Source organism: Thermobia domestica, chromosome 2 (genome assembly GCF_964235325.1).
Source record: "Thermobia domestica chromosome 2, izTheDome1.hap1.1, whole genome shotgun sequence".
NCBI classification, from domain to species: Eukaryota; Metazoa; Arthropoda; class Insecta; order Zygentoma; family Lepismatidae; genus Thermobia; species Thermobia domestica.
The window spans coordinates 375,667,414-376,244,129 of record NC_137455.1 but is presented as its reverse complement, the minus strand read 5'-3'; the positions used below and the strand labels follow the sequence as shown (position 1 = coordinate 376,244,129).

Sequence of the window (576,716 nt, the reverse complement as noted above, 5' to 3'; positions counted from 1 at the left end):
AGGAACTCGATAGTGGACTAAAATGTTGCATTTATTGGTTAAAACCTAGTGTGTAGATTGCCTGCCAAATATAAATTAGCTTCTGCAACTAAGATGTCGTACGAAAATATAGAATTAAACAGAAAAACTCTTATCTTAAGGTTCGAAGCGATACGCACCATGGTTATGAAGATTATTTCTTTAAAAAAAAAGAGCCAACACAACGTAGCCTCCGTGGTTAGGTGGATAGAGTGGCGGAGTCGTAGTTATTTTATTATTTTGACACCACATCGAATCCCATCCCATCCTTTTTTTTTTTTTTTTTTTTACAAAACATTATAGGAAGTGTATAATTTTGATGTTAATAAGAACCGAAACAATATAATAAGGAAATAATTTATTGGTAGTATCCTTTATTCGACGTATTTATGCAGTATTAGAATACGTGTACTATTGGAAGCAGTTATTGTTTTCAGTTTATAGTCTTGTATGTTACTTCCCGTTCTTGAACAGCAGACAACTCACTTCGGGTTTGTGTGTCAGGAAGAACATACGCGACCTTGAAAATCTGTGCAGTCTTACCCCTTGTTACATCGACCTGATGTTAAATGGTCGTTTATGTGTGTGTGTGCTTGTTTTTTCCTTTTTAGAGTATTGACTTTCTCTCTCTTTTTTTTCATATCCACAAGTGCAAGAATGCTTTCGTTGAACGTAACTAAATTATACAGATCTATGTATATGGAACACGAATATTTCCAAATATAGAATGAATATGAACGATAATCATACCATATTTCTACATTATATAGTAGCGTGAAAAACTGATATTAAAATGATATAACAAACAGGCATAAGCTTTTTTTCTAGCATGGCAACACATTAAACGTAACTCATTAAATTTTGGGAATTACAAATTATCACCTTACGTGTCGTTGTATTCCTATTCTTTTTCACGTTCAAGCGACCAAAGAAGAAATTGTAGTAATAGTGATAAAAATTGAATTCGAGATTTCAATGAATTCAAGTTTCACGCCCCCACATATCGAAAAAGTGATTTTGATGTCTGTCTATCTGTTCGTTTGTTGGTTCGTCACGCTTTTACATGCATTCAAATAGAGGCCATACTGTTCGACGTATCTGGACCTAAGTCTAGACATGAAGTTTTTATAACACTTTATCGTTTTGAATTCTATATTCTCCGACACCTAAAAATAAGGGCAGTTTACTGAAGGATGAAAATTTAAAATAATTAAATTGTTTCAAAAATAGCTGTAAAGATTTTGCTTATTTTTTTTTTACAAATACAGTTTGAATCATTGCTCTGAAAAAAATACACAAGGTGTAATTTACTGTATGGGATGCGTTTTTTCGAGCACTTTTCTCAATCACATTTCGTATCATTAATAACCTAACAATATGACACAACTCGTTCGTCCTGTAAACATTCAGAAGAGGTAGTTTACTCTTCTCCGACGATTTTCCCGTTAACGCCTGACGCAATTTTGTTCATATTTCATAAATGAATGTCACATAAATAACCTAACGATATGGTATAATTCCATTATCCTAAAAAGCTAGAAGTGGTATATTACTTTTCGGGGCAATTTTTACCCTACGATTTTGTGGAGAATGACTCTGGCAATTTTGTTCGTATTTCATAAATAGCCTAACTCGTTTGTCCTGAAAAGATACACAAGGGATATTTTATTCTTGGGAATGACTTTTTTGACGATTTCTCAGAAAGTACTCAGACGCTTTTGCTCATAGTTCACATACAATTATTTCCTTAATAATTCTAATATATGGCATAAGTTATTTCTAACAGAAATATGACCAATGGGTACTTTACTTTTGGACATAAGTTGCTTCGAACAAAGTTTTCCAAAAACACATTATTTTATTCGCATTTCCCAAATAAATGTTTCAGTAATAGCTGCAGCCTAACACGAGTCAGTTTAAGAAATTCGAGCGAGAAAATTCAGTGCGTTTCATCCGTACCCACTCTTAAATATATTTTTAAATGTTACACCTAATCACAATTTTCCTAACAAAATCGAAACATCTATTTAAATGTGCCTTGTTGTTGCCAAATGGTTCAAGTCCATTGGTTCTGGATTTGATTCCCGGTGAGAGCTAGTGTATTTTTATCCAACGTTAAGGTATAGGTAATAAGTAGGTGCAAAGAGAAAAGTGTTGAAACAAGCCTAACCAACCTAATAAATAATACAAAGAAATAATACAATATTACGAAATTATAGAAGAAACGTTATTAATATTAGATATTTGCGTGTGAGATTGTCCAACCGATGACTGTCAACTCCAAAGGTAAGAAAGTGAAACATCCAATACCAGGTTAATCAGTGGTCTCTAGGTAAAGCTATCCTACTAGGAAGTGATTGAGTACCAAAAAATGTTGTAATCGCTGGGAGACATGTTAGGAGAATACATTGGGTGAGAGACTTTAATTCATGAATAGTCTGCACCTTCGTTAATGTATTGAAGTGCGTAGGTGGTGTGTGTTTAGCACATCGGGTTCCTTTGTTGTTAGTCCCAGCTTTCTAGTTATTTCCGGTAGAAAATACAATATATTTCTATTACTATTAAAGTAAATAATTACACTCATTCCCTCAATGTGATACTTGTTTGTTTAATTGTATACAGAGAGCTGATGCGTGGAAGAATCGTTCATAATAATAAATAAAATAAACTCGACAAATATTCTTGTAAATAATAGGTAAAAGTTTGCGTAACACTCTTCATTTTGCTGGGCACGCCAGTGTGCCACGTTATCCGGTTGTGGCACACTGGAATATAGGGTATGGCTTTCTAATTTTTCCCAACTATTTTAACTGCTTGAATTGAAATGAATTTATAATAATAAGAGAGCGAATTAGTCTTCTTACCCTTCGATTTAGAAATAAGGTCCGCTAGAATTGTATATATAAAAAATGATAATACTCAAAATTTTATAGAATAGTTTGTTTTATTCGAAATGACATACTTCCTGCAACTGTTTCGGTTGGAATTATTTGAAATCAAATCTTTAAGTTTTACGACCCACGGTTATACCGGCTAGGCTAAAGGACACGGTGATGATGAGAAATGAATGCAATGGTGGAATGAAAAAGTAGGAGAAAACGGGAGAACCCCGAGAAAACCCATGCACATGGTGTTTCTCCACCACAAAATTCACTTGGTGCGAGCTGGAGTCGAACCAAGGATCCCATGCACCAAAGGTGAACGCTTTATCACTGAGCCACCGCGGCCCCTCTGAAATTATTAATAGGAGAGAGTGACTACTTTTATGAAAACTTGATATCGAACACATTTGTTTAAAAATACAAGCTTTTTGTGAAATATTGCTTAATATTCAGGAAAACCTAAGTCAATAATAAAATAATAATAATAATAATAATAATAATAATAATAATAATAATAATAATAATAATAATAATAATAATAATAATAATTATTATTATTATTATTATTATTATTATTATTATTATTATTATTATTATTATTATTATTATTATTATTATTATTATTATCTTAAATTAAAAACTCTCTGAACCTAGTAGCACAATTCCACGAATTAAAAAGAATGGGTTTACTTATCATATAAGTGTAGAAGGACTTAATCCCTGTTGCTTTCAATATAAAAAGAAAGTGTCCAACTGTCAAATGATATGCTACATAAAATGCTCTATGCAACATAATGTAGTATAGAGTCATCATTCCAGGTTGTCTAAAGAACACTTTCGTTTTAGCAAGAAAGGAAGAAAATAGAAAATACTGAGTTTTAACCTAGTAGAAAGTTTGCAGATTTAAGGGAAAATGCACAGAGTTGTTGGATATAAAATGTAGTTCGGATTAATGGAGTAAGACACCGTAAATATTTTATTGTTTGAAATATACTGGGAGTGACCAAGCCATTACATATGGAAATATCGAAAAAGAGATACGTTAATGGTGTTATTTGCAAACTTTTTTAGAAATGAAAAAAAAAAAAGGAAATCTCTAAAACTCTGATATCACAGATCCAAATTGACTGACTGTTAAGTAAAACTGCTAAATCTGAGTAAAGCAAAAAAAAAAAAAAAAAAAGTATTAATGACCTGTGTTAGTTTCAGACATATTCTCATATCAAAACTACGATAGAAGTAAATTATGAATAAAGGTGAATTCACAGTTCTGGAAAATGAAATGAAATCTTTGAGTTTTACGTCCCACGGTTATGCCGGTTAGGCTAAAGGAGACGGTGAGTATGAGAGATGAGTGAAATGGTGGAATGAAGAAAGTGGGAGGAAACGGGAGAACCCCGAGAAAACCCATTACAGCAAAATATCAGTAAGTTGTCCTTATTATATTGCTTCGGTTCTTATTAACATGAATATTATAATGTTTTATAAAAAAAAAGGGATGGCATGGGATGGGATGGGATGGGATGGGATTCGATGTGGTGTTAAAATAATAAAATAACTACGACTCCGCCACTCTATCCACCTAACCACGGAGGCTACGTTGTGTTGGCTCTTTTTTTTAAAGAAATAATCTTCGTAACGATGGTGCGTATCGCTTCGAACCTTAAGATAAGAGATTGTCTGTTTAATTCTATATTTTCGTACAACATCTTAGTTACAGAAGCTAATTTATATTTGGCAGGCAATCTACACACTAGGTTTTAACCAATAAATGCAACATTTTAGTCCACTATTGAGTTCCTTGATCCAATTCCTCGATTCCCCTACTGAATTCCCTCCGCAATTGTGATCTGCTACTGAAAAAATCCCTAGAAATCATCGTTGCCAGTATACACAAAACCGAGCATAATTTTGTTTTTTGCTTATATTTTTATTATTTTATTATATTTTTTGGAAATATCTCCTTAGATGGATTGCTTTCTATTATCTCCACATACTAATAACTGAATTTTACCCATAAACGTAAGGAAAATGGAATAAATGCGAAAAATCTTGAGTTACAGTATACGCGCAATTTTTTTTTTTTTTTTTTGCGCATGGGAGTACCTTATGTACCTCAAGAACCTCAAAATAATACACCTTGCAGTTGTCAAATGTACCCCTGTATATCGTAAACCCTTAAATGAGCAGTACCGTCGGTGAAATTGATAATCTTGAGCATGGGTGGCGATTAGGGGGGGCAAAGGGGGGCAGTTGCCCCCCACTATTCTGAAATGACCTATTAATGTATATAGTTTCAACCAGGGAAATTTGTATATTAACATTGATATACAAATATTCAGATCATGTCTTGCCCCCCACTTTTAACGTCCAATCGCCGCCACTGATCTTGAGTATGCTCTTATTCTTTATCCCTAACATACGTAAATAATTAACTGATGACATATATATGAAAGATTCATATTAATTTTTATTCATCAGTTAGCCTCTAAATTCATCTCCCAAATTTGATTCATTTCTTGCTTCTTTTTTCTAAGCGATTATGCACTAGAAGCAACAAATGCATCAAATTTGGGAGATTAATTTTGAGACTAACTGAAGAATAAAAATTAATATGAATCTTTCATATATGTGTCATCAGTTAATTATTTACGTATGTTAGGGATAAAGAATAAGAGCATACTCAAGATTATCAATTTCACCAACGGTACTGCTTATGTAAGGGAAGGGTGTTTGAGATGGGTGTTGAAATTGCGTAACTTAGTGCAAGAGCAATTTAAGTTGACACTGCAGAACAGAAAAACAACGGCGCAAAATCCATTCACACTGTCTTCAACGGCCCCAAATAAAATTTCGCCTTCGCATCTCATCAACAAATTATACTACCTAACAATATTTAAAAAATAAATAGAGCAGTTAACATACCGTATACGTTCATAACTACTGCATTCAGGAAGTGGAGCAGAAAGTGCGAGAAACCGTTGCAAGTTACTGCGCATGAGCAAATGCAAATAGCTGTCATTCGTGCGTCTCTGCAGATATCAATTATGTGTCATAAGTATTTGAAAAAGTATGCACCTAAAGGACATACCTAGAACATGAAAGATAGGTCTGTATGTCCAAGTGACGACATAAGAAACAAATAACTGTCACAGTCAGGTATATAAATGCTACATTTGTGGTACATGATAGTGCATATCAATTAGGTGTAACAAGTATCTAAAACTCTAGGTAGCTGAAGTACGTGCCTAGCACATGCATACCGTATGTGCCAAGTGTCGGGTACCTAAAAAGTGGCTGGGACATCTAAATGGCACATGCCCAGCACATCTTGTGCTGTTAGAGTAGTCCTATTGTTCGAGCTTGAAATTCGTCAACAATAAGGGAGTAGAAAGGGACAATATCGTCTTATGTTGAAAGATTGTTTATGTACACAATACGACTACAAATCAATTTTCCAGTACTACGAAAAAATTATTCGATTAACGTGCAATGTATCACGTCCACTCTCACGTTTCTTCTGTAGTTGCGATTTCATCAGCATTCTATTTGATGTATGCATTTGCTCCGAACTCTACTCCTAAGAAGAGTCGAAGAAATATCGCCCTTGAAGCTGAGTTGGGAAACTTTAAGGTAAATTCTCTGGGTCCAGCCTTCCAAAAGCGCACATCTTTCGTATTCATCATTCTCTCTACCATTTCATGACGTCTTCCATGGTCTCATATCTTCTGATAACGCGTAACAGCTTAAGTGGGGGTTAGGCAGCTCTGGTGAGTACACATCTTCTGCTTCTTTCTGCACTCAGTGGTTTCCTTGTCGGAATCCTCTTATCACCGGTTTTTGGGGCTCATCAATCGCATTTAATCAAAATGGGAAAGGTAGTGTCAATTATAAACTTAAGTGACCAAGCCTCGTATATGAAGGAAAATTCTCGAAGCATCTCTTTCACAAGTTTGGTATGTCTGCTTATGTGTTTGTGCGCTTAGCTCTACTCCTAAGACCATATATGGTTGAAAAACAGGGCGGCTTCTCACTTGACGTCTACATTCTTTGTGACAGTCTCTTAGATTTGGGCCTTTCGGGACTTCTTCCTTCCGCCCACGCCTTGCTGTTTGTGGAAGCTAGTTGGACGAACGAAATTATTCGCGCGTCACAAGTAGTAGCCGGGCCTTTGTGTTCGTACTGGTCTAAGTTGTTTTACATTTTTGTGTGAAGTGAACTCCCCTACTTGGATTGAGTATTTTAAGCTTAAATACTTATTTAAAACTAAACTACATATATAATCGAGCATCGAAGTGGGCTTTTCGAATCAATTTTTGACGATCTAGTTTATTAAATGTTGTACGCAGTGGTAGCTACAGTAGTTTCATAAATCCCGATGCTCGTGTGAGCCTCTGAGTGCTGAATAATTTAGCGTTGCCTGAAGCATCTAGAAGTGGAAATCCGATGGACAAATTAGGATCATCATCTGTGAAGCTTATTGTGGAATTCTCGAAATCAGTTGGGACTCGGCACCAGGATCACGACAACCTTTGAACAGTTTGACCGGTAGAAGATCATGGTGAGTATGACCCACAGTTTAAATAATTAATCATGCCACCAAGTTACCAAAAATTAGAATCGTGAACTGCCGTAAATTTCAAAAAATAGAAATTTGTTTGCCTGTGAGTTTAACGTTGTTTGAGTGTATTATAATTCGTATTGAATGTCATTACATATGTTATGCATTGCAAACCGAATTTTTCTTCATTTTTTGTAATATTAATTTTTTTAGCTTGTTGTTCACGTTCGCTCAAGGTACACACATATATATTCATATATCCATTCATTTATATTTTTACGGTACTTATATTTTTATCCGCCGCTTCCCAGCTCCGGTTGTGATAGAATATATGTATGTATTCATATGTGTGATTGGATGAACCAAGTTTCGTCGTGGCACGGCTGGGAAATCGAGGGAGAAAAAGAAAGACGACAAGAAAAATGAGTAATGCATTTATGTTTGCAGGAAATTCTAACCACAACGAAAATCTCGATAACACTCTTTCTGAGTTGCAGCATGATTCTTATGTTTTAACACTTGGTCCTGAAAAGGGCCACACTCTTGTTGTTAGCACTTAGTGAGAACACTGCACCTTATTGGAATTTTTGGTCCTGAAAAAGGTCACCCTGTTTCTGTTTGGTCACTTACACTACTACATTATATGAGGGAATTGTGGTCCTTAAAAGGGAATCACTGTCTCTAAATTGAAGTGTCTCTTGCAGCTCTAATGCTATCCCGAAGAGATAGTATTGCGTTCCCGTCAGCTGACTGTCGACAAAGGCTGTACATCCTATTTGACCAGAACGAATCTTGGTTCACAAATAGGAGGTCCTGTCGACGGAAAACAATGCCTATTTCCACAGGAAGCGGTGTGTGTTTAGTGTGTTATATATGTTGAAGCATTTATTTCACACCACAAGGTTTACCAGTGTGTCACGGCGTCTTCTCTTCTATCGACGTTATAACTTCATTCTCTCTGCAGCTAATATCTTATCTACCGCCAATTAGTTCCAAATAGATAGACCACCACTCGACGTGGTCTTTTATAGCCGAATTTGGAGGCGGAGTCTGTGGAGGAGTTGTATGGGGTCTCTTCGTCTATCTCCGTGTGCTCATCGTACTTCTTCGGAAACGTCATACGTCGGTTGCTTGATGATCCTCGTGGAGAAGCACTTAGTGTTGAAGCCTGCTTTTATTTTCCTTAACAATAACCTGCAACCAGAAGCAAAATTAATAGCGCAAAATGCTTTTTCAACATTGCAGACTGAGAACTGCTCACTTCTGTTTAACTGGAAACCAGGCCCATATCCAGGGGGTCTAGGAGGGGCCGGCCCCCGCTAAATTTTTACTGCTTCCCTCTAAAATTTTCACAATAGGCTTGCAAATGAACTATAATATGGTGATGAACTATAATATTTTTGATCACCCCCCTAATTTTCACCGGCCCTCCCTACATTTTCTGGCTAGCCTGCTCGAAACCTAATTAAAAGTAGAACTTCGAGAGAAGAAATCTACAAAAATTAACGTTAAGAATATTGTAATTTTCCCTGATTTTGTGATTTTTCATTATCCGTCATTTTAGGCGAAATGAGTATTAGGCAAATTTCGACTAAAGATGGTGGATACACAAATCTTATCATTTTTCTGTCATAACTACTTATACTCGTATGATGTAATTGGTTAGTCAAAACGAGGATTAGACCCAATGATGCAAATGAGGTCGTGTTGAGTAACAACTGTATAACTTAAGGGTGATTATTCAGAATCTAAAGTCAGTTTTTTCGGTAACTATGATTTGCAAGAAATAATTCGAGGTTCAGCCAAATGACGACATCGTGAAATAACTTACAAGTCAAAACATTGAAAGCGTATGTAGTGCAGATTGAGAATTTGAAGAATGTTTTTCGATAGCTCATTTCAGTCTCGCGTAACACAGACCTACGCAATGTGAGTCACACGAATCAAATGAGAAAAAAAGAACCCCTTGCTGCACCGGTTCTGGGTTCGATTCCTGGTGGGATCTTGAAATTCGAACGTGTTACGGTGGCTCGGGTTCCGTTTTAAACTTTAGATCCCCGTCTCGTTGTTGAAAATTGAAGCTCAACTACAATTAATAAACAAACAAATGTAAACCTCCGTCAAGTTTGCCCCCATAGAAGCACTAATGATCTTTTCTAGTGTAATCGTTAGTGCTTCTTAGAGCACCAACTCCCAACATTAGTGCTTCATGAGGATATTTTTCATTGGGTCAAGTTCCCGCGAAATTTAAGAGTAATAAAGACCACTTATAGTGTAATTGTTAATGGTTCGTTAGTGTTTCTTGGTGCACCAACTACCAACATTAGTGTTTTCTAGAAACACTAACGATGCATTTTCGATAACACTAGATTTCATCGTTAGTGCTTTTTGGGAGGCTAACTTGAAGTTGGAGCCCAAGGTTTTTGCTTCTAGCGTCCAAACTATTGAACCACTAATGCTCGAGTTAGTGACAAAGAAGTACTAAAGAAACACTAACAATTACACTATACGTAAGTGGTCATTATTACTTTTGAATTTAATGGAAATTTGACCCAATGAAAAAATTCCCATGAAGCACTAATGTTGGAAGTTGGTGCTCTAAGAAGCATTAACAAAACACAATGACAGCACTAGAAGAGATCATTAGTGCTTTTCAATTTGGCGGGAATTTGACCCAAGGAAAAATCCCCATGTATTTTTATGGGAATTTCATTACGTATAATTGGCCATATCTACATTAATAACGAAGCACTAACGAAACTATTAGTGTTTTCTAGAAGCACTAACGATGCACTATTGATTGCACTAGATTTCATCGTTAGTGCTTTCTGGGGTTGCTAACATGAAGTTAGCTCCTCAAACTTTTTTGCTTCTAGCGTCCAAATTGTTGAAGCACTAATGTTGATAGTTGGTGAAGCACTAATGTTGATAGTTGGTGAAGCACTAACGATTGCACTAGAAGAGATCATTAATGGTCCTATGGGTGGGACAACTTCACGAAGGTCGAACGTAAAAGAGATTCCTCTCCTAAGAATTCGATTCAAAGAAATAACGTTTCCTCACTAGTGATGTGAAATTTGTAGAACAGATGTCAGTTTCAAATTGAATCAAAAGATTTTTTTTCAAATATTTAGAATCAATATTAAGCATGTTTCTTCAAAGGGAAAGATTTGATAATAGTAGGTTACTTCATCTTTACTACAACTTGATATTAAGTGAAAGCTTTTACCTACAATTTTGAAAATAACTAGTAATTCTACAGATAGTTATTAAATCCATTTAAATAACTTTCACGCTGTATCCAAACATACAAAACATTAAGTTAATTTACTGGTCTAAGTGTGGTTCTATTAGCACAAATAACTTTCATTACGGACAATACAAAATATTGAATCTTTTGTAGTGAAAATATGCTAGGGCTGCAATGCCAACACCTGGGGAAAACCTCATGTTCCAGGATTTTTCGACAATGATTTCTCGAAATGGGATAAAGAGAATTTTCGTAAAAATTGGCAGGATTTATGGGATTTTTTTATACATCTTTCTATTGACGTCAACAAAATTGTCTATGACGTAAACGTAGACAAATGAGCCTTCAATAAACTTGAGATTAAGGTTAATTATCAAGTTTTATTACAATAAAATTCATTTTGGTGTTAAACTGATTGATGCATTGATTTGTGAATCTCAAACAAGTGCTAATGAAAGTTAATTGTACTCTGGTATTAAAAAAAAAAAGAAAAGAAGAGAAATGAAAGAAAGAACAGAATTAACGAAGAAAATAAAACGAGAAATGTCCAACTTCCAAATCGTTCCATACGAAATGACTCAAGAATGAAGTTTATCTAGTTTTCTTACGATCAGTAGGAGGAGATTATGACACAAAAGTGTGATTGAAATAATAAACTCAAAACAAAATGCACTTCGTTCATAAGCATTTTCAATTCTCTCTTTCAACTAAGGAAAAATACTTCTTTATAAACTGTTTGATAAACCTAGATGATCGAATTTTTGAACAATCCTCTCATATATTGAAAAAAAAAAAAAAAAAGACTGATATACACTAATTTTCCTCTTCATGTTTTATAAGTTTAGAAAAATTCGTTATTGGTATAGCGTGGGAAATTCAAGAGCAAACTGGGAATTCCTACCTCTCGAGATGGGATTTTATAACTTTAGGTTGGCATCACTGGGCTAGATTTAGATGGAAAGAAAAGCTATTTATTATCTTTGCATTTGTGAAATGACTCGAAATTTGAGTCACAAAATTAAAAAAAAAAAGGTTATTTCCCACACCATTTAACTGTATAGGTCCTGGATATTAACAAACACATACAGATAATTGGGAGTTCGCTGTACAACTCAAATACGTTCAAACTTATATTTGCAAAGGTGCTTTTGTCAGCAATTTACAAATTTCAACTCCAATTAATAACTTGGTTTCTCTGGAATTTCAGTTCAGTTTTTAACATTAGAATAATGAAACTTATAGAAGCCCTATATGAGTTTCCATCGGGAATTGAACTCGTGTCTATCTTACCAAAGGTGATGATGACGAAAGCAATAAATTACGAGTATTATACGAATCAAGATATTTCAATCAAGAATTTATGTTTCATGCAAAATGCAGACCTAAAACTTGACTTGAGAATCGAAATGAATCTGCTACAATAGAAATCATTATTTACTATTACCTGACCAGCGAACGGGTGCGGGCGGCCGGTTTTGGAACTAAAATGCAAGTAGCAGTGTTTGTAACCGGATTACTTGTAATCAATCCATCACAGTTCTTTTTGTCCTGTTCGTAATAAACCACTTCACGCATATGCTCAAGTCAGGGGCGGATCCAATGAGGCGGAGCGATCGGGGTAATTGCCCCCCCCACGAAAATAGTTTTTTTTTTATTTTAATAATAGAACCTAAGAATTTTGACCTTTGTATTATAAATGTAAAATAAAACCTAAAATAGGTAGGCCTTACTTTTTTGTGTTTTACGTTGCAGAAGTCAAATAAAGCAAAAAAATGCAAGAAATTACTTACATTGGCGTTCTTGCTCAAAAAAATGTCCACCTTCGAAATCATAGGTGGCCATTTCTGTTTTAGAAATTGCAGACAATAGCCACTCCTCCTTTTTTAAAGTTGTTTTCTTTTTCTTTCCTTTTTTTGCAATACACTCTTACCTTGATTTGACTTCGAACAACCGCCCCCCAAACATTGAGCCTGAATCCGCCCCTGGCTCAAGTTAAGACAAACCGTTTCAAAAGTTATTGAAGTTATTTACAGAACATCTTAAGTAACAAGCGAAAAACATCAACAAAAATACACCCTCCATATTAACTTGCGAACAAACAAGCGAGCAGCGTCTGCTCCTGTTTTATAATGACACCGAATAAAACGTAATCAATTTTTATACAATCTGCTTAATACACGGTAGAAGCTCACTGAATTTTCAACTGTGCTATGTTGTTCTTAAATTGGTAATTTCCATTCATATATCACTATTTACAATATATCTGCATTAATGTAGGAATGGTTCACTACAACCACATAACTTACGGCGTTTTTTATTAAGCGGAAAGAGATTAGGCTATGCATAACATCCAAACTGCAACTTTTAAAAACCGTTGGATACACTGCAGAGTGAAACTCTCCGCTCCCCTGTTCCGCCGCGCTAGCCAAGAAACTGATGTAAACACAACAGCAGCGCCATCCTCCCAAAACCGCACTGCTATCCTGGTCAGGTAATAACACGGGAGCTATAGTAATTTGGGGCAATATGCGAACGCTAAGTAATTAATTGTCATAGCTACAACACGAGAAGAGTAATCTGCATGAAAATTGGTCGTATTAAACTTTGGTCCTTCCTTCGTCATAATTTATACATAGTTCCAAAGTACCTGTCATACAGGGTCTTCCAAAAGTCCTGCAAAAAAGTAAAAAGCTGTAACTTTGTAACCATTTATTGTATTTGTACAAAACTTTTAGTGGACTTGTAAGAAAGTCTGAAATTTTATTTACAAGTATTTATTCAACGCCAAACCTCCAACTGAGCACCATTTACGTTCAAACATTGCTGAAGTCTTTTCGGGAATCCAAGAATGGCATTTCGACGTGCTTCATCCGTAATACTCCCAATCACATCACGTATCTTCTTCCGGAGGTCCTGAACATCTTTCGGTTTTTGCTTGTAAACTTCTGTCTTCACATGTCCCCAAATCCACCAAAATACTATTCTTCTCACCAAAACACTAGATTTTAACTCACAGAACCACGCCACACACTGCGCTTTCTCTTGAGTAGAAACCATCTTTGTCACGTGATTTGCGGTTATGACGTCAACGTTTACATCCGGTCATTGTTGCCAACAAAAATTTTAACATTTCCACTAAACATTACAAACAAAATACAAAATTGTAAGTAGTATTTTCAAAGTGACAGCTGTTTACTTTTTTGCAGGACATGTGGAAGAGTATAGGGTACTTCCTTGGATCTCCTTTTCTTGGATTTCTTTAGATATCTCTATAGCTTTGGTTGTTCGGCATACTTCCTCGTTCCTCATTTATCATTTCCATAATGTTCCTTGTTTATCATTTCCATAATGTTCCATCTTTTTTCATTTGCTTCGTTTATTGGCCCTGTCTCAGATCCGTAACTTATTGCGGTAACTCTGTAACGACTGCTTTGTAAATCATCCATTTTTTCTTTACCCTGATTCTGCGGTCCAGGGGCGGATCCAGGACCGACTTCTGGGGGGGGGCGGTGGGTTGTCATACTGCTACTTTTAAGGACTCCAAACTTAGGGATGAATTTTATTTATATATATAAAATAAGAAAGTTTCCTCTTCTGGGGGGGGCGATCGCCCCGATCGCCCCCCCCCCTGGATCCGCCCCTACTGCGGTCAAATAGTACGTCACATACTTTAGTCCATTTTCGCCATCCTCCACGTCCAAATCATTAATCTTGGAAATATATAGGTGACAGTAAGTAACTAAGGGGAAAACGGAGCTTGTATCCCGGGCGCCGGATTGGGCGGGGGTGCAAAACTGGGCAAATATTTATTTTCACTATAAGGCAAAGAAATGAGTTTTTGCAAACTGAAAACCATAAAAAATTACCTTAGAAAATTAACAGGACAACAACTACTCACCAGCCTTAGGTTCATATCTATAGAACATAAGCTAGATTCAAAGTTACCTTTGACAAACACCGTGTGCGTGGGTTTTCTCGGGGTTCTCCCGTTTCCTCCCACTTTCTTCATTCCACCATTTCATTCATTATTCATCATCACCGTCTCCTTTCGCCTAACCGGCATAACCGTGGGACGTAAAATTTAAAGATTTCATTTCATTTTCAAAGTTACCTTTTGAGGACATTGTAAACATCTTTGCACCCAAAAGAGCCCGCAAAGTTAAATTTTAGTTCCAGCTTTTTGTGTTTTCGTTTAACTTACATCGATTTAAGAGATTTGCAAAATATCCGAGTATATAACAGCTTGACTTTTGTCGTAATTAAATATTCTGTTTTAAAACAACAGACTATTGATTCTTTCTACACATATGCACATCCCGATATAATTCGAAAAACATTGTGATTTGCAGTTATTATATGTCGTTGGACGTTTGTAAACGATTTATTAAGACTCTGGTATGGAGCGTGGCGCTTTACGGATCAGAGACGTGGACATTGAGAAAAGCTGAAATATCCAGACTGGAAGCATTTGAAACGTGGTGTGTGTTGGCGCAGAATGCTGCGCATATCATGGACAGAAAGGAAAAGGAATGAAGATGTACTAAAGGAAGCTAATGAAGAACGACAGATCATAAAAAATAATAGGAAAAAGAAGAAACAGCATGCTTGGCCATCTTATTCGGGACTCTGATAGGATCAGCGTGTTGATAGAGGGAAAGGCAGAAGGAAAACCAGAAAAAGGAAGACCATGGATAGAATATCTAGATGCAGTTGCGAAGAAGAGACCTTATCAAAGGAAAGCAATTGAATTGCGCACATTATAGATCCCGAATTGCGCACAAATCTATGTTGGCCTTTCTGAACACATATTTTTGTCCAACGTTGGCACAATGGTAGATTTAAAACCTGTGTGCAAACAAGGTTTTCCTTCTGAGTAGGATATAAACAGAAATTAGAAATAAAATTCATATTATATTGAGGATTAACTAAATATAGTTTGATCAGTAGATACAAGATGTCATGATACCTCCAAATTTACAATCCAAATGTTAACATTTGCATGTCTTATACTCTGAACATGTATCACCTTGAACCCTTTGGAGTTCTAGTACCTATTTTTAGGTATTAAAGTATTTTTAGGTATTAAAAAAGAACGAATAAACCTGTTTACTTCGCTTTTTCTTGTTGTTTTTAACCCTAGACATTGTAGAACACGTTACGTATGGTTTCACGCCTTTCTGCCTCGAGACATACTAGGTGATGACGGCATAACTTTAAAAAAAATATATTTTTTGTTAGGCCTATTTTCATTATTTTTTGGCGGGCTAACTTTTGCACCTAGAAGATTGAAATTTTGCACAAACATTCAGTTCACCGAGTAGTATTTTTTTTTCACATCTCTGCGTTAGCACAAGGGGGATCCAGAGGGGCAAACAAGTTTAAAAAAAAAATGATTTTTACAAAAAAAAATTTTTTTCTCGATTTTCCCGCCTCAGATACATGATAGATACATGTGAATGGTACCGTTTGAAAGGCAGGTCTATTCTGAAGATAATGATGCGCGAACTATGATCCTAGGATACATAGGGATGTCTCAGGAAATTTTCTACCTGAGATTAGGGTCTTTTATGGTATTGTGGGGATTATTGATTTTTTTTCCTGACCCTACAATATTTAGCATAATTTGAATGCAATTTGTTTAAAATCCTCATATATGCATTCTTTATCTGAATGGGGTCCCCCCCAAATTTACAGAGTAATCGGCGCCCTTGCATAGCCCCCGAAATAAAGTCGTAAATACGCCACACTATAGACAGAGAGATCGATTTGGAATATAAACCTACAACCACATTTAAGGCAAAATACTTTTCACCTGAGATTTTTATTTAATAAGAAAGAAAAAAAATTGAGAATCTTGCAAATTTTGTTGAATAGAGGACTGTCACAAATTACTTTAAAAATTTTAAAACTTTCGTATTTACTAGTACCATTAAACACTTTTTTTCAAATCTGATATGTAACTATTAGTTTTGTAATTTTCATTTTTATTTGACATAAATAAAAAAGGAAGATTTAATCGTATTATTTTGAAGTTACAAAAGGATTTCGCAGATACTGTATATAAATAAAACTATATATATCTACAAATAACGTTCACTACTGTACATAATCTAGTTATTAGAAATTGTTTCAAGGTTAAAAATATTTTGTCGATAAAATAAAGATGTACGGCTTTACTTTACAAAAGCATTGAACGATAGCAAGATATATTCCTTTGTAATATTTGTCCTGGGATTAAAATAATCTAAAAAAAAAAAATCTAAGTAGTAATTAAAAGACTAGTTTCAAACATACTAACACTTACATAAACTATTTATTACACTATTGCTGAATGATATGCGTTTAGAAGTAAATAAATGCAGAGAAAACAAAATACATGGGAGTCAATCGTGACGGCTATATTACAAATTATGGATACGTTAATTGACAAAGTGGATACTTTCAAATATGTAGTATCAACATTAACAGACTAGAACCATATCCACAAAGAAATTAAGTGTTCATCGAAAACGGGGAATTCGTGTTGTTATTCAGTTCAAAGTGTTTTTGCTTTTGCGAATTCTGTCGAGAATTTTAAAGCTTAAAATATATAAAATGATAATAACGCTTTGTTGTACTGTATGGTTGCGAAACATGGCCGCTTACTCTGAGAGAAGAACGTAGACTGAAAGTACTTGAAAAGCGTAAACGGCACGTTTTTAGCATTTGTGGTTTTCGAGATCTCATTATCGAAAGGGTTGGAGACAAACATATAAATCTAGCATTTTAATATATAGATAATGCAAAAATGGGTAACTAGATATTTAGTTAACTGAAGTTTAATTAGCTTGAAGAGCTGATTTCATTAAAAAAAAAAAAAACTTCAAGTGCCAATAGGCACAGAACAACGATGAAATAACAAAAGTCGGGAGATCAGGATTCGAATCTTTTCTAGTTCAGCTTCCAAGATTTTTTTCTGTTACTCATTGGAATCCTGGGGCGAATATTCGGACCCAAGAGGAACAGAAATTGGGAAACTATAAGGAGGAACTGTATAATTTATACCGTATAGCAAACATTGTTGGAGTCATCAAGTCTAGGAGGCTCAGATGGTCAGATCGTATAGCCAGAGTGAAAGAAAGTAGGAACACTTTTACAGTTTTATTGAGCTGAGCGAAGCGAAGCTCTTATACTCGGGTTAGCCGTTTGGTTGTCCGCGAACTCCTCCTAGACCGTTTGGCCGATCTCAACCAAACTTAGCACGCTGATAGAGTATGTCGTGCTGAGTGACAACATAGGTCGAAATCAAAAATCCGATGTACCATCGAGGAATAATCACCGAAAAACGCTTCCTCCTAGACCGTTTGGCCGATCTCAACCAAACTTAGCACGCTGATAGAGTATGTCGTGCTGAGTGACAACATAGGTCGAAATCAAAAATCCGATGTACCATCGAGGAATAATGACCGAAAAACGCTTCCTCCTAGACCGTTTGGCCGATCTCAACCAAACTTAGCACGCTGATAGAGTATGTCGAGCTGAGTGACAACACATGTCGAAATCAAAAATCCGATGTACCATCGAGGAATAATCACCGAAAAACGCTTCCTCCTAGACCGTTTGGCCGATCTCAACCAAACTTAGCACGCTGATAGAGTATGTCGTGCTGAGTGACAACATAGGTCGAAATCAAAAATCCGATGTACCATCGAGGAATAATCACCGAAAAACGCTTCCTCCTAGACCGTTTGGCCGATCTCAACCAAACTTAGCACGCTGATAGAGTATGTCGTGCTGAGTGACAACATAGGTCGAAATCAAAAATCCGATGTACCATCGAGGAATAATGACCAAAAAACGCTTCCTCCTAGACCGTTTGGCCGATCTCAACCAAACTTAGCACGCTGATAGAGTATGTTGTGCTGAGTGACAACACAGGTCGAAATCAAAAATCCGATGTACCATCGAGGAATAATCACCGAAAAACGCTTCCTCCTAGACCGTTTGGCCGATCTCAACCAAACTTAGCACGCTGATAGAGTATGTCGTGCTGAGTGACAACATAGGTCGAAATCAAAAATCCGATGTACCATCGAGGAATAATCACCGAAAAACGCTTCCTCCTAGACCGTTTGGCCGATCTCAACCAAACTTAGCACGCTGATAGAGTATGTCGTGCTGAGTGACAACATAGGTCGAAATCAAAAATCCGATGTACCATCGAGGAATAATGACCGAAAAACGCTTCCTCCTAGACCGTTTGGCCGAACTCAACCAAACTTAGCACGCTGATAGAGTATGTCGTGCTGAGTGACAACACAGGTCGAAATAAAAAATCTGATGTACCATCGAGGAATAATGACCGAAAAACGCTTCCTCCTAGACCGTTTGGCCGATCTCAACCAAACTTAGCACGCTGATAGAGTATGTCGTGCTGAGTGACAACATAGGTCGAAATCAAAAATCCGATGTACCATCGAGGAATAATGACCGAAAAACGCTTCCTCCTAGACCGTTTGGCCGATCTCAACCAAACTTAGCACGCTGATAGAGTATGTCGTGCTGAGTGACAACATAGGTCGAAATAAAAAATCCGATGTACCATCGAGGAATAATGACCGAAAAACGCTTCCTCCTAGACCGTTTGGCCGATCTCAACCAAACTTAGCACGCTGATAGAGTATGTCGTGCTGAGTGAAAACATAGGTCGAAATCAAAAATCCAATGTACCATCGAGGAATAATCACCGAAAAACGCTTCCTCCTAGACCGTTTGGCCAATCTCAACCAAACCTAGCACGCTGATAGAGTATGTCGTGCTGAGTGACAACATAGGTCGAAATCAAAAATCCGATGTACCATCGAGGAATAATCACCGAAAAACGCTTGCATAGACTTAACATGGGGAAAAAGTTTTCACGCGATTTTTTTGTCAACAATTAAAAATGACATTTATTATTGCATAATGGCCAGGAATGATTACGTAGTTTAAGCTCGCTCAGCTCATTTCATTGCAATCGGGTACATCCATTGCATTCCTAGTATTAAACTTGCACCAATTACCCGCTTCGTTGGGTTAAATTAAGAAAAAATAGTAATATGTTTCGTTAGTCAATCATTTTTACTATTACTAAAGCGTTCCTTGATATTGGTCATTTTCGATGATTTTTATATCCCCTCTCCTCCACATGTTGCGGACCACGGCATCAGAAGTGTCACTATTCATCTCAGCGATCTAAAAAAACTATAGATTCGACACTAATATCGGTCATTTTCGATCATTTGTAAATGTATTTCCCCTCCTTTAAGTTACATCGTCAAAGTGATATGACAAAAATCATCTGATGTTCGAACTTAATCTAGGTTGAAAATTTGATCGAGATCGGTCCGGTGGTTCAAGAGTTATTAAGTTTTATTATATATATATATATATATATATATATATATATATATATATATATATATATATATATATATATATATATATATATATATATATATACAGTGAAACCTCCCTTAACGGACACCTCTCAATAACGGACACCTCTAAAATACGGACAGATATTTTTGCCCCGGCAAAAATATATGTTCTCTTACGGAACAAAACCCTCCCTTTTACGGACACTCTCAGATACGGACGCGGACAGTCCTTTTTCCACCCAAAACGTTTCAATAACCTGTTCATAACGGACAGAAATTATTCTCGGTTTTGCGATATATTACAGTAGACAGAAAAGTCTTTTTCCCACAAGTGTATCTATCATGATGAGTCTAGACCTGGTGAACCATCAAACAGAACAGCTTCAAGCTGAACTTGAAATTATTCTTTTTTTTCTGCCCGTAATGAACTCTTTTTGGTGTAAATCCTAGAAAACCTTCAACAAGCAATAACACTGATACAGGGTCAGTCGTAAGGCCAAGAATTCTATGCGAAAGATTTTCCCTTCTTTAACAAATTTAATCCTTTTTCCTCTGGACCTTGCATCTTTTCCGACAATTTTATAGATAACAGGTAAATTAATGGATTTTTTACAGGGTGATGACATGTACTTAAGAAAATTACCATACACGCATTATCTTTTGCAGTAGACGAATATATTAACACAACTCCAGCAATAATATTATTTAACAGAAATGAATTTCTCCTTCATCCCTCTGAGTAATTCAAATACGTACTAAATAAAGTATTTTCATATTGAATTTTACGTATTTTTTCTCATACATAATGTATTTACTGTTTACTACAGCACGCAATTACCGTTGTGAGAAATTAAATTTCCGTAACCTCTCTGTAACGGACACCTCTCAGTAACGGACAAAAATTCATGTCCCAGTGGTGTCCGTTATTCAGAAGTTTCACACACACACACACACACACACACACACATATATATATATATATATATATATATATATATATATATATATATATATATATATATATATATATATATCCCGTTCTATCGTCAAAGTGAATAGATAAATGCCATCCCAGGCCCGAAACTCATCTATGTTGATAATTTGATCGAGATCGGTCCGGTGGTTCAAGAGTTATTAAGTTTTATTTATTTTTATATATTTGTCCCCCTCCCCTCCCCTCCCCTAAGGACTACCGTCAAAGTGATATGATAAAAACCACCCCAGGTCCGAACTTCATCCATATTGAAAATTTGATTAAGATCGGTCCTGTGGTTAAGGCGTGATGAAGTCACAAAGAAGGTCACTTTTATTTTTATTCTTTTTACATATACCTCCCTCCCCCCTCCCCTAGGTTCCACCGTAAAAGTGAAATGAAGAAAACATCCCAGGCCCGAACTTTATCTATGTTGAAAGTTTGATCTAGGTCGGTCGGGTGGTTCAAGAATTTTTGTTTTACTGATTTTCATATATTTACCCTCCTCCTCCCCTCCTCCCTTAAAATCTACTGTCAAAATGAAATGACAAAAAGCTTCCCAGGTTTGAAGTTCATATATGTTGAAAATTTGATTGAGATTGATCGGGTGGTTCAAAAGTAATTAATTCACGAACTTAATCACTTTTATTTTGACATTTATTAATTTTTGTATATCTCCCCCTCCATCCCCTTCCCTACGTTACTCCGTCAAAGTGAAATTATAAAAATCATCCTAGTCCCGAATCTCATCTACATTGAAAATTTGATCAGGATCGGTCGGTGGTTTAAGAATTATTAAGTTTTATTTATTTTTCTATGTTCCCCTCTACCCCCTCCTCTAAGTTGTACCGTCAAAGTAAATAGCTAAATACACTCTCAGGTCAGAACCGCATCTACGTTGAAAATTTGATCGAGATCGATCGGGCGGTTCCAGATATTAAGAGTCACAAACATAATCACTTTCAATTTTATAATATAAATTATATAAAACCTAATCGGAAAAGACTATTTGGAAGAAATAAATACAGATGGGAGGACAATATTAAGAATTATCTACCAGAAATGGGAACACAAGGTAGAAACTAGATCCAGTTGGCTAAGGACAGAAGCAGTGTTGAATTCAGACTTTTGTACAAGGGGGGCAATAAAAATTTAAGGGGCTCTGTTGCAGATTGTAATAGAACAGTAGGAATCGGTCGCAACAAACCTCGCAGCTTAATATTGTCTGGTCGGTTGCAATTACCAACATATTGCCATTTTACACTAACTAACGTTGTAAAGCGTTTGTGTGCGTCTGTATCTAATTTCCAAACTTTTATTTAACTCAGGGACGAATCCAGGGGGAGGAGCGATCGCCCCCCCCTTAGAAGAGGACACTTTCTTATTTTATATATAAATAAAACCCATGCCAGAGTTTGGAGCTCTTAAAAGTAGGTCTAAGTAGCAGTATTAAAACCCACCTCGCCCCTCCCAGAAGTCCGTCCTGGATCCGCCCCTGATTTAACTTCGATTTTATGCGAGAACGCGATTTGTTACTTTGAACAATTAGGTTGTGGAAAAGAAGGAACTAATTTTCTTTAACAAACAAAAAAATCTTTGGTTTTAATTCTCTTTTATTTCCGAAAAAATTAAACAGAAAAAAAGCTAATATTTTAATGTATGTGTATAGATATTCTAGAGGAGGCGCATATATATATTCTAGGGGGACTCATCCCCCCCTTGAACATGCCTGAATTCAACACTGGACAGAAGCCACTGGAGAACTTTTGTGAATGCGATATTGAACTTCCGGATTCCATAAACCATAGAGTAGTTAGTGATTGCTGAATGTTTGAATCAGAACTACAATTTATTGCTTATGGTAAGCGTTTAGTTTGTAATGCACGCCTACAGTGTAAAATGAAACACAAAACGGATATTTCGTATACGAATACTCGGAATATGCCAGAGGCGAATACAGGGTTGGGCTATCGGGGCCATTGCCGCCCTCCTGAAGAGAAAACTTTCTTATTTTACATATAAATAAAACCCACCCCAGAGTTTGGAGCTCTTCAAAGCAGGTCTAAGTAGCAGTATTACAACCCACCTCCCCCTCCCCAGAAGTCCGTCCTGGATCCGCTCCTGGAATATGCTTTACACACGGAAACGAAAGTATTTGACAGTTAACAAATTATTTTTTGTCAATAACTCGGGAACAGATGAATTAATTTGTATCTTTTTATTCTTACATTAGTTATAACTTAGCAACTTGCCAAAGTCGGTACTCTAAGAGGTTAATTTATTGTTGAGTTATTAGGAAAAGAAAGTTTGTCAACTGAAAAATAATTTCTTTCGTGACTGTACAAAGCCACGTTGATGGATGTGTTAATGGGCCAAGCGTGGAATTTGGAGGTACGGAATTCAATTAGGAACAACAAGGAGAAAAATGAACATATTTGCAAAACATTCAAGCTTTGTTCTCACCATTCCATTTTGATTGCCAAGTAAGTAGGCCTATATGGTAGACATCGTGTTCGTGGGTTTTGTTGATACTCCCGTTCCTTCCCACATTCTAATTCCACCATTTATTATTGGTTCATCATTCATTTGCCTCAACTATCCATGTCCCTTAGACCAGGTCCGTATCCAGGGGGGACCTAGGGGCCCGCTAATTTTTCCTGGCCCCGGTAAAATTTTCACGGTAGGCTTGCAAATGAACTATAATATGGTGATGAACTGTAATATGGTTGTATTGCGCCCCCCTAACTTCAGCCGCCCCCCCCCTATATTTTTGGGCTGGCTACGGGCCTGCCTTAGACTGAAAGACGTAAGAGGAACATTGGAGAGCAAAGGTCTTAGAATTAATAGAACTAAGACAGAATATTTACATTAGCCTTTCAGGAAAAATGTAATCGAGAAGCAAGAATATGACTGGACGAACAAGAGATGATAATGACGAAGAAATTCAAGTACTTTTTAATCAATTCTGCAGAAAAATGCAGGAATAGAAGAAGAGGTAATAAAGAGAATTAGCAGCGGCACGACGAAACGGAGAGAAGCTGCAGAAGTTTTGGCTGACCAAGGCCCGTAGCCGGTCCAAAAATTTAGGGGGGGCCCTTTCGAAGTTTGGGGGGGCCCGCACATTATAATTCATCACCATATTATAGTTTACTTGTAAGCCTACCGTGAAAATTTTAGTAGGGGCCAGTATAAATTTAGTCCCCCTAGACCCCCCCTGGATATGGGCCTGGTGTGACTGTAGGGTACCAATATGACTTAGAGGAACATTTTACGAAACAGTAGTGAGCAATGGCGGCAGAACTAGGCTATCAAAGTAATATTATGAGATTACTACAAATTTTCAAGATATATAAATAATACCTTAAATTATTTTTGCCACTCAAAAAAACTGGGGATTCTAGGCTCTCCAGGTCCCGAGCTATATCCGCTATTGCTAGTGAGACCTGCCTTATTATACAGAGCGGAATGTTGGACGACGACGAAGATAGAGGAAAAAAAGTTACATGTTGCGGAGACGAAAATGCTGCGGTGGATGTGTGGAGTGACGAGAAAGGACAAAATTAAAAACTGAAGTGCTTTAAGGAACAGTAAAGATGAGGCCAGTAGTAGAAAATCTACAAGAAAGCAGACTGAGATGGTTTGAACATGTAAGAAGACGGATGACCTTTGAAATACCTAGTTCATAGTGTAGATGCTATAGAACTGAATGAGGAAAAAAGCCCGATTCCGGCCAAAGAAAAAGTAAGGAGATTGTATTAAGAATGATGTGGTGCAATATGGTGTCACAGTGGATGTGACTCAAGATAGAAACAGGTGGAGGAAAGTGATCCGAAAACCCGACCCCAGAATAACTGGGTGAAAGGCTTAGAAGAAGAAGAAGAAGAAGAATAGAAAAAGAAGAAGCACAATGACATAAAGTCAACCATTAAATTTCATCAGATAAGATAGGAAATTTAAGGACTAGCTCAGAAGAGTAATGCTCTCGGAAGTAGGACCGGAAAACACAGTTCTGATTGGTTGGCGTTATCCATTTCTTGCCACGTTGCATTCAAATAGCAGAAATCAAACATTTGCTGTTGTCGGTCTTCGTGGCCGAGTGGCCAGATTACTGACGACAATCGATGTGATATCTGTGGAAAAGTGGATACGTTGGAACATCGTTTCACGCTTTGCAACAGATCAACACCAGTTTGGAAAATCTATTGTGAAATGATTCAATACCTGTGTAAAATCAGCTGCGACTGTGTTACTGTCCAAATGCTCCTGTTTCCTGATTTCAAGTATTTTCCAAAACAGAAACATCATTCTGTCATTTGGCTGAGTGCGAACACAATTGAATTTATTCTGTCTCCTTGTTCTCCTGAAGCACGTCACACGTACAAGAACTTCCTGTGTTTACGATATGGTAAATTCCCTCCGCCAAGAAAGAAAATATTATTTGCTAATTATCTGAATTATCTCTTCTATGGTCAATCTTTATAATTTTTATATTACACATTCTGTACTGACAATGTAATTATAACTGTCAATTATGTAACTTTATTATTGTAATTCGACAATAATGTAAATAATAAGTGAATAATAAAAAAAAGTGGGGAGAGTGAAAAAAAGTGGGATAGTACTATATGTTAGTACAAAAAATCCATTTTGGCGTGAGTTCAAACCCGGCCCGAGGAAAGTTTTTTTTACATTTTTTGTAACATTTTCATAACACTTTTTAAATTAAAATAATATGAAAATAGTACTCAAAAAAGTGATTTACTTACTTTTGTGCAGATAAGTAGTAGTAGTAGTAGGAACGGGTTAGAAGCCCTGCAGGGCTCGTTTTGTTTTTCTTGTACTCCATGATATAGGGTTCGTTTTGTTCGTCTTGTACTCCATGGCATAAATTTTGTGACCAGCTTAAAACAACTGGCTAGGATAGCGCGTAAAACAGCTGGCTAGAGTAGCGCGCGAAAAAACGTACTTCCGGGAGCATTTTTCTCCCGAGCGGGTCGTGTAATTTAACATGGTACCTCACAAAATGTCATATTGAAGGACATTTTAGACTTTACAAATTGCTCACTAGATGACGCTAAACCTTTATCTATATGCCTTGCTGAAAATATTATGCTTCTTCCTCTCACTTTCTTACTATCTCGTTGAATCTGAAATAATAAAATTCACTAATGAAAATTGCATTAAATTGGGATGTAGAAAGCTACACTTTGTTTGCAATGTAACAGTACACTTGCAGTAAGTCCCATCTATAACACATTTAACACGTTTTATATTTTGAGTGGTTCTTGTATTTATGCTTCACTTTCGATCAATTCACGCCAGCTTCACCATAGCAATTTGATCGCTATCACAGCTCGTTATATCATTCTTCATATTATGGGCATTCTCTGACTTATCAAGGGTTGCGAGTGTCAGACTGACCAAGCCAACGACTTAAGTAGAGTGAACTTTCTTAACTAGGCCACTATCCGAATGGGTTGTCTTAACTAATAAACCTCATTCATCATCATCATCACTGTCCCCATTGTATCGTAATTTGTTTCTGACCTGAGACTCTGTCCCCCATGTTAGGGTCTCAGTATGTCCACCGAACAGCATACGGGATTGCCATCTATTGTACCTGGACCCGTACAAACAGACAAGCACCTCAGTCCTAGACGAACGTCTATTGGGTCTACTTAATCTAATGGATAACGTCACCACCCAAATCTCCAGTGAGGTGAACGAGGATTTTCCAACCTTAACACAATCAATGAAACCAAAGAAACATCAATTTTTACTTACTAACTACGACTCCAAATACGAGAATCCAAAATTGCTGCTTCGCCAAATTACAAAATATTCGCCAAGGTCTACTATAACTCAGTCAAGACTCAGGGTGGCATTATTGTTCGTCATACAGACATGCGTGCCGACTACGTGGGTTTCGGAGCTCTAGCACCCACAAGATTTTTAGTTTGATAGAAACGAAATAAATGTCTCTTACTTGTCATTAATAAACAATTAAAACATTGAGATGGAAGTTAAAATTTCTAACCTCTAAAACATAATTGTTTGTTTCAAATGTGTTTGTGCAAAGGCAACCAAGCAACACAAGCGAAAAATGGGAATAATATAACGATCATACCACAGCAGCATGTAAGAAAGAACCCAAGTTTGGGTACTGCTCACAGTTGCATGCTACCCACTCGTATCCGAATCTTTAAGCTCCACCAGTTTGTACTACATGCCAAGAGAATTATACTACATATAGTTACAAATGCAAATCACGGCCAGAATCAGAACAAGCAAAACTAGAATTTGGAGTCCCAATCCGCCCTCATGAACTTCAACAAATACAACTCACTGCTCCTTCAATGACAAATGCAGTTACAATTTCTCAGTTGCGTTCTTTCCTCGCCCTATGTCTGCAAAATATACATCCGTTCCTTAGTCCTCACATATTACAATAAGTTAAGTACGCTGCGCGCAATATTTTCCAGTTAAATTTCACATCTACATATGATGGCCCGACCGTACTTTCATGTTACACCTGTCACAGTCCCTGCCTAACTTTTCTCTATATATGATAGCTCCCACATTAATTTTTTAAATATCTGCTCATTACTTCAGCATAAATTAATTTCTTTTTGAACAACTTCTATTTGAAGTGAAAGTCAGCGCGTTTTTTATTAATGAGACTTTTCTCACACATTAAGCATACTTGCAAATTTCAGAACTACGTATCAACTCATACAGGCTGACAACACAAAACCAGTTCAACAAGCAAACAGTGGCGTAGCCATCGGAGACCGTTATGGCATTACAATTCGTCAACACCAGAGTGGTAATCTTTCCTACCTGAAAACCTAATCATTATTACGTATTTTGTCAACTTTATGTTGCACTTGCGACCATTTACATGCGACCAGGCCATTCCATTTCATTACATTCAATTAATTTCTGATAACTTTCAAAACAAAGTTATCATGGCAGGTATAAACTTTCATAGCCATTCACAACACGAGAAACAAAACTTTCAGGATTTTATTCCCCATAATACCTCTGGCATCAGTGTATAATTGCGTGTGCTTACTCGACACGTTTCTAATACAACGTAGAAATATTTAGTATGTTCCACTACCATACACAAATAATGCAAGGTAGCAGTTTCAGATGATCTCGGTAGTGATCCATCAAACTAACTATTAGCTCTCACAATCATTCTGTGTTTCCAAATAATGTACAGACTCGTTGTATAGCACATTTTGACAAAGCAAACTGGAATGCTTATTGTCAAGATCTTACTACGGTCTTAGTCAATGTGTCGCCTCCTGAGTCTGAAGTAGACCTATACAATACGTTGGACACTTTAATTATACTTATAATCAACAACATACCACTCCATACCGATAAGAACAATGCAGATGCTTTTGCCTCATACCTACAAGAAGTCTTTAGCCTACTCAACCTCCTTCTGCTCCACGCTCACATCCAATAGATAAAATTAATTTCGAATCCTGTCATCTCCAACCAAATAAACACCATACTATGCCCCTGTGGCAGAACTTACCAAACCCATTGCCGTTACAAGTATCGCTCAAACAGTCCATCTCAAAAGAAATACCACACCTGGGTTTCATCAAATCAGTCCTCCCCTTAATCAAGCTTCTCCTTCATACTGGGTACATAGTACTTGACTGGAAACTTCAAAAACTTTTTGTTTCCTAAACCGCACAAATCAGCACATGCAATAACTTCACATAGACCAATCTAGCCTACTCCAGTTTTCAGTAAGATACTAGAGTGCATCCTGGTTCGTCGCTTACACTCTTACTTGTCAAACCGGAATTTCATTTTGTCTGGAGTACCTCAGGGTTCTGTACTTTCGCCATTACTAAATCTTCTTTATGTAGTCGATACGTCACCTTTACCGAAGAGTATTCGTTTGTCCTAATATGCAGATCATACGGCACTTCTCGCGCTGGGAAAAACAATCCAAACAAACATGACTTCGTGCATTGCAGTGAATTCGTTTTTAAATTGGTGCAAAATGTGGCGTTCCAACATTAATACCACGAAAACTCAGGCAGCGGTGTTCTTGCCTTCTAAACGACGATCGAGCATTCAACGCAATCAAAACAGTCTAGACGTCAAAGTTTCAATCCGCAAAAGGAGCTTACTTGGGCTTGGTATTCGATCGCAATCTTACTTGGTGTCCGCACCTCCAGAGAATCAAGCGGCAAGCCACCACTAGCCTTAATCTGTTGAAACAGCTTACAGGTACAACCTGGGGACTACGGCCAGACATTATTCTCATCACTTACAAAGTTTTCCTGAGATCTGTTCTGGCCTACGCTCGTATCGCATGGGTGGCACCTCAACAATTCTATTATGAAAAGCTAAAATTCCTGGACGACATGTGTTTCGCATAACGTACAGAATTCAGTTGCCTAATCCTACCCGGGAATTTTTCGAACGTGTCAGTTTTCCAAACATCCTGTATTAGTATTTAGAGACTCTTCGAACGATATATATATATATATATATATATATATATATATATATATATATATATATATATATATATATATATATATATATATATATATATGACCAACAAATTTGACTCCATTATGTTTGAGGTAATGAAATCAGATGTACCGTACAATCTGGCAAACCCGCATTTGGATACTCCGCTCTCCTTACTATTTGCCTATTATATAGTTTTTGCCTAGGCAGCTCCTCATCCTTCCCCTTACGTTGCACTAGCATTACATGCACAATAATCCTTAATGTGTTAACAGGGCTCCTCCTTGTCTCCATCATGTCCGGAGTAGTACCTGGACAGAAGATAACGTATTCGTTTTGCTAACAACTTCCTAGTGTTGTCTTGTGTCTTTGTACTTCATGTTCATTATCATGTCATAACTAAATTAATTCTTGACTGTTTTCATTCTTTTGTTTCGCCAAATGCAACAAAACTCGCATAGTCTAACGAACATCATCAGTTCCCACCACAGGGCGTAACCCTCTATTGGGTGCTAGCTTGCGCATGAAATGAAATGAAATTTTCTTGCTTTGTATTGATGTTATATAAAGTTATACTGGCAGTAACAGTGTATTGATGTTATTTAAAGTTATATTGGCAGTAACAGTGTATTGATGTTATTTAAAGTTATATTGGCAGTAAAAGTGTATTGATGTTATTTAAAGTTATATTGACAGTAACAGTGTATTGTTGTTATTTAAAGTTATATTGGCAGTAACAGTGTATTGATGTTATCATAAGTTATATTGACAATGACAGTGCTTTGGTATGATACACTGTAACCTCCCCCTCTCTTCCCCTCTCTGTTACCTTGTTAACCACCAATAGATTTCCCGATAAAAACCACTGGAGGCAAACTTCATCCGAAGATTTTTTTACCGTGTTACTTGCTCGCACAAGGAAACTAATTGGGGTAAAGAGAGAGAGGTAAAGTTTGGGAGAAAAGACGTAGAAGGCGAGTGTAATACTGATAATTAGTTCTTTAGTCATTCAACCTTAAATTATATACGTACATATATATCTGGAACACAATACTTGCGATATCTCTAACATTTATGCACCTACGTCTCTCAGAATATAACTGACGATTAGTCACTAAAGAGTAACATATTATTATTATTATTTTTCTAAAAGAATACGAAAACTAATATTATTAATGAAGTTACTATTTACATTTACGCAAGATAACTAAGAAAATTAACGAATAGAATGAAATAAAGAAATAGCACAAACTTACTATATATATATATATAGATATATTTCAATAAAATGAATATTCTGCAACGTTTACAAATGCGGCAGATGTCTGCACATAGAAACCTTTAAAATACTTCTCAAATTTTATGTACTGTCTCAGGTTATTTAGTTAAAAAAAGTTTTCTATTTTTTTTACGAAGATCCGTAGAAACGATGACTTTAGCACAATGGATCTTTTTTACTCTAATCGCTTTTAGAATGTCTCACTCGTTTTGATGATGCACTGTTTATAAATGTAGTCATATCATCACACAAATGGTGGACGTATCTGATAAGTTTTGAAAAATATGCAGTTACACATTCCGGTATTTCACACTATTTATAACGTCTGTAGTTTACTTTTAGAAAATACTCAATTTCATACGAGTTACAAAGTGCTATTTACTTAATTACTGTGTATGTATCAGACGTAGTTTTATATTAAACCTGACATTCAAATTCACAATCAATAATACAACAAAATACTAAGAATAACTATAAAGGATAATATCTAATAAAAGAGCTACTCAACTCCACTGTAATACGATATAATAACTACGATGGATTCCAAAGAAAAATCTTTTATCTAAGAAATACTTCAGTTACTGAGATTAACATATAATTAATACTAATTGAAACTATTAACAACTTAATTCGCACTATAACTGTGGAAGGAGTATCATACGGTTATCAAAATTGTTATCAAGGATAATTGTCCGGTCAAACCTTTAAACTTCTTAATACTTCCTAATCTGTGTGTCTGTACTAGCGTCTGCCGTCTTCGGAACTATACTCAATACCATCCTACATGTCAATAATTTCATGAACATATCACCACCTTTTACCGCTACTTGAATATGATTTTTTTTTCAAGTTGGAAATAACTCACAAGTAAAGGCTACTGATTTTTTTTAGTTAATTTAATTTTTTTGTACTGTTGCCAACGATAATAATAATCATAAATTTTCCGCTTCCAATATCAGTAGTAAGCAATATGTAGCATTTCACTGGTCGTTCAGATCTCCTACGTAATATTAAGTGCAGTTATCGTATTTGTATTCCTTTTTTTCTCAAACAATACAGACTACAGAAGAAAAATGCAATAAGAAATTCTTTCAACTAAGCATGACGAAAATATTACTTCAACACTAGCAGCAAATTAAACAGAATACATATACACACACATAAATATTCGTATAGGCCCTTCTCACTATATGCATGTATGCGTCATATTTCAACGATCTATATATATGCATATCATTATCGTTACTATTTGTTTTAAGCACTATATCATGATAAGGTCGGAGCTTTAGGAACCCCTAAGATTAAGTATTATCTAACGCATATACTTCAGATAGAAACAAAGCAAAATAAACGCATTGAAATTTCTTTTATGCCACAAGAAGTAATAGGATTTTCGAGAGCATTAGTAGCATGAGATTGTCGGACAGACGAGAGAGCAGAGTATACACAACGAGAGCTACATTAGGTGGACGAATTTAGTTGGATCTTAGCAAAATACGGTTTGCCCGGTTAACGGGGCGAGCTTAGGTAGTTTTGCATTACATGGTTAGTGGGTTGGCTTTAAAGCTTACTCGTAATTCATTGTTACGGATGTATTGCCCAACAAAACAAAGATATCTACATTAGCCATCTTTATACCGGAATAAACACACAACAACAATTCTTCAGAATAATTACGCTCTTTGTGAAGCTTATTACACCTATGAAATATCAGGTAATATTTCTCAAAATTCGTATTAAAATAAATTATTCATTAACACAAGCCAATTTATCACATGCTTGCACGTCCAAAGTTTACCAAGCTGAGCCACAATATACGGTGACAAACTTCAATCATAGAAATATAGCAACTTCTCTCTTTAGTTCGATGGCCTGCATAGAATTTTCAAAATAAATCACTTACTCTTCTTGAAGATTTATATAAATACGTATATTTCTATTGTAAGATATCTTATTTTTATAAAAACAATCCAAAACTTGTTTGAATCACTACTTCTTTCACGCCACTACACCTTGCGCCAAAACATAAAATGCTTCTGCACATTTTCCTTTTCTTCTTCTACTACTCTGCAAAATCGTCTCTCGTTCTGTCCTGCACCCTTCAATGCACACTTAGCTTACGATTTAGATTCTTATATCGTTAGTACGCCTAAAACAATGCTTTATAGTTTAGCATTATGCAAAATAGCTTACTAAAAATGTAAATTATATCTAAATTGTTAAATTACTGATTCTTTAAATAATTTGTGGCCAGCAAAGTAGCTTTAATATCAGAGATTCGCAAAATTATACGCAAAGAGTGTTATGGGGGCCACACAAATCTACATATGTGACATGTACGTTACATACTCCCGCCTCTCCATTAAAAATTTAATGGTAATTAAATTTTTCTTAGTCCAAGCTTAAAATTTGTTTATATACTATAATAAAACTTACTTAACATAATATTTACTCTACGGTTCTCTCTTTAATGTTTAGGGTAATCTTTTAACAAATCCTTCCGTTTGTCCTCCGTACAATCGAAGATTTTAAATTTCGAAAGTTTTCAGTACCAAGAATTTCACCTTCTAATGTGTGTAATAGTGCTCGATTCCTCAATACCTTTACTACTAGATACGGACCTGAATACACATTCATCCATTTAGCAGATTCTTTCTTTAAGATAGAAGACAAGTTGTGAGTGCGAAGCATGACTAGTTGTCCTTCCCTAAGTTCGACCTGTTGTCTATTACTATTTGCAGCACTTTTATCCTTGCCGGAAACAATTATATACGGAGTTTTATCTTCCCCATGTTCTACGTTCTTGGGCCATGGAAAAGCTTTCCTAAAACTGTCAACACTGGAATAATTCAAAAATGATTCAGCAGGTACTCCATTTATACTAGTGCAATATGAGTGGTTCAAAAGACGTTGGATTTCCACTAAATACCGGTTCCATTTCGTCTGATCCTGTCTACTATATAGGCGAATCAAACTATTCAACTCCTTATGGCTTCTCTCAGTTACACCATTCGAAGTGGGAGAGTAACTCGAGATGAGGATATGCCGAATTCCATATTTCTTACAGAAATCCTTCCACATGTTAGAAGTAAACTGTGAACCACGATGATATGATTTCTTCTGGACATGGTAATAAATGGAAATATTTCTTCTCGAGGCTCGTGATGATTTCCTTGGTATGAGCAGTTCGCAAAGGGAGAAACGTCACAAAACGTGAGTGTATATCAATTATAGACAGGATATAATGATATCCTTCACTAGGAGGTAACCTCCCTACATTATCTATGCCTAGTTTCACGTGCGGCGCATCCGACTCAATATGGCATTCTTGTCTAGTGATTGCTCGAGTAGAAAACTGTCTGTGCATATTCTACACAGCTGTTAATATATCGTTTAAATGTATATCTCTGCTTCCTCCAATAGAAGAACGACTTACAGAACTTCAGACATTTACGTACTCCAAAATGCCCCATTGAATGTATGGTATTTACTATCTCTTCTACACAGCTTTCCGGTATTACCAGGAGCCATCGAGAGCTTTTCGGCGGTCGTAAATATAAGAGCTCATTATATAGCGTTAACTTATCGTTCGAACTTGTATTTCCCAGCTGTTGTTTCAACTTTAAGCACATGTCATCCTTTTCTTTTTCTCGTTTTATCTTCTCGTAATCAATCTCAGAAAATTGTGACCTCGACAGAAAATTAATTTAATGCACTTCTGGTTCAGCTTCAACACTAGGAGGACTACGACTCAAAGTATCCGCAACGGTGTTCTCCTTTCCAGGGCAATGCTCGAACTTCAAATCAAATTTTTGCAATTTTAACAGAATCCTCGTTGTCCTTGGATCAAGACCTCTTTGAGTGAATGCATTAGTAGCGGCTGCATTGTCCGTGTGGACATAGGTCTTTCGTCCTATGATATATTGTTGGAAGTGCTCGCACAAAAATGGTATAGCCAATAACTCAAGCTGTGAGATAGAGAGAGACAACTCATGCGGCTTCACTCGACGGCTTGCATAACCGATGACTCGCTGTTCCTTTTGATCTATGTCCTCTTCACCTGTCGGGTATTGTGCTAAATATCCAGCTAGGTTTTCCATACATGCATCACTATATATATGGAAAGGAAGGGAGAAATCTGGTTGGTTAAGTGCCGGCGGATTACTCATAATTACTCTAAGCTTATAAAACGAATCAAGTGCTTCCTGATCGATTACAAATTTTCGATCCTTTTTTAATAAATCATAGAGTTTTGTCGTAAGCTCTGCATATTTAGGCATAAATCGATTTCTCCAGTTAACTAATCCCAAAAATCGTCTAAGCTGTTTTCTAGTTTTAGGTATCGGGAAGCATCTTATAGGTTCATTTAACCTAAGGTCTACCTTTATCTCTGTTCCACTCACTATGTGACCCAAAAATTTTGTCAGTTTTGAAAAATTCACACTTCTTAAAATTTAAAGAAAAGTTAGCCCTTTCAAAAATGTCAAATACTTGTCGCAGATGTTCTAGATGATCAGTCTGTGTAACACTTTTCACAAGTACATCGTCTAAATAGAGAACTACGAAGTCACGAGTTGACTCATCAAAAAATTGCGTCATCACATGTTGAAATATGGCTGGAGAACTTTTAAGACCTTGCGGGAGCACTGTTAAGACGTATTGAGAACCCTTATAAATGAAGCTAGTACAATCGTACGAAGCTGGATGAATACTTATTCCATAGTATGCGATGGATGCGTCGTAAGTTGAGAACCAGTAAGCCTTCGCCACACGATGAAGCAGATCATTAATCTGCTCTACCTGCACTTGGGGAGCAATAATTTTTTCATTAATAGCCCTCAGGTTCAGTACAGGACGAACTCCTCCAGATGACTTCCTAACTACATGAACTGGATTTTTATACGATGATAACTTTTTCTTGGCAATACCTAACTTCAACCATTTTTCAAGCTCCGCTTCAAATTCCGCTTGCATTGTTTGTGGCACAGGATAGATAGGTTTAACGACTGGCAAATTATCTTTTAATTGTATTCGATATGGAGGCGCTTTAACTCTGCGAGGGTATTCCGAGAACAAACCCCGATATCGCATCAGTATTTTATGGAGTTCTTCTCTAATTTCATCTGGTATATCATTTCGTGAATTTATATACTCATTAATATCTTCCTCGTTTACATTACAATCAGAATTTAGGGACGATTCGGTGGTAGTCATTCTTTCTGGCTTTTCTTCAGATGACATATCTGGCGATATAGCTTGGCAGAGTACAATTGGGTCACACATAAAATTCCTTTTTCCCGTTTTTTCTAAATTAACAATCTCCAAATCCTCATACGGCACCTTCACTAACATCACACTAGGCTGGTCGGTAGAAACTGTCACAATATTACCATTACTATCTCTCATTGTAATCTTCTTTTCACCTCTATCCAAAATTACTTTAAACTGGTCCAAAAATGGGCATCCAAGTAGTATATCGACGCGCAAATACTGAATAACAAACATCGTCACTTCGAAAATATGGTCCTGAATACTTAAATTAAACGTCTGTACACCCTTAACTAAAAATGTTTCCTTTCCAGCAAACGCTCCCAACTTTAGGTTAGAATATGGTCTCAGCTTCGCTGATGGGAATCGCTTCTTTAGTTTACACCAAACTTCCCAATCCATAAGAGACAGTTCAGATCCGGAATCAATAATACAGGTTAATTGCAGTCCCCCTATATTTCCCTTCACTGTAGGGGAATTTGAGAAATACCTGACCTGGTTTTCCTTCTCAGATTCTTCTTCCTCCACCACAAAATTCACATCAAATTGTACGAATGAACTTGGATTAGACATATCACCTAAAGAATTTTCTTCTAAGTTAAACCTTGGAATATTTATTGGGCCACGAATTTCGTTTACAATGGGGTGTTCAGATTTTCCGCAGTTATCCTCCCTCACTAAACAAGATAACTGCGGGGCTAGTTTGTTGACTTAGGGATTGTTTCGTCTTCATCACTATGTCTAGGATTTCTAGAATGGTCCCTACTCTGATCGTTCTCCGAACTACCTTGGTTATTGTCATTGTTGTTCCTTTCAGAGTTATGATTTACATTTCGATTATTAAAGTTATATCCGTAACTATATCCTCTTCCTCGTCCACGACCATTTCTCCTATTATATGAACCGTTACGTCTGTTGTACGAACCAAATGTTCCATTATTACCTGACTGTGATCTTTGATTATTCCTATCCCAGTAAGGCTGATAATCTCGATTACTTCGATTGCCACTAAAATTCTGATATCCATTATTGTCACTATTACTATTTTGAGAATTTGGTGGTGATCTATTGTTAGTTTGTGTGTAAGTCAAAAATTCTGTCTGGCTACCGGTTTCAACTTGCGTTTGAGGCATCTTATGGGTTTTAGTTTGCCGCACAAAAAACCGTTTAGGCGGAGGGCGAGAATCAATAGAATTCGTTTGTCCTGCTAACGCAGCTATTTTTGCCGTTAACTCTTTAACATTTTTGCATAAATGAGAAGCTATAGTCCGGGACTCTTCTGGTGGCAAGCTTTTTACTACTAAGTCCACAATTTCAGCTTCATCCGGATTATTAACAATTTGGAAATAATCATCTATCAATCGCCAGGTAAACTCTATCAACGACGAATCCCTCACTTTGTCATATCGGCGAGATTGTAACTCCCACTTTTGCGCCCGTTCGAGTTGATCATTACAGTACATCTCCCGAAATAACCGTTCAAAATCCGCATAAGACTTAACACATTGAACGCCATGCGCGTGCATAGCACGCGCACGGTATTTTGGCCAAACTGGCCATGCACGTGCTATGGACGTGCAAGCAAATGTTATTATATAGTATTTTTTATTGCATGCATTTACATACTATTAGACTACAATATAAACAAAGTTGGTGTGGACAAAAGTGATCAATTAGTGGCGTATTACCCCTTCAGTCGGAAGCAACTGAAGTGGTGGAAGAAACTATTCTTCCATTTGTTCAATATGTCAGGAGCAAATGCATGGATACTATACAAGAAAACTAGAAGTAGACAAGAGAAGAACAATGCATTTAGCAGACTTTGTGCAGAAAGTGGGGAAAGCTTTGAGCGGAAAAGCATGTCGAAGCTCAACAAGTTCCTCAAACCTCAACTGGAACCAACAGATTGACCGGGAGACATTTTGCAAAGAAGGTTCCCGCTGCGCAAAAAAAAAATCCTACTAGATATTATAAGGTCTGTTCTGATGTAGGAAAGGTATATGATGGCAAACGGAAGCGAAACAACACAACGTGGATGTGTCCTGATTGTGATGTGGGTCTCTGCATGCCAGAATCTTTCCGTGTTTATCATACCAAGGCTAGGTACACTTAAGAACTCAAAGTACGGACTTTTTTCCTATATCGAAATTCATATCCAAGATAAACCATTATAGCTCGCGTTATGACGCATGTATGCTTGTAATGTTTGTTTGTGAATGTAGAGGAAGCACTGACCTTTCATGTGGTGTAATAAACACACATATTAACCTGTAGAATATTTTTTAATTCTTTATTGAAAAACACCAAAAATGGCTGGTTTTCTGAGTATTTTTTAAAACAAACACGCCGGCTTTCAAAGTGTTAATACTATGTTTGACACTTTTGTACCACGCTCGGGCATAAGATGTTAATTGCTCTTTTGCGATTTCTAAGCATTCCTCATCAGTTAGTGACGGGTAGTTCGATAAACATCTTTGGAGTTTTTCCAAGAACTCACGAGGTTTTCCTTTTGTAGTATTTCCATCGTATGTAGGGAAATAGCTACGGTCACTAAGTTTAGGTTTCTTTATTGATACTAACTTGGAGTCAGGTACAGTCTCTCTGCGATTCTCATGCGAAATAGAATTAGAAGTAAGATAGTTGCACGTTACCGTTTGAGTATTACTATTGGGAGGCGGTTTAACATAATGGCTATTATCGTATACTCCGGGAGTAAATACTCCACATCTTAGGCCTGATTCCGTCGTCTGTACATTTCCAACTCGCGGATAAAAATTAGGGCTTGGTTGAGAGATGCAAACTCCGCTGTTCATACCTCCAAACAGGTAAGGTGCTGACCAGGTGGTATTTACGCCTCCAGTTGTAATAATACTAGTAGTTACACAAGTAGTAGCTGCCTTTGTGGAATTGATGACGGTTGTTGGTTCCGCACTCACGGTCTTGAAGGTCGTTACATTTATAATCGATTTATCATGGTTTATTCCTTCATACCTTCTCTTCCGAGAAATTCCTAACTCGCCAGTATCAAGAAGTGTTGGCTTTAACTCAATAGCTATTAGTCAGTTATTAATTACACTAATATCCTCTGCAGTTCTTCTCTGTATATCATTTAACTTCTGTTGCATTCCCCGCATAGTGGCATCAATAATTGTAAATCCATTTCTACCTTCTCAGATTGTTTACGCAACTTGCTGACATCCCCTGTGTAAGAAACCATGTTCGATTCGTAAAGTTCAAGCCGAGAAGAAATGCCCTGAACGGTGGTATTTACGTCCCTCAACCCTTCTTGGGTTTGCATGGTCTGCTCCCGTACAGCAGAAACTTTAGCGTCAACTTCATTAACCTGAGTTTCAAAATTTTTAACTTGTTCGTTTACTGCTCCTATTCTTTTCTCTATCGCGCCATTCACGCGCTCGTCTACTTCCTTAATCTGAATCTTGAGATCATCTACTGATGTCGCTAGAGATATAATCTCAGAATTAGCTCTACCTAGACCGTCATTTAAATCCTGCTGTACTATGTCAATTTTCTTATCGATAGCATTAGTGATACTTCCTACTCTACGACTCATATTGTCGAATCTCACAGACATGTTCTCAAACCTATCCTTACAATCGTCCTGTAACCTTTTAAACTGGTTTTCATTGTTTAATTGAACACCTTGAATCTGACTTTCTAAATTCTCTATCTTACGATCTACATGAGCAGTTACTCCACTTATCGTGGCGTTTATTCTAGTAACCATAGATTCCATTTGATTGTTTAAGTTAGTCAACCGAGTATCCATAGTTTGATTATTTTGCTGCATCATTACTAGTTGTGTCATTAAATCTGACAATGTTATCTCCGTAGTTTTCTCTTCCAAGCGGTTGTCTTTATTGGGTTCGCTTCTCTCCATTGCATGCTCTAAAGTATTCCCATTAGCCGTACTACTTATGTCACTTGTTTCATTTCCCTGATTGGAAATTTCCTTTCTTATCGGTGTCGACTGAGGTTTAAGACCAACACCAATAAAACCATTCCTAATACTCGTATTTCCATTCATCGTACCATTACCAACGGTAACTGATATTGGCGGTTCCTTCCGACAGTACAAACATCGCCACCCCTGATCATTTTGTAATGCTACATTTTGTTCATCTGTCTCGGGTAAACCCAAGCAATTGAAATGATACCATTCATTACACTGCGTACACTGTACCCAGTACGTATATAAGTCATGTTCAGTACGGTCACATATGTGACACGGTTTATTTTCAGAGTTATTACTCCCTTTAAAAGTATTAGTCGTATTCGTTGAATCCATCGTTTACAAGTTTTACTCACACAGTTCAAACAATATAAATGTATCTGTTTGCTTCTTTTCATATAATAGCCTCACCACTAACCATGCAAGCTAACTTCCTAATATTCATTTTGCTCTCTCTATTTACTATCGTCTGCTCTCTCACTCTCTTAGTTTTTTCTCTTCGAAGACTTCAAAATCTTAGTGATTTCCCTTCGAAGACAAGGACATCACGCGTCCTGTCACGGTCGCCATTTTGTAACCTCCCCCTCTCTACCCCTCTCTGTTACCTTGTTAACCACCAGTAGATTTCCCGATGAAAACCACTGGAGGCAAACTTCATCCGAAGATTTTTTTTACCGTGTTACTTGCTCGCACAAGGAAACTAATTGGGGTAAAGAGAGAGAGAGGTAAAGTTTGGGAGAAAAGACGTAGAAGGCGAGTGTAATACTGATAATTAGTTCTTTAGTCTTTCAACCTTAAATTATATACGTACATATATATCTGGAACACAATACTTGCGATATCTCTAACATTTACGCACCTACGTCTCTCAGAATATAACTGACGATTAGTCACTAAAGAGTAACATTATTATTATTATTATTTTTCTAAAAGAATACGAAAACTAATATTATTAATGAAGTTACTATTTACATTTACGCAAGATAACTAAGAAAATTAACGAATAGAATGAAATAAAGAAATAGCACAAACTTACCATATATATATAGATATATTTCAATAAAATGAATATTCTGCAACGTTTACAAATGCGGCAGATGTCTGCACATAGAAACCTTTAAAATACTTCTCAAATTTTATGTACTGTCTCAGGTTATTTAGTTAAAAAAAGTTTTCTGTTTTTTTACGAAGATCCGTAGAAACGATGACTTTAGCACAATGGATTTTTTTTACTTTAATCGCCTTTAGAATGTCTCATTCGTTTTGATGATGCACTGTTTATAAATGTAGTCATATCATCACACAAATGGTGAACGTATCTGATAAGTTTTAAAAAATATGCAGTTACACATTCCGGTATTTCACACTATTTATAACGTCTGTAGTTTACTTTTAGAAAATACTCAATTTCATACGAGTTACAACGTGCTATTCACTTAATTACTGTGTATGTATCACACGTAGTTTTATATTAAACCTGACATTCAAATTCACAATCAATAATACAACAAAATACTAAGAATAAATATAAAGGATAATATCTAATAAAAGAGCTACTCAACTCCACTGTAATACGATATAATAACTACGATGGATTCCAAAGAAAAATCTTTTATCTAAGAAATACTTCAGTTACTGAGATTAACATATAATTAATACTAATTGAAACTATTAACAACTTAATTCGCACTATAACTGTGGAAGGAGTATCATACGGTTATCAAAATTGTTATCAAGGATAATTGTCCGGTCAAACCTTTAAACTTCTTAATACTTCCTAATCTGTGTGTCTGTACTAGCGTCTGCCGTCTTCGGAACTATACTCAATACCATCCTACATGTCAATAATTTCATGAACATATCACCACCTTTTACCGCTACTTGAATATGATTTTTTTTTCAAGTTGGAAATAACTCACAAGTAAAGGCTACTGATTTTTTTTAGTTAATTTAATTTTTTGTACTGTTGCCAACGATAATAATAATGATAAATTTTCCGCTTCCAATATCAGTAGTAAGCAATATGTAGCATTTCACTGGTCGTTCAGATCTCCTACGTAATATTAAGTGCAGTTATCGTATTTGTATTCCTTTTTTTCTCAAACAATACAGACTACAGAAGAAAAATGCAATAAGAAATTCTTTCAACTAAGCATGACGAAAATATTACTTCAACACTAGCAGCAAATTAAACAGAATACATATACACACACATAAATATTCGTATAGGCCCTTCTCACTATATGCATGTATGCGTCATATTTCAACGATCTATATATATGCATATCATTATCGTTACTATTTGTTTTAAGCACTATATCATGATAAGGTCGGAGCTTTAGGAACCCCTAAGATTAAGTATTATCTAACGCATATACTTCAGATAGAAACAAAGCAAAATAAACGCATTGAAATTTCTTTTATGCCACAAGAAGTAATAGGATTTTCGAGAGCATTAGTAGCATGAGATTGTCGGACAGACGAGAGAGCAGAGTATACACAACGAGAGCTACATTAGGTGGACGAATTTAGTTGGATCTTAGCAAAATACGGTTTGCCCGGTTAACGGGGCGAGCTTAGGTAGTTTTGCATTACATGGTTAGTGGGTTGGCTTTAGAGCTTACTCGTAATTCATTGTTACGGATGTATTGCCTACAAAACAAAGATATCTACATTAGCCATCTTTATACCGGAATAAACACACAACAACAATTCTTCAGAATAATTACGCTCTTTGTGAAGCTTATTACACCTATGAAATATCAGGTAATATTTCTCAAAATTCGTATTAAAATGAATTATTCATTAACACAAGCCAATTTATCACATGCTTGCACGTCCAAAGTTTACCAAGCTGAGCCACAATATACGGTGACAAACTTCAATCATAGAAATATAGCAACTTCTCTCGTTAGTTCGATGGCCTGCATAGAATTTTCAAAATAAGTCACTTACTCTTCTTGAAGATTTATATAAATACGTATATTTCTATTGTAAGATATCTTATTTTTATAAAAACAATCCAAAACTTGTTTGAATCACTACTTCTTTCATGCCACTACACCTTGCGCCAAAACATAAAATGCTTCTGCACATTTTCCTTTTCTTCTTCTTCTTCTTCTACTACTCTGCAAAATCGTCTCTCGTTCTGTCCTCCACCCTTCAATGCACACTTAGCTTAGGATTTTAGATTCTTATATCGTTAGTACGCCTAAAACAATGCTTTATAGTTTAGCATTATGCAAAATAGCTTACTAAAGATGTAAATTATTTCTAAATTGTTAAATTACTGATTCTTTAAATAATTTGTGGCCAGCAAAGTAGCTTTAATATCAGAGATTCACAAAATTATACGCAAAGAGTGTTATGGGGGCCACACAAATCTACATATGTGACATATACGTTACAACACTTTAAAGTGCTAAAAGGCATATAATTATTTAAATAAATAGTGCAACTATCTTGGTATTTTTATCTAATTTAAGAAAAATTCATGACAAATCTTTTAATTATTGCCAAATTTTATCATAGATCACGTAACTTAATATTTTCTAATTACAGAATTAAAAAAATATGCAAGCAGCATTTGTAAATTTATTGAAAGGTTACAATTCTTTATTGTATATATTTGTGACATCTGTTTATCAAACTTTGCACGATGGATAGAGAGTAGGTCCAGATGTTTGAAAAAAAGCGTGTATAATTTTCAAGAAAGAAATGATGAATTGATTATTATTATTATTATTATTATTATTATTATTATTATTATTATTATTATTATTATTATTATTATTATATATTTTGTGTGAAATTCGTGCAAGCTAAACACGTTTAATGTGTTATTTTGACACGTTAAAAGCTATGTCTCTTCGTACTATTTTAAGTGGAGGCATGCTGTGGTCAAACATTAGGGCAGACAGAGCCCCTAAATTTCCGTTAGCCTCCAGACCAGAGTGCATCATTATGCGCTATAGAAATAAACAATTTACATACTTGTAAAAGACATATTTGTAGAAGACAAATGTACTAATACACAACCTTTTCAGCATAGTTTTATACAAATGTCTTGATAATTCCTTAATGACATGTAAAAAAATATAATAAGTGAAATAACAATAATTGTATTAAGTGGAATGGCACGAAAGACATATGGAGTTAGAAAAAACAAAAGCCGAAAAGGATACCAAACAAGTATCAAATTCTGTGGACTCTGACTCAAGTTAGAGGGGTTGTTTGCCTGTCCGAAGGGACATCTAAGCGCAAGCATGAGCGAATGAAATTGAAAACAATGAGAAGCAACAGGAAAGATATTTAAAAAAAAAAAAAAAAAAACATCATTCGTGTTCTTTTTTTAATTGTTAGAGGATAGGAAAATGGGTATAATTAAGTTTCCAGGTAAATCAATGCTACTCTCTTAAATGAGCCCCAAATTTTGCAAATAATTTCGATTAGGTCGTCCAAAACTGTGCTCCCCTACAACCGGTTTCGGTTTTCTTCAAAATTGTTATAAACACATAAAACTATTTCTGTGAAAACGGATTCGGTTTCCGGAGAACAACGAAACACTATTCAGGTCAGAAATAGAACAAATTAAAAAAAACGGAACCGGTTTTAAAGAAAACCGAAACCGGATCCGGTGAAAAACCAAACCGGCTTTGGAGAAAATCGAAACCGGTTCGGTGAAAACCGTAAACCGAAAAACCAGTTTTTGTGCCCACCACTAATATATATAGGAGAGGGATATATATATATATAGTTAATTTCAATGCAGTTTCCACATTACCCTTTTTACTAGGTGACAGAATAGCAGTCTCAACAAAGCTCCGAGATAGTTGAGTGGGAAGAGAGGAAGCCTAGAGTTCCGAGTAAACTAAGGCTTTGGGTTAGGTATCTCGTTGAGCTCCGAGCAAGCTGAGTGAGAAGAGAGAAAGCCTAGATTTCCGAGTAAACTAAGGCTTTGGGTTAGGTATCTCGTTGAGATCCGAGCAAGCTGAGTAGGAAGACAGAAAGCTCAGAGATCCGTGTAAACTTAGGCTTTGGGTTATGCATCTCCTAGAGGTCCGAAGCAAGCTGAGTGGGAAGAAAGGAACCCTTGATTTCCGAGTAAACTAAGCCTTTGGGTTAGGTATCTGCTAAAGCTCCGAAGCAAGCTGAGTGGGAAGAGAGGAAGCCTAGAGTTCCGAGTAAACTATGGCTCTGGGTTAGGTATCACCTATAGCTCCGAAGCAAGCTGAGTTTGAAGAGAGAAAGCCTAAAGTTCCGAGTAAACTTAGGCTTTGGGTTATACATCTCCTTGAGCTCCGAGCAAGCTGAGTGGGAAGAGAAGAAGCCTAGAGTTCCGAGTGAACTAAGGCTTTGGATTATGCATCTCCTTGAGCTCCGAAGGAAGATGAGTGGGAAGAGAGAAAGCCTAGAGTTCCGAGTAAACTATGGCTCTGGGTTAGGTATCACCTATAGCTCTGAAGCAAGCTGAGTGGGAAGAGAGGAAGCCTAGAGTTCCGAGTAAACTATGGCTCTGGGTTAGGTATCACCTATAGCTCTGAAGCAAGCTGAGTTTGAAGAGAGAAAGCCTAAAGTTCAGAGTAAACTTAGACTTTGGGTTATACATCTCCTTGAGCTCCGAGCAAGCTGAGTGGGAAGAGAAGAAGCCTAGAGTTCCGAGTGAACTAAGGCTTTGGATTATGCATCTCCTTGAGCTCCGAAGGAAGATGAGTGAGAAGTGAGAAAGCCTAGAGTTCGGAGTAAACTAAGGCTTTGGGTTAAATATCTCCTTGAGCTCTGAGAAAGCTGAATGGAAAGAGAGGAAGCCTAGAGTTTCGAGTAATCTAAGCCTTTGGGTTAGGTATCTCCTAGAGCTCGGAAGCAAGCTGAGTGGGAAGAGAGGAAGCCTAGAGTTCCGAGTAAACTACGACTCTAGGTTAGTTATCACCTAGAGCTCCGAAGCAAGCTGAGTGGGAAAAGAGAAAGCCTAGAGTTCCGAGTAAACTAAGGCTTTGAGTTAGGTATCTCGTTGATCTCCGAACAAGCTGAGTGGGAAGAGAGGAATCCTAGAGTTTCGAGTAAACTAAGTCTTTGTGATAGGTATCTCCTTGAGCTCCGAGCAAACTGAGTAAGAAGAGAGAAAGCCTAGAGTTCCGAGTAAACTAGAAGGTTTGGGTTAGGTATCTAAAAAAAGAAGAACAACCGGCTCAGGTAATTTTGTTCATATTTTATATACAAACATTTCATTAACATACAATCAGCATAACAGATTTCTTTCTTTCTTTTTTTTTAAAAAAAAATCTTTATTTTACGCCTGGGTGTTAACAACAATGTAACGTGACGTAAGCCGTTTCATCTGAACAGGTGAAAGGGGTGTTTAATTTTGTGATGTTTTTTTTTTTTTTTTTTTTTTTTTTACAAGTGATTTTCTCAAAAACTGATCAGCCGATTTTTCTTCATATTTGAGAAAGATAAATTAACAACCCTATGATATTTTAAGGAAGCTATTTCTTACGGAAAAACAAGAAATTGTGTATTCATGGAATAAGCTTTATCAGACGATTTTATCGAAACCTACTCAAGCCATTTTGTTCAAATTTCATTAAATATTTCACTGGAAACGCTATAATGTGGCGTAAGCAGTTTCCACAGAAGATGTCCACAACGGATAGTTTGTTCTTGAAGGTAAATCTTGTCACATTTTGCTCTCGCCGAAGATTGAAACAGAGTCTCCGTAGGCACCGTTGGCGTGGGATACCTGAGTTGGATTGTCGGCGTGATCTCATGTGTATGGAATGCTTTATTAAAATGTAGTTCCACGCAGGCCCGTATCCACGGGGGTCTAGGGGGACCGGGCCCTCCTAAAGTTTTGCTGGCCCCCTAAATTTTCACGGTAGCCTTGGAAATGAACTATAATATGGTGATTAACTATTATATGATTGGTTTCGCCCCTCTAACTTCTACCGGACCCCTCCTACATTTTTGGGCTGGCTACCGGCCTGGTTCACGTCTCATATAGCCTCACTGCTGAAAGTGACGCTAAACTCAAAAATCTAAATCTTAATCTTGTTTTCGGACGGTTTTCTTTTAAAAGTCCTTAGTCGATTTTGTTCAGATTTCATAAACGACAATATAATGTGAGGTGAGTCGTTTCTTCTGAAAATATTCACAAGGAATAGTTTAATCTTGGAGGAATGTTTTCTTCGAAGTTATCTGAAAAACCTCTTTTATAATTTTGTTAATACTTAATAAATAAATAAATAAATAAATAACTGCAACAAAACTTGATTTAATTTAGTAAAACGAAAAGAAGGAAGTTTAGTATGGTGTTCTATATCTTTTTTTCATTTCTTTTTAAATATATATTTTCAATAGATTTCTCGGATATTATTAATTAAATAGTTTTAAGTAGTAACGAATATTATCTTAATAAGCTACTCTAATCTATCTTCATTTTACAACCACTAAATTAGTAAGAGTATGACAGTATTAATTGCCCCTTACAATCACATTGACCACGTTAGGGTTAAGCAGTTTATTTGATGTTTGTGGTAAAGGCACTCTAGTAAATAATAAAATAATAATAATTTAAAGGTTGATAAAGAAAATTAATAGTTCCATTACGCTGGCAAAACCCTGAATTAGTTACAACGTACTTCAATAAATAGAATTTCATTATAGAAAGTTTAACTGGAATGTTAGTTTCTGTGTGGGTTATTAAACAGTTTTGAAATATCGATATTATTATAATTACTATTATAGTAAGTAAATTAATTAAAATTATGGTTACCACACCTACAAAATCTCGGTAGTAACTGATGTAGAGCAGTTTAAAATTTTTTAGTAACTTCTGCATCCCAAACATATTTATGGCCTCCCGAAACTTCTATTACTGGCTACGGGACTGAATTAGGGTGTAACGAGATAATTAATTCTCCGTATTGAAAGATGGCAGTTCCACGTAACGGATGTGATAATTCGATTATCAGTTTTATTATAACGTATGTTGTTGAGGAACAGGAATTACTATGCTTTGTAGAGAGGCATCGATTATTGAAATTGAGCAGAAGGTGTGGTAAATGTAAGAATGCCTTAGAAATAAACAAATGACGAAACAGTTACCTATTTAAAAGTGATTATCGTAATGATTATGTGAATGTATTATGTAACCACAAGTAACCAAACCTAATCTAACCTACTGTTTTAGCGATATATTTTCGTTTACGCCTGTGCTCACGCCTGTACGCTTACGCGACTGCTCCCTATAGATGAACCCTAAGCTACCACGCGGGTCCGCTAGCGTTGTTCGCCCTGTGCTGACTCGATGAGATGTCATTCGTGCTTTTTATTGCCCTCCTAGCACAGGTTGATTTACATCTTTTACACTGTAGTTTTTATGGCATATTTCTGGACGCAGTGTTTATTTCCAAAACGATAAAGCTGTACTAAAATGGATCTCCACCGTAAAATTCAACTACTTTCCTGAGAAACACATTCTAAGATAATGAGAATGAAGTTTCCTGATAAATGACTGAATTTTGTTTTAAAGCTTGAATATGTTGGACTTACTCTGTCTCACAAAAGCCAAATACACTTATATTTTAATTGTGTTGCACACGAGACGAAATGGGACGCGAAATATTATCTAATCATATATTCTCATCTCGTCTCGATTCTCGAAAAAGTTTACTCGTCATCACGTTTCGATTTTCGGAGAAATTTTTCTCATCATCTTGTCTCGATTCTCGGAGAAACTTTTCTCATCTCTTCTCGATTCTCGGAGAAACTTTTCTCGTCATCTTGTTTCGATTCTCGGAGAAACTTTTCTCGTCATCTTGTTTCGATTCTCGGATAAACTTTTCTCGTCATCTTGTATCGATTGTCGGAGAAACTTTTCTCGTCATCACGTTTCGATTCTCGGAAAAGATTTCTCGCCTCGTCACGTTTTGGAAATGTATGTAAAAAAATGTATGCCATGACTTTCTTCTTAATTTCTTCTACAAGTTATCAGATCCTTTCGCGTCATCGATACACCCACGAAGGGTTAGATATAACAACATTTAAACCATATTTATTATTGGAATTTCTATTTCTAATGATTTCAGTACCTTCGATTGCTGAAAATTGCTTTGTATAATGCTCGCACCATCACTTTATTAATTTACAGTTTTTATACAATCAATCGTGTAACATTTAAACAGTATTTGAGAACTAAGACTTGGGTGAACTAGTGTTGCCTACAAGGCTCGTGAAATTTTTCGTTTTATCTCTAATTTCACACTACACTCCTAGTCTCCATTCTCATCTGGTTCTCGAGACAAGACGAGAAATGAGATTAATAAATTTCTCGTGTCTTGGGCCAAAAAAACATGATAGGACCACGTGAGTCATACCGTCTGAAAGGCCGTTCCATTCTGAAGAGAACGACGGTCGAATTATTATTCTAGGGTAATTAGGGCCGTCTCAGTGAATTTTTATCCAAATATACTTCTGTATAGGGTAAAAGTGGGGCATGGTAGGGAAATTTTTTCTGGTGGGCCTATTTTTTCACGTAGAAGATTGAAATTTTGTACAAGCATTCAGTCCACCGAGTAGTATTTACCAGAAGTTTTTTTCCGATTTCTGCATAAAAACAGGGGGGGTCCAGAGTGGCAAAAGTTGAAAAAAGGGAAATTTTGCCCCCAAAAATCCCTTTTTTCAGGAATTTCCCGCCTTAGATACATGATGGAGACATATGAATGGTACAGCCTGAAAGATAGTTCTATTCTGAAGAGAATGATTGGCGAATTATAGTCCTAGGGTAATTAGGGATGTCTCAGGAATTTTTTCCCTGAGATCATAGTGTTTTATGGTACTTTGGGGCATTGTGGGAATTTTTGATAAAATTCTCCCGCCCTTACTATTCAAGATAGAAACTTGAAATTTAGCACACACAGTCAGTATGCCAAGTACTATTTCTCAGATTTTTTTAGATCGCTACGATCACACAGGGGGGGTCCTGGGGGGGCCAAAGTTCGAGGAAAAAATTTTCCCTTTGAAATTTTCACTTTGACATTTTTTTCGCGCTTGTGGTATATGGTATGAGCATGGAAGTGGTACCATTTGAAAGCCAGCTCTATTCTGAAGAGAATGAGGTATCAACCATGATCCTAGGATAAATAGTGACGATACAGTACCTGCTTGACTGAAAGTTTAAAAAATAGCTCAAAATGCCAGGATCCTTTAAGGGTTAAAGATCCCTCACAAGCTTATTACAAACAAAATATAATAGGGGATAGCTGGCAAAAGGGTGTGACAAAATACGGTCGTGATAGCACTTAGGTTGAGAACCACTAGTCTAGAGTTAAGGGACATTTACCATCTATGAAATATTGTGCTTGAAAATAGATTTCGTAAATAAATAATAAGACAACGAAACATTAAGATTTTCATGAAGTGCTAGTGTTTTCTTTCAAGATTTAATAAGTGCTGGTGATTAGAGTTGAAATTGGTTAAGAGTACGGTGATACAAATGTCAAAAACAAAGTTTCTCTCGCTTCTACAATGCAGATTAGATTATCTCCAGTTTAAATAATGAAATTTTAAAGTTTGAGAGAACCAGCACCATCTACTACTTAATCTTTTAGCGATTTCAACCACAAACAATTGGGATGATCAGAATCCCATAAGGGAAATATACACTATCTTTTGTCAAAATTAACTAAATTTTTTGCATAGGTTATGGTGATGATTAGTGTGTATGCATATGCAGCGGCGCTAATCTGTCTTCAACATTGAGGGGGGGGGTAAGATCGTTCCCATATTCTTTATTTATTTTCCGATGTCCAAAATATTTGTGAACTTGAAAAACAATGCTGTGTAGGATCAGAGTAGCAGAGTTGTCTTAAACGTTGGGAGGCGGGCAGATTTGAGGCTTATTCTGGGGAACATCAATTTCTAGAGGAGCAAGGGCTCGGAAAAACACCGGCTTTTTTTGGAAAAAACTCGGTTTTTTCTGCTTCGCTTTTTTGCTTGGGAAATGTTGGGCTTTTTTGGAAATTCTGCTTTAAATTGATAAACCAGATTTTGTTTCGCTTCTCTACAACACAAAAAGTCATTTAATTAGTGGTTGATGTCGAAAATAATATAAAACCTCGAAAATAAACCATGAATTTCGAAAAGATATTTCACACAGTTTTACTTCTCAACATATTTACGTTATGAATTCCAAAGGATTAACCAATGTATATAATAAGATTTTTTTAACCTCTTACATACAAAAGTAAGCAGGGTTGGCAAGAACCATGGTTGTTTTTGAAAATGCCAAAAACCCGTTTTTTTTTGAGGGGGGAGTTTAAACTAGGCTTTTTTGGTTTAAACCAGGTTTTTTGGGTTTAGATATTTTGCTTTATGTATTTATATTACATATTGACAGAAACAAGTTTGTTTCGCCTTGGTGTTACTACGCAACAACGGGGTTATACTGGAAGAGGTCACATAAGCTTAAAGAAGTCCGGTCAGTAAATTTCTTAAATTGAGAAACTCCCGCCATCGGGAAAATCCCGTCATTACTCTAAATGTAAAACAATAACGGAAAAAATCCTGTTATTGCTTTGCATGTAAAATTTAAAGGTCAACGTATCATAATCAGTACGCTAAAACTGAGGTATTAAATTACAAATTTAGTGCGTACATATCATTGAAAGTACAAACCAAGCTAATGTTGGAAGCTACGTAGGCAATCGATAAATTTTGTCAATTTATATCAGTATATTTAAGCAACCTTTTCTTCTTTATAAAACAACAGGCATTCAGGCATGCAGAAATATACAATTTAGTTTCGTTTCGTATGTTCAGGCTTAACATCCTTACGTAATACCGAGGTTATCAAGGAGAAGACTTTCGCTTAAAGTGATATCCGAACCGCTACTTTGTTTACGCATGAAAGAAGGGTTGTGGTTCGACCGAGAATCGAACATGGGACACCTTGATTAAAAGGTGAAAAGGAAATAAAACTAATGCAGATGGTTTGATGTATGGAAACGTCACCATGAAGATCACACAATTCGCATTTTTCGTACCTTTTATTTTTTTTTCGGTTTAAACCAGTTTATTAAAAAAAAAAAGAAGAAGAAAAACAGCTGGTGTAAACCAGCCAACCCTAAAAGCAAATACTTCTTTTAAAAAAATACTCAAATAAGTAGCAAAATTCTATGTAGTATTTTTACTTCAAAATATTTCATACCCTCTTTTTGGAACAAAATAAAATTAAAATAAAAGATAAGAAAAATATTTAGATTTATATGATACACTTAAAGGCTGCACACCTAGAGCTTTTGGTTTTGTATATTCTTGAAATTCTACAGTTTTATATAAGCACCATCACGGTTTATTGTCCTCAAGTTTTCTGTATTTTCAGCAAGAGGGATTGAACATGAAGGGTGTGAGATAAGAACATGGTAACCCATAATTTTACTATTTGAAGAAATTAGAAATTTTCTGCTGCACAATCCATTTTGAAAGTCGGAAAGCTGATTTTTCACATAAGTCTATACATGAGGGATTAAACGAAGCGGTATGCGTTGCTGCCTATCTGATGCTGCGTAACTCAGCAATTGAAAATTTGTTAGTTACCATGTTCTTGGCTCACACCCTTCATATCATTATGGAACTCTCCCCACCCCACCAACACACACACACACACAAAAAGGACTACGGAATATATTTAAGTTAAGATAAATACAACTGCACAACAAACATGATTGACTGGAGCTTTTGCGCTTCTATCGAGAAGTCCGGAATTCAACTCAGCATTCGACCATTCTGACAAAACTTTTCTTCACTCCATCTATGAAGTAGAAATAGTGCGTGTACTGTGAGTTGGCTGACTTCATTTCTTATTGTTTTTAAATCGTTATTATTACTAATTACCAGCAGTGACGGTTTTGCGAGGGTTAGGGGGGGCGGTCTTTCGGACTGAAGCCTGTTCCCCAAAATTACGGAATGTCTAAAACAAACGAAATATCTATTGGTTATGCCTTTACTCATAAACTTTAAGTTGCCGTCAAATAAAAATTACGAATGTTTAGAAAAACTAAACATTAGTAAGAAAATCCCCTCCCAAAATACTCTTCCAAATCCGCCACTGATTCTCAGTATAAAATGATCTTCAAGGTTGTATCCGGAAGATTATCGCTAAATATATAAACGAAACGAAATACAGTATTAGTTATGCCTGTACCCATAAACTTCAAGCTCCTCCCAAATAAAATTAGGAGATTTTAGAAAATGAAACAATCAGAGAAACCCGTCCCAAAGTACGTTTCTAAACCCGCTACTGATTATTTGTATAAATTAGTATTCAAGGTTGTATCCGGAAAATTATTGCTAAATCGTTGCACAGCTACAGTATAACAGAAATGTGGAAGTACGGTTAGACGGATATATTGAAAAACGTACGCTTTGACGGATATATAGAAAAACGTAAGTTTAACTTCTGCGTTAGAAGCTAGAGTACTAAGCTCTTAGAAATGAAACAGACGACAAACTGAAATGATATCGAGAAGAAAAAATATCGATAACTCAAAAGTTAAAATAAAGTTAAATAGCCTCTAAAATTGCCCTCAAATACTACATTCTTCATGTTAGCTTTAATTCGTAAAACATGTGCTCCATCCATCTTGATGGTGAATTTTAGAGCGAAATATGGCATTTAGGTCATGGAATTCTTATCTAAGTATAGAATATACTATAAGAAAGCTATTTAGATAGAAAAATCATGAAAATGAAAAAAGCCAAAATTTCCAAAATTCTCGTTTTTTTCCCAAAAAAGCCGGCTTTTTATGTGAAAAAAACCATCGATTCAAAAAAGCCGGCTTTTTTGCATCTCTATCAATTTCATCTCACGTTCCTTTTGTGGCAATCGGACAAAAATCATCAAATTTCTCCCCAAAAACACATTTCAAATCGGATTATTGGAGGGGGACAGTCCCCCTCAGTTCCAAGATTGAAGGGGACATGGCCCCCTCATCGCCCACCCGGGATTTGTGCCAGTGTGCATATGTACAAGTTGGAAACGGGAGATGGATTTTTACCTACTTTTACTCTCTGACTCCTGATAGCTTGCAACCTTAAACAATAGAACTATTTTTGAATGTTGAAGGATAGCACATGCTAAGTTTTATTTTGTGAGAATTATCCTGGAACAGACGAACAGACAAACGCCAATTTGTAGTGATCACACGGAGTCGTAAAGCTTTAACTAGATCTACCATTTCACCACCCAATAGAACACGATGGTGTCCCAGTCATATGCCAGTGTCGTCTAGCCGTATACCGTTGTCGTGGTATACGGAGAACTTCTCTTGAGGGCACAGTGTTGTCGGATTGCCGCTAAGTTTCGTTTTGTTGTTATTTTATATATTTTGCTATTATTATTATTGTTACTCTTCAATTCAAATAATACCGGACCTTAAAGGCAGAGGGGAGTAAGTCATTTATTTTCTGAAAATGAGTTATTGCCAGATTTGAAACGCGTGTTCTGGTATCTCTTATTTTTAGAAAGCTTGTAGTTGTATTATGAATACTTTATCAAATAGCAACAATAAAATTGGATATAAGTTCGAAGGCTCTTAAAGGCAAAAAGAAGTAAGTCACTGTTTCCTGTCTCTCCTGAAAATTTAATAAAAATGACTTACTCCCCTCTGCCTTTAAGGCCCGGAATTGTACGTGTTTCTGTTATAGTTTCTTTTTCTTTTTTTCCTTTCTTTCTTTTTTTCTTCTTCTTTTCTTCTTTTTTTTGTCGTTCGTTCACCATATCTTCTTCTAAATTTGGCAACACTGCTAGTGCAATTCTGCTGGTTTACGTTTTCTCAGTGTGCGTTCGTTAGGCAGCTCCACGAATCGCACCGAATTTTTGCGATGCATCACTCGTGACGTAAAGCAGTTCTATGAGTGATGTGGAGTCCATGCTTCACGAGTCCTCAGTATAGTTGGATTGTAAAAACTTCGCTACGCTCCACAGTGGGGCGAAAACGCAAAAAGCTGGCCAAAATATGATAACTATATTCAGATTGAATGAAATTTAGTATTAAGGGGTTATTGAGGTTGCTGATTACGATTCTGCAACTAACGATGAAAAAACAAAATGGCGGATCCAAAATGGCGGAATAAAATCTGCAAACGTCGAAAAAGTCGTAGAAATATTCTCAAAAGTGGCGATAAAGGGGTTCTTGAGGTTGCTGATTACGATTCTGCAACTAAAGTTGAAAAAAACAAAATAGCGGATCCAAAATGCCGGAATAACAAGAATTTCAACATACTTCGTAATTTTCACAATGTATCTTTAACAACATTCACTTTTTTCACATATTTTGATGAACAATTACTTGTTACTTACGTTTTTATTTATTAGAAATGTATTATTACTTAAATGACACAAATTACACTGTTCTACAAATTTTAACTTTTTTTTTCTTTCCAAAACGAAAGTAGGTGTTCTTTATGGTTTCTGACCTGCTGATCACGAATCTGAAGTCAGATATGCTGTATCAGGTCTACCTTTTGAGAAATGTTTAAATGAAAGTTAGAATCAAACTCTATATTTGGTGAATTTATGCATTTTAATAATATTATTACTTTTATGTACAATAGAAACCATTTTTTAAAAAAAATGTAAGCATGGCATATCTGGATATCACAAAGATAAAAGAATGCTTATACATTAGTATTTCATGGAGTTTTTCATTAACAATAAACTAAAATAAAGTTTAAAAAACACTAAAATTCCACATTTGGATTTGAAATGCCTTTATACATTGCCACCCAAACAAAAGTCATCTTTTGATTAAAACGTAGAGATAGATTGAGACATCGTAAGAAACGAAATACCTACGAAGATTTCCTCTTGTGTGATGTGGGGACAGTATCACGGGCCAATGTCCAGCAGTAGTCTGCGAGCATTGAAACACCAGATTTCCCTTTGTATCGCTGCTCCAGGATCTGAATTGATTGATGAAACCTCTCACCATGCTCATCAGACACATCTCCTAGGTTTTCGGGAAAGAAAGACAGGTGACTATGTAGAAAATGCACTTTCAGCGACATATTGCACCCCATAGTGTGTAAGTTTGACAACAACTCCTCAACTAGTTGCGCATAGTTCGCACTTTTGTTGTTTCCTAAAAAGTTTTCTGAAACACTCTTAAGAGAATTCCAGGTTTTCCTCTCCACTTCAGTTAGTTTTCCATCGAATACGTCATCTTTCATCAATTGGCGTATCTGGGGACCAATGAACACACCTTCTTTTAGTTTAGCATCTGAGATGTTTGGGAACTTTGTCTGAATATACTTAAATCCTTGTCCTTCCTTTTCCAACCCTTTAACAAATACCTTCATAAGCCCTAATTTAATGTGGAGGGGAGGCAAAAAAATCTTCTTGGGGTCTACAAGAGGTTTCTCTTTCACATTCTTAACTCCAGGAGTGAGGGATGCACGGGTAGGCCATTCTCGTTGTATGTAGTGCATTTCCCTGGCTCTACTGTCCCACTCACAAAGAAAACAGCAGTACTTTGTGTAGCCTAACTGTAACCCTAACACCAAACCAATCACCTTCAGGTCCCCACATATGTTCCACTTATGCTCATCATACCTCACTTTTTGCAAAAGGAGTTTCAAATTTTGGTAAGTTTCCTTCAGGTTTACGGAATATCCAATTGGAATCGAAGGGTAAGTATTACCGTTGTGGAGGAGAACACACTTCATGCTTGCTTTCGACGAGTCCAAGAATAACCGCCACTCATCAATTTTATACGGTATTTGTAATGCCTGCATCAGTCCTACAACGTCAGTACAATATATGCAGTCATCACTACTGCTGTAAAATTTAAGAAAGTCATGTTGTCTTTCACGGTAGAATGTAACTTTGGTTCCTTTTTGAAGAAGGTTCCAACCTTGCAGTCTTGAAGCTAGAAGCTCAGCTTTTTGTTTGGGTAAGTTCAAGTCTCTAACAAGGTCGTTCAGTTCCTCTTGAGTTATCAAATGTGGTTCTGTGACACGTTCACTGTATGTAGGATCTTCATTCTCACTACTCACACAACATTCATTCTCATCATCACTACTGTCTACTGTCCATACTGCTGGCGGCACAGGCACAGGAAAACCTTCGCCATGTGGGATGGGTCTTCTAGCTGATTGTAGATTTGGGTATTGAACCGACTTTTTACCTTTGGACGTTATTCCCTTTACATTTGAAAGACAAAAGTAACAGTCATGTAAGTGATCATGTGATTCAAACCATAACATTGGTGTAGCAAATGGCATACACTTATGAGAACCACGTAACCACCCCCTTAGATTCACAGCACAGGATTTACAACAAAATTTCGGTGCCCAGGGCTTCCCTACGTCGACCTTTGATGAGAAATACAGTTCGTATGCTTTCTTAACAATAGGCGTTATCTTGGTGAGTTTCTGTTTTGGAGTTATTCGCCCACACACATAACAGAAATTGTCACGATGATTCTTACATTTCCTAGGCATTTTCAAAATTGTAACACTTAATTTCACAATACCAAACGTTTCCAAATGTTAACTACTTTACAATGAAACATCTACCCGTTACGGGTCACAAAAACACACCTTTCAATGTTCTTTGTCTGCTATAGCATTCAAGAGGAAATAAAGCTCACCACACCAACAAGCAAAAAGTAAATATTGATAGTCAGTTGTTTCACCGTCATCCGGTGTTGCCAGGTCTATGTGGGGAAATTTCTTTCCGACGTCCAATTTTCCACTTTTTCCGCCAAATTTCTTTACCTTTTGTGTGTGAGAAGGGGTAGTCATGCGTTTTATATTAATAAAGGCTTGCATTTTATACATCAAGATGTATGAATAATGTATAGTGTCTGAAATATATACATATAAAACATTATTATAATAAAGTTTTTAAAATATATATTTCCCCGAAATAGTTCCACAAAATAGAAAATTTTAACTACATTTCCCCATTTTTCCAGTAACTGAGACCTGATACGCAAAAATGGATATTATTTTCAGATTCAGCAGAAAAAAATCTTTAAGAATCACCTATTAGTTTACAGGAAAGAAATTCAGTGTTGAACAGTGTTATTGGTATTTGATTCGGTTATGATAACTGCAACGGCTTGTCACTATAACATTAATGAGCAATAATTAACATCAACACGTTTCGTAATTGGCACCTTTTGGCAGCTACGTTTTCGTCGACAGCATTAATGAATATTCAGACTGTCATTCTACAAAATATGAACGTGGTGCACGAGGGTGCACATAATGTTTGTCAACGCTTTAAGTTAATAAAATATATAAACAATGTGAAAATTTTGCCTGACTTGCGATTCAAATTATAAATTATTACATCATTATTATTAATTTTTCACTTCATACATTTATTCTACTTACCAGTACGATATAGGAAAACTTTACAGATTTAAAAACTATGAACGCGTTCGAAAGTTACAACCGTTTAAACGGACGCGTCACAATTCTTCTATTGTTCTCTACGCTTTTGATCTGCTGAAGGGTCTACTTAAGAGTGGCTCAGGTAGTCGGAATAAAGTAAAAACCCTGTTCTATTTATGGATTTGGGCCCCTCTAACATCACTCTAGCCAACTACATAAAAAAATTCCTATATTACTAACTTTCGTTTTTTTACTTTTGGCCAGCTTTTTGCGTTTTCGCCCCAATGTGCGCTCGCTTCGGTAATAGTGAGCATTTAGCAATACTAAAAGTAATATCTCTTGCTTCTTGCTTCCGCAACCATGCTAAGAGGGTGAAGAAAGCCTCTTTCAACGCTCTGTGTGTAAAGGTAGCTTTCTAAGTATTAGTCTCATAGTGTCAAGAAATATGATACAGTAGTGTACAGAAGGTATATGGTACAGAAGGAATATGGTACATAAGAAATATGGTACACGACTGTTGTTGTTGTTGCTGATTTTAGTTTAGCGTCCCTTTCAGCAGCGAGGCTATATGAGACGTGGACCTACTGATTAACGTGGAATCCGAACCACATGAGCTCCCGCCGGGAATCGAACCCGGGTCTCCCACTCCAAAGGCGCGTACGCTAACCGCTTAGCCACGGAGGAGCTCTCCAAGGTACACGACTGTGCAGAAGGTATATGGTACAGAAGGAATATGGTACATAAGAAATATGGTACACGACTGTGCAGAAGGAATGTGGTACAGGAGTACAGAAGGAATGTAGTGCAGAAGGAGTGTACACAAGGAATATGGTACAGAAGGAGTGTACACAAGGAATGTGGTACAGAAGAAGTATAAACAAGGAATATGGTACAAAAGGAGTGTACAAAAGGAGTATATATAGTACAGAAGGAGTGTACACAAGGAATATGTACAGAAGGAATAGGGTCTATAGAACAGGAGTGTACACAAGGAGTATGATACAGAAAGAGTGTACAGAAGGAATATAGTACAGAAGGAATGTGCACAAGGAATATGGTACAGAAGGACTATGGTACAGAAGGACTATGATACAGAAGGAGTGTACACAAGGAATATGGTACAGAAGAAGTATAAACAAGGAATATGGTACAGAAGGAGTATAGTACAGAAGGAGTGTACACAAGGAATATTGTACAGAAGGAATAGGGTCTATAGTAAAGGAGTGTACAGAAGAAATATAGTACAGAAGGAGTGTACACAAGGACTATGGTACAGAAGGAGTGTACACAAGGAATATGGTACAGAAGAAGTATTAACATGGAATGTGATACAGAAGCAGTGTACAGAAAGAGTATAGTACAGAAGGAGTGTACACAAGGAATATGGTACAGAAGGAATAGGAAATGAAATGAAATCTTTAAGTTTTACGTCCCACGGTTATGCCGGTTAGGCTAAAGGAGACGGTGATGATTAGAGATGAGTGAAATGGTGGAATGAAGAAAGTGGGAGGAAACGGGAGAACCCCGAGAAAACCCACGAGCACGGTGTTTGTCCACCACAAAGTTCACTTGGCGGAGGCTGGGATCGAACCCGGGACCCCAAGCGCCAGAGAGAAGTAATAGGGTCTATAGTACAGGAGTGTACAGAAGGAGTATGATACAGAGGAGTGTACAGAAGGAATATAGTATAGAAGGAGTGTACACAAGGAATATAGTACAGAAGGACTATGGTACAGAAGGAGTGTACACAAGGAATATGGTACAGAAGGAGCGCACAAAAGGAATATGGTACAGGAGTACAGTCCACACAATTCATAAGGTACGTTGAAATAACAGGTTGAATGTTGAGCCCTGATCATCGTGATGTAACAATAGTGAAAAAAAAAAAAATCCCACGTCCCTTGAAATAAATTAAATGTAAATTGGAGCGTGACTTCGAATGGAACTTGAAACTTGAGGCACTATTATTTTTGAGTTAGTGCCCACCATAGCATAAAACACTAACTATAACTCTTTTTTTCTTCAGTTTACGAACTAGGTCTAAATGAAATTTTTTTTTTAAATTGAGTGTTAAACTAAATGAGGTCATGATCCCTTGAACTGTCTAATTCATTCTACGTGTTGTAATAACTTGTAATTTCTTATAAGATAGCATGCACATATGTAGATCATCAATTAAAATAAAATACATGTTATTAGAGCTTTCACAGAAATAAAATTTCCCCAAATCACCATTCGCATTGTGCGTGTCTGACTACAACAGGAAGATTGCGTGCACATGTTATGCATATGACATCACGCCAAATTCGAGAGAAGAAAAATATATTTGTAGGTATATTGATTTTACGGTATAAGAATCGTACTAACACAAACTGTAAAACGATATTCACACAAAGTACAATGTATTGAATTAAACGAAATCAAATCTCTGCCTTTAAAGGGATATGGCCTACAAGTTGTCTTTTACTTGGGTAATATATTATTGGATCCCATCGGTGTTAATTCAGGCACTAAAGATCGGAGTTCAGAATATTTTACCAACTTCTTAATTGTCTCACGGGACATACTGGTTCAAGATAGAAAATTATATTCTACCACCATTGCACGAGAGACCCGGGTTCGGTTTCCAGGTGGGAGCTCAAATCGTTCGGACTGTACGTTAAGCAGTAGGTCAACGTCTCATATAGTCTCCCTGCTGCACGGGATGTTAAATCCCAAATCAACCTGTATTTTTTGCTTGGTTGTTACATGTGAAATAACTGAGATAATTTGAAGTACCATGACATATATTCAGAGAGTCTGATAAGATTGCTGTATGTTTATTTTCTTCTTGTTACGTTAGCCACTTACATCAGCTGTCATAATCATAGTCTTTATAAATACAGCTGTAATGCCTACACCAAAGTGCTCATTCAACTGATTCATTATGATGATTCAACAAATTATCATAATATTTATTGTGACAATTACGCTCACACACTCAATTAATTGTTCTTATATTCAAATTAAAACATATTTATATGTAAATTCAATTTATTTTAAAAGTCAAGGAAAATTTTATTTTGTTTCATTTAGCAGCCAAGCAACCTCTTTCATTTGTCCCAGGTAAAGAAGTTTCTCTGCTTTTCAGAAAGAAAAGACCACCCATTTTTCTACCTCGCCAGTAAACGGTAATGGAATTTGCTATTGTTACTCCAGCCATACTGTCGCACTACCTAAGTACCTCCATATCGCAAATATCACGTCACAGACACACAGGGACCAAAATTTTTTTATCTACAATCTTCGCAAGTGCTTATGAAACTCTTTAACATCATGTACTAGCCCAAAAGAGACGCTAGGAACCAAAGCCAAGCCATCAACCGATTTTTTGGGGAAATGGTGTCACGAACTTTAAGCGGCGAATCAGAATCCGAAATTCAAAATTTACAAAGAGAAGAATGAAGCGTCTATTAAAAAAAAGAAAGAAAGAAAGCTGGGAGAACGCCTACACGGAAGAGAGGTTACTCTAAATCGACTCTTCATCGTAAAAACATCACCAATACGCGACTCATAAGGATACGTCAACTTATATATATATATATACTTAAGTGATTAATTTAATAAGAATGGCTAGCTAAAGACCCCTTAGCAGCCAGCTACTCAAACCACGCGTTATCCACAGCAACATAGTCATTACAAAATTACTTATGTAAATATTTAAAACATTAGCCATAGATATTATTTTTATCATCTTACGGTGACGCTACGTAATTTGTGATTTTGAACTGAGTCTGTGATTGATCTATATACGTGGACTTCCTGTATTCAGAGAGGAAAAGTAGTGCGATGGATGGCGGATATATAAACTGTGCGAGTGAAATTTAAGTGCAGATGGATTTGATAAGTGACGCATCGTTGCATTTCAACAACATGGAGATGAAGGACGGAGACACGGGTTCGATCCCCGATACTCGAGACAGATGCCTTGCCACAGGAAGACCCAGACGCTTCAGACAAACGAGGACCTCTTCTCCGGGAGTTGAATCCAGAGGACAGCGGGGTCTGAGAAGGGACATTAGGAAGCATTGTGACGGTCAGTTAAGTACAGTGCAGTTTTCTTCTGAAGTGTGGAAATATAAGCGGAAGGAATTATTAAGGTAGGACAAAGTATTCTGTTATTTTCGTTATTGAAGAAGGACTATGGCCAATATTTCCGTGATTCGTGATCTCCATACTCACCTTTTCCTAGAAACTTCGGGACATTGTTTATTCATACGGAACTGTCCGTAAACATTTAGAGCATTTTTTTCTTTCTTTTTAAAAGAAGTAAACAAATAGCCTAATGCCTTGGTTGCATTTCCAAAATTAGTTCACGGATATAGGAACTATAAATTTCATTTTTGAATAAGTACCATAAAATTTTTGATTATTATACTAGTGAAATTTGTATACATTGATTTTATCTTCAATCATGCATTTATTTGTAATCGTCATGTGTCAATATTTAGATCCTTGAAGCCGTCATTATAATCATTTATATGCAATCCAATATTTATTTATATCAAGTATGGATTATTTCTCTTTTAAACATAAATCGCGTTTAAGATGTGTGAATGTAATGTAATTTCTGTTTTGAGTAAACCATGATTTAGCGTCAAAGTCTAGTTGTTCAAATTTTAACATTTGTATAAGTTGTGTTAGGGAAATATGTGTCAGAACGGTAAACAGTCTTAATACCATTTTATTGTAATTTGTCAATTTTTATTATAATCATTCTTAAAAGAAACAATCAATATAAAGCTTCCAAAGATGTGCTATGTTGAGTAAGTTTTTAGACAAATAAGTGTAAACATTCTTATCCCGTAATATCGTTAGTCTCTCATAAATAAGGTAAACAAACTTAAGATACTCGAGTAAATCCCTTCGGAGGTACCTATCTGAGCAACGAACGCAGATAGGGTCCATAGCTATGGAGAAACGTGTATTCGCAAAATAAGGAATCAGTGAGAAAATCAAAAAGTGTCGACAATATAATTATTTTGATCAATTGGCCAAACTATAATAATAGTAGTACTATATATATATTTCTGTTTAGTGTATTTGAATATGAAATATTTGTGTAGTTAGTGTTGTGTAACGATTTTTTATTTTGAATTGTGTTATTTCCCAACTGATATAGTATGTGTACAAAGTTATATCTTGTTTATGCAAATCTTTTAATATTGAAAATTCGCTAGAGTTCATTAGAAATGGTGCACTAAATTTTCTCAAAAGCATACTATCGCTTCTAAACTATTTCTCCAGTAAGTCTTGCAAGCAACCTAAACCATTAATTCTTTCATTCCGCAATCCGATTATTAAACTTATTTCCATTTCTTTTATTAATAAAAAGAGGTAGTAACTGTGGGCAAATTACTTAATAGTCGTTTATGTCTAGGAGGAAAACAATAAATCATTTTGTTAATTAATATTCAGTTTAATAGAAATTTTTGTTTGTATAACTACGTCATAGTAATTATAAAGAATCGAATATTGTCAGTTTAGTTGAGTAGAAATAGATTGTTGCTAAATTTTACAGTCAAGATTAAATAATTTGAATATTACGTTGTACAGTGAAGAATGTGTTAAGAGAAATCATATTATTTGGTCAAAAACAGTTAAAAGTCTGATTCATTTTCAGTAAAGTCAATTAATTCATTTTTTTTGTAAATCCATATTAACTTGTTTGATTTTTGTAGATATAACCTTATTTCTCGTTAAATTTATTAAAAGTCTATTTGACGTTAGAACCAAAGCATTTATGTGGTTATCATTTCAAAAATATGCCTATTTCCTTAACTGATATTAGCATACCTAGAAGTTATTTCAAATTAACCTGAACAGAAAAAGTTGAAGCACGGTTACATTGACCATCAGAAATCTTTATCTAATTTAACTCATTTTTTTTTTAAACTTTAAATTAAACTTTTCTTGTTTGTTGCTTTTGAACTATTTTTGCTATCTCCACACACTTCGGTGACAAGGTGATAGCCAGTGTAGCCAACTGAACAAGCCATTAGCGAAAAATCTTTCTTTCAGCTTTGCAGCTTGTGAGATTTTTGCTCCGCATATTTAAATCAGTTCACTATTAACTACGCATCTGTTTTCCTAGCGCCTTGGAGACACCGTTGTGGGGAAAACAGGATCGATTAGACTTAGGTCATCTTTCGTTGTACGTATCAATTTCTTTTTTAAAATTCAAAACCATCTTAGCAAAACGGTATTTTTACCTTGGAGAACTGAAGTTCGAGCCCCGTGGAGTCAACTTGAATTCTCCAAACTCTCATTCATTTTTTTTCATTTGTGTAATAGGCAGATGAGTTGTCGCTCATCAGTACCATTCACTTTTCAAGTACAAGGTCAGGTATTCATTTTTCTGATGCATATTAGGCTCATCCGTGAGTGCCTTAATTATTCATTCTAGTGCAGATTAAATATGCAAATTAGAGATAAGGAATCGAATTCCGAAAACAACACGTTTCATATTCTTCGTCGCCCAAATACGTAAGATCTGCTTATTCGTAATATCACGTAGTAATTCTATTTGGCAGCCCGAGCAGAAACTTTCCTTTCATTGCTAGTAATTTTCAATCGTTACAAAACTTGGCTTCCAATACAGGAACCCCAGTGTTACAAGAAATGGCTTCCCGAACAGGGACCCGAATGCGTAGTTAATCTTATTTGAAGGACCAACATGCGTAGTTAATTTTATTTCAGGACCGAAAAGCATAGTAAGCGTTAAAAAAAAAGAAGTAGGAAATCTAGTTTGGAGAAGCATACATAGTAAATTTCGAACAGCGAACGAAAACAGTAATCAAGTCTATTACACAATACTAAACTTAAGAATGGGAAGCGTGATATGAAATTAGGTAACTTTGTATTCAAAGAATCATTATTTCGAGATTACCCGTAGGGAACGATTAAGCGTTCTACTCCCCCTCGCAACCAATTTTATTTCATTTCAGCATATGCGTAAAAAAAAAATAATAATAATAATAGTTGTTTTACCTCATGTTTGTTTGTTGGTTTGTGTGATTGGAAGAGAAAAGAGAAAAGAGATACACCATTTTGTTTGTTAAAAAAAGAGAAGAAAAGAAGGAAAGAAGAAAACGAAAAGGTAATGCACCAGGTAAGCGACTAATATAAGTGAACATGCAAATTCTTGGCATATTGATGCATAAATTTAGCTAAGTGTGTTTCTAGTGAATAATATTAGTATTAATATAATTATATAGTCATATATAGATATATGTTTAGAATAGGTTAGATTTAATACTTTTATTTACACATGCATTTTATTACTTACATATTATTGTGTTTTAGACATGTTATCTGTTAATTAATACACTATTTGTACATACACATAAATATACACGTGAATATATTTAAAAAAAAAAAAGAATGAACTAAGTTGTTGTGGAAAACGTGTGGTGCTAAAGTAGCTTGGCATGCTACATTGATGAAATAGTAATATTTTTGCGTATTAAGGTGAACTTAGAGTACGAAATTTAGAGTGATTGACAGCATAGGTCAGATAATTAGAATTAATTTTAGACAAATTTTAATAAGAATCATTCTGACAATCCAGTTATTTAAGTCTACTTGCAGATGCCACAGTTAAGGCCATCTAACTTGAGGCAACGACCAAGAAACAGGATGTCTGCAATGGAAGAAGCACAACGTTGTCGCACGTGTGGACGTGATCTATGGGAACAGGATTTGGATCCCACGGATGAGGCTCGAAATTGTCCCGAATGTGGTGACCAGAGGAATGCAAGTCCAGTTACGGAAAATGTCACTCAAGGAAGTAGAGACAACATTCAACAGCATCACAGGCCGAACAGCACTAATGGCGATTTTCAGGAATCTCTTCTAGCAACGTTACAACGACTGGATGAGTTCATGAAACAACAAAAAGAAGAAAACAAGAAAAACGAAGAATTTAGAGAAGAACAAGATAGAAAACTTGACAAGCTCATGGAAAAACAAGACCATTTGGCACAAGACCGAGAAGAACAAGAGAGAAAACTTGACAAGCTCATGGAAAAACAAGACCATTTGGCAGAAGACCTCTCGAGGAAACTACAGGAGCAAGCCAGGAGGCTGGACGAACACGAGAAGTCAAACACGGAAGCGCTGGAGGACTTCAAGCGCACCATCTCTCAAAGTCTGGAGGAACAGAGAGAGCGGCAGCACACGCAGTTGCAGGAGGCAGAAGAACGTCTCACGGCACAAGCTTGCCAAATGGAAGAGAGGATGGTCAGGCAAATGGAGGAAAGGCAGGGACAGGTTCTAGAAGATATGCAGCGCATGCGGATGGACTTGGAGACGCAGACCCAAGCACAGAGGATAGAGCTGCAGACAAGGATGGAGAATATTGAACATTCTATGACTGTACGACGAGAGGAGCTAATAGAGAGCCTGACTAATCAGAGCACCAGGATTGAGGAACTCCGGCAAATCCAAGATGCCGAACGGGAGAAAGCAGGAGCTATTCAGCAGACGGTGGACCAACTGACAGCATCCCTAACGGAGAAGATGTCCGAGTTGGTAGAAAGGAGAGTTGGGGAAGCAGTAAGAAACATACCTCAACCCGCTTTCTCAGGAATTGAACCACCTCGAAGGACTCCGACGCCTCCGGTTTCAAATCCAATTTTAGAAGACCTCAGTCAAGGGAATCAGGAGAGTGGAAGATCTGTGGACTCTCACGCTAGCTGCAGAAGTTTTCTTCGGGCTCCTAAAATAGATGAATTGCCATCGTTTGACCCGGATACGGATGTGGGACTGCCATCAACCTTCCTTGAGCGGTTGTTGGATGACTGCAGGCTATACGGAATAGTGCAGGAAGAACTTCTCCACATAATTCCACGTATCCTACGTGGAGCAGCAAAGATGTGGATAGACAATCACATCCAACAATTCAGAACTTTTGAAGACTTCCGTCGTGCTTTTCTGAGGAATTTCCAAAGCGAAGCCATTATTCAGCGAAAGCTCACTCGCCTCAGAAACACACGCTATAGGGCTGATTCACGTAAGTCTCTGCGTGAATTCTTTTGGGAGCAAGTCAAGGCGTTCCGAGAACTAAGTCCTTCTATGTCGGAAGCAGAAGTTCTCTCAAACGTGAAGAACATGCTACCGTTACGTATCCAAAGGCAGCTCATCGGAGTTCAGCTGGAAGACACGGAGCAACTGTCAATGATCCTCTGGGACACCGAGGAGCTGGACAGGATAGAGAGTTTCCAGAGAGACCGAAATGCCCAAAGGAATAACAGGGGTACGACAGGGCAACGGAGAGTACAGCATGTGCGTAGGCAGTCAACGGAGGAAACCGTATATAGGGACTCCGGAAATAGAAGACAACGGAACCATCCTTATCGAAGAGAGGACAATCGATTGCGCAATACTCACCAGCCATCACAGCGGACTGATGAAGACAGTTCCGGCAGCGAGAGAAATACAGGAGCACCGACAAGAGGTCACGCGCAGCGCCGTTTCCGCCGCAATCAAAGAAACAGAGGAGACAGGCCAAGAACTGAAGAGAGACATGTCCGACAAGTGACCACGCATCGAGGGAACAGCTCGGAGCGAAGAGGTCACACCAGAGGAAACAATCGTGGGTCACGAGGGAGAGGTAGCAGTACACCAGACAGCATCAATGCTACCAATCCACTGGTCCTGCAGGCAGAGCAGCAGCAGTAAAACTGAACTTGACCGCCAACGGTCCGGGGTTCGGGTTGACGGTCAGTCTCAGTCTGCTAGAAAGGAACCCAATAAAGTAGTTGACATCGATGTGGAAGGAAATGAAACAGCAGTGAAGATAAGAATTAATGCAGAAGGCAGATGTTGCACAGAGACTAATCAAAGAAACGTTGTAGAGCAAACACAAAAGAATACTGAGTCTCAGAAGATGAATGTGCATGTCTCTGCCACTTGGCTTACCTCTGATGATAATGAGAATGAACAAGAGGAAGATGAGACACAACGATATCAAACACCCAGGATAGAAGTCGTTATAAACCAACATACCTTCGAGGCAATTTTGGATACGGGCAGTGAAGCTACGTTGATTACGGAGTCCACTTGGAAAAAGATATCGGCAGATTATCGGCAGATGTTCGCAACCCGACATTGCGACAAGCACAGGAGATCAGGTTAGTGGATTTCACGGGGAGGTGTCAATCCAGAGCAATCGGTTGTGCAGTTATACCGATTGAGCTCTCGGAGATGGAGATTGCGTTGGAAGTATTGGTAGTTAAACGACTCAACGCACCCATTCTCCTGGGCGTGGACTTTCTGTACCGTGTACGCGCCGAGCTAGATTTCAATCGCTGTGAGCTGCGAGCGGATGCAGAACCCGCCAACATAATCCGCAAATTCCTACCTATGTCAAGAATGGAAGAGGAACTTTGCGTCGAGAAAGATCTTCAAATTTCAAATGTAACCAAAGACGAATTAATGCAAGAGATTGAAGAAAAAGAGCGTGCAGCCAATCTACCCTCGCACATTGAGGCACAACAACTTCAAGATATCCTTCGTAATCACTGCTCAGTATTTTCTGATCGTCCAGGACGCTGTAGGGTGTATCAACATGATATTGTTGTTAAAACAGAGGAGGCCATAGTTTCCAAGATATATCCGGTTGCATTAGCACACAGAGATGAAGTGCGTAAGCAACTTAAGCAAATGCTTGACGAATGGGACATTATTAGGCCTTCAAAATCCTGTCATTTGAATCCACTGCTGGTTGTACGTAAAAGTGATAAAACTCTACGTCTATGTGTTGATTTTACATCCCTAAATAGGCATACTAAGGTGTTACAGACAAGACCTCTGGAAATTCAGGAGATACTGCAGAGATTCCACGGTGTGAAGCATTTTGCAAGAATAGATATGAACTGTTCTTTCTGGCAGCTAGAACTGACGGAACGCTCGAAACCCTATACCGCCTTCCCATTTGAAAACAAATTGTATGAATTTCAAGTCATGCCATTTGGACTTTGCAATGGGACTCAATCTTTTACGAATGCGATGAATTTGGTATTAGGGGATGAGGTTCAGGACTTCACCATTTGTTATGTGGATGACCTCCTAATCTTTTCTAGGTCGATGGAGGAACACCTGCAGCACATCGACACCTTTTTGGCACTTATCAGCAAAGCAGGAATGACGGTGAAATTGAAGAAATCAGAGTTCGGGTTACAAAAAGTTCAATTTTTTGGGACACGTGATTTCACCAACTGGTATTGTAAAAGATAAATCGAAAGTAGAAGTCATACTGAACCTGGAGCCGCCTCGCACAATAAAACAAGTGAGAAGATTTCTTGGCATCTTAGGATATCACCGCTCATACATACCAAACTTCTCGCAAGTGGCGCAACCTCTCTTTGAGTTGCTGCAGAAGAGCCGAAGATGGAAGTGGACTCAAGCACACCAGAAAAGTTTCGAAGACTTAAAGAGGGCTATCGCGGAGGATGTGATGCTGTACCATCCCAACTTCCAGGAACCCTTTTACGTGCAGTGTGATGCATGTTTGTCAGGCCTGGGAGGCTGTTTGTGCCAGAAACAAGGAGATGAAAGGCGAGTGATCCAATACGCCAGCCGAAGTTTAAGAGGAGCAGAGAAGAATTACGCCATCAATGAGCTGGAATGTCTTGCCATCCTTTGGTGCATACAGAAATTTCGCATCTACCTCCTTGGTCGGCGCTTCACTGTGATCACTGATCACACAAACCTGCAATGGCTGCACCGCAGCAAGAACTGGAACAGTAGGTTGACTCGCTGGAGTGTACAGCTGCAGGATTACGCTTTTGATGTAGAGTACTGCAAAGGCAAGGATAACACAGTTGCAGACTCCTTGTCACGCTATTACGAGGAAGGGCCTGCAAACACTTTCAGCGTGAATAGTGTGAAGCAGCAGACCTTGGTACTTGCAGTCACCAAAGAAGAGCTTGCGAGACACCAGAGAGAGGATCCTCAGTGGAAGGATATAATTGACTTCCTAATAAAAGGCGATATTACGGATGGGAGCACCAGCAATCGGAATTGGAGTCAAAGCTATCGCTTAGCTGACCAAGTTCTATGCCTCAAGAACTTCCATGCTCCAGAGATGCTGACAATCTGTCTTCCGAAGACACTTCAAGACAAGGCACTCCAAGACATCCATGACAACGGCGGACACTTTGGCTTTTACAAGTCGTGGAAGGCCCTGAGACAATCATACTTCTGGAAGGGAATGAGGCGAGACTTGAAGAAATGGATAGCCGATTGTGAAGTGTGTGCTCGATCCAAAGTGGACAGACATCCCCCTCAGCGAACAGTAACCTCTTACCACGCAGAGCGACCCAGAGATATTTACTATGTCGATCTTGTAGGACCAATGACACGAACACCCACTTGAGAAAAGTATATCCTCACCGTGATGGACGGATGAACAAGGTATCTCGTAGCCATTCCCTTGAGGAACAGTTCGGCTAACCTAGTCCTCAAGTATCTCAGCCGTTACTTTCTACCCATCATTGGGGTACCAAATGCCATATTGAGTGACCAAGGACCACAATTTACCTGTTCAAGATGGAAGGAAGAAATGGAGAGACACAACATCAAGGTCTTGTACGCACCTCCATACCATCCGAAGTCAAACCTGGTGGAGAGAACACACACTGAACTTCACCGACTATTCAGAGTATTCTGTGCCAAAAATCACACTTCTTGGGCAGAACATCTACCAAGCATTGTCATCCTCGTGAATCATGCGGTGACAGAATCCTTCTCTTATACTCCAGCGGAATTATTTCTAGGAGCAGTGCGAAGAAATCCCATCTTAGAGCATTTTGGTATTCCGAGAGAAGAACGAGAAACCTGGGAGGACAAGCTGTTCTATGCATCCCGTAGGAACATCACCTTGAAAAGGCGAAGAAATGAAAAACTCACCACTAAAGGTCCAGTGGTAACACCTGGGGACTTAGTGTTCCTGAAAGCGCACAGGTTAAGTGCTGCTGCAGAGCAGAAAGTGCGGAAGTTTTTCGATCTTTACCAGGGTCCGTACTATGTGAAGAAGAAGGTTGGAGCTAATACCTTCGCCATTATTGACTGTAGTACAGGAAAAGAATTGGTCCCACAACATCTGGAGAATCTCAAGAGGTGGAAATGCTCAGAAGAGAGAAAATAAGAATGGATCCAACGCATGAATGAGCGACTCTCACCCGGAGCATCCAGTAGCCAGAAGTAATCTTCAAACGTGAGATTGAGACTATCTCTCTCTCAGCTTGCACGAAATTTTACCATTAGGGTTCGGATTTTTGGTGAATTTATAAATTGTCTTCCTCAACATAGATTAGGGTTAGTATTTTCATGTACTTGTACTTTTTGTCAGAATTTGAACTTTTATATTTATCAAATGTTACTTCTCCTTAGATGCAGCCGTGCTTCACTCCGTTGCAGCACTTGCTACATCTTGGGAGGGGGTATTGTGACAATTACGCTCACACACTCAATTAATTGTTCTTATATTCAAATTAAAACATATTTATATGTAAATTCAATTTATTTTAAAAGTCAAGGAAAATTTTATTTTGTTTCATTTAGCAGCCAAGCAACCTCTTTCATTTGTCCCAGGTAAAGAAGTTTCTCTGCTTTTCAGAAAGAAAAGACCACCCATTTTTCTACCTCGCCAGTAAACGGTAATGGAATTTGCTATTGTTACTCCAGCCATACTGTCGCACTACCTAAGTACCTCCATATCGCAAATATCACGTCACAGACACACAGGGACCAAAATTTTTTTTATCTACAATCTTCGCAAGTGCTTATGAAACTCTTTAACATCATGTACTAGCCCAAAAGAGACGCTAGGAACCAAAGCCAAGCCATCAACCGATTTTTTGGGGAAATGGTGTCACGAACTTTAAGCGGCGAATCAGAATCCGAAATTCAAAATTTACAAAGAGAAGAATGAAGCGTCTATTAAAAAAAAGAAAGAAAGAAAGCTGGGAGAACGCCTACACGGAAGAGAGGTTACTCTAAATCGACTCTTCATCGTAAAAACATCACCAATACGCGACTCATAAGGATACGTCAACTTATATATATATATATATACTTAAGTGATTAATTTAATAAGAATGGCTAGCTAAAGACCCCTTAGCAGCCAGCTACTCAAACCACGCGTTATCCACAGCAACATAGTCATTACAAAATTACTTATGTAAATATTTAAAACATTAGCCATAGATATTATTTTTATCATCTTACGGTGACGCTACGTAATTTGTGATTTTGAACTGAGTCTGTGATTGATCTATATACGTGGACTTCCTGTATTCAGAGAGGAAAAGTAGTGCGATGGATGGCGGATATATAAACTGTGCGAGTGAAATTTAAGTGCAGATGGATTTGATAAGTGACGCATCGTTGCATTTCAACAACATGGAGATGAAGAACGGAGACACGGGTTCGATCCCCGATACTCGAGACAGATGCTTTGCCACAGGAAGACCCAGACGCTTCAGACAAACGAGGACCTCTTCTCCGGGAGTTGAATCCAGAGGACAGCGGGGTCTGAGAAGGGACATTAGGAAGCATTGTGACGGTCAGTTAAGTACAGTGCAGTTTTCTTCTGAAGTGTGGAAATATAAGCGGAAGGAATTATTAAGGTAGGACAAAGTATTCTGTTATTTTCGTTATTGAAGAAGGACTATGGCCAATATTTCCGTGATTCGTGATCTCCATACTCACCTTTTCCTAGAAACTTCGGGACATTGTTTATTCATACGGAACTGTCCGTAAACATTTAGAGCATTTTTTTCTTTCTTTTTAAAAGAAGTAAACAAATAGCCTAATGCCTTGGTTGCATTTCCAAAATTAGTTCACGGATATAGGAACTATTAAGTTCATTTTTGAATAAGTGCCATAAAATTTTTGATTATTATACTAGTGAAATTTGTATACATTGATTTTATCTTCAATCATGCATTTATTTGTAATCGTCATGTGTCAATATTTAGATCCTTGAAGCCGTCATTATAATCATTTATATGCAATCCAATATTTATTTATATCAAGTATGGATTATTTCTCTTTTAAACATAAATCGCGTTTAAGATGTGTGAATGTAATGTAATTTCTGTTTTGAGTAAACCATGATTTAGCGTCAAAGTCTAGTTGTTCAAATTTTAACATTTGTATAAGTTGTGTTAGGGAAATATGTGTCAGAACGGTAAACAGTCTTAATACCATTTTATTGTAATTTGTCAATTTTTATTATAATCATTCTTAAAGGAAACAATCAATATAAAGCTTCCAAAGACGTGCTATGTTGAGTAAGTTTTTAGACAAATAAGTGTAAACATTCTTATCCCGTAATATCGTTAGTCTCTCATAAATAAGGTAAACAAACTTAAGATACTCGAGTAAATCCCTTCGGAGGTACCTATCTGAGCAACGAACGCAGATAGGGTCCATAGCTATGGAGAAACGTGTATTCGCAAAATAAGGAATCAGTGAGAAAATCAAAAAGTGTCGACAATATAATTATTTTGATCAATTGGCCAAACTATAATAATAGTAGTACTATATATATATTTCTGTGTAGTGTATTTGAATATGAAATATTTGTGTAGTTAGTGTTGTGTAACGATTTTTTATTTTGAATTGTGTTATTTTCCAACTGATATAGTATGTGTACAAAGTTATGCCTTGTTTATGCAAATCTTTTAATATTGAAAATTCGCTAGAGTTCATTAGAAATGGTGCACTAAATTTTCTCAAAAGCATACTATCGCTTCTAAACTATTTCTCCAGTAAGTCTTGCAAGCAACCTAAACCATTAATTCTTTCATTCCGCAATCCGATTATTAAAATTATTTCCATTTCTTTTATTAATAAAAAGAGGTAGTAACTGTGGGCAAATTACTTAATAGTCGTTTATGTCTAGGAGGAAAACAATAAATCATTTTGTTAATTAATATTCAGTTTAATAGAAATTTTTGTTTGTATAACTACGTCATAGTAATTATAAAGAATCGAATATTGTCAGTTTAGTTGAGTAGAAATAGATTGTTGCTAAATTTTACAGTCAAGATTAAATAATTTGAATATTACGTTGTACAGTGAAGAATGTGTTAAGAGAAATCATATTATTTGGTCAAAAACAGTTAAAAGTCTGATTCATTTTCAGTAAAGTCAATTAATTCATTTTTATGTAAGTCCAAATTAACTTTCTTGTTGATTTTTGTAAATATAACCTTCTTTCTCGTTAAACTTATTAAAAGTCTATTTGACGTTAGAACCAAAGCATTTATGTGGTTATCATTTCAAAGATATGCCTATTTCTTTAACTGATATTAGCATACCTAGAAGTTATTTCAAATTAACCTGAACAGAAAAAGTTGAAGCACGGTTACATTGACCATCAGAAATTTTTATCTAAATTAACTCATTTTTTTTAAACTTTGAATTAAACTTTTCTTGTTTGTTGCTTTTGAACTATTTTTGCTATCTCCACACACTTCGGTGACAAGGTGATAGTCAGTGTAGCCAACTGAACAAGCCATTAGCGAAAAATCTTTCTTTCAGCTTTGCAACTTGTGAGATTTTTGCTCCGCATATTTAAATCAGTTCACTATTAACTACGCATCTGTTTTCCTAGCGCCTTGGAGACACCGTTGTGGGGAAAACAGGATCGATTAGACTTAGGTCATCTTTCGTTGTACATATCAATTTCTTTTTTAAAATTCAAAACCATCTTAGCAAAACGGTATTTTTACCTTGGAGAACTGAAGTTCGAGCCCCGTGGAGTCAACTTGAATTCTCCAAACTCTCATTCATTTTTTTTCATTTGTGTAATAGGCAGATGAGTTGTCGCTCATCAGTACCATTCACTTTTCAAGTACAAGGTCAGGTATTCATTTTTCTGATGCATATTAGGCTCATCCGTGAGTGCCTTAATTATTCATTCTAGTGCAGATTAAATATGCATATTAGAGATAAGGAATCGAATTCCGAAAACAACACGTTTCATATTCTTAGTCGCCCAAATACGTAAGATCTGCTTATTCGTAATATCACGTAGTAATTCTATTTGGCAGCCCGAGCAGAAACTTTCCTTTCATTGTTAGTAATTTTCAATCATTACAAAACTTGGCTTCCAATACAGGAACCCCAGCGTTACATTATTATCTCAGAACTGAAAAGACAGTGTAACGGGCCCGTAACCACGGGGGGCTAGGGTGGGTCGGGCCCCCCTAAATTTTCACGGCAGGCTTGCAAATGAACTATAATAAGGTTGGGTCGGGCCATCCCTAACTTCTACGCTTCCCCCCTACATTTTTGGTCTGGCTACGGGCTTGCAGCGTAACCCTAAGTAGTTTTTACAACTAAGAGAACATTTACTACAATTCAGATACAGAGCAACCCGTAATTGGTGGAACATATTTCTTTCTTTACTTTCTTGGAAAATAAAGAATAATAACATTATTTTACTTGCTTTCGTTTCGTGAAGTGTATTGTAAATTATAAATGTCTTCTTGAATCTTTTCAATGCATTGTTGAGATGTGCACTCCGACTCAAATTGCGTCCGTTGTGGAAGTGTTTTTCACTAGTAGAAGTTCAATTATGGCTGCGTAAAAGAAGTTTCGTCAATATTTCCAAAATCATGAGTCTCTATGAGGAAAGGTAACCCTATGTGCTCTCAACAATTTCCGTGGGACAGGTAAATTTTCTCTAAGACTGGCCAACTATGCAGTTAGATGATTGTGTAACGTTAATTTATCTTCGTTACGTTACATTCCCTGATTCCAAATGTATATATTGAATATTTATAACGTACACGAGACTATAATGAATCACACAACTCAGTTGTGCACTTTTGAATATATATATTTACTTTAAACATATATCGTGTTTGTCACATTAAAATATTATACATTCAGTCTTCACAAGATGATTCTTTGTTCTATCTATCTTTCTTAGTTACCGTAACAACGACATCAATCAGATAAACAAGTTGTCATAGAAACGAAATTAAGAAATATCTCAAAATAATACAAAATTAAATATTAAATTAAATTAAATTAAATTAAATATAATACAAAAATAAAACAAAATTAAACAAAATAATACAAAATTATTTCTTTATATTCTTCTTCTTCTTCTTCTTAATTGCTTGTGCCTTTAAATTAGCACTTTTGCCCGTAAATGTTTACAATACTTAAAAAGAACATACGAAATATACATTATCGTTGTGTATATGGCTCCCGAACTATGGGACTTCTTTAAATTGATCACAATTAAAGAAAGAATCATCCTGGACCGTTAGACATTTCATATACATAGTTACCTTACTTTCTGAATAGCCTTCATATATATAAAATTTACAATTCATAAAATATTATTTTCATTTTATCTCAACATAATTCTTATATTTATTCAATAATCAATTTTATTTTAATTCTATAAAATTATCTATGAGAAAGGCATATTCAAAATGTGGTAAGTTTCTTGGTTATTTTTAGGTACTAAATAGATTCTTTATTTCAATGCCATTTATACTAGTTAAGAATAAAGGTGTGAGTTAAAGTACAACGTAACATGTTTCATTCATTCTGGCATATTTAACACAAATTTGATAGACAATATTTGTATTGATGCATAGATGTAATAGCATACCGTAGATTATGAACGACGTAAAAATTATGATGAAATCATAACAATATTCAAAGTGAAACAAAACAAAAACCAATTGAATATGTTTTGACGGACGCCATAATTTTACATTATCAAAAGATTCGATTCGGTTGCATTGAATGGCACAATATCGAGTACGGTCCTGTATGTTATTTACTTCACTCGTTCTTTGGCTTCTATTTTGAAAATTTCTTCCATCTATGTAATTACTATGAAATCTGGGAGTTCATGAGAAATTAGCTCGATTATTTACATTATTCCTAAAAGCTGTATGATTATTATTTCTGCTTCTTCTGAAATTAGGTTTGGTCGTATTGCCATTACGAGAAAATCTAACATTACCTCTCGTATTATGATTACAATCTTCTCTAACGTTGATATTTCGAACATGGATATAATTAGCTTGATTTCTGTTATTATTACCTTGCAATCTAGTCTGATTCTTATAATTTTGAACTATCATTATTAAGTGATTAAAATTAATACATTGCGAAGAGATCAGTACTTGCTGTAACCTAAACGTTAATAATATTCTTATTGATGCAATAATACGTGATTAATGCTGATAAGGATTGATCTGTTTCAAGTCATTATACACTGAGATTACAAAATCTATAAGGATTTTGTCCACTTTAGGATCAAAACTTCGATTTCTAATTTAGGCATCCCGGTCTGCTTACATAAAGTTGTTCTCGAAATTTGATAACAGTGCATTTTTAAAATATGAATAATTACGCAGACTACATCTGATTGCTTTGTACCATACCGAACAAGGTGGTAACGAGATATGCGGTAAGATTTTTAGGAAATTAGCCTTATTTAATCAAATTAGTTCACACTCTTCCTCAAATTTCTCTAAAAAGGTACTCGCTGGAATGTCCTCAGATCTACCGATGAATTTACTTAATTATCTAATTTCACTGAATTTCACGTGACTATTATTAGTACTAAAATACCTTAGATGTTGAGGTTTTACACGTGTATGGTTCCTACGACGTGGTCTTCTTTCTTCGTCCTCAATACTAGAGATGCTGTCCTCCCTTTCAGAATAGACTTCTGATGAGTTGTTGTCTTCTTCACAGGGTCTTGACTCAGGTCTCCTATGTTCTTCATACACAACATTGAGGGCAGGATCAGGATTACACTTGGTCATAATGATTTTCTCTTTGATGGTATCAATCTCTTCTTGTAGTCTTTGAACTTGGTTTGTATTTTCATTGACTTGGGTTTCTACTACATCAACAGTACTTCTCATCACTGCAAACTTATGAATAATTTGCCCCATCCTATTGTCGGTTATTTCCAATTTGGCATTTATCTACTGCGTTACTTGTTCCAATCTGGAATCCATCTGCCGTTCTATTTGTTGTGCCATTTGTTCCAATCTGGTATCCAATTTGGAATCCATCTGTTGTGACATGTCTGCTGTCCTAGTTGTCGTAAAAGATTAATCACACCCGTCGAAGTCTCAATTGCAGGAATATCCACATCTTCAACTTCTGTATTGGTATTCATTTTAGATCTTCGGTATATTTTTCTTTTATTTCGTAGTAAAAGATAATCTGTGATGCTGAGTGAGATAGTTTACTAATACTTCTGACCAGGGTCGTGCTGGGATACTAATGAGGGCGGTGGACAAGTCTACTAAAAGGGCGCCCATACAAACGGGAATATATATATATATATCAAGAAAGTATGGATGCCTTTCTATATCAAAATCACCACCAAATTTGTTTTAGTATTAACGTAAATAGCTAATTTGTGGAAACCTTGAATCGAAATTCTCTTTACTAGAGAAAAATTTTTTTAGTTCCTCTAATAACACTTCTGTCAAATAAAAAGGGCTTATGGACACAGGAGGTTCAGTGCCGCGTTTACAAAAGCTCTCCATTGATTTCTGTCCTTAACATACTGGACCCAGTTTCTACTTTATATTTTAATCTCTGCGAGAACCATTTTAATATTGTCCTCCTATCTGCACCTCGGTCTTCCTAATTTCCGTTTTCCTATTTGGATTTCCAGTTCGAACTTTGAAAGCGTTTCTAATTTCTTCCATTCTGGCTACATAACCTGTCTATTTTAGCCTCCTAGACTTGATGATGACAATGTTTTTGTAAAGGTATAAAATTATGCAGTTCCTCGTTATGAAATTTCCGCGATTCCCCATTCCCGTTCCTCTTGGAGTTCGATATTAGTTTAATAATCATGTTTTCAAATACTTTCAGTCTGCGATTTTCCCTCAGAGTCAGTGACCATGTTTCGCAACTATACAGCACAACAGGCATGATTATCGTTTTATATTTTAAGCTACAAATTCCTCAACAGAATTCGTGACAACAAAAGATTTTTAACTGAATAAAAACACGAAATCCCTGCTTTCAGTTGATATCAATTTTTTAGTGATTTTGGTTTGGTCTGTTAATAATGATTCTAGATATTTGAAAGTATCCACTTTGTCGAAAGAAAATATTATTTGCTATTTTAACGCATCCATAAAATGCAGTATTACAATCCCGACAAACTTCAATTTATTTAGTTTTCTCTGCATTTACTTTTAAGCCCATATCTCTGCAAGCGTTAAGTAAGATTTCTGAATTCCTTTCTATTGTTCTATCATCCCTATTAAATTTACATCATAAGCATACGCCATAACCTAGGACCTGATTCCTGTCTGATTTTCCTTATAGTGTTCTCCAGAGCAAAGTTAAATAATAATGGCGACAACGCATCTCCTTCTTTCAGGCCATTCTCAACGTGAAAGCTCGTGAACAAGAATTTCTCTACTCAAACCTTACTTTGGGATTCATTTAAACATATCTTAATTAATCTACTGTTGCATTCTAAAAAATACGTATTTAAATTATTTAGTACCTTTATTATTCAGCTGAACCCAACTACAACACAATTACTTAATTTCCAGGTATTCAACAAATACAGAATTGTACATCATAATCCGTCGAATCTTGTAGTCCCATATTCTATCTATATTTGCACAGGTTAATGCTATTTTTCAATGTTCATAATAGTATGTGTTCAATTCGAAAGCACTTTGTGCCAACTTCGTGCCACTGCCAACATCTACCTTTTTCGGTATTGCAAATTCTGTAAGCATGTTGTACAATGTTTCCCTCCTGCCCTAGTCTAAAGTCAATAACATGTGCTGGAATATTGTATTCCCATTTCGTTTTCAAGTATTAGTTGAATAGTAAATATCTGGTCGATAGTTGATTGATTTTACCTAAATCCGCTCTGATAATCTCCAATAATTTCATCTGCGTATGGAGTCAATCTTGCTAATAGAATATTTAAGAGAATTTATTGGATCTAGACAGAAGAGAAATGCCTCAATAACTATTAAATCTGTTTTGTTGCTTTTCTTCTGAACTGGAACAATGATTAATTCTTTTCTCTCTTGTGGTAATTCCTCCTTGTTCCAGATAAGGAGAATGAGTTTGTGTATCTTGCTCTACAATTTTTCCCCTCCAGCTAAAATTAAGTCAACCAGAATTTCGTCTACACCCGGAGATGTGTGTTTCTTTAATTTTTTAATAGCGATTTCTATTTTTGTCTGGTTAGGTTCTGGAATATACGATTATGCTGTATGCATTTCACTTTTTCCACGCACATTAGTTTTTGGCTATGTGTTAAGCAAACCGTCAAAGAAATCTTTCCATCTATTTAAGATGCTATCCTGATCATGTTCCTTTAGCTTTATTTAATATATTAGCACGAAATGGATAGCCTTTCTTAAGTCCATTAATGCATATATACATGTCCCGAATTTTTTAATTTTTACTATTAATTAATTTTAACTTTCAAAAATTGCGTTTCTTTGTTCTAAAAGTTTTGGAAGTTTTCCGCCAGATGACAGTGAAATTTTATGTAGTTATTTCGTTCGGATTTTGCATCCAACGCTGTTTCTTCTGTTTTCTCTTCTCTGCTACTTTAGTGCATTACTGGTTGAACCATGCTTTCTTCCTATATATTTCTGCGTGTCCCAATATTTCTTTTGCTGAAATCTTAATGTTATCTCTAATTTCAACCAAGTATCTGAATATAGTGCACTTCGAACCTTCTAAAATGGAGAATCTATTCGATACTTCAATCTGGCTCCCCTCTCATCTGACTCTCCTCTAATTTCTTTAAATTAAACCGCTCCGTTTTCAGATGTTGAATATTTCCTTTATTCAACGATAGTCTCTCTCTTATTATCATAATCAACTCCTCTGAACGACCGAACATCAGTTGTGCTAGACTGTTTTCTTCTATCTATTAAAACGTGATCGATTTGATTATGTGTTTCTCCGTCTAGTGAGGTCCAAGTATATTTATGAACGTCGCGTTGTGAGAATTTTGTAATCATCACGATAAGATTTCTGGATTTGCAAAGTTCACGAGTGTAACTCCGTTGTCACAACCTTCCTTATGCAGACATTTATTCCCTAAGATCGCTTTGAAAATACCCTATCGTCCTACCTTCGCATTGAAACCGCCTAACAGAATTTTCATATGGTATTGCAGGAGATGATCAAATACCTGTTCTATTCTTTCGTAAAAACTTTTTTTTATTGTCATCCTTATTTTCTGTTGGGGCATGTTCATTTAAAAAATAATATTACACTACCGACTCTTAAGAGAAGTAAAAGAAAATGTATCATTAACAAATTCAACTTATGTAATTGGTGATATTACGTATTCGTTTGTGAACGAAAAGCCCTGATTCTAGTTCGTAATTTTTAATTCGTTCCCCGTGAAAGAACGTAAAATTTCCCGACTTGACTCCTCCATTTCCTTCTCATCTAACTTCCTGATATCCTACTAGGTCTATCTTCTATTTCTAAACTCATCGTTACACATTTCAACGCGCCTGCCCTATAGAGACTTCCATGTTCCTATTCTCATGTCGATTTTACTTTGCTGAGTTCGTACCAAGTTATAAGTTCTGATCCGAGGATTCTGCGAATATATCTGAACAAGCCTTTTTTTACAGGATGAGTTGTTAGCCCCACACCAAGCTGGAGGATCACCCCTTGTCTGTCTGCGACTGCCTATTCAGTATATTCGCAGCTAACCTGTATATTCCAGAGGTCTTCTCCTCGATCTACAACCTGAGGACGCGCCGTGCCGTGGTGACAGGAAAACCACCACAGTTTACGGAAATTAATATAACTATATTTTAGAATTACAATAATTACTGACTATCCGAACACTGCCTTATAACACACAGGAACAATCAATATGCTCAGATATATGGATGCATATTAAGACTGTGAAAGCTTCGATGCCGTAAAAATCGTAAATTAGAGACTAGTATCACTGTAGTATTTCATGAATGCATCGTACGTTTGACTATCCGAACTATTTTTGATGTATTACATTGTTTCGTTCTATAGCTACATAACTTTATAATATTTTTGTAAGTGATTATACTCTTTACCTGTCCTGCCAATGGCAACTGTATGAATTTATAATACAAAACTGAAATACAGAAGAATAATTTTTTTAATGATATTTCGCAGGACATCTCATGTAAAGGGAGACTTGCACTTTGTATTCTTCACAGCTTCTTTATTAACAATCACTATTCGAATGTATTATACAAAGCTACCACACAGGATAACTAAAACCACTTATCTATAATGTAAAGTTTCGTAGGGCGCCTTATGTAGAAGGCGCACTGTATCTTTCACGGGTTCTTTACCAATAAAACTGTAAGAATTTATTACTAAATCTTGTACCTTTATTTATACTGTGATGTTTCGGAGGGCGCACCGGGACACGTCCCGGTGTCCCGGTGGGCCAGCACGGGCCTGCTTCTGACTAATCTCAAAGTTCCACGGTTTCGGCACCATATAAATATGTAACGTTAATTTATCTTCGTTACGTTACATTCCCTGATTCAAAATGTATATATTGAATATTTATAACGTACACGAGACTACAATGAATCACATAGCTCAGTTATGCACTTTTGAATACACATATTCACTTTAAACATATATCGTGTTTGTCACATTAAAATAGTATACATTCAGTCTTCACAAGACGGTTCTTCGTTCCATCTATCTTTCTTAGATACTGCAACAACGACATCAATCAGATAAACAAGTTGTCATAGAAACAAAATTAAAAAATATCTCAATATCTATATTATAAAAGAGAACGTACAAAACCTTTGTTCCCTCATCACGCTAATACGGCTGAACCAATTTCTTTTATTTTTGGGGGGTTATTAGGATTTAGACCCTAGATGGTTTTTATCATATCACTTTAATTTTTAATTACCAGTGTCTTGAGATAATTGACCATTCAAGTGTCCATACGTACAAATCCTTTGTTATTAGTTCATCATAGGTAAAAATAAACGTATTTATATGCAACCCGTATGACCGTGTCACTCGGCGGGTTAACATAAATGACAGGCGCTATAATGTTAACATTTACTGCAATTTGAAAGCGAAAAAGTAAAAATTATCTAAGTAACAAAGTTTATTGCGTTCCGGGGTGACCGCAGCGAAGCGGGGTGAACGCTGCTAGTAGACTAATACAATATATTTAAATTATTTTTTATATTCTTCTTCTTCTTCTTCTTAATTGTTTGTGCCTTTAAAATAGCACTTTTGCCCGTAAATGTTTACAATTCTTAAAAAGCACATACGAAATATACATTATCGTTGTAGTTGGCGTAAAGTGACAGGGGAGTTATATGTTACTTATAGCCTTTCGAGAACTTTAAAGCTTGGAGATCTGCCCTCCAAAGGTCTAGATTGTCTCACTTGCTTCCTCATCATGTCAATGCACGGCCACAAACAGTACCTAAAAGTTCGGAGTTTTTATAGGAAAGTGGTGTCAGTATTCTACCGCATTCAGCTTATTCTTCAAATTTAGCTCCGTGTGACCATCTTCTTTTTAAAACTCAAGAAAAAACTTCCAGGACTCCGCTTTCAAATAATGTAGATACTGTCACATCCTATAATAGTGCAATTTCTGATATTTAAAAATATATATATTAAAAATATTTGACTTGTGGTTTTTAAGAATGCAAACGCACTTAATGCTTTTGGGAACTATTTTGAGAAATTATAAAAGCTTTTATGTAAATAAATTGAGTTTTCAAAGAATATCTAAAAACTTTCAGGATGCCCCTCGTATTATGATTTTATTATGCCCAATAAATTGATTTAGAGCCTTGATTGTTCATCACTTAAAAATCAAAAGCCTGTACAATATAATATTTAACACGCTTTTATAGCAGGTCAAGGCCTATAGGCCTATTCATGCCAACTTTAACCGGATGACTGATATTCTAATATATGACATTATCCTTTCGAAAATGACTCAAAATTTTATAACCTATAATTCGGGAACGAAAAACCTGTGCGACATGATATTTCACACTTTTATATTGCATGTCAAGATCTACCACTATGCTAAGTAAGATCTTGATGGAATGAGTTCTCTTGAACTCATATGAGACAGTGTACTTGATTTTTTTTTTTTTCAGGGAAGAATCAACTTTAGATTTACGAGATTTGAAAGCCGAAACATGAACAGGAATGTGATATCCTGAATTGGATCTTTACTTATTGCACTTAAATACATGGTAAAGGACAAACCATGTATCTTAATTCTGGTCTTGGATTAAGGGTCTCAACAATACATCTCATCACCATCTTTAACTAACTCTCTACTAAAACCGGAAGTGATAAAAATCCACTACAACTTCCGGTTTCAATATTGGTCTACATATTGCAGAAACGGTACGAAATACGGAGAAGCGGTTTCTTGGAATTGACTTACTGTAGCTAAGAATAGGTACCATCTTTTCTCTTAACTCTCTATTCAAACCGGAAGTGGCAGAAATCAACCACTTCCGGTGTTTTCATTGATCTCTACAGAGTAACAATGGTAATCTATAGCGAAAGAGGTTTTCTGGAATCAATTAAGCACCCCAAGAATATGTGCTATCTTCAATAAAACTACTACTAAAAACGGAAGTGGTAGTAGATTTTTACCGCTCCCGGCTCCAAGATTAATTAATAAAATATCACGCCATAAAACCAAATTCCTTTACAAGGTGTACACATGACACTTTACCTTGTTAGCTATACTCAGTGGCGTATTAGGGGGCTTCGGGCTCAAGCCCCCAACCGCCACCTAAAATAATAATCCTTCTTGTCATTATTAAGAATTTCATTGACTTTCCATTTTCTTATGCTCTTTGTTCAGAAATAATACTGTATTTGTTAAATTTTATTCCATATATGAGCAGCGTTCTTTTTTTCTTTCTTTTGTCCATTCTACTCTTGTTTCTTTTTCTTAGTTATTACTTTCTTTCTCTTCTCCTATCACTTTCGACCGTTGTTAGTTGTGATTCAAGTCGGCCGTCGCCAGTGACACCAAAGCTAAGAGGAGCTGATAAGCGAAACTGGTGTTCCACAACAACTTGCACGAATGACCAACATAACGGGACTTTAGTTATTATAGCAAAAAAAAAAAAAAAAAAAAAATCGTTTAATTATAAAGAAAGGTAATGTTTGAGGTAGGTAGGCCAAGAGGTAATGTTTAAGGAAATTAGGTAGGCCAAGACGATGCTTCGTTTGCCTTCTATGAATAGTACAAAAGATAAGATTCACTGCTTAATTTTTGTATATCATATCACATAAGATTCACCAGTCTGCAATTCTTGCCATTAAAACTTGTATTTATGCATAAATTAAAATATATTTAATTCTCAAACTCAGGTAGGCAATTGCCTACTGCCTACTTCCTCATGTTGTGCATAGCCCCCTGAAACAAAATCCTAAATACGCCACTAGCTAAACCTATAATAGCCTAGCATTTTATTTGAGTTTCGTTCATATGGTATGTTCGAATGGGTGTATGAGAGACATTGAAAGCACGATGGCTCAGTACGTAAAGCGTTCTCTTCCGATGCGAGAGATAACTGGTTCGATCCAAGGGCATGTCAGTTTGTGACGAACAACATACTGTCCGTGGGCTTTCTCGTATCTCTTCTGTTTCCTCGACGCTTCGGTCTATCCTAGGAGTTGGGCGATTGGAACGAAACCTACAGGATTCATAGTTCTTCGGCCTACAATTAAAACGCAAAACTAGTAACATCTTCTATTAGCAAATACAAGGATGAACTGGGGAAACCCCTTAAAAATTATCCCAACGGGATAAAACTTGCAAAATTTAATCTCCCTAAGCTCTAACGTCCTGAGATCGAATATTTTTACATTTTTCTATCCCAGTTTGACGGGTGCAAAGAGGGAATATTTCCCCATAAAATCCTCCTATGATTCCGCTCTTGGATCTAGTCTAGAAGGAGTTGAGCAATTGGATCCAAACTTACAGGTTTTCATAGCTCTTCGGCTTACAATTAAAATGCGAATATATATATATATATATATATATATATATATATATATATATATATATATATATATATATATATATATATATATATATATATATATATATATATATATACTAACACACAAGGGGGACGGGGGAAAACCTCTTAAAAATTGTGGAAACAGGAAAAAATTTGCAAAATTGCCTGTTTCCTTTAGCCTACAGTACCTAACGGTGGGATGTTAAAAATTCATTTTATTTCATTTGAGAGGTTATGCGTTAGTATTTAACAGTAAAATGTGGAGTGTACTTAAATTTACATCGAAGTTGCATCATCCGGTCGTGACGTAATGTGACATGGTAATTAGTCCACTCTGCACACACAACTTTATTGATTTAAAAAAAAAAAGTGATTTATGTACGTTTGGAAACATAGCTGAGAGAGCGTTAGCGAGCGAAGGGTTCGTTTTGTTCCATCTTTGCCCAAGATAATACCATGAGACATTACGTCACGCTCGGACAATACAACTTCGATGTAAATCTAACCTCGTCTCTAAATGTGAAGCAAGTACAACTTATTTAACGATAGATGCTACAACTTACATTTTATTCAGCAACTTATTCACCAAATATAGAACGAGCTAAACTTAACTCATTTGACATTAAACATATATTAGAAAAGAAGTGCGTTTACACTAATGAACTGAAATAGTTTGTAAATGTTTAAAAATCCATTAGAGATTGTATTAAAAAGTTAACATTTTCCAGGCATTTCATAGCAAAATAAGATAGTAAAAGGCTAAGAACATCATTGGTATGAAATAAATATATAACATCGCTTCCTATAAGTGTGTCCAGTAAGAGAACGTCTCTGACAGCTCGCAGTGACATTGCCACTATTCGCGTGTCAAGTTTTTTTTTCGGTGCAACTGTAGTGGCAATTTAATTAATGGTATAAGACAGAGTGATCGTGGTTGGTAACACTGGTATCAAAGTAGGGGCTGCAATGTCCCACCGCATGTGGTAAGAAACGTCAGAGACCACCTCTTGTTGGCCGTGGTATAATATTAGTACAGTAGTGTGAAGTGTTTTCTAGACAATAACAAATGCAGTCAGATTGCCTGGACATGTAATCGTAATACCTCATAATGGAGTATTTAAGGACGGGGGGGGGGGCTATCGGGCTCAAACCAACCCCCGAAATAAATTTTGTTAGTTTCTCGCATTCCGAGTACAAGAATAATCCTTCTTACCATTTGTAAGAATTTCATTGACTAATACTATATTTGTCAATTTCATTCCATGTAAGAACTGCGTTCTTTTTTTTATGTCTTTCGTCCTTCTACTCTTCTGCTTCTTTTTCTTAGTTATTACTTTCTTTCGTTTCTCCTATCATTCTTTCGACCGTTGTTAGTTGTGATTCAAGTCGGATATCAACTTGACGGACATCAACTTGCACGGATATCAACATAATGGGACTTTAGTTATTATAGCAAAGGAATATTTACATCTTTAGTTATAAAGAAAGGTAAATGTTTGAATTAAAGAAAATTAAGAGGGGTGCTAAGTAGCCTTGGAAATTAGATAGGCCAAGAGGATGCTTCCTGTTTCTTCTATGAATAGAATAAAAGGTTAGTTTCACTGCTAAATTTTTGTGTGTATCATATCACAAAAGTTTTCACCAGTCTGCAATTCTTGTCATTAAAACTTCAATTTATGCATAATTTTAAATGTATTTAATTCTAAAACTCAGGTGGGCAATTACCCCCTACTTCCCCGTGTTGTACATAGCCCTCCGAAACAAAATCCTAAACGCACCACTGATACTGATATTCACAAAATCCTGAAGACATTTATTCCTAAACAGCCCCGTAACTAGCAAGTTTTTTTTTTTTTTTTTTATGGGGCAAGCATTAATATTTGAGCCCCCGTACAAAAATATGAAATTGAGCCTCTTAGAAAAATTTACTCCCCAGTTGGCATTTTACTAAAATAGAACCCAGGGCCTCATTCCCATAACAGTCTTCGCAAAATTAGCGCACCCCAAAGCCATAAGTAGTTATAACTGCATTGCTGACTATGGCGAACTACAATGCAAAGTTTGCATTGTGTTAATGCAAACTGTTACGCAATGAGATCTTAGATTACGTTTATTGATTTTGAATGACAGCAGAATCAAAATCCGAGAGATAGGTGAGACTATGGATATTTCCTATGAGCGAGCACAAAACATTATCGTACACGAATTAGGGTTTTCTAAGATGTCCGCAAAATGGGAACCCAAGTTGCTTTCAGTTGAACACAAACGGAATCGACTCACCTTTCGTGTGATTGTTGAAACTGTTTGAAAATGATCCGGAGGAGTTTATGGGCAAATTTGTGACTATGAGCGAGACATGGATACGTCATACACAGGAATCAAAACAACAATCGAAGCAATGGAAGCGACCTGGATTTCCTGTCACAAAGAAAGCCAAACGAGTTTTGTCGGCAAACAAGGTTATGAAATCAATTTTTGGGGATGCTAGGGGCATTATCCTGATTGATGTTTAGGAAAAGGGAAAAACTACTACTTCTAAATACTACTGCACACTTTTGCGACGTTTGCGTGAGAAAATCAGCCTTTAAAGGCCGGGAATGCTGCGAAGAAATGCATTGTTTCACCAAGACAATGAGCACATTCACACGTCCCTTGCATCCAGGCAGAAATTCATTTCTATGGGTTCAAAGTGTTGCGGCACCCGCCATATTTTCCTGATGTGACCCCATCGAACTTTCACTTCTTCAGAATCCTGAAAAAAAATTTTGGGGGGGGGTCAGCGATTTTCCTCAGATACAGAGATGAAAAGTGCTGTACTAAGATATTTTGCATTACTCAAGGAATTATGTTTTAAAACTGGTATAGAAGCATTACTGGAGAGGTGGCGTAAAATGTATTTCGGTTGAGGGGGATTATGTGGAAAAACTTTATTGAAATGAGCCCGGGCTCCTAAAACAAGTTATCGAAACAGATGTCTTCTATAACGAAATCGCACAGTACAATAGTCTTCATACTGCAAGGGGCTTAATACATATTTGCGAGGGTCTTACGACTATGCACTTGAAAAACAAAACTCTTAATCAGTTCCTATTATACCCGGTGAAATAAGACAACAGTAGTTCGAAATAAAAAGAACGAAAACTCAGGTTATAAATTCTAACCTATGGAAACATCAAGAGAGCCTTTCTCGTGTTATAATTACCTATATTTCTAACTCACTTACAGAATTTTCCTCTTACACCTGAATACAGCCCGATGCTTTAGATACCGAAAATACTTGTGCTTCTAAAAGCCAAATAAGAACCAGCCAGAACATCAGCCATATCTTCGAATTCAGTTATTATGTACAACAACCTACAATAATTACAGTACGCCGTTGTCACACTCACTCCACTCTTCTCACACTCTGTTGTTTACTCATCTGCTCTCACATTACAACAAACAGGGTTTCGCCCTCAATATCGTCTTCTAGATCATTTCTTATATCTAAATACGTTAATAGACAATCAAGTCAATAAAACATCTCCATTCTGTTTTCTACTGTTCGACCTAGACTAAGCATTCGATAGCATATGGCATAATGAGTTAATATATGAAGTTAACCTTTTTCTAATGAACGGTAGCCTATATTCATCTGATGACAGAACCTGGACATATACAGTGACTTTCCATTAATGACAGACTATCGTGCCGGATATTTTAACTCCAAGGAGTACCACAAAGTTAGGCTTCGTCTCCTTCATAGCATCTTATAAATGTTGGTAACCTGCCATCTATCCTTACCTACTTCGGATGATAATAGGATTCTCTTAAAGAAATAGGCTTATTGTTTACCTGATCCAGTCGCTGGAAGCTTAAAATCAGTAGCAATAAAAAAGGCATTACTAATTCAACTACTAAAGGCATTACTACTTAACATTAAAGTCAATAGAATTCAAGTATTGCCTGTCAAATAAGTTTATGCATGTTTTCCGCGGAATAGTATCTTGCCCCTTGTTGCTTTGAAAATAAAATACTACACATTACCCCATATCATTTCGCCAGCAGCTTCCTATTTGCTTATCAGTTAAAACAGTATTCCGGGAATCGTGGCGAAAAATGTATTTGCTTTTTCGTGCATTGTACGAAAAGCACAAAGAGTGAACGCTATAAAAACGAAACAAGGAAAAAAATACAATGCGATGTAAAAGTACTTGGACTCCTTCGATAAATCACTCAATGTAGCTCTTTGCGTGCAAGCACGTCTTGATGGTGTAATCGGTGCGCTCATATTCACGGGGTCCTCAGATCGATTCCCCATGAAGACATACTTTTATTTTTACAACAATAGAAGTTTTTTTAAAAAAAATATCCAGTCATCCGAGAAAAGGAAATTGTGTAGAAACACATTTCAATTTTGTATTCACATTATCGCGAAGAAATATGATCATTTCTTGCAGTTCAAACCGTAGACAATAAGTTAGTAAATAATGTTTTTGGTCTTTTTATAAACAATGTCCAGTATGTTGTCGTCGGCAAGTTTCTGAGCAAAAGTGTCCACTCATTATTATTATTATTATTATTATTATTATTATTATTATTATTAGTAGTAGTAGTAGTAGTAGTAGTAGTAGTAGTAGTAGTAGTAGTAGTAGTAGTACCAGAAAGACAAAAGAAGGAAAGAAAAATATACATCGAAGCTATTGATAGGAACAGAAGAGATATACTTTATGTCAGATTCTTTTTAGGTTTACACATGAACGTAATAATATTATTACATTTATGGATTGACAGATAGAATTATTTTTTTAAGAGAACAATAAATGGAGTATAAATATTTCTTAGCTGGTAGCAGTATTGAATTTTGTTTCGCCCTTGTTTTAGATAGGTTGAGTTGATTTTGAGTTTAACGTCCCTTTCAGCAGCAAGGCTATATGAGACGAGACCTACTGATTAATGTGGAATCCGAACCACATAATCTTCTGCCGGGAATCGAATCCGGGTCCCTTTCTAGATAGGAAAGTGAGGTGACACTTTGAATAGACTCGTTCTTGTGACTTGAGCTGTAAGTTCTATCACTATTTGTAATTTGTGTTATTCCTTTAAAGCTTTATCAACGTTGCATGTAGCGTTAAAGCTAATAATAACTTGTTGGTGAAATCAATGTAAAAATTTGAAGACCGAGTTAGTTGTGTAAATTCGCACACAGATCGAGGTAACGAAGCCAGAGTAATGTGCATATGTCTCTTGAACAAAGAAATCAGTTTCTCTGCTCTGGCCATCCTCCCTCGTAGAGTATTCGATGGCAAGGTAGTCTGAAGATCTTGTAGTCCATGGATTGATTCCCGCGCACGCAGAACCATTCTTATTTCTTGAGCACAAGTAGAAAAGGCAAAAAAAAAAAAAATACCGAATCGAGACGCATGAAGTTTAGAGTTAACTAGTAAGACCGAACCAAAGGAATGTTCATTACGTGATTTGTTCAAAGAAACGATCTAATAAATCAGACGTTTTTTTCTGTGTCTAGGAATGGATATAAATAAAAGGAGAAACTACACTTCTGTCTAGAATTTCTGTCGCATGTCTCAAAATTACATAAATAGAAATAACTCTTTCTTATGATAGAAAATGTTAAATGTCTTCTTAGAAATATGAAGAAAAAGGAAACCACATATTTCCAAAAAATATTTCTGTGAAAAATTAAGAAATAAAGAAATTATAATTAATAAATGAAACCTCCGAAACTCATCGCCAAATTCTAAGTTCTGTTTTCGTAAGCGTGGCAAACGCGCGGCGAAATTTACAGAGAGAGAGAGGGAATTTTATGCTTTATTAGAAATACAACGTAAATCCTTCATAATGTTAGTTAGTATACATATTACATAGCTCTAATAGCAATAGATATTAAACATTTTATACGTAAAAAAACAAATAAAAGGAAATAATCCACAAAATATGCGAAGCGATCAGGCAGCTTGCAGCAGTGATTTGCTAATATGCGTTTATTAAGAGAATGAACCTTATTATACCTTCGTAGAGTAGACGGTTAGCACAGGCTTTCCAAGTATTTTTTTTATCCACGATCATCAATTCGAATCCCATACCCCACGCTGTGTGGTTTTTTTTTTTTTGAGAACTTGATTCTAACAATTTCTTAAATAGCAATGTTTTGTTCTAATAATGTTGCTTAGTATTATCGTCTTCATTCTAGGGTCTTATGAATAAAGTGGAGCAAGGTGAGCATGCTCCAATATTTGTGGAGTTTACTCCTTTTGGTATGAATAAAGAGGAGCAAAGAGAGCATGCTCAGGGAGAGGTTACTCAGTGCTGGAGCATGGTCTGAAAACTATCGAGCATGCTCACATTTCATATGAATAAAAAACGAGTTCGTGCTCGCACTTCGGAGTACTGTCTCCAAAAATCTGGAGTCACCTCATTAGCTGACTCAAGCCGTGCAGTGAAGGTGTGTTGTGAAAATGGCTGAATTCATGAATTTACAACGACGTAAAATATACAAGGAGCGCAGAAACACGTGGGAAGTGGACTATAAAACTCTGTATCGCTTTGATCAAGAAAACGTGAAGCGGTTTCCCTAGATGCAACAAATGAAACTAGAGGCGGGGCACTTACTAACGAACAGAGAATGCGAATTTTTTTGAGATATTTGAGTGATTTAGGGTTTCAAAGTGGGAAGGGGAGGATATAGGTGTGGATCAGAGTACGGTGTCCGTGGCATTTGCAAATGTTCTAGACAAAATAATCGAAAGGGCTCCCCTGTGGATAAAGTTCCCAACAACTGTTGCTGAACAGCAGGCAGAAATGAATAAGTGGCGCCAAAAATACAATTTTCCCTTTGCCATCGGGGTCATCGATTGCACACATGTGGAAATTAAACGACCTCATGTACACGCGGAGGAGTACATAAATCGTAAAGGACGTTTCACCTTGAATGTTCAAGCCACTTGTAATTGTAAAGAGGAATTCACGAGCGTTGATGCTTCCTGGCTATGTTCGGTGCACGACTCCCGAATATGGATGAATTCAGCTGTTCGTGTGGTCATGACAGAAAACAGGTCAGGAGCCTTGCTTCTGGGCGATTCTGGATACGCCATTGCTCCTTGGCTTATGACTCCTTTCCAAAATCCAGCTACAGAAGGAGAAAGAGAATTCAACAACTGCTTCAAAGGAGAACGAGTTATAATAGAAAGATGCTTCGTCAAGTCAAGCAGCGATTCCCTATACTGGAAAATAAAATACGATTGGCGACCAACAAAAGTCCCTTCGGTGATTCTAGCCTGTTTTGTTCTTCATAATGTGGCTAAATATCTAAAAGACGGTGAGTTTTACATTGTTGAGAGAGCGTTTGAAGACTATGACGATATGGAAGAGGATAACGAGGGCATCCCGCGCGTGAGACAACGGGGGCAACAAAGGAGAAATGAAATTGCCAGGATGATAGTTGGTCCTTAAAATGTAAGAACTTTCATGAAAAGTACAGTTTATTTACAGTAGTAGTTTGTCAAATACTTGATATAAAATATTCATGTTATACTACAGACCTAGTAATCCTTATAAATCTTATAGCATCTATGAGGTTTTATAGAAAAGTTCAACACAAATTTCTTGAAATAAATGTCTCTCTCTCTCTTTTTTTTTTTTTTTTTTTTTTTGTTTCATTTCTGTCTGTTGACACTTCTTAAAATAAATGACAATACATGCTATTCTTTTAAAAGTAATATAGCAGAAAAAAAGTGCAGTTGCAGACTGCTTGCTTCGTCGTCCCAGCGCGGAGTGGAGCAACCTCTATGAGCATGCTCGGCTTCTGCAAGAGTAAGCTCTCAAAACTATTGATAGTTTTTATTCATAAGAAATTTTTAGAGTTTGCTCACGAATAGAGCATGCTCACCTCAAGTGAGCAGAGTCTAGGCTCCATTTTATTCATACCACCCTCTGTATCGCTTTGATCAAGAAAACGTGAAGTGGTTTTCCTAGGTGCAACAAATGAAACTAGCGGCGAGGTACTTACTAACGAACAGAGAATGCTATTTTTTTTTTTTAAATATTTGAGTGATCCAGGGTTTCAAAGTGGGTTAGGGGAGAATATAGGTGTGGATCAGAGTACGGTGTCCGTGACATTTGCAAATGTTCTAGACAAAATAATCGAAAAGGCTCCCTTGTGGACAGGGGTACCCAGAAGGGGGGGCTATGACGCAAACTGCGTCATTGAAATATTTGGGGGGGGGGTTAAAAATCTATATAAATATGTTTGATGGGGGGGTAAAATTAATCGAAAAGAAGATTTTTTTCATGGAAGAACACCTACGGATAGACAATTCGGGGGGGTGCGTCATGGACATAAGGAGGGGTGGGCACCACTGCCTGTGGATAAAGTTCCCAACAACTGTTGCTGAAGTGCAGGCAGAAATGAATAAGTGGCGCCAAAAATACAATTTTCCCTTTGCCATCGGGGTCATCGATTGCACACATGTGGAAATTAAACGACCTCATGTACACGCGGAGGAGTACATAAATCGTAAAGGACGTTCCACCTTGAATGTTCAAGCCACTTGTAATTGTAAAGAGGAATTCACGAGCGTTGATGCTTCCTGGCTATGTTCGGTGCACGACTCCCAAGTATGGATGAATTCAGCTGTTCGTGTGGTCATGACAGAAAACAGGTCAGGAGCCTTGCTTCTAGGCGATTCTGGATACGCCATTGCTCCTTGGCTTATGACTCCTTTCCAAAATCCAGCTACAGAAGGAGAAAGAGAATTCAACAACTGCTTCAAAGGAGAGCGAGTTATAATAGAAAGATGCTTCGTCAAGTCAAGCAGCGATTCCCTATACTGGAAAATAAAATACGATTAGCGACCAACAAAAGTGCTTTCGGTGATTCTAGCCTGTTTTGTTCTTCATAATGTGGCTAAATATCTAAAAGACGGTGAGTTTTACATTGTTGAGAGAGCGTTTGAAGACTATGACGACATGGAAGAGGATAACGAGGGCATCCCGCGCGTGAGACAACGGGGGCAACAAAGGAGAAATGAAATTGCCAGGATGATAGTTCGTCATTATAATGTAAGAACTTTCATGAAAAGTACAGTTTATTTACAGTAGTAGTTTGTCAAATACTTGATATAAAATATTCATGTTATACTACAGACCTAGTAATCCTTATAAATCTTATAGCATCTAAGAGGTTTTATAGAAAAGTCCAACACAAATTTCTTGAAATAAATGTCTCTCTCTCTCTTTTTTTTTTTGGTTTCATTTCTGTCTGTTGACACTTCTTAAAATAAATGACAATACATGCCATTCTTTTAAAAGTAATATAGCAGAAATAAGTGCAGTTGCAGACTGCTTGCTTCGTCGTCCCAGCGCGGAGTGGAGCAACCTCTATGAGCATGCTCGGCTTCTGCAAGAGTAAGCTCTCAAAACTATTGATAGTTTTTATTCATAAGAAATTTTTAGAGTTTGCTCACGAATAGAGCATGCTCACCTCAAGTGAGCAGAGTCTAGGCTCCATTTTATTCATACCACCCTCTGTATCGCTTTGATCAAGAAAACGTGAAGTGGTTTTCCTAGGTGCAACAAATGAAACTAGCGGCGAGGTACTTACTAACGAACAGAGAATGCTATTTTTTTTTTTTTTTTAAATATTTGAGTGATCCAGGGTTTCAAAGTGGGTTAGGGGAGAATATAGGTGTGGATCAGAGTACGGTGTCCGTGACATTTGCAAATGTTCTAGACAAAATAATCGAAAAGGCTCCCTTGTGGACAGGGGTACCCAGAAGGGGGGGCTATGACGCAAACTGCGTCATTGAAATATTTGGGGGGGGGTTAAAAATCTATATAAATATGTTTGATGGGGGGGTAAAATTAATCGAAAAGAAGATTTTTTTCATGGAAGAACACCTACGGATAGACAAGAGGTTTTATAGAAAAGTCCAACACAAATTTCTTGAAATAAATGTCTCTCTCTCTCTCTTTTTTTTTTTTTTTTTTTGGTTTCATTTCTGTCTGTTGACACTTCTTAAAATAAATGACAATACATGCTATTCTTTTAAAAGTAATATAGCAGAAATAAGTGCAGTTGCAGACTGCTTGCTTCGTCGTCCCAGCGCGGAGTGGAGCAACCTCTATGAGCATGCTCGGCTTCTGCAAGAGTAAGCTCTCAAAACTATTGATAGTTTTTATTCATACGAAATTTTTAGAGTTTGCTCACGAATAGAGCATGCTCACCTCAAGTGAGCAGAGTCTAGGCTCCATTTTATTCATACCACCCCTAGTCTATTTACGTATTTCCATATAATCCAGAATTACGTCCTTTAAATAAAGTATTACAATTATCAAATATTTTATATAAAAAAGGAAATTTCATTTCTAATCATTATCCTGAGCAGAGGGGGAAACTTATAAATACTTGAAATGGTAATTAACACATGACTAAACTTCAATGAAACATTACTAAAATGGAACATTTACTCCGAATAGTCTCTAGCAAGTAATTTGTAGAAAATGGACAGAAATAATGAACATAAACTATTGGTTGTCAATTAAATGTGTAGTAGCGATAGTTCTAAACCCAAGTAGAATATTCACTCTTTGCTTCATGAAAATAATAAACACTTTACAAAAATAATTATCTTTTGGCTGTATCGTAAATATTTTAGTAAATAAATAAATGAAATACCGTGAATCGATATCAGATTGCGAGGGTGAAGATAATGAATATTACTACAAACTGTTACAAAGCTAGGGGCGCAGTGGCCCAATGGAAGCCGGTGGGTGTAGTTTAGCAGCCTGAGGTGTTAGACGATCATGAGGTTTTTAAAACTCTCTGCAAGGGACTAATTTCAACTGTCCTCGACGTTTCTGAGCTCATGTCCCCGTCGATTCTAGTAGTCCTGAAATGTGATTAAAATAGAGAAAAAGTCAGGATGTTAAAAAAAATGGTAGAATGTTCAACTCTGGTGTATGGGGTCCCTGGTTCGGTCCCAGCTAGCACCAAGTGAGCTTTGTGTTGGACACAGTGTGTCTGGTGGGTTTCCTAGGGTTTCTTCTGTTTCTTCCCACTTTCTTTATTCCACCATTTCATTCATTTCTCATAACCACCGCCTCCTTTACCCTAATCGGCATAACTATGGGACGTAAAGCTTAGATTGCTTTTTCTTTTTTGTTAGAGGTAAATGACTGTAAGTAATTGTGGATAGAATTTTGTACCCTCAGACAAAATATTAGTTCTCAACCCTTCCCGCTGGTCTTGTGAGTTGCACGTGCGCCTTTGGTGTATGCGGTTCCGGGTTCTATTCCCGTTAGAACACAAAAAATAATTACCTTTTCATTTACTCTTATTAATTGTCTATCATTTTTAACCTGAAGAGCAAAAACGTGAAACATTAAACTAAATAATTCCGTTTCAATAATATCCAGTGATTTCATTGTCTCAATCATCAATTTTTGCGATCGTGCTATATACTACCATATGTATACAATTGGCTTGTAGCAGCTGATCCCTATTTGAATGTGGTCGTTTTGTGGTTGTTCAAAGATTCAATGCCTGCTTGTGTTAATTCTTCGGCTATCACTATTGCTGTGGTAAGCTGTCTTTCCTTTAGGCAGTTACCTGCGTGACACCATCTAACCACTAGCTTGTAGTTCGTGCCTACGTGTTCTGTGTTGTGCTTAGCACAGTAGTATTAATACGAATACAGCAATCTTTTCCTTTCTACATGAAGTCTATCACACAAATCAAATACGGTACAGGGAAATGTATTTAGAAACGACAAAGATTTCACACGTCATTCACTACAAGCGAACTTTCATTTATCTAGTTTTGATTGCTGGCAGAAGCTAGTGTTTTAAACTGAAAATTGGCATTCGATGCACAAAGGAATCAGGTTTGCTTTCGGTACGAGACTTCCAAACTGTTCTATGCATAAGTATCTAAAGACTTATGGAACAGCTTTGTCCATATCAGCGGAAAAACGGTAAAAGATAAAAAGATAACGGATCTTGCAATCGATTCCCCATCCCAAGGATAGGTTTCATCTCCACTGTTTACTATCTGTTCAAATCGGAAGTTGTTCAAGTTAATCTTTCTTGAACTCAGGCTCAGCGGTAGAGCGTTTACCTCCGGTGCTTGGGGTCCCTGGTTCGATTCCGGCTGTCGCCGTGTAGACATTGTGGTGGACAAACACCATGGTCGTGGGTTTTCTCGGGGTTCTCCCGTTTTCTCCCACTTTCTTCATTGCACTATTTCATTCATTTCTCATCATCACCGTCTCCTTTAGCCTAACGGGCATAACCGTGGGACGTAAAACTTAAATTTTCAATTTCAACGGCGTTTGCGCTTCATACACTCAATGGTCTTTTGCACTTGCAAACGGCTCAAACTAAGTCTAACTATTTTCACTGGTCTTACTTCATTTGTTAGTAATTGATAATCTTATTGGTGTTTGCGCTCGCTCTAACGCTCACTAATAGATAGTTTTTCGAGCCTGTATATTTCTGCTTCATAACAAACTAACCAATAATACAAGTCTCTATTCTAGTCTATATTTTGTAGCCTAGTAAGTTAACCAATGAAAGAAATCCCCATTCTTGCCTAATTCGTCTCCTAGTAAATTAACCAATAAGAGAAGCCTCAATTCTAACATAATTCGTCGTCTAGTAAGTTCACCAATAAGAGAAGTCCAAATTCTCACCTATCATCTCCTAGTAAATTAAGCAATGAGACAAGTCTCCATTCGAGCGAAATTCGTCACCTAGGAAGTTAACTTATAAAAGAAGTCCACATTCTTGCCTAATTCGTCTCTTAATAAGTTAACCAATAACAGAAGTCCCCATTCTTACCTATCGTCTATTAGTAAAAATTAACCAATGAGACAAGTCTCCACTCTAGCATAATTCGTCGCCTAGGAAGTTAACCAATAAAAGAAGTCCCTATTCTTGCCTAATTCGTCTCCTACTAAATTAACCAATAAGAGAAGTCTCCATTTTTTCCTAATGTGTGGCCTAAGTCTGTGAAGTTATATATGATTTGAGGAAGCAGACTTCAAGAATGGGAATATATTGGCAATTAAAACTATTCCACTAAATAGCTACTTTCTACTAGGTACTGAATAACACACGATGAAATTATTATTATTATTTTGACTTTAGAAATATTTTGAGACATGTGAAAGAAGTGAAGCCATGATTGATGCTTAATCACAATGTTATTTTTCTTATTCCACTGTCAATCCGCAGCTCTTAATTAAAAAAAAAAAATAAAACTTTCATAGGAGACAGCCTTTATACAAAACAAAACACATCACAAAACGGAAGCATCAATCAGTCTAAGCTCCCACCCCTGCATCAACAAGAAACAGTCCAGGCCAAATGCGCCCATCAGGGGGGGAAGGTGGGGCTCTTGCCTCCCTAAGAGGAAATTGTACTTGGGAATATCGAAAACCCAATAGAATTTTTACATCACTTACAGCAAAATTTGGAACTATATTTGAAACGTCACATATACTTGCTCCCTCCCCCTTGGAAACTATAACATGGGCCACAACTTGTGGCCAGATTATTAATTGTCTTTTTTTAATACGTTTCAGTGACACTTGTCTAAATTAATTGCCTTCAGTTACACGTAAAATGGCTAATTTATGCGTACAATTAGTCAATGAGCTACAGAGTCACATTACCTCCTGATTATATCGACACAATTCCAAATTAATTAGGTAACAAACTTAAAAGAGTTCTACTGTACATAAAACAGAGCAACTTACAAAGTTGATCAACTTTAGAGGTGCTATTACAAAATGTAACTTTTTAAAGATTCGGATAGTTGCTTCTATAGCAGTATAAACAGCTTACTTAGCTCGTTCATTAATGGCTGCCACGTTTACATAATCTAATGTACTTCATGTATTTTCTATTTTTATTTTCCAAATATCACTATATTGCAGTATAAAAATTCCAATTGGGCCACCGTTGGTTCTAGGATAAAATGATAAAACTTATATACCTTACACTGAGATCAGTTTACAGTCTGAGCAGTATGGCGGTTTCCCATGTATAGTTTGCACACGAATAAAACCAACTTTTTGTCTTGAAAATAACGACTTATGATTGATATTATTGATTTTACTGTGCTCCCTGGTGACAATGACAATTGACCAATCCTTTGTAAGCATGGCAATACCTGACTCTTTCACAGTCGCATCTGGCCCTTCCGACAGTTTTGTTACTGATAAAGAAAGTACGTTTAGTTTTTAATTGTACTTTACTTGATATAGACTACATTGATATCTGCGTTTACAAGTATTACTATGTTTCATTATTATTATTTTCATTTGGGGGTAAAAATGAAAAAATTATACAATTTTCTCACATTTCTGGCCAAAATGACAGCTTCAATGTACTTTATTTATGTTATATATATATATAACATAAATATACTTGCTGTTAGTAGGATTTTAGTAAACCGCACTAAGACGACTATCGCTGATAGGGACACTCAGTCGAAAATATGTAACGGCTTTTTCAGGGTAGCCCTCCATAGTGCGGTTTTTCCTGGGTTTTTATCACTCACACTAGATAAATGCCGGAATGGTACCTAATATATAGATCTAAGGCCACTTCCTTCCTTCCCTATTCCCTTCTTTCCTTTCCCAGATAGCGTGGTCACTGAGGGTCGTCATCCCTCCTCTATGAGGGGTTTAAGGATAGAGATATTGGCACTGCCAGATATATATATATATATATATATATATATATATATATATATATATATATATATATAAATGACTAACGTTGTTTCTACAGCACAATGAGGTGCATCTGAATGGTCAACTTAAATGGCTTACACACATGACTAACTTACATTTCAGCCACTTTAACACTTTCTAATATATTATTATTGTCTTTTACAACTATTACAATATTGCAGTAATAGCAGTACTGCCCATCGTTTGTACGATACTAAGTGATCAACTTATACAACTAACACAGATGGCCAACCTACAATCCGACCAACTTGACAGTTTCAAATGTATTTGATTTAAGGTTGAAATAAGGTTTTACAAATATTTTTATATGATGGTGTAACTATTCTAAGTTGACCACTGTTAATTCTATAGCAAAGTGATCAACTTATACAACTAATACAGATGGCCAACCTAAAGTTCAACCTACTTCAGTTTCCAAAGAATTTGATTTACGTTGAAATCAGATTTTACATATATTTCCATCTCATAGTGTAACCATTCTAAGATGATCATCTTTGATTGTACAGCAAAGTAATTAAATTATTCAAATTAGACAAGTGGTTGATTTAGTCTGACCAACTTGACAATTTCCTATGTATATCGCATACATGCTTTTCAGCTTTTACAAATATTATTACAAGTGTAACCGTTCTGAAATAGCCATCTTTGATACTACAGAAAAGCAAGGATCTTACTCAACTATACAGATGATCAGCTTGTACTATGGCCAACTTGACAATTGCCAATGTACTTCATGCTTGCTTATCTTTGTCATTTTAATATTACTACGATACAAGTGTAATCACTCTAATTCAGCCATCGCTGTTTCTATAGCAACTTGATCAACTACACAACTTGTTTCTATAGCAAGGTAAACAGTTATACAAGTTATGTAAGTGTCCAACTTACAGTATGACCAACCATACAACTTGTTTATATAACAAATTGATCAATTATAGAAAATACAACTTCTTTCCATAGCATGATAAACAATCATACAAGTTATGCAGGTATTCAACCTACAATCTGACGAACTATACAACTTGTTTATATAGCAAATTGATCACTTATACAACTTCTTTCCATACCAAGATAAACAATTATACTAGTTATGTGGGTGTCCAACTTACAATCTGATCGACTATACAACTTGTTTATATAGCAAATTGATCACTTATACAGCTTTTTTCCATACCAAGATAAACAATTATACAAGTTATGTGGGTGTCCAACTTGCAATCTGATCGACTATACAACTTGTTTATATAGCAAATTGATCACTTATACAAATTATTTCTATAACAAGGTAAACAGTTATACAGGTTATGCGGGTGTCCAACTTACAGTATGATTAACCATATAAATTATACAATATAGCAAATTGATCAATTATACAACTTTCTTTCATAGCAAGCTAAACAACTGAATCGTTTATTTCAGAAACCAGCTAAGTCAACTGTTTGAAACTTTAGGGAAAACGAAAAAAAAAGTTCTATCTCTGATAAGAACAAATTTGAGGGTTCCACAAAATATGGAGTATTAGTTAATTTGCTCGCGAATTGGATGTTTCCTGTAACTTGATTATAATAGTTATTCTGTAATTAATAAAAATTTATACAAAAATCGCAGTTAACGGGTTTCTGCAATAAAACTAGTTGTGTCGAAAGAAAACGTAAAGTTTGTAAGTGAAATAACAACATTTGCTGTTGTATTTTGTTTTAAAAAGAAAAACATAAAGTTATTAATTATACCTACATATTTGAGTATCAAATGAAAAGGCGGAACATGATTAGAATAGGAATGTACCAATAGTAACAACCGTAATCACGTTATCAGTGTCCTACAAAAGTCAACAGAATTCCCTTCTGAACTACTATGTATGTCTGTCTATCTTGAACTACCGTACTCATCTTCATCTTCATAGCTTAATCAGGCCGTCATTTTTTTTGGAGGGGGGGCCGAGGTATTGACAGATACCTATTCAGAAGGATAAGCTTCGAGAAACTCTTTGGATATGTCGAAACGCATTTTTGTAAACTGGAATAAGAACTCCGTGGATTCTTATCTTGTGCTTAAAAGTTTTAAATGAGCGTGACGATTCATTGGCTCTAGCATTGTAACGTATATTGGAACTACCATTTAAAAAGTAATGATTATTTTATATTATACATATATTTTACGTTACATTCCAGCCCACAGTCCGTGTAATTCTTAAAATATATAAAAACGATTAAATCACATTAAATCAGGCACGACAACTTATAACACTATTACCTTTATTCTCCAAAACTCCATTAATTATACTTTTCTTTTTCGGTTATCATAGCAACGTTTTAAACAAGTAACTATCTGCTGTTAAGGTAACTAAATGTAACGATTATACACATAAAATCAATATATATCTTCAGCTACGAAGATTAAATCTTATTTCTTTCTATTTAGGATCAACATATTCTTTTCTTCTTCTTCTTCTTCTTCTTCTTCTTCTTCTTCTTCTTCTTCTTCTACACGACAGATTGTGTATTTTTATGCACCGTTGCCCAAAACCAAGATATAAAAATAGAAGAAATTACAAAATAGATATACAACATCGTTGAAGCATCACCTTTATTTTGTTTTCACGCTACGTTTTACTTCTTTTGCTGTTTGCAAATATGTATCTTTCATGTTCCTTGTATCTAATCCATAGAAATCATTCCAAATCTTGTTTTGTTTCATCATCAATGGATAAACTGCATTTGCCTGGACAATGGCACAAAATTTCATCTGAAATAGATCTCCTTGGCACCATATTACCTTTTTAGTTTTTGTATTCTTCCCCCTTGACTCTTGCTTTTCGTATAACATTTCGTTGGTGTTTGTCTTCATTGGTGACACCACGTTTTCTTTTTGCTGGAGGTTCATCGTCAGAACTATAACTAGACATTGCAACCAAAGAACGGGAAGAAACCTGTGCAATCTATTATAACAGCACTACTCTAACCAATACACAACACTCCTCAATGATTATGGGCGCCCGAAGGGAAGGGCCCTGGCTCACGAAAATGTATACATAATATAGCAATCCACGTATATTAAATACCGGAAATACCAAACGTGATATAGCAACCATGGAGATGGGCCCCTCCCTTGAAAATTTTCTTCGGGCTCCCCTGTCAAATGACTATTGAAAATGTCAACAAAGGAAGTGCATTGAAACAAAAACGCAACGAATGTTGTTAGCAGTGCAGTGTTGCCAAGAGAGGTAAACATTAGATTTACTGCAGAAACACGTTATGTGATATTACTTGACGGGTTTCTGCACTAAACGCCATGTTCGCTTTTATTAATATTTTATTTGACGCCATAGCAGGTGACTGATTTCTGCACTAAATTGTGTGTTTAGAGTATGAGTAACTTATTCCGTACAAAAGTCATTTTGTGAAAAAATGTCGGTTAACGGGTTTCTGAAATAAACGATTCAATTATACAAGTTGTGCAGGTGTCTAACCTACAGTTTGATCAACTTGATACTTTCCAATGACTTCATCAACATATATATTCCCCTTCTTTTTAGAATGTCTTATCTCTACTGTGATATTACAGGCAACTAAAATTGGTACTCCTCCGATGACTAAATCCAGGCTTTGACCACAAATTGAGTTCAACCATACTAGATTTTGGAGACGATGCATGGAGGCTCCAGCGAGGTTGGGGTCTTCCATCCGTAAGATACCTGTAGAGACGAGCTTCTGACATAGAAAGTTTCTACAAAAGCCCGGATCTACAGGGTAGATTACGAATGTGCCTAACACAAAGAAAAGAGAGGAAATCTTCAGAAACGTTTGATGACCATGATATGAACAGTGGTATACTAGGTTCAACCATAACGACAACTCTTCTTGCTTGTCTACTGGAGATTTTGCTTCTAAACTTCTTATGTTCCGCTTAATGTTTTCAATAATCTTTACTGAAGGTTTCATATCTACCGACCATGCCATCAATACCAATGCATCTCCATCCATGATTTGTCTCCTGTAAAGAAATTATTATTATTACAGTAGTAGTAGTAGTAGTAATATGTATGACCTTTATGTGCATGTGGTGTTCCCTGACATGTTTAAGGAGTCTCTAGGACACTAAATTCATGTTGAAAAGCCATTCCTCACTACATATTACCGTGTTTTCTTAATGAAGATCAGTGTCGAAACCGGAAATATTAAATTTCTGTTTCTTCTGATTTGAATAGAGGGATAGAGTTGCCATAGGGGTCTGATAGGGGTAGTGCTACGAACAGTGGTGTGAGGAAATCTAGATTTTTTTAACTTTTCTGCAAAAGCTGGAGCACTGTACAAGGTAGTATATTGACTCTCGGGGGAAGAGAAGAAGAAGTAAAACTTCACCAATCCACGTGCACTCCTTCTGGGTTGGGCTACGAATTTTTCAGCAGTTCCTAGTCAATATGGTAGACGTCACGTCAGTACTTTGAAACAAAATAAGTAAAGGAGGACTAGTATAAACCAATTACTAACTAAAGATCAGCACTCTGACAATACATTTTATTGGGAATCAATTTCATTCCATAATTTTATTATCATCATTTGCAGGAAGGGAAAACACAACTCTTTTTATCTCCTTCAAAAAATTAAGCCCTGGTAGTTGCAAACTAAGCTGTTATAAGCACATCCTCTGAATATTGGAAGCCGAGAATAATGTTTCAGAAAAAAGAAGTTTTAAATAAAACAAAATATGAAACTGAAAACTTCAAACCTGGACAAATACAAACAAGTTACGTAACTGGTTTTACCTTTCTTTTGTTTCCAATCGAAGTTGATCCAATGAGAAGAAAACAAGTCGACCAAATCTATTATTGTCCGCTAGGCACAATTATTAAAAATCATAAGAAAGAAGTATAACTAAAATTTACCTCAAAAGGGGCTAAATTAGAAAACAGAAATATGCGTGCATACCCAGACGCTCAAAGAAGAAAGCTTGAGGATTAATCTGCTACATAGTAAATTCATGGAAAGTAGACTACAATTTGTCAATGAGATTGGTTATGATACTGATATAAAATACTACATGAAGAATGTTTAAAGATTGTACGAGTCTGGGGGGGGGCAGTCTAGGTGGCAGTCAGGGGGGCAGAAGTAGCTACTAGGGGGGCGCTCGCCCCCCTTGCCCCCCTCTGGCGTCATCACTGTATATGTTTACTTTTTGAACTTAAGCACTTTCTGTACTTTTTGGTGGCATCTTTTACTTTCCCTTTCTGTATATATGTACCTGTAAGGCGCACACAAATGATAGAAAAAATTTATTCGAGCAAAGCACATCTCTTTACAATGAATTAAGTAGAAAGTTTATTAAATATGAGAGAAACTAGTTGCAAAAAATATCAATAAATAGATCAAGATATTTAGAATATTTAATGTATAATAAATATACATTATACACGATTAATGTAAAATAATCATTGAAATTAACAATAAAGAATAATTTAAAAAAGCATAATTAAACAAGAAATAAAGCATAATGTGGGTTGCTCTAGCAATTAAGTTGTATGAAGACGAGAAGAAAACGAAAGCTGATTCCTTAACGAATTTCGTTGATCTTCTTTGTCTACAAAAACGCATTCCTAGAAACCTACAAGTTAGGTATCATCTCTGTGATTATATCATTTTCTAGTGCTACATGTGAAAGGTCATTCTCTTCTTTGAAAAGATTAAAGACTTGTATACGCAATTCAATGACTCATGATAGGTTGAAAAACTTAGTGTTACTTTATATTGAGAAGAAAATTGCTAAATCGTTAGATCTTTAACAAGTTGTGGATATGTTTGCTGCTGCCCACACGAATAGAAAGATCCTCTTCAAGTAGAGGCATGAACCTATAAGTTATTTTCTTTACCTGTAAAAGTATATTTGCTTCCACTTAAGTCAACCAGCTACACATATTTTAAACGCCATGATTAAATAACTATTTACTTATATTAGAAATCAATTGCATTAATGAATCGTAGTTGTTTGAGGTACTAAATTCTTAAATTTTCACTGTTTTCCAGAGTAAAATCATGAACAATAAAGATGGAAACATTCACCTTGAACACACACACACACACATATATATATATATTGGAGATGTCCCCCTCAAAATCCTCTTGGGCCCCTCATTGGCCCCCCCTGAAAAAACTCTAGCTACGCTACTGGACACCATGCACCAGAGATGAATTCTCTACCACTGAGCCACCGCGGCTTTGCTTGGGCTTGGTCGTCCATATCCAATATCTCTTTTGGCGTTGCTTAAACAACTTCTAGTCTTGTTCTAAATCCAGACTCCATATTGGCGTAGATATTAATATTACAGTCGATTGGTAAAATCAATCTTCCACATTTAAAAATTAAAGTACACACAAGTAGAAAAATAAGCATTTATCATAAAAACACTAGCTGCAAGTGTTCAAAATAGATTTATGGTTTCTATAAAATCAATGGAAAATTGCTATTTTTAATTAGGCAGCTAGTGAAAAACAGCAGCTTTCGACTCCAGCCGAGTTTAAACTCAACCTAAACTCGGTTGACCAAAGTGAACTGACCCGACTGAACCGACCCGACAACCCGACCCGAGCTGACCCGATTGACCCGACCCGACAACCCGACCCGAGCTGACCCGACTGGCCCGACCCGACAACCCGACCCGAGTAGCCTGACCCGATAACCCGACCCGAGCTGACCCGACTGACCCGACCCGATAACCCGACCCGTTACCCGACCCGTTTGAGAGCACTACATAGAAGGAAGTGGTCATAGTCAACTTTTAAATTACTGCATATTGTTTAGCCACGTTCATTGCACTTAAGTTTTGTGAGGATTACAGACAGATTTCCGTAACTTTCTTTTAGAAACACAGAGTGAGCAACTGGAACTGTGGCGTATCTACTGCCATTATGTAGCAACATCGCTTTAATGTTTCTTTTCGAGGAGTCTATGAACAGTCTCCAGTCCTTAACCTATAAGAAATTTTCCATTAATACAGCGACATTGTAAAAATATATTAGGATTTCTTCTTCACAAAAGTAAGGAATGAAATATCTTTTTCTAAACCAAGGAAAAGGAATAGCTTGCGCCAAAATATTTTCCTTCAGTCGAGAATCCAGTAGCTCTGCGCATTCCTTTGTAAGACCCAGCCACGAACTAAGTTATGCCTGCGAAAATATCTCAGGTTCATTGTTTCCTGCAATAGCTTCAAATTCGTCTGCAATCTGATCATCTTCCTCAAAACATGAGTTTGTATCCTCTAATGTTTCTGGACGGGTTGGAACAGGTATTTCTGAGCAATCGAAAGCAGGGTGTCTTGCTAGAAGTAAATTTGGTTGAACAATGTGCTATTTTTTTTCGTTTACCTCTTGTATGTTGCACGAACAAAAATATCAATCATCAGTATGATTTCGAGGTTCTCTTCAGATCATAGGCACACCAAAACGAAAAAGAATGTTTTGTGCCCTTCCACTTCTACATATGGATAACGCACTTTGTGAGGAGCCCAGGCTTTATCTTGTTCGCCTAGTTTTACACCAAAATGAGCGAAATACCTTTTTTTTTAAAAAAAACAAAGTTTGTTATGTTCTGCTGGTACTTCTTCACTAAATGAGCGAAATACACTTTTTCGACAAATTTTTTTATGTTCTGGTGGTATATCTTCTCTATATATTCTCCACAAATGTTTCAAAACGAATCTGATGAATTCCGACAATCCCTTGGAGCTATTTAGACCACTTCACAAACACTATAGAGAGAGTTTATAGCGCACACCAACAGGTTTTACATTCAAAGCTAAGTCAATTCATCCATATCACAGGTATACTTATCAACAAACTAACTGACAATCCTATAATAAGAAATGGCGTTATTTGCTATTAATAGAATTTCACTGATTTTAATTTAACAAAGAGGGGTGCCTAAATTTTGCTTAACAAAAGTAAATTTAATTAGTAGGAAATATATTATATTCGTTTCCTATACTTTTACCTTGTAAATCTGAAACTATATTATCAGTAGTCTTCCTGCCATTTACCGAGAACGCATTTAATGTACTCTCTACATAGCGTTCAGAGAAAGAGCCAAAGCGTATAACAAGATGTGGGTTTGTGGTGAAAAAAAAACTTACGTAATAGAGCTTTTCCGATTATTCCGTTGAAATCAGCATACCGAAATGTATAAGAATCGCCTACTAGTTTCTAAACACATTTTACATCGCAGGCTAGTGTAATTGTATTGAAATAGCCTATTTTATATTTTTAGGTAAGTCCAGTGGCGTATCTAGCTTGAGACCGGGGAAACCTAGTGCCAAAATAATTTAAATAATGTTTTAAACCATTATTTATATATGTTTTAAAAATTTATAGTAAACTCACGATATAGGCCTACCTATATAGTCTTGGTTCTGGTTGTCCTTCCCCGCCCATTTTTTACCTTCTAGATTTGTCTCTGGGTATGCCAATAGAAAATGTTAAAAAGTTTCACACAAATGGCTACTTTACGCACTAACTTAACACATAATTTTACTTGTAACGTCATTTGAAGTTTTGCCTGCGTGTGAGGCAAAATTCCTCCCGACTTTTTATCACACTTCGCTCAATCATAAAAATAAAAGCTTATAATAAAAAATATAGCTTACAATAAAAAAAACTAAAGAATCTAAAAGAATGATGCCTCAAGATGGCACTCTTTCAATATATACGTACTTTAGCCATGAAGTCAAATATTGTTTGGTTAAATTCGAGTGTAGTGTGTCCTTTTCGGTACTAAGGCTTCATGAGATGTGGACTTCAGTTTAATGTGGGATCAGAACCACATGAGCATCCACCAAGAATCGAAACCGGATTTCCCGCGCGAAAGACACAAACGCTGTGTAATAACTACGAAGGAGCTCGTAACTTCGACAGTTATGAGTCACATTCGACGTACTGAATCGGCGAACTTAACCTCAGTTGTGTCAGCTAGATAGGACCAAGTGTTGCAATGCGTATTGGTGAGCTAAAGCATGCATACAGCACTTAGATGGTTTCACTTTCGAAGAGCGGACTTGTTGTTTGAACCTCATTATCATATTTTTTTCATTCATTTTCATTTTCTTTTGGGCTTCGGCCCAAGGCTACTTCATAGTGATGGCGGACTCTGGCAATGCTAACGGACAATCGGTTCTCGGTCGACATACAGGACTACCAGTTTCTCTTCCGACAAATATAGGCACTTCGCGTGCCCAAGCTGCACTCACTGGGACTACCAGTCGCATTCGATACTTTTCATGCGGTAGTCAATCAGTGGCGATGCATCTAAAGAAAGACATCCATCCACTGACTCAACCCAATCTGCAAAGAGATTTCGCGCTGGATCTCAATCCTCTAACGTCCAACCAATTGGCATTGGATCGCCACATTCAGAATCATCATCTGAAACTCTCAGCATAACTCCAGATCCTATTTACAATTTTCTCCTCACCGATTTTGACATGAAATACACTCATCCAAAGATAATATTTCTCCAGATCATTAAATACGTTTCACGCGCTAATATTAAACATATAGTCCAGACTAGAAACGCATACATTATAAAATCAAAAGATCCTAATTTCGGAACCTATTCACTTAATAAAGCATCTTACGAAATCTTTGGAAAAAACGCAAAACTAACAACAAAAACTGATTCTAGGCCGAAACAACCACCTCCTAAGAAATCGTCAATGTTATCTGTCATTATTCGTGGTGTTCTCCAAGAGTTCACAGACGACGAAATGCGCGAGGAGCTTATTGAAGAGGGCATCAACATTGAAAAATGCTTACACATAAAAAAACAATAACACCAACATATATAGTTTGGGTCTTATCGCAAAACCAACAGGCTATTGATTACCTTCTGGCGCATGGTGCCCCTATTTATAAGAAAATCCATAGAGTCGAGCCTTCTAAAACTCCTGGGCCAGTACCTCTTAGGTACGAGAGATGTCAATCCTACAACTCTCATTTCACTAACAACTGTCCTAATCACCCGCGATGCGGATATTGTGGCAACAAACATGAAACTAGGTTGTGTCAAAATGAACAACAACCTCCAAAGTGTTCCATTTGCGGAGAGGCGCACCCCACGTACAGCTACCGTTGCAAGGCTAAGCCCCATGAAGAACCTACTGGCCGGAGTTTACTGCACCTATTCGAAGTAGCGATAAAACTACACCTCCAGCCCAATCTATCCTACATCCGCTCAGTATCGAAGTTTTTCTTCGCTACCTTACCATAGTGCTCCAGAACGTGATGCCATTTCAACGCAATCATATACTTCGCACCATTACTGCCACTGCAAAATCGTTCTTTAACATCAATATGTATGGTACATATTCAAGACAATATGCTCATCTTCAAATCGCGCGCCCTCGAAACTATTGTTTAAATCTATGTCGTCATTGGTTGCAATCATGAATTTCTTATTTATTGATATATGATCTTTCCAGCAACACAAACTTCTCTTAGAGCATCTTTAACTCTAGGAACAAATTGATATTTTTGCTCTCAATGAAACTTCACTCAAACCTAATATCACACCACGCATAACAGGTTATCTCCTTCACCGATATGACTATAGAGGACCTGCCGCCAGAGCTCAAGGCGTAGTTGCAATAGGTTTTTCACCAAAATTACCATTAAGACAATATCAGGCTTGTGTCAATCATCCAGAACATCTTGTCTTCTCCGTTTTGTTTCCCTCCATTGTCATAAACGTTGCTACAATTTATATTCGGCCGAAACATCCAATTCCATTCTACTTTATTTAAATTATATTGCCCAACACTTTCGAAATGTCATCATTATGGCTGATATCAATATCCATAGTCGAAGAGACCGGGAAAAACAACATTTTTTGAACTACGTGACTCAACATTTGCATATCCATAACTTGACTTACCTAGTCATACCCGACCAAGTAGTCAAACAACACTAGATGTTGCAATTACATCACTTAATCTGGTCGGTGACTAAAATACAGGTTCTTGACACAATCGGTAGCGATCACTGCCCAGTAAAACTAACTCTCAACAAGGGACATATTTGCCACACTACTCTAGTGTTTCGTACTGTTAAACATTATGATAAAGCTGATTGGAATACTTATAAAACAACCATTGAAAGAGACATTAGACATCTCACAGCACCAACTACCGAGCCTGAATTGTATTACACTATTTCCCAGCTTACAGATACCTTAACTACAAATGATCAAACATCCATTCCTGAGGACAAAATCTGCCCACACAGACCAAAGTTACCGCCTCAATATCTGGCCATTGTAAAACGTGCACGGCAGCACATTCGAGAGTATCATCGTACTGGGAACGAGGCACATCTTCATTGTCACATACAATGGCAACGGGCAGTTAAAAATACCTCATTGTATATAAACGGAGGCACTGGATTAGTGTTTGCAATAAGCTGAGAGACGAAGCACATCCTACCCGCTACTTGAAGAAATTCCATCCATTAACGGGAAAAAAACATTGTTACAAGATATCCAATCCATATCAATAATGTTACACTTCTTTCAGACGCAGATAAAGTGAATGCTTTCGCATACCAACTACAAACGATATTCACTCCAACTGAGTCTCCATGCCAGAGCAAACGCATTGATATTTCCAGAAAACATTCTTTACAACCTTCTACATCACATCAAATTGACATCAAACATCTTCTTATCAGACCAATCGCTGCTCCCGAATTACATTCCGCTCTTCGACGGAAACGTAACACAGCACCAGGAATGGATAGTATTTCGTATAGAATGCTGAAAGAATCTCCACCTCTATTTATTTCTTTGCTAGTATCTATTTATAATTTCCTTACTCAACACTGGTTATTATCCGCAACATTGGAAAGTCTCAAAGGTGTGCATGTTTCATAAACCAAGCAAGCCTGTTCATGACGTTACTTCCTACAGGCCCATTCAGTTAACTTCTTTCTTCAGTAAGCTATTTGAAAAGATTCTTGTCAACAGACTACATGTTTATCTTAACGACCACGATCTGTTACAAACACATCAAGCAGATTTCAGGCCAAACTTTTCTATCAGCGACCAACTGCTACGCCTAACCACGGTTCTCACCAATCAATACAATAAAGCTCTTCAATCATGTCTAGTCCTTATGGATTTAGAAAAAGCTTTTGATAAGGTATGGCACTATGGCTTGCTGCGCAAACTACAGTCACTCCAACTACCCACTTGTTACACCCGTCTCATTTACTCTTTTTTAAGTAATCGAATAGCGTATGTTTCAATAGGAAGAGTCCTCTCTAGACCTGTTTTTCCTCATACAGGCGTACCTCAGGGCTCCACACTTAGTCTATTATTATATATCTTATATGTCTCAGATATACCTAGTCCACCGTCAAATGTCTATATAATCTATTCTTGAGATACTGAAAACATATTTAAGAGAAAAAATTGCTTCTCCCGATTCATAACTGTTTTTTTTTCACTATAGGGATCAGTACTGAAACCGGAAAACGTATATTGTTACCACTTCCGGATTAAATAGAGGGACAATGAGCAAGATCAAACTTGTTCTTGGGATGCTGAAGTTTTTCAAGTTCTTTTATCGTTCTCGTTCTATGGAGATCCATATTGAAGCCGGAAGTGTTAATGGATTTCTACCATTATGGTTTAAATAGAATACTAGGGGTTAGGATGAAATTATTGTAATACCCCTTCATATTCATAAGCACCACGTGCTTCTGCACGAGGATCACCAAGCAGCCGACAAATGACGTCTCCGAAGAAATACGAGGAGGACACGAAGAGTCACGAAGAGGACCCGTACAACCCCTCCACGGGCTCCGACTCCAAAACTGGCTATAAAAGGGAATGTAAAGAGGTAGAAGACATCAATTTCCAGCTGATCACATCCTACTTTTCTCTCCAAGCTGCTGTCGGTGGAAGAGACCCCCTAACCTTAGTTTTTCGCTGCTACGGGGAAGATATTCCTTACCAATCTTCGCGGTGGACTGGGTAGGAGATATTAACCCAAGTCTGCACTGCTCTTGGCAGGAAGCCCAACTTACAGAGAAAGGATTATTAGAGAGATTACATATTCGTAACTCAGTATACAAAAGTAGAATTTTTTATAATAAAAATGTGAGGGTAAAAAACTCTTGTACCGCTTCTGTAACATACATTACATTATTCTTAGGGGCACTGAACCCTTACCGGCATAAGAAAAAAATATTATTTGCTATCGCTATTGTTTTTGTTCTATTGTAATCAACGTTGAAACTGGAAATAGTTTATTTCTACTACTTTCGATTTAAATAGTACGTGAAGGAAGGACTCGGAGATGGAACCTATTCTTCGGACGCTGAGTCCATATCAGAAAGCCGTTCTACGCTGTTCCTTTATAATTTTTCCTCTCGTACCTGTAGACAGACACAGCAACGGATGGACATAGCCGTTCTATAAGATTTTTTTTTTCATTCTTATTTATAGTAGAGTTTGGAAGTCTTTTTAAAAAGTACGACAAGATGAAATGATGTTGGCATGGATTCAGAGTGATAAGACTAGATCTATAACGCTAGGTGATAAGATAGATTAGGTCATCTTTCTTATCCCTTTATTGAAATTGGAATTCGTAGAATTATTAAATTTGGTTTCAATATTGGAACTCTGTACTTTATAATTATAATGTTCTTCTTCACTGGTAAAGGGATCTTTTTAAGGTTCTGGAGTTTAGGTAGTGAGGAAAATCGAACGGGTTAACTGCTGTATTGCCGGAGCAATTTTAGAAAGTGTACCAGATGAATTGGAGAATTTATTTTGGTTTGTGAGGAAGAGCAAGTGAAAATCCGGTGAGAGGAATAGTTGAAGTTAAGAAAATAGTTGTTGGTTGTTTTTGATGTTGTAAGCGGCACTATATAGGGAGGCGGAAAGGACTATTTGGCGGAGAGGTTATGATTTGTGGGAAATGCAATGTGGAAATGGTGCGTAAATCACAAGATTGTCACATTTCGTGTTTGAGTTTCATCGAGTTATACAAAAATAAGGAGTGTCAGCTGTTCAAAATTGTATGAAAGGCATGGTCTACTAAACAAGCAACAGTTTATTCAAAGTGTGGGAACGAATTGAAACTACAGAAAAAAGAGGAATATCTAACCAAAGTTAATCGAATCTAACCTAATTTAGTTCATTTAGGTACTTTTTGGATAGCATTTAGTATCTCCTCCAAAGCTGTGCAACATGTAAGCGATGCACTTTAGGACATATAGACTTGAAGTGTTTTTCCACTATCCTGGTCTATGCGTATACCTACCGCCGCTGGCGCGCCTGCTCCCTTTGGACCCCACCCCTCGCTACCACTCGTGTCCCCCTGCTGCTCTGCCGATTTGACTCAGTTAGCTTTTAGTGACAACCTGACACAAGTTTGTTCGTGTTTAGCCAGTAGTTTTTATCTCATACGTCTATACTGTATTTGAAACCAGGGAAGTTCAACTTCGCGAGGGTGGTCCTCTCAAGGGCATCCTCACCCTCAAATTCCCCTGCCCACAATGACGTGAGGGCGAAGGTACGCGAGGGCGAGGAGAAATTCTAAACACGAGGACGAGGGCGAGCGAGGGCGATTTACAACTCCCTTCGCAAGGGCGAGGGTCAACTGTCACCGCGATGGCGAGGGTGCACGAGGGCGAGGACAAGTTTCGACAACGATGGCGAGGGTGCACGAGGGCGAGAACAAGATTCTACAGCGATGGCGAGGGTGCGTGAGGACGAGAAGAAATTTCCAACACGATGGCGAGGGCTGGCGAGAGCGATGTACAACTCCCTTCGCGAGGGCGAGGGTGAACGAGGGTGAGGAAAGTCTTCAGCACGAGGGTGAACGAGGGCGATGGACAACTCCCTTTGCGAGGGCGAGGACCAAAAATTGAAATGAAATCTTTAAGTTTAGCGTCCCACGGTTATGCCGGTTAGGCTAAAGGAGACGGTGATAATGAGAAATGACTGAAATGGTTTAATGAAGAAAGTGGGGGAAACGGGACAACTCCTAGAAAACCCACGGGCACGGTGTTTGTCAGGGCGAAGAACAATTTCCTTCGGGAGAACGAGGGCACGTGAGAGAGAAAAACAAGCTTCTTTAACAACAACTATTTGGAATTTGCTGTTGTCCATTTTTTGGAGGATTATAATGTTTAATATAGCATTTGTCACGTCCCCTAGATGAAAAGTGATGTCATAGGAAGATTATAGATTGGTCATATTCTTCCTTTCATTTAATTGCAGTAGACAATTTATCTTGTGTACTTCCACATAATTATTTATAATATGAATAATAATATTTGCATGAATATAATATTTGCATGTTTCTCATGAAAATTTCCGGATAGAAATAGCGTTACGTTTAGAAGCGAGTGTACCTCGTTTTTGCCTTGCCTGTGCTGGACTTTTTAGATAACAAGTGTCTACACTGTCGTGTTTAAAGAGACAGGTAGACAGACAGTCACTTACACCATTCAGCAGTAAATGACATAATCTTAAGAGCGCTGATACTTGAGCAAACACAATCAGAGAGAACCAATAGAATGCAGTAGATCAGATGGAAAAAGACATGATGAAATAACTTTTGTTAATAGATGGCCATTTTGCACTGGGCTCGCGCTCACTTCTCTCAACTGGGCTCGCGCTTAATTATTAAATGAAGAGTTTGTATTAAGTTTTTGGAAACAAGCAATATGTTCTGAAGTTTATTGAGTACTAGTTTACAAGGGTGCCCATCAGGGGGGCAAGGTGGTGCGCTTGCGCCCCCCCCCCCCAGAGTAAATTGCACTTGGGAATATTGAAAACCCAATAGAATTTTTACATCAGTTACAGCAAAATTTGAAACATTATTTGAAACGTCGCTTATACTTGCCCCTTCTTGGAAACCAGAGCATGGGCGCCCTTGCTAGTTTATTTCTTTACGTTTACAACTTCTGTTATAAAAATAGATATTAAGTGATATGATACGTCCATGAACACCTGGATAGTATAGCCTCAGTGTGATTTTTTTGTTTTTTCTCTGCTCCCACCCAAAACCAAGTTTCATATCCTCAAATACACACACACACACACACACACACACATATATATATATATATATATATATATATATATATATATATATATATATATATATATATGCGTGTTTGTGTTGGGGCAATTTAATATGTGCAATAGGGTCTAGACCTATATAGCAAGTACCTGGTTATGCAAGTTATGCAGTTAGTTATGCAAGTTAGTTGGGAACCTGGGATCCCTCAATAGTGTTCCCAACGATTGTGACAATTACGCTCACACACTCAATTAATTGTTCATATATTCAAATAAAAAAACATATTTATATAGAAATTCAACTTATTTTAAAAGTCAAGGAAAATTTTATTTTTTTTCATTTAGCAGCCAAGCAACCTCTTTCATTTGTCCCAGGTAAAGAAGTTTCTCTGCTTTTCAGAAAGAAAAAAAAACATAAGACGGTAACCGCACTAATAGACCACCCAGTTTTCTACCTCGCCAGTAAACGGTAATGGAATTTGCTATTGTTACTCCAGCCATACTGTCGCACTACCTAAGTACCTCCATATCGCAAATATCACATCACAGACACACAGGAACCAAAATTTTTTATCTACAATCTTCGCAAGTGCTTATGAAACTCTTTAACATCACGTACTAGCCCAAAAGAGACGCTAGGAACCAAAGCCAAGCCATCAACCGATTTTTGGGGAAATGGTGTCACGAACTTCAAGCGGCGAATCAGAATCCGAAATTCAAAATTTACAAAGAGAAGAATGAAGCGTCTATTTAAAAAAAAAGAAAGAAAGCTGGGAGAACGCCTACACGGAAGAGAGGTTACTCTAAATCGATCTTCATCGTAAAAACATCACCAATACGCGACTCATAAGGATACGTCAACTTATATATATATATATACTTAAGTGATTAATTTAATAAGAATGGCTAGCTAAAGACCCCTTAGCAGCCAGCTACTCAAACCACGCGTTATCCACAGCAACATAGTCATTACAAAATTACTTATGTAAATATTTAAAACATTAGCCATAGATATTATTTTTATCATCTTACGGTGACGCTACGTAATTTGTGATTTTGAACTGAGTCTGTGATTGATCTATATACGTGGACTTCCTGTATTCAGAGAGGAAAAGTAGTGCGATGGATGGCGGATATATAAACTGTGCGAGTGAAATTTAAGTGCAGATGGATTTGATAAGTGACGCATCGTTGCATTTCAACAACATGGAGATGAAGGACGGAGACACGGGTTCGATCCCCGATACTCGAGACAGATGCCTTGCCACAGGAAGACCCAGACGCTTCAGACAAATGAGGACCTCTTCTCCGGGAGTTGAATCCAGAGGACAGCGGGGTCTGAGAAGGACATTAGGAAGCATTGTGACGGTCAGTTAAGTACAGTGCAGTTTTCTTCTGAAGTGTGGAAATATAAGCGGAAAGACTTATTAAGGTAGGACAAAGTATTCTGTTATTTTCTTTCTTGAAGAAGGACTATGGCCAATATTTCCGTGATTCGTGATCTCCATACTCACCTTTTCCTAGAAACTTCGGGACATTGTTTATTCATACGGAACTGTCCGTAAACATTTAGAGCATTTTTTTCTTTTTAAAAGAAGTAAACAAATAGCCTAATGCCTTGGTTGCATTTCCAAAATTAATTCACGGATATAGGAACTATTAATTTCATTCTTGAATAAGTACCATAAAGTTTTGATTATTATACTAGTGAAATTTGTATAAATTGATTTTATCTTCAATCATGCATTTATTTATAATCGTCATGTGTCAATATTTAGATCCTTGAAGCCGCCATTATAATCATTTATATGCAATCCAATATTTATTTATATTAAGTATGGATTATTTCTCTTTTAAACATAAATCGCGTTTAAGATGTGTGAATGCAATGTCATTTCTGTTTTGAGTAAGCTATGATTTAGCGTCAAAGTCTAGTTTTTCAAATTTTAACAATTGTATAGGTTGTTAGGGAAACATGTGCCAGAACGGTAAACAGTCTTAATACCATTTTATTGTAATTTGTCAATTTTTATTATAATCATTCTTAAAAGAAACAATCAATATAAAGCTTCCAAAGACGTGCTATGTTGAGTAAGTTTTTAGACAAATAAGTGTAAACATTCTTATCCCGTAATATCGTTAGTCTCTCATAAATAAGGTAAACAAACTTAAGATACTCGAGTAAATCCCTTCGGAGGTACCTATCTGAGCAACGAACGCAGATAGGGTCCATAGCTATGGAGAAACGTTTATTCGCAAAAGAAGGAATCAGTGAGAAAATCAAAAAGTGTCGACAATATAATTATTTTGATCAATTGGCCAAACTATAATAATAGTAGTACTATATATATATTTCTGTGTAGTGTATTTGAATATGAAATATTTGTGTAGTTAGTGTTGTGTAACGATTTTTATTTTGAATTGTGTTATTTTCCAACTGATATAGTATGTGTACAAAGTTATGTCTTGTTTATGCAAATCTTTTAAAATTGAAAATTCACTAGTTCATTAGAAACAGTGCACTAAATTTTTTTCAAAAAGCATACTATCGCTTCTAAACTATTTCTCCAGTAAGTCTTGCAAGCAACCTAAACCATTAATTCTTTCATTCCGCAATCCGATTCTTAAACTTATTTCCATTTCTTTTATTAATAAAAAGAGGTAGTAACTGTGGGCGAATTACTTAATAGTCGGTTATGTCTAGGAGGAAAACAATAAATCATTTTGTTAATTAATATTCAGTTTAATAGAAATTTTTGTTTGTATAACTACGTCATGGTAATTATAAAGAATCGAATATCGTCAGTTTAGTTGAGTAGAAATAGATTGTTGCTAAATCTTACAGTCAAGATTAAATAACTTGAATATTACGTTGTACAGTGAAGAATGTGTTAAGAGAAATCATATTATTTGGTCAAAACAGTCAAAAGTCTGATTCATTTTCAGTAAAGTCAATTAATTCATTTTTTTGTAAATCCAAATTAACTTTCTTGTTGATTTTTGTAGATATCACCTTATTTCTCGTTAAATTTATTAAAAGTCTATTTGACGTTAGAACCAAAGCATTTATGTGGTTATCATTTCAAAGATATGCCTATTTCTTTAACTGATATTAGCATACCTAGAAGTTATTTCAAATTACCCTGAACAGAAAAGGTTGAAGCACGGTTACATTGACCATCAGAAATTTTTCATCTAAATTAACTCATTTTTTTTAAACTTTAAATTAAACTTTCCTTATTTGTTGCTTTTAAACTATTTTTGCTATCTCCACACCCTTCGGTGACAAGGTGATAGTCAGTGTAGCCAACTGAACAAGCCATTAGCGAAAAATCTTTCTTTCAGCTTTGCAGCTTGTGAGATTTTTGCTCCGCATGTTTACATCACTTAATTATTAACTACGCACCTGTTTTCCTAGCGCCTTGGAGACACCGTTATGGGGAAAACAGGATCGATTAGACATTAGGTCATCTTTCGTTATATATATATATATATATCAATCTTTTTAATTCCAAGCCATCTTAGCAAAACTGTATTTTTTACCTTGGAGAACTGAAGTTCGAGCCCCGTGGAGTCAACTTCAATTCTCCAAACCCTCATTCATTTTTTTAAATGTTATTTGTGTAATAGGCAGATGAATTGTCGCTCATCAGTACCATTCACTTTTCAAGTACAAGGTCAGGTATTCATTTTTCTGATGCATATTAGGCTCATCCGTGAGGGCCTTAATTATTCATTCTAGTGCAGATTAAATATGCAAATTAGAGATAAGGAATCGAATTCCGAAAACAATGCGGTTCATATTCTTCGTCGCCCAAATACGTAAGATCTGCTTATTCGTAATGTCACGTAGTAGTTCTATTTGGCAGCCCGAGCAGAAATTTTCCTTTAATTATTAGTAATTTTCTATCGTTGCAAAACTTAGCGCCCGAGACAATAACATTATCATTACAAAACTTGGCTTCCAATACAGGAACCCCAGCGTTACAAGAAATGGCGCCCGAACAGGGACCCGAATGCGTAGTTAACCTTATTTGAAGGACCAACGTGCGTAGTTAATTTTATTTCAGGACCGAAAAGCGTAGTAAGCGTTAAAAAAAGGAAATCTAGTTTGGAGAAGCATACATAGTAAATTTCGAACAGCGAACGAAAACAGTAATCAAGTCTATTCCACAATACTAAACTTAAGAATGGGAAGAGTGATATGAAATTAGGTAACTTTGTATTCAAAGAATCATTATTTTGAGATTACCCGTAGGGAACGATTAAGCGTTCTACTCCAACTCGCAACCAATTTTATTTCATTTCAGCACATGCGTAAAAAAAATCAATAATAATAATAATAATAATTGTTCTTACCTCATGTTTGTTTGTTGGTTTATGTGATTGGAAGAGAAAAGATACACCTTTTTGTTTGTTAAAAAAAGAGAGAAGAAAAGAAGGAAAGAAGAAAACAAAAAGGTAATGCACCAGGTAAGCGACTAATATAAGTGAACATGCAAATTCTTGGCATATTGATGCATAAATTTAGCTAAGTTTGTTTCTAATGAATGACATTAATATTAATACAGTATAACTATATATTCATATATAGATATATGTTTAGAATAAGTCAGATTTAATACTTTTATTTACACATGCATTTTATTACTTACATATTATTGTGTTTTAGATATTTTATCTGTTAATTAATACACTATTTGTATATACACATAAATATACATGTGAATATATTTAAAAAAATTTAAAAAAATAGAATGAACTAAGTTGTTGTGGAAAACGTGTGGTGCTAAAGTAGCTTGGCATGCTACATTGATGAAATAGTAATATTTTTGCGTATTAAGGTGAACTTAGAGTACGAAATTTAGAGTGATTGACAGCATAGGTCAGATAATTAGAATTAATTTTAGACAAATTTTAATAAGAATCATTCTGACAATCCAGTTATTTAAGTCTACTTGCAGATGCCACAGTTGAGGCCATCTACCTTAAGGCAACGACCAAGAAACAGGATGTCTGCAATGGAAGAAGCACAACGTTGTCGCACGTGTGGACGTGACCTATGGGAACAGGATTTGGATCCTACGGGTGAGGCTCGAAATTGTCCTGAATGTGGTGACCAGAGGGATACAAGTCCAGTTATGGAAAATGATGTCACTCAAGGAAGTAGAGACAACATTCAACAGCATCACGGGCCGAACAGCACTAATGGCGATTTTCAGGAATCTCTTCTAGCAGCGTTACAACGACTGGATGAGTTCATCAAACAACAAAAAGAAGAACAAGATAGAAAGCTTGACAAGCTCATGGAAAAACAAGACCATTTGGCAGAAGACCTCTCGAGGAAACTACAGGAGCAAGCTAGGAGGCTGGACGAACACGAGAAGTCAAACAAGGAAGCGCTGGAGGACTTCAAGCGCACCATCTCCCAAAGTCTGGAGGAACAGAGAGAGCGGCAGCACAGGCAGTTGCAGGAGACAGAAGAACGTCTCACGGCACAAGCTGGCCAAATGGAAGAGAGGATGGTCAGGCAAATGGAGGAAAGGCAGGGACAGGTCCTAGAAGATATGCAGCGCATGCGGATGGACTTGGAGACGCAGACCCAAGCACAGAGGATAGAGCTGCAGACAAGGATGGAGAATATTGAACATTCTATGACTGTACGACAAGAGGAGCTAATAGAGAGCCTGAATAATCAAAGCACCAGGATTGAGGAACTCCGGCAAATCCAAGGTGCCGAACGGGAGAAAGCAGGAGCTATTCAGCAGACGGTGGACCAACTGACAGCATCCCTAACGGAGAAGATGTCCGAGTTGGTAGGAAGGAGAGTTGGGAAGCAGTAAGAAACATACCTCAACCCGCTTTCTCAAGAATTGAACCACCTCGAAGGACTCCGACGCCTCCGGTTTCAAATCCAATTTTAGAAGACCTCAGTCAAGGGAATCAGGAGAGTGGAAGATCTGTGGACTCTCACGCTAGCTGCAGAAGTTTTCTTCGGCTCCTAAAATAGATGAATTGCCATCGTTTGACCCGGATACGGATGTGGGACTGCCATCAACCTTCCTTGAGCGGTTGTTGGATGATTGCAGGCTATACGGAATAGCGCAGGAAGAACTTCTCCACATAATTCCACGTATCCTACGTGGAGCAGCAAAGATGTGGATAGACAATCACATCCAACAGTTCAGAACTTTTGAAGACTTCCGTCGTGCTTTTCTGAGGAATTTCCAAAGCGAAGCCATTATTCAGCGAAAGCTCACTCGCCTCAGAAACACACGCTATAGGGCTGATTCACGTAAGTCCCTGCGTGAATTCTTTTGGGAGCAAGTCAAGGCGTTCCGAGAACTAAGTCCTTCTATGTCGGAAGCAGAAGTTCTCTCAAAAGTGAAGAACATGCTACCGTTACGTATCCAAAGGCAGCTAATCGGAGTTCAGCTGGAGGATACGGAGCAACTGTCAATGATCCTCTGGGACAGCGAGGAGCTGGACAGGATAGAGAGTTTCCAGAGAGACCGAAATGCCCAAAGGAATAACAGGGGTACGACAGGCCAACGGAGAGTACAGCATGTGCGTAGGCAGTCAACGGAGGAAACCGTATATAGGGACTCCGGAAATAGAAGACAACGGAACCATCCTTATCGAAGAGAGGACAATCGATTGCGCAACACTCACTAGCCATCACAGCGAACTGATGAAGACATTTCCGGCAGCGAGAGAAGTACAGGAGCACCGACAAGAGGTCACGCGCAGCGCCGTTTCCGCCGCAATCAAAGAAACAGAGGAGACAGGCCAAGAACTGAAGAGAGACATGTCCGACAAGTGACCACGCATCGAGGGAACAGCTCGGAGCGAAGAGGTCACACCAGAGGAAACAATCGTGGGTCACGAGTGAGAGGTAGCAGTACACCAGACAGCATCAATGCTACCAACCCACTGGTCCTGCAGGCAGAGCAGCAGCAGGAAAACTAGAACTTGACCGCCAACGGTCCAGGGTTCGGGTTGACGGTCAGTCTCAGTCTGCTAGAAAGGAACCCAATAAAGTAGTTGACACCGATGTGGAAGGAAATGAAACAGCAGCGAAGATAAGAATTAATGCAGAAGGCAGATGTTGCACAGAGACTAATCAAAGAAACGTTGTAGAGCAAACACAAAAGAATACTGAGCCTCAGAAGATGAATGTGCATGTCTCTGCCACTTGGCTTACCTCTGATGATAATGAGAATGAACAAGAGGAAGATGAGACACAACGATATCAAACACCCAGGATAGAAGTCGTTATAAACCAACATACCTTCGAGGCAATTTTGGATACGGGCAGTGAAGCTACGTTGATTACGGAGTCTACTTGGAAAAAGATATCGGCAGATGTTCGCAACCCGACATTGCGACAAGCACAGGAGATCAGATTAGTGGATTTCACGGGGAGGTGTCAATCCAGAGCAATCGGTCGTGCAGTTATACCGATTGAGCTCTCGGAGATGGAGATTGCGTTGGAAGTGTTGGTAGTTAAACGACTCAACGCACCCATTCTCCTGGGCGTGGACTTTCTGTACCGTGTACGCGCCGAGCTAGATTTCAATCGCTGTGAGCTGCGAGCGGATGCAGAACCCGCCAACATAATCCGCAAATTCCTACCTATGTCAAGAATGTAAGAGGAACTTTGCGTCGAGAAAGATCTTCAAATTTCAAATGTAACCAAAGACGAATTAATGCAAGAGATTGAAGAAAAAGTGCGTGCAGCCAATCTACCCTCGCACATTGAGGCAAAACTTCAAGATATCCTTCGTAATCACTGCTCAGTATTTTCTGATCGTCCAGGATGCTGTAGGGTGTATCAACATGATATTGTTGTTGAAACAGAGGAGGCCATAGTTTCCAAGATATATCCGGTTGCATTAGCACACAGAGATGAAGTGCGTACGCAACTTAAGCAAATGCTTGAATGGGACATTATTAGGCCTTCAAAATCCTGTCATTTGAATCCACTGCTGGTTGTACCTAAACGTGATAAAACTCTACGTCTATGTGTTGACTTTAGTTCCCTAAATAGGCATACCAAGGTGTTACAGACACGACCTCTGGAAATTCAGGAGATACTGCAGAGATTCCACGGTGTGAAGCATTTTGCAAGAATAGATATGAACTGTTCTTTCTGGCAGCTAGAACTGACTGAACGCTCGAAACCCTATACCGCCTTCCCATTTGAAAACAAATTGTATGAATTTCAAGTCATGCCATTTGGACTTTGCAATGGGACTCAATCTTTTACGAATGCGATGAATTTGGTATTAGGGGATGAGGTTCAGGACTTCACCATTTGTTATGTTAATGACCTCCTAATCTTTTCTAGGTCGATGGAGGAACACCTGCAGCACATCGACACCGTTTTGGCACTTATCAGCAAAGCAGGAATGACGGTGAAATTGAAGAAATCAGAGTTCGGGTTACAAAAAGTTCAATTTTTGGGACACGTGATTTCACCAACTGGTATTGTAAAAGATAAATCGAAAGTAGAAGTCATACTGAACCTGGAGCCGCCTCGCACAATAAAACAAGTGAGAAGACTTCTTGGCATCTTAGGATATCACCGCTCATACATACCAAACTTCTCGCAAGTGGCGCAACCTCTCTTTGAGTTGCTGCAGAAGAGCCGAAGATGGAAGTGGACTCAAGCACACCAGAAAAGCTTCGAAGACTTAAAGAGGGCTATCGCGGAGGATGTGATACTGTACCATCCCAACTTCCAGGAACCATTTTACGTGCAGTGTGATGCATGTTTGTCAGGCCTGGGAGGCTGTTTGTACCAGAAACAAGGAGATGAAAGGCGAGTGATCCAATACGCCAGCCGAAGTTTAAGAGGAGCAGAGAAGAATTACGCCATCAATGAGCTGGAATGTCTTGCAATTCTTTGGTGCATACAGAAATTTCGCATCTACCTCCTTGGTCGGCGCTTCACTGTGATCACTGATCACAAAAACCTGCAATGGCTGCACCGCAGCAAGAACTGGAACAGTAGGTTGACTCGCTGGAGTATACAGCTGCAGGATTACGCTTTTGATGTAGAGTACTGCAAAGGCAAGGATAACACAGTTGCAGACTCCTTATCACGCTATTACGAGGAAGGCCCTGCAAACACTTTCAGCGTGAATACTGTGAAGCAGCAGACCTTGGTACTTGCAGTCACCAAAGAAGAGCTTGCGAGACAGCAGAGAGAGGATCCTCAGTGGAAGGATATAATTGACTTCCTAATAAAAGGCGATATTACGGATGGGAGCACCAGGAATCGGAATTGGAGTCAAAGCTATCGCTTAGCTGACCAAGTTCTATGCCTCAAGAACTTCCATGCTCCAGAGATGCTGACAATCTGTCTTCCGAAGACACTTCAAGACAAGGCACTCCAAGACATCCATGACAACGGCGGACACTTTGGCTTTTACAAGTCGTGGAAGGCCCTGAGCCAATCTTACTTCTGGAAGGGAATGAGGCGAGACTTGAAGAAATGGATAGCCGATTGTGAAGTGTGTGCTCGATCCAAAGTGGACAGACATCCCCCTCAGCGAACAGTAACCTCTTACCACGCAGAGCGACCCAGAGATATTTACTATGTCGATCTTGTAGGACCAATGACACGAACACCCACGGGAGAAAAGTATATCCTCACCGTGATGGACGGATGCACGAGGTATCTCGTAGCCATTCCCTTGAGGAACAGTTCGGCTAACCTAGTCCTCAAGTATCTCAGCCGTTACGTTCTACCCATCATTGGGGTACCAAATACCATATTGAGTGACCAAGGACCACAATTTACCTGTTCAAGATGGAAGGAAGAAATGGAGAGACACAACATCAAGGTCTTATACGCACCTCCATACCATCCGAAGTCAAAAATGGTGGAGAGAACACACGCTGAACTTCACCGACTGTTCAGAGTATTCTGTGCCAAAAATCACACTTCTTGGGCAGAACATCTACCAAGCATTGTCATCCTAGTGAATCATGCGGTGACAGAATCCCTCTCTTATACTCCAGCGGAATTATTTCTAGGAGCAGTGCGAAGAAACCCCATCTTGGAGCATTTTGGTATTCCGAGGGAAGAACGAGAGACCTGGGAGGACAAGCTGTTCTATGCATCCCGTAGGAATATCACCTTGAAAAGGCGGAGAAATGAAAAACTCACCACTAAAGGTCCGGTGATAACACCTGGGGACTTAGTGTTCCTGAAAGCGCACAGGTTAAGTGCTGCTGCAGACCAGACCTTGCGGAAGTTTTTCGATCTTTACCAGGGTCCGTACTATGTGAAGAAGAAGGTTGGAACTAATACCTTCGCCATTATTGACTGTAGTACAGGAAAAGAATTGGTCCCACAACATCTGGAGAATCTCAAGACGTGGAAATGCTCAGAAGAGAGAAAGGAAGAATGGATCCAACGCATGAATGAGAGACTCTCACCCGGAGCATCCAGTAGCCAGAAGTAATCTTCAAACATGACATTGAGACTATCTCTCTCAGCTTGCACGAAATTTTACCATTAGGGTTCGGATTTTTGGTGAATTTATAAATTGTCTTCTTCAACATAGATTAGGGTTAGGGTTTTCATGTACTTGTACTTTTTGTCAGAATTTGAACTTTTATATTTATCAAATGTTACTTCTTCTTAGATGCAGCCGTGCTTCACTCTCTTGCAGCACTTGCTACATCTTGGGAGGGGGGTATTGTGACAATTACGCTCACACACTCAATTAATTGTTCATATATTCAAATAAAAAAACATATTTATATAGAAATTCAACTTATTTTAAAAGTCAAGGAAAATTTTATTTTGTTTCATTTAGCAGCCAAGCAACCTCTTTCATTTGTCCCAGGTAAAGAAGTTTCTCTGCTTTTCAGAAAGAAAGAAAAACATAAGACGGTAACCGCACTAATAGACCACCCAGTTTTCTACCTTGCCAGTAAACGGTAATGGAATTTGCTATTGTTACTCCAGCCATACTGTCGCACTACCTAAGTACCTCCATATCGCAAATATCACATCACAGACACACAGGAACCAAAATTTTTTATCTACAATCTTCGCAAGTGCTTATGAAACTCTTTAACATCACGTACTAGCCCAAAAGAGACGCTAGGAACCAAAGCCAAGCCATCAACCGATTTTTGGGGAAATGGTGTCACGAACTTCAAGCGGCGAATCAGAATCCGAAATTCAAAATTTACAAAGAGAAGAATGAAGCGTCTATTTAAAAAAAAAAGAAAGAAAGCTGGGAGAACGGCTACACGGAAGAGAGGTTACTCTAAATCGACTCTTCATCGTAAAAACATCACCAATACGCGACTCATAAGGATACGTCAACTTATATATATATATATATATATATATATATATACTTAAGTGATTAATTTAATAAGAATGGCTAGCTAAAGACCCCTTAGCAGCCAGCTACTCAAACCACGCGTTATCCACAGCAACATAGTCATTACAAAATTACTTATGTAAATATTTAAAACATTAGCCATAGATATTATTTTTATCATCTTACGGTGACGCTACGTAATTTGTGATTTTGAACTGAGTCTGTGATTGATCTATATACGTGGACTTCCTGTATTCAGAGAGGAAAAGTAGTGCGATGGATGGCGGATATATAAACTGTGCGAGTGAAATTTAAGTGCAGATGGATTTGATAAGTGACGCATCGTTGCATTTCAACAACATGGAGATGAAGGACGGAGACACGGGTTCGATCCCCGATACTCGAGACAGATGCCTTGCCACAGGAAGACCCAGACGCTTCAGACAAATGAGGACCTCTTCTCCGGGAGTTGAATCCAGAGGACAGCGGGGTCTGAGAAGGACATTAGGAAGCATTGTGACGGTCAGTTAAGTACAGTGCAGTTTTCTTCTGAAGCGTGGAAATATAAGCGGAAAGACTTATTAAGGTAGGACAAAGTATTCTGTTATTTTCTTTCTTGAAGAAGGACTATGGCCAATATTTCCGTGATTCGTGATCTCCATACTCACCTTTTCCTAGAAACTTCGGGACATTGTTTATTCATACGGAACTGTCCGTAAACATTTAGAGCATTTTTTTCTTTTTAAAAGAAGTAAACAAATAGCCTAATGCCTTGGTTGCATTTCCAAAATTAATTCACGGATATAGGAACTATTAATTTCATTCTTGAATAAGTACCATAAAGTTTTGATTATTATACTAGTGAAATTTGTATAAATTGATTTTATCTTCAATCATGCATTTATTTGTAATCGTCATGTGTCAATATTTAGATCCTTGAAGCCGCCATTATAATCATTTATATGCAATCCAATATTTATTTATATCAAGTATGGATTATTTCTCTTTTAAACATAAATCGCGTTTAAGATGTGTGAATGCAATGTCATTTCTGTTTTGAGTAAGCTATGATTTAGCGTCAAAGTCTAGTTTTTCAAATTTTAACAATTGTATAGGTTGTTAGGGAAACATGTGCCAGAACGGTAAACAGTCTTAATACCATTTTATTGTAATTTGTCAATTTTTATTATAACCATTCTTAAAAGAAACAATCAATATAAAGCTTCCAAAGACGTGCTATGTTGAGTAAGTTTTTAGACAAATAAGTGTAAACATTCTTATCCCGTAATATCGTTAGTCTCTCATAAATAAGGTAAACAAACTTAAGATACTCGAGTAAATCCCTTCGGAGGTACCTATCTGAGCAACGAACGCAGATAGGGTCCATAGCTATGGAGAAACGTTTATTCGCAAAAGAAGGAATCAGTGAGAAAATCAAAAAGTGTCGACAATATAATTATTTTGATCAATTGGCCAAACTATAACAATAGTAGTACTATATATATATATTTCTGTGTAGTGTATTTGAATATGAAATATTTGTGTAGTTAGTGTTGTGTAACGATTTTTATTTTGAATTGTGTTATTTTCCAACTGATATAGTATGTGTACAAAGTTATGTCTTGTTTATGCAAATCTTTTAAAATTGAAAATTCACTAGTTCATTAGAAACAGTGCACTAAATTTTTTTCAAAAAGCATACTATCGCTTCTAAACTATTTCTCCAGTAAGTCTTGCAAGCAACCTAAACCATTAATTCTTTCATTCCGCAATCCGATTCTTAAACTTATTTCCATTTCTTTTATTAATAAAAAGAGGTAGTAACTGTGGGCGAATTACTTAATAGTCGGTTATGTCTAGGAGGAAAACAATAAATCATTTTGTTAATTAATATTCAGTTTAATAGAAATTTTTGTTTGTATAACTACGTCATGGTAATTATAAAGAATCGAATATCGTCAGTTTAGTTGAGTAGAAATAGATTGTTGCTAAATCTTACAGTCAAGATTAAATAACTTGAATATTACGTTGTACAGTGAAGAATGTGTTAAGAGAAATCATATTATTTGGTCAAAACAGTCAAAAGTCTGATTCATTTTCAGTAAAGTCAATTAATTCATTTTTTTGTAAATCCAAATTAACTTTCTTGTTGATTTTTGTAGATATCACCTTATTTCTCGTTAAATTTATTAAAAGTCTATTTGACGTTAGAACCAAAGCATTTATGTGGTTATCATTTCAAAGATATGCCTATTTCTTTAACTGATATTAGCATACCTAGAAGTTATTTCAAATTACCCTGAACAGAAAAGGTTGAAGCACGGTTACATTGACCATCAGAAATTTTTTATCTAAATTAACTCATTTTTTTTAAACTTTAAATTAAACTTTCCTTATTTGTTGCTTTTAAACTATTTTTGCTATCTCCACACCCTTCGGTGACAAGGTGATAGTCAGTGTAGCCAACTGAACAAGCCATTAGCGAAAAATCTTTCTTTCAGCTTTGCAGCTTGTGAGATTTTTGCTCCGCATGTTTACATCACTTAATTATTAACTACGCACTTATTTTCCTAGCGCCTTGGAGACACCGTTATGGGGAAAACAGGATCGATTAGACATTAGGTCATCTTTCGTTATATATATATATATCAATCTTTTTAATTCCAAGCCATCTTAGCAAAACTGTATTTTTTACCTTGGAGAACTGAAGTTCGAGCCCCGTGGAGTCAACTTCAATTCTCCAAACCCTCATTCATTTTTTTTAAATGTTATTTGTGTAATAGGCAGATGAGTTGTCGCTCATCAGTACCATTCACTTTTCAAGTACAAGGTCAGGTATTCATTTTTCTGATGCATATTAGGCTCATCCGTGAGTGCCTTAATTATTCATTCTAGTGCAGATTAAATATGCAAATTAGAGATAAGGAATCGAATTCCGAAAACAATGCGGTTCATATTCTTCGTCGCCCAAATACGTAAGATCTGCTTATTCGTAATATCACGTAGTAATTCTATTTGGCAGCCCGAGCAGAAATTTTCCTTTAATTATTAGTAATTTTCTATCGTTGCAAAACTTAGCGCCCGAGACAATAACATTATCATTACAAAACTTGGCTTCCAATACAGGAACCCCAGCGTTACACGATCCCTGCATCTTCTAAGTCCATTAGATTAGTTTGAAGCAAGAAAGCTTAAAATTTTTTGCTATATGACTTCCCTTAGGAGCAGCCTCTACTTTTAGTTATGTGTTTGGAGACATATTGTTCTGCTAAAAATACATTAAATATGATAATTTCTTAATTAGTTCTTGTGCAGTAGTAATAAAGTTCAGTCGGACACGTTATCTTTTTATTATTATTAGACAATACACAATATTACCTACTCACCAACCAATACACATTTCTTCGAAAAGTCGTCAGAACGAACCTTCAGTTTACAATACCCGAAGAAATTTTTCTATCTGCAGCAATAACGCCTATAGGTAATCTAGGACTAGAATCCAGGGCTGGATTCACGATGGGCTCCTGGGAGGGAAAGGGCAGTGAAAGGTTTCTCCAATGATCTGAAGGTGCCGGAATATGGTTTTGCTAGGGGGAGGGGCAAACGACACTTCCTCCTGTGCTGACGCAGAGATTTCTTTGAATTTAGTAGTGGTGTGTTCCTCGTCACCTTAGTAAAAATAGAAACTAACTTCTGCACATAATTGTAACGATAAAAAATGAAATCTTTGAATTTTACGTCCCGTGGTTATGCCGGTTAGGCTAAAGGAGACGGTGATTATGAGAAATGAATGAAATGGTGGAATGAAGTAAGTGGGAGGAAACGGAAGAACCTCGAGAAAACCTACGAGTACGGTGTTTGTCCACCACAAAGTCCACACGACACGAGCTGGGATCGAATCAGTGACCCCAAGCACCGGAGATGAACGCTCTACCACTAAGCCACCGCGCCCCCTACGTAAGAAATATATCTATTATATAAAAGAGAACGCACAAATCCTTTGTTAGCTCATCACGCTAATACGGCTGAACCAATTTCTTTCATTTTTGGGGGGTTATTAGGATTTGGACCCTAGATGGTTTTTATCATATCACTTTAATTTTTAATTACCAGTGTCTTGAGATAATTGACCATTCAAGTGTCCATAACGTACAAATCCTTTCTTAGTTCATCATAGGTATAAAAATAAACGTATTTATATGCAACCCGCATGACCGTGTCACTCGGCGGGTTAACATAAATGACAGGCGCTATAATGTTAACATTTACTGCAATTTGAAAGCGAAAAAGTAAAAATTATCTAAGTAACAAAGTTTATTGCGTTCCGGGGTGACCGCAGCGAAGCGGGGCGGGTTAACATAAATGACAGGCGATATAATGTTAACATTTACTGCAATCTTCTATGGTTTTTATCATATCACTTGAAAGCGAAAAAGTAAAAATTATCTAAGTAACAAAGTTTATTGCGTTCCGGGGTGACCCCAGCGAAGCGGGGTGAACGCTGCTAGTACCACATAATACAAAGGGTGTTATTGCTGGAATTGTATAAGAAATTCACCAAACTAATTTCGTGCAAATAACTAGCTCAATCTTTTCCTTAAATCTTATACAGTATATCTCCTTATATGTTAATAATTATAAGAAACAATATATTGAAAAGAACACTTTTTTTAAACATCATCACTCTTATCACTCTTATAATTTGCACTACGAGACAAGACGAGAATTTTTTCGAGGATCGTGGGCAACACCAGTTCATCCAAGTCCTATGTCTCAAACACTACTTTAGTGATAAATGATCCGTACGTAAAATCTATAAATTGATAAAAGTAATTGTACGATCAAAATGAAGAGCATTTATGAGCCTTTAAAGAAACTCAAATCACAATACATTCCAATAATATATATGGTTTAAATGTTATTAGATACACCCATCTTACAACTCTCGCGACGCAGAAAGATTCTGAGGACTTCTAGATAAAGGAATACATTTTGTACGTAAATTTACGAGAAGTGAGTCGTCGAGAATCGAGACAATAAAGAAGTTTCCCAGAATTGAGACGAGGCGATAGTTCTATAAAATTTACGAGACGAGATGATAAACCTTATTTCTGGTCTCGTCCCGTCTCAATAGCAACACTAGTTTACACCGAAAGATGTAAAGGAAAGTCTATTCAAATTTTGTCTGAACATATTCATGGTAATATTGAGCGTGGAGTAGTCAATGATTTGTTCCAATTTAGGTAATCCGGAGTAAGTTATACGATGGTATGTTTAGTTTTCTTTGTTTAGGATTATGTTAAGGAAATAATTCAGCAAATAGCCTGGAAAATTGATAATCTGAAACTCGCGAGGGCCTCCTCACCCTCAAATAATCTCCCCTTAATGATATGAGGGAGATTGCGAGCGAGGGCAATGGACAACTCCCTTCGCGAGGACGAGGAGAAGTTTCCAATACGAGAGCGAGGGCGTGCGAGGGCGATGGTCAACCATCCTCGCGAGGCGAGGGTGAACGAGAGCGTGGGCCAACTTTCATTGCGATGGCGAGAGTGCGCTAGGGTGATGAACAACTACTTTCGCGAAGGCGAGGAAAAGTTTCCAGCACGAGGGCAAGGGTGCGCGACGGCGGTGGACAACTCCCATCGCGAGGGCGAGGGTGAATGGGGCGAGAGACAACTTTCACTGCGAGGACGAGGGCTAAATGGCACTGCGAGGGCAAGGGTGAGTGAGGTCGGTGTAAAATGAACATCTATGTTTCAAACAATCATCACGACCAAGTGAGCCAGGGTCACAACCTAGTAGACTATTTGGGGGGAAAACAAAATAATATGCCTTTTTTTTCACTTTCGTGTGGTCCGGCGATACAATAGTAATGTCAATCAAACAGAACAGGTAACAGATTTGTTATAGGCTACTAAGGAATTAAATATAAGCTTACTCATACCTTGGAAAACTGTTATCTGTACCTCTTAATATTTTTTAAATCTCGTAACTTTTCGTAACTTCAACAGATGACAGTAGCAAGCAACCACATCGTAAACTAGTTAGGTGCAAACTCCAAAACTCCTGAAAAATAAGAAAAATATGTATTATTAAAAATTTACTATCTCCTAGTGTAAATTTTCAACTCTTAGTGCAAATTTATTCTTTTCAAATAATTTACATATAAATAAAAGCAAGGATTGATAATTAACTTTCACAAGTAGAATCAGGCAACTAACCGCTTATAAAGATATTCAACTTGGATTAGTGGATTAACACAAATTACACTCGGAATATATAGACAAATATAACTAAGATAATTTTGTTTTTGCCGTGTGTGTGTCAAAGGATTGCATTGAAAGATAACTACAAGATCTGTGTCAGAGTACAAATCACGAAAAAATCATAGAAGAGAAAAGTTATGTCAAAAATTAATAGATCGCAACTATCGTGTAGAATATGAGATACCGCTGATCCTAAGCAGTGTCTTGTTGAATCTTTTTTGTATAGTCTGTGATAAGCCACTGTATATCGCACCGGGAGTCTAAAAACACAAATATTCGATCTCAACTAGTGCATACCATTACAAAATTCTACAGAAATGCTGTAGAGCTGATATGTCAGCTGCTTCCGAGTCATTCGGCCTGTCTGGATCATCGAGTTTCTCCGAATTATCGAGTCTAATAAGCGAGATCTATACAAGGAGAGCCAGACAAGTTGCGGCCCAAACGAACTGTGCCAGTACTGCAAGAATAGAATGAGTTCAGGTTGTGATTTCTTTTCCCAATTATTTTTGCCTTTACTCCAAATTGAATACAAAACTCCCAAATACTACCCAAAATATAGTAAAGTACGAAGTAATAATAACACTGTAACAAAAAATTTGCCAAGTGAACTGTGAAACTGTCTGCGAGAAACAATAAAGTGACTTTCGTTTGATATTCTAAACTAGGGTAGAACTGAGGACCTGATTTGAGGAACATTCCAAGTCCGCATTTTTCCTGTTTTCAGTTTGCTTTTCTTATTATTTTCTTTAAAAAAAAAGAAAAATCCTCTCTTCGCGAAGACCGATTGATATAGTTATGTGAATGAGTTCCCATTTAGGTTAAATTTTCACAATTATTATTATTATTATTATTATTATTATTATTATTATTATTATTATTATTATTATTATTATTATTATTATTACGAAAGCTAATTTCAGTTTCTTACCAACTTGTTGAGAATTCTGAAGAAAGAAAAAAAAAGATGAATATTAGTTCATAGATCTATTAGGCTGAACAAAATTATATTGTGAATTTAAAACAACATTCGTGGTTTTCAACAAGACCAAGCCTTTTTTTTTTTTTTTTTTTTTTTTTAGAGCTAGAAAGTATGTGACTTTTTGAATCGAAGTCAAATTGAAATCCTCAACTCATTGGAACAGATTGTTAGTTTATTTTATGCTGAACTTAAAAAAAAAAAAAACTATAGTAGATAGTAGATTGTACTAGGGCTGATCAGGAAGTGACACAATTTAATATGAGAAAGTGTAGATAACACATGAAGAACATGGTTCTACTAACACCTGGATTAATACAGTAAATCCCCGCTTCCTGTGAGTTTAGTGCATCTGTATCAAGCAGCAGAAAAAAAAACCCTAGGAATGAAAAATGTATAGAAAATAAATGTTTTAACAATCTACACTGAGAAAAAAAATTGTAGGTGGCGTACTTAAAAAGATAGGTTACATGCGTAATTCCTGTAGTTTCTGGACTTAACGTACAAACGCATGTTTTATAATACTTTCTGTATAAGTATTCCATCTATACGTACTTTCCGTATGAAACAATATAGACGGTCAGGATCTCACATACAAATGGACGCATATAACATATAGCTGACGAAGGTAACATAAGTATATGCATGTGATATACGGAAAACTGTTAGATGCCAGACGTCCTGCAACGGCATGATGTAACATCTAAGGGAAGTGCCTATGTAGCATACGGATAACGTATGCTCCGTACTGATTTCTATAGTAAGCAAGAGGATACTGTATATTTGTACAATATACCGATGTCCGGAGAATGGATTTTTCTCTGTGTACTTTAAGATTGTCCTGCTCAAGCCTAGAATTGAAACTGTTACAGCTACTTTTCAACATAGCCGCCGAATTTAATACAAACAAATTCTCCCATCGTGGCACAAGTTTAAAACATCCTTCTGTTTATGTCTTTTGAGAATAAACATAAACAATTCGACTTCGACATTTTAATAGAAATGTAACTCGTCAAAAATATTATAGTCTGAAAGTGAAAGATCAGAATTGTATGGCACATGTTCGTGTGCTTCTCAAGTATCTCAAGTTTCTCATGAACAGAAGCAGCGACATGGTGGCGTGCACTATCATGCAGAAGTCAGACATTTCCAGGTTTAATGTTAAGACGTTTGTCACGAAGCGGATGGTGCAACTTCACCAATGTTGCTTCACGTGACCCTGTGTTAGAAAATCCACCAATAGAGCCCCTTGTATATTCCAGAATTCAGTCACTAGCGCTTATTTATTTATTTATTATTTTTTAGCAGATTGAGTTACCACGAATTTCGTCTTTAGAGAAAAAACAGGTATGTTTCCATTCCATAAACATCCGTTTTGTTTAACCCATGTAGTGATACGGCCAGGACTCATCATCTACAGCGATAACTTCTACAAGATCATTACCTTCTTCAGTGTACTGTGTTAGATAGTATAAGGATTCAGATTGACATGGATCCCATCAGATACTGTACCGTACGAAATGTTAAACATGTTCGACAATGTTCGAAGGTGGATTCGCCGTTCATTACGAATAGACTCTTCAATGACTGTGATATTGTTTTCGCTTGATGCTATTACTGCAGGCACGACATCTGGCAAATCCCGAAGGTTCTCACAGTTCTCTTCAAAGAGTTTATACCATCTGGAGATGTTGCTATGGTTCATATAGTCATCTCCATATGCACAAACCATTTTGCTATGAATTTCGCTAGTGTTTTGTTCTTTTTTCAAAATGAAAACTCACTTATATCTCTGCTCTTCATAAGCAGACGAACGCGCCATTTTTGCCAATTAGTTCACGCTTCTGTCATTAGAGGCACACCTGATCGAACAATTGCCGACTATAGTGCGAATTTCAAAGTATACTTCTTTTTCAATTTTTATGTCCCAGATCTGTATGATATCGCGTTAAAAAATGTTGCATTACTTATTGATACGCCCTCGTACTTATTGCCGTTTGCCTTTTCTGAATAGTGACACACATACTTCTAACATACACGAACATTCTCCTAGCAGTGTTGAACACGTTCCTTGTAAATTTACAAATTGAAAATAAATAATAAGTCAATTAATTGATTGAAAATAAATAATAGGTGAATTAATTGATTGAAAATAAATAATAGGTAAATTAATTGATTGAAAATAAATAATAGGTGAATTAATTGATTGAAAATAAATTACCTGATTTTTTTATTATGAGTTACAAGGTGAGTCCTCATAAGATGTCGATGTAAACATGGAGTATATATCATTGTTCTCCGTTTTATGGGTACCTTCCCCGTATCAACAGAACTGTAAAGGAATTTATAATTATAGTTATGAGAGAGATATACGTAAACTTGAAATCACAAATAAATACACAAACACATCGTATACTAGGGTACCACAAACATTAACCCCATCGAGAATCAAACCGGAATCTCCGCACCAAAGGCCGTAATGCTTATCATTTACCCAGAGATTACCCCAGAAATCTTACAAAACATATTAATGGTAACTTGTGTTACAGATTCCCTAATTTATCATTGTCTTTATCAAACATACAGGAAAATACAGTTTTAAATCTTCAGTAATGAAAGAGTAGTAGTATTCGAGTCAGCCTGGGTGAAATCACCTCGACCAACACCAAATTTGGCATTTCTTGGAAACTGATCAATCTCCTCTGAGAAAAAAAAAAAAAAAAAAAGGTTGGTTCAGAGGTACATGTTTGTATCTCTCCTTTTGGCTCATGGGCACTTGTATTGTACTCTGCTGGCCTCACTCCCATTAGAGATACAATGGAGGTATATACTGTATACTCTAGGGCCAAAACATACATCCTGAGCCAGATCGAGGACTACGTGTCCCTTGGTTAAGGACTACATCTAGATGGGGCTAAAAACTGCACTGACAATGATCTTACTGGTAAAGTCAGACTATTTTTCCGCTAAAATTCATTTTCATTTGAATGCACTTTAAGTTTATTGTTCCTTTCAGCAGCGAGGCTATATGAGACGCGGTCTTACAGTTTATCGTAGGATCCGAGCAACATGAGCTCCCGCCGGGAATCAAACCTGGATCTCCCATTCTAGAGGTGTGTACGCTAACCGCTCCTCCACAAGGAATTTCTCCCGCTAAAATTGAGTGGCGCAGAAACTAATACGAAGTATGATGGATAATTTCTTTGACAGTTCCACTAAGTCATTTCGAAACATATCTTATCAAATTGATATGCCAAAGAGAAGCATCCACCGCATCAACTTAACCATGGCATTAATAGAAATTTCAACTCCATCAACGCGTATGTGAAGGTGATCTATATAGGAGATCGCAGTTCTGTCAATAGGTAGAACAGTGCATGAAAAATTAGACATTTCTATCTAAAATTCTATTCTCAGATGAAACGAACTTTTACAATTCTGGGAAAGTTTACAGGCATAATGCTCGACAGGCCCGTATCCACGGGGGGGGCGAGTGCCCCCTAAATTCTTACTGCCCCCCCCTAAAATTTTCACGGTAGACTTGCAAATGAACTTTTTTTTTTTTTTTTTTTTTTTTGCAAATGAACTATAATATGGTGATGAACTATACTATGGTTGGGTCGGGCCCCCCTAACTTCTACCCCCCTACATTTTTGGGCTGGCTACGGGCCTGACGCCCGATACTAGTCTCCAGCAATTACTGATTGGTTCATGCATTTCAGTAGCCAAGGAAGCCACCGCGTCATGATTTGGTGCGGAATATGAAGGACAGACTTTTCTTTTTTGTATTTTTAACAGAGGGTAGATGGGGATGCTCCACGGGATTTTTACCTATGGGGCAGACTGAAAGCCATAGAATATGAAGTAAATATTCTAAACGTTCCTCACTTTAAAGGAGAAGGGCGCGGTGGCTCAGTGGTAGAGCGTTCACCTCCGGTGCTTGGGGTCCCTGGTTCGATCCCAGCTCGCGCAGTGTGGACTTTGTGGTGGACAACCACCATGCTCGTGTGTTTTCTCGGGGTTCTCCCGTTTCCTCCCACTTTCTTCATTTCACCATTTCACGCATTTCTTATAATCATCGTCTCCTTTAGCCTAACCGGCATTACTGTGGGACGTAAAACTCAAAGATTTCATTTCTCTTTAAACGATGCATCATGTACGTGTAAGGAAATTTTTGCGTCTCTGATTGGTCAAGTGTTACAAAACTAGTGTTTTCATTTCAACTGTTGTCCAATGAAATCTTTCAGTTTAACGTTCAACGATTACGCGCTTTAGACTAAGGGAGATGAATGATTAAATTATGTGAATGATAATAAAAGAATTGGTGGAATGAAAATGTGGGAGAAGACGGTAGTACGCCAAGAAAACCCACGGACAGGTTGTTGTTCAGCACAAACTTACTTGGCCGGGATCGAACCAAGCACCCCACACACCAGAGGTTAATGCTCTACCACTGAGCCATCATTCCTCTGTCTAACACAGAGGTGAGCTCTTGGAACACATTTTACAATTTTGTTATGTTTTCTTCCTATGAGTCCTGACTTATGTGACACCCTACACATTTAGTGATAAATAGAGGTTCGACCTCAACTTCACTCACCCTCATTGATAGAAATTGTAATAAGCTTAAATTGTAGAAGTTACCGGTATATTAGGTTTAGGAATCATGATAGTGGCGTACACAGAATTCTTTTAAAGAGGGTTCAAGGATCGAAGCTCATATAGTTTCACAATTCGCATGATTTTTAGTACATATTTTATTACTGTAAATGTTTTTCTGTTAAGAGGTGGTTAGTACTTGAAAATCCATCTCCTCTTTTGGGTACGCAGGTCGTTGAACTATAATATAGCGCAGGCGCGCACCCAGAAAGTTTATTTACGAGGGATACAAGCTGTTGGGGTGTAGAGTTCAATACTACAAACCACTACGTCTTTGTAGTATTGAATGGGTATTATTCTCCACCCGTAAAGACGATAAATAGTTTTAAAATATTTCCACCTATATTTTCAGAAAAAAATGATAGAATTAGATTGTTTTTATACGGGAAAGAGAACAAATGAAGTGTAAGATCAAATTTTTATTGTACATCAATCATTTCGCTATTAAACAAAGTTTTATTAAGAAAGAATACAATTGTATGTTGAGTTAGGAAATTTCTGGGGGGTGTCCGGACCCGCTGGACACCCCGTGGATACGTCTCTGAGATGGTGGGATAAAATGGAAGTTGAAAGACTAGAAAAGCAGTAAGCTTAATAGTCCAACAGATGGCGGAGTAAGGCTCGGAGATAGCAATTTTAGCTTCAGTTCATTACAGCTCTAAAATTTATGCTTATCACCATGAAAACCTGCTATTCCTTTGGGACAATGGACCCACATTTCCACCACTGCTTCTAATTAAACCAAATCAAAGGTGGCCAACAAAACGGTGCGCGGACACTTAACAGGCGACACATGTGAAAGAGTCATTTAATTTTTGTAGGGGGCGCGGTGGCTCAGTGGTAGAGCGTTCACCTCCGGCGCTTGGGGTCCCTGGCTCGATCCCAGCTCGTGCCGTATGGACTTTGTGGTTGACAAACACTGTGCTCGTGGGTTTTCTCAGATTCTCCCGTTTCCTCCCACTTTATTCATTCAACCATATCATTCATTTCTTATCATCACCGTCTCCTTTAGCCTAACCGGCATAATCGTGGGACTTAAAGATTTCATTTTTTTCTTTTTCATTTCTACCTTGATAAAAATAAAAGACTATACATTTTTTTTAAGTATATTGTAATTAGATTAAATGAATCATAGATACATGAAGGACAACTTACCTTTTTGTAACTGGTCATTTCCTCAATTACCCTTCTAGGTGAAGTTCAGTTTAAATTTCGTTAAATCATTTCCTAATTGATTTGACAAGCTGCAAAAGAGAAAAGAATAAAATTAATATATTTATGGAGAAAAGATCTACAATTGAATTGAATGTTGAACTCATTTCTGAGGAGACAACAGAGGGAGAAAAACAAGAATTTTCAAATGGAAAATCATTATGATAAGTTGGGTTTCCCACGAGACGAGACTCAGCTTTTCCAACAGAAACAAATATTCCTTCCAAGACGAGATAGATAGCACTTTCAACGACCCATTTCGAAGGAGAAACAGGCCCAAATCGTGTCTTGTAGTGAACATTAATCAAGAGATCTACCATCAAGGGTAGATCTGTTCCACCAATTAATAAGTTTCCAGGCATTACGCTACTATTTTTGTTTTAACATAAGATTGCCCTTTCTTACACTTCCAAACTAGTGGTGGGCACAAAAATCGGTTTTTCGGTTTTTAGGAAAACCGAAACCGAGTTTTGAAAATTAAAAAAAACGGTTTTCACCGAACCGTTAGCGATAGAGCGACGCGGCCCGTTGACCACGTGCTTGTCGCTAGGTTGGACGTAGTTCTACCAATCGCTAACAGATGGCGTGGAGCGGCTCAGGCCGTTACGCCAAGTGATTTTGGTTTTTACTATCATAATGAATCATGTAACACTAAAACACTGTTTGAGATCTAAAACTTGAATGAACTAGTGTTGACAACGAGACTCGTGAAATTAATCGTCTCATCTGGAAAACGATGTATTGCTTCTAGGGATGGTCACAAAGTTCCGGTTCCGGCGGAACCGGTTCCGTGAAAAACCGGTTCTCGGATATCCGATTTTCAGAACCGGTTCTGGAACCGGTTCCGGGCCTGAATCCGAAAACCTAGTTCCAGAACCGGATCTTAGGAACCGGTTCCAGAACTGGATCCGAAAACCGGGTTCCAGAACCGATATTAAGAACCGGTTCCAAATCTGGATCTGAAAACCCGGTTTCAGAACCGGATCTTAGGAAACGGTTCCAGACCCGCATCCGAAAGCTCCCAAAGACCCGTAAAGGAGGCACAAAGTTCACCTTCAAAAAGAAAAAAAAATGCAAAGAGGACCATGCGCTTGTGCCTTCCCCGCCCAGACCCGCAGAAAAAATTTTGGTCCACTAGTGGATGTTTAGACAAATGAGTAGGCCAGTTTGCCTGTTTAGCCAATGAGTTTGCCAGTTACCCAGTTTATTTAGCCAAATGAAACAAGCTGCAGCCGCCTGGGCGCCTGCCTGTCGCTTCCGCCATTTCATCTAGCATACTGTTCACAGCCTACCAGCAGCTCGGGTTTAGCGTAGGGATGGTCACAAAGTTTCGGTTCCAGCGGAACCGGTTCCGTGAAAAACCGATTCTCGGAGATCCGATTTTCAGAACCGGTTCCGGACCTGAATCCGAAAACCTAGTTCCAGAACCGGATCTTAGGAACCGGTTCCAGAACTGGATCCGAAAACCCGGTTCCAGAACCGATATTAAGAACCGGTTCCAAATCTGGATCTGAAAACCCGGTTTCAGAACCGGATCTTAGGAACCGGTTCCAGACCCGGATCCGAAAGCTCCCAAAGACCCGTAAAGGAGGCACAAAGTTCACCTTCAAAAAAAAAAAAAATGCAAAGAGGACCATGCGCTTGTGCCTTCCCCGCCCAGACCCGCTTGTGCACCCAGAAAAAATTTTGGTCCACCAGTGGGTGTTTAGCCAAATGAGTTGGCCAGTTTGCCTGTTTAGCCAATGAGTTTGCCAGTTACCCAGTTTATTTAGCCAAATGAAACAAGCTGCAGCCGCCTGGGCGCCTGCCTGTCGCTTCCGCCATTTCATCTAGCATACTGTTCACAGCCTACCAGCAGCTCGAGTTTAGCGTAGGGATGGTCACAAAGTTTCGGTTCCAGCGGAACCGGTTCTTGAAGATCCGGTTTTCAGAACCGTTTCCGAATCCGGTTCCAGACCTGTATCCGAAGAACTGGTTCCAGGCTTGGATTCGAAGAACAGGTTCTAGACCTGGATCCGAAGAACCGGTTCCATACCTGGACCCGAAAAACCGGTTTCGAAACCGGATCCGTTCAGATCGGAAAACCGGTTCCACCAGGAACCGGTTCTGGCCATTCCTAATTGCTTCTCGTCTCGTCTCGATTTAAAAACACGCTGAAACGAGACGAGAAATTTCTGATCTCGTCAGCAGCATTAGGTAGTGATTGTATTCCTAATCTTGAGTCTCAACCTATTCCGTCATTCCAGACCTTAATTTCCAACTTTCCATAACCTCTAGATTTACAAGACAAAGGAATTGTGCGTTCTACCCTCTCTAAAGACTTGAGCCCCCCCCCCCCCCTACATAGCTGCGTTAGAATACATGGACTAGAACCTGCCCCTGGGCAGAATACTCAAATACAGTCGTTCTTTCAGAAAAAAGTGTTCCGGGGGGCACTGCTGGTACTGTTTTATTTATTATTATATTATAGGCCTATTATTTTGGTCTCCTCCGGGGGCACTCTCAGTATTCTGGGGGGCAGTGCCCTCCAAAAAAACATGTCTGGAAGAAACACTGCTCAGATATTATCCTTAAGAAGTTTTAAAAATTATCGAAATTTGTTTTTCAAGCAGTGGCGTCATATGGAGAGGGAAAAGGGGGCAACAGGCTCTCTGAGTTTCAGAAACACGTGCTTTTTTTAAAAAATAAATCGTATACTAAGATACTTATAAAAATCGGGAAACTCTTATGGCAGTGGACAAATTTTCCCCTTCCCCCTGCCAAAATCTGAAATGACCCTATTATTTTCAAGATTCAAGTTTTAATGAGAACATTTTACAAAAAGCTAATCACAGATGGCGATCTTTCATCTTGGCATAAATTCTACATATAAAAAATACTATTACCCATTACCATTTAAATATACATTTTTTAAAAAACAAATTAAACAACGAGACGAAGAGCTATAACTGGAAGATTGGAAAACATTAATGATAGTTCGAAGAACTATATTAAAACTTTAATTCATGTGTAATTCCATTTTCCAAACGTATTAGTATAATTTAAATTTCTAAATTTATTTATTTTTTTCCCCTGTCTTTCATTCCCATCATGAGATGGGCGGGCCGCAGAAGGTTATGCCTTTAAAAATGATTTATTTTAAGAAGAAAACATAAGCCTTCTCTGTGGTGCCATCGCTTACAAATCAGAATTTCATGATTCCTACATAAGAAAAGAATAACGTGTTCAGAACAAAAAAATGACACTTTTTAAAAAAAATTAAAATAATGATGTAAAAGATCGTGTGAATTCATGTTATCTTTTGGTGTTAGCATCATAATATTAGCATACGCATGTTTCGCCATCTAACCAAGTGGATTCAGTTCTCTAGACAAGATGCATCAAGTTCAAAAATTCAACACTAGATGATGCTGGCGTCTGCATCTTGCAACATCCAAAGATGAAAGATGTTCATGGTAATGAAATATTGGCTGGACCTAACGGAATTAAACTACGCACGGAAAAAAAAAAGAAAGAAAAAAAAGAAACAGGAATACGAATAATATAGGAATTTATATTTTATACAGTGTTAATTAGTGCTAAGTAAAGAGGAATTGGCCAAAGGATCTTAGGAAATACAATAACATTCAATTTTTGTTCTTCATCTGTTTTATTTATCACAGCAATCTCACAAGGGCTGACCAGTGTTACCAGATTGGGCTACAAGTAGCGGATTCAGTGATTTTTTTAATTGCTGTCGCTACCAAAATTTCAAATTAGGCGGCAGGTTACTTTTTCCGCTACTTTTAATTATATTCTCTGCAGACTATAACTCTTAAAACTATGCTACTATTTTAGATCAAAAGATCCAATATATTTCAGGCAAAAATTGTCTTGTACGCCAAGGTGACCAGAATTTTTACTTGCAAAAACGGGACACATACGAATCGGCGACGCGGTGGGGAAGGTAAATATGTGACTTCCAGATTGTATTTTGGGACTCAACAGTGTTTTCAATTTACAAAACACACAAGTAAGAATGATAACACAGCGTTTCTAACTTAAGTACTATCTAACAATACTTATAACTACCTGAACACTCAGAAATCGAACTCATGAACCACAGAACACTCAATTCTCATTTCAACATTCAGAAGTTCCAGACACGGCTGAACCTTCCCAATGAGTGTTGATACGGAAGAGTGTAGAATTTGCATTGACCATTTATATTTTGAATAATAAATACGGGACACCTGGGTCATTTAGGCGTCCCGTTTGAGAATCAGAGAAAAACTGGGCAACGGTTGAAAAAAGGTACTGTCCCGGCTAAAACGGGGCATCTGGTCACCTTGTTTTACGCCTTATATCCGGAGAACTACATACAGTGTAGCCAAACCCAAACTATTACTTAACTCAGTGTGATATGCTTATTCCGTACAAAAAAAAAAAAAAAAAAAAAACGAAACTCGGTGTAGGGGCCGTTCAAAAATTTTGTGGCCCCTGATCCAAAAACTAATTATGGGGCAAGATCGCAATCTTTTGATCCATTTTTTTTTTGATAATTCCTATAATTCTTAGCGAAGATCGCAATCTTTTCATTTTTTTTTTCTTTTTGTCATTCCTAAAATTCTTCTTGTTTTTGTATACGAAATCACGAATTATTACTTTTATGTAATACGATAAAAGTTTTGTTTGTTGAGTCATCTATTCACAATGAACAACAGTTTTACTAAAACTAACATGTTTGATACTTATTCAGTTATACTTATTGTTTTAGTAGTTTTTAATCTCCAGATCTGACAGCACTAGAACTTTTGTTAATTTTGTGCTGTTGAAGTATCACCAGGCCGGTAGCCATTCCAAAAATGTAGGAGGGGTGGGGGCGGCTGAAGTTAGGAGGGCCCGATCCAACCAGTTCATCTGCAAGCCTACCGTGAAAATTTTAGGGGGCAGCGAAAATTTAGGGGGGCTCGACCCCCTAGACTCCCCTGAATACGGGCCTGAGCATCACTAACAGTGTTGCTCTCGCAGTTAATATGCTAAGAGTTATGCGAAGCTGTGTAAACGTGGACATCGCAAAGGGTATAGCCCGATAAAGGGGTGAAAAGTATCCTTGCAGCAGGGACAGTTGTGATGCTTACACCAAAGGTACCTCGTATCGAAAGTCAATTTTGACCAGAAAATCAACTTGAAATTCCTTCGAATTGCGAACTTATTGTTAAAAATTCGAAAAACCAAAAATTGTTCATATCTCGGAAGCAACTTGAGCTACGAGTGTAAAACAAAATAAGAGTAGATATACTTTGCTCGAAGGGCCTTCTAGAAAACAGGAAACAATGTATTTCGATTTCATCCTTCAAATTTCTAGCGAAAACGCGTCGAAAATATTCAAATTCAAATCTTTTTGTTTTATGTTTGAGTGACCACCTTCTATTCTCCACCAAGTGGTAGAGCGTTCACCTCTGGTGCATGGGGTCCTGGGTTCAAACTCTGCTCCCGCCAAGTGACCTTTGTGGTGGACAAACACCGTGTGCGTGGGTTTTCTCGGAGTTCTTCCGTTTCCTCCCACTTTCTTCATTCCACTATGTCATTCATTTCTCATAATCACCGTCTCCTTTAGCCTAACCGGCATAACCGTGTGACGTAAAACTCAAAGATTTCATTTTATTTTTTATATTATCCACCATAGAAGCAGCACCAACTCACATATGATATACTGTACTTAGACCATGGTTTGATACTTTAGCTGCAACTTGGTGTAAAATGAGGAAAACCATAGTCAGGATGCTGTATTCTGCCTGCACGATAGGCAACACACAACACGCCATAAACGTTTTGGCCGGCACGAATACTGTCAGAAGTCAAAGATGATCGAGTTTGAATTTCTGACTCGTTATGAATGGCTCGACATGGCAATATAATTCTCATAATCGTATCTATTTCAGAAACAGCGTGAGAGTGCTAGTGCCACCGATTTTCTGTCTGCCTAAGTAGGATACCAATATTTTAAATCGTGATTTACAGAAAACAACTTTCTGGAAGAAATGAACGAAATGCTACACGAGGTATGTACTTATAATAAAGACTTGTCAAAGACATGACGGATGATTTTCTCCCGATACCAGGATACTTGTTAATGGTGTATACTGTTTTCTTTTTCTTTCTGTCTGTCTTTTTAAAGCAAACTTTCCTATTATCACACATATACATGCTATAAAGCCTTCCTATCTTTGGCCCAGTGGATTAAAAGTCTTCATCCCTGCGAAATTAAAATACAGCTAATTTTACAGTAATTATATGATTTCTTCAAATAGATAAAAGATAATTGAAATATGGAACAAGAGCGCCCTAAACAATATTATTTTGCGTGAGGTACCGTTATCACAAGTCACCTAGCGGCTTTCCGTTTTCAGCTGTTTAGAAACGCGAAAATAAATGCCGACTTTCAAAACGGCTCGAAATCGAAAGCAGACAAGTGAGTCGTGATAACGGTTTCTCATGTAAAATAATATTGTCTAGGGCGCTCGTGTTCCACGTTTCGATTATCTATTTGAAGATATCACATAATTACTGTATAATTAGCGGTATTTTAATTTCGCCGGGATGAAGACTCTTAAGCGCGAGCCTTCTGTTGCACGTGGTCTCAGATCAAGGGCACCGATTTCTCTGTAAATTTGGGGGGGGGGGGCATTCAGATGCAGAAGGTATATATATGTATGAGGATTTTAAGACAAGTTGCATTCAAATTATGCAAAATATTGTATATTCATAAATTCAACAGGGGCCTACATGAGCTTTGGGGAGGCCGCCCCCCAGGATCGGCGCCCCTGTCCCAGATTCAACTTCCACTGGGATACCATTGAACATACTACGGTAGCTCAGATTCCTCCTTAAACTCTAGATCCCACATAAATTAGTTCTATTTTAACTATATGGTTAATGTTCGGACCTTTAGTATGGGAGACCCGGGTAGGATTCTCGAAGTAAAAGCCATTATGTTGTATTCAAGCGTTCTGAGGGGCCGCGGTGGCTCAGTGGTAGATCATTCACATCTGGTGCATGGAGTGCTTGTTTTTTTTTTCAGTTCCCGCCAAGTGAACTTTGTGGTGAACAAACACCGTGTGTGTGGTTTCTTCAGGGTTCCCCCACTTTCTTCATGTCTCATCATCACGGTCTCCTTTAGCTTAGCCGGCATAACCGTGGGACGTAAAATTAAAAGAGTTCATTTCATTTTCATTCTGAGGCTGTCGGCTAAGGATCGTGAGTTGAACCCTATCGGGGGTTCAATCTTACTGAAAAATATGAACGTCTTTAACTGTTCTCAATATTTCGTCTTCGTGTCTCAGTTTAAATATGTTTGGGCAGAAACATAAGGTAACCATGTAAGCACCCACTTCAATAACCAAACCAAGTAAACCCATGTGAGCAACCAAGTAAAAATATAAGATAACAAAGCAAGCCCAAGTAAAAATCTAAGATAACCAAGCGAACCTACGTAAACAATCAAGTAAACATCTAAGACAATCAAGCAAACTTAACAAAAAATAACCAAGAAAGAACCTAAGATAACCAAGAAAACCCACGTAAACAACGAAGTCAAAACATAAAATATCCCAGAAAACCACGCAAAACAACTAAGAATCTTAGGTAACGAAACAAACTCAAGTAAAAATCTAAGATAACCAAATAAAACCCATATAAAGAACCAAATAAAAACCTAATATAACCAAGGAAATCCACGTAGACAACTAAGTAAAAATCTGAGATAACCAAACAAACCTATGTAATCAACCAAGTCAAAATCTAAGATAACAAAATAAAACCCATATAAAGAACGAAGTAAAAATCTAAGATAACCCAGGAAACCCACGAAAACAACCGAGTAAAAATCTATCAATTGTAGTCCCCTACCCTCTTTTTCCTGCCACCATACCCTCTAGCACGCCCCTCAGTGACGAAAAGGGACACCAAATTTCTATCAAGCAACCAACCAACCCTTTACATTCGCTGAAAAAGTAGGAAATTTTATTTTTTAAAAAAATTTAGTTTCAAAGAGTCTGAACCAAAAATAATACAAAATTTACCATTTTTTCTTTTGCTTGTTTTTCATAAGTGAAAGAAGAAAATAAAATGCAACATACCACAATCATAGATAATGTTATTCTACAACAGAAAATACGAACCTGAAGAATTTTCAGTGTTCTCATCCATAGAAATTACAGTGTTGCTAGAATAACATTTCCCCCAAAATCTAAGTTAAGACAGTGACTAGAGGAACGAACTCAACTGCATTTGATTGTGTATCATGTTGTTTTGGTATCCTGTGAACTACTTTTTAAATAGCATTATTATTTAATTTTAATAACTATTTTGTTTATTGACTAACTAATTAACTATTGATTAACTTATTTTAATATACTGTGTAACAGTAGTTCACAGGATATCAAAACAACATGATACGTAATGAAATGCAGTTGAGTTTGCTCCTCTAGTCGTTGCCTTACGTTAGATTTTGGGAGATAGGCCCTATGTCATTCTAGCAACATTGTAATTCCTATGTATAAAAACACTGAAAATTTTTCAGGTTCATATTTTCTGTTGTAGAATAACACTATCTATGATTGTGGTAAGTGGCATTTCATTATCTCCTTTCACTTATGAAAAACAAGCAAAAGAAAAATGGTAAATTTTGTATTATTTTTTAGTAAGTCAGGTTCTTAAAGATTAGCGTCCCCTTTCATTGCCAAAGCTATTACCTCTCAATGGAAGTCGAACCCGAGACCCCGCACACAGAAGACGCGTCAACTGATCAGTACGTCAGCTGGGGAGGGCTAAGTAAATTCTAATTCAAGTAAAAAAAATATACTCAAACGGAGATAACAAAACTAGCCGGAGAATAATTGTCTCAGAGATATTTGGAAATTAAATGAAAATTAAATGAAATCTGTCAGTTTTACGTCCCACAGTTATGCCGGTTAGGCTAAAGGAGACGCTGATTGTGAAAAATGAATGAAATGGTGGAATGAAGTAAGTGGGAGGAAACGGAAGAACTCCGAGAAAACCCACGAGCACGGTGTTTGTCCACCACAAAGCCTACACGACGCGAGCTGGGATCGAACCAGGGACCCCAAGCACCGAAGGTGAACGCTCTACAACTGAGCCACCGCGCCCCCTTCAGAGATATTTAGAAATTTAAGCGCATACTACAGAGATATATTTAAAAGTCATGCATTGATTTTACAGACTCTACAGTAAAATTCATATTCTTTATTTCTCTGTTTTTATTCTGTGAAATTTCAACCTACTGAGAAAGTTCGAGGAGGCCGGCGGGAAGAAGTGAGACGGAGCTTAAAAAAAAAAAAATTTCAGCTGCGATAAAAAGCTGTATAGATGGCTGTGACGTCATAACTGACGGAAGTGCGTGACTGGTGCAAGTCATATCGGCTTTGTACAGTACGTACCAGACCACCGTCAGAAACGTCACGTGATATTCAAATGCGTAGCGTGACCTCTGTGGGAGAGATGTTTTTTAAAGATCAGGTACCAAATGAAAAAAAAAGCAAGAACAGACGAAACGTGCAGTTTTATCGCAAGATCTTTTTTTTTTTTTTTTTTTTGTATTTTTTAACCTCCTTTAACTTCTGTTGGCTTTCCTTCCCTCTTCCATTTACGCACTCCGCTTCTAATAACCGAATACATTTTCTCTACCTGCCATTCCGCTTATCTTTCCTTCCACAGGTATCGATCCACGAGTTGCTGCAAAAAAGGGTACCTTTGATCAATATTTCTGGTTTTACATATACTAGCAACTGCCATCGGGTTTTTACAACAAAACTCATTGGCTCTGTGAACCAACACTATTGTAGGATTCTGCTTCAATTCCAAATGAATTATATCTTATTGATAGCGGTAGGACACTCGAATGTGTCTCTAGTTTGATTCTGGATCAGTGGTTCTCTAAGTGGAGTCCACGCACCCAACTCAGTTAGTCCGCAATACAAGTGTTGATATAATATCAAAATGAAATGAAATCGTTCAGCTTAAGGTCCCACGATTTGGGTTAAGGCAGACGGATGATTAAACAAGTGAATGATAATGGAAAAGTCGGTGGAATGAGGATGTGAGAGGAAAGTGAGTGTCCCGAGAAAGTCCACGGGATCGAACCAGGGAACCCACGCACCAGAGTTAAGCGCTTTACCACTGAGTTCCCTTTAATAGCGTATGTATTGTAAAATAAACTCGTGGTTGTAGTCAGAGTTACTAATTCAGCCCAAAGTTTAAATGTTCCTGAAATTTGCCTCACGTACCTTATGGTGGAGTCATTTCAAGTTTCTGTTGGAAGAAGGATACAAAATAAATAAATAAATAAATAGTAAGGTATCATTTAAGAGATCATTGTAAAACAAACAATTTTTGAAGGAAAAATTTTCGTAGGAATGCCATTAACGTAATAACCACCATCTAATTGTCTGTACAATCAAATAGGCCACGTCCAATGGTTATAAACCATGAACGGCTGGAGATAAAAGGACGAACCTTTCAGCATCGAGGCTATATGAGACATGGACCTACAGCTTAACGTGGAATCCGAACCCACATGAGCTTCCGCCGGCAATCGAACCCGAGTCTCCCACGCCAAAGGCCCATACGCTAACCGCTTAGCCACGAGGGAGCTAACAACGAGATAGAAAAAAAAAGGTCAGAAGGCGTGTCGAATTGAGTACTCTGCTTGTCCCACAGCACCTCTTATCACAGCCTCGTGCTAATCGAAACTTTTAAATTGTAAGATATGGAAGGATCGTGGTATAACTAACGACGTCTACAGAAAGAAGCTTTTTGTTTAGGGTACCATATACGAAATGGCCACCAGGGACGTACGCAGGGGGTGGGTCCTGGGGGTCCCGACCCCCCCCCCGAAATCCCGACTTTTTTTGTAAATGTAGTCTACTTTTAGGGGCAATTTTAGAAATTTTCATAAAATTTAGCCTCAAAATGTATCTGAGCCCCTCCCCCCAAAACGCTTTAGACCCCTCCCGAAATAAATTCCTGCGTACGTCCCTGATGGCCACCATTTAACTGTGAGTTTTATCTGACTATGAAAAATTAAGAACGGTGCCATACACACGACAGACTAATTCCCTACAAAAGTTGTTTTAATTTTCCATGACCTTTTCCATATAAAATTAGTGATATAATTCCTACATCAAGATAAAACTCCCTAAGGATCATAGTATACGGAATCTTTTAAATATATAGAATGTGACCTACCGGTACCAGTGATGGAACAATACTATGGTTAATTGTTCTGTAAAGATAGAAACCAGATCCCGCGATAGCACTTAGTTTAAGTAGCTTCTTATTTATACCTCACGACTTTTATCTAGGCTCTAAATTTAGTTGAGTTTAGAAGCATTCTTTCATTTTTACATGCTAGAGACGGCCATGCCTAGCTGCACGAGTCTTAAAGTGCACAACTTCTTTAATATATATTTGACACCAAGATAACATAAAAAATGTACACCAACCTGAGTGCATAAATGCTTCCTTTGGAGTTATAGGTTACCGAAAACATAAAAAAAAAAAAAAAAAATAACTTTCAAAGTCTGTAGCTTCAAAACTACGGGACCTAGACCTACTGTAGTCAGGTCAGGATTTCCCTTAGGAACTAATAGGTGCGCTATCCAAAAATACATGTTTCAGAAATCTAATGTACTTACGCAACAATTTTGGATATAGCACGTACTAGTTCCAAGTGAAGTCTTGATCCGACTACGCTAGTTTTGGAGCTAAGGACCTTTAAAGTTCTTTTTTTAATGTTTTCGGCAACCTATTACTCCGAAAGGAACCATTTGTGCACCCAGGTTGGTCTATACTTTTTGTCTTTATCTTGGTGACAGGAATCACCTCCTAAACTTTGTCGATGTTGTTTTGAAACACCCTGTATATATATATGTCTGCAGCACAAGTCTTGAAGTACAAAAGTCTTATAAACGATCGACGATCAGAAGTCCTATAAACAATTTAGCTGCAAATTCTAAAATTCTGAAGTGCACAAGATCTTAGATATCATCTAGTTGCAGAAGTTCCTCAAATTATCTTCTTAAGAGTCTTCATCCCGGCGAAATTAAAATAGCGCTAATTTTACATTAATTATGTGATATCTTCAAATAGATAACAGATAATCGAAATGTGGAACAATAGCGCCCTAGACAATATTATTTTACATGAGAAACCGTTATCACGACTCACTTATCTGCTTTCGATTTCGAGCCATTTTGAAAATCGGCATTTATTTTCGCGTTTCTAAACAGCTGAAAACATAAAGCCACTAGGTGACTTGTGATAACGGTACCTCATGCAAAATAATATTGTCTAGGGCGCTCTTGTTCCATATTTCAATTATCCTTTATCTATTTGAAGATATCACGTAATTACTGTAAAATTAGCGGTATTTTAATTTCGCCGGGATGAAGTCCTGAACTGCACAAGATCTACAATTTGGGACTTACGCTCAAATTATTACGACCTAAAAATGTCACCCGATTGCACAACTCAAGTTGGACGAGAAAGATTAAGGTTGGTGTAAAGGTGTTCAAATGGCTTGATTGTTGAAATCGATATCCATACCTTTAACAATAAAATCTATTTCAACAATGAAGAAAATTCTAAATAAAAAAAATCGGCACGGATTGTTCCCTTTAATAGGTTATGAAGTTCCTTCTCCAAAAATTTGAGCGGCAAAACTAGTCCCTTTACACTACCTTAAATTAGATGTAGATTCATCTAAAGAGGATTTATCTGGAAATATTAATAAGAAAAAGAAAAATCAATGCTATTGTAGAAGCAATAACCATGGTGAAATTTCAACAACAGTTCTTTGTTAGGTGAAAGATTTTGTCGATTTGTTTTTTTATATTATTATCTGAAGCTTTATTCTTTGTTTCCCATTCTGAAGGGTCGATAGCTGAAAGAAAGGACGAAAAAAAAAGAAAAAAAGAAAATGAGGATGAAGACCTGTCAAAGGAATTTTGGAGAATTTCAGAAGCCCCGCCTTCTCTTTATCTGGCAGTGGCCTCACGAGGGAAGTTTCCCCCAAGTCAGCTGGAAGATGATCTTTTTTTTCTCTGCCTCGTTCTTGGGTCTCCAGAGAAGATATCGACAAACTAAGCAATATTTCTGCCTTCGTCAAGTCAAAGAACTGGAGGGCTTGTCAGAAAGAAATCTCCTCCTCCCCTCAGTCGTACAGTATAGGAGATGGGGGAATCCCTGTGAACGGAGTTCAGACCAAGGAACCTTAAATTGGAAAGTCTTGTTCTTCTGAAAAGACGTGTGTCTTAGTGAATTCCAACCAATCAAATTTCAGTGGTATTTTGGAGGGTCGTCTACTACTTAAGAAGGGAATGGGATTGTGTGGGATGAGTTAGTATATGAAGGAACGCTGCAAGATTTCTGTGTGTGTGTGTATGTGTGTGATTGTGACAGATTTTTCAAATTAAAAGAAAGAAGAAAAAAAAGCTTTCGAGACAGACGACATGGTTAAGCAGCCCTTCACTTCGAATGCAAAAATGACGTCAAAAGAAAACCGGCTAACAAAAATTAAATTAAACTAACGGTACAAGTAGAGAAGCGAGGGATTTCGGGTTCGATTCCCGGTATGGATGCTCGGTCGAAAAATTGTAATAACTTTTTTTCAGGTCAGCCATCCTGAGTAAATTTGCTCCTGGATTGTCTTCATTTACACCAGACAATTGCTGAGATTGTACCTAACGTACAATTCTCAGGTAGCTTCCTTTTCCCCCCATTCCATTCTTCCTTCCCCCTTACCCGATTAGATTCCTTACCGAGGGACGTCATCCCTCATGCGTGACGAGCTTAAGAGGGCCCCATCACGGCGAAATTAAAATACCGCTAATTTTACAATAAATGTGTGATATCTTCAAATAGATAAAAATATAATCGAAAAGTGGAACAAGAGCTCGCTAGGGAATATTATTTTACATGAGATACCGTTATCACAACTCACTTATCTACTTTCGATTTCCAAGCATTTAGAAGATCGGCACTTATTTTCACGTTTATAAATGGCTGCAAAGGGAAAGCTAATACTAGGTGACTCGTGATAACAGTATCTCATGCAAAATAATGTTGTCTAGCGCGCTCTTGTTTCACATTTTGATTATCTTTTATCTATTTGAAGATATCACATAATTACTGTAAAATTAGCGGTATTTTAATTTCGCACTGATTAAACCGCGTAAAGCCATAGATCCGGGTGATGCCCAGAAATGTGTATAAATATAAGAATCTAGGGATTTTTTCTAGCATTTTAACATCTTAAAATTGACCGATTACAATCGCAACCACACTAGTGATAATTTCCCTTTTTTAATCTTTAGATGCATTTCGGGGACCAAAGTGACACCGCAGATACTTTTTTTTAATTTTATTTTAAGTGTATGATACTTCAAAAGTCATAATGGTTCTTTCTGACATCTTGCAGTAGGCTCTTCTGTATTATTTTATATTTAATTAATATTTTATTTATAATAACAGCGTAAGAATGTAGTTATTACATGTACTAATTTCTTATATATTTTCATTTCGGGGATTAATTTGACCCTTTGTTTAATTTTGTTCTTTTTTTGTGTGTGTGGAATTTTCTACAAGGTTTCATATTAAGTTATTATAATTACTACATCGTCTTTTATAAGCGCAAGAAGAAGAAGAAAAAGACGTAAAAGAGAAAGATGAATGAGAAGAAGTGTAAGAAAAAGTCCTGATGATTTTCTAATTGCTGGGAGATTTTTATTACGTTAGATAACTTTTGTCTAAGGACTGTGTCTAGACTGATAGGTTATTGTTGATTGGTCGAAATAGTCTGGTGAAAGATGAGTGGTCTCATAAAGGATGAAATTTTGCAGGAACTTATTTTAGAGGAACGGAAACAACATTGTACGCGGATATGGGAGTGACAAGTTTAAAACCCTTGTACGCAAAAGATGAAGAGTTCACCTTTTGTATAAATTTTGCAATGTATACTTATATATCAAAGTTCGCAAAAATAGAAAAATTTGCTATGAAAAACTGATAATAAAGTTACATTTGTTGAAAGCGCAAGCCAGATTTAATATTTATGAAATTTATGTACTCGTTTATTGTTAATGGAAAGATGGAGCCCTTGTATCTAAATGGAAAATCATTAAGAAAATATTGGTGAAAGTATGGATTATGTCCTAGCAGTAGGTTTCAAACAAGAATTACAAAACAATGTTCAAAGAAACCAGGAAAAACGTCAAGGGGTCAAAATGACCCCTAAATGTAGTAACGTAGAAAGATCCCAAATGAATTTGAAAGTTAAGGTAAGTTAAAAGTAAGCAATGGTCCCTATTAGCAAGCCTTAAGGAAGAAATCACATGTTTAATGAAAGCCACATTTGTTTTTCAAAAATATAATCAATGATTATGGGCGTGGGGAATGATAAGAAATGCGACATTCGGCAACCTAACCTGGATCTCCCGCGCCAAGTAGCATAACAAATATAAGCATTATTATCACGTAATTCTCTGTAAAGCATGCATTATTGAAAATATAAAATTTCTAATACCTTAGAAAACAGTGGTTTCCAACTGGTGTGTGTGTATGTATGCGTGTAAAGACTTTAATTTTCTGTACAATCCACTCATGCTACTGTTATTCCCAACATAAATATTACCAAGTGGGAAGAACTTTTGACGCTGAGTGTACCAGTGAATGCCTCTAGGAGAGCAACATTACTCAATACTTCACCAAGTAACTACTTTATAGGGACTTATAATCTTAGATTATTATTTTTTTAAAATTATTAATTAAAAATAAGTGCGTTGTGATGTGGGGTTCAGTAAAGTATCTCGTCAATCAAAAAAGATTGGGAACCACTGCTTTATAACATGTACTTCCGAAGATATTTTAAATCCCATTAAATAGCACTGACCCCAGCTTCCTCGATTCCCTAACCTTCCCATCAGTCAATAGACTCCCATTCTTTCAGGTCGGTTGTGAAATAAAAGTCCCATCGTGCTAGCATATCTAACTAAAATGGAAAAGTTGACAATAAAATAATATATATATGTTTAAAGCATTAGGAGTCGATTTTATATACGTATAATTATTACCTTTATGTGCTTCTCAATCTGCACGTGGGAAGAGAGATGTGATGATAAAATTCTAAATACGGCAATTGTGTTCAACCTCTGAGGTCATATTGGAAGTTTGTTATTATTATTATTAGAATTATAGGCAATACATTGTGGTACTCAGATTATTAATTTGCACGCTTCCCTTAGGCAGCTTAGATCCTATCCTAAACCAGAAGAACTGGAGTAAGGTGGCCAGTTCCTTTTCACTATGTTTCAATAGGATATAGAAAAATATATCTAACTGGAATTTTCAAAGCCAGAGCAGAGGAAAAGGTTATGAACTTAGGTGAAACGTACCACTATTAAGACTTGTGTAATTGTTACTGCATTACACATATATTCACTTATACACGACAACTGATATTCTTCCAATAGAAGTCACTGTAATAGCTGATATTCTTCCGATAGAAGGAATTGTGACAACTGATATTATTCCAATAGAAGTCACTGTGATGTGACAACTGATATTCTTCTGATAGAAGTCGCTGTGGCAACTGATATTCCTATAATAGAAGTGCTCTGACAACTGTTATTCTTCCAACAAGAGGCACTGTGACAGATTACATATATTTTTTCCGATAGAAGTCAGTGTGACAACTGATATTCTTCTGATAGAAGTCGCTGTGGCAACTGATATTCCTATAATAGAAGTGCTGTGACAACTGATATTCTTCCAACAAGAGGCACTGTGATAGATTACATATATTTTTCCTATAGAAGTCACTGTAACAACTGATATTCTTCTCATAGAATACACTGTAACAACCGATATTCTACCGATAGAAGACACTGTGACTACTGACATTTTTCCTAGAGAAGTCATTGTGACAACTGATATTCCTCCGATAGAAGCCACTGTGAGAACTGATATTCTTCCTATATATAAAGCACTGTGATAACTGATATTCTTCTAATAGGGGACATTGTGACACATTTTATTTTTGCGATAGAAGTCACTGTGACAACCGATGTTCTTCTTATAGAAGGCACTGTGACAAGTGATATTCTTCCGTTAAAAGGCATTGTGACAACTAATACTCTTCTGATATAAGACACTATGACAACTTATATTCTTCCGATAGAAGGCACTGTGACAACTGATATTCTTCAAATTGAAAGCACTATGGCAACTGATATTCTTCCCAGAAAAGGCACTGTGACTCCCTATAATGCCATTCCCTTTGATCTTAGTCCATGCAAATTTGTGGGGACAACATCGTGTCCGTGTGGTTTTTCAGGACTCCAGCAATTTTTTCATAGACGTTCCTTTCATTAACGAATCGTCTTCTTTCACTAGTGTTTCTGACGGTTTTTCGAGACGAAACAAAATTTTTCACTAGTCTCATGGGCAACACTAGTTTACTCAAGTCTTAGATATCACACATTATTTTAGTGTTACACGATGCATAGTGTAAAAATTATAAAGTAATTCTACGAACACAATGAAGAGCATTTATCAACATTGAAATATACGAAAGCCATTACATAATATATTCCAATAATAAATACGATTTAAATGTTATTATGTAACATACTTCGTGAACCTCTCGTGACGTGGACGTATTCTGACAACTTTTAGATGAAATTAAGAAAAATTCATGGTATAAATTTTGAACATAAATTTACAAAATGAGACGAGACGGAACTGTAAAGGATTCTTCCAGAATCGAGACGAGACTTCTACAAAATTTACGAGATCAGACAAGAAAACTTCATTTCTCGTCTTGCCTTATGCGCAGCACTACTCAGGAGACGAGATGTTACATAATATTCCAGTTACATAATAAGACAGTTTCAACTCTCGTCTTGTAGACAATATTAGAGACATATACACTTTCTAAGACAAAACATCGCTTTTACAATACATTTACACAACTCCTGGGGAATACGGTGGCTGTGTGCTAGAGCGCTTACCTCTGGTGTCGTGTATGGGGTCCCTGGTTCGATCCGCGGTCAAGTAAGCATGTGGTATACAACATCGTGTTCTTGGGCTTTCTCTGGGTATCCCCGTCCTCCCAAATTGTCATTCCACCAATTCTTACATCATTCACTTGCCTTAAGAGACCTAATCTCTGCGAAATTAAAATACCACTAATTTTACAGTAATTATGTGATAGCTTCAAATAGATAAAAGATAATCGAAATGTGGAACAAGAGCGCCCTAGACAATATTAGTTTGCATGAGGTACCGTTATCATAGGTCACCTAGTAGCTTTTCCTTTTGCAGTCATTTAAAAACGCGAAAATAAATGCCGATTTTCTAAATGGATGGAAACCAAATGCAGATAAATGAGTCGTCATAACGGTGCCTCATGTAAAATAATATTGCCTAGCGAGCTCTTGTTAAACTTTTCGATTATCTTTTATCTATTTGAAAATATCACATAATTACTGTAAAATTAGCAGTGTTTTAATTTCTCCGTGATAGGGTCTTTTAATCATCCGTCTCCCTTAGCTTATAGGGCATGATTGTGACGTTAAACTAAAAGATTTCATTTCAGTTTACAAAATTCCTGTGTCATAGGCAACTACAGCTACTTGTTTACGTAAATGCCACAAGTAGCTGATTAATCACCGGAAATTCTGTCCTGTAGCGGGAAGTGAACCGATACCTTGTATTAAAAAAGTATAAATTAAATTAACTTATATAAGCTCAAAGATTACGAATTAACTTGTTCGAAAATCAAGGAAATAAACTTATGAAGAAAAAAAATGGGTTTGCTTTTGCTGCCGCAGGTTGTTTCCGTCCTTCAACTTTAGAATCTATAGAATTTTGGTTGACAGTCGAAATGTGAAAGAGCATTTAGTCTATGAATTCAGTTAGAACGAAGAAAAAATGGTGGAGGAGCGTCGACAAAGAAGGGATTTGCCGATCTTAAATCGTATAACTTCCCTTTGGCCGCATTCCTCAAGTTTCGGTTTCCGTATGAGAAGTTTTCTTATGATTTTTTGGGGGAAAAGAGCGCTCTTTGAAAACTCTTCCACTATTCCCCCGCTTGAAACATATGACAGTTGAGGAAAATCATTAATCTTACGCGAGAAAGTTTTTCTCTTACCCTCTCTTTCTCTCTCTCTCTCTCTCTCTCTCTGGAACTGTCAAGGTTTCATTTCGCTAGGTTTAAAGTAACACTCTCACAGATACACTATACCCTTTGGCACGAATTCCTTTCTATACAGACAAAGTCATGCTGAAACCAAGCAAACACGGTTGCAGTAATTGGAAAGAAATGTGCACTATTAGTAGTGTTCGCCTGAGACACAGTCACGAAACCTGATTCCTCGTGTTCCTTTAAAAGAGTCCTTTTTGTATGAAAATACAAGAAGCAGGACTACAAGCCAAATGAAAGTGGTCAAGAAAAGTTTATATGTTTGTGGCCAATTCTTTTGAAAATGGTATCTCAGAAACCACAAGCTCTACAAAGATGTCGTTTCCACTGATCGATTGCAAATTTTGTGTAGGGTATAAATTGTTCAGTTCTAATTGAATATTTTTTTCAAATGGCCATTATTTCTTTATTTCATTTTTCAGGGGTACACTGAAGTATTGAAAATTTATGAAGTAAAGCATCATATCCTACGAGTTATACATTCCAGCACCACACATTTATATACGATAGTATAGGGCTATATCTCTCCGGCATTTGTTTAATGGCCATGTGATAGTGAAAAAAAAAAAAAAACGAAGGATAACCATTTCTCCAGGCTAAGATGAATCTTTATTGTTTGGAGTGTTTTACCCAATGAACACCATATATATCACTGACATTATAGTTAATTGTGTGTGTAATGTATTTGCTTACTACATACTGCATACAAGAAGAAAGAAAACAGGGACAATGATCATACATGAATTAGAAACTCCAACTGGAAGTAGGCTCAAATCTTCCTAACGGTGCGAAATATTGAAAAAATAATCGAAAAATTCTTCCCCTTTATTATACCCCTTGTTGATTTTTATCAAAACGTCTCTTACTTGTGTCTGTAAAGGGATATGTACAGATGTTATGAGAAATGACAAAGAGATTCATGCTCATGTGTGAATGATGTGCTGTGTAGGCAGCGCAGGTAAAGCTAATAATAATAATAATAATTATATATATATATATATATATATATATATATATATATATATATATATATATATATATATATATATATATATATATATATAATATAATATAATATAATATAACTAACTAACTAACTAACTAACTCTATGGCCTATGGAACCCGGAGGTTCAGTGCCGCGTTCACAAAAGCTCTCCACTGACTTCCGACCCTTTGACGCACATTAGGTGACGTCAATTCCGGAAATACCCACTTATATCTTTCGAACACGGCCTGAGTTTAGATTAGGTTTTACTTAGTGTAAATGTGTGCTAATGATAATAATTTTTGGGCTCTTAGAAATGTGGGAATCTTTTGTTTGCAAAAGGGTGTTTAGATTCAGTACAAAAATAACTATAACACTAATTCCATTATTGCGTGTATTTACAAATAAAAATGATTATGCCAATCATATATCACATGGGTTAGTATAAAAATGTTCCTATTTTCAACGAACTTAAGAAGTTCGTTACTGTATTCTCTATGTCTGTGTGTCCATCTGTCTGACTGTTGTTTTCGATTTTTCAATTTTGAGCCCTGCATTCGATAGAGCATCAAAAACTATCAGAGAAAGTGATTAAATTTTTCGCGTCACTCTTACCGTTCCCGAAATATTGGTCAAAAAATGGCCGACCTCCAGAGATTTAAGGAGCCATATCTCGGGAACCGTAAGTAACAGAGAGATCATATTGGTGTTGATCAATATCTAAGAGGATAGTAAATATTTTGGTACCAAATAGTGACCGGTCGCCACTGTCCAACTGACCACTGGTTTGGCCAGTTGCTACTTGGATAGTGGCCATCAATTAATATCGGCACGTAAATGTTTAACATTCTATTAGAGATTAATTAACACCAATATCATCCCTTTATGACTTACTGTTTCTGTGATATTGGGCAAAGATAGTTCCGATTTCGGGAGATTTAAGGAGCCAAATCTCGGGAACCATAAGTCACACACAGAGATCATATTGGTGTTGTTCAATACCTTAGTGGATGGTGAACATGTTGGTACCAAATAGTAACCGTTGACCACTGATTAACTGTCTACTGGCCAACTGGCCACCGTTCCCCAGATATTGGTCAAAAAATTTCGAATTTCTAGATATTTTAAGCAGCCATATCTCGAGAATTGTTAGTCGTAGAGAGATGATATTTTGCTATTTTTTGCGAGAAGGAGAAGAAAGTGTGAATAAAAAGATTTACTTTCACATCTAGGAACAATGACACCGTTATCCTTCCCGCTCCATCTCTCCATTCTTTTTAAGTACGTTCTGGCAATGCTCTTGGAGCATTCTCAACTGGTTTTAACTTTGAAAACTTAACAAATCTTTTTGCATTATGTGATAGTATTTTTAGGTTAAATATAAACTGATACTTTGTAAAGCATATAAACTATATCAAATACATTTTTGACATACGATGAGCCCTCATTTTAGTCTAGCAGGATGGGTTCTAGGTTGCGAGTCCTCCCCTATTAGAAATATCTATATAAAATACGTGAACACAGCGCGTTAGGGATGATAAAATATTATTTCCTTCGCTTAAAACTGTGGTTCCCAAACTATTTTGATTGACGAGAGACAACTGAAAGCCCACAATATCACGGCATACTTACGTTATGTTTAATTAGATTCAGATTATACATTGTGTAGTCCTTGATTCGATTCCCGGCCAGTAAGTTTGTGGTGTACAGCATTGTGTTCGTGTGTTTTCTCAGAATACTTCCATTTCCTCCCACTTTTTTGTTCCACCAATTCTTCCATAATCATTCACTTGCTTTAATGACCGTCTCCCTTAGCATAAAGGGCATAACAGTGGAAGCTTTCATTTCATTTCATTTCGAATTATTGTTGCTGGTGCTGCAGGTATCGACTACTAGTGATGCTTTCAGGAGATTTTCCCATCGGGAGGGGGGGGGAATAATTTGAATAAATTAGGGGTGAAAGTGGTACTGCAAAAGTACTGTTAACCTAAGTTCAACACAATCGGAAAAGTTCACCGAAGAGATTTCACAGCAGGCCCGTATCCACGGCGAGTTTAGGGGGGGCCGGAACCCCCTAAATTTTTGCTGGCTCCCTCTAAAATTTTCACGGTAGGCTTGCAAATGAACTATATATGGTGATGAACTATAATATGATTGGATGCCCCCCCTAACTTCATCCGCCCCCCCCTACATTTTGGGGCTGGCTATCGGCCTGTTTCACAGCTCCGGAGGGAACTAACTCCAGGCCACCCCCTGAAATCATCACTGTCGGCCAGTCATATAGGCTATCTAAGAATTTACTCCGGGATCCAAATTCTTTCCGAGGGATCCAAATCCGATTCTTTCCAAATCTTTTCGAGGGATCCAAATTCAGTAAGAAGATAAAATTACATTATATTAAAATTTTTAAAATCACTCCGACAATTACACTAAATTTACAGAAAAGTCGAAATTTCGGGGGGGGGGAGTCCACACTCTCAGGACCAACACTGCGTGCGTTTCTCCTTTCGACTCTTAGAGTTAGTCTCAAAATTGATTTTAGCTTGCTATTGAAGGGTATAAATAAAATTTGTCTTCTGGATGACAAAAAACTTTCACGACACACAGTACGGGGCTGCCCAATACACCGGTTGGGAAAACCTGGCAATGCTTTTACGCAATTCGTAATCTTTCAAGATGAAAACTTATTTTGAAACCCCCCCAGCACAACTTTACTATCCAGGTATTATAAGGGAAATATAATCAACGAGATAGCAGCACGAGCTATTGAATAATATTACCCACATATTGAAGTAATCACAACGATTTTTCACAGGAAAATGTTAGCGTAACAGAAAGCGTATATTGGGTACTTGAAATTTATAGAAGAAATTATGATAGTATACCCTATATTACGTAAGCATAAGAAATAAAGGGAATTATAAATTCTCCTAACAAAAATGTTTCTAACAAAGAAACTTTTAGATTAAACCAGTAACATTCGAGATGCATTATGTTTAATGTTTTAAAAATTCTGTCCTCAGAAATTCATAACATTCATTACCTTGTAATTTCTATTTTGTTTTAATCGTGCAAGTCACATATTACTCGGATATTCATATTCATATGTTTAAGTCACTTCGTAGTGTCCTGTATCTTAGATTATCTCTTAGCTATTATGTATTTGTTATAATTCTGCTTCTACCTTGATGGATGTATGATTAATATAAAAATAATGAATAAATAAATGTAACATCCATTAAACTATATACAATTTTATACACAGAGAAAAATCCATTCTCCGGACAGCGGTATATTGTACAAATATATGTTATCCTCTTGTTTACTATAGAAATCAGTACGGAGCATACGTTATCCGTATGCTACATAGACACTGCCCTTAGATGTTACATCATGCCGTTGCAGGATGTCTGATATCTAACAGTTTTCCGTATATCACATACATATACTTATGTCACCTTTGTCCACTATATGTTATATACGTACATTTGTATTTGAGATCCTGACCGCCTATATTGTTTCATACGGAAAGTACGTATAGATGGAACACTTATACAGAAAGTATTATAAAACATGCGTTTTCAGTTATACGTCTGCTGTACGTTGTCAAAAAACTACAGGAATTACGCATGTAACCTATCTTTTTAAGTACGCCACCTACAATTTTTTCTTAGAGTACGCTTCTTCTAGATAATTTATATATCACTTACCTGAAGAAAGGGCATAACCTTTTAAACGAGAGGATGACAAAAACAAATTACACTGTAGAAAACATAATAGTGTAACCAGTAAAATTAATATGGATTCTTGTAAACCAATAAACTATAGAATATGGAAAATTCGATTACCGAAGAGATGGTTTAACCGCTTGCTAAAAGTAGAGTGAGAATGATAAAGGCATATGTTTAGATGAAGAGGGTCAAAAATGGATAAAAATAGAAGGTTTACAGGAGAAATGAGTTGAACTAAGGAAAACGTAATTGATTCGTGTCTCATTTAAGAATAGAATAAAAGTAAATTATGTATCATCATATTGAATTTGAACCTCCCCCCCCAAAAAAAGGAACTTTGGACCCTACCCGAAATGAATTCCTATGCACGAGTCCGCTGATTTTCCTAATTCATGCAGGTCTTTAATTGTCTCGTGATTAGGACTCTCAGACAGACATGTACTCAGGAATTTATTTCGGGAGTGGTTCAAAGCTTTAGAGTAATCCAAATTCAATATCAGATTAAATTATTTCAAAATTTGCAAAACAGTCCCTACTATTAGATTAAATTTGCAAAACCGTTCCTACAATTAGATTAAATTTGCAAAACCGTCCCTACAATTAGATGAAATTTGCAAAACCGTCCCTACAATTAGATGAAATTTGTAAAACCGTCCCTACAATTAGATTAAATTTGCAAAACTGTCCCTACAATTAGATTAAATTTGCAAAACCGTCCCTACAATTAGATTAAATTTACAGAAAAATCGGGATTTCTGGGACGTGAAGGGTTCCAAATCTCCAGGACCAATTTCTTGTGTATATCCCTGCTCCTAGACGTCACGTAGTCTTTTTTTTTTCTCTGATATACGAGTGTAGCAAGGAGCAAGTGCGTAACTATTAATATACTGAAAATTTTTATAGGTATTCCAGGTTATTAGTCTAGAAACCTGAGAGCCCTAATCATGATTCTAAATTAACATTAAAAACTATATACCCGAAAATCGAACCAGAGAATGCTCGTCCTACTTATTCAAATTCTTGATATTTTCAAGGACATTCATATGGAGATAAGTTTTAAAAATAAAAAAAAATCTCAGTTTAATGTTCCGCTCTTCTCTCTATATGTAAAGGAGACGGATAATTAGTGTTAGTAATTAGTTACGAAAGAACTGGTGAATTGAGAACATGGGAGGAAACGGAAGAACCTGAAAGAAAACCTTGCCTATCACACACTCACATGGCCTGGAGACGAACCAGGGACCTCTCGCACCAGAGGTGAACGCTCTACCACTGAGCCACCCTTTCTGCAAGATCATTTAATGTAGGACACTAAAGCATTGGGATTTTCTCGTGGCAATTGGGTCAATGTAAGTGGGTCTTTGGCTCGGAGAAGCACGGGTTTGATCCCCGGTGTGAGCAAACGTAATTCGAATCGCACGTAAGTCCAATTCTCATATAATCTCAATGCATAAAAGGAAAAATGAAATGAAATCTTTTAGTTTTAAGTCTCACGTTTATGCCGGTTAAGCTAAAATAGACGGTGATGATGAGAAATGAATGAAATTGGTGGATTGAAAAAAGTGGAAGGAAATCGGAGAAACCCGAGAAAACCCACGCACACAGTGCTTGTCCACCACAAAGTTCACTTGGCGCGAGCTGGGATAGAATCAGGAATCCCACACATTAGAGATGCACGCTCTACCACTGAACCAATGCATAAAAGAAATCTTAAACTCCGAACTAAGTAACAAACTAAAAGATTAAGTTCTTCCTTTATTTCTTTTCGCACATTATCATTCTGAACAAAGCTCTGATTTTATTTAATTATTCCTATTCTTTTATATATAAAAAAGTTAAATTAAATGTACGGGATGAAATATTGGCTACTACGAAATATCCTAAAGAATTGGTATTATTGTATAGCTGACCATTGGGAACATACTGTTTATGAACCCATGTGCATTAAAACAGTTCGTAAAAAGTGTTTCACAAAAGATCGAAACACAATAAAAGAGACAGCAAGAGAGAGAGAAAAAAAAAGAGAAACGAAAAAAGAAAAGAAAGATGATGGCGAAGCGTTTCCGAATCTACTAAATTCCCGTTTTTACACTCTTTTTCCCCTTCCTGATGTGGACAAGCCCCCACCCTTGGGTTCTGGAAGACAGTTCTAAATCGTAGAACATAAATAAGATTTGAAAGGACCAATAAATTTTATAGTGTCTCGCCAATTGCCCAACAGATCGTAATTGTGGGATTATAGCGTTGCGTCTAAGCCGACACAAAGAGATCTAGTATGAGCATCTACTATATATACGAACCAGATCCTATGCCAGACACTAGCCCATTATTATTATTATTATTATTATTATTATTATTATTATTATTATTATTATTATTATTATTATTATTATTATTATAGGAGTTCTTAAATACGTATTAAATATGGATAAATTATTTAATGTGAAAACCATACATTAAAACGAAACTATACATACTTTCTTTACATAGGCTCCTGAAACCTGTGAATAGCATACGAGAAAACGAAACTATACTTTCTTTACATAGACTCTAGAAACCTGTGAAAAGCATACAATAAAACGAAACTATACTTTCTTTACATAGGCTCCAGAAACCTGTGAATAGCATACGATAAAACGAAGCTATACTTTCCTTACATCGACTCTAGAAACTTCTGCCCTAAAGATAGACTACACTTCATGTTTCAGAGACAGGTGGGTTGCCTAAGAAGATAGGATATTTTAACTGTATTGTAGAAACCTGTAAAACGCATACAATAAAACGAAACTATACTTACAAACCCTAGAAACCTCCACCCCAAATGATAGACTTCACTTCGTGTTTCAGTGTCAGTTGGGTTGCATAAGAAGATAGGATATTTTAACTGTTTACTACAGACAAACAAAGTTTTAAATATAGGGTACACAAATGGTTATGGGTAACTTAACCCATCGGTTACCAGCGCATTTCTTAAAACGTAGCATACTAACCAGAGGGTTGTTGGACCCATAAAAGAAAATCTGTTCTTAAGTAGTACTAATTTGAAATGTATAAATTTCATTGTAGTTAAACGAAAAATATAACATTTTTGCTAATCGAATATTAGGATTGGGATTAGGGTTAGAATTTAGATTTCTGAGCTTTCTGCAGCTATGGCCATGTTAGCCTGTCGCACATACGAGTGATGACGTCACTCGGTGATCACACTGCCCGGGAAATTGGAGAGAAAGAAAGGAATGAGGAGAAAGGAAGAGGACTGGAATTATTATGTTAGGTACCATCCCGGCATTTGCCTGGTGTGAATGAGGAAAACCCAGGAAAAATTCACTCAGGATGGTTGGTCTGAAACAGCTGTTACATCTTTCTGACCGAATGTTCCCGACGAGAATCGAACCGGAAGAATATTAAGTATACTCATCGAACTACTGAGCAAATTAAATACTGAAAAACCGCAGTACTGAGAAAATATCAAATTTACAGTACACTTAGGTCTATAGTCTCCTAAATGAAGTGAATCACAGTGGCAAGTTGTTTCTTGACTACTGTGGTTTGTACAGACATCTTTATTGCAATCACAATGCCTCGTTTGAATTTCACTCACGTTGCCATATCCTTATATTTTTCTATTGGTTTATGCACTGTTTGCAACTACATAAGACATATTATAAGACATGCATTACCAACGGCGAGAATTGTTAAACTAAAAATGTCGAATTTCGCATATTATAGTGTATATTTTACACTGTCAGAATGGATCCTGTGTTTGATTAAAAGTAGGCGTACAGTAGTGTAATATTTTTCTTTACCTCATTGTGGATATTAGGCCCTACAGATTTATGTTGGAACTTACGCGCAATTAGTAACACCGAACCGACCTTACTCTCTTCTTATCTGTTGAAGCAAGCAATGAATGTACTAGATTCTTAAAGTCAGTTGGTGTTAGATAGCGCTTCGTCAGTAGTAAACCGTTCATTTCTTGTACATTGGGTCACTTGGTTCGATCCCAGATCGCGCCAAGTTGGCTTTTTTTGCGGACAAACACTATACACATGGGATTTACTCACTTCCTTTATTACACCATTTCGTTTATTGGCATCATTACAGTCTCTGTTAATCTTGAAGTATAATCGTGGGACGTTAAGCTAAAACAAAATGGTAGTACATAAAAATATACAGTGAGATGAGTGACTAGAAAATATTTTTGTAAAAACGAGGTTGAATAAATCTGATACTATTCTTAGTGCTTTCTGAACTCCCTCGTGGCTAAGCGGTTAGCGTACGCGCCTCTGGCGTGGGAGATCCATGTTCAATTCCTCTCGGGAGTTCATGTAGTTCGTATCCCACGTTAAGAGTCTTCATCCCGGCGAAATTAAAATACCGTTAATTTTACAGTAATTATGTGATATCTTCAAATAGATAAAAGATAATCGAAATGTGGAACAAAAGCGCCCTAAACAATATTATTTTACATAAGAAACCGTTATCACGGCTCACTTATCTGCTTTCGATTTCGAGCCATTTTGAAAATCGGCATTTATTTTCGCGTTTCTAAACAGCTGAATACGGAAAGCCACTAGGTGATTGTGATAACGGTACCTCACGCAAAATAATATTGTCTAGGGCGCTCTTGTTCCATATTTCAATTATTTTTTATCTATTTGAAGATATTACATAATTACTGTAAAATTAGCGGTATTTTAATTTCACCGGGATGAAGACTCTTAAGCTGTAGGTCCACGTCTCACATAGCCACGCTGCTGAAAGGGACAAAAAAAGACTTAAATCAAAATCTTTAGTGGTTTCTGTTTGACGTGTGAAGCACAGATAGTAAGAGTTAGCCCACAATTTGAGGCTATTTAACTTAAGCATAGTGATGAATCATTGTGTTTTATACATCAATGTTCATGAATTTAAACATGCGTTTTGCTGTTAAGAGTTTATGTCTTTTATCTTCTGTTCCCCGACAATAATTACAACGTCTATACGGGAGTGAAAAAAGAAACTAGTAGTGGAAATTTCACAAAATGTAAAAAAAAAAAAAAAAAAAAAAAAAAAAAAACCCGCCGGATACCGTAGTTTCAGTTTGAATAACCGACAAAACTTTATTTATTTTTTAGATGACTTTTCCGACAAAATTGCATAATATAAAACAAGTATCAGTGTCCCGTGTACACCACATGAAGAAATATCCCAGATAGCACAGAAAAATTTTTAAAAATGTTTAAAAATTTGTAAAGGCAAACTAAAAAGTTTGCAAAAAACTTGCCTTTTCAAATGAGAAAATTTGCCGAAAGTTCAATGCAAATAACGAAGTTGACGCTGGCTGAGTTTGCAGCAAAGTTGCCTCAGAAAATGAAAACATCTGCCAATACAAACGAAATGTTTGCGACTGCACAGCAAGAAAGTTTGCCAGGACTTTGCTGCAAATATTTTGTGCAAATTTTCTTTGACAAAATTTCCGAAAATAAGCTGATAAATTTGGTGAAAATATTAAAAGGTTTGCAGCAACATTGCAGAAAGTGTTTTCACGATCGCAAGATCATGTTTGCTGCAAATGTATCTGGTAATGTTTGCTGCAAATTTATAAAGTGAAACCTAACTTTATGAAACATCAAAATTTTTATAATGTGGATCCGTCTTTTCTTAGTGGCAAGCATTAAACATCTTTAGCTACTTGCCAAAGATAAGAAACTTACGAACGATAAACGCACAGACAAAGGATATCGCAATTTATCTATTTACTCAACGATACTTACTCTCACACACATTCACAAAATAACGTCAGGCTGCCTGGGTCAATAAAAACATTTGATAAGAGACCAGTGAGTTTATTCTGGAGTCCTCTGGGCATTGGTTTATCTCGATTCTCACTCCCCGCTTGTTTTGTCACAGTTGATATAGCGCAGTGAATTCTGGGTACGATGCGCGTGCACTCGGTAATATCATCACATATTTGCTTTCAGCAAGTCTTTCGAAACAAGTTTTTTACAGAGTTGCAAATTGTTTGCGACGGCAAACTTTCAACGCTATATTTTCGAAAAAGATGCAAGTTAATTGCAGTGATGAATTTATTTTTACAAATCAGCGAAAATTTGCAGATCATATTGAAAGCGTTTAATAAATATTAAGAAATGTTGCCTTCACAAACTTTCAGATTGTTTGCTCCACTAAACGAAGCAAAAATTTGCCGCAAGTATTCGTGCTATCTGGGATGGTTTCTATCTGGTATTAGTTTCTCAATTGATACTGAAACCATCACTGAAGTGATAGTATATTTCCGGTTTTAGTAAGGAGATTAGGGTGGAGTTGGAACATATTCTTCGGATACCTAACTGATTGCAGAAAACAGCTTCTTGCCTTCTATTGCCGTTTTTGAAATTTCCCTCCTTATATCTCACAGATTTCAACTTTTATAGTAGTTATTTTTTTTTACATACCTAGAAAAAAAAAGCAATTTATCGTGGCACTGAACTAGAAAACTGAGAACATCGTGATGTGTACTGGGAAAGTTTTTAGCTCCCGGGGCAAGCATATGGTAACTTAGTTTCATTCTAGGTGTATGCGTGTATTTATGTGGTACTTTACTTCTCAGTAAGTACTGGCTGTATCTGAACCTTTGGTGTGCGAAGAAACCCATGGTCTAAGGAATAACGATTGATAGATTTCAGCGGCGGCTTGTACTATACCGGTAGGTTGCATGGTTGTGCAACCGCATATTTTTTTTAATACTAAAAATATTTTTAAGTATTAAAGTAGTGTATCAGTAAAAAATAAACCTTTGCTCTTGAACGCAAAACAGTATTGATGCATTTCTTAAAAAAAAATTAAAAAACTGAAAGAAAGAGAGAGATTTACATTTCCAGCTGCAGCGAGCGTTGCCACTGGAAGCAGTAACATTGAGCATATGACAGCAAGCTCCTATCTCATAACATGAGGAACTAGATTTATTCTTGCATCGCTCCTATCTTCCTGTATTGCCCGCTTGCAGTTGCATCTTCTTCTGCAACTGGTCAGCTTCTGTAATAGTTACAAGCTTTTGCAAAGTTCTGCTTTCTTTTAAGCCCCAAATATGATAGCAGGAAGTTTCGGAATGTGTTGCTAATTTCACTGCTAGCTTTTAATTTTAGATAGTGTATATTTGCAACGAAGGGGGGGGGGTTCACGTGCACCTTTGTACCCCCCCCCCTAAATCCGGCCGTGTATATAGAATATATTACAGAAGGCTTACTCTTCTCGGGTGGGGGAAGTGTTATCCATCTAGTTGTACTTTGTTGGTTTTAACTCCATGCAGTGTATGTGATCGTGAATCTTAAAGGAAAACATATGCCATATTGCGTCAAAATCAAATCATTTTAGCGAAAGGAAACTTCAAAGTTTGAGGTACTTAAACCCACATACTCTCGTGTCCTTGACCATTTTAAACCGGAACTAAGGAGAATTGTATAAATATTCTAAAGAAAATATACAATACGTTTTATTAAAATCGAATAAAATTTACATGGTTTATCCTGGAAAATTTCTTTGTACGTAAATGTGCAATCTTGTAACATTGGATAGGAGGGGTCCGCAGTGGCTCAATCTAAGAGCACATTTCTGGTACCTGGGGTCCCTGGTTAGCGTAAATTGGATTTTGGTGAACAAACACCGTCTGTGTTTTTTTTCTATTTCCTCTCACTTTCTTCATTTTCGTTTATTATTATAATCGTTTCCCTTAGCCTTGTTGCATAAACGTGGGACGTTGAGCTCACACGATTATTTCGGAAGTTCGGAAGAAAATATACGTATCAGTACCAAGTTTCATTTAAACCGGGTAAGTTTATACGAGAAGTATTGTGGAAGGAACAGATACAGATAATCAGTCGACTCGAATGATACAAGCAGTGGCGTATTTATTATTTTGTTTCTGGGGGCTATGCATAACACATGGAAGCAGGGGGTAATAGTCCTCCTGAGTTTGAGAATAAAATATATTTTAATTTATGCATAAATTGAAGTTTTAATGGCAAGAAAATTGCAGACTGGTGAATCTTATGTGATATGATACACACAAAAATTTAGCAGTGAATCTAACATTTTATTCTATTCATAAAAGAAAAAGGAAGCATCCTCTTGGCCTACCTAATTTCCCAGGCTACTTATTCCCCTTTCTTGAGTTTCTTTAATTCAAACATTTACATTTCTTAATAACTAAACGATGTAAATATTCCTTTGCCATAATAACTAAAGTCTCGTTATGTTAATATCTGTACAAGTTGATATGGAACACCAGTTTCGCTTATCAGTTCCTCTTAGTTTTGGTGTTTGACGACGGCCGACTTGAATCACAACTCACAACGGTCGAAAGTATGATAGGAGAAACGAAAAATAGTAACAACTAAGAAAAAAAATCAGAAGAGTAGAATGGACGAAAAAAAAAAGAATGCAGTTCTTACATGGAATGAAATTTGAGAAATACAGTATTATTTCTGAAAGATAGGAAAATGGAAAGTCAGTGAAACTCTTAGAAATTGTAAGAAGAATTATTGTTGTACGTAGAATGCGAAAAACTAACAAATTTATTTCGGGGGGCTTGAGGCCCTGGCCTATACCAGGTAACTTCACAAACCTTTAATCATAGTCTATATTTCACCGATAGTTGTTTAAAAGATTGAGTGTTCACACTTTATAGTGCTTGCATTTCTTATGGATTTGGTGAATACTATAGAAGGGTCATCCTAGAGGGATCAAGATTCGACAGGAAAATTACCATTGTAGTTAATATGCAAAATATGAAAGATACTGTCCCCGATAACCAACAGAAAAAATAAATTAAAATACAAAAGCTACCATTTGATTTTAAATTTAATTTATCTTTGGCCACAGTTTTAGTATTCCTTTCTGGATTTAGTTAATTTGTTGTTGAATAACATTTATTTTAGGTAAATTACACTAAAAGAGTAGAAGTAAGGGCACTGCCATCTTTGATTCTCCCTTATTCGAACTTTCTATATCTATTTATCTATTCGGATTCCAGAAGTTTAATGTTGGTTGACATGGTAAGGTTCCGTCTCGGAATATCATATTGCCTTGTGTGAAGAAGTGTGAAACATCCAGCTCCAAGAACAGTGTGATCAATATTAAAAAACGTTTCACTTCTGGCACAGACATAGTTTCGTAACAACTTCGAACTGACGTGCTCCAATGCTCCATTGCGACTGCCCATATTAAAACGTGAGTTCTTTCCTTTTTCGGTTCCCATCCCGCCAACCAATATGTTATTACGCTTGCGCAGGATTGAAGTTTGAAATGTGTCAGTCGCTTCGGCGCCATCCTGTATATAGTACTGCAATTCAAATTACCTGTATTCCAGTTTAACCACCGATCCCTTCAATTCGGTAAACAGGACTTTAGATATTTCACAAATTAGGAAGAAAAAATCTCGGAATATAAACTGAAAATAATAATAAAAAAGCTAGTAATGTGCATCAGTGCTTTCGGAAATTCCGATTCCTAAAGGGGAGAAAGGGGTACATTTCTATAAGACTTTAATTTCCCATTTTGTATTCATAAAATGGCGAAGTTGAGGAAACAATTGAAAGATTAATATGTAGATTTTGAAACGTCATTGTTAGGAGTTGGGTTGGTCTGAGTTGTCGTTACACTTAGATTGAAATGAGTATCTCAAGGGGAACAGAAGGTTTATTTTTTAAATAAAGAATAACGGCTGCGCTGTTTAAAATGAATTTTTGTGCACTCTTAGCATAAGGATCGAGCTTATGTTTCCCAGACGTCCCGGTTTATTCGGGATAGTCCCGGATTTTACATAATCTTTCCTCCACAAAAATTGTTCAAAACTCGGTATGACCTAGTTTTTCTTCAAAGTTAATGCGATATACACGAGGCGCATCCAGAAACTAACTTTCCTACGCGTCCCATAGCTAGGAAATCGTATGTTGCGCGAAGCGACTGCATGCACATGAGAGAGTAAGGTCCTAACATGGCGAATGCATCAACGGAACTTCCCTAGTGCTCTCAGTAGCGTCGTGGCAGTGGTTGAAAATGGACGTTCCTATTCTAGCTCCCGCCACGTGTGAAGTGCGAGCAGTGATAAAGTTTTTTGAATGCACAGGGCATAGCGCCGATTGAAATCCATCGTCAGCTGTATCGTTGCAAAAATAACAATGCATACCCATGCGCCTTGTTATGTGTTCTGGAGTCAGTTGCTTCTGTACCCACGTGGCACACTATTTCTTGAACAACAGGCACTCCGTGACAATGGTGTACAATAACGAGCGGGAAATCTGCGGGAACGCACAACTCGCTCATTATGTTAGGCCCACATACTTGGCACAGTTGACGATGGATTTCAATCGGCGCTATGCCCTGTACATTTAAAAACTTTATCACTGCTCGCGCTTCACACGCAGCGAGAGCTGGAATAGGAACGTCTATCTTCAACCACTGCCATGACGCTACTGAGAGCATTAGGGGAAGTTCCGCTGGTGCATTCGCCATGCTAGAACCTTACTCTCTCATTTGCATGCAGTCGCTTCACGCAACATACGGTTTGTTAGCTATGGGGCGCGTGGGACAGTTACTTTCTGGATGCACCTGGTATATATATGGAAGTTTGAGTATAAAATTCTCACATTATGTACAAACGCAAATTTGCAACAAGGGTGGGCTTTCTCTTCCTACGTTCTACAGATTTCAACTCTCGATGGTAGTTATTTCCTACTTGCCTAGTTCCGTTAAAATCTTAAGAAAGAAGAAACTTACTTTCTAGTAACTACTGGGTAGTCTTACACCAAATTTAGTTGAGAGTAACTTAACCTATGATATAACGAACAAATATTTATGTCTGCAAATTAAAATTAATTCCATTCTGAACCCAAAGCTTACAATGGCAATAAATATACAAAATATGAAAGAAACTTTCCCCGATAATCAACAGAAAGAAATAAGTGTAAGGGCAAAAGCTGCCTTTTAATTTTCAATTTAATTTATCTTTGACCACAGTTTTAAAATAGCTTTCCAAAGTTTAGCTATTTTATATTGAATAACTTTATTTTACTTAAAGTACATTAAAAACACAGCACAAGAAGTCACTGCCATCTTTGATTTTCTTTTCGTCGAATTTGCCTTTTTAAAATATACATAAATAAAAATAAAAGTGATTTTGTTTATGATCTCATCACGCGAAAACGGGTGAACAATTTGAAATCAGACCTGTACCCAGTCCAAAAAATGTAGGGGGGGGCTGAAGTTAGGGGGGCCCGATGTAACCATATTATAGTTCATTTGCCAGTCTACCGTGAAAATTTTAGGGGGGCAGCCAAAATTTAGGGAGGCGGCTGGCCCCCTAGACCCCCCTGGATACAGGCTTGTTTGAAATGAATTTTTGAATAGATTTTATCGTGTCCCTTTTTTTTATATTATTAGCATATCCTAATGACAGTGCTGGATCTATTCGAAAATTCATTTCAAATGGTTCAGCAGTTTTCGCATGATGAGATCATAAACAAAATCACTTTTATTTTTATTTATGTATATTTTAAAAAGGCAAATTCGACGAATAGAAGAGAAAATCAAAGATAGCAGTGCCTTCTTGCTGTGTTTTTCATGTATCTTATGTGAAATAAAGTTATCCCCCGTTTTTTGAGGGACAAAAATAATTTAACCTATCATTTATATATATTATTTGTATGTATATTTTTGAAGGTTTATAGTAAACTCATGATATAGCATACTTTTCATAGTCTGGGTTCTGGCTGTCCCCCTAGTTTTTACCTTCTAGATCCGCCCCTGCCTAGTGGGATAAGAAGTTCAAAATTTATACCTAAAATACTGGATGTACCAAAAGTCTGGGACCATTGACAACTCCGTTGGGAAAAAAAAAAGACACGGAAAAAAAAACTAAGTTTTTTGGAAATAGGTGGTTTTCAGTGTAATATGGTGGATTTTATTTCAATTACCAGTCCTTTGAACTTCACACTGGTTAGGCACGTTATGTTAAAGGAAAATGTAATGTTCCCATTTCAGTAGGTTGTTTGAACGTAACATAAGGGCAACGCAAAAATAACACAGGAAACGTGCACATTGTTATGTGAAGGAACACAGAATACGTCGATTCCGTTTCACAACGTTGCTGAATCATCAGTATGATGAGGACCCAAGGGAACAATATACTAAACATGAAACGTTGCTTTTCCATTGAACGTTGGGCGCCCACGGTTATGACCTTTAGGTTAGGGGAGGCAAATGATTAAAGGAAACGAATGATGATGGAAAAATTGATGGAATGAACATGTGGGAGAAAACGAGAGTACCCCGAAAAATCACGGACACAATGTTGTTTGCCACAAGCTTACTTGGACGGGGATCGAACTAGGGACCCCAAATACCAGAGATAAGTATTCTACCAGTGAGCCTAACTGCCCCCTCTTCCAAAACGACTAGTGTGATTGGAAAGATTCTATCATTTTAGATTGGAAAGCACCTATTTCGAAAAACTTTTCATTCTTTCCATTTTCTCGTACTTTTGATATAACACTACCCGGTATAATTGCTCACTATAGGGGCGCACGCAAGTGGGGTCCACCCCGAACTTCGTAACTCGCCATACATTTGTACACTATCTTAATAGAACTATATATGTTTAGCAGATAAATTATTGATAATGCATTTCATCTGTACTTCTTCTTTCCTTATAAATCAATCTAAACGGCGTGACAAACATCTCGGCATTTGAAGACGGCGCGCCAAGTTGCCTTTAAATGCTGCTAGCAAATGGGAGGCCAACGGTATTGCCACGTTTATTTTATACACATCCACGTCTATCCCTAATCACCTGATCGCGCTCTAGTATGTCTGCTTAGCCATAGCCACACCCCTTAGCACTCGGTAACGTCGCGTCAGAGCTTGCGTTTTATTCATTTAGCTGAAATGCCAAGATGTTTGTCACAGGTTTTAGTTCTTTCATTTTTCCAGTACTTAAATTTACATATCGTCTTTTTGTGGTATAGAATAACACCAGTTGAATAATATGTAGAAGTTGAGTTTTAAGTATCGGGTCCAAACTTTAGACCTCTCCCAACAAACTATATTTTAAATAATAGTTGTATTTAGTTTGTAATAAACAAAATATTTTTAACATACAGTAATTAAAATTAAATAATAATGTTATTTAAAAAGTAGTTCACAGGATACCAAAACAACATGATACGTAATCAAATGCAGTTGAGTTTGTTCCTCTAGTCGATGCCTTAACTTAAATTTTGGGGGAAATGTTATTCTGACAACAATGCAATTTCTATGGATGGCAACACTGAAAGTTCTTCAGTTTCATATTTTCTGTTGTAGAATAACATTATCTATGATTGTGTTAAGTTGCATTTCATTATCTCCTTTCACTTATGAATAAACAAGTAGAAGTAAAATGGTAAATTTTGTACTATTTTAAGTATGTCATGTTCTCAAAAGTGATGTTGCTTTAGTTGGGCTTGTGCTGCGTTATCTGTTGGGGAGAATTTAAAGTGCTGCGTTATGGTGACAATGCGAGAGAGATAGGACTCCGTGTGTAAGAAGGATGTTCTGAGTTATATATACCTATAATAAATAGCTGACAAATTAGATAGCATGAGCAAACATTTCTCATATACACGCGTTTGTTTTGGAGATACAACTTACACGGTAGATTAAGAATATGGGTGCCACATTTTAGAAAATGTACATGTAAAATGTTTCAACTCACAAAGAAAAAATAATATTTATCGAACTTATTTATGTAAGTTGCCAACCTGTAATTCTTATATTAACTTTGTATTTTATGTTTATAAATGACGTGTTACTAGTTTGAAACCGTTGCAAGTGCTGCACGACGGTTAAAATGACTGAGTGCAGATGAAAGAGGATTCTGTTATATCTTATTTTCCGCACAGTACCTATTCCGAGACTGAAGTTAGATGGAATTCGGAATGCTCCGTTATAATAATATTCATTTTCAACTTGACTCCTCCTCCTCCCCCCCGTTTCCTCTACACAAATCTCTACTACAAAAGAAAGAGTAACCAAACGCTTGCTATAGCTTTATATTTTTAAAACCAATTCTTCTTTTTCTCGTTTCTTTTTGTTTCATCCTTCCTTATTTTTCCTCATTTCTGGCTCCGAAGCGGGGGGGGGGGGATCCGGGCCCATCCCTTGACTACGTGCATGTACGGAGTAATATCAAATCATCTAAGCAGTGTTGAGTCTTTTGCACATGTGAATGTGTTAATGTCCCTCATCTCAATGTATATGAATCAGCAGACCAGGCCTAACATTGACAGCTGACAGTCGAAGTTACTAGATGAACACAACATTTTGGAATTATTTTAATCAGACGTAAGGTATTGCGCCTTGAAAATAAGTCAAGATTTCGTCAAACGGCGCTACATTTCACAATTTTATTTTTCTATAACGGCGCAAATGCAGGCCTGTGAAAAAAAAATCATGCGCAAGATACGTCATCAAAAGTAACAGCCAAAAGGTGGTTCAGTTGCTTTTGTTCTGGACGTTTTGATGTTCAAGATTCTCCTCGTGGTGGGTGACAGATCATAGCGAAAGTGGATGGCAAAAGCCTAGCAAGACTGGCACGTAAGTATTCATGACACCGCCAAGAACATGAGCATCCGTCGGTAATCAGTATTAAAACATTTGGAGAAAACTGGCTACAAAACGATACTCGACCCAGTACCATGTCGTGAGGGTAGAGCAAGCGGGGCGTAGGCCCCTGGCGCCGAAGTAAGGGGGCGCAAAATTCGGGAGGAAAAAAGAAAAGAAGGAGAGAAAGAATTGGAATATTCGAGATCAACAGCAGTATTTTTCAATCTAATATTTAATTTGACAATAGTCAGATTTATACCTTTTGCGTCTCTAAACACTTGCTAAAAGCGCCCCACTCATCTATTTATACCCAAATCACTGGGGGCGCCGTCATAGGGCTATGTACCTGGGCGCCTTCGTATACTCTCGCCCCAAGCGCTGATTTTCCACGACGCGGGATTGGTTCGACGTTTGGATGCCACATGACCTGACTCAAAAACATTGAATCGATGGAATTTCCATCTCTGAATTTGTACTAAAACGTAATGAACTGAGCCATTTCTGACGCAATTATTCACGAGTGATGAAAAGTAGATAGCCTACGACAATTACGTGCGAAAAAGATAGTAGACAAAAGTAGGAGAAATTTCACAGTCTGTGACAAAGTAGACGCTGACGGCCAGGAAGGTTATGCTGTGAATTTGGTTGGAAACGCATCGCGCATCACGACCTGCTAATGCCAGGTAGAACAATGGACCGGGACCTGTACTGTCGACAACAATAATTAGCATGCAACTAGCAATTCAAAAGAAACAGCCGAATTGGTCAACAGAAAGGGTGTCGTATACCACCCTGACAACGCCAGACCGCATACGTTTTTAACGATCTGTCAGAAATTGAGAGAACTTGACTGAGAGATTTTAATGCATTCATCATATACCCCGAACCCGGCACCATTAGACTATCATTTGATTCAGTCTTTACAAAACTGAATCGTTAGTTTCAAAAGATGTCTCTTAAAACTACCTGTTACCTTTTTTTTTTTTTTTTTTGACTAGACTACAGAAGAAACATTGGATTTAATGTTTTGCCCGAAATATGGCAGAAAAGATAATCAAATAAAATAATATGTACGTGGCTTCTTAATGTTATTTACAAGTTACAATAAATGTATTATAAATTTTGACCTCCAAAGGCTTAACACTTATTACAAACCTGATATTAATGCGGAACTAAACATATGATGAATAAAAAAAATAATCAACTTCTTTTCTGTTCTTAATTCTAAATCTCGGGGAGCGCGGTGGCTCAGTGGTAGAGCCTTCACCTGGTCAACAGAAAGGGTGTCGTATACCACCCTGACAACGCCAGACCGCATACGTTTTTAACGATCTGTCAGAAATTGAGAGAACTTGACTGAGAGATTTTAATGCATTCATCATATACCCCGAACCCGGCACCATTAGACTATCATTTGATTCAGTCTTTACAAAACTGAATCGTTAGTTTCAAAAGATGTCTCTTAAAACTACCTGTTACCTTTTTTTTTTTTTTTTTTTTTTTTTTTTTTTTTTTTTTTTTTTTTTTTTACTAGACTACAGAAGAAACATTGGATTTAATGTTTTGCCCGAAATATGGCAGAAAAGATAATCAAATAAAATAATATGTACGTGGCTTCTTAATGTTATTTACAAGTTACAATAAATGTATTATAAATTTTGACCTCCAAAGGCTTAACACTTATTACAAACCTGATATTAATGCGGAACTAAACATATGATGAATAAAAAAAAATAATCAACTTCTTTTCTGTTCTTAATTCTAAATCTCGGGGAGCGCGGTGGCTCAGTGGTAGAGCCTTCACCTCCGGTGCTTGGGGTCCCTGGTTTGATCCCAGCTCGCGCCGTATGGAATTTGTGGTGAACAAACATTGTGCTCGTGGGTTTTCTCGGGATTCTCCCGTTTCCTCCCACTTTATTTATTTCACCATTTTTATTCGTTTCTCATTATCACTGTCTCCTTTAGTCTAACCAGCGTAAGCGTGGGACGCATTCTACATCTCAATCTTCTCTTTGGAATTGCAGGGGAGAAAAACTGGTCGTGCTTTCCCTCTATTCTTGCTTTAGCTAGTTGGGAGGAAATCTGCCTTAAGGAGAAGTACTACATACATTAGAATATTTCATAAAGGTGTAATCTGCTATCTAACCCTAAGGAACCAGAAGATTTAATATGGTAGAAACGAAAGCACGCCAAACCAATCATCAAGAATTGGGCAAGACATTACTATTATTATTATTATTATTATTGTTAATAATAATAATCATCATAATCATAAACAGTAACCATCAGTTATACACGCGACTTATTATTATTATTATTATTATTATTATTATTATTATTATTATTATTATTATTATTATTATTATTATTATTATTATTAATAATAATAATAATAATAATAATAATAATAATAAGTCGCGTGTATAACTGATGGTTACTGTTTATGATTCTGATTTGATTGCTCCTAGGGAGAGTTATTTGTGATGAACCACCAACATGCAAGTTACGCCGATCCTGGGGGGGACCGGAGGCCCGGGCACCCCAATGCTCATGTAGGCCCATGTATTTTTATGAATATGTATTTTTCCATATAAGTTTTGTTGGTATATATATTGTTCTATGTATTTTTTATGAATATAAAATATTTGGCATAATTTGAATTCAATTTGTATTAAAATCTTCCTATAAGTCTTCTTAGACCTTTGTCTGCAACCAAACGACGTCTAAATGCCACCTCCCCCTCCCAAAGTTACAGAGAAATTGGCGCCCTTGCCAACATGTGAAGCAGTTGGGGAGTTACTTGAATTAAGAAGTAGGGAACTTTTGTTTAGAAATCTTTAAATGAATGACATTGGAAGTGGGTGCGCTGCTCACGCATTACTTACTTGAGTAAGTTCCATCTGGCAGGGCATACATCGTGTAGCACTAAGAAGTTGTTACTACTATTACTATTAATAATAATAATAACAATAATAATCTCATAATGAATCCTGATGGTGCCATTATGAGTACTTTTATAATTAGCACCGTTGTTTCTCAAACTATGGTCCGCGGATTACAAGTGGTCCTCGATGTGTGCGATTCTGGTTCTCTTAGATTGAATATTAGTTTTAAAACCAGTAGGAAAAATAAAATTCAGGGAATTTCGTATTAGATACTGGACCTATAGTTTTGAATCTCAAATAGATTTTGAAAATTACATAGGTAAGTGCCTTTCACTTTCCCTTTCAGGGCTGACACCCAAGGGCGCCCATCAGAGGGCAAGGTGGGGCGCTGGCCGCCCCTAAGAGGAAATTATACTCGGAAATATCGAAAACCCAATAGAATTTTTACATTAGTTACAGCAAAATTTGAAACTCTATTTCAAATGTCGCTTATACTTCCCCTTTCCCTGGAAACCGCAACATGGGCGTAATTGCTGACAACATTTTATGAAATGTATTAAACAATCCGCTCTTTGTAAAATATTCTTGATAACTCTCAACTATTGAAAGATGTTCTTTTTCTTTTAATAGCAATATAAAATGAAGGCAATTTTAATTGATTCTGCTTCAAAAATATAAGAATATTTATGTAATAACGTATGTTCAAAAGAATTCAGTTTATTTTTATTTTTTACTAGCTGAATACCCGTTCCTCGCACGGGGGGGAATACATTTCATTTTAGACATAAAGGGTTGAATTTGGATTTAAACTGCATCGGAAGTGTCATTGTTCGTCTCAGGACCCCAAAAACTATGGATTCGACACTAATATCTTAATTTTCAGTCATTTTTATTGCTAATAAAACTCCAACTGACCAAAGCAGTGTATATATTTTAAGATTATATATTTGTATTACAGTTTCGGTTATATAACATAGCCTTCCCCAGACACATTATCTCATTTTTCTATATCTCCCCTGCCCCAAGTTGCGGGCCTGAATTTGGATTCAAATGGTATCTATCGGAAGTGTCACTGTTCATTTCAGCAATCCTATGAATTCAACATAATATCGGTCATTTTCGATCATTTTTAAATATCTGCCCCTCCCCTCCCGTACGTTGTACAGTCAAAGTGAAATAATAAAATAAAAATCCCAGGCCCGAATCTTACCTACGTTGAAAATTTGATCGAGATTGGTCGTTTGGGTTAGGAGTTATAGTCACTTTCAATTTTATATATTAGATTCACTTCGAAGGGGAAAAGAGTATTAAGGTCTCTAGAACATTCTGACAAATAAAAGTGGTCCTCAGTTGAAAAATGTTTGGGAAACTCTCGCTTACACTGTTTAAAATATTGTTGAACATACGTAATACAGAGAGGCGTTCTTATATATATATATATATACATGGGCGGCGATTAGGGGGGGCAAAGGGGGGCAGTTGCCCCCCCACTTTTTTGAAGTGACCCATTGATGTGTATAGTTTCATTTGGAAATGTAAAGTTATTGTATATATATTACTGGTTCATAGAAAAGAATTATGCCATATATTTGCCGTTGCGTGAGTACGTATTGGTTAGTTCTCTTCCAGTCGTGTTAAGAAAGCTGCAGGAACTGCGTTTTAATTGCCACTGAAATGGTCCAAAATTTAACGTATTGGAGCACAATGATTCCAGCGTACTTCATTTCTTCTTACAATGTGAGTCAGCTGCTTTGAAACTAATTGAGATAACACTTTGAAAAAAAAAAAGGGGGAGAAACTTTCACAAGTTATTCTTTGACTGCATAAAAATTGACTAAAATGTATTTTCTTTTTTCTAATAGCAAGGAATATTGATTAAAAACAGAGCAATAAGAAAGAATTACTACCTTCTTCATTGTTTTACAGTGTAATATACGAGTGAAGTGGTGTGTTTAGGGGTATACGAGGGTGTATACAATTAAATTTACTGAATTCAACATAATTCTAGGTTTCAGGATTATTTTGTATAACTGGAGTGTGGATTGATTCTAAGTATTGTTGAGTTTAGATGTATTCCAAGAAAGTGAAAAATTGCACCTAATGGCAACAAAAATGTTTCGGGAAGCTTACTGTCTTTCTAGAGTAATAACATACATTTAATACCTTGTGTGGAATTAAAATATAAGTTGTTCATTAATCCCTAATTCATTAAAGTTTCTATGTAACTTTTGCAAAGCAAGCCTCATTATTCATTACTGAGTAATACAGGGTTAGCCTAAAAGAAGTAGGCAACTTTAGTGGTCCCCCAAATGATACATGGCAACGTAACTTACGTTAGTTGTAGGGTACATCTGGAAGTGGTTGTGATACAACTACAGATGTTGTATGCAGTAGCGTAGCCAGGATGTGTGTTTGGGGGGGGGGGGTCAAGTGTTGTTATAGGTACACATAGAAAAATTACAAACAAAAAATATATAAAAAAATACAAACATCAAAGTACCAAAGTACATTGTCGGACCTCTTTGAGGGGTACCTCTGGGCTTCCCCTTCTCTACGCCCCTGGTTCTATGTGTGATCCTTTGGTTACACGGGAAACATCTAGTCTGTAGTCCAATTCTTCCCAAACAGGCATCAAAATCTGACTGTCCACCAATGCAACAGCATCTCTGATTCGTTCTTTCAGTTCCGTCAGACTGAGGGAGGGGAGGGAACATACACATTATCTTCACATTATCTTTTCTGAAACCCCCAGAAAGTAATCACACGGTATGAGGTCTGGACTTCATGGTGGCAATTGAGTCATAGCCATGTTCTCATCAGTTGAACGGCCAATCCACCGCCTAGGAAAAACTTCGTCAAGATAACTCCTTACATCGGAATGCCAGTGAGGTGGGGTTCCATCCTGCACAAATATGAAATTGTCACTATCTTCTTCAAGTTGTGGCATCAACTAAAGTTGCAACATGTGCAGGTACGTTCTTCCAGTAACAGTTTCTTCTTGAAAAAGAACGGTCCATACACCTTTTAGGGCGATACAGCACAAAACACGTTAACCTTTCTGAGTCCCTAATCTGCTCTGTTTACGACATCACTAGTGTGAAAGGTTGATTCGTCCCCAAATGTAAGCAGCTGAATGAGGTCATCTTTTTCTTCACAAAGATTTTGTATGAACACGAAAAACTGAACGTTGCTGTTTGTCACTTTCATTGAGACTTTGCAGTAATTGCAGTCGATATGGATAGAACTTGAGACGGTTTCATAGAATGTTCCAGACAGTCTTTTGAGGGATATCAAGTTCTTTTTCTGCACGTGTTGTTAATTTCCTCGGACTACGAGCGTAGCTCGCACGAACGTGCTCAACTGTTTCATTTGACACTGGAGGTCTTCCTGTGGATTTCTTCTTACACAGACAACCTGTTTCTTCTAATTTATGCACCCAGTCATAAATGGACTGTCGTGTGGGTGGTTCTTTCCCATACTTTATCCTAAAATGACGTTGCACTACAGTAACTGAATTTGTCTTGGAATATTCCGGAACACAGCCTTCTCAACTTGACTCGCCATATTCCTCCAAGCCACGTCAATGTCAAGTTCGAGGGCAGGGTTGCTTACGTCACACACCCATCATTGAAGCAAAAGAAAAACTGTCAGCCGCGAAACTTCAAATATATGTATGCATGTACCACAGATAAAATCTTTTTGCTCAAAAAAATTGTATACATAGTATAACTTGTCTATTTCTTTTAGGTTAACCCTGTATTATCCTTTCTATTTATTTGTTTTGCAAGTTTGTTATTAAATAATCTGATCACACAATTTTCCAGACAGCATTTTAAGATGTTCATGAGCAAGAAATCAAATCTCTTCTTACACTTTCGAAGTTTAAGAATACAAAGAGTTAGTACCTACTTCCGTTGCTCTTGTCAATTTCTTTAATAAAATATGAAATAGAATATACAGTATTTTAACTGAAAAATATAATATCCTATTAGTTATACAACATTTTGACAAACAAAGTGTTAGCATCAACCAGGTAAACTAACATTGATATACAAATATTCAAATCATGCCTTGCCCCCCCACTTTTAACGTCCAATCGCCGCCACTGTATATATATATTTCTATAACTCGTTTAAATGTATAGTTCAGGAAAGCGAAAAATGTGTTGATTTAATAAAAAGAAAAAAAGGGGGGAAATCATAACAATGTTTAAACAAAATTATGACAGTGATATGACGTCATAGCATTTTATTTCTCGTTGTATTAATATTTTCTAAATGCAACGATGACAGTTTTGATGTCAGCCATGTTGGAAACCGAGGTCTGTTGGCTAACAAAATGGTCGGGGGAGGAAGGGGGATGTAGTTGACAACAGCTCCAATTCTACGTTGTGTTTCTGTTCTAGTGTGTGCGTGTGTGAGGGAGAGAGAGAGAGAGAGAGAGAGAACGAGAAAGAGGGAATGAAAAGGCAGTAGAGAAACAGGTGGAAGGGGGATGCTCCGAGATGAGAACAGGAGGGGGAACGCGAAGCTGGGAGAATAGCTTCAGCGAGAATCGGCTTGTTTGGAGCAGAGGGAATTCTGGGAATAAGCGTTTTCCATGGATGGAGATAGGTTTCATCGTGTTGAATTGCATTTGGTATGAACGAACAAAACTAACAAGCTCATATTTTTAAAACACATAAATGTAATTAGGCTATATCATTACTATTTTTTTTAAAAAAATAAATATTATAATATAATTGTCATTGTATTCAATAAAACATAATTATATACGTAATTCTATATTACGGAATATTATAAGAATTAAGCATGGCCTAGGCACGCCCTAAATCAAGAAAACGAGTCCTAGTTTTACATCTCACGTTTATGTTCTATATAATAAAGGAGACGATGAATTAAAATTGATGATTATGAACTAATTCGTAGAATGAAAGTGAGGGAGGAAACAGGAGAACCTCGAGATAAGCCACAGACACGATTAAATGAAATGAAATCTTTGAATTTAACGTTCCACGATTATGTCTGTTTGGATAAGGGAGACGATGATTAAAGCAAGTGAATGATGACGGAAAAATTGGTGGAATGAGAAAGTGGGAGGAAACCTACGAACACGATGTTGTTCACCACAAACTTACTTGGATCGAACCAAGGACCCCACGTACCAGAGATAAACACTCTACCATTTTATTCCACACCACACCAATAGTTTGTCTAATATTTATTAAGGATGGAAAGAAATTTCATAACTAGTCTACTAATGTCTATTAAGGATAAAGGAGAAGTATCTATTAACTTTCAGACTCATTTACTTAAGAGCCTGCCTTACTAAAAACAATACAAAATTTACCATTTTTCTTTTGCTTATTTATTCATAAGTAAAAGGAGATAATAAAATACAACTTACCACAATCGTAGATAATGTTATTCTACAACAGAGAATATGAACCTGAAGAATTTTCAGTGTTGCTATCCATAGAAATTACAGTGTTGCCAAAATTACAATTCCCCTAAAATCTAAGTTAAGGCTGCGACTAGGAGAACAAACTCCATTGCATTTGATTATGTATAATGTTGGTTTGGTTTTGCTGTGAACTACTTTTTAAATAAGAGCTGTATTTAGTTTGTAATAAAAAATAGGTTTAACATACAGGTATTAAAATTAAATAATAACGTTATTTAAAAAGTAGTTCCCAGCAAACCAAAACAACATGATATGTAATCAAATGTAATTGAGTTCGTTCCTCTAGTCGCTGTTTTATCTTAGATTTTAGGTGAATTGTTATTCTGGCAACACTGTAATTTCTATGGATGGCAACACTGAAAATTCTTCAGGTTCATATTTTCTGTTGTAGAATAACATTATCTATGATTGTGGTAAGTTGCATTTTATAATCTTCTCTCACTTATGAATAAGCAAGCAAAAGACAAATGGTAAATTTTGTAAATTTTTAGTGAGGCAGGCTCTCAAGGATAAAATGTCTATTTTGAAACTCCTTTTCAATTTGTATTAAGGATAAAACATCTATTTTGAAACACCTTTTGAATCAATTTGTAATAAGGATGAAATATCAGTTTTGAAATACCTTTTCTATCAATTTGTGCTAAGGATGAAGTATCTATTAAATTCTAGACATATCCAAGAAGAATTAAATATTTTAACTTTCAAAGAAAAGTTGATGATGACGATTTGAAAATATTTTAGCCACAATAGATATTTTCAACCAATAGTAATTTTATCAACATCAACTAAGTTCTGTGTAGCTATTTCTACAACTGTCCACTAAGAAGAAACTGTTTATCAAGTTAGAGACAGGTTTTTCAGCCAGTGCTCGTTAGGGTAAAATATTTAATTCTTCTTGGATATGTTTAGAAGTTAATAGATACTTCATCCTTAACACAAATTGATAGAAAAGGTGTTTCAAAATAGATATTTCATAATTATTACCAATTGATTCAAAAGGTGTTTCAAAACAGATATTTTATCCTTAATACAAATTGAAAAGGAGTTTCAAAACAGACATTTTATCCTTAAGAGTCTGCCTTATTAAAAATTTACAAAATTTACCATTTGAGTAGTTATTTTAATAGCTGAAAATACTATTCAATCCAAATTCAAACCGTATATAAAACTACATTAACTGACAAAATAACGGGTATTTCTGGTTGACGTGGAAAGTTGAAATTTGGCATGACCATAGCTTTCCGGGGCTAATCCACAGGAAAATTGTCAAAAGTGAATATTTTTAATTTTTAGGGGGTCTAAAGGGAGGATAAAGAAATTCTTCCATGTTATTTAAAAGGACCTTTTTGACATAATCTGATATTTTAGATACTTGAAATTGGAATAAAAGCTTAAAATTTGATATGCTTGTACGTTTTCATTAGCATCATCTAAATAAATCACCAAAAATAAAAATTTCCAACTTTAGAGTGATTTTATGGGGAACTGAAAAATTTTTCCACTGTTTATTTATGTGGGACATCTACACCCCAAAATGTTTAGGCATTTCCGACAGGATTAGAGTAGTGAAATTTGGTATGTTTATAGTCTTCCGGGACTATCCCACAGGAAAATTGCCAAAAGTGAATATTTTTAGTTCTTAAGGGGTCTAAAGAGGAGATGAAATTCTCATGTTATTTAAATGGGCGTTTTCCTCTGATACAAAATTTTATCTTTTAGATAGTTGAAATAAGAAAAGAAACTTGAAATTCGGTAAAATTATGCTTTTAAAATGTGCGAGAATCTGGGGTCGAAGTCCCCAGCTAGCCAAAGGCTAGTCTCATACTAAAATATTATGTTGATGGACAGATATGCACTCTTGCATAAAATGAATCATAATATTTCATAATTAGGCTTTATTTAAAACTAAATGAATGTAACTACTCCATTCCTGATATTTTTATTCTCCAAAGTTTTCCAAGTGAAACCACATTTTGGTATCGTATCATAATCTCTGTACTAGCTCTTTCAAACGTACCATGTGTCTCCTTCATAAATCTCAGCTGTACCTCTGTAACTGCTTTATACAAAGCACTGTCGCCCAAATAGGTAGAAATGCATACCTAGGGCTTAATATTGAATATCAGATACTAAACCTCTACATTGAATATTAGACTATAATAAAAAATTCATTTGGGAAGGACCCTCGTATACGGATCAAGAATGTAGATAAATGAGTAGAAAAAGAAATATTCCAAATATTTCGTGAAATAAACATTCATTACAAAAGTGGTAATGAATGTCATGTCATCACTGCCCGCATTAGTTATGGGCAGTGATAAGATTCCATTTACTAAGAAATCAAACACACAGGATGTGAGAACTATAAACCCTTATATCGCAACAGAAGGGAAAAAAAAAACTGTTTCGAATAATGGTGAAAAAATTATTAGCGAAATAAATTTGGAAGTTCAGGAGCAAATTTGAATTTAGAAAGGAAAAAAATATAGATTCTACCAAGGTAGTTACTGATTTATTGCGAGTAATCGGTGAAAGGCTTTCGGAGAAAAGATGCATAACCAGTGTTTATTTAAGCTAGTTTTTTTTTTTTTTTTTTTTTTTTTTGAGAAAGTGAAGGTGAATATTTTGATGGGAGAGTAATTAAAGTAAAATCATGTCAATGTTACGTCACATATACATACAGGGTGTTACGAAAATGCGTCATAATATTTTGATAACAGACTCCTCACATCAAAATAATAATAATAAAAAAACGTTCATATGGATCTGAGCTCAAAAGTGGATAGTTTCGGAGTTATAGAGTGCCGAAAACGTGAAAAAATCAACTTCAAAGGTTCACAGCTTCACTACTGTGGAACCTATCATAGTCGGGTCAAGACATCACTGAGGAATTGGTATGTAAACTATCCAAATATCCATGTTTAAGAATGCTCCAGTACTTGTATACCAGTTTTTAGAGAGGTAGGTGGAGAGTGATCAAGTACTCCCAAACAACCTCTCTAAAAATGATTCTGTCAGTACTGGAGGTTCTGAAAGATAGATATTTGGACAGTTCACATACTAGTTCCCCAGTGATGTCTTACCTGACTACGATCGGTCCTATAGTAGTGGAACTATAAACATTGTAAGTTCATTTTTTTTTTCGCGTTTTCGGCACCTTATGCAGTTTTGAGCACAAGTCCATATGAACTTTTTTTTTCTTATTTTAATGTGAGAAATCTACTTGTAAAATGTTGTGACAAAATTTTTGTAACACCGTGAACATACATAGGCCTAAATGCTTGCAAGAAGTATCGTGCTACTTGTGCAAACAGTTATAATGGAAATTCTCCAAGATATTATGAGATAGATTAGGCAGAGTTGAGAAATGCAGCTATATTAACCTTGTTCCAGAAAAATATTATGAAGAACGTATATGTATTGGTTTTGAAGAATAGGTGTCCGATTAAGTGTTGTCAGTAGAAGAGTTGTGAAGCAATGTAGCTGTATAGTACGGCTCTTGTTTGTTCATTGAGTAATATTTTACAGTATGAGTATACGAATTTTACTTTACTGAATCTAACACACAAGAAATGTTTATCCTATATATGTAGTTTGAAGTCTACGATGATTGAGGCAAATTTTAAGAATGCAACCAATCAGATTGCCCGTGCATATTGCGCTAGGAGGATGTTTACCTCTGACATAAGTAACTTGTAAGTAAAGGCGCCGATTTCTCTGTAAATTTTTTTTTGGGGGGGGGGAATTCAGATGCAGAAGGTACATATATGAAGATTTTAAGACAAATTTCACTCAAATTATGCCAAATATTGTATATTCATAAATACAATAGGGGCCCACATGAGCTTTAGGGGGGCCCGTCCCCCCCCCAGGATCGGTGCCCTTGCTTGTAAGGTTAACGCTCCCATGGAATACTTGTTCAGGGAACAGGTAGACTACCAATTAGATTGTCTGTGCATATTACGCTGGCCGAATATTATTTTCTGATGTTATTATGTAATTTAAGGTAAATGCTCTATGAACCAATTGTATAGGCAGGGGTGCCCACAAGTGGGGGGGGGGGTAACGCAAAGTGCGTCATTGAAATATTTGGGGGGTTAAAAATCTATATAAATATGTTTGAGGGGGTGTAAAAATTAATCGAAAAGATTTTTTTTCATGGAAGAAGACAATTGAGAGGGGGTGCGTCATGGACACGAGGGGGAGTGGGCACCACTGGTATAGGAAACAGGCAAGCGACTAATCAGATTTTCTGTCCATGCTACGCTACGGGAATATTTATCTCTGGCATACCTATAGTCTAATCAAAACAAGAAACGAATTGATGGTTGAAAAAGCATGTGTTACCTTGCTACCACGCCTTGAGTATTCCTCTTGAGGCATCCGCTATGCTTCCTGCACTTCGATTGGCAACAACTTTGTGTTACAAGGCGGCAACATTGTAATGCTGTTATCACTCTCTACAGAAACCTTTCTCTTGCAGCTACCTCACAACGTTTATGATTGGCTCCTCTCTTTGTGGCTTTAATTGCCTTGTGATGCAGTTTTCCTTCGTGACTCAAATTCGTACGTGGTTTTGAGCTGTTTCTAATTTTGATCCGGGTATAGTTTGAGTTCAGCGCTCCGTGACCCAAGTGTCCAAGGAATACATAGGTTCAGTGAACAACGTACAAGTGGAAAACAATGTGAAAAAGTGGGAAAATAGCTAAGTACTGTGGTAGTGTCTCTTTTGAATTCGTCACACGAACAGTACTGAACTTCCTCGTAGCAGTATGGTTAGCATATGCACCTTTGGAGCGGGAGACCCAGGTTCGATTCGCGGTGGGATCTCATGTAGTTGCGGATCCACGTCTCATGTAGCCTAAACTGTAGGTCCACGTCTCATGTAGCCTCAATGCAGAACGGAACGCTAAATTCCAAATCAACTAACCACTCTTCAATATTGGATAATAAAACTTCTTGCATTACATCAGACGAGAAGAATTTCACTTTGTGATGTGTGGTTAGCACATAGGCTCATTATTGGACTATACATGCTTGTAAATATTTGTTCGAGAATCTGGTATTACTAAGTGGGCTATTTTTGGATTGGCAAACTTAGTCAGGGTACTTCACATCTGACCAACTTTCAAAATTTGCTTATTTGGTGTATCTTTGTAACAGTTAGAAAATACAACGAAATTTGTTAACCGTCTCCATAATTTGGAAATTTTTACTTAGTCAGTTGGCCACTAGCTTAAATTAGATTTCTGGATGAGAGCAAGAATGGCTACTCTGTATTGTGCATAGTCTGTTTTATTAGTTGACCACTGCAATAAATTGAAGCTTCCTGTGTGAAAAAAAAAAAAAAAAAATAGTAGCTAACATAGCTAATGTTCATATAATTATCTGTAATGTTGTCCAACCAACCAACCATATACCTGGGACAATGAGTTATGATTACTTGTGTTGCTTAAAGGATGAATACCGCTAAGAGCCTTTTAATTTCAAGCGTGCCCCCTACTGGCACTGCTGCCGATACGTGTTTTCCCGTACCTCCCTTGAAAGAGGAGAGACAAATTACTGTAGCAAAGATTCCTCAATGGTTGGATGTAGACAGGGTTGCCACATTGAGTTACTTCACGGGTTTCGTTGTGCACTGTGTTGTTAGCCATTCTAAGTAACCTACGATCTTCACTCGCCAAGATCAAACGAGTAAATGATAAATTAGCATCACAGCCGAGATCATTCATTTCTTTCCCCAAAGCAAAGGGAAGGTTTCCTCTGTAAGATGGAGGCAGGGCGGAAGTATGTTTCACATATTTTCCGAGGACACACTAGAAATAGCTGGCTTAATAAAAGACTCAAATACCAGTATCAGTCCGACAGATTTGAAGTTGGTGTCTTTTAATTATAATCAGACATAGTTAACTTGATCTATTGTTTAAGTTGATTGTGCTTTTGCAAACACAGTGAACGATACCAACTGACACAGTGTAAACCGGTGATAATTGCGTAAGTTTATCAGTTTCCTCTAAAATTGATAATGATCGACATAGACGCTTTAGTTTCCTTACTATACACCATTCTTCCAGCACTATAATCGAGTGTGAGTATTCTAGTACTCCGCTATCAAAGGCACGTAGCGTGGCCCATGAGACGAGAAATGTCTCGTCTCGAGTCGAGACAAAAATTATCTTTTCCAATTCGAGACAAGACGATAAATTTTTACAAGTCTCGCGAGCAACACTAGTTCACCCAAGTCTTAGATCTCAAGTACAGTACTATTTTGGTGTCACATATTTAAACTGTAAATTGATAAGTGATTGTACGAACACAATGAAGAGCATAAGGTTTAAATTGACTTCTCGTGATGCGAAAGGATTTTGGAACTTGTAGATAAGATTTTTAAAAATCTTGCAAGTGAAAGCGGAGTGAAATGAAATCTTTCAGTTTAACGTCCCACGTTATGCCCTTCAGGCTAAGGAAGAAGGATGATTATGCCCTTCAGGCTAAGGAAGAAGGATGATTATGCCCTTCAGCTTAAGGAAGAAGGGTGATTATGCCCTTCAGCCTAAGGAAGAAGGATGATTATGCCCTTCAGCCTAAGGAAGAAGGATGATTATGCCCTTCAGGATAAGGAAGAAGGATGATTATGCCCTTGGATAAGGAAGAAGGATGATTATGCACTTCAGGCTAAGAAAGAAGGATGATTATGCCCTTTAGGCTAAGGAACAAAGATGATTATGCCCTTTAGGTTAAGGAAGAAGGATGATTATGCCCTTCAGGCTAAGGAACAAAGATGATTATGCCCTTTAGGCTAAGGAAGAAGGATGATTATGCCCTTCAGGCTAAAGAAGAAGGATGATTATGCCCTTCAGGCTAAGGAAGAAGGATGATTATGCCCTTCAGCCTAAGGAAGAAGGATGATTATGCCCTTCAGGCTAAAGAAGAAGGATGATTATGCCCTTCAGGCTAAGGAAGAAGGATGATTATGCCCTTCAGGCTAAGGAAGAAGGATGATTATGCCCTTCAGGCTAAGGAAGAAGGATGATTATGCCCTTCAGCCTAAGGAAGAAGGATGATTATGCCCTTCAGCCTAAGGAAGAAGGATGATTATACCCTTCACGATAAGGAAGAAGGATGATTATGCCCTTGGATAAGGAAGAAGGATGATTATGCCCTTTAGGCTAAGGAAGAAGGATGATTATGTCCTTCAGGCTAAAGAAGAAGGATGATTATGCCCTTTAGGCTAAGGAAGAAGGATGATTATGCCCTTTAGGCTAAGGAAGAAGGATGATTATGTCCTTCAGGCTAAATGAGAAGGATGATTATGCCCTTCAGGCTAAGGAAGAAGGATGATTAAGGCTAGTGAATGATGGTGAAGGAATCGGTGAAATGAGAATACGGGAAGAAGTTGGAGTATCTGACAAAATCCACGGACATGATGTAGCCCACCATAAACTTACTTGGCCGGGGATCGAACCAGGGACCCGTGCACCAGAGGCAAGCGTTCAACCTCTCAGCCACCCTGCCCCCTACATAGTGAAAAGAGAACCACATACATTCTGGTTGATTAACTAAGGGTCAATTAACTAACTTTGGTTAATTCAATTATTCTCCTTAATAAGAATGAGAGGCAATATAGGGGAAAGGTAATTCATGAAAATCAATGTTGAAAAATCGAAAGTCATGAGAATGTCTTGTCGAAATGCACCCTTATGGGTCAAAGTAGAACAAAGATTTCAAATATCTGGGAAGTATTTTGACTAGAGACGCTTACTGCACCAAAGAGATCAGGTGTCATAGCCAAAGAAGCATTCAACAAGAAAATATCACTCTTAACTAGCTGGCTTATTATTGGACTAAGGGAGCAGTTGGTCAAGTGCTATATATGGAGTATTGGACTTTATGGTTCAGAGACTTGGACATTATGGAAGTTAGAGAGGAAATATGTAGAGAACTTCAAAATATGGTGTTGAAGGAAGATGAAGAAAAAATTAGTAATATGAGTAATTGTTCAAATAAGTATTTGTTATACGAGTAATTGTTCGAATAAGTATTCGTTATATAAGTCATTATTCAATGAAGCATTTGTTATATGAGTAATTGCTCAATTAAGCATTCGTTATACAAGTAATTGTTCAAATAAGTATTCGTTATACGAGTAATTGTTCAATTAAGCATTCGTTATACGAGTAATTGTTCAATTAAGCATTCGTTATACGAGTAATTGTTGAAATAGGTATTCGTTATACGAGTCATTGTTCAATTAAGCATTTGTTATACGAGTCATTGTTCAATTAAGCATTTGTTATACGAGTCGTTGTTCAATTAAGCATTTGTTATACGAGTAATTGTACAATTAAGCATTCGTTATACGAGTAATTGTTCAAATAAGTATTCGTTATACGAGTAATTGTTCAAATAACTATTTGTTATCCTAACTGTTCGAATAGTTATTCATTATCCAGGAAATTGTTAGAATAGTAAATATTACTCGAATATCAAAATTCTAAGAATGCAATATTCGGATTTTAACAGCATGATTTCTTACGTACGGTTGAAAGAACGTGGCCATATAAAGGGAGGCAGTTGACCAATCTCTTTTCTTTTTAACAAGACTGTACAGTATGTTGGATGGTGGACACACTTGTAGTTACAACTGGCAACAATGTAATCTGCTGTCAATCTTTTAGTACAATTGCCTTCTGTAGGAGGAGTCTAAACCGGTCTCGTATAGAATGCATTGTATTGTTTGAACTTCCAATCGGTTGCTGTATTGATAGTAATGTTGTCTAACAGGTATATACATGTTAAAATACGTTATGTAAGAATATTATTTATATAAACAACAATTATCAACAAGTTGCTAACTAACAACTGTTGTTTTGCCATAATAAAGTACAGGAAAAAGTGTTTCCAATCTACAATACCAAAATTTTTAGTGTGTGTTTTTTTTTAAGAGTAATATACGAATTGCGTGATATCGTTACATAACGGCACGAGGCAACAAGAATCCTGGGGAGGGGTAAAGCAGACTGAAGTCAAAGTTAATTGTGTTGAATGACGGGGCGTTAAGGGACGTTAAGAGAGAGGGGAAAATATATATGACAGTAGTGTTGTCTTTAGTATTATTGAACACGCAATGAACAGCTTTATGAGGGTAATTCTTTTTCGCTTTTAGTCCTTTATACACAGAGTGTTCGTCGATATATTAAGCAAATTTTGAAGATTTTTTTCTCTATACTGAAATAAGGGGTAAATATAGGAGAGATAAAAGTATTAGGATTCTCGTTTCTTAATGCGAGGTCTTAGGTTCGAATTCTCGCTCGGTTGTCGTACTTAAGATTTTCCTTAGTCCTATCAGGCAAAGAATAGGGTGATACTTTTAAAAAGAGCCCCTGGGCGACTTTTTTTCGAAATTACTTTCCACGTTCCAATATTACTATTTTTTCAAGGTAAATTTCTTTAGTACCTTTAACATAGTATATAAGCCTATATTCTCCCCATTCAGTATTCTTGATGTGTCCAAAAATTGTCTGAATAGAAATTCGACACAATTCGACTAGACCTTTCCAAAAAGTCAATTCGAATCTCCTTTAAGAAACCCCAGTGGCATTAGTCTTCCAGATTGATGTTTGCATTTTATTTATCTTGGCAATAGAGATAACAAAACATTAACCAGTCTTAGTTAAAACACAAAATTGTAATCTTCAAATTGTTTGCGATGCGTTGAGTTGAGAAACTAGTAAAAATATTTCAGGGGTACTGGAAAGTAAGCCTACTGTATAAAAGGCTCGATATACAATGTATACTTATTATACGATTCTGTTCGTTTTTCTACACCTAGACTCTAATTCTACAACACACATTACGCCAGTATATTTCAGAAATGTATCGGTGGTATTCCTGAAACTTCCGTGTAAAATAAATAAATAAATAAATGAATAACATTTACTGTATGTTACCTGTTTGGAAACGTAGGTTCATGCCCTGGGAGGTGTTTCTGAATTATTTTGAACAAAATTTAGACCTTTGACATACATAAATCTGAAAATGTAAATTAGCAAACTCTGGTTTGGTTTTTGCTAATTCTCTAATTTTATCGCTATCTACAAATATATAACCCATATCAGTTATACGAAAGTGTATACAAAATCCTATTCATATCATTCCAAATATGAAAGGAAAAAAAATCACAGTACAGAATGAAACTCTGATACATATAATCATTATATACTGAAGAATTCATAATAAACTTAATAATAATACCATGCTATAATTTGTAATTATAATCAACATTTAAAAAATAGAACTGATTATAAAAGGCAAATCATGCAATCGTAGGAATCTTAGTAATGACATTTTTTTTTTACATTCATTCAATATTTCTTAAAACATAACAGAATTTAAAAAAAAAAAACAACAAACAAAATATAATGAAACAAATTAATTTTAAAAGTTTTGTATATAATACTTCCAAAAAGTAGAATTTTGTAACAATCATCTGTTTGCACTACACTTATTTTTGATCACAAGTAGTTTTACAGTAATACATGCACAAGCAAAACTGATTATAGAAAACATGCTTTAAAATAACAATAAAACAATTGAGTATCAACAGTAATAGTTTTCGTATTCTCTGGCCTGATTTTTGTTTGGTACAACAACACAAGCGCTTCTTTTCATCCAATAATGGGCGACGGGATTTCAACTGAACTGTGTCCTGATTGATGAGCAGTGTTGATTGTTGCAATGAACGCTGGGTAACTTTTCTTGTTCTTCTGAAAAGCGAACGAAAGGTAAATAATCGTGAGCGTTTTTTAACCATTCAACAACCATAATATCAATAATAATAGAAAAAGAGAGAGAGAGAAGTCCCAATGCTGATCCTTGCGGTACACCAGGAGGTACACTGGGTTAGAGGAAAATATGTTTTTTTTTTCTGTCTGTACAAACAAATACACACACACACACATACACACACGGACAATATAACAAACAGATCCTTTACTTTCGTTTTCGATGAACCCTTCAGGACCAAGTAGCGTCTCTTTCTGCACCGCGCCCTTCACCCGTACAAAGAAGCTGTCCAAAGAGGTGGCCGAACACGGAACGGGGAATGAAGAAGAAGAAGAAGATGGCTGCGGAAAGATCCCCCTCCCACTTTTCTCGTCGCTTTTTTGATCTCCACTCCTGTACCCTCCTTTCTGCAATTTTTTCGCAGGGGGAGGGTGAGGAGGGAAATCGTTCCCTCTCTCGTTCACTCTCAACTTTGGCTTAAGTATTGATCGTGTAAAGCAAGCAGGCTCCCGACTGTTGCCTTCCATGCTCGCTCCGCTCTGAACTCCTATCCGACCAACCCTGTTGGAATCGTCCAAATGTCGAGCAAGATATCTGCGAAAGGGGGGTTAAGGTTGGAGAATTTTGTCAGTGTTGCCATCTGTCAAACTATAATCATATAACTGTCTATTTTTTTTGATGATGTAACAGGTAAAAGGATGTAACACAACGGCAGAAAAAAATCGTTTTCACACAACGAAAGGAGAAGTGTATATAATCTGTCTAGCTCAGCTGCATGCTGAGTAGACAAGCTATGTCACCTGTCTTTCTTGTCTGCAGTAGAGGGTCTAGATGAAGAGAAAGTAGGGCAATGCCCCTTTCTTAGCTTTCCATCAGTCCAGATGTAGTTTCTACAATTTCGTCACATGAAGCTAATCCATTTATTTTTCACAGTTCGTAGTCAGAAAACATTAATATCCGTAGTTGTAGGTTATTTGGTTTCAAGGTTTTTACTTTTTTTCTTTCTTTTCAGTGTGTTGTGGAGTTATAATTCAACCTGGGATCCGAAGTACATAACCTGCTACCAGGATTCGAATTCTATCTTTGGTGTCAAAGTAATCAAATTAGTTTAGACCAAGTTCGAATCACGTGTAAAAAAAATGAAATGAAATTTTTGAGTTTTACGTCCAGTTTGAGTTTTATGCCGGCTAGGCTAAAGGAGACGGTGATGATGACCCGAGCAATGAATGAAATGGTAGAATGAAGGAAGTGGGAGGAAACGGAAGAACCAGGAGAAAACTCACGCACACGGTGTTTGTCCACCATAAGGTTCATTTGGCAGGAGCTTAGTGTGTTCTTTCCTGCACATGGTCTGTTGTTCGATCCCTGGTGAAACAGCATTAGAATTTGATCACATTAAATTGGTCCGGACCTTAAATTGTAGGTCCACAGTTCATATAGATTCGGTACTGAAAACGGGCGCTAAATCAACAAACAAGGAAACAAACAAACGATAGAATTCACATTATTTTGTATTTCTTTCTTTATTACTTTTTTTTTTTAAAAAAAAAAAAATACGTATTGTGTATAATTGAAGTCAAAATAGTCAAGTAGACCCTACATAGCTATTAGGTACTGTCTATTCGAAATCAGACACGCTACTAGTAATGTATTTCGTAACGGTTTCAAATGATTTGGGACAGGGTCCGTAACGGTTTCAAAGGATTTGGGACAGGGTCCGTAACGGTTTCAAAGGATTTGGGACAGGGTCCGTAACGGTTTCAAAGGATTTGGGGCAGAGTCCGTAACGGTTTCAAAGGATTTGGGACAGGGTCCAAATTCAATAGGAGGATAAATTATGTTAAAATTTTGTAAAAATAATCCCTAAAATTGGACAAAAATTGGACAAAAGTTCAAATTTTGGGGCCCAGACCCCCAGGATCAACTGCCTACCTATGCCGCTGTACGAAATACAATGTACCACTATAGCAAGGTTCATAGAATAGTAAGGTTGGGTCATATCGAAAGATTGACCTGATTGGCTGGTGATATTGCGTCGCTATAGGAGCACAGCGAGAGAAGCGCACAGCCACAGACAGACAATGCTTTACGTTTGCAGAAGAACTAACGATATTTATCGTTGCGTACCTTTTTTTCTGGTTAATTGTTTGTTTTAGGCTTCATTTTAATTGACTACATTTCTTCTTTAGGCTGAACTTGATTTTTGAATGTTGTTGTTCCTATTCACTTACTTCATTTGAATAAACATACCAGTTTTCACAACAATGATTAATGCACATTAGGATATTTCTTGCTTATTTTTCCGATCAAATTATTTTTACATTTTTTTTACTGATTATTATATTGCCATTTATATAATTGAAAATTAGCTCGAATCCTTTTGGTTTTGTCACCTCATGTGGAGACCATGAGCGGCGCCGATGCCTGTATAACTTGGGGTAAGGGGAGTTCAGGTATATTATATGTGTATCATTGTCATGTAACTAAGTGAAAATTCAAGCAAATACAGAATATCCAAATTCTAATGGGGGGAGGGGGAACAATGAAAGTTTGAATGGGAAGGCTCCTGCAGGCCCCAGGATCGGCGCCCATGGAGACCACCACGTGGCACAAAAACTCTGCTGAACTTTCAGATACCTTATTTAAATGGAAGAAAATACATTTCTACCTGGTACCCATTAACGTACCATATTTTCTTCCTCAATAAGCGATGTATCCAGCAAGATATGGAAACCTTTTCACCGGTTTGTCATATTGGAAACGCACAGTGGAAATTGAAACATTGAAGTGGTCGTTCCTTCGGCACTAAGGAATTCACGTTTTGTAAATAGCTCTCACTTCTAGTACGATGGGTCCTTGGTTCGATTGCAGGCGATGTAAGCTTGTATATGTGGGTTTCCTCTTGGAACTCTCCTGTTTCCTCCCGCACCTCATTCAACGATTATTTCATAACATTTCACTGCCATTAGTTGTCAGTCTCCTTAAGCCTATAGGCGATCGGTTGGTCATAGGAATGGAACGTGAACCTGAGTGAGTTCTGTAAATAATAATAAAAAAACAGCTCCCTCGTAGCTCTTAAAATACAATTAAATAATATTAAGAGTCTTCATCCCGGCGAAATTAAAATACCGCTAATTTTACAGTAATTATGTGATATCTTCAAATAGATAAAAGATAATTGAAATATGGAACAAGAGCGCCCTAGACAATATTATTTTGCGTGAGGTACCGTTATCACAAGTCACCTAGCGGCTTTCCGTTTTCAGCTGTTTAGAAACGCGAAAATAAATGCCGATTTTCAAAATGGCTCGAAATCGAAAGCAGATAAGTGAGTCGTGATAACGGTTTCTCATGTAAAATAATATTGTCTAGGGCGCTCTTGTTCCACATTTCTATTATGTTTTATCTTCTTGAAGATATCACATAATTACTGTAAAATTAGCGATATTTTAATTTCGCCGGGATGAAGACTCTAAGTTTTACGTCCCACATTATGCCGGCTGAGCTAAAAAGATTGTCACGATGAAATAATGAACGCAATAGTGGAATGAATAACGTGGGAGGAATCGAGAGAATCCTGAGAAAACCCACGCACACGATGTCTGTTCACCACAAAGTCCACTTGGCGCAGGCTGAGATCGAACCAGAGGCTCCACGCACCAGAAAAAATGAAATCTTTCTGTTTTACGTCCCACAGATATGCCGGTTAGGCTAAAGGAAACGGTAATGATGAGATATGAATGAAAAGTTGGAATGATGAAAGTGGGAGGAAACGGGAGAACCCCGAGAAAACCCACGAGCACGGTGTTTGTCCACCACAAAGTCCACATGGTGCGAGCTTGGATCGAACCAGGGACCCCAAGCACCGGAGGAACCAGTGAACCCTCTACCACTGAGCCACCGCGCCCCCTCCACGCACCAGAGCTTTACCGCTTGCACTTTCGGCGCAAGAGATCGGGATTTTAATTCCCGGCGAGAGCTCATCTGGTGTGGATTCCATACTAAGCAGTGTCCACGTCTCATATGGCCTCGCTCCTGAAAAGGATGCTAAATTCTCATTTAACAAGTACGACGTTTGCAAATTTTATTTTTTCTGCTGTGTCTAAATAGTTTTTCTGCTGTAACTGCACAATGGCAACCACGCAGTGAGACATTTTTTTAATGTTAACTTTTGTACATAGTACACGCTTACAAGACAAAAAAAGAGGAGAAATTTTTTTTACTTAAATTCGACCTAAACACAGTATGTAACACCCACATTGCACATATACAATAGAACACCAATCACAAAACTAAAACAATCACCAACATCACATCTCCGAAGTAAGACTTTATTCAAGGGCGCCGAACCTGGGGGGACAGAGGGCCCGTGCCCCTCAAAGTTCATGTGGGCTCCCGTATTGTATTTATGAATATACAATATTTGGCATAATTTGAATGCAATTTGTCTTAAATTCCTCATATATATGCCTTCTGCATCTGAATGCCCCCCCCCCCAAATTTACAAAGAAATCGGCACCCTTGACTTTATTTTATATATATACGAAGCATTTGAATAGCCAGAGTGAATTGCGAAAACTGAGGATTTTCCCGCTTGTGCTTAAAAGCTTTCTTATCAATACATTAGTTCCTCGCTCGGGAAGAATAATGTTTACTAGAAAAAGTATTCGGAACACCTTTGGATATGCAAAGTAATCAAAGAGAAATGATCAAAGAGAGTGCTACTTATCCCCCCTTGCCATTTGAAACTTTTGAGTAGGACTTCACTTGGGACCCTGTGACTGAGAAATATGTTGGGACAAGATGTTTTTTTTTTTTTTTTTTTTTTTTTAACTTAAATCGTTGCACTTTGAAAGTAATGCCACAAGTCCTTTCCTGTTTTTACGTTTGTCTCACCGTTTCCGATTTATAGGGGTGGCCATAGACTTTTCAATTAAGTTTTTCTTTACATTTTGACCCGCCGCCATTTTGCACAGGGTTGTCGTAGAGAGTCGAGACTTGCTCTGTTTTCTTTCATTTTACAACAGCTTTCAAACTATGTGCTATACCCTACTTAATCCCCCTTGCTATTTGAAACTTTTGGATTGGACCCCGTCTGGGATCCTGTGGGGGACCCTGGTGCAAACTTTTTATTCCAAAAATTGTGCCCTTGAAAATGATGGTATACGTGTTCGCTGAGCTTTCCATTTACCCAACCGTTTCCGAACAAATGACTCGGTTCAAACTATTTCTCCAGGTAATATTTTGTAGCTTTTACGTTGCAAGATATGTTGTAACTCACGATATTCCACCCGGTGGCAAGTATAACTTTGGGATTTGTCTAGTTATAACATATCAAATGCAAACATAATTGTCTCGTTTGGATCTCAGCGGAGCCACTTCGTGACCCTCCCTTGTCAGACGAAACAGCAAAGAAACACAGGTCCGGAGTCAAATCATGTGGGACCCACCGACCCAACTTGTAGTGCTTTCCAAGTTGATGGAGGTACTGCCGAATGATTTCTCCACTCACACTGAATTGTAGTCCCAGTTTCTCACATGCCTGGTCACTGTTCGCCTCAATTGCTGCCTGAAGATCTTCATTTTGTACATGCCACAACCAGGTAGTATGTTGGATATACCCACACCAAAAACTGACCTTCACCTTATCTCCATTCACATTCAACTGACACTGAATACAAACCTCCACAAAAAGAGACAGAACTTTCTTGGTTACCTTTATAGCACGAGGGCGAGGGCGAGCGGGGGCGATGAACAACTCCCTTTGTGAGGGCGAGGGCAAGCTCCCAGAGTGAGGGCGAGCAATGTCGATGAACAACTCTTTTCGCGAGGGCGAGGACCAACTGCTACTGCGAGGGTGAGGATAAGTATTAAGCAGGAGGGCGAGGACTACTTTCTCCGCGAGGGCGAGGGTGAATGAAATCGAGGGCGATGGACAATTCCCTTTGCGAGGGCGAGGGTGAGTGAGATCGGACACTAAATGAACACCTATTACTGCAACACGGCAAGGGATCGAGAGGATAAAACCTAAGATGCCCTCCGGAGGAATGGCAAGCCTTGGTCACGATGCCACAGCTTATCAACTATAGTGGGTTGAGCTCACTGGTTTAAGAGACATTGTGCTACTTTGGATGAAATGTGTTCAATCAGTAATGATTTCAGAGGGTGGTTGTCCAGTGGACGGGAGGGCAGGGCAAATCACCGATCGAGGTCAGTAAGGGTTCCTAGTAGTAACAAGGCACCATGTTTATAGGTTTTCTCGGGATTCTCCTGTTTACTCCCTTTTTCATTCCATCCTTATCATGCATCTCATCCTAGCCTCGATGCATAATTTTGGGCAAGGGCGCCAATCCCGGGGGGCCGAGGGAGCCCGGGACCCCCAAAGCTCATGTAGACTCACTTACTGTATTTGTAAATTTAAAATATTTGACATAATTTGAATGCAATTTGTTTTAAAATCCTCATATGAAGGGTAAGGGGAAAAAAGAAGGAATGTCACACAACTGCATTTTCGAGAAAACGGCGTTTTAATATTGCAAACCGCGTAAGAAGAATAGGGTTAGTTAAATCTTTTGCCCATTTTATATGGACATTTCTACAGCTACGCATGCATGGCATATACAGTCAAATAGAACCAAGAGTCACCAACAGATAGGGCAAAGCACCCGAAAAAGCACATACATGGACATTCCTTGTTTTTTCCCCTTACCCTTCATATATGCTTTCTGCATCTGAATAGGCCTCCCAAATTTACAGAGAAATCGGTGCCCGTGATTGTGGGAGGACCCAAGATGACAGTCCTAATGTATCCTTTAATATAGCTGGGTTACACCTGAAGGTCAATTTGTTTTATTTCTATCGATACTGGGCGCACAGTTATTAAAAATTAGATGATGCTTCGTCTTTGTATATGTTTACATTCAAGAGATTGAACTTTCATTTCGATTAGTTCATATATAATCATTTTTAAACCAACCAAGATTGTAAATATGTATATACATATTATTTTGCACTACAGAAAAAGTAATGATACTAAACACAAACGACGTGATATAACATATAAACAAATTAAGATACTGTACATAACAAAATTATCGCCAGTGTGTGTAAACATCTATTTCTGTTAATAATTGAACAGGAAGAACAGTTACAACTGGTTCAAAAACGATTAGATCCTCTAGTTTGAGAACATGTTACGTATATTTTGTGAACATTATTTTTATGATAAATTTCCTTGTGAATTCTGACAAAGGAAAAAGAAACACATCTTTTACATTTTATTGCCCTACCCATCTCTGATCAACTTAACAGTCAAGGTTTCTTTTATAACCAGGAAGTAGTTAAACTGCTGTTCCCGAAAATTGAAACACGGAGAAAGTCACTTGCTACTAGAACAGTAGCGCCATTCAGATTTTGTCAGGAGGAAGATTCTCAACCGACATACGGGTTTCACTCTTTTTAGAAGCATATTAGTCTATAGTTATATTAAACTAATATTATATATTAGTTTAATATCATGATAGTCTTACTAATAAATCTATAAAGACAACTAACATCAGCCGACATTTGAAAAGAAAATATTCACAATACAAGAGTAAGTCGCTATAATTTTTCATAATAGTAATAGTGAAGCTTGAGAAAGGTATATATATAAAAAAAATATGATTTTGTAACCCCTCGTGTTATTATTCAGTTCAAAATCTCTTGTCGTCGCGAATTCTGTCGAGGAATTTGAAGTTTAAAATATATAAAACGATAATCATGCCTGTTGTTCTGTATGGTTGTGAAACATGGTCGCTTACTCTGAGGGAAGAACATAGACTGAAAGCACTTGAGAACAAGATCCTGACACGAATATTCGTACCCAAGAAGAACGGGAATGGGGAATGGCGGAAACTTCGTACGAGAAACTACATAATTTATATGGTTTACCAAACATTGTTAGGGTCATCAAGTCTAGGAGGCTTAGGTGGGCAGGTCATGTAGCTAGAATGGAAGAAAGCAGAAATGTTTTCAAAGTTTTGACTGGAAGACCAATCGGTAAAGGACCATTAGGAAGACCTAGGCGCAGATGGGAGGACAATATTAAGATGCATCTCGCAGAGATAGGAATACAAAGTAGAGACTGGATCCAGTTGGCTAAGGAAAGAAGTCAGTGGAGAGCTTTTGTGAACATGGCATTGAACCTCCAGATTCGATAGGCCATAGAGTTGGTTAATTATGTATCCCCTCAAGAGAATGCGATGTTCGACTCGTGTGGCATTGTAAAATTCATTTCCAAAGCAGGAATGGTTTGCATTGTACGGAAGGAATAGTTTCTACTTCCCTGTGTAGCTATCACCAACCGTGCAATTGGTAAAACGGTGACTAGTGAAATAAGTAAACTGTTTCTGTCAAACAACACAGTGAAGCGACAGGATTGAGGCAGCAATTACTAAAATACGGTTGTAGGCCTCAGCACCTATCCCTGATGGGAATTTGTTTCTTCAGTTGTGTAACTAGTGTTCGCATTTGAAGGTTAGCAACACTGTTAGAAGAGGACGAAGAGCATGGAGTGTAAGAAGTTGATGGTTGGGTGAACACTAGGATGGCCCATTCCGGAATCCGGAAAGTAAAACCGGAATAATTCTGGAATCTTAATTCCGGACTTCGGAAAAGTTAGAGCCTGAGACGTTAGTGGTTATGGATCAGTGGAAGCCAAAGTTAAAACTAATCGAAGCTAAAAGTAGCTGAAAGTGACCTTAATTGACCAACTAATTCTAACCAAAACTAAACTTAGTAAACCTTTGTTAACCAAAGCTAATCTTAGTTAATCTAAAGGAGGTTTCCTCAACCTATTTCATATCACGAGACCTTTTTATTACATTCTGTTGTCAGCGACTCCCATAAAATAATTTCCGGTTTGGGATAAGCTTTTTCGATTATTGCTGCTTATCACCTACAGTGAGGGATGGAAAATGGAACCGGTTCTTGTGAAAACGCTCCGAACAGGTTCTTTATCTTTAGCATGGGTTCTTGATGCCTGAACCGGTTCAAAAGCGGGTCAGAACCGGTTCTTTTTCCATCCCTGCCTTCAGTCTACATGCACTGTACGTAGCCATTTTGGATTTATTTTAATAGGAGATTTTTTTATGTATGTTTCTTGTATTTCAGTTTGCAGTTTTTCATCAGTTTTATTTCTCTTTTATTCCATTTTTTAGATGATTCTTTAACAGTTTAAAATTTTGTTAAAACTTTGCTGTATTTAACGATAAATGAGGACATAAAGTGTCTATCTTAAAAAAAAAAAATCAACAAGTATTTTAGGAATGATCCAAAAAATGCATCAAAAGATTGCAATCTTGGACAAGAATTAGTTTTTGGATCAGGGGTTACGAAATATTTGAATGTCCCTTAAGTCGAGTTTTCGTATTTTTTGCGGAATAAGCATATTACACTGAGTTAAGTGGTAGTTTGGGTTTGGCTACACTATATGTAGTTCTCCAGATGTAAGAGCCACAAGAAATTTTTTGTCTGAAATATATTGGATCTTTTGATCGAAAAACACATTTAAAAATATTTTTCTGCTATTATTATTATTATTATTATTATTATTATTATTATTATTATTATTATTATTATTATTATTATTATTATTAAATATTTTGCCTTTTGGCAGGTCTAATGAATTTATCTATTTATTTATATTTAGGTTTTTGCCTGGAAATGGAAATGTTCCTTCCACTTTTCTCGATTTTTAGCATCCTCTTTTAACTTCCAATGAAATCATCAATCAGTCGTGTTCTTCTTCCTATTCCTCGCTTTCCTTCCATCTTTCCTTCTATGGCGGTATGAAGAAGACAATTTATTCGCAAGATGTGTCCAATCCGATCCGTCTTAATACATAGGATGCTGGCTAAAAGCATTCTCTTCTCTTTTATCTTTTAAAACATCTTCCTTTGTTACTCTGTCCGTCCATTTTATCTTCTCCATTTTCCTACAGTACCACGTTTCGAAGCTTTTTAAATATATTTTTTTCTGTAACTTTGGTAATGTCCAAGTCCCTGAATGATACAGTCCAATCAGGCGCGGATCCAAGGGAAGGGCTATAGGGGCTATAGGTCCCCCTTGACGCTCAGGTATACACTGGATAAAATGAGCTTCAATCCTACTTTCTTTACATTGGATCATAGGCGCCGACTTGAAGAAAATATTGGGGGGCAAACAATGAATATCATCATAGTCAGCCCCTCTTCTTCCCCCCCCCCCCTCCAAGTTCTGGGTCCGCAACTCCGGTTCATCCGCTCCGCTGCGAAATTCACGACCTAAGTTAACTTTGCCTAAAGCCAATAAAACAAATTCAAGTTCAAAATTTGGAAACTTCACTGCAACTTTACGCACCATACTCATCTTCATTTGTCATATCGGTGCTGCCAGAGTGTTGGTTGAAGCTTCAGTGCTCTATTAAACACAGTTTTGAAAACGGCGTTTTCTATTGAATAAGAGAGCTGTTCCTAATATTTAATTAAAGGCACGACGAAGCTTATGAGAGAAATTCTTGCTATTTTTGTAAATTCTTCCTCGACTGGATCATATTGGAGGGGCGAGGACCCCAGCTTTAAATACTGGGGGGGGCAAAAGTGTCCTGCCCCTCCAAAGTCGGCGCCTATGCATTGGATAAAGCGGGAAACTATGGTTTAGTTCCTCCCTTGATCATATCCTGGAGACGCGGCTGAGTCCAATGTTCCACATATATCACCTGATCAACTTCTTCCTTAGTCCGATATTAAGCCTGCTAGCTAAGGGTGATCTTTTCTTGAATGCTTCTTTGGCTATGGCAATTCTTGACCTAATCTCTTTTCCTGCTACTAGTTCCTTATTATATTTATCTTTTCTACCGAGGTTGAAAACCACTGATCTTAAATAACCGAAGTTACCCAATCAAAGCCAAAACTAATTGAAGATAAAGTTAACCAACAGAAGCTAAACCGAATTGAAGCTAACCTTAATTCTGGGGCTGAGAAGTAAAGTAGTAAAAGTCATAAAATATTAATTTCACAGGAGAAACGAAAAAAGTGTTTTCAAGACAATATTTTGCTGAATTGGGTCGATTGTTTATTAATGGAAAATTTTTTCACGTATCTGCGTTCCAGTTGTCTAGATCTCAAAACTTTCCTAGTGTCCCTCGTTCTGATGTAAGTAAGAAAAATACGATCATTCAATTTCGGCTAAAAAGTGACTTGGCATAGTTTACCTCTCAGCCAGTCCCGTATCCAGGGGGTTCTAGGGGGCCGCCCCCACCTAAATTTTGGCTGGCCCCTAAAATTTTCACGGTAGACTGGCAAATGAACTATAATATACGAGGATGAACTATAATATGGTTGCATCAGGTCCCCCTAACTTCATCCTCCCCCCCAACATTTTTGGGCTGGCTACAGGCCTGCTCTCAGCCTCAGAATTAGCCGAAGCTTGAGTGAATCGAGACAATTCTAGCCTTTATTTAATTCAAGATATAGCTGTTGAAAGGGTTCTGTTGTAGTATAACAATGCTAGTGGAATGGCTTCTCGAACAACTTACCGTTAGTAATGGAAGTACATCTATCGAAACGGAATTCCTTGGCAATATCGCTTTGCCTACACAGAAACCATTTCATGTATTTTTGAGTTACTATGTCTAAGAAAGACGTAATTTCTGTAGCGACAACGCAGTTGCATGGACTAAAATATAAGGTAAATTATATTTTTATAATTTTGCTACAAATCCCTTTGAAATTGTTTCTTTCCTCTACTTTATATTTCGTTGTAGATAATAATATTTGAGCAAGTAGAATTCATTTCCCAATATTCACCTACGTTATATTTTCTCGCAAATTTAGTTCTGTACACACGACGATCAGGTTCTACTTTTGAAAGAGAACTCCCGTCAGGATAACAAATCTCAGCACGAATTGAACTTAGCGTTGTCTGCAAGTCAAAACGAGATGACAAATGATTTCTTTTCGTCGAGAAAAATTTGTGAAAGTCTCGTCTCGTCTCGAATCTCAAAGATTTCTTTATGGTCTTGTCTCGATTCTTGAAAAAGCATTTATTGGCTCGTCTCGATTCTCGAATATATCTCTATGGTCTTGTCTCAACACTCGAAGAACCATTCCTTGTCATAACTCCAACAATTTATCGTCATATTTTGTAAGTTTATGTACAACATTTATGGTGTGATTTATTTTCTTAATTTCATCAAAAGTCATTATCCTTACCATCATCTGGTCATGTGACAGAAGAGAATACCGGCGTTACCGCTGTCCAGAAGAAGGTATAAAACACGATGTAACGTTTTCACTGGCATTAGTTTCGACTGGTTAAATTTCGTCTCTTAGCTTGCCTGGATCTCTGAGAGATATAACCTAACCCAAGCTCTTAGCTTGCCTGGGTCTCTAAGAGATCTAACCTAACCCAAACCTCTTAGCATGCCTGGATCTCTGAGAGATATAACCTAACCCAAGCTCTTAGCTTGCCTGGGTCTCTGAGAGATCTAACCTAACCCAAGCCTCTTAGCTTGCCTGCAGCTCTGAGAGATCTAACCTCACCCAACCCTCTTAGCTTGCCTGGATCTCTGAGAGATCTAACCTAACCCAAGCCTCTTAGCTTGCCTGCAGCTCTGAGAGATCTACCCATTCTGTCTTGTTTCCCGTGTCTTCTCTAATTTAAAAACCTACTTCTTGACTTCGAAGCCAATTTAAAAACCTACTTCGAAGCTACCAAAGTTATACGCGACGTGGACTTACCGCTTAACGTGGGATCCAAGTCATAATAACTCTGATCGGAAATCGAACCCAGGCCTTCAATGTTGAAAGCGCATACGGTAATCATTCAGCCACGGGGGAGGTCGATGTAAAAGGCAAATGGTAGTTAATGGAAGTGAATAATTAGATAAGAAATAGGTGAAAGTCAGACGCAGTGGAAGGAAGGACACTCAGGGATAGTAATACAAGATGACAAATTTTTCACTTTTTTTTTTTAATTTCTCGTTTCGGAAACGGGACAGAGTCGAGGCAATTCTCGTCTCGTTTTAGAGGCAATATGAGTCTCGTGGGCAATACTAGTCCACCCAAGTCTTAGACCTAAAACACTGTCTTAGTGTTACATGATTCATAGCATAAAAAGTATAAATAGATAAAGTGATTGAACAAACACAATGAAGCTTATTTGTCAACGTTTAAAAATACACAACTCATTACACAGTATATTCTAATAATAAACATGCGCTCTCTTGTGGCTAAGCGGTTAGAAATATGCTCCTTCGTCGTAGGAGACCCGGGTTCGATTCCAGGCGGGACTTCATGTGGCTTGGATCCCATGTTAAGCTATAGCTCCACGTCTCATATAGCCTCGATGCTGAAAAAAGACGCTAATTTGAAAATCAAATCAAAATTCTAATAATAAACATGATTTAAATGTTACATCACACTTTTCGTGGATCTCTGGTAACGTGAAAGGACTTTGGTAACTTTTAGATGAAATTAAGAAAAGATCAGGGCATAAACTTTGTTGTTGACTTTACAAAGCGAGACGACAAAATGTTGGCAATGAGGCAAGAAAAACTTTTCCAAGAAGCAGGACGAGAGAAGAAAGATTTTTTTATATAACCGAGACGAGACGAGTAAACTATAAGGCTTCATTCCGGCGAAATTAAAATACCGCTAATTTTACAGTAATTATGTGATATCTTCAAATAGATAAAAGATAATTGAAATATGGAACAAAATCGCCCTAGACAATATTATTTTGCGTGAGGTACCGTTATCACAAGTCACCTAGTGGCTTTCCGTTTTCAGCTGTTTAGAAACGCGAAAAATAAATGCCGATTTTCAAAATGTCTCGAAATCGAAAGCAGATAAGTGAGTCGTGATAACGGTATCTCATGTAAAATGATATTGCCTAGTGCGTCCTTGTTCCATATTTCGATTATCTGTTATCTATTTGAAGATATCACATAATTACTGTAAAATTAGCGGTATTTTAATTTCTCCGGGATGAAGACTTTTAATTCTCGTCTCATCTTGTTCGTGGACACACTACTTAGCAACATGAAGCTGTCCATCACAATTGGTTGTAGCCTGTTATGATGTAAAATATGTAGAATAGTTTTACGTTCCAGGATTAGTTTTACGCCCTGTAGGCAAACGCAAACACAAGTACTTCCAAATTATTTGATGAAATGAGAATGTGGAAGTCACAGTGACAGAGAAATCACAGTGACACGATGCTGTCCACTACCAAAAACTCATTTGATCTGCGATGGACACAGAGTCTAGTTGTAACAGAAGAAAGTACTCTACAACTGGGCTACTGTGTTTCTTTGATCTGGAAACGAAACAGGAACCTTTTACAGTGATTTCAAGGGGGGGGGGGAAGTGAGGTGGAACGCGGAAGGACCGCGTTCCCCACTTCCAAAAAAAATATCCATGGCGTCCCTACACTTCCTTAAAAAAATACAATGGGAAAAGATAAACACGGGGAACGTCATTCGTTCCCCTACCTTTTCAAATCCACTTTTATCCCAGGGAGGAAACTCTTTCTCTCGAGCTACGAAGTTTCCTACGGAGTAAATATCCGATTGTCCTCAGCCTTGGTTACCAATATTTTCACAGTATTACGTTCAGCCCCGTTTATTCAATTTTTGATGGGGGGCACAGTGGCTCAGTGGTAGAACACTTGCTTCTTTTGCGTAGGGTTCTGGTTCGATCCCCAGTCAAGTATGTTTATGCTGGACTTTATCGTATTCATGGGTTTTCTCGAGGTACTCCCGTTTCCTCCCACATTCTCATTCCTTGTTCTTCCATGATCGTTCACTTGCCTTAATAATCCGTCTTTCTTAGCCTAAATCGTGGAACGTTAAACTGAAAAAAAAAATTATTAGTTTTTCCCTCTGGGAGGAATCTGGAATAATCACTGACCCTTCCTGCCAAAGCTGAGCCCTATGCCACTAAGCTAGTGAACCTTGTCATGGTTGTGAGCATGCACATTGCATAACAAAAGGTCCAAATGCCTCTCGTAATATTCTGGAGTTACATGAAGTTGTATTATTCACAAGTGATCACGTGTAATGCAGTTGCGAACGCCCTTTAGTTTGGTGTGGGTAGTCCCAGGTTCCATTCTCGGACACTTGGTCGAAAAGATTCTGGTGCGAGTAGTCCTAGGTTCCATTCTCGTACACTTGGTCGAAAAGATTTTGGTGCGAGTAGTCCTCGATTCCTTTCTCGGACACTTGGTCGAAAAGATTCTGGTGCGCGTAGTCCCAGGTTTCATTCTCGGACACTTGGTCGAAAAGATTTTGGTGCGAGTAGTTCCAGGTTCCATTCTCGGACACTTGGTCGAAAAGATTTTGGTGCGAGTAGTCCCAGGTTTCATTCTGGGACACTTGGTCGAAAATATTTTGGTGCGAGTAGTCCCAGGTTCCATTCTCGAACACTTGGCCGAAAAGATATAAGCTTTTTCATTTCAGTCCTTCTGAGTGAGGTTTTCCCTTTTCACACCTTCAATACAGGTCCCAGGTCACTTCCATCCTTTTCCCTTTCCCAGCTAGTGTGCTCAACAAGGGTCGTCATCCCTCATACACGACGGACTTTAGGCCATAGATCCCGCTAATCTGAAATATGTAACTTATAAACAAATAAAATAAATAATACTAAATACTACAAAATATTTGTAAAAATAAAACACAACATTTTTTTTTTTAATCAAAGTGCCCAGTTATAGATGTTTTGTCGACTAATCTGGAGGCCTATGCATAGTTAGTATAGTTATAATTTTAAGTTCAACTCGTGCTTGGCTGTACAATATCTACAGGTTAAAACAAAATCTGAGTTGAGAATTAATTTAGACAAACTATCTAACTCAATGGCCTATGGAATCCGTAGGTTCAATGCCGCGTTCACAAAAGCTCTCCATTGAACTATCTTTAGCCAACTAGATCCAGTTTCTACTTTGTGTTCCCATTTCTGAGAGATCCATCTTAATATTGTTCTCCCATCTGCTCCTAGGTCTTCCTAATGGTCGTTTTCCGATTGGTCTTTTCCAGATAAGACTTTGAAAGCGTTCATACTTTCTTCCATTCTGGCTACCAGACTTACCCACCTGTGCCTCCTAGACTTGACAACCCTAACGTTTGGTAAGCCATATAAATTATCCAGTTCCTCGTAATGAAGTTTCCGCTATTCCCCATTCCCATTCCTCTTGGGTCCGAATATTCGTAGCAGGATCTTGTTCTCAAATACTTTCAGTCTATGTTCTTCCCTCAGAGTAAGCGACCATGTTTCGCAATCTTTTTATATACTTTGTGCTTCAAATTCGTCGGCAGAATTCGCGGCAACAAGAGATTTTGAACTGAATAACAACAGGAATTTCCTGCTTTCAGTCGACATTTAATTTCTTCGTGAATATGGGTTTGGTCTGTTAATATTGATCTTAGATATTTGAAAGTATGCACTTTGTCAAATTTATCCAAAGAGAAATTAAAATTATTTAATGAGGTAGAAGAGAAAAAAGAAAAGAAAAGACGAATATTTCTCCCCTTTCCTCCGATAAATATCATTCACCCGATCCTTGCTACGAAAGTTAAGAATAAAATGCATCAGTAAAATTTTTCCATCAACAATCTAACATCCTACCTATTCGTGGGAACAAAATCTTGTAGAAATAATTTTCATTTTAGAAGCAAAAAGTGCACCCAATATTTCTGCTTACCGAAGCTTGCAACACTGAAATGCGCACACGAGTCAAAAACTTCAATGTTAAATTCAAACATGGAGTCGGGCAATTTTCGCAACAGAGGATTCTGGGTCACGGAATTCGCCAACGCCATCTAGTGAATTGCTTTGTTCTACAGGTGATCGCTCTAAAGCACGCATTTATTATGGTTTTAAAATGTCGCCCAACTATTTTTAGTGGTTTTTACGTTTTCGTTATGGGGTGGATATTCTGAAGTAATATTTAAATGGATGAAAAAGAATTACATAAAAAGAAAAGTATGGTTCAAATTTTTCTTGCGTGCCAGTGTCGTATCTACAGTTTTTTTCCAAAGGGAAAGAAACCTGAAGGCTAAAGGTGAAGTCTCTCCTTAATGTAATCTCTATCTGTAAAAACTAGGTCTTAAAAATATCAATAGTGCCATGCACTACGGAATGATGTTTTTTTCTTTTTTTTCGTTTTTCGTATATTACTATCCTTATCAACACACCACTGGATGAATGTCTCTCCCCCACAACTATCTGCCTTTGGAAAATAATTTTCCACTTTACTCCACAGTATTTCTTGATTTTGTTTTACCACATTGTAGAAGGACATTTCCTAGGTCATTTCTTGTGTTCTCTATTCAGCCAGGGATTGTTTTTCTTTATCAATCGTATTTTCTTTTTGCAACATGTTCGGCCCATATGGGCTATAATGCGATATTTGAAAAACGGAATATATACTTTTATTTGGGTCAAAATACACTGAGAAACAAAGTATTAGGCGTACGTAAAAACGTAGGTTACATGTGTAAATCCTGTAGTTTTGGGATTTAACATATACAAATGTATAACTGGAAAAGTATATTTTATACGAACTTTCCGTAAAAATGTTCCGAATAAACGTACTTTCCGTATGAACGAAAGAACTGTATATCGGCAGTCAGAATCTCACATACAGATGGACGTATGTAACATATAGCTAACGTACGTAACTTACGCATACGTATGTAATGCTTGGAGGACTCTTAGATATCAGACATTCTGCAACGGCATGATGTAACAGCTAAGCGGGAAAAGTATGTAGCATATGGATAACGTATGCTTCGTACTGATTTCCGTCGTAAACATAAGGATTCCGTATATTTGTACAATATACCGCTGTCCGGATAACGCATTTTTCTCAGTGTAGGAATTGCACCGAGACTGAGATTGAGACAGACATTTGTAAATCGAGACGAGACCGAGACTTACTCGAGATGAGACCGAGATCGAGACAGACATGTAATTCGAGACGACATGGAGACGAGACTAATACCAACTTCAAAAGTCTCGGTCTCGCCTCGAATATATATATAAAACTGAAATTATCTTTACTCAAAATTAATGCACTGTTACGTTACATATAACATATGAGGACAATTTTCCTTTGGCAACAATAGTCATGGGCACATACACGGGAGAAAAGAGGGGAGGCGCAAATGCCAATTCTGATCATGTGGTATATCGAAAGTGTTTCAAACAGCACACAATTTTGAGTTGGGATTCAATAGGCCTATATTTTATTTTTTTTTTCCAGTCATTTTAATTATTTATAGAGCATGTTGCCAATATATTACGAAACGTAATTTTGCAAAGCAAACACATGAAGTTTCGATCTCCCAATAATATTTTTACATACAACTCAGGAAGAGCATGTTTGAAAAATTTTGTTGTTTTACTACTAGTGTTCGCATAAATAATGATACCAACTTTTCTTTAACCCTTTCGAGGGCAATGGGAAGTACACCGTGAGCATAAAGTAATGCCCTGATTATAAAACTTTATTACGGATGGACAGAATAATGTAAATTATGGTCCGTTACATAGGTTAGTATATCAAGTTTTTTTAAAGACCAATAGATGGCACTAGTGCTACCCAAGAGTGACGCAGTACGTAACTTGGCGCGCGCGGGTTAGTTGGCGAAATTGCACCGAAGCAGGAGAAAGTGCAATGCGTGCTGTGGTATCACGAAAGCAAATCGCCCATCAATAACATAAGTAACGTAAGCGGTCTTAAAAAAAAAATTGTAATACTAACCGACCAGTATTTACATTATTATGTCAAACGGTTCTTTTGTAATAAATTTTTGTAATCAGAGCAAGACTTTATGCTCACCCTGTACATTTCCCACCAAAGGAGTTTAAGTTGCTCTTATTTGCTCCACTGGAAAGCGTCATTCCCATTACAGCCATAATCTTATTCACTAGGGGAATCGGAATTGCACTGTATATCAGATGTTCTAAGTACTGATTAAATATTCGTAATGAAAGTAATTCTTAAAGCATCAACAGAAAGATTTTTTTTTTCATATTTTGCAAAGATTTTTTTTTTCTTCACGAAAGTTACCCTCAAACATTCCCTGAAAGTCAGACTGAATTAATCCCGTATATGCGAGTCGAAGTGCAAGCAGTAAGCCCATTTCAAAATCCGAATAGAAGTATACACTACGTTTTGTAAAAAACTGATAATATTTAGGATGATTTTTAGTTCAACAGGTGTTTTAAAATTAAGGGGGGGGGGAGCAACGCCGTAACTTACCTTTTTTTCTGGGGGAAGCAAGCATTGATATTTATGTCCCTCAGAAAAAGTTGTATTAGGCCCTCCCGCAAAATTCGAACATAGGCTCCTTCTTCCATCTTTTTCTTACTCTTTGTGGGCTCCCGGAGCCTGTGGGCAGTACCACACGTCCCTGGGCCCGTTACATACATGACATATTAATAAAGGGACAATATTGACAAATCTCTGTTATACGAATAAATATTATTTCTAGGGTCCTTAATAATAGACATGTTTTACTGAAATGGGCCCACGGCTCTTTTTTTGTTTTATTTACCTTTTGTGTGCTGTTTTGTTTATGTAATGTTAATGTGCTGAACCTGTTTGATATCTTCATTTATAATTTCATGTTCGTATTTTATATGGAGTAAGAAAATTTTGTCTTAAAGTGGGCTCCCTAGACAAATTCACCCTTTATATAGTACGTATCTTTTCGTTATTACAGTGACTAGAATTCTTCGACATTCATTTACTTGTTTTATCAGTATACTTAGAACATTACATCCTTCGCTGAAACTTACTCAAAGACATATTGCAATTTAGGCTTTACCATTAAAACAACCTACAACAATTTAATAATAAAGACAATTCTCATATATTCTCTGATGAGAAGTTTTTGTTGCTTTGCTGTTGAAAGAAACAACTCAAATAGAAGTATTGTTTTAACATAATTCTTAATACTGTATAATTTTCTCATTAGTAAATACTTGAAAAACTTGTTATTGTGAGGTTAAAACTGTAATTGTTAAATAATATATAATTACTGCTATTATTACTATCTACTGAGTAATATTGGAATCAATAGTCTCTCGAAGTGTCAACACCAATAATCTCAGCAAACTAAATGTAGACAATGGTGAACTCCAGAAGTTGAACACCTAATTGGTTAGTAAACTGTAGACGAGTGCACCTGATTGATAAGTAGATCAAAGGTGGGGCGGGGGGCAAAGAGTCACTCGCTTCCCCCAACCGCCTCCTAAGGAGTCCGTTTTGAATCAATCATTGGCCTTATTCCATATTGTTTCTGCAAAATTAGCGCATCACAACACAACTTAACAGATGCAATAAAGAATTACATACTGTCTACTTAAGTAGTATGCCAAGGTTAAAAGAAAGTTACCGTGGCCCCGTATTTTTCAACTTTTTGGGGTTTAAAATGCAGATTTCGATGAGCTGTGTCCAATGGCACCACTTTTGATTTCTGAAACTGACCGCTTCAAGGACAAATTAGATGTCAAAAATAACAAAAAAAAAAAAAAAAAAGTGGGACCATTAGGGCAATGCGAACCAGTGACCGACTGGGACGAAATTGGTGTCAGAAGATTCGTGTCCACATGTACCGTACATGAGCAATTGATATTCCATTTTCCCGAAAATTCTATTTTGACCCCGTAAATTAACGAAAATCCGGGATTTTGGGCAATTTTGACCTTTCACCGACTGGGACGAAATGAGTGTCATTCGATTCATATCCACACGTACACTCATGTCCAAAATGATTGTCACATGTCTATAAATATGTTGTTGTAGGAATATAGTTTGATAACGATTTCGCCAGGTATTTTTTATAATGTTAGTATGTGTATAATGTGCAATGGGGTTTGTTATAATGTTTGTATGTGTATAATGTATAGGATAAACTACACGTCAAAAGAGCAGTATATAAGAACAATATAACGAAAAAATATCTTCTTGTCCACTTACAAGTAAGGTTTCCCAGGTGATACACGCCGATTTTAATCAAACTTCACAGGTTTGTAGAACAGCAAAAAATAAGTGACACGTATTTTTTTTATAGCGGCCCATATGCATATTTAGGTGGTATAATAGGGCTGTCAAATTGGGACAACAAAGCATATTTTAGGTAATAGCGCGAAAACGAGAAGAGAAAGCCAAACGTTGTAAAGGAGCAAGTTGTCATGACACGATAGGCATTTCAATAACACATAGAGCTTCCACGGGAATAACACACAACATCCGCAAATGGACCAACCAGGGATGAAAAACAGTCACAGAGCTTTATCTATTACGCGAAATCCAAATAACGTAGGTAAGAATAAAGAATGATAAAGAATAAGTGATACGTGTTTTTCCGTTTTTGCAAGATGAGACAAAAAAAAACGTAAATAGATGCATTGTTATCTCAATGTCGAAAGATTGGAGAACTGGGAATGTGAAGATGTGAACGCCTTATGAGATGCAACCTGTCAATCAGTTTTGTAGAACTGGTTGCAGGTGACAGGTGGAATCCTCGAGAGATAAATACCAAACGTGGTCTTGTTGTTCAATGGTTTATATGTCATATCTATTAGTAGTTAGTGATTGCGAACAGTTCAATGCTCATGATCAGTAATTTAAAAGCCACCCAGCAGTAAACGAAATCACGCCCTTCCTGTAAGAATCGGCCGTATAGGATAGTAATACAAACATTGATATTGTTTTTCAATAAGCCCCGTTGTAAGGATAAATAGGTCCTTTGTTCTGCGCTATTGTACGTGACATATTTTGTAATTTTTCGTGACACGATGTGATGACGCCTTTTAAACTGTCATAGCCATTTCCTTGACGCTTTAAACCCGTCGAATCCCACAGTTTGACTAGCTTCTATAGCCCAACGTCGTAAGTCTGTCATGAATTATAAGATTTTTGCATTTAGCAGTATGAAATTTCTCATATACGATTGCATCAATATGCGTCCCTTTTTCATAATTTGTTCCACCGTCATGCAACTGTCTTTCCCATTTATAGAGGTCATTCCTACTTTTGACGAACTTGAACCTATGTTTCACAGTTTCAAACGACAGACGCCTCTTCTTTCCACTTTTCCAAAACTGCACTGCCTTCACTTTATATTCTGTGTCTACAGCTTCGCTGGTGCTCCCTTTCTCCGCAATACATACGTTGTATTGTGATAATCCTTCGTTGCTTTCTGTATCATCTTCACTCGCGAGTGAAGAAGCGACGTCATGTACGTCATTATCACTAAATACCAGATCATCTGTAACGTCAGGGGTGTAGCCAAGGGGGGGTCCATCGGGGCCGGGCCCCCCCAAATGGTTTCCTGGCCCCCCCAAATGACCGGCTTTTAAAACATCATAGTAAAATTATCTCCATTCATTTAAAAGTAACAAATTTTATTGACAATTAATAATTTATGGTAAAATAGTAAGGAGAAATATTGTTTTTTTCCATACCGATCGAAAAATAGTATAGTATCTCTTCCTTATACCGATCGAAAAATAGGATACTTTTTTTGTGACAGCAGATTACACAATTTACTGCGATTTATATGCTTTAACAAGTATGTTTTTATATGCTTTAACAAGTGTTTTAAAAGACATAGAGGATGGAAAATTTGGTGAGAAACAATGCTTTTATTCAATTTGGATTTCATTCGCTCTCTCTTTTATTTCTACTGAGTGCTTTTTTTTTTTTTTTTTTTTTAAGCCACGAATATTAAATATTTTTGTCAGGAAACCGTAAAGAAATTAAGTGAAATTTCAGAGAAAATCAATCTTGTGTAGATAGGTTCTGTATACAAGGTCTTAAATTTAAAGGTAACCAAGAAACGTTTTGTTGCTTTTTCACCCACCACCTTCGAACATTGATATGTCACCTAACCTGGAAGATCAAAAATAGTCCCCATCAGCATCGACGATCTTCTGAAAACGTTCTGGAAGGCCATGGAATCCATCGCAGTAAAACTTGGTGGACCGTGAAACGAAGAAAGTATCAGGTGCATTTTGGACTTTTACTAGGGATTTCAACTGGCGTCCTCTAAGGTGATTGTTCAAAGAATGGAACAGGAGATAATCGGACGGTGCAATACCCGGGGAATATAGTAGTTGCAATATTGTTTCCCATCCAAGGCGGAAAATGGTGTCCTGAGTCATCTTAACCACGTGGGACTTAGCGTTGACCCGTAAACGAGGACCCATTTGCAATTCAGAAGCGATGGCCCCAGAGTTTTGAGTTTTTGTTGAGCACAGCTCAACTGCTGACACTACACAGTTGCATTGATACTGTGACCAGCTGGTAGCAGTTCCCGAGGCACGATGCACCAAACACACAGAAGGACCTTATTCTGGTACAGTGCTGGTTTCGGCTGTTTTGAAATCGGTTCATGGGATGCTAACCAATGATGACGGCGCCGTGGAGCTTCGTATAGGACACACTTTTTATCACATGTCAACGCCCTGTCCAGAAATGGCTCCAAAACAGTAAATAAACACAGGCGACTGCCGCGTTTCCTTCTGGCCCGGAGTTAAAATATGTGAGACCATTGACCCAACTTGTAGTGCTTCATAAGTTGATGGATGTGCTACCGAATGGTTTCTCCACACACTGAATTGTAGTGCCAGTTCTTCTTTGTACATGTGTTGGTCTTCCGGCACGTGATGTTTTCGGGTGTTTCGTCATCGTCCTTAAACTTGTTAAACCATCGCTGCAATGTTCGCGTCGTCACGACACCCTCACCAAAGGCCTGGCATATCTTCTGTCCCGCTACAGCGGCGTTTGACCTTCATTTGAACTCGTTCAGCATACATGCTCTTATGACGCTCTGTGGATGTCCCATGTTCCCTCTGTCTTGACGCAAGTTCACGGTGTGTCTGAATTGCCACAACCAGGTAGTATGTTGGATATACCCACACCAACAACTGACGTTCGCCGTATCTCCACTCGGATTCAACTCACGGTGTGAGGTCCAATTGAACACAGACTTCCACGAAAAGGGACAGAACTTTCTTGGTTACCTTTATAGTTATGCACAAAAGTATAGCGTTTGGTCCCGGGCAGTAGTTCTTGATTAAGCATAATAAAAACTATCTTGAATATAATTTATGGATAATAATAATAATAATAATAATAATAATAATAATAATAATAATAATAATAATAATAATAATAATAATAATAATAATAATAATAATAATAATAAGCTAAAATAGTGCTTTTAGTTTTCCAAAGGAAAACCAACATTTTCCTTTCTTTCAGGCCTCAAAAACACTAGCAGCAACACTTTTTTGGCCTTGCACATTGTAGCTGGCCCCCCCTCAAAAACGACGGGCCCCCCCTACACAAACCTGCTGGCTACACCCCTGTGTAACGTCCACTTCGAGTATATCCTTTATTTCCATTCCATATTCGGTTTTTACAGTGTTCACACGTTTTGTTTCTTTGTATGCGTCCATTAACATATCCAGCACATTGTGTGGATTTACATACGTCATTTTCACAACACTGCAAACAATAGCATACCACTTACACACACTCTATGCTGACTACTTCACAACACACGAGTTCATAGGTTCAGGACTTCTACCGGTACCTTTACATGGCATATACACACAAACACACGTATATCCACATATAGGATGCACAAACGTTCGCCACCAACCAGTCGTCTATTAGTTTCAAAACACAACTGTGTCCCCACTTCCACACAGCACTGCTTTCGTGTTTGATGTAGATATACACTCCCAGGTAATACCCAGTTTTCGCCGCATTTCTGGTTCTGCTTCTTTACACTACAATGTCCTTGAGCCAATGTCTCTCTTCTGGCGTGTCTGCAACCAGTTCTACAACACTGATTGACAGGTTGCCTCTCATACAGGCGTTCACATCCTCATATTCCCAGTTCTCCAATCTTTCGACATTGAGATAACAATGCATCTATTTACGTTTTTTTGTCTCATCTTGCAAAAACAGAAAAACACGTATCACTTATTCTTTATCATTCTTTATTCTTACCTACGTTATTTGGATTTCGCGTAATAGATAAAGCTCTGTGACTGCTTTTCATCCCTGATTGGTCCATTTGCGGATGTTGTGTGTTATTCCCGTGGAAGCGCTATGTATTATTGAAATGCTTATCGTGTCATGACAACTTTTAGCAACATTTTGTTTTATTCATTCTAATTATCATATTTATAACTTTTTTCCTATAAAATTTGCCACACATATGCATTTCCCGATTATAGACATAGTAACAGTATTAAAAATACCCTGCAAACTCATTATCATATTCTATTTCCACAACAAGACAGTTATAAATATGCGACAATCATTTTGCACATGACTGTACATGAATAATTGATATTCCATTTTCCCGAAAATTAACGAAAATCCGGGACTTTGAGCAAATGAGGGCCAGTGACCGATTGGAACAAAATAAGGTCATTCGATTTGTATATACCCATACACGAATAATTGATATGCCATTTTCCCGAAAATTCAATTTTGATCCGGAAAATTAACGAAAATCCAAGATCTAAAATTCCAGATTTTCGGTAATTTTCGGGAAAATGGAATATCAGTTATTCATGTACGTGCTAATATAAATCGAATGATCACTGGTTCGCATTGTCCAAACGGCCCCACTTTTTTTTTATTTTTGACCCCTAATTTAACCTTCAAGCAATCTGTTCTAGACACAGCTCATGAAAAGTTACATTTTAAATTGAAAAAACTTAAATTGAAAAATACGGGGCCACAGTAACTCCCTTTTAACCAAGGGACGCATTGCATCAGAGATGAGCGTTCTACCAATTAGTCACCGTGTCTCAACTTTTCAATTAAAGCTAATATTCAATATCTTACAATTCAATACCCTTTTCGACATACATATAAGCCTAGTATAGTATTCCTACCTAGAAACATACCTGTACGGGTAGATATCAAAAAGTTCGTGCAATCACCTAGAATGTGACGAACCACGAACCCACTTGGACATGCATTTTATAGTTAGGTCCTTGTATGTTAGTCATGAAAATTCTGGACTCGTTAGAACAACTCTTTCTTTCTTTTCATTGCAGGTAAATCACTGCAGGTGTGATGATTGACAAGCTTGAGGCACAGAACGGGATTAAGTTCCATCTTCAGGGGAAATTAGCAAAGCAGATTCACGAAGAGATAAAAGAAATCTGTAGGGATAAAGGCCATCCTATGAGATGGTATTCTAGTGGAAACGGCAATTCCGTGGACGCTTCTAGATTTGGAAGACCATCTTTCTCTGATAATGTCGCCTTAACGGAGAAAATTTAGATCATAACGGAAGACAGGAGGATAATCATTGAAAGTGTTATGTGTGCAATACGTATGAATATTATTCATAACCCCCTGCATCTTCAGAAATTGTTAGCACAGTTGATGTGACTACTAGTCACACCTTTCCAGAAAAAAAATTCCGAGAGTCTAGCAAGAGAAATATTGCATCACTGTGGGCTGGATGAACTTTTTCGGCAGACTACTGACAATGGATGGAAATGATTGTGAAGTGGATGAACTTTTTCGGCAGACTACTGACAATGGATGGAAATCACTGTGAGGTGGATGAACTTTTTCGGCAGACTACTGACAATGGATAGAAATCACTGTGAGGTGAATGAACTTTTTCGGCAGACTATTGACAATGGATGGAAATCACTGTGAGGTGGATGAACTTTTTCGGCAGATTACTGACAGTGGATGGAAATCACTGTAAGGTGGATGAACTTTTTCGGCAGACTACTGACAATGGATGGAAGTTGAGTTTATCTTTATGACTCAGAAACGAAGAAAATACGCAAACAATGGAAACATCCATTCCCCACTCCTGAAAAGACGTAATGCAAAAGTCCTCCGGCAAGATTTACGTTTATTGTAAAAAAAAAAAAAAAAAAAAAAAAAAAAGTGAAGTAGCGTTTGACAGATTACGTACCACAGAAGGAAAACTATTACTAGTACCTATTATTCCAATCTCCTAAGTTACGAGAGGAACTGAAGAAGAAACGTCGTGGAGGGGCAGCACTCCGCGGAGCAGCACTTCGTCGTCACTAAAGTAGTGCTGCTGTTGGCAGACAATGCACCAGCTCATTCCACCGATGCATCTATGATGAGGGCAGTAGAATTTCGATACGAAATATTGCCCCTCCGCCATACTCACCGGACCTACCATCAAGTAAATTCTTTCTCTTCTCAGAAACGAATCTTCCATTCAGAGGATGCCATTTGGACAGTAGGGATGACGTCATTTCTCAGGTTGAACTGTGATTCCAAAGCCAAAAGACTTTTATAAAACGGGCGTATGAAAAGTGAAGAACCCATGGCAAAAATGTGTCGCTAGGCACAGTGACTACGTAGAGTGGGGCTAATACCATCATAGTGTCAGAGTTCTCCAGAGTGGATTTCCTCTAAGTGATTGCACGAACTTTTTGATACTTCCTCGTACATATGTGATATTTACTACTTTTATTAGACATAAATTATGCTATGCGGAAGTATCGAAAATCCTATAAAACAGTCGGGGACAAATAGCCTTTCGGCTAACGTCCAATCAATCAATCAATCTTATAGAAGGGCTATGTTCGTCTGTCAACAAGTATCGGAGTGAAAATGGTGAGATTTCGAGGAGTGTTCTTTAAAAAAAAAATCGATTCGGCGTTCCAAGAACATACTTCATCTCAATTGTTACAGCTGTATTCAAACGGAAGTGTTAGAAAACTAAGCATTTCCGGTTTAAATCTTATTTACCATAGAACAAAATATTGTAATGGCGACAACAGACTGTTCTGAGTCAATTCAGTGTCTTAAGAAAAGTTAACATCTTCACCCTTATCTCTCTTCTCTACGAAAACCGGAAGTGGTAGAAATTTACTACTTCCGCTGTCATTGTTGATCTCCATACAACAAAAATGGTAAACCTAAGAGATAGCGAAAAACAGTTACAGTATTTAGAATTGATTCAGGGTACCAATAAAGGTTAATTCATACATACTGTGTCATGCACATGACATTTTCCTGCCATGCTTCAGGTTAATTCATACATCTGTGCCATGCACAAATGCCATTCTCCTGCCATGCTCCGTCCGTGACTATTCACATATACTATGCCGTGCCGTACCGTAGAGACCTGCACGGGCCGGGCTTGGGCGGGCCGACTCTGTTATTTCTTTGGGCCGGGCCGGGCTTGGGCGGGCCGACACTGTTATTTCTTTGGGCCGGGCCGGGCTTGGGCTGGCCGACACTGATTTCTCTTGAGGTCGGGCCGGGCTGGGGCCGATCAATTGCAATTCTTTAATAATTAATTACTTTTGTTAAACGATAATTGGAATAAAGCCAAACGTTGAAGAAGTGTGTCCGTGAAAAATATTACAAAGAATGCAATAGCTATTTACATTTTGTGTTGCTTAGCGGCTCCACTTCCACTATAGAGGATTGCAGGCATTATGCGGTAAATTGAGCTCTGACCATGACCTTCACTGAACTCAAAATATAAAAAGAAGGGGTGGGAATGTTTTGCCTGTCGCTCAACAATATTGCCATCTTCACTTTATGCTAAAAATCAATAAGGTTAGATTTTTGTTACAAGGAATGGAGTTTTTGTTCCCTCGATGACAGGCAAAATTCTAGGAGACAATGGTACCATTCGGGAGGCAAGCGTCAGGTTGTGAACCAAAGTTTAGAAAATGTTTCTGAGGGTTCGGTCAAATATAGTACAAAATTTTGAGAAAGATTGGGGCTCGAGCTAATTTTTTTAAAAAATTATCGGGCCGGGGTCGGGCCAAAAACTTTTAAAATTTATCGGGCCCGGGCCGGGCTTGGGCCAAGAATTTTGAAAAACTTATCGGGCGGGCCGGGCTCGGGCCGAAAATCTCCAAAACTTTTCGGGCCCGGGCTGGGCCGGGCCTAGGTACGTTCGGGCTGGATTGGGCTCGAGCCGAAAAATTCGGCCCGTGCAGGTCTCTACCGTACCGTGCCGCTACTGATTTCTATACCTTTCCTTTCGTTCTGGTCAATTTCGTGTCGTTTCGTGTGCTCCGAAGAAAGCCGAAGGATCGTGGGCGAAGAACCACGACCAGTTTTTCTTTAAGGAGGCCTGTCGGGACACGGCATGAGAACGGTACAGGCAGTGCACGTCATGTGTCAATTAAAAAAGACAACCCAATGAATTTTCAATGACATAGTATGAAAAAAAAAACTTTGCGGTTCTAGGCATGAGAACGGCGCACTGTGTGTGAATTAACCTTAATAGATTCTATCTACTACATTAATCTACAATTCAAACCGAAGCTGGGGGCCGCAGTGGCTCAGTGGTAGGGCGTTCACCTCTGGTGTTTGGGGTCCCGGGTTCGATCCCAGCCCCCCGCCAAGTGAACTTTCTGATGGGCAATCACTGTGTGTGTGGATTTCCTCGGGGTTCTCCCGTTTCCTCTCACTTTCTTCATTCCACCATTTCATTCATTACTCATCATCACCATTTCCTTTAGCCTAACCGGCATAATCGTGGGACATAATACTCAAAGATTTCATTTCATTTTTTTTTTTCAAACCGAAGCTGGTAAAAATTAATAATTTCCGCTTTTAACATAAGGTACAATAGAGCAAATCGGTTAAGTGGTAGCGAAGAATGATCTTTTAGAATCGATTCAGCGGCCAAATAAGTTATAATAAGTTTCTCTTCCTCCGTTAACTCTTTATTAAAATCGGAAATGGTTAAAATTAACAACTTCCGGTTTAACATTGATCGCCAGAGAACAAATATGGTGCCCCACATAGCGTACTGGGTTCGACCGGCCGGTGCGTCCATCCAAGGTCGTGAGGCAAACTGGGGATTCACGTGAATAAAAGACGTAACATACAGTAGGTCTAGAAAACTCCTGATACGGCTGTTAGAGACAAAGCAACGTAGCGCGCTGACCGCATATCGTCGCTAGGCTAAAGGGTTGTCATGCCAGTGGTTAGATTTTTAGGGGCGTCATTTGGGAAGGGCAGAGTGGGCAATTGTCTTCAACCCTCCCTGAGTTTGGGAAGGACATGCTTCGTAATAAATTATATATTAAAATACTAGTAAACAAAACGTGAAAATCTTATGTCAGTGGACAACCTACCCGCCTCTCCCCATTTGCCCATTTGCCCCAGGCAAAATCTGAAATAATGCTCTGATATAATTTGATTCCTGAATCAACACTTTTGCAAATGATTACGTAAGGATAAAGAATACCGTAACATTTCACGTCGATTTATTTGCATGTTAATGTTCGTATTATATATATTTCTCTTTGTTTTACTCTTGAAATTGTTGGGTTGACAAATGTTTCTATTTCCCTCCCCCCTCTTTCTGGAGGTGAAAGAAGAGAAATGGAGAACGAGAAAAACACAGACGTAGAAGGAAGGAAAGAGGAAGAGAGGGAGAAGAGAAAAAATGATGTTTGTGAGAATTAGCCTTTGACCCTGCTTTCACACTTCTCGCAATGATCGATTGCTCCAAATCGCTTTCGTTGACATTCTATTTCAAACGCCATTAGTTTACCATTTATTGTTCTCGTATTAAATCTCCCAACCGCCCGATAATGAACAGCTGACACAAAGATTACAACAATACCAAAAATCAACATCATTATTTTCTCTTTCTTTCGCAAAATCTGACACAAGTTATGAATCTTTACAAGAGATATTCTTCAGTTTGTTCGTGGGATTATAACTACTGTACACGAGTCTTCAAAGTGCGATACTCGGGTTCGATTCTCGTGATATATCATGAGCTTAATAGTGTTTGCCTAAGACGAGAGATTTCACGAGTGTCGTGTACAACACTAATTCATCCAAGTCTTAGATTTCAAGCACACTTTTAGTGTTACATGACTTATATATATATATATATATATATATATATATATATATATATATATATATATATATATATATATATATATATATATACAGATGGTGATCAGAAAAATGGAAACACCTGAACGAAATTGCAACTTTCCAGATTAATATGGTGTCGGGCCACCTTTCGCCTTCAGAACAGCCCTGATGCGACGTGGGATGGAGGCATAGAGGTCGTGAATGGTAGCAAGTGAAATTTTACACCATTCCTCGTGCAGGGCATCGGCCAGTTCTGTGAGAGAGGATGGAGGTGGAAATCGTCGCCGGAGTCGTGTTTCCATGACAGACCACAGATGTTTAATTATGTTGAGATCTGGGGATTGGGCGGGCCAGGGGAGGTGTTGAACTTCATTTAGATGTTCCTCAAACCACGCTGCAACAACGCCAGCTGTCTGTATGGGTGCATTATCATTCTGAAAGATGGCGTCATTGTCCGGGAACAACATCCGGACCATAGGATGCAAGTGGTCTCCTAAAATTGCGACATAATCGTTGGCAGTGAGTCGTCCGCTAAGTGTGACCACAGGACCCAATGAAAACCATGATATGGCGGCCCACAGCATCACCGAGCCGCCGCCATGTTTCACAGTTGGGCGGAGACACTGCAGATCATAAACTTCTTTGGGCGTTCTCCACACATAAACACGGCCCGTGCTTGGGAATAGGGTGAAGGATCACTCATCCGACCATATCACACGTTTCCAGTCATCAACGGTCCAAGTTGCATGGTCGCGGCACCATTTGCGGCGTGCGAAAGCGTTATGATGAGCGGTTTGGCCCGTGCAACACGACCCCGTAAGTTCATGTCATGTAATTCGCGGCTGCCTGTGATTGTCGAAACAGGGTGGGGGAGGTGCTGATTGAGTTCCTCCGTCACTTGCTCCGCAGTGGCACGACGATTCTGCGTGACAATGCGCTTTAATACCCGGCGTGACCTGTCACTTATGGTTTTCTTCCACCCACTGTTCCGCTTCCCCGATGTGGTTTTCCCGTGTGTTGTGTAGGCGGTCATCACCTTCGACACTGTCCCACGCGACACACCTAACACAGTAGCCACTGCCGTCACACTCACTCCACATAACCGAGCACCAACAATTTGCCCTCTTTGAAACTCTGAGAGGTCTCCCACTTTACACTACCTCCGTCTGCTGTAGCCACTGGACACTGCTGTTCCACTGCGCCTGACGTAGTATGGAGACCGACCTAACACACCACCACCAGCGGTCCGGCGCTGCGGGCGCCACGACACCACAGCCAACCCATACATCTGACGTATTGCCAACTACAGGTGTTTCCATTTTTCTGATCACCATCTGTATATATATATATATATATATATATATATATATATATATATATATATATATATATATATATATATATATATATAGAGAGAGAGAGAGAGAGAGAGAGAGGGTGTTTCAAAACAACACCGACGAAGTTTGAGAGGTAATCACTGACACCAAGATAAGACAAAAAGTATAGACCAACCTGGGTACACAAATGCTTCCTTTCGGAGTTATAGGCTGCCGAAAACATGAAAAAAAATGAACTTTAAAGGTCCATAGCTTCCATACTATGGAACCTACCATAGTTGGGTCAAGACTTCACTCAAGAACTATTATATGTCCTATCCAAATATCCAAGTTTCACAATCCTGTGATACTTCCGCAACAATTTATATAGTGGCCGTTAGTGAGTACTTCAAATTATATGCCCGTAGCCAAACTCCCTGTACAAAAACTGTTGCGTGAGTACCTTAGGATTCTGAAACTTGAAGTTTTGGATAGCGCACATATTAGTTCCTAAGTGAAGTCTTGACTCGAGTACGGAAGGTCCCTTAGTTCTGGAGCTATGAACCTTTAAAGTTCAATTTTATCGTGTTTTCGGCAGCCTATATTTCCGAAAGGAAGCATTTGTGCATCCCGGTTGGTCTATACTTTTCTACTTTTCGTCTTATCTTGATGTCAAGAATCACCTCCCAAACGTTGTTGGTGTTGTTTCGAAGCATCCTATATACATTGATAAAGTAATTGTACAAACATAATGTTCATTATCAATGTTTAAAGATAAACAAGACATTACACAATACAGTCTAATAATACATATGATCAGTGGCGTATTTACGATCTTGTTTTGGGGGGGGGCTTTTCTAACTTTCGGGGGGGGGAGACTTTGACTGAACATGTGAAAATTCTGCAAGATATTTCATATACTTTAATATAGTAAGTAAGATTTCGGGGGGGCTTAATCCCGGAACCCCCCTCCTAAATACACCACTGCATATGATATAAATATTGTTATAGCAATCCTTTGTGAACCTCTCATCTAACAGAAGGATTCTGATAACTTGTAGATTAAATTAAGAAAAAAATCGAGGCATAAATTTTGAACAAATTTTGCACAACGAGGCAGCAACTAAAACTTTCCGAGTATCAAGGCGGGGGCACGGTTGGTCAGTGCTAGAGCGCTTACCTTTGGTTCATGGGGTTCTTGGTTCATCCCCGGCCAAGTAAGTTTATGGCGGACAAACATCGTTTCCGTGGATTTGCTTGGGGGTACTTCCGTTTCCTCTCAATTTCTCATTCCACCAATTTTTCCTTCATCATTTACGTGAGAAAACCTGTCATCTCGTCTCGTTTTGTCTCCTGGGAAATACTAATGGTTAGGATCTTAGGTTAAGGTACAGAACCATATCTCACATACATAAACTCTGTGCTCAAAAGAGATGTAAACTCCAAAGCAACCAGTGGAGGCTCTTCAGAAAGTTACACAGATCAAGTTTAAACTTTGGTCCCTTAAAATTTTCTTCCCTTAGTTTGAGGCGATGTCACTTCCACACGATCCGCCACTGAAATCAGCCAACAATCAAATATGTTATTTATACAGCAGAGTGTTTTTACTTTGTTTATATGCTTGGACTCTAAAGTCAATTTTGAGAACCCAGATTACACGAGTCATGAGTCTATAATTTAACATATTTTAAAAACCCAACTCTATGTGCGCCGAAAGGAACACGGTAGCTCAGGGGTAGAGTTCATACCTGTGGTACGGGGAACCCAGGTTCAATCCCTGAGCAACTAAGTTTGTAGTGAACATCATCGTATCCGTGGGTTTTCTCGGGAGTACTCCCGTTTCCTTGCACACTCTCATTCCACTGAGTTTTCCATCATATTCAATTGCATTATATCCGTCTCCTTAGCCTAAAGGGCATAATCATGTTCAGGGCCGGATTTAGGGGGAGTACAAAGGTGCACATGCACCCCCCCCCCCCGCTTTTGTTGTAAATATACACTATCTAAAATGAGAAGCTAGCAGTGAAAATACCAACACTTTCCGAAACTTTCTGCCATCATGTTTCCATTTGGGGTTAGGGCTTAAAAGAAATCAGAGCTTTTGAAAAGTTTGTAGGAAAGGATTTCCAAGGAAAGTAAGGAAAAAGTAAGGAAAAGGATTTCCAAAAGGTTGAAGGAAAAGGATTTGCCAAGCAAAACAATATAGCATTTGTCAAGTAGGGAAGAAAACAGAAACCAGGAGGAGGAAACATTTTTCCTGCGTAAGACTTACGACTATCTTTAAAAGTATTTTCCTCCGTTCTATGTATCAGTGTTATCAGTCACATGTCACTTCGAAGAGTTTCAGTGTGATTGGTTATTTTATTAGTTATTGGTGCACCCCCCTTCAGACAATCCTGGATCCGGCCCTGATCATGTTACCATAAACTGAAGAATTTCATTTTATTTTATTTTAGTAGAGAGATGCAGATAGAGATTGTATACTTTTTTTTTTTTTAACTGCTTTCTGCTATCTATTACCGCATTTTGTCTATGACGATCAACTTGAAACGGAATTGATTCATTACCCTAACTTCTAGTTTGGATAGAGTTAACAGAGTAGTTGGAACCTATTACTCGGAAGATAAATCGATACCAAAAATCGCTTAACGGTATCTCTGACCGTTTTTGATGCCGTCAACGAACAGACGCACATAGACGTTATGTAAGATGCTTTGCTCTGAGGTGAGATATAACGTCTCTTTGAGCAGCGAGGCTATATGAGACGTGAACCTATAGCTTAAGTGGGATCCGGGCCATATGAGCTCCCGCCAAGAATCGATTCTCGATCTCCCACGTCTAACCGATTAGGCACAAGGAAGCTCTCCGTTGTATAATACTGTCCTGGGTTCAATTCCCGGTGAAACACTCGGTCGAAAGAGTGTAAAAGCTTTTCGAGGCCAGTCATTCTAAGTCGGGTTTTCCTGGGATTTTCCCATTCACATCAGGCAAATACCGGGATGATACCTAACATACAGATTCCAGGTTGTTTCCTTCTCTCCCAAATTCTTCCTTCCTTTCCTTTCCTTTCCTTTCCTTTCCTTTCCTTTCCTTTCCTTTCCTTTCCTTTCCTTTCCTTTCCTTTCCTTTCCTTTCCTTTCCTTTCCTTTCCTTTCCTTTCCTTTCCTTTCCTTTCCTTTCCTTTCCTCGGATAGTGTGATCGCAGAGGAAAGCAGAGAGATCTTTAGTCTATATCAAGTATTTATCTGCTAAAGAAGTATAGTTTTATTAAGAAACTCCAGAGATGGATGTCGAATTACGAAGTTTTGGAGGGTTCCGGTTCCGGTGGACCCCCGTAGGTACGCCCCTGACTAGGATCCGACCGAACAACAGGAACATCTTCCGAGAACTGAATCGAAATCTACAGCGCCAAAAGTGTGCACACTAACCATGTGACCACGAGTGAAATTCAGTGTTGTTAAATTATGATTATTCGTGACAAGAATAATATGCCAAGTAATAAATTAACCAATGATTAATTATTATTATTATTATTATTGTCATTATGAATTTTCAAGTTGTATAATTCATACGCGTTGGAGCTCTTACAGAATGGTTTTGTTCTTGCGTTTACGATTCGTTTTACAGATCAAGTTTATACAGACTTATACAGCCGTAACTTACATTTTTTTCGGAGGGGGCAAGCATTAATACGCGTATTTTTGCCTCCTAGAAAGAGTTGTTTTTCTAATTCTTGGGCCTCCTCTTTCCATGTTTCTCATACTCTTTACGAGTCCCCCGAGCCTATGAGCCCTCCCCAGAGCCCGTTTCATGCATGACAAATTAATTAAGGGGACAATATTAACAAATCTAATAGCCATACGAATAAATATTATTTCTAGGGCCCCTAATAGTAGACATTTTTTTTTTTACTGAAATGGACTCATGACTCATTTTTATTTTATTTACCTTTTGTGTGCTGTTTTGTTTATGTAATGTAGTGAACCTGTTTGATGTTTCATTTAGAATTTCATGTTCGTATCGTGTATGAAGTAGGAAAATTTTGTCTTGAAATGGGCCCCCTTCGAACAGCGAGGAGCTTTCCTGGGGAAGCAGTTGCCCCCCTCCCTGCTTCCCCAAGTTACGGCCCTGAGTTTATATGGTTGAATTCCGCATGTGTGAATTATGGGTATTAATATTGTGTGCTTTCATAAAGAAGGTATAAACTGTTTCTGAGATCATAAGTGTTCCAGAACACGTTATGTCTTATCTCACTATTTGCAGGTGTTGTACGGGTGTGTGCGATATTTTCTATTCCCGCAAACTTCTAACGATGCCGTGTAAGAAGGAAGTGTAGTTGGGTTATTTTCCCGTGATTATTATTAGTGTAAAAATCGTGTTTTTCTTCCAAAAGGAAACTGAGAACACTTGAATGCCTTTTTTTTTTCGTATATGTTTTTAAAATTTCCTTTCTCGTGAAAAAGCTTATTTTTAAACCGCAATCAACAGAATGGACTTGACGAGTGTAACGCCCTCTGTCATGGCCTTGACCCTTTAACGGTCGGACCACGTCGTTCGGCGCTTTTCAAGTGTTTCTAATGATTAATGATGTTTTAGATGAAACACAGAGAAAAACCACTCGTTTGAGCTTCATACGATAAAAGAACACTGCTTGCAAATCCATTCGCAACAAAATCAAAACCAAGCAATTTTTCGTTTTGGCCAAAGAAATATAATTTCCTCCCAAAGTACAAAATTGAATCAGTAGTTTTTGAAAAGATCATGAGTCATAAAATTTAGATTTTCCTTTAGTTCAATGTTTTATTTATTTACTTTGGAACATAACTGCTCATAAGAAGTTCTTCATTTCGTACAATGACAAGAAAACTCTCGTGTTTTCAAACAGAGGTCGATCATTACATATCTATCAGGATTTTCAAAAATTTAACAGTTTTTTGTCCATTTTCTCATAACTTTACTTTTCTGACTCATGACCAGGGCCGTAACTTGTGGGGAGATTGGGGGCAACTGCCACATCCCCAGGGAAGCTCCTCGTCGTTCGAGAGGGGCCCACTTTAACACAAAATTTTTCTTACTCCATGTACGGTACGAACATGAAATTATAAATGAAGCATCATACAGGTTGACTACATTACATAAACAAAGCAGCTCACAAAAGGTAAATGAAACAAAAATGACTCGTGGTGCCCATTTCAGTAAAAAAAAAAAAAAAAAAAAAAAAGTATACTATTAGAGGCCCTAGAAATAATATTTATTCGTATAGCTTTAAGATTTGTCAGTATTGTCGTATTAATTAATTTGTCATGTATTGAACGGGCCCAGGGGTATCTATAATTAACGGCCCTCAGACTTTGCCGTGCAGGAGGGACCACGAGCTCCGGGAGGCCCACAAAGAGTAAGTGAAAGATGGAAAGAAGGTGCCTATTTTCGAATTTTGAGGGGGCCCAAACAGCTTTTTCTAGGGGACCAAACATTAATGCTTGACTCCCCTCGAGAAAAAATCGAAGTTACAGCGCTGCTCATAACCTTTCCAAAACTACTCATTCAATTATATACCTATTTAACTGAATTTCTAAAGACACAGCTGTAATAGTTTCTTTTCTAAAATCTTAAAATAAAATGACTTGTTATCTCCCTTTTTGTAAATAAAATTTTGAACAAGTCCGAGAGTTTCTACTTTGAAATCAACGCTCACACAATACTACTGTTACTATAGTACTGCCAAAATGTCTTGAGCCGTGGCAAAAATGCGAAATAAAACTCTCACCCTCGACACACCCACGCGTTGAGCCAATAAGGGTTCAGCTGTTGCTAAGCGAGAGAGCTTTGGCGAAAGGGAGTGGAATTCCTTCAGCCGATAGCAGCGCCTGGAACGGAAGACTAGGTGTGAAGTCAATGTGGTATATCTTTAGAAACATAAAGATTGGACAAAAATCTCCTATTATTACAAAAACAAGGGATATAGAAGACTTTTTTTCTTTTGAAATACATATTCTAAGAGATATAAAGTGGTGGGAGGAGAACCTGGTTTGATGAAATTAAAAAGAACATCATGACAAAAATTTTCGTGCATAAATTTACAAAACAATATAAGAACAATTTTAAAAAGAGAAAAATCTTTAAGAATTGAAACGGAACAATACTTCTACAAAATTTATGAGACGAGACGTCTCGTCTCGTGGACAACAGGAACCGGAACCAATAGGTTTACTATTCCTAGTTTCAATATTGGATTGCTACTGAGAAAAACTGATTGTACTGAGATTTTTTTTAAATATATGAATTAAAGATAACATCTCCTCAATTATCTCTCTGTTCAAGACATTACTGGCAGATCCAGTAGGGATGCGCCCGAGTCAAGAGTTGAGGATATCACGTTTCTAAAATGTGTCGTAAAAAGCGATATACCGTTTCTGTCTCGTGACAAATCTCATCAGAAAATTTTGTCTCGTCTTGTTGCGTTCAAAACTCTATCGATCAGAGGCATAATTACAGATGGCTGGATATGGATGTCACCATGATTATGAGAATTACAAAGTTTAAAAGAAAAAAAGGTCCTTGAGAGGCACAATATGTCGAGAAAGATTGGAAAAATTAGCACCTCTTTTCATCGGGTATCTTCGGCTAGAAAGCTACATTTCAAGCAAGTAATAGAATACTTTACCGAAGTCAAGAGCACCTCCGTGGCTAAGCGGTTAGCGCACGCGCCTTTCGAGTGGGAGACCCGGGTTCGATTCCCGGTCGGAGCTCATGTGGTTTGGATTCCATGTTAATCAGTAGGTCCCATCTCATATAGCCTCGCTGGTGAAAGGGACGTTAAACTCAAAATCAACTCAACTCAATTTACCGAAGTCAAAGCAAAAGAGAAAGTGATTTCAAGGTATGAAAAGTCCTACACAACGCTACATTTGTGAAAACACTAACTATAATCAGCTGTTGCTGCTGGGTCCTAATTCACAACATTGATATTTAAAAAAAGAGAGAAAAAATGGTTCTTGATCTTCATTCAAACCTTGGATATAAGAAAAAGGAGAACAACGTCCTTAAAGATTTTTTAAAATCTTATTGTCCCGATACTTATCCTTTACTGTCATGCAAACCCGCATAAAACAGAGGTGATGCGGGTTGTATATATGTAAGGAATTCTTAGAAACAACCAGAGAAGAAAGATGCATAGCGATTGACCTTGATAATGAAGAAACATGGAAACTGGAGAAAAATGATGGAAAAACAGGATGATTTTGAAATGCGGGTATGAAGAAGAGTTGAGAAAATTAACCACTTGAGCGGAAAATCAATGACGAAGTGTTAGGAATAGTAGGAGAGAAAAGAAACATTTTTGATCTAATCAGAAAAAGGAAGAGAAATTGGTCCTCTCGCATACTACACTGGCTGATTACAATTAGGAATTAGATAACGAAGGTTTCGACATCTGTAGCCATGTTAGCCCTTTACATGTGAGGGATGACGTCCCTCGGCGATCATACTCCCCGAAGAATTGGAAAGGAAAGAAAGGAATGGGAAGGAAGGAAGTACTCTGGTACCATTGTGTAAGGTACCATCCCGGCATTTGCTCGATATGAATGAGGAAATCCCAGAAAAACCTCAGTCAGGATGGCTGACCTGAAAAAGCTTTCTACAATTTTCGACCGAGTGTCCCCTCCGGAAATCGAATCCGGAACCGCCCCCACCCAAGGTGACAGTGTTTGTAACTGCGCGGGGCCACACGCAACATATACGCAGGGGGCTCAGTTGTAAAGCGTTCACCTATGGTGTGTGGGGTTCCTGGTTCGATCTCAGCTCGAGCCAAATGAACTTTGTGGTGGACAAACACCATGTGCGTAGGTTTTCTTCCGTTTCCTCCCACTTCATTTATTCCACCATTTCATTTATTTCTCATCATTCCTAGCCGGTGTAACCGTTGGACGTAAAACTGAAAGATTTCATTTCATTTCCAACATTGACCCAGAAGGAACTGTATTACGGAGGACATTATAGGAGATACGGTGGAAGAAATGAAGGATTATGTGGGTGGGGGCGACAGAGCTACAATGTTGGTCAATATTACAACAGAGAACTTCTACTTCAACACAACAAAGTTATCTTAAGACCGTGGTGTACGGAAGCATCTCGCTTTGCGTCGTATAACTTGCCATTAATGGCTATATATATATATATATATATATATATATATATATATATATATAATGATAGTGAAAGTCTGCCGCAGATTCACAATAACAAAGTGCATTCCTTTAATCTGTACATTGTAATGTTCTTATTGCATATCGACAGATTATATCTGACTACGTGATAACACTATATACAGATTCCAGCATTTTAAAAATTCACTCTGTTATCGCTGGCACTATGAGCTTGATACATACAGGAATTGCTCTGCTGTACCGTTTCCTGTAACTTGGGGTATCTCTGGGAGCTGATATAGGCTGCATGGAAGTAGATAGTCGCCTGCGCGTGCTTCGCCAATCGATAGTTTTCCCAGAATAACTCGGGACTGCAGTGAAAAGGTTTGAAAGCGAGTCTCCGTTGACTGCTTCGCTTTTCATCCCATTTTTTTTTTCTTTCATTGAATCTATCGCTTCGAGAACACGGGAAATTAATTATCGCGTACATGAGATCGCACAGAACGTATATAAGTAAAATTTATTCATTTATACATTATAGCGTCTGTGTAGGATGAAGGAAGCGAAAATAAACCTTGGATATAATACTTTTATTTCTTTTTTTTAAAGTCATAACTGGTTGTAACTGCGAGTCTCCAGGAAATTGTATTACCATAAACGTTTCTTTACTTGAAATTCTTATATGTTTAGAATATGTTAGAATGGTACCAAAATTATGGTTCACAAACTGGGGTTGCAGGCTACTGAAAGAATGCGTGCGAAATTGCTTTGAGTTCTTGTGATTCACGTCCTCATACAACAAATAGGTTATGAAGAAAAAGACTTAGAAATACTATTGAAGTTAACTTTCGAACCACGACAATGGATTGACTCCGATACAGTTGGCATCTGTATAGACTATCAAGCAAATAGTGGCGGATCTAGTCTGGGGTCGGGAAGGCTAGGACCCACGGTTTTTGGAGTTGAGTTGAGTTGAGTTTAATGTTAAACTTCTGTTTAGCAGCGAGGCTATATGAGACGTGGACCTACTGATTAACCGAAGCACATGAGCTCCCATCGGGGATCGAACTGGGTCTCCGACGCCAAAGGCGCGTATGTTAACCGCTTAGCCACGGAGGAGCTCCCCCGATTTTCTGACTGACAAAAGTAATTGAAGAATTATTTATACATTTTCGAATGGTTATAATAAGCGTTACTTTTTATTCTTTAGTGGAAAGTTTTTGAAACATTAGCTATTCCTAGTTCCTGTTAACGAAGTGAGTAAACGGGTATCGAATTAAAATGATTTCGTAAACCCATCATATATCTATCATAGTCCGCGTTCTGTCTGTCCCCTCTCCCCACTTTTTACATTCTAGTTCCGCCACTACCTGCAACGTCAACCTTCACAGTATAGGTAATTCCCCACCCCACTATCTAGACCCCAAGAGACTGGGTTAAAGGATTATCCCATTGGCCCTGACGTGTGCCACATAGTGTAAACGATATTATAAGAAAAATATGAATGTTTCCCTATCTGAAATCGAACCAACGATCATCTACTTTTCGATTGGAGATTACTATTCTTCAGCTCCCAAGTTATACAAGGCGTAGGCAATAAACTTTAAAAAGCATAAAATCCGAACTACTGTACCTATATTCTAGAATTCCCTCATGCATGGGCGCCCATGTTGTGGTATCCAAGGGAGGGCAAATATAAATATAGTTTCAAATTTTGCTATAACTATTGTAAAAATTCTATTGGGCTTTCGATATTCCCAAGTACGATCTTTTCTTGGGGGGGGCAAGCGCCCCACCTTGCCCCCCCCTGATGGGCGCCTTTTCCCTCATGGGTTTTATGGTTAGAGTACTTAGGCATGGGAAAATAAGAATTAGATTCCTAATGGGAGCTTATGTGGTTCAAATTCAACATAAAACTCTAGGTTCTTGCCTCATACAGTCTCGATGGTAAAATAGACGCTCCAGTCCAATCTAAACAACTACCACCACACACTTTCACTGTAGGCCTATTTTTGTTCTTCAGGCGTTCTACAGCACCTTTTCAAAAGTGAGGCTATATGAAACATGTACTTATGGGCTCCCAAACACATGAGATACCATCAGAAATCGAATCTTGATATTTCTTACTGAACGGTCCTAAATGCTAATAATTGAATCACGAAAAATTCCATTCTAGGAATGAAATTGAGACGAGAATCTCTCGTCTCGATTGACAAATACCAAACTTTGTATCCGTTTTATCTCACGTCGAAATTCGATGCCTTGGACTTTGTCTCCTCTCGATACGCCTTTCTATGTCCCGTCTTGATTTATCAACACTCGTCTCAGTCTCGATCTGATCTCAAATTTCGAGACGAGTAGTTTCAGATTCGGAACCATATCTGGGGTTCGAACCAAGGCCTTCTGTATCAAAATGTGAGGACGAAAGAAGACGAACATATTCGAGAACTTATTATGAACTGAGTCATATCGAATAATAAGGATATAGACTACAATCGGGGTATAAAGGGGCCAAATTCTCTTTCCTGAAATGCGTTCCTTTACAGTATTATTTATTGGTATTTTTAGTTTCTCTCGATGGAAATGAATTTTTCAAGCCAAAATCACCACGAAAAGAATTTCTTGATACGTCTTTATGTTCACTTGTTTAAATCTAAAAATGTTTCCATTTGGGTTACGAATGAATTTGTTCGGAATACTAAACCTACCTATAAATTGTTAATCGAAGCTGAATTATTACAAATTCTTACGTTTAATATTGGGGATTCAAGTTTGAGTTCCAGTCGAAAAAGTTTTAAAATCTAGAATCTCGGCTGGATTTATTCGAAGTCTTAAATCTGCTAATAAACAATATCTTCGGAAGAGAAGATTCTAGTTCTGTTTGTGATAGGAGCAAGTTTACTTCAGTTACAACGTTAAAAAGTAAATTTACGCATCATATAGTCCTGATACTGAAAACGAACTAAATATTCAAAACAAAGGATAAGAAACCGTTATATGTATGTTTTTTTTTTTTTTTTTTTACAATAAACATATTATTTTGCTCAACGAGAAGTTTAAATCAGGTTTATGTCTGTTAAAAGCAAAGTTTGTACAATGGGAATAATGTTTTTTTTAGTGCATGGCTATTCGATGCGTTCGTAACGCGCTTTTATAGCTCATGCGTACGCTTGGAAAACGCAGATCATGTATTTAAATTAGTGGTAGGCACAAATATCGGTTTTTAGTTTTTCGGTTTTTAGAAAAACCGGTTCAGTTTTCACTGAAACCGGTTATCGGTTTTCTCCAAAAAAAAAACGGTTCGGTTTTTCACCGCATTCGGTTTTGGTTTTCTTTAAAACTGGTTCCGCTTTTTTTCCAAAATTTGTTCTATTTCTTACCAGAATAGTGTTTCGTTGTTCTCCGGAAACCGATTCCGTTTCCACAGAAATAGTTTCATGTGTTTTACAAAAGGTGCAGTGTTGGTGAAAACCTAACCGGCTTTTGGAGAAAACCGAAACCAGTTTCGGTGAAAAACCGAACCGGTTTTGGGAAAAATCGAAATGTCGGTAATTCGGGTTTCAGTTTTTCTAGAAACTGGTTTCCGGTTTTTATAAAAACCGGTTTTGCCCATCCCTAATTTAAATACGGATGGCTAATCACAATGTGCTGCAAACGCGAAAGCAATGAAAACGCACAGAATACGTCGGCTCGAGCGTATTTGGTGCGTTTTGGAACAATAGACAGCCTGCTGTTTCGAAATCAGTAAAATATGTCTAAAGGAAGGGAAAAAGGAAAGATGTGTTGCCAGTGAAATTCGCCGTACAGCAGTCTTTGTCTATTAATGGGATGCACTTTAAATCGGCGTTTGCCTCGGCGTCTTTTTTTCTTTTTTCTTTACACAAGAAGTAACTCCAGCTAAGAGCAATACTTTTTCGATTACCTTCATGTCTTCTCACAAGAAACCAACTGAAGCAGGTCATTCTGTCTGATTCTACCCTTCCGGAGCGGGAAATAATAATAATAATAAAATGTCCTGGAAGCACTGACTGGCTCACAGTATGATTTATAATTCTGGCGAAAGTAAAATTACCGAATAGCTACCTAGGTCGCTTTCGCTACGGGGGATAACGCATCGGAAACGCATCATCGAGTAGCCATAGTCTTAAGTGCAGGGTTTTAGGCACTCAAGTAAACTTACTTACTTTCACTTTCAGATGCAGCTGGAAATTCATTTCACTCTCACTGTGAAAAATTAATAAGTAAAGGAAATTCTTGGAAGAAAGCCAAGCTTTCAGCGATGGAACACCAAATCTCCGAGCAACATCAAGAATAAGCCGGGGGGAAACTAGAGAAAGCGTTAAAGACAATGAAGACGGGAAAAACGATAGATTCGAATTCCATACCAGTAGAAGCATGGAAGAGTATACGGAACACAGTGGCGCAATCAGCTATGAGCTCGGGGGACCCAGGTCCCTTCCGAAACTAACCTGGCCTATCTTATACAGCAGTGTTGCTCACAAATTTTGCTGAAATTTTGAAAAAAAAAATCATTATTGCTTGTCATTTGTCCAGTATCTTTAAAAATATGCAAACTCACATACACACGCACCGTGCGTGACAGTAATCTGCATTGAGGCACGAGACATCACGTTTGAAATATTGTCTTAGTAATTGTGAATTTGAATTTTTATTTTAAGGCCTTAGCGTGGTAATAATAGGGATAACTTGTGATGGGGGGAATTCAAACTTTCAATTTTGTCTATATCAGATGGTGCAGGACGTCGTTTGCAAACTACCTGTACTGTGTAGGTAGTGTTGGCTCCTCCGGAAATAAAATCGTGGTTGTGCCACTGATGGCACATATATGAATAGGAAAAAATGTCAAGCCATGGCGCGATATTCTTATTGTACCTATTTTCAAGAAGAAAGTAGATGTACAGGACTGTGGAAACTACAGAGGAATCGAACTGATGTTACATACGAGAAGATTTGGGAGAAAATTATGCAAAGAAACATCAGTAGGAGAAGAACAGTTAGGATTTAGACTATACCAGGCAAGAACAACTATGCTAAGCAATGTAAAAACGTGAGGAAAAACAAAAAGGATTAAATATCGTCTTAATTAATTTGGAAAAGGCCTACGACAGAGTAAAACGTCAGGTAATATGAAGATTTCTGAGGAAGAAAGCACTACCAGAAAAATACGAAAGAAGAATTCAAGATGTAGGTATATATACAGGAGCTATAACCCTAGTAAGAAGAATTGTGGGTTTAACACGCAAAATCTCTGTTCGGTTGAATTACACAGGGCTCAGCCTTAAGAGGCCCCATCACGGCGAAATTAAAATACCGCTAATTTTACAGTAATTATGTGATATCTTCAAATAGATAAAAGATAATCGAAAAGTGGAACAAGAGTTCGCTAGGCAATATTATTTTACATGAGATTCCGTTATCACGACTCACTTATTTGCTTTCGATTTCCAGCCATTTAGAAAATTGGCATTTATTTTCGCGTTTATAAATGGCTTCAAACGGAAAGCTACTAGGTGACCCGTGATAACGGTGCCTCATGCAAAATAATATTGTCTAACTCGCACTTGTTCCACATTTCGATTGTCTTTTATCTTATTGAAAACAGCACATTATTACTCTAAAATTAGCGGTAGTTTAATTTCGCAGTGATTAGACCTCTCAAGCTCGTATCTCTTCAATGTAGTTATGAATGTTATAACTCAAAATATGAGGGATGAAGCCAACTGGTGTATGATGTTTGCCGGCAATAGTGTACTGTGGAATACAAATAGGGAAGAAGTTTAAAACAAAGTGAAGAGTTGGAGAAAGTCTTTGGAAGACAGAAGTCTAAATATTAGTAGAAAAAAAAAACGAAATATTTCGGGTTCAACAGAGAACAAAATGGGGAAGTAAGCGTAGCAGGAAAACAATTAAATGAAGTCAAAAATTTTAAGTGTTTTAGCTCATTTGTTGCCATGCATGATGATTTGGACTCTGAAAATAACACACAGAATTAGGGATGGGCACGAGCAAGTTCGAGAGAGTTTTCTCTGAAATTCGACTCGACTCGAAACAGACATCTTTGAGCTCGACTCGAGAACTCGGCTCAAAAAATTTCCTCCAACTCGACTCGAATTCGGATCAAGTTTCGAGTCAAGTCGAGCCAAAACGAGCGAAATCGAGCTAGTCCCAACCGAGCAGGCTCAAGCCATTCTTTCAATTGAGGCGAGCCGCTGGTTTATCCCACCCGAGTCGGCTCGAGCTGTTCGCTGAGATAACCGAGCCGAGCAAGTTGACATCACTACCGGGTTGAGCTTCTGCTCGGGCTCAAAAATTTGACATTTGAGACTGTCTCGTTAAATAAATCTATTGTCGTCTCGTTATCGAGATGAGGCGAGATCCGAATAGAGTATCGTCTTGTGAGCAACACTAAAAGTACAGGCTAATCAGGTCATGTTTTCAAAACGAGCTAAAACGAGCTGAACGAGCGAGCCATTTATCAAACTCAACTCGACTCGAAACTCGACTTCAAAAACAGTGACTCGGCTCGGAACTCGACTCAAGAATATTACCATTGACTCGACTCAAAACTGAGTCGAATTCGAGTCGAGTCGAGTTTAAGTTCGACTCGTGCACATCCCTACACAGAATGCAAGGATGATGAAATTGGAAGAAAGTATTTGAACCTCTGTGTGATATCAGAATAACGATAAAGAATAAAGGAAAAATGAAATGAAATTTTTGAGTTTTACGTCCCACTTATGCCGGTTAGGCTAAAGGAGACGGTGATGAATGATGATGAGTAATGAATGAAATAGTGGAATGAAGAAAGTGGGAGGAAACGGGAGAACCACGAGAAAACCCATGCACACGGTGTTTGTCCACCACAAAGTTCACTTGGCGGGAGCGGGGTTTGAACCCGGGACCCCAAACACCAGAGGTGAACACTCTACCACTGAGCCACCGCGGCCCGCAAAAAGAATAAAGGGATGGCTTACAAAACAGAAATTAGGCAAGCAATAATGTACGGAGCAGGATCATGGCCTACAAATCAACTACAGGGGAAAAAGCGAATGTTACCGAAATGAGGGTGCTGCGATGAACGCGAGAGTCTTGGTCCTGCAGTTTGTTCTGCTCGCAAGACCAAGAATAAGACCAGAAATCCCGGTGCAAGACCAAGACCAAGGGGTGCAAGACCAAGACCAAGACCAAGACTCTTGCGCAACAGTCTTGCATAAATACCGACTCAGTGGTATAGCGTTCGCCTGTAGTGCATGTGGTCTCTGGTTCGATCCCATCTTGCACCAAGTGAGCTTTGTGGTAGACAGACACATGTGTGCGCGGGTTTTCTCGGGGGTTTTCCCGCTTCCTTCTACTTTCTTCATTTCATCATTTAATTCATTTCTCATCATCACCGTCTCCGTTAGCCTTGGTGCGTAATCGTGGGACGTTAAACTAGATATCCCATTTCATTTCAAAACATATTAGTGGTGTTCTTCTTCCAAAACTAAAGAGAAATGTAGTATTGAACATTGGTAATTCTGTACGCCATAGGTGCCGACTACATGGGTATGGTGTTGACTTCGAGGCTGAAGCATCTGGTGGAAATTTTTAATGTGTGCTCATAAAATTAATATCGAAATAACATTTTCATGACATTGACAAAAACTTAGTACATGTGACCGCAAGCTTGATTTCACGAGCGGATGTTCATATGTTGAATAATTGTTCATCAACATAACTTTCGGTCTCCTTAGGTATACGGCACATCGAGGATCGAGCGATATAACATTATACAACAATAAATAATCCATATTCACAAGTGAGAGTGATTTTGTACAATTGTTTCAAATAACTTGGAGTTTGATGCCGTTATTTTGTATAAGTATTTATATAAACACAAAAGACATAGACAGTTGAGTCGTTTTCAGTTTTCACTCAAATTATTCTAAAATATTGAGAGGTTTTATTATAATCATTGTTATTTTAATTTTCTCTCTCTTCTAGGCCAATATTGCTAAACATATCATCATCATCATCATAGTTATTCTGCCATTAATGATAGGTCACTTGCTGCAACTGAGAAGCTTCGGTGTACGGTGGTCCTCAGCTAGTCTCTTCGTCTTGACGCAGCAATTTTCTGTTTTAAGACCTTCCTTCAACTACAGTCCCCTCCCTACCTTTCTTTCCACCATACTCTAGCACTTCCCTCTTAATAAAGTTCCTCCTCAGCTAATGTCCCAACTAGTTCCTCCTCCTCCTCTTAATTACGTCTAAAATTCTTCTTTTCTCCCTACTGCTACTATTTCTAACACCTCCTCATTTGTTTTCCCTTTAACCCAGTTAATTCTCCTTTTTCTCCATGCCCACGTTTCGAAAGCCTCCAATTTTTATTTTCATCGCTTTTGCTTAATGTCCATGTTTCTGCTCTATAGAGTACATATTGAAATCAGTAAAACAAAATGTCAATATTTAATTGGAAGTTTGTTCAATACAAAGATTATCTAATCATGGTTGATAAGAAAAAATCTGGCGCCTTTCGAGTGTAAAAATAATTTTGCAATTCATGATATTTCAGTAATCTGTGCCGTTTTGATTTTCTTTCATGCGTTTCAAGGGTAGTCTCTCCAGTTTGGGAACGAGTGGATATTGAATCTGTAAAAAAATATATATAATAGATTACGAAACGTTGTGATTTATCTCATAAGTAGTGAAGTGTGGGTACCCACTGAAAAAAAATAAAGGTCATCACCTATGTTGTACATTATCATCATACTTAAACGAAGGTAAATTATATTACATTTAGAAACATGCATTTTATTTCCGTTACTATTGGCGCATTGTAGAGTTTATTATCCCTTATATCCATAGTAAAATTTACCTATGAAAAGCATAAGATTTTTTAAAAGCAAGATTTGCAAGACTCTTGCAAGCAAGACCAAGACCAAGACCAAGACTGGGAGTGCAAGACCAAGACCAATGGTTCCAGTGCAAGACCAAGACCAAGACCGGATGTGCAAGATTAAGACCAAGACCAAAACCATCCGGGTCTTGGTCTTGCATTTGCTCATCACTAGAAGAAAATCCAAGAAAGAAGACTGCAATGGAAAGGCCATCTAATGAGAAGAACAAACTACTATGTGGTAAGAAGAGTGATGACAATAAAAATGGATGGAAAGAGAGGTAGAAGAAGACCAAGAAGAAAATGGATCGATATGGTTAAGAATGATTTCGGGAAAAATGTCTAATACGGAAATAATTCCGGAACAGGGCTCTATGGACAAGACTTAGCACAAACATCAACCAACTTTGTGAAATATAAATAAAACATTTAAAAACGATTTTTAAAAAAAAATCCTCCAGTAAATTGCCCTTAGGACTAGGGAAAAAATTTGAAAAATGAAATATGTGAGTTTAACGTCCCTCGATTATGTTTGTTAGGCTAAGGGAGACGATATTTAAAGCAAATGATTGATGATGGATAATTAGTGGAATGAAAAAGTGGGAGGAAACTGGAGTAACCCGACAAAGTCCACGAGCACGATGCTTTACACCACAAACATACTTGGCCGGAGATGGAACCAGGGACCCCACGAACGAGAGGTAAGTGCTGTATTACTGAGCCACGGCGGCCGCAGAAAGAAAATGCGAGAAACTACCCTAGGGAATATTGTAAAAAACTAAAGTTTAAAATTTTGTTCGGAAATTGTGAACAGTATGAACTGTAGGCGTGTGTAGGTACATCGTGACGAACACAAGGGTAAAAGTGGGTCTGAAAAGGTAGAAGGACGGTAGGTAGCGGCAAGGGCGCCCATCAGAGTGGGCAAGGTGGAGCGCTCGCCCCCCCTCCCCCTAGAGGAAATTGTACCATCAGAATATTGAAAACCCAACAGAATTTTTACATTAATTACAGCAAAATTTGAACCTATATTTGAAACGTCGCTTATACTTGCCCCCCCCTTGGAAACCACAACATGGTCGCCCTTGGATAGCGGCATGACGTCACGCCGTCCTCCTGCCTATCCTTGCCCATTGTAATTTTTTAGGAATTGGGGGACGCCGTACATCTTTTTGGAGGTGCGGTGACGGCGTACTGCCGCATTCCCCCGCACTTTTACCCCTGGACGAACATACATGCAAACTTTTTTTATTTATTTATTTTTACATTTAAAAGGTATGAAACGTAAAACTGTTGAAATTTAGATTATTTATTTATTTTTAACATATTTTCTCACCCATCGTCGCTCTAAACTATCAGGAATCTGGTTTGGAAAATAGATATTCGCTCTTGTTGTTGGAAAGGAAACAGAAAGTAGCACATAACAATTATTTTATTTGTGATATCCACAATCCAACCCTTGAGGGAATAAAAGGGCAAATGCTATTGGCCATATTTACTCCGTAAATGCAGAACATTCTCATTAATTTTTAATTTTTATTGAGCAATTATATTCCAACACACGTTGTTTTGTGTTTCATTTGTTCATTTCCGCTATGGCTATAACAGCGGCCATAACCTTAATTAGAGGTAGTACAGGGTTTCCTAAAGTGATACAATGTTGTGGTAGGTTTAAATAGGAGTTTTATGGAATAACATAAATTTACGGAGACAAACAACTTTATTCTCTTTTTCCTTTTTTTCTACTGCTGAATTTATTCAAGGACTTCTAAATTTACCCTATGATTTAGTAAGCAGTATGCTAAGTAATTTGGAGTTATTGTATTCCTCACAAACACTGTTAGCCTTTTCCGTTCATGTAAAGATTTATCGTTATTATTATCATTAAATATGAAATTGGATCTTCCCTTTGTTTTTCTAACCACAATGTGTTTTAAAGCTTCTTTAAAGGTAACCAAGAAAGTTCTGTCGCTTTTTCACCCGTCACTTTCGAACATCGATATGTCACCTAAGACCAAGGGCGCCCATGTTGTGGTTTCCAAGGGGGGCAAGTATAAGCGACGTTTCAAATATAGTTTCAAGTTTTGCTGTAACTAATGTAAAAATTCTATTGGGTTTTCAATATTTACAATTTCCTCTTAGGGGGGGGGGGCGAGCGCCCCACCTTGCCCCCCTGATGGGTGCCCTTGCCTAAGAAGTACCTGGAAGGTCAAAAATAGTTCCCATTAGCATCGACAAACCTCTGCCAACGATTTGGAAGGCCGTGGATTCCATTACGGTAGAACTGAGTGGGCCGTGAAGCGAAGAAAGTATCAAGTGCACTTTGCACCTCTACTAGGGATTTGAACTGGCGTCCTCTAAGGTGATTGTCCAAGGAATGAAACAGGTGATAATCGGACGGCGCAATGACCGAGGAATATGGCGAAGGCAATAATGTTTCCCATCCAAAGCGTAGAATGGTGTCCCGGGTCATCCTAGCCACGTGGGGTTTGGCGCTGTCCTGTAATAGGAGGACCCCGTTGCGATTCAGAAGTGCTGGCTCCAGAGTTTTGAATTTTTCTTGAACACGGCTCAACTGCTGACAGTACACAATTGTGTTGATGCTCTGACCAGCTGATAGCAGTTCCCGATGCACGATGCTGCGAGCTGTCCACCAAACACATAGGAGGAAATCCTTCAGATGCAGTGCTGTTTTGGAACCGGTTCATAGGATACTAACCAATGGTGACGGCGTCATAGGGCTTCGTATAGGATCCACTTCTCATCACATGTCAAAGCCCTCTCGAGAAATGGCTCCTTCCTCAGATGAGACAGCAAAGAAACACAGGTGTTTGCTCGTAATGGCTTCTGGCCCGGAGTCAAATCATGTGGGACCCATCGACCCAATTTATAGTGCTTCCCAAGTCGATGGAGGTGATGCCGAATGATTTCTTCACTCACACTGAATTGTAGTCCCAATTCCTCACGTGTCTGGCGTGACTTTTTTTTTTTTTTTTTTTTTTTTTTAGCTACTTCTGAGTCGATGGGTTTGTTCAAGTCATCGGGTCTGAGTATGTCCGAGAGTTTGGGTCAGACCGGGTTTGAGAACCGAGACCCAGACCTGGATGACCTGGACTAAAATTAGTGACCGAAATGACCCATGACCCATTCAATTACTGCCGCACAGTGAGTGCTGTTGCACTCATATTTACTCCAGTTTTAATTTTTCCGTCAACAATTCATTGGGTATTAAATATATATTTTTTTCAGTGTTTCGATCATGTTACACTCTTTTTAAAAAGTCGCTTTCTATGAACATAAAATTTGAAGATGTGATTCAAGAATTTAAGAGCCTGCCATACTAAAAAGTAATACAAAATTTACATTTGTCTTTTGCTTGTTTATTGATAAGTGAAAGGGGATAATGAAATGCAACTTAACTACAATCATAGATAGACCCCCTAATGCTATTCTACAACAGAAAATATGAAGAATTTTCAGTGTTGCCATCCGTAGAAATTACAATGTTGCGAGAATTCCCCCAAAATCTAAGTTAAGGCGACGACCAGAGGAACGAACTCAGCTGCATTTGATTACGTATCATATTATTTTGGTATCCTGTGAACTACTTTTTTAAAAATAATGGTTGTATTTAGTTTGTAATAAACAAAATAGTTTTAACATAAAGTTATTAAAATTAAATAATAACGTTATTTCAAAAGTAGTTTCACAGGTTACCAAAACAACATGATACGTAATTAAATACAGTTGAGTTCGTTCCTCTAGTCGATGCCTTAACTTAGATTTTGGGGAATTTTTATTCTGGCAACACTGTAATTTCTATGGATAGCAACACTGAAAATTCTTCAGGTTCATATTTTCTATTGTAGAATAACATTATCTATGATTGTGGTAAGTTCCATTTCATTATTTCCTTTCACTTATGAATAAACAAGCAAAAGAAAAATGGTAAATTTTGTATTATTTTAGTATGGCAGGCAGAGCCGTAGCTAAGGGGGGGGCCAGCGGGGCGCCCGCCCCGGGCGCTGACAGCAAGGGGCGCCGCACGAGCAAGGAAAAAGAAAAAGTAGTGTTGAACATGAGTAAAAGACGAGTCGCCCCCAGAAAGTATTGGCGCCCTATTAGATAAATACTGCTATAGATTATCAATGAAATACATAGATTTCTTAAAAATTTTCTTGCTCGCTTCGCTCGCAATGCAAGAGTTTAAATGAGTCACAACAAGTTTTTACTTATTACTTGAAGATTTATTATACATGATTTCTTAATGACATGTGGTATACAAGGTGCCGACTAATGACTTATAGTGTACGCATGAGCATTTTCAAAATCAGAAACGAGCAAAGTCGTGTTTGGCGTTTTGACAGTGATGAATTTGCTGACTTCAAAACGTTTTTCTACCCAATCGGATTAATCACGACGCACAGTGGGGCCAAAGCACTGAATTCTTGGCAAAAATAAGAATTCGCAATATCAAGCGGAAAGCTGAAATCAATTAGTTCGGCGTATGCAGTGGCTACAATAATGTTATTTCGACATTATTTAATCAAAAACATAGAGTTTTACATTATAAAAGGAAATATTCCTTATATTCGCGCCTAAATTATATAACAGATTATATGATTGGCATAAAGAAACGCGTGGGCAATTTGCTTTGATTTGGCAATTTACGATTGGCTTATATTCTTATGTATGAAAGGAAAAAGTGTACTTATTCAATTTACAACTGAAGAGTAATAAAATTGAAGAAAAGTTCTTGCTTCTCAAAATTAGTTCAAAGTTGTGGAGGATTCGTTATGACAATGAAGATGCAAGGACGCTTCAATACATAAAAAGTATCTCATCACAAGTTCTCGATATGAATATATTATCAGATATATTACACATATTATGATTTACAAGCATCAGTAACCTGTTCAGGTTGTTTCATATATTGCATCGTGCATTACGTGAGCTCATTTCAGAGCTTGATTGGAACACTGAGCTGGAGCGAGCGGAGGCTCATTACAGTTGATTCCAATGCCACTTCTGTGCACGCATCACAAAAAACACAATACTGAATTGATCAACACCATTTTAATATGGTTCTATCTTATGGTCCATAGATTGTTTAGCATTGGCGTTTCAAAATGTCGCCACCATTAATCAAATATGTTTGACTAGAGTTTAGTTCTGTTGGTGAATGACAGAGAAGTATGACTAGATGTTGGAAACAAGATGGGTCTGGGGGCAAAATTCCCAGATTCGATCTATATTCAACTTTGTCACTGCGTGCATGTCTAATAACCTAACACTTGTTCTCACATTCATCCCAGCTCAATTCAAAAGCAGCATTGCATCCAGAATGCGGTTTTTCTCAAACATTTTCATGTGCTATATTTTCCAAACGTGCAAATATGTGCAGGATTTCTCTTTGCATACAGTAAGAACAAGGTTTCTGTTACGACATATTAAAAAAATCATAGACATATTATGCCATATTTTCTAGTAAAATGCCATTCTATCGTTTGACCATAGTTTATATGCTTTCAGTACCACAGCATTTTCCAAATATGATATTAAGTAAGGGATTATCATAAGGATATGATAATGATATTAGCATCATTGCTAATATGATTATTGACTACACATCACATCAATATTCTAAATATACAAAACGATACATACATGTCGGTCGTGTCACTATGTTTACCAGCCACTGAATATCTACACGCAATATAGGAATAGTCGCATTCAAAATCAATTTCCTATCTTCTGTCATTCCTATCTTCTCTCCGGCTTCAGCAGATAACCAAATTTACACGTCCCATGAGTTCATTGTAAGTTGCTATCACTTATTTTCCTGCACACTATCTTACGTGTACACTATCAAGGCTTCATTATAACAAATTATATCGAGTCAATCTTTTACTTCATTCTTCGAGTTTTGGCTAAGAATTGCCTGGTTGGGCTCCACTGTGCGACGGTGAGAATGAAGGTATGAAAGTGAGAAGAGTGAAGAGACACATTCAAGCTGCTGCTTGTGCGATAATATTAAAAATAAACGTAAACGAGGGGAACAATAACATTTTCGAACTTCAAGCAGTTGTAGAATAGGGACTTAAGGGATCAGAACTTAGCCCAAAGAAGTTCAACTTTTTTAGGTACTAATCACTACCAATGATTTATTTTTAAATTCCATTAACATATGAAATTCTTTCAGTTTGAAGGAATTTATTGGGATCATTTTTTCATCAACTTTTTGTATTGCCAGCATATTATTTTGTGCATACGTGTCTAGTTGTGTCATGTTTTTATCTATCTACATACATACAAAACATAAGTACGCACACTCTTAATTAAAGTACGTGTTAGTGTATTTTAATACGTTAATTAATAATAAGTAGCTTAAATTCGGATATTTCATTCATTAAGAAATTAAGTAATTACTATAATTTCAGACATATGTAGTAGCCAAAGTATATTTTGGATTTTAAGTACAAACATTGAACATATTCTTCACCTCCATCGATCAATATTTAGAAATTCACAAAGAAGGCTCCTTCTGAATTTCCATTACATTTCACAAAATATTTTTTACCGTAAAAAGATCGAAATTAAAATGCTATTGATGTGGTCACACACAGAATAAAATTAAAATGTTTACAATTATTATTGGAAATTAATACTGTCACCCATTTCGAACAATTTAGAAGCACATAGTTTTTAATGTATTGAAATTTAATTTCTTATCGATAGTATTAAACGTTGTAAATAGTACTAACTATCCATAACTGATCTAGTGAATTTGTATACAACCAAACGTAGTTTTGTCAATCTTAACAAAAGGCCCAAAATAAGACTTGAAAACAGCTCTTATTTGAAAAAGGATACATAATGATCGTTTTTAGTTGATGCAATGGTCTTTCCAAGAAGATTTATAAAAATTCAGCGTAGCATAACAACAAAAGCTGCTTTTCTTATATATATATAATGATTGGTAAGATTGGTAAGATGAGTGTAGGGGCGCCGAATTCTACTTCGCCCCGGGCGCCGAAATCTCTAGCTACGGCTCTGATGGCAGGCTCTTAAGGCCATGAGTCCATTCAACAGAAGAATGTTATAAAATTTCTTGTGCTTGTTGTGCTTGAGTAGTTTACATTGACAAAACTTGTATTCTTACATACTGACATTTTCTCAGATAGTTCCTTGAGTACATTCATAGTTTACAGATACGTATATCCATGCAAGAAGTTACATTAAATACGTGCATAATATTTATTACGTACATATTAGTATTTCTTTTCTATGTACTTTGTTTAATCCGTCCCTAACCTGCACACACATCAAAATTCTGCGTCCGTCATTGGACTTCCACCAGCAGCAGAGGGTGAGACCTACAGTTTAAGGATAGTGTAAGGCCACAAAAAGTTTGTTTCTGTGATAAGAGATGGCGTTGCTTTCGCCTTACCTTTTCAATATAATTAATATATACAAGAAATGACTATTAATTTCTATGAATACTGAATTATGATCTTCGCTCTCAGCCAGTTTGAAGATAATGACTGAACGGAACAATTGTCCCGTACAAATTTTCAAAGTGTTGACTCGATCGTTGTTGAGAACAAGTAACTGTTTTAGATGAATTCAATACTTCTTCAATTATCTAGTGGAATTATGGACATTACGCAAAAGTGATCAAAAACGACTGGAAGCTTTCGAAATGTTGGCGTGGAGGAGAATGGAGATAATTATCTGGGTCAAGCGGAAAACGAATGAGAGAGTGTTAGAAATGGTGGAAGAGAAAAAAACAATTAGATATTAATTATTAAGAAGATGAATAGAAACTGGTTGGGACATTGGGTAAGAAGGAAATGTATTATGAAAGAATGAAAGACGTGCTAGAGGGTGTGCTGGCAGGGAAGAGAGGGAGGGGAGAAGAAGATTACAATTAATGAACAATATCAAACCAGAAAAATCGTACGTGAAAATGAAGGGGTGGTCGGAAGACTGTGGAACCATGGACTGTGGTGTGGAAGCTTCTCAGTTGCGGCAAGTGACCTGCCAGTAATAGCAGAATACCTGTGGTGGTGGTGAGTGGGATCTGAATCACTAAATATATATAGGCTTATTTTCCTCCAGAAAGAGGAAACATACTTGAGTTAAACTTTGTACGAATATAGGTATTGTACCTTTCTATTAGTGTGACAAATTTCACTCTTCTGTGTGGTTTCGTTCCCGATATATAGGGGAAAGTCGTACAAAACCGGGGCCCAAAATGTTTTTGCTTGTTCCTTAGCATCTATGTGGATAGTATAGCTTGAATTAGATTTCAAATGTTAAATAGATTTGTTATTGACACAAAAATGTTTTATTTCAGTGGGAAAAGCTGGTAAATTTCGAGAGCAAAAACAATTTTTAAAGGGTATGGAAAAACCGACCAAGTCGAACAAAACCGGGTACATAAAAATAATTATAAAAAAACTTTTCTTTTACAAGAAAAGTGTAATTACGCCAAGAACCAGTACAGTAAGAATCAATATAACTGCAAAAATATGTGAGCTTAAAAAGTATGAAAAATATAGAGGGCTAGACTATATTGGACCAATAACATAGAAAAAAAAAACTTTAGGTCACGATTTTGTTAAATCTAAGAGGAAAAATCACAAATAAAGGTTTTATCATATTCGTCCACATTGCTACAAGCTTAATGTGTCCATCCTTTACAGTTAAGACACTATATCTAACCTTCTCAGATTTACACAGTACTACCCGGTTCTGTCCGACTGTTGATGTCCCGGTTTTATCCTACTACGCCATTGTCCAGAACTACAGACCTAGCACCTCTCAAAGAGCACAAAAATCCTGATTCAAGACATGAAATAACAACACGAAGAGTTATTATTATATGTTGTGTATTTACATAAGTCAATCTTCCAGCGGTTAGGAACGGCAGCATATTATCGATAGGAGACAAATCAAAACTTTTCTACACAAATTCTTTAACACATCGTCAACAACAAAGGAGCCATCGATAGGAGACAAATCAAAACTTTTCTACACAAATTCTTCAACACATCGTCAACAACAAAGGAGCCACTTACTCAGCATTCTCTTAAACTAAGAATGACATGGCAGCTGTTGCCAACTAATTCCATGCGTTGGCCGACAGATACTGGCACTAATATAGCCATTTTACGGTTTTATCCACCTACACGGTTTTATCCGACTTTCCCCTAGGGAAGGGGGGGATTTCAACTGAGCCTTGTTTCTTTTCTGTTTAGTGATCTTTGACATTTGGTATTCTGGATAATTGTGCATAAATGAACTAATCGCATCTGGATATCCGAATTGTTAAAAGCACGGCTGTACTACCGGGAATTCAACACACGACCTCGTGAGGTTTATGTTCCATGCCGTTAGCCTAAAGGAGACAATTAGAAATGAATGATGATAGTATGATGTGCATAGCGAAGAAACAACATATAAGATTTATACGTTTAGTGGAGTTCGAACCCCCGACAGATCGGTATTGTGATTGCCATGCCAACCGGCCACAGAGGAAAAAAGTAACTAAATTTTTGTTATATGCTGTACTTTATTTACAAAGTTTGAACAAAACGTTCAATTATTCGGATGAATGAATCTGAGAAAAATTAGTTTATTTCCTCCCACCCCACCCCACCTAGGTCAAAAATAGTTTCATTCATTAATTATAGAAAGCGCTGTCACAACGTTGTTTGTGTAAATGAAAGGTCATTAATTATGACAACTGATTAGTAATCAATTTCGAGGGGAAGTCCCCATCACCGCGTATCTGAAAGAGAAAGAACTTCAGTCCGAGAAAAAAATTGAGGGAAAGAAACAAATTAGAACTTTTGAATTTCATTTCTCTAATTTTCAGAGGTATATTGGCGTTTTTAATTTATTCGTTAGTCTCCCCGCATTTTTTTTTTAAAAAATAGAGAAGTTTAAAAAGTGTCTTTTTTGATTGAGAGTAGATTTGTGACAAAATAATTAACCATATTGGGAAAGTTAAAAAAAAATAATCGGAGTTAACTGAAAATCTTTTTAACTTCTATGATGGGTATATCAATAATTTAGGCGCCAGTTGAAAGATATACGGAAATATCTTATTAAATCGGAAGATCTGAAACAATGAATCTGAAATCACAAGCAGATGCAGGAATTTGGAGCAGAGGATGTACAGTCAGGGACAAAAGTTCTTTTTCCGTTTGATATGAAAATAGTTTCGTAAACAACTTCAGAATGTAAGGACAATTTGAGTACAGTTTTCAGTAAATTAAAGAGAATGTAATTCCAGACATACTACCGTTGTATGTTCCAGCCAGTGGCGTATTTACGATTTTGTTTCGGGGGAGGCTTTGCTAACTTTCGGGGGGGGACGAATATATTGCCTGAAAATGTAAAGATTCTGCAATATATTTCATATACTTTACTATAGTAAGTAAGATTTCGGGAGGGGCTTAAGCCCGGAAGCCCCTCAAGTAAATACGCCACTGGTTCCAGTCCTACCACCCTTATTCCCAAATTTTACGAAATTTTACGAAATGGAAAGAACTTTTGTCGTTGACTGTACTATGCCTCGTACCAAATTCGAAGCTCTTTCGTCTTCCACGAATTTCACGCAGAGTTCGTGGTTTGAGTGAAATTTCCCTAATCTAGAGAAATTTCATAGGGAAATTTAGCAAAAAAGGAATTTTTCGATAAAACGTGAAAAATCCAGGGAAATTCTGTAACTGATTGATTGCTTAATTTTTCTCTATTCTTCAGAAATAAATCATTACAGTAGCAATATTTTGTGACGCTTAAAGTCAAGTAGCATACTTTGCATCCATTATAGGCTGGATTAAAGCACGGTGGTTCAGTGGTAGAGTGCTTACTTCTGCGTGGTGTCCGTGGTTCGATCCCCGACCAAGTAAGCTTATAGTAAACAACATCGTGTCCGTGGATTTTCTCGAGGTACTCCCGTTTCCTCCCACTTTCTCATTCTTCCATCATCGTCTCCCTTAGCCTAAATGCATAATCGTGGGACGTTAAACTGGTTGGGTGCATAAAAAGATTTCATTTCATTTTGTTGGCTGGGTGTCATGTGTGTATACGTTTGTTTTTTAAAGAAAGGTGAATGAAAAGTAAACTAAAAAAGATGGAGGCAAAAAGCATATGAATAAAACAAATGTGGTTGGTAGCTTCTTTAATAAAAAAAAAAAATAAAGAAATTAATATTGTCAAAGGTATTTGGCAGTTAAGAGGCCTCATCCCGGCGAAATTAAAATACCGCTAATTTTACAGTAATTATGTGATATCTTCAAATAGATAAAAGATAATTGAAATGTGGAACAAGAGCGCCCTAGACAATATTATTTTGCGTGAGGTACCGTTATCACAAGTCACCTAGTGGCTTTCCGTTTTCAGCCGTTTAGAAACGCGAAAATAAATGCCGATTTTCAAAATGGCTCGAAATCGAAAGTAGATAAGTGAATCGTAATAACGGTATCTCATATAAAATGATATTGTCTAGGGCGCACTTGTTCCACATTTCAATTATCTTTTTTATCTATTTGAAGATATCACATAATTACTGTAAAATTAGCCGGGATGAGGCCTCTTAACAAACTAGGGAAAATTTGATAAGAAAAGGGAAAGTTTAGTATCAGTCGAGGTAAATTTTCTTAAAGAAACATAGGAACACTTATTACACGTAGTTGCCAGAAATTTACGTTAACTTGAAATAACTTGTTTTGTGGGTATCCATCTTCGTATTATGTGATGCATAAATTGATAATCGAGAGTATTGATGTCCACAATAAGAGAAATTTGTCTTTTCATTTCATAAACTAAACGAGAGTCGAGACAAGAGTTACATTTCCAAATTCGAGACGAGACCAGACATTTCTTGAGTCTCCTAGGCAACTAGTTTACATAAGACTCAGATCTCAAACACTGTTCTAGTGTTACAAATTGATAAAGTGATCGTATGAACATAATGAAGAGGATTTATCAACGTTAAAAAAATATGTAAGTCAGTACATAATATACGTATTTTTATAATAAATACGGCTTCCCATACCCTTTTTGGACTTCTCGTGACATGGAAGGATTGTAATAACTTATAGATGACATTAAGAAACAAACTCATTATATAAATTTATAGAAGTAGAAAAGAAAAACCTTCTGAGAATAGAAGAAAAAGGGTTCTTTGTAATTTTCTAGAAAGAAGTAAACGTTCCGGACTCGTAACGAAGTGACTGCTTGTTGTAGTTAGAGGTCTGCACGGGCTCAGGTGTACAAAAGATATGTAACTACGGGCCCGGGCCGTAAATTTTTCAATATACAACCATATTTCTCGGGCCTAACTTTGTAAATATACTGTACGATGATATATATATTACACCGTTCTTTCTGGACAACATTTAAAGCACAACTGGAAAGATTTAACCTCTAATTGCTGTAAATAAAAATACAATTTTGCGTTAATTATTCATATTCTGTAGTTTGGGCTTACTTCGGGTTCATTTGATTATCACACGAGCTCGAGCCGGGCTCGGGCCTAAAGGCTAAAACATATTTCGGACTCTGGTCGGGCCTCACATTGTAAATTCACAGGCCAGGCCTCAGCTAAAAAATTCTGCTGCACATGGAGACTTCTAGTTGTGGTAAAAGTAAAAGCCAAGGAAATTTTAAGATAACGCCTCTTATGAGCAAAAATGGAACCTTTGGAAAAATACACGCAGGGAGACAGTAGTAGAGGTGAGAACAAACGCTTGAAAGAACATAGAAATGATTCGGAAAAATTACACACAAAACAGAATGTCGCTTTTCCGCTGTAAATACTCATCAGTGATTCAATCAAGTTTCAAACATAAAATTCTTTGGTCTTTTGTTAAACTAATTATTTATTGTTGCAATGGAGAAAGAGAAACATGTTCTTAAACAATAATAGTTTGCGTCTAATACTCTCACAGCATGGGCGCCCGAAGGGGAGAAACAGGGGGGCCAGGGCCAAGGGCGCCGATTTCTTTATAAATTTGGGAGGTCCCATTCAGATACAGAAGGTATATATATATATATATATATATATATATATAATATGAGAATTTTAAGACAAATTGCATTCAAATTAGGCAAAATATTGTATATTTATAAATACAACACGAGGGCCCACGTGAGCTTTCGGGGAGGGCAGACCCCCTCGTCCCCCTGGATCGGCGTCCTTGGCCAGGGCCTCCCACTGGCTCACGAAAATGTATACGTAATATCGCAAACCACGTATATTAAATACCAGATATACCAAAAGTAATACAGCAACCACGGAGATGCCCCCCTAGAATATTTTCTTCGGGCGCCACTGCCTAACCGAACTAATTCAAACGTTTTACTCTTGATGTGAAAGACTCCAAAAAAAAAAAGAAAAAAGAAAAGAAAAGAAAAAAAGCGTTTGTATTCTAATTCAGCCGCACGGGAAGTTCATTAAAATAATTAAACTCTTTCCTTTCTTATTAAAAGCCTTTCCATCCTGAGTGTGAGGTTTTCCTGAGTTTTCCTCATTCACATCAGGCAAACGTCGGGATGGTACCTAACATAATAATTTCAGGCCGCTTCCTTCCTCCCCAATTTCCCTGGGTAGTGTGCTCGTCGAGGGATGGCATAGCATGGCCATAAACGACGAAAGCCCATAAATGTAATTCCTAATTATAATTGTAATCATGAACAAAATAAAGCTTTAACTTATTTTTAATGCAAACATAATGTGCTAATTTTCATAGTTTAGTAAGTTTCGAAACATGGATATGTGATTTATCTTTTTAAAATACTGTTGTTTCGTCGCCACTTACGGCTGGAACTCTGAAAAATCTTTTCTTTATGGTGTTTAGTAACACAAGCAATACACTCTCCAAAATAAACGTCTCTAGCTCTGATGGTTTAGTCTGGGGGATGACGAGTTTGTTAATCTCACAATTATGGTACTACACTGAGAAAAAAATTGTAGGTGGCGTACTTAAAAAGATAGGTTGCATGCGTAATTCCTGTAGTTTTTGGTCTTAACGTACAGCAGGCGTATAACTGAAAACGCATTTTTATAACACTTTCTGCATAAATGTTCCATCTATACGTACTTTCTGTATGAAACAATGTAGGCGGTCAGGATCTCACATACAAATGGACGTATATAACATATAGCTGACGAAGGTAACATAAGTATATGCATGTGATATACGGAAAACTGTTAGATGTCAGAAATCCTGCAACGGCATGTTGTTACATCTAAGGGCAGTGCCTATGTAGCATACGAATAACATATGCTCCGTACTGATTTCTATAGTAAGCAAGAGGATACCGTATATTTGTACAATATACCGCTGTCCGGAGAACGGATTTTTCTCTGTGTACTTGGGTCGTAAAAGCCAATGGTTTTAGTTTGTCTATATTATAAATATTCTTATTTTATATTTGACATAAAACTTTCATACCAAATAATTTATAAAGGTATTCCAAAATAACAGCGACAATGTTTTGGAGATGATTCCTGATACCAAGATAAGACAAAAGGTATAGACGAACCTGGGAGCAGAAATCCGTCATTTCGGAGTTATAGAATTCCGAAAACATGAAACAAAGAACTTAAAGGTTCATAGCTCCAATACTGTGGGACCTATCGTAGTCGGATCAAGACTTCACGTAGGAACTATATCTGAGCTATTGAAAAATACATGTTTCAGAATCGTGCTTTAATTCCCCAACAATTTTTATACAGGTAGTTGCTGAGTATTCAAATTATATGCCTGTAGCCAAACTCTCACCTATAAAAATTGTTGCGTGAGTACCTTAGGAAGTTGGATAGCGCACATATTAGTTTCTCAGTGAAGTCTTGATCCGACTACAGTAGTTCCCACAGTATTGGAGCTATGGACCTTAAAGTTCATTTTTTCATATTTTCGGCAGCCTATAAGTCCGAAATGACGGATGTCCGCACCTTGGTTGATCTATATTTTTTGTCTTATCTTGGTGTCAGGAATCACCTCCCCAAAAGTTGTCGGTGTTGTTTTGAAACATCCTGTATATATGGAAAAGAAAATAAGTATAAAAGCACTTTTGAGGGTGCGGGCCATATATCTTGAGTTCGCATTCCACAAGTGTACCATGAGCCAAATGTTGGGTGTGCCTGATATATTGTATATTGTCGTCTTGTTGGTGCCTTAACGTTTGATTAGTCTCAGTTTCATTTGAATAGGTTGGAATGGTTATCGTACACCATCAAATTTTAGGTTTATAAAAATGAATTCTCAGTTTACTCGAACACTACGTACCTGTATTATTGTTTACACTCTCACCCCTATCACTTTCTTCAACTCCATTATGTGTATCAATAGGTATATATATCTCATCTTTGGACATTTTTTCATTAAATTTAAAAATATTGTAGAATTATCTTCGACTTATTTGCTAAAATTAAAAAAAAAAAAGTGGCGGGAAATATTGTTAACTCTCCCGCCTGATTTTTTCACTATAGGAAATGTTGACTTCCAGAGACATCTGGCGGGAAATATTTTGCGTTAACTTTAACGCCGGATGTCTGTTGGAAAAACAATGTTGAGACTTCCAGAGCTTTCTAGTAACCTTGTTCCAGAGACATCTGCCGGTGGCGAAGACAGTGTTGCCAAAAGGTTGGGACAAAAAGTCGCTAAACGAAAGGTGAAATGACTCCATTGTGGGTGAATAAAAAGTCGCTGTTGTCTACAAGGATTGTTTTAAGGTTGTAGACGTAAAATAAACAATATATTCTACTCATATCTTTGTCAACAGGACACAATCAATCCTTGAATTCAGGGATTGCTTCACATTGTGTCCAGTACCTTTGTTCATATGCTGGAGCCATAATAGTTCCGAAACAATTAACAGTACACTACTTAAGTTATACGTTTTATTTTTAAAGAAAAAGAGGAGAATAATTCCCAAAAGACAAATATAGCGATCACTCACTTCACGTTTTTTCACGCATTTATAGCTAATCTCGTTGCTATCGGTAATGCTGTATTTCTTGTGCCTCTCAAGCGAACCTCTGCAAACTAAGGGACATGAGGCTTGGAATTGTTCTCTTTTAGAGAGCAAGGTTAATAGAAAACAATTCAGGGGTGTGGAGGGGTGTTACACTGTACTTTCAAACTCGACATCGTCAAACAAAATGTGCTTTGAACCAATAGTGCTTGAGTACAAGTGGGCAAATTGTTCGATGCATAAAAGATGCTAGATTTGTAGGTGAATCGCTAAATCATCATTTAAAAATCACACACACACAGAAAAATCGCCAATCTGAAAAAAATATTTTTTGCCGCTATCGTGGTGAACGAATCCCATAGGTTTAGCGACTTTTCTCCCAGGTTGGCAACACAGTTGGAAGAAATGTTAAGACTTGCAGAGACATCTAGCGTTTATAGTCAGAAGTAATAATGAACACTTGGTAATGTGTTATTCGGCCTATGTATGTGGTACCTCCGCGTAACAAAATAGTACGAACGTTTGGCGGGAAAAGTAAGAACTGATTACTTCTTAACACGATACTGTAAGGTAACTCCGCGTAACAAAATAGTTCGAACGTTTGGCGGGGAAAGTAAGAACTGATTACTTCTTAACACGATACTGTAAGGTAACTCCGCGTAACAAAATAGTTCGAACGTTTGGCGGGAAAAGTAAGAACTTATTACTTTTTAATACGACACTGTAAGATAACTCCGCGTAACAAAATAGTTTGGACGTTTATTATACAAGTGTGTACATATTACATGTTTAACTTGCTAAAAAAATAGTTTGTGAGGACACATTCAACTCCTAATATTTGACACCAAGCTTCACGATAAAATATATTGAATTAGGAATAATAAAGTTCGAAGAATGGCAGAATGAAAAGGAGGAGATCTGCCATAATTCAGTCAGCAATGTGACATGTGGAAGCTTTCTTGGTATTCATGTGCAGTGACTCAAGGCAGCGTTGCCAAACTTACAACAACATTTAGTATAGAATATGCGTGTCATTTTCTCTGCTGAACGGAACCAATGTTGCCAACATCAACATCTTCTCTCTAAATCTGGTGGTTTTACAAGTGCTTCTACGTGTGAAGTTTGCGGCGAGATGATGGTGGCTGGTCTGGCGATTTCAAGAACGCATTCCGAAAGTAAGTGACATTTCCAAACCACATTTTTTTAAATACATTTTCTTCCAATTTAGTGTTGCTAGAACGTAAATTTACAGTTATTTGTGAATATTGTGCATTGCAAGAAATAAACTAGTGTAATGATTTTTTTAAGAAGCCACTTCGGTAGTTTTTAACATGTTGAAATATATCCGGAAGTGTTCTATCATTGAAGAAAAAAATCTAGATTACTGTCTAACGGTGGTTAATAGGAACTACTATAAGTGTGTTCAAAATACACCTAAATTTCTGATGTCTCCAATGAGTATATGGACACAGAAACGAGCTTAAACAGTGTTAAGATATTTTACGCATTGCCATTTTCACATTTTAGAAGTAGTTTCTGCTTTATACTCGTTGGGTACATCAGAAATAGGTTCAAACCATGGTCAAACACTGATTTATTACTTAAAAATATGTGAAATGAGAGAGAAGTTGTGAAATTGCTATTACAATGTCGATGCCGCATTTCCTTTCTGGGTGAGTTACTTGTTCTTGTTGCTTAACTCTGTTTCAGTGGCGGATCTAGAAGGTAAAGACTGGGGGGAGGGGGAGCTAGACTCCAGACTATACTCGTATGACAGGTACATCTTGAGTTTACTATAAACTTTCAAAAATATATAAATAATAGCTTAAATTACTTTTGTCACTCAAGAAAACTAGGGGGCCTCCGGGCTAGATCCGTCACTAGTAAAAAGTTAACTATCTAGTACTGTTTTTGGCAATTAATATACAAAATATAACTATAAAGATGCTGCATGTTTCAATCCAAGTTGCGGGGACATGGCGGCTCAGTGGTAGGGCGCTTACTTCTGGTACGCACGGTCCCAGATTCGATGCCCGGCCAAGTAAGTTTGTGGTGGACAACATCATGTCCGTGGCTTTTCTCGGGATACTTTCGTTTCCTGCCACTGTCTCATTCCACCAATTCTTTCATCATCATTCACTTGCCTTAATCACCCGTCTCCCTTAGCCTAAAGGGCATAATCGTGGGACGTTAAACTCAAATAAATAACTTCATTTTTTTCAATTCTAGCCACTATTCCTAGTATGATCAGAATAAATAATAATAATAATACAATCATACAGTAATAATATTAATATTATGTCAACTTACTTATAGACTACATAGACTACATAGAACCAATTGTTTAATAATAATCAACCGGTTGTTATATACCAATCATAGAACTGGATGTTAATAATAATCATAGAAATGAAAACGAAATTGAAATGAAATCTTTCAGTTTAACATCCCACGTTTATGGCTTTTAGGCGAAGAGAGACAAGTAATTAAGTCAAGTGAATGATGATGGAATAGTTGGTGGAATGAGAATGTGGGAGGAAACGGGAGTGCCCCGAGAAAACCCGCGGACACGATGTTGTCCACCACAAACTTACTTGGTCGGGATTGAACCAGAAACTACGCACCGGAAGTATGCGCTCGCTAATAGCTACCGTGCCCCAAATAATAATTATAGAACCTGTTGCCAATAATAATCATAGAATCAGTTGTCAATAATAATAATAAAACCGGTTGTTAAATATAAATCATAGAACCAGTTGTCAATAATAATCATAAAACCGGTTGTTCAATGTCAATCATAGAATCAGTTGTCAATAATAATCATAAAACCGGTTGTTCAATGTCAATCATAGAACCAGTTGTCAATAATAATCATAAAACCGGTTGTTAAATATCAATCATAGAACTAGTTGTCAATAATAATCATAAAACCGGTTGTTCAATATCAATCATAGAACCAGTTGTCAATAATAATCATAAAACCTGTTGTTAAATATCAATCATAGAATCAGTTGTCAATAATAATCATAAAACCGGTTGTTAAATATCAATCATAGACCCAGTTTTCAATAGTAATCATAGAAATGAAAACGAAAATGAAATGAAATCTTCCAGTTTAACGTCCCACGATTATGCCTTTTAGGTCAAGTAAGACAAATGACTAAGCAAGTCAATGATGATGAAATAATCGGTGGAATGATAATGTGGGAGGAAACTGTAGTATTCCGAGAAATCCCATGGACACGATGTTATCCACCACAAACTTGCTTGGCCGGGATTGAACCAGTGATCCACACACGAGAGGTAAGCGCTCTGCCACTGAGCCACTGCCCCTCAATTATAATTATAGAACTTATTGTCAATAATAATCTTATAACCGGTTGTCAATCACAGAACCGGTTGTTAAATACCAATAGAGCCGGTTGTCAATCATAATCATAAAAACGGTTGTTAAATATCAATCATAGAACCGATGAAAGTGATCCTGATTTTAAATATCTTTCTAATCCTTTTAGGGTTAAAAAGATTAGAAAAAATGCTACCATGTTGATTTGTCAATTTTTGTATTGCTTCGTATTGAGACAACAAGAACGAGTACTTACTCCACTTCAAAACAGAAAGTGGATACTCGGACGAAAAGTTTAATATCGATTATACACTAATAGTAATTATGTTTAATTACTATTCATAATTACCTAAGTGTGGCGTATAAATTATATAATTATTTTTAAATCTGATGTATCGTCTTTAGAGGGATTCTGGCAACATTTCTAAATTGTGTAATTTTTGGTGGTTTTGCTCCGAACCTGGCAGAGTTTTAAACGATCTCATTGGTAGCATTGTACGAAACGGATTTTTGCATTAGAATATTGTCACGTACAAGAAGGGGATCGGAGGGAAAGGTGTTTATGTGTTCCAGAAGCATATGAGTGAGTCATTCAATTGGATGCAGGAAAAGTAAGAACGTAGTTTCATCGAAAGCTGAAACTCCGAAGCATATACATATGTATCTATCACCTCCTGCCTTCGAGTGACCAAATGGTTCCAATTTTGTTACACATGCTCCCGTATAGAAAATCGTTGAGTGTGCTTTCGGTGTGATGGTTGTGGGTTCGATTCACGTTCGAGGGGCAGTGGCTTCGTTAGGAATGCGCACGAGTCGAGACACAGCTCTTTCAAGAAAAAAAAAAGAGTCGAGACATCACTTTTACAGCACATTTTCGAGACGAGACAGCCACAAATCTTGTCTCGTGCGCATTCCTAGGCTTCGTGGTAGAGAGCCTTCTGTCTTTGGTGTGATCCCCAACCAAGTAAGCTTGTGATGAACATCATGTTCTTGGGTTTTCTCAGGGTACTCCCGTTTCCTTCCACTTTCTCATTTCATCAAATCTTCCATCATCATTCACTTGTTTCATTTATCATTATCATCATCGTCTTTGGGACGTTAAACTGAAAGGTTTCAAGGATTCACGTTGCAGGTACAGAACATTTAGAATTCTTGCAGCTTCCTGAGCATTTGGGAAGCTACTACAATGAAGAGGTAGTGGACTGCGGTGTGGAAAGCCAGAAAGAAAGAGCATGGAATCCAATATCTGAGCGCACATTACTTAACAAGAAAAGCTTTCTGACTCTCCGTAGCCCTTTGTGGACTGAAATGGCAGGGAGTTGAGTCAAAAAAAAAAAAAAAAACGAAAATCGAGGAAGTGGACAATATCACTTAATGCGAAACGTCTCATGACAATTATCACTGATCACCTTACGGATGATAAGATTCTGAGTTGTTGAGTTGATTCTGAGTTTAACGTTTCGTTCAGCAGCGAGGCTATATAAGACGTGGACCTACTGATTAACGTGGAATCCAAACCACATGATAAGATTCTGATGTCTAGTAAGATGAGTGCGGGCTCACCTCAGAGCTGGCCACCCTACTCCTGCTTTCTTGTGTCCCTTCATGGATATAGCAAATGCGCTAACGATTTCTATGTGCATGGTCTCTAGTGTTACCAACGAGACGAGAAATACACTTAAAAATGAGACGATACGAAACGAAAAATTTCTCGAGTCTCGTGAGCATCACTACTTCACCAAGTTTTATAGATGGCAAACACGATGTTAGTGATACATGAATCATAGAAAAAGCAATAAATTTCATTTTACAAACATAATTAGGGATGCGCACGAGAAAAGATTTGTGGCTATCTCGTCTCGAAAATGTGCTGTAAAAGTGATGTCTCGACTCAAAAAATGTATATTTCTCTATTGGAGGAGCCGTGTCTCGACTCGAATTTTGTCAGGAAAATCCTGTCTCAACTCGTATCGTACGCATCCCTAAAGAAATGAAGCACATTTATCAACGTTTAAAGATTCGATAGTCATTACACAATATATTTCAAGATATAATACGGTTTAAGACTTGTTACATTACGTTCTTCGCAGATTTCTCGTAACGTGGATGGATTCTATTAACTTCTAAAGTGAACTTTGTGGTGGACAAACACCGTGTGCGTGGGTTTTCTCGGGGTTCTCCCGTTTCCTCCCACTTTCTTCATTCCACCATTTCATTCATTACTCATCATCACCGTCTCCTTTAGCCTAACCGGCATAACTGTGGGACGTAAAACTCAAAGATTTCATTTCTATTAACTTCTAGATGAAATTAAGAAACGAATCGGCATAAATTTCGTATAAAGGGTATAGCCGGATAAGAGGGTGAAAAGTGCCCATACACGGATTGCTGTGATATTGATATCAAAGTTATCCCATATCCAAAGATGATTTTGGCCAGAAAATCAACTTCGAATTACTTCGAATTTCGAAGTTATTGTTGAAAATCCAAAAATCAAAAATTGTTCATATCTTGGAACTCGGCTTGAGTTACGAGGATGAAACAAAATATGGATATACTTTACTTGATGAGCCTTACTGGAAACAATATATTTCTCCCTTCAAATTTCTAGCATAAAATGCGTCGAAATATTCGAATTCAAATCTTTTTGCTTTATGTTTAAGTGACAATCTTCTATTTTCCACCACAGAAGCAGCACCAATCCCCCTACAATATATTTGAACCATGTTTTGATATCTTGGGTGCAATTTGGTGTAAAATGAGGAAAACCAAAGTCACGACGTTGTATTTTGCCTGCACGATAGGCAACCCACGTTACACCATAAATATTTCGCCCGGCACGATTGTCAGAAGTCAAATATGGTCGAGTTGGAGTTCCTGATTCGTCGTGAATGGTTCTACATAACAATATAACTCTCATAATCGTACCTCTTCCAGGAACGGCATGAGGGCGCTAGTGTCACTGATTTGCAGTTTGCTTTAGTAGGGTACCAATACTTTTAATTGTGATTTACAGAAAACAACTTTTTTGATTATCCCTATTTACAATGTATACCCATATACAAGGTGTTTCAAAACAACAGCGACAACGATTGAGAGATGATTCCTGACACCAAGATAAGACAAAAAGTAAAGAGCAACCTGACTGCACAAATGCTTCTTTTCGGAGCTATAGGCTGCCGAAAACACGAAAAAATGAAATTTAAAATCCCATAGCTCCAAAACTATGGGACCTACCGTAATCGGGTCAAGATTTCACTTAGGAACCAGTATGTGCCCTATCCAAATGTCCAAGTTTCAGAATCCTCCAATACTTCCGCAACTATTTTTATAGAGGTAGTTGGTGCGTACTTCGAATTATATGCCCGTAGCCAAACAACCTCTACAAAAATTGTTGCGTGAATACTTTAGGATTCTGAAACATGTATTTTTGGATAGTGCACATATTAGTTTCTAAGTGAAGTCTTGACCCGACTACAGTAGGTCCCATAGTTTTGGAGCTATGGGCCTTTAAAATTCACTTTTTCATGTTTTCGGCGGCCTATAACTCCGAAAGGAAGCATTTGTGCACCCAGTTTGGTCTATACTTTTTGTCATATCTTAGTGTCAGGAATCACCTCCCAAACGTTGTTGGTGTTGTTTTGAAACACCCTGTATAATGCACAGCATGTTATAATGCACAATATAATTATAATGCAAAAAAATATGCAAAATATTATTGTAATGTGTTTCCTGAATAAGAAAACATTCCAAGGAAAATAAAGACACGGTATGTGGAATCTTGAAATTTATCACTATCTCCTGTATTACTGGAGTGACAAGACCGATAGCACACTATTTGCTCAAAATCTCTGTAGACCGAACAATCTTAGCAAGGTAATGAAAGGTAATGAACGATTACAGCGATATGTGAACAACATCCAACTGTTCGAATTACCATTTGCGTATTCACAATAAGACCGCTTCAGACCGAATACCCACTTGTATTTGGAACATAATCAATACAAAACATGTACAATATATCTTCCTTTGGAACATAATCAATATAAAACATGTATATCTTCCTACTAATATACGGGGCCGCGGTGGCTCAGTGGTAGAGCGTTCACCTCTGGTGCTTGGGGTCCTGGGTTCGATCCCAGTCCCCGCCAAGTGAACTTTGTGGTGGACAAACACCGTGTGCGTGGGTTTTCTCGGGGTTCTGCCGTTTCCTCCCACTTTCTTCATTCCACCATTTCATTCATTACTCATCATCACCGTCTCCTTTAGCCTAACCGGCATAACCGTGGGACATAAAACTCAAAGATTTCATTTCATTTTTCCTACTAATATGTCGAGATCGTGCCTCGAATCCAATTATGTGGGTATTTTCTTTCAGAAAATGGATATTGATGCTGTTATCTTCGTTCATCATTTCAGGTGAGTAGGAAACAGTCTGAGACAATAATGATAGGAGCCTGTACAAATAATTTTTAAGTCTCTATTCTGCCATCTCCGGGAAGTCAAGGATATCCATAAACTTACATTTGCGAAAGAGCGTGTATACCTGTTCCATCCGTGCTCTTCTACTTCTAACTCTAATGTGTTCTCAACGATGTGCTGTCGTTCCATCTGCGAGCTACCTCGTGAACGAGTCCATCGTCAGAATTAATACGATTACCAAAAATATTATGTAAAAAGTTATCCGGCATAAGTATTCAACTTGAGGAAATAACTTGTCCACTTGGTGATCTAGAAGACTATATTTTTGTCAAGATTACCGTGAAGGCCCTCAAGAAGCCACCGGGAATAGTTCGCCTCAGCTGTAGTCAATTGCCTGCACTTACCTTTCAATGCAGGCACTAAAACCTGTCCCTCATTTTCCTTGTAATATTTCCTAATACAAGAAAGACATAGCCAGGGGTGCCCACAAGGGGGGGCTATGACGCAAACTGCGTCATTGAAATATTTGGGGGGGTTAAAATCTATATAAATATGTTTGATGAGGGGGGTAACATTAATCGAAAAGAAGATTTTTTCATGGAAGAACACCTACGGATAGACAATTGGGGGGGGGGCGGTGCGTCATAGACATAAGAGGGGGCACCACTGACATAGCAATAACATTTTGCATATTTTTTGTGTTATCTTGTGCATTATATATGGGTATACATTGTAAATAGGGAGAATCAAAAAAGTTGTTTTCTGTAAATCACAATTAAAAGTATTGGTACCCTACTAAAGCAAACTGCAAATCAGTGACACTAGCGCCCTCATGCCGTTCCTGGAAGAGGTACGATTATGAGAGTTATATTGTTATGTAGCACCATTCACGACGAGTCAGGAACTCCAACTCGACCATATTCTGACAGTCTTCGTGCTGGGTTGGCTATTTATATTTATCGCGTAACGTGGGTTGCCTATCGTACAGGCAAAATACAACGTCGCAACTTTGGTTTTCCTCATTTTTACACCAAATTGCACCGAAGATATCAAAACATGGTCAAAATATATTATACGTGGGTTGGTGCTGCTTCTGTGGTAGAAAATAGAAGGTTGTCACTTAAACATAAGCCAAAAAGATTTGAATTCAAATATTTTCGACGCATTTTATGCTAGCAATTTGAAGATAGAAATATATTGCTTCCTGTAAGGCTCATCAAGCAAAGTATAGGCCTACTCATGTTTTATTTCACAATCGTAACTCAAGTCTTTTCTTAGATAGGAACAACTTTTGATTTTTGGAATTTTCAACAATAACTTCGAAATTCGAATTAATTTGAAGTTGATTTTCTAGCCAAAATTATCTTTGGATATGGGATACCTTTGGTATAAATATCACAGCATTCACCCCGTTTATATATAGAAACAAAAATTAGAAATTCCCCCTTCTATCCTTAAAAGAGAAATGTCCAGAAACACTGCCGCGGAATTTTCGGAAACGCTGTGACGTATGCCCACTTGTCTTGAACAAAGAATTTATAAGCCAAGTTTCATATCCCTAATATCTCTCTTAATTTTAAGAAATTTCGGGATATGGCCATATTTCATCAATTATAACTCCCGCCCTTCTTTCTTCCCTGCTAGGAAGAATATAAAAAATCACTGAAATAAGTATTTAGGCCTAGTAATTTTAATGTCTCTAACAGTAAGGATTTTAAGGTAGGGTCATCTTTTTACAATTGTAAATCTCATCCTTTTCCCCCACCTTTTTTCACCCCTTCTAGGAAAAATATCAAAAAAGGGTGAAACACATCTTTAATTATTTTTAAATGAAAAGTCTAAATCCGAAATTTCATATATCTAACCTTAAAGAATTTTGAGTTATGGTAATCCTGTAATAACAATTGTAACTCCCAGCCATTCTTTTCCACCGTTCTTCTTTCCTTCTTGAGGAATTATTTTAAAAACGGTGAAAAACATGTTTATTTTAAATGGTAAGTCTATACATATCAAATTTCATATCTCCACCTTCCACAGATTAGGTGGTATGAACATTTTACTATAATAAATTGCCGCCCTTATTCCTCCCTTCCTTCCTGGTCAATTTTTTAATAATCCATACGTCATAAATCCTATAGCTGCACTCTCAAAATTTTAAAGTTTCTAGCTTAAGCGGTTTGGCCTCGTAGTTGTTCAGCCAAGCAAGCAGGCAGACAGGATTTCTTTTATATATGGAAATAAGATTTATAGGATACTTTGTTGATTTTGCTTTTTTAAAAAAAGACATTTAGGCGTCCCGTTCGAAAATAAGAAAAAAACGTGACAACGGGTTAAATAAAGGGACGACTGGTCATTTTACTCCAATCCTGATTTAAGTGAACTTTGTGGTGGTCAAACACCGTGTGCGTGAGTTTTCTCGGGGTTCTCCCGTTTCCTCCCACTTTCTTCATTCCACCATTTCATTCATCTCTCATCATCACCGTTTCCTTTAGCCCAGTGGTTCTCAAAGTGGGGTACGCGGACCCCTGGGGTTCCGTGGGACGTAGCCAGGGGGTTCGCGACGCCTAAAAATTGAAATGCGATATAACAAAATGGAACTCACAGCTATTATGAAAGAAGTATTCTTTTCAGTTACTAAAAAGAAAGCAATTAGAAATTATACTTATGTTTGTAAATTTAAATGCTTTCCTATTTTACTAAATTTCTGCCCTTGTGAATATGAAGAGTTGTCTATAAATGCATTGCAAAATTTGATGTTTTTCCCTATCACTTACTTAAGTGAATAGATTTTTTTCTGCTCCTTGCAGTATTAGAGCCCGAAAGCGAAATCATCTTAATGTGGAATCGTATCTAAGATTGACGGTGAAAAAAAAATAATTACGGATTTCAGTGAACTTATGGAAAAACAGAAAGAATTTCATTCCTCACATTAGTGATTCCGCATTTGAGACCGTTGTTTATCAAGTGAATTTCCTTTAAAGAAAAAAAAAAGTACATTGATTTTCAGTCTTAAAAGTTACTGTATTTTCAATTGAAATTTCTTTCACTAGGAAACAATCATGTATCTCTTGAATAAATCACTTATTGCAATATTTTCCCTGATATTTGTCTTGTTAGTGGTAATTCTAATCAATATAGTTTTTAATACCACGTGAAATTTCAGATAGCATTACAAGGAGGTCCGCGGATCACTTTCCGAATCCACAGGGGGTCCGCGTTATCGGAAAGTTTGAGAACCACTGCTTTAGCCTAACCGGCATAATCGTGGGACGTAAAACTCAAAAATTTCATTTTATTTTTTTCCAATGCTGATTTAGTTTGACTTGATTTTCAGTTTAGCGTCTCTTTCAGCAGCGAGGCTATGTAAGAAGTGGACCTACAGCTTAACCTGGAATCCGAACAGAAGCTCCCACCGGGAATCGAACGCGTGTCTCCCAGGCCAAAGGTGCGTACGCTAACTGTTTAGCCACGAGGGAGATCTATTCCAATCCTGCTTTTACAGCAGCACTTGATATTGGCACACCACAGTACGTATCTTAATAATTTTATTCTCGTCTGTACTTTAAGGTCTCACTTCAAATCAGGGTTCCGAAAACGCTTGTTTTATTTTTAGATTTCCAAACTATGTCGGAAGTCTCACAGAATGGCTACGTCCGTCGATCCGTCTCTCTGTCTGTGGAAAAGTATCAGACCAACATGGTAGGAGATACCGAGAAGTAGGTATTCGAGTCAATTTAGCGTCGCAAAAATAGGTTTCATTTCTCTCATTGACCTCTTGTTCAAACCGGAAGTGGTTGAAATTGACTAATTTCTATTACAATGTTTTTCGACGTCGAAACAAACAGTAATAGATAACGACCAGCAGTTTCTCGCAATCGATTCAGCGTCTCTACGGATCATACTATCACCATCTGCAACACTCTACCAAAACCGGAAGTGGTTCAAATTTACTGGTTTCGATACTGATCTCCATAGAGCAAAAACGGTATAAAATATCGAGGAGGGTGTTCCTTGCAATCAATTCAACGTCCTAAGAAAAGGTTTCGTACCCTGGGCTAATTCTCTATTCAATTCAGAGGTGGTAGAAATAAATCATTTCCGGTTTCCACGAGTATTGACATACAACTAAAATGGGTAACAGATAGGGACAATCGATTCAGTGTATCAGAAGAACGTATCATCACTACTTACAACAATACCGAAACCACAACTGGTTGAAATTTACTAGTATATCCGGTTTTTTCATAGAGCAAGACTGATAAGAGATTTCGAGAAGCGTTTTTTTTTATTCAATCAACTCAGCGTTCCAAGAATAGATACTATCTCCACTGTTAACTCTTTGTTCAAAGTGATAGTGGTAGAAATCAACCGTTTCTAGTTTTAACGTTGATCGAAATAGAACAAAAACGGTAATAGATAGCGACAATCGAATTTCAGCAATAGTCTCAGCGTCTCAAGAGAGCCCACTATCACAACCCGCATGGCTCTACCAAAATCGGAAATGGTTGGAATTTAGTAGTACTTCCGGTTTCAATACTTATTTCCAAGGAAGCAAAAACGGTATAAAATATAAAAAGAAACTGTTTTTGACACATATTCAGCGTCCGGAGAATGAGTTTTGGTTTCGAGTTTTATCTATGTGTTGAAACCGGAAGTGGTAAAAAGCTACCATTTTTCCGTCATAATACTGGTGGGATACTGGATAAAACGGATGTAGGTAACGACGAGCAGTTTTTGGTATGGATTCAGTACCAACAATGTGTTTCACCTTTGATTTTATTCTTTTTTTATTGAACCGGAAGTGATATACCAATTACCAGTTCCGGTTTTAATGTTAGTTTCCTCATAGAGCAAAAAACAGCAAGAAATAGCGAGCAATGGCACTTTGTTATGGATCCCGTGTCCAAGGAACAGACTATTTCTTTGATCTTATAATTCTATTGCAACCAGAAGATATTAATCTAGACCAATGGTTCTAAACTTATTGTTACCGCGACCCACATTAAATAATAAAATGTATTTTGCGGCCCAGCTAGTTTTATTCAAATACAATGGACATTCTACGTAATGGGAGTGTATTTAAAACTAATTAAATTTTGTAAATCATATCTCTAATTTGTTATTTCCTAGACTAAAAAACAAATATAAATTCACATGATATACGAAAAGTAATTGGAAAGCAAAATCTCTGTACAACTATTCATAATGAGTCACATGCGATGCATGTGCTTGTTTTCGGTATTTATTAATAACTGTATTGATATCCACGCTGACGAATTAGGCTACTATCAGGCGCAAGGAATTGGACACTTGCAGTCGATTTCTGTATTTAGTCTTGATCCCCGCGATCGCTGTTGCTTACATTTTTCTATGCCTTAAAGGAAGTAACCAGGGCTCTGAGTAACCACTTACTGTATTGTTCACCTCATTAACAAACGCTTCCAATTTTCATTTTCTGAATAGTACTTCACAACATCAAAATAAAATTTCCATAATTAGAAGGAAAAACTTCTAGCAACCCACCGAAAAAAGAAAAACGACCCGCGACCCACCAATGGGTCGCGACCCACACTTTGAGAAACGCTGATCTAGACTATTACTTCAAGTTTGAGTATTGAATTCTCATAGTTTGGAAGTCTACTGTAGTTTCGTGCTGTAAAAGGAAACTCACTTGTTTTATGCTTATTTCAAAACATATTTAATTTTTGTATGATTTAGGGTAAGTCCGGTAGAGATGGACCCCCTGGGATATTATACGAATTATGAACAAGACCATAATTCGTATAATATCCACCAGAGTACAGCGTGAATATTGGTATAATGCCATACTGGATGCATGCTAGACATTGTAAGTCTTATGCAAAGTCGTTTTGACGTATAATTAGTAGTTGCGGCTTTAGCGGGTAGGCCAGGGAGGCACGTGCCTACCCAAACATTTTGAAAAATATATAAACGCTAAAAGATACAATAAAGAGTAAATATATTCCCACTATTTATATTAAAGATAGATCATTATTTAACAAATAGCATCAACCACTACTGTAAAAGTAATTTTCTACTGTCATTTAATCAATTAAATTTGAACATGTATTCATAAGCGATAGTGCGGGACTAGCCAAAATTAAAATCCTAAAACTGCCCCTGATAATTAGCGTCACTAAAGGCCTGACTACTGCAGGAAACATACGTTTGTCGAACTCTTTAATATGGCACTAATCACGCGTCAGAACGATTCTGAATAAGGCCCTGTATGGTTTTCTGAATCAGAGGTCCGCACATTTCTTCAGTGGACGATTTTTTTTTTTAATTTCAGGTAGGTCAAAACTTTTTCGACCATATTTCACTGAAAGCATTATTCAACGTTCTTGATTTAGATTTCTTCTGTTTTGTTTTTTATTTGCGCATTTCATCATACAAGAATGTGTTAATGAAAACAATGAAGTTTCCTGCGTTCAAAAACTACAAGTAAACTACATTTTTTTACCTCTCCTTCTTGGGATAGAATTAGGGATGCGCACGAGACGAGTTGAAACAGAATTTTTCTACAAAATGCAAGTCGAGACATAGCTCTTGCAATAGAAAAAGATATATTTTTCGAGTCGAGACATCACTTTTACAGCACTTTTTCGAGACGAGACAGTCTCAAATTTTGTCTCGTGCGCATCCGTAGAATAGATGATCCACTGCCATTGTGGGAGCAGTGTTTCGTTCAGAAAGAATGTGCCATGGGGGGCACTTTTAGTATTCGAAGGAGCATATATTATTTTCACAAGGTACTATTCTATTTATTATTATATTATAGACGTATTGTTTTAATATCCTCCCGGGCGACACTCTCAGAGCTCCGGGAGGCAGTTCCCCATCAAAAAAAAAAAAAAAAAAAAAAAAGATAGATACACCACATAGGAAATATGGGAATGATTGTGATTTGTGTGGCAAAGTTTTCAAATATACAAAACAAGATGCAATGTACCGTACAATGTAATTACTGGCACTCGGTTTTCTTCTTAAAATATGAAACTTACGTATTCTTGTCATTTACAAATGTTTCTTTTCTATATTCCATGTTAAAAAGAAAGCTCATTTTTAGATTTTCCATATTTCTATCTTAGTTTAATTAATATTTGAATTCTGTAAAAACTTTATTAATATAACGTATTTAAAGACAAAACTGTTCTAAATTATTCATTTATTTCTTTATTGTTTAGGTTCTGCAGGTGGTCCATCACTCCCGCAGTACATGGTCCATCTAACCCACAGTATTTTTGCGAGCTTAAATTTCGAGTAGAAGTATATATATTTTTTGATAATAGAAACCTTTAGTTATGGTTACAGATTAGTTCTTTCTTGGATTTCGTGCAGAAAAGCACCCTCTACATGCACAATTATTCGAGTTATTGGAGGCAGAAAAAAAAAGTGGCCCATCTCTACTGCACTTACTATATATTTAGAGTGTATTTTAGTTTCGAAATATGCACTTCTGCGTTGCACTAGATTTACGTCAACAAAATATGCGATAAGGATTGGAACAAAGAAAGAATTTGAGGGAAATGAAATGAAATGAAATCTTTAAGTTTTACGTCCCACGCTTATGCCGGTTAGGCTAAAGGAGACGATGAAGATGAGAAATGAATGAAATGAAGAAAGTGGGAGGAAACGGGAGAACCCCGAGAAAACCCATGGACACGGTGTTTGTCCACCACAAAGTCCACACGGCGCGAGCTGGGATCGAATTAGGGACCCCAAGCACCAGAGGTGAACGCTCTACCACAGCCACCGCGCCCCTCTGAGAATTTGAGAGATTTTAGTATTTCTGCTCAGTAAGAGAGTAAAACATACTATAAATATTTTCAGTATGAATGGTGAAATATTTGTTTTGAGAGCAGTGGGAAGAATATTTGCAGTATATCTTAAGTTATTTGGATACTTTGATAAATTCTGATAGATATAAATTTGGCTACAGTTTTAGGCAAGTTCAACAATTTTAGCTATAGTTTGTCCGTCATTTAGCGACTTTCTGAAGGCACCTGTTGGCAACAATGATTGCTGGTTGTAAGAGATTAGCCACTTGTCATTGCTACTAAGAGACACAGGATGTTGTTCACTCATAAATGTTGAAGAGTCCAGATTGTTTACGAACATTTTTTTTTTTCTGTTTGATTTCCTGTAGCTGATGCAATCGTGCTATATGGCGTCTGGTAGGTGTAACACACACGATAGAATTGGCAACAGAGCAATATCGCTCAGCCAATCGTAATTTGGTTTTGTTGGCTAAAAGTAGTTCCATAAAGCGACGATTTCATCATCCAGTCCAGTCCACGTTCTCTTTTGCAGTTTCTACTGTCCAGGATGGAAGCAGTCTCTCCCAACTCCCTGAAGCTGTAAGCATATTTTAAATTAATTTTAGTATTTTCATGTTTTTAAGAGTAGGAATAGGTTATTGTTAATGTTTTCAAGGATATTACATAAATAGACAAATAACGTACTGTCACAATTTTCATTAATAGTGGAAAATAGATTGTAGCACAACGTGACTACCCGGGTGACACACTATTTGATACTCGGTTATAAGCTTGTTCATGTTACTACATGACGTTTAATTACTTAAAATTATTATTTGAAGTTTAATTTTAACTGAGAGTACGAAACTTAGCTATTCAATATTGTTTCCGTTATACAATCTGCAAGAAAATTAGACGAGGCGTTGTCTTTTGTACTTGGACACTTACGAGGCCTGTTCCGCCATCTTGAAATATGCGAACAATAGCAGAAAATCCAACGCATTTTGAAGACCAAGTTGCTGCTCTACAGGTGCAGGTGCAATTTCGGATATAGTATGCCCCACACCAAAACAACTATCGTGTTTGAGTAATTCTGTTGTGAATATTTAAGTGAATTGTGAAAACAGGTTTTACGAAAAAACAAAAATGATGCAAATGGCGGTTGTAACGTAAGCACAATAAAATGGTGTCAATACCTCCTATAATTCCTACAAAGATGGAACGTCAGGGGATATCTCGTTTCGGTAAATATATTTATTCTAATGTTCTAAATAATATCTCTGTTGCTAATTGTTCACTTTATTTCAGCGTAGGGAGGGAGATGAATCAAATTAGAAGATAATCCCAGTAATGGCGTACCTGATATCTTGAGTTTGAATGAATAACTTTAAAATGTGATTTTGAGTTTAGCAATCCTTTCAGCAGCGAGGCGTGGACCTACAGAGGAACGTGGAACCCGAACTACATGAGTTCCCGCCGAGAATTGGACTCGAGTTCCACTCACCCCTCCCCAAAGGCGGGTACACTTTTAAAATGTGGAGGTTTACTTAGAAAAGCTTAGAAAGTACCGGTAACGTACATATTAAGAATAAGGGTTCATATTTAATAACAGTGAAGCTTAGACTTAAAATAAATGTAGTTCATTATTATGCAATTGTAATGCAAACCTAGCTTGCAGTGTTCACCTACACAGCTTCACGGTGAGTTTCGTGGGCATTTGACTTTACGTGTAAATTAAAAAAAAAAAAAAAAAAAGGAAAGGAAAGTATTCTTAATCTGCACATAATATAATTCACTCGCATGCTGCTACCTTGCAACGCCCTTATATTTACTTAGTTTGCACAAATAACAATAAAATAAGTACAGGTTGAGAATAGCACAGCATTACTTATCAGGGCATATGGCCGCAAATGTAGTCTTAAATTTTTCTTTATTTCTTTTTTCTTTAATTTTATTTTTGGAAAAATGTTTTGTTGTCCTTTAAAAATGTGTACTCTATTAGATACTTCTACATTTTTACTAGGTGTGTCGTGGGAGCCGGAGTAAGCGAAGTGTGGAAGCCAGAGGGAATGGAGGTATGGAGCCGGAGATACAAATGGGTGCTATTCCCAATCCACTGTCAGTTTCATAATATTCGGTAAGATTTTAATGTGTTTGTGGTGTGTACTGTTTGTAGTTGTTGCACTATGACAGATTATATCATACTAGCTGCCTTTACATTATATGGTCCAGTCTTTTATTAATTTATTTATTTCCTCTTTTCTTTTTCTTCTTTTTGTTCTGTTTACCGCATATAATTACCGAGTCTTTCCGAGTGCAAAATTCTTTATGTTCTAATTTTAAATATTTTGAGTGATTTTAGAAAAACAGAGCGACAGAAGGAAAGAGTTTAATAAAATAATTATAATTTCAGTGCATGCTAACAAGAGATAGGTATAATATAATATCTTAATGACTAATGATTATTGTGCATACGGTACTCATATATAATTAGTCAGAAGGGATCTTTTTCCTTTTTTAAAAAAAGTGTTCATATTTTATAAACTGATGTGAGGCTGGAAACAAGAGCATACGTGGAAATTATGAAATACTTGTCAATCACTTTAATGTTTTCAAATGAATTTTTAAATAAAATTTCTAGGTTTACGTCTCACGATTATGCCCTTCAAGCTAAAGGGGATGGGTGATTAATGAAAGTGTATATTAGGAAATAATTTGTGAAATATGGGAGGAAACGAGAAAGCCCCAATAAAACTCACAGACACGATGTTGTCCACCAGAGACTCGAGTGGCCTTGGATCGAACCAGGGATAATCCACAGCAGAGATGAACGCTCTACAACTGAGCCTCCATACACTCAGATTAAAAATTTTTAGGGTATTATTTAATTTCTCCCCAAATCACTTATTTGTAATTGTGATGCGTATAAATACAGTGTGAACGTATGGCATGAAAACTATAGCGCATAAAACACGAACCAGCTTGTGCTAGGTGCCCAGTAGAAAGCACGAATGCTGTCTAACCGAGTCAGGGCAGGAGCGTAAAATGCCAGCGAGGGGGTGCGTCCGCAGGGAGCGGGCGCGTCAGTCATGGTGGGTATATGCATAAATAAGGTTTACAACGGCTCACTCAAATCACAGTACCCGCTCCAGAGTCGTCGATGGATTTGGATGTAATACCATCCAAGTTCTTTTTTTTTTTTTTGTACAGAGTAACAGTCTACAGGAATCTGCCTTGTACTACTTCCTGCAAATTGCTTTCCTGAGTTGTAGTGTTACAAATCTTGCAATACGTATTAAAGAGATTATACAACATATAAAGGTTCATTTAAACTGGTGGACGGAAGTTCATATAGTTCTGTAAGCACAGTTTTGCACCCACCGTCTGATTTCTTTTTTTTATATTTGTTATAAGTTAACATTATTTTTAAATTGATACATGAGGGCAAGTAGGCAGCCACGGAGGGTCCACCGGATCTGGACCTGCTCAAATTTCGTAACTTGACTAAATTTTGTAGTTTCTTAATAGAACTGTATTTGTTTTACAGAGAAATGATTGATGTGTGCTAAAGATTTGATTTTACACATAATCTGAACTCTTCCCTTTTTTTTTTCTTTTCATAAAAGCAATCTAGGTATAAAATAATCTACTTCTATCATTTTTCTACAAATATAATGGCAGTAATTAACTATTGTTTATCGTCTTTTCGAGTGCAGAATAAGACAGATTCAATATTGCATAAACGTATTAGACCCTCCCAAAAATAGTTTGGGCCCCTCCCAGCAAACATTTCTGGGTGCGCTCTTGCGTGAGGGCAAAGTGCAAAGAACTTAACTCCAACAGTTAGTGGTGGATAAGCAGTTCATTAATAATTAATGGGGAGCCCAAATTAGTGTCTTTTTTTCTTGTTAAGCGAAGTTTACCGCAAATAGTTACTCTCTTTTTTTTCTGTAGGAATTTTATGAATATTGGATGATTTTAGTTTATCATTAGATGAAATCTTGACTGTTGCTAGAATTCATGTTTTTCGAATGTTGGTTATAAGTATAGCAAGTAGTAATGTCAGGTGCAAGGACGGCGATTAGGGGAGTGGGCAGGAGGGCATTTGCCTTCCACTTTTTTGAAGTGATCCCTTAATGTATGTAGTTTCATTTGGAAATCTAAAGCTTTTTGTATGTATTACTGGTTCATAGAAAGAAAATGGTGCCATATAATATTTACTGTTGCATGAGTGCGTATTGGTTGTTTGTCTTCCGGTGGAGTTAAGAAAGCTACAGCAATTGCGTTTTAATTACCACGAAAAATGGCCCAAAAATTAACCTATCGGAGCACAACAATTCCAGCGTACTTTCATTTCTTTTTAAAAGGGTTCGATATGTTTGTCAGCTGCTTTAAAACTGAGAGAACATTTTGCAAAAAGAAAAAAAATCTTTCACAAGTTATTCTTTAATTGCACAAAAACTGACAGTTCCTAAGATGTCAATTTCTTCTTTCTAATAGTAAGGAATATTGATTAGAAAGAGAGTAATAAGAAACAACATCTACTTTTTCCGTTGTTTTGCCTACAGCATTTTTAACATTCCCCACTTACAAATTCAAGGTAAAAAAAACTGTTTCTTTTTTTTACTAGCAGGCACAACAATGTTACCCGGGTGCTTGGGGTCCCGGGTTCGATCCCAGCCCCCGCCAAGTGAACTTTGTGGTGGACAAACACCGTGTGCGTGGGTTTTCTCGGGGTTCTCCCGTTTCCTCCCACTTTCTTCATTCCACCATTTCACTCATTACTCATCATCACCATCTCCTTTAGCCTAACCGGCATAACCGTGGGACGTAAAACTTAAAGATTTCATTTCGTTTCATTTCATTTACTACAATGTTACCCCTTTTCGTTCGCTTTTCTTTCTTTGAAAAGAAAACAAGAAAAAATAAACATTATTGTCGGCATAGTTTAGGTCTATTTTGGATTCAGTATTTTAACCGGAAAAGATAACACCCTATCAGTTATATAAGCTTTCGTCAAATGAAGTGTTAGAAACAACCCGGAAAACTAACATTGATATACATATATTCACATAATGTCTTACCCCCCACTATTAACGTCCAATCGCCACCACTGGTCATGTGTACTCCATATGAAGGAGTTTGGTTTGCATGGCGTGACGTTTCCTCAATATTAAAGCAGGAGCATTTCAGATTTTGCTTGGGGGGGCAAGACCCCGTGATTTAAGTAAAATTTCTCATTTTTCACTGATTTACCATTATTCTTTTGATAAAAGCTATATAAATATCAAACTCAGGGGGGCAATTGCCCCTCCCTACCCCCCCGAAATGACGCTCCTGTATTGAAGCCGGAAATAATAGATAATCTCTACTTTTTCTGTTTTTTTTTTTTTTTGTAGAGAGATTACGGTGGAGATGCAATATATTCTACAGATACTTAATTGATTGTAGATGGAATATAATCTTGAGACACTTAATTAAGTGCGGAAAATAGCTTGTTGCTACTGTATATTAGGATTAGCAATTATATTTCGAAGCAATCAGCAGCACCTACTGCTTTTCAAACTCATTACTTATGATAGATAACGTTCCTCTGTGATCATACTATCCGATGAAGTGGGAAGGGAAGCAAGGGGCCGGGGACCTGTATGTTAGGTAACATCACGGCATTGACCTGGTGTGAATGAAGAAAACTAAGGAAAAGCCTTACTCAGAATAGCTAGTCTGAAAAGGCTTCTACACCTTTTCGACATTGTAAAAAAATGAAAACAGCCTTTAAACACTTTTGGTACAGATGTTGAGGGGGAAATATATCATGTGTGTGTCTAAAAGCTTTCATCCTTCGAAAATAGTATTTAGTATGACATTTAAAATACTTCTTCTCGGCAAACAGTTCGAACACAAAGTAATGATACATTTTGTTCATACATCTGGTACATATTGGACAACACAGTATCTACAAGGAGTAAATATGTGTCATCTGGAAGTGTTCAAAAAGTGTAGGTAATGTGTACAGTGTCCTACTGTGTCTAAAAGTCGTTTCTGTATTTTTTGCAGTGGACGGAGTGTCCCCACCTGGAATAGAACCCGCAACTACGTGCACCAAAGGCGAGCACGTCTCTTCTCGCTATTTCGATATTACCGTTTCTATAGCGAAAAACTTCAAAAGTAGTTGATTTTTGCCATTTCCGATTTGAATAGAAGACAAAGAGCGAAGATGGTATTTTTTGAACGGTAACTGATACCAAACTACCGTACTCGTTATCCTTTTAGCTCTTTGAACATGAATATTGAAACCGGAAGAGCTCTACTAGATTTCTACAACTTCTGGTTGTAATGTAGTAAAGTATGATGATAAAATCTCGGGTGGATATGTAAAAGAGGTATCTACAAAAGTATGAAATTTCAGTTTTCTAGTTGTTCTTTTTCTAGCATTATTTAACATGTCTTGAAATGTTCTATGAGTGAACAAAAAAACATCTAAAATGCATTCTAACAGTGATAGATAGGAATTGTCCTAAAGTGTTCAAAACGTGACTGAATTTGAGATGTCTCCAATGAGTATACCGGCAGAAACTGTAAATATGTAAAATTTTCTAACACTGTTGAAGAGTCGTTTCTCTGTCAGTATACCCACCCATTGGTCACATAAGAAGTTAACTACAATCTGAACACTCTTAGGGTAGCTCCTATTAATCACTGTTAGCAGGCACTCTAGACTAGGTGGTGTGTAAAGTTTCCTAACACTGTTTTAAAGGCGTTTCTGTGCCCGTATACTCATTGGACATATCAAAAATACAGGTATATTTTGAACACTCTTCGGGTAGTTCCTATTAATCACTCTTGAGAGGAAATACGGACGCTAGATAATGTGTAAAATGTACTAACACTGTTTAAAAGTAGTTTCTGTGACCGTATACTCATTGGACACATCAAAAATACAGGTATATTTTGAGCCTTTTTAGGATAGTTCCTACTAACCACTCTTGGAAGGAAATCTGGACACTAGATAATGTAAAATGTCCTAGCACTGTTTAAAAGTCTTTTCTGTGACCATATACTCATTAGATATACCAAAAATACAAGTACATTTTGAACACTCTTAGGGTAGTTCCTATTAAAAAGTGTTAGGAGGGATTCTAGAAACTAGGTAATGTGTAAAATGTCCCAATGCTCTTTAAGGGAGCAGACTACTAATTATTTTTCAAAAGCTAACAATTTTTCTTTTGCCAGTTTTTCGTAAGTGAAAAGAGATAATGAAATGTAACCTACCTCAGTAATAGATAATGTTATTCTATCCAAAAATACGAATCGGAAGAAGTGCCATTGCCATCCATAGAAATTACAATGTGGCCAGAATTTGAATTACCCAAAAATCTAGGTTATGACAGCGACTAGAAAAATGAACTTAACGGCAATTGATGGCTTATCATGCTGTCTGTGTTTCTTGTTAATTACTTTTTAAATAATATTTGTATTTTAATTCTACTGTTTATTAAAAATTATTTATTTTGGACTCTTTATTACAAAATAAATAGAAATATTATTTAAAAAGTAGTTAACAAGGAACACAGACAGCATGATAAGTCATCAATTGCCGTTGAGTTCATTTTTCTAGTCGCTGTCACAACCTAGATTTGTGGGTAATTCAAATTCTGGTCATACTGTAATTTCTATGGATGGCAACACTGAAAAATCTTCCGATTCATATTTTCGGTGTAGAATAACATTATCTATAACTGAGGTAAGTTACATTTCATTATATCTTTTCACTTACGATAAACTGGCAAAAGAAAATTCGTTAGCTTTAGAAAAATATCTAGTAGTCTGCCTCCTTAAGAGTCGTTTCTGTTCCGGTATACCTATTAGACATATTCTGATTCAGTCAAGTGCATTCTGAACACTGTTAGATCAGTTTCTATTAATCAGGGCTAGCAGGATTTGATGACACTAGCTACACTCTAAGAAAATAAAACACCATTTAAACACTTTTAGCACAGATGTTGAGGGGAAAATTGATGAAATAGTGTTTAGAAAGTGTACTTTTCGTGTCCAAAAAGAGTACTTCTCTAAAAACAGTGTATAATATGATTTATTTAAAACACCTCTTTTCGGCAAATAGAAAACAAAGTGATGGCATATATTTTGCACATTTTGTACATACATCTGGGACATAGTTGGACAACACAGTATCTACAAGGGGTGAATATATGTCATCTGAAGGTGTTCAAAGAGTGTCGGTAATCTGTACAATGTCCTACTGTGTCTAAAAGTATTTTCTGTATTTTTTTGCAGTGTAACTTGTAAAGTACTTTAATACTGTTTAAAAGCCGTTTTTGTGACTGTATACTCATTGGACACAACATAAATTCAGGTACATTTCTAACACTCCTTGAGCAGATCCTACTAATCAGACTTAGGAGACATTCATGACACTAGGTAATGTGTAAAGTGTCCTAATACTGTTCAAAACAGTTTTAGTGGCTTTATACTCATTTGATAGATCAAAAGTTCAGGAGCATTATGTACACCCTTAGGTCCAGGGTTGGAAAAAAACTCGTTTTAAAAGCACAAAAAGAACGTTTTTTATTTTACTACATGTTTTTATTTTTTTTGTTTAAAACATTTTTAATGTTTAAAACAAAGTACTTTGTTTTAAATAGAAAAAAACACGCTTAAAATATTTATTTTGGTTAAAACAATAATCTAAATACGCATATATATTACATTATTACACGCTCACACGTATTGCTTGCCATCTATATTCAACCGCTAGATCAAACTTCGGGAACTTCCCTAATTTCGATATATCTAGATGTTCAATTCCAGAGAAAGAAATTTGGAATTTCCCGATCTCCGTTCACGGAATACGTAGTTTAGTTTCTTTGTGTTATGTTCTACTGGTCGCGTCATCTGACTTCTTAATCTTTAAACGCTCATTGACGCAACTGTTGTGTCAGGGTTTTAAACCTCAATGGCTCAGTCTCTAATTAAGGCGATGTTATACCTTTTGCCACTGGTTTCTCAGTCCCCATAAGATAACATGTAAACTTTACTTCATAAATATCTAACGAAATATGGTACGTAACAACTTAAAATTTTTCATATGTATACAGAAAAGCAATAGAAATGAAATGATTGTTTCAATTTCACGCTTAATGACGTAGATCAAGAGTAATAACTTTTTAAAGTAACATTGTAATGGACTATATATTGAAGGTTGTGTGTTCCAATGTGATCTTCGCGAACAGATGTCCTGCTGACAGGCAGGTATTTCCCTCCCCCTCTTAAGTCCTTTTCCAATGGGTGTGGTAGAACGCCGCGAGGTGCCACCCTCATCCCATTTCTTTCCTCCGTTTCTGCAGAGCGGATAGATTTTCTGTAAATGTTACAAAGAAAGAATATTTGCTCCCAAGACAATTTGAAATATTTGCTTCTTGCGATTTCATGCTGTATGATGTATACTGCGAAAGCAAAGATCAGGTAGAGAACGCCAATTTCTTCATTACTAGTAACTCTAGTTAGATAATTAATGCTAACCACTAATTTCATATTAGTACGTTCCAACTCTTTGTAATAACACTGCCTCAACAGTAGAAAATAGGGGAGAGTATATACTTTGAAGAGGAGAATCAACAATTTGATACAGATCATGGTTGAAATTTAGCTTTCCTTTGCAGCACTAAGTTTGTATGAGACGTTTGCATGGATACAAACTACAGAATTCCCTCTAGTAACTGGGATTTTAAATTCGTGACAGGTAGTTACTTCTACTTTCTGGCAACATTAGCTATTCAACACATATTTTTCTGGATGTAATAAAAAAAATCAACTTTACTTCAAGCTAAACGATGGATTGAAACGATGGATTGAACCCGATGAACCAACTTTCCCGGAATAACCCTTTGGGGATCCCATGGTACAATTTGTACCATACCGGGTGTTTCATGGTACATTGCGTTATAACTCTCCTATTTGAGCTTTTTCGTCCGATTTTTTTTTTTGATTTTGTTTTTTGTTTGTTTTTCAAGTCCAGAGGCATTGTAGAAGACCTTACGTATGGTTTCACACCTTCTTGCGTCGAGACATAGGAGGTGATGACGTCATAATTCTAATATATATATATTTTTTCTTTTAATATTGCGGGGCTGGTCTATGTTCATTATTTTTTGGCGGGCTTATTTTTGCACGTAGAAGATTGAAATTTTGCACAAACATTCAGTCCACCGAGTAGTATTTATCAGATTTTTTTCAGATTTCTGCGTTAAAACAAGGGGGGATCCAGAGGAGCAAAAAGTTGAAAAAAGGGATATTTTTACCAACAAATCCATTTCTTCACGATTTTCCCGCCTTAGATACATGATGGAGACAAGTGAATGGTACCGCCTGAAAGGCAGTTCTATTCTGAAGAGAATGATGTGCGACACATAACCCTAGGGTAATTAGGGAAGGCTCAGGAAATTTTTATCAAAATATACTTCTGTATGGGGGAATTTTGGACATTTTCGGTATTATTTTTTGCGGGCTTATTTTTGCACGTAGAAGATTGAAATTGTGCACGAACATTCAGTCCACCGAGGAGTATTTACCAGATTTTTTTCGTACTTCTGTGTTAAAACAGGGGGGTACAGAGGGGCTAAACTTTGGAAAAGGGAAATTTTACTAAAAAATCCCTTTCACGGGATTTTCCCGCCTTAGATACATGATGGAGACAAGTGAATGGTACCGCCTGAAAGGCAGTTCTATTCTAAAGAGAATGATGTGCAAACCATGATCCTAGGGTAATTAGGGATGTCTCAGGGAATGTTTAAAAATTTCCCTCTGTATGCGGGAATATGAGACATTGTCGGTATACATTTTTTTGGCGGGCTTACTTTTGCACCTGGAAAATTGGAATTGTGCATAAACATTCAGCCCACCTAGTAGTATTTATCAGATTTTTTTCAGATCTCTGCGTTAAAACAGGGGGGTCCAGAGGGGCTAAAAGTTGAAAAAAGGATATTTAGACCCAAAAAATCCCTTTTTCGGAATTTTCCCGCCTTAGATACATGACGGAGACACGTGAGTCATACCGCCTGAAAGGCAGTTCTAAGCTGAAGAGAATGATGGGCGAAACATGACCCTAGGGTAATTAGAGATGTCTCAGGAAATTTTTTTACCTGAGATCTTGGCGTTTTACGGTAATTTGGGGCATGGTGGGAATTCCTGATAAAATTTCTCCCGCCCTTAGTATTCAAGATAGAAACTTGAAATTTGGCGCACACATTCAGTATACCAAGTACTATTTACCAGATTTCTTTTTAGATGGCTACGTTCACACAGGGCCGCTCCAGAGGGGCCCAAAGTGCGAGAAAAATTTCCCTCCTAAATTTTTCCTTTGACATCATTTTTCCCGCTCCTGGTATATGGTATGAGCATGCAAGTGGTACCATTTGAAAGCCAGCTCCATTCTGAAGAGAATGAGGTATGAACCATGATCCTAGGATAAATAGTGACGATGCAGTAGCTGCTTGACTGAAAATCTAAAAAATAGCCCAAAAAGCCAGGTACCGGAAAGGAATAAACATACATAGGTAACATTCTAAAAAATACAATAACCCTTCCCGTTCGTCTGTCTAGTGGCTAGCTCGCGCACCTTTGGATCCCGGCGGAAGAGCCTTGAAATATCAACAGGCCACTAAGGACTCGGATTCCACTGAAGGCTCACGTCTCTTATAACATCAGTACAGAAAGGGACACTAAACTCTAAACCCACCAAACCAACCAAGCTAATGAAGAACGGACATAGTAATGTCACTATAATTTAGACTACGTGAACGATTTTTTTAAAGTTTTCATTATGGTAATAAATATAAGTGGAACTAGGGCCTCGAACATTTCTAGATCTTGTTACTCGAAAATAAGCAAATATAATATATACACATGGTGTCAGGAAATAACTTCGGGATGTGAATCCTCGGACGAAAACATGAAAAAGCCTATAGACCAACCTTGGTGCACAGTTGCGTTATTTCAGATATATTGTCCACAGAAAATTGGTCGTAACGGTACAAGAAAGCAACAACTCGAGCAATATTTTGGAGTTTTCCGAAAACGCCCTAAAGTTTTGTTGTATTTGACAGATACATAATATGATTTAACCTAAGGAATTTAAGCGAGAATGTTTTTAGTACGGTGACCCGTAACTTTCATTTTATGTTCTCGTGTAAGGATTAATTTCCTTAAGTAATTTGATGTCGTTTTCGAACACCCTGGGAACATACATAGCGAGACCTCAGGTCACGAATTTCGTATCTATTCCACTGTAGGGATGGATACGAGTGAGTTTTCTTTGAAACTCGACTCGACTCGAAGCAGACATTTTTTTAGCTCGGCTCGAGTTCTTGGCTCGAAAAAATTCCTCCAACTCGACTCGAATTCAGGTCGAGTTTCGAGTCGAGTCGAGTCGTGTGTAGTTTCAATTACTATTTTTAAGTATCCAACATAGATAATAGGTCAATGATACTACTACTACTACTACTAATTATTATTATTATTATTATTATTATTATTATTATTATTATTATTATTATTATTATTATTATTATTATTATTATTATTATTATTATAACATCATGTATAACCAAGAAAGTAGGCGGGGTGTACCTGTATACTAAAAACTAGTTGACTCCCGATCTCGGTCGCCGAGAAGTCTTCAGGAGGCAAGGCCATTGTTCACGAGGATCTGGGTTTGAGTTCCGGAGAAGCAAGTATTCAGGCTCGAGCCAAAAATTGTTAAAAGTTATAGGGCGCCGGTCAAACATGTTCAAAACTGCTCGGCTCGGGTCTAGGGTTGTCAGTGGCTCGAGCGGCTTGGTTCATAGCTCATTCACTATCGAGCCGAACCGAGAAGTGAGCCAAGCCAACAGCTCACCCAACCGAGCCAACTCGAGCAATCGGCTCAGTTGAGCCGAGTCGAACCGAGGCGATGAACTCGTTTCAACGGAGCTGGCTCGAGCCGATGGCTCATCTCAGCTGAGTTGGTGACTCGTCTGAGCCGAGTCGATAGCTCATCCCAACGAGCAAGCTCGGGCCAAAAGCTCAATTGTGCCAGTCGACGGCTCGTCTCAACCGACGGCTCGACGAGATACGAGTAATGTTCTTTGTCGTGAGCAACACTAAAAGTATTCCACACTACTGCTTACATTTCTCATGGCTTTCGCTTTCCAGTCTAATCAGACCATTATTTCAAAACGAGTTAAAACGAGCTGAACAAGCGAGCCATTTATCAAACTCGACTCACTCGAAACTCGACGTCAAAAACTGTGACTCGGCTCGGAACTCCACTCGAGAAAATTACCTTTGACTCGACTCTAAATTTGACTCGACTTTCGAGTCGAGTCGAGTTTTAGCTCGACTGGTGCTAAAATTATATCCAAAATTATCCAAAGATCCAAAATTATTTTCCTATTGAAGTTCATAGAATTTGTATGTGTATGTTAAACAAACAATTGATTTAAACCAATAAAATAATATAAATGGTTCAGAACCAGAGTGAACTCAATTGATTCATATCTTTATTCACTTCTTATATTTATATGCAAATTAAATTAGGTCGCTAAATTTTTGACTCTGTGAACTAACTTGGAGGAATAAAGTATATCTTCTGTACTTTGTACTGATTTCAATTGTGCAGTTTTTTTCTCTTCTTGTAAAGTGATTCTTAAAATATTCACAAGTACAGTACATGCAAGATCAGTACAATATATCTTTATCAGGTGTTCTCCGTGGATGAGTCTGTAGAACTGTCACTTTTGTAATCAGGCAGGAGTCCCAGGTTTGAGCCCAGCTACAGGACAATTTCTCTCCGATTCAAACCGAGTAATGGTTTGTAACCCACTTTAAACTGTAGGTCCCGTCCTTCATAACCCCCCTGTTACATAAGAACGGGCTAGAAAAAACATTTCTATCCATATGTAATCTAAATAAATTAAAAGTTTTGTAGCCATGGCCCCTTCTTTAAAAAAAAATGAATAACTGCAACTTGAGGGTGCTAATTCGACTGATCTCGGTCTCAATCTTAAGAAGTGACCGCAAACCGGTCTAACTCGAGGTCAAAGGTCAACTAACTGTTTTCGCTCAGAATCAAGACTTTCATTACAAAAATATGTTTTATACTTCCCACTTTATCCCAAATTAGGCTCTAGCCCAATCTATCTTATTCTCTTATCAATTTCTTAACTGTAACTGTGTGAACCAAATAACCTCTCAGATGTTTAAGATTTCTTATCCCTTATTACAAATCTAAAGTAGGTTTTATTCATGCAAATAATCTTATGTATTAGTTTCCCTAACTCACTCCTTTGTTCAGACACGCTACTCGATTTGGCTTATTCAATCTTGAACAGTAATGAATGGTCAGACTAGTAAATAATTTGTGCTCTACTGATAAATCATTTGTAAAACTAGTTTACATATGACCTCGAGTTTGATTTATTTTATTGTTTAAAAAATAGAGGCCACGATTATCCAAAGATAAAGAAAATGCTTCAAAAACAAGTAGCAGTGCCAAGTGTATAACACGAAAAGGAGTTTGGTGTCTGTGGTACGATATTTTCACAATTAATATTGAAACTGGAAATTGTAGTAATTTCTACCACTTCCGGTTTCAGTAGAGAGATTAGACTAGAGACGAAATATATTCTTGTTACGCCTAATTGATTGCAGAAAACCGCTTCTTATCTATTCCAGTTTTTATTCTATAGCCATTAAAGTTAAAATCAGAAGTAGTTGATTTCTACATCTTTAGGAAGACAGAATATAGTAGTTATTTTTAGAAAGCTGAATAGAAAGCAAAACCCCGCTTCATTCCTGTTCTATGGAGATCACTATTGAAACCGAGGTTTCAATTGAAGACCACAAGAGGAGATGAAAGGTACACCTGAGACGCTTGAGAGCTGCTCGATTGGAAGAAACCGTTTTCATCTATTTTTTTACCGTTTTTGCTATATATAGATCAATATTTATTGAAAGCAGAAATTATAGTTGATTTGAACCATTGTAGGTTGTAGTAGAGTTAATAATAGAGATTAAATATATTCTTACGAAGCAGAAAACCGGATCTCACTACATATTGCCGTTTTCGATCTATGGTGATCAAAGGTCAAACCAGAAATGGTTTATTTAAATCACTTCCGGTTTGGGTAGGTGGCTTTAATGACAAATAAAATTCCTTACTCTTGACTATATTTTGACCAAATTTGGTGATGATCCATCAAGCAGTTCTTTAGTTTTTTCTTTTACTTTTTCTTTCTTTTTTTCACACACGTGCACACCGGGTATGGTAAATGTATAAAGGAGTAGGTAAACCAAATTCTAGTTATTCAAAAACCAAACAAGGAAAACTTGGTTTTTGCCACCCCTGCATACAATTAATCCATTCTAACCACAGAAGCGTCGCACTGTCTGTTTTCTATGATAAATAATATAAAATGAAATGAAACCTATCCTTCCAGAAAACAAAAGATAGGTAAATAAGAAACATTTAGACTTTTCTTCGTTGTATAGTTTTGAGTGGCAGAGAGGTGAAAGCTACTGCTTGGAAGAAGAATCCATCCGTTTCAAGAAAAAAAAAAAAAAATGTAGAAAAGCAATTGGAAACATATGTTCGATACTGAGGTTTCAAAGATCATTATCTTTGTTCTACCAAGTATTTTGTTGTCACTTGAGTCACTCCAGTTTCCATTGAAAAGGCAAATTCAGGTAGTTGCCGTCTGGGGCGGGGAGTGGTAAGGGAAACTGCTCAAGGCGTAAATGATTATGAAAATGGAGGGATAGACATGAGTTTCGCTGTTCAAATTGCCACAATGCATCCTTCCCCAGCATGTGTTCTTCAAAGAATGTCACCCGTAGTAATTTATGAAGTATGAAAGTGGTCTTTGAATCTTTACCTAAAATAGTGATTTCGTCATTACGGAAGTAATTATTACAATTAATCTAAGTCATTAAGTTTAAAATTGAGATAACCATCACCTTTGTATTGCTCTTTGGCATTCGTATAGAAAATTGCAAGTTTCTAGGTGCAGTATTTTGTAAGATATTTACGAATTAAATTTTACATGTTACCTTATGGAGATTCTGAAGCCTCTGATGATGGGTAGACACCCCCTTAAGGTAGGAAGATGATTTTGGTACTAATTTATTCCTGAAGGACGCAGCTTTCTGCGGTGTGCATTTCATGTATGTCAGGTTACCACGTGGGGGATGGGAGAAGGGTAAAAATCGTGTTTTTTTCTGTTACTTTCAACAGTTTCTTGGGTCCATTCTCCTTCCTGGGGGGAGGGAGACACTTATAAAAACTGGTACGTGAAGCAATGAAGTAGGCCACTACATGATAATATCGTGTATTTGTACTTCTTGCCTATATGGAGGAGCAGGGAGGGGGCAAAGTTGGCCAATTTTTGGTGTTTTTTTTTTTTACATAAATTACATTTATTTTTACAATAAACATCAATAGCTCAGCCCCTAATTGAGCTAGAAAGATGATTTATTACCAATGTATTCCTGAGGGATGATGCTTTCCACCAGTATGCATTTTATGTATGTAGGAGTACCACGGTAGAGGGAGGGAGGGTAAAGTTCATTTTTTATTTATTTTTTATCAAATTTTGGGGGCCATTCCTCCCCGCTTTGTGGTACATCCATAAAAATTGGTATGTGAAGCAATGAAGTAGTCCCCTACATGATAGTAACCTGTATGTGTACTTGTTGTTTATAGAGGAAGATTGGATCAAACTTGGCTAATTTACATTTATTTTTAGGACGGTTCCATATAAGATAAGATATATTTCACTGAAGTGGTCTAAAAGCATAATTCTTGTTCATGTAGATGATGTGTGGAGCAAAAATGATTTGCATATGGACGTGGTACTATGGTGGGGAGGGGAGAGGATGTCTAATCCAATATTTTTTTCTGCGCATATTTTTTTTTTTTAAATAAATATTTCCTACATAAAGCGAATTCATTACGCAATGGCAGCAATGGCTACCATTTCTTATATTATTGTCACAAGTATCTGGCCTACACATTAGCATTATTTTGTCAGTGTAGGATGACTGCAAGGGTTGCCAGGGCCCCGCAAAGTCAATATTTTCATATTTTTAATAACTTTTTGTTTGTTCCTCTTCTACGAATACGGCGGGAATTTTACGAATGTTACCTCGTTGGAATCTGTGGTCTATAAGCTCTTCAACGGTGTATAAATCATGACTCTGTGATAATTAGGGGGGTCACCGGAGCCCCCAACGTCAGAGTCTATCATTTTGTTAAAATCACTGACGAGCGTCTAAAGGTTAATTATGTTGTTATGCCGTAGACACTAATCATTGTTAGCTATCCACGTTGCAGAGAGATGTAGGCTATCTTGAAAACTGTTTAGTTAAAATATGTCTTTTGCTCCTTGTAGGCTAGTCATTGCTCTTTTCTATGATTTGTATGGTGTGTTTAACCTCCGTTATTCTTCGAAATTAAGAAATGTTCAAATACTTCACTTGAATTTCTGTTGGTTTAGTTATATGCACATTAATGTGCAGAATTTCGTTCATTACTTGCTGTTATAATAAGAATATAACTCTGCTTGTAATTTACTCCATGTAAAAACCCTGCGGAGGATGGGTTGTTTGATAGAAAATTAAATTAGCTTCTTCAATCTGATATTTTAGTTGTTTTAAACATGTCCAACCACCATCGAAAAAAAAAAAACACGTTTAAAACAATTTGTTTAAAACGTTTGAAACAAACTGAATAAAACAACAACCCTACCTTTAAACATGTTTTCAACACTTGTTTTAAACATATGAACCCTGCTTAGGTTAGTTCCTATTAACTGATGTTAGAAGGCATTCCTGATATTAAGTAATGTGTAGTGTCCTAACACTGTTATAAAGGCGTTTCTGCGCCCGTATATTCATTGGACACATAAAAAATATAGGTACTGTTAAGGCCGTTTCTATTAATCAATGTTATATGTCAAACATGACACTAGGTATTGTGCAAAGTGTCCTAATACTATTTAAAAGTCGTTTCTGTGACTTTATATTCATTGGGCACATCACAAGTTCAGATTCATTTTGAAAACTTTTAGTGTAGTTCCTATTAACCAATGTTAGGAGCCATTCATAACACTAGGTATTATGCAAAGTGTTCTTACACTATTTAGAAGTCATTTCTGTGACTTTATAGTCATTGGACATGTCATAAGTTCAGGTACATTTTGAAAACTGTTAGGGCAGTTCCTAATAATCAATGTTAGGAGGCATTCATGACACTAGATAATGTGTAAAGTGTGATAACATTGCTATAAAGGCATTTCCGTAATTTTATACTCATTGGACACATAAGAAATTCAGGTACATTTTGAAAATCAGACCTTATTAACCAATGTCAAGGGTCATTCATGACACTAAGTAATGTGCAAAGCGCTCTAACACTGTTTAAAGTTCATTTCTGTAAACTTATACTTATTGGACAGATCAGAAGTTCAGATACATTTTGAAGAGTCTTAGGGTAGTTTCTATTAACAACTCTTAGGAGGCATTCTAAATACCAGGTAATGTCTAAAGTGTAACACTGTTGAAAATCGTTTCTGTGGCTGTGCATTCATTGGACACATGAAAAGTTCAGGTATATTTTGAACACACTGAGGCCAGCTCCTATTAACCACTCTTAGGAGGCATTCTGAACAGGTAATATTTAAAGTGTCCTGACACTGTTTAAAAGTCGTTCCTGTGACTATGTACTCATTGCAAACATCAGAAGTTCAGGTACATTTGAACACTCAAGGGACAGTTCTTATTAACCAGTAACAAAAAAACGTCAAAGCCATGTTCAAGTATTGATTTATTTTTTGGGTGAACTAATCTACAGTATTGTGTTCATTTGATATTATTACTGAAATTGTTGGATATATTAGCTTAATTTTATATTCCAGATCCGATGTATCGCCATGGCCAGGGTTGGATTGTATTAGGAGTTTTTGTACACCACCAGTGGCGTTTATTACTTTTTATACTGAGTGCCAATGTATATTACTAATAATCATAACCGGCATTTTCGACAGCTTTCTACCATTCCGAACATACATGTTACTTATTAAGGAAGTTAACCGGTCCCTTTTGCTGGTAAGTATGTTAAGTCACTCGCCATTCATTGTCTAGTCTTATTGTTTGGGTTAATTCATTCAGGTAAGGATAATATACATTAAAATATTGGGAAAGTATTCAGATAAGCTATTCTGTTATTTAGTTTGGAGTTGAACATTTTTTCGAACGCGCAGGCTGTATGTGATGTGACTCAAATCATATCAGGTGCTATATCCGGCGCCAAACGACGTACGTTCACATATAATCAGGAGCCAATTATACAAGAACTCGTAGAATACGAAATTGTTCTATCTTGAGGTAAACGAAACTCAGATGTGGGATATTCACAAATCCACATCCAAGACCAAATTGTCGAATGCCGAATTTAGCTGATGTGTGATAAAGGCAGCACAAGAGTAAATGGCCATTGAGAGCAATATGGAGCATATATGCTACTAAATTAATAAATTGCTGCTCTCTGGGATCAGAGGCGCATCCTCGACGATCCACTAGGTCTGGACTTTCCCATACTTCTTAACTTGGCGTACATTTGCACACTTTCTTATTACAACTATAGTTAATTAGCAGAGAAATACTTGAAATAGTCTGAAGATTTCACCTTACTCATCATCTGTTAAAAACAATTTAATTTTATCATTTTTCGTGAGAAGGTGTCAATACTTAAAAATTACTTTTTTTTTTACTGTAAAATAATACCCACTTGATACTATATAAGCATAGTGTCTTGTATTATTGGGCTTCCCCCCAAACCTTGGATCCCTCCGAACAAAAAGTTCTGGGTGCACCCTTCTCCAGGATGCGAATTACTGACGGAATGAAGGAGAATACCCTCTCAGTTATATTTTCACTTCTCAAAAAAATTAATTGAAATATCCCTCGGTGAAAGAGTATAGTAAGTGTCACTTGCGGTGAAATTAAGTTATTAATTGGGATGGATTAAGGTCAAGCCACAGAACAATATGTAGGTAGTTTAATTTCGGAAATGTACCCACAAATGATAGGGCAATCTTGTTCGGTACGTGGCATTACATTGTATTGCATGGAGATATTTAACTTTCTTTTCCAATTTACTTGAAAATTAGAACATGTGTCATTGTCTTTTCCCGAGCCATTTATATCTATTTAATTTAGTTGTAGGACCGTAACATGTGGGGGGTAGGAGGCAACTGCAGCTCCCCGCCGTTCGAGGGCGGCCAACTTTAAAACAAAATATTCTTACTCCATATACGATACGAACATGAAATTATAAATGAAGCATCAGAGAGGTTCACTACATTACATAAACAAAACACCACACAAAATAAATAAAACAAAAAAGAGTCTTGGGCCCATTTCAGTAAAAAATAGGCCTATCTACTATTAGGGACCCTAGAAAAAATATTTATTCCTATGGCTGTGAAATTTGTCAATACTCTCCCCTTAATTAATTTGTCATGTATGAAACGGGCCTGGGGGTGTAATACACGGTCCCGCAGACCTTGCCGTGCAGGAGGGCCCACAGGCTCCGGGGGCCCATAAAGAGTGAGAGAAAGATGGAAAGAGATGGCCCAAAAATTAGATAAACAATTTTTTCTAGAGGGCCTAAATACGCGTATTAATGCTTGCCCCCCTCCCAGAAAAATCTAAGTTTAATCTAAGTGTTTAGTTGTTGGTAAGTTGACAGATTTAATAAATTTCCTGTTCATTACTGTTGTCAAGTAATCATATTTTTGTGTGTATGTTGGGGTAGGGAGCATATATGTTGTATCATTACCTCATTTTAAATTTTGTACATTCAGAGCCCTCATTATAGTCTACTTTCTACCTGAAATATCAATAACCTAATTCGTACACTGCTCACTGCTGATCTCTGTTATTAAATAATGACAATGAATATTTACGTACTGATACCATTTCTTGTTTTCTGTTGGGCCATTTTAATGCACAAGGAAATACATTATACTTTCGTATGCATCAAAAATTATGCTTCTTGTACTAAACAGATGAAGGCCGTGTCCAAAAGTACATAGTGCACACTTCGAGGATGCACACTCGAAGTCTACAAACGGAGTGCACACTCAATAGTGTACACTTCGTCAAATTAGCTTTTGATCCGCACTTGATTCCAACGCCTCATAGTGGTGGAACAGGGAATATTGATAACAGAAGAAGGTAGAATTTCGCGTACTCGAAAAAATAAACATGCTTTTTTTTGGGGCAGGGGGGGTGAATGATATTCCAGTTATATTAAATATAAATATATCGTACAGATTGACAATATGGGGTAACCATAAAATGACTTAAGAGTTTCTTTCATGTACGCCAGTAGGTTCAGCTTTGCCGTACCTGCAAACATTTGTCACTTCGGATCTTTCACGCATAGATTAACAAGAGCGGAGCACGCAAATGCAATATATATATATATATATATATATATCTGTGTGTGTGTTGTCTTATGTGCACAATAAACTTGTAACAGCATAGAAACCACTAAACTATTGGCGAAGTTCTATTTATTAATTCCCGGAAGAACAGTAGCACTGGTCGTTAGGGCGCTGACGACACTATTGCGAAGTAGCTTAGGCATTTTATTGCAAGCAGCGAAAGTAGGCAATTTGCGAGAGCGTTAGGACACCGAAAGTACTGAGGGAAGCGCTATTTACAATAATATGGCTCAAAACTACTTTGGGAGAGAGTTCATATTGGGTATAAATGCTTCTTGTACGGGATATGACACATAGTTGTCGTAGTTCTACTGTATTGCTCCAGTTACAGGTATGCTGATTGGACAGTGTCTTATGTAATCGCTCTCATTGTTCAACTATACAGAAGTAATTATTTGTTCATAATCGTTTCATAGTGTGCACAGTAATGAGATTATATGAATTAAGAGGAAGACTAGCTTTTACTTTGGCTATTTCATTCAATGAATCGTTCAAAGAACCGATTCGTAACGAAGACAGAAAACAACGTGCACTCCGGGGCTCTAACCCGACTTCACTCGCTAACGCTCGCTCGGCAATACTTTGTGAATTAAATATTAAACTTTGGTACAGAAAGGAACCAACCTAGCTACTAACCTATATGTATGGGCTAGCGGGCAAGTTTTCAAAAGCGTTACCGAAAGATCAAATCACTGAATCGAAGAACCGAAAAAATGAATCAAATTGTCAAAATAAAAACTTACCAAGAAGAATTTGTGAAATCTTTGATAAATGTACGGAAAGAAATGTTTTATATGTATTTCACTTTTGGGCAGTTGTCAAAAATGTAAAATGTACGATAATTAGCATATTAGTCTCTCACAAGTGCAAGGAAATATGGTAGCTTTGAAGGGAATTTGTTTAGAACCAAAACTAGAAAATTAGGCCTATCTACCTAAGAATTAACATTTGCAGCTTCAGCTGTAACTGTAGCTATAGAGAAAGGAATAATCTAGGTTATCATTATTCTATACTAGAGCTTAAAATTTTAATTCATACGGAATTGATATTTTTCATTTACGTGCAAATAGCTGTATTACCGATAGTCTAATTATCTCAATTAAGCTACATAAACCATGTAATATTTAAACACAAATCGTCGACAGTGTCACAAAGTGTCGTATCTCAAAAAAATCGAAAATTGAGATATTTTACTATGTAGTTGTATACACTGACTTCTACAATTTCCCAAAGCGACACATCTGTAATGTGCGTTGTTTTGACGGTGGTGATGACGTCACTGTGTCGTATCTTGAGATGAAGCATATAAACCATTTTCACAAACAGTCGTATGTTGAGTTACGACAGTTTGTGAGCAACATATCTTTCGCAACTGGACAGATACGCCTATATTCAAAGCAATTTGTTTATATATACAAAGTGGCCCAAAAGTAGGTATGCAGTCCCGTATTGATAAACTCATTGCTTTTTATATCAATTCTTATTGTTATCCATCAGATAGACAGTTTCTTTATCATTTGTTCCTAATGTATTTTTACCTATATCTTAAGCTCGGAACAGCCGAAGCAAATAAACTTATAAGCTAGAATGTTATACTTGATCAATGCGGGGCTGTATACATATATATTTACACGGCATGGGGTGTCCTCAGGTTGCGGATCGACATGACATGACATTTTTGAGTTTTACGTCCCACGGTTATGCCGGTTAAGCTAAAGGAGACAGTGATTATGAGAAATGAATGAAATGATGGAATGAAGAAAGTGGGAGGAAACGGGAGAACCCCGAGGAAACCCACGCACACGCTATTTGTCCACCACAAAGTTCACTTGGCGGGAGCAGGGTTGGAACCCGCGACCCCATGAACCAGAGGTGAACGCTCTACCACTGAGCCACCGCTTCCCCAGATTGCGGATCGAGGAGAAGGCCTTTAGATATAGAGGTTAGCTACAAAGACTGAATAAGCAGTCGCGGGCAGACAAGGAATGGCCCTCCAGCTTGGGGTTTGGGCGAGCCTAACAAACTTACCCTGTAATAGAAAAAAAGACACTTTTTCAGAAACAATCACAGAAGCCTCGGACCAAGACTGATAACTTGGCACGACATCAGCAAAAGAAAATGGATATGAGATTTGGAACATGGAATATTAGAATTCTTTATAGCGAGGCGCGTTAAAATCCGTAATGAATGAGTTGGAGAAATACAGGATGGACCTAGTAGAGTTCAGGTTGGTTGCTATGATGGGGTATGCGGTGCAAACACGTAAGAACAGAGAAATTTCTCTCCGATTCTTTGAATCTAGGCATGGACAAAATGAGGGAGATTCAGTCCACAGTGCTATAAGCACATCTATTAAGCACTGTGGCAGTAATTTTGTACCCTCGCAACTTGAACCGATTGTTAAACTGGCAAGGAAAAAACCCATATACCGTTCATTGTATTGACAGAAGCGATGTATGAGATTAGATCTCTGTCCCAATGTCTTTGTATTCTGTCAGTTAGACATGACGAAAATGGAGATCCAATCAATCGGACGGAAATGCGCGAAGTGAAAGTGAACAAAGACTATCCAAACTACATTCAGCTTAAGACAAGTCATTTTGAGGACACTTACATAACTATTTCCCTGAAAAGAACGCAAATTGAATCCACCAGATAGAAGTTCCTACTTTGCATACTTGTCAAAAATTATCGCTCCAGAGAAGTACGAGAACTTGTTTTGATTGATTGATTTTTAACGTCCCTTTCAGCAGCGAGGCTATATGAGACGCGGACCTACTGATTAACGTGGAATCCGAACCACATGAGCTTCCGCCGGGAAACGAACCCGGGTCTCCCACGCCTACGAGGACTCGTTATCATTGTGCCCGGGCTTAACTCCAATCATTCGAAACCCTGAACATGTTCAATTTTACAGAAACTTACCACATTAGCCATCCTTCTCAAGTGCAATATCAAAGCATGCAATTTGCAAATTACTTTGCAAGATTTTATATTCTGGCAACGACAACTTGATAGCATTATTTTATGTTATGGTTAGTATGCTCTTAATATTGTGTTTCTTGTGTGTTCTCAGGAATTTCGTTTTACCCTCAAGAATCTCAGGAAGCATTTGTTAAATTATTTTGTGTAATAAACACGAAGTTTTTCAATAAAAGTGCAATATGTTCCGATTGTTCATCTATTAATGCAGTTCTCAGTATAAAAAATATGCGTTGTATCTTTCATACAAGAGAGGATTACCATCGTCACAAACTGTCGTATCTTTTTTCCGCCAAATTTTCCACAAGCTTTTAGGGGCAAATTCCATAAAACTTTCTCCACTGATTTCTTATGTTTTAAGTTATAACTTGGTAAATTTTCTTTCCTTTCGGTAAAATAGATTTTGAGTTATGGCTGTTCAAAGTTGTGTGAAAACCTAAAAATCGCTCTCCTGAAAAGTTTAGAAAACTGAGATACGACAGTTTGTGACGCTGTCGACGAAATGGCTTTATATCATTATTAAAGAAACTATTTGGTTGCTTTCCTTTTGCATGCTGAGAACAACGTAAATAGGTTTGTTATTTGTGTAACATTTTTATATTTCACTTCTAATATCACTAAATTGTATATTTATCAAGTAAATCATAGATCAGCTCACAAATAAATTCACGTCAACAAAAATATTAATAATATGGCTTTTAAAATTGTAATAGGTTATTTTATTAGATATCGCCATGTTAAGCACACAAGTATACTAACATAGTGTACATCCTCGCACACTACGCACTATGCACTCGCAGTCTTGTGAACTTGGACCTTTTGACGTACACTAGGTGACGTCAGTTCCGGAAATAAGCATACTTCAAATGTGCACTTGTATCTTTTGGACACGGCCTAAGTTGAGAAGGAATGGTTTGATTTTAGGAAGGACATGATGTAAGAGATGCTATTGGCTTGTTAAGGGCAGTTACAAAAATATAGAAGTTTTACAGAAATGGATAAGAAAGTGTATATCCTGTTTATTTGTCTTAAAAAAAAAAAAAAAAAGATATCTAATGAAGTAGACTGGGAGATATTCATAGTAATTCTGAAGAATATTGGTTTAAAATAAGAGGACCTTGTATGTGAACCAACATGAATGTGTTAGAATAAGGTAAGAAATGACAGGGGGGAGTGGAACTGTAAGAGAAGTACAGGAAAATGTTGCTTCTCAGAAATTTAATTACCTAGAAGAGAGAGAAGAAGGTACTACAGACGTTACGCGATATTCGTTAGGAGATGAAAGAATTAGACGTATATCGTCGTCGGCAATTCAAAACCTGCTATGTGACATTTTCGGCCATTTCGAGATAATAGTACTATCTGGTGCAGCTTTTAGACTCTTTTAGACTCTCTAATTTATTATTACTTGAGAAGGTATCAAGTTACGTGCAGCATCAAATATTACTTATAACCACTTTTATAAAGCGAAAAATCTAACCAGGATACTGTTTTTCGTTTTTCCTGAAAAATTTATAAAAATGCACATAGCAGGTTTTGAATTGCCGACGACGATATGCTTTGCGGATAGCATGGCTCTTGTTCTGAAGTCTACACTTTAAAAAATAAAACACCTTTAGTACCGTCAAATGGGGTGAATAGAAACACATTTTGGCTATATGAGTATATAAGTTTGGTGACGTTAAAGATTTCGCGTATCAGATTATTCCAATAAACCGGTCTTAATATGCTAATGAAGTTAAGTAAACGTCATATTAATTTATCAACTCCACTTTTCTTCACCTTGATTTTTCTTAATGTTTCTATTCAACCCAGGATAGGGGTGAATAGAAACAATTACTTTATTTTCATTGTTGTTTCTTTTATACTATTGGAAAGGTAAAAAGAAACAGCGTATTTGTTGAAACGAACTATTTATTTGATATCTGCAAGATATTAGTTCAACAAGACCAATACTATCTAAGTTACAAACTTATAAAACAATACAATGTAGAAAGTAGGTACAAACGGCCATACAGCTTTGATGATATTTGAAAAAAAAAAAAAAAAGGAATTAACCACTGAAATCACTAGGGAAACTTATCATATACTTAAAACGTACTGACGAACTCCTAATAGGACCCGACAGTTTCGTCACAATATCCTCATGTAGTAAGAACGATTCTTCAGAAGTTTCTGAAAATTTCATTGTTTTTGGTGCTCTTATAAAACACTCCCATATATCCAAAAGGTTCACATTTTCGCACTTGGGTAGTGAATAGCCTCACCGAGTATTTTAGCTTCCCATAAACCTTTACCGCAGCAAAATCACCAGCTTCAGAAAACCATCATCTAGTTCGTGATCGTCTGGAATGTTGTCTTCTGGAGTGTTGTCTTTCTCCTTTTCTAACAATGCACGGGTTAAACTTAAATCTTTGTCACTGTCGTGAAGAGAATAATAGTCGGAGCTCTCTGATGACGAGTGTTCTACATGCATCAACTTTCTTGTTCGTGAGTGATCCGTTCCGTTGCTGTCGAAGTAAGAGAGCCCAGGTTGAGTTTCGTTGTGATTTGATTAAAGTGTATCATTTTCAGAAAACAAACCAAAATTCTTACCAGAAACAACATCTATTTGTACTCTTTTCATTTTCTCGCATGCTCTTGAGGAGACCCATAAGGGAACGGTCTATAGTCTGAGATGTTTCTTGCTGTTCTGTTTCTTCTCGTTCAGTGTCTCTTTTTGGCAGCATCCTCAGTACTTCGTCTTGAGAAAGGGGAAAAATTCCACACTTTTCAAATCCAGCCCTTATATTTACCTCTTTCAGTTTGTCACACTTTTTTTTTTTTTTTGAAGAAGAAGAAGACTTGGAAATTTCTTAGAGATGGTTGATTATAACGAAATACTTTGGATAGATTATTAATTACCTGTACCTTGGGCAGAAAGTGCTCATACATAAGCAATATACTTAATAGAATGTTAATTTAATAATAACAAAAGAAGAATGTTTTTAGTATCTGTAAGAGATATAGATAGTGTTATGTAATGAGTTGCTACGAAGTTGTTTATGGATATCTAATCATCTTGTATGTGTGCATGACAATTTGAATGAAAATACATAAAAGTGTATCAACTAATAAACCATTTGATACCGTTCGTCGACTTTATAATTTTGATAGAAAAGGTGAGAATAATAGTATATATAATTATTAAAGATATTTTTACATGCAAACTATTACTATCACTCGAGATTCCTATATCATCGATCGAACCAGGTTGACGACTACCCTTGGTAAGTCGTTATAAAAATTTTGGTTTACCTCACCCGGGAATTGCTGTAAATTCATATCCCGAAGCAAAGTAAGGGTGAATTTACTTGTGTAATAAAGTTAATGAATACAAATTTCACCAGACTAAGAAGTGGTAGAATAATTATAAGAAAAATGAACGGTGAGGCAATTGAGAAAGAATCCAATAATAGTGACGACGGTGAACATAGTGTAGCACCAGGAATGACATCAGAAGACCGAATCTTGCTAGCCTTACAGCGACAATTGATTCAGATGTCTACCGAATTAAAGCAGACGATAGAGCAGAACTCCGAAGAATCCAACAAGCAATACGAGGAATTAAGCAGACGAATGGAACAGAAGTCAGATGAAACGAAACAATTAATTATCCAGACGATGAACGATATCACCTCGCAGTTCGAGGAAAAGTTAAAAGGAATATCTGAGGAATGCCAGGATAATCACAACCATCTGAGCCAAGAAATCAGTGATGTAAAAAAGGATTTAGAAGTAATAGAATCTTCTGTTCAACAGCAAAAGATTCAGGTCATCAATAATTCTAACAACATACGTGCAAATACGCAATTGATAGCTACTCTACAGGAAGAAATTAGAACGCTACAGGTTAAGGACAACACATACCACAATAATATGGGTAGTGATCGCTTGGATTTTCCCCAATCACCAGAGATGGTTTCGCCTTCACCTGTGTCTGATGAGGATATTATTTTGGAAGAAATTCATCCGAAGAGGACAGATGGGCGGAAAAGGGATGGTACAACGACACATCACGTCATGGATAGGAATTGTCAGCCAATAAGTACACGGAATGACAAAAGGAAGGTAAAGTTAAGTGTTAAGATGAGTGAAATACGGGCTATGAGTAAATTCAGTGGTAAATGTAATGAGAACGCTACTTCTTTCCTGGAAAAATTTCAGGACGAATGCAATATAATGTGTATAGATAGATCACAATATATGAAATTAATCCCTCATGTATTACTCCCACCATGTTCTTTATGGTTTAAAGCCGTACGTGATCACATCAATACTTATGAGGAATTCAAAGCAGCACTAATCGCCAATTATGAAAATGACTTTTTGCTTGCAAATCGAGATGCCACCATTAGAAATCAACATTTCAATCCTCGTTTGCACAAATCTGTTGTCGAATTTGTTGTAAATACATACAACGAATTAAAAGTCGTTAATCCCTTGCAATCGGAATCTAGAATAATAGCATCGATTCGAAATTTGCTCCCATTTAAGTTACAACAGATCTTGTTTTCTACACAGTGTATGAGTTTCAACCATTTATTAATGCTTGTTCAATGCTATGAAACTCAATACCATGCTATGAGTCAACAAGCAGGAGTAGGTAAAAATAAGAATAATTCAGATCATTTTGTACCTGTTCGGAATCTAAATATCCGAAGTGTGAATGATACGGAACACAACCTAAGCCGAGTAAATTCTAGCAATCAAAACGAGCAAAATAGGCAAAGTTATGTAGGGAATCAGCCTAACCTAATTAATCGTGGTAATCCTGATGTCAGATCACCCAACAGAAGTAGACATAAAAACAATCGGAATATAGGGCGAAATTACAGGAATACAACAAGCTACATGGATAGACGTAATTGGAGGTCAAGAGATGGCACTTCGTACCAAAATCAGAATCATGATGAAATACATGTACCGCATATTGGGGAACCTAATCATGATTGTGCAGTACAATGTACTTTATTAGAATCATATGCAAGTATGAATGTAAGCTGATTACCGTTAATGAAATTAGGTTAAACCCATATCAGTTATAGATTCTTGTGAACTTTTATTTTTAAGTTTATGTGTTAATATCGATAATGAAAACAATTCTTATAACTTCGCTATACAGGCAATATGAGGAATTATAATTCGATTCATAATTGATTAAAAACAAAGATTATTTATATTAGATTGACTTGTGTTGAAAACCTAACTGTCAAAGATTATGTTAAGTATAAAATTCATTCTATTAAGTTAATTATTCAACGACTGTCTTGAATGAGATTCTTCTATATTTTGATGCCTTATTGATCCAATGTTTATTTTAAAATATCACCCAATATAATTATTATATAAAGCGCCCTGGATAATGGTAACTCATGTTCTAACTGTAATTGCTTCTTACGATTTTGACTTCGCACCCTTCAAGTATTAAATAAATAGGCGACGACGTTTTAATAATGAAATAAATATAATTAATGTAATAAAAGATAAGTATTAATGAAGTGAAAGATTTGTTATAAATATATCTATATCTATGATATGTAATGAAGGTACATACGAGGGGCGATCAAAATGTGATGAACATATGTAAAATAAGACCATTATTGTAAACGGACCAGTGGTTCTTGAAGATAAAAGCCAAGCTTGCTTATGACTTTTATATTCAGTCCAATTGTCGGGCGACATTTTATATAACGAAATACTTTGGATAGATTATTAATTACCTGTACCTTGGGCAGAAAGTGCTCATACATAAGCAATATACTTAATAGAATGTTAATTTAATAATAACAAAAGAAGAATGTTTTTAGTATCTGTAAGAGATATAGATAGTGTTATGTAATGAGTTGCTACGAAGTTGTTTATGGATATCTAATCATCTTGTATGTGTGCATGACAATTTGAATGAAAATACATAAAAGTGTATCAACTAATAAACCATTTGATACCGTTCGTCGACTTTATAATTTTGATAGAAAAGGTGAGAATAATAGTATATATAATTATTAAAGATATTTTTACATGCAAACTATTACTATCACTCGAGATTCCTATATCATCGATCGAACCAGGTTGACGACTACCCTTGGTAAGTCGTTATATGATTCATTCCTATCAGGTCCTTTTTTCCGCTCCTCAAGAATTTTCCACTCCTGAAGAAGTGTTTCTATTCACATGATTAATTAAAAATCATAACAATAACCCAGTAAAGTTAAATTTTGATTACAAATAATTTACAAAAGGAAAACTTTTACTATGAACCTCATTAAATGAAACAACAAACTACAAAATAGGCATATGTTCAAATGCAACAAATATGAAAATGTCATACTTACCAACAGAGTTTGAGGAGCGCCAAATTACCGTGTAGGATTTCAGTAACATATTAACGCTGCTGCCGTCTATCTCAGTGTTCCCAACTCACTAAAACATTTTGTCTCTGCTGTGAACACTTTAGCCATATAAGACTATGTTAAGAAATTTCAGTTTTGATTAATTTATCGTTGAGAGAAATCCAAAACTAATCTGGGAGTTTTTGTTTCTATTCACCCCATTTGACGGTACAGATGTTGAGGGTAAAATTGATAAAATAGTATTTATAAAGTGTGCTTCTCGTGTCCCAAAGCCTTAATTCTTTAAAAACAGTATCTAGTATGACATACTGAAAACACTTCTTCTCGGCAAACAGTTCGAAAACAAAGTGATGGTATACATTTTACACATTTTGTACATACATCTGGAACATACTTGGACAACAGAGTGTCTAAAGGGGGTGAATATATGTCATCTGGAGGTGTTCAAAGAGTATTGGTAATGTGTAATGTGTACCAACTGTATTTTTTGAAATGTAGTAAAATTACGACGAGGATATGACATCTAATCTGTCATCCCATCTCCGTTATATTGCAACACGAAGAGTATGATTAATATTTAGCTATTATTACTCTAATAATATTATGTTAAAATGTCGTAATAGCTATTTATTGTAGTGAGCGTAGAAAGGTTTGTCAGTGGCATCTGTTGTGAAATTTCGAGAGTTCTATGTGTAAAACAAACTTTATAAAAGAAAGCTAAGTATACACCGAAGTTTATAATTCGGTGTGATATCTCAGACCCCAGGTAACTCACATTGCGAAACGACACAGTAGTCGCGAGGCCACTCTCCACGCTATCTCAGTATTATCATTTCCATAGCAAAAAACGCCAAAATCGAAAAGTGATTAATTTCTTCTACTTCCGGTTTGAATAGAAGATATTCTTAGAATGCTAATTAATATCAAATGACTGCTAATGGCTTTTATAGATTTGCTCTTTTTCAAGATCAATATTGAAACCGCATGAACACTGTAATTAAAAATAAACAGCATTTAAACATTTTTAGTACAGATGTTCAGGTAGAAATATATCAAGGGTGTGCTTATAAAGTGTGCTTCGCGTGTCCAAAAGCGTTCATTCTCCGAAAACAATATCTAGTATGACATATTTAAAACACTTCTTCTCGGCAGTCATTTTGAAAACAAAAGTATGATATTTTACACATTTTGTACATACATCTGGCACGTACTTGGACAACACAGATCTAAAAGGTGTGAATATGTGTCATCTGGAGATGTTCAAAGAGTGTCGGTAATGTGTACAGTATCATACTGTGTCTAAAAGTAGTTTCTGTACTTTTTGCACTGTAGTACGTTATTATCACTTCTGGTTTTAGTGTAGTCAAGTATGGAGATGAAATCTAAAGTGGGTATATAAGAGAAATATCTACAAAATAGTGAAAATTCAGTTTTGTAGTTGTTCTCTTTTTTTCTATCATTGTTTAACATGTCCTGAATTGTTTTATCAGTAAACAATAATAACTAAAATGCGTTCTAACAGTGGTTAATAGGAGTTGTTGTAAAAGTATTCAAAACGTACCTGAACTTGAGATGTGTCCATTGAGTTCATGGGCAGAAACTACCTGTAGATGTATAAATGGTAAAGTGATATGCGTTCGAACACTTTTTAAGAATCATTTCTATACCCGTACACTCATTGTGAACATCAGAAGTAAAGTACATTTTGAACAGTGTTAATGTAGTTTATATACCCTATTAACCGTTGTTAGGTGGCATTGTAGAGGCTAGGTAATGTATAAAACAGTGGTGTCCAATTATAATAAGCCTGAGGGCCATAACCATCTTTACTAGTAAGGTGGAGGGCCGCAGCTAATAATAATAATAATAATAATAATAATAATAATAATAATAATAATAATAATAATAATAATAATAATAATAATAATAATAATAATAATAATAATAATAATAATAATAATAATAATAATAATAATATATTATTATTATTATTATTATTATTATTATTATTATTATTATTATTATTATTATTATTGTTACAAAAGAAAAATATAAAAATGTATTTGAAATATTACATTTATATTACATCAAATGAGGGTGATTAGCAATATCTACAAGGGCTGCAATATGTACACTTACGTCCAAAATGATTGTCGCATATCTATAATTGTTTTCTTGTAAGAATATAATTTGATAATGTTTTTGCAGGGTACCGTTAATACTGATACTATGTGTATAATCGGGAAATGTATATTTGTGGTAAATTTCGTAGGAAAAGAATTATAAATACGACAATTAGAGTGAGTAAAACAAAATGTTGCTAAATGGACAAGAAAGTTTTATTTTCGTTTTATTGTTCTTATTTACTGCTCTTTTGACTTGAAATTTGCCACATGCATGTCTTTGTCTATTATACACATACTAACATTATAAGGAATACCGTGCGAATTCGTTATCAAATTATATTCCTGCAACAACATATTTTTAGACATGCGACAATAATTTTGGACATGAGTGTACAACCATTTCTGTTGTTGCGAGCCGCAGAAGATATAAAAGAGGAGAATCTCCAAGGTAGCTTCTGAAGCGATTCATCGTAATTTTCATGGTGAAAAATGCTCTTTCACACAAATGAGTACTATCAAATATTGATAGTATTTTCCGATAAAACTCACAAAAGTTACGAAAACGTTCGTTCGAAAGTAGCCTCAAAAATCTACTTCTTTCTCTGTCCTTGTCTGAAAGATAGGATCAGCTTGAAAGTCATAAAGTTCGAGCTGCTAGTTTGGGTGGAAATAGATTTGTAAATAATACAATGTCCTTTTTTAGTTTGTCAAAATCTGAGAATCTTGTAGTAAATTATTTCATAATACTCTCGATGTTTCTACAGAAAAATCAAATTCTTCCATTTCAAAATCTAATGTCAGACGACTGAAACTTGGAAAGTGTGCTAAATTTTTATCTTCTAGGCAAAGTTCGGTGAAGAAAAGGTCTGCTTTACAAAGCAAGATCATATGTATTGGTTTGGTTTAGTTTATTGAAGTAATCTGCCTCTCCACAACGATGTCTTGCCTGTAATTACTTTACCCCCGCTCCTTTTTGTTGTACAGAAGCGCTAAATGGATGCCTTATTTCGAAAGAGAGTAGAAACATTAAAAGAATAAATAAATATAAATGAAAATATTATCAGTAATAAAAATCGTAAATCGTGAGAACTTTGTGGGCCGCAGAAAATGGTTTGGCGGGCCGCCATTTGGACAGCTCTGGTATAAAATGTCTTGTCACTCTTTAAAAGTTGTTTCTCTGCCCATAATGTACATACAAATTGGACGCATTAGAAGTTCAAGTAATTTTGAACACTTTTAAGACAGTTCCTATTAAACAGTGTAGGATGCATTCTAGACAATTTATAAACTGAAAACATTAGCACTTTTTACATGTTAAACAATGACTAAAAATATCAAAAGCATGTTAAAATATTCATTTATTTATTTTTTTAAGTGAACCATTTATCTACAATACTGTGTTCATTTGATATTATTACTGAAACTGTTGGATATATTAGCTTAATTTTATATTCCAGATCCAAGGTATCACCATTACCAGGATTGGATAGTATTGGGAGTTTCTGTACAGTACCAGTGGCATTTATTACTTTTTATACTGAGTTGCAATGTGTTTTAATAATAATCATAACCAGCATTTTCGACTGCTATCTACCATTCCGAACATCCATGTTACTTATTAAGGAAATGAACCGCTCAAGTTTACTGTAAGTATGTAAATTCACTCACAATTCATTGTCTAGTCTAATTGTGTGGATAAATTCATTCAGATAAGAGGAACTGAAACAGTAGATATTGTAGGATAACACATGCTCAAAATATCATGAAAGTATTCAGAAAAATTGCTAGTTTATTTAGCTTGGAGTTCAACGTTCTTTCGAGCGCAAAGGCTGTATATGATGTGACTTGGATCACATGCTAAAATTCTAACATACGAATTCCTATTGGATATCAAGTACGATACCCGGCGCCAAACGAAGTATGTTAGCACATAGGGAGGAGTCAATATACAAGAACTCATAGAATAAGAAATCGTTCTGTCTTGAGGTAAACGAAAAGTGGATGTGGAATAGGCCTACACATAATTCCACATCCAGGACCAAATTATCGAATGTCGTTTTCAGCTTTAGTGTGAAGATACTACAAGAATAAATGTTCATTGAAAGCAATATGAAGTATTTTAGCTGTTGAATGAACGGTAAATTACTGCTCTCCAGAATCAGGGGCGCATCTACAGGGGTCCAGTAGCTCCGAGGCCCCCCCAAACTTGGTAACTTCATGTACATTTGTATACTTTCTTAATACAAATAACTTGTTTAGCAAAATAACACTAATATAGTTTAGAGGGTCGCGGTGGCGTTCACATCTGGTGCATAGGGTCATTGGTCGATCCCAGCTCGCGCCAAGTGAGTTTTGTGGTGGACAAATACCGTGTGCGTGGGTTCTCTCAGTGTTTTCCCATTTCTTCCCACTTTTTCATTACACCATTTCCTTTATTTCTCATCATCATCGTCTCCTTTAGCCTAGCAGGAATAATTGTCGGATGTAAAACTTAAAGATTTTGATATAGTCTAAAGATTTGTCTTTATCATTTCTTTTCTGATAGAAAACAACCTAATTTTATCATTTTTCGTAACTTACTTAAAAATTACCTTTAGTACCTAAAAATTATCTTTTTGGGGGGGGGGGGAGGGAGGCTGTAGAATAACAACCGCTCGATACTACATAAACATAGTGTCTTGCATTATTGGACTTCCCGCAAGCCTTTGATCCCTCCCAATAAAAAATTCTTGCGTGCCTCTTCAGGATGCGAATTACCGAGGAAGTGTTGGGGATTTTCCCCTCAATCACATTTTCTCTCCTAAAGAAACTGACATAAATATCCCCGGGGAAAGACAATGGTAAGCATCATTTGCGGTGAAATAAAGTTATTACTTGGATGGATTAATATCGAGCCACAGAACAGTATGTAGGTAGTTTAATTTCGGAAATGTACCAATAGATGCTAGTGAAAACTTGTTCGGTACATGGGATTACATTGCATTGCATGGTGATATTGAACTTTATTTTGTAGTTTTCTCGAAAGCTAGAAAATATAACGTATCATTGTTTGCACTGAGCCATTTAAATATAGCTAATTTAGTTGTTGCTAGGTTGACATATTTAATAAATTTCCTGTTCATTCCTGTTGTTAGCAGCCCCGTATTTAGGTAAGTGCTGTTCTGTACTCGAGCCAGGCCGATAGCCAGCCCAAAAATATAGGGGGGGAGGCCGAAGTTAGGGGGCCGATCTATCTATATTATAGTTCATCATCATATTATAGTTCATTTGCAAGCCTACCGTGAAAATTTTAGGGAGGCCAGCGAAAATTTAGGGGGAACCCGGCCCCCTAGACCCCCCTGGATACGGGCCTGACTCGAGCACAGGTCGGCAGAATTTAGGGGACAGCAATTTTTTTATTATTATTATTATTAAGAATCACAATAAAGTAATGTTTAAAGCTAGCAACCCGCAGAGTCCCGCAGAAGCGCGTGAAAATATGTGTTTAATTCGCTCTAACTGCAGTACTTACTAATTAGCTAGCTTATCTAATTATTTTTAAAATGTTATCCTCTCCCATCCCCACCCCATGAGGTGAGGATGAACTTGAACATCATAAAAACTGATACCGTTAAATTCAGCGACCCTATGTCACTATGAAATCAACACTAATATCTGTCGTTTTTGATTAAACTAACTAAACTAACTAACTAACTCTATGGCCTATGGAACCCGGAGGTTCAATGCCGCGTTCACAAAAGCTCTCCACTGACTTCTATCCTTTGCTAACTACATCCAGATTCTACTTTGTATTCCAATCTCTGCGAGATCCATCTTAATATTGTCCTCCCATCTGCGCCTAGGTCTTCCTAATGGACGTTTTCCGATTGGTCTTCCAGTCAAGACTTTGAAAGCGTTTCTACTTTCTTCCATTCTAGCTACATGACCCGCCCACCTAAGCCTCCTAGACTTGACGATCCTAACAATGTTGGGTAAACCATATAAATTATGTAGTTCCTGGTTATAAAGTTTCCGCCATTCCCCATTTCCGTTCCTCTTGGATCCGAATATTCGTCTCAGGATCTTGTTCTCAAATACTTTCAGTCTATGTTCTTCTCTCAGAGTAAGTGACCATGTTTCGCAACCATACAGAACAACAGGCATGATTATCGTTTTTGATTACTTTTAAAATCTTCCCCCTTTTCTATGGAGTGGAGTGCGACCTTAAAGTTGAATTGGATTAAAACTGTTACTATTCATCTCAGCTACCCCAAAAACTATGGATTCAATTCTAATATTGGTCGTTTGCGGGAGGGGGAGGGAATTATTTAGTGGACAGTGGCGCACAATGTATAAATACGGGTCTGGTTGTTAGGTAATGATATATATGTGTATGTTGGGGGAGGGGAGCGTATGTTGTATCATTATCTTCATTTTAGATTTTGTTCTTTCAGATCTTTGAGTCCTGTTGTTTGTTATTAAGTAATGATAATGAGTACTTAGTACTGATACCACTGATTTTTTTTATTGGGTCATTTTAATGCACAAGGAAATACATTATACTTTCGTATGCATCAGAAATTATGATTCGAATACTGATCAGATGTAGTTTAGGAGGAATAACTTGGGTATGTAAGGAGTGCTATTGGGTTCTTAAGGGTGGTTACAAAAGTATAGAAGTTTTACAGGAATTGGTAAGAAAGTGGTTATTTGTATAAAAAAGATTTTTAATGGTGTAGACTGGGAGTTGTTCATTGTAATTCTGCAGAATGTTGGTTTGAAATAGAAGCAGTGTTTCTTTCAGAAACAATGTTCCGGGGGGGCACACTCAGTATTTCGGGGGGCACTGCTGGTACTATTATATTTATTATTCTATTATACACGTATTATTTTGGGCTCCTCCGGGGGGGGGGCAGTGTCCCTCCAAAAACATGTCTGAAAGAAACACTGAATAGAAGGACCAAAGCCATAATTTTTTATTAAGAGACCGTCTTCTTCAGTTCTTCAGCATACACGATATAACCATGGATTTTTTTTTTTTTTTTTGCACTATCTCAGCGTTTCTAATTCTTAGTTTTCATGCAAAGTTTATTATTCTTGTTAATAATATTAACATTATGCCACAGATTCGAGCTAGTATCGACAATATCGGTATGAGATTATAATGTATTACATTAATAAGTGTTTCAATTACAATTAATCATGTGCTGATAAGTTCAATTTCTTAAAATGTTAGTAACATTACGTGTTCGTTCAAGCAACTAATAACAAATAGGTAAACGAGATGTTCTGTGTATAATAAGAGCTTGAATGAGCGGAATTTTCGTTGTTTTACTATACTACAATTATTTATTTCTTTATTTTAGGAAAATGTGATATTTGACATGTCTTCTTTTGAATGTTCGACTTACCTCAACCAAACTTTGCATGGCCAGCAGAATCATCGGCGACCGGATCTAGAAAATAAGAAAAACTCAAGTAATACATGACATGGAGGAACAATTGTTCAGAGAAATAATTCTCCCATATTACTTCCAAGGAAGTAATATACGCCTACACTTATGCAGCTATTAGTACAAGTAAGTTGTTAGTGTTGTATAACTTAGAATAAGTTTTAAAGGTCCCTGTTTGCTAAGAATATCTGACAACTTCAGCACATTGATATATGCATAGTTCTTAGTCTTTCAAGAATTAGCCACATGGAGAAAAATCAGTAAATACGGGGAAACTTTGAGAAAAACTTTACACTTAATCCTTCAACTTATAATTTTCAAAGTCTAGTAGTTGTTAGAATTGTTTATTAAAATAAACAATTGTATTAAAACTTTACAACGCTGGTGTGGTTATTGTAGCATACGTAGAGATCCCATATCGTAGTAGTGTATGCATTATCGTAACCTTATGAAAAAGTAGTAAAAGTGGTATTATGAAAAAGTGGTTGCCTTAAAAGTGGCAACCAACAATGTACCAAGTTACCACTCCCCTCATATTAGATAAGGATTCAAGAGGAATTTTCATGCATGCAGAAATTAACATGGAGGATTTAAGTATATATCGCGATAAGAACTGTGCAGAAGACATTAACCAACTTGTGCGAGGTGGCTACTAAAAAGTACAAATAGTATCTAGCAGAGTCAAATCAAGGCAGGAGCGCAGTAGGAAGGCCCGAGCGTAAGCGAGGAGGTACGTTATTGCGAGCAGGCGCTTCAGCGACGGTGGGTATGTGCGTGTACGATTTATTTCCTATATTAATTTCTCTATGCATGAAGATTCATTAGTATCCCTGTATTAGGTGTATTCTTGGTTCTTTATTTAGTGGGAAGGAGGTTACTGGGTACATTTTTACCACTTTTACCAATATATAGTATGGTGCCGATAGGGATCTTCACGTAAATTAGAATAGCCACACTAGCGTTGTAAACTATTATCACAATTGTTTTAAGTATTGTACTTACGAATTAGGAGTTATTACATTTCTGAGCTTTCGACATTTACGGCCATTTTACCCGTTATATACGAGGGGAGATGTTCCTCTGCGATCACACTGGCCGACGAGTTGGGGAGGACGAAAGGAATGAGGAAGCAGGGTAGTGCCATTACCTTAGGTACCATTTCCGGTTATGCCTGCTTTTAATGTGGAAAACCCAGAAAAAGCTCTTTCAGCTTTTATACTTTTTCTACCGACTACCCCCACCATATTGTATTTATCATTGTTCATTGTTTTTACTAGCGTTAATGTTGATAGTTCTAAATTGTTGATAGCCGAACAACCCTAAATTATGCAATATTAGGACTGTTGAATATGTATCATTAAGTTATCACAATTCTCTCAAGTTTTATTCCTTATTTCGTTGTGTTCCAAATCAGCCTCCTAGTGTTCATTTTCATCCCGTAGATGGAGTGACGTGGAACATTCTGCACGCTTGTGTAACAGACAATAACGTCCATACAATGTTGGTATAATTTTAACTTGATCTTCTTGAATAGCGGTTAGAGTAATATCAAGGAACAGGCCCGCAACCAGAAGGGAGCGTTTAGGGGCGATTTGGCCCCCTAAACTTTTCGTGGTCCCTCGAGTCCTTAATAAAAAAAATGCTATTATTAATATACAAAAATCACAATTTAGATGTTTGTAGGAGAATTTTTAATGACTTGCCCCCCGCCAACATAGTCATGCCCCCCCCCAGATCTCTGTGGCTGGTTTCGGGCCTGTCAAGGAAATAGATTTCAATTTCTTAATACATAAAGTATACAATAACAAAATCTTACCTAAAGTCACTCTACCCTACTCTAGAATACCAAACACCTTAAGGGTTGGAATTCTGCATCACCCTGTATATTTTTTTACACACAACTACCAAATATACTACCTAAGTGTTGCACACATGATAAAGGGGAAAGAAAATCTATACATTACAACAAAAAATTTTTAAAAATGAAGTTAGTACCTGTTGTTATACATGAAGCAATTTAACCCTTGCAGGATTGATGAGACCACGTGACACTCATCCTAAGTAGAAAAAGTATGTCTTCAAACACTATTTTCTTCAATTTTCTTCAAAACTGTACTATTTGGTATAAATATGTTGTTAAGCAACATCTCAACAATACAACATATGTCATTTTTCATATATATTATATTGTTGTGCATTGCTCCTAACTACTATATACTAAAGGCTATATCTCCGAAACTTGTGAACATATTTTAACGAAGTAGAGCTCAAATTGAAGAGCATTGCCCCCTTTATGCTATGAGTGCAAGCAGAGTCCCCTACCGTAGAAGGAGAGTTACCTTGTATATATCATATTTTGTACTGTTTAACTCTTTTTACAGAATATAACAGATTTTATCCCATAATATGTCTCATTGCCTCATAACAATATGGCTGACCAATGACAAACGAGGAGTAAGAGGATGTACCATTCAGAACTACGTACACCGCACTCGCTAATTGGTGCTTTTTCTTTATTTCTTGATGAACAAGCAATAATTTTACACTATTAAAGAACTGCAACCGGAACATAATTAGGCAGAATTCATTGAGAATCTGAAGAGACAGTGTAAGGCAATATAATGAATTCACTAATGATAATGCACGGAGAAAAAATGCATAATCTAGTTGGCATGCAAATGCTGTTTTTACCAGGTTACGCACGTCACCACATTAAGTAATGTTGTTTCATCCGTAGTACGATCTACACCACCGTCCAGCGAAAATTTTGTATTGTGGAACCACCATTTCAAATCTAGAATTAACACCATACCCATTCCGACTGTGGTAACTTACGTACATAATGTTGTTACCACCTTCCTACGACTGTCCCCTCTTGGTTCTTTCAAAATCTGTGACTCCCTACCTTATGAGAGTAATAGTTTTTAACACGAAATCAATCATGTGAATAAAATTATCCAATCACAGCGAGTCTAGTTCGACGCCGAACTCCAGACTTGGCATGGTGTTCCCACCTGCTGTACTTTTATACATGAAATTACATTACTTAAGGAGCGCACCCCCGTAAATACAATATATCCACACGGAAATCATAGTTCTTTTTTTCTCAGTGTGGTTTCGAATATCGTTCCTTATCCAGTGGGGAAAGAAAACTAAAATATAGCGCAAAGCAAATAATGTACGTAAAGGAGAATAGGGTGGAAAGAAAAATTCAAGTATTTATTATTATTGTTGTTATTTTTAATAATGCGGAACGGTTACCTTTTAGCGTGAAAAAGAAAAAGAAACTTTGAGGACCATACAGCTATCATAAAGTACATTGCAACGAGAACGTTTATATATATTTAGTTATGGGCAACAAGGACGATAGGCCGGTACCTTATGATAACAAACCTTGTGGCCAGACTTGTTTAAACTTGTTTTATCTATGCTGTTAAAGGTATAATAAGTGAGGAAGCCATAAATGATTGAAGTGTATTTTGAATTTCTGTGAAATGAATGATAAGTTTTAAGGAAATACAAGTTAAAAAGAAAAAGAAAAATAGTTTAATTTATTGAAATAACTATCGTGATAAGTTTTGGTGATTATTAAAGTAATTTTAATCGAACTGGGACCGCAATATTTATTATATGTGTGTTACAACATACATTTGGCACCTTTCGTTTTATTCCTTGTTTTTTATTTATTTATTTTTTTATTCTTTTAGTTGCATTTAAAAATCTTCATTGTTCGTCTTATGGTTTTTATTGTAGGCTATATATTTGTTTTATTGAAGAAGCAAACTCTTTTTTAAGGGCGAGGAGACGAGGAACAAATAACGGACTAATAATCTAATATTATCTTACTATAAAGTAATTTTTCGTTTTAAAAGATTTTTTTTTTTTTTTTTTTGCACATTTTTGGGTTATGATTTAATATTTTTTAAAAGAACAATCTAATGATAAATTAAAAGCGCCATCTGCTTTCCCTCTAGAAGTCTGTTTCAACAATGAAAATACGTAACAAACATTAGACCTATAGTGCAAATGAGAGTAAAAACACTGAAATAAAACTAACAAACAAAAAAATGTCAAATGCATAAAAATTTTTCGTAGTTGTAGCACCTCAAAGCATGCTCCGATTACCCTTAAATTTTAGTTTTGTCTTTCTCATACCCAAAGGCGATTTTTCCTCACTATTAGAAATCGTTGAAGAAAAGAAACGAGTCTTGTTTCCATTCCATCCTAATGCACAAACTTCCTGTGTTACGATGCATTTTAGACATTTTTATATTAATTCATGCACTACTTTAGGAGATTTTTGTACGTGTTAATTTAATGACCAAAAATTGTTTCTAAAAGGGATCCAAACACTGATTTGTTTTTTTCCAGTGAACTCTTAATCTATGCGTTCTGTGTTCGTATGACCAGTCAACAGATATTATTGAAATTATTACAAATATTAATATAGCTTACATTTATATTGCAGATTGGAGGTATCACAATGGTCGGTATAGGAATCATAAGTGAGTTCTTGTATGCATTCATTGTATCCAAGCTTCTAATGGAAACCTGTATTAAACATTATAACCGGCTTTTCGACTGCTTCCAAATTTAATAACACCTCTGCCAATTAAGGAACTCCTCCTTCGTTTTGGTGGTAAGTATCTTGAACGATTCGTTGCCTGGTCTAATTAATTACATAATTTATTCAGTAAGAGGTAATGAATTAGTACATATTGTAGGATAACATTATTATTATTATTATTATTATTATTATTATTATTATTATTATTATTATTATTATTATTATTATTATTATTATTATTATTAAGTATTCTGCCTTTTAGCAGATCCTGGGATGAATGAATTTTTGTTGTTGTTGTTGTTGTTTCTTGGTTTTAATTTTGGGCCTGGAAATGTTTGTTCCAAGTTTCTTGAGTTTCAGCTTTCTCTTTTAACTCCCAATATTTTATTCTACTTTTCAAATCATCGATCACTTGTGTTCTTCTTCTTCCTATTTCTCGCTTTCCTTCCATTTTTCCTTCTATGGCGGTGTGAAGACGACAATTTTTTCGCAATATGTGTCCTATCCAATTCCTACGAAGGATGCTGGCTAGAAGCGTCCTCTTCTCTCCTATCCGTTTTAAAAATCTTCGTTTGTTACTCTCTCTATCCATTTTATATTCTGCATCTTCCTCCAACACCACATTTCGAAACTCTCTAAATATTTCTTCTCTAACTTCCGTAATGCCCAACTCTCTGGACCATTCAGTCCAATGCTCCATATATAGCACTTGACCACTTTCTTCTTAAGTCCAATATTGAGCCTGCTAGTTAAGAGTGGTATTTTCTTGTTAAATGCTTCTTCGGCTATGACAATTCTTGACCTGATCTCTTTGGTGCAGTACATGTCTTTCGTGAAAATACTTCCCACATATTTGAAATGGTCAATCTCTTCAAGTACTCTTTGTCCTATTCTGAACGTAAGGACTCATTTCCATGGGATATTCTCATGACTTCCGATTTTTCGATCGAAAAAGGATAACATACCCTCAAGAATAGTATGAAATTATTCAGAAAGATTCATATGTTATTTAGATTAGAGTTTAAATGTTCTGTATGTGATGTGACTTAGATCCTTGTGGTGGAATCCGAACTCATGAACACCTATTGGAATCCAAGTTCCATAACCGGCGCCAAATGACGTACGCTAGCATCTAGTCAGGAGCCAATTATACACCAAGTCGTAGAAAAAGAAATCCACCCATACTCCCCAATCTACATCCAGGGCCAAAACTACAGGATGTCACAAAAAAAATATGTCACTATATTTTGGGAACAGATTGCTCACATAAAAAGAATGTTCAAGTGGGTAGTTTTGGAGTTATGGGGTGCCGAAAACGTGAAATAAATTAGTTTTAAAAGTTCATAGCTTCACTACTATAGAATCTATCGTAGTCGGATCAAGACATCACTGAGTAAGTGGTATGTGAACTATCCAAATATCCATGTTTAAGAATGCTCCAGTACTTGCACACCAATTTTTAGCAAGGTAGGTGGAGAGTGATCAAGTACTCCCAAACAGACTCTCTAAAAATGGATTGTGCAAGTACTGGAGGTTCTGAAACATGGATATTTGGATAGTTCACATACTAGTTCTCCAGTGATGTCTCGACCCGACTACGATCGGTCCTATATTATTGGAACTACGGACCTTCAAAGTTCATTTTTTCACGTTTCCGGCACCCTATAACTGCAAAACCCTATACACTTCCGACTACTGGTCCATATGAACTATTTTTCTTATTTTGATGTAAGGAATTTATTCCTAAAATATTTTGACAAATTTTGTAACACGCTGTATACTTGAGTTATCGAATATCGAATTGGGAGGGCCACGGTGGCTCAGTGGTAGAGCGTTCACCTCTGGTGCTTGGGGTCCCGGGTTCGATCCCAGTCCCCGCCAAGTGAACTTTCTGGTGGACAAACACCGCGTGAGTGGGTTTCCTTCGGGGTTCTCCCGTTTCCTCCCACTTTCTTCATTCCATCATTTCATTCATTACTCATTATCAGCGTCTCCTTTAACCTAACTGGCATAACCGTGGGACGTAAAGATCAAAGATTTCATTTCATTTCATTTCGAATTCGGCTGGAATGTGATAAAGGTAGCATAAGAATAAATACTCCTTCAAGGAAGTATGGGGCAGTTTCTTTAAGTGTATTAATAGTAAGTTACTGCTCTCCAGGGTGCGAATTACCGAGGAAATGAGGAGGGTTTCCCCTCTCCTCAATCATATTTGGATCCCTCAAACAAACTAACTGAACCATCCCTCGGGGAAGACAATGCTAAGCGCCACTTCCGGTATAATTAAGTTATTGGGGTGGAATGGGTTCAGGTCATGCCACAGAATTGTATGCAGGTAGTTTAAGTTCGAAAATGTCTCTACGTGGCAGAGGACGCTCTTCTAGATATGTGTCGTTACATTGCATTGTATGTGAGGATATTGTAATCTGGTTTCCAATTTATTCTAAAGTCAGAAATTGTGACATAGCATTATTTTCCTCCAACCCACATATATAATATATATTTACTTTAGTTTTTGCTCAGTTTGGAGATTTAATAAATTTCTTGATTATTATTGCAGTTAGATAATCATATTTATGGGTACATTGGGGGCGGGTGTATATTGTATCACTGTCACATTTTGAATTATTATACCTTCAGAACTCTGGGTTCTGTTGGACATCATTATACTCCCCCTCCAATAGCAATAACCTGATTTACACACTGCTGTTCTCTCTTATTATAACCAATGATAATGAGTACCTACATATGTACTATTACTACTTCATGTTTTCTGTTGGAAACCTTAATGCTTGAGAAAATGCCTTTCCGCATGCACCAAAATTATGCTTCGAATACTGTACAAGTTGGGGAAGAATAGTTTGAACTTAGGAAGGATAAGATGTAAAAGATCCTATTGGCATGCTAAGAGTGGTTAATGAAAAATTTACAGAAATAGGTAAGATATCTTTATTGGAGTAGAAAATATTTTTGATGAGGTGGAGTGGAATTGTCGATATTAGTTTTGAAGAATATTTGTTTGAAATAAAAAGACAAAACACTCATAAGAACCTTGTATACGAACTGTCAAGAAAGTGTTAAAAAGCTCAAGAAATTACAGAAAAGAGTTCAACTGGGAGAGACATTCAAGAGGATGTTGCCTCCCATAAATTTACTTACTTAGAGGGGCCGCAGTGGCTCAGTGGTAGAGCGTTCACCCCTGGTGCATAGAGTAACTGGGTCAATCCCAGCAAGCACCAACTGAATTTTGAACCACGGACAAACATCGTGTGAATGGGCTTTCCCGTTTCCTCTACTTTCTTCATTCCACCGTTTCATTCCTTTCTCATCATCACTGTCTCCTTTAGCATAGCTGGTACAACCGTAAGGGTTTACAGACGTTACGCGATATGTCCTTAGGAGACAGAAGAATTAGACATACATACGGTTTGCGGATGGTATGGCTCTTATTATGAAGTCTAAACATAAAGTTTATAACATGAGAGAAAACTTCAAGCAAGAATAGGAAATAAAAGCATATGCAACAAAGCCAAATCTAATAATAATGGAAACAAACTAATATATTTCTTGTTAAGCTTCATTATATTTTAACAAATATATAATGACAAAAATTTTGTCTGTCGATTGTTGTAGGTTGCACTAAAATATTTTCTGCGTATCATAAGAATTTGATGTATAATTTATATTTAGTTTGCATGTGATCCTATATTGTGTTGCGTCCTATGACAAATTTTGGTATGGTTTTCACATAGAAGGATAGATTTAAAAGTATTCCATTCATTAATGTAAACCATCAAACTGTCCACAGTAAAATTACGACGACTGACTGGCGAATCAGATGTCATTTCCTCTTTGTTATATTGGTAAACGAAGAGTATGATTGTTATTAGAATATGTTACTCTAATAATAAAATTTCGCAATAATCGTTTATTGTAGTGAGTAGAGAAAAGCTTTCACTATTTGACTCAATCGGCATCTTGTGTCCATCCTTCTGTTCCTTGATAACTCCTGTAAATCTTATTCGAATTTATTGAAAATTTTGATTGTGCCGTGTTTCAACTTGCAGAAATATACTTATCTTTTATGGTAAGAATCCATCAGAAATAGATCTATAAGGAATCATGGAAAGTCAAACAACAGAAAAAATAATTTTTACGTATCATGTGATAATATGGGGTAAAATTTACCTCATGTTGTAAGTTAGTACATACACGCGGAGGACAATTTTCCGGAGACCGCAGTAGCTCAGTACTAAAGCGCTCACATTTGGTACGTGCAGGGTAAGATTTAGGGGGTGCATCCCCCTTCGTTGTAAGTATACACTATCTGAAACGAGAAGCTAGTAGTGAAAATAGCAACACTAAGCAAAAATATATTCCTCATTCACACCACAGATGACTAAAGGCATTTAAAAGAATCAAATTTAATCCAATTGTAGTTTCAGTTATTTGTGCACACCCCGTCAGAAAATCCTGGATCTGACCCTGGGTGCGCGATATCCCTATTTCGGTCCCAGCCCGAGACAAATGGTCTCTGTAATGGGAAAAACACCGCGTGCCTAGATCTTTTCGGGATATTATAATTTCATCCTACTTTCTTCATTCCACTAACTTCTTCATTGCTTTTTATTTTCATCTTCTATCTTAGCGAAACATGGAAGAAGAGCGCCCTAGATAATAATATTTTGCATGAGGTATCGTTATCACGAGCCACCTAATAACTTTCCGTTTTCTAAATAGCTGGAAATTGAGAAAGGAGATAAGTGAGCCTTGATAACGGTATCTCATGTAAAATAATATTGTCTAGTGAACTCTTGTTCCGCTTTTCAATTATCTTTTATCTATTTGAAGATATTACATAATTATTGTAAAATTAGCGGTATTTTAATTTCGCCGTGATGAGGCCTCTTAAACAGTACCAAAGGTTGTTTCTTTTTTTTAAAAAAAAATCCAAATGACTTAGTTTTTGCAATGAACCTTTTAATCTACAATGCTTCATGTGTTCATTTGACCAGTGAATAGATATTACGGTACTGAAATAATTGGAAATATTAACTTAGTTTAATTTTATATTGCAGGTCAGAGGTCATCATGGCCACTATTGGATTCAAAAGTGGGTTCCTGTACGGCACTGGGATTTATCACATTCTGTATGCAAATATATGGAAACATATTAATGATTATAACAGGCTTTTCGATTGCTTTCTACCATTACGAACATCCAAGTTAATTAAAGAAATCAAGTGCTCTTTCTTTTAAGAGGTAAGTACTATGTTAAATCACTCACGATTCGTTGCCTAGTCTAATTGATTGGATATAATTCATTCAGTCAGAGGAACTGAAACGGTAGATATTTTAGGATAGTATATACTCAGAAAATTATGAAAGTATTGACCTGTTTAATTAGTTTGAACGATTTTCTGAGTACAGAAGCTGTATATAATGTGAGTTAGATCATTTGGTAGAATCTGAACTCATGAGCTCGGATTATCGATGATTTTCCGTTTCGTCCCACTTTCTTCATTCCACTATTTCATTCATTTCTCATCAACACTGTTTCCTTTAGCATACAGGATAATCGTTGAACGTAAACAGAAAGATTTCTTTTCTCTCCTTTTTTTTTCATTTTAAACTTGTTCCTTTAATAAGACGTTTCAGAGTACCTCTCAAATATATTTAGTCACGTCCGAAACGCTACTCTAAAAATTATATTTCCGAATTCCATTCAGCAAACACATAACACATCTTTTTCGTATAGTACAACTTAGACCTTCAATAGTTAACGTTCTCTGTTCTACAGGCTTCCTAAGTCGTACAATGAAATGTCACATACACCACTGGATTTATTTAGTTCTGAAGCCACATACAACTCTGCAGTACGATGTCATTTTAGTGAATAAATTCAGTCCACTGATATCAACTTTTCTTGTTCTTTTCTTGCTGTTTTCTTGTCTTCTTGTTATAACTTTAGAAGCTGTTATTGTTTTTATTGTTACTATTATTGCATTATGTTATTATTCCATAGATTTGTTAGATATTCTAGTGAACACTGAGAAAAATCCGTTATCCGGACAGCGGCATATAGTATAAATATACGGAATCCATAAGTTTACTATGAAAATCTGTAAGGAGCGTACGTTATCCATAAGCTGGCTTTTTCCCGCTTAAATACATCATGTCGCTGCTAACTAACTGACTAACTCTATGGCCTATGGAACCCGGAGGTTGAATGTCGCGTTCACAAAAGCTCTCCACTGACTTCTATTCTTAGCTAACTGCATCCAGTTTCTACTTTGTATTACTATTTCTGCGAGATCCATCTTAATATTATCCTCCCATCTGCGCCTAGGTCTTCCTAATGGTCGTTTTCCGATTGATCTTCCAGTCAAGACTATGAAGGCGTTTCTACTTTCTTCCATCGTAGCTACATGACCCGCCCACCTAAGCCTCCTAGACTTGACGACCCTAACAATGATGGGTAAACCATATAAATTATGTAGTTCCTCGTTATGAAGTTTCCGCCATTCTCAATTCTCGTTCCTCTTGGGTCCGAATATTCGTCTCAGTATCTTGTTCTCAAATACTTTCAGTCTATGTTCTTCCCTCAGAGTAAGCGACAATGTTTCGCAACCATACAATACAGAACAACAGGCATGATTATCGTTTTGTATATTTTAAGCATGTCGCTGTAGGATGTCTTATATCTAACAGTCTTCCGTATATTACATACGTATACGTATTTTATTTACATCCATCTTTATGGGAGATTCTGACCCTCTATATACAACTTTCTTTTTTCATACGGAAAGTACATATAGATGGAAGACTTATACGGAAAGTATTATAAAACATACGTTTTCAGTTATATGTTTGCTGCAGAATGTTATATATAGTCATAATTTAAGTCCAAAAACTACAGGATTTACGCATACAACCTACGTTTTTACGAAGATAAACAAAATACGTTTTTCCTCTGTTGGAACTGGCGTTCAGCTGTATCTGAAATTATATTCGTATGTAAGTAAAACTAATAATAAAAATTCTCGTAGGCAATATTTCACCTTCCCCGCTGGTCAAGTATCTAGGGCGTGCGACAACGTATTTTTCACTTGTATAAATCTTTCAGTAATAATGACAGAACGCCACGTTTTAAATTAAGTAATATAAACGAGAAAGCTAGTGTGGTGGTCCATACCTTTTAGTTCTTTGGTTTCTCTGGGTGCTCAATAGCATATCAGAAATGAAATGAAATGAAGTCTTTTAGTGTAACGTCCCACGATTATGCCCTTTAAGGCTAAAGAAGACGATAATTAGGGCAAGTGAATGATGATGGAAGAATTGGTAAGTTGAAAATGCGGAAGGAAACGGAATATCCACGGCCACGATGTTGCCCACCACAAACTTACTTGGTTGGGATCGAACCAGGGATCCCACGGATCAGAGCTAAGCGCTCTACCACTGAGCCCCGTCAATCCCATATCAGAACAGAGAATGCTTTTCAGCTCGAGCTCCTTCGTAGCTAAACGGTTAGCGTACGCGCCTTTGGCGGGGGATACCCGGGTTCGATTCCCAGCGGGAGCTCATGTGGTTTGGATTCCAAGTTAATCAGTAGGTCCACGTCTCATATTGCCTCGCTGCTGAATGGGAACTTAAAGTCATAACTAACTAACTAACTTTTCAGATGTCAACATTTTCTAAGAAAATCTAACCATTTTGTTCGATCGTGCTTTTTGTCCCTTGAGCTACCTAGGTACTTTTCGTAACGCAGACTACCAACAGGGCTTCATTCTGTATCCACCTGTTAAGTCTTCATCCCGGCGAAATTAAAATACCGCTAATTTTACATTAATTATGTGATTACCTCAAATAGATAAAAGATAATCGAAATATGGAACAAGAGCGCCCTAGACAATATCATTTTGCGTGAGGTACCGTTATCACAAGTCACCTAGTGGCTTTATATTTTCAGCTGTTTAGAAACGCGAAAATAAATGCCGATTTTCAGAATGGCTCGAAACCGAAAGCAGATAAGTGAGTCGTGATAACGGTTTCTCATGTAAAATAATGTTGTCTAGGGCGCTCTTGTTTCACATTTCGATTATCTTTTATCTATTTGAAGTAATCACATAATTAATGTAAAATTAGCGGTATTTTAATTTCGCCGGGATAAAGACTCTTAAGATTAAATATATCTCGCAGAAGGAACAAATTAGAAGCTCTCACAAAAATCTACAGAGGCTGAAGTGAACAGTACAAAGGATAAGACTAACAGCTATTTATTATGCTGCCATCTAGGAGTGACACTTGTAAATATCAGTCACACTTCCTACCAATGGAAGTTAAAGGTATTCTGTGCCTACCTACTTAAAATAGCAAATTTATGAGACACACTAAACATGCTAGACATGCTAAACATTATGAGCAATAACTTTTTTTTTTTTTTTTTTTTTTTTTTTACAATTTTAAGGAAACTATTAGAAGAGTAATTACAAAAGAACACACTGTGGTGGGCACAAAGTACCGCCCGCCCGTTGGTATTGCGAGGGTTAAGTTCCAAGTCACTATATTGTCTGTTTTATTCTTTACTAGCAGAATACCAGTTCATTGCACGGGAAGTATACGTTTCATTTTGGAGTTAAAGGGCTGAACTTGGATTTAAAAAACGGGGCCGCGGTGGCGCAGTGATAGAGCGTTCACCTCTGGTGCTTGGGGTCCCGGTTTCAATCCCATTCCCCGCCAAGTAAATTTTGTGGTAGACAAACACAGTGTGCGTGGGTTTTCTCGGGGCTGTCCCGTTTCCTCCCATGTTTTTCATTCCGCCAATTTATTTATCACTCATCATCACCGTCTTCTTTACCACACGGTACACGGGTTCACGAGCCCCTCTTTCTTGTAAATATCTAAAACGAGAAGCCAGCAGTGAAAATAGCAACACTGTCTGAAACTTTCTGTCGTTATGTTTCCGTTTGTAGCTTAAGAGGCCTCATCCCGGCGAAATTAAAATACCGCTAATTTTACAGTAATTATGTGATGTGTTTAAATAGATAAAAGATAATAGAGATGTGGAACAAGAGCGCCCTAGACAATATCATTTTACATGAGATGCCGTTATCACGACTCACTTATCTCCTTTCGATTTGGAACCATTTTGAAAATCTGGCATTTATTTTCGCGTTTCTAAACGGCTGAAAACGAAAAGCCACTAGGTGACTTGTGATAACGGTACCTCAAGCAAATTATTATTGTCTTAGGGCGCCCTTGTTCCACATTTCAATTATCTTTTATCTATTTGAAGATATAACATAATTACTGTAAAATTAGCGGAATTTTAATTTCACCGGGATGAGAGCTCTTAAAAATTGCGGAGTTTTAAAAAAGCAATAGTTTAATCAATTTTCTGAAGGTTGAGGGACAAAAGAGTCACTAAGCAAAACAATATTCCTCATTCACACCAGAGATGACTAAAGGCATTTAAAAGAATCAAATTTAATTCAATTGTAGTTTCAGTTATTTGTGCACACCCCGTCAGATAATCCTGGGTCTGACCCTGGGTGCGCGATATCCCTAGTTTGGTCCCAGCCCGAGACAAATGGTCTTTGTAATGGGAAATACACCGCGTGCCTAGATCTTTTCGGGATATTATCATTTCATCCTACTTTCTTCATTCCACTAACTTCTTCGTTGCTTCTTATTTTCATCTTTTCTCTTAGCCAAGTACAAAATCCTGGGACGCTGAACTAAAAAAATAATGAAAAAGAAAGAAGAAATGAAGGATAACTTTCCCATATAAAACCACTAAAAATTATTCAATTATAACAACACATATTGGCATTCTGGTATTTCCACAATTTGAGGTTGAAATCTGCCAAGACTGAAAGGTTGAATTTACCCCTTCCCCTCAATTTAAAAAAAAATATCCCTCACTATAATTTACTTCTTAAAAAAAACGCTTGATTTTGGTGTAACATGTTGTCTCAATATCTACAATGCATAAAGTTGAAGTATGTTAAGAATAAATCTGTAGGTTTATTGTTTATTTTTTTTATTTTTATTTTTATTTTATTTATTTATTTATTTATTTATTTTTGAATACTGCCGTAACTTTCATAAAACTTCGTTAGGTTTTGATATAATAGTATGTATAGGCTATTTTTTTTAACTCTTTTACGTAATCTTCATTACTCAGGATTGAAATCAGGTTATTTTTTAAACTCTTTTACGTAATCTTCATTACTCAGGATTGAAATCAGGTTATTTTTTTTAACTCTTTTATGTAATCTTCATTGCTCAAAATTGAAATCAGTCAGCAATGAGCGGTAGATTTAGCCCCTAAAGTATTCCTTAGGGTCTTATACCCCTAAAGGTCTTATTCCCCTCTCCCTAGCGATTAAAATATATTATCCACAATTTATTTCGAAGAAAATGGATTCTGAAATAATAAAATAAAAAAAAAACTAACAATAATGGTTTGAAATATTCTTCATTATCTGTAGAGCGAAAAGACTAAAACAGAATGCAAAGCGAATATGCAACAAACTCTTAATGTAGGCTACAATACTACCTTTGTTAGGATGCAGTCTAGACATTTTATGTTCAGTGATAGAAAATGAAGACATTTTTGGACACGTTAAGAGACCTAATCACTCCGAAATTAAAATACCGTTAATTTTACAGTAATTATGTGATATCTTCAAATAGATAAAAGATAATCGAAACGTGGAACAAGAGCGCCCTAGACAATATTATTTTACATGAGATACCGTTATCATGATTCACCTAATAGCTTTCCGTTTTCTAAATGGCTGGAAATCGAAAGGAGATAAGTGAGCCGTAATAACGGTATCTCATGTAAGATAATATTGTGTAGCAAGCTCTTGTTCCACTTTTCAATGATCTTTTATCTATTTGAAAATATCACTTGTAAAATTAGCGGTATTTTAATTTCGCCGTGACCTCTTAAACACTACCAAGGGTTGTTTCTTTTTTTAAAAAATTCAAATGACTTAGTTTTTGCAGTGAACCTTTTAATCTACAATGCTTCATGTGTTCATTTGACCAGTGAACAGATATTACGGTACTGAAATAATTGGAAATATTAACTTAGTTTAATTTTATATTGCAGGTCAGAGGTCACCATGGCCATTGTTGGATTAAAAAGTGGGTTCCTGTACGGGAATGGGATTCATCACATTCTGTATGCAAATATATGGAAACGTATTTATGACTATAACAGGCTTTTCGATTGCTTTCTACCATTTCGAACATCCAAGTTAATTAAAGAAATCAAGCACTCTTTCTTTTAAGAGGTAAGTACTATGTTAAATCACTCACGATTCGTTGTCAAGTCTAATTGATTGGATATAATTCATTCAGTCAGAGGAACTGAAACGATAGGATGTTGTTAACCTTATCGGTAACAGTGGCAAGTGGATAAAGAAGTTTTTCGAAACTTAAGTTTATTAAAAACTATCAACTTCTTCCACGTCTGAAACACCCTTGAATGGTATAGCGATAATATCAATAGAACACGAATTGGCTGAAACATTGGATTACGCGAATGTTATAAAGGAATTTGCTCGTACCAAAGAAAGAAAAGTTTCTTTCAATTAAGGTATGCTAATTTATGTATCTCTATTGTTTTAGTACATCATAAGGCTTAAACTAATCACTTAGTTTTGCCGTAATATCTGATTCACTATATTATCTTCATGCTCCATACTCTATTCGAAAAACCTTTTGATATAAAATAAGCTTAAAAATTGAAATCCTTAGTCGTGAATAGAGCACATTTTTTTAAAAAATTGTATTTTCTGCGTGCGCTGCTGTATATCATAGATATAACTCTATCCATCACTACAGGTATACAGCGAAATCGAGCATACTGAATATTCTCATCTATGGAGTTGCTTAGAGTTACGTAAGCATTCGAGAGAGGTAGTTAATTTTTTGTTTACTTTTCCCTTTTATACATGTTTTTAAATGGGCCATCCTACTTTTTCCTCACACCAGAACGTCTTCTGTCAAAATCAGGTTTGCGGATTAACCCTTTTAAATTATGGCTTTTTTCAAGGTATTTTGTAGACTTTCACTCAATCATCTATCGCGTCAAGACTATTTATCGTAGGATCATGGTTCATACCCCGTTTTGTTTCTAGTAAAGCTGTGTTTTCAACTGTGTCCGTAAAATTTCCCTAAAGTGTACCAAATGCGGGAAATTTCCGCTCAAAGTGGGAAAAATGGATTTTCTTTTTTAAAAAACCCATTTTTATCGCGAAATGGAGACATTTTTGGACACGTTAAGAGACCTGATTACTCCGAAGTTAAAATAGTATACCGCTAATTTTACAGTAATTATGTGATATCTTCAAATAGATAAAAGATAATCGAAACGTGGAACAAGAGCGCCCTAGACTATATTATTTTGCATGAGATACCGTTATCACAAGTCACCTAGTGGCTTTCCGTTTTCTAAATGGCTGGAAATCGAAAGAAGATAAGTAAGCCGTAATAACGGTATCTCATGTAAGATAATATTGTGTAGCAAGCTCTTGTTCCACTTTTCAATGATCTTTTATCTATTTGAAGATATCACTTGTAAAATTAGCGGTATTTTAATTTTGCCGTGACCTCTTAAACGCTACCAAGGGTTGTTTCTTTTTTTAAAAAAATTCAAATGACTTAGTTTTTGCAGTGAACCTTTTAATCTACAATGCTTCATGTGTTCATTTGACCAGTGAACAGATATTACGGTACTGAAATAATTGGAAATATTAACTTAGTTTAATTTTATATTGCAGGTCAGAGGTCACCATGGCCACTGTTGGATTCAAAAGTGGGTTCCTGTACGGCAATGGGATTCATCACATTCTGTATGCAAATATATGGAAACGTATTTATGATTATAACAGGCTTTTCGATTGCTTTCTACCATTTCGAACATCCAAGTTAATTTTAAAAAATCAAGCACTCTTTCTTTTAAGAGGTAAGTACTATGTTAAATCACTCACGATTCGTTGCCTAGTCTAATTGATTGGATATAATTCATTCAGTCAGAGGAACTGAAACGGTAGATATTTTAGGATAGCATATACTCAGAAAATTATGAAAGTATTGGCCTGTTAATTAGTTTGAACGATTTTCTGAGTACATAAGCTGTATATAATGTGAGTTAGATCATTTGGTAGAATCTGAACTCATGAGCTCGGATTATCGATGATTTTCCGTTTCGTCCCACTTTCTTCATTCCACTATTTCATTCATTTCTCATCAACACTGTTTCCTTTAGCATACAGGATAATCGTAGAACGTAAACAGAAAGATTTCTTTTCTCTCCTTTTTTTTTCATTTTAAACTTGTTCCTTTAATAAGACGTTTCAGAGTACCTCTCAAATATATTTAGTCACGTCCGAAACGCTACTCTAAAAATTATATTTCCGAATTCCATTCAGCAAACACATAACACACATCTTTTTCATATAGTACAACTTAGACCTTCTATAGTTCAACGTTCTCTTTTCTACATACTAACTAAGCCATACAATGAAATGTCACATACACCACTAGATTTATTTAGTTCTGAAGCCACATACAACTCTGCAGTACGATGTCATTTTAGTGAATAAATTCAGTCCACTGATATCAACTTTTCTTGTTATTTTCTTGCTGTTTTCTTGTCTTCTTGTTATAACTTTAGAAGCTGTTATTGTTTTATTGTTACTATTATTGCATTATGTTATTATTCCATAGATTTGTTAGATATTCTAGTGAACACTGAGAAAAATCCGTTATCCGGACAGCGGTATATAGTATAAATATACGGAATCCATAAGTTTACTACGAAAATCTGTAAGGAGCGTACGTTATCCATAAGCTGGCTTTTTCCCGCTTAAATACATCATGTCGCTGCTAACTAACTGACTAACTCTATGGCCTATGGAACCCGGAGGTTCAATGTCGCGTTGACAAAAGCTCTCCGCTGACTTCTATCCTTAGCTAACTGCATCCAGTTTTTACGTTGTATTCCTATATCTGCGAGATCCATCTTAATATTATCCTCCCATCTGCGCCTAGGTCTTTCTAATGGTCATTTTCCGATTGATTTTCTAGTCAAGACTTTGAAAGCGTTTCTACTTTCTTCCATCGTAGCTACATGACCCGCCCACCTAAGCCTCCTAGACTTGACGACCCTAACAATGATGGGTAAACCATATAAATTATGTAGTTCCTCGTTATGAAGTTTCCGCCATTCTCCATTCCCGTTCCTCTTGGGTCCGAATATTCGTCTCAGTATCTTGTTCTCAAATACTTTCAGTCTATGTTCTTCCCTCAGAGTAAGCGACCATGTTTCGCAACCATACAATACAGAACAACAGGCATGATTATCGTTTTGTATATTTTAAGCATGTCGCTGCAGGATGTCTTATATCTAACAGTCTTCCGTATATTACATACGTATACGTATTTTATTTACATCCATCTTTATGGGAGATTCTGACCCTCTATATACATTTCTTTCTTTCATACGGAAAGTACGTATAGATGGAAGACTTATACGGAAAGTATTATAAAACATACGTTTTCAGTTATATGTTTGCTGCAAGATATTATATATAGTCATAATTTAAGTCCAAAAACTACAGGATTTACGCATATAACCTACGTTTTTACGAAGATAAGCAAAATACGTTTTTCCTCTGTTGGAACTGGCGTTCAGCTGTATCTGAAATTATCTTCGTATGTAAGTAAAACTAATAATAAAAATACTCGTAGGCAATAATTCACCTTCCCCGCTGGTTAAGTAGCTAGGGCGTGCGACAACGTATTTTTCACTTGTATAAATCTTTCAGTAATAATGACAGAGCGGTATCTTTTAAATTAAGTAATATAAATGAGAAAGCTAGTGTGGTGGTCCATACTTTTTATTTCTTTGGTTTCTCTGAGTGCTCAATAGCATATCAGAAATGAAATGAAGTCTTTTAGTGTAACGTCCCACGTTTATGCCCTTTAAGGCTAAGGAAGACGATAATTAGGGCAAGTGAATGATGATGGAAGAATTGGTAAGATGAAAATGCGGAAGGAAACGGAATATCCACGGCCACGATGTTGCCCACCACAAACTTACTTAGTTGGGATCGAACCAGAGACCCCACGGATCAGAGCTAAACGCTCTACCACTGAGCCATCTTGCCCCGCCAATCCCATATCAGAACAGAGAATGCTTTTCAGCTCGAGCTCCTTCGTGGCTAAACGGTTAGCGTACGCGCCTTTGGCGGGGGATACCCGGGTTCGATTCCCAGCGGGAGCTCACGTGGTTTGGATTCCAAGTTAATCAGTAGGTCCACGTCTCATATAGCCTCGCTGCTGAATGGGAACTTAAAGTCATAACTAACTAACTAGCTTTTCAACTGTAAACATTTTCAAAGAAAATCTAACTATTTTGTTTGATCGTGCTTTTTGTCCCTTGCACTACCTAGGTACTCTTCGTAACGCAGACTACCAACAGGGCTTCATTTTGTATCCGCCTGTTAAGTCTTCATCCCGGCGAAATTAAAATACCGCTAATTTTACAGTAATTATGTGATATCTTTAAATAGATAAAAGATAATAGAGATGTGGAACAAGAGCGCCCTAGACAATATCATTTTACATGAGATGCCGTTATCACGACTCACTTATCTCCTTTCGATTTGGAACCATTTTGAAAATCTGGCATTTATTTTCGCGTTTCTAAACGGCTGAAAACGGAAAGCCACTAGATGACTTGTGATAACGGTACCTCAAGCAAAATAATAAGGTCTTAGGGCGCCCTTGTTCCACATTTCAATTATCTTTTATCTATTTGAAAATATAACATAATACTGTAAAATTAGCGGAATTTTAATTTCGCCGGGATGAGGGCTCTTAAAAAATTGCGGAGTTTTAAAAAAGCAATAGTTTAATCAATTTTCTGAAGGTTGAAGGACAAAAGAGTCACTAAGCAAAACAATATTCCTCATTTACACCACAGATGACTCAAGACATTTAAAAGAATCAAATTTAATTCAATTGTAGTTTCAGTTATTGGTGCACACCCCGTCAGAAAATTCTGGATCTGACCCTGGGTGCGCGGTATCCCTATTTCGGTCCCAGCCCGAGACAAATGTTCTTTGTAATGGGAAAAACACCGCGTGCCTAGATCTTTTCGGGATATTATCATTTCATCCTACTTTCTTCATTCCACTAACTTCTTCATTGCTTTTTATTTTCATCTTCTATCTTAGCCAAGTACAAAATCCTGGGACGCCACACTAAAAAGAATGAAAAAGAAAGAAGAAATGAAGGATAACTTCCCCATATAAAACCACTAAAAATTATTCAATTATAACAACACATATTGGCATTCTGGTATTTCCACAATTTGAGGTTGAAATCTGCCAAGACTGAAAGGTTGAATTTACCCCTTCCCCTCAATTTAAAAAAAAAAATATCCCTCACTATAATTTACTTCTTAAAAAAAAACGCTTGATTTTGGTGTAACATGTCGTCTCAATATCTACAATGCATAAAGTTAAAGTATGTTAAGAATAAATCTGTAGGTTTATTGTTTATTTTTTATTTTTATTTCATTTTATTTATTTATTTTTTGAATACTGCCATAACTTTCATAAAACTTCGTTAGGTTTTGATATAATAGTATGTATAGGCTATTTTCTTTAACTCTTTTACGTAATCTACATTACTCAGGATTGAAATCAGGTTATTTTTTAAACTCTTTTACGTAATCTTCATTACTCAGGATTGAAATCAGGTTATTTTTTTTAACTCTTTTATGTAATCTTCATTGCTCAAAATTGAAATCAGTCAGCAATGAGCGGTAGATATAGCTTCTAAAGTATTCCTTAGGGTCTTATTCCCCTCTCCCTAGCGATTAAAATATATTATCCACAATTTATTTCGAAGAAAATGGATTCTCAAATAATAAAATAGAAAAAAAAAACTAACAATAATGGTTTCAAATATTCTTCATTGTCTGCAGAGCGAAAAGACTAAAACAGAATGCAAAGCGAATATGCAACAAACTCTTAATGTAGGCTACAATACTTCCTTTGTTAGGATGCAGACTGCATTTTATGTTCAGTGATAGAAAATGGAGACATTTTTGGACACGTTAAGAGACCTAATCACTGCGAAATTAAAATACCGTTAATTTTACAGTAATTATGTGATATCTTCAAATAGATAAAAGATAATCGAAACGTGGAACAAGAGCGCCCTAGACAATATTATTTTACATGAGATACCGTTATCACGATTCACCTAATAGCTTTCCGTTTTCTAAATGGCTGGAAATCGAAAGGAGATAAGTGAGCCGTGATAACGGTATCTCATGTAAGATAATATTGTCTAGCAAGCTCCTGTTCCACTTTTCAATGATCTTTTATCTATTTGAAGATATCACTTGTAAAATTAGCGGTAGTTTAATTTCGCCGTGACTTCTTAAACACTACCAAGGGTTGTTTCTTTTTTAAAAAAATTCAAATGACTTAGTTTTTGCAGTGAACCTTTTAATCTACAATGCTTCATGTGTTCATTTGACCAGTAAACAGATATTACGGTACTGAAATAATTGGAAATATTAACTTAGTTTAATTTTATATTGCAGGTCAGAGGTCACCATGGCCACTGTTGGATTCAAAAGTGGTTTCCTGTACGGAAATGGGATTCATCACATTCTGTATGCAAATATATGGAAACGTATTTATGACTATAACAGGCTTTTCGATTGCTTTCTACCTTTTCGAACATCCAAGTTAATTAAAATTTAAAAAAATCAAGCACTCTTTTTTTAAGAGGTAAGTACTATGTTAAATCACTCACGATTCGTTGTCAAGTCTAATTGATTGGATATAATTCATTCAGTCAGAGGAACTGAAACGATAGGATGTTGTTAACCTTATCGGTAACAGTGGCAAGTGGATAAAGAAGTTTTTCGAAACTTAAGTTTATTAAAAACTATCAACTTCTTCCACGTCTGAAACACCCTTGAATGGTATAGCGATAATATCAATAGAACACGAATTGGCTGAAACATTGGATTACGCGAATGTTATAAAGGAATTTGCTCGTACCAAAGCAAGAAAAGTTTCTTTCAATTAAAGTATGCTAATTTATGTATCTCTATTGTTTTAGTACATCATAAGGCTTAAGCTAATCACTTAGTTTTACCGTAATATCTGATTCACTATATTATCTTCATGCTCCATACTCTATTGGAAAAACCTTTTGATATAAAATAAGCTTAAAAATTGAAATCCTTAGTCGTGAATAGAGCACATTTTTTTAAATTGTATTTTCTGCGTGCGCTGCTGTATATCACAGATATAACTCTATCCATCACTACAGGTATACAGCGAAATCGAGCATACTGAATATTCTCACCTATGGAGTCGCTTAGAGTTATGTAAGCATTCGAGAGAGGTAGTTAATTTTTTGTTTACTTTTCCCTTTTATACATGTTTTTAAATGGGCCATCCTACTTTTTCGTCACACCAGAACGTCTTCTGTCAAAATCAGGTTTGCGGATTAACCCTTTTAAATTATGGCTTTTTTCAAGGTATTTTGTAGACTTTCACTCAATCATCTTTCGCGTCAAGACTATTTATCGTAGGATCATGTTTCATACCCCGTTTTGTTTCCAGTAAAGCAGTGTTTCCAACTGTGTCCGTAAAATTTCCCTAAAGTGTACCAAATGCGGGAAAATTCCGCTCAAAGTGGGAAAAATGGATTTTCTTTTTAAAAAAACCCATTTTTATCGCGAAATGGAGACATTTTTGGACACGTTAAAAGATCTGATCACTCCGAAGTTAAAATAGTATACCGCTAATTTTACAGTAATTATGTGATATCTTCAAATAGATAAAAGATAATCGAAACGTGAAACAAGAGCGAGCTAGACTATATTATTTTGCATGAGATACCGTTATCACAAGTCACCTAGTGGCTTTCCGTTTTCTAAATGGCTGGAAATCGAAAGGAGATAAGTGAACCGTGATAACGGTATCTCATGTAAGATAATATTGTCTAGCAAGCTCTTGTTCCACTTTTCAATGATCTTTTATCTATTTGAAGATATCACATAATTATTGTAAGATTTACGGTATTTTAATTTCCCTGTGATGGAACCTCTTAAACAGTACCAAAGGTTGCTTCTTTAAAAAAGAAATTCAAATGACTTAGTTTTTGCAGTGAACCTTTTAATCTACAATGTTTCGTGTGTTCATTTGACCAGTGAACAGATATTACGGTACTGAAATAATTGGAAATATTAACTAAGTTTAATTTTATATTGCAGGTCAGAGGTCACCATGGCCATTGTTGGATTCAAAAGTGGATTCCTGTACGGCAATGGGATTAATCACATTCTGTATGCAAATATATGGAAACGTATTTATGACTATAACATGCTTTTCGATTGCTTTCTACCATTTCGAACATCCAAGTTAATTTTAAAAAATCAAGCACTCTTTCTTTTAAGAGGTAAGTACTATGTTAAATCACTCACAATTCGTTGCCTAGTCTAATTGATTGGATATAATTCGTTCAGTCAGAGGAACTCAAACGGTAGATATTTTGGGATAGCATATACTCAGAAAATTATGAAAGTATTGGTCTGTTATTTAGTTTGAACGATTTTCTGAGTACAAAAGCTGTATAGAATGTGAGTTAGATCATTTGGTAGAATCTGAACACATGAGCTTGGATTATCGATGATTTTCCGTTTCGTCCCACTTTCTTCATTCCACTGTTTCATTCATTTCTCATCAACACTGTTTCCTTTAGCATACAGGGTAATCGTAGAACGTAAAACAGATTTTTCCATTTTAAATTTCTTCTTTATAATAAGACGTTTCAGAGTACGTCTCAAATATCTTGACTCACGTCCGAAACGCTACTCTAAGAATTATATTTCTGAATTCCATTTAGCAACCACATAATACACATCTTTTTCGTATAGTACAACTTAGACCTTCAACAGTTCAACGTTCTCTGTTCTACATGCTTCCTAACAAGGGACTTCACCCAATTGTCCGGCTCCGATTTCAATGAAATTTTTCTAGCTGATAGAAGACATATATGTATTATTTGTGATGACAGAAATTTTTGCCATGGTGCATGGTTTCTATTTTTTTTAAAATAGTTTTTAAGTTGTGATGTGGTTATTAGAGATTATTGCAGAAGTTCCTTACTAACCTTTGTAAACGGAGCGTTAATGAAAAAACAACCATGTAAATACATATATGGTCTAGGGGGAAGTTGTATGGTAGGTATGGTCTTGACGGCAGCCATCTTGAAATCCGCCATTTTGAATTAAGGTCAAGTTTTTAAAATGGGCCTAGGGTATTATGATACATATTTTCGGGATAGAATTTAATCAAGAAGACAATGGTGAAGCTAGTTTTGAGATTCACATATTTGGGGAAAAGTTAGAGGCATTTAATATTTTACTTACTACTTGCGAAAGTCCCTTACCTCCGCTTCTTACCCACGTATTAATAATAATAAGTGGATAGAAGCTTCGGTAATACATATTATTCCTAGAGGGAAGTAATACGGTAAGGGTATTCTTGACGACAACCATCTTGAAATCCGTCATTTTGAATTAAAGGTGTAGTTCGAAAAATGAAAACCATAGCATGTGACACCTCATTTTAATAGCAAATTTTCCCAAAAAGCCAATGGTATACTTATTTTTGTTCTATAGTTAACCAATATGACGTTAGGACTGATTCTAATGTGCACCAAACGTCCATTATTCGATCTCTCAAATTGGCAACACTCCTAATTTTCACCGCATGTTTTAAGATTCCAACTGGCACTTTGCAATTGTTGCCATGGCTCATGATTTCTAAATTTGTACATTTTTTAAGAGTTGTGATTTCAGTTCATGAATAGTGTTAGGATAAGCATCCAGCAATCTTTCTGAATTTTGAAGACTTGCCATGTAATTATTTATTTCCTATATCTGTCCTTCAAAAACTCGTTTACTGACATGAACCATCGCACAATGAAACAACAACTTGCATTCAGGTAATACCGAAGACGTAACTTGTACAGTAGATGAGACGAAAAACCAAATGAAAATTCACTTCAAAAATGAAAACGAAATATGATTGTTGTGTAAATCAAGGGTTTTATGTTTTGTTTTATATTTATTTCTTTATTGTATATTTATTTATTTATTTTCTATGGCAGGTTTTTAGCTAGTCAGACAAAATAGTCATTCGTTTTCTAGCGATTGTTGTCGATGATTCATGTTTGTAAGATTGATAATCAGTATTGATCGGGAACTCAATTAAGTTACACCTCTTTATAAACAAGTTACCTGTTTTCATATTATGTTCATGGTACAAACAATGTTTTGGGAACAGTCATATTATGCCTCTTTGATATTTTCTATCATTGCTGCTGTTTCTTTAAAGTTGTATTTATTAAAAATATTTTATTGTTTGTCGTTTGTGCAACATGTGGGCTACATTTCCTGAGAATTTTTTGTTAGTATAACACCAATTTGTTATAATTTCATTTGTATTTCTTTACGTCCCATAGGTTCATAGGTTCTTCATGTATTCTCGTTTAAAATAAACAATTACGTTGCAAGTCTTCAAAATTCAGAAAGATTGCTGGATGCTTATCCCAACACTATTCGTGAATTGACAAATCACAACTCTTAAAAAAATGTAATAAATTTAGAACCCATGAGCCATGGTAACAATTGCGAAGTGCCAGTTGGAATCTTAAAACATGCGGTGAAAATTAGGAGTGTTGCCAATTTGAAAGATCGAATAATGGACGTTTGGTGCACATTAACTATAAAACAAAAATAAGTATGCCATTAGCTTTTTGGGAAAATTTGCTATTAAAGTGAGATGTCACATGCTATGGTTTTCATTTCCAGTGTACACTAAGAAAATCTGGACAGCGGTATATTTCACAAATATACGGAATCCACAAGTTTACTACGGAAATCTGTACGAAGCGTACGTTATCTATAAGCTGGCTTTTTCCCGCTTAGATACATCATGCTGCTCCAGGATGTCTGATATCTAACAGTCTTCCGTATATTACATACGTATACGTATGTTATATACATCTATCTTTATGTGAAATTCTGACCGCCTATAGACCTATATAAATACATTTCTTTGTTTCATACGGAGAGTACTGTATGTATAGATGGAAGACTTATACGGAAAGTATTATAAAACCTAAGTTTTCAGTTTTACGTTTGCTGCAGGAGTCGTACGTTAAGTCCAAAAACTACAAGATTTATGCACGTAGCCTATGTTTTTACGAAGATAAGCAAAATACGTTTTTTCTCTGTTGGAACTAGCGCTCAGCTGTATCTGAAATTATGTTCGTATGTAAATAAAAATAATAATAAAAATACTCGTAAGCAATATTCACCTTCCCGGCTGGTCAATTACCTAGGGCGTGCGACAACGTATTTTTCACTTGTATAAATCTTTCAGTAATAATGACAGAACGGTATCTTTTAAATTAAGTAATATAAACGAGAAAGCTAGTGTGGTGGTCCATACCTTTTATTTCTTTGGTTTCTCTGAGTGCTCAATAGCATATCAGAAATGAAATGAAGTCTTTTAGTGTAACGTCTCACGATATGCCCTTTAAGGCTAAGGAAGACGATGATTAGGGCAAGTGAATGATGATGGAAGAATTGGTAAGATGAAAATGCGGAAGGAAACGGAATATCCATGGCCACGATGTTGCCCACCACAAACTTACTTGGTTGGGATCGAACCAGAAACCCCACGGATCACAGCTAAGCGCTCTATCACTGAGCCCCGTCAATCCCATATCAGAACAGAGAATGCTTTTCAGCTCGAGCTCCTTCGTGGCTAAACGGTTAGCGTACGCGCCTTTTGCGTGGGAGACCCGGGTTCGATTCCCGGCGGGAGCTCATGTGGTTTGGATTCCACGTTAATCAGTAGGTCCACGTCTCATATAGCCTCGCTGCTGAACGGGACGTTAAACTCAAAATCAACTCAACTCAACAACTCAACTTTAAACATTTTCTAAGAAAATCTAACCATTTTGTTTGATCGTGTTTTTTGTCCCTTGAACTACCTAGACCCCCTAAGTACTCTTGGTAACGCAGACTACCAAAAGGGCTTCATTTTGTATCCACCTGTTAAGATTAAATATATCTCGCAAACAAGGAATAAATTAGAAACTCTCACAAAAATCTTCTGAGGCTAAAGTGAACAGTAGACTACACAGGATATGACTAACTGGTATTTATTATACTGCTATCTAGGAGTGACACTTCTAAATATCAGTCACATCTCCTACCAACGGGAATTATAGGTATTCTGTGCCCACCTACTTAAAATAGCAAATTTATGAGACCCACCAACGTTCAATTTGCACCACCGTAAGGTACGAATACGCTTTAGCTAAACATTTTGAGCAATAACTTTTTTTTTTTTTTTTTTTTTTTTTTTTTTTTTTACAATTTTAAGGAAATTATTAGAAGAGTAATTACAAAAGAACACACTGTGATGGGCACAAAGTACCGCCCGCCCGTTGGTATTACGAGGGTTAAGTTCCAAGTCACTATATTGTCTGTTTTATAATTTACTAGCAGAATACCAGTTCTTTGCACGGGGAGAATACGTTTCATTTTGGAGTTAAAGGGGTGAACTTGGATTTTAAAAAACGGGGCCGCGGTGGTTCAGTGGTAGAGCGTTTACCTCTGGTGCTTGGGGTCCCACACCCCGCCAAGTGAACTTTGTGGTGGACAAACACCGTGTGCGTGTGTTTTCTCAGGGTTCTCCCGTTTGCTCCCACTTTCTTCATTTCATTCATCACTCATCATTACCGTCTTCTTTAGCCTAACCGGCATATGCGTGGGACGTAAAACTCAAATATTTCATTTTTTGGATTTAAAATGCATCCGAAGTGTCACTGTTCATCTCAGCGATACCGAAAACTATGGATTCGACACTAATATCGGTCATTTTCGATCATTTTTATTTATCTCCCCCTTTCCTATAGTTGTACCGTCAAAGAGAGATGATAAAAACCATCCCAGGCGCAAACCTCATCTATGTTGAAAATTTGATCGAGATCGGTTGGTCCGTTCAAGATGTCTAAAGTCACAAACATAATCACTTTCATTTTTATATACAGAGAGATAGATTTATTTATATATATTAACCCTTAAGCAAACGCGTGGGGTAAATTATTCCCCATATGTTTATTTTCTTGGAGGTTAGCAATCACATGCAGAATCACGTTTAAACTACTAATGCTGTCACTGTATATCATATATAAACTAATTAATACAAATACATCGAATAGCAGTTGAAATCCTAAAAAAAAATTTAAAAAATTAAAAAAATGCTGCTACATTACAAAGACTAACAGTGGGGTACGTTATACCCCAACGCGCCAGCTTAAGGGTTAAAATGTTAGGTTTATATGTTTGTCTAGGGATGCACACGAGACGAGTCGAGACAGGATTTTCCTGATAAAATTCGAGTCGAGACACGGCTCTTCCAATAAAGAAATATACATTTTTCGAGTCGAGACATCACTTTTACTGCACATTTTCGAGACGAGATAGCCATAAATTTTGTCTCGTGCGCATCCCTATGTTTGTCTCTAATTCTTTCGACAATGAAATCTCGAAAACCACGAGTGCTAGAAACGTGCCTTTTCGCTGGTCGATTTCAGATTTTGTATATACTGTCCAGTTCTAATTGAATATGTAAAAGACGTGGCTGTTATTTGTGTATTATATTTTTTAGGGGTACACTGGAAGTGTTGAATTTGTAAAAAAAAAAAAAAAAAAAAAAAAAAAAAAAAAAAAAAGTAAAGTATCGTAACCTATAAGTTATACATTCCAATACAACACAATTGTATATGGGGTTGTATATCTCTTCGGCATTTGTTTCATGGCCAAATAATAATGAAAAATGAAGGAAAAACCATTTCTCCAGTCTAAGATGAATCTTTATTGTTTGGAGTGTTTTGTCCAATGAACACCATATATCACTGACGTTATAATTAATTGTGTATGTAATGTGTATTAATTGTGTATTTGCTTATTACTACATGCAAGAAGAAAGAAAACACTGATCATACATGAATTAAAAACTCCAACCGGAAGTAGGCTTAAATCTTGCAAACCGTGCGAGATACTGAAAAAAATAATCGAAAAATATCGCCTTTATGGTACCGCTTGCCGATTTTTATCAAGTCATCTTTCACTTGTGTCTGTAAATGGATAGGTTTATGTACAGATGTTGTGAGAAATGACCAGATTCATGCTCATATGGAAATGGTGCACTGTGTAGAGAGCGAAAGTTCAGCCACGTAGTTACTTATTAATTTATTAATTTTAACACTTATTTTGAACGAAATGGAAATGGAATATTTGTTAGATAAAATATTTCTTTCCAATAGATTAATGAATAGAATGTGAATTTCTAGCTTTGGCACCAAGAATCAGATGTCTGTCTACAGAACTAAATGCAAGTTTCTCTCCAAACGTTTGCCAAGTTCTTCGGCCCCTTCGCGTGTGACAAAAGCCTTCAAAAGCCAAGGATGTGTGTCGGTTGCCCTATCCGAGGCGAGAACGCTCTTGTCAATCAACGCAAACTCGCATCCAGTCACTCAGCATATGCGTCAGTACATACCAAGACGAAGATGAAGAGGTACAGAAAGAAAGAAAACAAAAATGAACGTCGACTTGTCACAGAAGACAAGACAGACGGATATGATCTTTCTTCATATTGTAGTCGCTTCCGTCTTTCTTTCTCTCTTTCTTCCCTCCGTTCATCCATGTTTTCTGGTTTCTCATCTTCTCCCCACGTGGAGGATGCTGTACCTCTTTCGTCTGACATAAACTCCGCCCAACCGGAGACATTTCTTCTGGGCAAACAGTTTTTGATTGACTTACACCATCAAAGACAAAATGCAAGGTTTGCAGGAAATGTCTTCCTTTATACTGTATGCAACAACGATATCGTTCTATAGATAAGTAACATCATAATAATAACTTGATAAACGTAATTTTCTGCCTACTTAATGATTCTTCTTTGCTGATAACTGAAACATTCTACACGATTCTTAGCTTCTTCTCTTATTTGTGGCCATCTTTCCTATTCTTTTCATATCTTCGTAGACACTTCTCCGTGTTTTTTTCGTCAATCTTTTCTTCTTTTTCCTGCAGGATTCCTTTATAGAGCGTTTTTGTTATACACTAGCTGAAATACGCATTCTTCGCATGGGTCAGATAAAATAACTATGTAAACAAATTGAACAACGAAAGAAAAAAATATCGGTCATTTTCTACTATTTTTACATATCCTGGTAAACTCCTCCTGAAACCCCCCTGGTTCGAATTTTGAAAAAGATAAAGCCTGTGGCCCCCAGTTAATGGGGGCTGTATTTGGAAATTAACGCCTGTGCGGGTATCACGATTCATCTCAGCGACCGCGAAAACTATGGATTTGACACTAATATCAGTCATTTTGGATTATTTTTACATGTCTCTGTATCTGTATCCCCTTCCCGGTGATCCCCGGCACGCACCCAAATAGAGTGAATTTGGAAGTTAATGCGATAGGAGTTTCATCATTAATCTTAGCGACTGCGAAAACTATGAATTCGACACTAATATTGGTCATTTTCTACTAGTACTTTTATATGTCCTGGTAAATGAAATCCTTGATGACCTCTGGTTCGATTTTTTAAAAAAAAAAAAAAAGTCTCGTCTTGGTCTGGGGGCTGGACCAGGATACCCGTGACCAAAATTTGGTAACTCTCGGTCCACTCGTCTGGTCACCAGACCGTACACAGACGCACAGACAAACAAACTCTTTATTTTATTTATATTAGATTTTCCGTATTCGCTAAAGGAAATGTATTGAACAAGAGTGATATGTAATGGCAAATTTAGTTTTATTAGTTCCGAAGAGTGGGGGGAGGGGCTTAGACTGCGAGGAAGTATGACTAAAGAAAAAGCACTGGACTTCATTGAGGGTACTAAGCCGGAAGCCCTATACAAAATGACCATTTCTGATCTTCCCTTAGTATGTGTCCTATCCATTATTATTTATTAGTAAAGTGTAGGACACAGTCAATAAAAGCGTGTGGACAAGGACAATAAAACAAGGACCGTGACACGACGTTGTCATTTCATAAACTAACGTAGCTAATACTAACAAGGAAAGGGCATGATCCTGTCAACGAGACTTCCTAATCAAACCTAGACCATTCGATAAACATAACAAAGATATATGTTCATGCACTAAAACTTAGGTGCCATGGACAACGGAGTAAGTCCCTGGGGCCCATTAACCCTGTTAGTATAAAGAAAATCGTAGACTCGCAGTGAAATAGCTATTGCATCAACACTGTTCATTGGAAAGTCATGGTTTATAGTTCATTCTCTTCAGCATGAAACAAGCTTGCCAGAGGTGCTTTGTATTGGGGTCCCTAACATACTTAAATAGGGAAAACTGGGAGAATTTCGGGAAAATTTCCTCCAGAAATTTCTCCCATCAATTTTGGACCCCTCTGGAAAGGCCCCGGGCAAAAGCACACAATCCAAATATATCTCAAAGAAATAGTATAGGGGCTAAGAAAAGTGTATACCAAGTTTTGTATTGATAGACGGAATAGATATGAGAGAAAAGCTTGTATACCAATACACTCTTTCTCCTCATTATGGTGTCTTTCTTAAGTTATTCGTTTTATTATTTTTTTTTTCATTCAGTCTTAACTAGGTTTTAAAAAAGAAGTTGAGGGGGTGTATGCATGTCTTTCTATCTGCTGGCGAAACATGTAAGACAACAGTTCTCTGGTACTTCCCATCCTGTGCTCAGTTTTTTTTTTTTTTTTTTTTTTTTTTACTTGGGTTACTTTTAAATTGGAGCCTAGTTTCAGCTTTGTGAAACAAGCGGTGCCCTGATTGGATGACAAGAATTCCATTTTTGAAGACTATACCCCCTCCCCCTTCCTCCAGACATCTCCAACCTTTGACGTCTTCCCTAATTTTCCAACGCAAAACTATCCAGATGGCAAAGATGTCTAAAATTTTTGAAAGTTGTCAATTATAACATGAGATATACTGAAAATATCTTCTCTCTCTCTGTTTTTACGTCTGTCTGCTCCTCATTCCTCTTTCTTATGCATTCTTACACACACACACAAACACATTCTGATATAGTGTCACATACTCACACACACACCTCCTTTCCCCCCGACTAAGAGAGAATTCTGTTAGCAGATCTCTTGGTTCTTTTGCACTCCGTTCGACGCCAGCATGTCAAACACACATCTTCACCTTCACAAAACAGAATATTAACACGTATTGCCCTTTAGACGGAGTATAAACACGTATTGTCCATAGGAACATAAAAAAAGAAGAAAAAGTCAGGATGTTTGCGTTAGTATGTAATACCATATAAAGAAAATTTCGTTCAGGTTCAGTGGAAAGAACACGTGTTTCTTTTAATACTTGTGTGAAAGATATCAAGAAATACAGTGGCTAATTCTTGTTCATAGGTATCTTGTGGTCGTGTGAGTGTGACAAGTACCAAGCAAAGGCGGGCTCCATCTATTGTTTGACAAACAGGAAAGCCAAGCTGTAATGGACAAGTACTGCTCAAGATTCAGTGGGTAAGTAACATTCATTAACTGATCTATATTTTTAAATATGATTATGTTGTATCGCCGTTCACGAGTGCTGTCCAGTGGCGGAACTAACCCGGGGCCGAGGTGGCTAGGTTCCCCAGTTTTTTGAATGACAAAAATAATTGAAGCTAGTAAACTCGTGATATGCGTATCATAAGTCTGGATTCTGGCTTCCACACCCGCAGTTTTTAGCTTCTAGATCCGCCACTTGTACTGTCGCGTTAAAAAAAAAAAAAAAAAAAAAAAAATCGCGCCACTCACTTTTCTCCTACACCCTCCCGAACAGCTCTGATATATGATCCATAGATGGAATTAAAGTCAGGCAGATCTGAATTCTTTTGGCCAATCGATACTTTAAAAAATTGAAATTTAGAAAAAAAGAATTATATGTAAAACATTTATATTATAACAAATACGTACAACTCACTAATTGAACGATAATTAAGAATAAAGTTTAAGAGCTGATGATGGTTTAATGTCCACCACTAACTTACTTAACACGGGGATTGAACCAGAGACCTCTCCAGGCCCGCAACCAGCCACAGAGGTTTGGGGGCATGAATATGTTAGGGGGGGCAAGTCATTAAACATTCTCTTACCAATAGCTAAATTGTATTTTTTGTATTAATAATAGCATTTTGTGTTAAGGTCTGAAGGGGCCACGAAACGTTTTGGGGGGCCAGGCCCCCCTAGCCCTCCTCTCGTTGCGGGCCACAGAGTTAAGCGCTTTACTACTGAGCCTCCGTGCCTCCGTAATAATAGTTCGAACGTAGTATAAGCTAGGCCTATATTGCGCATTGTATGAGCCTAAATCTAGAAAGTGAAGTAGAGTGCTGTTTCTCACGAGTCTAGATATTTCTAGTCTCTTTTCGATTTTCCTCTAAAATTTCGAGACGAAAAGCACATTTTTAAAGTCAAGACGTGATGAAAATGTGATAATTCTCGTCTCGAGGAGATAAATTTCTCGAGTTTCGTTGGCAACACTGGTTCACTCAAGTCTTAGACCTCAAATACTATTTTAGTGATACATGATTGATATTATAAACAGGGGCGGATCCAGGGGGGGGGCGATCGGGGCGATCGCCCCCCCCAGACGAGGAAGCTTTCTTATTTTATATATATAAATAAATACCATCCCAAAGTTTGGAGCCCTTAAAAGTAGCAGTATGACAACCCACCGCCCCCCCCCAGAAGTCGTTCCTGGATCCGCCCCTGATTATAAAAACTATAAATTGATATAAAGCAGGGTTGGCTGGTTTAAACCAAAAAAACGAAAAATTTCGTAAAATCTTGATGAACACACATTTGTGGGTTATCCGCTCACTCCCACATATTATTCGTATTATATTCAGACCTAAATTCCCCATTCATTACTCAAAGAGATTATACTACATATGAATGTTTCTTTTGTGATTTTTTAATAATTATTATTGTTATGCAATTGCAATCAAAGAAAAATTCCAAATATTGTTTCGCTTTATTAATGTTTACTATTGATAAAATACATCAAAATACCGTACTTTGGGGGGGGGGGAGGTCATACAAACCCCACGAGAGCCATTTACTGAAATCAAAAGTATCTTTGGTATCTATTTATGCATAAATGGGTCAGAGCCAAAGTGGACTCAAATAATTATCTTTATTCAATTTTCTTACTGATATGCAAATTAAGTCGTCGTAATTTTTTTTAACTTGACTTATAAAAGTCGTAGTGCTTAGACTTAATTAGTCCTTCTGTACTTTGCAATATTTTGAAATTGTCCATATGTAATTCTGTATAATGGTTTCACTTGTGCAACTGTTTATCTTTTTGTACTTCTCAAATGACTCTTGATAATTTGACAATTATATTAAAAGTATAAAAAGAGCAGTATAACGTATCAGTAGTCCTTCGTGAGTGAGTCGGCGCACGTATCACATTTGTGGCCAATTAGTCCCGGTTTCAAGTTCAAATAGAGGACAATTTGTTTCGCTTTAAGCTTAAGTGACCCCTTCCAGCATAACCCGGTTATTGCATAATAACACCAAATTAAAACAAACTTATTTCTGTCCATATGTGATACAAATGCATAGAGCAAATTATTTAAACCAAAAGAATCTGGTTTAAATAAATAAAAAAGGTTTAAACCAAAAAACCGTTTTTTTGGTTTTTTCAATAAAAACCATGGTTTTTGCCAACCCTGATACAAAGTACTTGTACGAACGTAATGAAGAGCACTTATCAACGATTAAAAATACGTAAGACTTTACTCAATATACTTCAATAATAAATATGGTTTACATGTTGTTATCTCACACCCTTCGTGGACTACTCGTGACGCGGAAAGATTCTGTTAACTTACTTCTAAATAAAATTAAGAAAGAAATCAGAACATAAATTTTGTACCTAATTTTACGAAAGGAGACGGGAAAATATTTTTGAGAGTGAAAATAAGGCGAGAAAGAATTCTTCGAAAATCGAGACGAGACGAGTATTCAACAGAATTTACGAGACGAGACAACAAAATCTTATTTTTTTGTTTCGTTTCATGAGCGGCAGTAATGACCGTTTTAAGCTCTGTCCTTGTTTCTCTGATCCTGTCCGTAGATTCTCGTACTAATTCAAAGTATAAGAAAGAGTAGATAATAAACTGGAATATGTTAGGTAGTTTATTAAAAGTTCTATGGCGAAAAAGTGGCTAAAATGTGTACGTTACATGTGCGTGGTCTCGGATTTGAGAGGCTATCTGATGAAGCGCTTGTCTGGGATACAATCTAGTGGTGGACTCGACATTTTTTTTTACCGGTTTTTGAACTTTTTCGGTTTCGGTTTTAAAACAGGTTCAGTTTCCTGTTCGTAATATTTAGGGTATCTATACCTCAGTAACCATACTGTCTATTCCGTCGTCTTGCTAGTGTCCGATTTAAAAGCTTGATTAATCATTTCTTAAGTATCACTTCCATCTTTATTTGTGGCATGTTTATTGTACAGTGTCAATTTTTAAGTTTATATATTTAAGAAAAACTAGCAGAATACTCGTTCTTCACACGGGAAGAATACGTTTCATTTTGAACATAAAGGGCTGAGTTTTAATTTGAACAGCATCGGAAGTGTCACTGTTCATCTCAGCGACCCAAAAACTATTGATTCAGCACTAATATCGGTCATTTTCAATCATTTTTATTTATCTCCCCCTTTCCTAGTTATACCGTCAAAGTGAAATGATAAAAACCATCCATCCCAGGACTGAACCTTATCATTGTTGATTATTTGATCGTGATCGGTCTCGTGGTTCGTTATTTTTATATATATCTATATCTCTCCTTCCCCCCACCCCCACCCCTACGTTGTACTCTCAAAGTGAAATGATAAAAGCCATCCCAGTCCCCGGACCCGATTAATCCAACTGGATGCCCGGGGCTAGAAAAAATATGTGACCCCTGCTGACTTCACGTAATACGTTTCTGTGAAAGTACAGTAGAAAAGTGAAGGGAAAATGTTTCATATTTTTGGTCAAATTTTATTTTATGATAATAATTGTATCTTCATGATGTTTTTTTTTTTTTTAGATAGCCAGTTGACATTTTGATCAGAGTGAAGGCCCCTGTTCACCTGGAGGCCCTTAACTATAGCCCCCTAAGCCCCTCCCCCCATTTTAATCCGGCCATGCCCGAACCTCATCTGTGTTGATAATTTGATCGAGATCTGTTGGGTGGTTCAAGAATTATTAAGTTACTAACATAGTGACTTTCATTTTTATACGTATACTAGCCTTTGGCTAGCTTGGGTTCCGTCCCCAGTCCCCCATGGTTGGTCGGCCTACGGCCTCGCATCTCTTATGTATCAGTCTTTGCATCAAGAGTGAATTTCGTGCACTTGTTCTTAACACTTCCTAGATTTGGTTACGTGGGGACTTTGTCCTCAAACTCCCTCGTTTGTTCGGTCTACAACCTCGCACTTTTTAAAACAATTCTATCGAATTTGAAGTTTTTTTTTTATTTCGACTACCTAAAAGATAAAATTTGTTCCAAGAAAACGCCCATCCAAATAACATAGAGTCTTTTCTTCTCCCTATTAGACCCCTTAAAAACTAAAAATATTCACTTTTGGCAATTTTCCTGTGCATTAATCCCGGAAAGTTACAATCATGCGAAATTTCATCATTCTAATCCTGCCGAAAGTAGTGGTGCGCAGTGGGAATATTCCCGGTGGGAAGGAAAATTAAAATTGTGAATATTCCCGGGTTTTTCCCTGGCATATAAATTCTCGGGAAGGAATTTATTTTCATTTCTTTACTTTATTTTGTAAATTATATGAACTATACCACTAATTACTTTATTTCCATTTATTGTCATTTACTACAGTGAAACCTCTGAATAACGGACACCAATGGGACATGAATTTTTGTCCGTTACTGAGAGGTGTCCGTTACAGAGACGTTACAGAAATTTAATTTCTCATAACGGTAATTGTATGCAGTAATATACAGTAAATACATTATGTATGAGCATAAATACATAAAATTCAATATGAAAATACTGTATTTAGTACGTATTTGAATTACTGGCAGGGATGAAAGAGAAATTCATTTCTGTTAAATAATATTATTGCTGGGGGGATGTGTTAATATATTCGTATACTGCAAAAGATGCATAGGAGGAAAAGTGGGAGGAAAAAACTTTTTCATTTATTTCAAATTCTCAGAACCTTCTCAAAAGATGCGTTAGGAACCCACTAACTGGATAAACTCCTTTGTTTAGCGAAAAAGGCATGCTTTTTCCTCTACAAGATTAATAATACTCATTAGCAAGTATCCTCTGAGAATTCTCAGTAGAAATGTGTGTGTGTATGTGTTTGTGAACTGGCGCGGTATATTCGTTGACGGGATGGATGAAAAGACAAGTTATTGGGAGTGTATGCACTTATTGACCTAAAATGAAAGCGGTAAAACTCCAACCCAGATTTGTTCCAGTATCATAAGTAAAAGAAAAGTTGCTTTAAAAAAAAAAAAGTACAAGAGGAAATATTGCTCGTTGAAAATGTTATTGCAAAACAATCAATGTATGTTTTGTTACCTATGAAATTGCCGGAAAAGATGCAAGGCCCAGAGTAAAAAGGGCTAAATTTGTTAGGGAAGGGAAGATCTTTCCCATAGAATTCTTGGCCATACGACTGACTCTGCATGAGTATCTTATTGAAGGTTTTCTAGGATTTCCAGCAGAAAACAGTTTATTGCGGGCAGAAAAAAAAAATCATCCAAGTTCAGCTTCAAGCTGTTCTGTTTGATGGTTCACCAGGTCTAGACTCATGATAGATACACTTGTGGGGAAAATACTTTTCTGTCAACTGTGATATATCGCAGAACTAAGAATAATTCCTGTCCGTTATGAAGAAGTTATTGAAACTTTTGAAAAAATAAAAAAAGGACTGTCCGCGATCGTTGAGAGTGTCCGTAAAAGGGTTTTTTTTCCGGTAAGTGAACATATATTTTTGCCGGGACATAAGAATCTGCCCGTATTATAGAGGTGTCCGTTAAGGAAGCTTTCACTGTACTAGGTTTTAAATTATTTGGAGGTTAAAATATTGAAATTCGTTGACTGTACTTTATATAATAATTAATAATATGATTTTTAAATTTCCATTTTCATTTGTGGGCCCTACTAGAAAGTAGCAAAATACTAATTGATAAATGAAAAGGAACAAGTAATCTAGAAATTCTGCAGAGTTAGAGGTGAAGTATACCCCGAATCACCGTTAGTAATAGACAATGTCTGTGTGCTGTCTCTTTCTCAGAGCTTCTGAATAGGTACTCCGGCTTCTCTTACATGTGAATTAACGCATGAAATTTCGAGATATGGCTAGGAAGAAAGGTCGTGTGTGGCAATGTTACGTGCAAAAATTTAAAGAAAAGTTAGTATCGTGCAAATATTTTGAACATAAATATATACGTGCAAATGTTAATAAAACGGTGAGACATGTGTTTTCTGGCAGTTACCCAACTTAATTTGTTTGTAACATTTAAAAATTTAATATAGTTAGGCTATAATATCAGTAGTAAGATCAAGTTTAGAAAATCCACTTACGTATAAATTTAAACTGTTTAGTGGTGTAAAAGTATTTGGACTTCCTATACCAAATGTTTTTCAACATATTTACTTGCATAAAAATATTGTAAGTAAATATACATTTATGCGTACTCCATATATAATAAAATAAGGTAATGCCGTTCAGAATATACATTTTAGATTCCTCTGGAGACAACAATGATAAATATACTATGATAAAAAAGGAATTTAATTTTTAAATCAATATAGTAATAGAATGCAATTTTCTTTCGTTTACACATAAATTCCCGGAATATTCCCATTTTTGGGAATTTTCCCGGGAATATTCCCGAAAAATATTTTCCCGGGAATTTATCCATCACTAGCCGGAAGTGCCTAAACATTTTGGAGTGTAGAAGATGTTCCATATAAATAACATGGGAAAAGACATTTTTAATTCTCCATTTAACCACTCGACAGTTGAAGATGTTCATTTTTGGCGATTTACTTAGTTAACGCTAACGAAAATATATAAGCATACCGAATTTCAAGTTTTTGTTCCAATTCCAAGTACCTAAAACATAAGATTATAGGTCCAAAAAAAGGCCCATTTAAATAACATGCGGGATTTTTTCAAGCCTCTTTCAGACCCCCTAAAAATTCTAAATATTCATTTTTGACAATTTTCCTGTGATATAGTCCCAGAAAGCTACAATCATGCCAAATTTCAACTTTCCACATCAACCGGAAGTAATCCTTTATTTTATGTCACTTCATGTAGTTTTATATATAGTTAGGACATAGAAAATAGATAAATAATTCTATATATAAATGAAGTTTTGTATATAAACAGGGGTGCCCACAAAGGGGGGATATGACGCAAACTGCGTCACTGAAATATTTTGGGGGTAAAAATCTATATAAATATGTTCGAGGGGGTGTAAAAATTAATCAAAAAGAATTTTTTTTCATGGAAGAACACCTACGGATACACAACTGGGGGGGCGCGTCATGCTCATAAGGGGGGTTGGGGTGGGCACCACTGATATAAATGATGAATCACAATTTGGGGGACAACATCAATAGGTATTTACTCACTTAAATATTACTGAAGCAGCGTTTTAATGCTAAATATTACGTTTTATGTGTATCTTTATTTACATACAAGCCAGTTTATATAATTGAAATTTTCCGTTTTGGAACAAAGCTTGAAAAGCTTTCGAAACCAAATTTTCTTTCCCAACTTACGCTATACAAATTAGCAAATTCATAAAACCTGTATTACACTTACTTAAAAATGTACCCCATTCTCTCTGACTGACATCTTATGGCAAAAAAGTCTAACATTATTATTATTATTATTATTATTATTATTATTATTATTATTATTATTATTATTATTATTATTATTATTATTATTATTATTATTATTATATTTTGTTGTTTTTATATAGATTCAGTACCTTTCCGAGAACATGATTTCTAGTGTGCAAATTTCCGACAATTTCAGAAGTATAATAAAACCGTAAAAAAGAACAGCGAAAGGATAAGGAAATTATGTATGACCACTAAAAGCTTAAACTGGCTGATTGTTCGATCTATATATGCTTAGTACTGTTACCCATGAGACGAGGTTAGGTTTTCTCGTCTCGTCTCGTCAATTTTGTCAAAATTTCCTTTCGATTCTCGAAAAGGCTTTCTCGTCTCATTTCGTTTTGCAAATTTATGTACAAAATTTGTGCCCTTTTTTAAAAAAAAATTCATCTAGAAGTTATCAGGATCTTTCTGCATCACGATAGGTCCACGAAGGATGTACACCTTGTCTCAAAAAGGTTGAGCGCATTCTTTACTGGTGTTTTGAGGCAATAATTTTCTAAGTCCAGCTTCGGGTATCTTCGGGAAAAAGTAAGCCAGGTTCGAACCTCCAAGCCAGCCTTTGCAATCGGGAAAAAGTTTGCAGATGTGTTTTTCTTCTTTTAAATATAATAAGACTTGTTACCAAGTGTTTAAAAAAGTAACATTGATTGAAATACTTCATCATCATCATCATCATAGGTATTCTGCCTTTATTGGCAGGTCACTTGCTGCAGCTGAGAAGCTTCCATGCTCCACGGTCCTCCGCTAACCTTTTCGTCTTCGCGTTGAAATACTTAAGGATACAATATTTCGAAACCTTTTTTTTTTTAATGTCAGCACATGCTTGTTTGTCATTTAGCTCTCCATACGTAATGGAACATTTAAATACGTTAAAGAATCTTTCCATATATAAAAGAATGCTCAAAGTTAAGAAATAGAACATAATTATCGCCTGAGTACTAAAATGAAAGTTAAAGTAGAACAGAAACAGCGTTTGTAATGGATATGAATGTCATAATTATCTTGAGATCCATTACACATCGCTAGAAGCATAGTTCTAAAAGTCCTTGTGTTAGCTCATTGGTAAGCTGTCGGACTTCAAATCATAAGGTTGAGAGTTCGAATCCCGTCTAGGTTAGTCATTTTTTTATATTATATTTTCTGCAATGCATGAAAAATTATATAAAATAATTACATTAGAATACATAAGTTGTGTATATATAACATAATCATTGCATAACATAGTAATTATTATGTTTAAAATATAACATCTGAGATAATTTTCACAGTAGATCGGTATTATATATAAGAATGTAAATACAAGTTAAGAAACTCGTTCAATAGCAATAAATAAATCATGTAGTGTATTTATTTGCAGCTATTTGTCATATAGAGGGTAATTCTCAACATTCATAATACAGAATGTCATTTATGTTCTTGAAAAGTTATTCGATGCATAAACAGAAGGTATAAACAGAGAATCCAAAGTCGGAACGCTCGCAAAAAAATTCATGAACCCCAAAGGTCACGTGAGCAGATTGGAATTGTCCTTATGAAGCATGCCACAGCAGAAAGTCTTTACATAGATTTTCAATTCAATTCCTGATATATGCTTTTGCAATGTGGAAGTGGTGATGCCTTGAGTCGCCCTCTCTCGCTCGCTCGCTCACTCTCTATTTATACAGAATATAAAAGTGGATTTATGTGTGTATTTCAACATAATTCTGATATATCTAGAGCAATTTTAACTATATTTCTTACAGTCTGGAAAAAGAGTACTGTCGGGATACATATCAAAAATGCTAGAAACGGGTCGATATTAGTATCGAATCCATAGTTTCGTGGTCGCTTAGGTGAATAGTTCTACTTTCAATTCAAGTCCAATTAAGCTCCCATTAGCACCCAGGGTGGTTACGTAGCGACATAAAGATATCGAAATCCTTCGATATTAGAATCGAATCGTAAGTTTTCAGCGCCGCTAACAGTGCAGCATTTCCCATTAGTCCACATTAGTCCACATTTCACATTAGTCCCATTGCCTAATTATTATTATTATTATTATTATTATTATTATTATTATTATTATTATTTGTAGTAATAGTAGTATAATTGATGATAGAATAATTATTGTCTATGTATTGTCTAGGTAGGGCTACACACAAGATTTTGCTCGTTTTGGTTCGACTTGACTCTAATCCGAGTCGAGTTGGAAGATATTTTTCGCGCCGAGTCCAAGAGTAGACCTCAAAGATGTCTGTTTCGAGTCGAGTCGAGTTTCAAAGAAAAGTCGTTCGTGCCCATCCCTATTAATGAGAGCTTAATCGGAGTTAAGCGAAATTGAAAGTCTCACTATTTATCTAAGCGACCCCGAAAACTATGAATCTAATATCGATCATTTTCTAGCAATCTTTTATATGTATCCCCCTCCCATTCACCATAGGTAACCCGACAGCACTCTTTTCGAAACTATAAGAAATGTGGTTAAAATTACTCTAGGCCAATGGTTCTCAATCTAATTCCTATCACGATCTCCTTTTATCACACGCTCTTGCCAGCGACCCACAACTTCCCACAACTTCTTGACCAAATAATAGAACGATCATGCGACAAGTCTTTGCAACTGGTTTTTTTGTAACGAAGACTTGGACAAGTTCTGCCTGATGAGGAGAGAAGAATATCCTGGTCTGGGGATTGCTGCTTTAAAAGTAATAATTCCATTTGCTATATCGTACTTGTGCGAAAGTGTGTTTTTTATGGTAAACATTAAAACAAAGATAAGAAATCGCTTATCAGTTGAAAATGGCTTGATAATGTTCGTCATGAAGATTGAACCGGACATTGCTGAACTAGTGAAATTACACCATGCTTAGGTGTCTCATTAGGTTTTAATTTTAATTGTATTTCAATGTGCAGGTTTTGTTGCATGTGTATTTTTCTAGTATTTCTATATACAGTTCTCATTAGTTTTATATCATACCTCTTTGATTTAAATTCATTTTTAAACAACTCTACTAACTAACTAACTCTATGGCATATGGAACCCGGAGGTTCAATGCTGCGTTCACAAAAACTCTACACAGACTTCTATCCTTAGCCAATTGGATCCAGTTTCTACTTTGTATTCGTATCTCAGCGAGATCCATCTTAATATTGTCTTTCCATCTGCGCCTAGGTCTTCCTAATGGTCGTTTTCCGATTGGTCTTCCAGTCAAGATTTTGAAAGCGTTTTTACTTTCTTCCATTCTAGCTACATGACCTGCCCACCTAAGCCTTCTAGACTTGACGACCCTAACAATGTTGGGTAAACCGTATAAATTATGTAGTTCCTCGTTATGAAGTTTCCGCCATTCCCCATTCCCGTTCCTCTTGGGTCCGAATATTCGTCTAAGGATCTTGTTCTCAAATACTTTCAGTCTATGTTCTTCCCTCAAAGTAAGCGACCATGTTTCGCAACCATACAGAACAACAGGCATGATTATCGTTTTGTATATTTTAAGCTTCAAATTTCTCGACAGAATTCGCGACGACAAGAGACTTTCAACCGAATAGTAACACGAATTCTACACCCTTTGAAAATGTTCAGTAGACTTATTTTTTATCGTTCTTTACAGTGTGTATAAAAAATAAAAGTATGCCTATCAGAACAAAATTAAAAATAATATTTAAAAATAATTTCTGGTATTAGATTCTAACTATATTTATCTCTTCCGCCTATCTTCGCGATCCCCTAGGGGCCGCGACTCCCAGGTTGAGAAACCCTGCTCTAGGCATACATGAGTTATGTTGGAACATACATACATACACTTTTATGTGTATAAATGGAGATAAGAGAGAGTTGAGAGTGAGCGATTAAGGAATTACCGCTCTCAATCTCTTCACTTTACTTTTGCGATTCGCGAATTTCTTACGTGACAGTTTGGGGCTAGCTAGTTTTTTGTCTTGGACCACGATCCGATTTTCGATATGCTCTACCTAAATGCTGTAATGCGAATATTGAGAAGTTATCTGCGATGAAAGTAGCTGCAAATAAATACATTACATAACTTATTTATTGCTATTACGCCGATTTTTTAAATTTGTATTCAATATTCACACATAACACACCGACGTTCTGTCAATACCTCAGATGTTATATTTTAAAGATAAGAATTACTTATGTCGTGAAATGATATGAATATATATATTCAACTGATATATACAACTGATGATATGAATATATACATTCAACTGATATATACAACTGATGAATTGTAATGTAACTATTTTACATAATTTTCATGCATTGAGGAAAAGTAGAATATCATAAAAGAATTTCACCTGAACGGGTATCGAACTCACGATTTAAACGCTCGGTGGTGTACCACTGAGCTAACATTACCGCTTTTCGGAAGCTGCTTCTGAAATATAACTGAGCTCATACGTAAATGCTCTTTTCCGTATGGAAATCACAATGACGAAACGAGAGTGTGAATACATAGTCTCGAAATATTGTATCATTAAGTATTTCAATGTTACTTTTTTCTACACTTAATACCATTTCAACATGTCTTATTATATTTAACAGAAGGAAAAACATATCTGTACATCGTTTCCCGATTACTAAGGTTGGCTTTGGAGGTTCGAACCAGCAGCTTTAGTTTACTGTTTTCCCAAGATACCCGAAGTTGGACTTCGAAAGAGTTTGTCTCAAAACAGCTATCATCATATCGCTCAATCTGTTTGGTATATGGTATATGTTTTTATACGCGTAAAGTCAGTATAACAATTCATTCTTTAAACAGCTTTTCGTATGTATTAATATTCCTTTATAAAAACTGTTTTTGATATTATTATTACGGCGCACCATTTTCAGATTTCTTTCGCGAGTCGTTGACCAAGTCGTTCCCCACCAGCGTTGCCAGACTCACAGCTCGGAATTATTCCAAAACCTGATCGAACTTATGCTAGATTCGGTCAAATTATGCTAGATCCTCATAATTACTAATTCAGGAGTTTAAAAAAACGAAGTTGAGATACGATAACGTAACTTAAAATACACAGAGAGCAAGAATGCATGGATAGAAGTCAATACTTCACGCACCAAAATTTTAACTCAACTAAATTAATGCAGTCGTTGCCAGACTCAATGGCGTATATATCGTATAAATGAATGCAAAGTTTTTGTTTACATATTTTGAAAGAAAATTACTTCGCAGCATAAGGGGAGTTCGGCATCGTCTGCTGGGGAGGGGGGGCGGCAGATTTTTGGTCGGTCTCGGAGCTGTCATTTCAGGAATAAATATGATCATGAAGTCAGAAATAAAGATGGTGAAGTTGTCAAAAAATTGGGGGGAGAATGGCCCCCATAGCTCCGCCCATGCCTCGGAGTTAAAGGATTAGAAAACCCTGGGTGGAGCCACAAAAAAGCCCAAAGACGTTTCGAACTTACTTCGGAAAATAAGACTGCCTGTATGGTTTACCGACTGTATGAATCAATGGAAGAGGATACATTTCTGCCGTTCTTTTTCTTCCCACGACCAACTTCTTTCTCATCTCCAGGTTTTACGGCTTTTTGATAAATTTGCTGAAATTGTGCTAGATTTGGGCAGGATGCTAAAAGCAAGCTGCTAGATGCTAGAGACATGCAAATTATGCTAGATCTAGCATCATTATGCTAGATCTGGCAACGCTGTTTCCCACAGTAGGCAAGTAACCAATCACACGTCAGGTACTAGCTTTTACCTATTGCTTCCTTCTCACAGCTCAGAACATTGGTAACTATGGATAGACGTACAGCAGTAATTACTTTATGGGAGTTGGAAGGTTATTCTGCAACTGCAGCTAGCAGGCGAGTAGGTGTCCCGGCCTCTACAGGAAGGCGATGGATTCGGAAATATGGTGCTACAGGTCAGACTGATAATTTACGATCTCCTGGTCGTCCGCATGTGTCAACCGAAGCCCAAGATGCGAGATTAGTAAACGAAACCCGGTTAGACCCACTAAGGACGTCTAGACAGCTAAGGGAAGTTTCTCTCTATCCTGGTAGTAAGCATACAGCTCTGCGAAGGCTTCGTCATGCTGGGTTACGTGGCCGTGTTGCTGCCGTGAAGGAAAAACTCTCAGACGACCACAAAATTTACCGTCTCGCGTTTGCACAGGTGAATGTGGGTCTCAATTGGGAAAACGTAGTTTTCTCAGATGAATCCATATTCACAACATCAAAGGAGGGACGCCGTTTTGTGTATCGTCCGAGAGGTACCCGATATGACCATGGATATGTGGCTGATTGCAATCGCAGTGGCCATGTATCTATTTTATGTTGGGGTTGGATTTCCAGTCGCGGAGCATGACAGTTTCATAGAATTGAAGGACATCTGGACAATGCTCAGTACTTAGACATTATCAGTAATATCATGGTGCTATCTGTACGAGTATTTCAGCCTGATGGTGTAATTCAGTTCCAGCAATACCAGTCGCTTCCCGTGTGATTCAGGAATGGTTCGCAGGGCACCCTGAGATTGATTTAATCGACTGGCCGCTCGTGGAGCAGACCTCAATCTCATGGAAGATATGTGGGCAGAAGAGAAGCGTACTCTAAGGGAATGTTGGCCTGAGGCAGATTCACCAAGAACTCAGGATGACCTGTGACATCTTGTTTCCGAAGCATGGCTGGAGGTAGGGGAAGGAGATAGATTTGTCACCCATGTAATAGATTCCATGCCCAGAAGAATGGAGCGTGTAATAAATTCAGAAGGGTCTTGGACACAATATTAATGTCCCCGCCTTAACTCCCGAAAACAGCCCTTTTCAGGGCCACCTAAACGCTTCTGAAAATATTTCTAGAAGTAAACCACTCCTTGTATCCGATTTCTGTGCAATCCTACTAACAAAAGAATGATAATTAGCTGTAGGCTTTGAACTCAAGACCTCTTTATTGGCAAGTCCGTACTCTACCAGTGAGCTAACATGAACACGCAAACCCAATCTGAAGAAACACGACTTTCTATTTCTCGTATTCGATGACAATGATGCTCATATACTTGGCAAATGTTGTATTCAACTTGGGATATTCCGCAACACACACACACACACACATAAACAAAGCGAAAGAGAGAGAGAGAGAGATGAATATACAAAAGCATATTCAACGTATTCGAATGAGACTCTATGTAACGACATTCCGTTCTAAAGAGAGTTTGTGTTTCTTCCCGTGACGTTAAGGGGATCGGGAAAAGTTATGTGTCTTGAAGCAGGATACGACTTTGGATACTCTGTTTATACACTTTCTATATCCGTAGGAATATATTGTATTTCACGAATGTAAATGACATGCTGTAATGAGAATATTGAGAAGTTACATCTGTATGACTAATAGATGCAAATAAATACACTACATAACTTATTTATTGCTATTAAATGATTTTCCTAACTTGTATTTACATCCTCATATATAATACCGACCTACTGTGAAAATTATCTCAGATGTTACATTTTAAACATAATAATTACTATGTTATGCAATGATTATGTTATATATACACAACTTATGTATTCTAATATAACTATTTTATATAATTTTTCATGCATTGCAGAAAATATAATTTTAAAAAAATGATTAAGCTAGACGGGATTCGAACTCTCAACCTTATGATTTGAAATCCGACAGCTTACCAATGAGCTAACACAAGGACTTCTAGAACTATGCTTCTAGCGATGTATAACGGATCTCAAGATAATTATGACATTCATATCCATTACAAACGCTGTTTCTGTTCTACTTTGACTTTCATTTTAGTACTCAGGCGATAATTATGTTCTATTTCTTAACTTTGAGCATTCTTTTATATATGGAAAGATTCTTTAACGTATTTAAATGTTCCATTACGTATGGAGAGCTAAATGACAAACAAGCATGTGCTGACATTAAAAAAAAAAAAAAAAAAAGGTTTCGAAATATTGTATCCTTAAGTATTTCAATCAATGTTGCTTTTTTAAACACTTGGTAACAAGTCTTATTATATTTAAAAGAAGAAAAACACATCTGCAAACTTTTTCCCGATTGCAAAGGCTGGCTTGGAGGTTCGAACCTGGCTTACTTTTTCCCGAAGATACCCGAAGCTGGACTTAGAAAATTTTTGCCTCAAAACACCAATAAAGAATGCGCTCAACCTTTTTGAGACAAGGTGTACCTTATATCAACATTTAAACCTTTAACATTTGAGTGTATGCTATAGTGATTTGCTTATCTTTAAACACCAGTGATTTGCTTATCTCTTTACAGCTTATCTTATGAGCTGTTGATAAATACTTTTCATTGTGTTCGCACAATCACTTTACAAATTTATAGTTTTTACACTATAATCATGTAAAATTAAAACATTGTTTACGATCTTCGACATGAGTGAATTAGTGTTGCTGACGAAAGTCGAGAAATTGCTCGTCTCGGAAATGACACTAGAATTTGTCATTTTCTAGTCTTGTCTCGAATTTAAACTGTTTTTTCTCGCTTCGGTTTCGAGACGGGAAATTTCGAGACGGACTGGGCAAGTAGGTAGAATTGCTGTGGCGTAGTTGGTAAGGCATCTGTCTACTAATCGGACGGCCCGGTTTCGGTCCAAATGAAGAACAGATAGCTAAAAGTTGTCAAGCTTGACCTAAACGGTGTGACAAACATCTTGGCATTTGAAGGCGGCGCTCCAAGTTCCCTTTAAATGCTGCTAGCAAATGAGAGGCCAGCGGTATTGCCACGTTTATTTTGTACACATCCACGTCTATCCTCTGCTGTAGTTTGTAGTTTGCTCCTTAGCCATAGACACATCCCTTTACCACTTGGCAACGTCGCGCCAGAGTTTGCGTTTTATTCGTTCAACTGAAATGCCAAGATGTTTGTCACAGGCTTTAGATTTCTACCTGTTTCAGTACCCAATAGAACACGAGGGCGTGTCCCAGTCGTCAACCCTCACCTATAAAATTTTACCAGTGTCGTTTCTCGCGCTACGCGGTCAACATATCATGAGAGTGCGATGTTGTCAGATTGCATGTTTCGTTTTGTTGTTATTGTTGCTGTCGTTATTTTATATTTTTGTTACTATTATTGTCACCATTTAATTCAAATAATTGTTAGTATTCGTGTTATAGTACTTTAAGTGTTTTCTTTTTTCCTTCGGTCGTTTGCCATGTCCCCTAAATTTGGCAACCTTGTTCGTGCACGTATGCTGTTTCACTTTTTCTGAAATATGAGTTCGGAAGGCAGCTCCACGAATTGTACCGATTTCTTCCGATGCATCAACGTGGGACAAAGCAGTTCTATGATTTGTGTAGAACCCAGGCTTCAAGAATCATTGCGGCCATTATAGCATCGTTCAATTGCGACTCAGGGGCTGAAATCTTATGTCAAATGGGTACCTGGGGAAGCCTGGGGAAGAGCAGGGAGAGGATAAACCAAAGGTGGCCGCGTAATGCGACCAGATCACTACTCAATATATGAGAAATGTCGAGCTTCATTTATACTACGCGGGAACTACGTAGCTTTATACTACGCGGGAACCAGATTGGTTGTCGCAAATGAAACCGTAAATAAAGCAATAAATAATCACAATAAAATATATTTTATCTTGTTCATCAGGAATTGAAGTTACTGTCATCTACCAGTCAGAGTTTTCTGTGTCATCATATTGTTTCTGATAAACTTGCCTAATTTCAATGTAGTGTTGCTCACGAAACGAGATTTGCAGGAGTCTCGTGTCGTCCCAAAAATGTGCAATGGAAGTGTTGTATCTTCTTGATAAGTATATACATGTTTCTGTTGAAAGAGATTTGTCTCGTCTCCCATCTCGCGACGAAAATTTTTCCTCGTCTCGTTTCGTTGGTAACACTGTTCCATAGCTTTTATCCAGGGCTGACCCTAGGCAATTTGCTGCTCCGTACAATGGGAGCATTTGCCGTCCCCCTTTCTCCAGAAAGAATAAATCTTAAAAGCCACGATTTTAAGTATGCTACCCCATCATGAACAACGAAAAGGAGAGAAGGGGCACTCGCACTCAGAAAGACCTAAACACTACAAATATAATTTCGTTCTGTATCTTTTTCCTTTAAATAATAATCTATTATGTTAGTGAAAGATAAAGTAAAATATTTGCAGAGGAAGGATGGTAATCCTTTTTATAGAATTCAATATCAAACTTCAATCTCAATATATCAGTTTGCAATTTATTTCTTGATTTTTCTTCTACATCTGTTAAATTATTAAAAAAAATAAAAAATAAAACTTGTTTTCACATTCAATGATAAGAAACTTGTTTGTGACAAAAGTACAAGATCAGTTTTCATATCAAAACTAACTAAATGGCAGGGGCGGATCCTGGGGGGGCTATCGGGGCGATCGCCCCCCCCAGAAGAGGAAAATTTCTTATTTTATATTTATAAATAAAAACCCATCCCAAAGTTTAGAGCCCTTAAAAGTAGCTGTATGACAACTCACCGCCCCTCCCCCCATCGAAGTCGGTCCTGGATCCGCCCTTGCTAAATGGAACAGGTGTTTGCTACTGTTCGACAATTGAATTCTTGCATTTGACGACAATCAACCAATTCTTGCTGGGACTTTTTTGACCATTTACTTTAGCACTGTCCATGTAATCTTAAATTAATGCAATCTAAATATGATTTATGAATTCAGTATTCAAAAAGAAGGTCAGTTTAGTAAATTTAACTACCATAATCCAACAAGAAATATTTATTTTAAATAATGACAGATTTTGCCGTTCCCTACAAATGCACGTGTTGCAAAACGGTAGAACCGACTACAAGACATCTTTTCTATAGTCATTAATAATATGATATTAGGGATAGGTAGATTTTTATAGGGTTTTTAAGGACATTTTGCAAAGCCATTATAAATGCTTTTAAAAGAAAGTAAATGTAACATAAAAGCAACAAAACAAATACTCTATTGTGAATTCAGTGTCGTGACTTGCAAATCGCTGCGATTTGTTTGATATCATATCAAATCATGTCATGTCATGTTCCCGCTATACGACAAAAAATGGTTGGGGGGCTTTTTTGCATTTTTATTACATTCACATGCAATAACGTCAATTTGTTGGCATATGTTTTCTACCCTGCATATCCACTAACATAACAGCGTCTGCTATATATATATATTTAGATCCCACAGCACGCTATGTTTATTTACAGTTAATCGAGCTACCATCATTAGAGAGAAGATTTTGTTTTAATAGCGCAGAAGATTTTGTTTTGTTGTACTAATATTTTATGCAGTAACAACCTCTGAATATGTGTTTACCTTTTCGGTTTTAATACATTAATTCAAAATGACAATGGTTCATGTGCTCTAAAAATGTTCACAATTGTAAAATTCATACATATCCTGCAGAGTATGCAACATTGCAAGCTAATGTGTATTGCAGGTTTCAGATTTCGAAAGGGTTGCCAGCTGCAAAAATATTTTCTTAAGACAGTGAAAAGGATCACTTATTTTACGTAACTTACTTGGGCACATATTTCCATGTCTATGAGACGAGTAGGGATGGTATCGAGACGAGACGAGACGAGACTTTGTACAGTCTCGGTCTCGTCTCGGTTGATAAATAACGGTCTCGGTCTCGGTCTCGTCTCGAGTAAAAAATCACCGTCTCGGTCTCGGTCTCGTCTCGGTCAACCGATGCTTGTCTCGATCTCGGTCTCGGTCTCGAGTACCAAGTCTCGGTCTCGTCTCGAAAGTCTCGAAATAAATAGTGTGAAATTAAAATAGTGAAAGTATTATTCTCGTACAGTCTGTCGTTTACGCTTATTTTTTCCTTTCATTTTTGACTTAGAATTATGGTATGGCGTACCTCTTCATAGCTAATTTGCTAGTGCTAATGTTTTCCATGCGTGTATTCCAGGTTCAATGATGAGTGGGTATATCACCCTAAAACCCTAATAGTAACCCATATTTCACTTTCAGCAATAGACATTGTCTCAGATAGCCTCAGTACTGCCTATATAATTAAACTCTATTAATAACTCAAGTACTATACAGTAGCTTATTTCCTTCCTTTGAATTAGAATTGTTCAATACCTCCTAACGGATAACGCAACACATACCAGCACGAATGTATTTAATCGTACCGAAATTGAAACTTTACAATTTCTCATTTATTATTCAATACATTCTGCTTTGACTGTAATTTTAAAAACGTTCATTATCTTAACAAATAGGGTAAAGTATTACTACAATATACGTATTTTGTTTGAAATTGATGAAATGCTCTATTACCGTTTCACATCTCCGTGTTTAGTTGACACTTTATAACACGAATGTCCTGAACCTTGTGGTGGGAGCTACTACACTCATCATTGCTATGTGAGGTCTCGAGTTGGATCACAAAACAAGTTAGATTCAAAGTCCGATGTTCGCGTCTCATTTTAAGTGCATTCTGTTCTTATACAAGTTCATAAGATCGTAATGCATTACGTAAGCACATAACCATAGATTAATCTTATTCCTGAGCAGCGGTGCATGCAATCTTTATTCGAGAAAACTAATCGTGTGTTCATTATGTTGAAATTTTATATTAATTGAAAATTACTTGCGAAACATGGACATACATCTTATATAAGTATTCGAGTTACCTGTATCTATTTTTTTTTCTCACTCGCCAAAACAAGTTATTCTTAACTTTCTAGTTTTATTTTGCATTAATTTTCGTAGTTTTGCTGCAACATTGTGGATTGAATAGTCAAAAATATATTTTCGCTCTACGACTTTCATTAAATTTTGGATCCATTTTTACCCTACCTTACCTAGTAAAAGTTATATATATATATATATATATATATATATATATATATATATATATATATATATATATATATATATATATATATATATATATATATATATATATATATATATACAGGGGCGGATCCAGGATATGATCAAGTGAGGGGCTGAACCATATTTTGCCGTTTTATCCAGTGTAAATGAGGATTGAAGCCCATTTTATCCAGTGTACATCTGAGCGTCAAAGGAGAGGGGCTATAGCCCTCCCTTAGATCCGTCACTGTATATATATCGCAGATCCTAGGGGAAGGGCTATAGGGACTATAGTCCCCCTTGACGCTTAGGTATACACTGGATAAAATGAGCTTCAATTCTACTTTCTTTACACTGGATAAAGTGGTAAACCATGGTTTAGCTCCTCCCTTGATCATATACTAGATCCGTAGCTGTATATATATATATATATAGAGAGAGAGAGAGAGAGAGGATGGCCCATTTTAATCTTTCCACGAAGATATCTCGAAAACGATTGAACATTAATGAACCGAACAAAAACTCAAATAGAAAATGCCATGGGGCACACCGAACGGTGTTGTCGTGGTGCCTTTCGGGGCCGCCCTTCATGGAGTCCCAGGACCAAACTTTAAAATTTTAAATGGAAACATGGGGCGAGTAATACCTCGTTCCATAGATCTTTAAAAAGTAAAAAGCGTTGTGGCAAAAGATTTTTCATATCGGTCACCGTATTCAAGATGGCCGCCAAGACGTGGTGCCTGTATCTGATAAAACGTCCAGTACCACTAATATGAAGGCAGTTGGAGATAAACGAACAGTCAAAAAGTGAAACAGGAAAGGCATGGGGCGCGTATAGTAATGTTCTCGCAGTGCTCCCAGGGCTGCCTTTCAAGGGGGCCAGACTTAGAAATTTGAAACCGAAATATGGGTCAAGTCATACGTCTTTGGATAAATCTTGAAACACTAAACAGTGTTGTTGCAAAAGATTTTTCATATGGGTCATAGTTTTCAAAATGGCCGCCAAGACATGGTACCTGTGTCAGATAAAAGTCCAGTACCAGAGTTGGCGTGGGTCAATGAAAACTTGACCCACAACCCACTGACCCACCGCCCACCGTGACTCACTCTGACCCACTCTGACCCACCATCCACCATGAGCCACTGTGACCCACCACCACCGTGACCCACTCTGACTCACCGTGACACACCACCCACCATGAACCACTATCATCCACTGTGACCTACTCTGACTCACCAAAATCCATCGTCATCAACTCTGAACACGATCCACGGCCTCTTCTGTACTGACTAAAGAGTTTACACTTGGAATAAAACAAGACTGTGAAATTATCACTAATCGGAGTTTGAATTTCTAGTCAACAGTGGATCTGATCTTTACGATATAAAATGGTAAAGTGTTTGTCAGTGAGGAAATTGAAGCACTTCGAGATGGAGGGAAATTAGTGTGTGCCTAAAATATACTTGTACTAAGAGAGTATTTTTGCAAGTGTTAATTTCTGAACGCATTCCAAAAGAAACTTCTATTCGCAAAAAAAATACCACTGTACAATATGGAAAAGGTTATGGTTTCTCAGTTCACAGTATTTTTCTCACAAAAGACTTGAAAAATCAGTTTTCCATAGTGTATAAAGGTGCTCGGGTACCCTCTGTGAGAGCATCTCCATAAAGTATACTCATAATTGTAATTTGTGTAATTACTGAAACACCACGTTAAATTTAAGTTACAAATATGCATAATTGCAATTATTATGAATATTTATTCAAAGTAGTTTACCTAAAGCAAAAAAGAGACTTACTAAAAATTAGGTACAAAGTTGAATAACACAAATAAGCCATTAGTAATACAAGTATACATATTCCATAACTCGTAATTTTCCTCCTTAAAACAAATCTGAAATCGGGTTTATTTCCTGTTGGTAACTGTTTCTTGGTAAATCATCTGTAGCGGAATGATGTCCATCCTTCAGCCAAGAAATAACTAGCTTGTCTACTTTGAGCTTGTCTAGCGGTGGGCCATTAACACTGATGAACAACAAGTTAGACAATGTTTGAGCACTTAGTCTATTTCTAATTGCAGTCATCTGTAAATTCATAAGGGGAAATCCTCATTCGCACTCTGTCGTGGAAATTGATAATACTTCTACCCGATTTCTGCAACTCCTCATCGACAATCTATTTGTTAGACTTAAGTCTGATAACGAATTTTCTTGGTCAGTTTTGAAATACTCAGCAAAAGGTATCATCTCTCTATCACCATACAACATCTTCTCCATATTGACCATATCAGTTGGCAACGTCAACTCATGGAGAACAGAAACTTCATCTACCACGCCTTCGATAGGGAATCTTATGAATAAATTATCAATTAAAGACTGATAAACTGATGATTTCTTATTTGTTTATAAATTTAATTTTTGTAATTACACATGAAGGTTTGATGCCATTACCAAGTTCCCTCCCCCGTCTAGAAAGCGAAAGGGAACGAGGTTCCTGGAAAGTGTTCGGAGGTGAATGGGAATTTCCTTCCTTCTTCCCCTTCAATTACCACACTGATGTTTGCCATGTGCCAAATTACGATGAATTTCAATTAAATATCATAGTATAATTATTTCCTTGTTCCATTATCGATACTTTTCGGTGGAAAAAAGGATGAAATTTGAAAGTTCCAAATCAAGGTAAGTAGACCAACATAAAGGGAAAAAAGTGTAAAATTTTCCATATAATTATGCGTACAATCCAAACTTAAAATTTCCGTGTAATCAAACTTACAGTACAAATTTTATGCCTATTTTTCTCACAACTTTATGGGTTTATTGTTCTGTGCTGTAAGCGCTCCATACAATAAACATAAGCTTCAGCAATTATTATAGTAGAAAGTAATGGATATATGAAGCCAAGTACTTTATTTTTTGTTTCTGATTTTTTTTCTTAAATAACATCGATCGTTTTCGATCATTTTTACAAACCAACTTACTACCAATTTTCCATATATAGAAAGTGCCCCCCAGCCCCCCATGAAGGAGAATGCTAGGACCCATTCTGTTTATTTTCAATAAAGAGTTAATACACTGAATTTCAGCTCAGTAAGTTTAACGGCGTGCGAGATACTATTTTTTCCCGCAAAAATTCGGATCCTCACTACCTCCTTAGCAATATAACATACCAGTTTGGATTAAGGCATAACTATAGTTACATTCAATTTTTATATAATAATTTATATATTATAGTGATTCAAAAATGTATTTTTTCCAGTAGTTAGCTCCTCTAAAAACTCACAGGTCTCGAAAGCCAAGTAGTAGTATAAGTCCTATGCTATTATTATAATTACAAATATCAATATCCCAAAGTGCCTGAAGTTCTTTTTTTCACTTGGTTAAATATACTCACCTCAGGTAAGTAGACAGAAACAAATGGAAAAGGAAGGGAAATGAAGGTCTTGGAAGTAAAACGAAGACAAATTTACAAGTCTTCAGAAGATACCGTCTACAATGCAGTGAGCAGAGTGGGTTTGTAGATCATACTGAGTCGGTGGGTCACAGTGGGTCACATGCTGTTGACCCACGACCGACTGACCCACTCAGAAAACTTGACCCACTTGATCCACTGATCCACTCCATCTCTTTCCAGTACCACTAGACCCCTAATATGAAAATAGTTGGAGATAAATGAACAGAATAAAACTCGTATAGGAATGCACAGAGGGTATTTATCATTCCACGGCTCAAGTTAAATGCAACAGAGAAAAAGATTATTAAAGTATAATTGACATGATGCAAAAGAGGAAATGATAGAAAATTATCTTTCCGATCTCTGTCCATAAGTAGGTGAAGCGGGAATGAATGGTAAAATCTCAAATGAGAACCTCACTTTTATTTGCAATAGATATGGCTTGTCTGAAACACTTGTGTGTACAAATGACTGGTACTATAATGAATAAAAATAAAGTGAAATAAGGTGAATAAAAATAAGGTGAAATTCAAGTTTAACAACATTTTTCCCGCCCCTTCGCCCCTGATAATTTAACGCAATGCGTGCAAGATTTTTGTCGTTACTAAGGATCAAACTGAAATTACCAAGTTATTCGGGATGTAACTGTGGACAACATCTCAGTGAAACTCATATTCTATCACATGCAAGAAGACATAGAAGGAAAAGAAGCGAACCAATATTATGCAGACGACTGTTGAACAAAACCAACGTTTGTAAATATTGTTCTAAAATTGTATTGTTCGACAAATTTTTTTCGCATTTCAGTTGATTCATTTTTGCATCAAATCATTGCCTGCAATCAAAATGGAAGGTACCATTTAGCAAGAATTTTACATACTTTATCCCATTACAGACATATTTCTCTCTTATAAAAACATATTTCAAATAACTTTGTTTCGTAGATACAATTTGCAAAAACTAAGGCTCTCATCTGCAATTCTACCGATCCTTCCCGCTTCACTCACTTACAGAGTGAGGTTGGAGCAATAATTTTTTAGGAGTTAGATTTCTTCCTTTCCATTTTCACTCTAATCATCTTTTTGACTGTTGCAACATTCCGAGATATAGAATGATAAATACCCTCTGTGATTTCCTATACGAATATTTGTTCTGGTGTTTTCATATTAGTGATGCTGGACGTTTAATCTGATGCAGGTACCATGTCTTGGTGGTTATTTTGAAAACGGTGACCCATATGAACAATCTTTTGCAACAGCACTATTTAGTTTTTAAAGATATGTCGGACGAGGTATCACTCACCCCATGTTTCCATTTACAATTTAGAAGTTGCGCCCTGGGCTCCCATGAAGGATGGCCCTGGAAGCCTCCGCGACAATATCAATCGATGTGCCACATGACATTTCCTATTTGAGTTGTTGTTCGGTTCATTTATGTTCAACCGTTTTTGTATTAGTGGTACTGCATGTTTTACTGTATGTGGTAGAGGCAACATGTCTTGGCGGCTATTTTGAATACAGTGCCCGATATGAGAGATATTTTGCCAGAACACTTATTAGTTTTTAAAGATATATCGAACGAGGTACCACTCACCCCTTGCATACTTTTAGTATATATCAATATCAATATTCGAGACGAGACCGAGACTTTCGAGACTGACCTAAGTCTCGTCTCGGTCTCGTCTCGATTTATAGAGGTCTGTCTCGGTCTCGGTCTCGTCTCGGTATTTAAAAGTCCGTCTCGGTCTCGGTCTCGTCTCGGTTTATAAAAGTCCGTCTCGGTCTCGGTACCATCCCTAGAGACGAGACGAGACGAGAAATACGGTTTTCTTCTTTTATCTTGTAAAATTTTGTAGAAGTCCCGTCTCGATTCTAGAAAAATTCTTGGGGCCACGGTGGCTCCGTAGTAGAGCGCTTTCTTCTGTTGCATGGGGTTCATGGTTCGATCCCCGGCAAAGTAAGTTTGTCGTGGACAACATTGAGTCCGTGGGTTTTTTCGGGGGTACTCCCCATTTCCTCCCACACTCTCATTTCACCAATCCTTCCATCATCATTCACTTGTCTTAATCATCCGTTTCTCTTAGCCTAACGGGCATAAACGTGGAACGTTAAACTAAAAGATTTCATTTCATTTCTGGTTCCACTTCTGCATCTTCTTAAGAGTCTTCATCCCGGCGAAATTAAAATACCGCTAATTTTACAGTAATTATGCGATATCTTCAAATGGATAAAAGATAATTGAAATATGGAATAAGAGCGCCCTAGACAATATTACTTTGCGTGAGGTACCGTTATCACCAGTCACCTAGTGGCTTTCCGTTTTCAGCTGTTTAGAAACGCGAAAATAAATGCCGATTTTCAAAATGGCTGGAAATCGAAAGCAGATAAGTAAGTCGTGATAACGGTTTCTCATGTAAAATAATATTGTCTAGGGCGCTCTTGTTCCACATTTCGATTATCTTTTATCTATTTGAAGATATCACATAATTACTGTAAAATTAGCGGTATTTTGATTTCGCCGGGATGAAGACTCTTAACTAGCAGAAACCCTTAGGTCTACTAAAATCTGTAGATTTCTTCCTACTTGATTATCAAGAAAACATGTAGGATGCACCTTTATTTTTGCAGACGGTTGTGTATACATGTAGTTGTGTATGGATGTGTTAGTGAGTGTCTCGCCGCTAACCTTCAGTCCGTAGAAGCAATTTGTATGTGTAAAAAGGCGGGAAGGAAAGCCAGTGATGGATGAGGCACCGCAGAGTAGGTTAGTGGGAGCTGTGTTTACGATGCTAAACAAGATTTCAGCGATGGCTTTGCTCCATTTTTTTTTCAAGCTTGCCCAATGAGCTTCTATATTTACGTTCTGTTTGCGGTTTAACATTCAAAGAAGTGCAAATACGGAAATAATTTGAGCATCGTAACAAAGTTGATATATTAATCCATTCATACTTTTCTTTACGTATTTGATTGCTGCAAAAGTAGTAGTTTAAATACTTTGAGTTCATTTTTCGCAAATAAGACATTGCAAGTTAGGCGCGCACTCAGGAATTTTTGTTAGGAGACAGGCGCGCCCGAAGAAAATTTTTTAAGGGGCGGCATGTCCATGGTTGCTATATTACGTCTGGTGTTATTGATATTTAATATACGGGGTTTTCTGTATTACGCATAAATTTTCGTGAGCCTGGAGGGCCGCCCCCTGTCCCCCTTCGAGCGCCCATGTTAGAAGGATATCCAAGCTTTGAGGGGGGTCCAGTACCACAAGCCACTACGTTTATGTAGTATTGAACGGATATTATTCTGTACCCGATAAGTAATTGTAAAACACTTCCATCTATATTTTCAGAAAAGAAATGATAGAACTGAATTATTTTTTATAAGTGAAAGAGAACATATGAAATGTAAGATCAAGTTTTCATGTCACATCAATCATTTCCCTGTTAAACAAGTAGTGTTTTATTGAAAAAAGAGTGCAAATTTTATGTTGAGTAAGAAGTTTTCTGGGAGGGGAGTCAGGACCCGGTGGACCCCCACGTGTTTACGCCCCTGTTGTCAAGTTCAATTCCGCTTCCAAGCATTGGCACTGCGATTATTCTTAGGCTTACCATGCCAATGTACCATTAATAATAATAACAATTAATAATAATAATAATAATAATAATAATAATAATAATAATAATAATAATAATAATAATAATAATAATAATAATAATAATAATAATAATAATAATGATGCTTTGATCACAGACCTAGTGAAAATACGGTGGAAACATTATGTTCGAGAGTTTTCTCGGGATACTCCCGTTCCCTCCTGAATATTCAGAGTTCCCTCGTTGATATGATTAGTGTAGGCGTATTTGGCGTGAAAGTTCTGGGTTCAATTCTTGGTGAGGCCTCATATGGTACAGATTATACGTTAAGCTGCAGATTAACGAGGGGACACTGTAGTATAGTGGTTAGTTAGAGAGATGGACTCACGTTCGCGTGGTCCCTAGTTCGATTCCTGGACCGTGTTTGCAAATTTCCGGCGCCCACCCAGTGTCGTGAGGCAAATTGGGGAGCCACGTTAATAAAAGACGTGACAACCACCAGGTGTAGAAACCTCCTGATACGCCTGTTAGAGCGACGCAGCGCGCTCACCATGTGTGAACGTAGCTCAGCCGATCACTAACAGATGGCGTTGGAGCTGTTCAGGTTCACAAAAAGGGCCATTATAATACGCCAAGTGTTTTTTTTTTAAATTTTTGTAGATCCCCGTCTTATATAGCCTTACTGTTGAAAGGGACGCTAAACTCAAATCGAATGAACCAATCTCCCTCTTTCTCATTTCACCAATTCTTTCATAACTCGAATGTTTAAAAATTACAACCTCAATAAGTCGAATTTTAAGGGTATCATAATGAACACAGAAATGATTCATATAGGCTAAATATCTGATTTTACATCTTTCTTCTCGTAGAAAAATAATCTGGTTCTATCAGGTTTTCTGAGAATATAAATGGTAGAAATTAACAATTACTGATCGTCTTTTCGGGTGCAGAATAACACAGGCTTAACACTACATAGTCGTATTGGAACCCCCAGAAAAAAAAAACTGGATCCCTCCCCAATAAAATCTAGGTGCGTGCCTGACACCTACACTGAGAAAAAAAATTGTAGGTGGCATACTTAAAAAGATAGGTTACATGCGTAATTCCTGTAGTTTTTGGACTTAACATACAGCAGATGTATAACTGAAAACGCTTATTTTATAATACTTTCTGATTGATTACTGAGTATTTTGTACTGAGATTGATTACTGAGTAAATTGATTACTGTACAACTTAGAATTTGGTGCAAACTTTGTTACATTAAATCACCTCTAAAAGGAGTTCAGAACACTTTGAATTTCTCCTTGACAAATCAAGAAAGTATGCAATTGCCATGAATAGTATTTTAGAGGATGTGGATGATGTAGAAGTTTCACTAGACTGCAATTAGAAGATAATTTCGAAAAAGAAAAAAAAATGCCTGGCGAAAAAGCTAAAAATGAAATTTCAGAAATTACTTTAGTTCAGAAATTTAAATTAATCTCCGTATTATCGATTGTGCTAGGTCAAGTAGGCTACTGAAAAAAAAATTGAAATATTGTTCATGGCTTCATCCAATAAAAGTACCCTGAAATCGCGGACATTGACGAATTTCCAACAGAAGTCTTACGGATCATTTGTCACTTAACCAAGGTTGATAGAAATATTCTTATAATAGAGTTGAAGCAGTTTGCTGAGCAATACGACAGTTTTACGTCCGGCAAGACTGAGTGGGATCAAAATGATGAAATAGAAGATGTGAATAACTTAAATGAAGATGAAGAAGAAGACAATGACATGTCAGAGTCAGAAGAAGGCGAAGAGAACTATGTTAACTGCTCAGTGAGAAAGAAATGTTCTAGATGCATAGCATATGCCTTTAACTTTGTTTTCGTGCTGTCACAATCTGGCATTTTTACCAATCTATATACAGCTTACAAGTTTACACTAACTCTGCCTTGTACGTAGGTAACCTGCGAAAGGACCTTTTCAAAATTTAAAATTATTAAGAATAGATTAATGTCTTCGCTAAATCAAGATTTAATGTTTAAGCTACTTTTTTTTGAAAGTAGAACGAGACTTGTTTGTAAATTTAGATTTAAAAAGAAAAATGATTATAGATGAAGCAGCAATAAGAGTGAGAAACCTAAGAAAAAAGTTATTAGTTTAATGAAGCATTTAGGCGTTAGGCCTATAGACCTGATCTAGGTAGAAGGAGACTTTTTTTCTTTGTTAGTAAATGTTGTATTCATACTATGACAATATTTATTCTTCACCAACAAAATACAGTGTTAGATATCCAAACATAATAATTTTAAAGATTGATAATTTTGAAATTTTCTTTTTCTGAGTGAATTTATTTATAAGTTAAATACGTACAACATATCTATATATTTCTTTGGTTTTACAGGATTTTTTTATGTAGATTTTATACGCCTACGCAAAATTACTATTTTAAAGTTTGAAGTGACGTACGTAATTTAAGTTTCATGTAATAAAGTATGAAAAGTATAAACTATTCCTAGTCAAGGGGGCCCTAACCTTCTGCAGCCGAGGGCCCCCAAAGATTCCAGACCGCCCCTGCTCAAAACCTTAATTTATATCAACAAGTAATGATACAGACAATTTATAAATAAATTAACTAACAAGTTTTAAATATTTTAAAAATATTTCGTTTTGCTTCACTAAACGCTTCATACACAATATTATTGGCCATAAACTCAACTCGATGGATGAATGAAGCAACACAAAACAATGGAGCAGATGAAACTAACACCTCGCTGCCATCTACTGGAGGTTCAGTGAAGCCAACGGTACATTTCCATTGTATATTGGAGTTGCAATGTAGTTCAAAATTTCGTCCACAGATGGCGGCAGCATCCCGCTTCTCTACTACATCCACTGCACACAAGATGGTCGACGTGATTTATGGTGGACCGAATCTGGTGGACAGTAAAATCCATGCGTTTACGAAGGTCGTGGGATGGGAAAGCAATTCTTCTGCCATTCATATTCGAGTCAATAGACTTTCAAACGCTGAAATAGACTGGATTAATGAATACTTAACTCTCCGCGTCGTATCTTTCAATTACTGCTATTAATTTTGTTTTAGGGATCACAGCCATAGCTTAATTTGTTTTATAAACAACCCGACTGCCAACGACATCTAGCGACAGACTTCAGAATTAGTTCAGCTTAACATTTCCTGTTGACAGCGAAATTGGTTACAAAATAATTACATGTATTTTGATGGCGGAGAAGCAACAAAAATAAAATTTTAAACATTGACAGAAAATGACGATTTTTTAAATATGATAAAGTAATTTTCTTTATTAATTTATTTCGAAATTGTTAAAAAGGAATTTTAAATAACTGGGGGGTATTCGTCGAACATTGTGGAGCACAATTGGAATTTAAAGGTAGTAAATTATTGTTAAGATGCTAGCAATGGCGGGACTAGACTCGCCATATAGGGCTACTAACCTGCGAGCTGACTATATCAGGAAATAATGTTGCTAATTTGAATAAGGCTGGTAGCCGGTACAGACTCCTTACCCGCATTTATATAACCGATATTTTAATTTTTATTTGCTATATACTATCTATTAAAAATTTAAATATTGATTGTAAGACAGAACTTCTTTTGTTCCTGATATCCAACATTTCGTGAGGCTCAACTAGGACTATATATTTTATTTAAAATGCAATTATTCTTTATGTTTTGATTATTTTCAAGGCCAAATAGAGAGTATATTAAAGTAAGTGTAAATATAATTAAATTTTGAAAAGTAAATATAGTCTTTAAGCATTGCCATGATGCAGAAATATATCGTTTTCTGTTTTCAAGATTCATAGTTATCTATTCCTTTATTTTCCCTTCTCTTTTGTTTCTTTAATAGCGCACACAGTATTTTTTTTCTGTTTTCACAAACCACTTGTAAAATATTTCACTTTGTTATAGAAAGAATAAAATAGGTTTACAAATAATGATACACGAAATAAATTCATGACTGATAGCTCGAATATACAAACAATATGTAAATTGTTAATATTTTGCATAGTTTAATAAAATCAGGAAGCGAAATAAAATGTTTAGAGTGTGGGTTGTTTGAGATATGCCAATATACAGAGTGTTTCAAAACAACACCGACAACGTTTGGGAGATGATTCCTGACACCAAGATAAGACAAAAAGTACAGACCAACCTGGATGCACAAATGCTTCCTTTAGGAGTTACAGGCTGCCGAAAACATGAAAAAATGAATTTTAAAGGTCCATAGCTCCAAAACTATGGGACCTATTGTAGTCGGGTCAAGACTTCATTTACGAACTAATATGTGCTTTATCCGAAAATTCATGTTTCAGAATCCTAAGGTACTCACGCACCAATTTTTATACAGGAGGTTTGGCTACGGCCATATAATTTGAAATACTCACCTACGCCTATAGAAGTTGTTGCGGAAGTACCCCAGGATTCTGAAACTTAGGTATTTGGATAGGGATCATACTGTTCCTAAGTGAAGTCTTGACCCGACTACGGTAGGTCCCATAGTTTTCGAGCTATGGATCTTTCAAATTCATTTTTTCATCTTTTCGGCAGCCTATAACTCTGAAAAGGAATCATTTGTGCATCCAGGTTGGTCTATACTTTTTGTCTTATCTTGGTGTCAGGAATCACATCCCAAACATTGTTCGTGTTGTTTTGAAACACCCTGTATTTAGGCAGCGCTTTTAACTTTTGAATGGGTGCTCATGCATATGGACACCGTTCCTAAGTACAGGAATATAACCGAGCCCCCCAATTAGGTTAGGCCCCCCTATGGTCTGGATGTCTTTGCTTGGATATCTCACAACGAAACACATCTACCTGAATGGTCTCTTCCTCCCAAAGTTCTTCAGAACGCATCAGTAACTATAAGATAAATCACGTTCCGTATTGTAACTTTAAAAAGTAGAGAAAGAGAGTAGTACTCACACACACAGGATACCGTAGTGGCCAATAGTACCAGAAATAGCCTCAAAAGACCACAGGTTACTAAAATGAAAAGTGAAATTATTTCTAAAATACAAAGATGTCAGTTTTGTACTCATTTTTATATATTTATTTATTTACTGACGCGATTGCCAAAATTTTGTATTATACAGAACTCAAACTAAATGCTGAGATATTATTGTTTTACCAATTCAAATGTGTTTAGCAATAGGGAGATTTCAGGAGCCATATATCGGGAACCGTAAGTCATAGAGAGATGATATTTTGCGAATTTTTCAATTTTGAGCCATTCATTTTGAGCATATGTGTTCATAAAACAACATATCATAGAACGTTTTAACAAAACTCTTAAACAAAAACTTCTGAAAAAAAATTATTACTCAAGGAAATTCTTGTACATTATAAGAATTGTTTAATGAATATAATAATAAAGTATCTAGAACAATTGGTAGACCTAGAAAGCCTATAGAAGTTAATAAGAAAAATTAATTCTTTATTAGTTGTTTCTGGCAATGCTCTTGGAGCATTTCCAACTGTTTTTACCTGAATTAACGTGTTACTGACTCTAAAGGTAGTATTTTATATTTTGGGGCTCAAATCATAGCACTTTGCTCTTTTTGTACAGTATAATATTACACATAGGATTCTTGATAATAATTTCTTCTTATTGGACATTATATCAAGTTATAATAGTGCCCTGTAAGAATTGGTTAACTCACAAATGCGTATCATTCGTGTGCATGTATAATCCAAAGTGACCTTCTGCTGGGATATTATTATATTCGCAAATGATGGGGAAGAAAAGCAATGCCTTATCGAAGATCTATGATAAATTTCTGTTTCTTGTAGTGGCTCCAATGTTATCCGTTATCGTGGACCTAATCTTAAAAACTTTTAATAATACTGCGTCTTCATTGTTTGATCCAACACTTACAAAGAACCGTTTTTGAAAGGTGCTTTTAGTTTCTCTCTCTTTCATGAAAAGCAAGGTAATATAAGCCATAAGGTATAATAGAATGAATGAATGAATACATATGTATATATACACACATATGCAATGCAAAATGGAAATGGAAAACGTGCAGTCAAGTTTTCTGAGTTCGCTGGATCGTGTATATGTACTATCATTTTTTGTGGGTACATTCTTATACAAGTATTGTTTCGTTTCAAAAATAAATTATACATAGAGAGGGTGTTTCATCTAACGGTGCGACCTCAAATATTATGACGATATACAGTATGTTGTTCTAACAAAATGGGCGAAGCTATCTAATGCTATAGAGGAGCCAGTAAGGGAAGATCTCTGACAGCTCCCAGCGGCGTTGCCACTACTCACGTGTCAAGAGTTTTTTTTTCGGTGTATCTATAGTCGCAATTTTATTAATGGTGTAAGAGAGGGTGACTATGGTTGGTAACACTAGCACCAAAGTAGAGGCTGCATTTTCCCTCCACATGTGGTAAGGAACTTCAGAGACCCTCTCTCGGTGGCTTTGCTATAGGACCTGTAGGATTGAGTTGATTTTAGTTTAGCGTCCCTTTCAGCAGCGAGGTTATATGAGATGTGGACCTACTGATTAACGTGGAATCCGGACCACACGAGCTCCCGCCGGGAATCGAACCCGGGTCTCCCACGCCAATTCAACCGAAGATAGCTTTAGATCTTCTATTCTAACATGCGTTGATAAATGACGCTAGCAGGCTAGCGGAGAAAACGTAGAGCTAAAATTGTTAAATTCAAAGTAAAAAGAAAAAAAGGAAAAATAAAAGAAAATATTTATTCCTGGAACAGACCATAGAAGTAGTAATATTAAAAATTATTACTCGAAAACTCTGAAGGCAAACCATTCAATTCACTTTTTTTTCTTTTCTGTTTTCAAAAGTAATTTAGAATTATTCTTAAGAGTCTTCATCCCGGCGAAATTAAAATACCGCTTATTTTACAGTAATTATGCGATATCTTCAAATAGATAAAAGATAATCGAAATGTGGAACAAGAGCACCCTAGACAATATTATTTTACATGAGAAATCGTTATCACGACTCACTTATCTGCTTTCGATTTCCAGACATTTTGAAAATCGGCATTTATTTTCGCGTTTCTAAACAGCTGAAAACGGAAAGCCACTAGGTGACTTGTGATAACGGTACCTCACGCAAAATAATATTGTCTAGGGCGCTCTTGTTCCATATTTCAATTATCTTTTTATCTATTTGAAGATATCACATAATTACTGTAAAATTAACGATATTTTAATTTCGCCGGGATGAAGACTCTTAAGAAAGAAGAACCTTGAACTAACATTGTTCAAAATCAAGTAGAAGATTACTGCTTTAAGAGAGCATGGAAGTAGGGCCTTTAGAATTAACATTGTTCAAACTTTAGTCAATAGCCCTACTCCCAAGAAAAACTATATAAGTAACTTGTTTCAAAAAAAATCAAAGAAAACTAATGCTTAAGAAAAATATAGAACTAACAGTGTTAAAACGCAAAGCAAAAAAAAAAAAAATCATGTAACATTTTTAGAAATCAAAGTTAAAAAATGACTTCTAAGAAAGACAATGGAATTAACAGTATAGTAGCTTCAATAGAAAACAGAAGAGTCATTGAACTAATATATATATTAATAGTTTGTTATTATATTAATATTATTATTATTTGTTATATATATTTATAGTTTGTTAAGAAACAATATAGAACTAAGAAGGCTAAAAATTAAATCTTAAGAAACCCATATGATTATCATTACCAAAAATCAACTCCAATTCCAATTATCTCCCTTGCGGGTGATTTCATAAAGAAAGTCACAGCTTTAAGGCACAGTTGACTGCTTCATTAGTTTTGTTTTAAATGTTTTTCATAAAATAAAAAAAATGTAAAAATGGACTCCTTCCAAACATGAACGAATTGACCTGTTCTAGGTAGATTTGTTTTTACACTATTTTGTAAAAATAAATGGGGGTAGAGGCGCCGGACATAAAAATTATGTAATACAGTATAATGTAAACATTGAAACAAACTAAATTATGTCTAAAAGTAAAATTGTTTTCTAAATTAAAATTGAAATCATTAAAGAACATAACGCTTCAATACTTTAAAAAAAAAAAAAAAAAAAACTGGACTCCATTTTGATCCCCCGTACTGAAAAAAAAAATGTAACCACAAATCATAGAAATACAACTACTTTTAAAAAATCATTTTAAAAAAATAGAAATAAGTCTTAAGAATGGCTATAGAACTAACATTGCCAACTTCAAATTAAAAAATGACTTTTAAGAAAGACCATAAGAATAACTGTTAGAAATCTACTCATCTTTTTGAAAATCAAGTAGGCCTATACTCTATATAAAAAAACATGGTACTAACATTGTTAAAGAGAACAAGCAATAAATTATTAGAAACGAGTTTTAGGAGTGATCCAAACAATACATCAAAAGATTGCGAACTTGGCCAATAATTAGTTTTTGAATCAGGGGTCACAAAATGTTTGAACGGCCCCTAAATCGAGTTTTCGTATTTTCTACGGAACAAGCACAACATACTAAGTTAAGTGATAGTTTGTGTTTGGCTACACCATATGCAATTCTCCAGATATAAGTCCTACACGAAAATTTTTGCTTGAAATATATTTTGATCCAAAGAGTACATAGAAGTAGGGCTATAACATTGCTAGAAAACATGTAAATAAAATTTCTCCTAAGGAAAATCATAAAACTAATTTTGACTTTTAAAATCTATAGTGACCCTTAAGAAAGACTATGGAACAACTTTATAGAAATCAAGGAAATATTATTTCAAAAAAAAAAAAAAAAAAAAAGCATGGAACTAAAAGTTTACAAGTTAAGCAAAATATTGATACTAAGAAATACCAAACAATATTGTAATATTATTTCAGAGTTTAACCTATGTTTGGATGCTTTCATTTAAGGTGTATGTTAATTTATTTAAGTAGTAGTATCAAGACGAATTAAAACGATTTTTCAAAAGGACTTTTAAGGAACACTCTCGACTTAACATTTAAAAATTAAGTAAATATAGACTTGCGAGATTTCTGAAACTCCAAACCGGAACATTGTCAATGCCAATACTTTATCAAAGACAATATTTTGATTTGTAATAATAATAATAATAATAATAATAATAATAATAATAATAATAATAATAATAATAATAATAATAATGCAGAAATCAGTATGGGGTATTTTAGTCACAAAATTCGCTGTTCAGTAGTCAAATTTAATGTTCTAATTTCTCAAGCAGTTCAATTTCTCTGAAGATTCGTTTCTGCTTAAATATATACATACTAAAAACAATTAGCAATATAAAATTTAACAACTAACTACTTTAATATCCGCGAAACGAGGAGGAAAGGAGGAACTACTACGCATTATTCAGACTTAAACTTTTAACATTTTGCAGAGCATTAGTCCTCTCACTGTTGATATTTCCATGAAACTTTTCTATGGAAAAGCGCTAGAAGGCCTAATCGCTGTGAAATTAAAATACTGGTAATTATGTGATATCTTCAAATAGATAAAAAAAAAAAAAAAAAATCGAAATGTGGAACAAGATCGCTCTAGACCAGCGCTGTCCAAATGGCGGCCCGCCAAACCATTTTTTGCAGCCCACAAAGCTTTCACGATTCACGATTTTTATTACTGATAGTATTTTCATTTATATTTATTCATTCGTTTAATATTTCCACTTTTCTTTCGAAATAACGCATCCATTTAGCGCTTCTGTACAACAAAAAGGCGCGGATATCCACGGCAATACCTTTCCCTAAAAACTGTGAGTTTGGTCGGAAAAGAGTGTCAATGTTTGATAGTACTTATTTGTGTGAAAGTGCATTTACCACCATGAAAATTGTGAAGGGTCGCTTCAGAAACCGTCTTGGAAATTCTTTTCTTTTACATCTCCTGTGGTACTAGAAAAGACTGTTATGGCCCTCAGGCTCATTATAATTGGACACCACTGCTCTAGACAATATTATTTTGCATTTGGTACCGTTATCACGAGTCACCTAGTAGCTTTCCGTTTGCAGCCATTTAGAAACGCCAAAATAAATGCCGATTTTCTGAATGATTGGAAGTCGAAAGCAGATAAGTGAGTCGTGCCAACGGTATTTCATGTAAAATAATATTGTCTATCGAGCTCTTGTTCCACATTTTGATTATCTTTTATCTATTCGAAAATATCACATAATTAATGTAAAATTAGCGATATTTTAATTTCGCCGTGATGGGGCCTTTTAAATACTTCGCACAAGAAACTAAATTTCTCCGTCTGACCCGGACTAAACACGAAACAGACCGGGACGACCCCTCAAAAGTGGGACTGTCCCGGTAAAGCCAGGACGTCCGGCAAGTCTAAGTAAATAGATATATCTTAAGAAACATACAACGTTGTAATGATAGGGTCTAACATTGTTTAAAAGAATGGATATTACGAAAGACTAAAATAAAACAAAAAGTAGTTTCATAGGTAAAATAATGTATTAACATTGTTAGGAATTATGTGAAAGAAAGCATTGTTAAAACTTAAGTGAGAAAAGACTTATGAGATAAAACTAAGAAAGAGTATAAAAACCAAACCTTTGTTAAAAAACAAATAAAAATGACTTGAAGAAGACCATAGAAGTAACATGATCAAAAAAAGTGCCTTAACCTTGAGAAGGGAGGTCTCGAACGAAAGATCAGAGAACTAACATTGTCAGAAACTAAGTAAACAAAAAAAGAAATTTGTATTAAGGAAAGTCATAAATTAACACTGTTAGAGAATACGTACATTTTGTCATTATATAGAAAAAGCCTCGTCTGAGTAATTTGACATAACTCAGGTTCCAGCCCATTTATCTAGCGTACCCATGTGGACAGTATCATTTATCAAGTAAAATATAGAGCAGCCAATTTATTTTTCCTTTGCTCGAAAAGTACGTATAATGGAAAACAATGCTGTGAAAATTAAAATAAGTTGGTATTCGAATTGAATCGGACAAGAATATTCTTCCTCTTAAAATATTCGAATGAAGGAATTATTATAATAAATAATTTGAACTAGAAATACAAAACACTGACTAAAACAATGTTTATTTTAAAAATAACTGTGCAACAGTTTCGCCATCTAACTGAACATATTGGCTTCATCAGACATTATCAATAGATAAACAAAGACAGTGTCTGATGAAGCCGATATGTTCAGTTAGTTGGCGAAACTGCTGCACAGTTATTATTTTAAAATAAACATTGCTTCGTTCAGTGATTTATATTTCAAGTTATTTAAAATCGCAAAGCTAATATGAACCAGTTAGTTAATAAATAATTGCTTTAATAAACAAATAATTGTAAAATAATGATAATATCAATTGTTTAAAGAAACTAATAATTGAATTGTTAGTTTTAAGAAGGCAATGAAGACCAAACAATGGCCAAGTGACATTTTCTGCTTTACCTTATCCCCTATATTCTGCCTAAGATTCGCTTTATACGTGAGTTGTATAGCATAGAACACATCTGAAGTTTCCGTATAAACTTGGTTTTGGACTCAATATTTTGGTTTTGGACTTATTCCCTTCTTAGACCTGACGATTCAATTTTAACATCAATAGTCTGAATTCGAAATTAGTTTCTAATCATTTATAAACGACACGATTTAGAAATAGGATTAAGAGGCCTCATCACGGCGAAATTAAAATACCGCTAGTTTTTCAGTAATTATGATATCTTCAAATAAATAAAAATATAATCGAAAAGTGGAACAAGAGCTCACTAGACAATATTATTTTACATGAGATATCATTATCATGACTCACTTATCTGCTTTCGATTTCCAGCCATTTAGAAAATCGGCATTTATTTTCGTGTTTATAAATGGCTGCAAACGGAAATCTACTAGGTGACTCGTGATAACGGTACCTCATGCAAAATAATATTGTCTATCGAGCTTTTGTTTCACTTTTCGATTATCATTTATCTGTCCAAAGATATCGCATAATTACTGTAAAATTAGCGGTATTTTAATTTCGCAGTGATTACGCCTCTTAAGGATGCAAAGGATTCCAAAACTGTGTGTTAGTGATTTCATTGTAGAAACATTTACTTTCACACGTCAATTAATATTTCTTCGATACACCACAGTAAATTCTCATTATGTTAACATACATTGTAGACATATTTAATCACTATTCCGCTGGCACCAAGTCTAGATTCTTCTTTTTTTAAAAAAAAAAAAAACTGAACAACAATGAAGTGTATGCAGAATAACTTCGTATTAGGTGCACTTCGTGTGCTATTGAAAAAAAGTAAAACTGCACGTTTATTTTGTTTTAGTTGATTCTAATAGCGTCAAATTCTTATAGACATACAGTAAACAACGCTGAAACATGTGACACTGTAACACATAACTTCGTATAGATTATATTTGCCATGCTATTAAAGGAATTGTGCATTTATTTTGATTTTTCTTTGGTTACATTTACTGTTTCATTCCAATTCTTATAAACAACACTGAAACACATAATATAAAAACACATAGTTTTTGTATTGACTGCAGTGTGCATACTACACAAAGAAAATATAATTCCACCTTTATTTTGATTTTTGAGGTAATTCTAATTAACTGCTTCGTATGAAACACTTATACACTCTTAACCACACATCCATGCACTTAACGGCAGATCATGTTCTCGCTATACTAACCCAAGAATAACACATAATGATCAGGGCCAACAAACCAAATATCCCATCACGTGAGTTTCGGATGTAAGGGGGTTTGGAGGGTGTTTTTATGGCCTTTGTAATTAGCTCAGTAGCCGCTGTGAGTAATTATCGCTTGAGAATAGCGCAAGAACAGACATGGACCTCTCTGTAGGAGGCGGAAGAAGAGAGCGGGCTATTAATAATGACTGGTGTCTAGTGTGAAAAACGTAACACAATTAAGTCCAATATTATCTTTATCTCGTGTAATAGTTCCTTTTTTGCTCCCTTTTGCTTAACGAATTAAGTCCAGATAGACTACAGTTTTATGTAGATTATGAAATATTCACTTTTCAGTTATAGTTCTAGATGGAAACAAAACTGCTTTAGACACATTGTTAGGGTATCACATCGCTTAGACTTAATGTTGGTCATATTTTAGTCAACTTCACTGGAACTATACGGAACGTATGATTGTTCGTCAAAATTTATGGCACGTATTCAAATGTTCATTTTATTATAATTAATTCTCATCATGTCATTTAACCTAATTGTGGAAACGATGAGATATTAAATACAAAATTAATTAATTAAATCCTAGATTATACTATTAATACAATACTACATTATAATATTAATTACAATATTAATTACTATTTTATAACTATTCAAAGATTACCCTCTGAGTTTTATTTTTTATTTTGAAAACCGCGATATTTCGTTTCTATAAGTATGGTAAATGAAAAACCTTAAATTTTGTATAGGTAAAGCCATGAAAATCAATAATAGTAATTATTATAAATGTGTAGTTAGCACCATAAATTTTGACTGTGTTTCTGGTGGGGACTATATAATACTGATGCTACGTTCACGCCTCGTATTTTGATACTGTAAAAAGACGACACTGTATAATAAATTAAAGTAAACTACAATCTAACTAGAAAGATAAATTAGAAGTAAACTACAATCTAACTAGAAAACCGTAAATCTTGCTATAAATTAAATTAAAGACTTTCTTCGTAAGTTACGAAAAAACATGCACTGTATTTGTCATGCTTCATCCATCTTGACTCTGGAATTGTTACTTAAATAATTAATACTTTCCTGATCAGAGTATATATACTTCTTATTTATTAAAATTAAAATTAAAATAAGTCGTAACCGTTTCAATAACTTATCCTCATCAGACGTTAACTAGCACAAATCCTGTTAGTTAACGTCTGGTGAAGATAACGTTAAGTTATTGAAAGTGTTACGACTTATTTTAATTTTAATAAATAAGAAGTATATACTCTGATCAGAAAAGTATTAATTATTTATGAATTTATCTGGTAAAATTTTCTCCCTTACGAGAAAAAGTTTGTTTACCTCTAGAATTTTCTCCCCCAAGTTACAAGAAAGTATTGTCTAATATGTATTTACGTGACAAAAATATTTTCCCTAAATTACATAAAAAGAAACTGTATTCATCTTTAAAAAAAATGTTGTTCCCTAAGTTCTCCCTAAATTGTTAGAAGATCGGTATTTAACTTTAAAATCATCTTATTAAGTTATATTTTAAAACAAAAATGCATTTAAAAATATGCATTTAACTTTAAAAAAGAAACCTTTAAAATACAAAAGATATGTATTTATCTAATACACATTTCTCACTAACGTGTAAGTTCGAGAAAAATATTTAGTGATTTAAAAAGTCTTCTTACGTTGTACAGTCACGAACATAAATAAGTGGAGGTTGGAGCTATTATTTCTTATGGCTCAAACCTCCATTTATTTATGTTCGAGCTGTACATGCATTTACGCAAAAATATATTTATCTAAAATAATCGCTCTAAATTGTCAGAAAATGTGTATTTTACTTTTAAAATGTCCTCTTAAGTTAAAGATAAATACCGTATGTATTTACCTTTTCAATAAAATCCTTAATTTCTGAGGAAAAATATGTATTTATCTAAAGAAATGTATTCTTCAGTTAGAGAGAAATATGTACTCATCTTTTTTTAAAAAAATCTCTCTAAGTTAATCATTACGAAAACGAGTATATGTATACCTTTGAAATCTTCTCCGTAAATTACGAGGAAATATATATTTACTAGAAATTATCTTCGTCCTAAGATACTAGACCATATTAGGCCTATGTATTTAGTTTTTAAAAAAATCTTGTCCGTAAGATACGTGCAATAAAAATACATGTACTTTCCTTTAAAAAGTTCTCGGTAAGTTAGAGAAAAAAATATGAGTATGTATTACCAAACATTTTCTAAGTTGTCAAAGGAATATGTAATTTACCTAAAAATTTTCTCTTAATTTTCGAGAAAAATGTATATTCTCTTAAAACAATTTTCTCTCTAAGTTACGAGAAAATGGGTCTTTACGTTTAAGATCTTAAGTTAGAGAAAAATACTTATTTACCTTTAAAAATACCCTGAAGGGTCTTCACTACAGCGAAATTAAACTACCGTTAATTTTATAGTTTTTCTGTAATATCTTCAAAAGAAATAAAAATATTCGAAAAGCAGAAACGTAGTGAACTAGACAATACGATTTTGCATGTGATACCTTTATCATAATTCTCCTATCTGCTTTCGGTATGCCGCTATTTACAGAACCCGCAAAAAAATGCTAAATCTATCTACAGTTCCAAATCGAAAGCAGATAGATGAGTTGTGATAACGGTATCACATGCAAAATCGTATTGTTTAGTTCAGTCCGTTTCTGCTTTTCGAACATTTTTATTTGTTTTGAAGATATTACACACTCTAAAATTAGCGGTAGTTTAATTTCGCTTTAGTGAAGACCCTTAAGTTATGAGAAAAAATATGTATTTACATACAAAGTACTTTTATTAAAACTTTTCCTTGGACGAGAAATATGTACGGATATATGTATAAAAAATCTCCCTGAGTTAGAGAAAAATGTTCATTTGCCTTTTAGAAATCTCGCTAAGTTAACAAGAAAAATATGCATTAACCTAAAAATTGTCTTCTAGTATATGCTTTAATTCATCGTAGAAACGTCTTTTTCACCTTTGTCAAAATATTTAAAAAAAAAAAAAAAAAAATCGTATTACTATTGTACAGTAGATCGTAACTGGATTGAACAATATTATTTAAAAATGCATGGAACATAATAGAAAAGTTTTTAGGAAACAACAAAAATAGATTTGATTTTAATGCCTCGATGTCTCTATCTTTTACATGCATTAAAAACTGTTTTTTTGAAAAAGATAAAAGTCTCTCCGTATGAAGTATCATTTTGTAAAGTGTAAATATAAACCGAACTACATGAGCTCCCGCCGGCAACCGAGTCCGGGTCTCCCACGCTAAAGTCGCGTTCGCTAACCGTTTAGCCACGTGGGAGCTCACTTTTACTTTTATTCTAATATTTTTTTTAAAGTGAAAATATAACGTATTTTTTCACGAACAATCTTCGGTATAAATTACGATAAAACAGGTTATGTTTTTAAAATTTTCTTCCTTTTTCATCTGATACTCAATTGAAGAGGAAAAAAAATAGTTTGAAGAAATGGCGCGTTCGGAGCACAAAGGAATCAAGTCCACATTTGATGATTTTGGACATATTTCATCTTTAACCAGTTAGGAATGCTCGAAGAACATTGTCAAAACGAACTTGAAAAGAATTAATTTTGAATTAGTAACTAATGACGCAATAATTATTGAATTAATAACTAATAACGCAATAATTATTGTCAATAGCTAATAACGCAATAATTATTGAATCAATAACTAATAACGCAATAATTATTGAATCAATAACTAATGATGCAATAAATATTGAATCAATAACTAATGACGCAATAATTATTGAATCAATAACTAATAACGCAATAATTATTGAATCAATAACTAATAACGCAATAATTATTGTCAATAACAATTAACGCAATAATTATTGAATCAATAACTAATAACGCAATAATTATTGAATCAATAACTAATGATGTAATAATTGTTGAATCAATAACTAATGATGCAATAAATATTGAATCAACAACTAATAACGCAATAATTATTGAATCAATAACTGGTATTGGTATTGAATCAATATTGGTATTGATCAACACCAATATTATCTCTCTATGACTTAGAGTTCCCAAGATAGGCCTCCTTAAATCTCGCGAAATCCGAACTTTTTTGGCCAATATCTCGGGAACGGTAAGAGTGACGCGAAAAATTCCATCACTTCTTTCAGATAGTTTTTGATCCTCTATCGAATGGAGGGATCAAAATTGAAAACTTCGCAAATAACAGACAGACGCACAAGCACACAGACATAGAGAATTCAGTAACGAACTACGTGAGTTCGTTGAAAATTCTATTTGAAGTTCCTTTCAGAGCTTACAAGATTCATGTCCAGATATTGTGAATAACTCTTGTAACGTAGAAAACTTTTCTATGTATTTAAGAGTATAGCTTCCAAACTTGATGTTTCTTTCTTTTACAGCTTTTATAATCGGACTTCATTCCCCTTGTACTCTGAACGATCCAAAATGTACAACACTAAAGACCATAAGCATAACTAAATGGAAGCCAGGCCGATCCTAGAATACCGTTAGATAGCAAGTGAAGTTCTTTCAATTCTCAGAAGTAAACGGCCATGCCTCCTTCCCCCCTCAAGACAAAATATGCTACAGTCCGGCTCAAACCTCCTGACGTTTAAGGCGTGTCCTCTTTTTCACAATTTCTAATGGAAGTTGGACAACGTTGTCTAATAGCTTTGTTCCTGCATTAGAGGAAAGCAATTTCAAACCTTGTGATATATGTCACTACACTATAGCGTTAATATTTTTGTAAGAATGAATTTGTTTTTTCAAAATCTTAATTTCTCACGTTAATGTTTCACGTTATGTTTGTACACCAAAGGAAGCGAAATCCGACAACGTCGCATCTGCACACCAGTGGCTTTCGACAGACGTGAAGAGATTTGAGCTGGAGTTTAGTTATGTCAATGCTAAGGGAAAGGACTACGCTAAATATCAATAATTAATCTACCCAAACTGAAAATCTGTAGGAGTACAGTATTGTCCTTATGGATGTGAGAATTTGTCATTAACGTACGCGACGGAATAAACACAAACTAAGGGTATTTGAATACAAAGTCTTGATGGACAAACGAGTGAACATAGGGCTACATAGTCACTTAACGCGTAACTACACAATATATGCTTCTCATCGAATATTACACACGAGTTATTTACATCATTTCCCCTTCGCCACACAGGAATTATTTGGGACTTCAAGTAGTACTGGTTTCCTTCGGAAACAAGTTAATATATTTCGTGCGATGTTTAAAGAAACATCCCTGTTATTAGTCAACGATACACATTCATAGGAATTATATGTTCTCTGTGGCTCACTTTTGATGAGCGTTGACATCATTTATTAATTCCGATACTTCACAACTATGACTATACCACGTAACACTTATTGTTAATTTTCATACCTCTCGTCAGACCAAAACACCTGAGATGGAAGAATGACATGCCACTCTTAATTCACCCGAATTTATATTAGCCGGTACTAGTTTTAAAGCCTTTCGGGAAGAGATCTTTGGGTGGGCCTAGAAGCTTAGAAAATAATACTAAACAATACTCTCAGGAAGTGGTAAGTAAGGACGAATCACAACTGGATATTAATCTGACACACGATAGATTTCAATGCCATTTTGCATTCTGCGGCGATGCACTTCCAGTTTATTTAAACCATAGTGTTAGTTAGTTATCAGCTTTTTCCAACCGGTGCATCACAAAATTTCAGAATTTGAAAATAAAGTTTTGCCATTCAAACAGTCTGTAACTCTACAGCTTTGTACGATATATTTTATTTTCACTGTGAAACATTTAATAAAGTAAAATTAATTTTCTTACAGATTGCAGCTATCAATGCAACGGCAGACAGAAAGTGCAATTCTATAAGAAATTTACAGTTTTACACTTAAAAAAAGTATCGAATAAGAGTGTTGCGTTATCCTGAGCGTTCATAAAGTGTACCGCCAATTCATAAAAGGTTGGGAACACGGGGTTAATTCATCGGAATCTAGCTGGATAAGAAGCACTCAACTTTTTAAGAGGCCCCATCACAGCGAAATTAAAATACCACTAATTACGTGATATGTGTGTGTGATGTGAAATAGATAAAGAACGATCGAAATGTGGAACAAGAGCGGCCTAGACAATATTTGCATGAGATACTGTTATCACAAGTCACCTAGTAGCTTTTCGTTTGCAGCCATTTAGAGACTCGAAAATAAATGCCGATTTTCTAAATGGCTGGAAATCGAAAGCGAATAAGTTATCTAGCGCGCTCTTGTTCCACATTTCGATTATCTTTCATCTATTTGAAGATATCACATAATTACTGTAAAATTAGCAGTATTTTAATTTCGCAATGATTAGGCCTCTTAAATATTCAAATTTCAAAACTATCAACCTGATTGCACTTTTACACAAATCCTGACCACTTGTTTAGTACATCTATTCATAGAACGGGAACATTGAAAGCATTTCTGGTGCCAAAAACGTGGTCCTCTATTCCCAGCTCTCTTGGAAGCGAGATAACGTGGTGAGGAACTATGAACGTTGGTGTTACAAGTAGATCTGTGAACCTCTACAGTTCCACCGCATTGAAGTCCTGTTATGATTTGGAGCTTTGTTAATAGTAGATCTCGCACAGTGGCGTACGCAGAATTTCGTGATGGGCTGAAAACAATTTTATATTCTTTGAGGAATAGTTTGGTTTTTATTTTTTAATAATATCTTGTTCAAGGAAATGGATATTTACACTCCGAAACCCCCTTTGCGTACACTTACATAAGAACGCAAAAGCACAGAAACTCACTGAAACACTTTGAAAACACTCTCTGAACTTAGAAGCACGGAAGCTATAGATCGAATGATTATACTATTATATTGATTGTAAGGGGAAAAGAGAATCTCACAGTAATATAGCACAGACGGTAATGTAAAATTACGGGTACTGGAATGTTATTGTGTTCCCGATCTCAAACTCTTAAAACACTTAACATGAAATTTAGGCACAACACACACACTAAAAGCTTTAATGAAGTATTTGATGTATTACACTTTAGACACTAATCAGCAAACTAAACACCCACAATAATACACTTGTATCATTGCGACATCTTTGGACACAATTTGTTCACTCTGATCGTTTTGTGTAATAACATTGCTCTGTTAAGAAACACGAAAAATGCTTTAATTTGAGTATGCAGGTATAGAGTGTATACACTTCTCTCTTCGGCCAAACAGTTAATACTGAGCCACAGTATTTGGATAGCTGAGTATACCAGTGCTTGGAACATCATCAACGTTGCAAATGACACAGCGTAGAAGATTTATATATATTTTTAACAGAATAAAAACGAAAGAAAAAAGGAAAATGAGCCCCTTCCCCTCCTTCGCCCGTCTTGTTACAATGAAAAGGAACACTCTCTCCTGTATCCGTGTCATGTTAGAATTTATTGCATCGTCCCCATAAAAGACCCAGGACATTAATTCCTCATTTCAGAAGGACATCTGCACGGATGATAAATATGGTTGTAGCAGGCAGTCATTTTGCTCTCCGACCAGAAAGCCACTATATCATCCCTTTTCTTCGTCGAAAATGTCCTAAGCAGTTCCGTTGCTTGTGTTAATAACATATCTGCAATTAGTATACAGTAAACTCCATTCAAATAGTACAGGTTTCTAACTTGCCATCTGCTTGCTAAGTTTCACCATATGTGTATGGTAACCTTACATTAACTTTTATTCTACGAGCTAGCCAAATAATTTCATTGGCCTTCCAAATAGTCTAATGGCTAGCACTCGCACCTTTATTGCACAGGGTCCCGGGTTCGATTTCCGGTTGTAGAGATTTGAAACTTGAACGCATTACAAGAGGTTCGGATTCAACCTTAAAACTGTAGGTCTACGCCTCATGTAGTCTCGATATTGAAGGTAAAGCTAAACTCAACTAAAACCACTCACTTATTTTTTTCACTGTTAACACTACCGAGCAGGGGCGTAGCACGGGGGATCCACCAGGACCGGAATCCACTCAAAAAGTTTCTTAACGCGACTAATATTTGTAGACTTCCTTAACAGAACTATACGTGTTTAACACAGATATGATTGATATAGGCTAAAGATTTGATTTTGTGCCTCATCTATATTTTTTCTTATAAAAAATAATCTAATTCTGTAATTTTTTCCAACAAGAATTTTAGGAAAGATCCAAAAACTGGATCAAAAGATTGCGATCTTGACCAAGAATTTTACGAATGATCCATGCATCACAAGATTGCGATCTTGACCAATAACTAGTTTTTGTTACAGGGGCCACAAAATTTTTGAACTGCCCCTAAATCGAATTTTCGTATTTTTTAAGCAATACGCACATCACACTGAGTTAAGTGATAGTTTGGGTTTGGCTACATTATGTAAAGTTCTCCAGATATAAAGTGTACAAGAAAATTTGATTGAAATATATTGGACCTTCTGATCCAAAACTGTAGGTGACAGTAATTAAGAGTTATTTATCGTCTTTTAGGCTGCAGAGTAAGACAGGATTCATATTACATAGACGTATTGGAGCTCCCCCCACGAAAATACTTTGGAATCCTCCCAGCAAACATTTCTGGGTGCACGCCTGCTACCAAGCGAACGAAAGATAAGCATTCTTACTTCGTAATTGGGAGATCAGGGGTTCGAATCCGTGGGCAGGTAAAATCTTTTTTCCAGTTTCTCCTAATCAGTTCCACCAGGCAAACACCATAAAAGTACTTTTAGGTTATGTTCATTGGAATTTTGTGAATGTTTTTCTAATACAGCTGCATCAAACTAATTAAACTTTGCCGCTGTATATGAAGGTGATTTAGGTGAATTAGAATCAACTCAAAGTTTGCTGCAATCCAACACGCTATCTGGGCCAGTGTTGGTTGCGTCTGGTATCAACGATATCAGAAAGAGTAGTCGCTTTATGAAATGTTTCCGACCAGACGGCGTATGATTGTTTGACGTGTGGTCAGCACACTGACTTAAGTGTTAACTTCTTGGATTTTCTTTCTAGACTAGAGTCCCGTTCTTCGATTGGCTTAATTGTAGTTCAGCACCGAGGCTATAAGACATGGACCTACAGTTTGACGTGAGTTCGGAACCACATGAGTTCCCACCCAAGGATCTTATAAAATAGAGGATCTGCCCTTACAACAAAATCTTGAAGCCATACGTCACAGTTTCACCACCCCTACTCTGCCTACTCCGCCCAATAGGATTGCAATGTTTTGAGACAACAATCATGGCGGAAACGAAAGTAGCCAATCATATGATGGCATAAACGAGAGTAGCCAATCAGACGTGCCGATTCTCAGTTGTTTTTTGGCTTCATTGATTTAATAGGATGAAGATATATATGGGCAGATCCTTTATTTTATAAGATCCTTGTTCCCACCGGTGTCTTCTGCACCGAAGAACTTACGCTAACCAGCCACGATGGAATTTTGGAGACTCCTTTTGTTAAAAAAAATAAATAAAATAAAATAAAAGTAGAAAAATAAAACAAAACAAATGAGTCAATGATGGCTTAGTTGTGCGCTCACCTGTGGTGCGTGGGATTTTTTTGTTCTATCCCAGCTGCTGCCAGATGGGATTTGTGGTGAACAAACTCTGTGTGCGTGAGTTTTCTCTGGGTTTTCCGGTTTCCTCCCGATTTCTTTAATCCACAATTTCGTTCATTATCATCATCCGCGTCTCCTTTGGCCTCCGAGATTAATCGTGGAACGCTAAACCAAATAAATGAATAAATAACAAAAAATGAAATGAAATCTTTCAGTTTAACGTCCCACGATTATGACCTTCAAATTACGGGAAGCGATGATTGAGAGTCTGACATACTCAAACTAATACAAAATTTACCATTTTTCTTTTGCTTGTTTTTCATAAGTGGAAGGAGATAATGAAATGCAACTTACCACAATCATAGATAATGTCATTCTACAATAGACAATAAAAACCTGAAGAATTTTCAATGTTGCCATCCCTAGAAATTACAGTGTTTCCAGAATAATAATTCCCCAAAATCTAAGTTAAGGCAGTGACTAGAGGAACGAACTCAACTGCATTTGATTATGTATCATGTTGTTTTGCAATCCTGTGAAGTACTTTTTAAAGAATATTTGTACTTAATTTGTAATGAACAAAATACTTTTAACCTAATACAATTACAATTTAATAATAATGTTATTTAAAAAGTAGTTCACTGGACACCAAAACAACATGATAGGTACGTAATCAAATGCAACTGAGTTCGTTCCGCTAGTCTCTGCCTTATCTTAGATTTTTGGGGACATGCTTTTCTGGCAAGACTTTAATTTCTATGAATGACAACACTGAAAATTCTTCAGGTTCACATTTTCTGTTGTAGAATAACATTATCTATGATTGTGGTAAGTTGCATTTCGTTATATCTTTTCACTTATAAATAAACAAGCAAAACAAGTGTAAATTTTGTATTATTTTTAGTATATCATGTTCTTAAGACAATAGAATGATGATGGAAGGATTTGTGAGATGGGAAAGTTGGAGGAAACGGGAGTACTCCGAGAAAACCCATGGATACGGTATTGTTCACCAGAAACTTACTTGGCCGGGAATTGAACCAAGGATTCCACACACCAAAAGTGAGCGCTCTACCATTGAGCGAGCCACCGTGAACAAATAAAAAAGGTGGGCCAGTATGTAGTGTTATAAGATTCGAATCTGGAACCAGCAGTGGCGGATCTAGCCCGGGACTAGGGGGACCTAAGCCTCTAGTTTCTTGAATGACCGAAGTAATTATGGTATTACAGTATTTATATATTATATATTTATATTTATAATCATTTATATGTATTTATATATATATTTATATTTATTATATATTTATAATCATTTATAGTAAACTTATGATATACTATACCTATCATAGTCTTAGTTTTGTTTCCCCCCAGTCTTTCTTTTTAGATCCGCCAAAGGGAACCACACTATATTTGAAGACAGTATTGTTGAGAACTGATGCCTATGAATTTTCCTTTTTTCGTTTTAGAGAGAGAGAGAACGAAATAATCAATTGAAAAAAGACTGAAGTTTAAGAAACGACCTCGGCCTTGTATCGAGTGGTTGCTATGTCATCATTTTTCATCACGTTTCTCACACCTTTAACATTTTTTCTATTCATTTCCTTCTTTTCTTTCTTTAAGAAATGTACATTCCAACTCTACACACTGCACTCCCTATCTCTCTTTCAGTTCTCTCTCTCTCTCACACACACACATATATATATATACAGAAAGGCAATTCATACATGGTGAAGTCAAAATTGATGAGCTTTTCCTAACGGTAAAGTAGCACGACATATCGGCGGGTGTGCATTTCGGTCTTCCCTGAACATCTTTCACCTGCCTAAGTCTGGCATAGGTCAACAGCTGATAGGCTCCAACTACAAGCCTCCTTGATTTGAACCGCTAAACCTGTCTAAGAGAATTTTATTTTGTTTCCTTAAATACTTGTACTATATAGATCAGTGGTTTCCAACCTTGTTTACCTGGCGCCCCCCTTCGTTAACTCTGCACGCTTCAGTACCCCCCTTTTTGCCGCTTGTTCGTCTGATCTGCCCCATTTTTGCTATTTTAGATACAGCATTCAATTCTCTAATTTCAAATAATAATAATAATAATAATAATAATAATAATAATAATAATAATAATAATAATAATAATAATAATAATAATAATAATAATAATAATAATAATATACCTATATTTCATCTCCATCCTTGAGTCTCTATTAAGATTGCAAGTATAAAAGACAGTATACCCCGATTAATTAACAATCTCCAACTTTCTAGGCGTTCATAGGTAATGTTAGCAAGACAAAATAGAAGTGATACACATCCGCTGCAACTTCCAGTTTCAATATTAATTTACACAGAGCAAAAACGATATCATCATCATAGGTATTCTGCCATTATTGGCAGGTCACTTGCTGCAACTGAGAGGCTTCCATGCTCCACGGTCTTTAGTTAACCTCTTCGTCTTCACGTACATTTTTTTCTATTTCGATATCGTTAATCATTTGTAGACTCCTTCGTCCGCTCTATTTTCTGCTACCATACTCTCTACCGCGTCTTTCATGATCAGTTTCTTCTTAGCCAATGTCCCAACCACTTTACTTTCCTCTTGTTAGTAATATCTAAAATTGTTCTTTTTCTTTTCCACCATTTCTATCATCTTCTGATTCGTTTTCCGTTCGACCCAGATAAATCTCTCCATTCTTCTCCACACCCGCATTTTGAAAGCTTTCGGTCGTTTTCCATCATTTTTGTGTAATGTCCTTGTTTCGGCTCATCAGAAGCATTTTTATTTTTTAAAAAAAATAGATTAAGTGTTCTAAGAATAGGTGCCATTGCTCTTAATCCTCTATTAAAACCGGAAATGGTAGAAATGAACCACTTCCCATTTTAACATTGATCGATATATAGTAAAAACTGTAATAGATAGCCAGAAGCGATTCCTTTCCGCAATCAATTAAGCAACCCAAGAATATAATTCCATTTCTACTTAATATCACTATTAAAACCGGAAATGGTAGAAATATACACTTGCTTCCGGTTTCAACATTAACTGAGAAAATATCAGGCCATACAAACCAAACTTCTTCACGTGGTGTACACATGACACTACAGCTTGTTTTATGTTATCGTTAATAGGAGAAATTACAGTTTAGTGTTTTTCGACAGTTGAAGGCTAGTGTTACTGACGAGACCAGACGAGAGAGATTTTTCGAGAGACGAGATAGAGCTGTTCGGATAGAAACATTTTTCGAAACAAGACTGCCCCAAATCTAGTCTAGTGGGCAATATTATTGAAGGCTATCGAGATTTTTTTTTAAAAAGTAAAACAGTAATATAAGCTATTTTTTACCTTATTGAATTGTATAGTCTAATTATTTCTATATTTTTTACATATTTGATATTTTCAAGTAGGCTATAGTGCATGGTGCTCTTCCGGCTTTTCTACTATATCTACCGTATGAGTCATTGTGTACGTAGCCCCGAGTTCGCTCTCGTTGGTAGAACATTAAAAAATAAACATTATTATGATTCCGATTTCATCCCTAACTGTAGATACACACTTTATATATAGTCAGAGTTTAAAATTGGTACTAAACTTCAATGAACCACGACAATACATGTGCGATACGCAATTCATTTGAATTTAGTTTTTCTGCCTATTGGTGGGGACGTGGCAATGGCGGATTTAGTCTGGGACTGGGGAACCTAAATAATTGAAACTATTTATATATTTTTGAAAGTTTATAGTAAACGTTGCCTCTTATTCTTTATTAAAAATTTTTTGAAACATTAAATATATTTTCAGTTGCAGTTTTTCTGTTATGTAATGTGTAAAACAATACTTGAGGTCCACAATGTGAACGTCCAACCTAGCCTTAATATCCATCGGGAGAGAGTTAAGTTTGAAATTTCTGTAGGATTCATGAAAAATTCTAAACTCATGATATACATATCATAGTCTGGGTTTTGCCTGCCCTGCTCCCAGTTTTTACCTTCTACAACTGGCATTTAGGAGAGGGCTACCGTTCAACCTACAAGGGGCACAAGAGTATATCTAAAGAAATGCTTATGATCCGTGTGCACCAGAATTTGAGAAACACTGGCACAAAGAAAAATAAAATCTTTCAGTTTTACGTCCCACGTTTACAACTGTTAAGGTAAGGCAGACGGATGATTTAAGCAAGTGAATGATGATGGAACATTGGTGGAATGAGAAAGTGGGAAGAAACGGGAGTACCCCACAGACACGATGTTGTCCACCACAAACTTACTAGGACGGAAATTTAACCAGGAACCCTACGCACCAGAGATAAGCACTCTACTATTGAGTCACCGTGCGCCCAACTGGCATAAAGGAAATAATCCTGGCACGCAGAACTAAAAAAAAAAGAAATTGTTGTGACAGTGTATAATTCTGTCAAAACTAAAAAAAAAAAAAAAAAAAAAAAAAAAACCTAGGTTGTATGGGTGCTGATCCTTGGGAAAAGGGGTCCACAATGTTCACTTGTCCACCTCCTAGAATCTGGCTGGATTTGCTTGGATTTGCGACAATGAAACCACACATACCCAAAATCCATACCTCACTCAAAAGTTATACAGAAATCGACGACATTTCTAGGTTATAGGGGAAACGGTGGCTCACAAGGGACCATTATTTTCTTTTCTTTTCTTTCTTTCTTTTTTTTCTTTTTTCTTTTTTTTTCTTTTTTTTTTGACAATTCGATTTTTGAAAATGCAGCACCCAAAGAAACCGAGAAAAACAAGTTTTTAGTGGCAGACTGTAAACAGGGCCGGAGATAAAGGGGTCCAAAGTTCGAATACAGGACGCAGAAAGTGCATATAAACATCATGTAATTTTGAACCGAGTGGAGAAATTGAGATTAAATTTGAGGCGTGAGTATCGAGTGTGAAACTCTTGGGAATAGAGACATTGCGCATCATGTCTGTTATCTTAAAACTCGACATATTGGAGTTATCGAAAATAAAGAAACGGGAAGGAAATCATGTGGCATACAAATCATTCTTAAGGTACACAACAGATGCACCCAAACATGTCAATCCAAGATTAGTTCTACTTACTTCTGAACTTCTGACACCTTAAGGTTTTATATCGGTTGCTCCCATGCACCTTTCAAGATTGTCTTAACAACATAATAGTTTCTTATTAACTGTAATAATTGTAGAACTATTCTCAAGCTCTGCTTTGATCTTATTCTTTGTTGATGTTGAATCTTATTCTTTGTTGAAGAAGACACTACCATTAACTTCGCCTCTTCAAAATTTCCAGATTCCGTAACGACTCAACACATAAGGGTTGGTAGAAACTAACTTCATATTTGAATTTCTGGGAACAAGCTAGCCTAGATTGATATGCCACATGATTTCCTTCCCGTTTCTTTATTTTCGATAACCCCAATATGGCGACTTTTAAGATGTACGACATGATGCGCAATATACCTATTCCGAAGAGTTTCACACTCGATACTCACACCTCAAATTTAATCTCAATTCCTCCACTCGTTTCAAAATTACATGTTGTTTATACGATATGCACTGTTTGCGTTCTGTATTTGAACTTTGGATCCCTTTATCTCCGGCCCTGTTTACGGTCTGCCACTAAACACTTTGTTTTTCTCGGTTTCTTTGGGTGCTGCATCCGATGATAGCAAACATTTTCAGAAATCGAATTGTCAAAAAAAAAAGTCCCTTGTCAGTGGTATAGCGCTTGCCTCTGGTGCATGGGGTTCCCTGGTTCGATACCCGGCCAAGTAAGTTTGTGGTGGACAACTTCGTGTCCGTGGGTTTTCTCGGGGTACTTCCGTTTCCTTCCAGTTTCTCATTCCAACAAATCTTCCATTATCATTCACTCGCTTGAAGCATCGTTTCTCTTAGCCTAACAGGCATAACCGTAGGACGTTAAACTCAAAGATTTCATTTCATACTTGTAGATTATATTGTCGTATTCTGGTACGAGGAACTCATTTTGCTCTTGAAAAAAAAAACCTATGTATAAATTGATATGCTAAAAGCAAAAGTAAAAGAGAAAAATAAATAAATAAATAAATAAGTTGTCATAAATGAATGGAAAGATCGATTGATGTGTTGTTTGCGTTTGCAGGGAAGAGACAAGTTCAGACGTACAAAAGAGAAAAGGAAAAGAATTGAAACGTAAAGTGCTTTTGACATGTGTCATATATGTTGAGATCTTCTTGAACAGAGTGACAAGTGAGGAAGATGGTTTTGTTAAAGGTTCACCTGTCCAAGTTCAACCTACACACCTGAGAAAAGGTTGGTGCCAGACAACTTTTGGTTGTGATAATAAAAAAAAAAATTAAAAAAAAAAAAATTGGCACATTGGTCTCAAGCTATGTATAAACAGTGTTAATATTTTCAAATAGAGATTTTCAGTTTACATCGATCTTTTTTTCGTTGAGTATTGAGGAAAAAAATTGTCAAACGTGTTCAGATGTAGTGGCTTTTCCTTTCCGAGCCGTTGTAGTTTATTCGAGCAGTTTGAATAGATGAAATGAGGAGAATTCTTTCAGTTTAACGTCCCACTATTATGCCCTTGAGGGTAAAGGAAACGGGAGATTAAGGGAAGGGCATGATGATGGAAAATTTGGTGGAATGAGAATCTGGGAGAAAACTAGTATCCTGAGAAAACCCACGGACACGATGTCGTAGTCACAAACTTCCTTGTCCGGGGATCGAACCAGGGACCCCATGTAACAGAGATAAGCGCTCCGCCACTGAGCCACCGAACTTAAATTTTGTACTGACATTATTAAAACGAGATGAAAAAATTCGAGACGAGACGATACTTACAAAGTTTATGAGTTAAGGCGAGAAAAACTGTTTTCTGTCTCGCCTTCACTGCAAAAAATTGAAGAAAAAAAACTACGTTTAGACACACTAGGACACTTTGCACATTACTGACACTCTTTGAACACCTCCAGATGACACATATTCACCCCTTGTGGACACTGTTTTGTCCAAGTATGTCCCAGATGTTTGTACAAAATGTGCAAAATGTATGACATCACTTTGTTTTCGAACTGTTTGCCGAGAAAAAGTTTTTTAAATATGTTATACTAGATACTCTTTTTAGAGAGTTAACGCTTTTGGACACGCGAAGCACATTTTATAAACACACACATTTGATATATTTGCCCCTCAACATCTGTACTAAAAGGGTTTAACTGATGTTTTATTTTTTACAGTGTTGTCTCATAACATTGTTTTCAAAGATCAACAAACATTTTTAGCGCCACAAACATTGTTATTTATTTATTTTCTTGAAAATTACCAAAAGAATTTATCTTCAATCATAGCATTTTATTCAGCTCGATGTATTTATCGTTTCGCACGTGTCAAATTTGCATAATATTATAGTTGAACTAAACTAGAATTTTGGACTATATCTCATTTACTTTACAATTGTTCTGTCCTTATATTAGTACCAGAATGAAAACCTTGATTAGAAATAATTACTTCAATATTAGTTCTATCTACTGTCAGAATGAAAATCTTCATTAATGATTACTTCAGTATTAGTTTCATGTAGTGTTAGAATGAAAACCCTGATTAATTATTACTTCAGTATCTATTAGTTCCATCTAGTGCCAGAAGGAAAACATTGATTAGTGATTACTTCAGTATTAGTTCCATCTAGTGTCAAAAAGAAAACCTTGATTAGTGATTACTTCAGTATTAGTTTCATCTAGTGTCTGAATGTAAAGCTTGATAAGAGATTACATCAGTATTAGTTTCATCTAATATCAGAAAGAAAACCTTGATTAGTGATTACTTCAGTATTAGTTCCATCTAGTGTCTGAATGTAAAGCTTGATAAGAGATTACATCAGTATTAGTTCCATCTAGTGTCAGAAAGAAAACCTTGATTAGTGATTACTTCAGTATTAGTTCCATCTAGTGTCTGAATGTAAAGCTTGATAAGAGATTACATCAGTATTAGTTTCATCTAATATCAGAAAGAAAACCTTGATTAGTGATTACTTCAGTATTACTTCCATCTAATGTCTGAATGTAAAGCTTGATAAGAGATTACATCAGTGTTAGTTTCATCTAATATCAGAAAGAAAACCTTGATTGGTGATTACTTCAGTATTAGTTCCATCTAGTGTCAGAATGAAAACCTTTAATTAGTGATTACTCAGTATTAGTTCCATCTAGTGTCAGAATGAAAACCTTTGATTAGTGATTACTTCAGTATTAGTTCCATCTAATGTCAGAATGAAAAGCTTGATGATCTAGTGCCTTTTTCTTGTAATTGTTGAATTATTACTTGTTTCTTTTAGTACCTTAGTTTCGGTGATTTTGCTTTTACTTTCATTTATTTGAAGGGCATTGCACCATAAGATCGGTGAGCTCGTATGCTTCCAGCTTAGGAATTACCTTGAAACTTTAAATATGAAGAGTGACGTTGTAAGTGAAACATTAATGTCTAAAACTAATAAAGAAGGGGAAAACGATATCTGCGTTTCTAATATGATCTTTTTTCATTTATTTGGAGTGAGAAAGCATGTGAGAGAAGGAGAGAGGCAAATGTCTCACGCACATACGAGTATGTATATGTATATAAACGTCCGTACAGTAGCAGGCATCCCCCCTTACCCCCAACAGATGGCCCAAGTGATCGCCTGTCTGAAGGCAATTGTCCCTTTTGCTACGGCGGCTGCCTTCTTGGATGATGGATGATCTTGAAACCGGGACTACAGAAATCGAAAGGGAAGAGGGAAGGGGGTTACAAAGATTGTGTTCAAGGGAGAGACTTTTGGGGGAGCGAGGGGTTTGTTTGGGAACCGACATCCGTCTCCCCAGCAGTAGTAGTAAGCGGTATCATCATCATCGCCAGGAGTTTCCTTTTCCTGGAGCTCTGCACTGTAGTAGGGTTGAAAAGGACTCTCTCTGGTCGTGTACGCAATGCCCCGTCTCCCTGACTGGAGAGTTGCCACCGATTCATTTTTGTGAAAAACCATCCTTGGGAGCAGTTCTTTGTTACACCGAATATGACGAGCCAATGTGTCGTGCCAGCAGGGTTGCTAACACCAGAAGTTTTCCCTTCCAGCAAATGAGCTGGTTTTAAGATTTGATTAATTTATGGTTACTCAAATTTCAGGCTTCGACACCAGAAATTCTTTTAGGTTCCTTTGAGCTAGAACAATCTTCTATTTGTTTTCATCTTTTCCCTCTAAATTTTGGAAGCATGAAATAAAATTGTGAAATAGTTTACGGAATGATAGGATGTGAGACAAAACGGGAGAACTCTGGAAAAACTCACAAACATGGTGTTATTCAACACAAGCTTATATGGCTTGGGATCGAAGCAAGGTCCCTTCATAACAGAATTGAGGGTGTACCACTGAGCCCCTGTGCTCCTAACTTTGAGAACAAATAATTATAAACATAAGAAGTCTTTATATTTAAGTGGCATACCACCTTAGTCGGGGTGGCATAGTGTGTCTAACAACGCAACAGCCAGAGTACGAATCGCGGTGCTAACAAGATATATTTTCTTGTCTAAATGTAATGCGGGGCTTCACCAAGCGTTGCTAAGCGGGTACCTGTGGAAACCTGGGGTAAAATGCCTGATCGGTAGTGCTAAGCAGATCATTGCTGTAAGTACCAAGATCAAGGAAGTGGGCAAACTTCTTGTGTGGTTGTCAACGAGACGAGAAGAGACGAGATAGAACTCTTCCAATGGAAACAGATACATTTTTCGGGACGAGACAGCACTGTTACGACACCTTTCGAGTCGAGACAATCTCGTTCTTGTCTCGTAAGCATACCTACCTTCGTGGCTTTTCCTACATAAAAGCCCATTCCTCCTTGCCATTATTAGTTTCAAATTTGAATTTCGTGCAAATAATAATATCCTTATATCTAAATAATTTTACAAATATATATTTGGTTTATTGACAGTTTAAATCGTTCAACAAACACCATTTTATAACAGAGCTTCCCTGTGGCTATGTGGTTAGAATACGCGCCTTTATCGTGGGAGACCCGGGTTTCATTTCCAGCGGGAGCTCATGTTGTTTGGATTTCACGTTAAGCTGTAAGTTTACGAGTCATATAGTCTCGTTGGGGAAAGGGAAGTTAAACTTAAATTGTACCAAAAAACCATTTCATACCAAATTTCTCATGGCTAGGAAGAAACGGAATATTATTCTTTCGTGTAAGGTTCTTCGTCATTAAGAGGTCCCATCACGGCGAAATTAAAGTACCGCTAATTTTACAGTAATTATGTGATATTTTCAAATAGATAAAAGATAATCGAAAAGTGGAACAAGAGCTCGGTAGACTATAGTATTTCACATAAGATACCATTATCACGATCCACTTATCTGCGTTCGATTTCCATCTATTTAGAAAATCATCATTTACTTTCGCGTTTATAAATGTTTGCAAACGGAAAGCTACTAGGTGACTCATGATAACGGTACTTCATGCAAAATAATATTGTCCAGCGCGCTCTTGTTCCACTTTTCGATTATCTTTTGTCTATTTGAAGAATTAATGTAAAATTAGTGTAAAATTCGCAGTAATAAGGCCTGTTAAATTCATAGTCATAGATTTCCGTACATTTATTATAGACTTCCTCCAAAGTAGAGCGTAGACCGCTCACCTCTGGTCCCTGGTTTGGTACTAGACCATGGAGTTCGTATTGGACAGCATCGTTTCCTTGAGTTTCTGGGTTGTTCCTAATTTCTTCTCACACTTTCATTCCACAGATTCTTTCATAATCAAACACTTTAATTAATGATACGCCTCCTTTATCCTAAAGACATAACTGCGGAACCTAAAGGGACATCTGACAGGAGAACGGTCTTCCATTGAATCACAGTTCGTCCTTTTAGGAAACGTTGACAAGGCTAGTTAAATTTGATTTTATCATCGCTTTCAGCAGCGAGGCTACATGAGATGTTTATCTACAGATCACATGAGCTCCCCGGGAATCGAACCCAAGGTTTCCCACTCCAAAGGCGCGCACGCTATTAACATAGCCAGCAGAGAGCTCAATATTGACAAGGTTTAAAAGCAGTAATTGATTTCCGGGTATATGTATCAAATTTTGAGAGAAGGACGCGGGATCATGGGACTGCATCGATATCTGAATGTTATACACTGTCATAAAAGTTAAATGTAATGAAATCTTTGAGTTATACGTCACACGTTTATGCCAGCTAGGCTAAAGGGGATGGTGATTATGAGAAATAATTGAAATGAAGAAAGTGGGGAGAATAGTTGTAAAGCACTTTTGCGGTACGAGGGTAGAGTGATCACCTCTAACGCGAGGGGTACTTGGTTTGACTCCATGCCATGTGGTGGACAACATAGTGCTCGTAACATCTTTCGAGGTTCTCTCCTCTCCTTCCACTTTCTCATTCCACAAATTCTTTCGTAATCGTTCCCTCATTGCTATTCGTCTTTTTTTAGCCTTCAGCCCATAACCGTGCGATGTTCGAGTAAAGATCTCATTAAACGTCACTTGATATGTTGTTTTCTGAAGGTGAGATGGAGTGGGGAGCAAGGTTCTCCACCAATATAAGAGTTTCACGTTTATTACATTAGTTGATTAAAAAGATATAGGTATCACTCAAACTCAAAGGAAACATTTACCTCCGCTTGCTTTGATTCCATTTTTCATTTTATACTTTTATGTTATATAGAATCATAGAGCCTAATAGTTTTCTTACTAATAACTCGGAACTAAAACAGTGTAGAGCCCTGGTCGGCCATATAGTGCACATTCAATTCTGCAACGTAGGGCCGCGGTGGCTCAGTGGTAGAGCGTTCACCTCTGGTGCTAGGGGTCCCGGGTTCGATCCCAGCCCCCGCCAAGTGAACTTTGTGGTGGACAAACACCATGTGCGTGGCTTTTCTCGGGGTTCTCCCGTTTCCTCCCACTTTCTTCATTCCACCATTTCATTCATTACTCATCATCACCGTCTCCTTTAGCCTAACCGGCATAACCGTGGGACGTAAAACTCATAAGATTTCATTTCATTTTTTTCAGTTCTGCAATGCGTAGTCACTCCAACAGGTTTTAAGGGGTCACGAATGCTCAATTTTAGAGTGCTTATCTCTGCTGCGGGATGACCATACTTCGATTCCCAGCCAAGTAAATTTGTGAAGGACCGTGGGTTTTCTCGGGGCACTCCCGTTTCCTCCCACATTCTCATTTCACAATTCTTCCATCATCATTCATTTGCTTTAACCATTAGCCTAACAGGCATAATAATGGGACGTTAAACTCAAAGATTTCATTTCATTTTTTCAACAAAAATAACTGATTTATTTTTAAAAAAACATATTAGCTTTGGCAACACTGCGTACGGTATAGGAGAAAGGGTACTTCATAGCCGTTTTGCAAAAGACAGAAGATGAGAACCAGCGTGTGTTAAGGAAGGTGTGGGGGAAGGGGAGTGATGATGACTGCTATGACGCTTCCATATTCTTGTCCTTCCCTCATTTTGTCCTCTGTAAAGAGAGTCCGTAACACACACACACACACACATATGTGGGTTCATATGTTGTTCACTAACAGAATATAACTCAATTCCCAAAGCGCTGATTCATTCGTTTTGAAGATGTAGTCTCTTGTGGAAGGGGGAGGGGAAGATTGTAAGGAAGGAAATAAGTGGATCCAATCATATCTATAGTACCATACTGAATCCAGAAATTGAAGAGAGTACTGTAAAGCACCATATTTAGAAAGTAAAATGAAGCTGTTTCCACTACAGACAATAAAGAACATTCAAAACAAGGAAACAAAGAAAAAAGTAGAATATAAGTCAGAGACCTGCTATTAAATAGAAAAAATGAAATTAAATCTTTAATTTTACGTCCCACGGTTATGCCGGTTAGGCGAAAGGAGACGGTGATGATGAGAAATGAATGAAATGGTGGAATGAAGAAAGTGGGAGGAAACGGGAGAACCTCGAGAAAACCCACAAGCACGGTGTTTGTCCACCACAAAGTCCACACGGCGCGAGCTGGGATCGAACCAGGTACCCCAAGCACCGGAGGTGAACGCTTTACCACTGAGCCACCGCGCCCCCATCCCTGCTATTAAATAGAATAAGGGCTTCTTCTTGGTCTTTTCTTATAGAGGGATACACTGTGGCTCATTAATAGAGCGCTTAACTATGGTGCATAGGGTCGCTGGTTCGATCCGTGCCCAAGTAAGTTTGTGGTGGACATTATCGTGTCCGTAGGCTTTCTCCTATTTCCTTCCACATTCTCATTCCACCGATTCTTCCATTATGATTTACTTGCCTTAATTTTCCCTCTCCCTTAGCTTAAAGGACATAATCGTGGGGCGTTAAACTCCTAATTTCATTTCTTTTCTTATAAATCAAAAATTTAGGTGATCACTTTTATGATTATTCGTGAAATAAAATGAAGTTTTTCAGTTTTACGTCCCATGATTATACCGTGTAAGCTGAAGGAGACAGGGGTGATAAAAATGAACGAAATGGTAGAATGAAAAAAGTGGCAGCAAATAGAAGGACCCCAGAAAAGCGTGTTTGTCCAGCCACAATGACTGTACATAGCTAATTGTAGGAAACCCATATATCTACTCTACATGAAAATCTTGGAAATATTACCGTAGTATTAGTGTTTTACGAAAAAAAGAAAAAGTTGAAACCAATGTTGATCTCATTGAATTTAACAAAATGTAAGAGCTGATACGTAGTATTCGAGAAAATGGAGGCAAAAACGAATGTTTTTGTAAATATAAAACGACATGCTGTACGAGAACCATACCCAGTGGCGTATTTACGATTTTGTTTTGGAGGGTGCTTTCCTAACTTTCGGGAAGGGGGGCTTTACCTGAAAATGTGAAAATTCGGCAAAATACTTCATATACTTTAGTACAGTAAGTAAGATTTCGGGGGGGGGGGGATTAAGCCCGGAAGCTCTCCCCGAAATACACCAATGACCATACCACTTTTTGACAGTGTTCGTAGGTTTCTTTAAGAAAATTTCCCTCGACTGACAGAAAATATTTCCCTTGTTATCAAATTTTCCCTAGTTAGTTGAGTGTCCTATTCTTATGACAGAAGTTATATGATAAGATTAATTTAACTACATCAAAGGAAATGCCAAACACATTTGTTTTGTTTATCTGCCTTTTGCTTCTATTTTTTTACTTCTTAAGTCACTTTTTTTTTTTTTTTTTTTTTTTTTTTTTTTACAGAAAATACAGAGAAGTACACTGTGCTAACAATGGGTAAAAATTATGCTACTTTGAACAACATACTATTGCTATTTTATCGATAATTTCTGAAGAACAAAGAAAAAAAATCAGCATTTATGTTAGTCAATCAGTCACAGCGAGAATTTCCTTGGATTTTAACTTTGTTCTTCGAAAATATCCCTTTTTCTTGTTTTGCTAAATTTCCTTAGAGTAGAGAAATTTCCCTCAAACTATAAACACCGCATATTGAAGTCCAACTGATCTTGAAACATACCCTCGTTAGGCCCTTCATTATCACACTAGTAAGCAAGGGCGCCGATCCCGGGGGCCCGGGTTCCCCCCAAAGCTCATGTGGGCCCCCTTACTGTATTTGTAAATTTACAACATTTGGCATAATTTGAATGCTATTCGTTTTAAAATCCTCATATATGCTTTCTGGATCTGAATGCAACCCCCCCCCAAATTTACTAAGAAATCGGCGCCCTTGCTAGCAAGGTGACAGTACATATGATGGTTAATGATATAAGACTTAAATTTATCATCAACTCTTACATTTGAATTAAGTCGAGACAAAGAGGCGTATCTCATTTTCTCAACTTTTCAAGGAGACAAGTTTAAAGATGTTATTATAAATTTATTCTATCATGTTCTGTCAAAATTTAATGTGATTTCCCAAGGTACACTCATGTCCAAAATGATTGTCGCATATCTATAATTGTCTTCTTGTAAGAATATAATTTGATAATGATTTTGTAGGGTACTTTTAATACTGATACTATGTGTATAATCGAAAAAATGTATATTTGTGGTAAATTTCGTAGGAAAAGAATTATAAATTCGAAAATTAGAATGAGTACAACAAAATGTTGCTAAATGGACAAGAAAGTTCTATTTTCATTTTATTGTTCTTATTTACTGCTCTTTTGACATGAAATTCACCACATGCATGTCTTTGCCAATTATACACATATCATACTAACATTATAAGAAATAGCGGGCGAATTCGTTATCAGATTATATTCCTACATCAACATATTTATAGACATCCGACAATAATTTTGGACATGAGTGTGCATACCTGACACGGAAGATATCAAACTAAATTTTAAAAGAAGACGACAGAATAAATAATGAGAAAAAGTTTGATCTTGTCTCCTGGAAACGTTAAGAAAATGAGATACGCCCTTTTGTCTCGAGAGGGACGGTATTGTCCAAAGATAAGACATGCAGCAATTGATAGATTTACATGGAATTCAAAAAAGAAATTGACATGCTTGACGGTACTTTCTCATGCTTAGTTTTCGAGGAAATGGAAAACAACTTCCGTGACTCTAAATAATAAAATAATAACTGACCGTTTTTGTTTCTGCATGAAATTGTTATTTCTGTACTGCATACACTGAGAAAGAAAATTGTAGGTGGCGTACTTAAAAAGATAGGTTACATGAGTAATTCCTGTAGTTTTTGGACTTAACGTACAGCAGACGTATAACTCAAAACCCATGTTTTATAATACTTTCTGTTCCATCTATATGTACTTTTCATATAAAACAATACAGGCGTTCAGGATCTCACATACAAATCGACGTATATAACATACAGCTGAGGAATGTAGCATAAGTATATGCATGTGATATACAAAAAACTGTTAGATGTCAGACATCCTGCAACGGCATGATGTAACATTTAAGGGCAGTGCCTATGTAGCATACGGATAACGTATCCTCCGTACTGATTTCTATAGTAAGCAAGAGGATACCGTATAATTGTACAATATACCGCTGTCCGGAGAACGGATTTCTCTCTGTGTATGTAGCAAAGTACAGTGTTAACCAGCAGATTTGTATGTATTGTTGTTTGATGTCTTTTCCCAACGATGAGAGACACAATCATCTCTGTTGTTTTCGAGAAAATAACAATTAGACTCCATCGATTTTTTTTTCTCCAACAAATTCCCAATATTTTGAAATGTAGAAACAACAAACAAAGAAAGAAAAAAGTTCTACAATCTTGTAAAATCTTATTCCAAGTTAAGAGTTTGACTTGATTACGTTGAATGTTATGGCATCTAAACCAGGGGCTCATTTTTTCCTCTCTCCGAGTTTTACATTTATATACATTTTAATACATAAGATAATAATATACCAATGAAAAAGCTGAAGATCTAGCAACCCCTTCCCCCCCCCTTGTCAAGCAAAGTCTAATGTAAACGTATATATAATGTATATGGAACGTACAGATCATCAGGCATTTAAAAAAATTGGGTTTAAGTGCTGTTTCGCCGGACCAATTTTAGGGGAATACCGGGAGAATTGGAGAATTTATTTTGCTTTTTGAAGAACGGTAAATGAAAGTAAGTTGACGGGAATAGTTCAAGTTAAGAAAATGGTTGTTGTTGCTGGTTATTTTTGATGTAAGCGGCACTGTATGTGGAGGTGGAAGGGACTATTTGGCGGAGAGGCACACTTCTTATGATTTACTCGTGGGGAAGGCAGTGTCAAAATGGTGCGTAAATTACAAGATTGTGACATATCGTGTTTGTTTTTTTATCGCGTTGTACAAAAATAACGAGTGTCAATTGTTGAAATTGTGTGAAAGACACGGTCTACCGAACAGGCGAACAGTTTGTTGTAAGTGTGGAAACGAATTGAAACTACATTTGAAAGAAGAGGAACATCTAACCTAACCTAATTTAGTACATTTTGGTATTTTTTTTTTTTTTGCATGACATTTAGTATCGTCTCTAGAGCTGTGAACATATAAGCTGTGAACAAACATGCACTTTATGTCATATAAAGTGTTTTTTTACTATTCTCGTTTATACGTATACCCACCGCCGCTGATGCGCCTGCTCCATATGGACGCACCCCTCTCGCTAACGCTTGACTCTGCCTGCTGCGCTCTAGCCCTGACTCAGTTAGATAGCATTTGTGCTTTTTAGTGGCTACCTAGCACAAGTTAGTTTGTGTTTTATATACTAGTTTTTATGCCATATGCCCATACTGTACTTCGAACAATCACTACGAACTGAGTCAGAGTCACTACGAATGATTGCAGGGAGAAATTAAATAGTACTCTTTTTTTCTTTTTTGATTTTTGTGTGGTCCGACTATACAGCACTAGTGCCAAAAGATCACTGTTTCGGTAAATAGAAGCTATGAATTGTGTAAGTACATTGAATTCTCCGATTTAGATTTATATGTCTCCTATAGTATCTCGTAAGTATACAGAAAATACTTTGAACGTCAACAGATTGCACGGTTTATATGCTAAAGATGTATTTTCTTACAGGACAATTTAAGGAAACTGTTGTTTGATTCGGTACTATTAAGAAAATGACAAATAAAACAGTAGTTGGAAATTAACTTATTGTGATTGTCTTCAAGCTACCGTAGTTCATTGCTTGTTACATTGTCACAAAGTTTCGGGTAAAGTGTTTTGGCTTCATGTAAATATAATGACCAATATTTACATGGCCAGTATAATCATAAATTTGTAATTAAAATGTCATTTTTTGTAAATAAAAGTTGGAAATCTTATGATAGATATCTGACTTTTATTATTCATGATTGTTGTTGACACATGGAGATACAAATTACAGTATCATGCGTTCACATTGTAATATTCTTGGAAATGAAAATTAAACCCAGTTTCTTGTGCTTCAAAAGCATGCGCCACTACACTAGCAGGGAAAGCTTTTTGACTTCATTTAATTGTATTGATTAACTCAACCTGGTGTGCTAATAAATTTATAACGTTTAATATAGTTGTAATTATGGCATATTTTCGGAACAGGGGGCCAGAATATTTTGCTTAAATTTTGTGCTTTCTTGCTTTATTTTCTGTATTTTTTGATGGTTTATGTGGGTTAGGTAAGTTTAGATTAGTTTGGGGTAGTTTAGGTTAGGATATTTGGATTTTGAGGACCAGAATTCTTTGCTTAAAATTCGCACTTTCTTCCTATATTTGCTGTGCTTTTGATGGTTTAGGCTAGGTAAGGTTAGATTAAGCTAGTTCAGTTTAGTTTAGTTTAGATTAGGTTAGTACTTATTAACAACACTTACGTAACTTCAACTCACTTCTCCTGTAAACATAGTGATTTTACCTGACTTTGGCCCCCCCTCAGTTCCAAAATTATCCCGTAATTATAGATATTAAGTGGCCTACTTCCCAAATTTTGTTATTATTTGTTGACAGTTATTTTTTAAAAAAAAATGGTGAGAAGCACTGTTTAAAAAATATAGTCCTTTAATAAAATAATGTGTGTCTTAAAATGAGTGAATTAAACCGCCAAATAATGTACAAGTTAGATCTTCACGAGATCTAATCCCGTACGAAGTCTTTTTTTATTTTGGACTCAGGGGTTCGGATTTGGTGGGGGGTGAAAATGTTTGAGAAAACGTATAAACGTTTCTCACCGTTTCTAATAACGCCTTGCGTGTATGCAACCCTCATTCCCTCATAGATGGGCGGGATTATATAACAACAGGATAAATACCAAGGAATCTAGTAAGGGTTTTCCTCCCTCTCTTTCGACGGGTGTTTACAGGTGGTTTTTAATATTAATAAAATAATGTATATTTATCATAGGCACCAAAAGGGAGGCAGGGTGGGGCTTAAACTTCCGGCTCACGCGCCAAGTGAACTTTGTTATGTGCGTGGGTTTTCTCGAGGTTCTCCCGTTCCCTCCCACTTTCTTCATTTCACTATTTCATTCATTTCTCAACATCACAGTCTTCTTTAGTCTAACCAGGATAACTGTTGGACGTAAAACTCAAAGATTTTATTTCCCCTTGGAAAACTTTAATCATGACAAGGGGAACGAAGTATGAACTATTGTCGGTGAATTACTTGTAGTACCACACACAGAGAAAAAAACATATGTGGATTACGTAAAAACGTAGGTTGCATGCGTATGTTCTGTAGTGTTTGGACTTGCGAAGTACAACTACACTGGACAACAAATTTTAACTTTTTTCATGCATCGGAAGAGAAAAGTACATTTTCTTATGCAAATGAGGATGCTGAATAAGAAAATAAAAATAAAAATGCTGAATTGGTTCGAGTTTAAGTGCAATCGACAGAAATGTGTGTTACGTAGTGTTGACACTTAGATTCTTGAATTTTCTCTTTGGCCTTTCATTTAAGTAGCTATTGCTTCAATTTTGTTCATCCGAGTATCGTGGTTCATATGTCATTCGCTTCAGAATAAAACAAGCTTGCAAATAGTACTCTGCGCATGTGTACATTATGTATAAGACGAGGGAAATTTAAGGTAAAATTGGGAATTTCCCATCATAAATCCCTTTTTCAAATGTAGCACCCTCTGGTTTTGCCCTTGCTAAAGGTACCCAAATATAATATACCTTTAAAACTACTGTAGTTTATAAATAATACATGTGCCAAGTTTCATTGTAATATCTACAATAGTTGTGACGGAAAAATATTTCTCAGTTCTGCTGGACAATATCATATTTCATATAGGAAATAGTGAGATAACTATAAAATAAAAAGAATCCAAACAGTAGACAGTATCATGACTTATACATCATTCTCTTCAGAATAAAACAGGCTTTCAAATGACACCATGACAATGTGTGTGTGTTGTACGAGAAAAGGGAAAATTGGCGTAAAAATGGGAATTTTCCGTCCAACAACACTTGGCAAGAGCAGAGTTGCTCCAGTGGCAGTGATATTGTTTCTCCATCATAGATATAACTTGGTAGAAATGTTCCCCATGTTCATCAATGACTGCTACGCAATTTTCTGGGAAGAAATCTATGTGGGAGTGCAACATATGCATTTTTAGTGACACATTACACCCCATTGCTTGGTAGAAGGTATTAGGTGCTCCACTACTTCCTTATAGTTCTGAGACCGCTCGTTTCCCAAAACATTCATCACAACCTTTCGGAAAGAATCCCATGCAATCCTCTCCTTATCTTCTAACACTACATCAAATTCAGAATCACTAAGGACTTAGCGAATTTGGTGTCCAATAAGGATTTCCTACCTGGTTTTAGTTTCAGCAATTTGTGTAAGTTTACGCAGATTATACGTATTTGAAGAATAGTTTTGATGCGTCTATGAATAGCCGCCATTCATTGGGATTCTGACGTGTTCAAAACAAGGACACTTTTAGATATTCAGAATAAGCTCCCCACTGCTTGAGTCTGGATTCCAGTGTTCTGCGCCACTTTTTGACGAACCCAGGTAATTGAATTCAGGTTGAATATCAGATGGCGAATAGATAATGATATGGTGGTTTTGTGAAGTTAGGATCGGTGGAAGACGATGAATCTGCAAGCAGAGTTTGACAACCTGGGTCGATTTTGTTCGCCTTTTGCTCTTCATCGGATGTAACACTGGAGTAAGGTACGAGAGTTGTGGAACCTTTAGTGCTTCAGAGTGTGGCACAGTGACGAACATCTCAAGGAATATTTGAATAAGTATCAGCCCACTTTTCTCTTTTTTTGGATAGACCTTTAATTGAAGGAACCATGCCAAAATATCAGTTTGAAGTATGATCTGTCGGCTCTCTCCATATCATTGGAACTGCAAACGGCACGCATGGCCTTTTTCCAAGTTGCCAGTCTCGCAAATTTGTAGAACAAGTATTACAACATAAATGTGGTGTTCTTTTCTTGTCCATATCTCCCGTTACAGCCAAAGTAGAAGTGATAGGCTTTCTTTATGATAGGCGTTAAATTCCACTTTTCGTTTTACTTCGTTAAAAATAACAATTTGCTCTGCATTGTAAACACATTTACGCGACATGTTGCTGCTCAATCCAATCATAGAACAATAAATAATAATAGTAATAATAATAATAATAATAATAATAATAATAATAATAATAATAATAATAATAATAATAATAATAATAATAATAATAACATCCACACACCCAATATCTCACCACGACCACGTCCGGGATGGCAAATTGTAACTACAAAAGAACGTTACACAACATGTTTTCTCTTCTAACAAACTCTTCAATACAAACTAAACCGTGAAGTGGTTGATGTTTCTTTGTTAGCGATGAAGTTCGAGCAATAAGGATGGCCAGAGACGTACGCAGGAACTTATTTCGGGAGGGATCCTAAGATTTTCGTGGGGAATCCAAATACAATTTGAGGCTAAGTTATTTTAAAATTATGTAAAATTGCACCTGGAATTAGACTAAATTTAGAAAGAAAAAAGTTGTAATGTCAGGGTGTCTAGATAAATGAATAGTTTTTGAAGAAAAAAACAGATGAAATATTTTGCTCTCCTCCCCAAATTGCACATGACGCTGGGCTTAAAAGTTGAAAAGTTGAAATCATCCAGTACCACAGGGGTTTTCCTTAACCTTTGGCAACTTGCATACTGCCTGGGAAAGGTTTCCAACATTCAGGGGCGGATCCAGGACGGACTTCTGTGGTGGGGGTGGGTTGTAATACTGCTAGGGCTCTACGAGATTCCCTCCTCGAATAACCACGGTATTTTAATTAAATTTTCAGTGAATATTTCTGACCTCCTTAAAGGCGGATCTAGAAGGTGAAAACGGGAGGGGGTGGGCAACTAGAATCCAGACTATGATAGGCATATCATGAGTTTACTATAAACTTTCAAAAATTTAAAAATAATACCATCAACTATTTTGTCACTCAAAAAACTGGGGAGGAGGGAATAGGCTTTACGGCCCCGGCCCAGATCCATCTCTGGTCCCTCTATGTAGACTCTTCCCCCATTTGGCGGAAGTTTCATAGTAAATGATTCACAGTGACTATTTTTTTTATTATGATTAATTATTTTTAATAAGATTTAGCAGGATACCGCTTTGAAATCCAGATTTAGAGAAAATGGTCAGAGTGATGAATTCACAACTGTTTCCCCCTTTATACACAAATCAAATATTATCTCTCGTGAATACTCTGTAGATATAATAACGACAATTACAGAACATACAAGATAGTTTCAATGAAATATTCTTAGTTTTTGATGAAATTGTAAACTAATTTTAGACACAAAATCAAATTAGTTTAAATGTTTCTGTCTTCTCTCATAAAATTATTCACAATGCTATGTACGTTATTGGTATTCCCCGTCTAGGCACCCCTCGTTGCAACTAAGTTTACTCGATATGGTTTGTCTTTGTAAATAATGGAAGTAAAAATAAACATTTACAACAGAAAATGTTAAGAAAGGGATACATTTTGATTAACATTTAACTTTTACTGACAAAATTTCAATTAAACTGGTCGCAGATACATCATTTCACACGATGAAAGCAAATTAACAAGTTCCATGACTAGCATCGCGAAACGTATTACAAGTAGTTGAAGTTTTCGACGGGAGATGGTGCTGGCGTACTCAATGTGGCGATGTTCCATCTCTTCTGAAGCACCGTCAGAGCAAAAGCTCACTGCATGACGCAAAATTGATCTGAGAATTTGTTTCTATAATCGTTCTTATTAATTACATGAAATACATCATAAAACAGTATTTTAAAGTTTTTTCATTAAAGGACAGCAACGTATATTGCACATTATTTTACTAAAAATATATGTATTTACTTTACGTTGACTAGAGAAAGCAAATGACATTTCATTGACTTAATTAATAAAGCATAATTCTAAACCAAATAGAGCTGCTTCACAAGTAATGGTTAGCATTCACTTCTGCGCGGGAGACCTTGAATTCGATTCTCAATGGAAAATTATCTACAGTCATGTTTCCTAACGGGCCACGTATGTGGACCTACGTGTCTACTCTATTTCGCTCCTGGGGGGCGCGTTGGATCAGTGATAGAGCGTTCACCTCCGGTGCTTGGGGTCCCTGGTTCGATCCCAGCTCGCACCGTGTGGTGGACAAGCACCGTGCTCGTGGGTTTTCTCGGGGGTTCTCCCGTTTCCTCCCACTTTCTTCATTTCATTTATTTCTCATCATCTCCTTTAACCTAACCGGCATAAACGTGGGACGTAAAATTGAAAATTTCATTTCATTTCTATTTCATTACTTTTTTTTAGGAGGACGTTGGTCCGACCTTGGTGAGACTTCCCCAGAAATTTTTATTGGAAGAGGTCAAAGCTTTGGAGACGAGGTCCAACACTACAATTCACTACGTCTATGTATTATTGAACGGGTAATATTCAGAACCCGAAAAGATTATAAGTAATAGTAAAATACTTCCACCTATACGTTCAGAAAACAATGCTAGAACTAGATTGTTTCTATAAGAGAAAGGGTACAGATGAAGTGTGAGATCAAATCAAGCTACATAAATCATTTCTCTGTTAAACAAGCATTTTTTTTTTTTTTTTTTTTGAGAAAGTTTATAAATGTATGTTAGGAATCTCTTGCTGGGGTAGACCTGGTAGATTCACCCCGTAGGTGCGCCCCCTGAATATAATCGACGTGCTCCCTTGATAGGACTTTGTGGTAACTGTCCAGTATTGTATTATTATTTGAAAAGTTATTACAGCAACGTCTCGATGGGAAAAAACATAAATTTCACCGCGGCGCCAATGTAGAACTATTTTTGATTTGGTCCATCACACCCCATTCAAACATTATAATGGTGTAATTAGCAGGGGAGTATGAAAGGGAGGTTTCTGGGTTTTAACCCATTTGAAAAAGGTACTATACAAAAATAAACATTTATTAACCCTTTCACTACCATTTTTTTCGGAGTGAGAAACATTAATATATGGTTACTTTAAGTTGTTTTTAAACGTGTATATACATACATACATATATACAGTGGCGGATCCAAGGGGGCTATAGGGGCTATAACCCCGCCTTGACGCTAAGTATAGTATACACTGGATAAAATGGGCTTCAATCCTGCTTTATAACATTTTCCGCCGTTTCGTTTTTCGACGTGGGAAGGGTGGGACATATGTATCGCTATGATATTTTTACGTGAGATCTATACATCCCAGTGGTAGTGACATGAAAAATTATCTTGTATTTTCAATTATGATACGTTGGGTTGTATATATGAAAAACAGTTGGGTTGTATTTATGATTACAAATATTTTACATTTCGGCATTCTTTCCCAAATGACTGTACATGCAACCAGTACTTTATCACTAGCACCTTGTTCTTCACTTTCATCTGTTTCATTATCACCACGTTCACTTCCACTACTACATATTTGATAATATTCATAAGAATTCTGTAAACCATTAGCAGGCTTCTCTTTACCAGTGAAACATCGATTCATAGCATAACATGCGGTAAATTACCACGGTAAATAATCCTCTGAGAATGTATCGTAGGACACATATGTCCCAGTGGTAGTGAAAGGGTTATGTTATGCTTGCGCATGTTCAACTGAGTGATGTATCATCAGCACATTGTATTCCAACGGCATTGTTTTTGGCTTTCTGAATCTTTATTCACTTAGCTTCCCAATCAACTCACGCTGCTCTGTTAGCACCGAAACCTCAATGGGACTATGCGCAGCGAAAACTCATATTGTAAACATTCGATTGTTTTTTGGAAGCATATACAGTCATATTCACATGCTCAATACATAGCTAAAGAATGTTAAACTAAAGAATTGGCTGATTTGAATGATTGATTACAATTTAAGGTCCCTTTCCAAGAGTGCAGCTATTTGAGACATGATCTACTGGTGAAAGTGGGGATTCCGCTTTATGTTCGAAGCAAGAGCCCTAACCAAGAATCAAATCCAAGCTGTCTGAGAACGCGTGTTCAGAGTCTTGAGGTTATCAGGAAAAGATATTGCAAATTTCCTAATTAGAATTACTGGGAGAAGAAATTACAGATTTCCTTATTAGGGTTATTCGGAGAAGAAAATGTTTTCAAATTGAAGTTATTGGGAGAAGAAAATGCAAATTTCCTAATTGAGGTTATTGAGAGAATAAATTGGAAATTTTTTAATTGAGATTATTGGAATAGGAAATTCCAATTTTCTAATAGAGTTATTAGGAAAAGAAACTGCTTTCCTAGTTGGGATTATTGGGAAAAGAAATTGAAATTTTCTAATTGAGATTATGGGGAGAAGAAATTGTAATTTTTCTAAATGGAGTTATTAAGAGAACAAATTGCTTTCCTAATTGGGGTTGTTGGGAAAATAAATTGCAAATTTACTTATTGAGGTTATTGGAAGAAGAAACTGTAAATTTTCTAACTGGGGTTATTGAGAGAAGAAACTGCAAAATTTTCTAATTGAAGTTATTGGGAGAAGAAATCGCAAATTTCCTAATTGCGCTAATTGGGAGAAGAAAATACAATTTTTTAAATTGGAGTTGTTGGGAGAATAACTTGAAACTTGCAAATTGGAGTTATTTGGAGAAGACATTTCAAATTTTCTGATTGGGCTTTTTGGGAGAAGAAATTGCAAATTTTGTAATTGGTGTTATTAGTAGGAAAAATGAAAAATTTTAATTAGAGTTATTGGGAGAAGAAATTGCAAGGCGGAGGGGATTAGAATTTCTTTTAGGGAGATCTAAAAAAGTTTAGAGAAAGAATGATGAAGCTGTATGTTACTAATCCTGGCACACAAATCTATTGTGAAGAACTAATGTTCTAAAAGCTGGTATTTATTATAGCTTCTTTACTGCAACACGACATGATTTGTTGGTTGCTGGACTTAGAACAAAATTTATGGCGTTTCAAAAGTTTCAGTAGCAAATACAATTAAAGCAGTTGAAACATAACAGTTGAAAATGTAAACACTACTAGAATACCAGAAGAGAACTACATGAAACATTGCAAGAAGGTTTTACCAAAGTGACAAACAGCCATAATACATTATATTTTGAAGCGATAAATATATCCAATTGCTTCAACCAACATGTTCTTAACTTCTGTTTCTGGTCACTGTGTTCTTGTAAATTTTCACAAAAGTGTGAAAAAGAATAATGGCTATTATTTCTTTTGAATTAGTATTTTAACGAATACAGCTTAACAATAGAATAGAAACTGTATATAGTTGGAGTTCTCATTGCCTGGTGTGGTAGGTCCCTTATAAAACTTTCAGGAAAAGGAAATTTATTGCTTTTCCCTCGCTGGGTTTTGCCGTTGGGAATACATTCTCTGTTTGGTCCCTTTTGTAGAAAAGGTTACATTTTAAAGAATAACTGGCCAGTCTTGAGTTTCGGGGTATACTGTACTGTCCAACAAAGCAATACCGGATGATACGTTTAACTTTTTTTCTCTCTCCCTTTTCTTTCGAAATTTTTACTAAAACGACTTGAAATTAATTGTATAAAGATATACAAATAAGTTGTAAAATCAGAAGAGCTCAAGCGAAGAAGCTATTTTAAGACAAAAAAAAAAAAAAAAAGCTGTGAAAAGAAATATCGATACTGAACTGAGAAAAGATATGAAATGACCCGGCGAAATTAAAATACCGCTAATTTTACATTAATTATGTGATATCTTCAAATAGATAAAAGATAATCGAAATGTGGAACAAGAGCGCCCTAGACAATATCATTTTACATGAGATACCGTTATCACGACTCACTTATCTGCTTTCGATTTCGAGCCATTTTGAAAATCGGCATTTATTTTCGCGTTTCTAAACAGCTGAAAACATAAAGCCACTAGGTGACTTGTGATAACGGTATCTCACGCAAAATAATATTGTCTAGGGCGCTCTTGTTCCACATTTCGATTATCTTTTATCTATTTGAAGATATCACATAATTAATGTATAATTTGCGGTTTTTTAATTTCACCGGGATGAAGACTCTTAAGCTGTAGATCCAAGTCTCATATAGCCTCACTGCTGGAAGGGGCGCTAAAATGAAAACAGATCAGAAATCAGAAATGAAATTGCCTGGTTGGTTCAAGTTTACATTGTATAGGACGTATTGTATGTTTAGATTTCAAAGCTGTCCCATCGGGAATCGAACCAGGTGTCCCATGCATCAATGAAATGAAATCATGTAACGATTATTCCTCGTAGGGTAAAAGATATGGATGATTAATGAAGTGAATTATTATGAAGGATTTGGTAGAATGAAAATGTCGGAGGATATGTTTTTAGTAATGTTTTAGTTAGGTAGAAATTGTTAACTAAATGTGGCAAGAATGAAAATGTGGGAGGAAACAAGAGTACTGCGAGAAAACCCCACAAATACGGTGCTGTCCACCACAAATTATTTGGTGATGGATAAAATGAAAATAAAATAGCAATTGTAATTCACGGGAAAATACAGCGTGTTACTTGAAGGATAAGAGAGAAATTAGGGTGGGTAGTTAAAATGCTGTGACCTCCAAATTAACGAAATATTACGTTGAATTTCTAGGAGAGTTGCTTAATAAAACGAAATAAGTTGGGAGTTTAAATTTGACGTTCGCAAAACGATATCAAAAATGTATTTCTATACAGGACATTATGCATAAAAAATATCAATAAATTGGTGCATTAAAAATTATAACTGTAATTTATTGTTATTGATTGATATTGCTTATTTATTAAATATTCATATTTTAGTTGTTATAAAATTAACGTAAAATGGTCTATATGTAGTTAGGCTATTTTGTTAAATAACTATACAGTATTATTCGAGTTTAAGTAAAAATGATTGTTCAATGAGACATATACAAATCAGTAGAAATCTTATTCAGGTGAATGAAGTTATATTGTGAGTGTAAAATTCTCATGCGTAGTTTCCGAAAAAAAATAGAGAAAAGTCAAATAATTTTGTAAATTAAAAGAAAAATAATTCAGTACGAGAACCATTTCACTTATTGAGATACAACTAACATTGAAATAGGCTATACCCTCTTATTAAGTTCTTCATTATTATTGTGGCAATATGGCAGTACATGGTATGACTAATGAGAGAATATAGATACTCTAAAATTATTAATAATTCGTAAATTTCAATTTCTATTTAAGTAAAATATTATCCTAATATATGATCACATCGAGATTATACAGGAAAATATTTTACGGCAGATTATTATGCGTAGTTTTCAAAGAAATCGAATAAAATGAGGATTTGTTGTCAATAATAACTCTCAGCTTTTTATTTCGCAGAAAATATTTGTTTATGTAACTGTGTATATGACAGAACACATTATTAATTAGGCGATTGTCATTTGTTTTTCCTAACTAAAACACACATACTCTTTACAGATGTACTACTTGTAAGACTGTTATTTCTTATTTACTGGACATCAATGTTTCTTGTTCTTATATAATTAATGTAAAATGACACACACACACACGTATATATATATATATATATATATATATATATATATATATATATATATATATATATATATATATATATATATATATATATATATATGTACTGTATATATTTCTATAGGCCAGTGGTTCTCAACCTAATTCCTATCACGACTCCCTCTTGCCAACGATGCCCTTATAATTTCTGGTATGTAATAAGCTTGTGTGGGATTTTTAATACTGTATATCTATTGCGGAGATCTAACGATATCCATCATTTCTATAATAGTATATAGTGGATACAGAAACTTCCCTAAAAGCGAATGGATTAAAAGCAAATGTGATCAGTTCATTTATATTACAAATACAGAATCTGATCTGTCATACTATTTTAAAATGGAGGCCGTTTGAAAATTTTAAAACTTCATTAACCCTTAATTTGGTCATTAAAAAACCTGTTGAAAACGTTTACCTGCTGAAAATGTTTAGTAGACCTATTGTTTGATGTTCTTAACAGTATGTATAAAAATAAAAATAGGCCTATCAGAACAAAATTCAAAATAATAATTAAAAATATTTTCCTCTATTAGATTCTAATTATATTTATATCTTCTGTTTATCTTCGCGACTCCCATGAAATCCTGTCGCGACCGCCTAAGGGGCCGCGACCCTCAGGTTGAGAAATCTTGCTATAGGCTATTGATTGTAATTATCTTTATGTTGCAGTCAGTATTTTGAGTTTCGAAATTCAAGTTTTTTCCTGTCAATTGTGATGTAAGCAAAAGTGGCAGTAGTTCCTTGACTGAAACATCCAGCCAAACACTTGAATGGACCTCAGGATTTGGTAGTGGTTTGCGAAAGCGAATCATAAATCGATAAAATATTTTTAAAAAATAGTAAGATTAAATGATGGTAACGTAATTTTCGGTTGATATCTTTAGCAAATACTTCGTAAATTCGTTAGAGGGGTGTGTAAATCCCCTTTGAAGGTCTTATTTGGTTTATATGTTTCTTATATTTATTGTTTGAATGTCAAACCATCAAAAGTGTGACGTATTTGCCACTTGTGTACTGAGGACCAAACTTTTACTTCTGATAAAATAATAAAAATTAAAATAAATGCTATAATCATATACAGTAATTGATAGAAACCAGTGGACCTAAGTATAGTATCCTGTATTAAAATCTATTTTATTCATAATGATTGGAAATTCATACCGTGCTCAAACAGTACGGTTTACTATTACTAAAATACCCTCATAATATTTTTTACACATTTTTTTCATACAAAATAAACTATTCAGCATAACAAAATTATATATGACGGGAAATTATCGGAAACGTTTCTTGAATTACGTAATAAATGAACCCAATACATTTGCATGGATTTACACAATAACAACCATCTATTTTTTTAATACTAAATTATCAATTTTCTTGGATATTTGATTATAGAAGTATATTTACAAAGAATAATACACATATCTTAGTGTACGCTGAAAAATAAACAAATCAATACGGATATATACGATTGTATTCGGCTTTAAAAACACGACAAAAAATAGCTCTAAAATCCCCAGGCAGCTGGAACAGAAAATGGCGGCCGGCAAGTTACGTTTCGATACATTCTTATAAATCACCATGCACAAGCGATTTCTAACTCAATAGTATTGCATCTATGTACGAATTAGTAAGAACAAATATTGCAGAGATATATAAATATATGCTTAACACGTTACCTGTTCAAAAATGGGATGAATTTGCAGAAAATTGGATTCACTGACATGTAGCGCTATCTAGCTGTTCTCGCGGTGGACGTCTGCTCGCGAGGCCGGCCGCCAGTTCCCCCCTTTCCCGCTTGATGGCACAGCTGTTCCTGCCTGGTTGGAAATGCATTGAAAACCCGCCCGTCTCAGTCAAACCCTACCACCAGCATCACAAAGCGATAGAGTAGCCAGCCATCTTGAATGATATATGGCCGCTGGTCGTAAAGTAGGGTAAGGTTACCCGCTCATTCAAAAACGAAGAGAAGAAAAAAACAATTGTTAACAGATACACATACATTTGACAGAAATAATAGTAAATAAAAGAGATAATAAATAAAACATATAATTGTATTTTTATATATTTTTTTTATTTAAAAAGAAAAAAAAGAGGAAAATTTATTGCATGTTTGCCTTTTATGTTGTGTGCGTTTGCATGTAGCATATTACGTTAGTGAGTGTGAGAAATTTACATATGCTCACGTTCATTATTGTAGCACACAGTACAGTAGGCTACTTATTTTTAGACCACCAAACATACTCCGTTGACAAATAGCTATGCAGTCTATTGTAATATATGTATGCGTATATACAAAACAATGGACAAATATTTCCTAATATATGTATTCGTGTGTTTATTGCATTCTACAATATAGGCCTATATATGTACTGTATATCATTGTGATATTCAGAATGAGCTGGATCTTAAATAAATTTGTAAATTATTTTCTGTTTCCAGGTTCGAACTAAGAACCATTAAGAAAAAATCTTTCAGTTTAAAGTCACGCTATCAGTGTTTCTTTCAGACATGTTTTTTTTGGGGGGGGAGGGGCACAACCACTCCCGAGCTCTGAGAGTGTCCCCGCCAGAGGACACCAAAATAATATGTCTATAATATAATAATAAATGGAATAGTACCGTGTGAAAATAATACGTGCTCCTCCTAATAGACCCTATCCCTCCGGATCATTTCTTCCGAATGAAACGCTGGCCATGATTATGCCCGTTAGGCTAAGGGAGGCGAAGATTAAGGTTGGTGTAAAGGGACGAGTTTCGCCGGTAGATGTCACTACAGTCTTCGTATCTCTCATGTATTTTTTTACCTTTTACGAAAATTTACAATTTCTCTTACAAATCTCAACATAGAGATTTCAAATTCTTAGAGAAGGTACTTCATAACCTATCGAAAGCTACAACCCGTGCCGAATTTTTATTTAGAATTTTCTTCATTGTTGAAACAGTTCCATTGTTAAAGGTTTGGATATCCATTTCAACAATCAAACCATTTCAACAATGAAGAAAATTATAAATAAAAAATCGGCACGGATTATTGCCTTCGATAGGTAATGAAGTTCCTTGTCTAAAAAAATTGAAGTCTGTAGGTTGAAATTTGTAAGAGAAATCGTCAATTTTCGTGAAAGGTGAAAAATATATGAGAGAGATACGAAGACTGTAGTGACATCTATCAGCAAAATTTGCTCCTTTAAACCAACCTTAAGACAATTAAATAATGATGGAAGAATTGGTGGAATGAAAATACGGGAGGAAATGGGAGAACCCCGAGAAAACCCATGGATAAGAACCATTAAGAGAAGCAAACTTGAAAGTAGCTGTGGCATCCGATAATTCTGCTCGCTGTACATTATACGTTTAAAGCGTTCTTAACTAAAAGTTTGATTTATATTTAAAAAATTATTATTACCGGTATTATTGTTATTATTGTTTTGTCCACTAATCAACAAGCGGTCATAAACATATTAATGCTGAAATCTAAATGTGGATATGGCCTTTGTTCTTATTTTTGAAACAACTAAATAGAAACAATGCATTTTTTTAGGTTCATATTAAATTGTCACAATTTGATATCGACAAATTCCCTGCATGCTAACGACATCTACCAACGACAAGCAGGCAAGCGATATCGCGGAAGCGACATCTGTTGGCATAACTGTTTACTATTCGAAACTAGCATGACATTGTTTATATGAAATGAAATGAATAAGTTTTACGTCGCACGTTTATGCCGGTTAGGCTAAAGGAGACGGTGATGATGAGAGATGAGTGAAATGGTGGAATGAAAAAAGTGAGAGGGAACGGGAGAAACCCGAGAAAACCCATGAGCACGATGTTTGTCCACCACAAAGTCCACACGGCTCGAGCTCGGAACGAACCAGAGACCTCAAGCACTTATTGTTTATAAATTGGATGGATCACAAAACTGGTTTACATCTTTTTTTTTCTAACAAAAGAAAAAAAGTTTACTTCGATTTATTCAAGGCAGCTTTCGTAACTGACAAAAACACTGAGCAAATAGATGAAAGATTAGGTAGCCAGTTTCTTTATGTTGTGATTATAAAGGACATAAAAAAATAGATTTGTAAATTGGATTACAAAGACCACGCATGCAAGAACTAGTAATTATGACTTCATTACAAAGATAGTATATTTAGTTGCACACGTCAATTAATATTACTCCGATTGACTTCCATAGTGTCAAAAAACTTTCAGACGTAAATTTTTTAAATATTTTTTTTTTGTTCCAAACAAATATGTTTATAGTTCATGTAGCTTAGTAGTTGGCATCAGGCCGGTAGCCAGCCCAAAAATGTAGGGAAGGGGCCGGCTGAAGTTAGGGGGGCCCATCCAACTATATTAAAGTTAATGATCATATTATAGTTCATTGGCAAGCCTACCGTGAAAATTTTAGGAGGGCAGCAAAAATTTAGGGGTCCAAGCCCCCCTAGACCCACCTGGATACAGGCCTGATTGGCATACTCACCTTAAACGTGTGTGTTTGCGTGTTCAATTGACCCAAAACGACGGACGAAAACCTGGCATCAAGGACGCGCCCAGAATTTTTTATTATTACTTGACCAGGATAGCAGTGCGGTTTTGGGAGGATGGCGCTGCTGTTGTGTTTACATCAGTTTCTCGGCAAGCGCGGTGGAACAGGGGAGCGGAGAGTTTCACTCTGCAGTGTATCCAACGGTTTTTAAAAGTGGCAGTTTAGATGTTATGTATAGCGTAATCTCTTTTCGCTTAATAAAGAACGCCGTAAGTTATGTGGTTGTAGTGAACCATTTCTGCAGTAATGCAGATGTACGGTATTGTGAATAGTGATAAATGAATGGAAATTACCAATTTAAGAACAACATAGCACAATTGACAATTCAGTGAGCTTCTACCGTGTATTAAGCAGATTGTATAAAAATTGATTACATTTTATTCGATGTCATTATAAAACAGGAGCAGCCTGTAAAACGCTGCTCGCTCGTTTGTTCGCAAGTTAATATGAAGGGTGTATTTTTGTTGTAGATTTTTTTTTTTTTTTTTTTTTTTTTTTTTTGCTTGTTACTTACAATGTTCTGCAAATAACTCCAATAACTTTTGAAACTGTTTGTCTTAACTTAAGCCAGGGACGGATCCAGACTGAATGTTTGGGGGGGGGGGTCGTTCGAAGTCAAATCAAGGTAAGAGTGTATTGCAAAAACAAAAAAGTAAAACAACCTTAGAAAAGGAGAAGTAGCTATTGTCTGCAATTTCTAGAACAGAAATGGCCACCTGCGATTTCGAAGGTGGACATTTTTTTGAGCTAGAAAGCCAATGTAAGTAATTTCTTGCAATTTATTACTTTATTTGACTTCTGCAACGTAAAACAAAAAAAAAGTGAGGCCTACCTATTTTAGGTTTTATTTTACATTTATAATACAAAGGTGAAAATTCTTAGTTTTTTAAATAAAAAATATTCTATTCTAGGAGGGGAGCAATCGCCCCGCCCCCTTAATCTGCTCCTGACTTGAGCATATGCGTGAAGTGGTTTATTACGAACAGGACAAAAAGAACTGTGATAGATTGATTACAAGTAATCCTGTTAGAAACACTGCTGCTTGCATTTTAGTTCCAAAACCGGCCGCCCGAACTCGTTCGCTGGTCAGGTAATAGGAGGATCCAAACAATGGCGGCTTTAGCGGGTAGACCAGGTAGGCACGAGCATATTGAAATATTTTGTAAAATATATAAACGCTAAAAGGTATAGGGGAGACCGGGGTATTCATGAACAGTTAAGCTTTGATTATAAATAACTCTTTTGTTTTTACAGATACAATTAAGATTTCTTGTTTATAGAATCATCATCATCATCATAGGTATTCTGCCTTTATTGGCAGGTCACTTGCCGCAGCTGAGAAGCTTCCATGCTCCACGGTCCTCCGCTAACTTCTTCGTCTTCGCGTATGATCTTTCTGTTTTTATATCATCCATTAATTGTAGTCTCCTTCGCCCCCTCCCTCTCTTTCCCGCCACCATACCCTCTAGGGCGTCCCTCATGATACAATCTCTTATTAGGCAATGTCCCAACCAGTTTCTCTTCCTCTTCCCAATAATATCTAAAAGTGTTCTTTTCTCACCCACCATTTCTAACACTCTTTCATTCGTTTTGCGCTCTACCCAACAAATTCTTTCCATTCTTCTCCACGCCCACATTTCGAAGGCTTCCAGTCGATTTTCATCACCTTTACGTAATGTCCACGTTACGTAATGTTTATAGAAAACTTGGAGTTTTTTCTGTTTACTAAAGTGCAGAGGAATGTCAAAAGTAGCATTTTTCAACAAATCAGTGAGATGTTTTAAAAATGTACCTATGTTCGGGATTGCCCCAGTGGTCGAAGTAATCCCGAACATACTGTTTACTTCAAACTTTCCTTTACGAAAGAAGCGAAATGCATTAAAATACATTAAAAATATACCGTAATTTAGTATTTAAATCTTTAATAACAATTATAATTACAAACACAATTAATACATATATCAAATAATAAATATAGCAAACTATTCTAATTAATAAAACTAATTACGCTTATTACCATTAACTTATAACTTACTTTTCTATAAAAAAAACAATTATTTAAACATTTTTGATAATTTTCACACCATGGGGCGATCCCGAACACTCCGGGTAATGACAAACATTCTGTCTGGCATTTCTCCATGAGACGCCATTTTATTGTTATAGTTGAAACTAATTGTTGACTGCATACAGGCTAGTAAGATTACAAAGAATTAATGCTCACGTATAGGGGAATATATAGCCTTATCTATAACAATATACATAAGATAAGAGCCAACTTATCTTGTCCAGATTGTTGAATCAACTTTATAAGTGAATCGACAAAAACATCAAAACGTCTTCTTCCTGGCAATTCGCTCAACTGACTGTCACCAAATTTATGCTGCACTTTTCTAGGTCCTTTCTCTAGCGTGCAGCAAAATAATCCGTTTTCTAACAAGCTTCCTTGGGCGTAAACTTGGGTGTTCGGTATTACCCCAGTGTTCTCGAATACCCCGTTTTCCCCTAATAAAGAGTACATATATTTTCCACTATTTGTGTTAATGGTAGATAATTATTTAGCAAATAGTATCAATCACTACTGTAAAAGTAATTTCCTATTGTTATTAATGTGTATATCTATCCATAAGCGAGGGAGCGGGTCTACCCAGAATTAAAATCCTAAAGCAGCCCCTGGATCCAAAGTGCAAAGACTGGAGAGGGTCCAAGCCCGCCGGTGGACCCTTCGAGTCAACCCCTAAACGAGTCAAGAAAACCTAAAAGTATATAAACGCTGATCGTATTTCATTCAGTTCGGGTTTACCATGAGAAAGAGGATTCGTTAGTATGAAAATCATAAATGGAACATTGATTGCTCAAATAATTAGACCATACAACTTTTCAATACGTGTGTTTCGGAGAAGGATTTCTGATTACATCAAATTGAGGTCCCACTACATCAATGGCGAAGGCGAACATACAATTACATCATTTATCGGCAGTTCATAAAAGGCAAATTCTAAAGCGAACCCAAATTTTCTCACATATACTATATTGATAGTGTTGGGACGGATTTAGTGCTTCGTGACTTGTAACCAGGAAGCAGCTAGACCCTTGGTACAACCCGGAAACGACGAAACATCAGCATACACAGAGAGAACGTTGAGTTGATTTTGAGTTTAACGTCCCGTTCAGCAGCGAGGCTATATGAGACGTGGACCTACTGATTAACGTGGAATCCGAACCACATGAGCTCCCGCCGGGAATCGAATCCGGGTCTCCCACGCTATAGGCGCGTACGCTAACCGCTTAGCCACGGAGGAGCTCACAGAGAGAACATGTATGAGGCTACTTTGTTTCAGTTTAACGTCCCACAGTTACGCCCTTTAGGCTAAGGGAGACGATGATTAAGCCAAGTGAATGCTGCTGCTGCTGATGATGATGATGGAAGAATTGGTGGAATGAGAATGCGGGAGAAAACGGAAGTACCATGAGGAAACCTGCCGACACAATGTTGTCCATCACAAACATATTTGACCAGGGACCGACCCTGGGATCTCACGCACCAGTGGTGAGCGTTCCACACTAAGCAACCGTGACCCCTGTAAGGCTACTAACGTCTCTCTCTCTCATTCACTGAATCTTCAATGTTTCATCTTTTTTTACTGTATTTAGCATAGTTTTTTGTTATTATTATTATAACAGAGGCTGGTGAAGCCTTCAGCCACATTGGAACTAATATTTCCACCCTTAGTGGGAATCGAACCCGGTTAGTCCTCATCATAAGTAGGCACCCTTCTGACTACAACGCCACGGGTCTGACTTTACCAAATACTTTGGTGAGAAAATTCCACAAGATAATCTGTTTGACGAAAAGACAAAACCTTACACCGTACTGGCTTTTACCAGTATCGGCAGTCGCCAAACGTTAAGGGATGGTGGAGGAAAAAAAAATTGAAGAAGGTGCAAATAACTTCGAAAGCTTAGTAGCGTGGCACAGCGCCCTCATCTCTCCACTTCGTCAAACTCGGACGAGTTAAAGTCAATGTTTGTTTGCGTATTCAGCCATTGTTTGCAGACCTTCCCTCGCTTCATCTCTTTTGGTATCTTTCAACTCTAACCTTGCCTCTTCTTCAATATCCACTGTCATGCGCCTGGTGCTTCTCTTCTCAATGTTGCTAACTATTACAGTAAATAACTTTTACTTCATCAGGTCAATAGAAAATGGAATACTACAGGGATCTATGTTAGGACCTTTATTTTATTTTACTTTAAAAATAGGAACATTCAAGCGCAAACAGTTGTTTGTCGTATAATTATTAATTTTCTAAGTAGCTGAATAGTTTGCATGCTGTCTCGAGTTCGATTTCCTGTATGAGTTCCGATTTTGTTTGTTTGTTTTAAGCGCCTTCCGTAAGCTTATTCCCACTTTTTTGAAATTTACTGAATAACTTAAAAACAATGGAAAATATTTTTAAAAATATGGAAAATGGACCAGATAGTATCTATAAAATACAGAGTGTTTCAAAATAAATATCGGGGATTTAAGGTTTTGTGGTATTTATTACAATTAACTTACAATTATAAATAATACACCAAATGAAAGAGCAATTCAAACAGCTTTGTACACACGCATTCGCATGCGCAGTTTCCACTGTCTGCCGTTAGAAAGCGCTAGTAGCAAAGATAGCGACTAGTGAGGGAAAATCTTTTTGTTTGTTACAATCCGCAAAGACTAAATCTGTAGTTACAATGTAACCGCCTGTGTGGAAAATTTTTAAGGAGATGCTTACAATTACGTCCTTACCGCTTGCACTTGCTACAAGCACTAAAGCCTACAGACTACGGTTTACATACCAACTTTGCAAATGAAATGTTGCTGTATGACCATGAAAATTTTCTGGATCGTGTCGTCTTCAGTGGTGAATCAACATTTCAACTAAATGTCAATGTGAACACTCGTAATGTTCGCATCTCTACAGTCAGCAAATCCCCACGAGATGGTACAGTTGCAACGAAGCTCCCCTAAATTGATTGTGTTTCGTGCCATATCCTGGAGGAAAGTTTAGGGCCTCTTTCGCCTTTTGTGTACCGTGTGACAAATGGTGCTCACAGTTTGAGTTGCTTTTCCATTTGAAGTTTTATTTATGATTGTATTTTAATGTTATAAATGCTACAAAGCTTTAAAACCCCGATATTCATTTTGAAACAATTATTAAATAAAGTAATGAGAGTTTTCAGACCTTTTCTTATAGACCAGAAATTCGGGTGCGTAGTTTATGATGTCACGATTATTGATCACCTAAAATTGTACACTATAAGAAAAGATTTTGAAAATAATTCTAAGTTCGTATAATAACTTTTTGCAGATACTATAATACTTATTTTCTACATTTTATACGTACTTCACTGTGTTTCAGATATTCAGCAAATTTCAAGAATATAGGGCGGGTTTATGGAAGAATTTTAACACAGCATTCTGTGACGATAACTGAATTAATTAAAAAAAAAAAAAAAAACGAAAGGAAAACAATTGAGAATGCTCCAAGAGCATTACTAGAACGAACTCAAAAAGAATTAATTTTCCTTATTAACTTCTACAGGCTTTATACCAGTTGTTCTATGTACTTTATTATTAACTCATTAAACAATTCTTGTAATATATCTATCCATTTATAATTAGCTTGAGTACTAATTTTTTTCTATTTGTTTTGTTTAAGAGTTTTGTTAAAACGTTCTACAATATGTTGTTTACGAAGATTCATGCACAAAATGGAGGGCTCAAAATTGAAACATTCGCAAAATATCTTCTCTCTACGACTTACGGTTTACAAAATATGGCTTCCAGAGATGGAGTGGGTCAGTAGGTCGTGGGTCAACAGCATGTGACCCACTGTGACCCACCACCCACCGTGACCCAGAGACCCACCGCCCACCTTGATCCACTGAGACCCACCGCCCACCTTGACCCACTGTGATCCACCACCCACCATGACCCACTGCGACCCACCGACTCAGTCTGACCTACATACTCACTCTGCTCACTGCATTGTAGACAGTATCTTCTAAAGACTGGTAAATATGTCTGCGTTTTACTTTCAAAACCTTCATTTCCCTTCATTTCATATTTGTTTCTGTCTACTTACCTGAGGTGAGCATACCTAAGTGAAAAAAAAAATAACTTCAGGAACTTTTGGATATTGATATTTGCAATTGTAATAATAGCAATAGGACTTATACTACTACTTGGCTTTCGAGGCCTGTCAGCTTTTAGAGGAGCAAACTACTGGAAAAAATACATTTTTGAATCACTGTAATATATAAATTATTATATAAAAAAATTGAATGTAACTATGTGTGCCTGATCATCACGTCCAAATTACAAAGTCAAATAAAATGACTTTTGGTATATAATTAGGCCTTAATCCAAATTGGGATGTTATACTGCTTTCATTATAATAGCTACATATCTTAAGGAGGTAGTGAGGATCTGAATTTTTGCGGGAAAAAAATGAGTATCTCGGAAGCCGTTAAACTTACGGAGCTGAAATTCAGTGTAATAACCCTTTATTGAAAATAAACAGGTGTGTCCTATCATTTTTTTAAATTCTCCTTTATTGGGGGGGGGGACTTTCTATATATGGAAAATTGGTAGTGAGTTGGTTTGTAAAAATTATCAAAAACGATCGATATTAGTTAATACAAAATTCAGAAACGAAAAATACAGTGCTTCGGTTCATATATTCATTGCTTTCTACTATAATAACTGCTGAAGTTTATGTTTATTATATGGAGCGCTTACAGCACAGGGCAATCAAGCCATAAAGTTGTGAGAAAAATAGACATTTACACTAAAATTTTAAGTTTGGGTTGTACGCATAATAATATGGAAATTTTTACACTCTTTTTCCTTTACGTTGGTTTACTTACCTTGATTTGGAATTTTCAAATTTCATCCTTTTTCCCACTGAAAAGTATCGATAATTCAACATGGAAATAATTATACTATAATAACTTAATTGAAATTCATCGTAATTTGGCCCATGACAAACAGCAGTGTGGTAATTGAAGGGAAAGAATAAGGGGAATTCCCATTCACCTAAGTTAATAATAAAACATTACCTAAGTTAATTGTACCTAAGCTTGGGGAGGGCCAGACCTTCGTACGTATACTTTATTATTATTATTATTATTATTATTATTATTATTATTATTATTATTATTATTATTATTATTATTATTATTATTATTATTATTATTATTATTATTATTATATCTGATGGGTTAATCATATGCATCAGGGATATAGAAGAAAAACGAAACGAAAAAAAATGACTCCTTTATGTTTCAAAATTGTTGAACAATTGTTTTTCTTTAGTGATAAATTTCACTCACCTACATTAAGTACCGGTAGTGGCCACTAAACAAAGAAATTGTTCAATAATTCTTAAACATAAGGATGTCACGTTTGTTTAGTCTCCTAACAAAATTGAAAAATGGATTTAGCAGGTTAGACATGATCTCCGAATTTATTGTCAGTGGCAACTAGGAGTAAAACTAAGGGGGAACGCGGGGGAAGTCGTCCCCCATCTCCAAAAAATGTGTATGGCGTCCCCCAGTTCCTAAAAAATTACAATTTTCAAAGATGGACATGGGCACTGCGTGGCTACCTACCTTCCCCCTACCTTTTCAGACCCACTTTTACCCCTGGTAGCAGCACAATTAGTACTGTCCACAAGACGAAGCGAGACAGAACTCTTTCAATAAAAACTTATTCACTTTCCTGAGACAAAAAAAAAATGAAAAAATGAATAAGGCAAGTGTAATAATAATAATAATAATAATAATAATAATAATAATAATAATAATAATAATAATACAATTGGTGGAATGAGAATGTGGGAGGAAGCGGGAGTATTCCGAGAAAACCCACGTACACGATGTTGTGCACCACCAACGTACTTGGTCAGGGATCGAACCAAGAACCCCACACATCAGAGGTAAGCGCTCTACCACTGAGCCACCATTGCATTCTGTTCATAAGAAATAATAGTATGCTCTTCTACTTCCTCTACATCCGCCACTGGTTTGGTAGAGGGACCTTATACATGGTGTTTCAAAACAACACCGACAATGTTTGAGAGGTGATTACTAACAGCAAGATAAGACAAAAAGTATAGACCAACCTGTGTGCACAAATGCTTCCTTTCGGAGTTATAGGCTGCCGAAAACATGAAAAAAAAAATGAACTAAAGATTCATAGCTCCAAAGCTATGGGACCTACTGTAGTCAAGTCAAGGCTTCACGTAGGAACTAGTATGTGCCCTATCCAAATATCCATGTTTTAGAATCCTGTGGTACTTTCGCAACAATTTCCTAAGAGATAGTTAGTGAGTACTTCAAATTATATGCCTGTATCCAAACTCCCTGCATAAAAATTGTTGCGTGACTACCGCAGGATTCTGAAACATGTAATTTTCGATAGCGTACATATTAGTTCATAAATGAAGTCTTGACTTTGGTAGGTCCCATAGTTTTGGAGCTATTTATCTTCAAAGTTCATTTTCCTCCCGGCAGCCTATAACTCCGAAAGGAAGCATTTGTGCACCCAAGATGGTCTATACTTTTTGTCTTACCTTGGTGTCAGGAATCACCCCACAAGCTTTGTCGGTGTTGTTTTGAAACAACCTGTATTTTTAAAGAAGAGAGAGAGCGAGCGTAAAAGAGAATGAAAAAAAAAGAAGAAGAAACCCACTAGTGTTTGCTGACGTAGACTTCGTTACCAAAAGGTCTTAGTGGCGGCAGGAAATGAGGATGTCGCTTTTTTTTTATCTTGTTTGGATTGTCACTAAGATATGAGGTCACACACAAAAAAGAGAAAAAAGTCATTATGAAAAAAAAAATCATAAAAACTTCAGGAACAGAAATGAAAGAGAGAGAAAAAATTTAAAAAAGTAAGTCGTAATTCCAAAAATTAACTAATCAAAAAATTATATACTGTACAGCGATATGTGGTTAAACAAAAGAATTACATACTTTACCAGTGGCAGATCTAGAAGACAAAACTGGGCGGGGGGAGCTAGAACCCAGACTATGATAGGTATATCATGATTTTTTCTATAAATTTTCAAAAATGTATAAATAATAGCTAACATTTTTTTTTAGTCATTCGAAAACCTGGGAGCTTAGGTCCTCCGTCCCCGGAGTAGATCCGCCACTGTGCTTTACAGCAATATATGACTAAATTGGTTATCTTTACTTCGGAAGAATAGGGGAATAAAATAAAATAATTAGTGTATGTATTCATAGACATATTATACGTACTAGCCTTCTGGTAACTGGGGACTCCGCTCCCAGACACTCCGCATTTCCTTGGGCTACAGCCTCGCACCTTATATTTTAGTGTTTGCTTTAGTTTTTCGCACGGCAAGAATAAGTTTATGAGATTATTATTTGCGATAAACTTAAACCTTTTTCTCATTAGCATATGTAACTATTTCAATCAATGTGAAATGGTAAAAATCCACGTCGGTCCAAGTGTTGTGTTCAAAACTTCATTTCAAATAGTTCATCCGTTTTCTCCTGATGATCAGACTGACAATCTCATTTTTATATCTAGACTGCGCGGGAGGAAAAAGATATAAGTGACAAATTGAACAAAATTATATAAGTCAAAATTGGAGATGTATGTGTCATGCTCCACCTCCGGTTAAGTTGCCATATTTAAATTCTAAATGTGAGTTGAATAATCGCGTCTTGGTAGTTGCTTGGTAAAATTTTAAAAAATCGCCTCCTGAAAACATTTTATTTATTTATTTATTTATTTTATTTTATTTTATTTATTTATTTATTTATTTTTTTACTGTTTCTCCCGCGCAGTCTAGATATATTCAGAAAGAAAATTAGAAAATTTCTCCTTCTCTCGTTAACAGCAAAATTTCCGGAAAATTGAATAAAAAGGTTCTATACCTAGTTTAATATCCTTAAAATGTTTCAAATCTAAAGAGGACCGCGGTGGCTCAGTGGTAGTGTGGGGTCCCTGGTTCTATCCCAGCTCGCGTCAAGTGAACTTTGTAGTGGACAAACACCGTGTGCCTTAGTTTTCACGAGCTTCTCTCATTTCCTGCCACTTTATTTTACCATTCTCTGCGTTATGATCATAATCGTTTTCCCTAGCCCCAGACCATAAACGTGGCACATTAAACTAAAAAGAGTGATTAACGAATCTCTGACGTTTCATGATCATGCCCTATAGGCTAAGAAGAAGGTGAGTGTGATAATGAATGAAAGAGTGGTATAAAGGAAGCAGGAACAAACGAGAGGCCCAGGGAAGAACCCCCACACATGTTTGTCCACTACAAAGCACTGGCGCAAATCCCGAGGGGTAAGGGGGACATGTCCTACCCAATCTTGGAAATGGGGGGACTATCCCCCTCAATAATCCGATTTGAAATATTTTCTTTTTTTGGGGGGGGGGGTAATGTGATGATTTGTGTCCGGCAACCACAAAGGAAAGTGAGATGAGATAGATCTCTCTTGCTGTATAATATACTATACAACAGAGAATAATATTCACCTCAGAAATCAGATTCATCTACCCTAATATGAGTCTCACTCGCCCCTTCCCAGAATAAGCCTCAAATCTGCCCACCTCTCAATTTTGAAGACAACTCTGCTCCCCTGATCCTCCACAGCATTATTTAAATTTTTCAACTTCATAAATATTTTGAACATCACTTTTAAGTAAAGAAAATATTATGGGTAACGGTTTTACCCGTCCCTCTGCGCAATGTTGAAGACAGATTTGGGCCACTGCTACAAAGCCCACTTAGGGTGAACTTGGATTGAACCACGAAAATCACGCAACAGAGGTGAACGCTGTACCAGTGAGCCATTGCGGGCCTTGATTAATGAAAGTGAACGAGTATGAAAAATAGTGGAATGAAAATGTTCGGGAGAAAAACCATGGTGAACAGCACAGACTCATATGGCCTAGAATCGAACTACGGAACCCACATGCATGAGATGAGTGCTCTGTCACTGACCCAGCGTGGCTTGCAGATAATCTTTTTGCAGAAGTTTGAAATAATAGTTTAGCCATACTACGCGTTTTCTTTTGAATCATGGAACCTTAAATTCTTTTGCTATTGTAGAAAACAGGAATACCTTTGACTTGCTATGTGCATTGATTTCTCCGTGCGTCTCCATGTCGCTTTGCATATCCACTCTTTTGTCCCTTTCGGAAGAAACCTTTACAGCTCCCCTGGTGAACTTCCCCACCGCGCCCAGGAGCCGTTTCTGGTTAAAATTGTCAAAGAGAGCGGTGTTGTGGAGGGCCCAGCGTGCACCCGGGACAGGCGTCTTTGAAAACGTTAAATCTTATTAAACAGAGCAGACACGGGACGACTGTCTCAACCAGATAATATTGTAGGAAGCGGAGACAAGCACGAAGTCTCTCAGTGGGGGATCGCTCTTTGCCCCCTCCCCGACGATCAACCTATGAGGTTGAAGAGTTGAATGACCCGAGAAACATAGCTGACAGAGGTAAGAACGTATTCAAATGTAGGCAAATATGTACTTCAAACAGAAATTCTTGAGACATGGTCATTTCCAGAGATGTCACACTGAAATAATTTTAAAATGCTTCTGCTCGACAACCAAAATTGAATCAGAAAAGAGCACATATGCTTCGTACAACTTTTTAATATTTTCTTACCATTTCTTACACGTTTTGATTTGATAATGTAGGATTAAATAACATATTAGATTATAACATATTCATAGGGTTTTTCGTAAATTTTTACTTCCGAGCATGATAGGAGAGAAGAAAATAAAACTTATTGTGTAAAGAAATGGAATTTGAGATTTCAATGGATTTACACATTTACTTGCTCCTATATCAATAGGCAGGGGCGTGCGCAGGGGGGTCATGGAGGTCAGGACCTCCCGAAAATTCGACTTTTATGTAAATTTAGCCTAATTTTAGGAGCAACTTTAGGAATTTTAATATAAAATACCTTCATATTGAGTTTGGACCCCTCCCGAAATAAATTCCTGCGTACGCTACTGTCAATACGCCCTATATATATGTAGAAATGAAAGTCACCATGTTTGTGACTCAATAACTCTTGAACCACTCGACCGATCTTTATGAAATTTTCAAATAGATGTTCGGGCCTAGGCTGGTTTTTATCATTTCACTTAGACGGTGCAACTTATACGAGAGGGGAAATATGTGTAAAAATTATCGAAAATGACCGATATTAGTGTCGAATCCATAGTTTTCGCGGTCACTGAGATAAACAGTAACACTTCTGATGCCGTTTCAATCCAAATTCTGCCCTGGATTTCGCGGAGCCCTTCCGGAGACTTCGTAGAGCGCTTTCGGAGACTTCGGAACCTATCCAGAATCTTCCACACACCTCGAGAAGCACTTCCGGAAATTTCATACAGAAATTTGGTTAGCTTTCAGTGTTTATCTGTTGCAAATAATTTTTTTTTTGCAAATTTGAGGAAGTCCTTTTGGAAATTGCACGAAGCTCCAGAACCGTTTCAAAGACTTAGAAAAGTCCTCTTACCTTAAGAGACTTATGTGTGCGTTTGTTTTCTCGGTGTTCTCTCTTTTCCTTCCACTTTCTTCATTCCACCTTTTCATTCGTTTCTCATCATCACCGTTAACTTTAGCTTAGCCGGCATAATCGTGAGACGCAGTGGCGTATTTAAGGGGGCTTCCGGGCTTAAGCCCCCCTGAAATCCTACTTACTATAGTAAAGTATATGAAATATCTTGCAGAATTTTCACATTTTCAGGCAAAGCCCCCCCCCCGAAAGTTAGCAAAGCCGCTCCCCGAAACAAAATCGTAAATACGCCACTGGTGGGACATAAAACTTAAAGATTTCATTTTATTTCACTTTTCATTTCTTAATAATAAACAAATTTTCTGGATGATTCCTAGAGACCCAGAAGTCATTTTCTAGATATACTGTACTACTAACTTATAGTGATACTAGATAATGTGCGGCATTGACGTCAGCAGTACAGGATCTTTGGGCGGGACTGGCGTGTATCGAATACCCCCCAGGAAAGCGAAAGTTCCTGGGTCCTCTCCCGAAAAAAATTTCAAAAATAGTCTTCGTACATTGCATTTTAAAGCATTTTTGACTTATAAAGCAAATCAAAGTTAAATATTTTTGTGTTTTAGATTTACCTTTTATAGTCTAGCTTTTATTCGGAAATTATGGTATTAAAAAAACAGACACACACACACATACACATACACACACTTCACAGTTTGGTCGTTAATTCAAACAGTAAAGCTCAAACTTGTTCTACAATTTTAGTTAAACTTATATGATACCAAGTGTATGTCAAAAACAAAATAATGGCAAAAAGTATACTAAACGCAGTGTTAACTTGAGAGCCGCATCACAAGCGGTACATGTCGGCTAAGTACATGTCGGCGCGCGAACCTTTTCACAGGGAAGCCTTTGTATGTATTTGTGTGTGTTTTGGTTTGGCTCTCAATCGCTAGGGTTTCAGCTGGCGCTGCTCTGGGTTTCAGCTGATATGCGCGGAGCGGTGATTTCTCGTCCTTTTCCTGCCGCTTACGAAAAATATGTTTCTTGATCTATTTGTTTTAATAATTCATGAAGACACGACCATAGTAATAAATGTATTGGAAATTCGCAAATGTATTTGCAATCCTCACAATTAAAACCCGAGAGTATGAAAACTATTTTGCTTATTCATTTCAATTGATTAAGGTAAGAAAGGATAAGAAATGAAGTTATTCTCATATATCTACCTGGAAAAGGTCAATCATAAACAGAAACATACGAGCAGCCACCCTCCCACATAATAAATTAAAAATACGATATTTTTCTCAAAGCACAGCAACTCTACATTGGCATTGAGTAAACCACAGCGAACCGGCAACAATCATATCAACAATTTCTTCAATAGTTTTGTCTGCATATTTTTCTCTTAGTCGAGCGTACAAATTGATGACAATTTACTTTGCTTGACTTTAAAGAGGTTTCCCTTCCTCGTGTTTGCGATAATACTGAGATGATAATTCGGATTCATTCATATTTTCAACTTCGCGCTTAACACTCTCCATGGTTTCAGTTTCAGTACACCCACGTATCCACTCTAACGCACGCGCGAAGACGATATTTGGCAGAGCAGTGTTACTCTGCACAAAAATTGCAGAAGTTACATGTGAGTTCCGTTCTTTCTTTTGTTTCATTTATCAGCAGGCAAAGAAGTTTTATACGGGGTAGTTACTCTATTTAATTTATATATCATATGAAAATATTAAGCAATTTCCTATCCATTGTGGACGGTTTCTAACATTGATCAATTAACTAATTTTACTGGACCTCTGTTTTTGATATAAGATTTTTCAAGTTTATAATCTTGCAACACTTGCAAGAGACTCGCATCTTAGCTACCGGCTTTTCACTCCTTTCTTTCCTTCTCTCTTTACGATTCTGAGTCGTGACGTCATTTTCATAACCCGTTACTAATAAACATAGTATCTTTTATTTTAAATATTATTTCTGTTTTTGACATTTTTATATACTTGAACTCAATTAGCTCTTTGAATTGATCTCCTAAGTAATGTTTTACGTGTGTAACGTGAGGAACTATGTAATGTGCGCGGAGTCGCCTGAATTGAAGCTGCGTATCTCGGCTATCAGGATAAGGTCGCGGCGAGTGTAGTTTGAAGTGAATAGGCCTAGTCAGAACTAATGAAGTTTTGAAAAGAGCTTTTGGGCCTACAAGTTTACAACTAATGTAAATTAGGCTCGATAATGTATATTTAAAAATTGGTTGAAATTATTATTATTATTATTATTATTATTATTATTATTATTATTATTATTATTATTATTATTATTATTATTATTATTATTATTATTATTATTATTATTGGCTAAAATAATCTCGATTTGCTGCTCGCTAACTAAATAGCTTGTTACTTCACAGTTTTCTCCGCCTTCATTTTCATAGGAAACTGACTGCTTTTTTTCACAATTGAAACGAAACATTTGTGCTACTTTTATCATATCCATTTTGTCTGAAATTGTTTTGTGAACATAATAAACTTCCCCATTGTTAAGCCACTTTTGGGTCATAGGTGAGCCAAGATACTTGAAAAATTAAGGGGGGGGGGACGCGTTTTACAAATATTGGGTGGACGAGTTTCCGGTGAGATTGACGCCCGTGATGTGCGGACTTCATCTAGGTACTTTTTCCAACCCATGACACAGTAGAATTTCTAGTAATTAAGGCTATGACTTACGAGGATGCGTTTCCGATTCCTTACCCCCGTAGTGAACGCGACCTAGATGGCTACTCGCAGTAGCGTACGCACGAATTTATTTCGGGGGGGGCTCCAAACTCAATATGAGGGTATTTTATATTAAAATTCCTAAAATTGCCCCTAAAATTAGGCTAAATTTACACAAAAGTCAAAATTTCGTGGGGATCCGAACCCCCAGGACCCACCCCCTGCCTATGTCCCTGACTACTCGGTAATTTTACTTTCGACCGAGTTATAAATCGTACTGTGAGCCAGTCAGGGCTTCCAAGTCTTTTTTCTATGTAACCCTATTGTGTTACATAGATCTTTCTGTGACTAGCTAATTTTTCAGAATTTCTTTGTATTTTTGTAAATTTTCTTTTGTTATACACACATACTATATAATAGTAGTGTTCTAATACTCTGCACAAAGCATCTCCCTAGCTGCTGTTTGTTGCTAAAAATCCCCTTGCTTGGCAACAAGTCTTTCCTTTTTTCCTTTCCTTTAGAGATCTTTTACTGATTAAAAAAAAAAAGAGCAGGCGCTTTATTGTTCTGAAACGCACCAAATATGCTCGAGCCGACGTATTCTGCGATTCTTTATTGCTTTCGCGTTTGCAACACATCGTGATTAGCCATCCACATATAAGTACATGATCAGAGTATTCCAAACGTATGCATGAGCCGTAAAAAACGCGTTGCGAACGCATTGGATAGCCGTAGACTGAACTGAAATGTACTCGTTTTGATATGGCTTATGGAAACATCATCAACTTCGAGAAAAAGAAATCATTTATCAATGTTTTACTGTTTTTTTTTAGAAACTAAAAGTTAAAAAAATAGTATTGGTTCCAAAAAAGAAATTATTTTTGTTGGATTTCTCTCTCTGATTTCATATTTTGATGATCGTAAATATCTCCCCCTATTTTCCTCTAGACCCCCTCCTCTCCCGACGTAGAGCTATCGCATCCGTTGACATGTGACAACTGTGACGTTCGAGGGAGATGTTATTGATGACAAGTTAGCTGGTTGACGACACACCGAGTTTTAGGGGCTTGTTCGTTCATTAAATTCACTGTAGGATGCAATTTGGTTTCTCACTGTTTTATCTCCTTCCCCTACACTTTTTTTTTTTTTTTTTTTTTTGTTACTTGGCACTCACCATATCTTCCTGTATGTTATATGTCCTCAATTTTGGTTTTCATATAACAGCTTTTTCAGTTGGTTTCAAAATTTCCCATCTATTACTTTTATTTTTCTAATGTCTGAAATTCAGTAAAAACAAATCTATTTTGCAAGAAGTATGCAAGTTACTGTTCAGAACTATGCCATTATTAGGAGATACCAACAACCTACAATCTGCTACATAAATTGTAATATATATTGGAGAAAAGAAATAAAATCTTTACGTTTTACGTTCCACACTTATGCTTGCTAGGTTAAATGAGACAGTGATGATGAGAACTGAATGAAATGGTGGAATGAAGAAAGGGAAGAACACCGAGAATAAAAACGCACATATTGTTTGTCTACCACAAAACTCACGTGGTGCGAGCTGGGATCGAACCAAGGACCCCAGGCACCAGATGTGAAAGCTCTACCACTGAGCCTTCGGCCTAGAGGTCTGCACGGGCCCGAATTTTTTTCCCGGGCTCGGCCCGGCCTGTGACTTTATAATGTGAGGTCCGATCCGAGTCCGAAATATGTTTTAGCATTTAGGCACGAGCTTGTGTGATAATAAAATGATCCCGAAATAAGCCCCCGAATTAAAGAAACTTAATAATTAACGCATTTACAGCAATCAGTTGTTTAATTCTGCAATGGTGCTTTAAAAGTTCTTCAGAAAGAATGGTCCAATAAATATCGTTAAAGGCAAAAGAAATATGGTTGTATATTTAAAAATTTACGGCCCGGGCCCGAAGTAATATATGCTCTGTAGGCCCGAGTCCGGCCCGCGAGCTCGGCCCGAGCCCGTTCATACCTCTGCTGCGGGCACAATATACAGGGTGTTTCAAAACAACACCGACAACGTTTGGGAGGTGATTCCTGACACCAAGATAAGATGAAAAGTATAGACCAACCTGGGTGCACAAATGCTTCCTTTCGTACTTATAGGCTGTCAAAAACATGAAAAAAAAAAATGGAGTTTAAAGGTCCATAGCTCCAAAACAATGTTAACTGCCGTAGTCGGCTCAAGACTTCACTTAGGAACTAACATGTACGCTATCCAAAAATTCATGTTTCAGAATCCTAAGGTACTCACGCAACAATTTCTATAGAGGCAGTTTTTCTACAGGCATATAACTTGAAGTACTCACCAACTACCTCTTTAAACATTGTTGCGGAAGTACCATAGAATTCTGAAACTCGGATATTTGGATTGGCACATACTAGTTTCTTTAAAAAAAAAAAAAAAAAAAAAAAAAAAAAAAAAAAAAAAAAAAAAAAAAAGTCGAACCAAATACGGTAAGTTCCGTAGGATTGGCGCTATGGACCTTTAAAGTTCATTTTTTCATGTTCTTGACAGCCTATAACTCCGAAAGGAAGCATTTGTGCACCCGTGTTGATCTATAGTTTTTATCTATCTTTGTGTCAGGAATCAGCTCCCAAACGATGTCGGTGTTGTTTTGAAACACCCTGTGTATACATAGCTATATAATTAGTCAATAATAATTTCTATTTGTGGAATGTATATTGGGAAATGTATATTTGTGGTAAATTTCATAGGAAAAAGAATTATGGATACGAAAATTAAAATGAGTGAAACGAAATGTTGCTAAATGGACAAGAAAGTTTTTTCGTTTTATTGTTTTTATTTACTGCTCTTTTGACATGAAATTTGCCACATAAATGTCTTTGCCGATTATACACATACTAACATTATAAGAAATACCGGGAGAATTCGTTATCAAATTATATTCCTCCAACAACATATTTATAGACATGCGACAATAATTTTGGACATGAGTGTACATGTATGTTTGGTACTCAAATTAACTGTTTTTTTTTTTCCTTGATTTAGCTGAGGAAATAGAATGATTTAGTTTTATTGTTGATGTTCTTTAATGTGGCAAATATTCAAATCTAGTCAAAAGCTTTGTCTATGTCTATAACATGAATAAAGACCGCCAAATCTGTATATAATCTTTTTCCCTCCTTTCCGGAAATTTGTTTATTTTCTTGGAAATGGTTATGTGAATATATTTCATTCTTCGCGAAAGACACCCACGCACACACACATGTTCACAAGGCTTAAGAGAAAAAGAGAAAGGAAGAAAGAAGTCGGAAGTAAGCAGATAGAGACTCCAGGAAAGAAGAAGTAGAATTATTGCAGAGACAGTTTGTTGGACATTCTCATCCGTTTGTTATGCATGGCAGGATGGGAGGAGACACCCGATTCAACAAGTTGCCCTTATGTCACTATCAAGTGGGACTAGGAAAGAAGCTCAACTCTTTTCTCCTTTATCCCCTCCCTTCCTCCCAAGTTACATTCGTTTTCTATTTCGAGAGAATCCCTGCGAACAAATAAAGTGTTCTCCTCACGCAGTCACATTTAAGCCCCTTCTTTTAGCTTTCTCTTGTAGAAACAGTAAGAAAGAGAGAAAGAAGATGGAATAAGAGGACTTAAAGAGGTGTACTCTAAAAAACAACCCTTTACACGAAAAATGGCTGGAATTTTCCTCTTGAGAACACTGTAGCATTATAAAAGAAACAATTCTGTCGTGCGTTGGTTAACCCTTTTTCTTGCGTCTGAGATAGCGTACTAAACCGAATCAAAGTAACTGGGAACAGTGAAACGAAATTATGTTCCTTTTAAGATAACATTTAGGGCCTAGTTTACTTGTTTAGGTTCCTAATCAGCTAACACTCAAAACACAACAATTAATTTATTGATTATTAAGTACGTAGATACTGTATTTCTCTCTGAGGTTTCCTTAATGAGAAAATGATTTCGTTACAGCTTTTGGTGTACCACACATGTGTTCGATTCCTGATGGCAGATAGTACGGTCTAAATCCTGTGTTAAGTTATAAGTTTAGGTATAACTGTCTTATAACCTGAGAGGTTAAAAGGGTCGCTAAATTTCATAGCACCTAGAAGTGTGCTCCAGAGTGCTTTGATATTGAATTGTTACGTACTAAAAACGTCCTGAAGAGTAATAGATACTTATATTAAATGAAGGAGGCACACGTGGAAACCCCGTGAGAATGTACAAACTAGATTGTGTCTTTTGGATTGGAATAACTATTATTCGCTGGAATTTTGAAAAGTTACGTTCCAAATACATAAACAATGTAATCCATAAGAGCAACCTCTTATAACGAGATACGGACTACAGCGCATTAACAGATATCGGAAGCAAGGGACAAAATCTGGAGCAATCGAGTTAGTTTGAAACTATTTGTAACAGAAGATTTCCTATATAGTCACTCATCGGTCTTACGGACTTCTATTTAACGGATATCGGATATAACGGACAAAGTCTAGAGCAGCCGATTCAGTTTGGAAGTCCTTGTAACTGATAATTACCTATACAGCCACCCCTCGGTCTTATGGACCTCCATTTAACGGATAACGAAAGCAACGGACAAAGTCTGGGGCAGTCGAGTCAATTTGAAAATATTTGCAACTGAAGATTACCTATACATTCACTCATCGGTCTTACGAACCTCCATGTAACGGATAATGAAAACAGCGGATAAAGTCTGGAGCAGTCGGTTCATTTTGGAAGTTCTTGTAACTGAAGATTGCCTATGCACTCACTCATTGGTCTTACCACGAATTTCCACATAACGGATATCGGAAATAACGGACAAAGTCTGGAGCAGTCGACCGAGTCGAAAAGTCCTGACATAAAACTAAAAATGTTGAACTTACTGTATTTACAGTGTACCAGGTATTTTACAATATCAGATTGGGTAGTGTAGTGCTTTAAAAGTACACAATTTTATTTTTTCTGTCTTTTTCGTAAGGTAATTATGGCTGATAGCCACGGCAAACTTAGTGTGGAACTTATGAACAATCGGCAATATCGGGACAACTATTCCTTCATTTAATCCCATTAAAGCAACGGGTGAATGTATTACATTAATATAGCGATCTAGCGAGTAAAGTTTGCAGTGTGTTAGTTCTAAGATTGAACTTTTTTCTTACGTATTTCACAACTGGATGTTTCATTAACAATTCTGCAATATGTTATATTGTATTTAAAAATATATATAACAAGGGTAGCTTACTTCTGGAAATAGATTATTTCCGGATGTTTTTTTCGAAAACAACTTAATTGTTTTTGTTCATATTTCATAAATATACGTTTTATAAGAACCTTACAATGTGACGCTAAGCAAAAAAAAAAAAAAAAAAAAAAAAAAAGTGCTAGTCTATTCTTCGGAGTTAATTTTCTTTCCGGACATTTTTTTCTCAGGTGATTTTGTTCACAAACATGGAAGCACGGTTAGGGATGCGCAAGAGACGAGTCGAGACACAGCTCTTCCAATAGAGAAATATACATTTTTCGAGTCGAGACATCACTTTTACAGAACATTTTTGAGACGAGACAGCCATAAATCTTGTCTCGTGCGCATCCCTAAGGCTCAGTCATAAAGCGCTCAGTTCTATTGTGAAAAGTTCTTGGTTCAATACCAGGCTATATAAGTTTCTGGCAGACAAAATCATGTCCACGAATTTTCTCGACATTCCTTCGTTTTCTTCCACGTTCTCATTCTACATTTTACCATTATCATTCGCTTTAATTAATCATCAGTTCACATTAGATTAAATGGTGTAAGCGTGAGACATTAAAGATTTTTCATAAATAACCTTTTTATTAACGACCTTGTAATATGTCATAACTTATTCCTTATGAAAAACACCACAAGGGATAGTTTACTGTTCTGGGTGAGCTTTCCGCGAAAAATTTCCTCACAAAACATTTTAGTCGTTTTTGTTCATGTTTTATAAATACTCATTATAACACTACAAACTAGCATAACGTGTCTCATGATAGAACCAACAAGGGATAGTTTAGTCTTGGGACATGTTCTCCTTGAATGAAGTTTACTGAAAAACGTATATTATTATTTTGTTCATATTTTACATAAATAAATGTTTGTTTTACATGATTAGTGACGTGACTTGGATTCAATTGGGAGCTCCTTTGTGGCTAAGCGGTTAGCGTAGGCGCCTTTGGCGTGGAAGACCCGGGTTCGATTCCCGGCGCGAGCTCATGTGGTTTCGGATTCCATGTCAGTCAGTAGGCCCCGCCTCATATAGCCTCGCTGCTTAAAAGGTTAAACTCAAAATCAAACTCGTTGGATGAAATTGAAGCCCGAAAGTTTAGTAAGTTGCCCCATACTTTTTATTTTATGTATATTATAGTGCATCACAGATTGCTCATATTTTCTTATATTACGATTACTTTATGAAATAACAGTAAACTTAAAGCGTTTGTGCAGATCTTCAGACAATTGACACTGTTAATAGTTTGTATCTGTTATATTTCCGGAATAGATAAATATACAATATCCTAGTGTTTATGCAACGTCAGTACGTTTATGTGCCGTGTTTCCATGTTTTCCAGGATACATGACATTACTATTCTATATGCATACTTGGCGTGATTTTTATAAATTCTACACTTACTATGTTACCAATTAAATGCCTTTGTGACCGTATCTCGCTTACATATTTTTGTTGGCGTTGAAAGCAAAACTTGGGTGAACAGTGGATTGTTTACATACATCTAATACTGTACTCGTACAATGATTTCCAAAGCACTGTATGAGCTGCCGTCGAGATTTTTGCATATGCTTCTACTTATCATCATTTTGCCATCACAGAAGGAAAAGCATCCTGTCCCTGATGTTGAGGAGAAGGGGGAGAAAGGGGTGTTGTGTGTATATGTATGCGCATATGGAGATAGGGTAAGGGGTACGCTTCTAAGGGCTGGAAGAAGACAAAGGGGGTGAAACACTTGGGGTGGAATTTTTCAATGAGGTTTGTGAGGGAGGGAAAGGAGGTTGCTTGTGAACAACTAAAGTTCCTAGGACCGGCGAGGGAGGGGGTAGAAAAAGAGAGAGAGGGTGGATAGGAGAATTCAGGAAGATTGTGCTGAAGGAGAAATGAGTGAGGCGGTGTGAGGGAGAGGAGGTCGTCCTCACGGCGCTTGTGCGGAACATATGCTTTTATCTAAATTAAACACTTCAGATTTTCATTTCCTGAATCCGAGAGCATCCATGATCTTATCCTCGTGGATATCTCGCAGCAGAAGCATACGACACACAGAGTGAGAGTAAGAGAGAAAGAGACAGAGAACGAAAGATTTCTCCGTTGAAAACTCTTGCACTTCGAGAAAGAGGGAAAACTCAAGACGAGGGAGAACTTAAAAGAAAGAATGAAGAAGCAGAAAAAAGGTCGAAAAAAACAGAAGAAGAAACGACAAGAACAAGGAAAAGACGGAGGGAAGATAAAGAAAGAAATTAAGGAAATGCGAATTGGTGGTACCGTATAGGGAACAGGAGAATACAAAAACAAACCCTCCAAAAAGTTTACTTACACTCTAAATATTTCCTTAATCAAATTTCAGATATTAATTTATTTAAATTTGTCTCTTACTGTGTAATTTTTAATGATGGTGTTTCCATAATCACATTAATATAGATAAAAACAATTATCGATGCTAATAAGAAGTGTATAACTGGAAATGGATTAACTAAAACTAACTAACTAACTCTATGGCCTATGGAACCCGGAGGTTCAATGCCGCGTTCACAAAAGCTCTCCACTGACTTCTATCCTCAGCTAACTGCATCCAGTTTCTATTTTGTATTCCAATCTCTGCGAGATCCATCTTAATATTGTCCTCCCATCTGCGCCTAGGTCTTCCTAATGGTCGTTTTCCGGCTGGTCTTCCAGTCAAGACTTTGAAAGCGTTTCTACTTTCTTCCATCGTAGCTACATGACCCGCCCACCTAAGCCTCCTAGACTTGACGACCCTATCAATGTTGGGTAAACCATATAAATTATGTAGTTCCTCGTTATGAAGTTTCCGCCATTCCCCATTCCCCATTCCCGTTCCTCTTGGGTCCAAATATTCGTCTCAGGATCTTGTTCTCAAATACTTTCCGTCTGTGTTCTTCCCTCAGAGTAAGTGACCATGTTTCGCAACCATACAGAACAACAGGCATGATTATCGTTTTGTATATTTTAAGCATCAGATTCCTCGATAGAATTCGCGACGACAAGAGATTTTGAACCGAGTAGTAACACGAATTCCCTGCTTTTAGTCGACATTTAATTTCTTCGTGAATATGATTTTCCTCTGTTAATACTGATCCTAGATATTTGAAACTATCCACTTTATCAAAATTATTATTTAATATTTTAACGCATCCATAATTTGCCGTATTACGGTCCCGACGCACTTCCATGTATTTAGTTTTCTCTGCATTTACTTCTAAACCCATGTCCCTGCAAGCGTTTAATAAGATCTCTGCATTTCTTTCTATTGTTCTCCTATCATTCCCTATTAAACTTACATCATCAGCATATGCCATAACCTGGTGAATACCGTTCAACTGTAGGCCCTGGTTGCTATCTTTGATTTTCCTTATAGCGTATTCCAGAACAAAGTTAAATAATAGTGGCGACAACGCATCTCCTTGTTTCAGGCCATTCTCGAAGTGAAAGATCGGGGACAAAAATTTTCCTACCCGAACTTTACTTTGGGATTCATTTAAACATATCGTAATTAATCTAATTAGCTTTCTCGGTTATTCCAAATTCTGTAAGAACGTTGTATAATGTTTCTCTCCTAACCGAATCGTACGCCTTTCTAAAATCAATAAATAGTTGATGTATCGGGGTAATGTATTCCCACTTTTTTTCGAGTATTTGGCGAATGGTAAATATTTGGTCGATAGTTGATCGATTTCGTCTAAATCCGCACTGATAATTTCCAATAATTTCATCTGCGTATGGCGTCAATCTTGCCAATAGAATATTTGAAAGGATTTTATAAGATGTTGACAAAAGAGAAATACCTCGATAATTAGTACAAGCAGTTTTGTCGCCTTTCTTGTGAATGGGAACAATGATTGATTCTTTCCACTCTTGTGGCAATTCTTCCTTGTTCCAGATAAGGAGAATGAGTTTGTGTATCTTGTTCCACAATTTTTCGCCTCCAGCTAAAATTAACTCAGCCGGAATTTCATCTACACCCGGAGATTTATGTTTCTTTAATTTCTTTATAGCGGTTTCTACTTCTACTCGGTTGGGTTCTGGAATATAGGGTTCTGCGGTGTGTATCTCCTTTTCTCCACGCACACTAGTTTTTGGTTGCGTGTTAAACAAATCGTCAAAGAAATCTTTCCATCTATTTAAGATGCTATCCGTATCAGTGAGAAGTGTACCGTCAGATTTCTTTAATATATAAGCACGAGGTTGATAGCCATTCTTATATTTGCTGATCCCCTTATACATGTCCCAGGTGTTTTTATTTTTACTATTATCTTCAAGTTCCTTAATTTTAGCTTTCAAAAAATCGCATTTCTTTGTTCTAAAAGTTTTGGAAGTTTCCTGATATATCTGCGAAATTTTGTGTAGTTATTTCATTCGGATTTTGTAGCCAGCGTAATTTTGCCTGTTTTCTCTTCTCTGTTAGTTTAATGCATTCCTGGTCGAACCATGGTTTGTTCCTAGGTATTTCTGCGTGTCCCAATTTTTCTTTTCCTGAAATTTTAATGCTATCTCTAATTTCAATCCAGGTATCCTCAACACTAGTGCACTCCGAATCTTCTAAACCCGAGAATCTATTCGAAATTTCCATCTGGTATTTTTCTCTTACCTGGCTCTCTTGTAATTTTTTAAATTAAATCTCTCCGTTTTCGGACATTGAATATTAGCTTTATTCAACGATAATCTGTCTCGTATTATCGCTGCTACCAGGTAGAGATCAGTGTCACAATCAGCCCCCCTAAACGACCGGACATCAATTATGCTAGATTGCCTTCTTCTATCTACTAAAAGTCCCGGGTTCGATTCCCGGCGGGAGCTCATGTGGTTCGGATTCCACGTTAATCAGTAGGTCCACGTCTCATATAGCCTCGCTGCTGAACGGGACGCTAAACTAAAATCAACTCAACTCTATCTACTAAAACGTCATCAATTTGATTATGTGTTTTTCCGTCTGGTGATGTCCAAGTGTATTTATGAACGTCGCGATGTGGGAATTTTGTACTCTTCACGATTAGGTTTTTGGATGTTTGCAAGTTCACGAGTCTAACACCGTTGTCATTACTTTCCTTATGCAGATTTTCATTCCCTACAATCGGTTTGAAAATATCCTCTCGTCCTACCTTCGCATTGAAATCCCCTAATAGAATTTTCATATGGTATCGCGGGAGTTGGTCAAATATCCGTTCTACTTCTTCGTAAAAAACTGTCTTTTATATCGTCATCTTTATCTTCAGTTGGGTATGTACATTTAAAACAATAATATCACACCATCGTCCCTTAAAAGTAACAAAAGAAAGTCTGCCAGCAACAAATTCAACCCGTTTAATTGCTGGTAATATTCGTTTATGAACGAAAAACCCTGTTCCTAACTGGTGATTTTTATTTCCTTTCCCGTAAAAGAACGTGAAATTTCCGAAATTCACAGATCCATTTCCTTCCCACCTAACTTCCTGAACTCCTACTAGGTCCATCCTGTATTTCTCTAACGCACCCGTTACGGATTTTAACGCGCCTGCCCTATAAAGACTTCTAATATTCCATGTTCCAAATCTCATGTCCATTTTCTTTTGCTGAGGTCGTGCCAAGTTATCAGTCCTTGTCCGAGGCTTTTGTGAATATTTCTGAACAAGTGCTTTGTTTTACAGGATGAGGTTGTTAGCCTTACCCAAACCCCCAAGCTGGAGGACCACTCCTAGTCGGCTGTCCGCGACTGCTTATTTAGTATATTCGCAGCTAACCTCTATATCTAGAGGCCTCCTAGATTCGCAACCTGAGGACGCGCCATGCCGTCGTGACAGGAACCCTCGTTACACGGATTATGGCACTCACGGAAATGGATTATGACGCTCATAAGTTCGATGGAGTAACAAGTTTTCTGTTTTTGCTTGGTGGTGGTGGGGCTATACACTCCACTTATGTTTTTCCTTAGTATTAAACATTGATGTTCTATTCCTTAACATATACAAGCTATATCAAACTCAGAGAAGCAATTGCTCCATGTTCTTCCCAATTGATGGGCAATTGTTCAATGCTTATTGTAAATTATCTAACAAGCAAGGTTTTCCAACTGTCACACTCCGATTTGCTTGAAACCACTGGAGTTAATAAAACAATCGAAAGTAGGATATATTTTTTTTTTATATCGGCCAACGTGTGGATGAAGGGGGTAAACACCTCCTAAAAGTTTGAACATAGGGCAATACGACACATTTTAGTAAGGCCATAACTACCAACGCACAATGCGGATTTGCATGAAACTCCTGGAGTGAATAAAGGAATCAAAAGTAGGACATAAGTGTTTCTTTTAAATATCGGCCAACGTGGGGATGAAGAGTAACAAACGAAGATGTTTTAAAACGGGTAGGAGAGAAGAGTACGTTTTTAGTAGCATCCTTCGTGGGAAGGCTAGTTGAATTTGATACATCTTGCGAAAAAAAAATGTCTTCTTCACACCGCCATAGAGGGAAAGATGGAAGGAAAGCAAGGAATAGAAAGAAGTATAACACAGCTAAGCGATGATTTGAAAAATAGAAGAAAATATTGGGAGTTATAAGAGGAAGCTGAAGATCAAGAATCATGGAAGAAACACTTCCAGGTCCAAACTTAAAATAAAAAATAGATACCTCATTAGTCCCAGGACCTGCTAGAAAACAGAAATGAAATCTGTAAGTTTTACGTCCCACGGTTATGCCGGTTAGGCTAAAGGAGACGGTGATAATGAGAGATGAGTGAAATGGTGGAATGAAGAAAGTGGGAGGAAACGGGAGTACCCCGAGAAAACCCACGAGCACGGTGTTTGTCCACCACAAAGTTCACTTGGCGGGGGCTGGGATCGAACCCGAGACCCCAAGCACCAGAGGTGAACGCTCTACCACTGAGCCACCGTGCCCCCACTAGAAAACAGAATACATTAATAATAATAATAATAATAATAATAATAATAATAATAATAATAATAATAATAATAATAATAATAATAATAATAATAATAATAATAATAATAATAATTGCAAAACAACATCCAAGAGGGACGTGAAAATCAATAAAATTTTCAATAAAATTTTCCGTATATCCGTATATCAATAAAATTTTCTCCACTCGTCTCGTTCTTTTTTCTCTCGGAGAATTTTTTCTCGTCTTGTGTCGACATTTTTCTTCCCGGCGGGAGCTCATGTGGTTCGGATTCCACGTTAATCAGTAGGTCCACGTCTCATATAGCCTCGCTGCTGAACGGGACGCTAAACTAAAATCACCTCACCTCGAAATTTTTCTTGCCTTCTTTTGTAAATTTATCCCTTGTTTTGTTCTTAGTTTCACTTAGAAGTTATCAGAATCTTTCCGCGTCAGGAGAGGTCCTTGAATGGTGTGATATAACAAACATTCAAACGTATTTGTTATAATGAATTACTTATCTCTATATGTTGATGAATGTTCTTCATTATGTTCGTATAATTACTTTATTACTTTTTACTCTTTTTTGCTGTGAATCATGTATATTTTGTTCTAAATAAGAAACGAATTGATGTTAGAGTAAGACATGCTACTTTATTGCCACATCATGAATATTCTAAGGCCTCTTCTATAACTTAAACCAAAAATAATTATAGACTACATTTCAGCAGGATAATGCATTATGTGGCAACAGAGTAACAATCTTTCTCTAAATGTCAATTCGCTTCTTATTTTGAACGGAGTGTAATAAACAGAGTCTGATTTAATATTTGCCGCCTCTAGACAGAAAGAGGTTTGCTGCTGCTGCTCTCGAGATACAAAATTTTAACGCAGTGGGAAATTTAAATAGGCATATGGAGTGTTCTAGAAAAATGGCGCCCACAGACTACCTAGCACTATTTTACAAATAAAAATAAAGCAAAAAGTATATGCAATTGTATACTTTTGACGCAGATTGCACTATGTGGCAACGTCGCAGAGAAAGAACTACTGAGAAATACCAATCGATCAAATAGTAACATTGATTCGTTTTCGATCGCAGTTCAAGTCGATAGATGTTGACACTAGCACCACTTATTATAGTGCTGCCAGAATGTCTTGAGCCGTGGCAAAAATGTGAACTAAAGCTCACACCCGCTACACACCCTCGCGTTGTGCCAATAAGGGTTCAGCAGTTGCTAAGCGAGAGAGCCTTAACGAAAGGTAATGGGATTCCTTCAGCCGATAGCAGCGCTTGGAATGCAAGACTAGGTGTCAAGTCAATACGGTATATCTATAGTAGATGCATGCGCGCCGAGTACGTGGGTGCTCCGAATTTGTGTGGGTGCGCCGCACCTACAAGGTTTTTAGTTTGAACCTGGGTTTAAACCTGTTTCTCTTACATTTAAGTGAGCCCTGTTACCGACTGAGCTAGGGCAGTTTCGATTTATCCTTATAGTACCGGTATATTTCACTTTATTACAGCACAGTCCTTTATGACAGTCTTCATAAAACATTTTAACTAAAAATAAATAAATCAAATATCGAGACTTCCCTGAAAACATATAACACGTCCCGCTATTGATATGCAGCCACATAAATTTTGGAAAGTCAGCGCCGTTGAGTAGATGTATCTGTTTGACGGATTCGTAGAGCAATACTAATGGTTCCAAGTTAATCTGTGACGTTGCCATGTTGTGGAATTCTGATTCCGCATAGCGGTTTTGAAGGCTCAGGAGGGTATTCCAGAATATCAGATTTTTGCTTTATTTTGAGCTAAAGAATAGCGCTCTGTTGGTCTTGTGAACAACCATTTTTTAGAATACCCATTATATGCATACCTTTGTTTCAACATTTTTATATAAATTTTAATAAATAAATAATAGGATGCTGTCAGCCACATATGCGGACGTACATGTCGCACATCAGCACAGTAGCGTTACGCGCCCCACTGCAAGTACAAGGTTGAAGTTCTACTCAACTTCAACCATTTTTATGAAGTCAACAAATATACTCATTAGGGGAAATCATTACTTTAAGGGGATTTACTCGATGGGCACACCCACGGGGGTAGTCCACCGTTTCCGAACTGCTACAAAAACTTTCTTTCTAAGTACCCGGCTATTTGAGGCGATCGCAAAGCGTATTTATTGCTCATGCGTACTCTTGGAATACGCTGACCATGTATTTAAATGTAGATGGCTTAACATAAACGCGAAAGCAAGAAAATCGCTGAGAAAGCGTCAGCTTGAGCGTATTTGGTGCGAGTCGGAACAATAGACCGCTTTCTGTTTAAAAGATTTCAAAAGGAAGGAAAAAATGAAAGACTTGTTGCCAGGCAAAGGGATTGTAGCAAGAAACAGCTGCTTGGAAGATGGTTTGTGCAGAGTATTGGAACTCTGCTATTACACACCTGGACCTGGCAAAAAGACCTGGAAACCCTGACTGGCTCACAGTATGATATACACATCTGCTGAAAGTAAAATTACTGAATAGCCGAATAGCCACTTTGGCCGCGTTCGCTACAGGGGATAACGCTTTCTCGACTAGCCTAGGACTAACTCTTCATACATTTGTACACATTCTTAATAAAACGATACTTGTTTAACAGGGAAATGATTGATGTAGCATGAAAATTATATTTTACACTTTATCTCTTTCTGGAAATGTAGGTGGATGTATTTTTCAATTACTTATCGTCTTTTTGGGTACAGAATAATACCCGTTCAAAACTATATAGAGATAGTGGTTTGTGGTATTGAACCCCTCCCCCGAAAGCTCGGCTCTCTCCCAAGAAATAATTCTGGGTGCTCTCCTGTTACTCTGACCTTCATCATCATCATCATCATCATCATCATCATCATATTATTATTATTATTATTATTATTATTATTATTATTATTATTATTATTATTATTATTATTATTATTATTAAATTTTTGCAATTGCTTTATGTTTTCCTTATTTAGTTTTCGAACTCCCTCGTGGCTAAGAGGTTCAAGTATGCCCCTTTGGCCGGGTCTTCCACGACCCCGGTTCGATTCCCGGCGGGAGCACATATGTTTCGGATCCCATGTCAAACTCTAGGTCCATGTCTCGTATAGCCTCGCTGCTGAACGGGACGCTAAACTCACAAATCAAATAAAAAAAATTCAAATCCTTATTAAGTTTTAGTCCAATGTGCGCAGGTAAGAACGTTGCACGCCTAGGCCGAGTCTAGTGGCCCTAGTGGTAAATCCGTCCCTGCTGCTAGAACAGTGTTTTAGATCTAAGACAGGGGTGCCCACAAAGGGGGCTATGACGCAAACTGCGTCATTGAAATATTTGGGGGGGCTTAAAAATATATATAAATATGTTTGAGGGGGTGTAAAAATCGAAAAGATTTTTTTCATGGAAGAACACCTATGGATAGACAATTGAGGGGGGGGTGCGCCATGGACATAAGGGGGGCACCACTGTCTAAGACTTGGGTGACCTAACGTTACCTACGAGACCCAAGCAATTTTTGGTCTCATTTCATTTTTTTTTTAAACAAAAAGGTATTTCCGTCTCGACTCTCGTCTGGATTTCGAGACAAGAAGTCTGCAACACTAGTGGCGATGAAGCTTCATGATTCTTAAAAAAAAAACAAATTCTAATAGTTTAATGCAGTTAGAAGACGTTACATATCTCAGTCTACGATCTTTCTTTGCCTTTGTCCGGGAAACATTGTATCATAGAGATTACAGCTGTTCTTTGCAGCAACACAGATTGAATGTTTTGTCACTGACCATCACAAGAGATTGAAGAAAAAAATCTTTATCTCGGCTATTTTGACGCTTAATGGTTTCTAGTTATCAAACGAAGTGACAAGAGCTAAAAAAAAAACACACACACACAGACAATGAACAAGGAGGGAGGGGGAGTCAACTCCCGAAAGCACTTTGGCTTCTCACTTTGTACCAAAAAAAAAGAAACTATTTGTATATAGATAGGGAAGTGACCAGTCATAGTTCTATATATCTGCCAGAGAGCCAGGAAGTCTTAACCAATGCAACGAAAACAATTACGTGGGACATTGCTTCATATCTCTGCATTTAACTATCTTCCTTCATTTGTGAAGAGAAACCTCTCTGTCTATGAGTTTTACAGTTTTCCATCTGAGAGTGACGGAGTTTTAATGGGCCTTGGCATCCGGAATCAAAACTCTCTCCCGGAAAGCCTTAAGTACCAATTTTGCTCTCGAATACGACTTTGGGAATGAGCAACAACTGTTTTTAGTTGGACGACCATATAAGAGAAGTCTCACCACTGTCAATGGTAGTGAATAAAGTAACAATAAGACCATCTTGTCCATTGTCTATGGAAAATTCTGGAAAGATCATTTATTTAAGCTCAACTAGATTACAATATAGTCTAACACACAAAAGTTTTTCATATAAGATCTTAAGGAAGGAACACTATTGATTTATGTCAGGTTTCCAAGAGAGGGAACATCTTATCTTAGGGATGGTTGTATCTGTAGTTGGGGTAAAAGACAATGCATTATGTGTATCTATCTAAATGTAACTGATCTTTTAAAAGGAAATGATATGTGAGACGTACGTCATATAGATACAAGATCATTACTTCAAATCTATCATAGAAATATCTTCAGGGTTTGAAAAACCCCGTTTAAAAAAAATACCAACCCACCTGGATCCATATAGGTTTTTTCGGGTATTTTCGGGTTTAATTGGGTTTCTTCGAAATATTTCAATGTCTTTGGGGTCAAACTGTTAAAATGTGATTTATATTTGAAGATTACCATTGTCACAACTTGCAACAATTTTCTATTCACTGCTGTTTTGAAAAAAAAAAAATGGCCGCCATTTTGAAATTTTTTATTGGATCGCCGAGAAAATCTACATAACAAATTTAGAATGTCTCATGCTTCTACCCTCAAAGTCCAAAAACTGTAGCGTGAATACTCGCTATTTTGAAAAAATGGCCACCATTTTGAAATTTTACCTTTGTATGCCGCCAAAATATATACAGAAAATTTAGTGTCAGGAAATTTAGAGTGTCTCGCGCTTGTACTCTGAAAATTTAAACTTAAAAGGACAAAAGTTGTACCCTGTAGTGTGTGTGGTAGAGGCAGACAAACGAACAAATGTAGATCGAGTCTTCCCAGGAGCATCAGTGACGTTCACCAGATATGAATATCAAATATATTTATTTAACACAAAGATATAATTCATGTTTTATAAAATAAGTGTTTCAAAATGTCTTATATGAAATAAATTTTCCAGCGTAAAATAAATGGTTTTATTGTTGAAGTCCACTTCTGATACTTCGTGCGATCAATTACGGAAATTTCCCGAGCACTTGTTGCAAGACGGTTCTTTCTCGAAAGTTAAGTTAATTTAAAACAACAAAAATATAAATTATATTTTATAAAATAAATGTTTCAAAATATCTTAAATGAAATAAAATATCTTGCATCGTAAAATAAATACCGGTAACTTTATTGTTGAAGTATTCACTTCCGATACTTTGCATACACTTCAGTTGCGAAAATTTCCCGAGCACTTCTTTCACGACGGATTTTCTCCGAAAATGCAGCATTCTTTACTGTACATCGAGGGTTCCACTAGTAGGGAAGTTTGAACTCAGCGCTTGAAATAGTAAGCGTTACGTAGTCTTCGAAACTCCGAACATTAAGCTTCTTAAATTTGACAAGAATCTTTTCGCTATTGTACTTTTACTACTGTATATACATATTTACTGGTAGTACCGGCATCCGTCAAATGTACGGTGAAATAAACGTCCCTTGGCGTTGCGTAGTAGCAGGGGCGGATCCAGGGGGGGCGATCGGGGCGATTGCCCCCCCACAAGAGGAAACGTTCTTATTTTATATATTTAATATATATATATATATATATATATATATATATATATATATATATATATATATATATATATATATATATATATATATATATATATAAATTCATCCCAAAGTTTGGAGCCCTTAAAAGTAGCAGTATGACAACCCACCGCTCCCCCCCCCCCAGAAGTCGGTCCTGGATCCGCCCCTGCGCTAGTCGGCGATTCTAAAATATAAAATTGCATATTTTACTTCAAATAGGCTATTACCATAATCCAAACATTAATTTGTTCTATAATTATCTCAAGCTAATTTTTTATTCATTTAGTGCATCCAGAACTTTATAAAGGTCTTATGTTGAATGTTGTTGCATACCTTATCGTGAAAGCATCGTATTCGCCCAAGAAAAGTCTGAAACCTGATAAAAATAACTTTCCATGCGATCACTTTAGTTGTACCAGAAATATACTAACAAAAAATCTCAAAAACCCAGGTGGGTTTTTCAGGTGGATCCAACCCGAAAAATAGTAGTTTTTTTTCGGGCTGGGCCCACTTACGCATACTCTGAATATCTCGCTTGCAACAGTGACGGCATGGATCCCGGTGGATCTCGATTTTTGTCTGGGTAATTTGGATGTAGCGTTTCCCACGAGACGAGACGGGACAAGAAGTATGGTTTTCTCATCTTGTCTCATTAATTATGTAGACTTCTCATCTCGATTATCGATGAAATAATTGAGCTCCTTCATGGCTAAGCGGTTAGCATAGCGCCTTTGGCGTGGGAGACCCGGGTTCGATTCCCGGTGGGAGCTCATGTGATTCGGATTCTACGTTAATCAGTAGGTCCACGTCTCAAATAGCCTCGCTGCTGAACGGAACGTTAAACTCAAAATCATCATCATCGATGAAATAATTATTGTCTCGTCTCGATTCTCGAAAAAAAAAATTTGTATCTTATTTTCAGTGGCGGATCCAGCCCGGCTGGGTGGAGGGTGGGACTGTCCCCCAGTTTATAACGATACGATCATAATGATGTTATCAATGATCAGAGGCGCAATAAGTGAGCAGGAATATACATTGAAAAAGAAAAAGATATGTAACGTTAAATCTCTATATTATTATTAAATTAATAATATTATGAGGAGCAAGACTTTTATATGATATTAGAAGCTTACACTTCTTTTATTCTGACAGATGACTAGAAGTATCCATTACATCACAAAATATTTGTCGAATAAATATACCTTCGTGTCATCAACTATCTATCTTTTTGACAATCATACCTTCTTGACAACCTACTATATATCCATGGCAACCTAATCAACAAACTACAGAATGAAAGAAGTTGATCAGAGGCGCAATATCATAATGATGTAATAATATTATCAATCTGTACTTGTTTTATGAATATGATCAGAGGCGCAATAAGTGAGCAGGAATATATATTGAAAAGAAAAGCGATAGGAAGCGAGTGGAATTCCTTCAGCCGATAGCAGGGCTTGCAACGGAAGACTAGGGATCAAGTCAATGTGGTATATTTATAGTATCTTGCCCATAATTTTTGGAATTGTTGAGATGAATAGTAACCCCCCTTGATCTTGTTTATGTCCAAACTCATCGCCTCTCGACATGATTTTGAGGGATGGGAGAAGAGGTAAAGTGTAAAATAATCGAAAACGACTGACATTGGCGTTTAATCCATTTTTGGAGCTGCAGGGTCGCTGAGATCAATAGTGATATCCCAGACGCCGTTTAACTCCAAATTCTAACTTCATCGGCACGATGGTGAGAAATGCTAAGTGTAGGGTGGGAAGAGGTGGTATTAGTATTTTTATCATTACACTTTCGCTGAATTGCATATCTTAAGGAGGAACGAGGTTGAAATATTTTCCATAACTTATTCTCTCCGTGAAAAGAAGGGGCATATCAGTTACACCGAGAACGTTTGGGAGGAGGCCAATATGGGTGCACAAATGCTTCCTTTCCGAGTTATAGGCTGCCGAAAACACGAAAAAAAAAATGTACTTTAAAGGTCATTAGCTCCAAAACTATGGGACCTACCGTAGTCGGGTCAAGACCACTTAGGAACTAGTATGTGCTCTATCCAAATTTCCAAGTTTCAGAATCCTGTGGGCCTTCCGTAAGAATTTTTATAGAGGTAGTTGGTGAGTACTGCAGGATGTATATGCCCGTAGCAAAAGTGCCTCTATAAAAATTGTTTCATGATTACCTTAAGATTCTGAAACATGCATTTTTGTTCCGGGGAAAGGGAAGGAAAAAAGGATTGAGGAAGGAAGGAAGTGGCCTGGGACCTATAAGTTAGGTACCACCCCGGTAATTGCCTGGTGTGAATGAGGAAAACCCAGGAAAACCTCATTCAGGGTGGCTGGCCTGAAAAAGCGTTTTTACGCTTTTTCGACCGAGTGACCCCACCGGAAATCGAATGGGAGGAAACGAGAGTACACCGAAAAGCACACTGGCACGATGTTGCCTACCACGAACTTACTTGGTCGGGGATCGAGCCAGATACCCCACGACTCGATCGCTGAGGTAAGAGCTCTACCACTGAGCCACCATACACCCCATTCCTTCCTATAATAAAAGCTAGCAGTGAACACCGATCTTTATGTAAATAAAACAAAAAAAAATGTTTATGGTAAATCTATGTATAATAAACATTGTGTAAGACAGTAACGAGTTGTATATATTATTAATGGTACTCGTAGGTTTTAATCTTCGTCTACTGACGTTATAGTGTATTTTTGAACCCTAATCTGTTCGGGTTGAAAAACATTATTGACCAATTCTTAACATTGGTTTGGGTTTCACTTTGAACAATAAGTTTAATCTCATATAGATCCTTTGTTAAACTCCAAGTAGCTACAATCTCATATAGCCTCAGGGCCGGCGCTCGAAGTTTTGCCGCCCTGGGCGGTACTTTCACATGCCGCCCCGTTTATTATTTTCTTTCTCAAATTTTGCCGCACCTTTATTCTTTTCTTTTATAAATTTTGCAGCCCATCAGACTTGCCGCCCTGGGCGGTGGCACAGCTCGACCCCCTTCGCGCCCGGCCTGTATAGCCTATGTGCTTAAAACAAATGTTAAACTCCAAGTAGGTTCCGTTTTCTCTATGTAATCCCAGTGCTTACAAATGGACGTTAAAATCCACGTAGGTTCAGTTTGCCTCTATGTCTAAATACGAACGTTATGGTCCAGTCAACTTTCGACCCTGAGAAAAAAAAAAAAAAAAAATAAGTAGGCTGTTGCCAGCATGAAATATATTCTATTTGAAAACTTTCGTTACAATGAATTTATGTTAAGGGATGGCAACCCTTACATATAATAAGTTGGCAAACTGGTGCTGAGACAGCGCACAACGATGTGAGCCTTGAGGCAATGTTCAGGAACTATTTCAGCAGATAACATTGGGCGGATGAGTACTCTCACTGTGTGTGACTTTTTAGAAGGCGTTGAATAGTGTGCCAGAGAGAGAGAGAGAGAACGGAAGGATAGAGAGAGAGAGAGAGAGAGAGAGAGAGAGACGTAAAAAGAGATCAAATATGGAGGGAAGTAGGTGATGAGAAGCTGAGGAAGAAGCGATAGTGGAAGTCAACCAGTATTATCGCGATTTTTGTCATCTTACAACCTAACTGGTTGTAAAGGGAAAATTTCCTTTTGCATTTTCACGTAGCCCTATATTCAACAGTAGACAACGAACGGATTAACTGAATTTTCAGACATGACTTAATGTTAGAGTAATTATTTTATTAATAATAAAACAGTGGCGGCTTAATACCCGTGATGAAATTATATTTATTTATTTATACATATTTCTGGATAGTGTGGACACCGTAGCCTAGTGGTTAGAGCGACGATTACATGGTCCGGGGTTCGATTCCCGACCAGTGCTTCCCAATTTTCGGCGTATATCCAGAATCGTGAGGCAAATTGGGGAGTCAAGTGTATGAAAGACGTGACGGCCGGTCACTAGATCTAGAAAGCTCCTGATAACGTCGGCTAGTGATAGGGTAACGCTAAGCTAGACATAGTTCAACCGGTTCGTTACGCCAAGTGGATCGTGGTATTTCTGGATGGTACCGGTATCTATGGACTTAAGCCCGTCACGTATGCGCTATGTTGACCCTCGGCGAGCATACTATCCGAGGAAGTGAAGATGGAAAGAAGCGGCATAGGACATTAACTTAGGTACAATCCCGGTATTTGCTGGGTGTGAATAAGGAAAATCCAGGAAAATTCTCACTCAGGATGGCTGTGTGAAAAAGCTTTTACAACTTTTACAACAAAATACTTTGGTTTGTGTAATATTTACCTGTACCTTGGGCAGAAAGTACTCATACATATGCACTATACTTAGTAGAATGTTCATTTCATATTAACAAAAGAAGAATGTTTTTAATATATGTATGAGATTATTATGGGATAGTTGTTGATATGGACATGTTTTATGGTTACCTAGTCAGTGAATTTGTGTACTTAACAGTTTTAAGAAAAGGATATTTAAGTTATATCAAAATAATAAACCAGTTTAACACTGTTTATAGACATTGTCATTTTTATTAAAAAGGTGAGATTAATGGTATTAAAATATCGAAGCTAATATTTTTATGACAAAGAATTATTACCACTTCGGATTTTTTTATCTCAGCAAACGAACCAGGTTTACGACTATCTTATTGATAAGTCGTTATAAAAATTTGGTTTACCTCACCCGGGAATTTGTAAATTCAGTTCCCGAAGAAGAAGAGTAAGGTTGAATTTACTTTTACTACAGTTAATGAATACGAACTTAACCATTTTGCGAAGTGGTAAAGTAATCATAAGAAAAATGGACAACGAAGCAATGCAGCAGGAATCAAATACTAGTGACCAAGGTGAAACTAGTGTAACACCAGGTTTGTCATCAGAGGATCGACTCTTGTTAGCTTTACAGCGACAATTCAGGCAGATGTCTACCGAGATAAACAAGCAAAATGAAGAATTAAGTAGACGAATGGAACAGAAGTTGGACGAAGCTAACAAGACCATGGAACAGAAGTTTGACGAAGCTAACCAGACCATGGAACAGAAGATAGAATTGAAGTTTGACGAAGCTAACAAGCAATATGAAGAATTAAGTAGACGAATGGAACAGAAGTTTGACGAAGCTAACCAGACCATGGAACAGAAGATAGAACTGAAGTTTGACGAAGCTAACAAGCAATATGAAGAATTAAGTAGACGGATAGAACGGATAGAACAGAAATCAGATGAAATGAAACAAACAATTGTCCAGGTGGTGAACGACATATCCTCACAGTTCGAGGAAAAGTTAAAAAGGATATCCGATGATTGTCAAGAAAAGCACAATCAACAAAACCAAGAAATTAGTGCTTTAAAAAAAGATTTAGAAGTAATAGAATCTTCCATTAAACAGCAAAAGATCCAGGTCAGCAACAACTCTAATAACATACGTGTAAATACACAGTTGTTAGCTACTATTCAGGAAGAAATTAGAACATTACAGGCTAAAGACAACATTTACCGTAATAACCTGGGTAGTGATCGCTTTGAGTTTCCCCACTCACCAGAGACGAACTCGCCTTCGCCGGGGTCTGATGAAGATATTATACTAGAAGAAAGTTGTCCGAAGAGTACTGATGAGCGAAACATAGATGGTGTGACGACACAGCATATCACGAATAGGAACTATCACTCAACAAAAACAAGGAATGAGAAAAAGAAGGTAAAATTAAGTGTTAAAATGAGTGAAATTAGAGCTATGAGCAAATTCAGTGGTAAGTGTAATGAGAATGCTACTTCTTTCTTAGAGAAATTCCAAAACGAATGCAATATAATGTCTATCGATCGATCACAATATATGAAATTAATACCCCATGTATTACTCCCACCTTGTTCCTTATGGTTTAAGGCAATACGTGATCATATTAGTACATATGAGGAATTCAAAGCGGCATTGATCGCAAATTATGAAAATGACTTTTTGCTGGCAAATAGAGATGCCACCCTTAGAAATCAACACTTCAATCCTCGATTGCACAAATCTCTTGTAGAGTTTGTTGTAAATGTCTACAACGAATTAAAGGTCGTTAATCCTTTGCAATCGGAATCGAGAATAATAGCATCGATTCGAAATTTGCTTCCATTTAAACTGCAACAGATCTTATTTTCCACACAGTGTATGAGTTTCAGCCATTTATTGATGCTTGTCCAATGCTACGAAACTCAATACCATGCCATGAATCCACAATCAGGAATGGGTAAAAATAAGAATAATTCAGATCATTTGGTGCCTGTTCGGAATTTAAATATTCGGAGTGTGAGTAATACAGAACCTAACCTAAGCCGAGTTTACTCTAGCAATCAAAATGAGCACAATAGGCAAGGTTATGTAGGGAATCCGCCTAACCTAATTAATAGTAGCAATTCGTATGTTAGACCATATAGTCAAAATAGATTTAAAAATCGACGTAATTTATGGCGAAATTCCAGAAATACAGCGAACTACGTGTATAGACGTAATTGGAGATCAAGAGATGGGACTTCATACCAAAATCAAAATCACGATGAAAGACGTGTACGACATGATGTAGAACCTAATCATGATAGCGCAGTACAGTGTACGTTATTAGAACCGTATGCAAGTACGAACGTAACCTGATTACCGTTACTGAAATTAGGTTAAATTCATGTTAGTTGTAGATTCTTGTAAATTTTCATTTTTAAAGTTTATGTGTTAATATCAATAATGAAAACGATTCTTAAAAATACTTGAAATGCTTAAATAGAGTTTTAGGTAGACTGGAAAATTAATTTTCAAATGATTTTTATTCTTTCTTGTTAATGTGAAGATTTATAATTCGATTTATAATTAATTAAAAGCAAAGATTATTTATATTAGATTGATTTGTGTTGAAAATTTAATTGTCAAAGATTATGTTAATAATAAGATCCATTCTATGAAATCAATTATTCAACGACTACCTTAAATAATATTCTTCTTTATTATAACATCTTAGTGCTACTATGTATACCTTTAAAGGCAACATTTAACTTGTTTGTTATTTAATGCGCCCGCAAAGATTAATATTATTTGTAACCCACGTTTGTCCTTTACATTTTTTTTTGAAATCGCAACCTTCGACGACTAATTAAATAAGCGACGATATTTTTAATAAGAAAATGTAATAATAATATAGTAGATAATAATGAAATAAATATAATTAATGTAATTAAAGATAAATATTGATGAAATGAAAGAATTGTTATGAATGTATTTATATATATATGTATATGTGAAATATAATGAATAGATATATAAGGTGCGATTAAAATATGATGGACATATGTTATGTAAAGAGCACTAATGTAAACGGACCAGTGGTTCTTGAAGATAAAAGCCAAGCCTACTCATGACTTTTATATTCAGTCCCTTTCTCGAGCGACATTTTTATACAACAAAATACTTTGGTTTGTGTAATATTTACCTGTACCTTGGGCAGAAAGTACTCATACATATGCACTATACTTAGTAGAATGTTCATTTCATATTAACAAAAGAAGAATGTTTTTAATATATGTATGAGATTATTATGGGATAGTTGTTGATATGGACATGTTTTATGGTTACCTAGTCAGTGAATTTGTGTACTTAACAGTTTTAAGAAAAGGATATTTAAGTTATATCAAAATAATAAACCAGTTTAACACTGTTTATAGACATTGTCATTTTTATTAAAAAGGTGAGATTAATGGTATTAAAATATCGAAGCTAATATTTTTATGACAAAGAATTATTACCACTTCGGATTTTTTTATCTCAGCAAACGAACCAGGTTTACGACTATCTTATTGATAAGTCGTTATACTTTTTGAGCGAGTGCTCCTACCAGAAATTGAACCCAGAACCGCATACATCATAGGCGAGAGCGTTAGCTGCTACACTACGCGGCGCCACGATGAAATTCTGCGTATACCACTGAAAGAAACCGTAACACACATAAGGAACTTTTATACCTCTCGGGTATTCAGGGTCTATACCTCCAACTTAAGATATACGAAGAACATGATTAATGTATGGTATGTCTGTCATTAGAGTATGGTTCTCTATATAAGTAGAAGTTATATTTACGGAATAAAACCCTACACAGCAAAGATAATGATGTTAACACAACACAATTTTAACACAGACCAGCGGACCCCGATTGACTACCATTTTAATATGTTAATTTTAACATACTAAAGAACTGGTGTTTTGGTTAACACAGGTCCAGTACTATCAGTTTGATCCACATAAGATGTTTAAACAACACCGCGACGTGTTAAAGAATAGGCGAAGGAATGCAGAAATAGAAACAATGTCAGGTCTTCAGTCATTATAGGATTGTATTTTTAGTAAATACTCCAGCTCACGTAATGAATGTAAACCATTAATGTACTAATATCGGTAAATGTACTTTTCGTCAGTGATCATCCAAACCTTTCATTTCCTAACAACAGTGAATTAGTAAAGACATGACATCCGCCCCAAAATCCTGTGTAGAGCTCCTTCGTGGCCAAGCGGTTAGCAAAGCGGGTTCGATTCCCGGCGGGAGCCCAAGGGATTCGGAGTCCACGTTAATCAGTAGGACCACGTCTCATATAGCCTCGCTGCTGAACGGGACGTTAAACTCAAAATCAACTCAAAATCCTGTGTATGTAATAGAAATAGTTATATTATAATATGTAGCGTGCACATTAGCTTGTATCGATATCATAAATCGATATCATAAAAATTTCTGGGAGCGGACCTGTCCTATAGAAAAAATGTGACGTTTTTATCAGCAATAAAATATTCTTCTATATTCGATCAGGCAAATACTCCGAAACCAGAAAACTGATAAAAGTCTTCTTTCATATGCGATGTGTAAACGTCAAGCAAGTAATGTTTTCTTCCAGATAAGAACCCGAATAAGTTATTGCACAATCAAGAACCGGCCATTAATTGAATATATATGAAAGTCACATACGTAATATTGGACGCCAATTCAGCGTTCGTAGTTTAAGGGAAATTTCCCTAATATAGGGAAATTTCGTATGTTAATTTAGCGAAAAGGAAAAAAAAGGGGATGTTTTTCGATAAAACGTGAAAATCCAGGGAGATTCTCGCGCTGACTGATTGGTCAATATAAATATTCACATTTTTCTTTGTTCTTCAGAAATGAACCAACATGATAGCAATATTGTGTGTGTCTGTTCAAAGTAGCATAATTTGTACCCATTTTTAGCTGGGTGTATTATTATTATTATTATTATTATTATTATTATTATTATTATTATTATTATTATTATTATTATTATGTAAAGAAAAAGTTAAGGAGAAACTAAAAACAAAAATATAAGCAAAAGACAAATGCGATTACATTTCTTTTAATACACAAAAATTAATTTTATCACAATTTCTTTCATAGGAATGGGATATTCAGCAAATTAGGGAAAATTTGATCAGAAAAGGGAAAAATTTGTTTCAGTCAAGGGAAATTTTCTCAGTCGATAGATATTTTCTAAGGGAATCCACGAACACTGGACGCCTTCCTCTTGAATTAATAAGATGCTATTATTATTATTATTATTATTATTATTATTATTATTATTATTATTATTATTATTATTATTATTATTATTATTATTATTATTATTTTGTAAAGAAAAATTTAAGGAGAAACTAAAAACAAAAATATAAGCAAAAGACAAATGCGATTACATTTCCTTTAATACACCAAATTTAATTTTATCATATTTTCTTTCATAGGAATGGGATATTCAGCAAATTAAGGAAAATTTGATCAGAAAAGGGAAAAATTTGTTTCAGTCAAGGGAAATTTTCTCAGTCGATAGATATTTTCTAAGGGAATATACGAACACTGGAAGCCTTCCTCTTGAATTAATAAGATGCTATTATTACTATTATTACTATTATTATTATTATTATTATTATTATTATTATTATTATTATTATTATTATTATTATTATTATTATTATTATTATTATTATTATTATTATTATTAAGTATTGTGCCTATTGGCAGGTCCTGGGACTAATGAGTTTTTTTTTCTTTTTCTTAATTTTCAGTTTTGCCCGGGAAATGTTTCTCCATTTTCAGCTTCCTCTTTTAACCCCAGTGTTTTCTTTTATTTTTCAAATCATCCATCAATTCTGCTCTTGCTCTTCCTATTCCTCGCTTACCTTCCATGTTTGCTTCTATGGCGGTATGAAGAACAATTTCTTCACAATATGTGTCCAATCCAATTGGTCTTTCTACGAAGGATGGTGGCTAGAGCGTATCTTCTTTCCTATCCGTTTTTAAAACATATTCCTTTCTTATTCTTTCTGTCCATTTTATCTTCTCCATCTTCCTCCAACACCACATTTCGTATCTCTCTAAATAGGCCTATTTCGTCTCTAAGATGCTATAGGTCCCACTATGGCTTAGGATTAAATGAGTTAAAAGATGTCACTGCACAACAAGCAATTTGGATCCTACCTCTCTGTACAACGTATCAGCTTATATATACTATTTGTTACAATTAAAAAGAAAAAAAATAACTTTGTATTAAAATGTGTTTATGTTCTTCATGCTAGTAGTGTGAATGTCAGGACACATGTAATAATCAAAATTTCACAAAAATATAACTTTCAGTATTTTGTATGATCTATTACAATTGTTTTCGTTAAATCAATGTATTTCAGGGTATGTCACACTTGCTGGTCTTGTTCTGGTTAGCGAAACACGAATTTTGTTGATTGGAAATTTAATATAGTGAAGTTGAGAAAGCACTGTTCACACTCAAAAACGTTAGATTCAGTAATTTTATGAAAGCTGTCAGGTGGAAACATTATTATTCCCCATTCTCTCTCACCAATTTTTGTCTCACAGTCGTTCCTAGTCCTACTTTTAGTGGAGGAGCCAGATCTATGCTTAAGAGGGGATCGCGCAAGGAAATTTACATTCTCATCCGTCAACATTTAATTTATTACGAAACACAACATGAAATTAGTAGGCATTCGAAGACCCCTGGTTGTAGTTCCGACCCTATGTAACAACAAATCGATTACTCTCGATCTAAAGCTATCGATTCATCCCACTTCAAGAAAATAATCAATCATGAACCTATGTAATCCCAAATCGATTACTCTCGATCTAAAGCTATCGGTTCATCCCACTTCAAGAAAATAATAAATCATGACCCTATGTAACCTCAAATCGATTACTCTCGATCTAAATTTATCGATTCATCCCACTTCAAGAAAATAATCAATCATGAACCTATGTAATCCCAAATCGATTACTCTCGATCTAAAGCTATCGGTTCATCCCACTTCAAGAAAATAATAAATCATGACCCTATGTAACCTCAAATCGATTACTCTCGATCTAAATTTATCGATTCATCCCACTTCAAGAAAATAATCAATCATGACCCTATGAAACCCCAAATCGATTACTCTTGATCTAAAGCTATCGATTCATCCCACTTCAAGAAAATAATCAGAGTTAAACAAAAATTTGCAAACAAAATGCTACTATTAAATTTTCACACACTTTTCTTAACCGTTTGAGTAATAGATCAGTTCCCTAAATTCTAAGCATGGGAGTATACTATATCATAGAATCATATGCTGAGATTTTTATTAAGGTTCGGTCAATATTTTATCAGTGGCGGATCTAATCAGGGCCCGGAGAGCCTAGGCCCTTCACTTTTTTGAGTGACAAAAATAACTGAACCTGTTATTTATATATATTTTAAAATATATGGTAAACTAATGATATATTTATCACAGTCTGGATTCTGGCTGCCCCCCCCCCCCAGTTTTTACTTTCTAAATCCGCCTCTGTATTTTATTAAAGCCAGTTTAGTAGTTTTAGACTGTTTCGATTTGCATAAGCATCTAAAGATTTATACAAATTCACTTACCACCCTTTTAAAAACAAAAAAAAAAAAAAAAAAAAAAACGAATGTGATTTCATTTAATGTGAGACGGGCGATACACATTATGACCAGTGGGACACTTTTAGGAATATTTCACACTGACTACCGCCATCTGGTATTTAAATACGGTTTTTTTGTTAATGGACGAGAGATGGGTAGTGTGATATATGACCATGAGCAAGGGCGCCGATCCTGGGGGCGGGGGGAACCTGGACCCCCACAAGTTCATGTGGGCCTCTTTAGTGTATTTATGAATATACAATATTTAGCATAATTTGAATGCAATTTGTCTTAACATACTCAATATACCTTCTGCCTCTGAGTGCCTTCCCCCCCCCCCCCAAATTTACAGAGAAATCGGCAACCTTGACCATGGGCTAGAATTTTCTCAGGATATCAAATATGCAATCAGGTTTCATTTGAGTTGGTGAAAAGTTATTGGCAAAATGTACGTTGTTTAGAGCATTTATCAACGTTTAAAGACACACTAGTAATTACACAATTTACTCTAATAATATTGTTTAAACGTTGTTATATCACACCCTTCGTGGACCTGTCATGATGTGGAAGGATTCTCATAACTTCAAGATGAAATTATGAAAAAAATATGGGCGTAAATTTTGTACATACGTTTATAAAACGATGCGATACGAAAAAAGTTTTCCGGGAATCGAGACGAGATTAGGTTTCTACCAAATTTCCGAGACGAGGTGAGACTAATAACTTTCATCCTGTGGAAAACACTAATCGTGTGGACTGCATTTCTGCGCCGAAGTCTTTTAAAACAAATGAAATGAAATCTTTGAGTTTTACGTCCCACGGTTATCCTGGTTAGGTTAAAGAGACGGTGCTTATGAGAAATGAATGAAATGGTGGAATGAAGAAAGTGGGAGGAAACGGGAGAACCCCGAGAAAACCCATGACCACGGTGTTTGTCCACCACAAAGTCCACATGGCGCGACCTGGGATCAAACCAGGGACTCCAAGCACCGGAGGTGAACGCTCTACCACTGAGCCACCGCGCCCCCTCTTTTAAAACAAGTCTGTACCCTTACATTTAGTTAACCCTTGGATCTCCTTTGTTCTGTTGGGGACGCGGTGGTTCAGTGGCAGAGCGTCACCTTTGGTTTGTGGGGCTCCTGGCTCCATACCAGTTCGCGCCAAGTAAACTTTATGGTGGACAAACACCGTATGTGTGGGTTTTCCTGGGTTCTCCCTTTACCTCCTACTTTCTTCATTCCACCATTGCATTCATTTCTCATCATCATCATTGTGTCTTTCAGCCTATCTATCATAAGCATGTGACGTAAAACTTAAAAAGATTTCATCTCATTTCATTTTTCGTATATTCTGTCCCCCCCCAAAAAAAAAAAGAAATCTATACATATTCATAATTATTATCTTAAGTCAAGGACCGTAGAACGAGATATTTCTAGAATGTTATCAAGTGTGTTTGTTATCAAGAATTCAGAAATACCTATCTCTCGTGGTGACTTTTGTGGTAAGAACAAAGGCATTGACATTCAATGTGCGATAGCGAAAGCGAAAGATGCCTCATGCAACATTCTCGTTTTATATATATATATATATATAGGGTCTATATGTGTGTGTATGTGTGTGTGTGTTTGTGTTTTCTGTGTAAAGGAACTTTTTCTTCCTACCTTGAGATAGAAAACCAATTAATGGCGATAGATTCAAACAAGGTGAATGACCAAACTGAGGAAAACAAGATTTTTGTTTTTTTTTTCTGGACGAATGTATTCATAGCCGTAGCTAGTGGGAGGCGAGCGAGGCGGTGGCACTGGGCGCTGATACCAAGAGGGCGCCAAACAAGCAAGAAGAAAGGAAAAGTGTTGGAAATGTGCAAACGATGCGTCGCCCCGAAAAAGTATTATCGCCCTATTAAATCAATATTGTTGTCGGTTTTGAACGAAATAGATTTGGCAAAAATTTTTCTTGCTCGGCCTGCTCGCAACCCAAACATTTCAATAAGTCATGACAAGTTTTTACTAATTACTTACAGAAAATTATTATATATGATTTGTTAATGACAATCTGATATACAAGATGCCGAGTAATTAGTTACAGTGTACACAGGAGCGTTTTCAAAATCAGAAACGGTCAAAGTCTGAATTACGTGTTCGGGCTTTTGATGGTGACGAGTTTGCTTAGTTAAGCACGCTTTTCTGCCCAATTGAATTAATCAGGACGGTGAGAATGAAGGTACGGAAATGAGAGGACTGAAGAGACACGGACAGTTTCCGTGGGAGTATTAAAAATCAAGGTAAACAAGGGGAATAATGACATTTTCGAACTTCAAGCAATTGTAGAATAGGGGCTTAAGGAAGCTGAACGAAACTCAACGAATTTCGTCTGCTTCCAATTTGAAGGAATTTATTATGCTAATTTTTCCAACTACTTGTACTACCAGATTTTTTTTTTTTTTTTTTTTTGTGTGCATACTGTCTAGTTGTGTGATATTTTTTATCTATCTACATACATACAAGTTATATACGCACATTATAAGTGTGTGTGTGTGTGTGTTTGTACCCAATATTCGAAGGTACTTCCCTTGGGGCGGATCCAGGACGGACTTTTGGGGGGCGGTGGGTTATAATACTACAACTTAGAGCTACTTTTAAGAGCTCCAAACTCGGGAATAGGTTTTATTTACATATAAAATAAGAAAGTTTCCTCTTATGGAAAGGGGGGACGATTACCCCTTGGATCCGCTCTTGGTATTTCCAAACGTTTCCGGTCTGATACTAAAATATCTATGGAAGAAAAAAATTGGAAATAGTCATTTGAATCAATGGCTGTGTGGTGAGCTTGCCTACTGGATGACAATGTCGCATAACTGATGTTCCCAATATTGTGGTGCTAAATCTAGGGTGTAAGGTGAGTACTGCGAGTATCCTTAAAGCTACAGTCTTTCACTGCCGTGGGGACTGGAGAATTGTCATAGAGAATGCAAGGTGGACGCACAGCGTCTAAGTCTAATGACTATCTCCAAGAAGAACTGACGTATCTAGATATTTGTGGATCAAATATTGATACTGGAAAACGGTTTTAATAGAAGAGTAAGATTTGATATGAGTCTGCTTTCGAACCTTTAATTCATGTCAGAAGACATTAATCCATTGGGATTGGGATCAGGGGTAAAAGTGAGGGGAAACGTGGGGGACGCCGTCTCCCCAATTACAGAAATTATCTGTGGCGTCACCCCCACTTTCTGAAAAAAAATACAATGAGTAAACATAGGCAGGAGGAACGGTGTGACATTCGTTCCCCTACTTTTTCAGATCCACTTTTACCCCTGATTGGGATTAAATGTCATTGGCGTAACTCTGGTATTTTTGATAGGGAATTCATGACTCTGTACTTCTGAGAATTGAATATTTCAATGAGCACAGATGGTATTCTAAGAAGAGGGAATGCTCCCTTCTAGTTACACCTACGTCAAATATTGGAGCCAGAGGTGATAGATAGTTTCAAGGGATTACGGTGGAAATGGAAATTTTGCTTGGTGCGCTAAACCCACATACAAGTATTATTGTTGCTTTTGTTTATCGCTTCTGTTCTGAAAGACGTCGACAGATAACAGAACGAACAAATTCCATTTTTTAAGATCTTTTGTATGGACAGTATAGTTTGGAAATCTAAAATATTATTCTTGTTTATTTACAACGATAGAATACAGCAGGCGTTATATCCAATTACAGCAATTATCTTTTGTGGTATAACAGAATAAGAATTTAACTTTAAAACCGTGTGAGATAGTCCAAATAAATATGTATATTATTGAGTCTATTATAAGTAAAGTTTGTACAGTATAGAAATATCCTGATATATATGGTCCGGTGATGTGTTTTTGTACTACAACATTTTAAAATAATAATTTGATTATTGTTTTGTCTTAGGAAAATTTACTATTAAGTATTTTGTTCCAGAGTAGTATGACATGTAAATATCTCCTTTGCCGTTTCGACATTCTCGTTTTTTTTTTTTTTTTTTTCTTGAATGTGAGGTACTTCAGACGTGGACTGGATTTTTCTTCCACTATTTTTGGGGAGTTAATTTTTGTCTGGATTCTGAAATGAAATGAAATTCTTAAAGTTTTACGTCCCACGGTTATACCGGCTAGGCTAAAGGAGACAGTGGTGATGAGAAATGAATGAAATGGTGGAATGAAGAAAGTGGGTGGAAATGGGAGAACCCCCAAGAAAACCTACGCACACGGTGTTCGTCCACCATAAAGTTCACTCGACGCGAGCTGGGATCGAACCAAGGGCCCCATGCACCAGAGGTGAACGCTCTATTACTGAGCCACCACGGCCCCTTGTCTCGATTCTTCATGCAAGGGTCGCATATCCAAGTTTGAAGATGAGATCAGTTCGATTCGAACAACGAACGGAAATTGAAGCATCATACAAAGATCAATCGTCACAGTATATGCCGTTCCCCACCACATCATCTCAGCTTCCAAGAGAGTTGAATTACGGAAACATTCTACTTAGTCTTCTCTTCAAGTTTGGGGCAAAAATTGATAACGTCCCTCGGCGAGCACATTGTCCGAGGAAAGGGAGGAAGGAAGCGGCCTGGGAACTAAATGTTAGATGCCATCCCGCCATTTGCCTGGTGTGAATGAGGAAAACCCAGGAAAACCCCACTCAAGATGGCTGACCTGAGAAAGTTTTTACACTTTTTTCGACCGAGTGTCCCCACTACAGAAATTGTTTTTATACGAGGGTGATTTAGAAAGTAATGCCTTAAAGGTAATACCTTTATTTGTGTTTGACATATAGCACCGATACAGGTATCAGTAGAAAGCTTGCAATGTCAGCTACAAACGGTGTCATCATTTTTCAACATAGTCCTCATTACGGGCAACACACTGGCTCCAACGCGACTTAAGAGTCTTCATCCCGGCGAAATTAAAATACCGCTAATTTTACAGTAATTATGTGATATCTTCAAATAGATAAAAGATAATCGAAATGTGGAACAAGAGCGCCCTAGACAATATTATTTTACATGAGAAACCGTTATCACGACTCACTTATCTGCTTTCGATTTCGAGCCATTTTGAAAATCGGTATTTATTTTCGCGTTTCTAAACAGCTGAAAACGGAAAGCCACTAGGTGACTTTGTACCTCACGCAAAATAATATTGTCTAGGACGCTCTTGTTCCATATTTCAATTATCTTTTATCTATTTGAAGATATCACATAATTACTGTAAAATTAGCGGTATAGTGTGGGGAAGAGGTAAAAGTCGCAGGACGCAAGATGCGGAGTATAGGTACAATGAGGCCGAATGTCAACAACACTTTCCCAGCAGATGGGACAACTTTGAATTTGTTTTTGCGAAGGAGAGAACGTGTGGCAGTACTCCATCGACTGAGCTTCGTTTCCGGGTCGTAATGGTGTATCTATGATTCATCACCGGTGATGAATGTCCCTAGCCACACAACCTTCCGTAGTCAAAAATTCAATGACAGTCCACTGTTTCAACCGGACGTCACCACTGGATGCCGTAGATTGCTCCCACAAATACAAGTAAGGATTGAAATACAAGTATAAATACAAGTATTGTTATACAAGGAATGACTAATTTGAATAGTGGGTTATCGGAGGAGATGAGACCTGTTCTTGGAACGCTGAATCGACTGCAAAAAAATCGCATCTCGATATTTCTTATCGTTTTTGCTATGATACATGTCGGATACAAACGGATACCTGTCAAGATACGCCACTCGCCATTCCAACATCAAAACGGATTTGAAAATGAAATGAAATGAAATCTTTTAGTTTAACGTCCCACAATTATGCTCTTTAGGCTAAGGGAAATGATGATTAAGACAAGTGAATGATGATGGAAGAATTGACGAAATGAAAAAAGTAGGGGAAAAGGAAGTACCTTAAGTAAACCCATGAACACGAAGTTGTCCACCACAAAATAACTTGGCCGGGATCGAACTAGGGACCGCAGGCACACAGCGCTCTATCACTGAGTCACTGTGCCCCGCCCCCAATACTCGGATTCAAATTGGAATGAAACACCATTACCATTACCGAGACTATCAATACAAAAAAAAAAAAAAAAACGCATTACCCACACAAAAGCAGTTTGAAAAATATGATAAAAATCTACAAATAGTATTACATTGTCAAAGGTTCAGAAAATGGCATGATTTTATATAGATAGCTGAAAATAAAATAAACCTGTCCACTTACGATAAACATTGAAGCTCGTATTAGAAATTAATAGCTTTTGTTTTTACTTATGATTTTCGTTCTAAAGACAGGGAGTTTTCCTTGACAAAAATTAAAAAAAAAAGTTAAGTAAACATCTATTTGCGGATATATCGGAAGTTTTTGATGTCACCGTAAAAAAAAAAAGGAAGAGGTAACAAGATCAAGGTGTGCTGCTTTTGCTCCTTTATCGTGAATCTCATCAAAAAAAGGCCTTTTGAATCATTCGTACAAAGAAAGTCCTTGGACAGCCTTGGTCGCAGTTGACGAATTATGAGTGTTCCTATGATGAGTCACATCTGAATGAAATAGAAGTGAAAGTGACTTTTAAGATTTTCAGAACATAAAGTGTAAACCACACCCATGAGAAATACTGAAACAATATAATGTGTTTTATTTGATAACTCTGGCATTAATACAGCGTTTTTATTTTATTTTATTTTATTTTTTAAATCAAAGGAACTAATATATTTCAGTCAAAAATGTTCTTGTACGCCTTATAACTGAAAAATTACATACAATGTAGCCAAACTCAAATTATCACTTAACTCAGTATGATATGCGTATTCCGTAGAAAGTACAAAAACTTGATTTGCGGGCCGTTCAAAACTTTGTACCCCCTGATCCAAGATCCAACATATTTCATTCAATCAAAAATTTTCTTGTACACCTTATACAGTATCTGGAGAACTACATATATTATTGTAGCCAAACCCAAACTATCCTTTAACTCAATATGATGTGCTTATTCCGTAGAAAATACGAAAACTCGATTGAGGGACCATTCAAAAATTTTGTGTCCCCTAATCCAGAAACTAATTATTGGGCAAGATCGCGATTTTTTGATGCAGTTTTTGGATCATTCCTAAAATTCTTGACCAAAATCACAATCTTTTAATCATTTTTTTTTTGGAGGGGGGTATCATTCCTTAAATTCTTATTTCGTGAGAAGATAAATTATTTTTAAAAAGTTCGGACTCCCAAAACTTCTAAATGTATTTGCCCTGTTTGCGTGTCCGTCTGTCCGTCCGGGAGACAAGAATCTCAAGAACTATCGTACGTGATGGATCACCGTCAATTTTAGCCAGAATGTAGAGAGAGGGTCGAAAGTGAGAAATCGAGTTCGTTCGTGAAGGCGATCCATTCATCGTAAGTGGAAGAAAGCAACCATTTCCGAATTGTAACGTTGATCACTATAGAGCAAAAACGGTGATAGATAGCTACAAGCTGTCGAAACGATTAACATCACTCGATTTCATCAAGCGAACACCCAGAATTTTTTGTTTTGAAGGATCCAAACACTTTTCTTTAGGAGGGGGGGGGGGAGTTCCATACTACAAATCACTTCGTCTATGTAATATTGAACGGATCTTATTGTGTGCCTGAAAAGACGATAAGTAATTGTAAAATACTTCCACCTATATTTTCAGAAAAAAAAAATGATAGAACTAGATTGGTTTTATAAGGGAAAGAGTACAGATAAATTTTCATGCTACAAAACCATTTCCCTGTTAAACATATATAGTGTTATTGAGAAAGCACCAAGCACCACAGGTGAAACTCTATCATTGAGCTCTGGGTCCGTTTACTTACTCGACTAAAGATCGTAACTTAAACATTTTGGGTGCAGCTCTGTTGTACACCGTTCCCTTTCTCTCTCTCTCACGTAGTGAACCTTAAGTAACTTGTTGAAACCTTTCAGGCAGCGCAGCTACTTGGTGTTCTCAGCCGTACGTAAAAGCACTGTTGTCCATCATAGAAGGGCTAGAGATTTAAAATAAGTTAACTGTTAGTAGTGTCCGTTTCAAACAATTATGACTATAAACAATGAAATTCATTTTCTTGACTTTCTGAAGAACCTCTAAATATGATTTACGTGCATTTGGTTATGAGATAGTGTTCTTTAAATATATTCAGTTTGAAATAATTTCTACAATTTTTTTTATAGCAGAGATTCATGTTCTCGACTATGCAGTACATTGCTTTATACCAAATATCTGAATATCCTGTCGTTACCGATGGCCTTCTCACTTACAGGTGAAATAGTATGATGGTGAACCGTTTATTCAGTGCCATAGCAGCTGCCCCCGCAACCCTCGCGGTGCGGGGGGGTCCAACGTATAGGGAGCCCAGAAGTCTTGCGATGAATAAAGATTTAAAGAAGTAGAACTTCAATCTTACTTCTATCGGCTTTACAACTAGGGCCCCTTCTCTATACTTTGCGGGGGAGGGGCGAAAAAGTGTGCTACGCCACTGCGTCTATTCTAGAAAAAAATATGTAGGCTAGTTCTCCCCATGAGACGAGACAAGAAATCAAGTTTACTAGTCTCGGATCGGTACTTTTTAAAAGTCTTATCTCCCCTCGATTCTCGAAGTGTTATTTCTAGACTTGTCTCGATTCCGGAAAAAGCTGTTTCATCTCAATTTTCGTCTCTGATCTTAAAATTTTCGCGTATCGACTTGTTAAGTTTATCGAATGGGAGAAGAGAGGATACCGAGAAAAATGTACAGGCTAGACCAGATGGAAAGACACCGAAAGAAAGACCCAGGCAAACATGGGATGAAATGGTAGAAAAAAATTCTGAAAGAAAGAGGACTGATGGTAAATGATGCGAAAATCCATTGCCAAAAATCGTCTCAAGTGGAAAGCTCTATGTAAAATGTGCACACATGATGGTAAAAAAGTCCGACTAAGTAAGTCGATTTGTAAATTTATGTGTAAAATTTATGCCCTATTTTTTTTTACTTATCTAGAAGTGCATAGTGGCTAAGTGGTAGAGTGCTTGCCTCTGGTGCGTCGAGTCCCTGGCTCAATTCCCGGCCAAGTATATAGTGGACAACATTGTGTCCGCGGGTTTTCTCGTTGTACTCCCGTTTCCTTCCATATTCTCATTCCAGCGATTCTTCCATTATCATTTATTTGCCTTAATCATCCGTCTCTGTTCGTCTAAAGAGCATAATCGTGGAAAGTTAAACTGAAACATTTAATTTTTCTCTTATCTAAAAGTTATCGCAATCTTTCCTTGCCACGAAACGTCCACAAAGATGTGATCTAAGAAGGTTTAAATCATGCGGTATTTATTGAAATGAAATGAAATCTATTGCTTTTACGTCCCACGATTATGCCGGCTAGGCGAAAGAAGACGGTTATGATGAGAAATTAGTGCAATAGTAGAATGAAAAAGTAGAAGAAAATGGGAGAACCTCGATAAAACTCACGCGCGCGGTGTTTGTTCACCACCAAGTCCACTTGGTGTGAGCTGAGACCGAACCAGGGACCCCACACACCAAATTTGAACGCTCTACCATTGAGCCATCACGGTCGCGCGGTATTTATTTTTGTATGTAATGACTTCAGTATCTTTAAACGGTGATAAATGGTCTGCATTATGTTTGCCTATCACTTTATAATCACGTGACATTAAAACAGGGTTCGAGAATTAAGACTTTGGTGTTCTAGTGTTGCCCACCACACTAATTAATTTCTCGTGTCTTCCCGATTTTAGAATTGGTGTTTATCTCGTTTCGTCTCAAAGTTAAAAATACATTTGTCGTCTCGCTTCTCGTCCTGTTTTTGAGACGACTAGTTTCTCGCGTCTTGGGCGACTCTAGGGAGGTCACATTTTGCACCTGCCTCCTGTGCCGCGTTCAATCCCCGATCACGCCTCGGAGCTCACGTTATTAGTAGGTACTGCCCCTTTTTTTAAGCTTGGTGTTACACATACGAGGGATGATCGAAAAATGGTTACAAGGCATATTATGGCTTCTGTGTGAGACATATCTGGAAGATCAACACACCTGGTGATAGAGAGTACTCAACAATATTCCTCGACAGTAATCACAGTTTTTGTTCAGCCGCTTATCACAACGACAAATAAAGTTTTCTATACCATTTGCAGATAAAGTTTTTCTATACCATTTGCATAGAAATCCGCGTCAAGTTGTCGTAGCCACCGTACAAAAGTAGTTTTGACATAATCACATGCCAAATGATAGTTACCAGTCATTTTTTTTTTTTGCTTTGAAACATGGAAAAGATAAATGTCACTGGGGCTAGGTCAGGGCTATAGATGGGGTGCTCTAGCCGTTCCAAGCGTAACGTCAGTGGTTGAAGTACGGGGTCTACCGCTGTGTTGAAGACCGGGGCTTTCATTAACAATATTGGTCTTTTTTTTTTTTTTTTTTGAATGTACGACACTACTTCCTTACATGTTGCTTTGAAATTGAGTCCTCGTCATACATCTCTACAATCTGCCTGTAAATGTCAGCCGGTGTAGTGCTTTTGGCCCACAGGAATTGCACCATTGACCTCACTTCTACTGTTGCCCAATTTTCCAGACGGGTCACCATTTTTAATGTTTGCTTCTCGAGTATACAGGATCAGAATTTGAAGTCTTCGAACTAGCACCAAGGCAGACATATTATTAACCTACAAATAAATTTTCGTTAAGTTACAGTGAATAACATAAAACTACTATGCTTTGCCAATTTTTTCGATCATTCCTCGTACAATAAGGATATAAAACAAATTAAGTCAGAAGAAGCTCTGAAATTCTTTTGCAATTTTATTGATAATGAATGGAAAAGGGGGGGGGGAGCAAATTTTCCAAACAAAATTACTGATTGCTATTTACATTTTTTAAAAAATAAACACAAGTAATGTGTGAATTCAACTAGAAACACAGCAGAAATATTTAGTAGCGTGAACGCCTAGTTAGGTTTCTGGATAAAGAAATAAGATGTGTTTTTTTATATTATTTGTGAGCTCTTGGAGAAGAATCCTTGACAACGCGTAGATAGATACTATCTCACTCTCCGAGTGTCATCGTGTTGTTTGTCAGGAAGCGATCCAGCTGAGAGATCAAGATCGATGGATTTTGAGACGGCAATAATCCCTTCTTCTCCTTCTCATACCCCCTCATTCATCCCTCCTCCGCTTTGCTTTGCTTTCCAACTAACTCCTTCACGTCTTCAGCTTCGTACAACTCAGTACTTTCAATTCTTCTTCTTCTTGTGTGAGATGAGAGCTCTATGGGAGGTTCCTCCCCCCCACCTCGTCGTCAACAATCCAAGGCTTCTTCTTATTGTTACTCGAACAATCGAGAGAGGTCTTGCAACACTTATCTGCCTGTTTGCTGTTCCTTCGGCAACTTTATCGAGTCGATCTTTGTGGTAAATAACAAGATAATTTGAGTTTTTTAAAAAAAAATGCTTTTGATAATACTGCTGGAAGGAGTTTGGTGAGATTAAATAGCATATTTCTGTAAAACAGAAGCAGATTTAGCCCGGAGACGGGGAGCTTAGCCACCCGAATTTTTTTTGAGTGCCGAAAATATTATTTGAAGCTATTATTTACATATTTTTGAAAGTTTTAAACTAAGCGTTGCCTTTATTCTTTATTGTAAAATTTTTGAAACATTAGATATAGTTTCAGTTTTTCTGTTATGTAATGCGTAAAACAATACTTGATGGCCACAATGTCAACATCCAATGTAGCCATAACATCCATCGGGAGAGATTTAAGTTGGAAACTTTTGTAGGACCCAGGGGCGGATCCAGGGGGGGGGGGGGCGATCGGGGCGATCGCCCCCCCCCCAGAAGAGGAAACTTTCTTATTTTATATATATAAATAAAACCCATCCCAAAGTTTGGAGCCCTTAAAAGTAGCAGTATGACAACCCACCGCCCCCCCAGAAGTCGGTCCTGGATCCGCCCCTGCTAGGACCCATGAAAAATTTTAAACTCATGATATAGTTTGGGTTCTGGCTGCCTGCCCTCCTTCCAGATTCGCCACTGCTGTAAAACAGCGTAAAAATTATCAGTATGTATCAAAATGACTCAAGACATCTTGAATGCTGTCCAGTTATAGAAAAATAATACCTAAAACCCAACATGTCCTAAAACCTCATACTTCATAGAGATTGAAACACTCAGCTGATCTTTGGCTGACCAATGAGAATACTAGACAGTTATCTATCTATTAAAATGCTACAATAGCAATTAAAAGCGCCTGAGCTCCAACCTATAACTTTAGCTTTCAAATCTTACATTTACGGTTATGTGTGATTTCACGTTTAACAGAGACAAACATTTTAAGTATTAGTACTTTAAATAGTCTAAATTAGTTAACTATATCTTTTCATAAAGTTTATGATATAAAATTATTCTTCAAAGCCTTTGTATTTTAATAAGCCTCCTCTAAAATCAATGCATGTGAATTGTGCTTCCATCCTCCGAGTTCTTTTAAACTATGTTAATATGTTTGTGGTCAATCCTTTCGACAATGAGATCTCGGAAACTACAGGCTCTAGAAAGATGACGTTTTCACTGATCGATTGGAAATTTTGCGTAGATTGACCAGTTATAATTAAATATTAAAAAGCATGGTCATTATTTCTTTATTACATTTTTTTAGGGTACGCTGGAAGTGTTGAAATTAAAAAAACTAAAGCATCATATCCTATACATTATACATTCCAACACCACAACGTTGTATATTGGGGTTGTATATGTTTCAGGCGTTTGTTTCATGGCCAAATAAGAGTGAAAAAGGAAGGATAACCATTTCTCGAGTCTAAGATAAATCTTTATTTTTTGAGTGTTTTGCCCAATGAACACCATATATAACTGACATTATAATTAATTGTATATGTAATGTATTTGCTTATTACATACTGCATGCAAGAAGAAAGAAAACACTGGTTATACATGAATTAGAAACTCCAGTAGGCTCAAATCTTGCACACGGTGCGAGATATTGAGAAAAAATAATTGAAAAAATCTCCCCTTTATGATAACCCTTGCCGATTTTTTTAAAAACCAAGATGTCTTTCACTTGTGTCTGTAAAGGGACATGTACATATGTTGTGAGGAATGAGAAGGAGATTTATGCTCATATGCGAATGATGCGCTGTGTAGAGAGAGCAGGTTCAGCTATCCATATATTAAAATGCTAGGTTTATATGTTTGTCGTCAATTCTTTTCGACAACGAGATCTCGGAAACCACACGCTATAGAAACACCCTGTTGCTACTGATCTGTTTCAAATTTTGTGTAGATCTGCCAGTTCTCTTTCAAATAGTGAAAAATCGTGCTGTTATTGTTCAATTCCAAGTTTAACGGTCTGTTTTAAGCACATAAGATTGATATTGTGGCTAGGGCGAAGATAACGTTATAATATCTTTGTTAGGCAGCCAATAGAAGAGTTACGTACAGTGAGTTGATGGACATTGCAGGCAATTTGTTTAAATCTGAATGTCAAAACCTACTGCATACTGCCAACTGCAAATGCCTCAAGAGCTGCAATGAGGCATATTCGGATGGATATGAATTTCGAATTCCACGTAAATCAGAAGATCCCGTCCCATAGAGCCTCGCTGCTGAAAGGGCCAAACTCAAAATCAAACTCATTGGATGAAATTGGACCCCGAAAGTTTAGTAAGGTGGCCCATATAATTATTATTATTATTATTATTATTATTATTATTATTATTATTATTATTATTATTATTATTATTATTATTATTATTATTATTATTTTGCATATTATCGTGCATCACACATTGCTCGCATTATTTTATATTGCGATTACTTTATGAAATAACACTAACCTTTTAGCGTTTGTAGAGATTTTCAGACAGTTAACACTGTTGATAGTTTGTATCTGTTATATTTCCGGAATAAATAATATACAATATCCTTATATATATTATATATTATATCATGTCACTTCTACAAATCTGCCACAAACTCACTCCAACATCTACACATTAAGTGCTATGTTTGGTATGCTTGTTTTTTTTATAGCAATTCACTCCCTTTGTGGCAGATTTGTAGAAGTGACATGATATAACATACCTTCTGTGCTTCTGACCTTCACCTGTGTGAGTAAGGAGACATGCACAGTGGGAAGAAGATTCATACGCTGAGTAGACAGCGCAGCTTCAGTAAGTCCATTAAAATTTTCTTAATATTTTCTTTACGATTAAGAGTCTTCATCCCGGCGAAATTAAAATACCGCTAATTTTACAGTAGTTATGTGATATCTTCAAATAGATAAAAGATAATTGAAATATGGAGCAAAAGCGCCCTAGACAATATTATTTTGCGTGAGGTACCGTTATCACAAGTCACCTAGTGGCTTTATGTTTTCAGCTGTTTAGAAACGCGAAAATAAATGCCGATTTTCAAAATGGCTCGAAATCAAAGCAGATAAGTGACTCGTGATAACGGTTTCTCATGTAAAATGATACTGTCTAGGGCGCTCTTGTTCCACATTTCGATTAACTTTTATCTATTTGAAGATATCACATAATTAATGTAAAATTAGCGGTATTTTAATTTTGCCGGGATGAAGACTCTTAAGTATTACAATTAATGTGTGTGTTACTGATAAATGTCCGTGTGTCAATGTTCGAAGTATCTGCGTTACTGTTAGAAGAATGTTGGGTTGGAGTTCTAGCATCGCTTTTAGCACCGAGCATATATGTATAATGAGGGATCTAAACCACTTGAGCTCCTCCCGCTAATAGGACGCGGTTCTAGCGCGCCCTAGACACGTATTGTTGGATCACGTAAGTCTCCCTCCGCCCTAGCAAAACTAAAATGATACAACTTTTTCAGCACAGTGTTTCTTGTTTTGCAGCGGGTTACCTATCACCCAGCTCAATATTACAACATTAGAATTGTATACATACAGTGTACTGTACTGTAAAATGATCTTGAAGCCCATCACGAGTTTTTCAATTGCTTATAAAACTAATAAACGTACTCTCACTATGCAACAAGTACTGAAGATAGTTAATCGTCTCAAAAAGGGCAAAAATAGTGAATCCTTAATGCATGATTTCAACATTGGTTGTCCGATAATTCATGATTAAAAAAAAAAATAGTTTGTACAGTAGGATGTTTACTGTATATCCTCTGCACAAGTTCTGAATGTACATCAAATAAATGTTCCAATCGTTTACATTTTTATCTGCTGGTATTCACTCTCATCTGACGCACGGTTATTTGTTGCGTCGGTTGAATTGTCCGTATTGCGAAGAATGCATTGACTGAATGAGTATTCGGCACATTCTTATCGAATGACTCGAATACTCAGTTCTCTCAGAGCAGACTGCTGCTTACGCTTGATCATGTTCTGGGAAATAATGTTGATTTTCTTAGGCGTGTTCTTGCCACCGACGTTGCTGACGCTCTCTGATTTTTTTATTTTAGTATTTTTCTTTTCTAATTCTTGCTGTTACAATTTTATATTTTATTCTCATTTTTTATGTTTTTTTTCTATATTTTATGTTATATACGAGTATTTATTTTTTATCTGCGCTGAGAAAAATCCAGTAAACTGACAGCGGTATATTTATAAATATATGATATCCTTATGTTTACTACATAAATCAGTACGAAGCATACGTTATCCATATCCTACATATGTACTGCCCTTAGATGTTCCATTATGACTTTGCAGGATATCTGACACGTAACACTCTTGTGTTTATTACATACGTGTACGTATGTTAGATACATCAGCTGTATGTTACATACGCCTATCTATACGTGAGATCCTGTACGCTTGTTCGGAACACTTATACGGAAGGTACGTATAAAATATATGTTTTCAGTTATACGTTTGCTGTGCGTTAAGTCCAAAAACCAAAAAATCAGGATTTACACATTAGGGTGGGCCGATTTTCAACTTTTTTCGAAAATCGGTTCCGAGAAGTGGTTAAAGGGTGTCTTTTGGTGGGTAGAGTGTACAGGTTTTTTCAGAATTTTTAGTCAACGACTTCATGAGCTGCATTGAGGGTTTAAGGAGAAGGTATGCAACACGCACCACTCTATGTTTTCAGGTTTTTGGATGTTACAATGCATATATTTTTGCTTTTTTTTTTTTTATTCAACCTAGGGACAGCTTAAACTATACCTAATTCATTTTCCCAAAGCCAACTTATGTGCTGTTCTTCGCTTAAATTGGCCAAATTTCAACGCTTAAGGCAAGAATATTGCGTTCTATATATGTATGTATAACAAATGGATTTTTTTGGGCTAAGCATAAAAGAATTGAAATGAAATTTTGAGGTTTACGTCCCACGATTATGCCGGTTAGGCTAAAGAAGACGGTGATGATGAGAAATGAGTGAAATGAAGAAAGTGGTAGGAAACGGGGGAACCCCGAGTAAACCCACGCACACGGTGTTTGCCCACCACAAAGTTCACTTGGCGCGAGATGGGATTGAGAACCAGGGACCCTAACCTAACCTAACCACTGAGCCACCGCGGCCCCGGCCTAAGAATAAGGTTTATGTTTTTGCTGTAATGCAATCAACATTATCAATTATGAGCAAGTTCTCGCTGCTTATCATTAATTAACCTGAAACACACCTGTTGCAGTAATTTTAGGGTCCGCGTTTCTCTCAAAAAACACCCATTTTATGGACTTGTATTAAATAGCCTTTTTACATGGCAACACTGCATCAACTTTGTTTCATTTTTGCACGTTGATGCATACTGCACATATTCACAAGGATTCACGCGCAGAAAATCAGTTTTCTACAACTCAATATTGATTTTCTTCATTTTGTACATTTTTTATTTTACACTTTCGATACTTTATTTTGTTACTACACAAAAACGTTATGATTTCCAACATCGGTCATGATTTCGAAAATATCTACATAGAAACGCGTACATTTGTTTCAAGTCTTAGGTCTTTATCGTTCTTGATTCAAGAGATATACTCAATCAAAACTTTGGGTTGCGCAACTTTACGGACTATCTTGACGAGATTTCAAAACGTTGCAAAAAACCCTGTGGTTAGTTAGACATTGTGTGCGACATTGTCGTGTAGAGCATTGCGAAGTTAACTTGAAGAAGCTGTTTGTACCTGGCGAAGTTGATTGTAAGTGGTAGTATCAGCTCTAGGAGCTATATTAACACGGTTTCCGAAAGAGTCGACAATTTCATCACTTGTAATAGGAGCTATGAGTGGTTCAGCCAGACCGAGTTGATTTTCAAAGCCAAGTGTAGACGGTGGTCAGGCAGGATAGCCATGACTACTGACGAAAAGTGGATGACTAAAAATTGGTGTAGAGTGAGGGGGTGAAGACTTCCTCAAAATGTGGCGCGAAAGCTATCGCTTTTTCTGTTTCTGTGGTAAATACTACAGCTACCATCAACCAGACTGGAATACTATGAACCATGCTTTTAATAAATAAGTAATTTAAATCAGCTGCAGAATTACAACATGGATTTAATCCCATAACTTCTTAACGAGTGTGAGTGTTTAGGATCCTTTTAATATTTCAATTTCTGTTAAATCACTTTGAAATTTTGGTTTATTATAAATGTTTGCAAAAAATCGAGAGACTTCTGTAATACAGTTTTCTTTGGAGTAAGTGCCTCAATGTTAATAATTCACTGTTTATTACTTAAGTGATATTTGTTAATGAGCTTCAAAGAATCTCCCTTCCTTTGTGTCTACAAACTTATTACCATCTGTTGAACATCTTATGTCAATTGAACACAAATTTACCAGCCACTGCAAGAAAATGATACTGTTTTATTAAGCTATTCGTTTCCTTAGTATAGTATACGGTACCAAAGTAGCTTATTTGATTGGTTTGGTTGTTGGAATTTAGCGTTCCTTTTCAGCATTAAGGCTATATAAGACGTGGATCTACAGTAGACCTACGTGAATCCTAACCATACTGTAATGCATTCAAATGGGTCTCAAACCCAAGTGATGCACACAGTGATGGGTCTCAAACCGGTAGTTCAACCTGTAATCCTGTACATCAAAGGCACATGTGCTATCCACTTGACCAACTGGGAGAGCTAACAGACTCTCCCATGAGGAACGAAAATAATATGTAGTCAACATGATTCCTGGAACGATTTACGCAATATGAAGTGAACCAGTTGTGCGAAATGGGTGTAATTCAGGGACGTCATTTGGGGAGGGCAGAGAGCTAATCGTCACTCTTGAGTTTGAAAATATGCATTTAAAATAATTTGTTTACTAATATGCTAACAAAAACGTGAAACTCTTATATGTCGATGGACTATCTTGCTCCTCTCCCACTTGGAAAACTTTGAAATGAAGCTACTGGTCCCATTCGACTCTCATTAACACGTACAGGTATATCAATGAATTACATGGAATTTCACCGAAAATTTCAGGAAATTCACAAAAATCAGGAAGGCCAGCCACGACTCCTCCGCAGGGTTGTCCAAACCTATTGGGAGAAACTTAGATAAAACAGGTGTATTCTCTATTATATAGATATAGATTTCTCCAATTGCGCAAAGATCGTGCTCGTGGGTTTTCTCGGGGTTCTCCCGTTTCCTTCCACTTTTTTCATTCCACCATTTCATTCCTTTCTCATTTCACTGTCTCCTTTATCCTAACCGGCATAACCGTTGGGTGTAAAATTGAAAGATTTCAGTTTCTTATTTGGTTACTTTGAATTTGAATACAGTAAGTAAGCGAATGAAAGGACTTTTGTAGGGATATGAGTTGAACTTGCGAAGAAAATTCACAGAAGTAATATATATATATACAGGGACGGATCCAGGATATGATCAAGGGAGGGGCTACACCATATTTTGCCGTTTTATCCAGTGTAAAGCAGGATTGAAGCCCATTTTATCTAGTGTATACCTGAGCGTCAGGGAGGGCTATAGCCCCCATAGCCCCCCCCTTGGATCTGTCACTATATATATATAGTATTTTCTAGTAGACAACCATAAAAACACATATCTCAGCAAGACATCTGTTTCTTTATAGAGGAGGATTTACTTTTCATGCTGCCAATAATTTGAACATTGAGTAGCGTTACATTTATAAGTAATGAATTTACTGTATACTGCATACAATTACCACGTGATCTGTTAGTAAACTAAGTTTGCGTAACTTCATACTTCATACACATCTCATTTGCGAACAAATTATCATATCCCATTGCTATCTGTTACTGAGCGAAAGAGGTTTCACTATAGTATATGTAATTGGAGGTAGTGTTTTCATGAGACGAGATATTTCTCGTCTAGTCTCGAAAACGGGATGGAACTTGATAGTATCGATACGATACGAAAAATACCTATTCAGTTCGAGACTAGACGAGGCGAGATGTTTTACTAAAGATATGCCACATTGACTTGATCCCTAGTCTTCGGTTTGCAAGCGCTGCTATCCTCTGAAGGAATTCCACTCCCTTTTTCTTGCTTAGCAATAGCTGAACCCTTATTGGCACAACGCGTGGGTGTGTGAGGGCGTGAGCTTTAGTTCACATTTTTACCACGGCTCAAGACATTTTGGAAGCACAATAGTTTCGTGGGCAACACTAATTCAGTCGTCTTCACTAGTTTTCAGACATTGTGCTACTGTTACATGATTCGAAGTATAAAAAATATAAATTCATAAAGCGATCGTACAAATTAGTGGTAGGCAAAAAACCGGTTTTTCGGTTTTCTCCAAAAAACGGTTCGGTTTTTCACCGAAACCGGTTTCGATTTTATTCAAAACCGGTTCGGGTTTTCACCGGATCCGGTTTCGGTTTTCTTCAAAACCGGTTCCATTTTTTTCTAAAATTTGTTCTATTTCTGACCAGAATAGAACTGTTCCGGTTGTTCTCCGGAAACCGAATCCGTTTGCACAGAAATAGTTTTATGTGTTTTCCAAAAGTTTTCACTGAAACCAGTTTCGGTGAAAACCGAAACCAATTTTAAAGAAAACCGAACCGGTTTTGGAGAAAACCGAAATGTCGGTTTTTCGGGTTTCGGCTTTTCTAGAAACCGGTTTTCGGTTCTTATAAAAACCGGTTTTACCCATCCCTAGTACAAATGCAATGAAGAGCATTTATGAATGTCTAGAGATATGCAGCTCATTACACAATATACTCCAATAATAAATTTGGTTTAAATATTGCTGTATTACATCCTTTCTGGGCTTTTACTGACGCGGAATGATTCTAATATAACTCCTAGATCAAATTAAAAATAAAATCAGGACATAAATTTGCAACACAAAACGAGAGTTTTTTTCGAGATTCGAGACGAGACGAGATTACGAGAATAGTATTCTTTATTTCTCGTCTCGTCTCGATGGCAGCAGTAATTGGAATTCCAGAACATACGCAGGGAATAATAGGGTTACTTGAGATGAGGCTGTCTTGACTCAAAAAGTATCCCTAAAAGTGATGTTTCGTTTCAGAAATTATATCTTTGAGCTGGAAGAACTTTGTCTCGTCTCGTATCTTGTGACGAAAATTGTTTTGTCTCCTCTCGAGGAAAATCTTGATAACCCTCATACATTTACCAAAAAACCTTGAAATCTGCAATTACACAGAAATATGATTGATCTTCTCGAGAATATTATGAAATGAGAAAAAGAAAGAAAAAGTAAAATCAAGTTCCCTTGATTTTTTTCAACGAGCTTAAAAAGTTCCTTCAACCAAAAATCAATTAGGAATTAGATTTCTGGGCTTTCGGCATCTATGACCATGTTAACCCGTCACTAGGATTAGGATTAGGAATTAGATTTCTGGGCTTTCGGCATCTATGGCGGGAATTAGATTTCTGGGCTTTCGGCATCTATGGCCTGAATTCTCTATATTTGTGTGTGTGTTTGGGGGGGAGCAACAGGATTGCGCACACTATAGATCCCGAATTGCGCACAAATCTCTGTTGGTCTTTCTGAACACAGATTTTTGCCCGACGTTGCCACAATGGTAGATTTAAAATCTGTGCGCAAAGAAGGTTTTCCTTCAGACTAGGATAGAAACAGAAATTAGAAATAAAATTCATATTATACTGAGGATTAACTAAATATAATTTAGTCAGTAGATACAAGAAGTCATGATACCTCCAAATTTACAATCCAAGTGTTAAAAGTTTCTCGTCTCATACGAGGGTTGCTATATATATTTCTGGCCTAGGCAACACTAAGTGTTGCCAGGTGCAATCTGACATTTCCATTGGAAAGTTTGACATTTTGTAGCATAAATGTACTCAGAACTTTTTGACTTACGACAATTTTTTTTTCTTTTACAGGTACTTGAAGAAATCAACTTGGCAAAAAAATGGAATTAACTCGTGAACATTTTCGTGCGATCATTTTTCACAACTTTCGACGTGGATTATCACGACAAGAGTGCATCGATGAACTTAAATCTTTGTATGGCGACGAAGCACCATCCTATAGCACTGTGAAAAACTGGTACAACGAATTCAATCGTGGCCGACGCTCGCTCAAAGACGAATTCCGTGAAGGTCGTCCAAAAACAGCCGTTGTGCCAGAAAACATCGATGCCGTACGTGAACTGATAATGCAAGACCGTCATGTGACTTACCGTGAGATAGAGGCATGCCTAGGCATTTCTTCCACCAGCATACATTCGATATTGCATGAACACCTGGCCGTAAAAAAGGTTTGTTCTCGTTGGATCCCGCACAATTTGACAATCGCTCAAAAGAAAGCTCGTGTGGATTGGTGTAAAGAAATGCTGAAAAAATACGATCGCGGTGCTTCAAAAGACGTTTATAAGATCGTCACAGGTGACGAATCATGGATCTATGCGTATGAGCCCGAAACAAAACAGCAATCGACCGTGTGGGTCTTCCAAGACGAGCCAAATCCAACGAAAGTTGTTCGTGGAAGAAGCACTTCGAAGCAAATGGTCGCCTGTTTCTTCGGCATAACTGGTCATGTGGCGACTGTTCCGCTTGAGCAACGTAGGACGGTCAATTCTGAGTGGTACACCACCATTTGTTTGCCTGAAGTCTTCGGAGAAATTCGAAAAATGAACAAGAGAAGACGAATCATTGTGCACCATGACAATGCGAGCTCTCACACATCGGCTCAAACCAGCGCATTTTTGACCGGCCAAAACGTCGAAGTGATGGGTCATCCGCCGTACAGCCCTGACTTGGCACCCAATGACTTCTTTTTATTCCCACACATCAAGAAAAAAATGCGTGGTCAACGATTTTCGTCGCCAGAAAATGCTGTTGAAGCATTCAAAAACCATGTTTTGGAGGTGTCTCAATCGGAGTGGAAAAAGTGCTTCGAAAATTGGTTTGAGCGCATGCAAAAGTGTATAAATCTTGATGGAGAATATTTTGAAAAACAATAAAACCATTTTCGTTGATAAATATTCGTATTTTCATTATTAGGCCAGAAATATATATAGCAGCCCTCGTAATCTGAATCCCTTTGGAGTTCTAGTATCTACTTTTAGGTACTAAAATAGCGTCTTCATTATTCGATTAAAAAGAACCAATAAAGCTCTTTGTTTTTGTTCAAGTCTAGAGGCACTGTAGAACACGTAACGTATGGTTTCACGCCTTCCTGCGTCGAGACATAGGAGGTGATGACATCATAACTTTACAAAAATATTTTTGTTAGGCCTATTTTCATTGTTTTTTGGCGGGCTTACTTCCGCACCTAGAAGATTGAAATTTTGTACAGTCAGTCCACCGAGTACTATTTATTAGATTTTTTTGGATCTCTGCGTTAGCACAAGGTGGATTCAGAGGGGCAAAAAGGTAAATGAAAGGGACTTTGTGGTTTAAAAAATCCCTTTTTTCGCGATTTTCCCGCCTGAGATACATGATGGAGACATGTAAAGGGTCCGTTTGAAAGGCAGTTTTATTCTGTAGATAATAAAGGGCAAACTATTATTCTAGGATAAATAGGGGTGTCTCAGGAAATGTTCTGTTTGAGATCAAGGTATTTTACAGTAATCTGGGGCATTGTGGGGATTATTGATATTTTCCCGCCCTGACTGTTCAAGATAAAAGCTTGAAATTTTGTACAGGCATTTAGTACACCCTTTAGTGTTTTCCAGTTGAGTTTTAGGTCTCTGTATTAACACAGTGGGGGTCCAGAGGGGCTCAATAAAAAAAATATATTTTCAAAGAAAAATCCTGATTTCTCTCAAAATTTCCCGCCTCAGGGACATGATAAGGAGATGTGAATGGTACCATTTGAAAGGTTACTCTATTGTAAAAAGAAAACGAGGTATGAACCATGACCCTATAATAAATAGGGATGATGCTCTAGCCGCTGGATTGAAAGTCTCTTATTTACCTCAAAAAGCCGGAATCTATAAGGGTTAAGCATTTCATACTGCTTCAATGTAATGTTATGTTTCTTTAAATCTTCCTTTTTTTGTGTATTGGTATATCCTTTCGCAATTGATCTTAATTTCAATTTTATTTTTGATTGTATCTTCAACAAAGAAGAGATCACCTGATAAATATCTGGACCAAGTGAATAGCATTATTAATTGTAATGTTTGTGAAATGTTTCCGCCCTATTTTCGTTCGAGGAGCTACTGAGGGTTCTGAAGCCCACATTTTAGGTGGGAATTTAAATAAAACAAAGCAAACATTTATAATGACGTTCTTAATGTTAATAATAATAATAATAATAATAATAATAATAATAATAATAATAATAATAATAATAATAATAATAATAATAATAATAATAGTAATATAGTATACATACTTCCCACTACTAGCCAAGTTTTATGGAAAAATTGAAAATTGAAAAAGTGAATAATTTACTCCATTGTCGTAAAGTTTTCCTTTGGTAAATTTATTGAGGTCTGTCGTTAACGTCTGGTCATATAATAGAATACTTGTTACAATAATATGTGCGATACAATAAACTTAAATTACAATATTATTAGTATAATACAACGATGTGAGTAAACTACTTCCTCATACTAATTACACTGCATTCCAATATAATCCTTGCAAAATTACACGATTTACTTACTAATAATGTGGAATCTGTCAACACATATCTTAAATAACCGTCCTAAATCTAGTTAGAATATATAATTAGAAACAGTATGATGTAGCTAAGTGCTAGTTTTATTACATACATTACGACTATGCACAGTAAATGCTATCATTGTTCGTACCTCATGTTACTCGCACAAGTTAGGACGATAATCTTAGCTTCTTCATTTATAAATAGTAACTTTTCTCCATCGTAACTGAACTCAACTTCTCTTTCAATCACTTACTGAAGCAGCCTCTGTAATATTTCTCGGAAGAACTGGTGTGAGATCTTTTTTTTTTTTTTCGAATGCAGTATATAGCTTCTCTATCCTTATGTGTTAATTCCTCTGTATTTTCTAAATTAGCTCAGTCCTAGTAATTTTATTCGACCCATCGTTCAGGTATTCCGCTGCTCTTTTCTTACAGATTTACATAACAGAAGATCAAATATTTCCATCTGACAACATTGCTTAATTTTTCTGTGCGCAATCCTGTACATAATGACAGCTTGTCAATGACTTATCAAATAAAACTGATAAAACTGGAAAAGTGTGCGCAATCCCATTGCAGCCGTGTGTGTATTTCTTATTTGCAAATTTTTCAATTTTGAGCTCACCATTGGATAGAGCATCAAAAACAATCTAAAAAAAGTAATGGAAGTTTTGGCGTCACTCTTACCGGTCCCAAGATATTAGACAAAAAAAGTTCTGATTTCAGGAGATTTAAGGAGCCATATCTCGGGAACCGTAAATCATAGAGAAGTGATATTTTTGCTAATTTTTCAATTTTAAGCCCTCCATTTTAAGCATTTATCTTCGCAAATCTACATATCATAGAATGTTTTAAGAGAACTTCTAAACAAAACATTTGAAAAAAAAAATAGTACTCAAGGAAATTATAAATGGATAGATATATTACAAGAATTGTTTAATGAGTATAATTAAAAGTACATATATTGACACCTGAGTTCGATTCCCGGTGGGAGTTCATGTGGTTCGGATTCCACGTTAATCAATAGGTCTACGTCTCATATAGCCTTGCTGCTGAAAGGAATGCTAATTAAAATCAACTCAAAGTATATAGAACAATTGGTATAAAGCCTGTAATAATTAAGCCTGTAAGTTAATAAGAAACATTAATTCCTTTTAAATTCGTTCTGGCAATGCCTTTGGAGCATTCCCAACTTTTTAAAACTTGTATCTCATGCAATATTGTCCCCTTATTCTTCGTAGTGCTTACGGTTTTGGTCTACCAGTCTGTCACCTTATTTGCTATTTCGACCTTGAGAGGGATATCTTTCAACATAGCTTTGCTATCTGCGGATTTAGCTGGCTTTAGTCTCTCTCTCTCTTTTTTTTTTTTTTTGTTTTTTTCCTACACAAACAGAAGAAAAAACTATAGAGGAAAAAAATACTTCATAGCTCCCCTTGGGCTACAGATGCCTCACAAGGTTGAAAGATTCTGTTGATTTGAGAAAAAAAAGTCTACACGTATCTGTACTCAAGTATTGTTTGTTTGTATGTAGATTTGTGGCGGAGTTGTTGTATATGCGATTCTGTAACACAGAAAACAATTACGTGTGTTAATCTGTTCCAGCATCATAGTTTGGAGACAAGTAAAGCGTTCTATAGGGTAAGTTTCCAAAATTATTTATTTCTTTCGTTGCAAAAGTGTTAATTTTAAGAACGTGTTCATTGGCGAAAGACATGCTAGTATACTTGTTTGTGGGGTTGCATATGCGTAGGATCGATACAGCGTAGGACCGAAACGGGATATGATCGAGATGTCATACGATCGGGACCGCGATGTAACGAAAGGATGTACGATTGATACCGGCATAGGATCGAAAGCGGTTACCTGCATCGATCGATACAATAAAAAAAATATTATTTTATAATAATGCAATAATAAGTACTAAGAATGGGCATAGGATCGTAATGGCAACTGATTGCAACGGCGTACGATCCACACTGTTTGGAATATTTCCTTGAATTTGCGTGTAGAAACAGTTTTGAAGATAAATAATTCTTAATAGTTCATTAAAGGTCTTCAATATCAACGAAATAATAATATCTGCATGATTCTTTCATGGGATACCTTAATATAGTAGCTCGAGCTTGGACTCTCGGGTTCGATTCCCGGCGGGTGCTTCCAAATTTTCTGTGTCCACCAGCGTCGTGAGGCAAATTGAGGAGTGACGTGAATAAAAGAAGTGACGGACCTAGGTCTACAAAGCTTCCGGTACGCCTGTTAGACACAGGGCAACACAGCTTGCTAAGCTGGGCATAGTTCAGCCGGTCGCTCCCAGATGTCGTTGAAGCGGCTCAGCCCCACAAAAAGAGCTGTTATGCCAAGTGGTTTGATATGATACTTTTACAGTGTTGTAAATTATTATGTATGCTAAGTTGGAGCACACAAAGTGCGTGTAATAATTGCGATTTAAAAACTATCGCTGTAGAATTTGCATCTAGAAATTTTGAATTTTTCAAAAAACAATATTCTTTTGCTTTGCGACCTAGTGTGAATTGCGAAAAATATAGCGTCTCGTTTTAATTATTCATAAGTTTGAATATGATGTGATGCACATTATTATTATTATTATTATTATTATTATTATTATTATTATTATTATTATTATTATTATTATTATTATTATTATTATTAATGATATACTATTAATAAATCCAAAATTTGTTCCTTGGATGTCCTTACAAGTATTAAGACTGTCGCGTCTTTTCCTTACCGTACATTATAACCTTTTTGTGGATATTGACAGTAAAAAGTGATCAAAATTCCCTCTAATTTAAACGATATCTCATGCAAGGTTATGGATACCAATATGCTCCACATACAATTAACTGATGTGTGGTTGGTAACACGTAACGTTAATTCTCACATTGACCCCACATATAACTTCCACGCAACGTTACTTCTCACATAATACATAGAAATCTGCAATAAATAGTATATGTGGGAGTCAACAGCGTTAAAAGTACGTACAGGGAACCGAGAATTACAGATAAATTTATCACAGAGTACAGTAATTAAAGCGTTCTGATCTTCGATGTGTTTCCTTCGCTACACAAGAAGGTAGTACTTGTAAAATGTTGACCAAGCGACTTCACTAGGATGTGACAACGTTCTCTGTAGTGATGTACCAAACGTACCGTACGCTTCTTTCAGAGCTTCCGAAAGCTACAGCGCAAGTACATTTGTAACGTACAGAATACGCAGAGAACATTTCCCGCCCGTGACAATGTATAAATATTATAGAACAGACTGGAAATTTATAATAATAATAATAATAATAATAATAATAATAATAATAATAATAATAATAATAATAATAATAATAATAATAATAATAATAATAATAATAGCATCCATAGACGTGGCAATGAAGTGTTCTTGACCAAGCTCCCGACAAATTATTATATATTTTGTATCTACTACTGTTTAGCACTGTGTTCACTTTATCGCTTACAATTATTCGTATTCATGTTACGAACATCTTATAATTCTTATAATTTAGAATTTGCTGACGTTTGAAACAAGGTATTTACTTTAAAACCACCAAAATTTAATTGAATGATTGGTTGTGGTTTAAGGGACATCAGAAGCAAGACTATTTCTCTGCGTCACAATAAGGCTAAGGCCAACGGCCGACACATTCTTCACATTAGATACCCAAAACAAAGTTGCAAAAATTAGTAGTTCATATAATTTGTATAAACTAAGAGATTAAAAGAAAATTTTTAAAAAACTTTTAAAATTCTGCACTGAGGAAAATCCGTTCTCCGCACAAATATACGGAATCCTCTTGCTTACTACAGAAATCACTACGGAGCATACGTTATCCGCATGCTACATAGGCACTGCCCTTAGATGTTACATCATGCCATTGCAGGATGTCTGATATCTAGCAGTCTTTCTTATATTACATACATATATGTATGTTACCTTCGTCACCTATATGTAATGTACGTCCATTTGTATGTGAGATCCTGACTACCTATATTGTTTCATACGGAAAGTACGTATGGATGAAACGCTTATACGGAAAGTATTATAAAACATGTGTTTTCACGTATACGTCTGCTGTATGTTAAGTCCAAAAATTACAGGATTTACACACGTAACATACGATTCTACGTACACAACATAACAATTTTTGCTCAATATCTGAAAAGGTTTAAAAAATGAAAAACAAAATAGGAAAAAGAGAAAGAAAAATAAAAACGCAGAGATACTTAAAACAGAAATAATTAAAATAAAATTAGAATTGTATTGTTTTTTTTAAATGCTGTGGATCTTTGTAAGAGGATGCATTTTCAAATTGATATTGGTAATTAGGTATCTATGTATAGACTGGTGAAGAACTTTATTTTATGATTTTACAACCAAATTGTGTCTTTTATCTAATTCGAAATCATTTTATTTGCTTTGATCTAAATGTAGCGTCTCTGTTAGTACTGAGGCTATAGGAGACAAAGATCTATGTAGGATTCAAAACACATAAGCTTCTAGCAGGAGTTGGACCTGGATTCCTCACACCAAAGGCGAGCACTCTAATCATGTAATCACGAGGGAGCTATTGAAACCATTGATAGGTTGTTTTGTTATATTGCAATATTTTATAATTATTGTTACAATTCATATTATTTTAATGATAGATATGATCTGAAGTAGAAAAATCCAACCCGATTATAAAATTACTAGCAGAATACTCGTTCTTCGCACGGGGAGAATACGTTTAATTTAGAACATAAAGGGCTGAATTTGGATTTAAACTGCATCGGAAGTATCATTGTTCGTCTCAGCTACTCCAAAAACTATGAATTCGACACTAATATCGGTCATTTTCGATCATTTTAAAATATCTCTCACCTTTCCCTTCCCTAAGTTGCACCGTCAAAGTGAAATGATAAAAACCATCCCAGAACCTCATCCATGTTGAAACTTTGATCGAGATCAGTAGGGTAGTTTAAGAATTATAAAGTCACAAACATAGCCACTTTTATTTTTATATAGATAGATAGTGTTCTTCGTCATACCTTCTATGTTAATATATAAATATATCAATATTTGTGTTTAAAAAATTAAAAATCTACAATTTTTTAAATAGTGAATGTAAATATATTTTTAATATATAAATTGTTTAACATTCTAAATTCTCGAATTGTCCTCTAAATATCAAACTTTTACTGGGGTGAGTGTCTCACGTGGAAAACCACGGTTGTAGACGAAGGTATTCCGTTTCCTCAAAACTTCCGTACCTGAACAGTCACTGAGCAGTACTAGCATAGTTCATCATTAGAGAGAAAAACCGATTATATTTACAAGGATTCATCCTGGGTCGTGAGGACGATAAGGAAGTTAGTTGAAGGAAATATCGGGACTCCGAACAAGAAAGCCAGCATTTACATTTTTGGCACTCGTGATGAGCTAACCGCACATCCTCTAGTTAAAATCTCCGGTTGGTAGGCTTATGCCCTTTAGACTTCGTTCCTGAGAGTTTAGTTGAGGTTTTAGTTAATTCATTTCCGTAGATCGTCTTAAAAAACCAAATCTTGAGAATGCCATTTATTTCCTTTTACTTCAGAAACACTAATCATCATGATCATAATCGCTCCCGTTGGGTGGTTAGTTTCGGTTCTCTTTTCAGTACTGAGGCCAAAGAAGATGTGGATCTACTGTTTAAGGTGGAGGCCAAACCATCGTAATGGTTTAAATTTTAAAGCTCTCCAATCGGGAATCAAATGCAGAACCTCTGCACCAAACGCTCTGCGAGGTATCATCACCACTGCCATTAGTGTTATTTCACCATCCCTTTGTAGAGAACTTTTCATGTACTATTAGTGGTACCCACGAGACGAGACGGGAAACAAGACTTGCTCGTCTCATCTTCATTGTCGGAAAGCTTTTATACCATTGTCTCAGTTTTTCTCGTCTCGTTTTGTAAATTTTTGTTCAAAATTTATGCCCCGATTTTCTTATCAATTTAATCTAGAAGTTATCAGGATCTTTCCACGTCACAAGAGGTACACGCCACATGGGTGTGATATAACAACATTTAAACTGTATTTATTAATGGAGGTCTTTTCATTGTGTTTGTACAATTACTTTATCTATTTATAGTTTTTCTATTATGAATCAGGTAAAAGTAAAACAGTGTTTGAGATCTAAAACTTGGGTGAACTGGTCTTGCCTACGAGACTTATGAAATTTCTCGACTCGTGGCAACACTGTGTATTATCATTCTCAGCTGACCCCTTCGCCTTGATGTAACAATTACCTATTTTAATACTATCCTTTAATTGTGACCATTACTCCCCTCCCTCTTTTTCTTACATCATATCTTCTTTGGCGTCGCTCGTAATATAGTTTCTTCTCAGACAATGTCCTAACTAGCAGGGCCGTAGCTTGTGGGGGACAGGAGGAGCAATTTCCCCCCGCCAGGGAAGTTCCCCGCCGTTCGAGGGCGGCCCATTTTAAGACAAAAATTTTCTTACTCCATATCCGATACGAACATGAAATTATAAATAAAGCATCAGACAGGTTTACTACATTACATAAACAAAGCAGCACACAAAATATAAATAAAACAAAAATGAGTCGTGGACCCATTTCAGCAAATAATGTCTACTATTAGAGGCTTTAGAAATAATATTTAATCGTATGGCTTTGAGATTTGCCAATATTGTCCCCCTAATTAATTTGCCATGTATGGAACGGGCCCAGAGGGATAACTAACGGCTGCGCAGACCTTGCCATGCGAAAGGGCAAACAGGCTCCGCGGGCCCCATAAAGAGTAAGAGAAAGATGGAGAGTGGGAGCCCAAGAATTAGAAAAACTTTTCCAGGGAGCCCAAATACGCATATTAATGCTTGCCCCCCCCAGAAAAAATCTAAGTTACGGCACTGCTAACTAGTTCCTCTTTTTCTAAAATTACATCCAATAATATTGTTTTCTTTTGTGTTAATTCCTAACCCCTGATAATTAGTGTTCGAAGCGGTTAATTTTCTTCATTCTTCTCTACATCATCATTTCAAAAGTCATTTGCATTTTTTGTCGTTTTTGCGTAGTATCCATGACTTCATCTCGTAGATTATACACAATTGAAGTTAATCTTACACCATTCGATTATATAAGCATTTTTGTCCAATGTTGCTTTCAGAAAACATGTGTCGGAGAGGCATTTTAAACTACGCATTAACAAAGCCTGCAGCTACATTTACATTTTTACAGTCTTACATCTTTCCGAAGTACAGGCAACAAGACGTTCAATTGTCACTTATCCGTTCAATGTTGGCAGTTACAGAGACAAGGTACCAGCTAATCTCTAAATATGAAAAAAAAAAAAAAAAAAAAAAACAATAGTTTCAGCACGACCTTTAGAACATTTGTAAAGTAGCAATATTAAATTGCTTATTTATTTATTGTATTATGGAACTATTTTTCTTTCGCTACAGGTACTATTCTAGTAATTAAACTCATCTGCTCTGGGGGCAATCACTCTAGAGCTCTGAGGGGCATCACCCCCGAGAAAGAAACGTGCCTGTAAGAAAGACTGTTTGTGTGTCTATCTGTTAGGCGATAACTGTCGTAAAATTTCGCCAGTTAAATCTTGTGAAATAAATCTATTGTTTGGAGTTACAATATACGTAGAATAAAGGGTAGAAGAGATTAAATATAATCCTATGTGTCAAGTTGAACATATAAAAATTATATCTGGAGAATGCACTACGGAAAAGTTACTAGATTTTTGACAAAATTTAGTTCATATTTTGTTTAGAGCGTTTCAGTGGCTTGAGGTTAATATCTCCCTATGGATGAAAACATGAACTTACTCTCTCCTTTCAATTTAATCAATGTATTCGATGATAAATTTAATTTTAAAGAAATGTCTTCAATTTTGATTACTATGGCATATATTTTCCTTGAGACTTTTCAACCATCTACTCTGCATGAAGTTAAAAATCAGTAAAAACTACAGTGTTGAATTATTCCGTCCTTCCGCGATTTTAAAAGAAGAATACAGTAATAACTATTCTGTCTGTGTTTTTTCCACAATGCCCAGCATTTTGGAATAAAATCAGTAAAGAATGAACGGTGAATTTAAGCCCGTGATATGCATGGATAATATCTCCCCGAAAATGTGTTGTACGGCTTATATATATATATCTATATATCTATATATACAGGCGCGGATCCAAGGGAGGGGCTATAACCTCCCTTGATGCTCAGGTATAACCTACACTAAATAAAATGGGCTTCAATCTTGCTTTACAATGGATAGAGCGGCAAACTATGGTTTAGCCCCTCCCTTGATCATATCCTGGATCCGCCACTATATATATACAGTATATAAAGAATTAGATTTTGATGCAATATGCCACATAGTTTTTTTTTTTTTTTTTTTTTTTTTTTTTTTTTTTTTTTACAATGATTCCTACTATTTGAATTTAAAAATCAATCGAGAACAAGAGAATGAACTAATCTCGCACTACCTCCATTAGAAAAATCTACGTTTCATGATAACTTTCGTAAAAAAAGAAAAAAAAAGCAGATTTTTGATAATATAGAGTAGGCTTAGACCCTACATGCTTATTGAAGCTTTTAAACAATTTGCACTGCTTCGAGTTGAAAAAGTTAAAAATGGACTCACTTCACCCCATCTATATTTTCTTTTAATATAGCCCATTATAACTTTTTTTTTAAACATTCATTTTGATAAAATATGATGTAAATATTTCTGAGGATTTCTAATTGTCTTTACTGCTAGGAGTTGAAATGGATTAATAACGGAAGTAAACATCCTTTTTCCGAATTAAAATAAAATATATTCCGTGAATATTTAATAAAAAATACTTGGATTTTTATAAAATGCAAGGTTTATGCTTTGAAGCTAAAGGGGGATGATGATAATAAACGAAATTATGGAATGAAAAAAGTGGGAGAAAACAGGAGAAACCCAGGAAAACTCACAATCACGATGTTTATCCATACATGAAGCTCGGATTGTATCAGGGACTTTACTATCAGAGGTGAGCGCTTTACTACTTAACCACCACTGACGCCTTACTTGTGTAGTTTTTGGTAAAAAATTATTGCGAGGTGAAGATCGCTTCCTTCTACAATGCACAGCACCATTAGTGATGATCAGTGGCGTGTTTAGGATGGACTATCGTGCTCAAGCCTCCCCTCGAAATAAATTTGTTATATGCACAACTTCATTAAAATTTATCGGCACCCAAAACGAAACATATACGTGCTTATTCACGTATTTTGCATACGTCCCCGAAAGAAATCCTAATTACGCCACTGGTGATACTAAAACACAAAACAAGATTGAACCAAGCACGAGAGCAGCTGTCTAATTTGTTTCGCGAAAACAGTAATTCGTTTGTTAATTTAGATTGTTAATGAACTTGCCGAATTGTCCACTTAATTATTTTGAGATTAGTTATACTATTCCCCAGATACAGTAATAAACTGCCGTTCACCGTGATTGAACCTATAATCTTTTACTATTATTTCCCATTGTCGATAAAAGTGAATTGAGGAAATAGTTCTCTATTTTTCATGAACTTCTGTAGCCACCGAAGACTGCCTGATGAAATATTTACAACCAGTAATTTTCAACAATTTTAGTTGCTGCAAAAACAGCGAAAGTAATACAATGGAATATACCCGTAGCTGTAAAGAGTAAAAATATGATCTGATACAGAACGGTTTGGTAGTTCACTTGAAGCGGCGGACAGTGCGTCGCCTTCTTTACCAGATTACAGATCTCAAATCGTGGGTGGTAGGAGCCCCAATTCTTTTATTATTATATTTTCGCTTTTAGAACGTGGTTGTATATACTCTCTTGAGACAAATAACATTGAACGGCGACAGACTCTGTGTGTCTAGAATCCCCTTTGGGACTTCCAACTATTCTTGAACCAAACTGTCTTCCTAATCCGTCTTCCCATGTACCTTGCCTCCAGCATTTCCTGCCTGACTTTGGAGTCTTCCGAAAGTGGCCGGTTCCCGTATCTTCCCTGCAAAGAAAAAGTTTTCTGTGTTCTTGTATCAGCAGGGGACAGGCTGTTGTAAACCCAACCCTTTCTTCAACGAAGGAAGACACCCACTAAAACACGTGGTTATATTTTTATTTTGCAGGTTCAACAACTGCAGTTGGAAGAAGTATTGTTTTGGAACAAAAATCCTTGAAGACTTCCACATCGAGATTTCCCATTGGGTATAGATGGCATCACAGGACCTCCTTTGACCTTGAACGAGAAAGAATGACGGCACCGCTCGAAAGGACATATGACGTACATGTCAAAGACATCAAACATGAGACCCCCCTCCAAGAGGACATGGGTTCGACAATGGAACCCAAGTTTGCCCTCAGTTCAGTCAATCTACTAGAACGGTACGAAGAGCAAGAGTGTTCAGATCAGCAAGTAAGCAGTAGCAGTGTAGTGTTTGGTGCTGAAACAAATACAACAGAAATGACGAATGGGTATCAGGTTGGTACAACAATGACCAACGTACAACAATCACCGTGTTATCCGTTATTTCAAAGCCCACTTCCACAAACTGAATATCATACACAGCAATATAGATCATCTTGTGCTGTCAATGGGCAAAACACGGCATTACCAATGTCTGCACAATTATCACGTGGCAATTCTCACGATCCTTTCACTGACTATCAGACATTACGTAGTCGCAGAGATACTCATTGTATTCCAGGACAATATTCATCTTACGGTGACGTCAGCTTTGTACCAAATAGTGATTATTACCATCATCCGGAATCTCAAGTTAACCAGAAGCTATATCCTTGGATGAACGAGTGTCGTCAACCGACGAAGATAAGGAGTCCTCCACACATATCAACCCTCGAGCATCAGACAATGCTTCATCAACAGGCAGATCAGCAAGGGATAGTATCGTCTGGTAAGTAGATTATTATTATTATTATTATTATTATTATTATTATTATTATTATTATTATTATTATTATTATTATTATTATTATTATTATTATTAAAAATGAAATGAAATCGTTCAGGTTTACGTCCCACACTTATGCCGGTTAGGCTAAAGGACTGGCGGATCTAGCCCCGGGCCGGGGGCCTAGGCCCCAGTTTTTTGGGTGACAAAAGTAATTGAAGCTATTATTTATATATTTTAGAAAGTTTACAGTAAACTTATGATATACCTATTTTAGTCTTGGTTCTGGTTGGCCCCTCAGGTTTTACATTCTAGATCCGCCACTGAAGAAGGAGTCGGTGGTGATGAGAAATTAATGAATGGTGGAATGAATAAAGTGGGAGGAAACGGGAGAACCCCGAGAAAATCCAAAATCCACGAACATCATGCTTGTCCACGCAGGCCCGTAGCCAGTCCAAAATTCTAGGGGGGGCCGACCCAATCATATCATACTTCATCACCATATTATAGTTCATTTAAAAGCCTACCGTGAAATTTTAAGGGGGCCAGCCCAGGTTTAGGAGGTGTCCGCCCCCCTTGCCCCCCGTGGATACGGGCCTGTGTCCACCATAAAGCCTACTTGGTGCGAGATGGGGTCGAACCAGAGACCCCACATACCAAAGGTGAATGCTCCTTCCTATCACTGATCCACCGTGCCTCTATCATGATTATGATTATGATTATGATTATTATCTGTGGTCTAGTGGGTAGAGTGCGTACCTTTGACACTGGAGGTCTGAGGTTTGATTCCCAGCAGGAGGATCCGAAAACAAATCACATTTTCAATTGTAAGTCTTTCCCTTTATAACCTTGCTGTTAACAAAGGACGTAGGGCCTAAGTTTAAATTTATTACAGACAATCTCTGAGCTACGTAAATTCGTCATCAATGTAAATTCATACATTTACGTAAGAAATTTCCGATATAAGTATAAAAAAATCACGAGCAATATTTCGTATTTGGAGTAAGAAGTAGTGTCATTTTGAAAGTCATTTAGTGAATAGGTTGAATGAAATACATGCTAATTTGCCAATGGTGCACTTACAATAAACCGCACGAAATTCTTAAGTTCTGCACTCTATTTACATGGGCATCCGAAGAAGGAGCATGGGGGGGGGCACCCCTTGGCCCACGAAAATGTATACGTAATATAGCAAACCACGTATATTAAATACCAGCCGTAATATAGCAACCATGGAATAGCCCCCCCTAGAAAATTTTCTTTAGGCTCCCAGCCTATTTATAAAGCATATTATGTAATTATATTTTTGCATTACAGTATTATTAAACAGTACTTTTTGTTTGTTTTTCGTATTTACAACAAATTTTAAGGTTATGGTAAAAAAAAAAAATCCGATTCTAAATTTCAACTTACCGAAAGAACTCTGCAACAATCCATTTACATAAATCGAGAACTGTCTGTAATTAATTATTTTTTAAAAATATATTTTTTGGTGTTTCCTCCCATTACGGGCAACAGCTTGTTTTTAGTTGATTGGGACGTGATGTGTGGCTAGGATCAATGGTGTACACAAAGAGGGGGTTTAGGGTTCAAATCTCCCCTTGGCGGAGATATCATGCAAAGATAAACATTTATTATATTAATAATTAGGTAAAAATACACTCGTAAGAAGATTCTCAGAGTAAGACTCTCGTAACTCAAAATAAGTTTTTAGTTAATGTGTAATGTTATGAATTTTTAATGTATAATAATTACAATTTGTTTTTATTTAAGAAAGGTTTCCTCTACAATAATTAATACTGTACACATATTGAAATAAAGTTACAATTGTCAAAAAGAGTTTCCTCATGGTTTTGCGGTTAGGCTACGCGCCTTTACGTTAGAGACCCAGTTCGATTCCCGGCGAGAGCTCATGTAGTTCGGATCTCACCTTCAGCTGTAGGTCCATGTGTCACATGGCCTCACTGCTGAAAGTGACACTATACTTAAAACCAAATCACATTAGATTCCCTCAAACAGAAAGTATAATCAAGTTTCCTTTGATACAACGATTTATTTCTGGCTGATGTGTAAAATTGACAATTTTAGTTCTTGTGGTCATTATTTTTGGCGTTTGAAGTGTACGCCATGTTACGAGAGAACCACAAAGGATGTGATATAACAACACTTACAAACTATGTTTGTTATTTTAGTATATATTGTGTACTAATTTGCTCTCATTTGAACGTTGATAAGTATTCTTCATTTTGTTCGTACAATCATATTTATCACTTTATAGTTTTCATACTATAAATCATGTAGAATTAAAAGAGTAAATTTCTTGTCTTGTCTCGAAAATTCTTTTAAAAAATACGTCGTCTAGTATAGTCGAAATTTGAGACGAGAATCTCTCGTATTTTATTGGAAACACTACCAATTAGGTTTTCCAATTCCTTTCTTATGGTTTATGTTTATTATATCACCAAGGGTGCCGATCCTGGGGGCCAAGGGCCCCCGGGCCCCCAAAGCTCATGTGGGCCCCCGTATTGTATGTATGAATATACAATATTTGGCATAATTAGAATGCAATTTGTCTTAAAATCCTCATATATATATGCCTTCTGCATCTGAATCCCACCCCCCCAAATTTACAGAAAAATTGGCGCCCTTGTAAATCACTACAATGTTTAACTACAAAGTTTCCAACACATAATTCCGATGTTAGTGCTGAGCCGTAATAAGAATCTAAACTATTAGACTATGTTTACAACTAGATGAGAGATTGCGTTTTTCAGTCTCGTGCATATGTCTATTTATCCAAGTGCTAGATAGCCATTAATAATTCCAATTCCTTTCTTCAACACTCACCCACTGGGAATGAACCCGGTATCCGTGCACCAAAGGCTACAAACTGGAGAAGCGAGAGGGCTAAAGCAATTTCCATTATTTATTATTATTATTATTATTATTATTATTATTATTATTATTATTATTATTATTATTATTATTATTATTATTATTATTATTATTATTATGCAACTTTATTCATACGTCATAGTACTTTCCGGCTTTTTGTATTGTAAGTGTTGCGAATTTGTTTCTTCATGAGAATTGTTTTGTTTTCAAATTCCAGCAAGAAAAACTTATTATTTTTATCTTTTTTTTTTTTTTCGAACATCTAAAAGTAAATCCGTTGAAACATTTTTATGTTCAACATTTGTTTAATTAGGCCTATACATCAATCAAACAACGTGAATATAGTAGTGTCGTTTGAGATATTACCAGTGCTGTGGAGGGGGGGGGGGAGGTTGTACGCCGAAATAAGAGTTTTACGTTTCTTGTTAGTGTATTAGTACAAAATTTATTAAAATGCGTATGTCTCTAAGATCCAGAGATGCAATAGCCATCCTTTGTCCTCCCCAAATGACGCCCCTGCGTGAATATATCGTAGTAATGCTGTGAATTACTTTGTAAATTCGTCGATTTTATAAATTGCGATATTTCCCGTGGAATAAAAGCTGCCCAACTTTAAACGCATTCGCTATGTAGTGAAAACCAGCTCAAGTGGCCAGTTGTCACGTTTTTGTTATCTGCCTAGTTTCGTCAAATATCTGGAGAATACGTCATAAAAAGAATTGGACACGTGTTCAGATTGGACATTTTCTATTCACTGAGAACTGTGTAATTTGGCCTCCAATTTTCGTATGAGGTAAACTTACGCTGTTTTCCTAGATATTGGCTTAAAATAAACAGATAACAAAAAAAAAAAAAAAAAAAAAAGGCCAAAGTGCAACGCTTTTTATATACAGTAAAAACATGTTAAGATGTGAAATTAGGATGTTTTCTGTAGAACCAAAAGTGGCCAGCTTCACATATCTTTCACAAAAACAGTAAGAATGTTAAATTTGCCCCTTGTTTCCCTTTTTGTTTATTTACATAGTGTATTTATTTCTTTATTTGACGGAAAGTCTGGGAAACACAATGCATAAGTTGAAATATAGGTCAAAGTTGGACATTTTCTGTGGAACTAACGGTGGCCAATTTGAGAATTGTTCATTATAGTTAGGTTAATTTATTGATTTTGTACGGACGTGCTTTCCCGATTGTGTAAGTCGAAATCTTAACATGAGATTTGAGCCACGGTAGTGCTTATGATGCACTCCCGCTGGAAATCGAACCCGGAATTTCGTGCACCAATACACCCGAGAGGACAAAATATTTAGCGTTCTTTAGATGTAATATGGAGCATTGGGGAGTAGTGTCAGGTCTAATTAGTAATTAGAGACGTGACTCTTGGGGAAAACAGATGGCTTTGGTAGTGTCATACCCATTCTTTCCGTTTTCGTGGGGAGCCTAAAGTTCTAAGGGGGAGACCTATTCATCACCTACAATAACACTTGTATCTTTTTTTTGGGGAGGGGGTGATTCTCTCGTAACATGTCTGTATACAACATCGTTGTCGAGCGTAGTGGCGGATCTACTACGAATGCGATTGGGACAACCGTTCCCCACCAAAACTTACGCTTTGTTCCTTAGTTCATTTGGTACAGGATCATATGACCCTTCCAACTAATACTAGGTTAATAGAGTTCCGTGGTACAGACGTTAAGGTCGTTGTAAGGCTTTATACTGTCTCATAGTGCACTATGTTATTCTGTTTTGATGTAAAATTTCGTATTTCGCGTGTACACTCGTCTTGCAGGAAGTGATCCAACCCCTGCAAACGACCCTTCTGTATCCCCCAGTGATCCGACATCATGAGATCCATTGCGGAGCTATCTGAAATTGAGATATATATAAGCATAGCGACCTCTAGTGAAGAACATTGCGACAATACTTATGAGACTAGCAATGTACTGGGGGGCCGCGGTGGCTCAGTGATTTCATTTCATTTCATTAGCAATGTACTGACCTCACATTCGCTAATTTCAGGGTTTTCTATCACGGAGTTTAATTTTTGGTAAATTTAGAGCTTATTTTGACCAATGTTTGGAACTTTTTTTGTGTTCTAATTCAAGCGAAGTAATTCCTGACTCTTTGTTTTCCTGTTTCCTTGTGATTTTTTCTTCGTATGCACGTGGCAATCATTAGCTAAAAAGCAATGGGATGATGGAAAAAAAAAAAAAAAAAAAAAAGGAAGGCACTCTGTACGGATAAGGGCGATGTAAAAGAAACGGATGAGAGAGGTCGACCTCGTTCTCCCATCCTCAAATGTAAAAGATGAGAACAAAAGGACAACGCCTTATCTGAAACCTTCGGGAAACGAAGGCAGGGACCCCCTTTTTAAGAGTAAATCAATAAGTGTGGAATAAAAATTGAATGAGGCAAGGGTATTACAGTGGCAGCTACAATCGGTCCTGTCGTGGTACACGACTAATACTTCATCGACCTCGTCATTAAGGGTTGGTTTCTCTCGAGAGTGGAGGAAGGGGGATGAAACATTGAAATTCTGTAGAATCTTCCCGTTTTTTCTTTATCTTTTTAATTTTAAAGCATCCGACTCACTAACCCCCCACTCTGTCGCTCCTATCGTCTTCAATGAAGAAATATTAGTCAGCCTACTCCGCAAAAGACTCAATACTCTTTCCCAGAGAGCAAATCATTTTTTTTTCTTTTTCTATGCTGTCTTGACGCTGTTTTTCGGCTTCGTATCGGCTTTTCTTTTTTTTACCCCTCTCTTCTGTAATGACGAGAGACTCCAATGGAGTATTAAAAATTTCTGTGGCTCCTTTATTTCTCTCCAGGAAGAATGATTTTTCTCACCAACCGCCACGACCTCATCTGCCACACACGAAAAACCTTAAATGAATTTTGCTTCTTCTGTCTATTTGTCCCTAAAAGAATGAAAAAAAGTTTTTTTTCAGTACCCTTTACGTGCTTTTTCCTTTCTTTTTTTAAAAAAGAAAATACCATAAGAATACACTCAGTGACACATTAATCTATGTTAACATCAACAAAATATGCAGTGTTATGCTTTAAATTAATTATAATCATTTTGATATTTTGAGCCATTTTGGTCCTAGTTCACTCATGCTCATTATTTCATTTGCAATGGCGGATCCAGCCTGGCCGGGGGGCCTAGGCCCCCCAGTTTTTTCAGTGACAAGAATAATTGTAGCTATTATTTAAATATTTTTTGAAATTTTCTAGTAAGCGTTACCTTTTATTCTTTATTGGAAATTTGTTGAGACATTAGATATAGTTTCAGTTATAGTTTTTGGTTTAAAAGAGTATATTTCAGGCAATTTTCTCGTAGGCCTTATATCTGGAGAACTGCATATAGTGTAGCCAAACCGAAAATAACAATTTACACAGTATGATGTGCTTCTTCCGTGAAAAATGCGAAAACTTGATTTAGGGTCCGTTCAAAAATTTTGTGGCCCCTGATCCAAAAAAATCAATATATATTTCATACAATAAAACATTTTCTTGTACGCCCTATATTTTGAGAACTAAAGTAGCCAAACCAAAACTAACAATTTACTCAGTATGCTGTGCTTGTTCTGTAAAAAATATGAAGATTGGATTTACGGGCCGTTTAAAAATGTTGTGGCTCCTGATCCAAAAAAAATCAACATATTTCATTCAGTAAAACATTTTCTTGTACGCCTTGTATGAGGAGAACCACATATAGTGTAGCCAAACCCAAACTATCACTTAACTCAGTATAATGTGATTATTCCATAAAAAGAAAATACGAAAACTCGATTTAGGAGCCGTTCCAAACGTTTGTGACCCCTGATCCAAAAACTAATTCTTTGCTAAGATCGCAATCTTTTGATTAATTTCTGGACCATTCCTAAAATTCTTGTTCTGTTATTTAATGTGTAAAACAATACTTGAGGTCATAATATCCATCGGGAGAGAGTAAAATTGGAAACTTCTGCAGAACCCATAACACATTGTAGATCAATTTGCAAACACAGGTAATCGATGAAATGCTTCTTGAATGGACCACGATTAGCCTATGTGTTCTGTCACTGTATGCTGGTGGTAAAAGATAAGAAAATGAAGACAAAAAGCAACAAAGATGTGTGCTTTCTCTTATATTACATGAGAAGCAAAAATTAATTCTTACAATTTCATGCTACACCTTTCAAAATTTTGCCGAATAATACATATTATTCATAACCGGAAGAGAAAATATTCACATAAAATTAATATCCATGTTTCCAATATTCACGGAATTGTCACTTTTTTGCGTTTGCTGCCAAAGTTTGCACAGTGTGAAATGAAAACTTTTGAATTGAAAGGCTGTCTCAAAAACCCAGACAAATCTTTTAAAAAAAAATACTATTTGAGAGATACATTTATACATTTCACTTACCTTAATCATCGTCTTCCTGAACCTAAGAGTAATGGTGGAACGTTAAACTGAAAGATTTCATTTCATTTATATATCAATAGATAATTTGTCCTTTCACGGCTATGCTCTTTAGCCTGAAGGAAATAGATATGATTAATGACAGCAATAATACATGATTATCAGAAAATTAGTGGAATGAGGAGTGGGAGAACTTTGAGAAAACCCAGACACAATATTATGCATCACAAATTCATATGGGCAGGAATTGAACCAGGACCCCACGCACCAAAGGTTTAAACATTAGGATTACCGATATTACATATATAAAAGCTCAATAATACTTGGGTACATTACATAGTCATTTGCGCACGTTACTTAATATTACTCAGGTATAAAGTACTGTACCATATGGTAACATACAGATGTAAATATTGTTACACAGATATTATTAAATATTGCGGTCCCAGTTTGATTTAAATTACTTTAATAATCACCAAAACTTATCACGATAGTTGTTTCAATAAATTAAACTATTTTTCTTTTTCTTTTTAACTTTGTATTTCCTTAATACTTACCATTCATTTCGCAGAAATTAAAAATACACTTCAATCACTTATGGCTTCCTCACTTATTATATCTTTAACAGCATAAATAAAACAAGTTTAAACAAGTCTAGCCACAAGCTTTGTTATCATAAGGTACAGACTATTGTCCATGTTGCCCCATAATTAAATATACATACTCGTAAACGTTATCGTTACAATATTTGAGCTAAATCTAGTATTTTTTAAAAATTTGTTGAGATAGTTTAAAATTAAATAATTACTCTGATTTATAAAATTACTGTATAAAACTAATTATCACAATTTATATTTCTCGTTGTGGAGATATCGGTTACAGATCTATATCTTGTATCATGTTTCAAGACACGCATGTACCGTATAGTACACACACTGTGCATTTCTTCCCCTTTTGATGTGTGCTTACCGTTCCTTCAGCAAGCTTTGATTAACGACGTGAGAACCCAGTGAAAGAGGTGGCCATCAGCATGACACATTAGGCCTCTCTAATGACGGCTTAAGGTTACAGGGCAGCCATTTGTTCATGTTCTCAAGTAGACACCAATGTTACAAGTTTACCGTAGCTATTAAAAGGAGATTTGAACGGTGGATGCGAAAATGATCCTATTACAAAACACCAGCGATATTCACCTTTTATAATAGACAGAAAACCGTAGCTGTATGGACCAAGCTCTTGGACGGGAGGTGGGCTTCCTGGAGGATGTCTGTCTATCTTTTGGTCTTCAAAGACGCTTATTCAGACTAACACTAGAACACAATCTTCTATTCATGTGAGCATGTAGCCCTAATCAACCAGCAATGAGAACTCCATAACAACCATTAACGGGCGACCGTCTGTGATGAATGCCCCACAAGAAAGAAGTCTTTCACGCTGCTATTTACGGAGATGTTTGATGCTAAATAACCCAAGAATACCAGATGCTGCACCAGCCGTCAGTTTCTCTTTGAAGATAATTTAAAACCTTTCGGAAGGAGTCGAAGAAAGAAAGGTACGCTTTATTGTTAGCTAATTAAATCATACTAAATTACAAAGCTTTAATTTACAGCCCTACATAAATAGGAATAATCATATTCGACTACTAACTTGTAGAATAGCATACCTAAAATTGGTATGACTGTTGCGGAACAACATATAATTAAAATCTGAGTTTTATTTATTTGACAGAGGCTGAACGTGTCCTTTGAGCTACATTTGACAAGAGTAAAATGATAAATCCCACCTCCATTGAGGATCGAACTCGACCCAGTTGATTGTTAGCTAGACCCTTTACCATCTATGCCAGCGGAACTCTCTCTATGAGAATATTTCAGCTGATCAATTATCTTTGCTGTCGCATTATTCACATCTAACTAACTCTATGGGCTATGCAACCCGCAGGTTCAATGCCACGTTCACAAGAGCTCTCTATTGACTTCTGTCCTTTGCGACATCCAGCTTAATTTTGTCCTCCCATCTGCGCCTAGATCTTTACAGTGGTCCTTTTCCGATTGGTCTTCCAGTTAAGACTGAAAGCATTCCTACTTACTTCCATTCTGACTACATGAAATGCCCACCTGAGCCTCCTAGATTTGATGACCCTAACAATGTCTGGTAAACCGTATAAGTTATGTAATTCCTCGTTGTAAAATTTCCATCATTCCCCATTCTCGTTCCTCTTGGGTCCGAATATTGGCCTCAGGATGGGGGGTGCGGGGACTCAGTGGTAGAGCGTTCACCTCCGGGTCCTTGGTTCGATCCCAGCTCGCGCCGTGTGGACTTTGTGGCGGACAAACACTGTGCTCGTGGGTTTTCTCGCGGTTCTCCCGTTTCCTCCCACTTTCTTCATTTCATTTATTTCTCATAATCACCTTCTCCTTTAGCCTAACCGGCATAGCCGTGGGACGTAAAACTCAAAGATTTCATTTCATTTTATATTCGCCTCAGGATCTTGCTTTCAAATACTTTCAGTCTACGTTCTTCCGTTAGAGTAAGTGATCATGATTCGCAACCATACAGAACAACAGGCATGATTATCATTTTTATATTTTAAACTTGAAATTCCTCGACAGAATTCGCGGCGACAAAAGGTTTTGAACTAAATAATAATAACGAATTCCCTGCTTTAAGTTTCTTCGTGAATATGGTTTTGGTCTGTTAATATTGATCCTAGATATCTGAAAGTATGCACTTGATCAAAAGTATTATTTGATATTTTAACGCATCCGTAATTTACCGTATTACGACCCCGACGAGCTTCCATGTATGTAGTTTTCTCTGCATTTCTTTCTATTGTTCTCTTATCATCCCCTATTAAATTTTCATTATCAGCATATGGTTATTCATGTCACTGATAGAATATTGCGATTAGGTTTGCATTAGATAATGCATACTTAAAGGCAACGGTATGCAGTTCTATAGAGAAGCGACGAAAATTAAGCAAGTCGCCAATGAAACAGGTTTCCTTCTGTTTACAGAGAGGGCGCAACAGGTTCTAACTTATCTGTATATAGCTCGTTTTACAAGCGCCGAACTACCTGTTTTATTAAGCTATTCTGAGGTAAAAGTGAAGCAGAAAGAAATTTAATTAAAAAAAGGAAAACCAAAAGAAAGATTTACAGTGTTCAACCAATTCAAAGGTAACAGCAGTCTAATTAACGATAATCCGTACAGCGTCTAAAGCAGAATGTAAGCCATTATAAGAAGCTATAATACAGCCAGGAACTGTGAGGGAGTAAAAAAATCATCCCTTCTCTCCGCCAGTGCGAAACGTACTTTCATATTCCGCCATTTTGCTCAACTTTATATTTCCTTTTTATAAGGTCGTTTTACGGTCGAGAGAAACACTCAATATTTCGGCAGCAGCAACTTTTTTTTCCTTCTTTCGTTTTAACTTTCAAAGCTGGAATAGACTATTTCTTTTTTAGCGTATTGTTATATGAATTAAACTTATTTTAAATGTCGCAATAACATTGTCTTTCTTTCAGTCCAACTCGTCAACTTCCTTTCTGTATAATGCAACGAGAACGTTTATGTATATTTAGTTATAGGCAACAAGGACGATAGTCCGTACCTTATGATAACAAACCTTGTGGCCAGACTTGTTTAAACTTGTTTTATTTATGCTGTTAAAAATATAAGTGAGGAAGCCATAGTTGATTGAAGTGTATTTTGAATTTCTGTGAAATGAATGGTAAGTATTAAGGAAATGCAAAGTTTAAAAGTAATAAAAAAAATTGGATGTATTTAATGAGTATTAAATAACAAATGTCTGTGTGTATGATGTGTTATGAACTGATTAGTGTAATAGTTTATATGCAAACGATTTTTTTAAAAAAATGATTTCTTTACAGTGATACGATTATTCATTTATTTATTGAACAAATTCCCAGATACAGCATAACTTTGCCATTTTACACAAGGATATGTTAACAAAAGAAAAAAAAAAACACAACAATAACAACATAAGTGTCAGAAAAGAGTGTGAAGGTAGGATTATTCCGTCAAAACTCGTTTAATTGCTCTTTCAAACACCGGGTAGCTCGAAAAAATTGTCCACATCAGTTGTTACTTGATTATAACAGTTCGGTATTCTGTAAAAAAAGAAAAAAAAAAGAAAAAAAAATCTATAATTGCCAACCTAGGACGGGCAAGATGGAATAGGCGGGTATTCCGGGTTATGCGGGAAGGGATACGTAAGTAAGGATAGTTCCTGAAGTAATATTTCCGATCTTAAGTTTCCATTAACTATTTTATGAAGATATTTTAGGTCAGAGATAATTCTACGTACTTCCGGAGTGTGAATATTAAGATGTCGCGAGAGTTCCTTCTTAGATAATATTCGAAGTGTAGGAACACGAAAACGGACTATGGCAATAAAGAAATTGAGAATAGAATCAAGTCTGGAGAGATGTGTAGGTGTTGCCATGGTCCATATGGGAGAGCAGTATTCGATCTTGGGCGCTATTATTATTATTATTATTATTATTATTATTATTATTATTATTATTATTATTATTATTATTATTATTATTATTATTATTATCGTAACGCTTAGCGTAATGTATCCGTATATAAATAAAAAAGATCACATGTAATGTATCCAAAAGAAAATATCATATGGTTTCAAATACAACTGTTTACACATTTTATTACACACAGATATAATTACTACAACTATTTACGCATAGAAATTCAAAATATGTGGAGCATTGTAGGAATCACAACCACTATTTCAATTGTTGAGAAATCCTGTTATTTCTGACAGCTTTTCTAATAAGTGCTTTGTACTGTAATATCCAAACTTTTGTTTATTTTCTGTTAGTACACAAAACAAGACCATACAAATATTTTGAAACAGGGTACAATGACCTTTCATTTCGCGTCTCTTAGATTGCAACGAAGATGGCGTCGCTGAAGTCCAAACAGTGTCAATCCGTCGTGACACAACCTTTTATTTGTTCTTTAGTAATGGGGCAGCGATTGAGGATTTTGAACGTTGAGGTGGAACACGGACTTCCAGACACCGCTATTGTTTTCAGGGACAACGAATGCTAGGGAGGGAGCGAAGCGATGTAACTGATAAAGTACGTTTAAAACATTGCCATTTTTAAGAGAAAGCAGTTGGTACACTATTGTTTGTTTGTTGTAAGATTTAGCATTGCTTTTCTATACCGAGACTGACATAAATATAGTGGCACAGGGTAACAAGGGCGCAGGAGACGGGATAGCAAAGGGACAACTGGATTCTCATGATTTCTTTTTTTCCGGGGAAAAGAACAATAGTTCGTCCACTGCATGAGTTTTGTATCTCAATGAAATATAAAAATGGCTCGCACTTTGAAGTGACTCATAATTCCCTCTAATTGAAATTAAAATCATCTATTTAATCTCCCAGACTTACTAAAGGAGATGATTAATGATGGAAGTAAATGGTTATAAAACAAAAAATTGGTGGAAGAAGAATGTAGGAGAAGATGGGAAAACTCCAAGAAAACTCACATGCACAATATTGTTCACCACATACTTTTATAGCAGGGCACCCCTCGCATCAGTAGTTAGCGCCCTACTTCTAAGCCACCGATACCCTATTAAGTATGCCGTTTTCGGTCCGATACTGGGGCGTAGTTATTCCTGCAGGGTCTAATGTGGGCCAACAATGGTCCGATACATTAGGTGATCAATTGCTCATGAAGAAGCTTCAGCTCTGGAAAGGTCTACTTTTTAATCCACGTTTATTGGATCAGTTTTGTTTATATTTTATTAGGAATTACCACCATTAAATATGTCGAATACCTGCACCATCTTTGTTTTTAGCTATTGATTTAGACCTATATGAAGGGAGAGCATATTCTTCATTTTCCTTTCAAATGAACTGGGGTTGTGATTATTTGGGTTTTAGTGATTTATTTCCTCAAATCTATTTATATAAATGTTCATTGCTTTGTGAAAGTTTAATTATGACGTACAATTTTAATTTCTTACTCAAATTTAGAGTTATGCCCGGCGGGAGCTCATGTGATTCGGATTCCACGTTAATCAGTAGGTCCACGTCTCACGTAGCCTCGCTGCTGAACGGGACGTTAAACTCAAACTCATCATCATCATCAAATTTAGAGTTGACCACGAGTCTAGAAATAACGTTGTCCTGTCTCGTCTCCTATACTTTTATGGGAGTTTCGTCTTGATTCTCTAGGATTACTGTCTCGTCTCGATTCTCAGATTGTTTTCCCTCGTCTCATTTGCTTGTGTAAATACAACATTTATAACCTGGTTTTTTCTTAATCTCATCTCATCTAAAAGTTGCCAGAACCCATCCACACCACAATTTGTCCTCAAAATGTGTGATGTAGCAAAATTTAAACCAGCTAAGCAACAGCCTATCCCGGACTAGTCCCGGACTGAACCCTTTCACCCGGCCTGCCTGATCCCTAATTGAAAATATATTTCTTACGTAATCTAAAACTGAATTTGAAAACATTTCCTGAATAACTGATGTCCACTTTGGAAATTGTCATCCGCATTGGAACATTCAGTGTACCACGAAACATTGAGAAACTAGTTCAGAATATGAAAAAACAAGTTCCCCATTTAAATGATAAATATATATGTTTTCTGTTTTTCTTCAGTAAATAAATGTTTTAGTTACTGTTATAACAGATTTTGTGTTCCTGTGATGTTAGTGCACGATATGAACAAATTTCTCCATTAAACATGGCTATGAAATATGGCCACCTATACATTGTTTCATACGGCCCTCAACGGCAGCAAGTCCTCTGTAATTAGCCCACCCCTGTTCCACCTTGCACATATCTGATTTAGACAGTGACTTCTGTATCTTTAAACGGCAATAAAATGAACTTCATTGTGTATGTACAATCACTTCATCAATTTATAGTTTTTATACTATAAACCATGTAACACTAAACCAATATTCAAGATCTAAGATTTGGCTAAACTAGTGTTAAAAAAAAAAAAAAAAAAAAAAAAAAAAACGAGCCTCATGAGATTTCTCGTCTTGTCTCGATTCTCGTCTCAGAAACGAGACGCGAATTGCATGTTTCTTCACTCGTCGTGAAGTTCATAGCCTCCTTCGCGTCTCATGAGCAATACTCATTATTTACAAGACAGAGAAGACCAAAAAAACATTGGGGTAAGGGATAGTGAAGACACTTAAGATGCCTTAACCCGGCAAAATTAAAATACCGCTAATTTTACAGTAATTATGTGATATCTTCAAATAGATAAAAGATAATTGAAATATGGAACAAGAACACCCTAGACAATATTATTTTGCGTGAGGTACCGTTATCACAAGTCACCTAGTGGCTTTTCGTTTTCAGCCGTTTAGAAACGCGAAAATAAGTGCCGATTTTCAAAATGACTCGAAATCGAAAGCAGATAAGTGAGTCGTGATAAAGGTATATCATGTAAAATGATATTGTCTAGGGCGCTCTAGTTCCACATTCTCTTTTACCTATTTGAAGATATCACATAATTACTGTAAAATTAGCAGTATTTTAATTTCGCCGGGATGAGGTCTCTTAAATTATTAAGGAGGAAGTACTGAAAGTTAATATTATTAAAACAATTCTGCATAACAATAGTGTCACTTCAAAAAGTACCCTAACAGAATAATTGAATTTCAAATGGAGTAAAGGAAACTCACAACCCGGTTGGTTGTGGTGTCGGCAAAGTGGGGGTAGGTGAAGAAGAAGAGTGTGTAACATACTGGGGGATTGACGGACGGGAGAAAAGGGAGGCAAAGAAGAGAAACGAAAGAACAGAATAAGCTGGGAATGTGGTTCGGGATGCTGCACTATGAATGGGGGGGAAAAAGTGAAAAAAAAAAAAAAAGAAGCAAGCCAGTTGGAAGAAAGTTTGATTGACAGTTTCCCCCTCGAGTTTGTATCCTTGTAGTCTGTATACGCCCAATGACGAGGGGGACTGTTTACATACGCTCTCTTGATTCATGGCTGACTTCTGTAGAAACTAGTGCACTTCTAGTTTATGAAAGCCCAATAATATTTACCACGTTATATCGGTTAAAATGAATTTTTCTTTTGTAATTTCTAATATTTTCATGGCGAAAAAAAAAAAAAAAAGTTTATTCACTAACAGGGCAATAGTGAAGGAAATTGACTTTCTTCGCAGGGGAAAGTTTCTGCACCCCAATATGTATTGATCGTTTTTAGTCTATTCGTCCATGATTATGTTTTACATTGTACTCTTACTGATGTATAAAAGTACGAAAAAAGAACATAAAATATGTAACAAGTACAAAAGGCCTACGAATATCCGGCTCGCTACTATCCTTCCTGGTTAGAACAAGAAATTTAGGAATGATAAAAAAAAAAAAAAGAAAAAAAAGAAAAGAAAAAGAAAATTGCAATCTTCGCCAATAATTAGTTTCTAGATCAGGGGTCACAAAATTTTTGATCGGCCCCTAAATCGAGTTTCCTTATTTTTTTACAGAATAAGAACATTTTACAGAATAAGAACAGAATAAGATTTTTTTTTTCAAGGGCCTACCTTTTCTTTTCCACATTTTGTGCATTCATGACCAGTGAACAGTAACGTAACATTAATTAAATCTTTTCTCAAGAATTAGGTGTGCGTCTTACGTTAATGAATTTATTTTTAAACTGTTGAACTATGTAGAGAGCTTACGTCTGGTACGTGGAGTCCAAAATTCGATCACCGGCCAAGGAAGTTTGTGATGAACAACACCGTATCCGTGGGACTTTTCTCGGAATGTTCCCGTTTCCTCCCACATTCCCTTTCCACCAATTCTTCCAGACCAGGTGGGGAACGAAATCTTTTAAGTTTTACGCCCCACAGTTATGTCGGCTAGGCTAAAGGAGACGTTGATGATCAAAAATGAATGAAATGGTTGAATGAAGAAAGTGGGAGAACCCCGGGAAAACCCACGCACATGGTATTTGTTCACCACAAGCTTCACTTGGTACGAGCTAGGATCGAGGCCAGGACGTCACGCACCAGAGGTGAGCGCTCTACCACTGAACCACCGGGAGCCCCCCCCCCCCTATGGCGGTTGAGTATAGAGACCGAAAATCACTGACAGAAATAGAATAGTGTGCTTGGAACATAAAAGTTGCACAATACTGACAGACAATATTCCAGGTTTTTCTGTATAAAAGAAACATCTTTTTAAACAAACATCAGCTGATGTTATCTCCTCCATCTATTCATAATAGATCATCTGAAAAAGCATACGTGAGACTTTGCCGGTAACAAAATATTTTACGAAATTCTTTTAAGTGTATGTTTATATTTCGTTATGTGAATATTTACATTGAAACTGGAAACGATGTTTGTATGTGTTGCGTGTGCTCGCGATAGCTTTTCCTTCTCATACAGAAGTACATTTCGGAAGCTACTAGAAGAACGGAATCTATTCACCAGAAGTGAAACAGTGTTGGTAACTTATGTATTTCTTTCTTCAAATTTTGAGTCACCAAAAAACGTGTTCACGTTAGGTTATGATCGGCGTATATTACAATATTTTTTGAGAAAAAAAGTTTTTCTTTTCTTATTTTCTCTCTTCCAAAACTTATCACAGTTGTTTTGTTCAAATTGTATAATGGAGGCTTAAAGACTTCGTTGCAAAGAGTATGCCGCCAGATATTGTCCAAGATATATAATACTATCTTCTTCTTCTTCTTCTTCTTCTTTTTTTTTTTAAAAAAAACTTCTCAAACTAAAATGTGTTATTGCTTAAGTGCAATGAAGATGTTGTCTAGAATCAGCGTAGTGACCTTGGTTTTGGCAAGATCTGTCTGGATTTTCCGGCTGATAAAAGACCAGATAAGGACAGTTCAACATTTTCAAGTTGAAACACCAAAACTCACTTTTTGTAGGCACAATAACTATTGTAATGTATATTGGTATATTAATTTTATGTATGAAAAACACGAGAAAAGTCATATGCAAATTACTAAGGTAGAATGGGAAATGTATATACATGCACAAGAAATAGGTTTTACATTTTAGACAAGACAAGAGGCGGGGGCACGGTGGCTCAGTGATAGAGCGCTTAGCTCTGGTTTGTGGGGTTCCTTGTTCGATTCTCGGCCCAGTAAGTTTGTGGTGGACAACATCGTGTCCGTGGGTTTTCTCAGGGTACTTCCGTTCTTTTCTTCCCATTTTCTCATTCCACTAATTCTTCCATCATCATTCATTTGCCTTAAGCATCGTCTCCCTTAGCCTAAAGGGCATAATCGTGGGACGTTAAACTCAAAGATTTTATTTTCAAAGACAAGAGGCATGGCAATTCGAAGAGATGGAAAATTCCACAAGCCTCGTGAGTAGCACTAGTTTGCCCAAGTTTAAGATCTTAAGCAGTGTTTCAGTGTTAGGTCTGTATGATTCATAGTATAAAAACTATAAATTGATTGTCAGTAACGTATTTAAGATTTTGCCGGGAGAGGGGGAGGGGCAACATTATCTATGGCATAATAATTTCACGTTTTTTGTTCGTAGATTAGTATACAATTTATTATGAAGTATATGTTTCTGAAACTCAGGAGTCAATTGTCCGCTGTCCTCCCCAGATGACGCCCCTGCTGCTTGTAGGAACAGTGTAGAGCTATTATCAATCAACATTTGAAGATAGGCAAGTTATTACGCAATATATTGCAATAATAGGTTTAAACATGATTTAAATAAATATCGGAATAGCACCTGTAAATATATGTGACGTACGATTTCCTTCTTTTTTCTGCAAAAAGTTCACGTAAAATTTAATTATTTTAGTGTAAGTTCGTGTCGAGGACCGTATTTCGAAATTGGTTCAACAAACTAGAGAATACAGGTGGGTGTACAGTAAATCTATATATATATAAGTAACTATATTTGTAATTTCGTACTTTTTCAATCACCCAACCAATCTCGATCAAAGTTTCGACATAGATGAGGTTCGGGCCTTTTTTTTTCAAACTATCATTTCACTTTGAGTGCTACTTAGGAGAGGGGTGCAGAAGAGGACATATTTCAAAATGATCAAATATGACCAATATTAATGTAGAATCCATAGTTTTCAGTTTCGCTGAGATGAACAGTGACACTTTCGATGCCAGTTAAATCCAAATTCAACCCTGCAAATTGGGGGAGGGAAGATTATGAAAATGATGAAAAAATGGCCGATATTAGTGTCAAATTCATAGTTTGCGGAATGACTGAGATGAACAGTGACATTTGCGATGCCGTTTAAATCCTAATTCACCCCACTGAAATTGGGGAAGGGGGGAGATATATAAAATGATAGAAAATGACCGATATTAGACTCGAATCCATAGTTCCGAGAAGTGAATCTGGATTTCCTACGCTAATGGAGGGCGTCTGTTGTAACCATAGCCACAAAGGAATTCCGCCATCTTTAATGCAAAGAAAATTTTTCTTTTATCCTCTAAATGGCCAAATTACAGAGCAAACAGTAACACACAATAATACTTGCGTAGAACTTTTCGATATGTGGCCAAATAAAAAATTAACCGTGTTAAAAGTGTTTTTTTTTAAAAAGCTTTTCAACGAAGGTGGCAACATTGTTAACTTTCGGTCATTAGTGTATATACAAACAAACAGACTGTCTCCTTTACATTTCACCTTGCCGTTCGGTGTTGACATTGACACAGGCATTGACCTTCTGTCAACAGTGTTTTGCGCCCCATTCTCTGTACGTCATACTGTTCAGGTAAAAAAAAAAAAAAAAAAAAAGTAACCCTCAGGTTAGGTGACGAGTTCTAGCTGCTTATTGAAAATTTGATAAGCAATACATAATACTTGTGTAGCACCTGATTTTTCTTTGATTATCTTTGTATATATTCTACTTAGAAAAAAGAAAGAAAGGATCATACGTGAATCACAGACCCATTACATTACCCCTGAGAAAAGAAATTTCAGAACATAAAGAAGAGTGTTTGAGAATACGGTGGTAACTAAAAACATTGATTTTATTCTTGATTGATGTTTCCTCATGCAGTTATCATCATCATTATCATCATCATCATCATCATCATAGGTATTCTGCCATTATTGGCAAGTCACTTGCTGCAATTGAGAACTTCCATGCTCCACGGTCTTCCGCTAACATCTTCGTCTTCACATATGATCTTTCTGCTTTTATACCATTCATTCATTGTAGTCTCCTTCGTCTTCTCCCTCTCTTTCCTGCCACCAAACCCTCTGAAACGTCCCTCATGATACAGTTCCTTCTTAGTCAATGTTCCAACTAGTTTCTCTTCCTCTTCTTAATAATATTTAAAGTAATAATAATGTAATCCCCTACCTTTTCTAACACCCTCTAATTCGTTTTCCGCTCGATCCAGCTAATTCTTTCCAGTTTTCTTCACACCCACATTTCGAAACTTTCCAGCCATTTTTAATCATTTTTGTGTAATGTCTATGTCTCCGACCCGTACAAGCACAATACTCCACACATAGCGTTTTATAAGACCTTTTCTCAACTATTTATTCAGAAGTCCCACAAAATAGTCTGTTCTTCCTCCTAAAGGCTTTTTTTGTCATTTCTATCCATTATGCCCTTCAAACACACTTTAAATATTTTTGAGTCATGGGGCGCATAGACTACACAGCGTAGTCTATGTAGTATTGAATGTAGTAGTCGTATTGAATGTTTTGTGGCACTTTTATGCATAATGATACACCACAGAAAGTAACAACAGGTATTTTATGCATTATTGATTCTAGTACTGAGTTTAACCCGTATAAAACGTGGTGATTATGTTCGTATTAGCAAGAAATCCTAGAGACAGAAATGAATGCCATTTTATATTGGCTTGTCAACAAAAGAATACGACTAAACACGATGCTCTTGTTTTTATCCGAGTGTAATGCCAAAGAACAATTCTAGCCCATTCTCATACCTTAGCTAGGAAAAGGGGCCTGCTAATTGAGAAGAATAGGGGTAAAGGTATCAATTTCTTTCCCACGAAGTTCAAAAAACTAAACCAGAAATTAAGAAAATAAATTGTATTTCTTGTCCTGAAGGGATGGATTTAGTATTAGGATAATAAATATGACGAATACAAGAAAGATTAGGATTAGGAATTAGATTTCTGAGCTTTCGGCATCTATGGCCATGTTATCCTGTCATGTATGAGAGATGATGTCCCTCAGCGACCACATTGCCCGGGAAATTGGGGAGGAAGTGAGGGAAAAGGGAAAGGAAGAAAGCGGCCCTGGGACTATTATATGAGGTACCATCTCTGCATTTGCCTGATGTGAATGAGGAAAACCTCACTCACGGTGATTTACCTGAAAAAAGCTTTTATTTTTTTTTCGACCGAGTGTTCCTACAGTGATATTATTATTATTATTATTATTATTATTATTATTATTATTATTATTATTATTATTATTATTATTATTATTATTATTATTATTATCGTATCCTACAAGTTATACATTCCAACACCACATATTTGTATAAAGGATTAGTATATCTCTCCGGCGTTTGTTTCATGGCCAAGTGGTAATGAAAAACGAAGGATAACCATTTCTCCAGTCTAAGATGAATCTTTATTGTTTGGAGTGTTTTGCCCGATGAATACCATATACCAATGTCATTATAGTTAATTGTATGTTTAATGTATTTTCTTATTACATACTGCATGCAAGAAGAAAGAAAACACTGATCATGCATGAATTAGAAACTCCAACCGGAACTAGGCTCAAATCTTGCAAACGATGCGAAATATGGAAAAAAATCTCCTCTTATGGTACTCCTTGCCGATTTTTTAAAATCAAGATGTCCTTCACTTGTGCCAATAAAGGGACATGTACAGATGTTGTGAGGAATGACAAGGAGATTCATGCTCATATGTGAATGATGCGCTATGTAGAGAGCGCAGGTTGAGCTTGTTATTACTAGGCTCCGGATTCTTAGGTTCGAACCTATTTTATTCCTGTACAGTGAATGCAAAAAATTCGTGTTTTCTTTACATTTCAAGTTGCTATAAGTAGAACTATATTACTTTTATAGGACCTAAAATGTCCTAATTGGTGGGTTACGACCTAAAAAATCCTAAATTAGCTTTTAGAACCTATAACGCCCTAAATGATTCTTTATAGTTATTTTTAACTTGAAAAATACTTTCGAACACGTAGTCAACCAGTTTTCAACAATGCAATAACAAGGTTTCCTTCACACAGCATGTTTATTTGAAATTTGCGTCTTCTGTAATTTGTTTCTTTGCATGTGTCTTTGTTAAAAAAAAAAAAAAAAACTACCACTACTATTATAGTACGACAGCATACATATGTTAAATTATATTTCAGCTATCAAAAATAGTCCAAGGTAAGAAGAGTTTTATTATTTTTATTACGCAAAAGACTGGTTAGCATAAAGCTTACTAAATTAAGGTTACCATTTAAGTATGAAATAGCTAACAAAGTGTTTAAAGTGTAGTAATATTCCGTTTTCAGTAATATAACGCGAAAAATCGTAAACGGTGTTTTTAAAAACCTATAAAATCCTAAAATGCACTTTTTAAAATCCTAATTTGAAATTTTTGGGACCTAAAAATCCGAAGCCTAGTTATTACTATTATTCCTAATAAAACCTACTACAGATTAATCATTCAAGCCTATTACTTTTCTTCCAGAAAAAAAAAAAAAAAAAAACTATACAGCTGTTTTAAAATGTAACTTTAGGAATTTGGAAGGAATTTTTGAAAAGAAGTAAGCCACGACATTTGCTTAGTAGTAGGGAAGTAAACACTGAAAAGAGACAATGGGATGGCTACCTCGGGCTTTGAACCTAAAATGTTACGTATTGTTAGATGATAGGGTTAATTGTTCAATTTATTAGTAACTGATTGAGGGGTTCGACAGTGAACTACCTGTAAGAAGTTCATATTATCAATATTTACTAACATTGTCTGTATTAAAATTAAATTTTATTTCATATCGTTAACGATAAAAAAAAAAAAAAAAAACTCGTAAACAAGAAGATAAGCTCGAATTTATTGACGCAGTAATATTCACAATTTCATTTGTGATCGTAAATGATAAATTCGTAAACTACAAGAAAAATTCGTTCTTATTGGCGCATTTATACTTACATTTCATTTCTGATCGTAAATGATAAATTCGTAAACTACAAGAAAAATTCGATTTTATTGGCGCATTAATATTTACAATTCATTTCTGATTGTAAATGATGAGTTCGTAAACTACAAGAAAAATTCGATTCTATTGGCGCATTAATATTTACAATTCATTTCTGATTGTAAATGATGAGTTCGTAAACTACAAGAAAAATTCGATTCTATTGGCGCATTAATATTTACAATTCATTTCTGATTGTAAATGATGAGTTTGTAAACTACAAGAAAAATTCGATTCTATTGGCGCATTAATATTCACAATTCATTTCTGATTGTAATGATGAGTTCGTAAACTACAAGAAAAATTCGATTCTATTGGCGCATTAATATTTACAATCAATTTGTAATCGTAAATGATAAATTCGTAAACTACAAGAAAAATTCGATTCTATTGGCGCATTAATATTTACAATTCATTTCTGATTGTAAATGATGAGTTCGTAAACTACAAGAAAAAATCTATTCTATTGGCGCATTAATATTTACAATCAATTTGTAATCGTAAATGATAAATTCGTAAGCTACAAGAAATATTCAATCCTTCTGGAACATTAATGTTTCAAGTTCATTCCTGATCGTAAGTTACAAATTCGTAAACTACAAGAGAAACTCGAACCTATTGGTGCATTACAATTCATTTCTGATCGTAAATGATAAACTCGTAAATTACGAGAAAGACTTGAACTTACTGGTACAAGTTTGTCTTCTTATCATTTACGAGTTTCTTGGCCTGATTCAATTACGTGGTTCATCGGTGTGGACTTCTCCATGTCCATGGTTGTCCAGAAATATTTTTATAAAAAGCAAAGTGCGTATTGGACATTCCGTGCATAAATTGTTGGAACTAGAGATCTTAACGTAGAGGAACCACGCCTATACAGGTTCATAGAACGGACAAGACATTTGAGGAATTTCCAAGAGACCGTGGGAAACTACGGTTTTCGGAAGGAATTTCACGGAAGTAGAAAAGACGAGACTCACTCCGACACGTTGGCTTCCTCCCCTCCACTCGTGGCTAGTTCTTTCCACACTTTCGTAATAAAAACAAGTGTTGTTAATAAGCTTTCTTTGTGGTGTTAAAACAATTTTCTTCGTACTAAATTACTAGCACAATGGTAATAATACTAAATAATTCGCATGTTTCTTTCCTTGATTCGTTATAATAAATCCTATAAATACAAACAGAACACTCTTCTTGACCTAGTAACTGTTGAAAATGAAATCTTTCAGTTTAACGTCCCACGATTATGCCTTGTGGGCTTAGGGAGATGATGATTAAGGCAAATGACTGATGATGGAAAAATTGGTGGAATGAGAAAGTGGGAGGAAACGGGAATATTCCGAGAAAACGCACGGACACGATCTTGTAAACCACAAACTTATTTTTGCCAGAGATAAAACCAGGGACCTCACACACCACAGGTGAGTGCTTTACTCTATGGCGATCACTCTTAAAACCGGAAGTGATTTATTTCTACTACTTCCGGTGGAAGGATCACGTCAATGAAAGAACTCGATGTCCAAATTTTCACTCTACGGCTTTTATTAATACTCTCTGGCCAAAATTGATGATGATCCATTAAGTAGTTCGTTAATTTTTTTTTTTTTATGTCCCGGACACCCGGACAGGGTATGTAAAGGAGTATGGATACGGTAAACCAAATCCTTAAAAATCGTCATGTGCTAGAAACCTGGTGCTACTTTGCAGTTCTTATCTATTTCCCAACCATAGCTTCGCGTTTTTTTTTTTTTTTTTTTTTTTTTTTTTTGGTAATGTTTCCCGTTGGAACTCGAGGAAAACTCTCCGCTTACAATTCTATAAACTGTTTTAGAAAGTAAATGTTCTATGAGCGCATTACTAAACACATTGCATAAGCTAAGCTCTTTGAAATAAGTAAATAAATAAATAATAAGAATAAATAGGTAATAACAACAAAAATAAAAAGATAAAAGTAAAACAAATGGACATTACAAAATTAAAATAAATGCTCCATTTGTGCATTTCATTCGCCAGCAATTTGCCTGGTTTCATTCAGGCCGTTGAAAATCCAAATGCCTGGCCCATAATCAAGGTTGCACTGACCTGCCGAGCAACCGTACAAATGCACCGTACGCCTTCCTTCCAAAAGTCTTTTTAATATCGAAATTAAAAAAAAAAAAAAAAAAATCCGTTAAGTATTTATATTATTTTTCAGAAATACAAAATAGTTCACAAACCTTCTTAATTTTTGTCGGCAGTGTCCGATTTAGGTTTGATGGGGCTCTAAGTTATTGGAAGGGTTCCCTTATACGTCAAGCCTTCTTTTTCAATTACAAAATGTCGCTGTTTTTTAGATTTGAATATTATGCTATATGCTAATTAATATTACCTTATGGTTATCTTAATGGAAACAAGAGAACATTGCAAGCAGAGCTGGGAAACGGGGCCTCCATTATAAGCGGGGTTGGATAACAGGGTCCTCATTGCAAGTGGGGATGAGAAATCCTATTACTTCATAAAATGCTAGTACATAACAATACAAACACCATTGTTGTATGTTCATTTTGTCTTATTTGCTTTCTCTTGTTATTTGGAAATTAAGTTACAATCAGTCTTTTCCTTTGGCCCCCAAGCGAGTGGCGCCTTACGCTATAGCTTGTTTAGCTTATACATAAATCCGGCACTGTTTGTTGGTAATATCTTATCTTTTCAAGATGTGCGTAATGTTGGTTACCAGAAAGCTACAATTATATTGCGGGGACGCCGTGTACCACTACAAATTTCATGGAATCAGTCTACATACTTCTTATGAGATTCAAGTAATACAGGAAATATCTATTTAATCCTTAATTTCGTGAGAAAAGAAGTCAGAAAAATGAGAGAAATATTCTCCACTGTACATTTCGTACTATGATGGGAGACCGAGTGTGCTTTAAAAGTTCGAGTAGATCAGCGTAAACCATTCCCTCCGGTATTATTTTTATAAGTATGTTAGCTTGATGACCTAACGAAATTGACAGCTGAATACTCAAGAAATTACAATATTTTGTACAAGAATGCAAAATAGAGATACCTCACAGCAAGCTCACGCATCTGTCTTTGAATTTCTCATCAGAATTTTGTGAAAGAAGTCGCGCGCGTCTTCAGAATATCTGGAACGTGGGAACGTGGAGATCAGTTACTGGCCACATGGTGACCAAACAGTAGGAGATGGTGTTGGAGGCATGGAAGTCTAACCAAATGTGGTTACTTGAAATATTTTTGAGCTGCAGGCTACTGTTTGGTGAATACAGTACTCCACCTCTTACATACAGACAAGCATACTCCCACTCTCTACGTGTCACAGTGGTCAATCTCACGGATACTGTTTACCACAAGGGTGGTCTGTAAGATGCCTTGTTTCCCAAGTTAAAGAACTGTGGGAAAAGACATCCCACCATTGTTCATCATGCATGTTTTTGGAATATTTGATTGACGTGTTTTGGGGTAACGTTATTAAAAGTACCGAAGGTTTTAAATGGAAAGGGTAGGTAGGTTTACGTTAAGATCTTGTGGTAGTTGTTGACAAGTTTTGATATAATAATAATAATCCTATCACTTTAAAACTTATTATTACGAGAATTATAAGTAGCATTACGAACGCAGTGGGGCACGATGATAGAGCGTTCACCTTTGGTGCGTGGAGTCCCCGGTTCGATCGCAGCTCGCGCCAAGTAGGTTTTGTGGTGGACAAATACGGTGCTCGTGGGTTTTCTCGGGGTTCTTCCTTCCACTTCATTCATTCCACCATTGCATTCATTTCTGATAATCACCGTCTCCTTTAGCCTAACCGACATAAACGTGAGACTTAAAACTGAACGATGAACACAGTGGCTTAGTGAAAGACCGCTCATCTCTGATGCGGGTGTTCCTGGTTCGATTCTATCTCGCACCAAATGGACTTTGTGGTGGACAAACATACCATTTTCGTTGGTTCTCTCGGGGTTGTCCCGTTTTCTTCCACTTTCTTTATTCCATCATTTTGTTTTATTCATTATCACCGTCTCCTTTTGCTTAGGAGCATAATCTTGGAACCTGAAACTTTAATAATAATAATAATAATAATAATAATAATAATAATAATAATAATAATAATAATAATAATAATAATAATAATAATAATAATAATAATAATAATAGCCTAAAGAGCATTGCCTTGAGATTTTAAGCTGGAAACATCATTTAAATAATAATAGGTTTATTGTTATTGTTAGTATTATCTGCATTGGTAGTACCTAGTGCAAAAAAATGCCATACATACTCTTCCTCTCTTCCCCCTAAAGAAAACAGTAACGTCATTAAATACTGTATAAACTGTGAAAATTTAGAGGCAAGAATATAAAAGACATAGGAGTCAAATTTGATGAAAGGAAAAATGAAATGAAATGAAATCTTATGAGTTTTACGTCCCACGGTTATGCCGGTTAGGCTAAAGGAGACAGTGATGATGAGTAATGAATGAAATGGTGGAATGAAGAAAGTGGGAGGAAACGGGAGAACCCCGAGAAAACCCACGCACACGGTGTTTGTCCACAACAAAGTTCACTTGGCGGGGAGATCGAACCCGGGACCTCGAGCACCAGAGGTGAACGCTCTACCACTGAGTCACCGCGGCCCTAATTTGACGAAAGGTGATCTTGTAAAGATAGTATCTAAGGCCTACCGCTCACTGGCAACATTTTGTCGGGCAACTATCTTGTCGCTCTGGCTAAATGCATTGAGTCTTATGGGAGTCCGCTCACTGAGGCGACAGCGACAGAAAAGTTGCCGAGGTGTCGCCAAGCAGGGCGACAGCAGGGCAACATCTCGGCGACGGAACAGTTGCGCAACATTTAAAAATGCATTGAGTCTTATGGGAGTCCGCTCACTGAGGCGACAGCGACAGAAAAGTTGCCGAGGTACCGCCAAGTAGAAAGATAAAAAATAAATGTTTTCTACAAGTTTTTTTTCGCGTAACAGTTCGTTCCGTGTGTAGCGCGTGAAAAGAAGTGTTCGCAATACAAACTAACACATTCTTTGATTAGTGACTAGCATGTCTTTAATTAGTGATAAAGACTATGAAAAATTAATTGAGGAAATAGAGAAACCCCCAGCGTTAAAGAAGAAATATATATAAAGAAGAAATATATATATAAAGAAGAAATTATTGAAGGAAGTGTGTTTTGCTGTTGTAAGAAACTAGAATAAGCTTTCCATCCAAGAAAAAACAACACAGATAGGTACACTCATGTCCAAAATTATTGTCTATAAATATGTTTTTTGTAGGAATATAATTTGATAACGAATTCGCCCGGTATTTCTTATAATGTTAGTATGTGTATAATCAGCAAAGACATATATGTGGAAAATTTCATGTCAAAAGAGTAAGAACAATAAAACGAAAATAAATCTTTATTGTCCATTTAGCAACATTTTGTTTTACTCATTCTAATTTTCGTATTTATAATTCTTTCCTATGAAATTTACCACAAATATACATTTCCCGATTATACAAATAGTATCAGTATTAAAAGTACCCTCCAAAATCGTTATCAAATTATATTCTTACAAGAAGACAGTTATAGATATGCGACAATCATTTTGGACATGAGCGTACATTAATCGATAATGACATATCGCTGTCATACTACACACTACTACTTTCATTAATTTCCCACAACTAGAAAAATAGAGATAAAATTATCATTATCAATTTTCTTTCCATTTCAAATATAAAAAAGAAAAAAATGGTACAGTATAAAAGTAGCCGATTTTAAAACGTGAAGAATACACAGGAAGAACGAAGAAAGCCAATTTTTATATTATGGCTATACGTAGAACATCTGAGAGTACAGTTACGGTACAATGTTGTCGGATTGCCGCTTTTGTTAGTTTCGTTCTGTTAGTTATTTCCAGTCGTTTTATAGTTTCGTTATTCTTGTTATCTTTTGATTCGAATAATTGTTCCTGTTCGCATTAGCTTACATAATGCTGTTATTTTTGTCACTCATTGACGTTCAGGGACGTCATTTAGGGGGGACGTCAGGAGGTGCAATTGCTCCTTAAGACTTTAATCAATTGTCTACTAATATATTAGTATAAAACGTGAAAGTCTTATGTCGGTGGTGCTCTTGCCCCCCTCAAGTGAAGTCTGAAATAACGCCCCTGTTGACGCTACCTTCAAAAGTTTATTTAAATTTATTTATTTAACCATTGAAATGAGCGGTAGTTTTTTTTTTTTTTTTTTTTTTTTTTTTTTTTTAAAGTCCGAAACCAGCGATTATGTGAACTGTTCCGGTTGCCGATTATGTAAATTGTGATATCAAATGCTCGGCAACTTTTCTGTTGCCGTCGCCAGTGAGCGAGGGTATGGCAACAAAACTGTTTTGTCTCCTTGAAGTTGCTGACTGCAGGCGACAGCGACGAGATAGTTGCGCAACTGTTTTGTCGCCAGTGAGCGGTAGGCCTAAAGATACAGTAAATCTTTTCGGCTTTCTTTTAACCCAATATAAGAATTCTTAAGATATTTGTGCTGATATTCTTTCTTGTATAAGATTTTAGTAACATCAAAGTTCGGTACTTACCTTCAGTGTAGTAACTCCAAAAGTCGAAGTTAATTGTCAAAAATCGGAACTAGTATTAAGTAGGCTGACCAGACGTACTGATTTTTGCAGTACAGTATTATTTTTTTCCTAGAGCTGTCCTACATCTTACAAATACACTTAGAAAATGGAAAAATGTCATGGGAAATATCCTGATTTAACTTATTTTCAATACTTTAATGTTTTAATCTTTATTCACATTTCGAATTTATCGGCCCTTTTTTGTCTGATAATTCACTGTGTTTTTTCAACATTCCTCAGAAGATTATTGTTAGGAAAGGAAAACAGACAACAAACCATTATTTTGCAATACATTGTTTTTATTGAGAAAGCCTTGCTGTGATGTCGGTAGATTTCTTATTTCCAGTTATACCAATGAAGTAGAAGTTCCCTCGTGCCGGTCTAAATTTTCCCTCATTCCTTAAAATAATCCGACGTTCCCAAAATCGATAAAAAAAAGAAAGTCTTTAGCCTTACACGAAGTTTCACTGAACGTTCTTAAAAATACGCCCAAATATTAATTACGTGTCTAATTAATTGTAATACAAATGCAACTATTTGATTATAATACAAACGGATTTTATTTGCCCATTTGGGACTTGTAGTGCGGAGTAATTTTGCGTCCTTCAGTAATGTTATTTGTCTAAGTACACTCATGTCCAAAATTATTGTCACATATCTATAAATATGTTGTTGTAGGAATATAATTTGATTACAAATTTACCCGGTATATCTTATGATGTTAGTATGTATATAATCGGATAAGACATGTATGTGGAAAAATTCATGTCAAAAGAGCCGTAAATAAAAACAATAAAACGAAAATAAAACTTTCTTGTCCATTTAGCAACATTTTGTTTTACTCATCTAATTTTCGTATTTATAATTCTTTTCCTATGAAATATACCACAAATATTCATTTTCCGATTATACACATAGTATCAGTATTTAAAGTACCCTGCAAAGTCATTATCAAATTATATTCTTACAAGAAGACAATTATACATATGCGACAATCATTTTGGACACGAGTGTACATTGGTGTCAAGAGACTGAAAGGGTAAGGTGAAGTTTGCGAGAATTCTTTATAGTTTACTTGTGACTATTTTTTTTTCCCGAGATGCCTCCAAAGCGGAAATGTATTTTAAATTCAAAACTACAATATCTTTACCCGTATATTACGTGAGTACACAGACGGAAGGCACCCGATCTTGGATTTTTTATTACTTGTGTGAAACATTATCCTGTGTAGTTTTGCTTCTGAATTGATTGACAATCAAATCTAAAAAAAAATATAATAATACTTAGAATAGGAATTAAAGGAAAATACATGGAACGGATCTATTAGACGTGAATTTGACGAAGTTCCTTCTTGGTTGTGTTGGTAGTGTAAGTGTCTTTGGTGCGGGAAACCCAGGTTTGATTCTCGCCAGTAGTTCATGTAGTGCGAATCCCACGTTCAGCTGTAGGTGCATGTCTCATATAGCCTCGCTGCTGAAAAGAAGGACACTTCAATGAAATTAATTCAATCAATCAACGTGAATTTAATGTTAAACCTAAAAGAAAAGTAATGTTTATTTCTGGTAAAGAATTATTAAAATTAATCATACTTTTTTTTTTTTTTTTTCTAAATGAGAAAACGTATTACTAGTTTTCAACTTAGAACAGCATGCTTTCACTACAACAGAATAATCGAAATGCATTATTATTTTTTAAAATAAAAATGAATGAAAATATTTTCTCTTCCTTCCTGGATTCCATGGCCAATCGCAACCAGGCGTCGCGTTTCATGTGACACATGGGAAAAGAAAAATGGTGGAATTGACCCTCGGTGCTGTAACCCTTGGTCAACTGACTGTGTCCAGTTTGGTGAAAGGTCACAGGACTGACCTCGAAAGCTAGGGAGTCGATTAAATTGCCCTTCATCTTATGCGAAGAAAGAAAGAGGAAAAAAAGAAAAACAGAAAACTACCTATAACAAGGGAATTCAATGGCATTGGAGAATTGATAAAACAAAAGAAAAAAGAAAAATGAAAAGGTTTTAGTAATTGTACGTTAAAGATATTAAGAATTACATCAAATTGTCAATTAAGAATTACATCAAATATCAAATATGCAACTATAACATGACGGTTAAATTGCGATGAAATATAATGCAGATAATTCTTATAGGTTATCTGTAGATCTGTAGTAAAGGTTACCTGTAAGTTAAACGTATAAAAAAAAACAGTGAAATGTCATATCCAACAGTGAAATTTGATAATAATAATGTAATAAAATACAACTTGGACAACAAATTTCACTGTTAGTTTTCTTGGCTTGTAGATATGTTAAAACTTAGGCCCTACATGTTTTTCCGTGATAATCCAAACTTTAAACATATCAGTCTCCTAAATTTTCGTAAATAACCAAAACGATGATCCTAAATTTTGCAAATAAGTGCAGATAAATATCACTGAAGTTCATAATTGACGTTTTGAAAACATGCTGGCTCTAATTGATATATCACATGACTACGTTTTCATTAAAAAAAATATAACAAATTTCAAAATGACGGATTTCAAGATGGCGGCGGTGGTTCGTGATTTACTCTGCCCATTCTTCTTTTGCCAATATGTGAAACTACCACCATTTGCATTATCTATCTTTCACTATTTTCACAATTCAACAGTTTATTTGATGTATTTCAATAACAGTATAGCCCTTCTCTCACCAACTTTGACCCCCCTCCCCCTCCGTTTCTTGTGGCGCTCAGCCGCTATAACTATGCACATATACATATTTTCACATCTTCCATCAGGCGCAGTAAGTCTCATCTCGCAACTCGATTCATCCATTTGGACCTTTTACTTGTTAGACGAACAGTGACACATGACCTCCTTCGTGGCTAAGCGGTTAACGTAGGCGCCCTTGGCATGGGAGACCCGGGATCAATTCCCTGTGGGAGATCACGTGGTTCGGACTCCACGTTAATCAGTAGGTCCCGTCTCATATAGCCTCGCTGCTGAAAGGGACGTTAAACTCCGAATCAACAACAACAACAAACAGTGACACTTCTGATGCCGTTTAAATCTAAATTCGCTCCTTTATGTCCAAAATGAAATATATTCTACCGTACGAGTATTCTGCTAGTATTAGAAGAAAAAAAACAACACACCAATGGGTAGATCTCATTTACTTGAATAAAATACAGTGAAACCTGTCTTTAGCGGAATCGAGCGGGACTTGCAAAAATTTCCGTTAAAGTCAGGTTTCCGCTTAGTGGAGGTAGGCCTTTCCTTTCTTTCTTTTTTTAAATACATGCTTATAAAGGGACATACTGAGAAAATATATTGCTGTACGTACATTGTTCGATTACAGTACTTCTTTCTTCTTCGAATAAATACACAAAAAAATGAAAATGAATACAAAATATACTATGCATACGTTATCTTTATTTTTCTAATAGCCAAGCAGGGTTTTCTGTGTACATTGCTGCTTGACTTTACGCATACACTTTAGCCTGAGAAATTATGCTAAGTGAATCAGAATAATTTTTCCGTAAGGTAAATTTTTGCAGTTCCTTTAAACTTCTGAGAGAATTTGATATGTATGTATTCTACACTCTTCTTGGAACTCAGTATCGTATTCCTCTTCTTCCTCTATCTCGTTTTCTTTTTTCCGACATTCCTTAAGATTTTTGATTAAGTTGCGGGGATTAAGGACATTTTGTGGAGGTGAATAGGAGTAGTGGTTGGGGAAGGTCAACACTGTCCGGAAATATTTAACAAAAGAACGAACATTTTATCGCAAACAGTGCAGTGTATATGTCTCACGGAATGTCTAAACGCCGTAGTCCGGAACTCAGAATTTTCCGTTAAATGTTTATTTTTCTTTCCGTTGTCCGCGTAACACAGTTTCCGCTTAATGAAGGGACTTTTTACACGTTTTGTTCTCCAAAATTCATGGGACCGTGAAATATTTCCGCTTAAGACAGTTTTCCGTTTAAAAAAGGGTCCGTTGAAGACAGGTTTTACTGTACTATGATTAAGTGTGAATCCTTATGCGTAGATCTCGAGAAGATAGGGAAGAACATTTTGGTAAATCTAAACATCGATAGTGTACGATTATCATGCCCAAGAATTAAGATTAAACTAGTACCGAAGTACACTCTCTTTAAAGTTTTTCCATTATGACACTTCCAATTGAGTTTAATAAGATATGGCCAAAAAATTATGATTAATTCTTGAACTTTAATTTTAATTATACATTAATGCTGGACATTTTCAGTTTAACATTCGACGATAATGCCTTTTAAGCTACTGGAGACGATGATTAAAGCGAGTGAATGATGATGATAGAATTAGTGGAATGAGAAAGAGGGAGATCTCCACCACAAACTTTAATTAAAGTAAGTGAATGATGATTTGAGAAGTGATAGAATGAGAAAGTGGGAGTACCTCGAGAAAGCCCACGAGCACGATGGTGTCCACCACAAACTTGACCGGGGATCGAACCAAGGACCCTATGCACCAGAAGTAAGCACTCTACCACTGTGCTACCGTGTCCCACCAAACAGTAATGTTAAACAAAGATTAAACGTAACTTATATCAATCGAAGCTCAACTCTCACGCGAAGCTGATAGTTACGATTCCCAAACTTTTTCTTTACCGCGCTGAAAATTATATCGTTGCTTTCGATAATCGTAACTGATAATTTTAATTATGCTCCAACAGATAGTCTGTTTATGTACTAAGAAATAAAAAACTAAACTCGTGACGCAACAGCCCTCAGGGATCCAGGGCTTACCAGCTGACTTTGACATTCATATCTTTTGGGACAGTGTATAGTCAGCACATCGGTTCCACACGCCGTTAAGTTCGCAACTTTTAGAATGAAGTTCGCAACTTCTTAATTTCAAGTATCTACCTCCCGAATTGTCCTCACAACGTTGGATGGGTGCTGCCAATGTTTACTCCATTTAATGAGTAAGAAACGTTCATTCATTTTAATTTGATTTTATTTCAGTTTAGTGTCCCATTCAGCGGCGATGCTTTATGAGAAATGGACCTACAGCTTAAACATGGAATCCGAGTTTCCGAGTTCGGATATCACTGCCGCTGTCACTGCATCGGATAAATTAGATTATCAGCAAACTCACTATGTTTTTCTTTAATGGCGACATGTTTCACTACTTATCAGGTTTTCGCGGACACCCTGTATTACAAAGACGTTAGTTTGCAAATGTCATATCTTCATGAAGTGAAATATGTGGACGTATTGTGCCAATTTAGAAGACTCTTATAACCTTTAGAATAAAGAAGGGTGACCCTGCAGTATTTAATTTTTCCAATAAAAAACCCTAATAAAAGTGTGTCCCAGTATAAAGAAGAAAAAAGGAAACATTCCCTGGTTAGTAGCACCTTCTTAATTTCTTTCCCTTGAGCTGAGTTTTCCTCGCTTCGTTAGGTGAAGCACTTGAAGTAATTTTAAAAACAAAAGGACATAAAAAGGTCACAGAAAAGAGTTTCTCAAGTCAATGACTTATGACACTTTCCCTTTTCTTTCTGTGATAGTCTTTTGTTTCTTAAAAAATGGCGCAAGATGCTTACGTAAAATAAAAATTAAAAAGATAATTAATAACGGTATAAAGAGCTCCGATATTCACTTGAAAGATACGCATAGTACATAGGAACTAAGACGAACTGTTTCCATGCTATTTTCGTGATGCATAAGTTTGTACAGTGTCGCCAAAATATGGACAGAGTAAGTCTTTTCTTCAACATTTTTTAAGCCAAATACGTACATGTTTTCCCTTTCTTTGTAATTTTCTTACCAAATATGCAGTACGTAAAATGTGTAGTGCGCCGTGTGAGTCACAACCTTACAGGAATGTTGACATTGAATTGTTAACTATTAGAGAGCTATTGTTGTGGCGCATTTCTTGAAACTATTCTCGTTCGATTAACTGCCACCAGAGAGAATGAATGTCCTACACCATGTCGTATTTAAGCCCTACCTGGTACGGTAGCCACTTAGCCGTACCTGGATGATATTGATAAGCATAAACAGTGAAACAAACAAACAAACAAAAAAAAAAAAAAAAAAAAAAGGAAAGCAAGAAAAATAGGCCTATCTCCACCAATGCAGCACTGTATTCTAGTGGACAAATAGTGAACCTACTCATTAAAAACGTATATTTTGGCTCGTTTCTCCTCTCTGTCCAAAAGATTCCGTTGTTTCGGAAGGGGCGAAACCTTTTCTTAAAAAAATTGTCAGCGGAAGAGCGATAGCAGGTAGCAAGCAAGACGATCCAGAAAGTTGCATATGGTTTAATTCCAGGTCCGTAACTTCAGGGGAGGCAGGGGGCAACTGCCTCCCAGGGAAGCTTCCCGCCATTCGAAGGGGGCCCATTTTAAGACAAAATTTTCTTACTCCATTACGATAGGAACTTGAAATTATAAATTAAACATCAAACAGGTTCACTACATTACATATAAACAAAACACCACACAAAAGGTAAATAAAACAAAAATGAGACGGGCCCATTTCAGTACAAAATGTCTACTATTAGAGGCTCTAGTAATAATATTTATTCGTATAACTTTGAGATTTGTCAATATTGTCTCCTTAATTAATTTGTCATGTATGGAACAGGCGCAGAGGCGTAACTAACGGCCTCACAGACTTTGCCGTGCGGGAAGGCCCACAGGCTCCGGGGTCCCATAAAGAGTAAGATAAAGTTGGAAAGGGGGACCCAAGATTTAGAAAAAACAATTTTCTAGGGGGCCCAAATACGCGTATTAATGCTTCCCCCCACCCCCAGAAAAAATCTAAGTTACATCGCTGTTTAACTCCTTGCAAAATGGAAAACAATGTTGTATGTCCCTTTCAAGACTATGTTTACATGGAGAAATATAGGGTTTCAATAATATATATATATATATATATATATATATATATATATATATATATATATATATATATATATATATATATATATATATATATATAACGCGGTCTAAACTTTCGATTCTATTGCTTTTGGGTAGGTAGTTCCCCGCTACTAAATATGTTGGCTACAGACTGCAACAAAAGAGAATTATCAGAATGCATATAGTTTCCATACGAAATATAGGCTACATTCTTTTGTTGGTGATTGTACAAAAGCTTCAGATTCGGCACGAAATCTCTTCAGTTGACCAATTGTTGATTTGGTCGGCACCTCAGCACATTGTTAATCCCATCACCATTGCTGTTGGATATTTTGATTTGAACTCGACACCTCTTTCTTTAAGGTAGTTCCCGAATTGTCCCCTCGACGTTGAGTGAGTGCTGGGTTGCCAAATCTGTTTTGTACAATGGTTATCCTACCAATACTAAGCAGAACTCACACTTCGATTGTCTTAGTATGCTAGCACAAATAGACAGTTACAATTGCAATACCGAAATGTTTTGACATAAAGTGTATCATTTTCATTTTTGTTATAGGTAGTTCGCCATTACTTAGAGAAAGATAAATTGTGTCCCAAGTTGAGAAGCTTTCGTGTAGCGGAATTCATGGACAAACTTTTAATTTTGACGTAGGAGGTGTCTCCTTTAATATAATGAATCATTTTCCATATTTTCTTTCTCTTCCTCTTTTTCCTTCCATCTTAACGTCCATCACGTTCCTCAAAAACATTTGCTTCTCTAACAATGCTGTAACCAGTACTTCTTCCCAGGCCAGTAACCAGCCCAAAAATCTAGGGGGTGCCGCCAGGTGAAGTTAGGGGGGGCCTGATCCAACCATATTGTAGTTCATAACCATACTAGCAGCGTTCACCCCGCTTCGCTGCGGTCACCCCGGAACGCAATAAACTTTGTTACTTAGATAATTTTTACTTTTTCGCTTTCAAATTGCAGTAAATGTTAACATTATAGCGCCTGTCATTTATGTTAACCCGCCGAGTGACCCGCTTCGCTGCGGTCACCCCGGAACGCAATAAACTTTGTTACTTAGATAATTTTTACTTTTTCGCTTTCAAATTGCAGTAAATGTTAACATTAAAACGCCTGTCATTTATGTTAACCCGCCGAGTGACACGGTCATGCGGGTTGCATATAAATACGTTTATTTTTACCTATGATGAACTAATAACAAAGGATTTGTACGTATGGACACTTGAATGGTCAATTATCTCAAGACACTGGTAATTAAAAATTAAAGTGATATGATAAAAACCATCTAGGGTCCAAATCCTAATAACCCCCCAAAAATAAAAGAAATCGGTTCAGCCGTATTAGCGTGATGAGCGGACAAAGGATTTGTACGTTCTCTTTTATATATATAGATTATAGTTCATTTGCCAGCCTGCCGTGAAAACTTTAGGAGGAGCCAGCAAAAATTTAGGGGGTCCGGTCCTCCTAGACCCCCCTGGATACGGGTCTGCCTCTTCCTCTCTATCTCCATTGCTATTGCCTCATTACTTTTCGAACACTTCTTAACAAGTTTCAATAAATTTAAGGAATTCAATAAATTTCCTTAATTCTTAATCAAATCTACATTTCAAAGGCATCTTGCATTTTCTGTCACTTGTTTTTGTCGAACAGTAAAATACTAGGGTCTACATCTCTACTCATACTAAACATTGACCCGGGTTCGATTCCCGGTGAGAGCTGATGTGGTTCGGATTCCACGTTAATCAGTAAGTCCACGTCTCATATAGCCTCGCTGCTGAACGGGACGTAAAACACAAAATCAACTCAACTCATACTAAACACTTGAACAACTGTTTTTGTGAGCCTTCAATAAACCAACAAAATACGCTTCTGTATATTAAAGATTTTTTTTCACAAAATACGCTTCTGTATATTAAAGATTTTTTTCACAAAATACGCTTCTGTATATCAAAGTTTTCAACAAAATACGCTTCTGTATATCAATTTTTCTTTATATCCTCATTTCTGCACTGTCGTCAACACCAAAATTGTAAAGATGTTCTCTTGTTAGAAGATACGTTCTAATGAACAAGTTTTAGGTATAGTCTTCGATATATTTTTTTAAACCTATATTTTTATTCTACATCGAAAATAACTCCTCAGACAGTCTCCTAAGTTATTAAAAAAATATGCGGGATGCGTATGCACTTTTTCCGTGATAACCGTACAGTGGCTTCATATTTATATCAAAACATTTCTGTTGCATTCAATTGATTTGTATTTAGGCCCTTTGTTAGCAGCGATAATATTCTATCACGAGACCTACAGCTTGAAATGCAGTCTAAACCACTGTAATGCTCTTCTCTAGGAATTCGTTTCTAGAGCCTTCTGTTCCGAAACCATGTACTGAAGCCACTACTAGAGAAGGAAGGAGGGCTGTTGGATTCAAGAACTTGTTGACGTGTTTGGGTGCATGGCTTTAGATGTATAGCCAAACACTTTTGAAATCCAAACAATCGAACATTTTAACTTCAGCGCAGTCGCTAACGTTCTCGCATTTGGTGCAAGCGGTCCTGGGTTCGAATCCTGATGGTAATACTCAGTCAAAAATGTGTAAAAGGCTTTTCAGCCTAGCCCTCCTGAGTGAGGTTTTTCTTGGGGTTTCCTTATTCATACCAGGCAAATGCCGGGGTGGTACCTAACATAAAAGGGTCTCAGGTCACTTCCTTCTGTCCCCACTTCCCTCATAAATGTGATGGGCTTAAAACGCCACAGATACCGTTAATGCCCAGAATATGATTCCTAATCCTAATCTTAGCTTTATTCAAATGATAAAGAACTTGATATATGTCTTAATTCTGATTGGGAAATGCTTACGCAATCTGGTAGCTTACCGATTGCCTAGTAACTCCTTTTTCTTTCAAATGCTTGACTAATTGATTTTGGCATATTTAACCAAACGTATTAAAAATATCTTAGAATAATAGTGATAGTTTCTGTCTGTATTAAAAATGTTATATGTTATATATTTGTGTCATTAGTTTATTAATAATTTTCACTACTTTATCATTACAGAGTATAGCCAAGATCAGCCTGCTAAAAGAGCCCGCACAGCTTACACCAGTGCTCAGTTAGTGGAACTAGAAAAAGAATTCCACTTCAACCGATATTTGTGCAGACCTCGCAGAATCGAGATGGCAGCACTGCTGAATCTCACAGAACGGCAAATCAAAATCTGGTTCCAAAACAGACGAATGAAATACAAGAAAGAGCAGAAGGCGAAGGGACTGCCCGTAGAGACTTCACCAAGCCCGCCATCTTCTTCCGGACGTTCAACTTCATCGCCAACCAGTGTCTCCAGTTCATCGGTATCGCCGTCTCAGACTGTCAATTCTTCATCTAGTTGCAGTAGCAATGGAAGAACTCATGGGACAGCAACTTGCCAGCAGGGACAGTGTTCTGGTACGCTCAACACTCCACTGTCATCCTCTAACTACAACGGATACAACGAAACAGAATTGTCCTCATCTACAATGAAAACTACCAACGCTGGTACAGGTTTGTTAAACAATACAAGTAGAGCATGCACTAACACTTACAGTTTTATAAATACGTCGTGTTCAGTGTCGCCATGTTTGGGAATTAAAACTTCAGAAGGGCTTCACGCTATAAGTAACAATACAGGAAGAACACCTTGTTCCAAAATTAATTCTTTCATCAATGATTACTGTTCAACGTTTAATACTGCTCCTACTACTACTATTAGCTGTAGTAGTGGTAGTACTAGCTGTAATACAACTAACAACAATAACACCTACGATAATTACTCGAGATTGTATCAATACTCAGAAACAGCCATTGCCAATACCACAGTTTCTAATACGGCCAATGGCAGTGTATCATTGAGTTCAGACGCTGTGATTGATGGGCTATCAGATGACGCGTTTTCCTCAATGGTTCATTTAATATCAGAAAGTTATCAATCATTAGAATGTTCTTCCACTAAACAATCATCGCTTGGCGATGCAGAAGGACAAATTCGATACCAAGAAGAGCGTTCAATGTTGCCAACTGCTAATGAAACGTCATCAGTCAAATCTCCGTTGTCAACTACCAGCTCCTCTCCCACGTCTGTTGACTCTGTTTTGTTTATTGGGCAGAACAGAGATGGTTTTACTTCCAAAAACAACAACAATAATAACACCTCTATTCCTACGACTGTTGCTAGCCAAAACAACAGTAACAATCATAGTTTTGAATATAACAATAAGGTATCTGATGAATGCAATGCAAAGCCATGGCATATAATAACTGACTTACCGATGAAGCAGAAAGAATTTGAATATACTGAAAATAACGGTTTAAATGTAAGACTCACTGAATTGTAGACATAATTTTTATTGGCTGAGGTGAAGCTCTAAGGAGACATTTGGAGGACGGGTCCGTCAAAGACGTAAGCAGAATACAACGTTCTTTGATTAATCTTGTATATTTTAGCTAACGAGATATTTGTATGTAGCCTAAGCCCCTATATTTTAATAGAGGTTTCAAAGTCGTATTTGCAGTACTTGGAGGAAAACTACTGAAAAACTCTACAGTGTTACGTAAGACAAAGTCTATTTCTCTAGGAATGTAGTGAATTAGTTAGCTACATTCCTAATCCTGATTCTATAAAAAAGTCATCCTTATTGAAGACATAGGTACTTTGTTCAGTTATGAAGCCTTGAGGTACACTCAGCAGTCTAATAACGCTCAATATAATTATAAAGAAGTGAGATAAGGTTAATAATCTCGGCACATAAGTTGTAAAATGTAAATTTTGATATACAAAAGTAGCGTCATCAAGAAATACCTTTTTTTAAAATGTGATTATATATTATGAAAATAACTAACATATTTATTTATTTTGGACATATTCATGTATTTGCTTGTTTGTTTATGTGTTTCAATGCTGATGGTGCACTTTTACTTTGACAGAGCATTAATTTGAAAAAAAAAATGGCAGGTAAAATTTCTTTGTTCAGATACGTTTATATGTATATGTTTATAGATAACTTTTGAACGAATTTGCTAAAATTTGTCTACTATATTTCTGAAAAACAAGTGAAATTAATTATACTTGCTAGTACTGTGTATACTCGCGTGTATAAGCCGCAACTATGATTTTAACATGTAATTAAATAAGTACTATTCTGGATAAACCGCAACTAGCTTAAAAAAGTATTTTTAAGTCTTTTAACTAGGTGAAAACAGCTAAAAATGAAACCAATAGTTTTACAGTTGCACAAAACTTTATTTTAGCACAAACTATAAGGACCAACATCCCTACTAACTTAATTAAACATCAGACACAATGGCGGATGTAGCATGGTGCCAGAAGGGGCAAGGCCTCCCAGTATTTTGAGTGACAAAAATAATTGAAGCTATTATTTATATATTTTTTGAAAGTTTTCAGTAAGCCTTTTATTGTTCATTGGAAAATGTTTGTAACATTAGGTAGCTTCAGTCAAAGTTTCTGTGTTATGTAATGTGCCAAACAATACTTGAGGTCCATAACGTCAACATCCAACCTAGCCATAATATTCATCGGGAGAGAATTAAGTTGGAATCTTCTGCAGGAACAATGAAAAATTGGAAACTCATGACATACTTACCATAGTCTGGGTTGTGGCTGCCCCCCCCCCCCTCCCCGCACCTTCTAGATCCGCCACTGATCAGATAGGATTAACTCAACAACAATGATACCTTGTACTTAAGTTACATACATGTATATACTATAAATAAGTGCTACTGTGTTGTCGGTTGTATGAATTTGGTTTTTTTCATGTACATAACATTCTCCCTTAATTTCAAGTTATATTGCGGCTTTTACTCGCGAAAATACGGTAATATATCATCTCTATTAATGCCAGCAATCAATTTGGTTCTTTTTTAAAACTTGGGAATTGCACTGAAAGAAAATCTTTTTCCTGCTCTTCCTGTCACTGCAATTAAAATAATGTAGCCAGTGCCATTTAGTAGCTGTCTTATAAACTTTCTTGAGAGTAGCATGTTATTTTCATTACTTCTTTTTAATGAACGCTTTTTATGTATTGAATAATGTTTAACAAACTAATGTATGTAGATATTAACATTCAATTTACTTGTAATGTTAGAGTAAAGCTTTTATTTTTCAATAAGTATACGAAGAAAAATTATTATATTTGTATATAAAGTGTTGTTTTTTTAAAGAAATAGATTCAGTTTTGTACAATTCAAATTGCAGTATTTTTTTCCCCAAAAGAAGTTGAGAATTATAATTATGCATGCTTAAAAATTAGGTGAAATACTTTAAAAAAACAAAACAAAAAAATGCAAAGTTTATACTGCACCCCACTGATAACCAGACGTTCAATCGTAATTGTGCAGTGGTGTGCAGTCTTCAAGTACTTGATAGAATTTTAGTATAGATGGCGCACTAGTGTGAAACTAACTTCACTTCACTGTTGCTCTGAGAAACCGTAACATCCTGCGTGTGTAAGTATATTTTAATTTTGTATAGATTGTTATAAAAAATATGGAAACAATTAAGTTTCCCAGAATTAATTGATTTATCAATCCAATTAGTAGCCATTATTGACTTACTTTGATACTAATGCCATCTATGAGATGATTCTATAAATAATTTGAACTCTGTACATCACTGCCCGAACAGTGATGTTCCTCTGGTATTATCTGTGGCTGTACTAGATGATCAAATTTATTTTTGTTATAAGGTGCTTCAAGGGTTTTGTCAATTAAAAAAAAAAATATTTGTTACGCATTTATAATTATCTGTTCTTCCTTAAATTTGAAGTAGATTAAAAAAAACTTTCTCGTTTTCTTGTCTTACTTTCTTTCTTGCTAATACTCAACTAGTAATGTGCTTATATGCTTGAAATGATAAGAACCGTGCCCTTAGTTAACAGCATCTTTGTATATCTTCCACTTTGTAACAAACTAACTCTGTTAACACAGAAATGTCATCGAATAGTTTTATAAACTTAACTTAAAGACGTTAATTTTACAACTTTGCAAGGTATATGGTATAAGAGTGGCGCATCCAAGAATTTATTTCGCAACAGGTACGTAAAAGTGATTTTACTTACTTAAAGTGTAAAAATGTATAGTTTCATGTTATTTTACAATTAATTATTTTATGTATTACCTATATATTTTGTTGAGGAATGTCTGGACTTCTTAGGCTGCTTTTTTTTATTGATCCTCGCGGCTGAACACTTGTATTGTATTCTCGTTGTAGAGCCTTGTTCAGAAAATATTGACCACCCACCTTGCTGTAAAAGATGTTACTCTGGTAACCGGATGCAAGACGTTCTAGTATTTTGAGTTTTAAGTAAAGATCTCAATACACATTTGCAAATAAGAATGTAGTATTTTTCAAAGAGGGTGGATGGCCAAGATTTTTGAACAAAACTGTACATATCATCAGAGTGCCTTTAAAAAAAGGACGTAAATAATGGTTGACAATGGCGTATGCAGCATGTAATTTCGTTTGATTGATTGATATGAAATAACGACTCTTCAACACCGAGGCGACGTGAGTCAGGTTTCATTGTTTAAAACTGGAATCCGAACCACTGCTTGGATTTGTTGTGTCAGACGCAGAGGGGCAAGGAGGGAGAACATCACCCCTGGTGGCGTCGACTGCCTCCTACACATGTGTTGTAAGGTAGGACGAGTAATTCAATCTTACTATTTTAGGCATACAAAAAAAGTGTTGCTCCCCCCAAAAATTTCACTGCTCCTCCACTTCCTCACCTCCAAGAAATTATTGCTTGCATACCACTTAGACCAGATACCTTCATTGGACGAAAAAAATGTTTTTTGTAGCTATTTTGAATAAGGATTTATTATACGGCTTAACTGGCACTCCCCCTCTCATGTTATTGTGTGGGATTTGAACCGCGTTTGATTGCCAATCTGTGAATTCATGCGTCTCGAATCATACATGAAGCTGTACTCATATAGCCTTGATAGTGAACTCCAAATGAAGTAGCCAATCAAACTGCTTTTTCCAGAGACGGTTACACTGTTTCTTAAGTAAGAAGAAAAAGCATTAGAATTATTAGGTACAGTAGTATATTTTATAGTTAAGCAGCCAATGGTGGCTTTAGACCTCATGTAGTTACCAAAGACTTACATTTCCTGTCAGTGGCGTACGCAAGGGGGATTTCAGATCCTTGAGCAAGATAATATATAAAAATAGTTATATTAAACCATTGGCATACCTAGCCATCTGTCAGACATCCAAGCTCAGCAGGTCGATTACCTGCAATATACAGCCGGTTGTGAGACCGTCTGAACCATTGTTGTGTTTCTTCTAATTCCAGATTTCTGTCAATAGATGGAGTGTCTTGCCCGTCCTGTTAAGGGGGGGGGCGGTGGCTCACTGGTAGAGCGTTCACCTCCGGTGCTTGGGGTCCCTGGTTCGATCCCAGCTCGCGCCGTGTGGACTTTGTGGTGGACAAATACTGTGCTCGTGGGTTTTCTCGGTGTTCTCCCGTTTCCTCCCACTTTCTTCATTTCACTCATCACCGTTTCCTTTAGCCTAACCGGCATAACCGTGGGACGTAAAACTTACAGATTTCATTTCATTTCATTTTTTTTCGTCCTATTAAGGATATGAGATGGGGTGCCTGAGCTCCTCCCTTTGGTGAAATTCTACGTGTGTGACTGTTCCTCGTGAATTAGCCAGGTACCAGCGCCCAGTTCTGAAATTTTTTAGGTGTTTCTCATTGTCCGATATCGTCTAACAACACATGAATACCGATTTTAATACAAATGCGGGACCTAAACAAACTTCGGGGGGGGGGGAGGAAAGTCTCCTTCCTCCAGGATCAGTGCCCATGTGGACGGGTCGTATAAGGTACAGCTTCCACGTAATCGGTGATACTTAAGTGTTAGAAAATAGGCTGTGTTACAAGATAGGAAGTTTTCTTGTTGAAACTATGTATATGGTTCTTGTTGAGAGAAATTTAACATTGAATTTATCAAATATAAACTTTCTGCAGTAACAATAGGTTTGCAGTGAATACCATCCCTGAGAACTTTCCTCTTGGTGTCCTTTCATTGTTGAAACCACTTCATTCATTGTTGCCCCCCAAAATTCTGAGCTAGTTTTTTCTGAATAGGCTATAATAAAATCCCAAAATTTGGCCACATTTTAGAGCAAATATTACTTTATCCGTGGCTAAGTTTAGTGTATTCAATTATTTACTTAACGTTCTGAATATGGTCATCTAATCATTATAGAAGTGCTGTAACTTTTAATACAGTATATATAACCAACCATATGCGAGTAAACATACCGGTTTAGTAGTAGAGCTGTTTTGTGTGCTGAATGACTCTTAGTTTGATTCGATACAATGTGAATTTGTGGTAAACATAAGCGTATTTTCCGGAGGTTTTCCTGATTTGCCACTCTAAGAATAAAGTAAACTTATTTATTTGAGATTTCAGCATAAAATAACGGTTAGGTTTATATGCTGAGTGAGAAAGAGTGAAACTGAATAGGTAATAGAATACCATATTGTTTTATGGAAATAACTTGGTAAGTTTGTATGTGAAATAACCATTTTTTTAAATAGGAATTTAATGATTTCCCATGTACGGGGTTACATAAGTATGTTACAATGTTTTGGTAATAGATACGTCATATCATAATAAGAAAAAAGTTCATATGGACCTGTGGTCAAAAGTGCATTGTTTCGTAGTTATAAGGTGCCGAAAACGTGAAATAAATGAACTGTAAAAGTTCATAGCTCCACTAGTATAAGATCGATCGTGGCCGGATCAAGACGTCACTGAGGAACTAGTATGTGAAATATCCAAATATTCATCTTTCAGAACCTCCGGTACTTGCACAATCATTTATAGAGAGGCTGTTTGAGAGTACTTGATCACTCCACCTACCTCTCTAAAAATTGGTGTGCAAGTACTGGAGCATACTTAAACATGGATATTTTTATTATAATTCATATACTAGTTCCTCAGTGATGTCTTGACCCGACTACGATAGGTCCCATTGTAGTGGAGTTATGAACTTTTTTAAAGTTCAGTTGTTTCACGTTTTCGGCACCCTATAGCTCCTAAATTATTCATTTTTAAGCACAGTTTCATATTAACTGTTCTTATTTTGGTGTGAGGAAACTGTTCCCAAAATATTGTGACATATTTATATAACTCTGTACATTGGAGATCATTAACTTTGTGGTATCCATAAAAATTGGTTATTTCGCATGAAAACTTACCAAAAATTATTTTCCGTAAAACAATATGGTATTCCATTATCTATTCTGTTTCATACAGACAAATTTTTGACAAGAATGCGAACAATTTGTCATTGCTTTGAAACTTAATATGATAAAATTAAACTAAAATCATACTTTCGATATTAAAGATAAGTACATTCATTAAAATTAAATAATGAAGATATGGCTGTAAACGTTCATGGCTCCTCCATAATTGAATATTTTTCAATGCCGTACTTATAGGCTACACATTGGCGTAACTAGGGGAGGGGGTGAGACATGAGTTCTTACTTTTGAGAATTGAAATAACCTTTCAGCGACCACAAACTATATTCTAAAGTCCAATAACGTTCCCGGAAAGGCCCAAGTTCCATTGAATCACATGTAGTTACCAAAATCAGACCATTTGGCGTAACGGCCCTATTTGTGTGCCTGAACCGCTCCACGCCATCTGTTAGTGACTGGTGGAACTACGTCCAGCCTGGCGACGAACAACACGTGGTTAGCGCTAACCGGCGTGTCGGGAGCTCTCTATACCTAGTGGCAGTCACGTCTTTTATTTACGTGACACCCCAGTTTGCTTCACGACGCTGGACGGACACCGAAAATTGCGGAAGCACTGGCCGGAAATCGAACCCGGACTACGTGGACATGAATCCAATGCTGTAACCACTAGACTACGGAATTCCCCAACTCTAGTTACGCCTATGCTTATACAGGAGCTACTAACAGAAAATCTGTATGCTATGAAGCCATTGACTGTCTTCATCATAGGAAAAGTTTCGACGACCACCAGAAGAATGCAACGTAAAACGGAGCAGATACTGCTACTCCATAACCCTGCTTTTTATCCCACAATTCCCCCAATTCTTTAATATTTTTTCCTTGTAATTTATTTCTCTATTTGTATTTTAACTTTTGTAATATTTTTCGTTGTCACTTTTTAGTGCAAAATTCAGTACTAATTTCTTCGTTTCTTGTTACGCATATACCGCCATATTTGTCTTTGTATCAGAAAACAACGATGCTACAACTACACTCAGTATATTTATTTATTTATTTATTCAGAAGTAGACGTATTTTAGTTGCATCGATAGATGCACAGATAGCAAAGAAGCGAATATGAATACAAACATACTCGTTTTTGTATTCCCTCCTGTCTAGAGTGAAAAAAAAAAAATCGAAAGTTTTGCAAGGGTTTAGGGGTTGACCGGGAGAGGTAGTATTTAAGGGTGAGGCGGAGTTCCTGATTTCCATTGGCTCTCCATCCATCTTGTTAGTCTGACAAAACCCCCTCAGCTGTCAACGGGATGCTATGTCTGTTCGCGATGACTAGAATGAGAAGGGTAGCACACACGAGAGGGTAGACCTAGGACTCACCATTCGAAAGGGGAGGAGGAGGATGGGTTGCTTCTAAGACTATATAGACAGCGTCTCCAACTGTACGAAAATACAATAATTTCAAGTAGGAAGATATATATACTCCATTATATAAAATGTTGGTTTTTAAAAACACTCTTCAGTTTTTATTACAATTCGGTTGTCTTATTTGAAGTTTAACATTTGTTTCCAGGACCTGTTTTAGAATGATACCTACAGTTTAACATGCGATTCGAACTAGCTGTACTCCCAGGAAACGAATTCCTACACACACAAAAAAAAGTGTGTGTCGTACGTAAGAACGTAGGTTACATACGTAAATCTTGTAGTTTTTGGACTTAACGTACGACTATATGTAACATAATGCAACAAATGTGTAACTAAAAACGTATGTTTTATAATACTTTCCGTATAAGTGTTCCGTTTATACGTACTTCCCGCATGAAAGCAACAACTGTATATAGGCGGCAAGGATTTCAGATACAGATAGACATATATAACATGTAGCTGATGCATGTAATAGAGAGCTACGTATACGTATTTAATACACGATTGACTGTTAGATGTCACACATCCTTCAGCGGCATGATGTAACATCTAAGAGGGAAAAGGCGCAAGGGTGCTGATCCTGGGAAGCCCGAGGGGGCCCGGACCTTTTCAAAGCTCATGTAGGCCGCCCTATTGTATTTATGAATATACAATATTTGGCATAATTTGAATGCAATGTGTCTTAAAATCTTCATATATATACCTTTTGCATCTGAATGTCCCCCCCCCCAATTTACAAAATCGGTGCCTTTGAAAAGGCGGTACGCATGTAGTATATGAATAAGATATGGACAGTATAGATTTCCGTAGTAAACATAAATATTCCGTATATTTGTATACAATATAACGATGTCCGGATAACGGATTTTTCTCAGTATGATTAGCGTACACGCTTTCGACGTGCGAGACCCGGGCTCTATTTCAAGTACGAACTCATAGGGTTCATATTCCACGTTAAGGATTAAGTGCACATCTTGACCCTGGACGGGACGCAAAAGTCCAAATCCTAACCAACCATCTTACCAGGAAATGAACTCGTGTCTCCCGCTTTAACAATGATACGTAATAATAAGCATTAGAACCACAAAGAAACTTATGTTGTTTGGTGTATTTATGTTGATTGGTGGATTTATTACAATTTAACATCCTGTTTATGGAGTGAAGGCATTTGAAATCATATTTATTGTTTAAAGAAGAATCCATATCGTAGCTTGAATTTCTCAGATTCAGATTTATTGTTCAAAGAAGAATCCATATCGTAGCTTGAATTTCTCAGACTCAGATTTATTGTTTAAAGAAGAAACCATATCGTAGCTTGAATTTCTCAGACTCAGATTTATTGTTTAAAGAAGAATCCATATCGTAGCTGGAATTTCTCACACAACTGGAATGGTGTCCGAATAAAGGAGCCTCATTTGAGGTTTTCGTGCGTAAGGAGTGGGCGGAGGGAAGCAGAATCTTCATCGATATATGAATAGTTTCACATTTTTTAAATTAGTATTATTGATTTAGGCTATATTTGCTCCCTGTCCCCTCTGCCAAGAAACTATTCGGACCAAAAATACGCCCCTTAGCCACTTGATTGGTAACGGCCGGCTGTACCGTATGTGTAACACGTGCATTTGCACGGGCGGCAAATTTCGAGGGGCGGCAAAATCTGTCATACCTATAGTATTTAAAATAAATATTTCTTGTTGGAAACAGACTTCATGATGATTTACTTTAATTTACTAAGTTGACCTATTTGAATACTACATTCATAAATCATGTTTAGGTCGCATTAGTTTAAGTTTAGATGAACAGTGCTAAAGTAAATGGTCAGACATATCCCAGCATGAATTGCTTGATTGTTGTCAAATACAATAATTCAATTCTCGAACAGTAACGAACTCCTGTTCCATTTAGTTAGTTATCAGTTTTGATATGAAAACTAATTTTGTCATTTCACAAATAAGTTCCTTATTATTGAAGGTGGAAATAAGGTTTTTCTTTTAAATTTTTTTAGTAGATCTAGAAGGAAATCCAAGAAATAAAGATAAAAGAGCTAGTTGCACTGGAATTGCAAATTAATATATTGAGATTGAAGCCCGATATTGAATTCTATAAAAAGGATTACCGTCTTTCCTCTGCAGGTGTGTTTGCTTTATCTTTCACTAATAAAATGCATTATTGTTTAAATAAAAGAAGCAGACACACCAAGACTGCATTTGTAGAGTTTATATCTTTCGGAGTTTGAATGCTCTTTCCTTCTCCTTCGTTGTTCATGATGGGGTAGCATCACTGGCGCAAATCGCGAGGGGGATGATGGGGACATGTCTCTTCCAATCTTGGAACTGGGGGGACTGTCCCCCCAATAATCCGATTTGAAATGTGTTTCAATCGCCAATCAGATGTAAGTGATCTCAAAAGCTGTCTTTTATCATTGACATTTTTTTAAAATTTTATTCATGGAGTCTTAGGAAGTTTAAAAAATAGATAGTTGGCGAAACTGTTACACGTTTAAGTTTTTAAAAATAAAATATATTACTGTGCTTAGTGAGTAATTAGATTACTCACTAAGTAGAATCAAATTAAGTACAGGAAACAGAGCTCTTGAAGAAAGGGGATATTACAACTGGACTTTCAATAATTACATAGGAATATACTTTTCATGGAAATATCCCTGTTGTCTCGTTAAGTTATATGAGAGAATTACTGTTTTATGTCAAATCTAGCTCAAAATTAAAATAAGTTTTATTTGCACTCACAGTAGAGGAAAAATATATTTGACGAGCAGTATTACTGTCACGTACATTGTTCATACCAAGGTTGTTCGGGCGCTAATAACGCCAGAGGCAAACATATTTTACGAGATGAAATCATATAATCTTCCATCATCTCAATGTAAATGAATCGGACGGTCATAGGTCAGGTATCAGTTCCTGTCGCTAATAGGACTGTCGCTTCTGGGACTAACTCTGATCTTTGTGTTATCTCTTCCCTACTTATTCTTGACCCACTTTTGTAAGATATTTCTTTGTGTTATCTCTTCCCAACTTATTCTTGACTCATTTCCGTAAGACGATTCTTTGTGTTATCTCTTCCCAACTTATTATTTACCCAGTTTTGTAAGATATTTCTTTGTGTTATCTCTTGCCAACTTATTCTTGACTCATTTCCGTAAGACGATTCTTTGTGTTATCTCTTCCCAACTTATTATTGACCCACTTTTGTAAGATATTTCTTTGTGTTATCTCTTCCCAACTTATCCTTGACTCATTTCCGTAAGACGATTCTTTGTGTTATCTCTTCCCAACTTATTCTTGTTCACTTTCGTAAGATAATTCTTTGTGATATCTTTTACCAAATTATTTTTGACACACTTCCGTAAGGTCCTTCTCGTCTGCGCTCTCATATCGGTTTCGAAACTATCTTGACTATTTGAAACTACACTAGCGAAGACTATATACACGGGAATCATAGCCTAAAATTTACACATGACAAGTTCATACATAAAAATAGTATCTAAGGCTCAGTCTAAGGTGCATGTGTTTTCGCAGTCTTCGTTCCTACGTCTGGTCTACGCGTAGATTATACATGTTTATTATCCAAGAGTATTTAGATTCGAAGCATGACTTGAAATTTAAACATTACCAACGCATACACGGAAATAATTTCCAAGTCTACGTGCACGTTTATTTTGGGCAGTCTTCATTCTTACGTTTAAGAGTAGATTTTATAGGTTTATGAGCCAGAATTATTTAGACTTGTCGAATGTATTAAAATTTATCATTGGCAAACTCATACACAAAGATAGTCTCTAAGTCTTAGCCTATTTGAGAAAGCGTTACCCCCTGTAGCGAACGCGGCCAAAGTGGCTATTCAGTAATTTTACTTTCACCAGATGTGTAAATCATACTGTGAGCCAGTCAGGGTTCCCAGGTCTTTTTGCCAGGTCCAGGTGTGTAAAAGCAGAGTTCCAATACTCTACACAAACCATCTTAAAAGCAGTTGTTTCTTGCTACAATCCCTTTGCCTGGCAACACGTCTTTCTTTTTTTTTCCCCCTTCCCTTTGAAATCTTTTAAACAGCAGGCGGTCTATTGTTCGGACCCGCACCAAATACACTCGAGCTGACGTTTTCTCAGTGATTTTATTGCTTTCGCGTTTATGATTAGCCATCTACATTTAAATATATGGTCAGCGTATTCCAAGAGTACGCATGAGCAATAAATACGCTTTGCGATCGCCTCAAATAGCCGGTACTTAGACTAAATGTAACGCGCATGTGTTTTTGTGCAGTCTTCATTCTTACGTCTGGTCTAAGAGTAGATTATACAGGTTTATGAGCCAAGAATATCTGGACTCGATGCACGAGTTAAAATTTACCTTGGCAAAGCCATATACATAAAGCATTTCTAAGGTTAAGTCTTTGCTGACTGGGGAACAAGATCCAAATCCAGATCCGTGCTTCCCGGTGACTTGTTCTATGTTAAAACAATTTATTGCGGGACGTCTCGAATTTATTGCTTTAATGTTCGGTAGTCCATAGCAATTAGACGTTCAGCATTTTGTAGTTTTCTAAATTCACTTGTTCGTTCGTCTCTTCTGTAATACTAGTTTGTTATATCCCGTTCTAACACTTATGGATTTAATATTTGCCGTTTTCCAGATATGTATACTCCCTTCTTTGTTTTTAAATAATTTACCTTTGGCCCTGCGTATGTTTTGACTTCTACAATACATATTTGGTCAACCTCTACATTATGTAATACAGCAGATAGGACAGGAAACTTTATTTGTTATAGAGAGGTCGTTATGATGGCAGAACCATAAGTATCCTGTCCATTTACAATCAGAATCATGGATCTCCGGTCTCTTATTCTACCTTATTGCTCTTCCCGGAAGCGTCTTTCTTTGGACTTCAAACGGGAACTATTCAGCTCGGCCTTACCCATGCGCACGACTTGATCTGCCCATCATAGCACACGTCTGAGCCCACCAGACCTGGTGATCTACTAAGAACCAAAGACTACCAAATTTCGCCACAAACTACAGAGCTAGGAGTCAACTAACGTAATTTTAATAGTAACGATTCTCTTCTTTCTTTCTATTCTCGTTGAATCTATTATTTTCTCCTCTCTTCTGTGCAGTAGTTTTACCCACGAAATGAGATGAGACGAGGAAAAAAAGTTTTCTCATCTTGTTTTTGTAAAGTTTTGCAGTCTCGTCTGGATTCTCGAAGAGTTCTGTTTCGTCTCAGTTCTCCGGAAGGTTCTCTCTGCTCGTCTCGAAAATTGTCTAATTTTCTAATTTCATGTACAAACTTGAAGCCATTATTTCTCTTTTAATTTTAGGAAATTATGAGTTTCTCTGACTTTAGAGATAGCGGAAGGGTATGATATAGCAACATTTAAACCATATTTAATATTGGAGTGACTGGAACATCTCTAAATGAAGATAAGTGTTCTTCATGATGTTCAAAAATCACTATCAATTTACAGTGTTTATACTATGAATCACATATAGTGTTTGTACTATGAATCATTTAACTCTGAAACACGGTTTGAGATGTCTAATGTAGACGAGAATTGTCATGTTTCTAGTAATATCTTACCTCGATTTTAAATAGGTACTTCTCATCTGAGCTGCAGTCTTTTTATCGACACTATCTAGACCATTCGAGACTAGACGCAAGCATTCCATTCTATCTAGACTGGAAGCAAGATTTAACATTTACACTTGACAAACTCATACACAGAAAAAAAATCTCTAATGCTAAGTCGAGCATACACATGTTTTTTGCGCAGTCTTCATTCTTACGTCTGGTCTAAGCGTAAATTATAAAGGTTTATAAGTCAATACTATATAGACTCGATGCATGGCTTAAATTTTACAGTTGAAAAACTCGTACACAGAAATAATCTCTAAGGCTAAGTCTAACGCTCATATGTTTTTGTGCAGTCCACAAACTCTAATGGCCCAAACTTTTTATTATAGTGAAAAATTTCACCAGCAGGAAGGTCATGTCGCTTCAGATTTCTACGTAGCCTACTTTTATCTTGATGCACAACTTTGCTCTTTGGTAGAGTGAATGAAAGGTATTAGAGAAGGCATCTTTTCAGAAGCATTCCCGTTTTACCCAGCCTTAATTCCTTCTACGTTCTCAAATATATTTCCCTTGAGATGACACTTCAACTTCGGAGATTTTAAGTAGCCCAATCAAACGTGGCAAGTACAATATGATTGACGACAGTGTACTGCTTTTGGCCAAAAATCTCCTAACAATGTTTCAATTGTGTGAAGGGTCATTGTTATGGAAAAGACTCAATTGTTTTAGTTGATTAAATGTGGCATTTGTTGCAGAATACAAGACTCGATTTCCAGTAAATGCTGATGTACTGCAGTTTCATAATAACACGTATGTTCGATCGTATAATCCTTGTGCCAAAATAACAGTTAACTTTAATCCGCATAACAAGCCAATCTTTGTGAATATTTTCTGAGTTTATGTATAATACAATACTGATATCTCAGTCCCTATTACTGAATAAATTACTCAAGCAATGAGATTAAAAAAAAAAAAAAAAAAAAAAAGAAGCAGAGAATTTACTGTTATTCAGAATTTCTCAACACAGTTCACCCTGGGTAATGGTAATACCTTTGAAAATGGAAAGCTAGTTTTCGTGAATAATAACTAAATATTTTGTATCTTTTTATTTCTATTATAATTAAAGAAAACATCTTATTTTTTCACTACTTTTCGATGATAATATCTATTCGTGATAGCTACGGTTAATTATCTAGGGTAATGGATCAAATATCTTTCGATAAAGAGAATCATAACTCCCACATTTCGTCTATGACACACTTATTTATTTCAATAACAAGACGCAAAGGCAAAAATATAGGTAGAAAACTATGTACGAGTTTTAGTGATATTTTACCATTAACGTTAGAACACCAAATTTATCACTAATCGCATGATTGGAATTTTGCCAATTTTGCCTTAGCACGTTCCGTCCATAGTGGTGTAACGCGTAATAAAATCCACAATTAGAAATTCTTTCACATCACAAAAAATAATTACTTCAAGTTTTCTTCCTACACTGAATCACCATGAATTTGTCATTTGGTAAGGAATCGGTATATTTCTATTGCATGAGTTCCTGGTTTGTTTCAGGTAATTAGTCTACTCCTATTACTCATCACCTGTAAAAATACCTTCCACAAACAAATGTTCTTCTTCAATGTACTATGTCAGGTCTTTCAGATATGTCACGATTAGCTCCACTTTAAGGATGTCTGTTACGTCTTCTTGATCCCACCATGCATCCGTGAATATGCATGTTCAAAATGGTAGGAAGCAGCTAAGATTAAATGATCACATTTACACTCATTGGTATACATAAAGTAGTGGGCATCATACAGAAACTCATTTGTGATTCCTATACTCACCATCGTGTATCTTCCGAAATTGAAATTACAATTAAGTCAGTAATTCCACAAAGGTAACCCACCATATTATTTGTAAATAGCCATTGTTTTTTTGTGGTGGCTGAGGAAGTCAATGTCGTAAGCGCCAGGATTAGCAAGTAATATGGATTAAGAAATATTTCCAGTTTTACTGCTTTAGGGGCTGAAAACCTTGCATCACTCTCTCTATAGCATGTTTTCACGGTTTCTAGTTTCAAGAGATTGTGCCGTAGATTAGGGCTTCCGTAGGGGCAAAACTAATGATTCCTTAAGAAATATTTTCATTAAGGAAATCATAGTTGTCGCACTTTCTCTGTAACATAAATATTTATTTCAGTATCACGTATCTGAATAAATAACACGCCTCAAAGTCAAAATATATAGTTAGAAAGTTGCCTATGAGCTTTAGTAACATTTCTAGCATGAATGTAGAGTGTCTGTTACGAAACGTACGAAGCAACTTTGTCAACATTTCATCATACACGGTTGCATAGATATATTTGTTTCGCATGTTTGTAAGAGAATCATTAAACGGTATCGTTATTCCACAACACAACCAATAGTGTCTTTCATTCACATTGAATTTCTCGTTTGGTTGTTAATCGGTACCGTATCTATCTAGTCAGTAAATACCCACATTGTTTCAGGCGTGTATTGTTACTCTCGTGTCTGGACATATGTAACGATTCCTTCCTGAGAAGATTGTTCTTCTTAAGCCTACCGTTCAAATCGATACAGTAATGCCGTTCAAAGCTGCTTGTTGTTGCCCACCGAGTTACTATAAGGTCAATGGTACTCATCGAGAATTGTTTTTATGAAGTTTAGTTATTGATGCTCAACATGATGTTCTGTTCTGTTCGAAATGTTGATATCGCTCAAAGTGTTCGAAGATAAATTCTCCTTTCAGTAAAAATGAATCTTGAATAACTGTCATATTTTGTTTGCTCGGTAAAATTATTAGACGATCGTTACATGGTAAATGTATGAGGTTCTCGCAGTTTCCTTCGAAGCTTTTGCCCGCTTCCGTGAATATGCATGTTCAAAATGGTAGGAAGCAGCTAAGATTAATTGATCACATTTACACTCATTGGTATACATAAAGTAGTGGGCATCATACAGAAACTCATTTGTGATTCCTATACCCACCATCGTGTATCTTCCGAAATGGAAATTATAATTAAGTCAGTAATTCCACAAGGCAATCCACCATGTTTTTCAAATAGGCATTAAATAGACATTGTTTTTTTGTGGTGGCTGAGGAAGTCAATGTCGTTAGTGCCAGGATTAGCAAGTAATATGGATTAAGAAATATTTCCAGTTTTACTACTTTAGGGGCTGAAAACCTTCCATCACTCTCTCTATAGCATGTTTTCACGGTTTCTAGTTTCAAGAGATTGTGCCGTAGATTAGGGCTTCCGTAGGGGCAAAACTAATGATTTCTTAAGAAATATTTAGATCAAGGAAATCATAGTTGTCGCACTTTCTCTGTGAGGTAAATATTTATTCCAATATCACGTGTCTGTATAAATAACACGGCACAAAGTCAAAATATATAGTTAGAAAGTTGCCTATGAGCTTTAATAACATTTCTAGCATGAATGTTGGGTGTCTGTTACGAAGAGTACGAAGCAGCTTTGTCAACATTTCATCATACAGGGTTCCATAGATATATTTGTTTCGCATGAGAGTAAGGGAATCATTAAAGGGTATTGTTATTCCACAACACAGCCAATAGCGTCTTTCATCCAGATTGAATTTGTTGTTTGGTTGTTAATCGGTATCTATCCAATCAGTAAATACACATATTGTTTCAGGCGTGTAATGTTATTCTCGTGTTTGGCCATATGTGACGATTCCTTCCTGAGAAGAGTGTTCTTCTTCAGCCTGCGGTTCAAAGCGATCCAGTAATGCCATTCAAAGCTGCTTGTTGTTGCCCACCGAGATACTGTAAGGTCAATGGTACTCATCGAGAATTGTTTTTATGAAGTTCAGTTATTAATGCTCAGCATGATATTCAGTTCTGTTCGAAATGTTGATATCGCTCAAAAGTGTTCGAAGTTAAATTCTCCTTTCCTTACAAAATGAATCTTGAATAACTGTTATATTTTGTTTGCTCGGTAAAATTATTAGGCGATCCTTATATGGTAAATGTCTGATGTTCTCGCAGTTTCCTTTGCAGTTTTTGCCCGCTTCACGGTTCTTAAAGCAATCGTCTTACACGCAGACATATCTCGTTTTCGACAGTTCCTTTAGTCGACGTGTGAATATTGGAAGCAGAAACCCCTTTTTGCTCAGACGAAAAATTTATTCTTGATCTTCGTTTGTCACGATCCAGCTGAATTCTGCATTCGCTGATTCGACGTATGTCCTTTTCCACATATATCTTTCCTTTTTCTCAAGACAGAGGGAATACTCTATTCCAGTACTTCTCAACAGGTATGTCGCGTCACATTTGTGTGTCAAGCAGTCCGATAAGGTGTGTCGCAGGAGTTTAAAATTTAAATATCATTCCACATTAATTAATTAGTTAAAATTTATTTTGAGATGGACTTTACCAATCAGCGCCTTTAGCGAAAGCAACAATGCCTAGTAATACATAGAGTCACTACTTCATAGAAATGTATAATTTACACTACTATAATTTATGTACTTATTAATAAGAAATCAGATAAGCGTGTCGCAGTGGAAAAGGCATGGAGTAAAGTATGTTGTCAGCCAAATCAGGTTAAGAACCACTGCTCTATTCTAGAAGTCACACGTAGGTATATTCTACCTTAGGTCGTATTTAGCAGGACAGAGAACTCGAATTTGAGAACGAGCTTATGTATATCGTTTCCAAACTAAGTATTAAGTCTCATCACACATAAGCTCTGTGCTCGAAAAACATTATTCTCTGACCTAAATCACAGAAGAACGTTTATGGAGTCTTCGGTACTTTTTCAGTTTATTTTCTTGTCGAATATCTTCCGCTTCTGCTCGCGTCACTGAGTAAATTACGTACTCAATGGAACTAAGTGAATAATCTGACTAAATTAACACACAACGATAAGCTGGTTGATTTTGTTAATTAGAACGCGTGTTCAGAATGGATAATTGCTGTCAGAAATCAGCGAGTGATTGTTAATTCACATTTGCTAGTCACTTACACAACAAAATAAAGTGGATTGTACACTCGTAGGAAAGTTCTCAAACCGTTGAACCACGATCGTGTTGAAACTTCTGGTAGTAGGAAGCAAGTTTTCTTCGATACTCTATTTTTCTTTTATGTCGGTACCTCTTTTCATTTCCATTGCACTTAAAATAGAATGTCTTCTTACTGTTCTCATGATTATTTCGATAATGATGATATCTGTCAATGGTAGCTACGACCTGTTGTGTGGGTAAGAGCTTAATAGGTTTAGAAAATTCTCTATGGATTTTAGTGATATTTTAACATTATCATTAATCGTTTTATCACTAATGTCACGTCGGAGTTGAGCGAATTATGTCTTTCTATAGCGCATTCGTAGTAATTACGGATTAGAAAATCTACCTTTAGAAATCCTTTTATAATACAGAAAAAATACTTGAATTTTTGTTCGTAGACTGAGTCTCCTTGAATTTGTCATTTGGTATGGAATCGGTATATTTCTATTACATGGATTCCTGTTTTTTTTTTCCGTATTGGTAATACACCTATCACTCATCACGTGTAAAAATACCTTCCAGGAAAATATTCTCTTCTTCAAGGTGCTGGTATTGTTTTCGATGCTACAAACATTTCATGACTGGGTCTCTTTGAAAATGTTTGTATTGTCCTTTCATACACAATATTCTCAAACCTGTATGTTTAAAACGGCAGAAAGCAGTCTAAATGCCAGTTATTGTTAATTGAGCACATTAACACTCATTGGTATACATAAAGTAGTGGGCATCATACATAAACTCATTTGTGATTCTTATGCTCACCATGGTGTATCTTCCGAAATGGAAATTATAATTAAGTCAGTAATTCCACAAAGGTAATCCACCATGTTATATGTAAATACAGATTGTTTTTTTCTTTTGTGGAGCCTGAGGAAGTCAATGTCGTTAGCGCCAGGATTAGCAAGTAGTATGGAATTAAGAAATATTTCCAGTTTTACTATTTTAGGGGGTGAAGACATTGCATCACTCCCTCTATAGCATGTTTTCACGGTTTGTAGTTTCAAGAGATTGTGCCGTAGATTAGGGCTTCCGTAGAGGCAAAACTAATGATTCCTTAAGAAATATTTAGATCTAGGAAATCATAGTGTTCTCACTTTCTCTGTGACGTAAATATTTATTCCAATATCACCTCTCTGTATAAATAACACGCCACAAAGTCAAAATATATAGTTAGAAAGTGGTCTATGAGCTTTAGTAACATTTCTAGCATGAATGTTGGGTGCTGTTACGAAGCGTACGATGCAACTTTGTCAACATTTCATCATACACGGTTGCATAAATATATTTGTTTCGTATGTTTGTAAAAGAATCATTAAAGGGTATTGTTATTCCACAACACAACCAATAGTGTCTTTCATTCACATTGAATTTGTTGTTTGGTTGTTAATCGGTATCTATCTAGTCAGTAAATACCCACATTGTTTCAGGCGTGTATTGTTACTCTCGTGTCTGGACATATGTAACCATCCCTTGCTGAGAAGATTGTTCTTCTTAAGCCTACTGTTCAAAGCGATCCAGTAATGCCGTTCAAAGCTGCTTGTTGTTGCCCACCGAGATACTGTAAGGTCTATGGTACTCATCGAGAATTGTTTTTATGAAGTTTAGTTATTGATGCTCAACATGATGTTCTGTTCTGTTCGAAATGTTGATATCGCTCAAAAGTGTTCGAAGATAAATCCTCCTTTCATTACAAAATGAACCTTGAATAGCTATTATATTTTGTTTGCTCGGTAAAATTATTAGACGGTAAATGTATGAGGGTCTCGCAGTTTCCTTCGAAGTTTTTTTTTCGCTTCACGGTTCTTAAAGGAATCGTCTTACACGCACACATATATCGTAGGCCAGCAGTTGCTTTAGTCGACGTGTGAATATTGGAAGCAGAAACCCGTTTTTGCTCAGACGAAAAATTTATTCTTGATCTTGGTTTGTCACGATCCAGCTGAATTCTGCATTCGCGGATTCGACGTATGTCCTTTTCCACATATATCTTTCCTTTTTCTCAAGACAGAGGAATACTCTATTCCAGTACTTCTCAACACGTATGTCGCGTCACATTTGTGTGTCAAGCAGTCCGATAAGGTGTGTCGCAGGAGTTTAAAATTCAAATATCATTCCACATTAATTAATTAGTTAAAATTAATTTTGAGATGGACATTACCAATCAGCGCCTTTAGCGAAAGCAACAATGCCTAGTAATACATTGAGTCACTACTTCATAAAAATGTATAGTTTACACTACTATAATTTATGTTCTTATTAATAAGAAATCAGATAAGCGTGTCGCAGTGGAAAAGGCATGGAGTAAAGTATGTTGTCAGCCAAATCAGGTTAAGAACCACTGCTCTATTCTAGAAGTCACACGTAGATATATTCTACCTTAGGTCGTATTTAGCAGGACAGAGAACTCGAATTTGAGAACGAGCTTATGTATATCGTTTCCAAACTAAGTATTAAGTCTCATCACACATAAGCTCTGTGCTCGAAAAACATTATTCTCTGACCTAAATCACAAAAGAACGTTTATGGAGTCTTCGGTACTTTTTCAGTTTATTTTCTTGTCGAATATCTTCCGCTTCTGCTCGCGTCACTGAGTAAATTACGTACGAATGGGACTGAGTGAATAATCTGACTAAATTAACACACAACGATAAGCTGGTTGATTTTGTTAATTAGAACGCGTGTTCAGAATGGATAATTGCTGTCAGAAATCAGCGAGTGATTGTTAATTCACATTTGCTAGTCACTTACACGACAAAAAAAGTGGATTGTACACTCGTAGGGAAGTTCTCAAACCGTTGAACCACGATAGTGTTGAAACTTCCGATAGTAGGAAGCAAGTTTTCTTCGATGCTCTATTTTTCTTTTATGTCGGTACCTCTTTTCATTTCCATTGCACTTAAAATAGAATGTCTTCTTACTCTTCTCATGATTATTTCGATAATGATGATATCTGTCAATGGTAGCTACGACCTGTTGTGTGGATAAGAGATTAATAGGTTTAGAAAATTCTCTATTGATTTTAGTGATATTTTAACATTATCATTAATCGTTTTATCACTAATGGCACGTCGGAGTTGAGCGAATTATGTCTTTCTATAGTGCATTCGTAGTAATTACGGATTAGAAAATCTACCTTTAGAAATCCTTTTATAGTACAGAAAAAATACTTGAACTTTTGATCGTAGACTGAGTCTCCTTGAATTTGTCATTTGGTATGGAATCGGTATATTTCTATTACATGGATTCCTGTTTTTTTTTCCGTATTGGTAATACACCTATCACTCATCACGTGTAAAAATACCTTCCAGGAAAATATTCTCTTCTTCAAGGTGCTG

At 36.6% G+C, this 576,716-nt stretch overlaps 3 protein-coding genes and 2 long non-coding RNA genes across 6 annotated transcripts; 3 read left to right on the top strand and 2 right to left on the bottom strand.

Annotated features, from left to right (window-relative positions):
- Window positions 1–35,243: 35,243 nt before the first annotated feature.
- On the bottom strand, window positions 35,244–36,713 carry LOC145679629 (uncharacterized). Its single transcript, XM_081750204.1, has one exon. The coding sequence runs from the start codon at window positions 36,711–36,713 to the stop codon at window positions 35,244–35,246; it is 1,470 nt and encodes a 489-aa protein (XP_081606330.1).
- Window positions 36,714–71,113: 34,400 nt separating this feature from the next.
- Window positions 71,114–71,698, top strand: LOC145679628 (uncharacterized). The gene has a single exon (XM_081750203.1). The coding sequence runs from the start codon at window positions 71,114–71,116 to the stop codon at window positions 71,696–71,698; it is 585 nt and encodes a 194-aa protein (XP_081606329.1).
- Window positions 71,699–198,709: 127,011 nt separating this feature from the next.
- On the bottom strand, window positions 198,710–432,011 carry LOC145678855 (uncharacterized). Its single transcript, XR_014130439.1, has 4 exons — window positions 431,878–432,011; window positions 384,409–384,468; window positions 318,930–318,974; window positions 198,710–199,623 (listed from the first exon to the last, which is right to left on the bottom strand). It is a non-coding gene; the product is annotated as an uncharacterized LOC145678855 (long non-coding RNA).
- LOC145679903 (uncharacterized) lies at window positions 334,610–341,349 on the top strand. Its single transcript, XR_014130608.1, has 3 exons — window positions 334,610–334,844; window positions 336,336–336,520; window positions 341,180–341,349. It is a non-coding gene; the product is annotated as an uncharacterized LOC145679903 (long non-coding RNA).
- On the top strand, window positions 342,893–557,883 carry LOC145678854 (uncharacterized). Of its 2 annotated transcripts, XM_081749421.1 has the most exons (4): window positions 342,893–343,053; window positions 352,114–352,227; window positions 514,250–515,035; window positions 554,100–557,883. In XM_081749421.1, the coding sequence occupies exons 3-4, from the start codon at window positions 514,375–514,377 to the stop codon at window positions 555,410–555,412; spliced, it is 1,974 nt and encodes a 657-aa protein (XP_081605547.1). In that variant the 5' UTR covers window positions 342,893–343,053; window positions 352,114–352,227; window positions 514,250–514,374; the 3' UTR covers window positions 555,413–557,883. The 2 variants fall into 2 exon arrangements, with proteins under 2 accessions (XP_081605547.1, XP_081605546.1); XM_081749420.1 differs by lacking the exons at window positions 342,893–343,053; window positions 352,114–352,227 and adding an exon at window positions 505,502–505,714.
- The last annotated feature ends 18,833 nt before the right edge of the window (window positions 557,884–576,716 follow it).

Bases quoted from the DNA above. Each gene is read 5' to 3' on its own strand.
- LOC145679629 (XM_081750204.1), bottom strand. From the start codon at position 36,713: ATGTCTAATCCAAGTTCATTCGTACAATTTGATGTGAATTTTGTGGTG.
- LOC145679628 (XM_081750203.1), top strand. From the start codon at position 71,114: ATGGAGAGACACAACATCAAGGTCTTGTACGCACCTCCATACCATCCG.
- LOC145678854 (XM_081749421.1), top strand. From the start codon at position 514,375: ATGACGGCACCGCTCGAAAGGACATATGACGTACATGTCAAAGACATC. The intron at 515,036-554,099 runs GTAAGTAGATTA...TTATCATTACAG, and splicing joins GCAAGGGATAGTATCGTCTG to AGTATAGCCAAGATCAGCCT.